Source organism: Heteronotia binoei, chromosome 21, assembly GCF_032191835.1.
Source record: "Heteronotia binoei isolate CCM8104 ecotype False Entrance Well chromosome 21, APGP_CSIRO_Hbin_v1, whole genome shotgun sequence".
Taxonomy (NCBI): domain Eukaryota; kingdom Metazoa; phylum Chordata; class Lepidosauria; order Squamata; family Gekkonidae; genus Heteronotia; species Heteronotia binoei.
This window is the reverse complement of record NC_083243.1, coordinates 173905050-174403452: the sequence shown is the minus strand read 5'-3', so window position 1 is coordinate 174403452 and position 498403 is coordinate 173905050. Positions and strand designations below refer to the sequence as shown.

Here is a 498403-nt window from a genome sequence, read left to right as displayed (position 1 = left end):
CCTATCGCTGTCTTTTTATCCCCCACTCCAATGTGTTTTGATTGTGGGGATGCTGATTACTTTGTGGCGTGGAGCAGGCAAAGCAACCAAGAGTCAAAATAAATGCAATGGATAATCCCAATGGCTCTGTGTGATCTCTGGGAGGCTAACAGGACAAAGCGACTTCTTAAGTCCACAATAAAAAAAGGAACCAATTCCATTTGTTTTTTTTCCCTGACACCATATCAGAACCAAAAATGAGCACCACCAACTGGCCCATCGTTGGACTAAGTACAGACATACCTCCCCCCCCCCCACACACCATTACTAGGATTGCTATGGAAACCTGAAGTCTGAATTTGTACAGTCCCGGAAAGGCTCAACATTGAATTCTGCTATATCTGTATCCTGGGTTTCTGTGCACTATGTATGCCATCAGATTGCAGTTCTCAGAAGTCCAGAAAGTTTCCCCTGCTACGTAATCTCACACTGTAGGACAGATGCTTCCTGGAAACCATTCAAGAATTTTCTAACATATTTTTGAGCTCCTTAGAAACATCTGAGCTATTGTATAGTCTTCATAGTCTGAGCTATCTAGTACACCAGAACGGGCAGCATTCATAGTTCCAGTGAGCGGGTTCTGTTTTATGATTCAAATTATTTATTTATCCAAGAAAATCTATAATAAATGTATGTACATTTTAATCTCACCCTTCTTCCAAGAAGTTAATGGTTGCATATGTGGCTGTCCCCTGGCTCAATTTTATTCTCAAAACAGCCCTAAGATTTAGGTCAGCTAGGGTTGCCAATCCCCAGGTGGGGGCAGGGGAGCCCCCGGTTTGGAGGCCCTCCCCCCACTTCAGGGTCGTCAGAAAGCAGGGGGAGGGGAGGGAAATGTCTGCTGGGAACTCTGTTATTCCCTATGGAGATTTATTCCCATAGAAAATAATGGAGATTTGATCCGTGGGTATCTGGGGCTCTGGGGGGGGGGCTGTTTTTTGGGGTAGAGGCACCAAATTTTCGGTACAGCATCTATTGCCTCTCCCCAAAATATCCCCCACGTTACAAAATGATTGGACCAGGGGGTCCAATTCTATGAGCCCCAAAAGAAGGTGCCCCTATCCTTCATTATTTCCTATGGAAGGAAGGCATTGAAAAGGTGTGCCGTCCCTTTATATGTGATGGCCAGAACTCCCTATGGAGTTCAATTATGCTTGTCACAGCCTTGATCTTGGCTCCTCCCCTAATGTCTCCTGGCTCCACCCCCAAAGTCCCCAGATATTTCTTAAATTGGACTTGGCAACCCTAAGGTCAGCCCATATGGGGTTGCCAGCCACCCCATGGTGTCTGGAGGTCTGCTCCTATAACACATCTCCAAACAACAGAGACCAGTTCCCCGGGAAAATGGCTGCTTTGAAATATGGAGTCTATGGCATTGTACCCTACCGAGGTGCCTCCTTTCCCCGAACCCCACCCTCCCCAGGCTCCATCCTCAAAATTTCCAAGTATTTCCCAACCAAGATCTGGCAACCCTAGATCCAAATAAACTTTATGACCTGAGGGGTCAAACTATAAACAGAACTCTTAGGTTTGATTTGTCTTAAAGAAAAGGGGGCCCAATTTTGTTCAGGACTTTTGTGCAATGGGGAGGGCTTTTCTCCCACATGCTATTTTCATCTGAAAAGGCCCAGTGAGTTTTAGGTGAAGGCAATAGTGAAGAGGAAAGATTTAACCTCTTCTCCCCATACTTGAGACCTGAACTGAACTGAATGATTGTTGCAGGGACTCAGCATGCCTGGACATTGGGAGGAGTTACATCACTCTAAGTATGTATAGGCATTATCTCCTTGAATCTCTTTGTCTTACCCTGGGAGCTGTCCTCTGACCTTTCACTCTCTCCTTCCCTCCCCTCCATATGGCCTTTTACAGAGACACACGTCTCTGCAGGTCTCTCCTGTAACCTCATACTCCCACATATGATGCTGGACAAGAGGGCCATTTGTGACAAAGTATTCTTTAGATTTGGTTCTTTTGACTGTAACCTGAATGTGAACTGGAGCTACTTGAATAAATGTAAGTTTATTCTTTTTTGCAATATACTTATTGGGTGATTTATGTACCGACTGCATTCAGTGTCAAGCTTCTAAGACCGGACAAATTCTGCTATATTAACCAAATATACCAATAGGGTTATAGGCTCAGAGTGAATTTTAAAATTTTTAAAGGAATGTTTCTTATTTTTTTGTGACTCTTGCTTACAAAGCGTCACCGCTGCTGGCAAGAACAAAAGATAGAATTCAAGTTCTGAGTGCAGAAAGAAACTCCCCACTACCTCTGTCTCTCTTCCTTTTGTATTGCTAAACTATGGCCCAATGATATGGAATCCTAGACAAAATTAGGTGAGATCATTTCAACGCATGGCTTTTTGGCACTGGGCACCTGATCAAAGAGGAAAAAGCTGATTTTTCTTTAACTTCTCCATGACCTTTGAGATCTGAAAATGAGAGGATGAGATGAGAGAATGCAGATGGTTAAAACACAAAATCAGATTATTAGTACACTGGCTAATCTGATTATTCGTACGCTGGCTAATCTGATTATTCGTACGCTGGCTAATTTCCAATTGTTATACAAAGAAGGGCAAGAAACTGAACAAGAGATGATTGAAGCCTTATGAAAGGTCTATGGAAAGCAAGACTAGGCTAGCAAGATTTCTTTCTTTAGAGAACTTTTCTCAACTAGGCTGCAAGAAAGTGGAAACACAGAGACCCATATAGAAACATTACTAAATCTAATTGATCAGCTTCTAGCTGCTGGTGAAGTGCTAGGATTTACAAATTGGACTTTTTATAAGTTCCCTGCCTGAATCCTTTTCTGTGTTCTTTTAATGGGAAAGATTCTAATTTGGAAGACATTCTGGAGCTGGTAAGAACTGAGTACCATAAACAATGACTCAAGTTACATGGTCTGAGAGGCCAGGTCAAGGGGCAGGAACTAAGCCAATTGACGACAGAAAGCCCAACCCTAAGGACAAAAGAACTGCCCTCACTGCTTCAGTTGCAACAAGCCAGCTCTTTCCAGAGGGAGTGCTTGCTCAATAGAAATGCAAATGCAAGCACCAGCAAGCAACCTCGCACTCAAACACAGAGACAGAAGGATTTCTCTGAAAGAAAGCTATTTAATTATGGTGTATCTCATTTATCATAAATCAATGAAAATCACAAGCCTTGGCTAATTGATAGGGGTGCTTCCATACATATGACATCAGATATCAATTTGTTTGATGAACTTGTACACAAATGCTTCAGGAAAAGTGTGCCTAGCCAATGGCAGATCAAGTGGACATACAAGGAAAGGAAAAGTTACGCTAAATTGCCAAGTAGGTATGATAGAACTGAAATTTGAACTAGGAATTATGTTTTGTACATTCCTGATTTAAAGGCAAATTTGCTAAGTGTGTCTACACTCTCACAAAGGGATTTGCCATACACTTTGACAATAATATATGTACTGTCTCATGCCGAGGTGAGCTATATTCCACAGGTGCTCTCAGGAATGGAGGCTTTGAGCTACATTGTCAGGAACCAAAGGCCTGTACAGCCAAGACAACCCCTGACCAGAAGTCCTTGGAGCTTTGGTGCAGGAGATTAGCTGTGTCCCAGAAGCCATCTTGAAACTACAAACAAAGGTCTTGGTAACAGGTATCAATATAAGCAGGTGTGTCAATGATAGTCAATTGTGTGTTAAGATTTATAAAGGGAAAGGTAACTTGGCCTTCTGTTCCAAAACAGAGATGCTCTAAGCAACCACTTGAGATAATTCAGATTGACTTATGTGGACTTATCAAACCAGCATTAACTGGTTTGGAAATAACACTTATCTGTTATCTTTTATTGATGATCTTTCAAGATATACAGTGTGTTATTTGCTGAAAGAAAAACTGCAAACTGAGCAGAAGCTGAGACACTTACATTGCCATGGTTTTCTGACAAGTTCAACAGGAAATCCCAAACCATTCAGTCTTACCGTGGTGGTGAGTACATGTCTAGATCAGTGCAGGCATTCCTAAGGGAACATGAAATGCGGCACTGACTTACTGTATCCAACACACTAAAACAGAATGGAGTTGCTGAGTGCAAGAATTGCTCTATAACAGATATGGTCAGATGCATGCTAAGTGATTCAGGCCTTCTCTACAGGCATTACAGAGAAGCTACAATGATCGGAGAGCCAGTTTGGTGTAGTGGTTAAGTGTGCGGACTCTTATCTGGGAGAACCGGGTTTGATTCCCCACTCCTCCACTTGCACCTGCTGGCATGGCCTTGGGTCAGCCATAGCTCTGGCAGAGGTTGTCCTTGAAAGGGCAGCTGCTGTGAGAGCCCTTTCCAGCCCCACCCACCTCACAGGGTGTCTGTTGTGGGGGAGGAAGGTAAAGGAGATTGTGAGCCGCTCTGAGACTCTTCAGAGTGGAGGGCGGGATATAAATCCAATATCTTCTTCTTCATCATGGTTAATGTGCAAAACAGGTTGCCAGCCGAAGTCACAAAGAAAACTCCTTATGAGTTATGGAATAACAGAAAGCCAAACAAAACATAGGGTATTTGCATCCAAGGCCTATGCCCATATACCAAAATAAAAGAGATCCAGACTAGAACCCAGAGCTGAATAAGAGCCCCGTGTAAATGGGGACGGATGCTTTAAAAATTAAATAAATATTTGTAGGTTACTCTCCAGAAAGGAAAGGATACAGAATGCTAGACCCAAACCTTAACCAAATTACTATAAGCAGAGTGGTGCAGTTTGATGAGTGACCAAGGAACAACCAGACTGTTGTGACAGATGACCATCTAGAGGGAGATGGTGGCAACAACCAGCTGCTGGTGTATCACCCAGAGCCAATGGATGCAGTCACTGCACAGACACAACCAGATGGTCAACCAGAAGGGGAAGTGAAGGCGGAAGGTTCTGAACTAGCAGGTGAGTTAGAAGATCTGGAGACCATTCCAGAGGCAAATGAGACCCTACCTGGAATGACTATCCTGTCGTTTCCCAGTGGGAGTTTGGCACCGGAAATTCTGGAGAGAGACAGTAGAAGCCACACTGCCAGTCGGTGCTGTTTCATGCCAAAACTGGTTCCCTGATATGGCCACTGCTCCCAACTGAGGAACAGTGGTGGGGCAATTCCTCAAATGCAGCACCATTTTCTCCTGCACTTCTGTGGGTCATCCATTAAAGCCAATGGTAGCTCTCCACAATTTTTTTTGCCTACAACTCCCATCAGCCCCAGCCATTGGCCACGCTGGCTGGGGCTGATGGGAGTTATAGTCAAAAAACATCTGGAGAGCTACTGTTGGCCACCCCCGCATTAAAGATGTGTTGCCGGTAGCCAGAACAAGCCTAGAGGTCATGTTGGCTCCGGAATGCCCCTCTTCCACAGCCCCGGACTGGGTGCTGGAGTTTTGGCCATCATCGAGGAAGTCATCCCATGGTCTGGTGGACATCATTAGAGATCTTCTCACTGCGGCTATTTCCAAAGGCCACTAAGCCACTGCAACATAAATCCTCATCAGAAAGGAAGGGGGGGTGAAGTGAGAAGGTGAAAAGAGATGGCCAGAAAAAGGGGGAAAGTTATGAAGAGGGACAGAACTGCAAAGAGAATGGAATAAAAGGTAAAGGAGCTTAGAAGAGGAAGAATACTTAGAGTGAAAAAATAGCAAGGGAGGGGGCGGGAGGGGGCAGCGACAAACAGGCAATTGCCTTGGACGGGGGCGGGGTGGAGAGACCCCAATTCAGCACCCCCAACCTCCCAGCGCCCTAGACATTTGCCTAGAGGGCGAGCCAGCCCTGAGTGCAGTTCGCACAGCACTGGATGCATACATGCCCGTAAAGGCCTCAATGCTAATAACCGGGCTGCTGCATTCTGCACCCACTGGTGTTTCCAGAGCAGAATCAAGGGTAGCCCCACGTAGATTGAGTTACAATAGTCCAATCTGGAAGTGACCGTTGCATGAATCACTGTGGCTAGATCACAGGGGGTAAGGTAGGGGGCCAACCGTCAGGCCCGCCTCAGATGGAAAAAGGCGGTCCTTGCCATGGCGGTAACCTAGGCCTCCATAGATAAAGAGGTATCCAGGAATACCCCCAAACTCTTCACCTCTGTCAACGGTACTAATTGAGTACCATCGAAGGGCAGGAGCCTGATCCCATTTCCTTCCACCCTGACCCCCCTCAAACCAGACACAGAATTTCTGTCTTAGATGGATTTAACTTCAGTCGGCTCTGGTGCAACCAACCAGCCACGGCCCTGATCAGATCTGGCACTCCTAACAAGTTAGTTCAAAACCTCTGGTTTTATGTTTTTTAACTTGTTTATATTGTATTAAATTGGACTGCTGTAAACTGTCCTGAGCCCCATGTAAATGGGGATGGGCGGTTTAATAATTAAAATAAATAAACTGTCTCTTTCTACCAGGACCATAGCCAGGAATTTTTTTTGGGGGGGGGATGGGGGCTGTTATGCCTAGACCCCTTCTCCCTCAAAGGACTAGTCTGGTACCTTGGAAAAGGTGGTGACAGGCAACCTTCTTTCTTAACATCTCACAGGATCATTCGTCTAGTCTTTCACCTGGTCTGCGAATAGGATCAAAATAGGTCCTACAATCACGTGGAGGCTTGTCTGGGAAAACTGGTCAGAGGCTTGTCTGGGAAAACTGATCCTGAAGGTGCAAAGGTCTGGTTTTTGGCAGTTCCTTTCCCTTTTTAAATCCATCAATGCCAAAGAGTAATTACCAGAAAAGGCAGTACAACTAACCCATTCCCCCAACTTCCTGACATTCCCTTACTTGGTTTATCCTATGTGAGTCTATAGTCAAGACCATTTTAGTACCGTAACACCGCTTTGTAATAGTTTTCTTGTCCTGTCTATTAGAGGTCACCAAACACAATAGACCAGGGGTGGCTAAACTTACTTAACATAAGAGCGACATAGAATAAATGTCTGATGTTTGAGCGCCACAAGACATGAACATTAGATGTTTGAGAGCCGCAAGGAAGGGAGGGAGGGAAGCAAATAGATGGAGAGGAGGAGAGATTGAAAGAAAGCAACTTTAATTTTAAATGCATTCTCCAAGCCACTGGCTGGCTTGGCTAAGAGAAGTGATTTAGAGAGAGAAACGTCTTCTTCAACCAAGTCAGCCAATGGGGCAGTAGGGGCTTACACCATATGTGCGAAAGAGCCACACAAAATGTGCGAAAGAGCCACACAAAATGTGTGAAAGAGACACTTGTGGCTCCTGAGCCACGTTTTGGCCACCCCTGCAATAGACATTTGTACATGGACGTTACATTGCATTCACAACCCATGAGAAAGTTATGAAGTTTTGCTGCCTCAAATACATTGCTTCATTCACACCATCACAGCATTATTCTAAGAACAATCATGTCATAGCTCAAAGGATACAACCATATGCACTTTGGTTCTTCTCAGGCTCTCTTCTTGTGATTGAGTGACTGTGTGTGTGTGTGCGTGCGCGCACACATGCACCTTATCTGGACATCCATTAAATTTACACTCTCAACACAAAAATGGGTATAACTTCTCTGAGTGGAATGCTAGTTCGTTCTGCTCACCTTTCTCTTCAAATCTCCGTTCTTGAATAGGTAAATATAGTCCCATGTAAAATAAGTTCCCTTTTTGTCTCTCTAAAGCTACCACCTTCATTTTCTGAACTTGTATGAATGTTTATATAGAGTGTTTTTTTTTAATTAATAAGTTTGATTTTATTTCAATTTTCTTTAATAAAAAGCTATTTCATTAATTAAGGCCTAGTTCATTTAAGAGTTCTTCGGAGGAAAAAAATCCCCATTATCAAAGGTGGAGATCTTGCTTGTTGCCCCCTCTTGCATAGCCTTGGGGTCACCTAGCTAATTCCCCCAACAAACTCAGGAGACCCTCACAACCACTTAGAGTAACAGGGCACCAGGACATGCTAATTAAATTAAATCAATGGAGCAAGGGAGGGAGGACCTGCTCCACCATCTGAAAATGTCCCTGTTAGACGCAGAACAGGAACAGAGGAGAGTAGGGTTGCCAATCCCCAGGTGGGGGCAGGGGATCCCCTGGTATGGAGGCCCTCCCCCGCTTCAAGGTCGTCAGAAAGCAGGGGGAGGGGAGAGAATGTCTGCTGGGAACTCTGTTATTCACTATAGAGATTTATTCCCATAGAAAAGCATGGAGAATTGATCTGCAGGTATCTGGGGCTCTGGGGGTCCAATTCTATGAGCCCCAAAAGAAGGTGCTCCTATCCTTCATTATTTCCTATGGAAGGAAGGAATTGAAAAAGTGTGCCGTCCCTTGAAATGTGATGGCCAGAACTCCCTTTGGAGTTCAATTATGCTTGTCACAGCCTTGATCTTGGCTCCACCCCTAATGTCTCCTGGCTCCACCCCTAATGTCTCCTGGCTCCACTCCCAAAGTCCCCAGATATTTCTTGAGTTGGACTTGGCAACCCTAGAGGAAAGGCAGGTGGCAAAGTGTCCCTGGGAGGTGAGCAGCAACCCCAAGGTCAAGCCAAACAACCTTTCCACCAGCTGTCTCATCTCTGGCGGAAAATCCCAAGTCCCAGGAGCCTCTCTTTGCCATTGGTCCCCTGCAGCCCATAGCACTGCCATTGCTAGAAGCTGCCCTGCAAGGGAGCTGTTGCCACTGTGCAACAGCCTTGCGTACCTCCAGCCAGGTGCTGCGCTTGGAGGCGAGGCACACACTGCTACCACCACACAGAGTCCGGAAGGAAGGTATCGAGAATGGTTAGTTGTACATGCTTCAGGGTAGGGTTGCCAAGTCCAACTCAAGAAATATCTGGGGACTTTGGGGGTGGAGCCAGGAGACTTTGGGGGTGGAGCCCAGATCAAGGCTGTGACAAGCATAATTGAACTCCAAAGGGAGCTCTGGCCATCACATTTAAAGGGACAGCACACCTTTTCAATGCCCTCCTTCCATAGGAAGTAAAAGGATAGGGGCACCTTCTTTTGGGGCTCATAGAACTGGACTCCCTGGTCCTGGTCCAATCGTTTTGAAACTTGAGGGATATTTTGGGGAGAGGCACTAGATACTGTACTGAAAATTTGGTGCCTCTACCTCAAAAAACAGCCCCCCCCCCCAGAGCCCCAGATACCCGTGGATCAGTTCTCCATTATTTTCTATGGGAATACATCTCCCTAGGGAATAATAGAGTTCCCAGCAGACATTTCCCTCCCCTCCCCCTGCTTTCTGACGACCCTGAAGTGGGGGGAGGGCCTCCAAACCGGGGGATCCCCTGCCCCCACCTGGGGATTGGCAACCCTACTTCAGGGCGATGTGGGCTAGTGGGGCTGCCTTGCCAAAATTCAAAGTTAAAGGGGGAATCTGGGGAGATTGGATTGGGGTGCAGCAAATTTAATAGGGGGTGCCACTCTGTGTTCTCCTCCCCCGGCTGGCTACGGCCCTGCTTTCTACACGCATTACTTCTTTAAGTCCCAATACGAACGGAAGATATGTTAGTCACTCTGTCTTTCCCCCCTTCTTCATGGCTTGCTTGCCAGGATTTAATTTCCCCTTGCTAATTGATCGTGTCTTGATATGTTATAATATCGTTATTTTTTTTTCTGACAAGTTGGTCGTAATAAGCATCTATTGTTGATATTATAGATGAGATTGGTGGGGTAATTCTTGTGTTTTAAGTGACCACCAATTTTTCAGTAAACTGTCTCTGCTTACATGGCCTTTGCATGTCATTGCTTTTTAAAATGTTTTCCCTGGGTTTTTTTTTTAATCCTAAAATGGCTGTGTAAACCTTCAGTCAAATCCACTGCTTCTCAACCTACCTTTGACAACATGCCTCTCTGGTAAGGACTGGCCTCTGCTTGCATTGCTGCCAGGGTTTCTGGCATCCTAGGCGAGCCACCCTGCTATCCCCTGTTCAGCCTCCCTAGGGTTGCCAATCCCCAGGTGGGGGCAGGGGATCCCCCGGTTTGGAGGCCCTCCCCCGCTTCAAGGACGTCAGAAAGCGGGGGGGGGGAGGGAAATGTCTGCTGGGAGCTCTGTTATTCCCTATGGAGATTTATTCCCATAGAAAATCATGGAGAATTGATCCGAAGGTATCTGGGGCTCTGGGGGGCTGTTTTGGGGGGTAGAGGCACCAAATTTTCAGTATAGCATCTAGTGCCTCTCCCCAAAATACCCACCCAGTTTCAAAAAGAATGGACCAGGGGGTCCAATTCTATGAGCCCCAAAAGAAGGTGCCCCTATCCTTCATTATTTCCTATGGAAGGAAGGCATTGAAAAGGTGTGCCGTCCCTTTAAATGTGATGGCCAGAACTCCCTTTGGAGTTCAATTATGCTTGTCACAGCCTTGCTCTTGGCTCCACCCCTAATGTCTCCTGGCTCCACCCCCAAAGTCTTCTGGCTCCACCCCCAAAGTCCCCAAAGTGCTGCTGTCTGGGTAGGTGGCAAGGGTGAGTGTGGGTGGCAGGGAAGGGGCACTGGGGGCAGCAGGGCACCCGCCTGCTGCCCCTGAGGCCAGGTGGCACCCTAGGCAGCTGCCTACCTGGCCTACTGGGTTGAGTCAGCCCTGGCCTCAGCAGTACCACAAGAAGCCCAAAGGTCTCCTGGTGAAATCTCCTTTGGGGTCATGAATTCTATAGTTCCCTCCCTTTTGTTCCTGTTTGGAATGACCTGCGTCTAGAGTACAGGTAAAAACAGCAAGGACACCATGCCTTTTTCCTCTCTTGCATGTGTAACCCCCATGAACTAATTTTTTTAGCCCAGTAAGGGCGGAGTCAGTAAAAGGAGGGTAGCAACACAGGGCGCATCTGTTTGCTGGGGAGCTGTATAAAATGCTAAGCTTTTATTACCTTTGCATAAGGCAACTGAAATTTATATATGTGAAATGTTAATTGGAAAAGGGGTATATTTAGTATGACTGGTATCATCATCGTCATCATCAAGCCTTGAATTCAGCAGGAGCTCACAGAAGTGCAGCTCCTGAGCCTTTCTGAGGGTTCCCCCTCTTCCTCCACACCTACCAACCTTGTCCATTGAATAGTAGGTGCAGCTGCATAACAATCCCTGGATGAGCTCCACCACCTATTTTTCTACAAAATGACCCCATATCATCATCATCACCACCACGATCATCACCATCATCATCATCATCATCATCATCATCATCATCATCATCATCATCATCATCATCTTATTGTAGGGTAGGGTTGCCAAGCCCCAGGTGGGGGCAGGGGATCCCCGGTTTGGAGGCCCTCTCCCTGCTTCAGGGTCGTCAGAAAGCGGGGGGAGGGGAGGGAAATTTCTGCTGGGAACTCTGTTATTCCCTAGGGAGATTTATCCCCATAGAAAATCATGGAGAATTGATCTGCGGGTATCTGGGGCTCTGAGGGGGGCTGTTTTTTGAGGTAGAGGCACCAAATTTTCTGTACAGCATCTATTGCCTCTCCCCAAAATATCCCCCAAATTTCAAAACGATTGGACCAGGGGGGTCCAATTCTATGGACCCCAAAAGAAAGCACCCCTATCCTTCATTATTTCCTATGGAAGGAAGGCATTGAAAAGGTGTGCCGTCCCTTTAAATGTGATGGCCAGAACTCCCTTCGGAGTTCAATGATGCTTGTCACAGCCTTGATCTTGGCTCCACCCCCAATGTCTCCTGGCCCCACCCCCAAAGTCCCCAGATATTTCTTAAATTGGACTTGGCAACCCTATTGTAGGGGTATATATTTCAAGCTGAAGCTTGAAGCCTTGTTTCTGTGATGTCCCCACCAAGAAACTATATGAAGCTATCACCAGGTACTTAACCAAATTCAAAGATAGGAGCCACTGCAAGTTCCTGTTCTCGGTTACCCTGTTTGTTTAGATATACAAATCACGTTGTGTAGTTCTGTATATTGGAGGGTTTTGACTTAAAGAAATTCACTAACTTGCATTGTCTTGCCAGTTCTGTTCCCAATTTAGCCCCATAGAACTCACACAGGTAGAAGTTCTACATGCATGCTGCAGAACAGCAGGGCAGTGAAACAAGTTCAGTTGACAAGCTTCTTTTTAGTGCTGGCAAGTCCAGAGGCTCTCACTCACTCTCCCACAACACGACTCCCATGCCATATGCTTGTAGCTCACTTGGGTCCCACATTTCTGCCTGGGAGGTTAAAGATGGGTCTCTGATCTGGAATAGCTGAAGGCCAGCGTCCTACAGAATCCTCGTTTCTGGAATCAATAAGAGGTTTAATTTAGATTCCCTCTCCCCATCCAGGCTTTCTTTTTAATAGGGTGAAATACCTTTCTGTTTCTACTGCACCATGCCCCTGGGCATTCTGTTAAAGGAGTTCCCAGTGTTTTTATTTCTCTGAAAATCAGATGTCAAAATCAAATCCCTATTCATATTGGGGAAATAGCACCCGGGGGGGGGGGGGGAAGGTCACCTATTCTACCATGATTTCATTCCATATGGGGGTGGGAAATCATTTGCCTGGTTTTTAGAGACATGAAAAGACTGGGAGCTCTATTCACAGAACAAGAGCAATTGAAGGATATGATTTTCCACATGAGATAGGTTATTATTTGGTTATACACATTCTTGGGAATATTATATGTATTGGACGAGAGAGAATTTTTCTTCTTCTCTCATAATGCTAGGTCACTCAATGAAATTGATTTCCTGTAGATTCAGGGCAGAAAAAGAATGTACTTCTGCATGCAATGCATAATTACGGAATTCAAAGCCACAAAGTCTGGTGATTACGGCTAGTGCCTAAGACGACTTTAAAAAAAGACTAAACAAATTCATGAAGAATAGGTCTGTCAACATGGGATGGAGAAAGTAGAGAAAGAAGTACTTTTCTCCCTTTCTCACAATACAAGAACTCGTGGGCATTCGATGAAATTGCTGAGCAGTCAGGTTAAAATGGATAAAAGGAAGTACTTCTTCACCCAAAGGGTGATTAACATGTGGAATTCACTGCCACAGGAGGTGGTGGCGACCACAAGTATAGCCACCTTCAAGAGGGGTTTAGATAAAAATATGGAGCAGAGGTGGCTATTAGCCACAGTGTGTGTGTATATATAAAATTTTTTGCCACTGTGTGACACAGAGTGTTGGACTGGATGGGCCGTTGGCCTGTTCCAACATGGCTTCTCTTATGTTCTTAACAGATTTTAGCCATGACAACTAATGGAAGTAGCATGATGAGAGGCAGTACAATTCTGAATGGCACATACTGGATGAGAGGAAGGATGCCCTACTGATGAACTTGCCAGCAGCATCCAGTCAGTGACTCTGAGGAACTAAGTAGACCACTGGCGTGATCCAGTGTAGCTCTTCTTATGAAATTATTCACTGTGAAGTAGAGATGTTCTCCATGAGCTGTTCTGTGAATGGCATGCTTGTCCTGACAGTACAATATCCATCCAGTTGAGCAAAACTCAGTGCTGGATTAAACCCTATGGAGGCCCCTAGGCAGTCAAAATCTTGGGGGGGGGGGGGTCCATTGCAGATTATCTCAGAGCCAGAGTGCCCACCCCACTGCCTGTAGCCCCCACTGCAGCCTGCAGGCACCTTCTCAAAAGCTCCTTTGACAAAACTGTGAGGAAGAGGCAGAGAGGGGCAAACTTGGCGACAACACCAGCAGCAACCACACCAGGCAAGTCGGGCAAAGAGCAGCTCAGTTGCTGGCTGTGCGTGCAGGCTGGGAGGTCTGCAAGCAGGTGAAAAACTGGGGGGGGGAGGGCCCAGGGTCCCTAAAGGTGTGGGGGCCCATAGGCCAGTACCTACTTGGCCTAATTGTTAATCTGGCCCTGGCAAAGCTCCACCACTCACCAGCTGTCTGGCTAGCCTTCAGACTTACAGTCTCCCTGCACAGCTTCTGCCACATGGACAATTCATCTCCTTCCTGATCCTTTTTGATCTTCTTTAGGCAGGGAGTGTTGATACCCAGACGGTGGGAGGGGGGGGGGCGTCAGCCTGCCACTCCCCCTCTTGTCTTTCAGCCAGAGGGCAGGAATGATGCAGCTGCTCCATCTCAGTTCCCATGGGCCAGTCAATGTGATTACACAGCACTGGGCTGCAATCAGCGCGGCCCCAATTCTCACAGGTACCTGGCAACCGGCTATATAAGGGAGTGCCCAGGATTCCCGCTTGGGCAGGTGGTACACACACACCCCTTGCCAAAGAAGGAGACATCAAGGCAGGAATGCAGCCGGAGGCATGAGCAGGCCTCATAGCTCCCCTCCAGTGATATAAATTTGGGTGGGATGAGGGGCCTGTGGCCTTTTCCATCATAGCAGAGCTGCGTTGGTGTTATTGACGGTAAGAGATTCTGCCTTGTGGACAGAGACAGGGCCCTTAGAGCACCTGCTACAACCTAGCCAACACACACATAAACTCTGACACCCCCCACCCCTTCCTACAAGCTTTCCCCAGTGACTCAGGAAGCTGCATCCCGAGTCCTCACCCTGATTTGGCTACAAATATACAGTTGTTAATGATTTCCAATGGGACATGTGCTAACTCTTGTCTTGGGGTTCTAATACCAAACGGATAGTAATATATCCTAGTTCTAATGAGCTTCCAGTGGGCCTGGCTGATTTGCCCTCACAGATTATGGAGGGTTGAGAGATGGGTGGAAGGCAAACAAGAATTGCGGGGTGGGGGGTGGGGAGCAGAAAAGAGGGCTAGAGTCTGCAGCATAGGGGCATCAGTGTTTTCTCTTTGTGATGTTGAGTCTGCTATTCCCCACAGATGGCCCCGAAGAAGGCAGCAGCCCCTCCTCCACCAGGCTGCTCCCTGGACATTAATGACCCTCAGGTGCAGAATGCTGCTATTCGCATTCAGGCTTCCTACCGTGGACACAGGTAAGAGGGGCAGGGCAGGTGGGTAGGATGCACCTTGGTTGATAGATTTGTTTTGTGCTATTTTGATAGCCTTGTTGTTATGGCTTGTTTTGGTACTGATAATTTTGATGTTACAGCTTTGATGATTTGATGTATTACTTCTGCTTTGTGAGACGCCTAAAGGAGGTTCCTGGAGAGGAATGGTCTAAACAAACCAACAATAATCATATTGAGCAGCAAGGAAAGAGAAACTGACTGGAAAAGCACAGGCTAGAGGAGTTATTTCCAGGGGATATGGTGAGGGGAGAAGCCTGGGGGCTCTCGCATTTAGATGTACAGCATAAGGGAATAGCCTCAGACTATTCTGAAAGAGGGCAAGGGTCCGGGGCATATGCTGAGAGCAACAGGGGATCCACAGCGCACTAAGCAAAAACAAGGCCAGTTCCTAGCTTTTCTCAACCTAGAGTTAATATTTTTAGTATGGCAGTCCTAGCAGCATCCTAAATGCCTTCACCTTCCCATATAGCCCAGCCCTTCCACCCAATTCAGTCTTTGAACCATTCATTAGTTGTATGGCAACTGAGAGCCTCACTCCATTCCTGGCTTTTCCCATTTGTCATATAAATCATCTATAAGTAAACAAATTAAGTTATTCATTTCCGTGTAAAGACGCCAGTATTAGAAGAATCTAAGCTAAACATTTTACCCATTGATATTTTTATTGAATATCAGTTATGGGGAGAGTGGAGAAAGCAGAATTCATATAGTCTGATCTTTCCAGTCAGATTCGATCAATTGATATTCAAAACATTTACTTGTTTTAATAAACAATTATGTACAAATTAATACTCTTTTTGTTTGTTGACATGTTGATGGAATTCTCATTCCAAGTGTATTAAAAGTTGCTTGCAAAGTTGTGTCCTAGGTGGTTGTTTTACCAAATAACAGTCATCCCCTTGTTTTCATAGTTTGGCCCAGGGTACCTTACAAAAAAGATCAATCTGGTACAGACTCGTTAAAAAGAAGGGAACCTATAGGACCCCAAAAGGAGTCTTTACCTGCCTTCTTTCTTTCTTTCCACTCCCAGGTCCCGCAAAGAGCTGAAAGAAAAGGGTCCCCCACGGGTGCTGGAGAACCTGAAAGATGTGATGCTGATTGAAGGGAGTGCAGCCAAGCTTGAATGTCGCATCAGTGCCTTCCCTGACCCATTCATCCGCTGGTCCAAAGATAATGTAGAGCTCAAGGATGGGCCAAAGTACCGCTACATCTTTGAGGACCCTGATATCGTAGCACTGGTTGTGCGTGACGCTGGTCTTTCTGACCTGGGCAAGTACACCATCTCTGTGAAGAACCCTTTCGGGGAGTGCTTCGACTCAGCACGTCTCCTTGTGGAAGGTAATGTGGCCCATTTCTCCGTCTTTACATAGCCCCACTCCCTTTTCCAAACTTAACCAATAAACATCCCTTGGGCAACCAAACCATTCTTGGGAAGCTCTTCGTTTCAGGAGTGTTTGGATTTGGCACCCCTCACTGGGGAAAGTGATACTGCCCATTCTGCTCCTTCAAGATGCAGCCATGCACAGTTCTATTCATAGCCTCATGTCTTGTGGTTGAGAGGTGGGGGGGACCTAGCTCCCTGCAGATCAGTTAAAGAAATAACCTTTGTCTTTTCAAATATAAATATATCCCTTGTCCCCTTGTTCATTAGGCTATGATCCCAGATATGCAGAGAACGACTCCCTTGGTACTACATTGATCACTCAGGTTATCAGGGTAGGGAACTGACCCCTGAGACTGGCACCCAGGAGGGGTTTAATTTTATATCACATATCAGGCTATTCCAAAAGTTCCAGGATGAAAAGGGATATTTTCTCCAGAAATGGGGCATGTCACTCCCTGTCGTGTTGATTCATAGCATTCAGCCCACACAACACCAGTACTGGCTTGGCACTGATCCCCAAATTCACACATCAGCTCTGGGAACTGCACATCATAGTTGCATTTTGTCCTGGTTCTGGATCTTTGGACTGGGCCTGCAACTCAAGGAGTTCCCACAAGGATGTATGAACAATGGGAAAACAGAGGTTCAAGGAACATATCCTCAAGATTTTAACTTCTTCTAAGACATCCCAACTCTGTATTCCCAGAGAATAATTTCCTCCTCATGATGCTGTCCCAAGCATCTGTCTCATGTTGGATGGACAGACAAAAGGCAGCATAGGTATACAATAAGACATGGCGATACATTTCTGGAAGCGTCTTTAGTGCTGTATGCTTAGGCAGCACTGAAGTTCTGGCTGAAGTCTAGGATCCAGTGGAATCCAGAATTCTCTCTTGCCTTCTTTGGAGTGTTCCACTTACAGCAGATGCAGTTCTCACCTTGTTGTCGCCCTTGTCTAAAAGAGGGCCTCCTTTGTGCAAGGAACGGCATAGCAATTTGTAAAAATAAAGCAAAACAGGACTTCAGTACTGAGGGGGAAACGAGTGCCTTAATGAAAGCAAGTTCACTCCTTGTACCCCACACGTGTGCTTCTCCTCCCCTTCCTAATGTCTCTCTGAAAACAGTAGATGCGTGGTCACAAGATTCCTCTGAAGCAGCAGCACCAGTGTTCTAACCTCACCCCCTCTCCTTCACAGTACCTGCCAAGATTGAGAAAGGCCCGGACAGCACAAAGGCTAAGAAGGGCAGCACAGTCAACCTGACAGCCCATATCAGCGGGGAACCAGCGCCCGATGTTGGCTGGGCCAAAAACGGGGAGGATATCGAAGAGGATGATCGGTGAGCAAGGTTCACTAATGGGGTTTTGAACCTGGAAAGCACCAATACATTTTGGGCAGATGGAAGCAAGGAAACGGGAATAGTGCCAGTTTTCCTTTTCCCCTTTCTTGCTTACAAATCCACACCAAGTAATAACCAGGCAGTCTAGACGGCTATTGCCCTAGTTTGGAACACTAGTTTGGAGAGCCAGTTTGGTGTAGTGGTTAAGTGTGCGGACTCTTATCTGGGAGAACCAGGTTTGATTCCCCACTTCTCCGCTTGCACCTGCTGGAATGGCCTTGGGTCAGCCATAGCTCTGGCAGAGGTTGTCCTTGAAAGGGCAGCTGCTGTGAGAGCCCTCTCCAGCCCCACCCACCTCACAGGGTGTCTGTTGTGGGGGAGGAAGGGAAAGGAGATTGTGAGCCACTCTGAGCCTCTGTCCTTGAAAGGGCAGCTGCTGGGAGAGCCCTCTCCAGCCCCACCCACCTCACAGGGTGTCTCTTGTGGGGGAGGAAGGTAAAGGAGATTGTGAGCCGCTCTGAGACTCTTCGGAGTGGAGGGCGGGATATAAATCCAATATCTTCATCTACCTCACAGGGTGTCTGTTGTGTGGGAGGAAGGTAAAGGAGATTGTGAGCCGCTCTGAGACTCTTCGGAGTGGAGGGCGGGATATAAATCCAATATCTTCATTTACCTCACAGGGTGTCTGTTGTGGGGAAGAAAGGGAAAGGAGATTGTGAGCCGCTCTGAGACTCTTCGGAGTGGAGGGTGGGATATAAATACAATATCTTCTTCTTCTATTTCTAATGTAGGATTGCAAGAATTTGTGGGTTTTTTCTCTCATCCTCATTGTCATTACAAAGATTTTTTAATGTCTTTTTAAAATCTTTTTAAACATACATGGGTTTCCAGCCTTGGTCAGAAGATGTGAGATTTCTTCATTTAACTTAGATCTGAAGCCTATCCCCGGTCCTCTCAGTGCCCAGTTGTACTAACCATAAGTTACTTTACATGGAGCAGGCAAACATGGTAGAGCTATGGGCAACTGAGTGTCAGAATTCACTCTGAAGCTCTATATGGGGGGTAGGATGAGAAGAAGAGGGTTAGTTTGAAGTAGCAACACCAAGGTGTTCCCCAGTGTTGGGTGCACTGGGGCTCCTTTTTAATGAGCTTCACTCCTCTCATCTCTGCAGTGTGTACTATAATATCGGCAGTGACTCAACAACTCTCACCATCAAGAAGGTGACACCGGAAGATGCTGGAAAGTATGAGGTCTTCGTAGAGAACAGCCTGGGCATGGACCAGTCCTTTGCACGTCTTGATGTGATCTGAGCCCCTGCCCTCCCATCTGTATGGTCCCCCCCCTCCCCCACAAAAAAATCTGTCTGCACTCACCAGATATCCTACTGCCTAACCCTGGACTCTGACTGACCCTGGAAAATGGCACTGTTCAGCCTCAGAGCTGGAGAAAGCAAATGGGACCCTCAATGGTGCTACAGAAGTATGATTCCCTGCTGTTTCTCTCACTGCCCCATCAGTTCTCTCACCCATGCAATTCTGCCTCAGTGGGTGCACTCTCCCTGGCAAGAATTCCCCATCCTGCCTGCCCCAGGGCTGAGTCAATTCCTTGGGCAAATGGGGTCATGGCTGGCGAACAGAATTGCCGCAAGTGTATCATAGGTAGCAGCATGCCCTAAACTCCAGTACCCTTTACACTGCACCTCAGAGACCGTGAAACATCCCAGGAACTTCCAGACTCGTCTTGCCTATTCTATTGCTATATGATCTAAATAAAACCAGTTGATAATATAAAGGCAATTTGTGTGATAAATGTAGTTACTGGCCCAGAAATCGGAATCTTGGGAATCTGAGTATGTGGCAGGGGGGAGTTTAATGGCAAACAGTGCTTCTATACCCTAATTTTTTATTTCTTGCACACATACATATATAGAAGAATTGCAGATTTATATCCCACCCTTCTCCATGAATCTCAGAGACTCAGAGAGGCTTATAATCTCCTATGTCTTCTCCCCCCACAAGACACCCTGTGAGGTGGGTGGGGCTGAGATGGCTCTCACAGCAGCTGCCCTTTCAAGGACAACCTCTGCCAGAGGTATGGCTAACCCAAGGCCATTCCAGCAGGTGCAAGTGGAGGAGTGGGGAATCAAACCCGTTTCTCCCAGATAAGAGTCTGCACACTTAACCACTACACTAAACTGGCTCTCATATATAGTTTCATGATTTCTCATTCCTCCACATTCTGCATCCTTTTATTCATTGCAAAATTCAAACTTTGGACTTACTTTCTCTAGGCATCCTAAGATGTTTCTGCAAGTGGTACAGAAGACTTAATAAGTAACACTGCTGGCTTGTCAGACACTGAAAGTTACATTTCCAACCACACACTTGGTTGCAGCCCTCAGCAAAAATATTGCCAGTTTTAAGGCACAGCTGAAAAGGTGATGGGTAGGACCATCCTTCTTGTCAATACGTGAAAATTATATTCAGCTGGACATCAGCTATCCATGGAGCCATGCAAATAAGTAATGGGCCCAAAAGTATCACCAGGAATCAAAAGTAATCTCTGATGCTGTCCTCACCATTTCATCATGATAACTTCATACAAGGGCTGGGGCTCATGTGGGGATCTACTTTGCACACAGAAGGACTCCAGTTTAAACCTAAAATTTAATCTGGACTCAAACTTGCTGCCAGTCTGAGTAGACAATACTGACCTAGATAGACCAATAGTGAGTCAGTATAAGACAGCTTCCTTCGTCAGTCCAGTGGGAAGATCAAACACTCTTTTTCCTATACCAAGCTTTTCTCAAGGTGTCTTCCTCCGGGGTAGCTTGCCTTCTGCCGAGTACAACTGAACAGTTGATCTGTCTAGCAATGGTCCATCTATATTACTCTTGCATTCTGTTTCCAACAAAAGGAGTTCCTGAAGATGAGTGCCTCTTAGTTCTCTGCCACTTTTAAGTTCTTAGTTCTTAGCCTCTTAGTTCTCTGCAGGGCAATTCTGGAGACAATGGTTTGCCCTTATTCCCTCGGCAATGCTGCCTCCTACAGGTGCTAATGCATATCACAGAACCCCCATCCCCCACACCAAGGGCGTTGTTGTGCCAAAGATAAAAATAGTCCTTACTGACCATATCAGGGATTGTTCGGGCACTACAGCCGGTACCCACCCTGTTCACGAGACAGGGGCATGGAAGACGTGGAGCAGGAGTGGCATACAACCATGCCGCTCTATCACAGGCAAACACCACCACGCATGCTTCCTGTATACCACTATGATTATTCACACAGCCAGTCTGCAACACTCACGGCTCACTTTGAACCCGTGCTTAGCCTCAGAACCGAGGCCGAGTTCCAGAACTCAGCTCCAAAGCACGTGAGGAAATAACGAAAAAAACTAGTATGTATAAAATGCATACCCCCTCCCCCCCCCCCCCAAAAAAAAAAAAAAGAATTTCCTCTTGGTTATCTCCATCAGTTGAGTTTTTGAGAGAAGTCTTTCAGCAGAGATGAACCAGGCTTGAGCCTTAGCAGCTACCATTTGAGAAATCAGTTTTGGAAATGTCTATATCGATTGTCATCTCTCTTCCACCTGTTGCTCGTGAAAGCCTTGCACAAATTGCTCAAGAAGTCACAATCTGTGTCCTAGATTCCATTTCCCCAAAGCAAAATGAGCGCAGAATAATTACTCAAGCATCTCTGCATGCTCAGAAGTCCTCTCTCTCTCTCTTTGGGTTTTTTTTTTTGGGGGGGGGGGGTGTCGTACGTTTTTTTATCCCGCCTTTTCTCCAAGGCCCTCAGGGCGGTGTACTTCGTTGTCGCTAACCAAGCACTGCTGTTTTGGGATTTTATTTCCCACTCCCTAAAGGTTTGCTGCTGGCTCGTCTGCGCGAGAAATTCTAACTGCTGCAACCACGCTTGAGGTCCCCGCCGCCTACCGAGTCCTATGCAACCCATCCACCTGCTCGCAAGCGCTACCCTGCGCCACCCAGCCCGGCTTCTGCGGGGTGGGCGGGGCGGGGGGGACACGCAAAACTAACCAATCGGCAAGCAAACAGCCAACATTCCCCACGAATAAGCCGCCGCTCCTCGAGCCCCGCCCTGTAGTGACGAGCCCTTGTCGTGTGACGTGGCATTCTCGCGTGCTCGGAAGTGGGACTCGGCATTCGTCGGTGGGGAGGGCTGTGCGGGCGGGGGGTTGTGTCCTTGCAGCGCCTGCACGAGGAGGAGTGACGTTTCCGCCAAATATCGCTGTTGCTCCTTTGCAAGCAGCAGAGGATGCTGAAAGCCGTCATCCTCATTGGGGGCCCCCAGAAAGGTGAGAGCCATCCCTCCCCACACACCCACTGGTTTCGTTTGCAGACAGACCTCCGCAGTCATCTCGTGGAGCCCCATTTAAATCCTCCAGCTCTGTTGAGGTCAGCGCCTTTTTTTTAAAACGGCTGTTTCCCTTTACTTGGTCAGCAGACTTGTGCAGGCGACTGTGTAGGGTTGGGGAGAGGGTGCGACGTGCCTCTTTTTATAGTGGAGAACGTGAGAAGTGACAAATTCTCCCCCGGATGTCTGTTCCCAGAAATGCATATGGTAGACTGACTGTAGCTTATGGGGAGGGAAAGGGACTCTGGGAATGTTCAGTCAATCTTCTTCCAGTCTGCACCATTACAGAGTACCGTGATCACCATTGACATTTATATTTATGTTAAATTATATCATAGCGATACAAGCACCAAAAATGCAATGGAAGGTTTTAATGTTTAAGTGTTTAAAATAATTTTAAATTGTCGTTTTTATTGGTTGAATTGTAAAAATGTATGTTGTTAGCCGCCCTGAGTCCGCTTGCGGAGAGGGCGGGATAGAAATTTAAACTAATAAATCAATAAAAGATTGTTTCACCTTGTGCAGAGGATGAACGGATAAAAGGAAATACTTCTTCACCCAAAGGGTGATTAACATGTGGAATTCACTGCCACAGGAGGTGGTGGCAGCCACAAGCATAGCCAGCTTCAAGAGGGGTTTAGATAAAAATATGGAGCAGAGGTCCATCAGTGGCTATTAGCCACAGTGTGTGTGTATATACAAAAAATTTTTGCCACTGTGTGATACAGAGTGTTGGACTGGATGGGCCATTGGCCTGATCTAACATGGCTTCTCTTATGTTCTTATGAACTCTGGAGCCAGTGAATCCTGGTTTCACTTAAACGGTGCTGCCTTTGTCTCCTCCCTTGGGTCAAGCCTTTTGCTCCTTGGGATCCTTGGCATAATGCGCCTTGCTCTTTCTCCTTGTGACAGTGCAGCCCACATAATCGAACTAATGATCTGTGGCTTATTTGTTATAGCTGTACCCAGGGTTTTTTGGGGAGCCAATCGACATTGTTCAGAGCAGTATCGTATGTATGAATATTCAGTATTCTGCGGGAAGGGGATTCTCCTTGGGAGCTGCATTCCAGTGCAATAGGGGTGTGTTTGGATGCTCCCTTCCCCACACACGCATCGATGAGAGTTGAAAGTCTGGATGGGGAAAACCATCCCCTGGAGCAGGATCCAGGCATGGCAGAAGGGTTGAATTTGCCAGTGGGGTGCTCCTACCTTGGGGAGGTAACGTTGAATGGTGTGGATGTCAGCCCTCTGACTGTGTGACTTTTGCCCCTGCAGGGACCCGCTTTCGACCCTTGTCCTTTGAAGTCCCCAAGCCCCTGTTTCCTGTAGCTGGGGTGCCGATGATACAGCATCACATTGAGGCATGCAGTAAGGTAATGAGGGTTATTAAAGCGAGGCTGGGGGCGAGTAGAGAAGAGGCATTTGGATCATTGCGTTATTTTCAACTCTTAATGCCATAAAGCAGACAAAGGAAATGAGGTACTCTTTTGGGGGCAGGGGCTGACTTCTGGTGTTATTTCAAATTGCTTCCTGTTCTCTATAGATTCCCAACATGAAGGAGATTCTCCTGATTGGGTTCTATCAGCCCAATGAAGCTCTTAGCCGCTTCCTGGTGTCGGCCCAGCAAGAGTTCAAAATGCCCATCCGGTGAGTGACCGCCTGGGGGCTGGCTTGGCAAGGTGATCAGAGTGTTGGACTAGAGCAGGGGTCCTCAAACTTTTTAAATAGGGGGCCAGTTCACTGTCCCTCAGACTGTTGGAGGGCCGGACTGCCGTTACTGTACAAGGCCGCGGGCCGTCAGTTCTCCGTCTTCTGCATCTCTCTCCCTTCCCCACACCACACACCCCGGCCTGGGAACTCACCTCACCTCGGTATCACCTCACACTCTGTCTCCGCCGCCTCAGCCCAGTGCCGGAAGTGTGCGTTGCTAACGCGAGTTTAGGTCGAACGTCACTTCCGGTCTGATTTTGCCATAACCCGGCGGGCCGCATAAACATCCTCAGTGGGCCGCATCTGGCCCGCGGGCCGTAGTTTGAGGACCCCTGGACTAGAACCTGGGATAACTGGGTTTGAATCCCTGCTCTGCCATGGAAGCTTGTTGAGTGACCCTGGGCCTGTTGTGACCTCCCAGCCTAAGCTACATTAGGAGCATGGGGAGGAGGGAAGAACAGTGTGGAAAACCGCTTTGGGTTCCAGTCAGGGAGAAATATAGGGTATAGCTAAGGGGAGGGAAAGGATTAAATCTCTGGCTTCAAAACAAGCCACCCAGATCCTGAATTTGTGCAGCCTGATTCTGTTGCAGCTGCCACTAATTTGTCAACCTGCTAACCTTGGCCCAGGCTGTTCTTCCTGTGAACAAGGCCATCATGTCGCCCTTTGTAGGTATCTACAAGAGTATGCAGCGCTTGGCACAGGAGGTGGCATCTACCACTTCCGGGACCAGATCCTGTCGGGTAACCCTGGGGCCTTTTTTGTGCTAAACGCCGATGTCTGTTCCGAATTCCCTCTAGAAGAGATGCTAACCTTCCACCAGGAACGTGGCAACCCTGATGCTTTCCTCATGTTAGGCACCACGGTAATGGGCAGCCTTGGCTAGAAGGGAAGTTCTGTTTGTGGTCAGCTGCAATACTCCCTCTAAGCTCTGGAGTCTTGTGAGCAAAAATTCTCTTGTGTGAGCTACTGGCATTAAAGTTATGAGTGAGTGATTTGGTTACTGCATAAGTTAGTTTGCTCTGGGGCCATCTTTTCTGAGAGAAGACAAAAATGTGCGAGATGGAGGCAAAAGAACACAGCTCAGAGGGAACACCGGTCAGCTGTGGGATTTCAAGTCTATAATATGAAGCCTGTGGAGACCTGGAAACAAGAGCAGTTAGCCCCAGGGGAGAGACCTCTCTCCCCCTCGCAAGTCAAAGATACTGTCAAAGCAACCGCACGGTGCAAAACCCGTCACCAGCATGCCTGCCTGTCCCTCACTCCAAGTCTGTATGGCTGGAAGCTTGCCAGCAGAGCTTCCCGCCATGCGAACCTTTCCCTAACAACTGAGTTGTGCAAGGCAGAGCAGAAGTATTTCTTGGGGGGGGGGCGCGATTGGGTGCCAGGGAGGGTGCTCACCAGGCCGAGGCACGAGGGGATTGGTGAGGCAATCACGCTGCTCCCTAAGGGGTTTGCGAGCTTCCACAACGGTGGAGGCGACCTTTGTTTTTGGTTTCAACGGGTGCCTATGGGACACGCCGCTGTTTTTGCCGGTGTGACGTTGTGCCTCTCGGGGGGGGGGCGTGTCATGGGCCAAACTGCTCAGGAAGCGGCCTAAGCCTGGCCACGCCCCCAACTCCGCCCCCTCCTCCAACTGAACACCGCATTCTGTCTGAGCTCGGGCACAGCCCTCAGCCGCTGCTGCCCTCGGGTGGAGTGGTGCTCGGGCCCCCCCCGTCCACGTAACTCCCCCCCCGCTGTGGCGGCGCCGGTTGTACGTTGGCGCACACCCTTCCTGCGCCCACGTAGCGGCTCGTCTGCTCCCAAAAGACTTTCCGCCCCCCCCCCTCTCTGGATTGTGCTGCAAGTCTCCCAAATCCTAATTCAATACTCTCACTGTTGTGCTGGTTCCCACATACATGGGTAAGGGGGGCTGAAAAACACTTCAGGTGGTGCATGTGAATTCTGTCATGCTACCCAAACTCTCCGTCCATTGAAGATGGCATATCTGTTGCCCTAGGTGGACAGTACTGTCTAAGTTACAGAGGGCAATCCCTTGCAAACTTCTGGTCAGTAGTGCATTATTAACCGCCTAACTCTGCCTTCTCCTGCAACTTCCAGCCTGCCTTACTTCTTCTGTGACAATGATATTATTTCTCTGTAGGCCAACAGAAAGCAGTCTCTGAACTATGGCTGTATCGTGGCTAATTCTGACTCCCACGAGGTATGTGTGGGACAGGGGGAGGACTGGGCAGAGGGCATGTTCCAGCAGAGAACTGCACCCCTGGATGCCCTTCTCCGTGCCCTTCCTTCTCCTTTCTCAATCTTGGCTTAGGAAAAAGCAGTCTCCAAACAGTGTGTGGCCGGCTCCCAAGATGTCATTTTTCTTCTCCAGGTCTTGCACTATGTGGAGAAGCCCAGCACTTTTGTTAGCGAGCTCATAAACTGTGGCATCTACTTGTTCACACCTGCAATTTTCCGGCACATTGGTGTGGTCTTCCAGCGGAACCAGCAGGAGCTGCTTCTGTGAGTGTCTTGCCCAGCCCGTGCCATTGTGCCCTCCCTGCTCCCAGGCAGAAGCAGGTCACTCATCAGCCATCTCTTTCTCTGTTTTTCCTGTCTCTTTCCATCCCTACATCTCCTCCTTCTCTTGCCATCATTTGCCCAACTTCAGGGGCTCATTCCTTGGGTAAGTTCACTCTCTCCCTTCATCTTGCATGCTTTCCACTCAGGTGCCAGTGGGGCTCTGCTATAGTGGCCTGGAGCAAGTAGGCTTATAATGGGCTTTTTGGTTGCCCTGTAATGGGGGAAGCTTTGCAGTTTTTACCTTCAGTCTCCAGTTTGAAAATTTCTATTGAAATTTTTTATTTAGCTAACTCCCCCCCCCCCACCCCTGCTAGCTATGCATCCCCCCACTTTCCCTCTCTGGTGAACAGTTCTGCCGCCCTCATTCTTACTTTCTCCTGTCCCTGCAGAGAGGAGAATGCCAATGGTTGGCAGCGAGCTGAGGCCATCAGATTGGAGCAGGATATATTCACAGCACTTGCTGGGCAGGGATGCCTCTTTGCTTTCAGAACAGAAGGATTCTGGAGCCAAATCAAGTCTGCTGGGTAAGGGTAAGGGAGAAGCTATCTGATAAAAGTTTGGATGTTTTTGTGGCCTTTGGATGGGGCAGGAAGTATTCCTAAGTGAGTCTGTGCTCTGTAAAGAACCCGACTCTGTTCAGCATATCCTCTTAAATTGCCTGCTGTTTACTCAGCTACGTTCATATTGGATTAGTTCTCTTTTTCAACTCTCTAAGACTGCAACTAATAGAGGCATTGAATTCTTGCTAGCCGAAAAAACCCCCAAAGTTACTGAGCAGGTGGCAGAGTTCCTGACAAATGTACTCAGGGGCCAAGAAAAAGTGGGAAGAGGAAAGGGCGGGGAAGAGTGAGTGAGAGAAATAAGGTGTATCTGTGATTCCTCTTTGAATAGTTAAGCTTTTTACTATAACTGTTTTAATTTCTGTAATATTTGAGATTACTTTTCCAGACTTTTATCACTTCGTCCCATTATTATTACTACATATAACGTTACAAATCATTGTACTTTGATTGTTTCTCCTTGTTGGCATATACGCTGATTTGTACAGCTGCCTTTTAAAAAAAAAAAATTATTGTTATGCCAGTAAAGGTTTTTGGAATTGGAGTGAGCCTGTGAATATTCTGTGTAGGGGGTGGGCATGAACCAAACCATGAAGCAAAATTCATCACACATGTTGCCCTGTTTGTGGTCTGTGAACTGAAGTTTTTGATAGGACTGCTGTCATGAACTTCTGTGAACTTTTGAAGCAGTTTGTGGACAGAGCAGAAAGCAGGGGTTTAAAGTGACTCTTGAGTTCCTTTAACATTCCTGCTTTCGGTTCCCCAACAAAACCACAAAAACAGCTGAGTGGCTGGGAGCACCTGGGAGCAGCCAATCAGCAGTTTTTCAGCTTTCTTGTACAGTCTCTTTAAAGAGACGGCACAAGAAAACAAAACAGTTGAGCAGCAGGGACTATAAAGGGACTGTGGGAGAGCCACTTTGGTGTGGTGGTTAAGTGTGCGGACTCTTATCTGGGAGAACCAGGTTTGATTCCCCACTCCTTGGGTCAGCCATAGCTCTGACAGAGGTTGTCCTTGAAAGGGCAGCTGCAGTGAGAGCCCTCTCCAGCCCCACCCACCTCACAGGGTGTTTGTTGTGGGGGAGGAAGGGAAAGGAGATTGTAGGCTGCTCTGAGCCTCTGTCCTTGAAAGGGCAGCTGCTGTGAGAGCCCTCTCCAGCCCCACCCACCTCACAGGGTGTCTGTTGTGGGGGAGGAAGGGAAAGGAGATTGTGAGCTGCGCTGAGCCTCTGTCCTTGAAAGGGCAGCTGCTGTGAGAGCCCTCTCCAGCCCCACCCACCTCACAGGGTGTCTGTTGCGGGGGAGGAAGGTAAAGGAGATTGTAAGCCGCTCTGAGACTCTTCGGAGTGGAGGGCGGGATATAAATCCAATATCTTCTTCTTCTTCTTCCTTTCAGCAGGGTTTGTGGGGCCTTAAACTGGTTTGGTTTGTGAATTAACCCCCCCTTTTCAGTTCATGGTTCAACCAAGAACCACTTTTTTGTTGTTGTTGTTCATGCCCATGCCTAATTCTGTTTGTCTGAGATTTATTTATTGGAGCTTTTATAGAATTTCTGTCATGGTGGCACCTCACCTTTGGAATGCCCTCCCTGTTAAGGCTCACCTGACATCTGCCTTGCTCTCTTTTAGGCTCCAGACCAAAATATTTATCTTTACCCAAGCTTTTAACTAAGGAGGGTTTTTTTCAACCTGTTTCATGTTTGGCTCCTAGCCTGTGGATTATTTTATCATCATAGAAATATAGAGCTGGAAGGGATCTTAAGGGTCAATTAATCCAACCCAGGCATAATGCAGGAGATTCACAACTCCTCCCCACCCATTCCCCCTGTGACCCTGCTGTATACCTAGAAGAAGGCAAAAAACCTCCAGGATGCTTGGAAGAAAATTCCTTTTTAGCCTCAGAGTTGCAGTTGGCATTACCCTGGGCATATAAGAAATCAAAACCACGAGAGCTGAGCTCCGGCTTATCCCTCCCTGCCCTCCCTTTCATGGTCTGCCTAAATTCACAGAATCCGCACTGCTGTCAGATGGGCATCTAGCCTCTACTTAAAAACCTCCAATGGAGAGCTCATTACCTTCCATGGAAGCCAGTTCAACTGAGGAACTGTTCTGTCAGAAAGTTCTTCCTGATGTTTAGCCAAAAACTCTTTTGATTTAATTTAAATTTGTTGGTTCTGACATCCTGGGGCAACAGGAGACAACTCTACTCCATCCTTTATTTATTTTATTTTATTTATTCCGGGATTTATATCCCGCCCTTCCCACGAGTGGCTCAGGGTGGCTTACAACAAACAATAAAACAATAAAATCGGAACAAAGTAATTACATTTAAAATCAAGCATTTAAAAACCTAAAAACCTTAACATTATTTAGCATTAAAACTATACAGTAATCACAGAAATCTAGAAAGCTACATTTATCCAGTCAGGCGTAGGCTAACCGGAAGAGGGTCGTCTTACAGGCCCTGCGGAACTGAGTAAGATCCTGCAGGGCCCTCACCTCTTCCGGTAGCTGGTTCCACCACATAGGGGCCATTGTAGAAAAGGCCCTGTCTCTAGTTGTCTTGAGACGCACTTCCTTGGGCCCGGGGATGGTGAGAAGATTTTGAGTCCCAGACCTCAGTACTCTCTGGGGAACGTGTGGGGAGAGACGGTCCCTCAGGTAGGCAGGTCCCAGGCCATATGATAAACACTTCAGATACTTGAAGATGGCTATCATTATCACCTCTCAGTTGTCTCCTCTCTAGGCTAAACGTATCTAGCTCCGTCAACCTTTCCTCATAGGACTTGATCTCCAGACCCCTCACCATCTTCATTACCGTCCTCTGGGCATGTTCCAGCTTGTCAAAAGGGATAATCCATCTTAAAGTGTGGTGCCCCAAGACTAGACACAGTACTCCAAGTGTGATCTAAACACGCCTCATTTTAGGCTGTTGTGTTATAAGTGGTTTTTATATGCCGTCAGTTATTATTGGGATGTTTTCAGTTGACAGCGTTGATTTTGTTTGTATTCCTATGGATATGGTTCGCATTTATGGTTTTAATTGTGAGCCACATCAAGCAGGTCTGGGAAAGTGGCACACACATCTTCTAAATCAGGGGTCCTCAACCTTTTTAAATAGGGGGCCAGTTCACTGTCCCTCAGACTGTTGGAGGGCCGGACTGCCGTTACTGTACAAGGCCGCGGGCCATCAGTTCTCCGTCTTCTGCATCTCTCTCCCTTCCCCACACCACACACCCTGGCCTGGGAACTCACCTCACCTCGGTATCACCTCACACTCTGTCTCCGCCGCCTCAGCCCAGTGCCGGAAGTGTGCGTTGCTAACGCAAGTTTAGGTCGAATGTCACTTCCGGTCTGATTTTGCCATAACCCGGCGGGCCGCATAAACGTCCTCAGCGGGCCGCATCTGGCCCGCGGGCCGTAGGTTGAGGACCCCTGTTCTAAATAAATAAAACACGCAATGCTGTGTCCGTAGGGTTCCAAGGATTTTTGCCATTCAAGCACTAACCAAACGCAGGCTTGCCGCTTTATTTGCCTTCTCATTATAGCCCAGGGATTTCCATGCAAGGATAGAATCAAGTACCTCACACAGAGTTTTGCATCCTATGAAACCTGGCTTCGTTTTCTTTGACTCTAGCCATTATGGTTGGGATAGCAATCTATAAAATACATTATGAAAGATTTCAGGTTTTCACGGCTGGTAACATCATTAGGGTTTGTAGAATCTTTCGGGCTCAAGTGCCGTGTTCTACTGGAGAAAGTTTTCTTTCCAGACGTTTCGTTCTCAGCTGCGGAGAACATCCTCAGTGGCGTTGCAGCCGGAGCAGGCGCTCTGACCTTCTTGCCCACTCAATGCGCAGCAGCCAAGAAGGTCAGAGCGCCTGCTCCGGCTGCAACGCCACTGAGGATGTTCTCCGCAGCTGAGAACGAAACGTCTGGAAGGAAAACTTTCTCCGGTAGAACACGGCACTTGAGCCCGAAAGATTCTACAAACCCTAATATAAAATACATTGTTGAACAATGGTGAAGCTGCAGAAACCAAAGAAAGGGCTGAGCTTTAGCTCCATTGTCAGTCAGGAGATGGATGGGGCGGTACAGGCTGATTGCGGACAGCTGCGTTTTGACCAAGTAATTCGTCATATTTCTGCCTTATACATACCATACTTCATGGTGGTGTCAGGTATAATGGCTCCTTCATTCACTTTGCCAGGTCTGCCATCTACGCCAACCGCCTATACCTGAGCTGCTACAGCCAGTGCCATCCCGAGAGACTTGCCCAGAACCATCCAGATGAGCCCACTATCCGAGGTATTGGCTTCCCTCCCATACACCCACACACAACACATGTTAGTTGGACAAAATATGCAGTTTGTGCACCAAAATAAAAAGGAACAATCCATCTCTCTCGCAGCGTATCATCAGGACTACTAATGCCAGAGCCTAGATTTGTAGTTCAGTTTTCTGGGATCTTGGATCATGCCTGTCAGTTTCAGCACTAGTGGCCTGCTGTTCCAAATTTTGTAATGGCCATTCTTTTAAGTTTATGTGCCTCAAGCACTATTCCTATTTGCATTGGTTTTGTTTGTATTTGTTTTTGTTTGTTTTTTGCTTCTCAGGGTTTAACAGATTTCATTGCGTTGATCAAAGTTTTTATCCTGCATTTTCATTTAAACTAAATATCCAAGGAAACTTCCAAATTGTAAAACTGCTCTAGCCATTAAAAAGTTCAAAATCCAACAAGGATTGTAAAAAAGTGGTTTAGGTGATCAGAAACCAAATCCAGATTCCAGTTGTGGACAATGTTATCTGATTTTTTAAAGATGTTAGTGAGGATGTCAGGCACAAATTGCTGCAAAGGATGTTCCCACAGATAAGAAGCCATAACAAAGAAGATCCTGTTTCTAGTAGAGAGATCCATCAACTCCAAAGGAGGAGGATCCCTTGCCCATCTATGAAGAATGGTCTTCATAGATGGGCAAGAGAAGTTGGTCCTTCAGATTAGGAAACCTGTTTTCTGGATATTTGAAGCACCTGAATATAAAAGGAATGTTTCTGTCTTTCCTCCTCCCCTCTCTTCAGCAATCCTTTCTTCTCTGAATTAGGAAGGATAATTATACTCAGTGACAGAACCTGCAAACATCATGTTTGGGGAAAACTGCCTTTGGTTCAGCATATTGTCCCTACAGGGAGGCTGTGTTGTAAAGGAATCTGTAGCACCTTGGTCCAGAATCAGAAATAGGGGGAGGGATAAGATTATCCTGAAATTATACACGCACAGAGAGCTTCAGGATGGGACCAGAGGTGCTTCGCCTTGTAGCTGGATGCTTATGTGGTTGTGGAAAAGCACAGTGCTTTTCACAGAGATTTTGGACAGGGCCTGACATTAACCCTCATCTTCCTGCAGTGGGGAGAAGAACCAATTACGTTGCTCTTTCTTTTCCACACAGGAAACGTCTATATCCACCCAACAGCTTCTGTGGATGCAACTGCTGTGGTAAGTGTAGTGGGTATAATGAGCCCAGCACATGGGCTGAGGCCTCAGGGTTGTAGTTTGTTAACTTGGGTGTCATCAGGGGCATAGAGACTATGCCCTGTGCTCAGTAGAACAGGTGGATAAAATGGCCTGCATTCTGTTCAGTGACGCTCTTTCTGCTCCGTTGTGTATCAGAGGGCCTAGAGTCAAATAAGTTAAATAAATTAGGAGAACAAACTTCCTGCCAGAAGTATTATGAGTGGATATTCTGGGCTCTAATGGATAGATTATTGCCCACCTGATCACACCCTTGAGGCTGATCTTGAGATGGAGAAGGAAATAAGTGAGGTGACTGAAGCAGATAATGTGATACCGGAAGACTTCAGCCATTCTCACACTGACTGGCGAAACCTGTGTTTGAATCATTCTGTATGATTGAGATTTGTAGACATAAATGACTGTGACCTGGAACTGTTGGTCACAGAACCAACCAGAGAGGAAGTGATCCTGGACTTGGTTCTGAGTGGGGCTCAAGACCTGGTGCGGGATGTAGATCTTGTCGCACCAGTTGCCAACAGTGACCACAATGCTATTAAGTACTGCATTTGTATATCAGAAAGTGATCCCTGAAGTCCAAAACATTTATATTTGATTTCAAACAGGGGGGCATTTGAATTTTTTAAAAGCCTCCCCCCCCCCCAAAAAAATCCTGGCTACACCCAAGAGGCAGCCTCTCCAGGGTGGTCTTCCTGCTTTTGCAGCTGACTTTGAAGCCAGCTGTTAGAAGAAGAACCACCACCTCTCGCTGTTCCATCCTACTCAGCTAAGCAGGAGGGGAGAGAGACGTAGGGCTTATAGACCAGGTCTTCCTACTTCTGCAGTCGGCCAGCTGTGAGTGCACAAAGACCCGCTGTGGCCACCTCTCACCCTCCATTCCTGCTCCATCAGGTTGGGGACCCTGAGTTGGGGATGGAGCCCCAAAGGTCGCCTCTTCTGTAGCTACAGGCCTGATTTCCAAAGAGGGAGCTTGACAAAAATGAGGCGACTAGGAAGAAAACAGCTTAAAGGAAAACACAATAATCAAATTCCTAGATGACTCTTGGAAGCTGTTTAAATACATACTAATTGAAGCCCAGATAGAATGCATTCCTTGAGTTAGGAAGTCTAAAAGTATGCTGCATGGTTAATGACCCAAGTCAAACTAGTCATGAAGGCTTCTTTTTAAAAGTGAAACATCTGCTGCAGTGATTTGAACATAAGGGACCAATGAGTCTGGCAAAAGAAGTGTAAGTTAATAATTGGGAATGTGAAAAGAGAATTTGAGAACCAGATTGCTAAAAGCATCATGATAAACCATAAGCATTTATTTAAATATATCCAGAGCAGGAAAACAGCCAGAAAAGCAGTTGGACTTTGAATAACCAAGGAATAAAAGGATTGCTAAAGAAAGATGGAGAGATGGCAAAAAAAGCTAAATGTATTCTTTGCATCTGTGTTCATTCTGAGAATGGTGGGGGCACAAACCCATGCCACATCCACTATTTACAGGAAGGGAGTTTGAAGAATGAAGGCAAACTGGAGTGATGAGATGACATTCTAGATCTGCTGGGGAAATAAAAAACCAGTAGGTCTCCAAGTCATGGCATACACCCAAGAGTTCTTAGGGAACTTTTCCTGGTGTCCACCTAGTGTTTTTAGGTAGCATGGAAGGCCAGATGGGGCTTTTTGCCCAGGAGGGCTTCTGATTAGCCACTGGAGATTTGATTGGTTGTTCAGATTTTTCCCAAAGTTGCTTTGGCAACAGTTGCGACAGCACAAGGATCTTCAGTGTATGACTGAAGATAAGCTGTGTGTATTTAAGAAAATAAGTTTTAAACAGTATGTTAATTTAAAAGACATCTTGTTAAAGAGAGCTTTTGGCTGAAATGTTTAAGAGTTACTATTAGAATCATGCATGACCTCACTCCCTGAGATTTTGTGGTTGGCTCCATGTCTTGTGGCAGACATTTTGTAGTTGGCGCCACCTTTTGTGACAGCCATTTTGTGGTTGCAACCATCATTCAGTGTCAGAATTCCAATGGTGCTCTCAGGTTCAAAAAGGATGGAATGCCTAATCTAGGATGTGTTCTCATGTGGAATACTGTGAGCAGGTCAGATCACCACGTCACAAAAAGGACACTGCAGAGTTGGAAAAAGAACAGAAAGGCAGTAGAAGTGTGAACAAAAAAAAAAAATTAGGATTTTTCAGATTCAGATATACTGGACACACAAAAAAATTGGGATTCCTGAAGAAACCTGAATTCCTATACCAATATGGTATTCAGATTCAGGGTGGGTTTTTTTTTAATCCCAAATTATTTCGGCTCCATTATAGCCTATGGGACCATTGTAATCAATGGAGAAATCTATCTGGGGGTATCCAGGGGTCTGGGGACCAGTTCTCCAATTCTCTGTGCTCCCAAAAGAGGTACCCCCATCCTCCATTGGCTCCTGTGGTGGGAAAAATTGGGAGGGAAAGACTGATGTCAAATGAGAGAGCCTCTTCAGTTGAAACTGAAGGGGCAGAACCAGTGCATATACAGAGTGTCCAGCAGAACCAGTGCCACTGTGGCAGTGCCGACTCAACAAATCCAAGCGGAGCCTTGCGAGGGGAGAGTTGGTTGCAAGTCCAACACAGCCAGCACATGTACGGAGTGGCCAGCACAACCAGTGCATGTACAGAGTACTCAAAGAAGATGCCCCCATTCTCCATGGTTTGTAATGGAGGTGGGGAAGCATTTAAGGGAAGGCACCAGGTTTTGCTGGGCACTAGTACATTGCTCTGGTACTGCTCAGCACTCTGTGCATATACTGGCTATGCTGAGCTTGGAACTCTTCCTTGCTTAGATTTGTTGCGCTGGCATTGCCAAAGTGGCACTGGTTCTGCTGGGCTTTGCATTCTGCATGCATTGGCTGTGCTAGGCCTGCAAACCCACCCTTGCTTGGAGTTGGTGAGCTGACATTGCCATGGTGGCGTTGGTTCTCCAAAAATGCCTCCCCCCATCTTCAGTTTCTACTACAGCGTCTCTCTGGTTTTGACATATGTCACACCATTTTGCTGGTTTTTTCCCTCCAGTGGAAATAATGGAGAATGGGGGCACCTTCTTTGGGGCCCATAGAATTAGACCTTTTGAAAATTAGATATTTTTGAAATTTGGGGTCTTTTGAGTAAAGGCACCAGAAACTATGTTGAAAATTTGGTGCCTCTACCTCAAGAAAAGTCCTCCTAACCCCTGCATACCCCAGATAGATTCCCCATTATAGCCTATGGGGGTCATTGACTATGATGGTCCCCAAAGGCTATAATGGAACCAAAGGCATTTAAAAGTGTTGCAGTCCCTTTAAATGTGTTCTTGAAGCTGCAGCTTCACCTGGAACAGTCTTCAAATGAAGCGCACTCTTTTTCTCAGTGCCTTTTAACTACAGCTATCCTGTTTTTTCCAGAGAATCCCAGAGGTTTTCAGCATTATCCAGGATTGGCTATACTTGATGGCCAAAAATACACCCCTCTCTATATCTGGCTGAAAGATCAGCGGATATATACCAATAATGTGTTTTTTTTGGGGGGGGGGGGGGCTTGGCTAGAGCCGATTGCACACCCCTAGAGGGCAGCCAAGATGATGAAAGTGCTTAGCACTTTTCCTTGAGGAAAGAAAGGGTGAAGAGTCTGGGACTCTTCAGTTTAGAAAATATGACTAAGGGGAAAAATGATAAAGGGTTGTAAAAGATTTTTAAATTATGCACGGGGCAGAGAGAGTGGAAAGAGACAACTTTTTCTTTCTCTCCTGAAATACTGGAACTTGAATCCATCCAGTGAAGCTCATGGGCAATAGATTCAGGATGGACAAAAGGCCAAGTAACTGTTTGGCCACTATGTGAAATGCTGTACTGTATGGACCGCTGATCTAATCCAGCAGGGCTTTTTAATGTAATTTCTCTACAGCTAGGTCCCAATGTCTCCATTGGAAAAGGGGTAACAATTGGGGCTGGAGTGCGTGTGCGTGAATCCATCATTCTGCATGGGGCTTCCCTCCAGGTAGGTGCTTTTCCGAGGGGAGTGTTTAATCTGTGGGTCAAGATCCATTTTTATTATTATGCATTTGTTGTTGAAGAGCCAGAAACCTTCCTTCACACCACTGCTTCTCTAAGAATTCAAACAGCAGCGATTTGCCCTGGGACGTCTCTAAAGGAATGGGATGTTATTGCCACAGGTGCTGAGTCGGTGCTCGCGCCGCAACTCTGAAAGTATATGTAGTTGCATGTAGATTTTAGAAGGTGCTTTCTCTTTCCCAAATGCAGTTTCTGCAGAGAAAATGACATTGCAGAGAAGGAATTTTAAACCTTTTCCTGCCACGTCTGTTTACCATTGGGAAAGGTCACTCTCACCCACTTAAACTTCTCTCTATCCCTAGAAAGGGTAAAAACAGCTGAGGGAGTTGTCGACGGGCAGATTGCATAGGTGGAAAGGCTTGGAAAGCTCTCTTATTGGAGAAATAGCAGCCCTAGTGGCCGCAGTTGGGTGAGGGGCTGAGTGAAACCATAGTTACTTTGAGCTTCTGCTTGAAGATGAAAACCAGACAGGGGAGTTTGTTTCTTAAAAGCTCTAATTGTTTGTTTCATGCCCAGCAGGTGGCACTAGAATACTGTGAAGGGGTTTTTTTTAATGTTCTAATTCAAGGTCTCTAATTAGAAACTTTCAGGCTCAGGGTTAAATGTGCAGTTGTGTAAAACAGGCTACAGGTTTTGGCATATGTGTGTCAGAAAGTCAGTGTGTAAATGCACCTCTGTTTCTAAGAATGGTAGGGCATTTGCTGTTCTACCACTTAGGAAAAAATACCAGCACTTAACATTTGGTGAGGGGGATTGATGGATGTATTTTTTCCTTAATGTATCACCACTTCTGAACATCTTCCTTCCCATTAAATAATCATTTGTGTAGCACAATTCTAAGCATATTTCATAGAATCGGAAGAGACCTCCAGGGTCATCTAATCCAACCCCCTGCACAATGCAGGAAACTCACAAAGAAAGTGAGTATTTGCTCTAAAGAAAATCCTCCTGAACTGAATGGGACTTGCTCCCCATAAGTACTTGAGGTGCTCACCATATGTGGAAATCTTCACCAAACTCACTACACAATCCTTAGCAGGGTTGCATCCATCTCAGCCCATTGGCTTTGATAAGCTTAGAACAATGCAGAGTGAGGCCAACTTTGATTAGGGGAAGCATGCCCCACCTTCCTCAGTGCACTATGGCAGAAACATTGATTATATGCTGGGTGCTTCACTGATCTATTTCTCCCCACTTTTCTTAGGATCACACCTGTGTGCTTAACAGCATTGTGGGCTGGGATAGCACCATTGGACGATGGGCTCGTGTGGAGGGCACCCCAAGTGACCCCAACCCTAATGATCCCTATGCAAAGATAGACAGTGAGACACTTTTTCGAGATGGCCGCCTTACCCCTTCCATCACCATTCTGGGTAAGGTTCTTCTGTCCCCAGTAAGCTCTCTTCCATCCACTCTAGATTGCCTTCGTTATTTTTTGAATCCTGGTTTCCAGATAAAATTGTCCTGTGCAATTAAAATTCAGTAACAGTGCTGGTGGCAGGCATTGTGCATAAATGGAAAATAAGACCCTGGATCAGTTTTACAGCCTGAAAAAAATGGGAAAGATTTGGATCCAGCTGAGGCCAGATTGCTCTTCTTGTGTTGCTTTTCTTGCAAGAGAGGAGGCAGTACAATTACCTAGCAACCCTAGGCCCTGTGGCTGGTGACAGAAGCTAGAATGTCCCTCTTTTTTTTCCTCTGCTGTTACAAGTGTAATTGGCCGTTGGGAGCAGTGTTCCCTCTAAGCTGAGTTAGTGTGAGCAAGCTCACAGTTTTTTAGCCCCTGGCTCACACATTTTTGTCTTAGCTGAGGAAAAATGGTCCCAAAGCAAACTAGTTTATGCAATAGCTCACAATTTCAATGCCAACAGCTCACAAAGCAGAATTTTTTTGCTCACAAAATTCCACAGCTTAGAGGGAGCATTGATTGAGAGGAAGGTGGAGGCCAGTCTCCTTTCTTGGCAGCTGCTTGTTCTTTGGTTGATAGCTGGGGCTAGGCTGTCTTCATTTGCTGAGGTGTTGCCTGGGAGAAAGTGGAGGTAATAGCTATGTGGTCCTTGGTGCTGCAGCAAGTAACAGAGTGCTTTGCCACTGCAGCCAAAGTATGCAATGTCACGGCTGGGGCCGGGTCAGGCAAAGTCCAGAGGCAGTCCGAGGTCTGTAGCCAGCAAGCAGGAGTGTCCGAGGTGCCAAATCCAAATCGCTGTGCAAGTATCGCAGGTCCGAGGTCCAGAAGCCGAGGTCAGGGAGTCCAGAAGTCAAAAGCCAAAGTCAGGGATTCAGGAACCAAAGTCAAGCCGGAGTGGATGCTAGAACGTCAGGGAGATGACTAGTTGCTTCCACAAAGCCTCCTCCCAAAGCCCACAGCTATATAGCCCTCTGCTGGCTGTTGCCCGTTTGGGCTAATTGCTGGCTCTGGGAGGCAGCCAGGATCCTGTTACAACTCAAGCATCCTTGCTCTTAGGAGGGCCAGAATCCTCTCAAAACTCAGGACTCAGGGAGCGTCTTGCTTGTGAGCGTGCCGCCCTCCTCCGATCCCTGAGGTCCTGACGGAGGCGGTCACGCACACGAGCCACCCAAGAGGGCGAGGCAGGGGGGCTGGGATCTTCTTCAGCAGGAGGCAGGGGTACTGGTGCAGGTGGCAGGGGTACAGTTTCCTTGGCAGACTCGTCTTCCTCTGCAGGGTCCCCAGCACCCATGACATGCAACTCTTTAACTAACTGCTCTTGTGAGGTGGAATTTCTCTCTTTTTTGCTGATGCCTCTCGTGTTTCTTCCTCACCAGGTTGCAATGTGACGATACCCGCTGAAGTGGTCATCCTGAATTCTATTGTCCTTCCCCACAAGGAACTCAGTCGGAGCTTCAAGAACCAAATCATTCTCTGAAGGGCCCAAATGTAGCTCCTGACATCCCCCCCCCCCCCAGAAATAAAGGCAGAGCACCTCCTAATGAGGTAGCTAGCACCTGATGTCAATCATCAGCCACATCCTGTCTTTCTGCCTGGACTTGCTGCTCTAGCATCTGTAGAGATCTCCCTCCGGACCTGCTCATGGAGCAGGAGAAGGGAATTTCTCTCTTGAGCTTCTCTTCAGTTAAAATTGCTGCAAAATGTCCCCTGAAAGAAGGAAGCCATAACGCTGCCTCAGAAATGATGGAAGAATTGGTAGGAAAGGGGTACGGAAGCACTACGTTTGTAGCCATCTCATGGTACCTAGACCACTAAGAAACCACAGAACGTATCTTTGTGCATCCCTGCATCTTAGGGATGCTCAATAAACACACCCAATTCTCACCAGCCCCATAGCACCCTCCTGGTACCCCAGAGTAGGATGCCATAGACTGGAGCCATTTTGGTGTAGTGGTTAAGTGTGCGGACTCTTATCTGGGAGAACCGGGTTTGATTCCCCACTTCTCCACTTGCACCTGCTAGCATGGCCTTGGGTCAGCCATAGCTCTAGCAGAGGTTGTCCTTAAAAGGGCAGCTGCTGGGAGAGCCCTCTCCAGCCCCACCCACCTCACAGGGTGTCTGTTGTGGGGGAGGAAGGGAAAGGAGATTGTGAGCTGCTCTGAGACTCTTCGGAGTGGAGGGCAGGATATAAATCCAATATCTTCTTCTTGTAGGGTCATAGCATGTGGCATAGCCCTTGTGGTAGAAAAACTGGCAATGGCACAGCATGGGACCCTTTACCCCCCTTTGGGGAGCACTGCTTCAGTAAGGCACTAAACTGGGCTCAAAGGAAGCTGCCAAGCAGATGTGCCCTATTTAGGTTGTTGGCCAGCAGTTGCCTCCATAGGATGTCAAGGAACAGGGCTCTGGTCTGTAGAAGGGTGGGTCTGAGAGAACCAAGAGGCCAGATCTGCCTTCACGCAGCTTTTTTTCTGCTGCAGGGTGAAGTTTTGATCTCAAGGCTCCAGTGGATTATGTAGATATAGTTGGGGGATCAACTGCGGATGGATACAGCATGCGTTTCTGAAGGAAAAGATGTGTGTATATGTTAGCCTGCCATTCGTTTAGTATAACATCCTATGAGGATTGGAGTCTGTGTTCAGCAGGTACTTTGGGGATCAAACAGAACCAGATCTGCAGCATGCAAAAAATATCCTGTTTGCTGTTAGGATTTGAAGGTTTATGCATGTTTCAACTTTGGGCTGAGGAAGTCCTCCACCTTTTGTATAAAAGGTTGCAGAGACGGGGTTTACAGACAGATTAGGGCTCTTTTTCTTCTTGACATGACTTTTACAAGTCCTATTAAAGTGGTAAATCCAGTTTTCTTTGCCATCACAATAGTGTCATCTGTCATGTGCCAGCTTTGCATTGCATCTCCAAAGTGATAATTGCAGAGCTAATCCAAAGGGAAGCCAAAGGCCCAGCCTGTATCACAGCAACGTAGAAAGTGCTGCAGTGGATGCTAAGGTTCAAAATATGTCAGTATCTCAAGACACAAAAATTATTTTACTAAAACATCTGTATTCTGACTTGCCACCCAGGTAGGGCTCTCAAGGCAGTCAAAAAGCCATGAAAAATTAACTTTAAAACCAGTAATTAAAACAAACAAGGAAATTCAGCAAGGGAACATCATTTGACACACAAAAAGTCTTCTCTCCTGGCGGAAAATAATGATAATGAATCTCCCTAAAGAGAGAATCCCATAGTTTGGGGACCATGACTGAGAAGGCCCTTGCTCAGGTCGCCACCTGTCAAGTCTCATAGCAGTTCCCTTTGCTAGGATCCAAGAGGAGGTTTTGAGCTATGCTCCTTCCCCATTGGGTGGCCTCCTGCATTCTGAGCCATTAGAACATACTAGTGAACCAACAGCAGCAGTGAAGGAAACGGCTGACCTGCAGTTGAGGCTCTTACAGGTACAGGCAATTCCTGCAGGTAACAGAATTCCACTTGATCGGGTTCTGTCACATAAGCGTGATTGCCTTGACCTTGATATTTAACCCATAAAGGACCTATTCTGTGGCTAGAGTTCCTCAGTGGACACAAAGTATAGTCCTTCCCCTGCTGTATACCTCTTGCATTTTATAAGAATGGGGCCTGAGTAGTGCACAGTAGTGAAGACCTTTGCATGTCAGCCTTCTCTGTTGCTTTGTGTTTGCCTAGGACTCACTTTGCATTGCCTTCCTGGCATAATTGATTTTTTGTTCTTTGTAGCAGTACCTGGGGGAATGGCCATTTAACTTACTGGGACAGTTCCCAGTGGACTGCTACCCTGGAGGGCCACTGGTGGCCTGGAGCAAGTTGAGCTAAGGCCCAGTAGCTCTGCTGGTGCCACAGAGACCACTTGCAGGGCAACACTGGATGTCATTTCACCAGTTGCTTCCTCCTGCACTGTTGCTGGTTGGTAGAGGAGGAAATATTGGGCAAACCGACATACATTATTGGTACTGCAGGCTGAATCTGAGCTGAGTGGCCTTTGCAGTGGTGGCTGGAAGGGCTGCAGGGCAGCTTGATTTGGCCTCCTCCTGGGCTAGGCTCATTTTGACCCCTGATCTTACCCATATTAAATTTATATTTTAGTAGCTGACAAACTCTGAAGTTCCAGGCCTGCATGGGGAGGGACGGTGGCTCAGTGGTAGAGCATCTGCTTGGTAAGCAGAAGGTCCCAGGTTCAATCCCTGGCATCTCCAAAAAGGGTCCAGGCACGTAAACGTGAAAATCCTCAGCTTGAGACCCTGGAGAGCCGCTGCCAGTCTGAGAAAACAATACTGACTTTGATGGACCAAGGGTCTGATTCAGTATAAGGCAGCTTCATATGTTCAATAGATCATCAGTACTATCTCATTACTGGGTTGTGAGTTTAGAGTATATGAGGATTGTAAAGCACTTTATACATCGACCAAATTCAGTATTGACATCAGTTATTTCATAGATGGATGCAGAGGACCTGGTTTTGTTCTCTTTCAGCCTACATGACAGTCTTCTGAATGGATCCCCTAGAACTCAAAGGGTACTATTATGAATCAAGTTTCTCTCTTTGTCTGCATAACCCCACTCTTGATTCTGTTTTCTGATATTTGTTTCTACATTTATAGCCTGCCTTTCACACTGAGACTCAAGGAGGATTGCACCGTTTAAACCAGTGCAATCAAAGAGCATGAGGCATCCAATAAGCAATGCAGCAGGACTAAGATTACAAAAATTAGAAACAATATAAAAATGCATGGCGAGATACATCGAACAAAGCAGAACAGGGAATTACAGAAAACAATGCAGTAGCAGCAGGACAGCATGTATAATAAACATAATACTTAAAACTGTGGCATAAATACCATCCTGATTCACTCTGTTCTTCCCTAGCCTTGTTCCTTTCATTGCAATTCCCTTCCTGACCTCTTCAGGCAGGCCATTCCCCAGGGTGCGTGTCACAACAGAGGATGTATGTGTACAGATGAGCAAAGTTGTGGTGGAGCATAGCAGGAGAGGTGGTCGTGCAGATATCAGGGTTGAAGGCTTTGTAGGTGATAACTGGAATAGAATGTGGTGATTGATAGGTAATCAATTAAATATCTGGAGAATGGCTGTAATATGTATGTATTGCCTAGCTCCCAATAGTAACTGAACTGCAGCATTCTTTCCCAGCTGGAGTTTCCAAGTTGATTTCAAGGGCAGACCCACATAGAAGCTTTACAATAGTCCTGAGGTCACTGTGGCATGGATCCAGGTAGCCAGATTGGCCAAGTTAAAGTAGGGAGCGATTGTCCGAGTTAAATGATGGCGAAAAGCATTTTTTTTTGTAGCTGCATTAACTTCTGCAGTAATGCTGGATCCAGTGTAACTCCCTACGCGCTGAAGTAACTTGGCAAGAGTCAAATTGACCCTCATCAAATGTGGAAATGTGAAAATCCTTCAAGATTGGGCCTTCCCAGCCAGTGTTACTTCTGTCTTGAGGATGTCAGAGATCTGCTTTCATATATATATTGATGATTCCAGGAATAAAACCTAGCATGTTAGAGAAGAGCTAGATTAGGGAAATCCTGCCTTGCAACTTGAAAGAATGTCAGTAAGTAAGTGGAATAAAGGTTTGTGTAATTAGACTTTCATAAAACAGGTTGTAAAGTCCTCCATCAAAAGGCTTCTGTAAAAGGTTAAGTAGTCCTGGCATAAGCAGAGGCATCTTTTTGTGGATTAACAAGTGGCTGAATGATAGGAAATAGAAGGTAGGCATAAATGGTCAATTTGCACAGTGGAAAGAAAGAAACCACAGGGAGCCTCAAGGATCTATAATGGGACCTCTGCTTTTTAACATACTCATTAATGACTCGGGAAACAGATTGAACTAGGGAGCAGCAAAATTTGCAGATAATAAATTATTCAAGGTAGTTAAATCTAAAGCAGATTGTGAGGAGTTCCATGGGGATCTTATAACAGTGGGAGAGTGGGTAATGAAATTCAGTCTTGGTAAGTGCAAAAAAGTAGACAGAGAGGGGGAGGGCTAGCTTTACATACAGTCTTTGAGGTTTGGGATTGGCTACCTTCAATCAGGAAACAAACAGCTTGGACCTATTCATGTCTATCCAGCAGGCTATGACCTTCGCTAGTTCCAACAGGTATCAAAGAGCAACAATTGTTGGGGCCCTACAACCAACAGAAGACCTCTAAGGAAACAGGGCAAAGGCTTCAACCAAAAGCACGGTATGCTGTTCGCTGTCCTCTGAGCTATCTTATTGTTGGCTTGAGCTGAATTAAATAGATACCAAAAGTATTCATAACCCTCTAAGAACACTGTTTGACATGTAGCTTATTTTGCTGACATGAGTTATCTAGATAGATCCAAGCGGGCAGCCGTGTTGGTCTGAAGCAGTTGAACAAAGCAGGAGTCAAGTCGCACCTTTAAGACCTCTAGGCAAGGACCTCTGAAGTGCTCCCTCTATTAGTGCATCCCACCCCCTCCAGCTCTTCCTATTTCAAGGAGCCTACAATCAGTCATTTTGGCAGGGTCCCCCTAAATTCTGGTGCTGGGCATTAATCCAATGGGACCTACTTCCCAGTAAGTGTACTTTGGGTCCTTATGTATAGCTCCCTGAAATTTTCAGTGCTGTCCTGCTTTTAATAGATTTTTACTCCAGCCTTCTTCCAAGAAGCTCAGTGTGGCAGCTGCTATTAGCTGATTGTAAAGATTTATTAGAAATGGAAAGAACAGATGGCTGCCTGTGTAAATCAATATGGTATCCAAACTTTGCATGAAGGTGTAGAAGGTTCAAACCAGCTCCAGGCTTAGCACCAGTGCATCAACATGGTCAGGTACTGGCCAGACCCATGTTCAGACAGAGCCCCCAAAGTGGCTACTACAATGAGGAGGAAGAACCACAGTGTTGACTTCTTCCTAGCAACTGTTGTTCCTCCTTCCTCGGGAGCATTTCCTCCTGTATGTAAAGGTCTCAGTAATAACTTGGGCACAAAGGACAAGGGCTGGTGCTCGTATACACATGCCAGGAATTTCCACTGAGTCCATGTACCATAACAAAATAGCTTTCTGTATTCAGTCCCATACTCTCATGGGAAAGCGCTCTACCCTCCTCGTTTACTGCCAGCCCATCTGCCCACATTCTCCTTGAGGCAGCAAGGAGCAGCAGCAGACACCGCCAGCTGCTCACCCACCCTCTCTGGGCGTTTGTTTTCTGTAAAAGTGAAGCCCAGAAGGAGAAGGTGGAAACAAGAGCATGGTAGCAACAATTGCTGCTCTGCCCATCTATCATCTGCCTCTAGGTGCAAGGAGGTGGAGCAAGTCTCTGCCAGGGTTGGAGGGGATGCAGTGCGCTGAAGGTGTCTTGCCTAAGAGATCTCAAAATCCAGCAGTTAGAATAAGGTAATTCACCTTGAAAATAGTATCCTGGCACTGTCAAATGGGCGAAAGGCCAAGTAAAAACCATGCACTGAACCAGAATTCCCTGGCTATAGCACAGAGCTGTCCCTACCTTCAGTCCCTACTGATGCTTGTTCCCTCCCTCCCTCAGTGCCACTGGACTCCTAACCCAAAGTGTATTGTCCCTAGTAGGCCATCATGCATGCTGATGAGCTACATTTGGCTTGGAGGGTCACAAGTTGTATAGGCCCGGATTAGGTTTTCTGTCACACTTTACAGAAATGCTCTCCGTAATGGCTTTATATCTACAAATTTTATATATACTTGCATATACCTTTGAGCACTGGATGGTCTAGCCTAGCATGACTTGAGTAAAGTAGATGTGGACCTAAGTGTTGCCTGGATAGAGCCATACAAACGCCTCTGAATTTTCAAAAGGAAAAGTGGGATGCAAATACAATAAGGAACAGTATAGGGCTAGATAGTTTGTTGATTTCCTTGATGCAGCTTCAGGTTTCATGCTGTGTTAGGCTTTTTTCTTTTTTGTGGAACAAAATCATGCTGAATTTGGTGTCTGTGCATTTGACCTCATTGGACTTGTTAATGTTTCAAAACATAGTTGCCAAAGTTGCATAAAGAATGCCTCATGATTTGTTGTCATAGCCTGAGGTAAAAATAAATTAAAAAGTGAGGAAAATAATCCCGATGGTACATTTTCATGTGAGATTCATAGCAACTTTTAAGCGTAGCCTCCCATGAGAAGAGAATGTGGTAGTGATGAGAAAGTCACAAAGCTTGGATTGGGGAGAGTTGTGTTGGGGAGTGCTGGGAATGGTGAGGCGAGACCACTCTCTTCGAGCAGGGGCTCTTAGAAAGAGGAGGTTGGGCATACTGCCTAGAAGAAAGCAAGGCTCTTGACTGGAGCTCTACACATTTCAGAAATGAAATGCCAAGAAGACATTTGTGTTTCCTTCCTCTTGAAGTTAAGATGCTGCTTCCCCCCCCCCTCGCACACAGGGGATGGGTGGGGAAATCACGTTAGGTGCGCAAGAATCCATTCGTCCACCTCTGACTCATTGCCTGACTGCTGGTACCATCCGCAGGCTGGGAAGCGAATGGCATAAGATGATTTGCTGGTGCATGACCAAATCATCTTGCAATGGCCTGAAGAGATGCGGGAGGTGGGGAGCTGTGTGGTAGGCAGAAATCCAATAGGTGAAACTTTCCTCATCGCTGCTGCTCTGTTGCCAGGAAATGCTGCATTATTGAATTTCTGCCTCTTGCGCTGCTGTTAGGCATTGGAACCCTGCCAGAAAGCAATGGCGATTTTACCTCTTCCAATCCTGAGTGTGCAGAAGGAAAATAGGTTTAATTTTTTTTAAGTGAAATATCTGTTCATGTGAACTTGGCTTGCACATACATGTGTATATCCTCCCTGTACTGAAGTGCGAGGGGTGGATTAATTCTGGCCTAGCAGTCCCATTCTAGTGTTAGTTTGGCTCACAGAAGACAGACAGGAATTAACGTTTTTAGCATACGACACAACAAAGAAGCATGGCAGTTCAAGTGATCTTGTGCGGCGTGCTCCGGATAAGTTGTACTTTCCCTCAACAGGTGCAGAGGGGTCCTTTTAATCTCTTCCATTGCCTTCCAGCATTCAGTGAATCTGATGAGCGTTCACTTGCCGAGCATACCAAACGTGCAAATGAACCACAGAGTTTGCCCAACGTGTTTACTCCCATTCTGTCCCTGTTGTTCTATACTGATCCCTTGCTGATTTAGGTCTTACCATTTCCTTAAATGGTCCTAGTCAGGCATGAGTCAATGCAGAAAGTTGTAGTCTGTTGGGGAAAGACAGGAGAGGCAGAGAACCCCCAGAGGGGGTAGCCCCTCTCCCAGTCCACATTAAAGTGTTTCCTGGATATGCCATTGCTGGGTGCCGTTGTAGGGATAGGAGAGCAGGTCTAGGGTGTATAGAACAGCACTACCCTATTCTCAACAACAAAGCTGTCACCTGACCTTCCTTATTGTACTCCCTCAACTCATGCCCAGGCCTTGTTTTGAGCCCAATCTTGTTTCTGGTTGTCAGGCTTTCTGTTATGGCTTCTGCCATACAAGCACCCCCATTGCAAAGTAACCCCTAAACACTGGCTTTCCACCACCAGCCTGCATGTGGTTTGTCTATATGATCAGTCTACCCCTAGCTACTCGGTTCCTCTTGGTTCCTTCCCTGCCAGAACCCTCAGGTTCAGAATAAGGTTTGGGCTGAATTTAGGTTGGCAGTGTTGCTGCACGGCAGCAGAAGACAGTGTCATCGGGCTAAGATTTTAGCTACCAAAGATGCTAAAATTGAATTTCCTGTTGAGCATTGAATTTTACTTACTCACACAGCACAAACAACATGTTTAGGACTGTCTCTCATTTGCACACACACAAATGCACATCCTTTGACTTCTGATCCTCTTTCTGGTAGGGTTGCCAGCCTCCAGGTGGGGCCTGGAGATCTCCCACTTTTACAACTGATCTCCAGCTGACAGCAGCTACCCTGGAGAAAATGGCTGCTTTGGAGGGTGGACTGTACGGCACTGTACCATGCTGAGGCCCTTCTCCCTAAATTTCACCATCTCCCAGCTCCACTCTCAAAGCCCCCAGGTATTTTCCAACACAGATCTGGCAACCCGACTTTCTAGCAATCGGCTGGTTGACTCCAGGAACACCCCTAGAACACAGACAGCAGTCCACATTGTTCCTATGAAAAAGAAAGGTCCCCTGTGCAAGCACCAGTCGTTTCCGACTCTGGGGTGACGTTGCTTTCACGACGTTTTCACAGCAGACTTTTGACGGGGTGGTTTGCCGTTGCCTTCCCCAGTCATCTACACTTTCCCCCCAGCAAGATGGGTACTCATTTTACCGACCTCGAAGGATGGAAGGCTGAGTCAACCTCGAGCCAGCTACCTGAAAACCCAGCTTCTGCCGGGGATTGAACTCAGGTCGTGAGCAGAGCTTAGGACTGCAGTACTGCAGCTTTAACACTCTGCGCCACGGGGCTCTTATTACTATGACGTTTCCTCAAAACCCCAGCATAGATTAGTTACTTTTTAACACACTATAATCAGCCTGTCATACTCAAAATCAAGGAGATCAAAGAGTACTCCAGAACTGGATTCCTTGCCCTTTGAACATATGCTTCTAGGTAATAAGGGGGTTCAAATCCTTGCAAATGATTCTGAAAATAAAGCCAAGGGTGGTATTACTCTGGTAAAGTTTACCACAGGGAGCATCATCATCTAAGGTGCCAGAGTTCAGGGCAATGCAGATGGAGCTGATAAGCAAGCACTTTCTCTACTGTGATTGACTGTAGTAGGGAAGTTCCCTTTCCAAAGCCTCACAGCCCAGCACGGTCTAGACATGTTCAGTAGAGGGTATGCAGTAAAGTTGAGTGGGGAGGAGACTATGTCAGCCCCTGCATCTCCCAGCAGAGGGCACTGCAGTGTCTGAGGGGTTACTCTTGTGGAATGTAAAGAGACAAATGCCCTTGCCTTGTGTCTGGAGGAGATTATGTCCTTGGGGCTGAGTGCCGTGTTGGCTGCGGCACAGAGACAGTGCGTGCTGTCCCATGTGAGGTTGGTATCTCTGGGACAGGCATTCCTCTGCATGCTAAGTGGCCAGGTTGCAAAAGAGAATGGCAGGACAGTGCAGGTACAGCCATGGGGGAGGAACAGTTTAGCTGACACACTGCCATCTGATCCATGCTTCACCTCATATATCAGAGTTTCTATATTCACTGCTGGTTCTACGATCCTCCCTCCCTCCCAGGCCTGTAGTGTTTGAGATGTGATTAATCAGTGTGTATGGTGGGGGAGCTGTCAGACACTTGGCAGGCCACAATACGTGGCCGGTGGGCTGTGTTTGGCTCGGTGTGTCGCAAGAGCAAAAACCATGCTCTCTTGCTACCACTGTGCATCCTTTCTTTGCTCCTGGTCAAGGGTTTCAGGCCCAGATTGATCAGCACGGCCCTGTCCCACTGCTAACTAATATCACTGTATGTTTTGTAATATGCTGTTAGCCGCCCTGAGCCCGCTAAGGTGGGGAGGGCGGGATAGAAATAAAATTTATTATTATATTATTATATTATTATTATTATTATTATTATATTATTATAACCCTTTCAGAGCGCCTGGATCTTCACGCGGTAACAATCAGGGGCGTTGCCCTCTGTCACCTAGAAGCGGTTTCTCCTTCCCTAACGCATTGTGCTTGGTCTCAGCTCCTACATGCTGAGAACAGGATTGGATTCCTTCTTCCGAATGGAGTCCACTTTTTTGCCATTCTCTCTCTCTCTCTCTGGAAAGATCTAGGCATGCACCTGGGAGACCTCCTTTCATGGAGGCCTTGGCCTCAGCCTTCCAGTTTGTAAAATGGGAATATGGTCACCTTACTTTGTAAGGATGGCAAGGGCAGGGGAATGATTAATAGATCACAAGGAACACAGCGTGAAGACAGAAACCATGCCCAAAGCTATCAATTACGTGTGTCTCCACATGCAAGAAGCCTGAGGCAACATGTTGGACACTTGTGCTCTAGTTGTGGTTCTCTGGTTTCAGTCTACGCAGGGCTACGTTGCCTCATCTGAGGCTGAGGGGAGTTCTCGGCATGGTGCTGCTTTGGTTCCTTTGGCTCTCTCCTCTTCTCTCACCTTTCATGTGATGGGAGATGGTATGCAGCTAGAGAGAAGAACTGCAACACCACCCAGGAGGAGGAAGAGAAAAGCTCTATCAGGGGGGCTTAGGAACGTTGGAGATCGCCCCTCAAACTGGGATTTCAGAAAATGGATCTTAGAAAAATCTCATCCTTTAAGTACCCAAGCAAAGCCAATTGCCAGCTCGTTTCTACTCCAGGAGTACTCCAAAAATATCCTTCTGATCCTAAGAGAGGAATTAATTCTTACTCTGCCTTTCTTGACTAAACACAGATATTTCCCTAGCTGATTTTCCTTGTGGCTACCTTGTGAACTGTTTCCCACATTACACATTTCCTACCTGATGTAAATCACATATGTGAAATGTGTATAAAGTGGTGTGACAAGATATGAGGTTGCAAGCAGCTTTCTAGCATATGAGCAGTAGTGGATGCTAGATAGGGATAATCTTAAACTGGGAGACAAAACATTCAGTCAATCACTGCCTCTGGTTATGAGGAAGAATTGGGAATAACCAGGGCTTTTTTTTTTAGCAGGAACATACAGGAACACAGTTCCAGCTGGCTTGGTGTCAGGGGGAGTGGTCTAATATGCAAATGAGTTCCTGCTGGGCTTTTTCTACAAAAAAACCCCCCTGGGAATAACTGCTACATTCACAGCCTGGACTGCAAATATAATAAGCACAAGGACTTGCAGTGAAATGAAGCTGTGTGCAATTGTCACAACTTCTGGATTCTTGCTTTTTTCTTACACATAATTGCTTTCTGTGAAGGGAATACATAATATGCAAGGTGGGCCTCAGTCCAAGGCACGAAGAAATGTGTCCCTCAGAGTGAAATAGCACCAGGAAACATGCAGGAAGATCTGCCTACCTAGCACAGTTGTGCCACTCAGGGTATCCCAGACAGCAGAAATGGACTCCAACAACAGGCTCTGTGTCTCCAGTTACACCCAGTTTGTACAGCTCACGTCTGACAAGCCACAGTCACAAGAGAAGCCTCATGTGGTACACAGCCCTGCTCCCCTGTAGGCACAGGGAAACCAGGCTGTGGTATAATGCTTCTCCCATTCTCTGCAGGCCGACTTGGCAGTTTCAGGGCAGGACTTCCTCCTTTCCTCTGTTCCCCCAAATGGGGGAATGGCTGCTGCAGCCTGTCAAGCAAGATGGTTCCTGTCAGGGGATAGCGAGAGAAAAGCTGGGGAAAGAGGTGTGTTAGACAAAGTTATTTAGCCATTGGTAAATGGCTAGCCTAGTTGGAACTAGGGTTGCCAAGTCCAATTCAAGAAATATCTGGGGACTTTGGGGGTGGAGCCAGGAGACATCAGGGCGGAGCCAGGAACAAGGGTGTGACAAGCATAATTGAACTCCAAGGAAGTTCTGGCCATTACATTTAAAGCAACCGCACACCTTTTTAAATGTCTTCCTTCCATAGGAAATAATGAAGGATAGGGGCACCTTCTTTTGGGGCTCATAGAATGGGACCCCCTGGTCCAATCGTTTTGAAACTTGGGAGATACTTTGGGGAGAGTCACTAGATACTATACTGAAAATTTGGTGCCTCTACCTCAAAAAACAGCTCCCCCAGAGCCCCCGAAACCTTCAGATCAATTTCCCATTATACCCTATGAGAATCAATCTCCACATAGAGAATAATGCTCAGCAGACGTGTGTCCCCCCCATTTCTGGCAACTCTGAAGGGGATTGGCCTTTCTACTCACGAGTTGCTGCCAACTTCTTCAAAGTAACACAGACACACCATCCCAAGAGGAAGCCTTTCAATCAGCGACTGAAGCCTCCGGAGGTAGAAACGCACATGGTCCTCTGGGGGCGGAGCTCCCCCCCCCCACCGGCCAGATTCCTCGAGGAGACGCCACCCGGCAGCCGGAGAGGATGCAAGGACTATGAGTCCCAGCACGCACCTTGCGAAGGGAGGCCGGACTGGAGCAAATAGCAGGCTGGCGGTGGGCGGGTCTTTGTGACCCGGAGGAAGGGAGAAGCCTGAAGCCAGGCAGGGAAAGAGACATGGCGCTGTTCCACCACCCCCACCCCCACTTTCAGATTTTTAAATAGCGGGGGATTAGGCTGCTAATCCAGGGGTCCCCCGGCAGGGCGGGGGGGTTGGGAAGCCTAGTTGGAACTTAAAGCGTCAATGACTGGAGCTCTTATCAGACTCTAGTGTTGCCAGCCTCCAGCTGGCAGAGATCAACGGGACAAGGTAAAAACAGGCCGGAACAGGCATCAAACAACGCAGACTGTCACAAAAAACACTGGGATGCATCACAGTCACTCGAGAACAATATTCTAGAACAGAAAAAGTGGAACTCACACATCCTTATTACCCTGTTCCAGGCCAAAATGCCTCCGTAACACCCAGAACAGGCCGGAATGGACACCAAACAACCTGGGCTGCCACAAAAAACACTGGCATGCATCACAGACACTCGAGAACAATATTCTAGAATGGAAAAAGCGGAACTCACACGTCCTTATTACCCCGTTCTGGGCCGAAATGCCTCCGGAACACCCCGGAACTGGCTGGAACGGGAAACAAACAACCTGGGCTGCCACAGAAAACACTGGCATGCATCACAGACACTTGAGAACAATATTCTAGAACAGAAAAAGCGGAACTCACATGTCCTTATTACCCTGTTCCGGGCCAAAATGCCTCCAGAACACCCCAGAACGAGCATCAAACAACCTGGGCTGCCACAAAAAACACTGGCATGCATCACAGACACTCGAGAACTATATTCTAGAATGGAAAAAGCAGAACTCACATGTCCTTATTACCCCATTCCGGCCCAAAATACCTCTAGAACAGGGTGGAACAGGCATTAGAGAAATAATAGTACTGTGAAAACCAGTGAGATGGGTTAACTGCACTGTAGAATACTATTTTGGAAATCCAGACACAAAAATATTGTCTTCCAGGCCAAAATGCTCCTGGAGCAGCCCAGATCAGGCAGAAGGGTCATTCAGCAAATAACAGTATTTAAAAAAAACCCAGTGGGATGCATGATAGGCACTTTAGAGGAATATTTTGGAAATCCAAATGCAGAAATGTCAGGCACTTATTAATCTGTTTTGGGCCATAATGCCTCCAGAACACAATGGGATGGGCATTCAAGAAATAATAGCATCACTGAAAAAGGTGGGATGCATTACAGGCACACCAGGACAAAGTTTTGCAAAGCAAAACACAGAAAAAGTACACTTTTATCAACTCTTGCTGTCTTCAGGCAACAGTGCATCATTTAACTTTCCATCTATTCAAAGCCAGTCTTTGCTGGTTTTGTTCACATTAATTAATCCACAGTGCACTAGAGACATCCCCCCATTGCTTTACTATTTTGATCCACTGCGTGGATTAAGATGAATTAAGATGGTCCTGCAGAAATAGTATAGTACAGTGGTTGAGAATACCACAAAAGGTTCACTTTTTGTCATGTTCCGTTAAAGAAGAATCTCTGCAAGCCAGCCTAGAAAACTTGTTCTGTTAGAAAACCTGGGACAACCACCACTAGTCTGCATAGATGCGACTGGCTATGTGGAGGAGTGCATAAACTGTATGACATCTCTGTTCTATTGTTAGTTGGCTAAATACTGCACCAGGTCTTGTGGAATGCAAACAAACGGACTGATGTTTGAGTGGGGGACCTGCAAAAACCCTTGGGGAGCCCTTCCACTGCCAGCCCCTGGCCCTGTGCTGTGTAGCCTGCAGCTACTTGACCCACATTAGTTTAAAGCCATGATTTAAGCCCCAAACCACACCAGACAGGACAGTTCAGGAGCCTTGGAGTTAAAAGGATGCCTGGTGCAATTTTAGCCCTGACCCTGTTGCCTGCAACTCCCACCTAGTCCTCTATTGTTCTCCCCTTCTGTAATCTGACCAGCTGTCCTCTCTTAGGCCATCTCTACCTTTTCAGGGGAATCCCCAGGTGCTAGGCGACACAACTTTTCAGACAATTTTGTGTGATGCCTGAGCAAGCATTGAAGGAGGCTGAAGTTGGTTCCTTGTTCGCAGATCCTTATTCGTTCCCTATTCATGCCTTATTCGTGAATTCAACCGAAAACACTGAAGAGAGTTTGAAAGCTCTGAACCACAAAATAAGGCCTAGACCCCCATATATCATACACTCCCTTGTTCAGGGGACTCTGCCCTTCAAGAAGACAAGTGCTGCCTCATGGTCCAATGAGCGGTTCTTGTGCCAGCTGCTCCAAAACAAGGTGCCCCCAGGACACTCAAAGAGGCAGACACTGGGGACTGGCTGTACCCCAACACAATATTTGGACCACCCCAAGTGACACATCCCCATGCTCAGGACACTGTCCCCTGCAAGAAGACATGCAGTGGTTGCTGGTCCAAACACTGGTTCCTGTGCCACAAGCTTCCATTTGGAGGGCCACCTAGTGGCCTCTATTCCAAAGGAGGTTTGACTAAGAAACTATTTTAACTGTTTGCCCTCTGCACCCAAAAAGGCAATATGGACCATCCAATGCCATACACCCCCACGTTCAGGGATCTCTGCCCTTTGAGGGGACATGTTCTGCTTCATGGTCCAAAGAGCAGGTCTTGTGCCAGCTGCTCCAAAACAAGATGCCCCCAGGACACTCAAAGAGGCAGACACTGGGGCCAGGTTGTACCCCAAAACAATAACCACCCCAAGTGACACATTCCCTCGCTCGGGACACTATCCCCTGCAAGAAGACATGCAGTCGTACCGGTCCAAACACGCCCAGTCCTGCGCCACAAACTTCCACCTAGAAGCCTCTATTCCAAAGGAGATTTGAATAAGAAACTACTGCAGACCACTGTAAATGCCTGTCTTCAAAGTGCTAATGTACCACACCCAAGTCCCAAACATCATTCGAGTTTGCTCTTTCAATTTGTTAATTTTACTATTTTGCAGTCAAAATAAGGCAAACTAGAATGATGTTTGGGACTTGGATGCGGTACATTAGCATCAAAGGTGAGGTAAGAATCCATTGAGCCCTGATGGGTCCATCATAGTGAACTTGAGAATGAATTCAAATTTAGAAATTTCAGTTTGTTACCACGAACTGAAGCTTGGAAGACTGTTAATCCCTATTCTGTTTTAAATGGTTTAAATGTCTTACAATTTTAAATATTTTATAATTTTAAATGTATTAATTAATTTTAACTGTTTTATGCTTAATGTTACTATGTGAAATCTTGTGCTGTGAGCCGCCCTGAGCCACTTGTTGGGAAGGGCGGGATATAAATCAAAAAATAAAAAATAAATAAATATTCAGAACCAAAATCACTTTGACCCTAAGGGGGTCTGCAAGCTGGCACATCACTGGGAGAGGTTCCTGTAAAATTGATGTTATTGATTGTGATCAAAAGCAATCTGGTTGTGATATATACCAGCTAGTCTATCTATGTCTGACTACATGGCTATGTCTCAACGTTCTTTTCCCCAAAAAGCATTTCGCCAGGAAGAAGAGCAATAAAACTTGTATACAAGATCAAAGCATTTCACACCTAACATCCTCTCTGACCAATGTTGTGTTTACATCTTTCGGAGGGCAAAGTAAGAACCATCCCACAATTGAGTTTAGGTCACAATACATCACTTCCTCTATCAGGTAAACAAACAGTTAACTATATAATGGCTGGAATGTACATAGCTTGTATTCCAACAGTTCCTTTATCCAACGTACTTTGAAAAACAGACCTTTACGGTGGTTCCCCAAAACAAAGCATGTAGCGCCATACTTTTTAGAAGCTGGCATGAGCTCTTTGGACCATGAGGCAGAACATGTCCTCTCGAAGGGCAGAGTGCCCTGAACATTTGGGGTGTATGGCATGTGGTGGTCCATATTGCTTTTTGGTGTTTTTTGTAGCAACCCAGATTGCTTGATGCTCGTTCCGGCCTGTTCTGGAGTGTTTCGGAAGCATTTTGGCTCGGAACAGGGTAATATGGATGTGTGAGTTCCGCTTTTTCAATTCTAGAATATTGTTCTGGAGTGTCTGTGATGCATGCCAGTGTTTTTTGTAGCAGCCCAGGTTGCTTGATGCTCGTTCTGGCCTGTTCCGGAGTGTTCCGGAGGCCTTTTGGCCCAGAATGGGGTAATAAGAACGTGTGAGTTCCGCTTTTTCTATTCTATAGTATAGTTCTCAAGTGTCTGTGATTCATCCAAGTATTTTTTGTAATGCATCCAAGTGTTTTTTGTATCAGCCCAGGTTGTTTGATGCCCATTTTGGCCTGTTCCGAGGTGTTCCGGTGGCCTTTGGCCCTGAACAGGGTAAAAAGGACATGTGAGTTTTGCTTTTTCCATTCTAGAATATAGTTCTTGAATATCTGTGATGGATCCAAGTGTTTTTTGTGGCAGCTCAGGTTGTTTGATCCCCATTCTGGCCAGTTCCGGGGTGTTCCGGAGGCATTTTGGCCTGGAACGGGGTCATAAGGACGTGTGAGTTCTGTTTTTTCCATTCTAGAATATTGTTCTCAGGTGTCTGTGATGCAGGCAGTGTTTTTTGTAGCAGCCCAGGTTCTTTGACGCCCGTTCTGGCCAGTTCCAGGGTGTTCTGGAGACATTTTGGCCCAAAACAGGGTAATAAGAATGTGTGAGTTCCGCTTTTTCTCTTCTAGAATATAGTTCTTGAGTGTCTATGATGCATGCCAGTGTTCTTTGTGGCAGCCCAGGAAGTTTGATGCCCATTCTGGCCAGTTCCGGGGTGTTCCGGAGGCATTTTGGCCCGGAACGGAGTAATAAAGACATGTGAGTTCCGTTTTTTTCCATTCTAGAATATAGTTCTCGAGTGTCTGTGATTCATGCCAGTGTTCTTTGTGGCAGCTTAGGTTGTTTGATGCCCGTTCAGGCCAGTTCCGAGGTTTCTGGAGGCATTTTGACCCGGAACGGGGTAATAACGACATGTGCATTCTGCTTTTTCTGTTCTAGAATATTGTTCTCAAGTGTCTGTGATGTATGCCAGTGTTTTTTGTGGCACCCCAGGTTCCTTGGTGCCCATTCCACTTTTGCTGTTCTAGAGTATACTTCTTGAGTGTCTGTGATGCATGCCATGCCAGTGTTTTTTGTAGCAGCCCAGGTTGTTTGATGCCCATTCCGGCCTGTTCCGGGGAGTTCTGGAGGCATTTTGGCCCAGAACAGGGTACTAACGATGTGTGAGTGCCGCTTTTTCTGTTCTAGAATATTGTTCTCGAGTTTCTGTGATGCATCCCAGTGTTTTTTATGACAGTCTATATTGTTTTATGACCGTTCCGGGCTGTTCCGCCTTTTACTCTGTCCCGAGATCAGTTCCCCAGAGAAAATGGCTGCTTTGAAGGGTGGACTCTACGGCGAGGCTCCTTCCCTTCCTAAACCCCGCCCTCTCCTAGATCCACCCCCAAAGTCGCCAGATATTTTCCAACACAGGCCTGGCAACTCTGTCAGGCTCAGGTATCTTAAGGTGCACTCCTTTGGGGGGGCTCCTTGTGATTGCAAGTGCATGTGGGAGGGGGAATGTGTGCACGCAAACGGGGTTATTGCAGATCAGCAATAGGGCCAATGTGTGCCTTAAACTGTGGCTACGTGTATTCGGGCGCGTGTGTTTATATAGCGTTGAGTGCAGCGAATGCTTCGTCTCCCAGCTGCTTTCTTTTTTTATCAATACGCCGCACCGGCAAGCTCGCTCTAAAGCAGCCTAGGCTGGGGAATGTTAATAAGGCACCAGCCACTGCGTTTATCTCCCCGGGAATAATTGGGGCGCCCGCGCTCGTTCACAAATAGAGTTCCCAAGCCCAATTCAGCGCTGCCGCCACCGCAGGCCGATAAAAGTGCAATTCCCGGCTAGCGGCTCGCGTGGAATGCAAATTAGTTTAACCCTTGGGAACCTGGCAGGGAGCTGCCGGGAATCCCAGCCCGGAGCTGCTAGCTCTGAGTCTCTGTGGAAGCCTAGTCAGACTCCAGCCTACGTTTATTGATTTCACTGTAGGCCTCAAACCTGGGAGCTGGAGGACTCCTCCTTGTCCCCCTTTCACAACTTTCTCCTGAGATGCCTGAGTGGGGCTGTTGGGCTTCTCTCTCCTTGGCTCCCAACGGAACAAGGTAGCATTGCTGATTGCTCGGAAAGTCTCCAAACCGGTTTGTGAGAGATTATCACCATGGCGCCCCTCTCCCCCCAGATCGATGGTCCTGCATTGACCCCCGATGCTGGCAGAAGCCCGTTACCATGGCAGCAGGCAGGGGGCATCAGTCTCTGCCTGGACAAAGTGCAGCTCACGAGTTGATTTAACGCGCTGCAGCCGCCAGTTTGGATGCCAGCTCAAAGAGCCCAATTAATGAACGACCGGAAGTGACAGACTCCAGAGGCCTGAGGAAGGAGAGCAGAGAATGGGGGGGGGGGGGGAAGCTTGGGGTTGACAAGAGCAGCTTCCATTAAGTAGGGGCTGCAACCCCTAGATTGAGAGAGTGGTGGACTAATCAGACATGGGTGCTCCAAGTTGCTGAGCGCCACCATGGCCACCCAGAAAAAGGTTCCACCTATCCCCACCCCCAACCTGGTCCAAACCAAATATAAGAAACATATAGGGTTGCCAAGTCCAATTCAAGAAATATCTGGGGACTTTGGGGGTGGAGCCAGGAAACTTTGGGGGTGGAGCCAGGAGACATTAGGGGTGGAGCCAAGATCCAGGCTGTGACAAGCATAATTGAACTCCAAAGGGAGTTCTGGCCACCTTTTCAATTCCTTCCTTCCATAGGAAATAATGAAGGATAAGCGCACCTTCTTTTGGGTCTCATAGAATTGGACCCCCTGGTCCAATCTTTTTGAAACTTGGGGAGTATTTTGGGGAGAGACACTAGATGCTATACTGAAAATTTGGTGCCTCTACCTCAAAAAACAGCCCCCCCCTTATGGGAATAAATCTCCATAGGGAATAACAGAGTTCCCAGCAGACATTTCCCTCCCCTCCCCCCGCTTTCTGACGACCCTGAAGCGGGGGGAGGGCCTCCAAACCGGGATCCCCTGCCCCCACCTGGGGATTGGCAACCCTAAAAACATATCACTTTGGCTGGCTTTTAATATGCTTAGTCAGACTCGACTATGCAACTGAACAACAATAACAACACAAAAGGATCTTTATGTCCATCTGTCTGCCCTATTGTGACAGGCATAACTCATCAGAAAAGAAGACTAGGAACCTCAGTATGGTCCACCAGCTTCAGAATGATGGTGGGAGTTCCAAGGCCAAAAATGAAAGGAACAGGAATATTCTGGCCCAGGTTATCACTAGAAACACACACCCTCCCCTGCACTACATGCAATGGAAGCTAAGCTTATGCAATGGTTAAACTGTTAGCCTAGGATTTGGGAAACCCAGGTTGGAATTGCCTCTCTGCCACAGAAACTTGTTGGATGACTTGGCCCATCACACACTCTCAGCCTAAGCTACTTCACAGGGCTGTTGTGAGGATAAAACAGAGAAGGGGTGATTAAAATGTAGAGTGAGTGATTAAAATGTGGAATTCACTGCCAGAGAATGTAGAGATGGCCACAGGAATAAACAGCTTCACAAGGGGATTAGATAGAGGATGTCTATCAATAGCTACTAACTATTGTAACTGAAGGGAGCCTCAACATTCAGAGGCACTAAGCCTCTGAATCCCAGACCTAGGAGATAATATCATGGGAAGGCCTCAGCCTCTGTGCCCTGTTGTTGGCTCTCCAGAAGAACTGATTGGCCACTGCGTGAGACAGGATGCTGGACTAGATGGACCACTGGTGTGTTCCAGCAGGGCTCCTCTTATGTTCTTGTTTTGGGTCCTCCTTGAGGAAAAAGGTAGGATATAAATAAACTAAATAAAGTTCTAATTTCAGTTTCTCATTTCTTACCACCAAGGCAGATTAATATTTATTATACGTGTAAAGGGTGGGTGGGGACAGGCCCAACCCGAGCCCTTCTGGCACCCTAGGCAACACAGATCTGCCTCCGCCCCTGAGTCCCTGTGCCTGCTGCCTACTCACGAGCAGCCCCACGCCTGCTGTCTACTCACGAGTAGACAGGAAGCGCAGGACTATTCGTGAGTAGGCAGCAGGCAAGGGGCTACTCACGAGTAGGTGGCAGGCATCCCCTGTGGTCCGATCCCACCCCCCAACTTACCGCAAGCAAGCGAGGCAATGGGACAGGGAGGGAGGCGAGAAAATGGTGATTGGGACAGGGAGGGAGGCAGGAAAATGGCGATTGGGACAGGGAGGGAGGTGGGGAGAAAGGCAATCGGGACAGGGAGGGAGGCAGGAAAACAGCGATCGGGACAGGGAGGGAGGCGGGAAAACAGCGATCGGGACAGGGAGGGAGGCAGGAAAACAGCAATTGGGACGGGGAGGGAGGTGGGGAGAACGGTGATCGGGACTGGGAGGGAAGTAGGGAGAAAGGTGATTGGGACCGGCAGGGAGGCGGGGAGAATGGATATCGGGACAAGGAGGGAGGCAGGGAGAACGGCGATTGGGATGGGGAGGGAGGTGGGGGGAACGGCGATCGGGACTGGGAAGGAGGTGGGGAGAAAGGTGATCGGGACAGAGAGGGAGGCGGGGAAAACAGTGATCGGGATGGGGAGGGAGGTGGGGAGAATGGCGATCGGGACTGGGAGGAAGGTGGGGAGAAAGGCGATTGAGACAGGGAGGGAGGCGGGGAGAATGGCGATTGGGGCAGGGGGAGGCGGGACAGGGAGGGAGGCAGGGAGAATGGTGATTAGGAATGGGAGGAAAAGCTTGTAGAACTAGCGATTGGGACGGAGGGAGGCAGGGAGAATGCGATCGGGACAGGGAGCCAGGCGGGAAAATGGCGATAGGGACAGGGAGGGAGGCGGGGAGAACAGCGATTGGGATGGGGGGAGGCAGGGAGAACTGCAATTGGGACAGGGAGGGAGGCGGGGAGAAAGGTGGTCGAGACAGGGAGGGAGATGGGGAGAAAGGCGATTGAGACAGGGAGGGAGATGGGGAGAACAGCAATCAGGACAGGGAGGAAAAGCAGGAAGAAGTGGAGATTGGGACAGGGTAGGGTAACCATAATGTCTGAAGGCCAGCCAGGGACACGTTGGGGGGGGGGAGGTAGGGGTGCGCGTGCGCGAAGTGCGCGCGCGCCGCGGGAAACAGGAAGTGACGTCACTTCCGGTGACATCACTTCCGGTGACGTCATGCCACCACAGGAAACAGGAAGTGACTTCCTGTGACATCATTTCCCCGCGTCAGCTGCCGGAAATGGGAAGTGACATCACTTCCTGTGACATCATTTCCCCCAAATGCCACTGCCGGAAACAGGAAGTGACTTCACAGCACTTCCTGTGACATCCCCAAAAATCCCCCAAATATCACCGCCGGAAACAATTTTGTTCTGAAATCCTGTATATACTTCATCAGTATATGGGATAAGGCACTTTCTCAACTGTGCTGCATAATGCAGCCTATTTATTTTGTCCTGTTTGCTCTGTTGGCTCTATCTGCGCCACCTTCATCACTTTCGGGGTGTGGATCCCCCAGTGGGGTGCTCTCCCGACTCCCTCCGCCGGCTGTTTCTGATAGCCCTGCGCCCCCTCTTTCATTTGATATGTGTCCCGTGCGGGTGCCACCCTCCCGCCGGGAGATGCCGCAAAATGAGCCCCCTTGAGGCTTATGGCGGCAGGGCTCGGGGGAAGCGAGCTAGACTGCTGTTCTTTTGAGGGGTTATAGAGTGTTTCGAGCCCGTCCCTGTGGCATCGGTCCCATCGTTGTGGGGCCCAGGGGGCCGGCGCAGCGGCACGCCGAAGCAGCCTGTCACTAATAACACAGGTCGAGATGCAGGACAGGAACCCGGAAGTGACCGACAGGCTGCTTCACCCCTGGCATCACAAGCAGGTGTACTAAATTATATCAGCTCAGCATCTGCCTTAAAATTATAATGGTCATAATAAAACCTTACTCCCATTATACTTTTTAAATAACTTTCTCCTATGTGGCCACAGCGGCATGATGAAGATTTCCATCTGTCTGCTTTATACGTTTTGGTTCTTTCCCCCTTTTTTGTGGGGGGAAAATATTAGAAATTTTGTCAGATCTTAGAGTTCAGCAAAATTCTCACAGGGGGCTTGAACAATGCAGCCCAAAGGCAAGGGTTTTTTTTTGTGGGGGGGGGAGGGGGTAAGAAAGAATATAATAAAATTTAGAGATTCCAGAGCTCTATTCCTGTGAGCTCGTGTCCAAAGTGAGGCCTCCCCTCAGCCTTCTAATAAACTTTGCAGAGATAGCAGTCCAAAATACTGCCCTTTATTGTGCTTTGTATTCCCTGTGCCCCAGATGCTGCAGTTAAAACTGCATTACATTTTTTTAAAAAAAATGCATTCCCTGAGTACGGAATGACTGTTTTCAAGGGCCCTCCAGCTGATTTAGGCCTTGGAATTTTGTTTCGCACCCTGAGTCCCGTGCCCTTGTGCTATGGGTGCTGCCAAGAACCAGAGAGGTCCACTTGAAACCTGAAATCCTCAAGCAAGAATTGACTCGTATGACTTCGTATACACCCCGTTTAAACTGGGCTAAAGCATGAAAGCTGTTTGAGAATTTTGCACTTGCATACAGGTTTAAATCATCCTGTTATTCCTGCAAAGAAAGTTCAGGTTGGTTAGCATGCCTGGGGTGGATAACCTGTGCTGAGCTATTTGCCAGGTCCCTCTGGCCACCTGTGGGAGATGGGGGGAGTGGTGTGTGCCTAGGGTTGCCAATCCCCAGGTGGGGGCAGGGGATCCCCCAGTTTGGAGGCCCTCCCCCCGCTTCAGGGTCGTCAGAAAGCGGGGGGAGGGGAGGGAAATGTCTGCTGGGAACTCTGTTATTCCCTATGGAGATTTATTCCCATAGAAAATCATGGAGAATTGATCCACAGGTATCTGGGGCACTGGGGGGGCTGTTTTTTGGGGCAGAGGCACCAAATTTTCAGCATAAAATCTAGTGCCTCTCCCCAAAATACCCCCCAAGTTTCAAAAAGATTGAACCAGGGGGTCCAATTCTATGAGCCCCAAAAGAAGGTGCCCCTATCCTTCATTATTTCCTATGGAAGGAAGGCATTGAAAAGGTGTGCCGTCCCTTTAAATGTGATGGCCAGAACTCCCTTTGGAGTTCAATTATGCTTGTCACAGCCTTGATCTTGGCTCCACCCCTAATGTCTCCTGGCTCCACCCCCAAAGTCCCCAGATATTTTTTGAATTGGACTTGGCAACCCTAAGTGTGCCAGATCCAGGTTGGTAAACTCATGGAGATTTGGGAATGGAGCCTGGGGAGGACAGAGACTTCAGTCCATAGAGTCCACCCTTCAGTGCATCAATTTTCTACAAAGGAATTGATCTCTGTAGTCTGGAGATGAGTTGCAGTTTGCAATTCCAGGGGATCCCCAGGTCCCATCTGGAGTTGCAGTGGGAGCAAGAAGCGGCTATGCCTGGCCACTGCAGCAATTAAGTCAAGCACCGTTGTGTATCTCCAGCATGCTGTACATTACACATGTAACAGGAGTCCCCTTCAAACAAGATGCTGGGTGCGTGCAAAGTCATGTTCTTCTTGGCAGCCAGAGCCACATGCGAGAGAGAGGCTGCCTCATGTGGAAGGAGAGGAATTTTTTTTTTTACTTAAAAGAGAGGTACTTGGGCCGGAGGCAGAGTGGAGAAAAGCCTGCCTGCGGGGGCCAGTGCCAGTCTCGATGGCTCCTTGGATGGCAGGCTGCCCAAACCGTTAATCAGTGGCTTAATGCAGCCTCTGCAAAGTCCTCAGCACCCAGCTGTGTGCCAGCCCACCTCTTGCAGCACCAATCTGCCTGCCTGCCCCGTGCTCACTTCTCAGCTGGCGTTGTTAACTGAAGAGCTCTCACTTAGTGCACGCACGTCTGATGCCTACTTCTGTGCTGAGAGGAGACAAAGGCTGTTGCCAGGGCTGGGTCACACAGCTGGAGGAAGAACACGGTGGCAAAGGGCTAGCTGGAGGAGGGCAGTCTGTCCAAGGAATCGAATTGGGGGGGAATGAATCCACACAGGAAAGGAGGGGCTTTCCCCCATGCCATCCTTTGCTAAGGCTATTGTTGCTGCATGGTTGAGGGCTTTTGCAGGAATGGACTGAATCACTCATAAGAAAGAGCTGAGGCGAACAATTTCACAGATAAAGGGCCTATTTCTCCCCCTCAGTATTTGCCTCCTTGACCAAATTCCTTTCCCCCTCAGTACTTTCACATCACACACTTGGCAAGTTGAAATCCAGGGTACTAGTCTCATGCAGAACCAAGAGACTTTTTTTTTTGGGGGGGGGGGGGGAGTACTGTGTAGTAGTGTACTTTGCATATTAGTTAATTCATCCCTTCCTGCAGCTTCTCATAGATATCAATCCACTAACAAGAAATAAGGAACAATATGGCTGTTTCAGTTAATTTTTTTTTTTTAAATTATGCCGTTTTTTCCTTCTACTTTTGCAAGGCACAAAGGCAGTTTACAAACCATACAGTTCCATTTAAATCAAATCAATCAGCCGCAATTTAAATCATATTTTGAATGTTTTAATTGGGATTTGTACAATTGTGTAAGCTGTTGTGTATGGGAGATTACAATATATAGTCACCTAACTTAGCTTCCAAGATCTGACAAAACTGGGTTTGCCTGGGCTACCTAGGTTGGGGCCCGATGTGTGTATTTTATGAGATTCCATGTCTGCCTGGTTACACCATGTCTTCTGTATATATATGCAAAACAGCTCCTTGTAGCAGGCCATCTATTTGCTGGAAGCCAGTATCCCACTTCCTTGCTTCCTTCACTTCCTTCACTTTCTTAAGCCTGAGGTCCAATCCGTACTTAAGTAGTAATGTGGGAAGTGCATGCCTGTCATTCCTGTAGCATAAATGGTCTTTTATATTTTATATGTTTTATATGTATTTGGAACGTTTACTGGTTTTTAAGGTTTTAACTGTTTTAACTGTTTAATGGTTTATATATTTAAATATTGTTTAATTTTTATGTTGATCAATTGCTGGAAGCCGCCCTGAGCCACTTGTGGGAATAAATAAATAATAAGTTAAATAGCCCTGCCCATAAAAGCCTGCCGAGACTTTTAAAAATGATACTGCTTAAGATTCATAGTATTTGTCATTGGCAGGCTTCCTCGGGGAAGGAGTTCTTTAGAAGGGTGCCAGAGCTTTATTATTATTTACGAAATTTGTATCCCACCTTTCTGCCCTTACAAGGGCCACCAAGGCACTTAACAATTTAGAACACATATGATAAAATACATTAACAGACCAATAAAATAACACCCCCTCACAAGCATATCTCATTAAAACAACAGCGTTGAAAGTACAGTTAAATCTGTATAAAACAATTTAAATGCATACCAGACATAAAAAACATTGGTTAGGGAGGGATCGTTGAGGGAATGCCAAACAAAACAAAAAGAAGTCTTCACCTGCTGGCCGAAGATGGCAACAGAAGGGGACAGATGAATCTCCCTAGGGAGAGAGTTCCAGAGCTTTGGTGCCATGACTGAGAAGGCCCTCTCCCAGGCTGCCACCTGCCTAATCCCAGATAGTGGGGGCACCCAAAGCAGGGCCTCCAAAGATTACTGTGGTGGTCAGGCAGGGTCATAACAAAGCAGTCGGTCCTATGGATTTTGAAGGTCAAGACCAGCACTGCAAAGCTTACCCAGAAATAAACTGGAAGCCAGCGCATGTGGGGCAAGACTGGAGTGAAGTGGTCCCTACGATCCACTTTAGTCAACATCCTAACGGCAGCATTCTGTACCAACTGAAATTTCTGATTACTTTTCAAGGGGCAGTTCTATGTCGAGTGCATTGCAGTAATCTAATCTGGATGTAACTGGGCTGAGCACTACAGTGGCTAGATCTTTTCTGCCCAAGAAAAGCTGCAGCTAGCTAACCAGTCAAAGCTGGCAAAAGACACTGTTGACCACTACTGCCACCTATTTACCCAGCATGAGGCCTGGTCCAAGAGATCCCCTAGGTTATGGATGTGTTTCTTCAAGGAGAGTGCAGCTCCGTTCAAAATGGAATTGCTCACTTGGAATTGCCCAGTCACCATCCATTCAGTCACCTTGCTCAAGAATGGAACATTTGAGAGTAGTTGATAATTATTGACATAACTTAGAAGAACCTAGTCTATGTCCTCACAAATATCCCTTTCCTTCTCAGCTAGGTGGGATATGAAGCAGGGCATCACATTGATGTATCACTGGATTCCAAAAGGGAGGAGCTATTTCTTAAGGTATAATATATCAAAGCCATATGGGACTTTATATGCTTATGTCTCATCTTTCTGCGGCTCCTGGAGGTTGCCTATAATGTGTATCATACATCAATTAAATAATTTGAAGGGAGTAGCACTACCGTGACAAAGAAGGGGTTGGGATTAGTATAAGCAGGGGTGTGGGTATTGCAAGGCTGAACTAATAATGGGATTGTCAACAGTGGGAAATATCAGCATGGACAGAGATGATAGAAGCCATAGACAACTACCTGATGGGACAGAAAGATGGGTTAAGGCATCAGTGCATCTTTTTAAATGCTCCTTTTCTGATCTTCCATCACCAAACAGTTGTTTTCTCAGGTCACTACAGGCTCATTCTAGCCTTCCCAACCCTCCCGCTCTGGCGGGAGACTCCAGGTTTTCCAGTCTCTTCCCCCGCTCCCCCCCAAAACGGCAGCGGGGGGAGGGGAGGGGAGGGAAACGGCGCCTTCTGCAGATTCAGAAACGAATCTGACTCTGCAGAAGGAAGTTCTGAGGAAGAGGTGTGCGTGCGTGTGTGAAGCGGCACGCGCAGGTTTCTGTCGCATGCGCAATGGCTGAGGCTCCGTTCAAGAGCGCACGCCATGCCGTTGAGGCGCAGGCTGAGGGAAGGCGGCTCGGCCGGCTCGCGGCTGCCTGGCCTCAGTCTGTGGCGGCGCCGGCGCCCGCAGGACGTTCCAGAGCCCCCGGGGCTATGACCTGCCTCCCTGGCTTCCTCAGCGGTGGCTCTCCCTGCGCCGCCCTCCGCTCCCTAAGTTTCCCCTCCTCCACTGGGCTCCCCGCGCCTTCCTCGGCGCAGTCGTCGCCCTCGCCACGGCACCTCAGCGCGGAATCAGTCGTCACAGGCTGGACTTGTGAGTCAGTGAACTGAAGGAAGAGGCAGAGTTCCAGAGCCTTCATTCTGCCCAGAGAGGATTTTTTTGGCGGGTACACTGAGCTGATAACAGCTGCAGTTCTGGGGGAAGCAAGCTCTTACTTCTTCCAAGTGACTACTTATGTGCCCAGGAAATGAGTCCTTAAAAAAAAAACCCTTCATTGCTTGCACCTCAGCAACTGGTGTACAAGGGGTTGCTCCTGTATCAGAACATAGAAGATTTTTTTGACATTGCAGCAAATGCTGGTGCCATTTATCTTGTAGGATTTGCCTACTACCTTTTTCAAGAGGGCTTAGCTTCAGTGCAGTGCCTTCCAGAAATAGGGTTGCCAGCTCCAGGTTGCAAAATACTTGGAGATTTTGGGGGTGGAACTTCCCAAAGTGGCCATTTGCTCCAGGTGAACTGATCTGTGTTGCCTGGAGATCAATTGTAAACTCAGAAGATCCCCAGTTGGAGGTGAGAGAGAGAAAAAAACCCTAGGTTTCCGTGACCAACCAGTCTCAAAAATCTCACAAAGTACATTGTGGGGGTGATTTTCTGATTGTCCTTCCCTACCCAGATTTTTTTGTTGATACTTAATTTGATTGTGTGACAATTTTTATAGGTTTTAGAGTTAAAATTTACCTCATATCCCAGAATTTTTTTTAAAAAATGCTTTTGTATAGAGTGATATGTATATGAATTTGCTCTGGCGCCTTCCTCTCCCTCCCTTAGTTTGTAAACCTGGAGCTATTTCCCCTTTGTTGGTAGATTTCATGGATCTGGGAACAAGGGGGTAGTAGACGTTTTTCCTTCTGTGGTCTGGGATAGATTCCAAAACATTCTGTAGGGGGAATTTTTTGGATCAAACTTGAGATGTAATTTTTTTTTTTTTTTTTTTACAAATGTTGACCTTACCTACCTTGATTCTTTGCTGATATTGCCCTCGACTGTACAAGCTTCTGTTTTTATGATTTTTAAAATTAATTTTACTATTAAAAATTTACTCCACATCCCAGAATAATTTGACCTTTCCCTCTCCCCACCCTTCGTTGTGGAGTGATATGTATGTGGTATGTTCTAAATAAATGTTATACATTAAAAAACTTACAAATAATGTAAATACATGAAGATATATTCAGTCTTCAAAATATAATCACTTGTGAATGGAATTCCATAGAAAAGGTATCCTAACTCATATACAAAGGTATCCCTCAATATAAAAAAAATGGAGTCCAAAATGGTATTCAAACAATCCAGAAGGGAGTCCATGGTTCATATCAACTTGAATAAACAGTTTTCAATCTTCAATGGGTGCCTCTGTATTAGGGTTGCCAATCTCCAGGTGGGGGCAGGGGATCCCCCGGTTTGGAGACCCTCCCCCCCGCTTCAGGGTTGTCAGAAAGAGGGGGGAGGGGAGGGAAATATCTGCTGGGAACTCTATTATTCCCTATGGAGATTTATTCCCATAGAAAATCATGGAGAATTGATCTGCGGGTATCTGGGGCTCTGGGGGGGCTGTTTTTTGGGGTAAAGGCACCAAATTTTCAGTATAGCATCTAATGCCTCTCTCCAAAATACCCTCCAAGTTTCAAAAAGATTGGACCAGGGGGTCCAATTCTATGAGCTCGAAAGGAAGGTGCCCCTATCCTTCATGATTTCCTATGGAAGGAAGGAATTGAAAAGGTGTGCCGTCCCTTTAAATGTGATGGCCAGAACTCCCTTTGGAGTTCAATGATGCTTGTCACAGCCTTGATCTTGGCTCCACCCCTAATGTCTCCTGGCTCCACCCCCAAAGTCTCCTGGCTCCACCCCCAAAGTCCCCAGATATTTCTTGAATTGGACTTGGCAACCCTAGCTCATTCCTTTGGAGCAGCACCTAAAGTTCATCTTAGACTATGATAAAACCTTGCAAAAGGCAGCCATTTCCAGTGGAAAAGTGCTGGGATTTGCAAATGAGCAGTTCTCTCAGAGCCCTGTCAGCCCCACATACCTCATAGGGTGTCTGTTGTGGAGACAGGAAGGATAATGTAAGCTGTTCTGAGATTGCAAGTGAAGGGTTGGGTATAAATCATCATTTGCTGCTGCTGTGAAGCAGATATGTGTATAAGTTTGGTAGCAACAAAAGCAGAAAGATATTTTGGAGAAGAATAAACCTTTTTTTGGTGGATATCACTTTTCCAAACCCTCACAGATTACAAACAAAGGATTCTCTCTCTGGAGCTGTGGAAATGTAGACAGCGGGAAGTACGTTGGCTGAAAGAGAAATCTTCAAAAAGCACACCCCATCATGAGGCCATGTCTTCCAATGGAAACAATGCAGCTCCAAATCACTAGTCAGCATCACAGTCAGTAAATGAACCAAATTCCTCTCTCACACAAGTTTCAAAGTTAAATGGCCAAAAATATCTAATATGAAAGTTAAGAGTGGAATGTGCTTTGGGAATTCAGGAAGTTATGCGTGCCATTGAAAACAACCTCCCCAAGGTGTGAGAGAACAAGACAAATTTTAAAAGGATTATATGAAAACACATTTTATAACTCTAAATTTTATGTCTAATGAAGAATCTCCTCTGTTAGCCAGCTGTAAAACCGCCAAAGAGATTCTGGCCAAATGGAACATAAATATGCAAAATGCACAGACAAGCATGCAGTTTTTAAGAAGAAATTTTATAATGTTGGGCTACATGAAGGGGGTGATGAGTCTGTTCATTTGGATGGCATTATACTTCTAGTTGCATAGTTACAAGTTGCAGGAATCGACATAATGCCATTGGAAATAAATGCCATGATTCTGAATAGTTTCCTCAGTGGCTATGCTAATCAAACTACTGTTCTGGAATCCAGAGAAAATGTGGAGGTGTCTTATACACTTAGTTCTGTAAGAGATGAAGCAATTAAAAGGACTCTTACTGAAACAACAAGGGGAATGATTGCTTTAAAATTAAAGCATGAAAAAGAAAGTGTTATGTGTTTCAATTGCCAAAAGAAAGGTCATGTTGCAAAGTGTTGTAGATCAAAGAAAAATGTTGAGAGACAAAGAGAGAGGGGAGAGGCTGCTTCCACGTTCAATACAACTTCAAGCAGGCAAAGTCAAAGAGAGAGAAAGCCTTACAGGCATTATACATATATTGTCTCTAGAAAGGATTCAAACATAAAGAGCTTCTGACTGTTAGATTTTTGGATTGTATTCTCATGCCTGTCAGCATTTAAAAAAATATGGAATTGGTTGAAGGCAGAAGGCAAATTTTAATTCCAGCTGATGGGAGCTGATTGCTTTCTAATGGAATTGGAACTGTAAAACTGAGAATTTCCAGTACTGAAGGAGAGATGGTTAAAATTCTTTTAAAAGACTGTGTTTATGAACCTCTGGCTGATCAGAATTTTCTGTCTGTTGAGAGAATTGTGAAACAAAGAAATTATTTCCTCACTGGGGATGATGTGTGCAGTGTTTTGCTGCAAAGGAACTTCAAGAACAGAATGGAGAGGGAAATTGCTGAATTACAAATTATTATGAAACTTGGAACACCTCCCCAGGACTGAACAGGGATATAGGTTTTTTATCTCATTACGTATACTAAACCCACTTTCACCAAGTATACCTATATACCCACAGTATTCCAATGTATTTCTCTTTTAGAATAGTGTATCAGAATAATGTTTTTTGTATTGACATACTCAAATAGAGATACTGGCTGTTTATCTCATTACAAATACTAACCCATCTTCCACTATATTTTAATGTATTTTTAATGGCATGCTAGAATTATGTTTATATGTGTGTTACATGTTTAAATCAAACCTCTGAGAAACCTATGTCCTCATTTTAACCCAGAGCTAACATTACAACAGACTCTCATTTATTGCACGTCACACCCAGGATACTTAATGGGTTTAGTACATGGACATCAATCCGCTATTCCAACTTAATTACCTTTTGTTGTTTTTTCAGCCTAATTAACATAAACTAACAAACACCAGACCCCAATTTGTGACTCTTTTAATCTGCTAAAAATATATCCATGACTCTGCATACTAACTCACTGCTCACTTTCTCTACATTTAGGACTGCTTGCCATTCTATACTATTGTCTGATGAAGTGTGCTTCTAGCACACGAAAGCTTACATTCTGAATACAACTTTGTTCGTCTTAAAGGTGCCACTTGACTCAAAATGTTGGATAATACAAGTTGCTGACATTTCAGTCATTATGAGGTTAACAGATACTGTTAGCTGTTAGTAAGCAGGATATGACATTTTGTTTCCTATAATCAATTAGAAGTAGTCTGTAGAATGCCTGGGAAACTGCTTTGGTCTCCTATGCAAGATTTATTGCCGCTGTTCCGGTAGTTGTTTGCTGACCGAAAAGAATCGCCATTACAGTTCAGCTATGTAACAATTAGGGTGTAGTTAGAAGTCAGAATGTATGCTTTCTTTTATCCCAAATACCCTTCTCTAACATATTTCAGTAAACTGTATTTTTATTTACAAACTTAAGCATGTATCCTGCTCCTTTGTCTGCACATCACCTTTGATTTTTAAACTAAAATCCCAACACGAAATCACCAAGTCACCTTGATTCAAACTTTGTAAAGAGACTGGCTAGATATCTTAAAGGAACACCTGACCTGAAACTAAAGATCTCAGCTTGTGACAGCCCAAGACTGGTTGGATACATGGATGCTGACTGGGGCGAAGACAAAACTGACTACAAGTCAACCTCAGGCTACCTGTTCTTCTGCCTAACCACCTGGACTAGTCAAAAGCAACCACTAGTTGCCAGATCTGCAACTGAGACTGAATACATATCTGCTTCAAGTGCCTGCAGTGAACTTGAATGGATCACCTATCCACTAAAAAACTTTGGTGTTGATGAGCCTAAACCAAGAACCTTGTTTGACATTTAGGCATGCATAGCACTATCAAGGCCAGAAGCAAGCATATTGCTATCAAGTAACATTCTGTGAAAGAGATGCAGCAACAAGGACTGATTGAACTCAGGTATCGTCCTCCAGAAGAGACGGTTGCTGACATACTAACCAAGCCTCTTGCAAAGTGGAAATTCAAGAACCTGCACAAGAAGGTGAACCTTCACAGCTCCAGTATATGACACTGAAAATGGGTGTTGGTAATTGCAAATGTCATCCCTTCAGTCATGAAAGAGTTAACCTGTTTGTTTATGTATACTAATTTTTAACTACAGTATTTGCTGGCGTATAAGACTACTTTTTTGCCCTGAAAAACATGCCTCCAAGTGGGGGGGGGGGGTCGTCTTATACGCCGGGTGCACTTCAGTTGGGATAGACATAGCTGCCCACAGTGGCCTTCCGATGCTCGCCCAGTGCCCATAGTGGCCTCCCGATGCCCGCCCACCTCATTCTACATACCGTCCAGTATCGCGCAGTATCTAGCGCGGCTGCGGCGGGTCATCAGCGTGGCTGCGGCGAGCATCAGCAGCGAGACAGGGCTGCCAGCCTTTTCGGCGTGACCGGCCCGTTCTGCTCGGCGGGAAGCAGCGGTGCTCTGGCCCGCCCCTTGTCTACGCAGAGCTCGCACATGCGCACTTGTGCCGGTCACCGGGAGATGCAGGGGCGGGCCGGATGTTCTTTTACCTTTTATTTGGTGTGTGGAAGGTGTGCGGAAGAGGGGGTAGTCTTATACGGCGAGTATATAACAAACTCTATATTTTGATTGGAAATGTTGTGGGGTCGCCTTATATGCCCAGTTGTCTTATACGCTGGCAAATACGGTAGTTAGTTTAAGACTAATTAGTTCTTATGCATGGATTTCCCACCAGAGAAAAGGAAATGTTATTCTTAATGAGATAAGCTTGGGAACTGCTATTGCCTGAGCAATATTTTTAGGATACTACATGCTGGGTTCAGCTGGCCAGTTCATGGTTGACTCAGCCTTCCATCCTTCTGAGGTCAGTAAAATGAGTACCCAGCTTGCTGGGGGTAACGTGTAGATGACTGGGGAAAACAATGGCAAACCACCCCATAAGAAGTTTGCCATGAAAACATTGTGAAAGCAACATTACCCCAGAGTCAGAAACGACTGGTGCTTGCACAGGGGATTTCCTTTACCTTTTACATGCAGTTTGGCATGTACATAGGAAGTGGTCCTTTTGGGGAGACTTTCTCTTTCTTTGTTCTCACACACATGGTTTTGAACAAACAAAACAAACAAGATATAGAACTAGAGAGGTAGTCAGGATGTTATTATTTTCATTCCATGTAACCCTTCCTATTTTCTAGCAAACTTTTTGGAAAAGCTAAATGCATGTGTGCTGCATTGCTTTACTCTGCTAAGTAGCCAACGAAAAGCTTTCCAATGGATAATGGCAATTGCCCATCCTGATATGGCCTTGGCCCCTTAGTGAACACAGCAGACCGTGCAGGCATTTTGTGTAGCTGGGGACAGGGTGCCCTTAGCAGCTGATTGAGGGTTGAATGTCATTTTGGCTTTGTCACTGATCACCAAGTGGGGTGGGGATAAACTTCCAGAAACAAGACGGGGAGAGGGGGAATTAATCATTCACCAGTAGACCAGTAATCTGTGTCAAGAGTCACTCCATCTTGTTCCTCTTGTCATGTGTATTCAATTGTACAATGCTAGGCTGTGCTACAATGCTAGGCTGCGCTTGCTATGCCTTTGATAAAACTGTAACTTGTTGCTTATCTGGAGGGAGGATGGCATGTCTGGGAACTGGCTAGTTGCTAGATAACCAAGGGCAAGAGCTGGAGGAGATGCGAACCATGAACTGATAGCGAGCACCTGCGGTGATGAGAGCTTTGCAAAAACCCCACGCAAAACCCCCGCTTTTGCTTGGGGCACTTTGGCTTGAATTATAACGGTCAGGGCAAAGGTTTATAAGGTGGGGGAAGTGACAGAGAAGTCAGTTCTGACAACGCGTGTGTATGCCCATGAAGCTGGAATAAAGATCTTGAACTTCAACTATCTTTTCTTGACTCCGGGTCTGATATTTTGTAGGCAGCTGGGTTCACAATGACTCAGGCTGGTCCCCTGGATGGAATCCAGACAAGGTGAAGGTGATGCCAGTTGGTAAGGCTGCCATTTTGGAGCGTGTTGTGTTGCCCATACTGGATAAGGTAAGGTTACCTCTATTCAAGTCACTTAAGAATTTGGGGGTGTTGTTGAATCCTGCCTTCTGGTCAGAAAAGCAAATAGGTATGGTGAGGGAAAGTGCTTTTTTTCTTTCCAAAATCATTTGGTAGAAAAGTTAGTTCTTTTTTAACTGCTTTAGCTATACCATTCCATGCTGCAATGTCCTTGAGACTGGGCTTCTACAATGTGCTCTATGGGAGACTGCCCTTGACGTTAACTTGAGAACTTCAATAGGCGCTTGAGGGGGAGGCAGGGCTCTTTAGCTTGGAGAAACGTCTTTAGCTTGGAGAAACGTCGACTGAGGGGTGACATGATAGAGGTTTACAAGATAATGCATGGGATGGAGAAAGTAGAGAAAGAAGTACTTTTCTCCCTTTCTCACAATACGAGAACTCGTGGGCATTCCATGAAATTGCTGAGCAGTCAGGTTAAAATGGATAAAAGGAAGTACTTCTTCACCCAAAGGGTGATTAACATGTGGAATTCACTGCCACGGGAGGTGGTGGCGGCCACAAGCACAGCCACCTTCAAGAGGGGGTTAGATAAAAATATGGAGCAGAGGTCCATCAGTGGCTATTAGCCACAGTGTGTATGTGTGTGTGTATGTATATATATGTGACACAGAATGTTGGACTGGATGGGCCATTGGCCTGATCTAACATGGCTTCTCTTATGTTCTTATGATGTGGAGTGTATGATTTTGAGAGCGCCATGTGGGCTTCTTATTTGCTTCTGTTCATGGTGTTGGCTGTTGTTTTTGAAGCTCTTCATGACTTGGAATTCTCGTGTTTAGAGCATTGCCCTTCTTAGCTTGAATCACTACATCAAGTCTGCTTTTTTTCTAATCAGTGTTTATTTTGTCATGCCTTCCTATAAGTTTGTTCAAATGGCTATTGTCTGATCTTGAATATTTTGCGTAGTGGATCCCATGTTGTGGAATGGCCTTTCTGAATATGTCAGAAATTTGGCCACTCTTAGTTTTCTGGAAACTCTGTAAGGCAGAATTGTTTAGAAGTGCTTTTGCAGGTGAGTGATGAAATCTCAAAGAGTTTTCTCAACAGTTGGTAGTGATTTACGATGATGGTTGCTGTGGTTCTGGCTGCTTTGTTGGAGTGGTTTTATATTTTTAATGGTTTTTGATATCATTGTACACTATTTTGAGTCCTTTGTTGGAAAGAAAGCAGGCTAAAGATATCCTAAATAATAAATACATTTGTTATGCTGTTTCTTCAAAACAAGAGCCCCATGGTGCAGAGTGTTAAAGCTGCAGTACTGCAGTCCTAAGCTCTGCTCATGACCTGAATTCGATCCCCGGTGGAAGCTAGGTTTTCAGATAGCCAGCTCCAGGTTGACTCAGCCTTCCATCCTTCCGAGGTCAGTAAAATGAGTACCCAGCTTGCGGGGGGGGGAGTGTAGATGAGTGGGGAAGGCAATGGCAAACCACCCTGTAAAAAGTCTGCCGTGAAAATGTTGTGAAAGCAACATCACCCCAGAGTCGGAAATGACTGGTGCTTGCACAGGGGACCTTTCCTTTTCCTTTCCTTTCTTCATAATGCGAAGGGCCTTGGGTCCCAGACTGAGTCCTCCTGACTACAGAGTACCCTTGGCTGACTCTGTGGGAGGTTGCCCTTCTCACACAGAAGCAGGGGAAGGCAAGTACTCCTCACAATAATGCAACACCTATCCCTGGGGCTGAGTCCTTTGGGGCTTCCCTCCCTTCCCCCAGTGACTCTGTCTCTGCATCAGGAACCATGCTGGGAAATGTCAGCACTTGACCTTTGCAGCTTCTGGATTAGCCTTTCTAAACAGCGGGAATGCGTTTTAGCAGGGAACAATTACCGCTGCTATCGACTGATCCCAGCGGAGTTAATGGAGTGGCAGCCAGAGGCGGGAAGGGGGGGGTGGAGAGAGCGAAAGAGAGGAGGGAGCTCCTTGTTTGGTGTCACACGTCACGCACTTCCTTGTCTCGCATGACTAGGGCGTCCCTCACATGCACTAGCAGTGGTGCGGAAGCTGCTTTCCCTGGTTTGAGTGCCACAGCCAAGTGGACGAAAGCGATCATGTGAATCTTCATCATCCAGTCACCTCCATTCTCTGCTCCTAACCCTGTCCAGGGGTGGCAGAGAATCGTTCTGGGAACCTGCCTGGAAGCTTTCAGCACACACACATGGATAATGTGGGAAGTTTCCAGGCATGATACAGCCTGTAACACCCTTCCTATATACTTGTATAGGTGCTGTTTTCCCAGGCTGTGGCGGAGTGGGTGCTGTTATCCCATGCTATGGAGGAGTGTGTATGAATGAAACAACCCCATGAAGGGGACAGTGACATGGATCTAGCCACCCTGTTGTCATTTGGTTGAGAGCAGCCTTCTTTACAGGCACCTGTGGGAACTGCTGCTATTGAGAGAATATGTGAGACACCCAAGGTCACTACTGCATCTGCCTGTTCCATGCTGGCCCAGAAGTATGTACAGCCTTCCATACATGATGTTTATGTGGCACACGCACACACCCCGGAAGCCTATACATGTTTATAGACTGATATAGGAGCCACCACTCTGTCAAAAGAACATCCAGAAAAAAAGATGTCAGTTTTATCTCTCAACTGTCCAGCCTTCCTGGGTGATGGATATCAGAGGGGAGGGCAGCCAAAGATATGCAAACTTTGCAACAGGCAGAATCCCAGCCCATCAAGACAAAGCATGTAACTCTTACTTGACTGACAGTGTACTCCTAAGGAGACTAAATTCTTCTGTGGACTTAGAGTGGTGTAAGTCTACTTAGGACTGCTCTGGTGGACAAGGAGAGAAGAACAGGCAATATGAGCTGACCATGACATTTCCTCATATTGAGTCAGCATGAATGGCACAATTGGTCTCCCCCTGCCAGTGTGAGGATGAGAGCATTGAATGTTGGTTGCTGGACCTTGGAGAGCTGTTTCTCTTATGTGGGTGAATATAGGAAAGGAGTCATAAAGTCTTTTGGCAGGTCATAAAGTCTTCTAGCAGATCACAGGAAGAAATCATACAAGACACTTAGAAAGCACACAGGACAGGGAATGGACTATGAAAACCCGCCACAGCTTTGAGATTACTACATGAATATATTAAGCTGTTCCTTTGTTCCCCAGGATCCTAGGAAGGACAAAGAGAAAATGGGCAATGTTTTCTACTTTTGCCTTTCGCTGAAGAGAAGACTTTGACCTGCAAGGTAAGAGTCTTGTGTTTGGGAACACAGCTTCCAATTCTGTCTCAATATGAGAGCTCTTTCCTCACCATCCTGGGCAACATATATAATAGCCAAAGGCACTTAAGTGTCATAAATGCATAGGTTATAACGGGTGGCCAAACTTGCTTAACGTAAGAGCCACATAGAATAAATGTCAGATGTTTGAGAGCCGAAAGACATGAATGTCAGATGTTTGGGAGCTGCAAGGGAGGGAGGGAGGGGAGGTGGAAAGAAAGTAGCTTTAAATGCATTCTCCCAGCCACCTGCTGGCTTGGCTTGGAGAAGTGATCTAAAGAGACAAATATGGTGGGGGCTTTGAGAGCCACACAATATATGTAAAACAGCCACATGTGGCTCTCAAGCCACAGTTTGGTCACCCCTGGATTATAAGGGTGGGTATTCTGTATTTAGTACATTTTTATCTTGCCATTCCTCTAAGGATCTCAGTACAGTGTACATAAGTCTTCACCCAATTTATTTTCACAACAAACCTGTGAGGTACGTTATACTGAGAGTGAGCGACTGGCTCAAGGTCACCCAGCAAAACGTCAGAGCAGAGTGGGGATGTGAGCCTGCATCTCCTAAATGCTAGTCTGACACCCTGATGTCATAAATCTCATCTTTCCCATCCAGCGTGACTTCTTGTTTGGCCTGCAGAGTGAATCAGCACAGGTGGAACAACTGAGATGACCCTCCAGGTTTGTTGCCATCAAGGGGGCATGCCGTTCCAATTCCATGGGGTCTGCAAACTGGCCATATATAATACGGAATGGGGGGTGGGGGTGGGGTCTCTTCTTAAGTGCTGTCGTCAAACAGCTCAATTCATGTCCAGCAGCACTTTAGAGACCAGTAAAGTTCTGGGAGCTGTAATATAGCGGGTTCAACGCAAGGACGAAGTGAGGTGGTAGTGATCATAGCTCTTTTATTAAGTTCAGCATGGCAAAGGCTGAACTCTGAAGAACTGGGCCAGCGGGACCGACTACGGTATATACACTTCAAGGTTCCCGTGCTAGGACGCCATTGGATCATTCAAACCAGCAGGGAGCTCGTGATTGGAGCAGGGCAGCAGGGATTTGGATCCTGCTGCCCATTGTTCCTGAGTTCCCAAGCTCAGTTCTCAAGGCTCCGATGAGCCAGGCAGGAACACTACTATAACATACACATTAGTTCACATACACAACATCCCTCCCCCGCAGTTCGCAAGCCTTAGCAGGCATAGTCCTTTAGGTAGGCAGGCTTGTGGTGCTCCTGTGTAGACTGCCGGAGTGGGCGGAGGAGCAGTCGCCGCTTCTGGCGTGGCTAGTGGAGGGGGCGGCGATGCTGGAATTATGGCCTGTGGTTCTGAGTCCTTGGTGGCCACCGGTTCAGCCCAGGTGCGGGAGCCAGGGCCTCAGGTTCAGCCAGCTCAGTCGGTGGAGGAATCGGAATGGCTGGTTGGTTGTTGGAACTGTAGTCCTCAACGTCCCCCAGAGACTCGCGTGACAATAGCTGGTCGATGTGCCACCTCAAGGTAGATCCACCCTCCGTGGTCACCTCGTACATGACTGACTCTACAACCCATTCAACCGTGGCCTGGATCCAGGTTGGGCCACTCCCAAAGTTCTTAGCAAAGACCAAGTCCCCTGTATGAAACCCAGAGGGTGCCCAGAGTGTCTCCAACATCTCATGTAGGTCCAGGGCTCTGTCTGGGTTCAACTGGTCCAAAAGGGTGGACAACCGCCGACCAATTAAGAGTTCTGCTGGGCTACGGCCAGTGGTGGTGCAGGGAATCGCATGCTGGGCCAGGAGAAACTTGGTGAGGCAGGTCTCCCAGTCCCCTTGGATGATGTGGCAGAGTGATTCCTTAGTCATCCGCACTGTCCTTTCAGCTTGGCCGTTCGTGGCCTGGTGGAAGGGGGCCGACATGATGTGTCTAATCAGGTTCTGGGCATAAAAGTCTTGGAACTCCCTTGACATGAAGGCCATCCCATTGTCTGAAACGAGGGTGTCCAGCAGGCCATGGGTACTGAAAACCCGTTGGAAGGCTCCGATGGTGGCTCGGGAGGATGTTGACGACACAGGGGCCACTTCCAGGCACTTGGAGTGCGAGTCCACGATTAGGAAGAATGTCTGTCCCTGGAAAGGCCCCACAAAATCCAGATGGAGGCGGGACTGTGAGACCCATCGCCTTCCCTGGCCGGTACTGGAGAGCGTATTGGTACCCAACCAGGAAGATGGACCACCACAGGACCTGAGGTGAGAGCATCTGGGGCGTCTGGTGGTCAGGGATGAATAGGCCAAACAAAGGTTATGGTCTGTCAGTATGGTGAAGGGCTGGCCATAGAGGTAATCATGAAACTTTTTTACCCCTGCCACTATGGCCAGACCCTCTTTGTGGACTCTCAATGTTGTGCGGGGGCGCAAGGGGGTGTTGGTCGGGTCTCCTGGCAGGGTTGGCAGTGGGCAACCCAGGACTCGATTGCATCATTGATCCCGGGCCACCACACATAGCTGCAAGCAAGCGCCTTCATCCACGTGATCCCTGGGTGGGTCTCGTGCAGCATGTGAGGACTTGCTGACGCAGAGCCAGGGGCACCACCACCCTTCTCTGCCACAGAAGACACCCCTTGTGGACAGAAAATTCATCCTGGTGGAATGTGAAAACTATAAAATCCGGGCCTACCCAACCTATGCGCCATCCCCTCCACACCCAGTCCAAAACATGGGCAAGGATCCGGTCTTTGGATGAGAGGCAAGCAATGTCTTTCTCATGGACTGGCCAGTCTGGAAGGGATCAAAAAGGAGTATCTGGTGTGCTGGAGCAGAAGCCAGGTCTCCTGATGGCAGCGGCAGGTGGCTCAGGGCATCTGTGTGACCCATCACCTTCCCTGGCCAGTACTGGAGAGCATATTGGTACCTGGCCAGGAAGATGGACCTGAGGTGAGAGTATTTGGGGCGTCTGGTGGTCGGGGGCGAATAGGCTGAGCAAGGGTTTATGGTCCGTCAGTATGGTGAAGGGCTGGCCATAGAGGTAATCATGAAACTTTTTTATTCCCGCCACTATGGCCAGACCCTCTTTGTCAATTTGCGCATAATTGCACTCCGGTTTTTGCAAAGAGTAATAAATCACTGGAACTTTGTGGCTGTCCAGCAGCACGTGAGCTAGAATGGTGCCCATCCCATAGGGAGAGGCATCGCAGGCCAAAATGACGGGTAGCTGCTCATCGAAGTGCGCCAGCAAGCTGTTTGAGGTTAGGAGGTGCTTTACCGCCGGGAAGGTGGTGGCTTGCCAGCAGCCCCAAACCCAGGGAACCCTCTTGTCCAAAAGCTGGTGGAGAGGCTCGGCCACTGCTGCCTTATGGGGAAGGAAGGCATGGTAAAAGTTCAGAAGGCCAAGGAATGCCTGTAGCTCTGCCTTGTTAGTGGGGGCCGGGGTATCGCAGATGGCCCTGATCTTCTGCACCAGGTGGATCCCGCTAGCGTCCACTGTGTAGCCCATAAAGTCTATACACAGGACCTCCAGGAGGCACTTTTCCTGCTTTACCTTCAGCCCAGCTGAATCAAAGAGTTGGAGCACGGCACGGAGGTGGAAGGCGAACTCTTCCTCTGTGGCGGCAGCAGTTAGCACATCGTCAAAGAATGGCTGCACCCCGGGGATGCCTTTTAAAAGAGCCCATTCAGTTCTGAAAAATCTCCAAGGCTACGCTGACCCCAACCTGTAGGCGCTTGACCCTGAAAGCACTCCTATGCGTGACTATGGTCTGTGCTTCCACGGTGGCATCATACATGGGAAGCTGTTGGTAGGCTTGTGCCAAGTCCACTTTTCTGAAAATTTTGGCCCCCACCAGGGAGGCTAAGACATGGCATACTACAGGGACCTGATAGGCGTGGTCCTGTAGCGCTTTATTTACGGTGCATCTGAAATCCGTGCAGATGCAGACACTGCCATTTGGTTTCACTGGGGTCATGATTGGGTTCTCCCACCGTTCATTGGCCACCGGCTCTAAGACCCCTTTTGCCACAAAGCGGTCTAATTCCTCCTCAGTTTTTGGTTTAAATGCAAAAGGGACATGTCTGGCCTTGAGCCTTATGGGCTGCACGGCTGGGTTTAGCTGTAGGGACATAGGGGCCCCAGTATACGTTCCCAGAGACCCATCAAAAATGGATGGGAACTCCGCACAGGCCCGCTGGAAGTCTGTGCCTGAGGGAGCCTGATGGATGCCCATGATGTGGCTCCCCAGTGGATCAAACCACAACCGGTCCAGCAAGCTCACAACACAACCAGCAGTGGCAGGGTTCCCTCATAAAACCCATATTTGACCCGGACAAATGCGACCCTGTGTACAGCCACCTCCTGTTTTTGAAAGTCCTGAACAACTATCGGTGAGGAGTGCAAACGGGATCTCACCTTGAGACATAACTGATCAGGTGAGGGCATTGATAGCTGGCATACCTGGCTGGTGGACGTGGTGAGGGAGTGCAGCTCTTTTATAATGGTGGCCTTGTGGTGTTGGCCATTTTGTCGTTGGGCCGTGGAGCAGGACAACATGGAATGGCAGACCCGTGCCAGATGGCCCGCCTTCCCACACTGGTGGCAGATGGCGTCCCTGAACTTGCACAATCTCTGTGGGGCTCACCACAGCTGGCGCAGACCTTGGATGTTGCTGGATTTGAGGCACGTGGAGGCTGGCGTCATGAGGGCCGCTTGTGCAGCTTGAGAGCATCGTCGCCATTTGAATCGTCCGACGCTGCAGGGGGTGGAAGCTGGTGGGCGCTGGCTTCGGGACAGAAGCCCTTGTCCTTACTTGCCTCCTTGGCTGCTGTGGCTATCTTGAGGGCCTTTTCCAGGGTCGGGTTGTCCTCTGCTGTGATCTTCCAGCGAGTTTTCCTGTCGCGGAGGCTGTGCATCAATTTCTCGAGCAGGGCCTCTTCCAGATGGGCGGTGTATTCCACCTTCAACCCAATTTTGTGCAAGAAGGCAAGGTATTCTGCAGTGGACTTGTTCAGCTGCTGATGCCTATCGAGGAACTGCAGCCGTCGGGTCAGGCGGCTCAGCTGGGGAGCAAAGTGGCCGGTCAGCACCATGATGATCTGCTTGAAGGAGGATGACTCAAGCGTGGCGGGCGCAACTAGGCTCTCGGCTAGCCTCAAGGTGGTGATGCCGCAGGTACTCAGGATGGCTTTCTTTGTCTCTTGGTCCTCGTCCCGATTTCTGATTTTCTGGGCCACAAGGTAGTATTTGAGTCATTTGACCTAGGATTCCCATATCTTGGGATGGCCTGTGTCAAATTCAGGCAGCGTTCCTGGAGTGGTGGCCATGTCCAGCGGAGGCAATGTGATGCGTGGAGCTGTATGCGGGGCGCAGCGATGCGCAGGCGGTGCCAGTTGCCGGGGCTCTTTGCTCATCAGGATCCCACCTTCATCGCCACTATAATATACTGGGTTCAATGCAAGGAAGAAGTGAGGTGGTAGTGATCATAGCTCTTTTATTAAGTACAGCATGGCAAGGGCTGAATTCAAAAGACTGAAGAAGTGCGCCAATAGAGCCAACTATATACACTTCAAGGTTCCTGTGCTAGGACGCCATTGGATCATTCAAACCAGCAGAGGGCTTGTGATTGGAGCAGGGCAGCAGGGATTTGGATCCTACTGCCCATTGTTCCTGAGTTCTCAAGGCTCCGACGAGCCAGGCAGGAACACTACTATAACATACACATTAGTTCACATGCACAACAGGGGTATAAACTTTCAAGAGTCAAAGCTCCCTGATGTATCTGATGAAGAGCTGCTGGGTGGGTGTAATAGCCACCTGGAACAAAGGATTCCAGCGAAACAGAAACACACAACATGTAGCCTTTTCTTTGTATAAACATAGGTACTTCTGCTCTTACTTACCCTGAGGGCCAATCCACACGGAACAGGGACCACAAGTAGTGGGCAGTTGGGATTGCTAACAGATGTGGCCCTGGAGTTCGATCCTGGGAACTTAATCTTGAGGCCTGCGGGTGCTCAGTTCAGATCAGGACTACAGCATGAGGCAAGAGGGTGCTTAAGCCTTTCCCCTCCCCATACCGTTTTGCAGACATTAAATGGGCTGGGGAGCTGCTGTTTGCCCCATTGGGGAAACAGTGTAAACATAGGTCAAATAGCAGTTCCCTAGGGCAGTTTCAGGTTGGGAAAGCAATGCAGGGGGAAACATGATGCCCCTTCTCCCCGAATACCATGGTCCCAATCCAAATCCAGGATCCAAGTGCCCAAGTTCCCAGCATCGAATTCTGAGCCGTGCATCTGATCTGGAGTCTTTGTGGCAGTCCCACTGACCTTATAATGTGTGAATCAGCCCTCAGGGTGGATGAGGTCCCCTTTACTTTACCGGCCTTTGACGGTGCGCCACTGGTACCAGTGCGCAAAGTCAAGAGCCTGGGAGTGCTACTGGAATCCTCCTTATCAATGGAGGCCCAGGTGGCCGCCACTGCTAGTTCCGCCTTCTTTCACCTTAAGAGGGCGAGGCAGTTGGCTCCCTTCTTGGAGCGCACCGACCTAGCAACTGTGATCCACGCAACGGTCACTTCGAGGTTAGACTACTGCAATGCCCTCTACATGGGGCTGCCCTTGTACCGAACACGGAAACTTCAGGTAGTCCAGAACGCGGCGGCCAGGCTGTTGGAGGGACTACCACGGTGGGAACCTGCACGGCCTGGGCTGCGGAGTCTGCATTGGCTGCCGGTTGTATACCGTGTTCGCTATAAGGTGCTGGTTATCACCTTTAAAGCCCTATATGGTCGAGGACCTGCCTACCTAAAGGACCGCCTCTCCCCATATGTGCCCCAGAGAGCACTGAGATCTAGTTTTCAGAACTTACTAACAATCCCTGGGCCAAGAGAAGTTAGGTTGAAGGCTACTAGGGAGCAGGCCTTCTCGGTGATAGCCCCTCGTTGGTGGAACGACCTTCCAGAGATGGTGCGAGCCCTGCGGGACTTGAACCAATTCCGCAGGGCTTGCAAAACATTTCTTTTCCAGCTGGCTTTCGAGATAGAACCTGATTAATCCAACGAGCGGACATCTAGCCATCCTGTGTACATTATGATTATAGTAATTTAGCACCTATTCTATATATTTTATCTATTTAAATAATTTATTTGTAATTGATATATTTAAAATTGTTTATGTTGTTTTTATGAATCATGGGACTCCCATGTCTGTTAGCCGCCCTGAGCCCGCCTGGCGGGGAGGGCGGGATATAAAAATAAAATATTATTATTATTATTATTATTATTATTATTATTATTATTATTATTATTATTATTATTATTATTATTATTATTATTATTATTATTATTATTATTATTATTATTATTATTATTATTTTCATAATAAAGCTCCTATTAAGCTTACACATCTTTAACTTACAGCAGTTGCCATGAACTTGCATCTCTCTCTGAATTTAAAATTTTAAAAAGGTTGTCCAATTCCATTGTCATTCTTCCCCCCTTTCTCTTTGCTATTTCTACAATACCAAAGTCCTGCTTGCAGGGCTAAAAAGATCATTTCTCTTGACCCTGTACAAACTTGTAACATCCCTTACCACCCACCTACTGTATGTACAATTTCATGAATCATGAAATAAATGCTTTCTTCCTGAAATGTTGTGAATGTTGTAAAAATAATGGTTCTTGTAGCCTGGGCTGAACTCAAGTGTACTCATTCCCCCATGCCTGGGGGAGGGGTCACAAGGAAAGGATGAGAGGAGGAAGGTGAGAGAATGTATACCTATCTCTTCCTTTATAGGTATATGGAGCAGTTTAAAATAAGAGAGTTATCCATAGGGTTGCCAAGTCCAATTCAAGAAATATCTGGGGACTTTGGGGGTGGAGCCAGGAGACTTTGGGGGTGGAGCCAAGAGACGTTAGGGGTGGAGCCAAGATTAAGGCTGTGACAAGCATAATTGAACTCCAAAGAGAGTTCTGGCCATCACTTTTAAAGGGATGGCACACCTTTTCAATGCCTTCCTTCCATAGGGAATAATGGATAGGGGCACCTTCTTTTGGGGCTCATAGAATTGGACCCCCTGGTCCAATCTTTTTGAATCTTGGGGGGTATTTTGGGGAGAGGGACCAGATGCTGTGCTGAAAATTTGGTGCCTCTACCCCAAAAAACAGCCCCCCCCCCAGAGCCCCTGATACCCGCAGATCAATTCTCCATGATTTTCTATGGGAATAAATCTCCATAGGGAATAATAGAGTTCCCAGCAGACATTTCCCTCCCCTCCCCCCACTTTCTGATGACCCTGAAGCGGGGGGAGGGCCTCCCAACAGGGGGATCCCCTGCCCCCACCTGGAGATTGGCAACCCTAGTTGTCCCTGTTGGGAATGGCAACCACGAGGAGCAAGACAATCTGTTCCATGTGAGTGGCTACAAGAATACCAAAGCTGAGGTTTTGTGCTTTCCTATCAATTGAGACTTTACAGGAAGCATTTCCTGAGTCACAGAAGATCTTAAAGGAGCTTAGAAGACTGTGAGGTCTAAACCTGGAGGCTTTGCCTTTGGTTTTAAAAGCTAGGCAGCACGTGGGAGTGGTTTCTGTTGTCCTTCATATTCTAAGCCATTTTTAAATTTTATTTAAAATAACAGCTAATGCAGCTACAATCTGGCTTCTCTGTGGTGCTGTTGGGACAAGACTTTGGAGGATCCAAACTCACAGGCTCAGCAAGACTCCCCCATCTCTTCTTTGGCAGAATCAAGCTATTGTTTTGTGTTCAAACTATTCAGCACCATCCATTCCATGAGACCATGAGGTCCAGAGCCTCAAATGACCTAACCCTATCCATTGTGTCAACAAGTGGGAGAGAAGTATGTATGGTGGGGGGAATGGACCACTGAGCTGTCAGGGAGGAGGGACAGACTTTGTAGTGTATTTACACTGTACTGAGGTGTATGATTTTTGAACAATGCAAACTTTTAACATACGGGATTTCTTCTAGTGATACAAAGCAAGTATAGGGCGTTTTCGCACTGACCTTACGCCGGAGCGACGTCCCTCTTCACCGCGCAGCGTCTGCGCGGATTTCGCACTAATTGCTCCGCAGAACCCGGAAGAGCCGCAAAGTCCCGCGGCTTTTGCGTCGCAAATGTAAACCGCCCAAAACCAGTTTACATTTGCGACGCAAAAGCCGCGGGACTTTGCGGCTCTTCCGGGTTCTGCGGAGCAATTAGTGCGAAATCCGCGCAGACGCTGCGCGGTGAAGAGGGACGTCGCTCCGGCGTAAGGTCAGTGCGAAAACGCCCTTAGTTTAACAGCTTAAAATCTAACGAAAGAGAGGGAGGAAGTGAAAACAGAGTAAGGAAGAAAAAGGGTGGAGAGGAAGAAATGAAAAACACTTGGGCTTAAAACATTCCTGTGTGTTTCAAGCTGAAAGATTAAACTGGTTATTTATCTCTACGAGAGTTGTGCAAAGATGTATGAGTATTATGCATTTTTGAAGCTGGAGATACAGTTTGGGGGTTGGGATCAGAAAATCAAAGGCATTAAAAACACACCAACCTGGCTGAAAGGTTTCCAAGTGATGTAACTTGGGGAAGGGGAGGGATTTGCCTGGGGTCCAATTCCATAGTCCATTTAACCTTATTTGTAATCCAGGGGAACTAGCCCCATTTTCTTTCCAGGAAACTAAGTGCCAGATGAGCCCAAGAAGTGTTGTAATAATGAAAGCACTCAATAAAAACTAGGTGAGTTTGCATAGGTAACAGATGGACTAATTAGGGACTGCAAGTCCTTTACCGTTAAGCCAACCAGTGACTGAGGTAAATAGGCCTGGCCATGCAAAGTGTGCGGGGAGGGGGTATGGGGCCGAAAGCAAATTGTGCTTCCCAAAGCAAAGCAGCAACAAGCTGCCTGAGAGCCTCATACCTCCTGAGCAATATGCAGCCAGCTGTAAGCACAAGAGAGAGCCAAGAAAGCCCCGACAGGGAGAACATTTGTCTACAATAAACATGAACATGAGTAAAGCCCCAAGGAGCCTCCCTCCAGGGGCCTCCAGTCCCAGGAACTCCTGCATTTCATCACTGTTCTCACACTGTCACAGACACCTAAAACCATGAATCTTACAAGAAACCACGTGAATCTCCTATTTCCATTTCAAGAGCTTGTCCCTGTCCTCTTGAATAACTGCAAAGGCATAAAAATCAAAGACAAAGCGGAAGGATGCAAATTTGGTTTCTGAAATACTCCTTCTTTGAAAACCAAACTCTTCCTCCCCAAAACCTGCCAAATCCCCAATTTTATGTGGTATTCCCAGCACACATTATCTCTGGCATAACCCACACTCTTTCTTGTGCAGCTCCAAGAACCTAAAAGGCTGAAGAAAAATTAAGCTGAAGTTGGAAAGATGAGTCAATTTATTCTAACCAAAAGAATGAATATATATACAAATCTGACTTGGTAAAGGATTGCATGGATATAAATTATTTATCAGTAAACCTGTCTGAATGTACCTTTAAAACTACAATCCCGTGCATGTGTTCGGCTGGAGAACAGGTAGCTGTTTGCTCTTTTTCAAAGAATTAAAGGTGCTTTGAAGGAAGGATCCTTGCTCATGGTTTGTACTTTCATTGCCTCAGGGAAACAAGTTTGATAGGTTTTAATATCATTTCAAAAACCTGCAAATTTGTCAAGAGGAAAAAGTAGGTTAAAAATTACATGTATACATAATGGGAAACAATGTCTGCTTTTAAACCACTTTCAGGTTGTGCAAATTAGTTTATGGGGAAGTTGGCCTTAGTGAATGCAGTGGGCATTACTCCCAAGTAAACATGGCAAGGCTTGGGCTATTAATATGAAAGGAAGTTCACTTTTTATTTATTTTGTTCAACTTCATAACACAAACATGAATAGACAACTGCCACTTCACGAATGTAAGGCCTCACTACATTTTACACTGTTGTGGATCCATCCAGGCCTCCCAGTGTGGTGTAGCGGTTAAGAGAGTTGGACTGATATCTGGGAGACCCGGATTCAAGTCCCCACTCATGAATGGAAGCTCACTAGGTGACCTTGGGCCAATTACCTATCATATAGGTAATTGCAATCTAACCTATCATACAGGGTTATTGTGAGGATAAAATGGGAGAGGAGGACAATATAAGCCTTTTTGGGTCCCCACTGGGGTCCCCTGTGCAAGCACCAGTTGTTTCCGACTCTGGGGTGACATCGCATCACAACATTTTCATGGCAGACTTTTTATAGGGTGGTTTGCCATTGTCTCCCCTAGTCATCTACACTTTCTCCCCAGCAAGCTGGGTACTCCTTTTACTGACCTCAGAAGAATGGAAGTCTGAGTCAACCTGGAACCAGCTACCTGAACCCAGCTTCCACCGGGATCGAACTCAGAGCTTCGGACTGCAGTACTGCGGCTTTACCACTCTGTTCCACAGGGCTTGTTCATTAATGATTTGGAGTTGGGAGTAAGCAGTGAAGTGGCTAAGTTTGCAAATGACACTAAATTGTTCAGGGTGGTGAGAACCAGAGAGGATTGTGAGGGATCTGTTGAGGCTGGGTGAGTGGGCATCAACGTGGCAGATGAGGTTCAATATGGCCAAGTGCAAAGTAATGCACATTGGGACCAAAAATCCCAGCTACAAACACGTTGAACTGGCAGAGACTGACCAAGAGAGAGATCTTGGAGTCATGGTAGATAACTCATTGAAGATGTCAAGACACTGTGTGATTGCAATAAAAAAGGCCAACGCCATGCTGGGAATTATTAGGAAGGGAATTGAAAACAAATCAACCAGTATCATAATGCCCCTGTATAAATCGATGATGCAGTCTCATTTGGAATACTGTGTACAATTTTGGTCACCACACCTCAAAAAGGATATTATAGCATTGGAAAAAGTGCAGAAAAGGGCAACTAGAATAGGGTTGCCTGGGAAGAAATTAAAGTACATTATACTTATACTCCAAGATGGCTATCTCCGGTAGAAGCTCTGACCCATCCAAACTTGTACAACTGGGACATCTTACAAGACTATGCCTTCTTGTTAAACAGCCAGAATGAGCTGATTGAGGAGGAACTTTCTAAGTTAAGTTGTTGGCTCCAGTGCCAACTTAAGTCAAGATTTCGCAAAGATAAAGAAAAGGGCTTTACGAACACTCCACTTGATCTAGATCTCATACTAGAATCTAAACAGAAGATAATTTCTAAAGTATATGACTGGCTACTTCAAATTAAGATGCAGGACGAGGTTGTGAAAGAAGCATGGATACGTTGGTTGAAGGACTTTGGTTACAATATAGATTTGGAGGAATGGGAACAACTATGGAAGCGTAACATAAAACTGATGAAACCAGCTGAACTGAAAGAGAATTTATATAAAATGGTCTATAGATGGTACCTTACGCCTGATAGGTTGGCAAAAATCTATCCTACATACTCTAACAAATGTTGGAAATGTCTAGAAGCCAAAGGCTCCCTGTTTCATATATGGTGGAAATGTAAACATGCTAAAAAATATTGGTCACAGGTTAATATTTGGATCCAAAAAATTTTAAAAATGCAAATTAACCATGTGCCGGAATTGTATTTGTTAAATATCTGTAGACAAAGCTTGCTTCTTTCTAAATTGAAACTGTTATTGTATATAGTTACCACAGCTAGAATTTTGTATGCTAAATATTGGAAAAATGGGAAAACTCCCAATAGAGAGGAATTTATCAACAAATTGTTGGCAGCCGCAGAATCTGACCTAATGTCCACAAGATTAAGAAATGGCAATGTGCAAAAATGTCAAGAGGAATGGGTTAAAAGCAGAGGTGTCGGATCGGAGTAACCATGGGGTTTTTCCCCCTTTGCCTTTTTTGATGCTTAACTCTCTCCATCTCCCAGTATGTATGGTTGGGTAGATGTTAGTTGTTAGATGTTACGTGTTAGTTTGCAGTTAATTGTTTGTATCTATCTTGTTTGTGGTTTGTGAGAGATGATTGTTTATGTATTCTCTGTCTATTTTTATTTTATTTCTTTGTCTTTTCTTTTATTTGTATTATTTCTTCTTAATAAAACTTTAAAATTTAAAAAAAAAATAGAATAGGGTTGCCAAGTCAAATTCAAGAAATATCTGGGGACTTTGGGGGTGGAGCCAGGAGACATTGGGGCAGAGCCAGGAGCAAGGGTGTGAAAAGTATAATTGAACTCCAAGGGAGTTCTGGCCATCATATTTAAAGGGACAGCACACCTTTTTAAATGCCTTCCTTCCTTAGGAAATAATGAAGGATAGGGGCACCTTCTTTTGGGGTTCATAGAATTGGACCCCCTAGTTCAATCGTTTTGAAACTTGGGGGGGTATTTTGGGAAGAAGCATTAGAAGTTATACTGAAAATTTGGAGCCTCTACCTCAAAAAACAGCCCCCCCAGAGCCCCCGATACCTCCAGATCAATTCCCCATTATACCTTATGAGAATCGATCTCCACATAGGGAATAATGAAGTGCCTAGCAGACATTTCCTTCCCTCTCCCTCCCCCCCCACCCCCATTTCTGGCAACTCTGAAGCGAGGGATTGGCATCTCTACACGCGATTTGCCGCCAACTTCTTCAAAGTAACACAGACACACCATCCCAAGAGGAAGCCTTTCCAATCGGAGACTGAAGCCTCCGAAGGGGGAAAGTCACATGGTGGCTTTGGGGGTGGGGTACCCCGTCGGGTCAGCCAGCTGACTGGGGGTGGGAAGGAGCCTGGGAAAGTGGAAGAACCCCCGCTGGGACCTGGGGATGGCAAGCCTAAACTAGAATGATTAAAGGTTTGGAACACTTTCCCTATGAAGAAAGGTTAAAACGTTTGGGGCTCTTCAGCTTGGAGAAATGTCGACTGTGGGATGACATGATAGAGGTTTACAAGATTATGCATGGGATGGAGAAAGTAGAGAAAGAAATACTTTTCTCCCTTTCTCACAATACAAGAACTCGTGGGCATTCAATGAAATTGCTGAGCAGTCGGGTTAGAACGGATAAAAGGAAGTACTTCTTCACCCAAAGGATGATTAACATGTGGAATTAACTGCCACAGGAGGTGGTGGTGGCTATAAGCATAGCCAACTTCAAGAGGGGATTGGATAAAAATATGGAGCAGAGGTCCATCAGCGGCTATTAGCCACAGCATTTTATTGGAACTGTCTGGGGCAGTGATGCTCTGTATTCTTGATGCTTGCAGGGGTGGGGGCAAAGTAGAAGGGCTTCTAGCCCCACTTGTGAACCTCCTGATGGCACCTGGGGTTTTTTTTGGCCACTGTGTGACACAGCGTGTTGGACTGGATGGGCCATTGGCCTGATCCAACATGGCTTCTCTTATGCTCTTAGGGCTACCTTACTGCGAGGAAGGTAGGGTACAAATGAATTAAATAAATCTTCCCAGGAGCCTTCCTCCAATGTAAGTGACTCTTCTGCTGGTAGAAGGCTCCTAAGGCTTCAGTTTTTGTTTTTGCAGTGGAGTGGCAGGGCAGGCATGGGATCCACTGGTCTACCCTGCTTCCACTCAAGTCCTGTCAAGGAGGTGTGCACTAGGAGTTTTCTGCTTAAAAACTTAGCTTCTCAGGCACAGGGGGGCCTGATTCAGACAGGGAGAGAGGCTTAAGACTCTGCACCATTTTCTGAACCTGAAATGGCTCCAAGCAGCTGCTATTTCCTCTTTTAGGGAGGCTTCCTTGTAGCAATTACTGGGGAGTTCCTAGTGGAGCAGAGAGCAGCTCTTCAGGCTTGTTTCAGATTATCAGGAAAATGACACGGATGAAAGGTCTACACCTTCTTTGGCTGTGTATTATGAAAATTTGAACTCAGGAATTTATTGGTTGAAGGAATCTTTGCTCATCTTTACATCTGACAAAGTGGACCGTATTTCACAAAAGCTTATGCTAGAATACAAATTTTAAGGGACCAGAACGATCCTCGTTATTTCTCTTTGTTTGCTGTGCTGCAGGCCAGATGCAGATCTTTGAGGCTGAAGTTTTGCTATTTTCCTGCCCCATGCTAAACTGATTAGAGCCTCATGCCTTAGCATGAAGCATAGAAAACTCTATTTTGCATTTCAGCAGAGCAATACTGTTGTCTAGCTCTCTGTACTTAAACTGATTGCCAACTTGGGAGAGATGGATTAATTTTGGCAGGGGGAAGAAAGGTGAGGTTATAGATTAAAGGTTCAAGGGATGAGTGGGCGGGGATACAGTCTTGGAAATGTTCTGATTTAGAATGAAGAATACAGAAGTCACATGAAGAAGGGCTTCTAATGCAGTTTGTGTTCTCGAACTCCAGAAAGAACCAGTATGATGTAGTGGCTAGAGTACTGGACTAGAATCTGAAAGACCCAGGTTCAAATTCCCACTCTGCCAAATAAGTTTGCTGGCTTATTTTGGGCTGGTCACTTTCAAGCTAACCTACTTTACAGGATTGTTGTTAGGTTAAAAGGAGGGGAGAACAATATTCTAATCCACTCTGGGTCCCCACTGAGGAGAAGAGAGGAGCATAGACAAAATTACAGCTCCCTTCTAACTTGCCAAGTCTTCTGCATACAAACCTGAACACCTTAACAAGATTTCCCCCTTGGCTCCTATTTAGTCCCTCTCTTTCACCCACCCCACCTTTGCTCAGATATTGTTCTCCTGTATACTTATAGAATGTTCTTGTCAGGTGCCTGGGGTGCTCTCCTAAAGCGGAAGGGTAGTGTATGCATCAACAGAAATGTGTATCAGGCTAGAAACTACTCTTCTGTCTCGTTTCACTTCATCTCAGTCACCTAATGACTTGGTCAGCTCTTTGCTTGTGTCATTCTGTGTCAGTCTCAGCGATGATGCCAAGGCATGTTGCAGAATAGAGGTGAACTATCTAGCTATTGCTGCTCACAAGTTCTAAATGCCTCTGTGGTCTGATGTCCAGGGGTCGTTTCATAGAAAAAGAGGTGCTGGAGCTCATTAGCACCATCATTTGCATATCTCATTTACATAGGCCAGGCGCCCCTGACATCACCAGAAGATGTACTAAATTATATCAGCTCAGCTTCTTCCTTAAAATGCTTCTTGAATTATAATTGTCATAATAAAGCCTTACTCCCATCCAGTGTTCCCTCTAAGCTGAGTTAGTGTGAAGTAGCTCATTTTTGTTTCAGCACAGGAAAAATGGCCCCAGAGCAAACTAATTTATGCAGTAGCTGACAACTTTAATGCCAGTAGCTCACAAAGTAGAATTTTTGCTCACAAGGCTCCACAGCTTAGAAGGAAAATCCCATCATATTTTTAAAATTACTTTCTCCTATGTGGACTGCAGTGGCATGGTGAAGATTTTCATCTGTCTGCTTTATATGTTATTTTCCCATTTTTTGTGGGGAAAAATATTAGAAAGTTTGCCAAATTATGTGGGGCTGTTTGATAGCGTATTGGGGGGAACAAAGGAATCAGTTGGGATCCTGTGTGGTGGAAAGGACATAAAACCTAAGCTTCTCTGATCTGTGTGCAGTACTGTATATAGCCTCGTACTGGTGCTGGGTCTATATAGGTCGTATGCTGAAGAACTCCTTTGCCTATTGAGTCACACCCACCTGATGTAGCCAATCCTCTTAGCACTTACAGTTGGCCCTGTACTAAGAGCACTGTAAGCTCCAGGAGGATTGGCTACATCAGGGGTGTGCGGCCTAACATGCAAAGGAGTTCCTGCTACACAAAAAAAGCCCTGATTTATTTATTTTAAACATCTGTTAACTACCTTTCTGTAGCCTACGCCTGGAGGATTCTCCTTTGGAATGCTCCTCCATACATATTTTTAAAAATAACCCCTTCATTCCACAAATAGAAAGCTAACACATCAAGGCTAGCCTAGCCCTTTGCATGCGCTGGCTTTTTCTTTGCAGGGGATTTTTAATGTAGAAGAGCAAGTGTTTTTAAAAATGTGATTTGCCTTGCATATAAAAGTAATGCAGTCTTCTAGAACATGCCCCCCTACCACATTCCACCACCTTATTGTGCAGCATCTGTTGACAAGATGGGGAATGAGAAGGCAGCTTCTGATCATCAGAAGATTAAATCTAGCCACCTTCCCCATCCTTCATGGTTTCAGAGCCTTGCCTCCCGTATTTTTGCTGTCCTCAGACCTGCTGCCCTCACCCGGACACCTAATTCTGATTGTACTTTCTTACTACTGCTCCCTTTGTGGAGTTTTGTTGTTTGTTTGTTTTATATGCTGTCCCCTGTCCCCTCTTAAGGACTTGCCAGCACCACTTTCAATCAACACTGTCTTGGGTGCTGATTAGGTTCAGACCAGCTGCAACTAGATTTAATCTTAGTTTATTTCATGTGAAATGGTGTGGGGGTTTTTTTGGCGTGCCGCACACCAAGCCCCAACCACAAATTCCTTCTTGTTATAGAAATTAATCTTTTGGAGTTGTTGCATTGTGTCTTAGGGCAGATGGCAGGCTGAGTAGCCTTCCTAGTGACTGCAGCCCTCCCGTTTCTCTTGTTCTAAGGTATCCTGACAGAGCCTTCCACAGAGATCACTTCAGCACCTGATAGCTCAGCGGGCTACAGACAGTTCCATATGCTCCTGGCGTGGAGTTCCTCATAGGATGTACATTGCGCACAGGCAGGAGGTTCCTGTTCATGGACAGACTCAAAACCTGATGCCAGAGGAAATGGAGTCTCCAAAGCAGGAGGCCGGGGGAGGGCCTTCCAGAAGGGATTCTGTTTGTGGGTAGAAAAGTGCAAAAGGAATGGGACCTGAAGGAACAAGCAAGCAATGGCAGCAGGCAGCTGTCTCAGCTTGGTGGTCCCCTGGGACTGGGCCTTGTGTGTGCCAGGGCATCTCTCACCCCAGCAGGTGCTGGATTCTCTTTGACAGAGACATGCTGCCTGGCTTGTTTGCTTTGGCAGCTCCAAGACAGGCAGCCTCATGGGGGAAAGAGCCCAGTTGTTCATTTCTGGCTGAAATGTCTGTTTGCGAAGGGCACCCGTCCTTGATTTGGAGTCTGCAAATCATGGCAAATCTTGTACTCCCTACAACTGCTTGTCCCAGTGGCTAATCTCCTGCTCTGTTAAATGGGGAGTGAAGTTTGTGAATGTGCATTTGAGAGGGGAGCTAGTTTTTTTGTTTTTACACAAAACACGTCTGGCTTTTTGGCTTTCCCCTCCCAACCACTGTTGGCATTCTTCCTGTATCCCCAGAGTTGCTGAGAGTCAGTGGCTGTAGATGCTGGTTAATCTGGGGCTCTTAATGGATACATAAAAGCAGGATCAATGTTCCCCTTCCAACCTAATCAGTGGAGGCATCCTTCAAAGCCTGACTTTGTTGGCAATTCAGGCTTCTGCTTGCCATAAGATATCCTATGAGCTTCCAAACTCTGCATTGTCAGGACACCCTTCTGGGCTCTTTTGATCTGGACAGAAAGACCTCGGCCCCTTTATTCTTGGTGATGCCAGCTCTAGATCACATCAGGCTGCCCCTGGGCTTAAGAGGAAAGAGAATTTGCTTGGAACTGTTTTCAGTATTGAACAGGGGAATTTTGACTTCCCAGATACGAATTCACACAGCAACTGTGCAGATCAATTTAATTAATATTATATTTATCTCCTTCCCCTGCAAAAACTTTTAAATGCATGGAAGTATGCATGAGGGAGGGACGGTGGCTCAGTGGTAGAGCATCTGCTTGGGAAGCAGAAGGTCCCAGGTTCAATCCCCGGCATCTCCAAAAAAGGGTCCAGGCAAATAGGTGTGAAAAACCTCAGCTTGAGACCCTGGAGAGCCGCTGCCAGTCTGAGAAGACAATACTGACTTCGATGGACCAAGTGTCTGATTCAGTATAAGGCAGTTTCATATGTTCATATGATCTAACATATGTTCATATCTCTTGAATCCAGAAGGGGCCCTAGCATGAGTGCTATGCATTCACTTCAGGGTCAGATAGGGAAACAGTGCTGAAAGGATTTTTAAGCAATGGAGGGGTGATCCACAGAAGCGGGTATAAAATAGGCCTCCCTGCAATCCCACCTTTCGATGTAAAAAATCCACACTACTTATAGGAAACATAACTTTTTGAACCCTATCTGTGTAGCAAATTTTCCAACTGCCCCATGATTATGTGACTGAGAGGGATTTGTTTATGAACCAGAAACTAGTGATATTCATTCAGTGCTTCAGGAGTCATATGTAGCTTTTTGACATAACGCTTATGGCTCTTGTGAGCAGCACTGTTTCCTCAATGTGGCACCTGTTGGCGAGGGCTTTGCCTGGTATGGCTTGTAAATGTCAGGTGATTTTTACTTGGAAACAGCCACTACCAGTGGGAAGAGGTAGAGGCCTAACGGATAGAAGTAAATGTGGCTCTGTTGGTTTATGGTAACTGTGAATGTGGCTCTCCCCAAAGTGAGGATAAATACAGCTTATCTATACTTTGGGTGCAAAGAAATCTATGTAATTTGAACAGCAAACTTCTGAAGTATCATTACAGTGTTTTGCTTGGATATACAATCTAATCTCCCAGAACAAGTTCAGGAGGAAATGGTTGTTTGTACAAAAAAGAAGTACGCTAGATATGGTGCTGTCTGACTGGGAACGGGTGATGTCACTAACCCTCAAGCAGGTTTTCTGATTTTTTTTTCCAAAGAGGAGAGGAAATGTATATGTAACTGAAGCATATAAATGGTTACTTAGAAGTGAAAAACAACCTGAGGCAAGCAGGAAAGGCAAGACATGAGTGTGTGTGCAAGTGTGCCCCCCCCCCACATTTTGCCTCACCAGCACCAAAGACCACTGTGCATTGCTGATAGGGGCAATGCCCAGGAAAGCACTCAGATGACCTCTGTCCCTAGAATGGCTGGGAATAACCTTAGTTTCTTTGGGGGAAGTATTTTTGTATTTTGTGTGTGTATGTGTACACAAGCATGCATACTTAGAAGTCATGGTGACCTCTGGTGACTGACTCCTACTGGGGCCTGGAGGATACCCTCTTCTTTCAGCTCCTGATTCTCTATCTCTAAGCTGTTATTCTCTTGCATAATTTCTTGGATGTAAGTTTCATGGGCCCTCTCCAGTTCTTGTACCCTATTTTGGGCTTGGGCCACTTCAATTTCACATGTTTTACACATGTCCTCCTTCTCAGCTTCATGACTTTTAAGCATTTGTTCTACCTCTTGTTCTTTTTGCTCCAGCTGTTCTTGCAGTTGTTTAATAACAGTGGAGCTATCCTTTAAGGCTGTGAATAACTCCCAAGATGCAAAAAGGTCTCGCTTATTAGGGCTAAGTTTTGCCTTTGTGCAATGGTCTTGGAATGTATCTCGGAAGAGTTGGGGTCAGGGCTTTTAAAAGATCCCTTTAACCAGGGGTTATTTCCCTTTTACACAAGCCATTTTTTAGCTTTAAAAGTTCCTTTTCCTCTTTTGCAAAGAATGCCATGGTTTTTACGTGGGTTGATTACTTTTAAGCAATGCCCTACACTAAGGTCGTTATGGTTGGCAGACCGGACCCCGGGACTTTTTGAAACAATGTTCTGCACTAAGGTCACTGCGGTCAGCAGATCAGACCCCGGGACTTTTAAACCAATGCCCTACGCTAAGGTCGCTGCTGTTAGCAGACCGGACCCCGGGACTTTTTAAACCAATGCCCTACACTATGGTCACTGTAGTTAGCAGATTGGACCCCAGGACTTTTAAACCAAGTTGATGCCCAGAAAAAGCTATCCATTAAACTCGCCCAGCTCCGGGACTTTTTCTTTTGCTAACAATGTGTGGATGCATGTGTAGTGTACGGGTACATGTGAATGTGAATAAGGTATGCAGTGCTCAAAGAAAAAGAGAAGGGGGAGGAGTCTCTATCCGTTCTTAAACAGTCCTGACCAATCTTCACGTTCTCACCCCAGATAGATGCGTTCAATAGGCCTCGGGAAGCAGCCAGACTTCGCGTGATTCTCCCCTTGCTTTCCAGTCAGGCTCAGCCCCTATACAGGTGGTATCTGGCCCTCTGGGTGCGGCTGGAGAAACAGCGCTGAATGATAGAGTGAGAGCAGCCCCCCCCCCAGTATAGAAATGCTCTCTAGAGCCGTTCACACAAGTTATAATCACTCACACATTCACACAACAGCCTAACCAGCAAAAATTTTGGATAGTGTTTTGGATAGTGTTCTCCCACATCTGGCTGTCTGAAGACACACGTGTCAACTTGCGTGTGTTCAGACAGCCAGGATTTTGCCCGCATTCTCCACCATCTGTAAGCCAAAATGCCCTCAAAAGAGGTTGGGGAATTGACAGGTGGGCAACTTTGGCTCAAAAGGACCTAGAATCTATATATACAGGATTCAACTTCCAGAAATTATTGTTAAGTTTCCAAGGACACTAATTAAGTAAAACAATTACGATTTTATTACAGAAAAATATAGAACACACATACAAGATAATAGATACACATAACATACATACAGACCTAATAAAAATAGAGATAAATATATAGAGGTAACATGAGGATGGACAAACAGGGTGATAATTACTGATCATAGTCTTCGAGAAGGCTCCAATGGCAACAAACAAGGGAGATGGGGGAAGGGACCCTCAACTGATCAGGAATCAGGGATGTATCTAAACAGCAGGAATGGGGTACTGCTAGATGCACACCTGTGGGGAGTTGGGTCAGAGGTTATAAGGACTACCTTGAGCCCTTAGGAGGTGCAGAGGCGGATGACAGGTGGTCAGCTGGTATGTGACCTCAGAAAAGGGAGGCTCCGCAATGACCATAAGGGCTGAACTTATGCAGTGGCCAATGGCCAGTTTATTAGGGACACCTGATTGGATACCCATATCCAGCCAATGAGCGGACCTGGCCCTAGTTACCTGATTGGGCTTCCAGGTAACAATGGGCAAGAAGGGGGAGGCTCCAGGGTGACCATTAGGGTAAAGAATGGGTGAGGGTATTGGGGTGGAAGTGATTAACAAGCTATCAAACTTATCTATATGTGACAATAGAGAGTCAAATTGATACCTAAGGTGACACCTGATTTATACAATAACTATGGCCCTGAGTGAAGCTGTTCTTCCTCTTCTTTACTCCTCTACTGTCACCATCTTTTGTCTTGGGGTTCTGTTGGACAAAAGATTAGGCAGTCTGGCAGGATCCACGCCTAAGATAAGCTTGATTGCCTTATGCATAAGTGACAGCTGTTGAGTATGTGAGCCTCTTGCTTCACTGTTATGGAGTCTGGCACTGCAGGAAGATAGTTGCTGATGATGTTAGCCTACCAACATGGCTTTCCTGGTTAAGGCTGGAAGCCACTTGCCTGGACAGTTCCTGGCAGTGCAACTTCTTTCACTGCAACGGCCGAGATGGTGCATGCATGGAGCTGCTGGAAACCCATCTGTCCTCCTGGCTAGCACTCTTTTATGCAAAATGGGGAGAAGGTGAGAGAAGTCATTTCAGGAAACTGCATATATTCTTGCCGGGTTTTTGCTGCACTCAAAAGCGCTGAGTGGTATTAATTTGGCAGTCCGAATCCCATATGCGTAACTGTGTAGCATCTCTGAGTAATTCCATAAACTGTGCGTGTAACTGAGGGCTACACAGCCATCATCAGCTACCATTGTAAAACTGGTCAAGCTGATCCAAATCCATTTTTTCCCAAGAAGCCAAAAGCCTTTCTCCCTTCCATCCACCTTGCAAGAGAACCTGTTTACTGATGCCTCTACCTCAAAAGTTGGTTGGGGCGGGGGGGGAGAGAGGATCGAAAGTTGAGTATGGAGGTATTGCTTTTTTGTTGGAAGCAATCTTTAAAATAATTCCAGAAGAGTAGCTATGTTAGTCTGTTGCAGCAAAAATAAACAGGAGTCTTGAGACTAACACATTTTATTCTAGCAAAAGCTTTCATGGACTAAAGCCAAAGATCTTCTGTAAGTAAGCTCTGAACCCTACCTGAACTTCTATCTGGCATCAAGTGATATAGGAATGCCGGTAGCTTTCTATTTTTATCTCTTTTGCCACCTTTTTGTGTTTTGTTCCTGCTTTTTATCTTTCAAAATGTCATGTAACTTTCAGATTTTTTTTTTGTAATATCTTCTTTTTTAAATATAGAACTGTGCCTGCGGGCTCCCTGTGTTGATTGCTCATGAACTGACTGCCATCATCATGCTATCAAAATTTGTTTCCTGGCCATATTGGGGTTCCTAGTCCTCATTTAGAGGTGCTACACTGCAGCTTAAGCATCCTTCCAAGCCCATTGGCTTTGATATGTTTAGAAAGGTGTAGCTTGGCTCAGAATTGCACAACTAGTCCCCTAAAAATAACTGAGTGGTGGCAGCGAATGCCTAAAGGTGTGCTTATTTTTTCTTGTAAGGTTTTAGGAAGTGAACCAGGAAAGCATCTTCTCAAGACCCAAACCACCTTGCAACTTCAGTTCAATCATATTCTGCATTCCTGCCTAAGTGCTTCTTGTCTTACTGCCCAGATGAGCTGCACTAGGGTAAAGTGACCTGACACTGACTGGACTGCAATGTATATAGTAGATGGCTCTCATTGGTACTGTCATGACTATCTAAGTATCATGTCTAAATCCCTCTCCAAACTGTTCAGGGAGTAAGTGTTCCAGCTACGCTTCTTCACCCATAATTGACATACATTAAGGAAGGTGAGATATATCTCCTACCTACTCTTTAAATACAAGTGGGGGAGTTTAACAGGTGACCTGGTTGTTCCAACAGTATAGTCCTACAAGGCACTGTGTACTGTACCCCACCCCCATAGCAGGCATGTAACCCAGTATAAGTTAGTGGCTTTGAGCTGAAATGAGGAGACTCCCTGGTATGAAGCTCTGCTACAAACTCACTGGGTGCCCTTAGGCAAGTACTTTTGATTCAGCCCCCAACTCACAATAGGGGGCTATTGGCCTGCCTTACTAATAGTGCTAAGCATGTTCAATGGAAACTTTTCAGCATCCCTAGTTAGGTGGTATTCTTTTCTGAAGTAATGTGGTTGGGAGATCTAGTCATGCTGTCCTTTCTAACAATGAGGCAACTGCACCAGCTTCTGAAGCAAACTTGCATGCTTGTCTGGTGTCATACTTTGCTGCATTTTTAGAGGCTCAAATGGAGAAAGAGTGTGTGTGTGTGTGTGTGAGAGAGAGAGAGAGAGAGAGATATTAAATAAATAAATGCGGGTCCCTGAGATTCATATAGCTAGTCCTACTGTTCAGATAATACACTGTTTGATCCTATGGAAATATTTCTAATTTCCATATGTAGCAAAGGCTTTTGGGAGGAAAAAGCAATCATGAAGTTGCCTTTAATACTTCAAAATCATTTTAGTCGTCTTGTTTTGCCTTTAATACTTCAAAATCATTTTAGTCGTCTTGTTTTGGCAAAAGCATAGATTAGTACAACATGCTTCTTTTTCTGCAACTTTTGTTCTCTCTCTAATTACATACAATGCACTTAATGATGTTGCTGCATTGTCCCCTCTGAGTTCAGTTCATGCTTGTTGCCTCCGTGCTATTGAAGCAGAGGAATAACGAGGTCCGCACACATTGCTGGTATGAAACGGAATTTTACTTTGATATCAAAGCAGAACTTAGCCAGCCATCGGCCCAATATGACTAAGTTAAAGTTATTTTCATTCAGACCGTTTTTATTCATACCCAAAGCAAGCAGGCAGGCCCCCAAGCTTATCTAACTCAACATGCCCCACCCTCCTGTAACTTCTAGAATTTTTCCATACGTCCTGTCTCCATGCGTTATCAGCTCTTGCAAGAAGCTTCTCAAAGAGGCAGAGGCCCTTTTGTTATCTAATACACATCCAGAGGCCTCAATGAGGTCACTGTCTCTAATCTAAGTTACAACCTTGAATTCGCACCGACTAAGACTATCTGGCCTCTAACGGACAGTTGCTTCAAACATCTTAATTTTAAAGGCAGAAGTATGCTTTTATTCATTATTATAGGGGTATTCATTAATTATTCAGGGGTCCCCCTTCACTATCTAGCCTGCCTCTACTGAGGATGGTGAATAAAAAATACTCATTCCTATAAAGCACATAACAGAACAAGAGGTGTGAATAATTTGTCTTTCTGGCTCAGGTCTATCCTTTCTTCTGCAAACAAATCCTGTGAAAAATCCAAACAACAAAAGGAAGTCTTTGATATTTCTGTATCTGTGGTACACACTAAGAGAGGTGACAATCCTAGCTATACTCACTAGGAAATCAGTCCCATTGAACTCAGTGGGGCTTCTGGATAAGTATGTTTAGAATGGACTGGAAATGCTGTTCACATCAATGCATTGCGGGGGCTGCCTCTTTTACAAAGCCCTCAGGTACTGGCCTGTGCGCTCAGGCAGCCTCCAAGCGCCTGTCCACCATGTTTTATATGTACAGCAGGTCTTGAATTACGCACAAGTCTCACTGGCAACTACATCTCTCCTTCCTGTTCTTACCCACATCTGCATCTTGTCTGTCCTTTCAAACAAGATGCTCAAGCTGTAAGCTGGAGAAGAGGGATCTCTCTATGAACCTTCTGAGCCAGTCTGGTGCGTCGTGCCTCTGCTGCTAGATAGTCACACAACTCAAGGAAGACATTAGCAGCTTGACAGTGCAAGTTGCTAACAGAACACTCATTTCCTTATCCTGTAATGTCAGAATTGTGTCATTTGAGGATAAATCCAATCTTCTTCTTCATATCTTGTGAAGCTCCTGAGCTGACTACACACTATCTGTCGAGATCTTTTTCAGTCCTAAATTTTACATAATGTTTCTGAGCCACTCAGTCCTATGCATTGTTGAAATCACTGGCATTAATGGGGTTTTGGCAGCCTTAACTAGGTGTAAGTCACTGAAGTGTTAAAAATGCACTGGAAATATTTTTTTTAATATTCACACCTCAGTAGTGTGTACAATCATATATTAGACAAAGAACATATAAAATTGCTATGCAATGTTACAATATTGCACACTGTCACTTAATTATTACCAGAAAACAATGATGGATCCTTTGACTTCATACACATAAGGGTTCAAAAATTCAGAGTCCATGCACTAAATTCCAAAGGGCTTGTGTTGCCTCCGTTTGAACCCTTATTCTTCCTAGTCGCTGTAAAAGAATCCAAAAATCCAAAGAGAGAAAGTGGGGCCATTCTTGTAGGACTTCTCATGGTTTCAATCCTTCTTCAGCCTGTTCTCTCACTGCAACTGCTTCATGGAGCCTCAGAGAAAACTGTTTACATTCAGATCAATGCAAGTTCTTCCCATCTCTGCAAGTTGCGGGTGCAGAGTTGGAAAGAACTTGCATTGATCTGAATGTAAAAAGTTTTCTCCATGGCTCCATGAAGCAGTTGCAGTGAGAGATCAGGCTGAAGGATTGAAACCATGAGAAGTCCTAGGAGAATGGTCCCACTTTCTCTCTTTGGATTTTTGGATTCCTTTACAGTGACTAGGAACAATAAGGATTCAAACGGAGGAAACACAAGCCCTTTGGAATTTAGTGCATGGACTCTGAATTTTTGAACCCTTATGTGTATGAAGTCAAAGGATTCATCATTGTTTTCCAGGAATAATTGAGAGTGTGCAGTGTTGTAACACTGCATAGCAATTTCATATGTCTGTTGTCTAATATATGGTTGTACACACTACTGAGGTGTGAATACGGAAAATATTTCCAGTGCATTGTATTACTTTAGTGACTTGTACATCAGAACCTGTTTTATATCACAACGTATTAACCAGGTACAAGGCTGCAGCTTTTATAAATGAGTTTATAAATATAGTTGGCCATCACGACTTTCAGGGCCTTTCCAAACTATCAGTGTTTCGCATGAAAAATACACCATGTCACCCATTTGTCGCAGACAGTCCAGGCGTCTTCCCTCAAGGCTGTTTCTATTGCTGGAATATCACATTTTCCAAAGGCTAGAGCCTTAATGTTTTGTCACTGGGAAAACATGGCTCTTTCTCCAGATAGCACAGCTTTTGTTGCTGCTGTGTGGTTTTTGACTGCTACAGGTACCTATCCAATATTGCCTGTGAGGGAATGGTGACACACATTATGCCATTTTAGCAACTTTCTTTCAAAATTTATTTTGATGTTTAGAAATTCTTCAGAGGCTGATCACTCCCCGCATGGCATACTTGGAACATTTATGTACAGCCTGGTTTAAAAGGCCACACCCTGTCCTCTATATCACCTCCACCCCTCGATGTCACAAACCATTTTCTTTTATGTTATTGGGCTCTTTGAAGGCTAGGTATTCCTCTCTCCAGCACATTTACCCTTATTATCTTAAAAGGGATGAAGATTGGTAAACTATTTCCCCTCACCTGACCACTTACATGAAGATGAGCTATCACTCTATTGTCCTTTCGTGGGAAACAGCAAGAGTATTATGGGAAAACTAATGTAGTGGGGACATATTTTGTTGTTAATATTGCTGTATCTAAGAGTAAATGGGCTGGCCTTCTTGTGGATGATGAAAACCACAAACCAAGGCCACCTGACGTAAGTCTGTCTGCCTATCTGGGGACTCCCAAGGAATGCAGAATAAAACACAACATGGGTTGCAAATGCACATCACTGAATATTGTTCTATTGTTGCGTTATGGTAGGGTTCTCCAATATGGCTCCCAAGGTACTTGCCACTACTTCCCCCAGCACCCTTTTAGCTTTTCAGAAAGGCCTGTTATCAGCTGCCCTCATTCAAAGGAAGACCTTTTCCAGAGCTGAATATCAAGCTTCAGAGGAGCGGGATGAAAAATTACCCCGCTGAAGAACCTGAGATCACATAGAATGCTTGATGGGGAGGTGATGGAATTCAGGATATTTCAAATTGTCCTCTCTTCCCATGAGTCTTTGCAGTTCCCAATATCAGGACCTCCTCCTGGTTCAGTCTTGGACTCAGGAGCTGACTCCTTGCCTGGAGACAACCAGGATCAGCCAGAGAGTACCTCTGACACCACTGGACTTACAGCCTCCGGAGTCCAAAGTCTTGGTTAAAGACCTTGCTCCTGAAGCCTCAGTTTCAGATGAGGCTGCCAAATTGTCAGACCATGGGGCACCTAACTCCCCTTTCTTGTAATGCCAGACCATTAGTTTCCAAAGTTCTCCCCCCCCCCCCAATCTGGTAGATGCAGTGGACACAGCAGGCCTGCAAGGCAGCAGAACTACAAGAAGCACCAGGCTGCTGGTTTGTGGTCTCCTCAAGCATATATAATTCTAAGCAGGAATGGGATTCAATGAAGCACTAGTTCGATGAAGCCTAGAGACAAGTGGGGCTTCTTTCTTGTCAAGGTATTTAAGGCTTGGGCTAAGCAGAAAGCCTTGCTCGGGCAATGTGCTTCTGCTCTGTCTGTGAACCTGAAACCAGCCAAATCTAGACTCTGACTTTAGTGCTGCTCTGAAAGCTACACTTCAGCCTCCACCTCCCTGGTCCTGAGAAGTCTGGAGTCCACAGCAAGATCCTGCGTTAAAAGACAGAAAGTGCAACTTGCTTTGTTGTTGACCTCAGAAGAAGGTTCATCTAGTCCAACGCATTTTTTTCCAATGCTGCTAGCAAAATGCCTTTGGAAAGCCCACATGTAGAGGATGAAAGCAGCTGCCCTCAGGAAGGTTCGTCCCCAGTGTTTGGCGATGAACCATTTCTGGTCTAAGAGATTCTACTTACCTATCCTGACTAATGTTGTTGACTATGTTTTGATGAATTTGTACAATCGAAGCTAGTGACCACATTGTATAATACTGTGTTCCTTTAAGTTATTTAGAGTTGCTCCAGTCTAAGGCCCAAACGAAATGTGAAGGTGTTCCTGAATCTGACCCCAGAGACGTTGCCATTTTAAAGCCTTATGTGGGCGATTTAAAAGCGCTGCAAGGGCCTGATCCTAATCTTGCCCCACCCCCTCTCCCTGGTGTGTGTTTTTTTGTTGGAAGTGGAGGACTTTGTGCTGTCTCCTGTCTCAGACCTGAGAGATGGCACCAAAGAGTTTAGCTAGATAGAGAAGTCAGGACACAGAGTGTCCTTTCCTTCCTGCTACTCCTAGGAGCAATTTCCTGTGTTTCCGCTCTCTCACACGCGCACAAAGAATGTGCATGATCTCTCCACCTTGCACTTTGGAGGCTGGACATGCATCCAGTATTCAACACCATCTAGTTAGCTAGGTAATCTATATCTATCTCTTATCTGCACCCTCCAGCATATATTTCCTTGAACAAAAGTTACATTAGTTTTAGAACTGACTGCTGACTCTGCATAACTTTGTAAGTCTCTTGCCACACCTATCTCCAGCTTTGCTGTGCTTATACCTTGAGTACTCTGTTATTTTTTGCGGTTCCCTGACAGTACTAGTCCAGAGAATCCAACAGGTTCTGGGCCCAGGGGTAAATGCCTCTGTTTTTAAAAGTGCTGCATTGGCCTGATCCCAATCAGGAGCACAGCACAGTGCGATAAGCTGCTCTCGTCCCACTCCCTCTGCAAAACTTTGGCACTTGAAAAGACATGGTGGGGGGAATAAATGCCTCTTGCCACTGTGCTGTAGCATTTTTAATTTCCTGTTTAATTTAAAACAGTGGTGGCCTCCTCAGGTCATGTCTAGTTTGGCCTTCAGTCCATGGATTTCAGTGGGCTTAGATAGGTAACTGCATAGCATTGCACTGTAAGTTCTAATTGTATGAGAGAGGGAGAAAAATCTCTCTGTCTCTACACTGTATATCATTCATAATTTTACCAGCCTGTATCTCCCCCCCTCATTTTCTTTTCTTAAAAATACACTATTGTGAGAAAAGACCCCTAATTTCAGAACATCGTAGTCACCCATTTGGTTGCCAGGGTGCCTGGAGATTCCAACTCACACACATCTGCCAGGAGAACGTGGGTTTTGTCTACCAGACTGTAAGGGACTTATGTGAGTACTAACAGCCACAACGTTGCAGCAGCACTCCGTGTCTCTGGAAGAGTGCCAGCCAGGGGAACAGATGGGTTTCCAGTCGCTCCGTGCGATCACCATCTCGGCCGTTGCAGCGGAAGAAGTTGCGCCGCCAGGAACTGTCCAGGCAAGCGGTTTCCAGCCTTGACCATAGAATCCATATTGGGAGGCTAACATCACCAGCAACTATCTTTCGGCAGTGCCAGACTCCATTACAGCGAAGCGGGAGGCTCACGTACTCACCAGATGTCACCCATGCATAAGGCAATCAAGCTTATCTTAGGTGTGGACTCTGTCAGACCACCTACGCCTTTGTCCAACAGAACTCAAGACAAAGGATGGTGCCAGTAGAAGACTGAAGAAGAGGAAGAACATCTTCACCCAGAGCCAAGTTTCTTTGTATAAACCGGCTGTTACCTTAGGTAGCAATTTGGCCATCTATTGTCACCTTTTTAGGTAAAGTTGATAGCCTTAATCACCTCCACCCCAGTAATTTCACTCATTCTTTCCCTTAATGGTCATCCTGGAGCCTCTCCTTTTGGCCCATTATTACCTGGAAGCCCAATCAGGTAACCAGGGTCAAGTCTGCTCATTGGCCAGGTATGGGCATCCAATCAGGTACCCCCAATAAACTGGCTATTGGCTACCACATAAGTCCAGCCCTTATGGTCATTGCGGAGCCTTCGCCTTTTCTGAGGTCATGTACCAGCTGACCACCTGTCACCTGCCACCTGCCCCTGTACGTCCCATCCCCTAAGGGCTCAAAGTAGTCCTTATAACCTGTGGCCCACAGGTGTGCATCTAGCAGTACCCCAATCCTGCTGTTTAGATACATCCCCGATTCCTGATCAGTTGAGGGTCCCTTCCCCCTAGTCCTCGTTTGTCTCCATTGGAGCCTTCCTTGAAGACTACAATCAGTAATTATCACCCTGTTTGTCCATCCTTATGTTACCTCTATGCATTTCGTTCTATTTTTATTAGGGTTGTATGTATCCATTACCTTGTATGTGTGTTCTATATTTTTCTGTAATAAAATTTTAATTGTTTTACTTAATTAGTTTCCTTGGTAAATTTAAGCAATAATTTCTGGAGGTGGAATCCTGTATACACAGATTCTAGATCCTTTTTGTGCCAAAGGTGCCCACCTGTTAATTCCCCAACCTCTTTTGAGGGCATTTTGGCTTACACTATAGCCTTTCAACATAGGAAAGATGCTCTAGTTCATGGTTTTTACAGTTAAAGGCCAAACTATGTCAACATTCAAAGCAAGTTATCAACAAAGAGCTGGTATAAGAAAGTCCACTTGCACAGTTGAAAATGTAAAACTTAACATTATTGATAATTGACTTGTTGAGTAATAATCCATAAAGTTTATGAAGCACAAACACTGGTTGTTGTGAGTTCTTCATTAGAAAGTGGCACAAACAAGAGCTCACAAAATGATAAATACACTGGGATTGTTTATCACATAGCCATATGTTTGCACATGCTTTGCCCCTGAATTACTGGCAACTGTTCACTTGTCTCATAAACTCTTTATACCCATAAAAGGTTTGTCTGGTATGCACTTCACATATCGGGTATTCTAGCACCCCACCTACCCATAGTGTTGCCAAGTCCAATTCAAGAAATATCTGGGGACTTTGGGGGCAGAGCCAGGAGACTTTGGGGGTGGAGCCAGGAGACATTGGGGGTGGAGCCAGGAACAAGGGTGTGACAAGCGTAATTGAACTACAAGGGAGTTCTGGCCGTCACAGTCAAAAGGGACGGCACAACTTTTCAATTCCTTCCTTCCATAGGAAATAATGAAGGATAGGGGCACCTTCTTTTGGGAGAATTGGACCCCCTGGTCCAATCTTTTTGAAACTTGGGGGGTATTTTGGGGAGAGGCACTAGATGTTATACTAAAAATTTGGTGCCTCTACCTCAAAACATAGCCCCCCCCCCGAGCCCCAGATACCCGCAGATCAATTCTCCATGATTTTCTATGGGAATAAATCTCCAAAGGGAATAATAGAGTTCCCAGCAGACATTTCCCTCCCCTCCCCCTGCTTTCTGATGACCCTGAAACGGTGGGAGGGCCTCCAAACTGGGGGATCCCCTGCCCCCACCTGGGGATAGGCAACCCTACCTACCCATCCAATATACCTTAACTTGAAATATTTTGTTTTCTTCTTGAGAAAAAAACACACTTGGTTCTGTACTAAGTCACATTTGGATGCTGGGGCTGCAGACCTCTGCTTCACCAACTTGATCATTGTGGTTGCTCTTGTGTGTGTATGTGTTTTTTCCCAGTGTTATAGCATCCTCCTTGAGATGTGGTTGACCAGAATGACACACATGATTCACAGTCTCTATCAGCTTATTTAAAGGCATTGTGAGACTAGCTGTGTTTACTTCTAACCCCTTTCCAAATAATTCCTTAATAGTGTTTGCCCTTTTCATTTTAAAGCGGCTAAAAGCATGAGGAGCTGTAAAATAAAAGACAGGCATTGCCTACAGGCTTACAATCTAATTCAAGGTGGGACATGTTAGGGAGGAAGGAGGAGGAAGGGGAAAGAGAAGGAAAAGCCAGGCAGGGTGAAGCAATTTGTCTTAAGGTGGCCCTGGGATGAGATAATAGGGAATGAAAGCCAGATGTCAGTTCAGAGGATATTCCAGGACTAGGGTTGCCAATCCCCAGGTGGGGGCAGGGGATCCCCCGGTTTGGAGGCCCTCCCCCCGCTTCAGGGTCGTCAGAAAGTGGGGGGAGGGGAGGGGAATTTCTGCTGGGAACTCTTATTCCCTATGGAGATTTATTCCCATAGGAAATAATGGAGAATTGATCCACGAGTATCTGGGGCTCGGGGGGGGGGGCTGTTTTTTGAGGTAGAGGCACCAAATTTTCAGTATAGCATCTAGTGCCTCTCCCCAAAATACCCCCCACGTTTCAAAAAGATTGGACCAGGGGGTCCAATTCTATGAGCCCCAAAAGAAGGTGCCCCTATCCTTCATTATTTCCTATGGAAGGAAGGCATTGAAAAGGTGTGCGGTCTCTTTAAATGTGATGGCCAGAACTCCCTTTGGAGTTCAATTATGCTTGTCACATCCTTGATCTTGGCTCCACCCCTAACTGTCAGTGAAGGTTCATTGAAGTTTCCAAATGAGCAGACTTGTTGTTTGAAACAAAATTGCATTTATTGTATACTCCAAAGTTACCCCAACATGATAGGCATTAGAACTGATGGAGAGCAGTTCGAATCATTGGTATTTAACATCTAACATCAAAGCAATAGCATCTACATCCTAATTCCCCAAACAAAGGCTGCTTTTGCATGTGAGAGTTTCACACGGCTTCCCCCTTATCTTTTCCGTTGGTGGTTACAGTTCCCGGCGGCAATGTCCTTGCTGCCGCTAGGAAGGAGGTGAGAATCTGGCAGGCACTTTCTACTTCAAAGCAGGCCCAGCAACCTTTGATATTCTTGGGAAGCTACTCTCTACGATGCCCCCCCCCTTTACTGTTCTATGGCTATAGGTTAGTGAGCATATATGCGCATTGATTCATATGGTTAGTAATCAGCAGTTAGCATAAACATCAATGAACAGAGTCTGACACTAACGTCTCCTGGCTCCACCCCCAAAGGCTCCTGGCTCCACTCCCAAAGTCCCCAGATATTTCTTAATTGGACTTGGCAACCCTATCCAGGACGGCGGTTCTCAGCCAGTGTTCCGTATGCATACCACCAGTGGGATAAAGGAGTAGTCTAGACGGGCATGGTTTTTCATAACAGTTGTAGAGAATTCATTCTCCCTCAAGTGTGACAAGCTGTTGCCTGCTGATCCTGCCTGTCTGTGACCTTTTGGCATGCTAGTGATAATAACAGAATGCCTGTTGCTATAAATGTGGGTGTTTTGTTTCTATCATGGTGGGACATAAATATAAAGGGTTAAGAACAACTGTGCTAGGGATAGGGAGCCACTGGTGGGACATTAAGATTATAACTGGGCTAAACTAGGAGACTGGAGTGGAGGTCAAAGCAAGAAAGTAATGTGAGGTTCCTACTTAACATCAGGATGACCCCTTAGAAGCAGGGAGTTTTGCAGAATAACTAGAAAAATATTTTCTTTTGTTGGTTTCAGATGTGCTGCCTGCATGCTAATTTCCCCAGGTAGCCTTTTGATGCCAGCATTACGTGAAAGGGTAAGCAACTGTTCCCTCTTCACTATATAATTGTGCATACTTCAATCATACCCCTTCTTTCCAGGCTGTTTTCTAAGTTGCCATGCAAAACATTTTTTATTCTTGCCTTGTATGGATGATTCATATCTCAGGCTTCTCTGTGCTTTATTGCAGGGTTTTGAGATGGAATGACCCAAGCTGCATGCTGTACGGGATGCCCAGTGGTTTTTATAAAGGCCTTAACATATTCTGAATGAGTTCCCATTTATTTCCTAATATCTCTCAAGTTTTGTGTCCACTTCCAATGGCTGAAGCATATTGTCCTGATGCTTTACTGGAGCCAACCACAACAATAATTTTGCCTACCCTTTGGGCCCAGAAAAATCTGCACGATGTGCCATTTTTAGTGATAGCTGTATGTATATGCGTAGGTTAAAAGAGGAACATGTAGGGAGGAATGTGAACAAAAAAGAGCCAGGAAAGGAAGAGGAGATTGGAAGCTCTGTCAAAGGCTTACGACTCTAAGAACATAAGAGCAAAATAATTTCCTTGCCAGTTCAGACTCTGGATTTATTGAATCCAGCATTCTTCTGAAAGCAGCCAGCCTAATGCCTCAAGGAAACCTAGAAGCAAGGCATGCGTGTGATAACCTTTCTCTTTTTGTAGCATCTGATATACTGAGGTATGCTGCTTCTGTACACAGAGGTTCTTCACAATTTGTTTATTAATTAAAATATTTATATTCCACCTTTCCTCTTGGTCCAGGCCTGCTAATTATTGCTATTATCCTTAATAGATCTAACATCAATTGATTTGTCTTATTCCATCCTTTTAATGGAATTCCATCCACATCACAGCAATTCTTTCCTCAAAATTAATTGTGTTGTGTGTAGCAGTTCTTTATTTTCAGTCTTGAACGTAACTGGGTAGTTATGGGTAGGTTATTTGGGTAATATTGTGAGAGATCAGGAATAAATTCCTTCTATCTAATAATTATATAAACTCTCAATCATGTTTCTCTCCCCCCCTCCCATATACACACATTAAAGTTTGTCAGGATCCATATATGGAAGCCAATCTATCTTCCTTGCATGCTTTTGAAAAGCAGGTACATTATACATTTAATTATTCTACATCAATTGTACTTTAGCAAAAGGATTGCACAAAACAGCTTTTAGCTATTTTAAGAACAAAATGGCAAGTTTGGATTCTGGAATTCATACTTTTTTTAGTTGAGACTTAGAGCTACAGATCAATTTGTGTCTTTTTAAAAAATTGCTTTTCTGCTATTGTGCAAATGACCAAACTCAAGTTAGCAACTCAATAGTATAAGCAGTTTCTGCTCTCAGAACGTTTACATGGCCATCACCCATTTACCTACACACTTTCCCTATGAGGGAGGGAGGGAGGGAGGGAGAGATCAGTGTGGAATAGTCAATTAGTGATGGACGTGGACTGTGGAAATATAGAGTCAAAATCCCTGCTGAGTCACATTCATAAAACTCAGCTGATTGACTTTTGGCCAGCACTGTCTCTCAGGCGATCCTGTCTCACAGGGTTGCTGTAGGGTTGCCAAGTCCAATTCAAGAAATATCTGGGGACTTTGGGGGTGGAGCCAGGAGACTTTGAGGGTGGAGCCAGGAGACATTGGGGCGGAGCCAGGAACAAGAGTGTGACAAGCATTATTGAACTCCAAGAGAGTTCTGGCCATCACATTTAAAGGGACAGCACACCTTTTTAAATGTCTTCCTTCCATAGGAAATAATGAAGAATAAGGGCACCTTCTTTTGGGGCTCATAGAATTGGACCCCCTGGTCCAATCGTTTTGAAATTTGGGGGATACTTTGGGGAGGGGCACTAGATACTATATTGAAAATTTGGTGCCTCTACCTCAAAAAACAGCTCCCCCAGAGCCCCCGAAACCTCCAAATCAATTCCCCATTATACCCTATGAGAATTGATCTTCACATAGGGAATAATGAAGACGTTTCCCTCTTCAACCCCCTTCCCCCACCACCCCCACCCTGGTTTCTGGCAAATCTGATGCAGGGGACTGGCCTCTACTCACGAGTTGCTGCCAGCTTCTCACAGCAACACAGGCACACCAGCTGGGCACTTTATGGCATGGAATAGGAAGCCGGCAGAACTCACTCATCTCCGGAGGTGCAAAGACACATGGTCCTTTGGAGGCGGGGCTGGGCTCCCCTCCCTTCACCGGCCAGCTGACTGGGGGCAGGAAGCAGCCTGAGAAAATGGAAGAGCTCTGGCTGCTGCGATCGGGGCTGGGTGGGAAGGGCTGCCATTCTCCCCCCCTCCCGCTTTTCCTTTTTTGCCGCGCGGGGGGAGGAGGCTCCAAATCGGGGGTCTCCAGGCCAAGCGGGGGATTTGGGAAGCCTAGGTTGCTGTGAGGATACTTCTGTACATTGCTGTGAGCCTTTGGGAGAAATGATAGGATAAAAAAGTGAAATGAATAAATATGCTAGTGCTTGTTTACCTTTCACTTTGCATATCCCTTTGTTCCTTTTCTTTGTGCTTAACTATATGGCATATTATATTTGGTTCTGTGGGGTCCAGATTCTAGGCTTCCCAGTCCCCAGGTCCCAGCGGGGGATCCCCCGTTTTTACAGGCTTCTCCCCGCCCCCAGCCAGCTGGCCGGCGGGGGAAGCCCCTCCCCACACAATCACCATGTAGTTTTAGAGCTCCTGCAGGTCTGTTTTTAAAATATGTGCCTTTAAGGCTGAGCAGGAAGCAGGAAACAGGAAGGGCTTCGGAGAACAGCCCCTCCCTTGTTTTGCTTTCGTTTTCAGAGCAAGTAAAGTTCTGCAGGAATAAGACCCAGTAAGTATTTGTGTGTGAGAGAGAGGGAGGGGGCAGGGGATTCCCTGGTTTGGAGGCCCTCCCCCCCGCTTTAGAAAGCATGGGGCAGGGAGGGAAATGTCTACTGGGCACTCTATTATTCCCTATGGAGAACTATTCCCATAGGAAATAATGGGGAATTGATCTGCGGGTATCTGGGGCTCTGGGGGGGCTATGTTTTGAGGTAGAGGCACCAAATTTTTAGTATAGCATCTAGTGCCTCTCCTCAAAATAACCCCCAAGTTTCAAAACGATTGGACCAGGAGGTCCAATTCTATGAGCCCCAAAAGATGGTGCCCCTATCCTTCATTATTTCCTATGGAAGGAAGGCATTTTAAAAGGTGTGCTGTCCCTTTAAATGTGATGGCCAGAACTCCCTTGTAGTTCAATTACGCTTGTCACACCCTTGTTCCTGGCTCCACCCCCAAAGTCTCTTGGCTCCGCCCCCAAAGTCCCCAGATATTTCTTGAATTGGACTTGGCAACCCTACCAGATTCATATCTAACTTTGGATGAAATTTGGATGCAAATATAGGCAAGAGTGTAGTGGGTAGGAATACAGACTGTAATCTGGGAGAACTGTTTGATTCCCCACTCCTCCATATGGGGCCAGCTGGGTGACCTTGGGTCAGCCACAGTTCTCTCAGAGCTGTTCTCTTAAGAGCAGTTCTTGGAGAACTCTCTCAGCCCCACCTACCTCACAGGGTGTCTGTTGTGGGGAGAGGAAGGGAAAGGAGATTGTAAACCACTCAGAGTGAAGAGCATGGTATAAATCCATCCATCTCCTCCTCCTCTACTACTACTACTTCTCAGAGTGATTTTATACATTTGAGTTATAAGATGTGTTTATCTCTGTAAGACATTGTAATCTTTGTTGTTATTTAAGGAAAGGCAACATACAAATATAGCAAGTGTGTAAACCTATAAGCAGCCCGTCTCAGGTTATCCAGATGACAGTATTTCACATCCTCCTAGGTCTTTGGCCTATGGCAAGAAAGCGAAATACATGAGGCCACCAAGGTCATTATCACATGGTGTGGGTGAGGACCTGCTAAGGAAGGCAACACCGACGTGGTGGAAATCCCTAATATCTGCCTGTTGGCAGCACTGCTTATTTCCTCTGGACAGGGCTGCAGTGTCCCTTGTGCTAAATCTCCCAGTGATGCACAGGTCAAAGACTGACAGAGTTAAGTTTGGGAGTTATTCACATGGATATGTAAACTCTTGGAAAGTGTCAGCTCTTGGAACAGTCAGTCCCTGGAACAGGGAAGGTGACAAGGTAATCCCCATAATTACTCTGCTTGCGAAGGGATGAGGAAAATGGCAGCCATGCAGGAGCAGTTCCCCGGTCTGAGGGCACTGTGGGGGACTCCAGCAAGGCCTGTGCCAAAAGGAAGAAGAGGAGGTACAAAGATTGGTTGGGATGTGTTGATGGCACTGCAATGGGTGCTCAGCTGTCTGAAGATAGATCCACGTGGGCAGCCATGTTGGTATGAAGCAGCAGAACAAAGTAGGAATCAAGCATCACCTTTAAGACCAACGAAGTTTTATTCAGAATGTAAGCTTCCGTATGCATGCATACTTCTTCAGACGAGGGAATGGAATACAGTGAGAAGAAATACATATAGCTGGCGGGTTAAGAATGTAAAATGATACTAAGTTAGGGTCAAATGGCAAAATAGGAAGACCATTTAGTCTGGATAGCAATCAAGGAAATAAGAGTTGCCTGTTAATTGCTCTTGCTACAAGTCTACGTAAAACAAAAGGAAATATATTTCCTAGTGATGCTTTTGTCCACCTAATTAGCCTTTTAACATGTAACTTATAAACGTCATTCTATACATTACAAACATCATTCTAGTTTGCCATTAGAAAAAAAGAATACATTAAAATATAGTGAAAGTGGGTTAAGTATATGCAGGCCTCAGATTCAGCAGGAGCTCACAGGAGCACAGCTCTTGAACCTTTTTGAGGGTTAACCCTCTTCCTCCCCACCTACCTTGTCCATTGAATAGTAGGTGCAGCTGCATAACAATCCCTGGATTAGCCAGCCACCCTCCAGGGGCTTTGTCACACCCCCAGCAGCCCTCATTAACCCCTGAAGAAGCCCACACCACCTTTTCTCCACTTCTTATGTGCTTTTGGGTGGCGGATGGCTTGCTGGCCTTTTGACTGGGGAGGGCACCCAGGAGAGACCAAGGCGAGCGAGGCCTGCTTGGGCTGGCTGGATCTCTAGCCAGCCCAAGCAGGCCTCGCTCACCTGGGGCTCTCTTTTCTTGCATTGGGTTGCTTTTGGCTGTGGGTGGGGTGGGGTGGCATATGCTAATGAGTTATGCTAATGAGCTACACCACCTATTTTTCTACAAAACGACCCTGAGTGTATGTAATGAGATAAACAGCCAATATCCCTTTGAGTTTGTCAATACAAAAAATATCCTGATACACTATTCTAAAAGAGAAATACATTGGAATACTGTGAATATATAGCTATACTCCGTGAGAATGGGTTTAGCATACGTAACGAAATAAAAAACCAACAGAGCTGAGTCCTGTTCAGTCCCGAGGAGGTGTTTGTTCGAGGTTTCACAATAATTTGTAATTTAGCAGTTTCTCTCTCCGTTGTGTTCTTCAAGTTGCTGTGCAGTAAAACAGCTACTTTGAGGTCTTTGAGCTGTCTGAAGAGTCATCCTTTTCCCCCAAGTGGCTGGGAGGGGGCTGTAGTGCATGCCACAATCTGTTCATTGCAAAGGGAACATGACACCGTTCAGTTGGGTGCAATGCCAGGGTGAACACCCATCCTGTAGCATCTTCTGGTGGAGCCTGCTGCCTCATCTGCCAATGCCAGTAGCTACTCTGTCGACACAGCACCTGGCTCTGCTCCAAGTGCAATGATACCGGATTATGAGCTGGCTGCTACAAACGAGCCAGTAATTATCATAATCTGGTAATTGAGAAAAATCTAATTATGCAAAGCTAATGGATTTAAAGCCTTGCTAAAGGTGGGGGAGATGGGGGGGGAGGTGGACCTTGTTGAAGCTCAGCATGCATTGCTTTCCAGAGCCGGTGTCTGCTGGTGAAGTCTCATTTCCATTCATCCAGTTCAGCCTCTGCCAAGAGCTAAGGTGCCTTGATCAGATTCCACAAACAGTCCTAGGAATCGAACATAGGATGGCGGGATGTGCTCTACTTTGAGAGGTCTGTATAAGAAGCAGCCATCTAAACAGTCGTATGCCACCCTTCACAATGGAAAGGGAAAGAAAGTAGCCGCTCACAACCTCATTTCTGGGATGTGGGCATGAGCATAAGTGCCAGAAGCTAATGGATTAAGGACAGGGATATCAGAAGATATTCAGCTTTGACCAATGAAGTGAGCAGAAGAGACAATGTGTAGACCTTTGGTACCCATGGTCAGACAGTGACCTTTGGCATTCTGAATTGCAGCCTTTGCCCAATTCTTCCTCTGTCTTATCTAGGATGAAGTCACACAAACAGTATGGCCTGCAACATGCAGTGATAATTCCATGTACAAAACAGCCATCACATATCAAACATCACAGCTTTCTCATCACCATAAATATTTGGACATAGTTCACAGGCTTAGCTGTAAGTTATTCCATTTTAGGCTAAATTTTTACTGGTTGGCAGATGTATACCTGGGCTATACCTTTTCAGACATCAGGTAGGGATTGTATGATTAACTACTTTTCCATACAGAGAACAAAAACAAACATCACCACATAGGCAACTAGCTGACAAAAAGGAAAAGTTCTAACCTAGTATTCTTTGTAACGTTTGTTTGTTTTTTAATGCACACAGGATTGTTTTATATGGAAAATAATTTGGGCACAGTGAGTGTTTCAACTGGTATACCCCAGGCATAGTGAGAACTAAGCCTTCTATGAACCAAACCTCCTATATGAGATTGGATTCCCTCATCAGTTTACCTTGATCCTGGCAGAGAAGAATAAGAAGAGTAGGTTTTTATATTCTGGTTTTCTCTACACCAAGGAGTCTGAGAGCTGCTTACAGTCTCCTCACCTTCCTCTTTCCACAGCAGGCACCTTGTGAGGTGGGTGGGGCTGAGAGAGTTCTGAGAGAACTGTGACTGTCCCAAGGGCACCCAGCAGGCTTCATGTGGAGGACTGAAGATTCAAACCCAGTTCCTCAGATTAGAGTCAGCTGCTCTTAACCACTACACCATGCTGGTTCAAAGAATGGTCCTCTCAGCGCTTCTCTCTTTCTGACTCTGATAGCTGAATCCTTGAATTGAGTTGGTTCCTTTGTTCACTGCGACAGCCTCTCACAAACTAAATGCCCTCCACAGCTGTACATCCAATAGCCTCCTAAAAGCAAAATCTGATGCCTTTCAAGGTATAGTTTTTGAAGGACATTTGGGCTAGAAAATAATGGTGGTAAATAATGGTGTTAGTGATGGCAGTGAATGTGTCTTTATAGCCCTTCTTTCTCCCAGTGGGCAGCCAAAGTAGCTTACATCATTCTCTCTTCCCATGATCCCCACAACAACCACTTGAGAGAATGTGCAACTGGCCCAAGGTCACCCAGCAAGCTTCCATGGGACAGTGGAGATTTGAACGAGGGTCTCGTTGATCCTAGTCCAACACTCTTCAATTTATGTGTACCCATAATTCCTGAGTAACTAAGCATGTATCTGTCAGTTTGACTACCTTATTTATTAGTTGAAAAAAAGTTATACTGAATGTTGTCCCCATCTTCAAGAAGGGGAAAAAAGACGATCTGGGTAACTACCGACCCGTCAGCTCGACGTCTATACCTGGAAAAGTTTTAGAACAAATCATCAAACAGTCGGTCCTGGAACATTTAGAAAGAATGGATGTGATTACTATGAGCCAGCATGGTTTTCTCAAGAACAAGTCATGTCAGATTAACTTGATCTCTTTTTTTGAAAAAGTGACTACCTTGCTGGATCAGGGGAATGCTGTAGACATTGTTTATCTTGATTTCAGGAAGGCTTTTGATAAAGTTCCACATACTATCCTTGTTGACGTTGGTAAAATGTGGTTTGGATCCTGTTACCGTTAGGTGGATCTGTAACTGGTTGACAGCTCGCACCCAAAGAGTGCTTGTAAATGGTTCCTCATCCTCTTGGAAAGGAGTGACAAGTGGAGTGCTTCAAGGATCTGTCCTGGGAACTGTTTTGTTCAACATCTTTATCAATGATTTGGATGAAGGAATAGAGGGAATGCTTATTAAATTTGCAGATGATACTAAATTGGGAGGGGTTGCAAACACAGAAGAAGACAGAAATAGGATACAGGATGACATTGACAGACTGGAAAACTGGGCTAAAATCAATAAAATGAATTTTAACAGGGATAAATGTAAAGTTCTACATTTAGGTAGGAAAAATCCAATGCATAGTTATAGGATGGGGGAGACTTGTCTTAGCAGTAGTAGGTGCGAAAAGGATCTAGGGGTCTTAGTGGATCATACGTTGAACATGAATTAACAGTGTGATGTGGTGGCTAAAAAGGCAAATGCAATTTTGGGCTGTATCAACAGAAGTATAGTGTCCAGATCACGTGATGTGATGGTATCGCTTTACTCTACTCTGGTAAGACCTCACCTGGAGTATTGTGTTCAGTTTTGGGCACCACATTTTAAGAAGGATATAGACAAGCTGGAACGGGTCCAGAGGAGGGCGACAAAGATGGTGAGGGGTCTGGAGACCAAGTCCTATGAGGAAAGGTTGAAGGAGCTGGGGATGTTTAGCCTGGAGAGAAGGTGGCTGAGAGGTGATATGATCACCATCTTCAAGTATGTGAAGGGCTGTCATATAGAGGATGGTGTGGAATTGTTTTCCGTGGCCCTGGAAGGTAGGACCAGAACCAATGGGTTGAAATTAAATCAAAAGAGTTTCTGGCTCAACATTAGGAAGAACTTCCTGATGGTTAGAGCGACTCCTCAGTGGAACAGGCTTCCTCAGGAGGTGGTGGGTTCTCCTTCCTTGGAGGTTTTTAAACAGAGGCTAGATGGTCATCTGACAGAAATGAAGATCCTGTGAATTTAGGGGGAGGTGTTTGTGAGTTTCCTGCATTGTGCAGGGGGTTGGACTAGATGACCCTAGAGGCCCCTTCCAACTCTATGATTCTAAACTGAAACAGCATGCAAAATGCTATAACATCATCGTGATACCTTAGCCCCAAGGGCTTTGCCAGTCTTCCCACTGCATAGCTACCCGTGCTGCCAGAGAGAGAGACAGAGAGAGAGTCCAAGCAATTTGGTCTTTCCCCCAATTTACCTCAGCATGCATGTTCTGTATAATGTTTAAACACTTTATCAAAAGCTTTTAGCTGTTCCTTCCCAACTCTCCTAGGAGACATTCCTTTACCCCCTGCTAGCACCTAGTTCAAATCAATTACCCTTCACCCATCTAGTGAGAGCTTGTTTGTTCATTCAATTACGGTATGTCTGGTCCACTGTAAACCAAATCAAATATTCATATATTCTAGTTTCCTTTATAACATTTACATTCTGAGTCAGATTCCTTTTATACTATGATGTTGGTTTCCCTTTAATCTGATGGTGTGAGACAAGTATTGGCTATGTTTGTATTCCACCATTTTGCTGTGTTTACTAACTTTACGTACATCTCGGAACAACTGAATATCCTTAGCAGTTTATTTCTTATGGAGGCACTTAAACCTCCACGGGATTACCCTCAAACCACTACCACCACCACCCCTCACTCCATTTTACAGAGAGTCTTGCCCACACTGTTCTCAGCTACCTCGTCTTTGACCGTCAATTTAAATTAAAAAAAGATGGGAGCACATTCGGCCGGGGCTCCAGGTTCTGCGCTGGCTGCCAATAATATACCGAGTCCGGTACAAGGTGCTGGTCATTACCTTTAAAGCCCTATATGGCCTAGGACCTGCCTACCTGAGGGAACGTCTCTCCCCACATGTTCCCCAGAGAGTACTGAGATCGGGAAGCCAAAATCTTCTCGTTGTCCCCGGGCCAAAGGAAGCCCGCCTGAAATCTACCAGGGACAGGGCTTTCTCTGTAATGGCCCCTTCCTGGTGGAACCAGCTGCCGGAGGAGGTGAGGGCCCTGCAGGACCTTGCTCAGTTCCGCAGGGCCTGTAAGACAACCCTCTTCCGGCTGGCTTATAACTAACCGGCATAGGGAAATGAGTGTAGTTCTATTAGATTTCTGCTATGTTTTAATGTTTTTAACTGTGTAAAATGTTTAAACTTAATATTTTTATGTTAGATTTTATGTGCTGTGAGCCGCCCTGAGCCACCTTGGTGGGAAGGGTGGGATATAAATCGTAAATAAACTAAACTAAACTAAAAACTACAAGGGTAGCCAAGAGGGATTGAAGGAATCTCTAAAACTAAGGGACTGAGTCTCTTCCACCCCTCTCAAACTGGAAAGCGCATACCTGCAGCTGTCCACATTTACTCACATCTATAGTTATGCTTTCCACAAGCCACATATTGGCCTTGACAGAGCTATTTCATTGGCCCCATGCTTGATAGCACTCTGGTTTTGGGGTCCTGTATGGGCAGTCCTATAAGTAGCCTAAGTTTTGGACAGATCAGTGCTTGTGCTTTGAGACTCAGCTTCAGCACAACAGTGTAGGTGAAATTTGTGAATCTCCCCACAGTAATACTGCAGTCTGTGGTGCCGAGTAGTTGTAGTCCCTGGCACAAATCCGTATGCCCAGCTGCCTTCCTTTTGCCCTGTGAATTTGAGGCCAGGCCTCTCTCCTTCCAGTTCTGATATATATTTTCAATCACATCAATCCAGACTGAACGGCACATTGCCCAGTCCTCCATTCCTCCTTGCCTGGGACTTCCTGCAAGGTGGGCTCCTCAAAGGCATAGTATATGTTTTGCTTGCCTCCCCCCCCCCCCCCCGCCCAATCCCTCATGCTAAGTGCTGAAGAATCAATGATGCCTCTGGCTAATTAGCAGCCCCAGTCGCAGAGGACGGAGATAGACTCAGTCTGTGGTTTGTAGGAGAGGCATTTGCTTCCCCCACCTGGCAGCAGCTTTTCCGGGATCCGGCAGTACTAATTGCCCTGGCTGAAAATGTTTACTATCTTGAGACTCCCAGGGGGGACCCAGATGAGGCAAGAGGCTAGGTTTCTCTCCCCGCCCCATAGCTGTTAGTGCTGTGCTGTAAGCATTCCCAAGCAATAGATGGAGAGGGCCACTGAAGCGCTGAGCAGCCCTCCCAACTCTGCAGTCTGCTGGTGGCATATTGTGTGTCTGGAGGTGGCTTGTACCTATTCCCTGTTTTCAAGAGGTCACCACAGTTATGGCAGAGATGACATGGCCAGAGGAGATGACTTCCTGGCAGCACTTCTCCACACTGCCTGTGGCAGTCCAGCATGTGGAGGATTCTTCCTGTTCTGCCCATCCTTCCCCTGTTGCTCCATCAGCCCTCAGCCTTGAGGAATTTGCCGAAAGCTCCACACTCCATGGCATCAACCATATTTTCCAACACGGGCATTATACAATCCGTCACTTGCTGTGGACCGTGGCCTTCCTTGGCTCACTTGGCTTCCTAATCCATGTCTACACTGAACGGGTAGACTTCTACTTTCAGTACCCTCATGCCACAGCTTTGGAAGAAGAGCCCCTCTACAACATGACTTTCCCAGCTGTAACCATCTGCAACTTAAACCGACTCCGCTTCTCCCAGCTCTCTGGCCATGATCTCTATTGGGCTGGAGAGTTCCTGGGCTTCCTGGATAGCAGTGACAACATTGCAGCGCCAAACTATATAGATATGGAAATGCAGGAGATGCTGAGGAGCAAGCTGAAAGAGAGCAGGGAGGAAAGGAATCTTCCTTTTGACTTCAAGGAGCTCCATGAACGTGCTGGGCACCAAATGAACCAGATGCTGGTGGAGTGCAAGTTTGCCAACAAGTCATGCAATGCCAGTGACTTCAGAACAGTGAGTCTGCATCCCAGTTATGCTTCACACAGAGCTATCTTCTGTAAATGATGGAAATTGTTGGGTTTTCTATTGCAATTTCACTTCCTGTTGTCATGAGTTAATTAAATGAATGTATATGCATGCTGATGCTTAGCCAGTGAGAGGTATAGCCAATGAGAATGTTTGCACGTACTTCCCACTCAGGCTAGGTGTCGAAATGTATAGTGACCTATGAAGCAAAGCCCTAATTGGCTAATCCATATATTTGGGAGGTGGTCTGGGGGAAACCATTTGGCCAGTTTTATTGCCCTTTGTCTAAGCCCTCAGATCTCCATGCAGTTAAGAGTTTTGACTCAAGAGAGTCGAGATGTAGCTTAGAAGCTAGAAAGGATATTGAGTCCTTATTTGTTTTCTAGTGATCCCAGTAACCCTTTCCTCATAGTAAAAGTAAACTACTTTATTCTTAAGCTAAAACGTCTGCCTGGCTTGTTTATTGTGGTTCTCTCCACACAACTCTGCTAAACTATCTCTAAACCCTAACAGAAATGCCCCCTGGGACTCACGGGAGGGGTGGATTGGGTTCACATTTTAGGCATATGTGGGCCAACCGTGGGATTGTTTGTGAAAGGCAGTGCCAAGGACCAAGATGCAGCATTTAGGCCAAGGTCCTGTAAAATGGTAACACTTTTCAGTCTCTGCTGGGGGCAGATTTTGGTCTCACGGAATGAGGACACTTTTCTTGGTGATTCTGTTCTTTTGTCTACTGTAATATGTCCCTGCTTGTGTATAGCTGCTCTGCAGCCTGAGACCACCTGCTGGGATCAGGTGTTTCCCCCCATAATCATAGGCTGGTGAAATACCATACCTAACTCCTGACATTCGAAGGAAATGTCTTTCTAGCATTCCTTCAGCATTGAGGATAATCACACAGGATGCACTGCCACGGCCTGTCTATATCAGCCAGATGGTCATTATGATCTAACACAGACGTGGCTTTACAGTTCCAAATAACTGCTTTGTGTCACTATCACTGATCCTGCTCTTGCATTTGGAGAGACCCTGCATTAGTTATTGCACAGCAATGTTTGGTGGTACGTTTTGCACCCATTTGGGAAGGGACCATAGCTCAGTGACACATGCTTTGAATTCAGAAGGTTCTGAGATGGAGGGACAATGGCTCAGTGGTAGAACATCTGCTTGGTAAGTAGAAGGTCCCAGGTTCAATCCTTGGCATCTCCAACTCAAAAGGGTCCAGGCAAATTGGCGTGAAAAACCTTAGCTCGAGTCTCTGGAGAGCCGCTGCCAGTCTGAGTAGACAATACTGACTTTGATGGACTGAGGGTCTGATTCAGTATAAGGCAGCTTCATATGTACATATGAGTGTAGTCAAAATATCTCGAATAGCAAGTGCTGTGAAAGACCTTTCTCTGCCTGAGACCATGGAGAACCTCTGCCTTTCACAATAGATAGTACTACTGAGCTAGAATCAGCTACCATTGGCCACCCCTGAGCTAGATGGATTTGGTACAAGGCAGCTTTGTATGTACACTTTGGCTAGAAAAGGTATCTGTACTTTTGTGAGTAGGCATTGGACTTTCCCCATTTGGGCTAAAAGCAAGCCAGAGAGACCTGTTTCAGTTAGGGAAATGACATGTTAGGTAGAGAGAAAGTCAAAACTCTCTCTCCCCAATTCCATAGCTTGATCCATAGTTGCTTGTTAAGGCTATATTACATTTCTAGGGATCTGATTATAGATCCCCCAGAGTCACATGTAATTTAGTATTGGGAAGACTTCGTTGCTTTGAGAGCTAACCACAAAAGGCAAGGACCCTGATTAACAAGGCTGCCAAGCAAACTCAGAATGTGGAGGACCCTCCTACAATGGATCTTCGTAGCATCCGGGGTTGCCAACTCCAGTTTGGGAAATACCTGGAGATTTTTGGGGGGAAGGCAGGGACCTCAGCAGGGTATAATGTCATAGAGTTGTCTCTCTAGTTTGAGCCAGTTTGGTGTAGTGGTTAGGAGTGTGGATTCTAATCTGGGAGAACTGGGTTTGATTCCCCACTCCTACTGGTGTGTCACGGCTGGGGCCGGGTCAGGCAAAGTCCAGGGGCAGTCCGAGGTCTGTAGCCAGTAAGCAGGAGGGTCCGAGGCGCCAAATCCGAATCACTGTACAAGTATCGCAGGTCCGAGGTCCAGAAGCTGAGGTCAGGGAGTCCAGAAGTCACAAGCCAAAGTCAGGGAGTCCAGAAACCAAAGTCAAGCCAGAGTGGATGCTAGAACGTCAGGGAGATGACTAATTGCTACCACAAAGCCTCCTCCCAAAGCCTACAGCTATATAGCCCTCTGCTGGCTGTTGCCCATTTGAGCTAATTGCTGGCTCAGAGAGGCAGCCAGGATCCTGTTACAACTCAAGCATCCTTGCTCTTAGAAGGGCCAGAATCCTCTCAAAACTCAGGGCTCAGGGAGCGTCTTGCTTGTGAGCGTGCCGCCCTCCTCCGATCCCTGAGGTCCTGACGGAGGCGGTCACGCACACGCGCCACCTGAGAGGGCGAGGCAGGGGGGCTGGGATCTTCTCCAGCAGGAGGCAGGGGCACTGGTGCAGGTGGCAGGGGCACAGTTTCTTCTGCAGGCTCAACTTCCTCTGCAGGGTCCCCAGCACCCATGACATGGTGTGACCTTGAGTCAGTTACAAATTCTCTCAGAACAGTTCTCGAAAGAGCTATCTCAGATCCACCTCCTTCACAGGCAATGCCCCCTTCTAAGTTGTGGAGTCTTGCGAGCGAAAAATTCTGAATCGTGAGCTACTGGCATTAAAGTTGTGAGCTGCTGTATAAATTAATTTGCTCTGGGGCCATTTTTCCGGTGCTAAGACAAAAATGAGTGAGACAGAGGCTAAAAAACTGTGACCTAACTCATACTAACTCGGCTTAGAGGGAACACTGTTCACAGGGTGTCTGTTGCGGGAAGGGAAAGGCGATTGTAAGCCGCTCTGAGATTCTGAGTGAAGGGCAGGATATAAATCCAATTTCCTCCTCCTCTTCTATTTGTTTATTTATATTTGTATCCTGCTGTCCCTGCAGATGAGCTCAGAGCAGATCACAACAAGATAGATAAAATACATATATCAATATATAACAAGATTTAAAACTACTAAATGATGACAATATAAAACAGCAAGCAATATATAATCAATATATAATCAGCTGGAGTTAATGGATCTAGAGATCTTAATCTGGGTCAAGTAATGATGGAAAAACTTCATCAAGGGAAGCCAGCCTCATTGGACACCGTCAGCCCTGTCCGAAGGCCTGGTGAAACAGCTGCATCTTACAAGCCCTTTGGAACAATAATAGATCCCGCAGGACCCTGATCTCAAGCAGAAGCTTGTTCCGTAAGGCTGGAGCCAGGGCCAAAACCCCCTGGTGCTGTTTGAGGCTAGACAGATGTCCCTCAGGCTGGGAACAACCAGTAGATGCTGATCAATCAAGCACAAGGCTCTCTGGGGAACGTATGGGGAGAGGCAGTTCCACAGGTATGTTGGTCCCTGGCCATGTAAGGCTTTAAAGGTCAGAACCAAGCCCTTGAAGTAGATTGGTACTCAATCAGTAGCCAGTGCAGTTGGCGTAGCAGAGGCAACGCAGTCAACAAGCATCCCACTGCATTTCGCACCAGCTGGAGTTTCTGGATCAGCCACAAGGGCAAGCCCACATAGAACAAATTGCAGTAATCAAGCCTGGAAGTGACCATTGCATGGGTGAGAGGGAGGGAGGGGGGAGGTGCCGCGGAGGAGGGCAGGGTGGACAGAGTGGTGGGGAGATCTGGGGCTGCCAAAGCAGCAGCGGCAGAGAGAGTGGGGGTCGTCAGAGCGGAGGGCCCCTCCACCTAAAATTTTATTCCCTGGGCCCCCCCACCTAAAATTTTCTAGCTAGGCCCTGAACTAGTGCTGTCTCCATCTCATGGCCAGGATGGAAACAAGACTGGAATGGATCAATGGTGGATGCATGTTGGAACCATTTACCATCTGCTATCAAAATGTTAGGAAATACATGTTAAATTCAGAGGTTTGCAGCCACTGTGGCCGGACCTGCCTGTCCCGCATTGGTCTTGTCAGCCACCAGCGAGCCTGCAGCAGACGTGGACTATTGCACCCTTCTTAAATCTTCGTTCGCGAAGCCAAGCCGAGAGAGAGAGAGAGGAGTGGCAGTAATTGGAGTTGAGGCTTAAGCTTAGCAAAAGAAATAAAGTTTACTAGAAAACATCAGGATAGGGTACTTGGGATAAAACAAAAACAATCTAGCTTACCAGCTAGTCTATCTATGTCAGATCTACATGGCTACCTTCTTTGTCTCAACGTTCTTCTCTCCAAAAAGCATTTCACCAGGAAGAAGAGCAATAAAACTTGCATACAAGATAAAAGCATTTCACACCTAACATCCTCTCTGACCAATGTCGTGTTTACATCTTTCGGGGGCAAAGTAAGAACCATCCCACAATTGAGTTTAGGTCACAATACATCACTTCCTCTATCAGGTAAACAAACAGTTAACTATATAATGGCTGGAATGTACATAGCTTGTATTCCAACAATGCATCATCCAGGAAAACCTGGACCTGTTCAGCCCCCACTCTCTCAACTACCTTTCCCAGAAATTGAAGATTAGAAACTGGGTGGTAGTTGGCTAGAACCACAGGGTCTAATGTTGATTTCTTCAAGAACAGATGAACTGCTGCCTCCTTCAACCCCACTGGGAATGTCCCAGAAGAGAGAGATAAGTTGATAATTTCTCCTAGGGGAGTGGATGCCATTCTCTCAGGCTTTCACCAGCCAGGAAGGGCATGGGTCAAGGAGGCAAGTGGTTGGCCTCACAGCTGCCAAGACCCAGTTAACATCCTCCTGAGAGATTCAGCTGAAATGGTCCAAAACTGGATCTAAAGACAGAAAAGTGGCTTCCAGTTTCCTTCCCATATCAACCATGGCTGGAAGGTCCTGGCGGAGCAATAAGATTTTATCCATGAAATGTCGCAAATGCCTCACAGCCAAATATCCAGTTCCCTATCATTTTGTTTGTTCCATGGCAAAGAAGTTAATGATAGAATGGTTCTAAATAATTGTCCTGGTGTAACTTTGCAGATGAACATATGAAGCTGCCTTATACTGAATCAGACCCTTGGTCCATCAAAGTCAGTAATGTCTTCTCAGACTGCCTGGACCCTTTTTTGGAGATGCCAGGGATTGAACCTGGGACCTTCTGCTTACCAAGCAGATGCTCTTCCACTGAGCCACCGTCCCTCCCCAGATGCATTGGAGGCCACATAGAATTGTCTCTTCGCAGACTTCACTGCCATCTCATAGGTCTTCAAATATGTTTTATAAGATGTTCTTGTTACTCCATCACAAGTACATTGCCATACTCACTCGAGCTGTCTCAGTTCTCATTTCAATCTCTGCAGCTCTGGGGCATATCATGGCCAGGTTGCCTTGGCATGAGGGTGGAGAAGGTGCCCGTGGTGATGTCATTGATGGCTTTGGGGAGCTGGGAGTACCAGTCCTCCACCAGCACATCTGAGCCACCAGTGGGCTTTGGATCCCACAGAGTATCCTGAAGCCACATAGGGTCGATTTGGCTCCTTGGGTGAGCAAAAATATTCTCACTGCTTAAACAGGGAGGATTTGACATGCCCAGCCTGGCCTTTCTGGTGAAGTGGCCTGGCCATGGGACTGTGTCTGCAGCCACCAGATCCACATTTATCCCCATCCCCAAAATCAAATCTAGTATGTGGCCTACTTGATGCGTGGGAATCAAAATAAACTAGGAAAGTCCCAGAGCCTCCACGGATTACATTATGTCCTTGACCTGGGTAGACACTACGCCATCAATACGGACATTGAAGTCTCTCAAGACTAATAGTCCTAGGGTGCTCCAATGCTCAGCCTGATAAGCGTCTGACAGGTCAGGCAGGGTATCTGCTGGTGCATTAGGTGGATGGTAGAACAGCCAGATAGCCAAACTCTCCTCAGCATCCCACACCAGGCCAACACATTCAATGCCAGTGATTTTTTGTTGTGGAGAGCACCCTGAAGAGTCTTGGATGAGCAATGCCATGCCCTCCCCACCCGATCATTCAAAACTGGTGAAGAACCAAGAACCGAGGTGGGGCAAGTTGGTTAAGGGCAACAGTCTCACCCTCCTGCATCCAGGTCTCGGATGACAAGAGATTCAAGATGGCGACCAGCAAGGTGCTCCTGAGTGAGAGCTTCTAGGCTTAGTAGGGTTTTAGTAAGTTAAAACACTGTTGTTGCTGAACCAACTGCAAGACAAAGTCAATCCATCTAGTCTGTGGCATAAAGGGAGGCAAATTCCAAGGAAGCAGCCCTGTGATGGCTGTCTTAGATCTGCCTGTCTTTTCTGCCACTTTAGCCCCTGGGAGTTGTACTAATGTTTGATCCTTCAGTGTCAACATTTGAGTAAGAAAGTTTTGTTTCTTTAGATAAATGGTAGATTTTTTTCCCCTGCCACCCTTGACTTCTCCTTTGTCTGGACAAGGCTTTCTTCCCACCACCAAATAAAGTGGAATGAAGTCCTCGTGGGAGGGAAGGGTGAAAGAACTAGATCTGGCCTGGCAAGCATCTAGTGCATGCTGCAAAACAGTTGTTTCATTATCTCTGGTAGCAGAGCTACAAATGCTATTAACGGTGCTAAGCTCTGCCAGCCCTGCAAGTCCCTAGACTCCTGCCAATCAGTGCTCCAGGTCAACTAGACACCACAACATGGATTAAGTGGCAGGGGTTTAAATGCCTAGCTTTGTCCATTCTATGCACACCCTTTCATTTTGGCATTGGGGCTTGGTGCATGTAGGCATGCTTTTAAACAAAACTTGCTGTTATTGTTTCTTCCATGGAGTAAACCCAACTTCTTCTCAACTCACAATGCATTCATCAGATGAATCTATCAATTATTTGAATGCTGCTATCAATTGTTGTCTTTCTGGTCCTGTTTTAAAAAAAAAAGATGCAGCATGAATGTTTACTTTAAGTGAATAGTTCTGTTCATTATTTTTAAAGAGCTGCAGTACGGTGGTTTTATGACGTTACAAACACCAGACAATCAGTGCTGTGCAATGCTGGTTTCTCTGATGCAAAGTGGCACATATAGACCGTTTTCGCACACAGCTGACCTCGCAGTCACAATCCTGTTCCCTCCGCAGCGTCCGGTCGGATTTCCCACCATCTGCGCCGAAGTTACAGGAAGTGCCGCAGCTTTTGCGTAGCAGACGTAAACCGCTAAAACCCAGTTTATGTTTGCTACGCAAAAGCCGCAGCACTTCCTGTAACTCTGACGCAGATGGGAAATCCAACAGACGCTGAGGAGGGAACAGGATAGTGACTGCGAGGTAAGCTGTGTGCGAAAACGGTAACTGTTTCTCCTGCACTGCATTCTGGGTATGGAATTGTACAGCATGGTGAATGCACTTCTACAATAATTCAAGCAATCAGACTGTGTACTTAGGATTTGTCCATAGATTTACATGTGTGTATTTAGTTGTGACACTCTGAGGTAACTGAAAGCTTGCCTGTCAACAGCAGTGAGAGGTAATTCACAAGAGGAAAGAGAGACAGTCTATTGGCAGGGAAAGGATGTGACTCTGTAGATCACTTCTAAGTATGAAATCCGAAGATACTCTGGGACATTTCTACAGAAACAAACAGTGGCCATAAACACTTAGAACTGGCAAAGAGCTAAAGATTAGCTAGGAGGAGCCTTTTCCCACGAGGACAGGATAGCTCACATCTAAAGCAACCCCGTGAGATGCCTGTTTGCTAGGCTCTAGGAAAGAAATGCTACAATATAAAGAAGAAAGTTTGTTCCAAGCTGAACTGCTCTGATGTGAGCAGGGTGGCCAACAGACGGCCCTGAGAGTCTAGCTCCTGAGAGCCTCAGGTTCTGAGCTGCAGTTCTGGGCACAACCATATTTCCTTCATGTTGGGGGAACCATTTCATCTCCTGAAGCAGCAGCTTCTTCCTTAGGTTGGGTAGCTGGCTTTGACAGTCACCTCTCCCACCTAGGCTGTCTTAGAGCATGATCTTTACCCTTAGAATACAAATTTGTCTGGAGTTCTGCCTGAACTTTCGCATAGCAGCTCCGTAAATAAACTGAAAGCTAAATTGTTATGTATGTGCCTTAAAGTATGTACTTCCTGCTGGCTCATTGGAGCCAGGAAAGCAGAACTTGGGGACTGTATAACAATGGGTAGTGGGATCCAAATACCTGCCGCCCTGCACCAATCACAGACCCCTGCCTGTTTGAATGAACCAATGGCAGGGTAGCGCAGGAGATTAGAGTTGCATATAGGTTTGGCCCACAGGTCCTTAGTCAGTCTTTGTTAGAAGCAGCCTTCACCATGCTTCCCTTAATAAAGAGCTGTCCTCACTATGATCTCGTCTCTGCAATGCTTTGAACCCACTATATATTATCGTGACGATGAGGATGGGATCCTGGTAGGCGATGCAGCAACTGGCAACGCACCGTGCCTCGCAGCAAGCTCCAGTTCTGCGCATCGCACCGCCATTGCTAACAAGGGTCGCCACGCCAGGACAGGAGATGAATCAGAGCCAAGCTTCCAGCTCCGCCAGCGCCAGGGAAGCAGCTTCTCCGAGGGCCAACCCTGACCAGGCCACGGCACTTGTCTCCCACGGGAAGCTGCTGGAGTTCAACCCCATTCAACCCAAAAGGTGGGACCGATGGATGAAGCGACTCAACTTCTACCTCCTCTGCCACGACGTCGAAAACGAGCGGAAGCAGAAACAGCTTTTGCTGCTCAGCCTCTGCGGAGAAGACTCACTGGCGCTGGCAGAGAACTTGATGTCGTCAGTGCGGCTGACCGATGACGGCGCCACATACAAGGTCATCATGGAGAGGCTCACCGAGCATTTCTCACCCAGGCCGACACTCACGGCCCTGCGACTAGAATACCACAAGAGGGTACAGAAAGTCGACGAGACTGCTTCGACTTTCTTAGCTGAGCTGCGCCCAAGATAGAGGAGGAGTTGGACCGCCTCGTGGCTCAAGGGGTACTGGAGCCGGCGGCGAACGCCAAATGGGAAACCCCCATAGTGACTCCAGTAAAGCCCAATGGCAGCGTGCACATTTGTGCAGATTACAAATGTACGATACACGAGGCACTGCAAGGTCACACTTATCTGGTGCCGATGGTGGGTCACGTGTTGGCCTTGCTGGCAGGAGCTAAGATTTTTGGGAAGCTAGATTTGGCTCAGGCTTATCAGCAGCTTCCAGTAGACGCCGCCACCGCAGATGCACAGAGTATCGTCACACACAGGGGGGGCGGCTTTCAGGGTCAAACGGCTGCAGTTCAGCATCAGCGTGGCCCCTGGGATCTTCCAGAACTTAATGGCCTGTCTCCTTAAAGGCATTCCTGGGGTCCAGCTATTCTTCGATGATGTGCTGATCGCCGCAGCCACAGAGGAGGAATTCGCATCCCGCCTCTGAGCAGTATTACATCGGTTCAACGGGGCAGGGTTGAAGGTAAAGAAAGAGAAATGTGAATTGGGGGTTACCAGCATTGACTTCCTGGGGTACAGGGTGGATGAGCAAGGGATTCACCTGGCAAGGGACAAAATCAGGGCAATTTGTGATGCCCCCAGGAACAAGGCGGAATTACAATCATTTTTGGGACTTTTAAATTTCTACCACGCCTTCCTTCCCCACAAGGCAGTGCTAGCGGAACCTCTGCACCACCTACTGGACAAAAGGGCTTCGTGGGTTTGGGGTCGCCGGCAAGCCTTGGCGCCTCAGGCGGTAAAGGCCATCTTGACTTCCAACAGCTTGCTGGCACACTTTGACGAGTGGCTGCCAGTCGTCTTGGCCTGAGATGCATCACTATACGGGGTGGGTGCAGTCTTAGCTCACATGCTGCCGGACAGCCGCGAGGTCCCGGTGGCATACTATTCCTGAACCTTGCAAAAGCCGGAGCGCAACTACGTGCAGATTGACAAGGAGGATCTGGCTATAGTGGCAGGGGTAAAGAAATTTCATTACTATTTGTGTGGCCGGCCCTTCACAATGCACACAGACCACAAGCCCTTGCTAGGACTGTTTGCCCCCGACTGCCAGATGCCGCAAATGCTTTCACCGTGGGTCTTGCGCTGGTCCATCTTCCTTGTGGGGTACCAGTACAGCCTGTGCTACCAACCGGGGAAGGCGATGGGCCACGCAGATGCGTTGAGCCGACTGCTGCTGCCTTCCATGGACCCATGGCTGAGCCCATCTCGGAGGAGCAGCCACGGCGAGCGGAGAAGAGGCGGCAGCGGCGCAGCGGCATCGCCTGCTCCGAGACGGGACGGCTCGCCATGCTCCCCGGCGCCGTTTCCCCCCCCCTCCCCCCTAGCTGCACCCCCAAAGTCCCCAGATATTTCTGGGGTTGGACTTGGCAACCCTAGCTCAGTTTGACTTAGGCCTTTGTCTAGACTCTAGAAAGGCTCCTAAGCCTCTAAGAATCGAATACAAGAAAAATTGTGTTTATTGTGACTTGCCCCATTCATGTTGCTATAGTGAAAAGAGAAACTTCACGGAGGGACTAATTTCCCCTTCTCTTCAGCTGGGGGTCTGAAGCCATCCATTTTATCTTTCTCCTCTCTGCTGGGTGTGGCAATGCCAAAGACTGCTTCTTGCCCACTTCCCCCCTTTATGCATGTTGAAGAGCTTGTTCCCAGATCGCCCCATATGGCCAGGCTCACTGCTGAGCAAGGGAGACAGCAGCTCTTTCTAGCTGAGGCTCAGAGCCCCGTTGTGGCTGGTGGCTGCTGAATGCTCAGTGACTTGGAGCTGTGCACAGGAAGGGCCTTAATTCAGTGTGACGGCTCCACTCATTGCGATAATGAGAACAAAGTGAGGCTGCCGTGTGGTGCAGCGCACAGGTGTCAGGCGGCTGGTGCTCATTGCTCAGAGGAGCAAAAGCTGAGGATGGGGAGGGGGGGGGGAGGATTTTCTGTCTGATGCTTAGTGACCAGCTTCGCAGTCAGATGCCGCAACTAGGGAAATGCACCAGTTGCAATCTTTGCAATGGCTCCCGCAACTGGATAGTTGGTAAGCCCAGCCTCACAGGTCTTGGCTCAGCCAGCAGGGCACTGGGACTCTGAGCACTGACAAATGGAAGTATTGCCCGCTGAGCTGATGTAGGTTGGGTACTGCAAACCAAATGATGCCACCTTCGTATTAATCCAGATGGATCCATCCAGCAGGTAGCAAACCTGTTGATATCATGTCTCGACAAATGTACGTGGGTACAGCATGTCTCATAGCATTAGTCTAGGGACATCTGGACAGAGCGGGAAAGAATGTCGTCAGCTTGCTGGCATTATTGCCAAATCAGAGAGAAAAGGGCACAACACTGTAAGGGTGCCAAGCCATCCTTATGGGATGCATGTCAGTGGGATGTTGCTGTAAACTCCTCATGTCCGTAGAAAGAAATAATCATGTATTTTGTAACCAGGAGAAAAGATAGGAAGCAGGTGTGTTTTCATATTAAAAACCTTTCTCCTCTCTTCCCACCTCTTCACCACATGATCCTGCACCGGTTAGAAAAGTAACCCTCCCCTCCTCCCCACTGGTTCCTCACAGCAGCTGCCAGGCAGGAGGAGGGCTCCATGTTAGAACTGTGTAATAACCCTGAGGGAAAAGTTCCACATCCTGCCCCTCCTCCTCCACCTCCCCTGGCTCAATGGGGCGAGGATTATGGGCCATAAAGCTGTTGATCAATGGATGTTGATGGGAATGTTGCTGGTTAATAAAGTCATACACGGTGGCGAGGGGAGGGGGGGGAGGAAGAGAAGCAGTGTTGCCTCTCACACTTGGCCCAGTTTCACTAACAAGAAGAAGCAGGTGTGTCCATGCCAGTGGGCATTGCAGGGTCAGTGCCATGGGGGCACAGAAGGAACCTTATGATGGACAGCTGGATGGGCAACTGCAACTGAAAAGAAGAGAGGACCACCGAGAGGATTTTAAAAACAAGTAGATCAGAATCTTTGGGAATGGTTTGGCCTCATAGGCCAAAATGATGATTGTACCTACAGGGCTCAGAAAACCTCCCATAGTGGACGCAGTTGCAAGATAGGATCTCTTGCCTGAGACCTTTTTGAAGCAGCTTCCTGGGGAGTCTCCGCATGGGACATCAGTTTGGTGTAGTGGTTAAGTGTGCGGACTCTTATCTGGGAGAACCGGGTTTGATTCCCCACTCCTCCACTTGCACCTGCTGGAATGGCCTTGGGTCAGCCATCGCTCTCGCAGGAGTTGTCCTTGAAAGGGCAGCTGCTGTGAGAGCCCTCTCCAGCCCCACCCACCTCACAGGGGGTCTGTTGTGGGTGAGGAAGGGAAAGGAGATTGTAGGCCACTCTGAGCCTCTGTCCTTGAATGGGCAGCTGCTGTGAGAGCCCTCTCCAGCCCCACCCACCTCACAGGGTGTCTGTTGTGGGGGAGGGAGATAAAGGAGATTGTGAGCCGCTCTGAGAATCTTCGGAGTGGAGGGCGGGATATAAATCCAATATCTTCATCTACCTCACAGGGTGTCTGTTGTGGGGGGGAAGGTAAAGGAGATTGTGAGCCGCTCTGAGACTCTTCGGAGTGGAGGGCGGGATATAAATCCAATATCTTCATCTACCTCACAGGGTGTCTGTTGTGGGGGAGGAAGGGAAAGGAGATTGTGAGCCGCTCTGAGACTCTTCGGAGTGGAGGGCGGGATATAAATCCAATATCTTCTTCTTCTTCTTCTTCTTCTTCCTAGTTTCAGCTCTAGCAAACAAACAGATGGCCTGGGGAGGGGGTGGGAATCTAGTGTAGTATGGAGATTGCCCACATCTACCATGTGAAAAAAAGTGGCTGTCCCGTGCTGTGTGGGGTGGTTGAGGGATGAAGAACCGCTGTGAACTGATCAGCTTTGAAGGGTACTGGCTGTACAAAAACAATCATCCTAAGTGAAAGCTTGTTTTGGCCCACACTTATCCCTCTTTTTTTGTAATTAAAGTATTTGTTCAGTCACCCCAAGTCTCCATCTGGCACTGTTGTAATATCCCTTCTGATACCAGAGGTCTAGGCTGGTCCTGCTATTCCTCAGCACCTGCAGAAGTCCTTAAAATTCTGTTTTTATTCCCTGGGGAAAGAGGGAGATGTACTTGCCCTGAATCTTGTGGAGTTATGTAAGATTAGGAGAATTAGAAAAAGCCCATTTTTTTTCTATAGAGGAAAAATTCCCCTGGGTTAAGTTCAGCTCCCTGTTCATTAATCAGTCAACACAAAACTCAATAATCATTTTTTTAAGTATTAAGAAAAATGAAAAAGAGTTCCTGTATAGATCTATAATGTGGCCTTATTTGGAATACTATGGTCATTGTATCTCAAAAAAGAAATTGCAGAACTGGAGAAACTACAGAAAAGGGCAACCAAGATTATTAAGGGGAATATCTTTCCTATGAGGAAAGGCTGAGAGTCTGGGATTTTTCAGTTTAGAAAATAGAAGACTGACAGGACCCGTGATAGAGGTTTATAAAATTATGCATGGGACAGAGAAAGTTGAGAGACCTTTTTCAGCCTTTCCCAAAATATAAAAACTTGAGGGCATCCAGTGGAAGTACAGGGCAGTAGATTCAGGTTGGGACAAGCTGAAAGATGTCTTTACCAATCTTTTGCTCCCAGAAGATCTAGTGATTGCCACAGGCACAGATAACTTTGAAAGGGGATTGGATAGATCCGTGGAGGATAGGTCTATCAGTGGCTACTGCCCATAGTGACTAAAGAGAACCTCCACATTCAGAGGCAGCAAACCTCTGAGTTCCAGAGCCAGGAGGCAACATCAGGAGGAGGTCTTAGCCTCAGTACTGTGTTGTTGGGCCTCTGAAGGAACTGATTGGCCACTGTGTGAGACAGGATGCTGGCCTAATCCAGTAGCATAGCATCTCCTAACACCTCCCCCCACCACCACCACCAAGTTTCAAAAAGATTGGACCAGGGAATTTAATTCTATGAGCCCCAAAAGAAAGTGCCCCTATCCTCCATCATTTCCAACGAAGGGAAGGCATTCAAAAGGAGCGCTGTCCCTTTAAGTGTGAGTTCCCTTTGGAGTTCCATTGTGCTTGTCACAACCTTGCTCCTGGCTCCACCCCCAAAGTCCCCAGATATTTCTTGAGTCAAACGTGGCAACCCTAATCGGAGGGGCTACTTGAAGAGGGTGTTGTTTTAGCAGCCTGATTATAATCAGTACCTTGGAGCTGTTGGCAAAATTTGACATCTCTGGGCCCACTCTACCTAACAACCTCGGTGTACAGTAGAAACCCCTGAGCCATTGATGACCATGAGATTGCTCCACTCCTGCCTTTCTACAAACGAGCAGAAAGAAATTGGGTGGTATTCACAAATCCTCTGCAATCCCAACACAATCTTGTTAAGAACCACTTAAGAGGCATCTTAGGGAGCCGCGATTCAGGCAATTGTAGGTTCATCTCCCTGACAGCTCCAACGCTCCACGCTGCTCTAATGATGCCAGCCTGGCCCAGACAGCAGCAGTGCTCCCCCCCCCACCCCCCAAAATGCCAGCCAGCCTGATCTCAAGCCCCATGTAATTGATTTTGCAATCCCTGAGGTACTTGAGAGAGAAAGGTGGGAGATAGGCATGACTCAGTGAGTATTCTCAGCAGGAGGCTGCACAGAAAAACATTTTAATATGGGGAGGGGGGTAACAGTTTCTTCAGGCTGTGGAGAATGTGGGAGGAAGCTGACAGAGTGGAGAACTTTTATAGTAGCCTTTTTTCAGTTATGGCTCCATGCAGGCTGCCAATGTGCACCACTATCGAGGCCCAGTTCAGCTAGAGCAGGGGTGTCGACATGCAGTCCAAGGGCCAAATCAAGCCCCCGGAGGGCTCCTATCAGGCCCCAGAGCAACTGGCTCTTGTCTGCTTCCTTCTCCCTCTCTCTTGCTTCCTTCTGCATCACAGCTTTCTCTGCCAGGCTTCCTCAATCGCACAGGAGCTACAGAGCAAAACCTCAACTTTCTCCATTGGCTGAGGCTCCTCACCCTCCTGGTCCCCTGGGGAGGGAGGGAAAGAGCCAGAGCTTCCTTTGCCCAGTTCCCTGGATCCCGTGGGAGAAACACAAAGAAAGCACCTTTAAGACCAACAAGTGCTGATGTTTTCGGCATGTTTTATTTTAAGTTTTTTTTAAAAAAAAATCTTAAGTCGTGTTTGCCTGTGTCCTTTAAAACGTTTATATCTCTGCTACCTAATCTTAAATAGGTGCACGCATGGCCCGGCCTGACACAGCCCATCCTGGCCCAACAAGGTCTCATTTACGTCAGATCCAGCCCTCATAACAAATAAGTTTGACATCCCTGACTTAGAGCAAGAGTTACAATGCTACATCTGCCCAGTGGTACATAAAGCAGATGCCACGGACACAAACTTCAGCCATCAGTGCTGTGCAGGCAGCTATAAATTCCTGAACAAGTCCTTCATGGCTTCCAGCCAGGCCCTTTCCCCTGCTCAGAGCCCACTCAGTGGTGGCAGCCAGAAAATGGGCACTGCAAATGTGGGCCACTACTGGTCTACTGTGCCTCCCCTGTCTTGCCTTCCTTGCATGAGGAAACTTCAGCTCTTCGCTGTGCGAGCAGTTTTCATCAGCTTGTGAGATGCTGCAGTCATTTTGAATGGGTTTTTTTGAGCAGGAATGCACAGGAATGCAGTTCCAGCTGGCTTGGTATCAGGGGATGTGGCCTAATATGCAAATAAGAACATAAGAGAAGCCATGTTGAATCAGGCCAATGGCCCATCCAGTCCAACACTCTGTGTCACATAAGAACATAAGAGAAGCCATGTTGGATCAGGCCAATGGCCCATCCAGTCCAACACTCTGTGTCACATAAGAACATAAGAGAAGCCATGTTGGATTAGGCCAACGGCCCATCCAGTCCAACACTCTGTGTCACATAAGAACATAAGAGAAGCCATGTTGGATCAGGCCAACGGCCCATCCAGTCCAACACTCTGTGTCACATAAGAACATAAGAGAAGCCATGTTGGATCAGGCCAATGGCCCATCCAGTCCAACACTCTGTGTCACATAAGAACATAAGAGAAGCCATGTTGGATTAGGCCAACAGCCCATCCAGTCCAACACTCTGTGTCACATAAGAACATAAGAGAAGCCATGTTGGATCAGGCCAATGGCCCATCCAGTCCAACACTCTGTGTCACATAAGAACATAAGAGAAGCCATGTTGGATCAGGCCAATGGCCCATCCAGTCCAACACTCTGTGTCACATAAGAACATAAGAGAAGCCATGTTGGATTAGGCCAACGGCCCATCCAGTCCAACACTCTGTGTCACATAAGAACATAAGAGAAGCCATGTTGGATCAGGCCAACGGCCCATCCAGTCCAACACTCTGTGTCACATAAGAACATAAGAGAAGCCATGTTGGATCAGGCCAATGGCCCATCCAGTCCAACACTCTGTGTCACATAAGAACATAAGAGAAGCCATGTTGGATTAGGCCAACGGCCCATCCAGTCCAACACTCTGTGTCACATAAGAACATAAGAGAAGCCATGTTGGATCAGGCCAATGGCCCATCCAGTCCAAAACTCTGTGTCATACAGTGGCCAAAAAAATTATATATATATATATACACACACACACACACACACACACACACACACACATACACACTGTGGCTAATAGCCACTGATGGACCTCTGCTCATTATTTTTATCTAACCCCCTCTTGAAGCTGGCTATGCTTGTAGCCGCCACCACCTCCTGTGGCAGTGAATTCCACCTGTTAATCACCCTTTGGGTGAAGAAGTACTTCCTTTTATCCATTTTAACCTGACTGCTCAGCAATTTCATCGAATGCCCACGAGTTCTTGTATAGTGAGAAAGGGAGAAAAGTACTTCTTTCTCTACTTTCTCCATCCCATGCATTATCTTGTAAACCTCTATCATGTCACCCCGCAGTCGACGTTTCTCCAAGCTAAAGAGCCCCAAGCGTTGTAATCTTTCTTCATAGGGAAAGTGTTCCAACCCTTTAATCATTCTAGTTGTCCTTTTCTGGACTTTTTCCAATGCTATAATATCCTTTTTGAGGTGCAGTGACCGAATGAGTCCCTGCTGGGCTTTTTCTACCCAAAATGTCCTGGCATAGAATGTTCACAAGGAAGGGGCAGACAGGGGTTGGGTCCTGCGTGTGGAACAAAGGGCTTTTGGTCCCCTACAGAGTGGGCTGAAACTCAGCCTGGAATCTGGGCTGTGTGAAGAAATCTTAAATCTGGGCCAGTTGGAGCTGTGAATGCATGGGTGTCATTAGACAGGGAGGCGTGGAAGGATACTTCCCAAGAGCAATACACAGTCCTGCTCCATTCATAGAGAGATCTAGACTTTCCACAGATACACTCCCAACATGCCACTATATCTTCTCTAGTGCCTGTCCAGGAACTGACAGGTAAATACCAGGTTATTTTTAGCAGTTCCCCTGCTGTGTGCTGCAGCTGTTCCTTTCATTCAGATGAACAGATTTCCCTCAATTTCACATCCCAGTGAGGCGCAAGACTAATCTCCCTGAAATTAACCTTTCCTGCTTCCCAGAGTATCTGTCTTCTGGGCTGGGCCATTTGGGATCAGGGACTAATCTCCTGGTAATGAGCCAGAACCAGAGTCGACTGTCACCATATTCACTGGGGCATGCCTGACAGCTTCACCTGTGCCAGGGGAGCTATTACCATGACCATTCCCCACCCTCAAGGAGAGATACCAGCTGCCTGGGAGGACACAAGGCCTTCCCAAATCGTGAGTGGGTGGGGACTTTGAGATGAAAGGCACTGAGTTTCTGGGGTAGGGGAGCTAGAATGAGCTTCAGTTTTTCTCCTACAACACTGGAGTGATATGGACTGAAACAACACTGAACAAAATAGGAAACCGTTGAGCTAACTCTGTCAGTGTCAATGTGTCTTTATTGTAGAAGCAAAAGGCTTTATTTCCTATTCAGCCCTTGTCAACCAAGGTTAGCCATTGAAGTACCAGCAATCTGGGCTCTCTAGTCCAGGGGTCCCCAACCCCCAGGCCATGGACCAGTACTAGTCTGTGGCCTGTTAGCAACTGGGCCACAGGCAGAAGCACCACAATGCCCCTTTTGCCCACCCAGGACTGGAACCCCCTTGGCAGGGGAAGCAGCCTCGGAGTGAGGCAGAGATGCCCCGCCACCCTTTCTGCCTGCCCAGGACCTGGGAGAATGAAAGATGCATGCAGCACAGTCTCGCTGCAAAGCTGCCTCCCCGGGACCCGGGCAGGCAGAAGGGGCACTGCTGCTGTGACTTTCACCTACCCCTCATTTACAGACTCCCTCACCAATCAGCTGATTAGCAGGGGTCTTTAAATGGGAGGGGGTGGCAGATTGGCCACTTCTGCTGCCTGGCCACCCAGCAGGGAGGTAGCAGAAGCAGCCCCAGTTGGCCCCCCATTTAAAGACCCTCATGGGGGCAGGGATGGGGTGGGGGTGGGGGTGGCAAAAACCCCAGCACCGCCCCACCCCCCAACGGTCCGTGGAAAAATTGTCTTCCACGAAACTGGTCTCTGGTGCGAAAAGTTTGGGAGCCTCTGCTCTAGTCATTTGAGAAAGAATCCAGCCACCATTCCAAAAACTGCCATCCTGATCATCCATATGCCATACCCACCAACCTATTCCTCCAGAAGCTGTAGTGTAGTATAGAGGAGGGCAGGGAGCTGGTCCTGTTGGCAGCAGAGGACAGGACACATAATAATGGGTTTAAATTACAAACGGAAAAGTCTGGACATTAGGATTTTTTTTTTTTACAGTAAGAGTAGTTCAGCAGTGGAATTAGTTGCCTAGGGAGGTATGGTGAGCTCCCCCTCACTGGCAGTCTTCAAAAAGCAGCTGGATGAACACTTGCCAGGGATGCTCGAGGCTGATCCAGCATTGAGCAGGGGGTTGGAATAGATGGCCTGTATGACCTCTTCCAGCTCTATCATTCTGTGATTCTTAGACATGTATGTACACCATTTGACAATATATGTAACCAATGGATACGTGCTTACAGCACTGTTTTGTGGACTATTATCTCAGCCCTTCTTCCACTGGAGGAACAGGTCAAGATACATCATACGTGAGCCCATTTTAAGGAGCAACAATTTCTGAATAACCTTTTCCTGTTCCCTGAATTGTGCCACAGCCTACCCAGCACATTGTCCCAAGAGAACCAGTTTGCCTCCCCATTCAGAGTTGTTTTTTCCATATCTTTTGCTAACGGCACTGGATGGCAGTGTGGTGATTTGGATGTGTCTATTAAGCCTGCTTCCATTCTCTCTCACACCTCAATGAAATACATTCTCCTCCCCCCCTCCCTTTAATTGGAGGCATAAGGTTAACAATGGGAGCCGGTGCTAATTTTGTAGATGAAGATAATAGATGTAGGACTATGACTGGCATTCCCACTGCCAGCCCTGTCATAGGACCAGTAATTTGTTGGGCCTAAATACAGACCAGCACAATGGCACTCTAAACTCGTGATGATTTGATTTTCGCAGACAAGACCTTTGAAAATTGAACTCACCTGGCTCATGATCACTATTTTCTCTTGAGTCAAGCACATCAGGAGATCTCACTGATAAATTTACTTGCATAGAGTAAGTATTTTGAGGTTTTGTTTCTGTGTAATTGGTGACACGCAGGTTAATGACTGGCCAAGTAGCCATTCATAGAATCATAAAGTTGGAAGAGACCTCCAGTGTCATCCAGTACAACAACCCTGCACAATGCGGGAAATTCACAAATACCTCCCCCCGCTACACACACTCCCAGTGACCCCTGCTCCATACCTAGAAGATGACAAAAACCTCGAGGATTCCTGGCCAACTGGCCTGGAGAAAAATTGCTGACTGGTCCCAATCAGCATTTCCATGGGTATGTAAGAAGGGTCCACAAGAACTAAGCACTGATGAAATCACATGTGATTCCACATGTTAATCACCCAAAGGGTGATTAACATGTGGAATTCACTGCCACAGGAGGTGGTGGCGGCTACAAGCATAGTCAGCTTCAAGAGGGGATTGGATAAAAATATGGAGCAAAGGTCCATCATTGGCTCTTAGCCATAGTGTGTGTGTATATATATATATAATTTTTTTTTTGCCACTGTGTGACACAGAGTGTTGGACTGGATGGGCCATTGGCCTGATCCAACATGGCTTCTCTTATGTTCTTATGAAACCCTTGCTGCCCTCCTTCTCATGATCTGCCTAATTTACAGAATTAACACCGCTGTCAGCCATCACTTTGTGTGATCTGGACACTGTACTTCTCTTGATAAAGCCCAAAATTGTATTTGCCCTTTTAGCCACAGCATCACACTGCTGACTCACATTCAGTATGTGGCCCACTGAGACCCCAGATCCTTTTTGCACATACTACTGTCAAGGCAAGTCTCCCCCATCCTATAATGATGCATTTGATTTTTCCTATCTAAATACAGAACTTTACATTTATCCCTGTTGAAATACATTTTATTTGTTTCAGCCCAGTTTTCCAGCCTGTCAAGATCATCCTATATCCTGTCTCTGTCTTCTACTGTATTTCTGAACCCTCCCAATTCAGTATCATTTGCAATTCCCTTCCTGAGCTTTTTTTTGAGCAGGAATGCACAGGAACGCAGTTCCAGCTGCCTTTGCACCAGAGGGTGTGGCCTAAAATGCAAATATGTTCCTGCTGGGCTTTTTCTACAAAAAAGCCCTGTTATTCCTTCATCCAAATCATTTATAAAGATGTTGAACAAAATAGGCCCCAGGACAGAATCTTGAGGCACTCTACTTGTCACTCCTCTCCAAGAGGATGAGGAACCATTCACAAGCACTCTTTGGGTGTGATCTGTCAACCAGTTACAGATCCACCTAATAATAGGATCCAAACCACATTTTACCAACTTGTCAACAAGAATATTATGTGAAATAAAGATAAATGATGTCTACAGCATTCCCCTGATCCAGCAAGGTAGTCACTTGTTCAAAAAAGGAGATCAGGTTAGTCTGACATGACTTGTTCTTGAGAAACCCATGCTGGCTCTTAGTAATCACAGCCATCTTCTCTAAATTTTCCAGGACTGACTATTTGTTCTAAAACTTTTCCAGGTATAGACTAATGGGCCAGACTCTCTTTTTTCCCCTTGAAGATGGGGACAACATTTCCCCACCTCTTCTGGCACCTCACCTGTTCCCCAAGAATTCTAAAAAATAATGGACAGAGGTTCAGAAACTACATCTGAAAGTTCTTTTAGTACCTGTGGATGCAGTTCATCTCACCCCAAGGACTTTGTTTTATTTAAAGAAACTAGGTGTTTATGCAGGGCTTTTTTGGTAGAAAAAGGCCAGCAGGAACTCATTTGCATATTAGGCCAAACCCCTTGATGTCACCATTGTTTAACATAGGGTTTGTTTGTAGAAAAAGCCCAGCAGGAATTCATTGGCATATTAGGCCACACCCCTTGACACCAAGCCTGCCGGAACTGTGTTCCTGCTCAAAAAAAGCCCTGTGTTTATGTATTACCCCTATGCTGATCCTAGGCTGCAACTCCCTTCCCTCATAATATGTTCTGTTTTTGCCATGTGAGCACCATTTCCCTCACAAGAGAAGCCTGAGGAAAAGCAGGAATTGAGCAGTTCTGCCCTGTCCTCATCACCTGTCGCATTTCACTTTCTTGTCCTTGCAATGGGCCTGCCATGTCCTTGCTCTTTTTCTTACTTTGTACTAGGGTTGCCAAGTCCAATTCAAGAAATATCTGGGGACTTTGGGGGTGGAGCCAGGAGACTTTGGGGGTGGAGCCAGGAGACATTGGGGTGGAGCCAAGATCAAGGCTGTGACAAGCATAATTGAACTCCAAAGGGAGTTCTGGCCATCACATTTAAAGGGACCTTTTCAATTCCTTCCTTCCATAGGAAATAATGAAGGATAGGGGCACCATCTTTTGGGGCTCATAGAATTGGACCCCCTTCTCCAATCTTTTTGAAACTTGGGGGGGTTTTGGAGAGAGGCACTAGATGCTATACTGAAAATTTGGTGCCTCTACCTCAAAACACAGCGCCCCCCAGAGCCCCAGATACCCGCAGATCAATTCTCCATGATTTTCTATGGGAATAAATCTCCATAGGGAATAATAGAGTTCCCAGACATTTCCCTCCCCTCCCCCCGCTTTCTGATGATCCTGAAGCGGGGGGAGGGTCTCCAAACTGGGGGATCCCCTGCCGCCACCTGGGGATTGGCAACCCTACTTTGTACATAAGAAAACAACCTCTCTTTGTTGTTTTTAGCATCTCTTGCTAGTCTAAGCTCATACTGAGCTTTAGCTTTTCTAACTCTTTCTCTACAAACACTAGTTATTTGTTTATATCCATCCTTGGTTATAAGACTCTCCTTCCATTTCCTAAATGAGTATTTTTTATTTCTCAAGTCTTTAGAGAGCTGTTTATGGAGCCACCTTGGCTTCTTTAAGCTCCTCCCATTTTTCCTTCTAATAGGAATCATTTGTGATTGTGCTTTCAATATTTCACTTTTAAGAAACTCCCACCTCTCTTGAACTCCCTCCTCCTTAAGTATATCTGACCCTGGGATTTTATCCAGCATCAGTCTCAGTTTGTCAACATTTGTTTTCCTGAAGTCCAACCTACAGGTCTGACTACAGCTTTTTCCTTCCCCAAGACTGTAAATTCCAAAATCACATGGTCGCCTCAACCCAGGGTGCCCACTACTTCCACCTCAACCACTAGTTCTTCCATATTCATAAGAATCAAGTCCAAGATAGTAAATTCCCCTTGTTTCCTTCTCCACTTTCTGGAAAATGAAGTTGTCAGCAAGACAAGTAAGGAATTCATTTGACCTTTTGCTTTTAGCAGAGTTGGACTTCCAAAAGGTGTATGGCTAAATGAAATCTCCCATGACCACTGTGTCCTTTCTCTTTGAGAACTTTGTAATCTGTTGTAGGAGTAAGTCCTCAGCCTGGCTTGGTGGTCTATAGCAGACCTCCCACCATAATATCACTGTTATTTCTTACTCCTTTTATTTTTACCCAGAGGCTCTCAACTGAACTGCCATGGTCAGATTCACAAATTTCCTTCACATGTTACAACTCCGTCCTTCCTTATTTGTCTGTCCCTTTTAAATAAATTGTACTCCTCAATCCTAATGTTCCAATTCTGAGTGTCATTCCACCAAGTTTCAGTAATGCCTTTTAGGTCATAGTCCCCTTCCTATATTAGGACTTCCAGTTCCTCCTGCTTGTTTCTCATACTCTGTGCATTAGTGTAGAAACATCAGAATCCATGTTTTATGCACCCTGAAGTTTTTGTTTCCTTATGCACCTGCCAGTTAATGTTACCTAGTGTATGTGCCACTCCCCAAAAAACTTTAGAATTCTTATCTCTAGTTATTGGTAGGCTTCCCAAACCTCCCGCCCTGGCGGGGGACCCCAGGATTTCCACCGTCTTCCCCCGCTCCCCCAAAAAATGGAAGCGGGGGGAGAGGAGGGAAACGGCGCCGGGGAGCATGGCAAGTCGCCCGGAGGCCGCTGTGCCGCACCGCTGCAGCCCCCTCCCTGCCCACCGCAGTTGCTTCTCCGAGATGGGCCCAAGCTGAGCCCATCTCGGAGGAGCAGCCAAGAGACGGCAGCAGCACAGGGGAGGGCGAGGCAAGCCAGGAGCATGGCGAGCCGCGAATCCGGGCCCTTCTAGGACCCGGACTTGCGGCTCGCCACGCCCCCGGCCCACCTCCACCCCCCCCCCTCCGCTTCCACCCCAGAGGCGGAGCGGGCGAGGCGGCAGCGGCGCGGCGGCCTCTTCTCCGCTCGCCGTGGCTGCTCCTCCGAGATGGGCTCAGCCTGAGCCCATCTTGGAGGAGCAGCACGGCGAGCGGAGAAGAGGCCGCCGCTGCCGCCTCTGCTCCGCTCGCCGTGCTGCTCCTCCAAGATGGGCTCAGGCTGAGCCCATCTCGGAGGAGCAGCCACGGCGAGCGGAGAAGAGGCCGCCGCGCCGCTGCCGCCTCGCCCGCTCCGCCTCTGGGGTGGAAGCGGAGGGGGGGGTGGAGGTGGGCCGGGGGCGTGGCGAGCCGCAAGTCCGGGTCCTAGAAGGGCCCGGATTCGCGGCTCGCCATGCTCCTGGCCTGCCTCGCCCTCCCCTGTGCTGCTGCCGTCTCTTGGCTGCTCCTCCGAGATGGGCTCAGCTTGGGCCCATCTCGGAGAAGCAACTGCGGTGGGCAGGGAGGGGGCTGCAGCGGTGCGGCACAGCGGCCTCCGGGCGACTTGCCATGCTCCCCGGCGCCGTTTCCCTCCTCTCCCCCCGCTTCCATTTTTTGGGGGAGCGGGGGAAGACGGTGGAAATCCTGGGGTCCCCCGCCAGGGCGGGAGGTTTGGGAAGCCTACCAATAACTGAAGAGGCCGCCGCTGCCGCCTCTGCTCCGCTCGCCGTGGCTGCTTTTCCGAGATGGGCTCAGCCTGAGCCCATCTCGGAGGAGCAGCACGGTGAGCAGAGAAGAGGCTGCGGTGCGGTTCGCCACGCTCCCCGGCGCCGTTTCCACCCCTCCCCCTAGCTCCACCCCAGAGTCTCCTGGCTCCACCCCCAAAGTCTCCTGGCTCCACCCCCAAAGTCCCCAGATATTTCTGGGGTTCAATTTGGCAACCCTAGTTATTGGTATCATACTAGGTTTTGAATTATTGTCTTACTCCCCCATACAACTTAAAGCCCTCATTATATTAGCAAAGCCCTCCTTATTATATTAGGAAAGCTCTTACGAAACACCTTTAGTCCTGCCTCTGTGAGGTCCAAACCACCTCCTAATAGAAGAGCTTCATCTTGAAAGTGTAAGCCATGGTCCAATCATTTATTTGCAGTATTCTTTTCCTTCCTAAGCCATGACCTTCAACAGGAAGACCTGACGAAAACACAACCTCCACTCCCAGGTCCTTCACCTTTTTACCCAGAGCCACATGTTTGACACCCATGGGTTAGATGAACAGTGAATGGGGATAGGATAGGGACAGACATGGGAAAGCAATGCAAGAAAATCCATGTAGAAAACATTTGCAGTGCAGTTTTATGGCACTTTTGATGGAGTGATAAAAAGCTAACTTTTTTGAGCATTGCAATTTGTGAGTAAACTCCAACTTAAACGGAGGAGTGTTCATTCATGCGATATACTGCTGCAAAAAGTCTGAAAAGGTCTATATACAGTGACCATGTGAACACATTTATTTATTTATTAGATTTCTGACTTGCCCTCGCCTGCTATAGCAGGCCTCAGGGCAAATAACAACATGAAGTTCCCTTATATTGAGTCAGATAATTTAGCTCAGTATTTTCTACTTTAGCTTACCAGGGTCTCCGGCAAAGAAGGGTCTGCCTAAGAACTGCTGTGTGAGAGATTTAGCCTGTGACCATCATCATCCAGAACACCTACACTGTTTCAGAACTATATATATACATCCTCCCTGATCTTGCCCCTCATGATGGCGTCAGATTGAGGAGACAGCTCTTTCAGAGCCCAAAGCTTGAATGAGTTTTGTGTGCCCAAAAGGGATCCAAAATGATTCACAAGAACAAAAAAGACACCGCAAATTCTATATGTAGCAGTGGAGCCCGACCCTCAGACACAGCTGTGCTTCCCTTCCTACTGTGCCAGCCATAGTTCTTGCTGGCTTTCTGGAAGATGCTGAGGCAGGGATGAATTTTTGCGCTGATATGATCACAGGATCTGAAATCTCAGCCTTCTATATCTAAGGCTTATAGAGGGGCAGCAATGATTTATTAATAGCACCTGCTACTCAACTCTTCAGGATTGTTTAATTCAGTGTGTCTTTGCTTGTTTGTGGGGGACAGAGTCAGAGAGATAGGGGGGGGGAGATTGGCCCATGTTTCTAGGTTCAAAAGAAGCACCCTGCTTTTGTAAAAAAAAAAAAAAAATAGTTCACGTGATGCCTAAGAACCTAATCTGTGAACTAGGAAATACATGGCTCAGATGTTGTGTCTGTCTGCCATAAATTCATTAGCTTACTTTAGGCAATCTACTACCTTTTCCCTCCCCCCATTGTGTAACACGTCAATAATAATGCAGCTGAACTTCCATATAGGGTTGTGGTAGGGATGACTGGGATAACAGCTTGGGTCCAACCAGATTTTTCACTTTGTCTTGCCCGGCTGCCTTCCACACTAAATCCCTTGTGCATCGTGACTGCAGCGTGTGCAGGTCCAATGATTCTTAGAATAGCCCTTTCTGGGGGTCACCCCTCCTTCCTTTTTTCAGCAGCATAAAGGGTAGCTGTATCCAATCTAATGCATGGGAAGAGCTTTGGATGCTCAGTGGGTGCTAATCAGTCATGATGATGATGATAACGACACTATCGTTGAAGATATTTGAAAAAGAGATTGGATTTATATCCCACCCTATACTCTGAATCTCAGAGTGGTCACAATCTCCTTTTACCTCCCCGCCCCCCCCCCCCGCACTCAACAGACACCCTGTGAGATAGGTGGGGCTGAGAGAGCTCTTACAGCAGCTGCCCTTTCAAGGACAACTCCTACAAGAACCTATGACTGACCCAAGGCCATTCCAGCAGGTGCAAGTGGAGGAATGGGGAATCAAACCCGCTTCTCCCAGATAAGAGTCCACGCACTTCACCACTACACCAAACTGGCTTCTTCAGGCTCTACTGTCTAAGAATGGCTTTTCCTAACATGTGGTACAAACCCAACAGAGAAAGGAGCTCACAGTGATATACATTACTATATACATTATAGTCAGTGTTCCTCTGACTTATCCCCAGGCAGAGCTGACCTTGTCCTTCATGCCACCCAAGAGTATAAATAGTTACAAAATATTATGGCACTTATCCACTGCTTCTCAGTATCAATATTCTCTTTTCTTAGCTATCTCAGATCCAGCTGTCCTTCCTTCCTGCCTGCCTGCCCGTCGCAGGACCCTGCCAAGCAGAGAAGAGCATGATTTTCTTCCTCAGTTTCAGCCTCAGCAAACATGTAGAGCTCAAATGTGATGCCCCTCCTCTATGCTCAGATATGTATCCCCCTAGAAGAGAACTGCTTGTTCTCCTCTACTGGCATCTGAGACTTCTCTCTCATGGGAATCTGTGGACTTCTTTCTACTAGCCAGTCTTTGGGTATGAGGGCAGGTGGTACATAAAGCACACTGGTGGTTGGTTTGGATTCTGTCCTGGTTCTGGCAGTGTCTCAGTCGCTTGGACAATCTGTGTGCCCTGAATCCCCGGCTGAAGGAAACAAGCTTGCTATTCAGCTTCCACAAACATCGTGAGATAAGGCAGCCGTGAGAGATCCGACGCCACTAGCTCCAGGCCAGCCCGCCAATTCCAACAGTCTTCCGGCCAGACTGTTGCTGAGCCCTGAGCGGCGTTGGCACCTACTTCAGGCATCTTAGCCATCAGCTAGAAGCCACTAGCCCATCTGCTGTGTCCAGTGCCAACAAGTGGGTGGATAGTCCCAAGTGCCTGAAGAGACTGTGAGACATGCCAGAGTCTGGCGCTCTCTGCTAATCATATTTATTTAGGAATTAGCTCCCGTTTCCTGGTGGCTGCGGCGGGTGTGCTTGCAGGGGAGGCTGTCATTCACGGCTTGCACACAGATGAGGGGGCTGGCGTGACAGGCAGGGTAGGCACTGAGCAATCCCATTTATAATTGCAGGGATTGCTGTGAGGGGAGCGTGGCCTGTCATTAGAGCGGCACAGCCAGGCCATCAATAACCCACTCCCTGGGCTCATAGCGCAGCCAACTTATAATTTACGCTAACACGTTTCATGCCAACGACTGCTTGAGTGCCAGCACTGCTGCCCAAAACTGGTGTTATCTCAAACAGCTGGCTCTAGCCCCATTGGCATTCTCCTTTCACCGCCGGCGATGCCTTGCTGGCTTTTTAGGGTGGGCTGATTCAAAGAATGCTTCTCCCTCACAAAATGCAGGTTATCTTTCCTTTTTTTTCTGCTCTGAGTGGTTTTCATCCCCTGTTTCGGTTGACTCATGGGAACTTACTGTGGTCCTTATTGGAAAGCTCTGTAATGGACAAGCGGCCCAGGGCACAGTTTGCTCACCACAACCATCTTCCCCTGCAGTGTGCACAGGTAGGGTGTGATGGTGGGTGTTTCCTAGCATACACTTCAAGGGAGCAGCAATTCTAAATCTACTTACTAAGGAGTAAGTTCCACTGAACACAGTGGATGAACTTCTGAGTATAGATGCTTAGGGGTGCACTGAGGGAGATCAGTGGGCTTGGTCATGCCAGTGCCTTGTGCAGACTGTGCACACCATAGATCAGGGGTCCTCAAACTTTTTAAATAGGGGGCCACTTCACTGTCCCTCAGACTGTTGGAGGGCCGGACTGCCGTTACTGTACAAGGCCGCGGGCCGTCAGTTCTCCGTCTTCTGCATCTCTCTCCCTTCCCCACACCACACACCCCGGCCTGGGAACTCACCTCACCTCGGTATCACCTCACACTCTGTCTCCGCTGCCTCAGCCCAGTGCCGGAAGTGTGCGTTGCTAACGCGAGTTTAGGTCGAACGTCACTTCCGGTCTGATTTTGCCATAACCCGGCGGGCCACATAAACGTCCTCAGCGGGCCGCATCTGGCCCGCGGGCCGTAGTTTGAGGACCCCTGCCATAGATCATGCTCCAGAATCTTCTGCAGTGTACAAGGATGGCAAATGCTCAAGGATTCCTGAGTAAAGAACAAGAAAGTTTCCTGGAAGTTAGTAGTTTGAAAACTACTGTCATCTATCAGGAGCCTTTTCTAATAACCTAGAATTTTTAGCTTTTCCATCAGCTGGATCCCTATGCAGTTCCATAGCTGTCCCTTTTGGGTAATGGCCAGCTAGCCTGGAACTGGGTATTCTGCTCTGCAGCCTCCATCTTGGAGAGCTTGAGACAAGTTCTAAGGGCATAATTCTCTCACCATTGCTGAGGCTGCTGGAAAAGGAGCAGGAAAGAACAAAGAACATGATCAATGGGCTTGAGAATCTTCTCTACAAGGACAGGCTAACAAATTTTGAACATTTCATTTTAGAAATAAGATGGGTGGGGAGAGATGAGAGAGGATTACAAAATTATGCATGGAGCAGAAGTAAATGGAAAGAACTTTTTCTCCCTCTCCCAGAACACTAGATTGCATGGTCATCCTGTGAAATTGTTGGGTAGTAGATTCTGGACAGATAAATGGAAGTACTTCTTATGACAGAATCAGTGTATGGAACTCATTAACACAGAATATAAGGATAAGTATTCGAACAGGCCGAGATGAATCTCATGTCTTAGGGACAACTGAGCACCCCTCCCAGGAAAATGAGAGTTCGGTGGATGGTTCCAAAATACCTAACCTTAATAAATCCACGGAGCCCTTTCTCATTACATAAGACTTTGCCCTCAGTTTGATACCTGCAGGATGACCTCCAGTTTCTCCCCTCATCACACGCCCCCTTCCTGTTCATGTTTCAAGGTGACCTTGGCTGTGACTTTCCCATCTCTCCGGTGACCATGTTTTTTTCTGTTCTATTAATAGTTATACCCCCTTAAATTATTGATCCATATTTACAGCCAGAGCAAGCGCCAGGCTAATGGTGCTTTGTCTGGGAATAAATCTATTTCAACACAGGGAATACTTGAGGCTGAAGTGGTGGAGGTGGACAAGAGTAACTCAGGAGCAAGGAACAACAACATCACTGAGAGCGGGAAAGGCCTGGGCTGGAGGCAGGGAGGCTGAATAAGAGGCGTGCCAGTATGCTGGGGGAGCAACCTGGAGATGCTCTAGGCATTTGGGAATCAGCAAGCATTGCCTACAAGATCCCTCCCTGCAAGATTCAGGAAATATGCAAACAAGCCTAATATGTGTGCACACATTTCCATAGAAGCTATACTGACATTTTCTTTCCCAGCAGTGAAGGTTAATGTTTCCACCAGGGCCTTTTTTGTAGAAAAGGCCCAGCAGGAACTCATTTGCATATTATGTCACACCTCCTGTTGCCAAGCCAGCCAGAACTGCGTTCCTGTGCATTCCTGCTCAAAAAAACCCCTGGTTTCTACTCCCTTGATCCTCATGTGTCACCCTTGATCTCTCCACCCTTTCCCTCCAAGCAGTCCTTATACTAAGTTATCTCTAAATCCATGGCTGGTTATCTCTAAATCCATGGCTGGATTGCAGAATCAACAGATTTATAGCACATAAAGGTTGGGTACCATGGTTGGGATCTGGAGCCTAGGTCAGTAGGTTCTTTCCTTATCATTTCCAAGACCCAGTGCTTCCCACTATGGCCTGTTCTGTTTTTTCTTGCTTCCTTGCACCTTCTGACAACTCTCATCACCATCTTCTACTCCCAGAGCAGAAGTGACAACAGGCCTTGTTTCCTGGACTAACATTTCCTCCACCTAAGTAGTGGGCTGCCCCTGAATCTATGGCTAATGATAGGTGGGTGAATTTGAGAGAGATAATTGCATAATAGGTAGAAATCCATCACTTAGAGGGGGAGTAAGGAGTTACAACATAGAATCATAGTAGGCTTCCCAATCCCCAGGAAGCCCCGCCCCCACAGCCACCATGCAGCTCTAGATCTTGGGCAGGTTTAGAAACTTGCAAACAGGTCCGTTTCAAAATGTGTGTATGTGCCTTTAAAGTTGTGCAGGAAGTACTTCATGGGAAGGGTCAGCAACACGGCCCCTCGGTTTGTTTTGCTTTCGTTTCAGAGCAACTAAGTGTGTGTGTGAGAGAGAGTGTGAGAGAGAGAGAGCAGTGTAGCCCCTGTTCTTTTCAGATGACCTTGTGGAGGAACCAGACCCAGTAAATGTGTGTGTGTGTGTGAGAGAGAGAGAGAGAGAGGGTTGCCAATCCTCAGGTTTGGAGGCCCCCCCCCCCACTTTAGGGTCATCAGAAAGCAGTGGGGGGGGGGAGGGAAATGTCTACTGGGTAATTATTCCCTATGGAGAACAATTCCCATAGGGAATAATGGGAAATTGATCTGCGGGTGTCAGGGGCTCTGGGGGGGCTGTTTTTTTGAGGTAGAGGCACCAAATTTTCAGTATAGCATCTAGTGCCTCTCCCCAAAATATCCCCCAAGTTTCAAAAACATTGGACTAGGGGGTCCAATTCTATGAGCCCCAAAAGAAGGTGCCCCTATCCTTCATTATTTCCTATGGAAGGAAGGCATTTAAAAAGGTGTGCTGTCCCTTTAAATGTGATGGCCAGAACTCCCTTGGGGTTCAATTATGCTTGTCACACCCTTGCTCCTGGCTCCACCCCTAATGTCTCCTGGCTCCACCCCCGAAGTCCCCAGATATTTCTTGAATTGGACTTGGCAACCCTAAATCATAGGCAGAATAAAGGGAATGGAACAGAAATAAGAAAGGGGTGGCAAGTATTGCAGAGCAATTCCGAAGTAATCCTCCGTCCACCCCCGATATGCCACCAAATGATTCTCTGCACCTCCAAATTCTCCACTTTCCTGGTGGGATTCATATCCCTTCCCCTGGAACAGCCCCAGCTTCATCAGCTGGCCCCAGGGAAGCTGCTATCTCGGTAGCTCAGACACAGGCTGGGCTCTGCATGCAGCTGCCTCCGGGAACATCTGTGTTGGGTTCACGTTGGTGAATTATTTAAAGCTTTCTCTGGTGCAGCGTAAAGATAATAAAGCCGGAAATGAAAGAATCGATAGCATGAACTGATGCAGGGCTGAGGCCTGCCTCTCTAGTGACTCCGGGTGCAGGTGGAGGCAGATTTGGGGGGGATGGCTGGACTGGCACAGCCTCCCGTTTGGAGGAAGCGAGAATCACGCTGTGCTCCAGATCCTCCTCCCTTGCAAACAAAGCCCTTATGAGCAGAGCCACTTCTTCCGTTCTGAACTGTCACTGCTATGACTGACGACGGGTGCAGCATTTTTAAGAGCAGTGGGGCAGTCTGAAAGCACCCTTATTGAAATAAATAGAAACATTTTTTTTTTTTATCTGTGCAAGCTCTTGAAAAAAGGATTTTACAGGTTGGCAGTATAGTTCCATCAGGAAAAGCTGGCTGGGAGAGGTGCTTGTTGCCCTGCACCGGTGACAACACCAGCATGCTTCCCTCCCTAGTCATGAGAACATAAGAAGAACCCTGCTGCATCAGAACAGTGGCCAATCTCATCCAGCATTCTGATTCACATAAGGGGCAATCAGTTGCCCTGGAGTTGTTGGCACAAATAAGCTCTTAGAGGCCATTTTGTAGAAAAATAGGTTGTGGACTGGAGCTCATCCAGGGATCGTTATGCAGCAGCACCAACTATTCAGTGGACAAGGAGGTGGAACTCTAAGAAGGAGGAGGTGGAACTCTCAGAAAGGTTCAGGAGCTGTGCTCCTGTGAGCTCCCACTGAATCCAAGGCCTGGTTACAGCCATGATGGCTAATAGCCATCAATGAGCCTTTCCTCCACCATTCTTTCTAATCCTCCTTTAAAGCCATCTATGCTTGTGGCCATCACTACATCAACTGGCAGTTGCCTTTTGTCCATCCTCAATCTATGATCTACCAAACTCATTGGGTGCCTCCAAGTTCTAGTATTGGGAACAGGGAGAAAAAGGTCCCTCCCTCTCTCTCTACTTTGACTGCCCTACGTATAGTTCTACAAACCTCTTATCGTGCCTTCCCCAGTCATCTTTTTTTTTCTACTCTGAGAAGTTCCAGTGTCTTTAGCCTTCTCTCATGGGAAAGGTGCTTGAACTCCTTAATCATCAGGGTTGCCCTCTTCTGTACTTTATTTTTAGCCCCTGTAGCATTTTTATAATTCTTTTAAAAATATCTGCACGACTTATTAAAAAAACACCATGCATTGTTCAACTATACCCTAACTTCTCTTAGCCAGCAGGTATTTACCCTCTTCCTATTCTTCCAAGAAAACTTGTCTTCCATTCTGACCATTGACTCCACCCCTGCAAGTCATGGTGTAGCAAGAAAAGAGGCCCTTCTTGATGAGGACCAACGGGCCATTCATCCCAGTGCCCTGACCCAGCACTTACTGCATCCAAATGATAGCTCCAGCAATTCACAGCACTACTCAGAGCAGTCAGTGGCTGTTTCTTTAGCAAGTTTGGTGTAGAGGTTAAGTGTGCGGACTCTTATCTGGGAGAACTGGGTTTGATTCCCCACTCCTCCACTTGCACCTGCTGGAATGGCCTTGGGTCAGCCATAGCTCTGGCAGAGGTTGTCCTTGAAAGGGCAGCTGCTGTGAGAGCCCTCTCCAGCCCCACCCACCTCACAGGGTGTTTGTTGTGGGGGAGGAAGGGAAAGGAGATTGTGAGCTGCTCTGAGACTCTTCGGAGTGGAGGGCGGGATATAAATCCAATATCATCATCATCATCATCTTCTTCTTCTTCTTCTTCTTCATGTGCCACCTAGCATCCTTTCTACAGATCTGAGGCCTCTTCACACACAATGCCAAAAGCATCCTCAAGTTTCCCCGAGCTCCACATCTGTATGCATGTGAACACCATTAATACAGCAGATGAAGTAGATGAGAGCAATTTTTGATAGAATAAACAATCTTAGCAATTTCACATTCCTGATACAGCTATGGGAAATGGTGAGGGAGGGGGGGCCATTCTTAACATAATGCATGGAGACAGCTGCAGATAGATAAGCAAGCACTAGTTCCAAAGGGAGACTAGGAAGAAGATGACTCTGCAGCCCTTACTCCTTGCAGCTCTACAGATTTATTTTTTTGGCTTAGTTACCACATTTGTAGGCAGGGAGTGCCAAGTGAACCATCATGGGGGCAGGGTCATAGACAGGGATCAGGGAACAGAGTCTTTTCTTGCTAGCCACTAGAAGAAGAGGTTGAAAAGCTGGGATCCTCCCTCCCTTGCAATTCTGTATGCATCAAGGGAAAGAAAAGCCTGGTGGGAGGTGTAGTACGCTTTCTATTTATACCAAAACAAAACTATGATGAAGAAGAAGAGATTGGATTTATATAAGGGTTGTCAAGTCCAGCTCAGAAAATATCTGGGGACTCTGGGGGTGGAGCCAGGAACAAGATTGTGACAAACACAATTGAACTCCAAAGGGAGTTTTGGCCATCACATTTAAAGGGAACAAGCTCCTTTCCTTCACTGGGAATAACAGAAGATGGGCACCTTCTTTTGGCGCTCATAGAATTGGACCCCCTGGTCCAATGTTTTTGAAACTTGGGTGTTTTTAAGGAGAGACACCAGATGCTATGCTGAAATTCTGCACATCTACATCAAAACACAGCCCCCACCCCTGAGCCCCAGGTACCCACAGATTGATTCTCCATTACATTCTATGGGGACCAGCCTCCATAGGATATAATGATGTGCCCAGCAGACATTTCCTCTACACCCCTGCTTTCTAACAACCCTGAAGCCTCCAAACCAGGGGATCCCATGCCCCCAACTGGAGACTGGCAACCCTGTCCCTGCCCATCAAACAGACTCTCAGAGCAGCTTACAATTTCCTTCCCTTCCTCTCCCCACAACAGATACTCTGTGAGGTAGTCAGGGCTGTGAGAGCGCTGAGAAAACTGCTTTTGAGAAAACAGCTCTAAGAGATCTGTGACTTTCCCAAGGTCACCCAGAAGGTACATGCGGAGGAGTGGTTCAAACCTGGTTCTCCCAGATAAGAGTCCACCGCTCTTAACCACTATATCAAACTGGCTCCAAACTTCTGTTCTCATGAGATCAGAGAGCATTGGTTTCTGGATTTCTAACAAAATATCTCTCTCTCTCGGCTTGACTTCGCGAACAAAGATTTAAGAAAGGTGCAGTAGTCCACGTCTGCTTCAGGCTCGCTGGTGGCTGATAAGACCAATGCGGGACAGGCAGGTCCGGCCACAGTGGCTGCAGGGAAAAGTCTGATTTGGGGTTGGTGCTGTAGCAGTGCGATTCTTCCTCAATCTCCTTTTGTCCTCAAGACCAGCTATTCGTGCGTTCTCAAAGGAAGAGACAGCCTGGTGGATGGTGTGCCTCCATGCTTTGCGATCTGAGGCTAGGTCAGACCATTGGTGATGGTTGATGCAACAGGTACCAAGGGATTTCTTCAAGGAATCCTTGTACCTCTTCTTTGGTGCCCCTCTATTTCGATGGCCGGTGGAAAGTTCGCCATACACATGTAGTTAATGTGCATGCATATGTCAAATAGGAAGGAAGCCTGCATGCGAATACTATAGTGGACCCAGACTATCATGCCAGCAGCACAGCTGAGAAAGTCTCATATTATAAGACCTACAAACCATCTTTACAACTATCAACAACACACTTCATGACAAACAATTCCAAATAGAGGCGACCTTCACATGTCAGTCACAGCATGTGGTACACCACATTTGATGCTCCAGATGTCCCAATTGTAACTACGTGGGTGAATCCAAATAATCACTCTCAAATTACTCAAATGAGTTTGTAAAAGAATAGGATTATGTCTCTGAACAGCTTGTCTCCCATGTGTAAGCTAACATCCTAAAGTGGGCAGCAGAATCATTCAGTTCCACTTTGGAAAAGGTAGGACAGCCCTGGGTTTTAAACCTGGATACTCACCACCACCTCTTCCATTATACAGTTGGGATCTCAAATTCGTTAGTATCTGGTAGGATTTTACAGGAGGAAGCAGTCCTAACACCTCCGTAGCCTTTTTTTGTTTTGTACAATAGGTTTATTTGCATATGCACAGATTATATTTGTACTGCTGAGGTAACGATGTCTGGCAAATCACATGCCTGGTAAATTACCAGTCTGTTGCTGGTTGGAACTGCAAATTTGCTCCAGAACTCAAACTTGAATGGAGTTCAGTAGTGTCTCTGTTCCCACTCCATCCTTTTACTTTGACAGAAAACCTGAACATCCCCTGTAGAAAACACACCCTGGGAATATTGCTGAATACAAAGAGGACCAGGTCAGGTCAACCTATTTAACAATCCCAGCCCCGCTTTCCCCCTGTCACCATGAAAAGTCAAAAGTAGATTGCAGAGGACACACAGGTAGTGTCATGGTAGAAATCAGGTGAGGTATTTCACTTGTACCAATAGCCATACCTCAGTTCTCTGCAAAAAAACCAACAAACCCTTGGAGTGTCTTCTCCTAGTCCCATTGAATTCTATAGAATTTGTTCCTAAACTGAGGTGGGGGAGGAGGACTGCAGGATATAGAGTCAACCGATGTAAAGGCAAATGAAGCACTGGATTGATGGAGAAATGACAGTACTTGGAGTCACCCTCCTTCCCTGTTTCAGACTCCTGGACATTTCCCACCTGTCTGCCCTTCCTTGTATTTTTGCAAAATTTGGGCTTGCTTGATTTATGGCTGCCTCTTCATCCATCCCCCTCCCCACTCAGTTCCTTATTAACTATAGGATGGTGGAGAGGAAGGGGAAGAAAAAGCTTGATGGGAAGTAAAAGCACATATGTTATATATGAGATTGCACCATGGGATGCAACGGGGAGGCGAAAGCGCAATCCAATCACTGAAGTGCATTTTATACTAAAAATCTCAAATGTGGGGTAAAAGCTGCAACAAACTTCTGGCTGATTGTCCTGCTCAGTATTTCCTTCCCATTATGCTTTCTGGAGCTGGTTTCATCTCCCCAGTTCAGCCAGTGGAGGACATCACGATAATATATTTGCATGACCAACCATTTTCCATTCACAAATACAGGCATGATTTCCTGGTGGCAGTTCCATAACCACATCTCTTTTTTTCCAGCTGTTGGATTAATCACCAGGACATCCCACAGGGAGTCCTTCTATTAAGTGTGAAAGGAAAGGAAAGGTCCCCTGTGCAAGCACCAGTCGTTTCCGACTCTGGGGTGATGTCGCTTTCACGTTTTCACGGCAGACTTTTTACAGGGTGGTTTGCCATTGCCTTCCCCAGTCTTTTAGACTTTTTACAGAGTGGTTTGCCATTGCCTTCCCCAATCTTTTACACGTTCCCCCCAGCAAGCTGGGTACTCATTTTACCGACCTCAGAAGGATGGAAGGCTGAGTCAACCTTGGGTCGGCTACCTGAATCCAGCTTCCGCCGGAATCGAACTCAGGTCGTGAGCAGAGAGTTCAGGCCACAGTACTGCAGTACTGCTGCTTTACCACTCTGCGCCACGGGCCCTTAATTCGTGCTTATGCTGCATTTGGACACGGAAGGGGCCTGCTTAATTTGTACACTGCTATGGATACTACTGGAGCACTCTTCCTTCCATCTCCTAGCTGCAATCTGTCTTCAGGTTGTGCTTAGGCTTTATGCCTCTGTGATGGCTCAGTCTCACCTTCTGATGGGTGGGGAATGGAAACCACAAGCAGAGTATGGGCGGGGAGAGGGGAAGCTCCACCTCTTGCTTTTGGTCATGGTTCCATCTGGCAGGAGATGTAAAATCCTCATAAATATTATAATTTAATTACTGCTACAGAGGCAGCCTGGGATCCAACATCTGGGGGGAGGAAAGGATGCAGGACTTTAGTTCCCCTCGAAAAAGAAGATGGGAGGAAGGGAAATGCCTTTCCAATCCGAAGACTTCAGCAGTCTTGTGCGGAAAGCTTCTTCATTACAATTTTTTCATTTCCAGGGCCCTCTCAAAACTGCCAGCAATTACCTGGGAATTCATTCCCGTTCATCCTAGGCTGTACAATTTCAGTCCTCCGTTGCCCACCTGCCAGCCCAGCCTGGTAAAATCTTAACTATCAAAAAGATTCTGATGATGTCTGCATCTGGGCTTCTCTAAGATCCCTGCTTTTGTTGTCCCTCGAAAGAGAGCACATTCCAGTCTGCCTCGGATCAACACAGCTATTGAATGTCCAGAATTGAAACACGATTGCAATAAAATTAAAACTCTTAAGTTCATCAATGGACCATTGGGAATTCAAAGTGGAAATAAATGAGCTAGTAGGAAATAAAGATTGGTTACACAGACAATGGCACTGGGGGAAAAATGCAGCCTTCAGCTAACGCTTCTCTTTTCTGGCTAACAAGACTGGCCGTTTCTGCTTTCTCCAGCAGCACCAGTTATAGACCTTCTGCTGAGTCCTCTCATGGCTGTGAGTAAACTTGGCTGTATTCCAGGGTAACTCCATGAGCCAAACTACATGTTACTCACAGGTGCTTGCTTCTTTGCCACAACTTTTGGATTTTGACTAAGAAATGGAATTTGAGGCTGTCGTTACCAACAGAAAATTGTGTAGACAGGAAGAAGAGGCGACCCCTGCTATGCCTGCTCAACATTCCGAACTGTTTTTCACCCTGCAGCGGGAAAAATGAGAGGACACCATATATTTAAAAAGAAAAGGACAGCAGCCGGGTTGCGTGATTCTGAACATGATAACAGCAGGTAGTAGAAAGCAGCCTCCCTCCATCCCATGCCTCTCCCTCTCTCAATTGTAGCCTCCAAGTCTGATTTTTCAATTTAAAAACAAAACAAATACCGTTTTCGCACACCGCTTACCTTGCAGTGGGACAGGGGACAGCTTACCTCGCAGTCACAATCCTGTTCCCTCCGTAGCATCCGGTCGGATTTCCCACCATCTGCGCCGGAGTTACAGGAAGTGCTGCAGCTCCTGCGTAGCAAACGTAAATTGAGTTTTAGCGGTTTACGTTTGCTACGCAAAAATCAAGGACAAAAATGTTAGAGATGGGGGAGAGAGAAACTTACTGCTGTGTGTGATCTACAGTTTCACCCTGTGTTTCCCTATCCATTCCCTTTTCCAAACTATTAACTGCCCAAGTATTCATCCTAATCCATTTGTGTTGGTATTAATCTAAAACCAAACAGTACATAATGCTGTATTACAAAACAGTGTGCAAGCTTTTGAACTCCACAGAACTCTTCATCAGTATAAAAACAAAGCAAACAAGAAAGAATAGTGATGATTCAAGGACAGTGTGGTATACTGGTTTGACTATCAGATTAGCATCTGGAAGACTTAGCTTTGAATCCCTACTCTGCTTTGAAGCTCACTGGTTGACTTTAGACCAGTCACACACTTGCAGACTAACCTACCTCACAAGGTTGTTGTGAGGATAAAATGGATGACAGAAGAACAGCGTAAGCCACTTTGAGTCCCTGTTGAGTAAATAAATAAATAAAGGCATGGTGGAACAATTCCTCTGTTCATATTTTCTCAAAAGTCTTGAAAATGCAAAGTCTGTTGTGGACAATTGGATTTCTTAGATTACCTTCAAAAAGATTTCAGGCAGCACTGGGACTACTAGGGCAGAAAGGAGAAAAATAATGGCCACACTTTCTTTGGAATTATAAAGTTCAATAATTAATCAGATGTTTCCTCAACACTTAATTAGATTACACAGATCCTTTGGAAGCTGGGCAGCTCAAGAGCAATCTCATAGTTCTTGTATTAATAAAAGCTTGAGTTTAGTTTCAGGAGGACAATCAGCCTCTCATAAGCAAAACCCATAAGTAGGTTTTCCCCTATAAGTAGAATCCCATATTTTTGATGTCTAAATTTGGTATCTCTCAAAATAGATGAAGATTTGTAGGTAGCTACACTGGTCCACAGGGGAGGGGAAATCTAGAAGTAAAAGTCACAGAATACCTTTTATTAAGGCCAGCCAAAATATCACAAAACAAAAAGCTTTCGAGTTTCCAATTATTTCATTCGACTGGATGTTATCAAGAGGGAGGGGTTGAAAAGGGAGGGAGCAAGGCACAAGGGAAGAGGTTAATATTACCCAATTTAGCATGTAGTGACACTTTACCTACTGTAAAGTCATCTCAAGTAATAAAAAGAAAACATTCCATTACATAATTGGGGGTAGAAAAGTAGATGTGGGGAAAGAGTTATGAATAGGGCAAATCCTAGCTGGACCATGGCTGTTCTTCAGACAGAGAGAGCAAAACCAGAGAGATGGGATGCCAAGGGGCAGGAAGGAGGGTATTAAAAAGTGGATGGGAACAGCCCAGAGCCTAGAGCAGCTTAGAGTGTTCCTAGAAGAATGAACAGACAAATGACTAATCCCGAGGCCATATGAGACCTTTGATTTCTCTGGTTCCAGTTTTGTACACAGAGTTGTGTTATATTTTGTGATGAGGTTTCCTGACCATCAGGTGTACACAGAGCTGTATCATATTTTGTGATGAGGTTTCCTGACACTCAGGTGATCAATGTGGGGTAAAAGGTAGAGTGTTGAACTAACTAGGGCTGAGGAGACCAGGGTTCAAGCCCCCTGTCAGGATCCCGGGGTTCAGGCTTGCTGGAGGGAGGCGACGAAGGCTCCAGGACACGTCTTTGGTCAGGGACCATGGCTGCAGGGAGGTTGGCATCACCTTGAAGCCTCTGCCAGTCATTTGCTCCAGTCTTCCCCTTTCCCTCTGTCTATACCTCAGTTCCTGAGGACTGCAAGCATTCCACTGCCCCCACCCCACCCCTGGTGCACCTGCATATCCTCCACCCTCTCCCTCCACCAATTCTTAAATTTTATTGGAAACTTCTAGTAGTAACCTGGAAACGGGATTATTAACATAAGGTTCTATACAGTGGCTGTTGTTCTTCCTCAGGGAGAGAAGCATTGTCCTGCGTCATGGCCAGGGTACCAAGTGGGTCTCCCCCTGAGGAGGAGGGTCTGGTGGGAGATACGTCTGCAAGCCAGGACCTGACAGGAGGCCCCCTCCACCTGGGAGGGGTGGGGTAGAAAGTAGAGTCGGGCAGGGACACAGACTTCGAACACCCCCACTGTGGTTGCCAGGTCCGAATCAGGAAACATGGGGACTTTGGGGGTGGAACCAGGAGCAAGGTTGTGACAAACATAATTGAACTCCAAAGGGAGCTCCGGCCTTCACATTTAAAGGGACTGCACTCCTTTTAAATGCCTTCCCTTTATTGGAAATAATCAGCACCGGCCCGACAGTGCACGGTGCCCTAGGCAGACTAGTGGTCTGCTGCCCCCCTCCACAGCGGCCCCCTGCGCCTCCCCCATGGCGACACCCCTTGCGCCTCCTTCTTCTGCACCTCCCTCCATGGCTCCTTTCCCTGCGCCTCCTTCCCTCCCTCCCCCGTGCAGCCGCATCACCCTGCGCCTCCTTCCCCCTCCCTTTCCCACCCCAGGTCTATTTTAATGCCGGGAAGGGTGATTGTGTGCCGTTCCCAGGCTGTCTAAAGGCTGCCCCCCTGCCAATCAGCTGATTCGTGGGTAAAACTGCGCTGCATCCTCAATGCCTGGACGGGCTAGCAGCCACACTAATGAACCACGTCCCAAAAGGGCGCCGCTGCTGCTCCCTCTCCCCACTTCCTGGATGGGAAGGAAGTAGGGAGAGGGAGCAGCAGCAGCACCCTTTTGGGACGCGGTTCATTAGTGCGGCTGTTGGCCTGTCCGGGCGTTGAGTGAGGATGTAGCACCGTTTTACCAGCCAATCAGCTGATCGTTGGTGGGGGCAGCCTTCAGACAACCTTGGAGCAGCGCACGATCACCCTTCCGGGCATTAAAATAGACCTGGTGTGGGGAAACGAGGGAGGAGGAGGCGTGGGGGGGGGGGCAAACTAGGCATTTGCCTAGGGAGGAGGGGGGAGGCCGAATTCGGCAGCCCCACCCTGCCAGCCCCCTAGGCAACTGCCTAGTTTGCCTAGTGGGCGAGCCGGCCCTGGAAATAATGGAGGACGGGGGCACCTTTTTGGGGGGCGCATAGAATTGGACCCCCTGGTTGAATCTTTTCTAAACTTGGGTGGTTCTTCTTTTGAGGAGAGGCACCATGTTCTATGCTGAAAATTTGGCGCACCTACATCAAAACACAGCCCCCCTCCCCGAGCCCCTGATACCCACAGATCAATTCTCCATTATACTTTATGGGACTGATCTCCATGGGGTATAATGGAGTGCCCAGTGGACATTTACTCCTCCCCCCCGCCCCCGCTTTCTAATAACCCTGAAGGGCCTCCAAGCTGGGGGATCCCCTGCCTCTATCTGGGGATTGGCAACCCTCGCCCCCATTCAGTCATGAAATCATTGAGAAGTCCTGGGCCAGTAAGTCTCCCAGCTATCTCACCTGGAAGTTTTGTTGTGAAGATACAATGGAGGAGAACCATATACATTGTACTGAGCTCCTTTGAGAAAGGGATAAAAATGTGATAGTGAGGACCAGTACCAACGGGTTGAAATTAAATCAAAAGAGTTTTCGGCTCAACATTAGGAATAACTTCCTGACTGTTAGAGCAGTTCCTCAGTGGAACAGGCTTCCTCGGGAGGTGGTGGGCTCTCCTTCTTTGGAGGTTTTTAAACATAGGCTGGATGGCTACCCTACAGCAATGCAGATCCTGTGAATTTAGGGGGGTGCAGTATTTATGAATTTCCTGCATCGTGCAGGGGGTTGGACTAGATGACTGTGGAGATCCCTTCTGATTCTATTATTCTATCTGCACCAGTGTGGAATAGGGTTTTGAGTATCAAACTAGGATCTGAATTCTGATTGTCCCATAAAGCTAAGTGGACTATCCTGGGCCAGTCACTTACTCTGTAAGCCAAACCTACCTCACTGGGTTGTTGTGAGGACAAAACTGTGGAGGGGAGAATGAGGTATGCCACTCTGAGTTGCTTGGAGGGAGGACAGGAGAAAAATGTACTAAATAAATATTTCTGTTTGCTTTGTTGCACACCAAGCTGAGGCTATCTGATTACTTTAGAGTTTCATGGGCTTTGGGGACCAACAAATCTCAAACATTTCTGCTCAATTGGACATGGTTCAGGGCTCGGAATGGGCCACAGGAGAAACAGAGGGCTTGCAGCACTTCGAAAGGATCCGGGATGAGTGTTTCCAGTGCCTGAATGGATGACTGTTGAGTTTTGAGCAGCTTTCCTGGAGCTTTGGAACTTCATTTGTGATGGCCCTGGGATGAAAAGGGTTTCAAAAGACCCCATTGCAAATCCTTATGTCTAGGAAACCTCACCAGTGTAATTATGTATGAGAGAGCTCACAAGTAAATTATGACTTGATGTACTCCTTAAGACAGAAAAGGGCTTATGCTAATATTGCTCCTAATATTTGTACTTCTCTATGAATGAGCGTGCATGTCAGGACATAACCTTCATTTGAAACCTGGGAAAGCCACATTGTGTACTTGCTAGAGTCAGTGAGCTATCAGCTTCTTAATATGTTTTTCTTCCCTGAATATCAGGAGAAATCAACATTCCTTTGTTTTCTATTAGAGGAAAAACACCTTTTCAGACACAGCAAATGTTTTGATTAATGAGTCCTCAAATTCCTTTCCTTCCATCCTGTTTCTTCTGGGGAATCAATTAAAATGGTAATCTCCTTTGTCATAATGGGAAATGTGGTCAGCCCAACCATGTGACTCATAGGGCACTGCTATTGGTCCTAGACCAGTAAGGTCATCCTTCTCCTTCCTTGAGCTGCATGACTTCTTCTACCAATAAAACAACTCTCTGGGCAGAATGTAATAACTGTTCTTTTCTCTTTTTTCCTCCCGGTTCCTGTCATGCTATTGGACTGTGCTGGTTTTCTCTGTAACGGAGGGGCTTGTTTTCAATGGCCAAGTCTGTCTTGCATAACAGCTTCCGAAATTCCAAGGAACTGACAATGATGTTTTTGCAGCAAAACAAGGCTTTGCTTTCATTTTTCAAATTCTCTGCCCTTTATATTTGCCCACTAACTGAACACTGGTTTTTGATTAGAAAAAAAACATTCATTCTGCTTGGGTAGTCTATTCTGTATTTCCATCTATGTCATTTCCTTTCAGTCTGTTTTCATCCTGTTCTTCCTTCTAGAAGCTCAAGTACATGATACTTCATTCCTCCCCATTTTATCATCACAATAACCCTGTGAGGTAGGTTAGACTAACAGAAAGTGGTCTAGAGCAAGACTCATGGCTGACTGCAGAGAACCTCATGAAGGGGGGGCATTTTGCTTTCAGCAATGCTATGAGTCTGCAAAATACTTTGCTTCATGGTAAGGACAGCCACAGATATTTGAAACAGAAAATGAAAAGCTGCAGCAAACTACTGCTGGAGCTTCCAAAAATAATTTTTACACCAGTATCCTCTGGATAATCTGTACAGCAGTAGGTCACATCCAGAAATAGTTTCAGCTGTAAGCGACTAGTAAGATGCCTATATGAATGCCCTCTATAGAAAATCATATTAAAAGTAGGGCTTCCAAATTTTAAACTGATCCCACTAGCTGTCCCTTTAATATCAGCTTCATCGGCAGCAATTGTCAGGTGGTGTTATTCAGTGTTATTTGGCTACATGTCATGAACAGCTTCAACTGCCCATTCTAGCATATTAAGCTTCTATTAAAGAGACAGGACTTTTTTCCCTGGCCAGTTGGTAACCTTAATGAAGGGTAATTTAAGAAATGTTATAGAGGAAGTGGGAAATAAACAGATGCACAGTCTAAAGATGCAGTTGTTACCGGGTCAGTCTTTAAAATGCTGCATGACTGTGTTGTTTTTGGAGCAAAAGACTAACACACAGCTTTTTTCTAGAAGCAGTTGCCTAATTAATACTTGTTGTTTTTAAAGATGCATTGGTTAACTTCCAGTTACCAGCCCATGCAAGATGGAGCCCCCCCTCCCCCCTTTATCATAAGATGCCTCCCAGAAGAGAGAACCTCCTGATTGCAAAGCTTGTTCTATTCCCTCTTTCCGGATTTTCACCATAAGGTCTCTGCCTTTTCTTCAACATTTCTGATGCCAAAGCTAGCTCACCCTGGCCTTCATCTTTTCTATCCCATACACAGGTGAAGTTGGAACAAGTCTGGCTATATTGTATGATACTACCCTGTCTCTGGACCAGTTTTAAATATGAGAGACCTGCTGGGGATCAGAGTTAGTTTGGGGAGACTGATGGACATGCAGAGCTGTCTTATGCTGAGACAAATCATTGGTCCTGTAATGTACCGAGTGACGAGACGTGTTGAAGGCAACATGCTTTATTCGGTGGTACATTACAAGAGAGAGAACACGCGGGCCGGGTCCCGCTTATATACATTTCCCGGAACTGCCCCCCAGTCTGACCAGTCCAATCCTGGCCAGTTAAACTTCCCGCCAAAGATCTTGATGGGCGGGGCGTCTAGCGAGCCACATCTGGGGACCCGTGGGTTTCCCCTGGTCGCCTCTGTAGCGATCGCCACGCGGTACATTAGCTTACGTTTCAATACATAACAGGTCCACTATTCTAGCCCATGCAACTTGCTTTATTGACACCAGCTTTCCAAAATCTAACTACAAATTACACCCCCCCCCCCAGATAAATTCAATCAGGCATGTGTTTTGAGTTAGTGTTGGAAACTCCATCCCCATATGAAGAAGAAGAAGAAGATATTGGATTTATATCCCGCCCTCCACTCCGAAGAGTCTCAGAGCGGCTCACAATCTCCTTTACCTTCCTCCCCCACAACAGACACCCTGTGAGGTAGATGAAGATATTGGATTTATATCCCGCCCTCCACTCCGAAGAGTCTCAGAGTGGCTCACAATCTCCTTTACCTTCCTCCCCCACAACAGACACCCTGTGAGGTAGATGAAGATATTGGATTTATATCCCGCCCTCCACTCCGAAGAGTCTCAGAGCGGCTCACAATCTCCTTTACCTTCCTCCCCCACAACAGACACCCTGTGAGGTAGATGAAGATATTGGATTTATATCCCGCCCTCCACTCCGAAGAGTCTCAGAGCGGCTCACAATCTCCTTTACCTTCCTCCCCCACAACAGACACCCTGTAAGGTAGATGAAGATATTGGATTTATATCCCGCCCTCCACTCCGAAGAGTCTCAGAGCGGCTCACAATCTCCTTTACCTTCCTCCCCCACAACAGACACCCTGTGAGGTAGATGAAGATATTGGATTTATATCCCGCCCTCCACTCCGAAGAGTCTCAGAGCGGCTCACAATCTCCTTTACCTTCCTCCCCCACAACAGACACCCTGTAAGGTAGATGAAGATATTGGATTTATATCCCGCCCTCCACTCCGAAGAGTCTCAGAGCGGCTCACAATCTCCTTTACCTTCCTCCCCCACAACAGACACCCTGTGAGGTAGATGAAGATATTGAATTTATATCCCGCCCTCCACTCCGAAGAGTCTCAGAGCGGCTCACAATCTCCTTTCCCTTCCTCCCCCACAACAGACGCCCTGTGAGGTGGGTGGGGCTGGAGAGGGCTCTCACAGCAGCTGCCCTTTCAAGGACAACCTCTGCCAGAGCTATGGCTGACCCAAGGCCATTCCAGCAGGTGCAAGTGGAGGAGTGGGGAATCAAACCCGGTTCTCCCAGATAAGAGTCCGCACACTTAACCACTACACCAAACTGGCTCTCCTGTGCGAGGGCTCAGTTCAAATTAGGACCATGGTGCACAAGAAGGGAGTTTAGCCTCTCCCCCGCCCTCCTCTGAAACAGCTCCAGATGGTATGGGTTCCATGTGAGCAAACAGTGGTTCTCTGGGGCTATTTCACATAAGGAAACAGCATGAGGGAAGGCTGAAGCTTCCTATTCATTGTGACCTAAACCAAACAGGCCCTATATTAGGGATGCCAGCCTCCAGGTGCAACCTGGGGATCTCCTAGAATCGCAGCTCACCTCACAGAGATCAGTTCTCCAGGGGGGAAATGGATGCTTTGGAGAGTGGACTGTGTGGCATCATATTGAAGTCTTTGTCCTCCCCATGCTTTATCCCCAAACCTTCAGGAGTTTGCCTGCCTGGGTCTAACAACCTTACTTCACATCCCTTGCCGGTGGTCAGGGAGACCGGGCAACTCCAGCTTGTATGTGCCTGCGATCGAGTTCCTAGCAAAAACAACCCAGACAGATGAATGTCTGATCACCTGAACCCAGAGAGGACCTGGGGAAAACATAATGTGTAGTGAGGCCCTAACAGGCAAAGGTCTTTCTCAGCCCCAATGCAAGAAATCAATTTCATTTGTAGACCAAGTTTTAACTTGTAGGTTAAATCCCTTCCTTTTAGTAGAGGTTTTAATATGCAGATATGAGCAGCTGAAGCTGTTCATGGCATGAAGGTAATTGACATCACCTGATAATTGCTGAAGATCCACATGATTTTAGGGGACTACCTAGAGCGGGGGTGTCAAGCGTGCATATTAGGGCTCCTATCAGGCCCGTGAGCAAGTCTGCTTCCTCCTCCCTCTCTCTTGCTTCCTTCCGTTATCAGAGACTGCTAAATAAAATACTGCAAGAGTGCTAATGTTTGATTTAAAGCATGTTTGATTTAAGGGGTTTTAAAATATATATATATTTAATTGTGTTTGTGCCCTGTATAAAATTTATGCCACCGCTACCCGGCATTACATTTTATGACACACATGCCCGATCCTGGCAAGGTCTTATTTATGTCAGATTCGGTCCTCATAATGAATGAGTTTGACACCCCTGAGGGACCAGTTTAAAAGCTGGCAACCCTGCTTACAGATACAAGGCGCTCAGCTTGGAACCATCTTCATGCAGCTCATGTGTTCTACCACTGAGCTAAGGTTTCTCCAAAGTAAGGGTGCCAACCAACCTTCAGGTAGGATCCAGAGATCTCCTGGGATTACAACTGAATGTAATTATATATCACTATAGAGATCAGTTCCCCTGGAGAAAACGGCAGCTTTGCTGTCAGAAGCAGGGCTTTTTATGTAGAAAAGGCTCAGCAGGAACTTATTTGCATATTGGGCCACACCTCCTGATGCCAAGTCTGCTGGAACTGCATTGCTGTGTGGTCCAGCTAAAAAAAAAAAACCCGGTGGAAACTACTGGCATTGTATCCTACTGAGGTCCCTTCCTTCCGCAAACCTCCAAGGTTCCACCCTGAATTTCCTAACCAGGAGTTGGCAACCCTGCTCCTGAGATTCCCTATTAGAAGCAGGATTTCATCTAATAGATGAAAGACATCTATTAGACCCCAAGTTCGATGTGTAATTCACTGTGAGGCCCTTCTGATACTTAAGGTTAGTTGTGTAGGTCAAACTTGCTCAGAGAGGCCTGGATTAGAGAGAGAAGAAGCTGATGTGGAAACAGGTTTGTCAAAAATGGAACAGGGCTAAAGGGTGGGAGAGAAGGCAAGAGTTTCAACACTGGGATATCTGCCAATTGTTCAGCTCGCCCCCCTGTCCCACATTATTTATTTATTTGACATATTTATAAACCACAGCTCAATCAGTTTCTCAGGCACTGAACAAATGAAATCATTTAAAACAATCCAATCCAAACTAAAATAGCAGCATAAACGTTTAAAACTGAAGCAGAGACTGAAAAGATGCATAAAACAGTAGAAGCAAAAGCCTGCCTCTGAAAACAGTGTCGCCTCGAAAATGAAACATAACCAGTGCAAGGCCTGTGGGGGGAATATAAACATTTTAACTTCCTGCCACAAGATTATCAAATCTGGCACCTGGTGAATAATTGTAGAAAGACTTTTCAACAACTAAGGTGCTGCAATAGAGAAACCTTGAACTTGGTGGCAACTTTGAAGGTGCCAATAAACTGTTATGCAGTGATCCTTTAGGTACCTGGCCCCATACTACTGAGACACTTTCAATTTGGTCCAGCAATGAACTGGCAATTAGTGGAGTTCTTCCAGAATTGGTAATATGTGCTCCCTATCAATGAATCTGAATGCTGCAGTGCAGAAGCATGTAGATTGTAGGAATAAGCATTTTGGATGCTCTTCTAGGTAGCATAAAGCCTGCTTAGTTGTAAATCAACATGTTTTAACGGTTATTTCAACCAATTAGTATGCACATTATGTTTAGGAAATATCTGAAGTACAAATGGGTAACTTGATTTAAATCAATGATTTAAACCCATTTAAAATCACCCATTTAAATCATTTCAATTTAGACCCATCCATTCTGACTGCAGAGCAGTTGCGACAGGATAGAGGGATAGGGTAGAGCTATGGGACTAAATAATAAAGGCTGGGAAATGTGAAGCAGAAGGCAGATGCTGGGATCTCATTGTCAGGCACATGCCTACTCCACAAAGTACCTGCTACATGCCACAAAGATGAATGAGATAGTTCCCGTGTCTCTGCTAAGTCAAGATGACAGGTGGTATGAACATGCTGCGCCCTCTTGGGGATGCCACCGTGATTGATAGGAGCCAGCAGACCACAATGAATGCACATGTGTGAGTGGATGCAGAGTGGTCGTAGCAAGAGAATGGAACAACTTCCTCTCCTAAACAGACCCAAGTCATGCCCAGTCTTACCCCTACATGCCCCAATAGATGCACTCACAGAACTTCACATGAAAACTGGGTAGCATAGGCTATTAATCTGAAGGTCCCCTGGGACTAGAACCCATGAGGCCCACGCTGTGGGAGGCCAATGTCATAATTTGGCCTGCTGCCCAGCTTGTGGAGAACAGGCGTTTGCACTCTAAGGTGAGGCCTCTTCTTTGCTTTCATGGTCCTGGCGGGAAGTCCCAAGATTAGCCAACATATGCAAGATGATAAATTGGTCAGAGAATCACAAACTTACGTTGATGCCCAGTGGGGCACTGATATCAATAACTGTGACCGATTCCCCACTAGCCTTACCTTACCCCATTCTCACTCACCTCTGCTCTGCGGGGCTTCCATTGGATTTCGCACAAGCTGCCTCGGGGCTGCAACTCGCTCTGCCCCTTTTGCACAGCAAGCAAGATCCTCTAAAAACCAGTTTCTGTTTGCCATGCGAAAGAGGTGAAGTGAATTGCAGCCCCGGGCCAGCTTGTGCAAAATCTACAGAAGCCCCTTAGAGAAGAAGAGATTGAGAGCGAGGTGTAGGCTTCCCAGTCTCCAGGTCCCAGTGGGAGATCCCCTGTTTTTACAGGCTTCTCCCCGCCCCCAGCCAGCTGGATGGCGGGGGAAGCCCCTCCCCCACAATCACCATGCAGTTTTAGAGCTCCTGCAGGTCTGTTTTTAAAATATGTGCCTTTAAGGCTGAGCAGGAAGCAGGAAACAGGAAGGGCTTCGGAGAACAGCCCCTCCCTTTGTTTTGCTTTCGTTTTCAGAGCAAGTAAAGTTCTGCAGGAACAAGACCCAGTAAGTATTTGTGTGTGAGAGAGAGGGAGGGGGCAGGGGATTCCCTGGTTTGGAGGCCCTCCCCCCGCTTTAGAAAGCATGAGGGGGAGGGAAATGGCTACTGGGCACTCTATTATTCCCCATGGAGAACTATTCCCATAGGGAATAATGGGGAATTGATCCGCGGGTATTGGGAGCTCTGGGGGGGGACTATGTTTTGAGGTAGAGGCACCAAATTTTTAGTATAGCACCTAGTGCCTCTCCCCAAAATACCCCCAAGTTTCAAAACGATTGGACCAAGAGGTCCAATTCTATGAGCCCCAAAAGATGGTGCCCCTATCCTTCATTATTTCCTATGGAAGAAAGGCATTTAAAAAGGTGTGCTGTCCCTTTAAATGTGATGGCCAGAACTCCCTTGGAGTTCAATTATGCCTGTCACACCCTTATTCCTGGCTCCACCCCCAATGTCTCCTAGCTCCACCTCCAAAGTCTCCTGGCTCCACCCCCAAAGTCCCCAGATATTTCTTGAATTGGATTTGGAAACCCTAGCGCGGTGAGGCTAGTGGGGAACCAGTCTGTGTCTTAACCAGGGTTGTTTTGTTTTTGTTTTTTGAGCAGGGACACAGTTCTGGCTGGCTTTGTGTCGGGGTGTGGCCTAATATGCAAATGAGTTCCTGCTGGGTTTTTTCTACAAAAAAAAAGCCCTTGTCTCAACTGATGTTATGCATGCACAAACACAAACATGTCCCATTCTGAGCTGGTAGGACTGGACCACTCAAGGATTCTGTGGGAAATCCCCCATGCCCTCAGACATCACCAAGGCTGCAGAGCTTTAAGTGTTGCAGCAGTACTATGGGGAGGCATTAAAAAGCAGCTCTACATCAATAGAAGAAGAGTAGCACCAATTTTGCACTGGACCTTTAATCCTGGTTTAGCCCTGTCCCCAAGATGACATTCTACACTAAAATCATAGAATTGGTTTCTCTGATTCTGATTCTAGTGTAGAATGTCTAGCGTGAAATTGATCTAGGTTTTTAATACCCTGCTTTTCTTTACCATAAGGAGTCTCAGTGCAGCATATAATCACCTTCTAGCCCTCTCCCCACAACAGGCACCTTGTGAGGTAGGTGGGGCTGAGAGAGCTCTGAGAGAACTGTGACAGGCCCAAGGGCACCCAGCAGGCTTCATGTGGAGGAGTGGAGAATCAAACCTGTTTCTTCATGCACTGCTGCTCTTAACCACTACATGCCACTAGCTACCTACCAATACTTACAGGATGGCACAGAAATTTGACTGGTGGGCAAAAAACAGGAGAAATTATTGACGTCTCTGCTAGCGACTGCTGCTCTTTGAGAAGGCTGGCCTCATACAGCATGACTTGTTTAGAAGAAGCCTAGAGCAGCACAGTCTTTTAATAACTGTGCAAACTAATATCTAGAGAACTCAGAGATTCTGGCCTCCTGTACATCTGAGCCTATCTCACATCTGAGCTCACACGCAAGCTCTAAAGACTGTGGGAAAAATGGCTTGAGTAATCCAGATGTACATGAGCCCCTTTTCAGAGGAGCCTCACTGCACAAGGCTGAGGAGACGGCTGTGTTAAGAGCGTCTGCGTCTCCCACCACTTCTCTTCTGCCCTTGAAGCCCTTTCAGCTGCCTTCCCCCAGGCCTCCGAGCCCCCTTCGCCTCTTCTTACTCTCTCCCCACCCCCAACTCTGCCTGTGTTTCTTTAGAATAACATTCCTGCTAAAGACTTTAATCAGATTAGTAGCAGTGTCTGCAGTGCTGTTAAATCAATGTTCCCCAACACGGCTCGGCGGCTGGAAATCAATTACTGTTTAAGCCGTGCCTTGGTCCCTGGCCTGCGATCAATACGCCAGATGTATTACTCTCTCCGAGTCTTTCCGACTAAAAACCTTTCATTTGTGTAACAGGAGCTTAAGAGGGAAGACCGCCCCTGTGCTCCTTCCACCACCAGTCCCCACTATTTAACACCTAGACAACCAGAGTTCTGTGGCTTTGGGGACACAACGTGGCTTCAGGAGACCTAGGATGAGTCACTGAGGAATAACAGGAAGCAACAGCCCTACGGTCTTGTCTATGCTTCTTAAAATGCAGTTTAGTGTATGTACATATACAGAGTTCAGTTGCTGAACCCTCACAATACTAGTCTTGGAATTCTTTGTCCTCCAAGTGCAGAGCTTTGATCATACTTTGCTTCCTCTCCTGTCTTTGGCCCTTGCTAAGCAGCATCACCAAATCGTCTGGCTCTAGCCCTCTCCCTCCTTCCAGTGCCCTGCCCTGGAACATCTTTGCTTTGCTGTTCTCCTCGCTCCAGCCCCAGGCTGTGATCTCTCCCAGCTCTCTGTCCTCAGATCCCCTGAGCTTGTGCTCTCTGATCCAAGTATGTAGAATAAGCTGAATTAGTCATGATACGGATCTTTAATTAGCCGTGAATATTAATGGCTTGCTCTGTAATTAATCAGGCTCCCTGGGTCAGGGTAGGGAGGCTCCCATGCATACAGAGGGCCAGGATGAGCTCCTACAACAGAGGCCAGGGTTGGTGTTAACAGACCCCTCCCCCCTAAAATATTAGTGGCCATTCCTTGATAAGGTCCCTTGTTGTGACATAGAATGTGTATTTAAAAAGTGAAGAGATGTGGGTTCAAGGCCTTTTTCATGCCAGATATGGGTACAAGGCCTTTTTCAGGCAATCAAGATAATGTGTTTTTCTCTTGGGAACCAGAAAAAGCTGAGAGACATAGCTAGGGCTGACTAGTTGCAACTGGAGGAGCATGGAGACCTAGGTGTGATTCCCTACTCTGCCGTGGAAGTTTGCTGGGTGATCTTCAGCCAGTCATTCTCCCTGGGCCAAACTAGACATTATGGCATCCACAGGTCTCACCTGTGAATGCTGCCACCATTTTGGAGGTGAATGTAGGCCAACTAAAAAAATACCACAAGGGAGGGTCTGATCCTGATCGGGCTTGCAGCATGCTGGGACCAGGTGATCTGCCTTTTCAAGTTCTGCTACAGGTGAAAAGATTGCCTGGTCCCACTACATTGCAGAGCTTGTGGCATTTTTAAATGGCCCAAGTTCAAATGGCATTGTTGTCTGTATGGATGTCATAATGTCTAGTTTGGCCTTTTAAGAACATAAGAGAAGGCATGTTGGATCAGGCCAATGGCCCATCCAGTCCAACACTCTGTGTCACATAAGAACAGAAGAGAAGCCATGTTGGATCAGGCCAATGGCCCATCCAGTCCAACACTCTGTGTCACACAGTGGCCCAAAAAAATTATATATATATACACACACACACTGTGGCTAATAGCCACTGATGGACCTCTGCTCCATATTGTTATCTAACCCCCTCTTAAAGCTGGCTATGCTTGTAGCTGCCACCACCTCCTGTGGCAGTGAATTCCACATGTTAATCACCCTTTGGGTGAAGAAGTATTTCCTTTTATCCATTTTAACCCAACTGCTCAGCAATTTCATCGAATGCCCACGAGTTCTTGTATTGTGAGAAAGGGAGAAAAGGACTTCTTTCTGTACTTTCTCCAAACCATGCATTATCTTGCAAACCTCTATCATGTCACTTGCAGTCGACGTTTCTCCAAGCTGAAGAGCCCCAAGCGTTTTAACCTTTCTTCATAGGGAAAGTGTTTCAACCCTTGAATCATTCTAGTTGCCCTTTTCTGGACTTTTTCCAATGCTTCCTTTTCTCTTACCCTAATCTGTCTCACAGAGTTGTTGTTTTGAGAATAAAATAGAGGAGGAGAAAACAAATGTGTGAACTGCCTTGGGTCCCCATTAGGGAGAAAAGAGGCATAATATATAAATTTGAAAATAGAGATGTCTCCTTTACCATCAGCTTTCTGCAAAACTGAGTCATAAAACTCTGCAGCTGCAGCTTTGTCCACCATCTCTTCCCCCCACCCCACGTTCTTTTGTCCATTCCATCACCACCTGCAGCTCTGCTCCATGCCAGCTGTGGGCAAGAAAAGGGAGAGAGACAAACAGACAATAGCAGGGGTGAGGGGACAGAGCAGAAGTTGTAACTGCTGAGTTTACTGTTTCAGCAACAGATTTAAAAGCAAAGGGAACAAACTTACTTACAGGAAACAGCACTGGAAGAGCTTTGCCTTTCCTTCCCACATATAAACTCAGGCTTTTCAGTACCATCTGTCTGGTCACTCCTTTGCATCCCAAGGAAAAGGAGTATATTTTAGGTGCCATTGTTTAGGAGCAAGGTGACATTTATATCGGTGAAGTGGAGTGAATTGGTTGAGAGTGGCATGAGATGAATTTTTTCTCTGCTATTGGGTCTGCATCATTACTAAACAGCCCAGGAATGGTGATAATAGCTTGTTTTCCCTCTTCACCCACCCTCATTTCCCAGGCTTTATGCTCTGTTATACTCCATATTGAGTAGCAGGAAATTTCAAAGATCCAAGATCATTAACTCAAGGTGATTAGGCTCTCTGTTACCCCTTGCTTGTTCTATGCATTGTATATCTTTGAGGTGCTAGAAGCTGATGGAAATTAATATTAACAATGCCTATGTTCCTGTAGCTATGTATACTTTAAAAGCAGACATGCAGAATCTAATTCTACAATGACCTGTATAAACTGAAGGCAATACACCCCCTTTATTATTATATAGGCACCTGAGGAATACCTAACACAGCTGCAATGAGTTCAAATGGAAAGTAACTTGCATTGATGGCCAGGAATTGATCCAACTTAAACAAGCAGACTAGGTTTATGGAGCAGCAGGATGATTCCTTTTGGTGCATCCTGTGAGTTCTGCATGAGATGCTACAATACAAATAATGAGATCCTATTTTAGTTTTGCTCATTTTGCTATAGTGCAACAATAACCGACCCTAATTGAACTATTTTTCCTTAACCTTTGAAGCTGTCTTGTTGAATGCTGTTTTGTAAAGTAGGGAATACCTCTGCCAGGGGAAGGAATGTGCAACCAACTTGGTGTATCCAGTCAGTCACAGACTAATAAATGGTCAAGGCTCAGGAGACTGGACTGAAAGCCCAATGGGATTTGATGAAAAAGAGCCACTGCTACCAGCCAGCCCAGTTATTCTAGGCTGGAGATGAATGTGCCAGGCATAGAAGGGACTGGAGGAGCTAAAGGGGAAAGCAGTATGGGATAGTGATGATGCTGTAGACTTGGGTGCATATAGCTGTAATGGATCGGGCCTTCTCCATTGCAGCCCCACTGCTGTGGAATCAACTCCCGGAGGAGGTACGGGCCCTGCGATGTTTAGACCAATTCTGCAGGGCGTGTAAGACCTACCTCTTCAAAATAGCCTTCACCTAATACCGAGTCAAGAAAGTCTCGCTGGACATGTTTTAGCCGCTGAATTTTATTAAAGACCATAATGTTAATTTTAATGTAAGTCGTTAATGATTTAATGATGATTTTATAATTGTAACTGCAATTACTATGTATGGTTTTATTGTATTTTTATATTCGTATGCTGTGAGCCGCCTTGAGCCTGCCCTGGCGGGGAGGGCGGGATACAAATAAAAAGTATCATCATCATTATTATTATTATTATTAATGATTTCCAGGTCTTAGATAGGGCTCAGGTAATATAGGGAATGCAGGAGAGCAGTATTTCTTCAAATTAACCCAACGTTTTCAGGTATATTATTTTAGTAAAACACTCATTCTTTCTTCAAAGTCTTCCGTCTGCTCTTCCCAAAGACCTCTGTCCCCAATATGCCTGGAACAAGGAGTGTGCCTGTGTCTGTATGTGTTTGTCCTGTTACTTTCTAGTCTAAATAAAGCTCCTGATTGCAATCCATCCACCTACCCTGCTGACCTTGCTGTACATGCTATCACAGTCCCAGATCACAAAGATATTCACACGCATTGATTTCCCCCATGTCTCCTGCATGCTGTTGACAATTGTTAATCCTCACTGTCAGTCCTGGGCTCGTGGTGTGATTAGTAGTCCGGTGGTACCTCTCATGTGTCACAATGACTTTACACCATGAATCAGCATTTACGGCCTGACAGAGTGACACTGTGAACAAGTGTCTGGCTAGAGATAGCCTCCGTAGTCCCCGTTTCTATCTCAGGGGCCTTTTCCGCTGGCATAATCGAGGGTTACCGGATTCAGTCCTGAATTGTCTTTCGAGTTGCACAGAAAAGAGAATGTCACCACTCAGCAATTATGATTTTCCCCATTATGGTGCTACAGTAATGGGGTGGGGGGAACCGCTCACGGTGGATTTTTCCCCCCCCCCAAAGGAAAAACAGAACTGCAGACAAAGAAATGTGAACTACCAATTAAAGAAAGTGTACCTGTGGAGCTTTTTCCTTCCCCTTTCCTTCTACAGAGTAGCTGGCTACTTGATGGTGTGTGTGTGTGGGGGGGGGCTTTATCCTGTACAACTCATGATAAACTGCAATCCTCTGCAAACACATGAAGAAATAAGCCCTTTGAACTCACTGAGACTTCTTCCTAGGGGCAGAAGAACATCCATAGGATTGGAGGACTGCAAGCTTTATTGTATTTACATTTACTCTGAAGTAAGTCCCACTAGATTCAGTTGGGCTATGTGAGTATAAGACTGCAATCTAAGACTTGCTTGGATAACAGTGCCATTTTCTCTGCCAAGTTAGAACTTTCCATTAGGGTTGCCAAGGGCTCCCCCCCCCCCCCCCGCCTCCACCCTTGACAAGACTCCTGTGCCTTTCACATATATAGAAATTAAGCATTGGAAGCTTTTCTCAGTATCTGTGCAAGGTAATACAGTTCTGATATTCATTTTCAGCAGACACCTGAGAAGCATTGTTCTGTGAAGTAACTTTTCGTGTAGTCAAATAAGGCTTGCAAGGATGTGTATTTTCCTGTAAAGTGTTAGGGAATTCTGTTTGGAATTCTATTTCCTTATCTCAAACAGTGCGATGGATCGCTGGATCAAATAATCATTGAGAGGCATTTAACATGAAAAAGCAAAAACATATTTATTTCTACAGGGAAAGGGTACTGGGAGATAAAACAACAAACTCTAAGGACTACATGCTAACACTAGAAGACCACATGCTGAATGGAAGACCACTTCCTCCTCCTTCTTGACTTCTCTGCCTGAACAAAGGAAGTCACCTGACTTACTGACCAAACAAACAAAACAGGTTTTCCCTTCTAGACCTTGATTGACAGCAGTCAGTATCTTCTTCCTAGGTCATGCAGACAATAGGGAATCAGGCACAGTGTTAAACCTATAATGACTGGGACTTTAGAACATTGCAAAAGACATACAGATATACATATTTCCAACATAAAGAGCCAGTAGTATGCTACTGTTAAAACAATACAGTCAAAATATACTTCTGTGTAAAAAGCCTGAGCCCATAAGATGCAGAGCTGCCAACAGATTAGGGTCACAAGCTTAAGTGTTCTAAAGATGGAGGACGTTGTGAAGATTCATGAGTCTATATGTTGGTCTATAGAAAAGGCTTGCTTTGTGGGGCACTGAATAGTCATCTGATAATCTCGCTGATTATCAGTACAGTACCATCCTAAGTGAAGTTATACCTTTCGAAGTTCATGGCCTTAGAAAAGTGTAACTCTGCTTAGGATGGCACCGATGGTCTTCCAGAGTTAGATGTGCAACAATCCGGCTCATGGCTCATTTTGACTCATTTCTCCCTCAATGATTTGTAAACTCCTACATGATCAGCCAGGGTTGATTCAATCAACAATATCACCTCGTCTATTTAGTGTCTCTCATGCTCTGGGACCACTGCTTATTGTCTCCATCTACACCAAGCCCCTTTAATTGTTAGATTAGCAAATTGAGCATTGCCTTGGATTTGATTGCTTGCTTTAACTGCTTAGGGGGTCCTTTAGTCCAGGTGTTGAAGATATGTAGGATGGTATTGTATTTTGATTTGCTGCTCTGATCTTCTGGTGTTTTGTGGTTTTTCTTAAGGTAGCATCATAAGTTGCATTTCTTATCTGGCGGTTGAGCAAGTGCAAGAATAACCCCGATTATGTTTAGCAGCTAAAATTACTATGATTTTAATAAAAACAGAGCCACCTGTATACATGTGTCAGGATTCTTCATGGATTTAATCTTACTGGAGAAGACTGGTTAACAAAATGTTGTCCTCTGATGCACAGCAGGGTGATTAGTGTACTAATTATACACCTCAGGTTTGTGCCTGTTTGATTTCTGTTCTTGACTCTTCATCTCCTCCCTGCCTCCTCCATTGTCCACAATTAAATTGTAAGCATTTTGCAGTAGGGACTTGTCTTTCTTATTGGTAAACTCTGTCAACTTCCATATACATAATGATGTAAAAATAATGCTTGGAAACAATGCTCCCTCTAAGCTGTAGAGTCTTGTGAGCAAAAATACTATTTTGTGAGCTACTAGCATTTAAGTTGTGAACTACAGCACACATTAGTTTGCTCTGGGGCCATTTTTCTTGAGCTGAGACAAAAATGTGTGAGCTGGAGGCTAAAAAATTGTGAGCTAGCTCACACTAACTCAGCTTAGAAGGAACACTGCTTGGAAGTGAGTCCCAAGTGGGTACACATGTGATCGATGCTTTAATGGGTTCCAGACTTATCATGGATCTATCCTGAGTTTTGTATCGCAGCCTGGTATGGAAGCAGGAACAGTACACAAATCTCTTCTTTCTGCCATAATATCCTCTTTCATGTCCATTGAGCCTAGGGCTTGGAATCTAAGTGGCATAATGGATTCCAATAAAGAACTCTGACAGAGTATGAGTGCAATAAAGAATATCTGACAGAGTATGAGAAGGTGTCGATCTAGGAAGTGCTAAGATCCCTTAGGAGAGATCTGGACAACCCCTCTGTTCAAGTATTCACGAGAAATGGACAACAGCAGCCCCAGAGCAAGTGCTAGCCGACCACTTCAGGCACTGTCAATCATCGGTTTTGTCTCCCCAAACAAAGAGTCTGTGCAACTGAAAGCCGAGCAAGAAAAATGCCTAATTTAACAAAATTAGATTCTCTAGCAAAAGCAGCCACAAACCATTATGCTATAATCTGAAGTCCTACTTCAAACTAACTACGTGTGTGTGTGTTCCTGAGATGCAGGAGGAAGAATGTTTTTTCTCCCAGACCGAATATTTTAGCAGTTTATGCATTCCATGGGAATCTCTTCTATCTTACTGCTTGATCCAATACATACCTATTCATTATTTTGTTTTGCATTTTTATCCCATGCTTCCTCCAAAGACGTCAAAGATGATATACATGCTTCTCCCATCCATTTTATCTTCACGACAGCCCTGTGAAGTAGGCTAAGAGACAGTAACTGATCCAAGATTATGCAGTAAACTTCCTGCCTGGTTAGTAATTTAAATCTGAGTCTCACCAGTCCTAGACTGGCACTTTGATTGCTACACTATTATAGCTCTTGCAGGATGTAAGTTCAAGGACTACTTAATGGGGCTTACTCCCAGGAAGGTGTTCTTCAGATTGCATTGTAGATTAGGAATAATAATTACTGCAACGTGTATGCATTTTTAGAGCAAGGAATGAGCAGATGGTAGAGCAGATGGTAGAGCAGAGGTCCGCAACCTTTTTGAGCCTGTGGGCACCTTTGGAATTCTGTCATAGCATGATGGGCACTGCCACAAAATGGATGCCATAGGGGGCCCAGCCAGCCAGGAAACAGTTGCCATTGCTTACCTTCACCACACAATGAAGATCCCCGCACTGTGATGGCTGCTGCAACGTCTTTCAAAATCTGCAGTCAATCTGATTGCCATTGTCCAATCAGAAGCCTTTCTGGGCAAACACCCCTTCTGACTCCACCCATTTTTGAACTATGGTTGTGGAAGACAAAAAGATACAATGGTACTTAAAGGGAGACACAATGAATCTAAAGTAATTCTGCTGAAATCCCTAAGTCTGTGGACATGTTATAGGTGTGTCATGCTTTGCTCCAACCAAAACCTTGCATCCCCATCCCACTGCCGATAGTTTCCTCAAATTCCAACTGAATGTCTAGCTCTTCTGGATCTCCTTCTTCCTCTAGCCATCACCCCATGGACTACTATTGTTCCAGGCTTCTATTACCAGCCAACTTACCACACTGATCTGCAATACAACTGCCATCTGGGCCATTAAGTCCTTTGCACATGCATGACTCCTTCTTCTTTCTGACCCACTCAGTATCTTCTGACCTGTCAAAATCAATTGTGGTACAACAGAAGCAAGCCCTAATTCCTTCTGCTTTGCAGGTCTTGCACCAACAGTAGAAAGAGACATGGAGGTAGGCCGAATTATTTTGAAAGACAGAATCCTAGAGCAAAATCAGAGAAGCAGCGGTAAACAAGGCCTTTTTTGAGCAAGAACACACAGGAACACAGTTCCGGCTGGCTTGGTGCCAGGGGTGTGGCCTAATACTTCTACTTAAAAGCCTTGTGTGAAACAATGGGGATGTCAGGGGATGTGGCCGAATATGCAAATAAGTTCCAGCTGGGCCTTTTCTACAAAAAAAGCCCTGTGGGAAAGTAAGGGAAACTAAACACATGGCATTGGAAACTGCGATGCAGCCAATGCGGAGAGAGGCTGTTGAGCTGGGAATGGCCTTGTTCTTGCCTGATATAGACATACACGTGACAATTTGTGCAGCATATCTTCATTTTCATACCTCCAGTTTAGTTTTGCCTTGGGCATCTTGGAGCCTCTGGGCAGACCTGCAGAGGAAAATCTCTGCCAGTATGAAGCTCTAATGAATTGTGGGTTCTAGTTAGGTGAGAGGCGTACTGTACAGAGTGACCTGAACATTTACTGAGGGGGGGGGGGGGCGGGCGGGCAGGGAATACCTTGTTAGATAGGGTTGCCAAGTCCAATTAAAGAAAAATCTGGGGACTTTGGGGGTGGAGCCAGGAGACTTTGGGGGTGGAGCCAGGAGACATTCGGGGTGGAGCCAAGAACAAGGATGTGACAAGCATAATTGAACTCCGAGGGAGTTCTGGCCATCACATTTAAAGGGACAGCACACCTTTTAAAATTCCTTTCTTCCATAGGAAATAATGAAGTATAGGGGCACCATCTTTTGGGGCTCATAGAATTGGACCCTCTGGTCCAATCGTTTTGAAACTTGGGGAGTATTTTGGGGAGAGGCACTAGATGTTATACTAAAAATTTGGTGCCTCTACCTCAAAAATAGCCCCCCCAGAGCCCCCAATACCAACGGATGAATTCCCTATTATTCCCTATGGGAATCGTTCTCCATAGGGAATAATAGAATGCCCAGTAGACATTTCCCTCCCCCCCCCACGCTTTCTAAAAGGGGGGAGGGCCTCCAAACCAGGGAATCCCCTGCCCCCTCCCTCACACACACACACACACACACTTACCAGATCTTCTTCCGGAGAACTCTTGCTGTGAAAGTGAAAGCAAAAGAAAGGGCGGGGCTGTTCTCCCAAACCCTTCCTGCTCCCTGCCCAGCCTTAAAGCGGCAGACATTTTACAAACGGCTCAGGAGCTCTATAATGAAGCCTACATGTATGTTCTCCCCCCCCTCCACCCCCACCCCCCGCTTCTCACTTCTTGAAGACCGGGAGATGAGGCTGCAAACCCAGGGGACTCCCGCCAGAACGGGAGGGTTGGGAAGCCTATTGTTAGATGACACCTTTAAAAAAAAAATTTCCATCAGCCACTGATAAAATCTGACCTATGTTTATAGCATTCAGCTTACAGAATGCACAGTAGGCGGATAAACTTGGTTGAAGTATGATTTCCTCAGCAAGCAAAAGGCACATGCTTTAGTTTACTTAACAAGAATTAGTAAACCTTTGACACTTGTTAAGTATATTGTGGTTAAGGCTGCTTTCACCCACACTGGATAATGCACTTTAACAATTCTCTGCAACTGAATGAAACTGTGTGAAATTGAAGAATTCGGTTGCAAATGGTTGCTAAAGTGCAATGAAAGTACATTATCCAATGTGGGTGAAAGCAGCCTGAATTACAACTACAATTAGAGTGGTAATAGAATGTGGGCTATGGATGAAGTGGGGATTCTAATCTGCGTACAATGATTGTAAGAGTGAAACAGAAGGGTTCTTCCAAAATTGCCAACATGAAGTTTGTCACATCCTCAATGCCCAAAGAGGATTGCACTGTGAGTTACTTTTCTGATTAGTTTAGCTATGCATTTAGAAGAAGAAACAATACTAAATTAGGTTCACACGTTTTTATGCAGGCATCTCAGATCCACCAGATTATTGCTAGCAGATTCCCATACATTTAAAAAAACTAGGTGAGTGACTACTCTTTGTCATTTACTAGGCATAAAATTCTCTCTCGGCTTGACTTCGCGAACGAAGATTTAAGAAAGGTGCAGTAGTCCACATCTGCTGCAGGCTCGCTGGTGGCTGACAAGACCAATGCAGGACAGGCAGGTCCGGCCACAATGGCTGCAGGGAAAAGTCTGATTTGGGGTTGATGCTGTAGCAGTGTGATTCTTCCTCAATCTCCTTTTGTCCTCAAGACGAGCTATGCGTGCGTTCTCAAAGGAAGAAACAGCCTGGTGGATGGTGTGCCTCTATGCTTTGCGATCTGAGGCCAGGTCAGACCACTGGTGATGGTTGATGCAACAGGTACCAAGGTATTTCTTCAAGGAATCCTTGTATCTCTTCTTTGGTGCCCCTCTATTTCGATGGCTGGTGGAAAGTTTGCCATACAGGGCAATCTTGGGAAGGCGGTGGTTTTCCATCTTGGAAATATGCCCTGCCCAGCGCAGCTGCATCTTCAACAGCAATGCCTTGATGCTTATAACCTCCGCCCACTTGAGGACTTCAGTGTTGGTCACAAAGTCACTCCAGTGGATATTGAGGATGGTGCGAAGGCAGCGCTGATGAAAGCGCTCAAGGAGTCGCAGGTGATGATGGTATAAAACCCACGATTCGGAGCCGTAGATAAGGGTTGTCATCACAACCGCTTTATAAACATTGATCTTTGTGCCTTTTTTCAGATGCTTGTTGCTCCACACTCTTTTGTGCAGTCGGCCAAATGCACGGTTTGCCTTTGCCAGCCTGTTGTCGATCTCCTTGTCGATCTTGGTGTCTGAGGAGATGATGCACCCCAGGTAGCTGAACTGCTGGACTGTCTTCAAAACTGATTCACCCACAGTGATGCAGGGAGGGTGATAATCTTCCTGGGGTGCAGGCTGGTGGAGAACTTCTGTCTTCTTCAGACTAACTTCTAGGCCGAATAGCTTGGCAGCCTCTGCAAAGCAGGACGTCATATGCTGCAGAGCTGATACCGAGTGGGAGACAAGTGCAGCATCATCAGCAAACAGTAGTTCTCGGATAAGTTTTTCCATTGTCTTGGAGTGGGCCTTTAGTCGCCTCAGGTTGAACAGGCTGCCATTGGTACAATAGCGGATGTAAACACCATCGTCATCATCTAGATCTACTGCGGCTCTTTGAAGCATCATGCTAAAGAAGATCGTAAAGAGAGTTGGCGCGAGAACACAGCCTTGCTTTATACCTGTGCCTATTGGAAAGGGCTCCGAGAGATCGTTGCAGTGTCTGACTTGGCCTCGCTGATCTTCATGTAACTGGATAATCATACTGAGGAACCTTGGGGGACATCCTAAACGTCCAAAATTTGCCACAGGCCTTTCCTGCTAACGGTGTCGAAAGCTTTGGTAAGGTCGACAAAAGTCACATATAGACCCTTGTTCTGCTCCCTGCATTTCTCTTGGAGCTGCCTTAGAACAAATACCATATCGGTGGTGCTCCCGGCATAAAATTAGACTAGTATAAAACCACCAGCATAAGCCCTGGTGCTAGGGTTGCCAATGGCCTAGAAAGATGCGACACAAAACACTTTGTTGTTATACAAAGTTTTGTAAAACAGCTGTACAAAAAGCAGAGCTTTTTGCAGGAATTGACTGACATCATTCAGAACCTGGTAGATATGCCAGTGGTGATGCTAGAAAAAAATTACTGGGTTGTTAGCAAAGGGGAGGGGGCGAAAGCTCCATTTTACACATTCAAACTGTTCAAGGAAAAAACAACTTCCTTCTTTGTGTCCTAAAGCCCCTCACAGTAACATTCTCTTTCCTTGGCTGCACCTGTCTCACAGGATTACCTCCTTATCTCCTCAACACCACAGAAAAGACAGCAGGATTCTTTCAAAAGAAACTTTGTCCTGGTGCCGAACAGGAAACCTTGGAGGGGCAAACAAAAGACTGGTCATGTCATACATTAGGCTTGTGGCACTCTGGTAGTAACCCTGCATTAAGATATGAAAAAAAAACACCATGGTTCAAATCACATCCAGTTTCAGCACATTTAGGGTTAGCCTGCTATAACTGAGCCATCTTTCTAGGTGTGTAGCTATATAGCAGGGGTGTTAAACACGCAGCCTGGGGGCCGAATGAGGCCCCCGGAGGACTCCTTTCAGAACCTCAGGCAAGTGGCTGTCGTCTACTTCCTTCTCCCTCTTTCTTGCTTCATTTGGCATCACAGTTTGCTTTGCGAGGCTCTCTCAGTCCCACAGCAGAGCTACTGCCAGGCTTCTCTTTCTTCTATTGGCTGAGATTTCTCCCGCTCCTGGTCCCTTGGGGAAGGAAGGAAAGAGCCAGAGCTACTGGATCCCATGGGAGAGACACAAAGAAAGCACCTTTAAGACCAATGAGTGCTAATGCTTTAATCATGTTGTATTTTAGGAGTTTTTTTTTTTTAATTAATTGTGTTTGTCTGTGTCCTTTGTAAATTTTATATTTCTGCTACCTGGCATTACATTTTATGACACACATGGCCCAGCCCAACAGGGTCTCATTTATGCCAGATTCAGCCCTCATAACAAATGAGTTCGACACCCCTGGGTATATGGAGTTGATGGGAAATATACGTCGAATTTAGAGGCTTGGAGTGGCAATAATTGGAGTCAAGATTTAAGCTTATCAAAAGAAATAAAGTTTACTAGAAAACATCAGGATAGGGTACTTGGGATAAAAAAGAAAAACAATTTAGCATACCAGCTAGTCTAACTATGTCTGTCCTCTACATGGCTACATTATACAACCCATTTGTCTAACAGTTCTTCTTCCCAAAGAGCATTTCGACAGGAAGAAGAGCAATTCAGCTTGCGTACAAGATCAAAGCATTTCACACCTAACATCCTTTCTGACCAATGTTGTGTTTACATCTTTCGCAGGTAAAGAAGACTTCGCTCACAATTGGGTTTAGGTTACAATACATCACTTCCTTTATCAGGTAAACAAACAGTTAACGCTATAATGTCTAAAATGTGCATAGCTTGTATTCCAAGAAACCCCTTCTCAAGTTATGTAACATTTCAGTCATTAGCAATTTCAATCAAGTTCATACTTTCACGTAGTCGTTCAAACTTCATTCTGTCAAGCGGCTTCGTCATGATGTCAGCGATCATTTCTTAAGTAGGGAAGTATTGTAATTCAATCAGTCCTTCTTTAATCATCTCTTGCACAAGTAAACACTTGATGACAATATGTTTGTTGTCTAGTTTTATGTTCTCAGCTTTGCATATGCTTATGCATGCTTGGTTGTCTTCATACATGAGTACCGGTTTAGGTTCCTCTATTCCAAATTCCTTAAGAAGAAAAATACTGTATTTTTCGCTCCATAAGACGCACCTGAGCATAAGACGCACCTAGTTTTTAGAGCCGTTTGTGTGAATTTAGAGGCATTTGTGTGAATTTTTTGCAGTATTCACTCCTTAAGACGCACACACTTTTCCCTCCACTTTTTTGGGGGGGAAAAGTGAGTCTTATGGTGCAAAAAATCCATTCCAGTTCATTGCATGCCCTTTGGGCAGACACACATTCAGCTTCAGCAGTAGATTGAGCTACAATCTTTTGTTTCTTAGTGTTCCAGTCAATCACACTATCTCCATAGAAGAATACATTTGCACTTGTTGATTTTCTATCTCCTTCATTTCTCCCAAAGTTGGCGTCCATGTAGACTACTAGTCTTGGGATGTCACATGCTAAAATTAGTAATTTGTAATCAGCAGTTTTAGATAGGTATCTTGCCAGTCTCTTTATGGCATTCCAATCATGGTAATATGGTGAACTTGTCTTTCTACTCAAGATTCCAACAGCAGTAGAAATATCTGGTCTCGAGATTCTGCTTAAGTACAGTAGTTTTCCAATTGCTTCTCTATACTCACAATAGTTTTCAAGCAATTTTCCTTCTTTCAAAGTTAAGTATGCTGGATCAAGTGGTGTACTAATGTTTCCATGTTTCTTTATTCCCATGGATTCAACAAAGTCCATAGTTTTGTGGTTTTGGTTCAGCAGAAAACTTCCGTCTTCAGCTCTTTCAATTTGTATTCCAAGGTAATGTTTTATGTCTCCCAGTTGTTTGACTTCCACGTCTTTATTTAGCTCATCAGCAATTTCTTTGATGTCCTCCTTGTTGTAACAACATAAAATCAGATCATCAACATAAGTCAATATGTACTGGTATTGTCCATTTTTGAGTCTTGTAAACAAACAGGGTTCTGATTTCCCTTGTTGAAATCCTTGCTTCTTTAGTAGTTCTGTCAGCTTATCTGACCAAGCTCTTATGGCTTGTTTTAATCCATAAATTCCTTTTTGAAGTTTACACACAAGTTTTTTCTTTTCCAACTTCTTCAAATCCTTCAGGTTGTTCCATGTAGATTTCCTCTGTTAAGTCTCCATTGAGGAAAGCTGTTTTAATGTCCATGTGCTCAACTTGCATGCCTTTGGGGGCTGCAATTGTTAGAAGTATTCTGAACGCAACATGACTTATGACAGGTGCAAAAGTCTCTGTATAGTCAATTCCTTGTTCTTGCTTGTATCCTTTTGCTACTAAACGTGCTTTGTATCGATCCACGCTTCCATCAGGATTGTATTTTACTTTGAGTATCCATTTACAACCAATAGCTGTTCTTTCAGGAGGTAAGTTTGCAAGTGTCCAAGCTTGCTTGTCATGTAAAGACTTCATTTCATCATTCATTGCATCCATCCATTTCTTTCTTTCTGGATCGGGTAGTTGATTTATTTCTTTCCAAGTTGAGGGTTCTTTGACGGGTTGTACCGTTGCACAAATTCCAAGTCTTGGCGGTGGTACGCCTTTGTTGCTCTTTTCTGACTTTCTCACAGTAACTGCGGTTGTCTCTGCTTCTCTTGGACTTCCTGCTTCCCCTTCTGATTCATTGCTTTCTTGTGAAGGTGGAACTGCCTGCTCACAGGTGGTCTCTGCAGGTTGCCAAACAGCAAATTCACTGAAGGTAAGATCCTCTATAGGATTCTGTACTGTGGATTCAGCTTGCATAGGAGCTTGCAAAACACTGTTGCCATCTATATATACCACACTGCATTCTTTGACAGTACGTGCGTTAGGGTCTAGGATTCTGTATCCTCTTCCACCGTTAGCATAGCCCACAAGTATAACAAGTTCTGCTCTGGGGTCTAATTTTCCCCTTTTCTCCTTAGGTACAAACGCGTATGCTTTGCAACCAAAAGGTCTTAAATGTTTCAAACCGAGTCGTTTGCCATACCAAATCTCACACGGCGATTTGTTAGTCACTTTGGATGGAATTCTGTTATGCAAATAAACTGCAGTATTTACGGCTTCACCCCACATATAATCTGGCAGTCCAGATTGCATTAGCATTGATCTGGCCATTTCCATAATTGTTCGGTTCAGTCTCTCAGCTGCACCATTCAGCTGTGCTGAATAGGGTGTAGTAGTTTTATGCTGAATGCCTTGTTGTTCCATAAACCTTTGGAACTCACTGCTACTATATTCCGTTTCATTGTCTGTGAATAATACTTCTGGAACTTTGCCAAATTTATTTCTCACAACAGCAACATAGGATTGAATTTTGTCAAATATTTGATCTTTGCTTTTAATTAAGTAGATATAGACATATCTTGACTTAGCTTCTATAAATGTTAAAAAGTACCTGCTTGTACCAGCCAATTCTTTGATTGGCCCTGCAATATCTGAGAATGCCATCTCCAGAAATTGTTCATTGTGTACAGTATTTTTCCCCGTGTATCTTGGGGCCGTACCTTTTGCCTTTAAACATATATCACAACCAGATTGCATTTGATCACAATCAATAACGTCAACATTACATTCTTTCAACAATTTTTGCACACTTTGCACGCTACGGTGCCCCATAGTTATGTGCCATTTAAGAAGACATGATTTATGCTTACATACAGATTGCATTGTATTATACACTGGCCCAACAACATTTGTTACAACAGAAATATTTTCAGCATCATTTTGCACATCATCATCATCATCACCGTCTTCCCAAAGAGCATTTCGCCAGGAAGAAGAGCAATTCAGCTTGCATACAAGATCAAAGCATTTCACACCTAACATCCTTTCTGACCAATGTTGTGTTTACATCTTTCATGGGTAAAGAAGACTCTGCTCACAATTGGGTTTAGGATACAATACATCACTTCCTCTATCAGGTAAACAAACAGTTAACTCTATAATGTCTGAAATGTGCATAGCTTGTATTCCAACAAAGCCCTTCTCAAACTTATATTTCTGCTACCTGGCATTACATTTTATAGGACTCTACCCCCCCCATCCATTTTGCCTACTCAAATATAAGGCTGCACCAATTTTCCACCATGCCCCTCCCCAAAAGGTGAGTATCACCTCAAAAAAGCCCTGAGTTTTCCTATCCATATTACTATTTTGGGGACTTCAGGTGAAATTCATCCTGTTTACTCAGAGGGATAATCACATGGAAATTACTAGCAACAGTTTCTAGTACCTTTTTATTGCTGGTTCATTAGATGTATTTTGGTCTGTATGTTTATATTGTTACTTTGCATTGTATTGCTGGATACCTCAATTGCCTGTGCTTCAAGGAAATAGCATTAATCCCAAAATAAAAATAAAATTTTAATATACCTCAAGTGCAAATTACAGATACCACAACTGGCACAGATGTGTTATGCCAACAGACTCAAGAATATCAAGGCGTTCTAAGCTGCAGACACCAGCTATAAAGTTACGCTCACTGCCTGCTTGTATCCCTCAAATGATACCTGCCTGATCAGACCTTTAATAGCATGGTGGGATGGACTTGAAAACAGTTTGTGCAGCTAAGCTTGTGAGTTAAATAGCAAGCTCACTGAGATTGACTGGACTGCCTCCTAGCAACAAAAGTGACTTAAATAGGGGGCAGGGTCGAGATGAGGAGCTTTTCGCTTCAGCCTGGAGTTGCACAGACAGGAGAAAGACCTGTTTGAGCATTAAGAGCTGCGAAGGACAGAGCTGGTGACAAAAAGGCTCTGTTCTGAGGAGATTTTTCTTTTCTTTTTAGAGGCCAAGTAAGTCTCTGGTGACAGCTCTGGTTTAGGAGTGCTGACAGACCAGTAGTCAGACACCTGTGTAAAATCAGAACATCATACACACACTGATAGCTGAAGGGTTGAAGTTTGGTTATCAGAGGGGAGATCCAGGACAGACAAAGGCTTCAGACAAAAAGGGGCTTGACTCTGAAGTTGTGGGTTAGTGATAGAACCCAGCGTCTAGGGGTCTGGGAGCAGGGTCTGAGGTGAACCTTCAGGGATAACCAGAACCTCAGTGCTTTCGAGTGTGTGGGCAGTATAGTGCCAACCAAATTTATACTGGACACAGCTGATTTTTGATTTTATTTGAGTCATCCCAACTTAGGATAACCTAAGCTTCGGTTTGTTCATTTGAAGACTCGGCTAGCCTTGATAAGCACCCAGTGGGAGCTCTGTGGTTTTCTTTGTATAGTGTTAAGTTCTGCCAACTGATTTACTTTATCCCTTCATTTTATTTCTGTAAATACATTCCCATCCCCTGCCTTTGAAGAACCAATAAACTTTTCTTTTGGTTTTAAAAATTAAAAACTTGTGTGTGTGCCACTTTCTGCTCAGGGTATTTCTGTCAGACAGCCAGGCTGGTCTGTGAGGTGAAAAGTTTTTAAGTGACCGCCTGGGCTGGGAAGAAGCCTCGGCTGAATAAGGGCTTCTTCACACATGGCCTGGAGAATCTACTTTCCGTCCTTCAGTCTTTAAAGATTCTGTAACATCTAGCCAGATGAAGAATTCTGGTGAGTTCAAAAGCTTGCATAATATTTTGCATCCATTTGGTTGGTCATGATGAAAGCCATTACATAGATCTTATTCTTAATTTTAATCCATACCAGTGCCTCTTGTGAGGGTCACACAACTGGTGCCTTCCCTGGAGATAGGCTGGAGAAGCTGGTGCCCCACAACCTGAACAGAGGAGCAGATGATTTAGGCCAAGTCACCACCACCCATCCAACATGAGAAACCAGTCTGTTTCTGCAGAGCTGTGCCTGTGCTGGCTCCTGAGGCTCCAGTAAGGAGAGTTTGCTTAAACTGCACGACTTTAACAGCTCCCATTACCCTAACTGATGAGCCCCATAAAGTTTATGACTCTGAGTGTGCGGGAACCATGCTAACGGTCCTCGCCATCTGGAAAAGATGGCTCCTTAGGGGCCATATGCCCCCACCCGCTGGAGTCTCCCCCCATCTCCTGGCTGCAGCAGGAAGGAGAATGCTGAGCCAGCATCTTGCAAAAAAAGCATCAAGGATTCAATCCCCCATGCAGGGAGGTGGCGTCAGCATCTTCTCCCCAGGGGGCCTAAAGAAAAGCAAAGGGAGGAACTTGGCATAGCACATGATTTGAAGGGTGGATGAGATTTCTCCAGTTCTCAAAATAAATTGTGTGGGTATGTGGACTGTAATAGGTAGGACCATCCCCAGCTGCTTCTCTATTTAGAACCTCACTAGGAAGGCCTTGGAATGAGGGATGCCACCTGGCAATTTTCAAACTCGCCTAATTTCCAGCCCTCACTTTTGCACATAAGACTCAGCTGCACAGTTTTTGCAGAGCAGCCTTTAGGCAATGGGTCTAAATTTAAGCAAATAAGTGGACAACACATTACTTCCCCCTGAGGACAATTTACTGGAAGGGCTGCCAGCCAGCTGAAGGGAGAGGGGGGAAAGAGGTCTCCTTCAGCGCCTCTAATAGAAGCTGTAGAAATCAGCAGGCAATGCATTTCAAGGCCTAGAGACAGAACATTATCACTTGTCAATATCTAGGAGTTGGGTGGCTGTTAAAAGCACAGGAGCAGGGACTGGTAAAAAGTTGACATTTACTGGGAATGTGTGTCTTGTGTACCCATGCTGTACCAGAGAATGCAGCCTATTTGTTGATATGTTCTCTTCCTGTGGCACAGAGTGTTAAAGCTGCAGTCCTGCAGTCCTAAGCTCTGCTCACGACCTGAGTTCGATCCCCGGCGGAAGCTGGGTTTTCAGGTAGCCGGCTCGAGATTGACTCAGCCTTCCATCCTTCCGAGGTCGGTAAAATGAGTACCCAGCTTGCTGGGGGAAAAGCGTAGATGACTGGGGAAGGCAACGGCAAACCACCCCATAAAAAGTCTGCCGTGAAAACGTTGTGAAAGCAACGTCACCCCAGAGTCGGCAACAACTGGTGCTTGCACAAGGAACCTTTCCTTTCCTTTCTCCTACATCCCTAAATTAATATACAACCTCTCTGATGTGAACAGCTCTAACTTCATCTAAGCTGCTAGAGTTGGGGAATGTTTGTGTCAGAGAGAGCAAATCAGCCAGGGTTACCATCTCTATGTTGGGAAGCACCTAAAGATTTGGGAGATGGAGCTTGAGGAGGGTGGGATTTGGGAAGAGGAAGGACTTTAGTGGGGTATAATGCCTTAGTGTTCACTTTCCAAAGCAGCCAGTGTCTCCAGGGAAATGGATCTCCGTTGTGTGGAGATCAGTTATAATCCCAGAAAAATCTCCAGCCACTGCCTGGAGGGTGGCAACCCTAGCATGCCTGGACATTGAGGCAGAGCACTAGATCATTCTACGTGTGTGTAGATGTTATCTCTTTGAATGGGATGCCTCTCTCTTCCTTAACGTGGGAGCTGCTCTATGACCCCCTCCTCCCCTTGCCATGGCCTTCCATGGAGACACAAGCCTCTGCAGGTCTCTCTTGTAGATGCAGTGCTCACCCTCCCACACACATATGATGTCAGACAAGCTGGCCATTTGTGACAGGGAAAGTACTTTTTAGATTAGGCTTCTTTCTCTTCTTTTGACTCCAACCTCAATGTGAACTGGATCTACTTTGGAGAGCCAGTTTGGTGTAGTGGTTAAGTGTGCAGACTCTTATCTGGGAGAACCGAGTTTGATTCCCCACTCCTCCACTTGCACCTGCTAGCATGGCCTTGGGTCAGCCATAGCTCTGGCAGAGGTTGTCCTTGAAAGGGCAGCTGCTGTGAGAGCCCTCTCCAGCCCCACCCACCTCACAGGGTGTCTGTTGTGGAGGAGGAAGGGAAAGGAGATTGTAGGCCGCTCTGAGCCTCTGTCCTTGAAAGGGCAGCTGCTGTGAGAGCCCTCTCCAGCCCCACCCACCTCACAGGGTGTCTGTTGTGGGGGAGGAAGGGAAAGGAGATTGTAGGCCGCTCTGAGCCTCTGTCCTTGAAAGGGCAGCTGCTGTGAGAGCCCTCTCAGCCCCACCCTCCTCACAGGGTGTCTGTTGTGGGGGAGGAAGGGAAAGGAGATTGTAGGCCGCTCTGAGCCTCTGTCCTTGAAAGGGCAGCTGCTGTGAGAGCCCTCTCCAGCCCCACCCACCTCACAGGGTGACTGTTGTGGAGGAGGAAGGGAAAGGAGATTGTGAGCCGCTCTGAGACTCTTCGGAGTGGAGGGCAGGATATAAATCCAGTATCTTCTTCTACTACTTGAATAAATGTAAGTTTATCTTTTTACAATATGCTTCTTGGGAGATTTATTAATTTACTGCACTGTTTCACACTTCTATGACTGGGCAAATTCAGCTACATTAGCGAAATATCCAATAGTCTGAAGATGGGAATCTAGCTTGCTTTTTTTAAAAAGCAAAACATGAAAAGTAAAGCAACTCTCTAGCTCACCAGTGGAAGGCATCACTTTGACTTTGTACTTAAAGATAAACACACATCAACTTCCCATGCTTTTATTTTTGTATTTATGTTGTTTTACATGCTGCTTTTCTGAGTTCAGTCCCTGGCAGAAGCTGGGTTTTCAGGTCGCCGGCTCCAGATTGACTCAGCCTTCCATCGTTCCGAGATCAGTAAAATGAGTACCCAGCTTGCTGCGGGGGGGGGGGGGGGGAGTGTAGATGACTGGGGAAGGCAATGGCAAACCACCCCGTAAAAAGTCTGCCGTGAAAACGTTGTGAAAGCAACATCACCCCAGAGTCGGAAACGACTGGTGCTTGCACAGGGGACCTTTCCTTTCCTTTTTTTTTTCTGGGAAGAACACAAGTTTAAGGCAGCTTGCAAATTAAAACAAAATGCACATCATTTTTTCAAAACCAGAAAAAAAAAAATCCAAACTGCGCAGGTCAAGACAGATAAAACCCAACAATAACATAGAATCCTATCGAACCGGGGTGTGATCAAGCTCTTCCAGCATGAGCAGGAATGCTGGCTGAAGATGTTCCTTCAAGTACTTTGTACCCAGCTGTTCAAGGCTTTAAAGGTCAGACACGGCACCTTCTGATGAGATATCTCCATCTGCTACTATCCGAGGACAGAAATGAATATTTTCATGCGGCAAGGGTCAAAAGCTTAATGTGGTTCAAATGTCCCTTGACTGAGAAGATCAATGTGCCAGACCTTTAGGGGGATATCAAAGGAGAAGCACACCAAAGAACTCATTGAATCCTCTGCTTGGGAGCATTGTCCTGGGCTCATGGTCAGTCCCACCATTTCAGCCTTGCAGTGCTAACTCGAAGCTTACTGCTAAGACATGGCACATGCCAAGGGCGAGATTCAGAGGCTGGCCTGAAGCCTAGGATGGGTATGAGCAGTGCTCATGCAGCCATCCAGAATTCAAGTAGCTCTCCATGCCTGAACACCCCTCAATAGCCTTTGCTCACGCTGTCTATTGTGCCCAGGGAGGAGGTAGTGTGGGAGCCTGGCATAGCTATTAATCCCAACAATAGGCCTTTAATTGGACTCTCCACTGTTTGTACAGAAAATGCTGGTGCATGCCTGTTAAGGAATGTCTGAAGCAGCAATGCGTTCCATGCAAGGAAAGGGAACTGGCTCCCAAGAGTGCTGCGCACATCTGCATACGGGTTCACATCCTGTTCATAAAAGCAAGTCTGGTGCACACAAGTACATATGCACACGTACAGCAGGTATGCAGGGAGGTGCACACCCTACACGGAGTATACATTTATATCTTTTTCCTGTTCAAAGACTCCTACTACATTGATGCAGATGTACATGCACAATGCATAAGTGTATATACCCTTCTTGGAGCACTGTATAACACAATCACATGTTGCAAGATGTATTTGACTGTGCTGCTAATGTACCACCACATTCACAACCACAACTCATCCAGTCTTGCAGGCAATGAATCTATATGTGTTAGAAGAGTGAAATACAGTGAGCTGCTTCAGACTTCAGAAGGTCACCATAGATATAGTCAGATAGACAGATCAGGACACACAGAACATCCTTTCCATCCTGTTATCTGATCCTATCCCTTTGAAGTAGAAGAGATTCCTTCCTTCTGGCTTCACACCTCTCTCTCTCACACACACACACACACAAAGAAGGAGCATGCTGTCTCCATCTTTTGAGCAATGAATGCAGGGCACACTCCCATCCTAAATCAGATAGATTAGATTCTATCTCTGTCTCTCATTTATGCTGTCTAGAATGGAGTTCCATATAATAAAGTTTTTGAATCTGACTACCAGCTCTGTGTAACTTTGTAGGTCTGCTAACGCACTCAGCAACAAAGCTTTTTTTGCATGGAAATGCCTTATGCCCTCTGCTACATTGACAGTGATTCCTGGCTGTATTGAAACCAGAGTATCCAACAATATGCAGCTATAATTGCAGAGGGGTACAGACAACAGAGGGCAAGATATGTCTCTCCTGGGGGTAAATATATTGGTACCATGTCAGCTTTAAAATCCATTGTAGGTGGGCACTGGTGGTGCTGGAGGCTGGGATGAGAACTGGCGGAGGTGGGGAAACAATGGTTCAATAAGTGGAAGCTGATTTCAGCCCATTGCTTGTGGAATCCTGCAGGGTTATGACTTTAAATTCCCAAGCCTATTGCTTAAAAGTATTTATACTTGTTTCCTTTCTGAACGGGGAATGAGACAATATGAATATTGCAAGGGACTCTGTTTGCACACAAGCCGTGGGCTGTTCTTGTTTATGTTCTCAAGGATTGTTTGGTTTCACCCACACACTTGCAACTGGGATATTGTACCAGGCACTCGGCGTGTGAAGTGCTTAGCAAATGTAGGTTCCTTGTAATTTAAGTTTACTGTCTGGGGTGTAGGTAATTGCTTCAGTGCAGAGGCGAGAGCAGTTTTTGTGCTGGATTTCTGACAAGGTCTTGTTCAGTTTCAAAGAGTTGTGTCCTGTTTGTGGGGCACTGACTTTGAATAACCAGTTCAAATCAGTTAGGAGGTCATATTCCATTGGGGGGGGGGATGGGATATGAAGACAAGATTTATTTCAGGATCTGTCATGACAGCACAGAATGTAGCCTGATGCTGTTGTTTTTTTTCTGATGAGTAACAACAAAGTGTGTGTGATTGGAGGGAATAGTACCTATTTTAAGCCAATTTTGCGGTGGTGTTTGGATTGCTTGTTTTGTATGATCTCTGATGGAGTGTGCTTTTTTTTTAGTCATGTGGAGCATGGCGGGGGATTATGGATCTCCTCCTCCAAAAACATTTGGTGATACCAGAGGCTCGGCTGCTACAGAGGATAAGTTTCAGGTCTGTTGATCTGTGTGTGTGTGTGTGTTTTCTGAGCATTCCCCCTCCCCCCTCGTTCATCCCTCACAAACCTGCCACAAGCTTTATGATGCATACAGATACTCTGAAGACAAGGCCGATTCCAGTTCATCAGCCAGCACAGCATCCCTTTTGTTGATGGTTTCTCCAGGGATGAAATTGGAGCCTGGGAGCACCAAGAGTCTGGAAGAACTCTGCCCGCATCTCCCTTAGGGTTTGTCACCTTTCCCTTCTGATCAGAATGCTTGTCAAGCTGGCAGTATGATAGAGATGTCAGGCCCGACCTGGTGCTCCCCGCTATGGGAGAAGTCACCACCAAATGCTAACGCAAGCTGACGTTTGCTCCTAGCGGGACACAGAAGGACCTCCTGGAACCCATCTCTGAGATTGATTTAATGGAAACCAGGCCTCATCCACAGGGAGCGGCTGAACTGGACCTGGCAGGTCTGTCAGGCAAAGAAACTCTGCATGTACACTGGGGCATACCATTTTCCTGTCAGTCCATTTGAAGGAGGCACATCCACGTGCATATGCAGTCCACTTGAAGGAGGCACATATATGCATACCAAATTGCTTGCCAATAGTATCACATTCCAGGCCCTGCTGTGAATCTCATGATTCTCCCTTCTGAGACACTTTTTGGATCTAATATATATGTGTGTGATGTTCCCTCTAGCCCCAAGAGCATCAAATGGGACGTTGTCGCCAGAAATTGAGTAATGAGGGTCCTCACCAAACCACACTCACATTTAGAATATCAATTCCTAATTCAAGCAAAATTATTTCCAGTTTGGGGAGCTATTACCAGCTTTCTGACCTAATGGTTATGTTGGTGCCTTGTTCTTTGGTTTAATTTCCCAAGTTCTATGAAGGGGGAAGGGCGGGCAGCAAGAGAAAAGAGTGATTCTGCATCAGTAGACACATGATGTGGCCAAAGACTCTGACCAACTGGAAGAGTTTCTGAGAAATAGGAACATCCTGTTGGCATTTTTGTGGTCAGCATTTCTGCCAATCAAAGATTTCAGGTTTTCACGGCTGGCAACATCATTAGGGTTTGTGGAATCTTTCAGGCTCAAGTGCCGTGTTCTACTGGAGACAGTTTTTCTTCCAGACGTTTCGTTCTCAGCTGCGGAGAACATCCTCAGTGGCGTTGCAGCCGGAGCAGGCGCTCTGACCTTCTTTCACTCACACTTAATGCACAGCAGCCAAGAAGGTCAGAGCGCCTGCTCCGGCTGCAACGCCACTGAGGATGTTCTCCGCAGCTGAGAACGAAACGTCTGGAAGAAAAACCGTCTCCAGTAGAACACGGCACTTGAGCCCAAAAGATTCTACAAACCCTAATTTCTGCCAATCATTGCACTGTCTCTGGCTTGGGGAGGACTTTCTGAGGCTATATAACCACATTTCCTGGCTGCCTGAGCTACTCAGTTATCTGTGGGATGTACATGTGCTTGATTAGGAAGATAGGGGAAATGCTTCACTTGAATTTGTTGGTAGACAGGCAGGGAAGATGGGGATACATGCACAGAGGTCAATGTTCCCTCTAAGCTGCAGAGTCTTGTGAGCAAAAATTCTACTTTGTGAGCTACTGGCATTAAAGTTGTGAGCTACTGCATACATTAGTGTGCTCTGGGGTCATCCTGCCTGAGCTATCACAAAAATGTGTGAGCTGGAGGCTAAAAATCTGTAGCTAGCTCATGCTAACTCAGGTTAGAGGGAACACTGGTTATGATTATCCAGCTGGGACATGTAGACAATGTTAGTGAGTCTGCATGCCCTGAAGGGGACTGAGAGAAGCTCTTTTCTTGTCCTAGCCAACAGGCAGGTAAAGCTACGCAGACTGGAGCAGAATAGAGGCAGATGCTATGTCCCCCCACCCCGTGATAGGTAGCCTACCTACTTCACAGTCAGACTTGGGGAGGCATTTATTTTCTAAATTAATTTTAAGATATTAATACAAAAGTAGAAACAGTGGTTTCAATTAGAAACACATGTCTGGGTGTAAATTTATTTAAAATGGAGCAACCACCCTATTTCCAAATCCCTCCCCCCAAAAAATACTATTAGCCAAGGTAGAGGGAAAAGACAAGCAATCTCTTGCTCCTGGGTACAGAAAATAGAGGATGGGGAAACAAGAATGCATGGGCCAGAGGAGTTAAATCCTGCTCCGGCTCCAATACTAGAAGAAATCAACTTGGCTGGGAGAAAAATGCTGAAAGAAATAGAGCAAAGCAAGGTGACGTAGACTGGTGGAGAAGAAGGCTGGGTTTCATTCTATTTGCCTTCATGCTCCACTGGGAAAAAATTACACACATGCACACACACCAGTTCACGATCCTGCGTACCTGTATGCTTCATGCTTCCCCATGCCAACTCTGTGAGTTGAATTTTAATTGCCTTTGGAAAAGCGCTACTTTCTCCTATTTACCAAAGAAAAGATTGTCAGACTGATATGCTAATACTTTTACTAATACTAATGCTAGTACTTTACTAGTACTAATGCTAATACTTTTACTTCTGATATTAAAGAATCCACTCTTGAGTTTTTTTAAATGAGATATGGAAAGGAAAGGTCCCCTGTGCAAGCACCAGTCGTTTCCGACTCTGGGGTGATGTTGCTTTCACAATGTTTTCACGGCAGACTTTTTACGGGGTGGTTTGCCATTGCCTTCCCCAGTCATCTACACTTTCCCCCCAGCAAGCTGGGTACTCATTTGACCGACCTCAGAAGTTCCTCATCAAAGGCTCCTTAGAAAGCTTGAGAGTCATGGAGTAAAAGGACAGGTCCTCTTGTGGATCAAAAACTGGCTGAGTGATAGGAAGCAGAGAGTGAGTATAAATGGGCAGTCTTCGCAGTGGAGGACGGTAAGCAGTGGGGTGCCGCAGGGCTCGGTACTGGGTCCCATGCTCTTTAACTTATTCATAAATGACTTAAAGTTGGGAGTGAGCAGTGAAGTGGCCAAGTCTGCGGATGACACTAAATTGTTCAGGGTGGTAAGAACCAGAGAGGATTGTGAGGAACTCCAAAGGGATCTGTTGAGGCTGGGTGAGTGGGCGTCAATGTGGCAGATGCGGTTCAATGTGGCCAAGTGCAAAGTAATGCACATTGGGGCCAAGAATCCCAGCTACCAATACAAGTTGATGGGGTGTGAACTGGCAGAGACTGACCAAGAGAGAGATCTTGGGGTCATGGTAGATAACTCACTGAAAATGTCAAGACAGTGTGCGTTTGCAATAAAAAAGGCCAACGCCATGCTGGGAATTATTAGGAAGGGAATTGAAAACAAATCAGCCAGTATCATAATGCCCCTATATAAATCGATGGTGCGGTCTCATTTGGAGTACTGTGTGCAGTTCTGGTCGCCGCACCTCAAAAAGGATATTATAGCATTGGAGAAAGTCCAGAAAAGGGCAACTAGAATGATTAAAGGGCTGGAGCACTTTCCCAATGAAGAAAGGTTGAAACGCTTGGGGCTCTTTAGCTTGGAGAAACGTCGACTGCGGGGTGACATGATAGAGGTTTACAAGATAATGCATGGGATGGAGAAAGTAGAGAAAGAAGTACTTTTCTCCCTTTCTCACAATACAAGAACTCGTGGGCATTCGATGAAATTGCTGAGCAGACAGGTTAAAACGGATAAAAGGAAGTACTTCTTCACCCAAAGGGTGATTAACATGTGGAATTCACTGCCACAGGAGGTGGTGGCGGCCACAAGTATAGCCACCTTCAAGAGGAGTTTAGATAAAAATATGGAGCACAGGTCCATCAGTGGCTATTAGCCACAGTGTGTGTGTATATATAAAATTTTTTGCCACTGTGTGACACAGAGTGTTGGACTGGATGGGCCGTTGGCCTGATCCAGCATGGCTTCGCTTATGTTCTTATGATGGAAGGCTGAGTCAACTTGGAGCCGATTACCTGAAAACCCAGCTTCTGCTGGGATCGAACTCTGGTCATGAGCAGAGCTTAGGACTGCAGTACTGCAGCTTTAACACTCTGCACCATGGGTCTCTTAAATGAGATACAATCCCACTACAAATCCATCTTTTGAAAAATTATTATTATATCCCAAGGAAGAAGCACTCCACTGCCACTGGGCTAGAATGGTTGCGTTCCCCTGCTGGTATGAGCCAGTTTTTGAGACCCAATATGGGGAGGTGGATACAATATCGGACTGGTGGGAGAAATGGACCCAAGTTTTTTCTTGCCCTTTGTGTTAAGCCCTTAGATTTCCATGCAGTTGAAGTTAGGACTCGAGAGAGTCAAGATGTAGCCTAGAAGCTAGACAGGATATTAAATCCTTCTTTGTTTTCTAGAAATCCCAGTCATACCTTTTGCTCATTAGTAAAGTAAACTGCTTTTATTCTTAAGCTAAACCGTGTGCCTGGCTGTTATTCGTGGTTCTCTCCACGTTACTCTGCTAATCGTATATCTAAACCCCAACACTTGCACAGTCCCAGCCTGGTCTACCATAGAGTCTTCCTGATAAGGATAAAATGGGAGTAAGTGCCATGCAAGCCACTTTGAGCTCTTCAGAGGAAGCGTGGGATTCCACTGTGACAAATAACCCCCAACCCATATACCTGGCAAGGGGTTCCTTCTGTACTCTGAAAAACTATGTCCCCAGCTCAGCTTCAGGGTCTTTTAGTTGAGCATAGCGCCATTCAGCAGTTATGGGAAGGAGAAAGTATGTCAGTGACTGGATACCTCTTCTACCACATTTACTTCGGTGGGCTGGTGTTGCTGTAGAGCCCATGACCTCAAGATTCTAGTAAATATATTCTGACCCCCTTTACCCAAGTCCCACCAGACACTATCCAGAAGGTATGCCATGCCCTTGGAAGCTGCAGACCCCGTCACTTTTCCAAACTGTTACCTGCTCAGTCCCCTTTGAGATTCAGGGCATGTTCTTGTCTTAAAACTAATCAAGTTTGCTATTGTCTTCTGGGCCACATGGTCCCTGAGTTTTCCTACCCCACCACCTTTTCTGGCTAGCATTGTCAACTTTGGTTTGGGAAATACATGGGAGATTTAAGAAGCAGAGCCTGGAAAGGTTGCGGTTTGGTGTGGGGTATAATGGCATACAGTTCACCCTCCAAAGCAGTGATTTTCTCCAGGGGAGCCAATCTTGATTGGCTGGAGATCAACTGTAATAGTGGGAACACCAGGCGTTTAGCAGCCTTATTTCTGGTTCATGCTTCCAATTTTGGGAACAACCCAACAAGAGTCTTGAAATGGTGTGGCTGGGAAATTGTGAAATGGGAGGGGGAGCACTGTGTCCCTACAGAACGCCTGACTTATGAGACAAGATGTCTAGATTTACAGCTTCCCCCTACATCTACAATTAAACGTACTTCTGCTGCTGCGTTGGGGTTAGAAGAAAGCCTGTAGGGAGTTCTGTCAATCCCCCTATTCCTCTCTGCTCCTCTGAGCTCTTGTCACCGAGTGTAGGGAAAGCTGCCTTCATCAGAGGCATCTACTGACATCAGATGGCTCCAGGGTGAGCAAAGGAAATGGGCCTGCCTGCACTCTGCCCTGCAGGCTCCATTCTTGCGCAGCCTGCTGCCAAATATAAGAGATGGACAGAATCCTCTAGTTGTTTCCTGGAACAAATGCATGCTTCTTTCTACCTTGGACTTTCTCGCCACTCCCTGAGTTACTGGCAGTATCACCCTAAGCAGAGTTACGTCCTTGTAAGCCCACTGACTCCAATGGACTTAGAAGAGTGTCACTCTAATTTGGTACCTGCTATCAGCTGCTAGGACATTGTATGCGCAGCTTTGGAAGCAAGAAAAAAATACCGGATAAATGGGATTGGACTATGAAAGTTCTATCGTGGAGTGAAATGGATAAATTAACTAGAATATTAAGAGACTATGATTTGGAGATATTTAAAAAAGAGTGGAGGAAGTTTAAAGAATACATAGAAAAAGAGTCGAATGTAAGAAGACATTGGACAATTTTTTAGTAATAATGGGGGGGGAAAAATGAAGAAGCAAGAAGGGGGGGGAATATATATATAACAAATTTTGATTAGTCAGATGTATCTTTAGTATTGAATTAGAATCTATAACCTCGGGAAAGTCTATATTGGAGGGAGGGGGGATTGAAAAGTCATATGGGTTAGTATTGAAGCAACGAAGGGAAATTAAGTTCTGTAACCATATGCTATCAATAAATTGGTAAAAACAAGAACAGTGTCACTCTGCTTAGGATGAGTCTTGCACACACACATTCCCCTCCAGACTGTGAATGCCACATGTTGGGAAGAGATAATGTTTGCATGACCTCAGCTGGACCCAGCAGATTGAGTTTTGGGAAGTCTGCTCAGTCACACACATGTGGATGAAAACTTTGGTGGTGGTTTGACCTAAACATTTCAAGAGCAGATCCATGGGACAGGGACGCTCTGTTTTGCAGACTGCTGTTTGTCTTAGGAGCTGGCCACTCACAGTGTGATCAGTGTTGAGGGGAAGCCCAGCCGGGCTTTCGCTAATTTCTCATTACTTTGATTTCATGGCAGAGTCAGGTCATTAAAGCCTTTGGGAGAGAACTGCTCCTCGTGCAGATTCACAAAACAGCTGTTTGCATCTATGGATGACAGCATTGCTTGCGCAAATAACAACCCGAGACCAAAAAAAAAGTCTCGAGCTCAGTTGCTGGGCCTCCTATGCTACTTCACCCCCACTGGCAAGGGGGAAATAGATACGACTCCTGTGCATCACACAAAGGTTGAGTAGCCATCTTGGAAGCACTTTTGAGCCAGTTTGGTGTAGTGGTGAAGTGTGTGGACTCTTATCTGGGAGAACCGGGTATGATTCCCCACTCCTCCACTTGCACCTGCTGGATTGGCCTTGGGTTCACCATTAGCTCTGGCAGAGGTTGTCCTTGAAAGGGCAGCTGCTGTGAGAGCCCTCTCAGCCCCCTCACAGGATGTCTGTTGTGGGGGGAGAAGATACAGGAGATTGTAAGCCGCTCTGAGTCTCTGATTCAGAGAGAGGGGTGGGGTATAAATCTGCAATTCTTCTTCTTCTACTTTTACAGCGCTCCTATGCAGCTATTCCTGTCTAAATGTACCGCTAACTCTGTAGGGGGTTGTGCTGTCAGGCTCTCACCCTTGCAGGCACAGACTCTGTATATTTAGCAAATTTGATTTTTTAAAAACTTGCTTTAAAGAACGTTGTGGGGGGTGGGATCTGCATCTTGCAAATAAGGGTGAGAAGCCGTAACAGAAAGGTGGTGAATGCCAAGGAAAAGTGGAGGGCGCAGGTGTTTGGGTGCATTCTGAATCTCACTGCCTTTCCCGGGATTGATTGCCCCAGATTGAACACCATCGTCTTGTGCTGTTCTCCGAGTTCACTAATGGATTAGAAACTCCACTCTGTGCTGTCGGGCGGATTCTCGAAAATCATTTAAATGTAGTCACAAGAAGCAATACATAACAGTGTTATTAATTTATACATTATTAATTTGTATATTAATGGGTTCCTGTTGCCGCTGCCGACATTGAGGTTGGATATCAGAAAATTGTCCCTGCTGAAAAATGTCATTGGGAGCAAAGTAGCCGGAACATGCTACAGCAGCTCTTTATTGGAGCGTTATAAGGCGAGGATCTGAAATTTAAGATTTGTTCCTGTTTGCTTGATACATCCATGATTTTTTGACTGTATCATTGTTAATGAGGATTAGTTAATCTTTAACACATTTTTAATCCTTCCTTTATCAAGATCTCTATCTTCATAAAGGTGGGATTTCTCTGTGCTTTCAAAGTAGGGCCACACTCACCATCCTGTTAGCTTTTTTTTTTTAAATACAGCACAACACAAATCCTGAAGATACATAGCTGCACTAGGCTGAACCAGCTCTTGTCTGAATACTCACTGCTGCAGAATCCTGAGAGACCTGGGTCCCGGAGCGACAGGAGGGCTACATAAGTCTCTCTTGGTTATGAAGATGGCAGTTCTTTGGAAGTTCCACCGCGTGTGCCATTCTCTTTCCCTAGGGCAGCTGAAAGGTTAACAAGTTCTCTGCTTATAATTACACACACACTGCAGAGCCTGTGGAGTGTGAGACCCACGGAATTAGTTGTGACGGGAAATTCTCGCTCTGTGAGCACCGACACCTGGTGATAAATGTGGCAGTTGCATGTAGATGGGAGGAGGCGAGAAGGGCTTCCCCATGTGTGAGGGGCGATACCAAGGCCTGCCTCTGACTTTGCACTGTAAAATGACATTTGCCAGGATACCTCCAGAGGGTTGCTGCACACCTTTTTATTAGTTTGTTTTCCCATCATAGTCTCTTTTAAAACTCTGGATTTCTAAAAGGTTTTTTTTGGGAGGGAGGTTATGCTATAATGAATGCAAGGGATGTGTAATGCTATGATATAGCCCAGTCTCGTCACATCCTGGAATAGAGTTGCCAATCCCCAGGTGGGGGCAGGGGATCCCCCGGTTTGGAGGCCCTCCCCCCGCTTCAGAGTCATCAGAAAGCGGGGGGGAGGGGAGGGAAATGTCTGCTGGGAACTTGATTATTCCCTATGGAGATTTATTCCCATAGAAAACCATGGAGAATTGATCTGCGGGTATCTGGGGCTCTGGGGGGGCTGTTTTTTGGGGTAGATGCACCAAATTTGCAGCATAGCATCCAGTGCCTCTCCCCTAAATACCCCCCAAGTTTCAAAAAGATTGGACCAGGGGGTCCAATTCTTTGAGCCCCAAAAGAAGGTGCCCCTAGCCTTCATTATTTCCTATGGAAGGAAAGAATGGGAAAGGTGTGCTGTCCCTTCAGATGTGATGGCCAGAACTCCCTTTGGAGTGCAATTATGCTTGTCACAGCCTTGATCTTGGCTCCACCCCCAAAGTCCCCAGATATTTATTGAATTGGACTTGGCAACCCTATCCTGGAAGCTGAACATGGTTGGTACTTGGTTGGGAGACCACCACGGAAGACTGAAGAGGAAGGCAGGGGCAAACCACCTCTTCTTCTCCTTTGCCTTGGAAGGCCCTTGCTGGGGTTCACCATAAGTCCATTGCAACTTGACGGCTCATACATAAATTCAGTGCAGCTTGATGGCACTCAGCAGAAACATGCTAAATTGGCACCTAAATCTGTTAAGAAACGTTTAACATTTTGCCCTATTGTTTTGCAGACAGTCATCTTGGGTATGAAATAACAGCCATGCAGTACAGTGTCCATTTTCTGGCTTAGAATCCTTGCTGATGTCATCCACAGCTTCCCCCACTCAAAATCACCCTCTCTTCCATCTTTCTTTAATATAGGGTGCATTCTTTATTTTTCCATGGCAAGGATTGTTCCTGTAACTCCAGTACAGTATAATTCAGAAATACAACAAATTACATATTTCTTAATGTAAAGGGAATTATAGATGTGTAGTCATAAGGAAATTGCCTTTAAAACAAACTTGTAGAGACGGAGAAACTTTAATGCATGGAATTTGCTTCTGAGTAACAGGATCTTGTCCAAAGGACCGTTTTTGCATGGAATTTGCTTCTGAGTAACAGGATCTGGTCCAAAGGACTGTTTTTCATGTTGTTGAATCTATCATTGTGCACTGTAGAATCTGTTCCCATTTCAGTTCTACTTGCAGCTTAACGGGGACTTTCCCTCAGAACAGAATAGGGTTGCTATCCCCAGCTCTGGAAATTCCAGGAAATGGTGGGGGAGTGCTTTTTTTTTGTTTTGTTTTTAAATTTATGATTTATATCCCGCCCTTCCCACAAAGATGGCTCAGGGCGGCCTGGGGGAGAGTGTGTGTTCGACACCACAGAGTCCATCCTTGGAAAGCTTTCGCTTTCTCCAGGGGAAATGATCTCTGTATCTTAGATATCACAGTCGTTAATTCCAGGAAAATTGCAGGCCCTATCTTGAAATATCCCCCCGTGGCTCTGCCTGTAAAGGTGTTTTAAAAAAAGAAGAGGCAACTTTAGGCGACCCAGCTAGGGCTGCCAAGCAATTCAAGAAATATCTGGGGACTTTGGGGGTGGAGCCAGGAGACATTAGGGGTGGAGCCAAGATCAAGGCTGTGACAAGCATAATTGAACTCCAAAGGGAGTTCTGGCCATCACATTTAAAGGGACACAGCACACCTTTTCAATTCCTTCCTTCCATAGGAAATAATGGATAAGGGCACCTTCTTTTGGGGCTCATAGAATTGGACCCCCTGGTCCAATCTTTTTGAAACTTGGGGGGTATTTTGGGGAGAGGCACTAGATGCTATACTGAAGATTTGGTGCCTCTACCCCAAAAAACAGCCCCCCCCCCAGAGCCCTGGATACCCGCAGATCAATTCTCCATGATTTTCTATGGGGATTGGAAACCCTAGAACCAGCCAAAGAAGCATCTAGCTCAGCGTGGGGTCCCACCGAAAGACTAGCCTCCCTCCTTTCCCAACTGGCGTTCTCCGTGGGGCAGAACCGGCCGGCTCTGCCCAGGCCTGCAAGTCCCGCCTTCCCGGGCTCCTAGAGTGGAGCCCTCCCACAAACGGACCTGTCCAGCCCAGCCCAACGCGTCCTTGCTCGAAAATGACCCCCCCCACCACACACACACAGGAGAGCACCATGGCGCAGAGTGTTTTTTTTTTTTAGAAATTTTAAGATTTTATTGATAAGAGTAAAGAAATCAAAAGAAACAGAAAAACATATATAGAACAAAAATAACAACATTCTCAATCACCCACAAAACAAATCAACACAAACAAGTATAACATCTAACAAACAAAACACCTACCCAGCCATACACGCTGGGAGATGGAAAGGATTAAACATCTACATATTGAACAGAAAGAATGTCCCATATTTACTCAATTCCAGCATCTCTACTTTTAACCCATTTATAAACAGGATCCCATTCCTCTTGACATTTTTGGACATTGCCATTTCTTAATCTTGTAGATAGTAAATCAGATTCTGCGGCAGCCAACAGTTTGTTAATAAACTCATCTCTATGTTCAAAAAAAAAAAAACCCTTCCATCCTTCTGAGGTCAGTAAAATGAGAACCCAGCTTGCTGGGGTGGGGGAAATGTAGATGACTGGGGAAGGCAATGGCAAACCACCCCTGCCGTGCAAACGTTGTGAAAGCAACGTCATCCCAGAGTGGGAAACGACTGGCGCTTGCACAGGGGACTTTTCCTTCCGACACACACACACTGTGTTCAATCGATAGCGCCCGATACCGCGCACACTGATGGAGCGTCCCCTGCGTCGGGGCATAAGGAAGGCTCTGGCAGCCTTTCCTTTCCAAGACGGCGGCCACCGCTTCTGACAGCGCGGCCCCCAGCCGCCGTTTGTTCGTGGGGGTTTCCTCTCGGCCAGCCTCTCCCCCTCCTCTTCCCCGGGGAGCCGAGCGGGCCGCGTGCCATGTGCAATCAAAACCCCCCCAGCCCGGAACACTCATCAATCTTTCTTGGACGTGAGCCACACGCGGCACTAAATAGATTTGATGGGACCAAAAAAATATATATTCAAATTAATTTGGGATTGAGCGGTGGCCTCCTGAGCTGCTTCCCCCTTCCGTTACGGCTCCCGCTCCGTGCATCACCCGGCCGTCCCAATCGGGAGCCTCGCAGCGGGGATAAATCACCCCCGCCGCCTTCGCTTTAGCACGCCGCTGATTGCCGGTGCTAGCTCACCGGGGAAATCAGGTGAGTGCCCGGCGCGCTCCCGCGGTCTCGCCGGCGTTTAGGAGAGATTTATTTATTTGATTTTCCTGGCGTGGCGTTGCTTCCCGCTCAAAAGGCCTCTTGGGAATGGCAGGCCTCGCAATATTAATGGCGGCTAGGACGCCGCCTCATTAAAGTGTCAGGTGGCAGTAACTCCTGCGGTGCTTATCGCTCCCCGGGGAGGCCGAGCTGGCTGCGGGGGCGCTGCAGGGATCCACCCTTTAGGCTCCTGCGGCGGGTGGCCTGATAGGGCAGCGGCGCTGCGTCGAAATCGATTCGCCGCCACGCGCCTTAGCTGCGGGGTCACGCCGGTCTCTCCGGCCCTGCGAGTGCCAGTGATTTAATTTCTGCAAAGAGGTGCAGTCACTGGCACCTTTAACCTTAATGGAGGTGCAGGGGGAAATCCTTGTTGCTTCTCCGTGCTGAAGAAAATGCACTCTGTGCATGTTCAGAGATGTTGGTGTTTTTGTAGAGAGGCTCTGTTTCCAGAGGGAGGGTCTGGTGGTAAGCTGTTCTCAGTGTTGTAGCTAGAGGTAGGACTAGTCGCAGGCTGGTGATTAGCCCTTGAACGGTTTCTCTTGATCTGTCGCTACAGCTGTTTTACTGGTATAAGTAGTCTTTAGAAGACTAACAGCAAGTTTGATAACTCAAAACAGATTTCCTGTTGGGGGTAAAAATACGCACGTGAGCGCACATGGATTGAAATAGTAATCTTTGCTTTTAGCCAAAGCTGCTGGTGTAAAAGAAAATAAAAGGTGGGCACGTTTTGTGGAAGGTATTCATGGTCTCTTAAACTAATTCTTTCACTATTTGTGTGCAATCTGAATGTTGTTAAAGGGGGAAAGAGTCATTTTAAAATAAAATGTACACTGTGGTGTGTATATTCATTACATTTGAATTAAGTGGTACATTTAAAAGCCAAAATACAAAAGGCATCTCGTGTGACAATAGCTTAATACATACATGTGTCTCACAGACTTGAAGACTAAGAAGTGCTGTGGATTTGAGAACCTGATTAATTAAGAATAAGTATTCATCATCAGATGTAAGGAGAGTGTTGTTTTGTTCTGAAAGGCTACATTTTTAACAAGGCAGATTTAGTTTCCCTTTCCACAAGTGTGAACTGCAGTCTTGCCAACCAGAAATTATGACTGTTGTGTTTGGATTAAGTGATTGTGTGTCCTACTTTTTTGCCTGGTTTTTATTTCAGTTTTTCCATGCTGGGTGGGGCTTTTTTTGGGAGGGGGGCTATTTTGGTGTGTGTGTTTAAAGCATTCCTAGATGGTTTTGTTTAAAACTAAAAAGGTGTTCAAAATTCTGGGACGCCATCAGATTTGAGTGTTGCGGGCATAAGATCCTTCCATCGCTATTGTAGCAAGGTCATTTGCCCATTTATTATTACTACCTGATATGGGGTTAACTTAGAACTCCCCCACCCCTCCAAAAAAAGCTGCCTTCAATAAATCTGAGCTGAGTGACTGGTTCCCCTCTCCTCTGGCTGCTCCTTTCCCAGGAGATTCACCAACTACAATCCACAGACAATACACCTTGCAGCTTGTGTGTTACACGCTGTAATCATTTTTCCCAAGGTTTTCTCCACCTCCTGGTGAAAGTTTGAAATGTGTATGATGTGTGATATATATGTGATTCTCGGGACTTTAGCACAAGCCTGGGAGCCACTAAAAAGTATTGGACAATAGGTAGACATCAAGAGAAATAGTTTAGGGATCCACTGAGCATGAGGTTGCTTCCTTGGGCAGTGTGGCTAATAGTAATACTATCTAACAAATTTTATGACACCCCCCCCCACACACACACACCCTTTCTATTACCTGACAGCAGTAAGGACCTTGTGGAGATATATAACTTTATTTTGTTTGTTTTGAAGCAGCTGCAGGTGAATTTAATCAATGCCCCTTTTGTTTTGTGAATTCGGGTTATGGCTACATGGGTCGATGTAGCAGAACCAGGCAATTCTGCTAGAGAGTGCATGTGTCTGAGCTAATGGTCCAAGGTTGAGCATGAAACAGCTATTCTGAAGATGTGGGTGCCCCTTTGCTGGTTGACTGGAAGTTTCAATCCTGGGTCCTGTGCATGTAAAAGCACAGCTGTGGCCCCATTTTCTGCTCTGAGCCAGAGGGCTCTTTCCTACCAGGCACCTCTTACATTGCGCCGCTTCGCATTCCCTCCACCCCTGCTGCACATTCACTCCCTTGAAAAGGGCCCATTTGCATTTTGATGCGTTCCTGACCTGCCTTTCATTTCCTGGGCAGGCGGCTCTGATTAATCATGTTCACCGGGGCGCACAAAGTCACATGGTGTGTCAAACCCACTTGTAGCTGGGATCTGTGATTTGGGCACATCTTGGCAAGACTGGCAAGTCTGTATTCTTAAGAGTGACTGAGTCCGCCTGGAGGCTTTGGAAACTTAGGTTTGTGCTGGGTTGGTATTGCATATGCTGGAAGAGAAGTTCTTCCCAACAGACAGAGATAGGGACAGGCAAATCCAGGGCCTCATGGATGACTGCCGTGCTGGGGAATGGAAGAGAGACACTGGGAGAAGGTGGGGCTTAATCTGCTCAAGAATCTGCCATTTCCATCCTAATGAGAATATCTCTCTGGATCCTAACATTTAGAGCATGTTAGGAAATAAGCCCTCTCTATATTCCTGGGTGGCTTACTGGATGCCAAAAGAATCATAGAATCATACAGTTGAAAGAGACCTCCAGGGTCATCTAGTACAACCCCCCTGAACAATGCCGGAAATTCACAAATACATCCCCCCCACACACACATTCATCCCCAGTGACCCCCTGCTCCATGCCCAAAAGATGGCAAAAACCTCCAGGATCCCTTGTCAAAATGGCCTGCACAAAAATTGCTGACTGACCCCAAAGTGGCAACCAGCATTTCTCTGACTGTGCAAGAAAGGGCCATGATAACTAAGCACTGATGGAACCCTTCCTGCCCTCTTTCTCATGATCTACTTACAGTATTTTTTGCACCATAAGACTCACTTTTCCCCCCCAAAAAAGTGGAGGGAAAAGTGTGTGCGTCTTAAGGAGCGAATACTGCAAAAAATTCACACAAATGCCTCTAAATTCACACAAACGGCTCTAAAAACTAGGTGCGTCTTATGTTCAGGTGCGTCTTATGGAGCGAAAAATACGGTAATTCACAAAATCAGCATTGTCAGATGGCCATCTAGCCTCTGTTGAAAAACCTCAGAAGAAGAAGACTTCTTTCTGAATCAGAGACAATCTCCAATATCTTCTCCCCCCACAACAGACACCCTGTGAGGTGGGTGGGGCTGAGAGGGCTCTCACAGCAGCTGCCCTTCTGAGGACAACTCCTGCGAGAGCTATGGCTGACCCAAGGCCATTTCAGCAGCTGCAAGTGGAGGAGTGGGGAATAAAACCCGGTTCTCTGAGATAAGAGTCTGCGCACTTAACCACTACACCAAACTGGCTCAAGAAGCCTGTTCCACTGAGGAACCACTCTCACTGTCAGGAAGTTCTTCCTAATGTTTAGCCAAAAACTCTTTTGATTTAATTTAAATTTGTTGGTTCTGGTCCAATCTTCTGGGACAACAGAAAACAATTCTGCACCATCCTCCGTATGACAGCCCATCAAGTACTTGGTGATCATATTTCCTCTCGGTCATCTCCTCTCCAAGCTAAACATCCTTTCCTCTTTCACCCTTTCCTCATAGGACTTGGTCTCCAGACCCCTCACCATCTTTGTTGCCCTCCTCTGGACTCGTTCCAGCTAGTCTACTTCCTTCTTAAATTGTGGCGCCCCAAACTGAAGACAATACTCAAGGTAAAGTCTAACCAGAACAGAGTAAAGCGATACCATCACTTTGTGTGATCTGGACACTATACTTCTCTTGATATAGTTCAAAATTGCATTTGCCTTTTTAGCCACAGTATCACACTGCTGACTCACGTTCAGTGTTTGGTCCACTAAGACCCCAGATCCTTTTTGCACATACTACGGCCAAGGCAAGTCTCCCCCATCCTATAATGATGCATTTGATTTTTCCTACCTAAATGCAGAGCTTTACATTTATCCCTGTTGAAATGTATTTTATTTGTTTTAGCCCAGTTTTTCAGCCTGTCATGATCATCCTGTATCCTGACTCTGTCTTCTACTGTATTTGCGATCCCTCCCAATTTAGTATTCTGTGCAAATTTAATAAGCATCCAATCTATTCCTTCATCCAAATCATTTATAAAGATGTTGAACAAAACAGATCCCAGGACAGATCCTTGAGGCACTCCACTGGTCACTCCTCTCCAAGAGGATGAGGAACCATTCATAAGCACTCTTTGGGTGTGATCTGTCATTCAGTTACAGATCCACCTAACAGTAACAGAATTCAAACCACATTCTACCAACTTGTCAACAAGAATAGTATGTGAAACCTTATCAAAAGCCTTACTGAAATCAAGATAAACTATATCTACAGCATTCCCCTGATTCAGCAAGGTAGTCACTTTCTCAAAAAGGAGATCAGGTTAGTCTGACGTGACTTCTTCTTGAGAAACCCATACGGGCTCTTAGTAATCACAGCCATCTTTTCTAAATGTTCCAGGACTGACTGCTTGATTATTTGTTCTAAAACTTTTCCAGGTATAGATGCCAAGCTGACAGGTCGGTAGTTACCCACAGCCTCCTTTTTCCCTTTCTTGAAGATTCAATCTTCTGGCACCTTACCTGTTCTCCAAAAATTCTCAAAAATAATGGACAGAGGCTCAGACATTATGTTCACAAGTTCTTTTTGTAACCTTAGAGCCCCGAGGACTTCATTTCATTTTGAAGAAACTAGGAGCGTTTTCGCACTGACCTTAATCGGGAGCGACGTCCCTCTTCACCGCGCAGCGACTGCGCGGATTTCGCACTAATTGCTCAGCAGAACTCGGAAGAGCCGCAAAGTCCCGCGGCTTTTGCATCGCAAATGTAAACTGGCCAAAAACCAGTTTACATTTGCGACGCAAAAGCCGCGGGACTTTGCGGCTCTTCCGAGTTCTGCAGAGCAATTAGTGCGAAATCCGCACAGATGCTGCGCGGTGAAGAGGGACGTTGCTCCCGATTAAGGTCAGTGCGAAAACGCCCTAGGTGTTTATGTACAACCCCTATGCTGATCCTAGGCTGCAACTCCCTTCCCTCATCATATGTTCTGTTTTTGCCATGTGAGCACCATTTCCCTCACAAGAGAAGCCTGAGGAAAAGTAGGAATTGAGCAGTTCTGCCCTGTCCTCATCACCTGTCGCATTTCACTTTCTTGTCCTTGCAATGGGCCTGCCATGTCCTTGCTCTTTTTCTTACTTTGTACATAAGAAAAGAACCCTTTGTTCTTTTTAACATCTCTCACTAGCCTAAGCTCATACTGAGCTTTAGCTTTCCTAACTCTTTCTCTTCAAGCACTGGTTATTTCTTTATATTTATCCTTGGTTATAAAACCCTCTTTCCATTTCCTAAATGAGTCTTTTATTTCTCAAGTCTTTAGAGAGCTTTTTATGAAGCCACCTTGGCTTCTTTAAGTTCCTTCCATTTTTCCTTCTCATAGGAATCATTTCTGATTGTGCTTTCAATATTTTGCTTTTAAGAATTCCTACCCCCCCCCCCTTGAACTCACTTCTTTTTAAGTATTTCTGGCCATGGGAAATCAGCATCAGTCTAAGTTTGTCATGGGAAATCAGCATCAGTCTAAGTTTGTCAAAATTTGCTTTCCTGAAGTCCAGCCTATATGTCTGACTACATGAAGGGTGTTTTCCCACAGAGCTTACCTCGGAGCGACGTCCCTCTTCACCGCACAGCATCTGCGCGGATTTCCCACCAACTGCTCCGCATAACCAGGAAGAGCTGCGGCTTTTGCGTCGATAATGTAAACTGGTTTTTAGCGGTTTACATCTGTGACGCAAAAGGTCCAGCACTTCCTGGTTATGCGGAGCAGTTGGTGGGAAATCCGCGCAGACGCTGCGCGGTGAAGAGGGACGTCGCTCCGAGGTAAGCTCTGTGGGAAAACGGCCGTAGTTTTTTCCTTCCCCAAGACTGTAAATTCCAAAATCACATGGCCACTACAACCCAGGGTGACCACTACTTCCACCCCATCAACCAGTTCTTCCCTGTTGGTGAGATTAAAGTCCAAGGTAGCAGATCCCCTTGTTCCCTTCTCTACTTTCTGAAAAATGAGGTTATCAGCAAAACAAGTTAGGAATTTATTTCAAGTCAGGAGTATTGTTTGGTGCTGAGGAATAAGGCAAAGGCATGGCCGGGGAAACATTGGGCACCAATTTGTTGACAAAAAATGTTCCTGAGGATGCTGCTGCTGTACTACAAGACAGCCAAATCACTACCCATCCTCCTGTGTACCCTTCCCCTCCCGTTAAACGGTGAGGCTGTGGTTCATTGGTAAAACATCTGCTTTGCATGCAGAAGGTTCTCGGTTCACACCCTGGCATCTCCCAGTTAAAAGGGTCATGTTGGAGATGCTGCAATGCTGGAGAGCTGCTGCCTGTCTTAAGTATGCAGTACTGACCTTGGTAGGCCAATGGTCAGACTTGGTATGAGGCATCTTCATGTGTTCATTTTATTATTATTATTATTATTATTTGCTTTCCTATTAGTTCTGACTAGCTGCAGGTTTCCTCCAAACAACCTGGCAAACACTTCATCCTCCAGCTTGCCCTTACTTCAGAATATATTGAAGCGTATACAATTCTGGACTCACTAGGAAGGCATAGTTGTTTGGCTTTCTAGACAAGTGTGAACAGTGCAGATAAAGTCCCTGCTCCGAAGACCGTGCAGTTGATTCTTGGCAATGGAAGGAGATGACAGAAGGGGGCGGGGAAGGGGAAGAGTTACAGAAAGACAGAATGAATAGGAGCTGCAAGGCTTTCATTTAGGTCAGGCATGATGATTAAGGGTTGAGCTGTCATGAATCAATGAAAAGTTCCAAAGATGCTAAAAAAGATTTTTGGGATTTAGTAACTTTACAGGTAACTAGCTTTAGTAGCTGCAGTTTGCCTTTAATGGGGAATATCTAAATATCTTTCTTGGTGAGTCACATGACATTTGTAACTGTCTTGTTTTATATGCTGATAGCATTTTTGTTAGGGGAGGGACGGTGGCTCAGTGGTAGAGCATCTGCTTGGGAAGCAGAAGGTCCCAGGTTCAATCCCTGGCATCTCCAAAAAAGGGTCCAGGCAAGTAGGTGTGAAAAACCTCAGCTTGAGACCCTGGAGAGCCGCTGCCAGTCTGAGAAGACAAGACTGACTTTGATGGACCAAAGGTCTGATTCAGTATAAGGCAGCTTCATATGTTCTTCATATATGTTGTTTAATGTAATCTTTAGATATTTATATCCTGCTTTTATCCCCACTGGGGGACCCAAAGCAGTTTACAACATCATTCTCCTCTACTCCAGTTTTGTCCTCAGAACTATAACCCTGTGAGGTAGGTCAGGCTGAAAGGAAATTACTCGCCTCAGGTTACCCAGGAAGCTCTCATAGCAGAGTTAGGATTTGAACCTGAGTCTACCCGGCCCTGTTCCAAAACTTTAACCCCTATACCATACTGGCTGTTTGTTAGTAGTTTCTGAGTCAAGAGTCTTTGATTAAATCAAGGTTATATATAATATTTTCTTTGTTTGCTAGTCTTGCATGAGCTGTTTCCTGTGTTCAGTTTTACTGCACTTGGATGTAATGGTAAAAGAGCACGTGGTAAATTAACTGTTCAGGTGGGGTCCCTCTGTAGAGGTTGGGATACTGTGGGTTCCTGTTTTCAAGAATTGGGAAGAAAAGGATGTGATGAAATATCAGTGCTTTGGGCGCATCAGCTGCCAACTCCCTTGCAGTGGGAGGAAAGCTAATGAAATGTGGAGCATAATGTATAGCACTTGGAGCTTCTGGGATCAGGAATCCAATATCTATGTTGGCACAGTTTGGACTCACTTTCTGTCTCAGAACTTTTTGTCATTGCGATCAGAGGAGGCTTCACAGTCCTGCTATGTGCACCTTTGAGTGTTTGGGCTTTGTGGAATTGTACAAAGAGCCTCCAAGTAGGCCAGTTTCTGTGAGGCTATTTCTAGTTCACTTTTCTGAATTCAGCTTTCGTGTTTGCTACTGGAGTCCCTTAATATTTGCATAGATCTGCATGAAAAAACAGATGCAGATTTATGCAAATTAGCATTGAAGAAGATTTCAGAAGAAACTTGCAGCTGTGAGTTGGGTGAAGAAGGGAACAACAGAACATTGGGAGGGGGTGTCTTTGGCTCATAGCCCACCAATGAATGTGGATCATCCATAGTGCCAGGCATGGTGCGGGACCAATTATCGTTAGTGCTGACATTATTACCGTAGGAATTGCATTGAGGACTTTTCTGCTGTGCTGAGGAGTTAACGCTCATAGTTGCCACATTGTTCCCTGTGCTGTGTGCTCCAATAACCCATCTGTGCGCTTTACTGCACACTTAGCTGGAAAATTATCCAGCTGCTGCATATCCTCTCCTTGTACACCCCCTGGGAGAGGGGTTGTCATCACTGTGCAGCTGGGGGAGGTGCAGCAAACAGCAGTGAGAGAGATGACAACAGCCTTAGAGGGGGGTGAAAAGGAAGCAGTGGCAAAAGTGCCCCAGAAACAGACCAACCTAAGACTGGCAGGCGCTGAATAGGATTAATCGAACTGAATGGAAATGCCCAGCCTCTTTTGTCAAATATTTTTCATGATCAGTGGTTCTGTATGTCCACTTCTTTCAAGATGATGCTCTCTGAATTCTAGGTTTCAACGCAAGCATCTGTTCAAGAGAATTATACAATCTATACAATCATAACTCAAAAAAAGATATATTGGTTTCAAAGCATGCATTTAATTAAATACATTTTTTTTTTGTTTGGTGCTAGGTCAAAGTTTCCTTTTTGCAGGGGCTCATATATGCTTTCTGTTTGGGAAACAGGTAATAGTGGATTCCCAACCAGAGATGTGTTTCTGAGAAGGCTCTTCTCGAGGCCAATCTCTGAGCCTTGGGAAGCTGTGGCTTTCATTTACAGCTGTGAGCATATCATAGGCCTTTTACATTATCCCTTCTATTGCTTCCGTTGTTCTCACTCATGCCATTCTATGCTGTTTATGCAGCCTCTTGAATCAGCCCATTCAGATATCTTGTCAGTCTTTTCCTTGATTCAGGGTTGCCCTACCGTCTCCTCTTCCTATCCGTTTCGTAATGGAACTGGTCCATGGGCACTTGACGCTTACTGCAAAAGTAGCCAAGTCAAACCTCTCTGTCTTGGCAAGCAGTGATGTGTTGGGTTGCCTCCCCTCTGCATAATGTATACAGGAAAAGGAGAGAGGTGAGTGCCCCCATGTATTTGTTTTCCTCCCATCTTGAGAACAAGCACGATGAAGGCAGGGCATGGAACAAGAGCCTCATGAAGCTGTGGGAGTATTCCAGGGAAGGCAGAAAGTTCAAGCCCTACTGAATATTCATTCTTCCCAAGATTCTGGCTCAATAAACTGTGTGTGTGTGGGGGGGCTCTTGAGGTTTTTTCAAGGCACGCATTTTCCAGAAAACATGAATCCTATATCAGTTACCTACTGTATTTGCTGGTGGGGGGGGGGGGGGAAGGAGGTGTTTATCCCAAATATTTACAGTGTGATGCTAATGGCAAAGCAGAATGCACAGGGCTTTTTTTTTTTTTTTTAGCAGGAACGCACAGGAACACAGTTCTGGCTGGCTTGGCATCAGGGGGTGTGGCCTGATATGCAAATGAGTTCCTGCCCTGCCAAAAAAAGCCCTGCAAATACATAAGAGAAAAATGTCGGCCATAAATAGGGGTGAGCATGGCAGAGAGAGGGTGCAATAATTCAGAGGCTGAGCATGCATTCCAGTTCTTGGTTTGGAAGGAAATGCTAGCTAAAACAGCATATGATCTGGTCAGGTCAGCGTGGAAGAAACCTAGAAGGGGCTCAGTTGATAGTACTTGGCAAAGTCACTTGAAAGAACTAGTAGTTTGACTCTCGTGGGCAGAGGCAAAGCAAGATCCTGTGGCTGACAGTACTTTAGTTAATTCAGCCTCAGAATGACCCAGGGAAAATAATTACACTTTGGAGAGTACAACATGGGGAGATGCAAGTCTGGCTTCCAGCCTGAAGTATGGGTTGTCTTTCTACATAGGATGTTGGAACATGGTGAGTATCTATATACAGTATTTAGAATGTTCACCAGTTTGGTGTAGTGGTTAAGTGTGCGGACTCTTATCTGGGAGAACCGGGTTTGATTCCGCACTCCTCCACCTGCACCTGCTGGAATGGCCTTAGGTAAGCCATAGGTCTAGCAGAGGTTGTCCTTGAAAGGGCAGCTGCTGTGAGAGTTCTCTCCAGCCCCAGCCACCTCACAGGGTGTCTGTTGTGGGGGAGGAAGGGAAAGGAGATTGTGAGCCGCTCTGAGACTCTTCGGAGTGGAGGGCGGGATATAAATCCAATATCTTCTTCTTCCTTTCCATTGGAGGCTCCTCAAAGCTCTTCACAACAAATCCAAGTTTAAAGCAATTGTTACAATATTTTTTATTTTAAGGTATATGTACAATTATCCAAAAAATATGGGAGGAAACAGCAGACATCCATCCCTCTCTTAACCCACTTAATTGAAGTCTTTACATCAAGGATGCCCTGGACTCACTTTCTCTCGGGGAGCAACAGCCAAAAAACTCTCCCATCCATCCCAGCTCACCAATCATTGGCTAAGGGCCTTTGCAATGGTATTTTGCACCAGGGAAAGTTTCTGAACTGTCTTCAAGGGCAGCTCTAGATACAATTAAGTAATCTACTCTGTCTAGTACCATAGCATATGTGACAGTGACCAGGTTGGTGTTCTTGAGGGACAGATGAAGATGATGTGGAATGTAGAAGCATCCTCCAGCTGAATTGGGAGTATATCCCATCCAGAATTGTTGCAACAGCTGTTTTCAAATCAGCTTTATTTCCTACCCTCCACAAGATTTCTGCTTTGTCTGGATTCAATTTCAATTCATTTAACTTCACCCAGTCCTTCCCTGTCTTCACACAGGGGTTCAGTCAGCAGCTCTTCTGCTACCTCCCTGGATTTAGAATGGAAAAAAGAGAGAGCATACTATGCCTTAGGTATGGTAGGTGAGGTATGCGCAGATATTCTCTCTGTAGATGTAGATGTTTAATACTAATGGCCAACTAAAAGTCTTCCACGCATCCTTCTAGAAACTGCTCTAAAGGAAGGAGGCAGAGTGTGGTCAATTGCTTAAGTAGGACCTGCAGTCCAAATGGCAATTCTTGATTTTGTTTTCAGCCTGGAGATCAATACAGTAATCACAGTTCCCTCCCCCAACTTTGTTGTTACTGTTGTTCTTAAAATTTCAAACCATGGATGGGTCCATGTAATCTCATATTTCCCTTTTTGTTTCATTTTTCTTACCTCACTTGACCTAATTTTTTTTTTGGGGGGGGGAGAATTTGGGGGGATCCACTGACTTAAAAATCCCTGCATAAACATTTCCAGTGTTTCTAGCTACACGAACAAAGAGATTATGAAAACGTATCTGCACCTGATCTTCTAGGCACTGCAGTACTCTCTGACCGTCACGCCCCTATTTACAGTCACTTCTTGGCTGCTGTCACAATGTCAGCTCTGCACCAAGGTCAATTAACACCATGGAATATGATACTGGACATAAATCATGCTGTTTCCACATCCTCTTCTTCTGCTTGATGCAAGTGTGCTGATTTGATCCCTGTTCCCCATAGATATGTCACTAGGGGACATTGTCACACTGTAGGGACACTCGCAGTTTGAAGCTTGGGCCATCAGCCATTATTAGATGGAATAACTGAAAAATGTGTAATTCCTCTAAACCTCAGGGAGAAAACGATGGACATTCCACAATAATTCTAGAGATTCGTTTCTACAAGTGCCTGGCATTGACCCCTTACTACATATCTTCCCAACATTTTCAAGTGATGTCTTACTGATGGTTTCTGATCTCTGCACAGAAAGGGAGTAGTGCTTAATTTCTTCAGATGGAGAGGCAGACAGATGGGTAGTGGAGCTCAGGTTGTACTTTTTACCTTGGAAATCCTCATTCCTAACCTCAAACATTTGGCAATTGGCTATAGTTACTAGACAGTGAAAGTATGCAAGGCATTCTGTTTCCCTGTTGTTCATGGCTAATTTCTGTTCAGACATCTAGAATTCAGAAAGTAAAGGCTATGAGATGGTACCAGAAAGTTTCAGAAACCCTCCCTGATGTGAGCTCTTCCTAGTATTTGTTATCTTAATTCAGACTGACAGTGCAGCCTTATGGTGGATTACACCAGTCTAAACCCATTGCTTTCAGTGGATTTAGGTTGAAGTAACTTGGCATAAGATTGTACTGTCAGTTATCTCCAGTTAGAGTAACTGCCAGGCCTGTGACTTACGTTCTGAACAAACCTCCTAATTCCTGTCCAAGGCTGGCTAAGTACACCATCTGGATTCCTTGTGAGTCTCCCTTCTCCACTTTCAGACTGTGGATGCTTTGATTCTCCACTAACCCGCTGTGTTCCTTGAGAACATGCAAACGGCGCATACACACAGATTTTTATTCTACATTAACATAGCTCCTAAAATGTTCCAAGTGCAGTAAAAAGCACAGCTAATTTTCCCAGAGCTATTTTTTAAAGCTTCTCATTACTCTTAATTGTCCAAACTTCTTTTCTTTTCTCTCTGATTAAAAGCAGATTTTAAAAGAGCAATTCAGCACCGCAGCAATTTTTGAGTCAAATGAAGCCACCCCCCTCCTCAGTTATTAATAACCCGCACACAGCTTTTCCCTCAGGTGTTGCTGGTAAAAGCTCTCCAAGAGTAAGAGATGACAGCAGCTATCTACCCATCCATCCATCCACAGTGGTGCCATAACATTGTCAAAAATTTGAAGAAAAAAATATGCAAAGGACACTTTCACACAAAGAAGAACTGTTTCTGTGGTAGTAAGGAATCAAAGGGTAGATTAGAAATCACAAATTTCTGGTGTATCATTTGAATGGAGTGTGCAGGCTCAGGTTTGTCCAGAATGGATAAATGCAGTAGAAGGGACTTAGGGTGAATTGGATCTTAATCCTCAGAAGCAGTCTCCTATCTCTTTCTCACAATTGAGGGAAGTAAGCAGTGGGGTCTCACAAGGGTTGGTATTGGGGCCAGGAATAATTAATTTATTCATAAATGATCTGGAACTTGGGGTGAGTAGTATAGTGGCCAAGTTTGCAGGTGTCATAAAATTATTCAGGATGGTTAAAATCAAGGCTGACTGTGAAGAGGTCCAAGAAAATCTCCACAAATTGGATGAGAAGACAACATTGTGGCAAATGAAATGTTGTATTGGTAACTGTAAGGTGATGCACACTGGGACAAAAAATCCTAGCTTCAAGTATAGGTTAATGGGGGTGTGAATTTGCCAAGACTGAGAGAGAAAAAGATCTTGACGTCATAGTGGATAACTCAATGAAAGTGTCAACCCAGTGTGCTGCAGCAATGAAGGCAAAATCTATGTTAAGGATTATTAAGAAAGAGATTGAACATTAAACAGCCAGTATTATAATGTACTTGTATAGATCTATGGTGTGACCTCATTTGGAATACTGTATACAGTTCTGGTCACTGCATTTCTTAAAGGACATCATAGAGCTGGAAAAAGTTCAGAAGAGGGCAACCTCAAGACACTTGGGGGGTGGATCACCTTCTCTATGAGGAAAGGCTGAAGAGTCTGGGATAGAGATGGGCGCAAATCGACAGATGGAACTGCAATTTGTGCTTAAAATGGCTGATTCATGGTTTGTTATTAATCGGTTCAGCAAATGGTGCTGGGCACAAAGTAAAAACAAAACAGCTTGGGTTTTTGGCGGTTTGTCTGTGTCGTTATTGGTTCATTCTCATAGAGGTTGTTCCCAAGTGATAGAGCATCCCCCTAGCAACGTGCCCAGTGCAATAATGTCAATTCCAGATGATGCCATCATGCCAGGCATGTTGCGGTGTGCTGGTGCTTTCTAGCCCTCTCTGGGGCTGCTCCACACCTTCCTGAACCAAACAAACCAATGAACCATGATTCATTTAGAAAATCAAAGAAACACAAAGTGAAACGAAACACCGAATTGGGCAAACCAACGAACCATGAAACGAACCACCATTTCTGCATTCTGTGCCCATCTGGGATTTTTTTTGTTTGTTTGGAAAAGGGTCAATTAAGGGAATACATGATAAAAGGTTTATAAAATTATGCATAGGTGGAAATAATTCATAAAGAGAAATTTTCTCCCTGTCTCAAAATACTAGAACTCAAGGGCATCCAAAGAAGCTGACGGGCAGTAGATTCAGGATGGACAAAAGAAAATCCTTCTTTACCCAGTGATTAAAATGTGGAATTCAGTGCCAGAGGATGTAATGATCTGATCCAGCAGGGATCTTATGTTCTTATGAATTCCAGCAAGGCCTGTACAGTTTGTACACACATTTCATCTGGGTTTGCAGAGGGTTCTTGTCTCCCCCACACCCCTAAAGTATATCCTTTTTGAGTATATAATATGGATCGCAGTAACATGGTGATTTCTGAGAACTGGGCAAAATGTTTGGACTTTCTAGGGCCAAGCCAGAAGTACTTTACTAAAAATATGTGTTTAAAAAAACCTGTTATGCATATGTTCTACTTTTACATTCCATAAACAAATATATATGACACGTCAGATATCTAAGTGGCAAGGACAGAATTGTGTGGCTGGCTGACGGAATCCCAAAGTTGACCTGAAGCCATAGAATAAAGTTTGAGTTCACTGGCACCTTGAAAACCAACAGTCTTATTGAAGGTATGAGCTTCCATGTGCACGCATGTGTCTTCAGATACAATGGCATGGAAATTACTAGTCTATACATATAGGCACAGGGTGAACAGCAAATTATTATCTTATATAATTCCCTAATGGTGGTGGCTAAATGGAGCTCTCCCATTGGCTTAGAGGGGCATTCCATGCGCTTCATAAACCATTGGCCCATCACGGTTCAGTCAGCATCTCTGGCCTCTCATTGGCTGACTTCCCTGCCCCTGCCTACCACAGGCCCGGGAGTGTTGAACAAACTGCCAAAGCAGTCTTAGAGACAGACACATCTCCAATGCTTTTCTGTGTCCCCTCTGTCAACTGGCCTCAGAAAGGGCTGCCGCTCTACTGTGGCCTGGCAAAAGATGTTGCAGCCACTGCTGGCAACAGACCTCTGCCACCCTATCAACAGCCCACACAGATGGCCTCCCAGCACACGCAGCCTCTGAAGGCCATCAAAATAGCCAGGGAGCTACTGCCGCCACCATAATGTGACCAAGCGGCAAGGCTTGGCCCTGCCAGGAGCATTTCCTCAGAGGTCGTGGTGGCTGGCTCTTTACTGGCACTCCCTCCCTCCTTTCTCCTTTCAGCCTCACTCCAGGGCAGATGAGGATTGGCCCACTGGGGAAGCTGCTAGCCAGAGACTATTGCTAGGCAGTAAAGGGAGAGCCCTCAGCTGAATATAATGCCACAGAGTCCACCCTACAAAGCAGTTATTTTCTCCAGAATGAGGAGAGAGATCTGTTGCCCAGAGTTCAGCTGTGATCCCGAGAGATCTTCAGGCTCCACCTGGAGGTTGGCTACCCTAGGACTGAGAGCATTCTTTGGGTTACTCAATGCCACCTGGCTGGCATGACTTAACTAGGCCTGGCTGCTTGCTTCTGTTCAGCAGCAGCTCTCCTATGACAACTAGTGTGACTTGGCAGTTGCCAACCCCAGGTTGAGAAGTTCCTGGAGATTTGAGGGGTGGAGCCTGGAAACCGGTTTGAGGAGGGGTGGCACCTCAGACAGGTACAATGCCATAGTCTCCACCCTCCAAATCAGCCAGTTCCTCCAGGGAAACCACTGTTGCCAATTTCCAGGTGAGGAATAGATATCATTCAGAATTACAACTGTTCTCCTGATGGCAGAGATAATCTCTCCTTGAGCTGTGGGGGGGAGTGAATGCCTTCACTTGGGTGGGTGGGAAGACAGCAAGGGGGAGCACTCACCCAGAGCCTCTTTCTAGATCCTGTTGTATTTTTCTTCACAATGGGCCTTATTCCTAGTACAAAGTAATTAAGATGTTTTAACATATGCAAAGTCTAAACAGGAATAACTAAGTTTATATGGTAACCATTTGTTTGGATGGGGGTAAACACAATGAAGCAAATATGTCAAAATAGAAGACTGTTGTGTAAATGTATCCTCCTTAATTGTAGAATGCTAAGAATCATTAAGTGAATCCCTGTTATTACTCTCCATTCATTTCAATCACATAGGTAACTAACAGCATCCTTTTCTTTGAGGGGGGATGATTGGTAATGTATGCTATGTCTCCTTTGTCACCAGAGCAGAGAAATACATTCCAGTATTCATTGCATGATATTACAGACACTATTCCAATTGAAAAATACACTGAAATGAAGAGGAGGTAAAGCCCTTCTTGATGAGAATACATATATAAGGACTGGATGAGTTTAGCAAATGTACAGAGATAGGAAACCAGTATCCCTGTTAAGTCCTGGGGGAGGGCATGTTCCGAGTGTTTTAATAACTTGTAATTCAAGTTGTAATTGAATAAAACTTCATTGGTCTTAAAGGTGCCACTGAACTCAACTTTTGCTTTACAGTGATGCTCTTACCAGCATTGGCCTAAATCAAATATATGCATTAAGGATCAGGGGTTAGCAAAATTTCCTGTTTTTAAAGTCTGCAAGGATTCACTACTGATGACAACACAGTTTTTAAAGCAGAGGTGTCAAACTCAGTGTCAAAAGCAGGGCTATTTTGTAGAAAAAAGCCCAGCAGGGACTCATATGCATATTAGGCCACACCCCTCTCGCCAAGCCAGCTGGAACTGCATTCCTGTGTGTTCCTGCTAAAAAAAAAGCCCTGGTCAAAAGAATCCTCCCTCCCTCCCTCCTAAGAAGTGTACCTGCACATGAAAGCTTATACCTGAAATAAAACTTTGCTGGTCTTAAAGAAGCCACGAATGTTGCTTTCTCCTGTTCTTTCCCACCTCTTCTGCTCCCTCCCAAAGCAGGAGAGCTCAGCCAATGGAGGGAGGTAAGTCTTGGCTTGGTATCTTTCACATGCAAACTCGAAGCAGGAAGCAGCGACTGAGGGAGCTATGCATGTAAGGGAGAGATACCAAGTCTCAAGGAAGCAAGAAGCAGGAGGCAAAGCTGGGTAAAAGTTAACTGCAGCCTTGGGGAAGGAAGCAGGGGACAGCAAATTGCTCGTGGGTCGGATTTGGCCCTTCAGGAGCAAATTGCTTGCATGTTTGACACCCCTGGTTTAAAGGTTTCAACCAGTCCTTTCTTTGGATGGTGAGGTAGTTTCTGAATTTATCTTGGGAAGGAAAGTGTAACAATGATAAAATACTGTAACAGTGGTTACTGTAGCTTTGAAATAACACACTTTCTCCCAGCAGGGGTTTGTCACGACTCAGATTATGAGGAATACTTTGAACTATTTAGTCAGATTATGAGGAATGCTTTGAACTATTCAGTCAGAAGGAACAAGCTCATTAATTAGGTAATCAGAGTTCTTTCTTTGACCATCAAGAAACACTTATCAAACTGCCCTTTGTAGTTCAAGGGCTTGATGCTCCAGTGCTAGGAATTGGGCAATTTTCCAGAGACCCAACTAGGGTGCAACATGGATATCTCTGTGGGATGGAAGGCTAGCTTTCAGAGACAGAAAAATCCAGGTGACGATTATCACTCATAGATAGAGAAAATATTGCTAGAGCATGTCCCTGCACTACTAATGATATTTGTTCATACATCTGAATTGTATATGGAATTTCTTTATATAGTAATTAGGCAGAAGAGGAAATGAGGCTGTGAGTTAAGCCTGGACTCGGAATCTAGGTCCAAGAGTTCAGCATTATTGGCATGCATAGCCCAATGGGAGGTGGGCCATCATGGTTTCTAGTTCCCATATTTAAGGGAAAGAGGACTTTTTAAGCAGACCCCATTCATTGGCTTTAGGTAGCAAAGGGTGGGTCTTTTAATTTGGGCAGAGTTCAAAGAGATGACTGCACAAAATTCCTTCAACCCTAAAAGTCTTTGGTTGTTTGAAATGCTTGCGCCTTCTAGCACGGCTGAGGGAAAAAAAAAGACCCAGCCTGCTTTTTAATTCATATGTACATCCGAGAACGGGCATTAGGGGAGAAATGGAAGGATGGTGTTCTGCATCCCCTCTTGGCAAAGTGGGGCCCAAAGTGGGGAGGGACAGTGGCTCAGTGGTAGAGCATCTGCTTGGGAAGCAGAAGGTCCCAGGTTCAATCCCTGGCATCTCCAAAAAAGGGCCCAGGCAAATAGGTGTGAAAAACCTCAGCTTGAGACCCTGGAGAGCAGGAGAGGGACGGTGGCTCAGTGGTAGAGCATCTGCTTGGGAAGCAGAAGGTCCCAGGTTCAATCCCCGGCATCTCCAAAAAAGGGTCCAGGCAAATAGGTGTGAAAAACCTCAGCTTGAGACCCTGGAGAGCCGCTGCCAGTCTGAGAAGACAATACTGACTTTGATGGACCGAGGGTCTGATTCAGTGTAAGGCAGCTTCAGATGTTCATATGTTAACTGCAGTCCACAATTCCTTCAGGCCTAGTTTGGGGCCCACAGCATGGTTGGGCCAATTTTGCTAAAGGGCTTACTACATGCTCCCTAGCCAGCGCTGGCTGTTATCTGCCTTGCCCAGCTGCCAGCAACACCACAGGCCTACTTGTGGGGATTCACTGACGCCCTGACCTTGGGATAATCTTCAAAAGGATTAAGAGCTTAAATGTATCGGTGTAATTGGCAGGCACTGTCATTTTGCCTCAGCAAAGTGGCTGGCCAGCCTGTGAGCTCCCCGAGGGCAATTCTTTTCCAGCTGGAGCGGGCGGGGGCAGCTCCCAGAAATGCATCCTTCCCTTGTGGTTCCTGGCAGCTTGTGCTATACACACAGAGACACCCCCCCCCCCCTCATTGAAAGATTGTTTGACAGCAGCTACCAAGTGCATATCCTAGGATTTGAGAGTTTGAGGCTGGCAGCTTCTAAATACAGCCATGGCTGCTTCTCCATATCCCTTTACCTCTGCAGATCAACAACCATTGCCAACTGTTCGTTTCAATATATGGGCTGTGTGTGTGTTTAAAGGGCTGGATCACCATAGTCTGCCATGTGGGCCAGCGGCAGAGCACAGCATCCCAGGGTAGACCCCTGCCATCTCTAATTAATGCTCTTTGTTAGTACACCCCAGGAAAGATCTTGCTCAGCCTTAGATCCTGGAGAGCTGCTACTAGTCCAAATAGACAGTGTTAACCTACAGGGGCCAGTGTTTTGATTCCATACAAGGCAATTAGATATATTCAGTCTGCTTCCAGCTAATTCTCCCCACACCCTCTCTTCACCTAATCCTTCTTTTCCTCTTCTGCTTGGGCAGATATGAGTGATGTGCGTGTTGCTGGGGGATGTATGCATGTGTGCTTAATCTAGAACAATAGAACCTGCTTGTCTACTAAGCTGATAATAGTGGGGTGATAGAAAGTTGAGTTTCAGGACAGCAAACCAGCACATTTTGACCTCAGAGCTTAAGCAAAATTCTGCTGAAATAATCGGGTAAATTCGAACAGGTTTGAATTGGGTAAATGCTTGATTTTCAGATCAGTGTTGAACTCTGTTTTTGTGATGAAATCTGACTTCTTGAAAAAGGAGCATCAGGTTCTTTTCTTAATAACGGTGCTTGGTACTTGGATTCCACAAGATACGATATTCCAGTTTGTTCTGTGGAAGCAGGAGGTGTTTAATGGTACCCTAGGTGCCCCATGGTGTAGAGTGGTAAAGCTGCAGTACTGCAGTCGGAGCCCTCTGCTCACGACCTGAGTTCGATCCCAGCAGAAGCTGGTTCAGGTTGATTCAGCCTTCCATCAGGTTGATTCAGCCTTCCATCTGTCCGAGGTCGGTAAAATGAGTACCCAGCTTGCTGGGGGGAAATGTAAATGACTGGGGAAGGCAATGGCAAACCACCCTGTAAAAAAAGTCTGCCGTGAAAACGTGAAAGCAACGTCACACCAGAGTCGAAAACGACTGGTGCTTGCACAGGGGACTACCTTTTTTTTAGGTGCATACTGAAGTCGAAAACTCTATTTTTGGATTAAATAGCCCTAAAGTCATCAAACTAATTTCAGTAGGAAGCCCAAGCATAAATAACGGGTAGCCCAGTACAGTTTCTCCCTATTGACTGCCTCCAAAGTCTGGCTGAATTAATTCCAAGTTAACTTGTTTGAGTTTGCAGACTTAATCCTTTATCCTTGGAATTGCTGTAGTTTGGCTCTTTGATCCCTGAATTCATTTCTGTCTCAGCCAGAGAAGGAATGGTGTCAGCAAGGTTGTCCTTCTCTGTTAAGCCAAGTTGACCCCTGCTAGTCCCTTTGGCTGGTCTTGCAGAAGAAGAGGAGATCATATTGACAAGTCTGCTGGCCCCTGTATTCTTTTACTAGGATGCCACACAGCTTTTACTGAATGCATGGTTTAGCCAGTGGCCCAATAAACACTTTCCTGCCATGGGGAATCTTAGATGGCTTTGGCCTGCTGTGGGGTACTTCCATCTATCTGAATGTATGAAAACCTGTTATTTTCTCTCCTTGTTCCCATCCATATATACACATACACACACCTTGTCTAGCTAATGGCCCCTGACATTCCAGTGAGATTTAGTGCTGAACTTGGATGCTGAATATTCATGAGGCGTCGGTGCCTGACAGACAGCCTCGTGCTGCACTGCATTGGTCTGCTCTTACGATTCATAATTTGTTTTTCCTTTAATGTAAACCTTACCTGCACTCACCACTCCGACCTCTTGGGAAGCCAAATTCACAGCCAAGGTGCCTGCATCTATTATCTTAGGAATGGAATCCCGGAGCCCTGTCCTGACAGTCTTAACCCACACTTCCCTCACAGAACTGGGAAATAAAACCCAGAAATTCTGATTGTTCAGCTTCCCCCAGAAAGGGATCAAGATCTGGTATTTTGATTACTATTGGAGGGTCGCTGTTTCACATGCAGGTTGCGCACACTTCTCTGCTGGAATTCTAGTCCCTAGTGTGGAAACTGCTGAGAAAATTCTTGTCAGCCAAACATATGGTGTCCCAGAGGGGCCACTGGTCTGATCCAACACGGCTCTTCTTATGTTCTTAAGAGAGAGAGGATCTGGTTTTTTGTTTTGCCTACATTTGCAATCCTGAGAACATAGCCAGCTTGTGTGCGTAGGAATCCCTGGCAGTCCCTGAAGGATCTTTGCCACCTGCAAATCCCAGATTCAGAGCTGATCTGCTCCTGTTTTGTCCAGATCTCAAATAATACCAAATAACTACTCCTTTAGCCATGGGAAGAATCTTGGGCTAGTCCTAGGCTGATAGGACTCAACATAATACTTTTTTGGAGGCCCTCTGGTATGATGACCATACAGAATCTCATTCAACACACAGTTTTAGCCATTGTTTAAAGAAAATTCTCTTTAAATACATTTCGGAGGTATTTTGGGAAGCAGCTTTGTGGACTACTGTCAGTGTGGTGCCGTGGTTAGTGTGTCTGACTAGAACTTGGGGAGGTCTAGGTTCAAATTCCCACTCTGCCAAGCTAACTTGGTTGGTGGCCTGTGTCCATTCACACTCTCTCATCCTAATTTACCTCACAATGTTGTTGTGAGGATTAAATGGGGGAAAGGAGAACCCTGTGTGCTGCCCTGAGCTCCCTAGGTGAAGGGTGAGATAAAAATAATACAGGGTGCTATAATGTCTCAAGAAGAATCATGGGAGGGAAGAAGATCAAGAATTAAGGAAAAGTGGCAGATCTACCTGAAATGGGCGAAGGAAGAAAGGAGAGTGGTCATTCAGTGGAAGCTTCAAGTTCTTTGTCCCTGGCTGGAAGAAGAAGAGGATGTATAGACTAAGTGGGGTGGGTTGGGGGGGGATGTAAAATGGATATCAGAAAGTCTGTAGAGAAATGGATAATGAATAATAATAATAAAATATACATATAAATAAAAATAATACTAGGCAGATTGAGACAAAGCTGAAAAGGAAGGCTTTGGGTTAAAGAGAAATGGACACTAAAGGAAAAAGGACTAGAAGCCGTTGCCAGTTGGAGTCACTTCTTAAACATGGGAGCGGATTCCTGCATAAAATATATTTGTAACATCTCAGACATGAAAAGCCTTTTAAAATGCGCCTGAAGAGGGTTGCCAACTGCCTGAAGAGCAAAGTCATATTCCTTTAATAGAAGCTTAATATGTAGATGCGAATGGACAGCTGAACTTTTTTTGTGGCATAGAGGGAAATATCATTGGTAGAAAAATCTCCTTAAGGTTCTACTAAAGCAGGGGTCCTTAAACTACGGCCCGTGGGCCAGATGCGGCCCGCTGAGGACGTTTATGCGGCCCGCCGGGTTATGGCAAAATCAGACCAGAAGTGACGTTCGACATAAACTCGCGTTAGCAACGCACACTTCCGGCACTGGGCTGAGGCAGCGGAGACAGAGTGTGAGGTGATACCGAGGTGAGGTGAGTTCCCAGGCCGGGGTGTGTGGTGCGGGGAAGGGAGAGAGATGCAGAAGACGGAGAACTGACGGCCCGCGGCCTTGTACAGTAACGGCAGTCCGGCCCTCCAACAGTCTGAGGGACAGTGAACTGGCCCCCTCTTTAAAAAGTTTGAGGACCCCTGTACTAAAGGGACAGGACATTGTTTTTAAAAGTCAGTTGCCAATCAAACGGTGAGCAGGCCAAAGTGTTTTAAAAAGGAAAGGCCTGTTTCTGTACAGAAGTTCCCTCTGTATCCAGTGAGCTACTCATGGGTTCTGTGCTTAAGTATCTATAGTATAAAGACAGGGATCTAAAGTGTTTGAGGCTTGCCGCACATACTTACAAAATCCCTATCTCCCCCTCCTTGCCTCCACTGTGAGGGCTTAAAGTTTGCATTTCTAGGATGTGAGTACTTTGGCAGAGGTCCCAAGTAGCTGCCTTTGCTAATCTTGCCTCCGTATTCTGTGTAGTTAATGTTTGATCATTAAGCCTGCTTTGGTTAATGGCTGAGTAAGCTTTTTTCCACAGTCTGCTGAGTCATGATTCAAGAGAACCCTAAAAGTGGCCAAATAAGAAATTGCAACCAATATCCCATCAACGCTAGTTGCACTGGTCACTGCACCATTTTTCTGGTTGGGCAAGATGTCAAATTCTGGATGTGCTTGCCACTTTCTGCCAGCTGTAAAGCTTTTCCTCATCTCTGACTGGACAGACCATTAGCTGAGTCATTGCCCATGGGGTTGGCCATGTTTTGTTTCTAGTGGGCTGCACAACTGATTTTTGTCTGGTGAGGAGAAATATTTAAAAAGGCTTGCATTTTTTTTATTCCTTGTAGATAATCTATTCCCTCCCTATTCCAAGACCAGTTTTTGTGACACCCTTTAGAGAGTCTCCTCTGTATCATTGAGGGTAGGGGGAATTGCCCAGACTGAAATGGATCACTGCAGTCTGCGCATGGCTCCATCCCTGCCATTTTCCCAACCAAAAGCCTTGTACCTTTAATATGAACATATGAAGCTGCCTTATACCGAATCAAACCCTCTGTCCATCAACGTCAGTATTGTCTACTCAGACTGGCAGCGGCTCTCCAGGGTCTCAAGCTGAGGATTTTCACGCCTACTTGCCTGGGCCCTTTTTAGTTGGAGATGCCAGGGACTGAACCTGAGACCTGCTTACCAAGCAGATGCTCTACCACTGAGCCACCATCCCTCCCCTGCTCTCCAGGGTCTCAAGCTGAGGATTTTCATGCCTACTTGCCTGGGCCCTTTTTAGTTGGAGATGCCAGGGATTGAACCTGGGACCTTCTGCTTCCCAAGCAGATGCTCTACCGCTGAGCCACCGTCCCTTCCCTTTTAGCAGTGTTCCAAACGAGAGATTTCTGTTAGTTTGCTACCACTAAACCATACTGAGATGAATGAGACCTATGAAGTTTCTGACTCCTAAAATTTTCCATGGCTTAACCATGAAGAGCTCTGTAGGGCCAACTGCACTGTCCAGACTGGGCTATGACGCAGATCCAGTTCTCCATTTCAGGGCCTGTAAGTACAATGTGTCTGAGCTCTGTGGGGTGTCGCGGTCTCTGTTTGAGTCAGGAGGCAGCCTTTGTGGTGTGGAAATGCTTATGATGGGGCTTTTAGGAATGCATATATGTATGTATTCCTGTGCATGTATGAAAGATGAGATGCAGCCCCTGTGTGTGTGCCATGGAGAGCTTTGGGGGGGGGGGGGCCTTTGCTGACATTTCCCATTGCGCTCGCAGTGGTGTTGCGGCTCTGGTGGTTCTGCACAAATTGCATAAATATTCATTGGGAAATGTAAAGAAATTTGACTGTCCCAAATGATTACATGCGCCTGCCCTGAAGGGCGCGATTACTCCTAGCCTCGTTACTCGGAGGGGCTGGGGCCTACCGCTGCGACAGCTAATGATCGATGAGGTAAAAGAAGCAATCCAAGCCTGGGGAGCAAGAGGATAGCCCAGCATGGATCCAGCCAAGACAGGCATCCTGATGAGGTTGGGGGCGGAGTTATTGGCGCAGGTCACCCCTTGCCCAGGGAAGTGTGACTGGTGGGTGTAAAAGAGCAACCGCACAACATTTATGCATGCGAATAAGGGGTTGGATCGGGGATTCGGGAGCATTTGACAGAGAAAAGGTTGACATTCCTGCTTTTCAAGTGTAGTGTGCAAAGCTAGGGTTGCCAACTCCAGCTTGGGAAATTCCTGGAGATATGAGGGCAGAGTTTGGGGAGGGAACTCAGTGTGATTCCATAGACTTTGCCCTCTGAAGGTGCCATTTCCTCCAGGGGAACTGATCTCTGTAGTCTGGAGATCAGTTGTAGTTCCAGGAGAACTCCAGGCCCGCCTGGAGGATGGCAATCCCATCTGAAGCAGAGCTTCATCCTCTACATTCATTGGAGTCAGTGGGCTTAGAAGGGAGTAACTCAGCTTCTGGCGGCACTGTTAGGGCTGTTTCTGTAATACCTTTTGTATCTGAGCAGTTTGCTATGTGATAACTGTTTTTATTTATCCCTCAACATTGTGTGTTTGCATGAGGGAATTTGATATATTTAGATACATTGCTTAACCCTTTCCCAGCTCTGGTTTCCAGTTCACTCCTGTGGGGGTGGTGAATCTGGTTGGAGCACAGTATCACAAGGGTGGAAAAGGTTAAAGAACGCCGGCTCCTGCTTTTCTGCTCTAACTGCCCCCCCCCCAAGCTGCTGTTTCCCTTTTGTTTACCTGTCATTGGTGCTCCTCTGTATGCATTTGCATGTATCATGTAATTATTTTTCTTGCATGTATACTTTTCTTTCTTATTGATCACTCTTTTGAACATGTTATATAAAAGTGTTAGAAATAAATATGTGTCAGAATGCTAAATATAGAAGACTATGTGTCAAAATTTGCATAGTTTCCTTTAGAGGGTACCTGTGGATGGTATCAGGCATCATATTTGTTTCCTTAATCCTTTTACATCCTGCCTTTCTTTCCAGGGGGGACCCAAAGCAGCTTATGGCATTCTCCTCTCCTCCGTTATATCCTCGTAACAACCCTGTGAGGTAGGTCAGGCTAAAAGAGTGTCACTGGACCAAGGTCACTCCGTGAACTTCCCTGGCATGACTGGGGGTTTGAACCTGTCTCTCCCAGATCCTAGTCTTAACAGTCGTAACTAATGTATCGCACTGTGATTTCTATAAGCATCCACCCTGTGTGTGTTTTGTTACATGCATTGATGTCGGTTCTCTCACACACATCTTTGAAAAGTACCCTTCAGTCCTCCTAGGAGAGCCAGTTTGGTGTAGTGGTTAAGTGTGCAGACCCTTTATCTGGGAGAACCGGGTTTGATTCCCCACTCCTCCACTTGCACCTGCTGGAATGGCCTTGGGTCAGCCATAGCTCTGGCAGAAGTTGTCCTTGAAAGCGCAGCTGCTGTGAGAGCCCTCTCCAGCCCCACCCACCTCACAGGGTGTCTGTTGTGGGGGAGGAAGGGAAAGGAGATTGTAGGCCACTCTGAGCTTCTGTCCTTGAAAGGGCAGCTGCTGTGAGAGCCCTCTCCAGCCCCACCCACCTCACAGGGTGTCTGTTGTGGGGGAGGAAGGGAAAGGAGATTGTAGGCCGCTCTGAGCCTCTGTCCTTGAAAGGGCAGCTGCTGTGAGAGCCCTCTTCAGCCCCACCCACCTCACAGGGTATCTGTTGTGGGGGAGGAAGGGAAAGGAGATTGTAGGCCGCTCTGAGCCTCTGTCCTTGAAAGGGCAGCTGCTGTGAGAGCCCTCTTCAGCCCCACCCACCTCACAGGGTGTCTGTTGTGGGGGAGGAAGGTAAAGGAGATTGTAGGCCACTCTGAGCTTCTGTCCTTGAAAGGGCAGCTGCTGTGAGAGCCCTCTCCAGCCCCACCCACCTCACAGGGTGTCTGTTGTGGGGGAGGAAGGGAAAGGAGATTGTAGGCCGCTCTGAGCCTCTGTCCTCGAAAGGGCAGCTGCTGTGAGAGCCCTCTCCAGCCCCACCCACCTCACAGGGTGTCTGTTGTGGGGGAGGAAGGGAAAGGAGATTGTAGGCCGCTCTGAGCCTCTGTCCTCGAAAGGGCAGCTGCTGTGAGAGCCCTCTCCAGCCCCACCCACCTCACAGGGTGTCTGTTGTGGGGAAGGAAGGGAAAGGAGATTGTGAGCCGCTCTGAGACTCTTCGGAGTGGAGGGCGGAATATAAATCCAATATCATCTTCTTCTTCTTCTCCTTGTGCTATTTGTGCTGCATGGAAATGCTCCTTGGAAGAAGGGCACGATAAAATGTTAGAAATAAAGTATTAAAACAGTGCTGCTATGTGGGGAACTCAGAGTCCTACTTAGGTCTAGTCTACATAGGATTGCCAGGTTCCTGGGGAATTTGGGAGGGGGCAGGGTAGGGTGGCCAGATCCAGTTTAGGAAACTCCTAGAGATTTGGGGATGGTGCCTGAGGAGGACAGGGACCTCAGTGCCATAAACGTCAACCTCCAAAACATCCATTTTCTTCTAGGGAACTGATTCTGTAGTCTAGAGATGAGCTGTAATTCCAGGGCATCCCCAGGTCGCACTTGGAAGCTGGCATCCTCCGTGGGGCTTGCTTACAGGAAAGTGTTTATAGGATTGCACTGTAAATCCAGTTGGAGATTCATCTCTGACTAGGTAATGGGCTTGCACTTCCAGGGGAGAACTGATTCAGTTATACTTCAGCTGTCTCCCTCCACCCTGGGTAGAGTATAGTACTGTGGAATATAGTGCTTCAGTGTGGCTCAGCAGCCCCCATGTCCACAAATTTGATGTCAAAACTACACAACAATGAGAGTCTCAGTGGATGTAGTAAACCACCCTCCAACCTATTGGTTACCTGTGTTGTGCGACATTGCTCCCCCACATCTCCGAAGACAAGATGCTCTTCTTTGTTAATATAAAAAGATCATTAAAAACCAGAGAGTGGTCCATCCACAAAGACATGGCTGATAATGAACCTATCCAGACTAAGATCCTGCCACCCGGTAGCAAGAGCTGCACAAATCCTGCAATCACAAAATTTCGATCTAGGGAATGATAGAGAGATAAATTTATTGTCATTGTTCTCAAGAAAATGAGAGCAACGAAATGAGGTGCTCTCCACAAACATACCAACACATCAACACCCACAAAAGGACATATACATAGACCATTTAAATACATCTAAAAACACATAACCATTCATAACCCTGCATTTAGCTTAACCACGAGCACTTGGATAGAAGCTGCCCTTGAATCTATTTGTCTTTGCCTTCAACACTCTATATCGCCTACCTGACGGTAAAATCTCAAATAGCAAGTGGCCCGGATGTGAAGGGTCCCTTAAGATCATTTGTATCTTCCTTCTACATGAGTGGTTCTGACATGCATATGATCAGTTCCACCTGATATCCATAACCTGATAAACACCATCGAGAGGCCCTTTGGATTTGACTTGCCAGGTAAAGTATGGAAGATGGCTATGGGATACAAACAGGCTTGGCAGTGTGCAGACCCTGTTGTTTAAATGGGACAAAATACCAGGATATGAATGATTGTGATTGCAGTGCAGCCCACCAAGCTCTTTTCCGTCTGTCACAGAAATGTGAGTGTCGTGCTTTCTGGGGGGGGGAGGGGGGGGGGATGTATGAAGCTCTTTGAACTCTTCTCAGCTGTGATTGAGTAGATTGAAATTTTAGATATTAGTAGGGGATTGCCTGATCAGTCTGCATACCCATTATATCAGCTTGGTTATGTATTTGATATTTATTACATACTTCCTGTGTGTAACTCTGCCAAACAGTAAGTCAGCAAGCAAGTAAATAAATACGGTTCCTGCTTTCGTTGCCAAGCAAAACTGTGGACCTGCCATCCCTGGGTACAGTTACACCTTTTCTGAGTGCATTGATTTCCACGGACTTAGAAAGATGTGACCCTGTTTAGGATATTGCTTTTAAGTGCTTTCTATTGTCCTACTTGAAGAAAGGGCTTTGGCCCGGGGCAGGAGGGAGATGCAACCGTTTCTACCCCTCCCGTCCGCCTGTTTCTACCGTCCGCTGAGCAGCACAGTCAGGAGAGTGGTGGCTGGTCTCTTGCCCAGCCCTAGATAGCTTGTTGCAGCCATTTAACATCAGCTGTGGACAAGGATGAGTCTCTTGGTTTAGGGAGAGAGAGAGGGCACAAACAGATTAATCTCGGCAAAGTTGATCAAGGTGCTGAGGGGAGTGGGGGGGGGACAGGGAATTTCATTTATTCTTTTCTTTCTGTCTCTCTTTGGCACATGAGGTTCCCCACTGTGTCCTCAACGACCTCATGCATAATAGCAAGCCCAATCTTATTAACGCCGCCCCACCATGCACTCCCTGCTTACCGCGGCTGTTCGCCAATGCAATTTCCTATGATATATGGGGGAAATAATTGAAAGTATATTTGAAAATGTATTGAGATTACTACATGCACAAGCCAGAATTTATTGGGGATATATCATTTTGCAAACAGGCAGTGCTGACTGCCTCTGGGGATGCCAGCAAAGGGGAATTACCAGCTGTGTGATCCAAGGGATTCACCCAGTTGTGGGCACTATGGTATGAGAAGAAGAAGAAGAAGAAGATATTGGATTTATATCCTGCCCTCCACTCCAAAGAGTCTCAGAGCGGCTCACAATCTCCTTTACCTTCCTCCCCCACAACAGACACCATGTGAGGTGGGTGGGACTGAGAGGGCTCTCACAGCAGCTGCTCTTTCAAGGACAACCTCTGCCAGAGCTATGGCTAACCCAAGGCCATTCCAGCAGGTGCAAATGGAGGAGTGGGGAATCAAACCCGGTTCTCCCAGATAAGAGTCTGTGCACTCAACCACTACACCAAACTGGCTCTCTGGCACAGTTTCTCTGCAAGGAATTCATCCTTCTTACCTAGGAGCACTGTTCTGACTGTGGGAGTGCCCTGCACTTAAATTAAAGTTAGTGGGTAAGTGTGTGTTTGTGGCCTGTAGCCTTGCAGGATGCTGGACTCTGTGTTCCAATGTGTGGGTTATATTTGTAAAAGAATTGTGCCGGAGATTGGCACAGCAAGAGCAAAGGTCATGAACTGTGAGCAAGTGATGAACTGTGTGAATAGGTGAAGCAGAAGTCAGTTGAAAGGGGTCTGCTTGGCAGTGTCTAACCTGCACAAAGCCTTTCGGGCAAACTTCTCTTTCGCATAAGAAGGAATTTCTTGGCATAGTGAGGAAGACCCATGCAGATTGCCCAGTATGTTGTGTATTGGAAATACCATTGAAATGTTGCAGATAACTTAAGTCTGCCTTAACAGCATGAACAGTCAGAGTCCAAGACAACATTACTATTAATTAGCTCATAGAATGAATTCCATGGACAAATTCCTGGAGGACCAGGCTCTCATGGCTGCTAATCATGATGAATATCTCTTCCCTCCTATACCAGAGGTAGTAAGCCCTCTCTGGTTCATTAATTCCCATCCTACCAAACCATTCTGTATATGCCATCACCAGCCCTAGTAACAGATTATTGCAGTTTACAAGTTATTTTCCTTATTGTGCATATGTCCACATCTTTCCTATTATAAAACCTATTTTAAAGATCACTCTGGATGTGTCAGACACTGGAACACTGTTATGATAGGATGCTGTGTACAAATTGCAATGTATTGCTTGACTTAACTGACTCCATTTTCTAACCTTTGTTACTAACCTCAAATAGAAATTTTGCATATCAAAGTAGAAGTGAAGCTATTACTAACCCTACTGTGAATTCCTGTCCTTGATACTAACAAAGGCAACAACCCTTTGAAGATAAAATGCCTCAGGGAAGCCAGCAGAGCTGTTCCTGTGAGAAGAGGAACCACAATGAGATAAGATAAAGCAAACGTGTGAAATGTATCACTCTAGTGTGGGAATGTAGTTTTGTTTAGAAAACCTTTGATGTGCGTTTAGTTAAAACATCTAGGCTCTAGGAACAGAGTATCAGTTCCAATGTATCTATGCTCAGAAACCTTGGATTATCAAATAAAGTCTTAACATTGTAACCAATGGAAGTCTGCTTAATTTGAAGTTCCACTGTCTGACAGGATGAGGGATAAAAGGAAGTACTTCTTCACCCAAAGGGTGATTAACATGTGGAATTCACTGCCCCAGGAGGTGGTGGCGGCCACAAGTATAGCCACCTTCAAGAGGGGTTTAGATAAAAAATATGGAGCACAGGTCCATCAGTGGCTATTAGCCACAGTGTGTGTATATATAAAAAAATTTTTTGCCACTGTGTGACACAGAGTGTTGGACTGGATGGGCCGTTGGCCTGATCCAACATGGCTTCTCTTATGTTCTTATGTTCTTAAATTGCTTAATTCCGAATGGTTCTTCATTTGAAGCTCTAATCTGCTGCATGATAATGGGGACAGGGGCCTGTGGAGAGCACTGTCATGTCTCATGGGGTTAGAATAGAATAATAGAATTGGAAGGGACATCCAGGGTCATCTAGTCCAACCCCCTGCACAATACAGGAACTTCATAAATATCTCCCCCCCCCCACACACACACACATCCCCAGTGACCCCTGCTCCATACCCAAGGATGGCAGAAACCTGCAGGATCCTCTACTTGCCAAACTGGCGTGGAGAAAAATTGCTGACTGACCCCAAAGTGGCAATTAGCATTTCCCTGGGCATGCAAGAAAAAATAGGGGACATAGAATGGTGGACTAGATAAAATCTAGAAAGCTGGTCGACTGAAAGGTCAGGTAAAATGGAAGCTGCCAAGAAGAGTTGATGTGATTGTGTGCAGTCTCTTTCTCCAGAACAAATTGTATGATGTGTTTATGAGCTTGGTGACTTGTGTGCATGGCTTAGCTGATGAAGAAGGGCAAGAAACCGTGACAAATGGAATAAATGCAAAGCTGGGCGAGAACGAACTGTGTATGCACCAATTCCAAAATTAGAAATGGAAATTCTTTATGATCCACTGGAAGATAAGTGGAGTGGAACACTGATCACAGCCAATCCACAGAAGACTAATGGAATAGGGTGAAATCAAATCACCCTTCATTTCCAGGTCAAGCAGATAGATGTTGCCCAAATGCAAGAATCTTGAGCAGAGGGTACTGAAATGACAAGACTCCACTGCCTCTACTTAAGCCATGGGTGGTTGTATTCGAATACTAATCTAATGGAGCTGACTCACTGGCAGACACAATTACATAGATGATTTGTATCTACCCATTAGCAGGGTTGGGCAACTTTTCACAGGTCCTGCTCCAGCACCTGTCTAACTTCCAGCAATTCAGCAGATGAAACTTTGTTTTGTATCCGGTGCTATACTACTGCTTGATATATGCTTTTGCTTCCTTACCTGAATTGCATGACTTCAATGTGATTACCTCACTACCAATGTTCCCTCTAAGCTGTGGAGTCTTGTGAGCAGAAATTCTACTTTGTGAGCTACTAGCATTAAAGTTATGAGCTACTGCGTAAATTAGTTTGCTCTGGGGCCATATTTTGTGAGCTAAGACAAAAATGTGTGAGCCGGAGGCTAAAAAACTGAGCTAGCTCACACTAACTCAGCTTAGAGGGAACAGTGCTCACTACTGCCTTCTGTTCAGAAGCTCATAACCTTACTTATAACTGTTTTCCTATTTTGGTTTTAGTGAGTCCAAAAATGCAGACAAACCCTACCTTTCCTCACCCCTTATTCTGCAGACATAACATCCCAGGCTTATGAACACCTAAATCAGGGCTGTCATCTCTCTGGTTGAGCCTCCACTTCCCAATTTTTGTGGTTGAGAGCTGTTTCCTAGAATGTACCCAGACTCCCAAACTGTGGAACTATTGTGTTCTTTTCTTGTCCTTGCAGCAAAACTTGGCATATGGAGGTTTAATCAACCACTTGTGGAACTAAGAATCCAAAAATAGCTTCAGGACAGACAGCCCTGGGAACAGAGTAGAGGGTGAGGTTGAAGAATTAGCCCACATGATAAAGAGAAGGGAACTACTAGAATCTGAAATAATATATATTGTAAAGAGAAGGAATTACTTCCAGGTGAGCTTCCCTATCCTTCGGCAAGATTTCTTAGAGGCCAATTTAAGAACAAGGCTGAGTGAACAGAGAGTAGTCTTGTTCCTCCTTGTTTCTTCCAGAAGATTCAACGTTGATTGTCCTCTATCTCTGCCATTCCTAGAACGCCATTCAAATTTAATTTGGCTGCAAGTGAATTTAGGTTTACAGGTGTTTTAGGCTTCTTGGTAGAGTTGTATTTTTGGCCTCTATCCCCCTAGTTCTGTCTCAGATGTTAATGTGGGGTTGGATGTAAGATGGGATAGAAGGAGATGTCTTAAGAGTTTCCATGGCTTTTCCAGGAATCCTTTGCATTGTGCATAATTTGGGACCCTCTTCTGTATTTTTTTTTTTTTTGGCAAGCGGAGCAGGCAGGGTTTTAGCAGTCAGGCCCCTCCTGTGTGTCATGATCCTAGGCCTAGTGAGGCCTACAGGCTCCAGGAAAGCCTGTATTAAAGTAGCTACAGGGTCTACATTTCTCAGTATCCCTTCTGTCCTTCTGATTGGGTGGCAGCAGCTTTGGAGGGAAAACTTACCCAGAGGGATGGAACCTGGATGGAAGGAAATAAAAGGCCAGCTATAAAGGGAAGGTTGTTCTCACTGGAGAGGCCATAGTCAGGAGAGTTCTCTCTGAAAAGGCTGCGGCAGGAAAGTTTCCTCACCCAAGTAGTGGTGAGTCTGTTGGCATTTGAAGAAAGGAACGTTTAGTTTAATCACATCAGGGCTGTTATTTTCTTTGCATCTTTATTGTTTCAACCTTCCACTGTTGCACTTAAAATTAAAACTTGTTTATTTGTGAGCACTTACAATAAAATTATTGTTGTTATACTGCCTGGGTCTTCATGTCTTTTCAGTCATGGATAGGTTTTGTTAAGAAGGAAGACAGGGATCAGATGGGTGCTCTGGGCCCTTCCAGACAGACCCATACCAGAGTGGTGGCTGCCAGGAGATGGCCCTCTTGGGTCCCCAGTTGCATAACAGGCAGTTTATAGCTTAGCGGAACAAAAATACCCTTCTCAATATACCATCTAAAAAAAATCATAAGTACAGGACATTGTCTGGCCCAAAATGACGCAAAATTGATGCCAATTAGAAACAAATCTGGGAAAGTATTTTTGGAAGATGAATAAGAGTGGCTGATTATCTACTGTCCCCTCCACACCCAGAGAGATGCATAATTTAGGGAAATGGGTCTTCCAAAACTTAACTCACCCGTGGACTAATTTCATCAAGTCCAACCTTACTTCCTCTGCACCCACATACCCTAATAAAGCAACACTTAATTCTCAGTTCTATTTACCAAACCCATCATTTTCCTATCTGGTATTAAAGAGTCATCAGGTTCCTTTCATACCTTTTACATAATTTAGGAAAACCCATCAAGTTATGGTTTGGGGGGCATCATCACATCAGCTTGCTCCAGAGGGCCCATTTTGCCCTGTATCAAGAGCACCTAGCCACTGGTGCAGTGAGTCTTCTCTCTCTTTTCAATGAACCGCTGGTCATTTTACTGCTACCTCTGTGGACCTCTTCCCTCCAAGACTGATAATTATAGCCCTTCCCTTAAATTGTTTCCCCCTTTCCTCCTGCCTTTTCTTAGCTAGCTCTGTGAAAGTGTTTGTGTAGTTTAACTTTTATTCTTTCTTTTTTTTATAAAAACCTTTCTGGTTGAACATCTGCCTGGTTTATTCCAAGAGTTCACTTAAGGGGAAAATCCGCATAAACATAGATGGAGAGTCCCAGTTACCCACTCTCGCTCTGTCTCTTTTAAGCTAATTCCCCTTACTAATTAGGAGACCACCTCTTTGGGTAACAGTGGCTTTCAACCACACAAAAGCCTTTGCGAAACACTCTTCAGTACCCTTATGTGGTTTGGTCCTGCCGTTTCCATATAGCTCAATGGAGCTTGACACATTCAGGATTGCTGTATTGTTACAGGCTATGGCAGAACTGCTCTGGCCTGCAGACCCTGTTCCACCCTGCCCTCCATAGTTTCCCAACACCTGGGAAACTGGAGAGGCTTTTATCTCTCTTCAGTAACCTGTCACCACCACCTGACCTTTGAGGAATTATCCACTGGGAGGGTCAGAACTCCTAGCCCGGAAAATCTACAACAACTAACTCCTAGCTTTCCTTCCAAGTTCTGAGACCTTGCCTCTGTGGCTCCCCCTGTCCAGCACCAGGTCACCACAGGGACCATTTACTGCCTTGTGCACCCCTAGAGGAATAGTCACTTGCCAACTGAATGCCTTCCCCTGGCTTTCATTTTAAAGTAGTGTGTCCAAGACGTTTATGTGATTCAGAGAATCTCTACCAGCATCAAAAATTATACATTATTTATTTTTTTAAAATGTTCACAAGCATACTTTTAGCACAGCACCAGAAGGGATTCAAAGAAATGGGTAAAATGCAGTTCCTCTCTCTGTGTGTGTGCCCTGTCAGATGTTAAAATCTAGGATAGGCGCCTTAGCTTAGGAAGTTACAGATGTCTACAAAGCATGATTACCTTGAAGTTTCTTTCCATTCCTCAGGACAGCACGTGGTTAAATGGCTACCTCCTCCAGACCTCAGTTAAGAGTTCTCTCTGCTTTGATGGACTCAGCACCAAAGAAGGCTTTCTCCTTGCTCCTCTGAATAATAATAATAATAATAATAATAATAATAATAATAATAATAATAATAGATTTTATTTGTATCCTGCCCTCCCTACCTAGGCGGCTCAGGGGGGCTAACAACATTTTATGCATTTACATTGATAATAAAACTCTAAATTTAACAATTAAATAAAACATATAAAAACCAGTGAATAGAGTTAAAATACATAATTTAAGTTAAATTAAATATATCTGGCAGCCATAAAGATATTCTGGCGCTGGTCCTGCCCGTTTAAATAGTTCCATAGTAATATAGATGGCAGTTCCTTTATTCACAGCAATTCAGCAGCCGGTATCAGTGTACGCTTGTTTAAAAAGGACGGTCTTGCAGGCCCTGCGGAACTGGTCCAGGTTCCGCAGGGCCCGCACTTCCTCCGGAAGCTGGTTCCACAGTGCAGGGGCCGCAGCTGAGAAGGCCCGTGCTCTGGTGTTTTGGAGCTTGACTTCTCTCTGCCCAGGGATAGTCATTTCATTTTTTCCAACTGACCTCCAACTGACCTCAGTGCCCTCTGGGGTTCATATGGGGAGAGACGGTCCCTTAGGTAGGCTGGTCCTCGGCCATATAAGGCCTCTCTTTTCCCCACACACTGACCAGATCAATGAAGCTTTTCCTTTTCCTGTTTTTTTTAAAAAGCTATAATTACTTTATTTTAAAAATTATATATACAAAATAATGTTTCCAAAAATTTCCTTCCTGAATGTTCTCTAGTATTTAATCCCTCTAGTATTTAATCTCTGTTTCCTGCTTGGAGGTGGGGGAGTTTGACCATCCAATTGTCTGGACTAGAGAGCCAGTTTGGTGTAGTGGACAGCCCCATGGCACAGAGTGGTAAAACTGCAGTACTGCTGCAGTCCTAAGCTCTGCTCACGACCTGAGTTCGATCCAAGTGAAAGCTGGTTCAGGTAGCTGGCTCAAGGTTGACTCAGCCTTCCATCCTTCCGAGGTTGGTAAAATGAGTACCCAGCTTGCTGGGGGGAAAGCGTAGATGACTGGGGAAGGCAACGGCAAACCTCCCCGTAAAAAAGTCTGCCGTGAAAACGTTGTGAAAGCAATGTCACCCCAGAGTTGGAAACGACTGGTGCTTGCACAGGGGACCTTTCCTTTCCTTGGTGTAGTGGTTAAGTGCATGGACTCTTATCTTGGAGAACCAGGTTTGATTCTGCAAGTGGAGGAATTACCTTGGGTCGGTCATCTCTCTCTGAGAGCTGTTCTAGCTCAAGAGCAGTTCTCGGAGAACTCTCTCAGACCCACGTACCTCACATGGTGTCTGTTGTGGGGAGGGGAAGGGAAAGGAGATTGTACATCACTCCAAGTGAAGGGCAGGGTATAAATCCAATCTCTTCTTATTCTAGACCTATTAGCATTTGTATGAAGGTGGACTGAAGTAGGTCTGGAAAGCAATCCTCTTCTCTTCCTGCCTGCTCTCTGCTCAGAGGGAAAAAAAACTTTTAAAACTCAGAGTGAAGGTTTTGCTCATTTCAGAATCCAAAGAAAAAATGCATTTCTTCACACAGGCCACCATTTTTGTTGATAGCAAGCTGTTGAGGTCATGCAGTAGGAAGAAACAGACATGAAAATTCCATGTAGGGCTGTTAGCATGGTTTTACGAATGCTTTGTTAGGTGGCAGATCACTGGTAGTTTTGATGTCAGGCTGCAGGGTCGGATGAGATTTTTATTTTATTTTATTTTTGGATTTTTATTCCACCCTCCCCAGACAGGCTCAGGGTGGATTCCAACAAGCAGAGACACTCATTACAATAAATTACAATAGATTAAAACATTAAAACAATAAAATTCAAGCAGCAATTAAAAAAAGACCTATTAAGGCTGCATAAATGGAGTCAGTAGTACTTCGGTAAGTTGGGAACTGGAGCACGGAAGCCAATCTGAGGTGGACACTTGTCACCTCACCCAGTGGCCTGGCGGAACAGCTCTGTTTCACAGGCCCTGTGGAATGATAAAGGGTCCTGCAGAGCCCTGATCTCCAGTTTAAGCTGATTCTACCAGGGCTGAGAAAGCTCTGGCCCTGGTGGAGGCTAGGTGGATGTCCTTTGGGCTGGGGGTAACCAGCAGGTGTTGATCTTGTGAGCACTAGACTCTTCAGGACACATATGGGGAGAGGCAGTTCTTCAGATTTGTTGGTCTCAGGCCACATAAGGCTTTAAAGGCTAATACCAACACCTTGAAGCAGATCTGGTACTCGCTTGGTAGCCCGTGTAAATGGCAGCATACCGGCCAAATGCATGCCCGCACAGGCAGTGCCATCAGCAGGCATGCTGCCACATTCTGTACCCCCTGGAGTTTCCAGATCAGTCTCAAGGGTAAGCCCACATAAAGAATTACAGTAATCAAGCCTGGAAGTGACCATTGCACAGGTAACTCTAGCCAAGTCCTGGAGGAAGAGGTAAGAGGCCAATTGCCTGATCTACCGAAGTTAGAACAAGGCAGACCTGGCAACTGTGGTGATCTGGGCCTCCATGGAAAGTGAGGTATCCTGGACCACCCCCAGGCTCCACACATTCTGGGTTGGCGCAAGTTGTGCACTGTCCAGGGTGGGCAGTTGGATCATGGCCTCAGCTCCCCCCCACCCCCGGGTACCGGACCTCCGTCTTCACTGGATTGAGTTTCAGCCAACTCTGCTGCACCCAACCAGCCACAACCTCCAACGCTCTGGTTAGATTCTTTGGGGCAGAGTCTGGGCAGCCATCCATTAACAAATAGATTTGGATATGATCCATGTATTGGTGAAATCCCAACCCAACCCCCTGGACCAGCTGGGCAAAGGTGTACATATAGATGTTAAACAACATCCATTTTGATGGACAAAGGGGCAGGGCCCAGGAAATGGTGGGTCACAGCTGTCTTAAGTTCCAGTCAGGGTGGTAGGTACACTAAAATAATAATAATAATAATACCACCCTATTCAAAATACTTGTTCCAAGACAAAAGTATGGAATGAGCTGGTAGAACACTGGACAATAAAGAGCATTGGTTCACATGTACAGGGCAGCGTTGAGGGAACTTTTGATGACAGAACGGCAAGATTGAAGGTTAATAGTGTCCTGAAATGACAAATGGATAAGAGGCGCTGGAATTCCCTAGTTATATTCTTGAGCTTTGCTAATAGGGCATGATGGGGCACATCCATGCTCTGGCACAGCAGGGTTGATATTTGTAGTAAACACACTCCACAATTACTGAGCAACAAATAGTTACGTTCTGTGTTTTAGTAGCTCTCCCCCTCCCCTACCCCCCAAGCATGTTAGTTCTGTTAATTCAGTGATCTTTGCAAACAACCCTATAAAGTACGTCACTTTTGTTATTCCCAGTTACAGATGTGTGAGATGAGATGGGATTTGACCTGAGTCCATAGTCTGTGCTTCTGTATTTCTCTCAGATCAATGACATGTATACTGTTTGAACAATCTGTAGAAATCACCTTGAACAAGAGCTTGTAGATTTGTCACTTCATCTTCAGCAACATGTTGTTCAACCCTTTCTCTTCCATCTTCTCTTGGAACCCTCCTTTTGAGGAAAATTCAGTCAGCCGTGTTAGCCTTCAGACATTCTAGTGTGCACATATGATAGAGAGCAGTGATTTCTTTGTTGCGTACTGGGCTTCGGGCTTAGAACAGTGTCTGTCTGTTTGATCCCAAGGTACTCCTTTCACTACCAGCCACCCTATCTGCTCACAGTATCTCTTAAGAGCTGTCAAAATTACTTGGTCCTGATGTCTTGGGAACCTGACCTTCTCCAGGGTTTACAAATACTGGCAGTAAGTCCATAGGTGTCTTAAATTTGCCACACTTTATCTTGTATGCATTCTAGCCAGATATACCAACATTGGGGGTGATGGGTTGGGATGACGGGCATCAGTTGAAGTATATGTTAAGGGAATAACAGAGACTGGGGTCCTAGGAGCAGCTATAGATAGAGAGGAATATTGGCAAAGTTTGGGACTGGACACCAGAACCGGCTTTTCTGCAGCAGATCCAGCCTTTCATCATGCCTTGCTATTGATCACTATGACCATTACAACCTTGCACTCGAAGGTTTGGGTAAGCCCCTTGTAGAGAGCTGGAAAAGCCCTCCCCCCCTTTATTTTTCACCCATTACTATGCTGGGCACGTATCCCCCACAAAGGGAGGAGGGAGGCAGCAGGTGAGTTAGCCATTGTAGGTACTATTGGGAGCATGAATCTTTCATTTCCTGTCAATATCTCCGGCCAATATTGGATGGGGAGTAGTGCCGATGGCATTGTGATTACTGGGGTGGGGGGAAATTGACTTCCTGGTTCCTGCTGGGATATTCATGGCTCTTGCATATGGAGAGAGGCATGTACCCAGGTACAACGCTCCCAAGCCCCATATATAGGGCTTTAAGTCAGGACTGAGAAGCAATTGTGATATAAGCTTGTGGGAGTCTAGCCGCAACTGTACTTTCTGGACTTCTGTTAAGGTATTATTCCTAAGATGATGTTGCATCCCTTCCTTATCCATGCAGCTTTTACCTGGCATATATAGACCGACACACCTATACACTGTTCTTTCCCAGTACCTGTTTCTAAGCCACTGCAGTGGAGGGAAGAATGGAATGGGATATCCTACTATATTGGAGCACAGTGCCTTTCTAGATCCACTGCTGCTCCCTCCATTGGGCTTGTGCCATTTGGCAAAATGCTGCAAGAAAGCCAGAGTTTTCAGCAGATCCACCCATACCTGCTACCCTAGAAATGATTACTAAACATGAATTAATCCCCACCTACCATGTCCTCCTCCTTGGTTGCCCAGTTGACCTGGGTGTAATTGCTTCAGTTGCTGTTAGGAACAGATAAGTGGAGGTACAAGGTAGGCACATTACTTGCCTCTTTTTCCTCTGTGCATTACCACACAGGGGCCTGTTCAGAGTGCACAGAAATGTGATTTGGGGTCTTGTATCAATGACCCTGTTAACAGGAGCATGTACCCTTCCAGCCAATCACAGTGGGCATTAATGGTCTTTCAGAGCAGAGCCCCCTTCCCCCTGCCAAACTTCACTTCTCCTTCTTAAAGTGCAGTTTCCATATTTTAAATCTCACTCACTCACTGACTGTTCCAGTCCAAACAAAAGATCTTTACCCCAGAAGCTTCCCTTTTTGGCTCATACTCCGATGACTTCGATATAAATAGTTTTTGTGTTGTTTTAGAAGGAAATTAGAAAACTAATGATGTAAAGATACAAAACAGGACGAGAGTGGTCTTCTTTGATTGGATCATATTTTGCAAGTTTTTTTTCATTATATGCCGAAATCTTGTTTCTGTCTGTGGGAGAATTCTCTTTAACTTGCATCTGTGCAACTTGCATTCCATCATTAATGGCTCATTAGAAGAGGGCAGACAGTTGTTCACCAGATCCACTAAAGACAAGGCACGAAGGAATGGATTTAAAATTAGAGGAAGGCAGATTCATGGGCAGCATCAGGAGAAAACTTCCTATCCTTTTAGGTTCAGTTCCATAGTGAAACAGGTTATGTCTAGGGAGTTTCTGAGCCTGTTTGTTTATGTATGCCAATTCTTAGCTAGATAGCTTAGAACCAATTAGGTGTAATTCTCTGGAGATCTTAAAAGTGAAAGCAGAATGGCAGGAAATGTCCTATTTTAGAGCAGGGATTCTGTTACGATACTGATTTTAATAACAGGCCGGCTATGACTGGAAACAGATGAAAGTGTTATGATTGGGACCTTTAATGCCTGTGAGGTATGCAAACTTTGTCTCTGTGAAACAGGTGTAGAGTTTTGAAGTGTTTCAAAAACCTGCCAGTCCTGTTTGACCAGAGAGGGAACAGGCCACCTTCAGTTCTTAAAGACTGTTGTCTGACTCTGTTGGGATATCGCAAATGTCACACTTCAGTCATGAAAGTGTTAGCCTGTTTGTTTATATATGCCAATTCTTAGCTAGATAGCTTAGAACCAATTAGGTGTTAGGCAAGTCAGAGAAAAGGAGGTGCTATTCCTAATGCGATAAGTTTGGGAGCTATTATTGGCTGATATATATTATTAGTGTATTAGTACCAACTGCCTGGGATCTGATGGCTTCAGAGAAAGGAAGACACAATATGATCCTGCCTGGAGTAGATGTAGTAGCACCACTATGATTTTGTTTGTTTTAATGTTTAATTTATTTTATTTTAAATGTATTAAATGAATAATTTATAGAATGTGTGATTTTTAATGTGTATTGTTTTAACTGTTTTTACTGTTTTATGCTGTGAGCCCCGCCTTAACGTGCTTCGGCAGGGACGGCAGGATACAAATAAAATACATAAATAATTTAATTTGCGATTTATACCCCACCCTATTGCACAAAGAAGAAGATGAAGAAGATGATATTGGATTTATATCCTGCCCTCCACGCCGAAGAGTCTCAGAGCGGCTCACAATCTCCTTTCCCTTCCTCTCCCAGGACAGACACCCTGTGAGGTGGGTGGGGCTGGAGAGGGCTCTCACAGCAGCTGCCCTTTCAAGGACAGAGGCTCAGAGCGGCCTACAATCTCCTTTCCCTTCCTCCCCCACAACAGACACCCTGTGAGGTGGGTGGGGCTGGAGAGGGCTCTCACAGCAGCTGCCCTTTCAAGGACAGAGACTCAGAGCGGCCTACAATCTCCTTTCCCTTCCTCCCCCACGACACCCTGTGAGGTAGATGAAGATACTGGATTTATATCCCTCCCTCCACTCCGAAGAGTCTCAGAGCGGCTCACAATCTCCTTTACCTTCCTCCCCACAACAGACACCCTGTGAGGTGGGTGGGGCTGGAGAGGGCTCTCACAGCAGCTGCCCTTTCAAGGAGAACCTCTGACAGAGCTATGGCTGACCCAAGGCCATGCTAGCAGGTGCAAGTGGAGGAGTGGGGAATCAAACCCGGTTCTCCCAGATAAGAGTCTGCACATTTAACCACTACACCAAAGCAGTTTCTTTAGTGGCAGGAATCAGATCAGAAATCAGGCCATGGCTGCGCTTCCCTCCCTCCACCCTCAGTTCTTCTGGCTGTTTTTACTGTTTACAAATGTTGCCTTTGTTTGTTTTATGTTGTTAGCTGCCTTGAGTCTTTGTAGAATGAGTGGGATATAAATCTTAACATAATAAGTAAATATAAATAAATACATTTTTAACTCCATGTAAACCCTTCCTTATTGTCTAGTAAACTTTTCTTAAAGCTAATTACACTCATGTGCCGCACTGCTTATTACTCTGCTAAGTATAGCCCAAACGCTGTTCTGGCTTGAATGGCTCTATCTCTAACGAGGGATAATGTTAGAAGGTTGTTTAGGGAAAGTTCTGTCTCTCCTTCCCTCAAAGAAACTCAGAAGCAATCATCCAGGGGAGGTGGCTTTGTCTTTTTCTGAGATTTCTGGCAGTTTCCTGTTCCCCGGTGCTCCTCCTTCCCCTGTGCACACCCTTGTGCTTTTGCCATTCGCAGCACGTCCCAGTTCCCCCTTTAATTGTCTCCACACAGCTGTTATCTTTAGTGGCAGGAATCAGATCAGAAATTAGGCCGTGCTTGCGCTTCCCTCCCTCCACCCTCAGTTCTTCTGGCTGTTTGAAAGCAGCTATAAATACCGGCTCTCACCTCTGGCGCTGGGAACCAGGCGAGAGCGCTCCGGGCCTGGCATTGATCTCGGCACTGGGCACACGCACACACAGTTCCTTTATTTGTTCTGGTGACAAAAGGGATGATCACAGAGCCCAGGCTTGAAGGGCAAGAGGGAAGGGTTGCTCCAACACCCGTTGTTGGCATTGGAGATGCTTTGGGGGCTTGTGAGAAGAGAAGGATGGGATTTCCAATATGTGGCTCTGCTTAGCAGGCTCTCTTCCTGTCTTTCTCAATGCACTGTCTCCATATGTGGGGGTGGCAGGGAAGCCCAAATGCATGGACCTGCTAAAAAGAAGGCAGGGATTGTGGAGGGCAGCGAATGTTCTATATGGGCTTCCTCTTGTTAGTGGTGAGATACAACAAGAGGACTCGGGCAGGGGGAACAGGAGCATGTAGTCTCGGTACAGAGAAAAGACTTGGACTGCACACACATGGTGTTTCTCAGAGGTACCTTATATGTTGCATTGGAGACTTCACACAGTTATTGTAATGCAGTAACCCTCAACCTGTGGCACTGTGTTGCCCACAAATGTGTTTTCTGGGGTCCACTTACTCTTGCTCAAGTGTCACTTCCCCAAAGCAAGAGCCAATCCTAACTTTTCACCTTATTGGAGCTTCAGAAGAGCCCAGAACTCATCACCTTTGTGTCTCCATGGAGCATCCATTTGGAAACAGCTGTTTCCATCATAGGGGATGTCGTGGAACCTCCAAATATTTTGTGATTGGCACCAACTCCCATGGCAGCCATTTGTGGTGGTAACATTTTAATATTCTCAACATTCCAGAAGCACTCATAGACTCAACAAAGTTGGGATCCTCTACTGCTGAGATGGACTTCCCATGTGGAGAGGCACCATTCCACAGAATGTTTCTCTTCCACTGGTCCAAGGGAAAAACTGGGAGTACCATAAAGGTGGTCTGAGGGATGAAGCTGGTGTACATGGTAAAACTAGGCATTGAGGCAGTCACCTGGAGTTACAATGAGAACAAATTGTTTGTACTTTCTTAGTGAGGAGTGTTAAGTGGCCATACTTTGGCACAGGGCTTTTTTTGAGCAGAAACACACAGGAATGCAGTTCCAGCTGGCTTGGCATCAGGGGGTGTGGCCTGATATGCAAATAAGTTCCTGCTGGTCTTTTTCTACAAAAAAGTCCTGCTTTGGCATGATATATACATACAACATGGAGACTGTGCGTGTGTGCATGTAGTTCAAGTCACATTCTCAGTCTGTTTCTCATCTTTAAAAGGAATATTAATGGTTTAATCCTTAAAGAGTTTTTGTGTTGATGAATAAAAGTCTGCAATAAAGCTTTCTGAGTGGCACACCAGTGCCATCCTAAGCAGAATTATACTTTTCTAACATTGTTTTTAGTAGACTTTTAAAAGGGTGTAACTCTAGAATGGTACTATACAGGGCTTTTTTTTTTTTTAGCAGGAACGCAGTTCTGGCTGGCTTGGCATTAGGGGGTGTGGCCTACTATGCAAATGAATTCCTTCTGGGCTTTTTCTACAAAAAAGCCCTGTGTGAAACTATGGTGATGTCAGGGGGTGTGGCCTAATATGCAATAAGTTCCTGCTGGGCTTTTTCTCAAAAAAAAAAAAAAGCGGTGGTACTGTAGAAGTTGAAATCATTAACACAGGAGCAGTATCCATCATGTTCCTGGTTAATGGTTTTTCTTTCAGTTCACATGAGCTGCTTCTTACCAAATGCCTTATTCTACTTTTGGCACAACTGTGCCGTGTATTGGGGAGGCGGCTGATGGGAAAAATGGCTTTGGAGTGGCTATTCTGTTCCTTTGCTTTGGAGAATGGAGGCTGAATCATGAGTCACTGTCTGCTTAAAGGTAGTTTCTTTGGAAATGGTTGGTCATGCCTAGAGGTGTAAGATCAGATCAGCCCTCTGGATCAGGTTAGCAATCCATCTAGTCTAGCATCATTTTTCATATCAGTTGCTCTGGATGGCCACAAAATAGGGCAACTCCCTGATGTTGCTTCTCAGCACTGGTATCCAGCTCTACCCAGTAGAAGATGGAGCAAAGGAGGCTCTTTAGGCCAGGGATGTCAAGCATGTGGCCCAAGGGCTGTATCAGGCCCCCAGAGAGCTCCTATCAGGCCTGCAAGAAACTTACTGTCATCTGCTTCCTTCTCTCTCTCTTGCTCCTTTCTGCATCACAACTTGCTTTGCCAGGCTTGCTTAATTGCCGAGGAGCTACAGAGCAAAGCCTCTGTTTTCTGCATTGGCTGACCAGTACATGAAGCAACTTATGTATAAAAGCTCGCAGTGCCCAGCCATTTCATATTTTCCCCTGGGTCTTAGGCTCAAAGCATTGGCCATGAGATTTCTGTAAAGGATGTCAATAAATCGAAAGTCGGTTTGCAACTTATAGATACACACCCGAACAACATCTGAACAGCCTACTAATCTTTTAAACAGCTAATTCTTTAAACATGTTTTAAGTTTTTTTAAAAAAAATCTTTAATTGTGTTTGTGTCCTTTATAAAGTTTAAATATCCACTACCCACCATTACATTTTATGACACACTTGACCCAGCCCGACAAGGTCTCATTTATGTCAATTCTGGCACTCATAACAAATGTGTTTGACACCTCTGCTTTAGGCTATAGGTTAGGGTGACTCCTCAGCACCCCCAGTCTTGACTCCTTGCTTTTGCTTCACATATGCCTGGTTAGTTCCAGCTGTACTAATGAGGAACCTCCACATTGTGCAAACCTCTAGGAGAGCAGCACTGCACTGCCCTGCCTCCTGCAGATCCCCCCTATTAAAAGGCCCTGGGATTGGGCACAGCTCTGTTGGAGGGGAGTTCCTAGCATACCAGGAGGCAAGTGACTATTAATAGGTGCTGCTGGATTGTGGGGCGGGGAGGTATTTGGGAAGTGGCTTTGTGATTAGCACAAAGAGGCGGCAGCGGCTTTGCACTCTCTCTTCATTAGGATGGGGCCGGATGTGCTTACAGCTGCCAATGTCACAGGCGCTAACAAAGTGGCTGGAAATAGCCCAGAGTTGCCTTTGAAATCCCAGCAGGAAAGAGCGGGGAGGGAAATGGAGCAAGAGGGGGGTCTGCAAAGGCACGTGGCCAGGAGAGCAACATGCACACCTTCCACAAGGTGCCTTATGTGGATAAAGGCAAAGTCTGCTTCCCAGGCGAAACTGGCTGCTGCTTGGCTCTTGAGTTGCCTTCCTGGTGTAGGGGCAACTCCAAGGAGTTCATAGCACTTTCGACAGCCCACTGGCCTGCTGTGGAGTTCTCCTTCGACCCCTTGGTTAGTCTGTTTCCTGACTTAGTTCAGACTCAGCTGGGCAAGATAGAATCAGCCCTTTTTTTTCTGTCAGAGGCAGCATCTACCTCTGTCTGCCATTGCATGGAACCCATCTTGAAAAAGGGACGGTGGCTCAGTGGTAGAGCATCTGCTTGGGAAGCAGAAGGTCCCAGGTTCAATCCCTGGCATCTCCAAAAAGGGTCCAGGCAAGTAGGCGTGAAAATCCTCAGCTTGAGACCCTAGAGAGCCGCTGCCAGTCTGAGAAGACAATACTGACTTTGATGGACCAAGGGTCTGATTCAGTAGAAGGCAGCTTCATATGTAGGAGGGATGGTGGCTCAGTGGTAGAGCATCTGCTTGGGAAGCAGAAGGTCCCAGGTTCAATCCCCGGCATCTCCAACTAAAAAGGGTCCAGGCAAATGGGTGTGAAAAACCTCAGCTTGAGACCCTGGAGAGCCGCTGCCAGTCTGAGAAGACAATACTGACTTTGATGGACCAAAGGTTTGATTCAGTATAAGGCAGATTCATATGTTCATATATGTTCAGGGGACACTTTGGAAAATATTGGTTTAGGCTCCTAACAGTAGGAAACTTTGAGAACATTATATTATACCTGAGACCCCACTCAGTAGCTCATTAGATATCCATTAATCCTTCTCTAGTCAAGGCCCCTCAAGCTCTCTATGCTATTATTTATAGAAATGAATAATGGAGAAAGCCCACTGAAAAATCAACAAAAATGTCAGCAATAAGAGAGACCTCCAAACCTTGCAGTGGGAAACCATCTGTGCCATTCTCAGCTGTTGTAAGTATGCAAGTGTGATGAGGGGACGTGCATCCCTATATGCCTAGTGAGCATGTGTCAGGGAGGCACAGCCATTCACAGGTACATGGTGTAAGTTGCCAGGTGTGCAGCCACTGATTCTCTCCACTGAGACATAGGTGCATGCCACCTCACCTCCAGTGTTGACCTCCAGTGTTCACTCAACTGGGGCCTCATGGGTAACAGACCTAATTTAGACCCAAGTCATCTTCCAGTGCATCCTGCAGTAATGTTCTCCCCACCCGCATACTTTTTTCTCTTCGGCCACCTCTGCTCAGTGGTTCATCTCAGTAATTCCTCAAAAATTCCCCATTCCTCTTATGTTCCTCTCTGACAGCCAAAGAGAAACAGATCCTCATATTAACAGTGCTACTTGAGTGTGCGCTGCCCGTTCCCTCTAGCTAAGCTACCCGCCGCCCATCCCATCTCTCAAGTCTGGTCTTTCCTTGCGGCTCTTTTGTATGTTAAATCCTTGCAAACCATTTCTCATCTTCAGGCTTTCCGGCACAGTTGCTTCCTCCCTGCAGTGGAAGGCAGTAATGGCTAGTGATGTGTTGTCTTGCCAGGTTCAAAAGTGGACTTGACAAGTTTGTGAAGGAGTGGAATATCAACAGCCAGGAGCTAAGGGGATCCAAAGAATACATCCTCGTGCTTAGGTTGTTCTAAAGCTTTAAATTGCTGGAGGCTGGAAGTGATCAAGAGGGGGTACAAATGCTCTGCTAGTGCCCTGAGCTTTTCCTGTGGAGCTTGATACGTCCCTGTCTGGCTACTGTCAGAGAGAGGATAAAGACAAAGAGTGCCAGGGTGTCTTGGAGTATATTTGGCCAGCCAGATTTTCTGTGACCTGTACCTGGATTCCCTTATGTCTTCTGTGTTGTGCTCTGTGGCTTCATCTGTCCCAATTAGCTCCATTTTTGTGTGTGCACGTGAAAGTTATTACCTCATTAAACAAGCCTTAACCTTCTCTGGGTGCTCCTTTGCTTTTACTTGAACTATGTTGTGTTCCTTAACATGACTATTGCCCAATCCCTTCTGTTCTGTTGTGGAATCTTCACACACACACACACACACCCCACACACACACTCTTTGGACTAAATTTGTGTGTATTCACTAGAGCAGCAGTATTCAGCATTCAACTTGGGGAGAGCCACATTTGCAATTACCATCAACAAAATGAGCCATATTTACTTCCATCTCTGGCATGAAGCCTGCACCTCTGGGAGGCTCAACAAGCTTCCTTGTTCTTCTGGTGATGGCTGTTTCAAGGCAGGAGCTGCCTGTCGACCACCAGCCCCAGAGGTAAGGGGCTTTGCCCAGATGTGCCTCATTGAGGAAGAGTGCTCATGAGAGCCACACCTGGCTCCCAAGCCACTGAGTGAGCTCCACTGCCCCTAGAGAGACCTCACTCACTTATTCTGTTCATTTTAGTTGGGCAGATTCAGGGTGGCTTCTAATCTTGTACAATGCCTGAAACTCCCCTTCTCCCTCTTTCTTTCTTCCTTTCTTCCTTCCTTCCTTCCTTTCTTTCTTTTTTCTTTTTTTCTTTCTTTCTTTCTTTCTTTCTTTCTTTCTTTCTTTCTTTCTTTCTTTCTTTTTTCTTTCTTTTTTCTTCCTTCCTTCCTTCCTTTCTTTCTTTCTTTCTTTCTTTCTTTCTTTCTTTCTTTCTTTCTTTCTTTCTTTCTTTCTTTCTTTCTTTCTTTCTTCCTTCCTTCCTTCCTTCCTTCCTTCCTTCCTTCCTTCCTTTCTTTCTTTCTTTCTTTCTTTCTTTCTTTCTTTCTTTCTTTCTTTCTTTCTTTCTTCCTTCCTTCCTTCCTTCCTTCCTTCCTTCCTTCCTTCCTTTCTTTCTTTCTTTCTTTCTTTCTTTCTTTCTTTCTTTCTTTCTTTCTTTCTTTCTTCCTTCCTTCCTTCCTTCCTTCCTTCCTTCCTTCCTTCCTTCCTTCCTTCCTTCCTTCCTTTCTTTCTTTCTTTCTTTCTTTCTTTCTTTCTTTCTTTCTTTCTTTCTTTCTTTCTTTCTTTCTTTCTTCCTTCCTTCCTTCCTTCCTTCCTTCCTTCCTTCCTTCCTTCCTTCCTTCCTTCCTTCCTTCCTTCCTCACACAATCAGAAAAATAACAGCAGAATAGGGTTGTTTTTTTAAGAAAATCATCCACATAGCCTTGCAGACATGTTTTTTTTCCCCTAACCTATGCACATCATTGGAAGGACATGAAAATGCTTTATACTGAGTCAGACGGATAGTTTATCTGACTAGCTCCAGGGTCTTGGAGGGAGGACTTGCGCATTGCCTCTGTGATCCTTTTAACTGGAGACAGGGAGGGTGGAATTGCCCCTTGAACCTCCTGCATGCAAAGTAGATGCTCTACCACTGAGCCATGTATTTCAGGCAGCTGAGGCAGAGGAAAGGGCAGTGCATTTACCAGGTACTGCAATGAGGTAGGGCTCGTTCATGCTGTAAAACATTGCTGTATGGGGCTTCTGGAGTCCAAGTAGTGTGCACCAGCATAAGTGGCTATAACTATTGGACTGGACATTCCACCATTGGTAACTGCTCCACAGTGGCAGCTCTTGTACTGTCCTGGCCCTTTCCGCCCCCACAGCACATTAATGAGTGTGTGCCATTGCAGCATCCCCATAGCATAGGCTTCTGCTGCCTCCCACTCCAGGCATAAGAAATGTATGTGTGCTGCAAACATGCCAAAGACAGCACAGGACCACAAGCACAGGACTTGATAGGGTTGCCAATCCCCAGTTGGGGTCAGGAGATCCCCTGGTTTGGAGGCCCTCCTTCCACTTCAGGGTTATCAGAAAGCAGGGGGGAGGGGATGTCCACTGAGCACTCCATTATACCCTAGGGCAGGGGTGTCAAACATGCGGCCCGAAGGCCAAATCAGGCCCCCAGAGGGCTCATTTCAGGCCCCTGAGCAACTGGCTGTCATTTGCTTCCTTCTCCCTCTCTGTTGCTTCCTTCTGTGTAACAGATTGCTTCACAAGGCTTGCTCAATCTCACAGGAGCTACAGAGCAAAGCCTCTATTTTCTCCATTGGCTGAGGGTCCTCCCTTGAGGAGGGAAGGCACAGCTTGTTTTTTCAGGCTCTCTCAGTTGCACAGCAGAGCTACTGAGCCAAGTCTCTCTTCCTTCAATTGGCTGAGGCTCCTTTCCCCCCTCCCAGTCCCTTGGGGAAGGAAGGAAAGAGCCAAGCTTCCTTTGCTCTGTTCCCTGGATCCCATGGGAGACATACAAAGAAAGCACCTTTAAGACCACTGAGTGCTGACATTTTAAGCATGCTTTGTGTTTGTCTGTGTCCTTTATAAAGTTTAGATCTCTGCTACCTGATCTTAAATAGGTATACACATGGCGTGGCCCAACATGACATGGCCTGGCCCAACAAGGTCTCATTTTTGTCAGATCTGGCCCTCATAACAAATGAGTTTGAAACCCCTGCCCTAGGGTATAATGGAGAATCAATCTGTGAGTATCTGGGGCTTGCGGGGGGGGGCTGTTTTTTGAGGAAAAGGCACTAATTCTATGAGCCCCAAAAGAAGGTGCCCCCATCCTCCATTATTTCCAGTGGAAGGAAGGCATTGAAAAGGAATGTGATAGCCAGAACTTCCTTTGGCGTTCAATCATGTTTGTCACACCCTTGCTCCTGGCTCCACCCCCCAAAGTCCCCAGATATTTCCTGGCAACCCTAACTTGGTAAAATGCCACTCAGTTCCGATTTAGACACTTCTCCTAGTTCGTGAGCTTTCACAGGCAACAGCCTACTTTGTCGGATGAATGAATGGAAGGATCCTAAGCAGAATGAACTACTGGGTGGAGCTGGCAGGATGATTTGTTAAAAATGGAATATTCCCCCCTCCCTGTCTCTTCTGAAATCTTTGTGTTCTGTTTGTTGAGAATGAGATGCTAGCTTGATCCCTGACGACCAAGAGAGAGGTTGTCTTGGAGCCAAGATCCACAGAAGATAGAAGAAGAAGATATTAGATTTATATCCCGCCCTCCACTCCAAAGAGTCTCAGAGCGGCTCACAATCTCCTTTACCTTCCTCCCCCACAACAGACACCCTGTGAGGTGGGTGGGGCTGGAGAGGGCTCTCACAGCAGCTGCCCTTTCAAGGACAACCTCTGCCAGAGCTATGGCTGACCCAAGGCCATGCTAGCAGGTGCAAGTGAAGGAGTGGGGAATCAAACCCGGTTCTCCCAGATAAGAGTCCGCACACTTAACCACTACACCAAACTGGCTCTGGGATATAGTTATTCATACAGTATATAAACAGTGGGCCTAGTGGTTGTTTCCTTACTGGCACAAAAGTAGCGTTCTGCCATGCAGACACTGAGAGCCTTCTACCATAATCTGTGGGCCAGTCTGCTTTTGGCACAGCATCTCATGAGTCTTAGATATTAGATGCTGCTCCGTCACACAAGGCATCTAAGCAAAAACTCTCATGGCAGCCTCTCTCTTGAAGGCATATGGTGCACTGGGACCAAGCCCTGTAGCTTCTGCGCTAGACTTGGGTACACAGGCTCCCCTTGCACTCTTCTCCCACATATACAAGCACCTGGCATATGCCTTCCTCTGCTAAGCTGTCCCCTTTGCCGCAGCCCCTGGAGGGTTGTCTGCAGCTTGGCACAGAACTGCTCCATGCCCTATGAAAGCTGATTCTGCTCAGCATCAGGCGCCCGCAGGGTGGGTAATGCAGCGAGGCAGTTGGATGGGGAAATGGCTCTGTCAGCCGAGTGCTTGTGCGTTGTGGGGAGGATCATTGCTGATGAGAGCACAAGGGTGTGAGAGGCCTTACTAAGGAACGGACAGCTTTCCTTGCTGCCCTTGGGTCCTAAGCCCAGCCTTTACATCCAATATTAGAAAGATGACATCTGCTTTACTCTCTGTGTATTGTGTTGCATACACTTCCCTTTTATAAAAGCAAGAGTGCTCAGTTTCTCCAGCGTCTTCTGTCCAGCTATGTACTCTGTACTAAGAGAAAGGAAGAGTCAAATGACTATAGAGTCTATAGTCTTTTGACTCTTCCTTTCTCTTAAGGCAACTTAAATTCCCTCTTCTCCAGGATCAGTGATACAAGAAATAAAGGGCAAGATGTGGCATTATTAAGGGATAAGTCATTGTTTGTTTTTTGTCATGAGCTTTCCCGTACACACAACCACCACCAAGTACAACTGCAGGAAGATAAGACAGGATAGGGCAACATGTCTCAAGGCAAGGGCAGGAGAAGTTGTTTGGTTTTGTTTTTAAATCAACTTGGGTGCAGGAAGAGGAGGGCTCTGTACAAGGAATGCTTCAGGAAGAAATTGAAACCAGGTGATTTCTCCCCTGAAGAACAATCAGGACAACTGTACAAGGAATAGCAAGCATCACACTGACTCATTGCCACTTTTTAAATTTTGACCAACAGAGCATTTGGGGGGCGGGGGGGGGGGGTGTAATAGGGAAGATCGAGCCTTGTTTGATTACTTTAGTGAGCCTCTACAGCAGGGGTGTCAAATGCATGGTCCGAGGGCTGGATCAGGCTTAGGGTTGCCAAGTCCAATTAAAGAAAAATCTGGGGACTTTGGGGGTGGAGCCAGGAGACTTTGGGGGTGCAGCCAGGAGACATTGGGGGTGGAGCCAAAAACAAGGATGTGACAAGCATAATTGAACTCCAAGGGAGTTCTTGCCATCACATTTAAAGAGACAGCACACCTTTTAAAATGCCTTTCTTCCATAGGAAATAATTAAGGACAGGGGCACCATATTTTGGGGCTCATAGAATTGGACCCTCTGGTCCAATATTTTTGAAACTTGGGGGGTATTTTGGGGAGAGGCACTAGATGCTATACTAAAAATTTGGTGCCTCTACCTCAAAAAATAGCCACCCCAGAGCCCCCAATACCCACGGAACAATTTTCTATTATTCCCTATGGGAATCATTCTCCATAGGGAATAATAGAGTGCCTAGTAGACATTCCCCCCCCCCCCCCACACACACACGTTTTCTAAAGGGGGGGAGGGCCTCCAAACTAGGGAATCCCCTGCCCCCTCCCTCTTTCACACACACACTTACCAGATCTTCCTCCGGACAACTCTACTTCCTGTGAAAACGAAAGCAAAAGAAAGGGAGGGGCCGTTCTCAGAAGCCCTTTCTGCTTCCAGCTTCCTGCCCAGCCTTAAAGGGGCAGACATTTTGCAAACGGCTCAGGAGCTCTACAACATGAAGCCTAAAGGTATGTTCTCCCCCCCCTCCACCCCCCACCCCCGCTTCCAGAGTTTTGAAGAGCAGGAGATGAGGCTGCGAAACCAGAAGTCTCTCGCCAGAGCGGGAGGTTTGGGAAGCCTAATCAGGCTCCTGGAGGGCTCCAATTAGGCTGGCGAGCAACTCACTAATCTGCTTCTTTCTCTCTCTCTCTTGCTTCCTTCTGCATCACAGCTTGCTTTGCCAGGCTTGCTCAGTTGCACAAGAGCTACAGAGAAAAGTCTCTATTTTCTCCAGTGGCTGACCAGCACATGAAGCAACTTATGTACAAAAGCTCACAATGCTCAGCCATTTCACGTTTTCCTCTGGGTCTTAGGCTCAAAGCATTGACCATGAGATTTCTGTAATGAATGTCACCACATCAAAAGCCTCCAGATTTTGATGCAGTAATTCAGAACAAGAGTTATCAGAGATAAATAAACAAAATATTGCAAGAATGCTAACCTTTTAAGCATATTTTAAGTTGTTTTTTTTTTAATAATAATCTTTAATTGTGTTTTTCTGTGCCCTTGATAACGTTTATATCTCTGCTACCTGACATTACATTTTATGATACACATGGCCTGGCTCGACAAGGTCTTTTATATCAAAGCAGCCCCTGATGATGATGGCTCCATCATCATAATTTGTTGATGATGGCTGCATCAGCAGTATTGTCAAAGGAATCAGGAAAGAATATTTCTCCTGTGGTTTCGTGGAATTCAGATGCCTCTTGGTTGCCTCCTTCTCACCTTGATCTCTGACATCTGTGTGACAGACCTCAGGCAGTTCTTTGTAGATACAACAAAACAGCACTTTTGGTTGCCTTCTCCATAATGTGACCCCTTCTCCCAGCATAGGTTGTAAGTAGGGTTGCCAAGTCCAATTAAAGAAAAATCTGGGGACTTTGGGGGTGGAGCCAGGAGACATTGGGGGTGGAGCCAGGAACAAGGATGTGACAAGCATAATTGAACTCCAAGGGAGTTCTGGCCATCACATTTAAAGGGACAGCACGCCTTTTTAAATGCCTTTCTTCCATAGGAAATAATTAAGGATAGGGGCACCATCTTTTGGGGCTCATAGAATTGGACCCTCTGGTCCAATATTTTTGAAACTTGGGGGGTATTTTGGGGAGAGGCACTAGCTGCTATACTAAAAATCTGGTGCCTCTACCTCAAAAAATAGCCCCCCCAGAGCTTCCAATACCCATGGATCAATTCCCTATTATTCTCTATGGGAATCGTTCTCCATAGGGAATAATAGAGTGCCTAGTAGACATTTCCCTCCACCCCCACGCTTTCTAAAGGGGAGGGGAGGGCCTCCATACCAGGGAATCCCCCCTCCCTGCCCCCTCCCTCTCTCTCTCTCACACACACATAAATACTTACCGTACTTGGTCTTCTTCCAGCAGAATTTGCTCGCTGTGAAAATGAAACCAAGGCTCCACAGGAAAAGAAAGGGAGGGGCCGTTCCTGTTTCCTGTGCAGCCTTAAAGGGACACATTTTAAAAACGGATCCCAAGCTGTAAAACAACATGATGCCTACAGGTATGTTCTCTCTCCCCCCGCCCCCAGATTTTTTCAAGAGCGGGGGAGGAGGCTGAAAATTCAGGGGTCCCCCGCCAGGGCGGGAGGGTTGGGAAGCCTAGTTGTAAGTGGCCAATTCCAGCTTCTATGCCTTATCACAGGAGACTGACTCAATTGCAGCCTTGATGTAAGATTGCTCTGTAGTACATCTTGCTTGCCTCCTCCCCAAAGAAGAGGAAGACGGAACTTGCATTTCTCTTTCTCTCTCCGTTTATTTTATGCTCATGTTGGGGCCAGACTCATGTTCTTATTTCTGGGGGTGTTATCCTGCTGGTGGTGGATGGCTGGAGTAGGCTTCTCAGGGCTGCAAGATGTCTTGTCATCTGCAAAGTGTGAGCAGGCGTCCTGTGCACCAATGCTGGAAGAGTCTGTGAGTATAATCATTAACGTTCCAGGTCAAGGAAGATCTTTCTCATACTTCTCAGTATTTTGAGTTGTTGGTGCAGGTTTGCTCCTTGTTTGCTGCGTGCAGTTGCTGCTCATTCTGCTTTCTGACTTCCAAATCTCATTGAATTTTGGTGAGGCCCTGCCTTAATTTTGTCTATCTCACTAAAGCAAATATCTCCTGACTATGGGATTTCTCTGAACAGAGCTCTGGGGTCGCTTGTTCTTGGTTTTGGTTTGTAGCTGTGGCAACTTGCATATCACCGTGGCAGAGAATAGTAGAGAATGTTTGGACTCTTTTCCCCTCCTAAGCTTTTGCATCAGTTGCTAGCAGCTCCCTGCCAGAGGCTGGAGATGTGGAAGAATGCCCTTGTCTGACAGGAAGAGGAACTTGAATTTCAAAAGAGTGATTGCAAGAACGCAGCGGCTAAGCTATTATTAGGGCTCCCGAAGTGGGAGCACATACAGCCGGGGCTGCGTGGGCTGCACTGGCTGCCGGTTGCATACCGGGTTCGGTACAAAGTGCTGGTTATTACCTTTAAAGCCCTATATGGTCGAGGGCCTGCCTACCTGAGGGACCGTCTCTCCCCATACGAACCCCAGAGAGCACTGAGGTCAGTGGGAAAGAACCAGCTGAATATCCCTGGGCCGAGGGAGGCTAAATTGAAGAACACAAGGGAACCGGCCTTCTCTATCGCAGCTCCACACCTGTGGAATCAACTTCCGGACGAAGTGCGGGCCCTGCGGGGTCTTGAGCAATTCCACAGGGCCTGCAAGACTACTCTTTTTAAGATGGCCTTCGCTGAATGCTGAGCTAATGATAGATTCGCTGCTGTTGTATTCCGCCATCAATATATTAAAAACCTGTAATTTAGCACCATAACTGTTAATTTTAATTGGAATGTCGATTTAAATGATGGTTTTATAATGTAGAATTTATTGAATTATATGATTTTAAATGTATTGTATTGAACTAATATGTTGTGAGCCGCCCTGAGCCTGCTTCGGCGGGGAGGGCGGGATATAAATAAAAAGTATTATTATTATATCTTGTTCTTCAAATGGGAGCCAATGCAATTGGAGGCTTTTGGATGGAGGACTCCAGGAGTTTTCCTGCTGTTTGTCAGAAGCTCTTGTGGCTTTTGTCATTCATATACACTGATTCACCCTGCTACGGCTGCAGGTTGCATTGGTTCCCTGCTTTCTTCCTCCATGTCTATCAAGAAAAGAGGACTAATTTCACATTCATAATGCTTAAGCTGCCAGATAAAGATTTTGCATGTGCACATGTTCATATGTTCTAAAAAGAAATACATTTCTGCACCCAGGTTATCCAAATTCTGTATCAAGAAAAGCAGAATTCTTTGATGTGTATAAATCAGACAAATGAAACTGTGTATGATCTGGATTACCTTATATAATTCATGCCACTTTGGCTTGCCATTAGAAGGGGGCAATGAGCTTTGCAGGGCTCTGGAACTGTGCTCCCAATAACTGGAAATCTTATTTTGGCTCCTGGGGGCATCCAGCAGGACACATCCATACAATCTGAATATAATTTTCACATTCATAATTACTAGAAAGTTTCACTAAAATGTCAGTGGAGATTCTCAAAGAAATTGTTCTGTACTCCAGGCCACATTCCATACTTTTTTGAAGACTTTGCAGAATCTGATTGCTGCCATGTTCATATGAGAAGGCATGCCTCAGTCTTGGGTTGGGTGACTTACCTACTCATTGCATGAGTATATCAGAGATAAGAAGCACAGAGAGCTGCAGCTGGGAGAATTCTTGGTGTGACAATTGCTTATATTTTGGCTCTTTTGCGCTTGACCCTTTTCTGGCGCATTTCTGCCTGGTAGGCGCCCCATGATTGTGGCAGATGCATGCAAGTGGCTCTTAGCAAGGGGGCTGCAAAATGCTTTCCTGGCTGATGTAGGTGGATGGCCCACGTTCGCCAAGCCTTTAAAATAACACAGCATCCGAGATGGGGAGAGGACGGCTTAGGCCCGCGGCAGGCACGATGCGACTCGATTAAATGTTCCTTTTTGTGCACATTCAAGAGCATCAGGGAAATGTCATATTTACATAAAAATGATGCAGCCTCATTGGAAGAACACAGGCAATTACAGGCCCATTCCATCTCTGATGTTCGCAGACGGGGGTGGGGAGTGCCAGACCACATCAGGCACTGACCAGTTATGCCCAACAGATCTTGGCCTGGGCTGACCTCTGCTGTGTTATTCCACCCACCCCATTGCTAGGCATCCAGATACATCTGGAACTGAGGGATCGTGACCCATGTGAAATTGCAGTGTAACTCAAGACTCTCAAGCAAAGCAAAACTGCAAGGTGGCTCAGGTAAACATGTCAAGGGTGAACATCAGTTGCAGACTTGCACCTAGTAATTTCTCATTTTCATGTTTTGCTGCTATTAGCAAACCATCCCAATTTTGGTTTGAAAAAGTAGGCTAGAAATGTTAAAATAATATTAGCGACATGGGTTGGGAAACTTTTATTGGCTGTAGCTCCACTGGAATGGTAGGAAGTGCCAGGAGTCTCCAGAATAAGATTACCTCTAGAGCCCCTTCCAGTTACCCACACATTGTATAAAAATAGGATCGCTATGAAACTTTGGGGGGGTGGAACCTGGGGTTCGGGGAGGACAGGGTTTGGGAGGGAGGGACTTCAGCAGGGTATAAAGCCATAAAGTCCACCTTCCAAGGCAGCCATTTTCTATAACAGAACTGATCTCTGTCATCTGGAGATCAGTTATAATCCCAGGAGCTCTCCAGGCACTGCTTGGAGGTTGGCAAGCCTGTATGAAAAAGTGACCACAGCCCAAGTGACCACAGCACCTGGGGTTTTGTCCCCTAGTCCCTCCTGCTGGTGGCCTTGGAGCTTCTTGGTCCAGATTGACTGTGATGCTTTTCTGGTATTAATGCTTTACATCAGGGGTCCTCAAACTATGGCCCGCGGGCCAGATGCGGCCCGCTGAGGACATTTATGCGGCCCGCCGGGTTATGGCAAAATCAGACCGGAAGTGATGTTTGACCTAAACTCGCGTTAGCAATGCACACTTCCGGCACTGGGCTGAGGCGGCAGAGACAGAGTGTGAGGCGATACCGAGGTGAGGTGAGTTCCCAGGCTGGGGTGTGTGGTGCGGGGAAGGGAGAGAGATGCAGAAGATGGAGAACTGACGGCCCGCGGCCTTGTACAGTAACGGCAGCCACCACAACAGTTCGGCCCTCCAACAGTCTGAGGGACAGTGAACTGGCCCCCTATTTAACATGCTTTACATGTTAACCATAATCAAAATTACTATGCAATTGGTGTAGCCTCATCATACAAAATGTATTATTTATTTACTTTCTTCATACCCCGCCTTTCTCCCCAACAGGGACCCAAAGCACCGTATATCATTCTCCTCTCCTCCATTTATCCTCACAACTCCGTGAGGTAAGTTAGCCTGAGAATGTGTGACTGACCCAAGGTCAGCCCACAAGTTTCCATGGCGGAGTGGGGATTCAAACCTGGGTTCCCCATTGTAAACACTACAATACACTGATAGGCCTTTGTGTGGTTGGCAAGGGGTCTTCAAGCTCCTGGTTTGCACCAGTCAGAACACAAATACATCTAACTGAGTCTCTCGAGGCTTTCCACCACCTTCTTGAAACAGATGCCCCTCTGCTGGCACAACTACTCCACAGACCACTGTGCCCATCTGTTTCATCTCACTAGCACTCCCCCACTTGGGGAATGTACACACAGCTGTTTCCTAGGTGGCTTTGTGACACAGTCCATTCTCCCTGTATTTAATCACAGTGCTGTACAAAATCATAGTACCTACGAGAAACCTCTAAACTTCAGGAAATAAGAGTCTTCAAGTATGCACATTTTGTGATAAAATAGAACCCCTCAAAATGATGAAGCTGAAATTCTTCCATGCCCTGCTTTTCTAGTAAATCTCATGTACCACTCTGGGACTTGGAGGCTGGAGAATATCAGCTTGGTGTCTAATGACCCTTGTGCATTTTTGTGTGGTATTATGTATACGGACCTGAATGAAGACTTTTGTGTGTGTTCCTGCCTGGCTCATTGGAGCCATAAGGACTGAGCTTGGGGACTCGGGAACAATGGACAGCAGGATCCAAATACCTGTTGCCATGATCCAATCATGAGCCCCTGACCGGTTTGAATGACCCAGTGGTGTGCTAGCATGGGAACCTTAACGTGTATATAGTTGACCCAGCTCTTCAGTCTTAGAGTGCAGCCCTATACTATGCTGTACCTAATAAAGAGCTATGATCACTACCACCTCACCTCTTCATTGCATTGAACCCACTATATTATATGTGTGGGGTGTGTGTGTGTGTGATGGTTTTGTCCTAACTCCTCTCTCTCATCCAAAGCAGCAATGGATGTGTGAATTTCTTTGTTCAGAGATCCCCTGAAGCCAAACAGGCAGTCAGGGCAAATGAGGCCACAGTTTTTGCTGGAAGGAGATCAGCTGAGCGATCAGACCATCCAACTGCTGTCTCTGTTTGGGGAACAACAGCTGTCTAGTTTTGGGCCATAAGCAGAGGAATAGCAGATCAGGACTTCTCAAAACTAAAACTGTGTATGAGTAGTGGGATTGGGGAGAGGATGTTGCTCTTAGATGTGGCATGAGCCAAAGAATGAGAGTCAAAGGGCCTTTAAACCTAACAAGTTATGAAGGTAGAAAGCCAGCAGAGGAGCGGGGGCTGTCCAGTGTTTTGCAGAGAGTGCCACATATACGACTGGGTGGAAATAGTGGGTGTGTGCTCATCACATGGAGCTGGTGGCTCTCAGGGAGCAGTTTGTTTTCTTGAGGAGGGTTGCTGACCTGGAGAAGCTGAGACAAAGAGAGAGATTTGGTGAAGAGACTCTTAGGAACTTACCAGACCCGTCGCACTCCTGTGCTGACAGCTCTCCTGCTGTTATGGAGAGTGAAAGTCTTGAGGTTGGAGAGTGAGGAAGAGGGATATGACCTCTTAAAAGGGACCTCTTCCTTGGGAAACAGAGGGTATCATGGGGGGGGGGGGAGGCTGGGGGGGGGGACTTCTAGTAGTGGGTGATTTGATCATTAGAAATATAGAGAGTGGGGCCTGTGATGGGTGTTGTAGCTGCCTGATGTAAAGATTGCAGTCATCACATGCTGTCTAGATAGGGTGATAGATGGTGCTGGGGAGGAGTCAACAGTCATGGTGCGTGTTGGTATCAGTGACATTGGAAACTGTAGTTTTTTTCATCCTGGAGGGAAAATATAAGTTACTAGGCAGAAAGTGAAAGACCAGATGATGAAGAAGATGATGAAGATGATATTGGATTTTATATCCCGCCCTCCACTCCGAAGAGTCTTAGAGCAGCTCACAATCTCCTTTACCTTCCTCCCCTACAACAGACACCCTGTGAGGTGGGTGGGGCTGGAGAGGGCTCTCACAGCAGCTGCCCTTTCAAGGACAACCTCTGCCAGAGCTATGGCTGACCCAAGGCCATGCTAGCAGGTGCAAGTGGAGGAGTGGGGAATCAAACCCGGTTCTCCCAGATAAGAGTCCACACACTTAACCGCTACACCAAACTGGCTCTCCAGGACTTCAAAGGTAGCATTCTTAGAAGTACTGCTGGTTCGACACGTAGGGCCACCTAGACAGGCACAGATCAGGGGTCTCAGTGCATGGATTAGAAAATAATGCCAGGAGGAAGGGTTTAGATTTGTTAGGCGCTGGGGAACTTTCTGGGACAAGCCAAACCTGCACAAAAGGAACAGTCTTCACTTGAACCAAAAGGGAACCAGGCTGCTGGCAATTAATACCAAAAAGGTGTCAAGAAAGCCGGAGCTTCTGGTTCGGGACAAGTCAGTCCAAAGGGATGATTGCACAAAACACTCAGGGTAATATCAATAGGAGCATAATAGAGCTTGAAAGTGAGGGCACATTGGCAACTGAAGGCCATGTGTAGTGAGGCCGAGGAAGGTGGGGTTTCTGGAGAGGGAAACACATTATAAGTGTCTGTATGCCGGTGCTAGAAGATGAGGGAGCTGGAGTGCTGGAGCTGATAGGATAGAAGGGGGAGAATTAGGGGTGATGAGGTAATCTTCTAGAGGCTTCTAGCAAGAATGTGTCCTGATGGGGTGTCATCATCACCTGAGGCTTCTTGACTAAAAAACTATAATTGCTAAGAGCCTCAAGGAAAGATACAAGCCTGGATTCTGTTGAACTAAAGGTCTGGACTATGATATGCTTGAATTGCAATTGCTAGCAACATAGAGAATGCCCGAGCTATGGCCTTTGACTCTTGGATTTAAGTTTTGTGCCATCTAAAGCAAGTCTTGAAAAGTGTTAGATAGTTAAACTAGTTTTCCTACTGCATGATTTTACAGTAATGTATTGCCTGTAGAATACATTTTTGTTTTAACAGAAATTAAATAAAACTTCATAAACTTTTTTTAAAAAGAAAAGTAGTATGTTTACTTGTGTACAATCACCCTGGGGACCCACAGGATTCAGTCTTGGACTCAGCACCAGCCCGAGGATGCATGGAGCCCTAGGCAGACTCACAGTCTGCTGCCCCCCCTCGACAGTGCCATGCCCCCCCTGCACCTCCCCCCTCCCCGCCGCGCCTTCTCCTCCCTCTCTTCCCCACCCTAGGTGTATTTCAATGCTTGGAATGGCTGTCGAGTGCAGCTCTGGGGCTATCTAAAGGCATCCCCCCCCCCCCGCCGATCAGCTGATCCCCATCCAGGAAGTGGGAGGAGGGAGCAGCGGCAGCGCCCTTTCAGGACGTGATTCCTTCGTGCTGCTGCTGGCCTGCCCTGGCTCTGACAGACAGTGAACGCCACGTGGTTTTACCTGCCAATCAGCTGATCGGTGGGGGGGCACCTTTAGATAGCCTGGGAGCAGTGCTCGACCACCGTTCCGGGCATTGAAATAGACCTGGGGTGGGGAAGGAAGAGAGGAGGAGGCTGAGGAGCAGGCAAACTAGGCGTTTGCCTAGGGGGAAGGGGGAAAGGTCAAATTCAGCACCCCCACCCTGCTGGCACCCCAGGCAACCGCCTAGTTTGCCTAGTGGATGAGCCAGCCCTGTTTGGACTTCTTGACACTCTTCTAGCAGGAATGTGTCCTGATGGGGTGTCATCATCACCTGAGGCTTCTTGACTAAAAAACTATAATTGCTAATAGCCTCAAGGAAAGATACAAGCCTGGATTCTGTTGAACTAAATGTCTGGACTATGATATGCTTGAATTGCAATTGCTAGTAACATAGAGAATGCCTGAGCTATGGCCTTTGACTCTTGGATTTAAGGTTTGTGCCATCTAAAGCAAGTCTTGAAAAAAGTGTTAGATAGTTAAACTAGTTTTGTTTAAAACAGGCTTTTGCTGTTTGACTGAAAAAGGGCTGCCACCGGACATCTTACAGAATGCTGGCAATCACAGTCGAGAATTCAATACCGCCTATACTGTACTGAAATAGCGCCATAGAATGGTTTTAAAGCTGATATATGTAAATTATGGTTTTATATGTTTTATTGGATTGATTGTATTTTATGATGTTGTAAGCCGCCCTGAGTCCGCTTGCAGAGAAGGTGGGATATAAATTGAAAGTAATAAATAAATAAATAAATCCCAGAGCCAGAAGACAACATTAATCTTTTACCTTAAGTGGTTGTAAGGATCTCCTGAGTTTGTTGGGGAAATTAGCTGGGAGACCTAGCCAAGTGAGAAGGAGTAACAAGCAAGATCGCCACCTATTTTTATGAGGATTTTTCCATCAGTAGAATTCTCCAATGTATCGGGCCTTAATTAATGAGATGGTTTTTATTAATGAAAAGTTAAAGAAATAAAAATCAAAAACTCAGTAGGGAGCTGTAACTTACTAAAGGAGGGCTGGCAGCCCCCAGGAGGAAGCAGGGTATCCCTGCCTCCAAAAGCTGTGACTTGGCGTGACATCCCCAACATGATGGTGTCACAGGAGACTGGCAATCCTTACAAGATTGTTGTGAGGATAAAACAGAGAAGAGGAAAGCATTGCAAGCTGTTTGGGTTCCCATTGGGTTAGAAACACAAGAGTATAACTAAAGTAAAGAAATAATAAATACTACAACCCTGGTTGTTTCTCTAGAAATAAATGCTTTCCTGAAGTGTTCTGCAGACTGATAAAAGTACTGATTCTAATTCTGCTGCATGCATGTATTGATCTTCTCATCTGCAGATGCTTTGGTTGATTATCAGAATGTCCAGGAGAAATCAAAAACTGGGAATTCAAGCTAGGTGGATTCCCATGAGGAACTCCTCATCAGAAACCAGTAGTATGAAACTTCTGTTCTGATTATACTGCTTAGTCTCGCAGGTGTGGGATTTCATGCTGAACAGTTCTCTCCAGGCCTTATACTCCCTCTGCTTGGAAAGTGAGGAGTTAAGCAGTGGGTCTGACTACACAGATGCAGCACGGCTAAGGAAAGGGAGACAAAAAGCACCCTGTAGGGTCCCTAGACTGTAATGTGCTTTCATATGATGTTTAGGTTGAACCTCTGTGTGTGTGTGTGTATTTGGCGGCAGAGGGGGAATAAACGAAGTCTTTGCTGGGAGTCTTTTGATGGTGCTCAGCTGCCCTGCCCAAGTGTGAATGCATATATTCTTTCTGCTGTACGTTCTCCAAATAAAAGTCTTATCATCCATCCCGGCTTGTGCAGAAAATTCGGTGTAGCCCCAACAAGGATCTTTGTCCACGCCTATTGCTGTTCATTTCTGGAATGGTGTGTCCTGGGATGGTAATGTGGCAGGGAAGAAGAGCCCCTAGCTATGCAAACAAACGCGAGGACAGATTCCAGTTAACCTAATCCAGACTTAGATTTCTAGAGGGCTGAGTGAAAGTCAATAGTTTATCCTATGCAGAGTCATGTAAGATAGCATTATGTAAAAGAGTTCCTAGCTCTGTGGAGCTGAGAAGTATCTCTCAGGGTATAAAAATGATGTGTTCTGAAAAGGGGCCTTTCTCCACCTTAAACCCTTGAGCAATGCTGGGTCTGGGCCACTGAAATGCAAAAGAGCAGGTTGTAGAGGAAGTCCCTCATTTTGCTCCTCTCCTGCCGCCCAGGATTTATTTCCTGCCCTACAGCTCCTTCCCCGCAGCGTTTATGGTTACATTTCTATCCGTGCATCACCCGCGATTGATGTCCCCCTGTATGCAGGCAGCGGCCGTAACTCACACCCGTGGCTCAGGCTCCCGGCTCGTTACTCACAGGTTGGTGTCAGCCCCATGAGTTACAGCCTTGCTGTGCTGGGAAGCGTGCACGGAGCAGGCCGGTGGGCTGGCCCAGGCAGAGATATTAAACCAGAGCTGGACAGAGGAGAGGGAATCCTTCCCACATCCCCCTTCTAATCTTTTAGCCTATTGTCTGGATAGCAGGCATAACTGCAAGAATATCTGTATGTTCCTCAGGCTCTCAGTTCCTTGTTTGTGGTCCACCACTGCTTGCCAATCCTTCATTTTAAAAGGTAATCCCTTTACTACTAATGAGGGCCAGTGTCTAAAACATAATGGTTAATCATTCCTCATTTCAGAAGTCTGGAATGCTGTAGCAGTCTGTGAAATAAAATACACAAATTCCATGGCATTTCTTTATTTTGGGAATTTCACACTGGAACTCTTAGGGGAGGTGCTGTAGCAAAAGTTTTCTGTGAAGGCAAGGCCAGTGCGGATCAGAACCTTTGCACTGGTGAAACCTTTGCACTTGGAAGGCTCAGGCTCCTCTTTCCTATGAGCTTACTTCCCAAAGCTTGCATAAATGGACACCTGAGTTCCAACCAAGTCAGCAAAATCTGTAAACAGGCCTACATGTTGAAAGCAGAGCTAATTTTGCACAACAGATTATGTCCTGTTTAGGAATACGTTCATACTGGTGTTGTTACCTTAGAAAGGAAACAGAAGTGCTTTATTGTTAAGGAACTCCATACGGAACTGAAAAGACAGAGTAAGAGTTTCCATGTATCTGTCAGTGTCTAAACTAAGATGGAAAGAGATTGAAGAGAGCATGTCTAACCCTCATGGCAGGTATTGGGGGGGGGGGCGGGGGGGAGAGAAAAGTGAGGTAGCCAGAAGGAGGGAATTCCTCTAAAACTGCAATCAGACGTGCATTTTAATCAGTTGTCATGACTGTTCCCTAGCAGACTTAAACTGCATGACCAGATAGCAACATCTGCCTTCCGTTTCCCAGTCATCGGGCTTCCACTCTAATCTCTCTTCAAGCCGGATTAATTTGTTACCTGATCCATTCTGGTATTTCCCAGTTGTCCATTTTCACCCTGCAGTTTTCACTGTCTGAACCCTCCTGCCGTGACGTCAGGACACTCTGGATGTCTGAACTCATTCAAGGCACAAAAGCTGTTTGGAAGCCTGAGGTTTCCACTTGAACGTCCACCATTTTTTTTTTTTTACTAGTTAGCAATGTGCGCTTAACTGCACATTCACACATAGCGCTTTCTCTCTTTCTCTCTCACACACACAGGAGCTTGTTTTCTTGTAGTTTTTTCTATGCTTTGCAGCAAACAGAGTGGGGAAGGGGCACGCAAAAAGAGATTAGGTTCTTTTCAGGGAGGGAGGGAGCAGGGGGGGGCAGTCTGGGGATGATGCCTGGGACACCAGCTTTGCTCCAAGCTTTTTAAATAAAAATGTCAGCAGCACACAGGAGAGCCAGTTTGGTGTGGTGGTTAAGTGTGCGGACTCTTATCTGGGAGAACCGGGTTTGATTCCCCACTCCTCCACTTGCACCTGCTGGCATGGCCTTGGGTCAGCCATAGCTCTGGCAGAGGTTGTCCTTGAAAGGGCAGCTGCTGGGAGAGCCCTCTCCAGCCCCACCCACCTCACAGGGTGTCTGTTGTGGGGGAGGAAGGGAAAGGAGATTGTAGGCTGCTCGGAGCCTCTGTCCTTGAAAGGGCAGCTGCTGTGAGAGCCCTCTCCAGCCCCACCCACCTCACAGGGTGTCTGTTGTGGGGGAGGAAGGGAAAGGAGATTGTAGGCTGCTCGGAGCCTCTGTCCTTGAAAGGGCAGCTGCTGTGAAAGCCCTCTCCAGCCCCACCCACCTCACAGGGTGTCTGTTATGGGGGAGGAAGGGAAAGGAGATTGTAGGCTGCTCGGAGCTTCTGTCCTTGAAAGGGCAGCTGCTGTGAGAGCCCTCTCCAGCCCCACCCACCTCACAGGGTGTCTGTTCTGGGGGAGGAAGGGAAAGGAGATTGTGAGCCGCTCTGAGACTCTTCGGAGTGGAGGGCGGGATATAAATCCAATATCTTCTTCTTCTTCTTCTTCTTCAGGATGAGGCTTTTCTATTCTCTTCTCCCAGCTCTGAAATGTTTAAAATGTTGACGTTTTCAAACACAGAGATTAAAAAAAACACTTTCCTCACGCCAAATTACATATCCCAGTAGCCTCCTGCAATCGCATTGGTCATCGGCTGCTGCCATTCTGCCAGGAGTTTGAAGCATTGCTTCTCATAAGCACTTATGCACATGCTCAGAAAACAAATGCATGCTCAGAAAACAGATAATAATTTAAAACACCCACCGCCCCACTCCATGGCTGCTGTGTCTGATTAATCAAGGATGGGGTAAAAGCTCATTGAAGCGATTTTAGGGAATCAGTCTGATCAGAACTCTCCATTACAGAAAACCCTGGATCAATTAGAAGTGGGGCCACACTGGATCAAACTGCATGTCTGTCCACAGCCTATGATTAGCATTCCGGGTAAACAAAGGGACAACAGCGGAGTAGACCAAAAGAAGGAAGTGCTCTACTAGCCTACAGTCCCCTCTGAAGTCCTAATTTCTGTGTTAACATTATGCAACACTGAACAGCCCATTCCTTCCAGCACAGGTTGGCAGAACGAGGACTGCTGGAACTGAAAAGCAAAGCCTGAGTTGGAGTAGGCGTATTTTGACTACTGATAGATCTTCATGCCTACCAACACATGTATACCCCCAATAAACAGATGTAGACTCCCCCTGCTTCTCTTTGAGAAATCCTTCCCCTATTGTCATCATCATTGCCTAACCATGCATTTAAAAATTGCCATGGATAAAGAACAGAAATCCAGTGGCCCCTTAAAGACTAACGACATTTATTCCAACATAAGCTGCTGTGAATCACAGCTCACTTCAGATGCTTATTGGAAGGAAATGATTGGTGGCGGGTGTGTGTGTGTGTGTGGATTTGAACTGGTGTGTGTGTGTATCTATACCTATATCTGTCTCTATATAGGAAAGCTACATTGGGTATCTTACTATTAAGGTACTCAGAGTGGAAGGATACTCAGAGTGGAAACATTTTTAAGGTTAAGGAGCAGAGTATTTGCTGTTCTAGTTGGTTTGTACTTTCTGTTACTAAGTAGAAGCTGCAAATCTTATCTTGCATGCTTTAGTGTAGACGAACAGAGTTCTTACAAGGATCTCTGCTTTAATGTTGTAGCGGAGCTCTTGAAAGGCACATCTTGCCTACGCTAATGGTAGCCAACAATATTAATGAGGATTAGATGGACTGGAAATAAAAATAAGGTGTTAAAACTTCTGAAAGTGCGCAGGGAACTAGGAAAGCATTTGTCATGGTAACCTGCCCTATTCTCAAAAATAGTTGGCAGGTCTGCAACCTGGCCAGAGGACTGCAGGCTACTAGCAGGAAGAGTTGGGAGCTTCATGGTACTAGGAGAGAATAAAAGTCCTATGGCCAGGTTGCATGACAAGCAAGAGGAATGGAATGCTGGAGGGAGAGACTGGGGTGTTCTTAATGGTTCTGGGGCCCTGAGCAAAAGTCTAAGATGGGACCCCAAAAACACTGCCACCACCCCTGGGCCCCTTGTCCCCCACCAGGACCAAGCTGGGGTAGCCCATACCCTGTGTGAGTTGGGTAGGAACCATCGCCAGAAGCTGGGTGCCCAAGTCTTGGAAGGAGCGGACACAAGCAACTGCAGTGCTGCTGAGCCAGCTGCCTGACCCCCAGACTGGGCCGGCACAAGTGGCAGTGGTGCGACTTTGAGCCTCCTCTTTTTCTTCTTTCTCTCACCTCCATCGGGATGGCAGGGTCAAGGGCAGTCTCAGGGAAGGCATAGGGCCCAGAGCAGCTGCCCCTGTTGCCTATTACCTAAGGCCATCCCCGAGGAGGGGGCAACTCACTCAGCGCTTCACTTTTGGCATTAACACCTGCTTTACAAAGAGCTCTTAGCCTGTTGTCCAGGGTTGTCAGCTAGGTTTGTTTATGTCTTACCAGGTTACCACCATACGCAGGCAAAGTTACCAAAGCAAATACCTACCTCTCTGGGATTCCCAGGACCTCACCAGTGCTGTGCTGCTACTAGCAAACCCTGCAAGGCGCAAATGCTAGCAGGCTGTTAATTACAGGTGCCGCTTGGCTGGCGCAGCAGTGTCCCGTTGCTTTCCTGGCAGAGCTGCGTGGCGGGTGGCAGACTCCATGATAAATTGATATCCCGTTTAGCATCAATTTCCCCTTCTCTGGTGGCAGACAGCTGCTCTAATGGGAAGGGACAAGCACTAATGAAATAACAGGGGCTGATAGAACAGGTGCCCCTCTTGTGAGGGAGATCCAGGAGTGTCAAATGCTCTAAGTAACTAGCAGGTGGGGTACAAGAATTTTGATGCTGCATGCCCCATCTCCTTTTTTTTGGGAGAACACATTTTCTGAGATTTTGGAAGGATAGTAAGAGTTGTTTGAGTTGTTTGAGTCTGTAGGATGCAAGGTTTTAAAAGGCATTGGTAGCGTGCCCCTACAGCGCTGATTGCAGAGGCTTGCCCAAGCATGTGATAGAGCTGGTCTTCCCATCTCCTTATGAGAATCAAAGGTTTGCAGGTGAAAATTTGTTCAACCTAAATCTTCCCTTCTGACCACCTAAGATCCTTCCCCTCCTCAGATCCTTCCCTTCTGGCTGTCTCAGATCGTCAAGAATTCCAATGCAAATAGAGGAGCTGCCCTCTGCCTCTCTACACGCCATTGCAGTTATTGGTGTGAACTAGCAATACCCTTTGGTTGATCATAGTTGTTCAGTTTTGAGAGCCAGCCAGCCTTCAACTGACTCCTTAGGATAGAGTTGGGGGCTTTAGGCTGCCACCTAAAATAATTTTTACCTAATCAATGGCTATTTTTGAAAAAAAAAACCCAAAAACCTGAATATATTAAATTTAACATGTCCCAAAATTGCTTGCAGATGCGGTGTAGCATAAAACAAAATTGTTGGGGAGGGAACAATTTTGAAGCTCCAGCTTCAGAGCTAGGCCTTTACCTCACCTGACTATTAGGATGAAATGGCCAGCAGCTGGTTCCTCAGCAAGAGGTAACGTGAATTCGGTCGCTCGCTGGCTAGGCCAATGTGCTTTACCATCCCCTAATAGGTTCTTGTGGTTCCCCTGCTCCAAAAAAACAAAGGTATGCCAGAGCTACATATACTGGTTCTGAATAGGGGATTCTACTGGGACCTTCTGTAGAAGAGCTGGGAGACTCTTCTGCAATCGCCTGTCTGTACAACAATGCAATGTAGAGAGCTATCCTACTTTAGAAAGGGCAAAAACGCTAAGGCATTATTTCTTTGGCAATGGTTAATAGGATGAACTCTGAGTCAAGAAGTCCCCAAGTTTAAACGGCACCTTTATGAATTGGTTATTAATGGGTCATATGCAGGCCTTTGTCTTTCAGCTTCCCATGCGCGAATTTTACAGCACAGATACTCTTGAGCTGCAGAGTTTAGGAAAGCCTCTGCCTAAGAACTGGAGAGCAACCAATCGTAGCAGACAGTGCTGAAGCTACATGGATGAATGTTGCATGCCATGTCATGTGGGAATAATAATAGTGGCCTAACTCATAGGGGGACAGCTTGTAAGGATCACAGAGATACTGCTTTTGGGTGCTTGGGAAAGCTCAATATAAATTAGTTGCAGTACAGTATTATTTCCTCATAAGTTACAGGATTCTTGTGATGACAAGGCTGTCCCTGGAGAGCCAGTTTGGTGTAGTGGTTAAGTGTGCGGACTCTTATCTGGAAGAACCGGGTTTGAGTCCCCACTCCTCCACTTGCACCTGCTAGCATGGCCTTGGATCAGCCATAGCTCTGGCAGAGGTTGTCCTTGAAAGGGCAGCTGCTGTGAGAGCCCTCTCCAGCCCCACCCACCTCACAGGGTGTTTGTTGTGGGGGAGGAAGGGAAAGGAGATTGTGAGCCGCTCTGAGACTCTTTGGAGTGGAGGGCGGGATAGAAATCCAATATCTTCATTTACCTCACAGGGCGTCTGTTGTGAGGGAGGGAGATAAAGGAGATTGTGAGCCGCTCTGAGCCTCTGTCCTTGAAAGGGCAGCTGCTGTGAGAGCCCTCTCCAGCCCCACCCACCTCACAGGGTGTCTGTTCTGGGGGAGGAAGGGAAAGGAGATTGTGAGCCGCTCTGAGACTCTTCGGAGTGGAGGGCGGGATATAAATCCAATATCTTCTTCATCTTCTTCTTCTTCATGGGTTCTTAAAAGTCCAGTGTATGTTGCATTGTACATACCAGCCAGTTTTCTCCTGCCCCTGTAATGTCTTTGTGAATCATAAGTAGTTTAACCTTTAAAAGAGTAAATTTGGTGGATGTGGCCTAGATGGGTTCCTCACACAGCTGTTGTGCTCCCCTATCTTTATTAAAGGTAGAAGAATTGCAAGACTGTATAAATAATGAACTGAACATAGATTAGTTAGCCCTTAACATACTGTTATGGTTTTGGCTTCTTCATCGCTATGAATGGGTCTATTACTGGACAATTAATGGGTGGTAGATAACATTAACAAAAGCACATCAATGTTCCTTAATGGCTAGAAATCGCTTTCCTTTGGAAGTTGACACTCTTCAGTTAGTTTGAGGGGGCAGAGAAACGGTGTTGCACTTTTGAATTTGGAAAGAGATGGGCAGGAGCAGAGAGAACTTGAGAGGAGATAGAAGGCAAAGCATCCTGAGAGCAGTTTCTCTTGGAGAATCTTGATGCAGAAAAAGTGTTCTTGTGACCATTTTAGGAGCCTGTTTGCTCCCAGTAGGCTCTGCCTGAATACTTGTAAACAAATAACATTACAACCGCTATAAGTCTCTAGTGTTCTCCCTTCCAAAAGAAATTAAGCCCTCTAGCACCACCCCTGGAACGTCTTACCACTCAGTGAGTGAGGGGGGGAGCGCCAGCAAATATAAATCTGTCTAGTGGCAGTAAGGCCAAACTAAAACATGGTGAAAGAGTGAATTTTTGAACAAGGTAATATCTGCAGTTTCTTTTGTGACTTGAGAATACAGGATGGGTGGTGATGAATTATTATTCCAGATGCAAGCAGAATAAGGATCCCCCCTCCCCATACATGGCTCTGAAAGTGCTTTTGAGTGTTCAAATGGGTTAGAAAGCACAAAAAACTTGCTTCAAATTAAACATATAAGCTAAACAAAGTAGATTTTAATCTGCTTTACCAGTAAGACAACATGCCAAAATTTTAATGTTATGTATGGAATATGCCCTAAAACTCTGCAGAGGTTTTGTATCTGCACCCAAGGTGTTCTCATCTGCTCCAGAAAGCATGCTGATACTTTGGCTAACTGCAGAAACAGGTTAGCCAGACAGGTGTCTGGATTGCTTTGTATGCTCTCAGGTCCCATAGTTTCACAGAATGGAGGGAGCAGAAGAGGATGGAGAGATGATAGTCCCATAGGCTTTGTTAACCCCAGGGGTCTGCGATTACTGCAACAAGCACCAAGCCTCTATGGATGCTGCCTAAGATTGAGGTTTTAATCACTGACATGCCAGGGAACGCAAAGAGATGTTTCCCGTGGTGACTCTAACTCTGCCCTGTGTGTCTCACGATGTCTGGGTGCCTCACTTGGGTTCCACATGCTGCTGAATTATGGCTGTTCCGGGAACCATATCTTTGAATTTCCCAGCTTGGGCACATTCAGAATCCTGGCTGTAAATGCTATATTAATGGGGCTTTATTGTTCTGTTTTTGTTTTGTTTCAGGGGTAGGAAAGCCTGAGTGACATGAATTGTGTGTGCTAGGGTTGCCAACCTCCAGGTGGTGCCTGGAGATCTCCCAGATTTACAACCACACTACAGAGATCAGTTCCCCTGGAGAAAATTGCTACTTTGGAGGGTGGACTCTATGGCATTATACCCCACTGAGTTTCCTCCCCTCCCCTCCCCTCACCCCACCCTTCCCAAGCTCTACCCCCCAAATCTTCAGGAATTTCACAACTCCGACTTGGCAGCTGTACTGGGCATGGTGTTAAAAATGCAGAATTGGCAGAAGGCCACTGTTGGCATAGGTTGTCCATACGCCTCCTTTTTTTGCCCAAGCAAGCCAAGGAACTTAGTTGGGATCATTTTAGGCTACTCAAAGCTTCTGTGGTATAAACTCCTCATTTGAACCTGATTGCAAAGTCCAAAGCCCTGGGCTCCAGGTAGGTAGGAACTTCTGAGCAATTCTTCCAGTGCATGCAGTGCCTTGTGTGCACATGCTCCACTGGCTGTGCTCCATCCTTGCTCTCTTGTCCCTTCAAGGGAGAGAAAGAAATGGAAACACCAGTTCCTGGATGGGCCTGGCTACAGGGCCAACAGATGACAAGAAGGGAAGTCTGTTTTGCACTAAAGCATAACTACTGCACCTGCTGTTGTTACAGCCAGGTGATAATACAGCACCTGGGGGGGGGGTTGGGGGGGAGGAAGAACAGGCAGGCAAGCAGTGCAAGAGGACTGGGGAAACTATATTGATGATGCAAATAAGTTCTACTGAACCCATGAAGTGGCTCTTCTGCTGAGTTGAACAGCAAACATCATGCAGCAAAAGTTGCATGATGGACTCTGCAAAAAGAGGAACCCACAGGAAGCCTCTGACACCTGCTAGGGGTCTGCTGATTCAGATGATTAAATGAGGCTTAACGGTGTGTTGGATGAATGTTTCTTTCCACATATTTGCCCTTATTCTCATATATAATGATCCTGGGGAGTGTCTTGAATTTGGTGTGGGAAAAAGAGGGATACTGATTGTTGCTTGTCCTATCCTGTCCTGTTCAAACACATACATCTGTACGTGTTTTGTGCCCCTGATTTTTTTTTTTTCATTTGAGAGCCAGGAAGGGAGAAAAGAGGCCAGAGTAATTTGAACAATTTGATTTGGTGATGCTTTTTACACTCATGATGGAGCCTGTTCTTAACTAACTTCTTACCAGAAAGCCAATGTTGTCTGATATCTTCTCCACCAAATGTCCTAACAGTTCTTAAGTAGCTGGATTTCCCAAAGAAGAGAAGACAAGAAAGCCCAAAGGTCATCTAGATCAGAACACCCTTTTTTTCTCACCCTCCCTGGAGAGCCAGTTTGGTGTAGTGGTTAAGTGTACGGACTCTTATCTGGGAGAACCGGGTTTGATTCCCCACTCCTCCACTTGCACCTGCTGGCATGGCCTTGGGTCAGCCATAGCTTTGACAGAGGTTGTCCTTGAAATGGCAGCTGCTGTGAGAGCCCTCTCCAGCCCCACCCACCTCACAGGGTGTCTGTTGTGGGGGAGGAAGGGAAAGGAGATTGTGAGCCGCTCTGAGACTCTTCGGAGTGGAGGGCGGGATATAAATCCAATATCTTCTTCTTCTTCTTTTTAAAAAAGCCTTCAGCCTGATTAAGAGTTCTAGAGAACCTGAAACCTTGTTCATAGTTTTGTGCCCTTGTGGCTGACCTTTATAAAAGGTGTCATTTGGATTTTGTCTTTTGAATTTTTATTTGGACCAACTCAGCCACTGGAACATCTGCTGAGCTTGGAGAAGGCAAGGTATGGAAGGGGATGGTGCTCCTCTCACTCCTGAAGCCCACCCATCATGTTTAATCGACAGACACGCAAAGAATGACCTTATAATGGATCTTCTGATGGCTGGATCCAATGGAACTTTTCCGCAGACAGAAGAATTTCCATCCATGGAGCATGACTTCCTGGCCTCCCCCCTCTCACTGCAGCTCAACAGACCTCCTGTGATTCCACTTCCAGCGGCAGCATTTCAAGAGGCGTTTTGGGCTACCGTGGGAGTGGAGGGAGGTCTGCTCTGGGGATAGAAGGATTTCCATTTGTGGAAATGCTCTACTGGACTCCATCCAGTGTGGATTTTCAGCCTGTGTGGTGGTAAGAGTTTGGGTGAGAGGAAAGGGATAGAATCCAAAGGTAACTCAGATTTTGTTGGCGGTCCTGAACTTTGTAGTACTGCCCTCATTCTGCATGCGCACAAACACCCTACTGTTCTGCTAAGAGGTGGAGAGAGCACTGCACACACACTGTCACACTTCTGCTTCCTTTCCTGATGGAGTGCCCCCCTCTCCTGCCAGCCCTCCCCTCTCTCGCTGGTGACTCAGCAGGTACATAAAAGATTCATGTTTCCCCATCGGTCGATTCCCTTTCTCCTCGGGGTCTCCCTGGTCAGGCTCAACATCCTTTGGTTTATGAGATCTGACAGGAGAGCAGCCAGAGGTAGATGGCTGCAGGAAGACAACCTTTCAAGGCACAGGGTTAGAGGCTGAGGAGGGGGGCTATTGTTGTTGTTGTTTTTACTCAGGCTTCCGATCTCCCCAGACCAGTTCATGTTTGCTCCTCCCTCCCCCAGGCAAAAACAGCTGGAGATCCAGGGCCAGCGGTCCAGTCCTGCAGGTGCAAACCAGGCCATAGCTCTGGCCAGCCACTTCTCACTGCAGCCCCTATCATGTATGCATCCCGGCTTGCCCCATGCTGCTGCAGTATCATTACGGGAGTTTATGGCACTATTAGCTTTAAAATTTTATAAAGCACTGCGCAGGTGACAAGAGTTGACATCATAGAAGGAGGTTTCTCATTGATGAAGGGATGTGTATCCCGCAAATAGGAGCAGAAGTGCTCTGCTTTGAGGGACTTACATGCGTGTGATGCCTTGGCGGAAGGATAGATATACAATGTATTAAATATAAAGACTGCTTCACACCTTATAGGTTTGTTTCTTTTTTCCCCCCTGTAAACACAGGCCTCAGATTCAGCAGGAGCTCACAGCTCCTGAACCTTTCTGAGAGTTCCTCCTCCTCCTTCTGAGAGTTCCGCCTCCTTGTCCATTGTATGTGCACCTGCAGAGCCAGTTTGGTGTAGTGGTTAAGTGTGCGGTCTCTTATCTGAGAGAACCGGATTTGATTCCTCACTCCTCCACTTGCACCTGCTAGCATGGCCTTGGGTCAGCCATAGCTCTGGCAGAGGTTGTCCTTGAAAGGGCAGCTGCTGTGAGAGTCCTCTCAGCCCTCACAGGGTGTCTGTTGTGGGGGAGGAAGGTAAAGGAGATTGTGAGCCGCTCTGAGACTCTTCGGAGTGGAGGGCGGGATATAAATCCAATATCTTCAATAACAATCCCTGGATGAGCTCCACCACCTATTTTTCTACAAAATGACCGTTGTACATAAAATGTTTTGAGCAGCTGTAAATATATTACAAATCCATGTAAGAAATGCATGTTTGCAAACGTACGTATTGGGGTGCACACTGATGATCATGTTCTGGGCAATAGGCACAGTATAAACACAAAAGTAATTTCACATTTCTCTGTAGCAGTGTGGCCTTTCATAAAACCATGTGTTCAAGTTTATCTCCTGTGTGGGCATTCTTCACCATACAAAGGCTGCCTCCACTCTGCAGTCCCCTCCTGCACATTATCCTTTTGAAGCATTTGCACTTGGGTGCAGCTGACTATATTTAAGATTTTTGTTTGTTTGCAAAAAAGGGGTGGGTGGGCTATAATCATATACTTCAACATACATGCTTTCCTGGAAGTCAGTGATTTTCCATGGCTACCTCTTGGTTTTTCCAAGTGACCAGTCCTGAGTGTGATACAGAAGCTTGATGAGATCTTATTGATACGTGGGCTGAAAAGTGAGCTCTGAGCTAAATGGATCAAAGGCACAGAAGCATCAGTGTTTTCCAGAAGGCTGCCCACCAGATGGCCTAGTGAAGTCACAGATGCACAGCGTTCTAAAGCCAGACCAAGAGCATGATCAAGAAAGATGATAAGCACATCAAGAAGTATAATGGGAACTCCCTTATTGACCCCAAAATATGACTTCATGGTGATCAATTTGATAGTAGTTCTGCAGCACAAAAGATCAAACTTGCTTTGACATATAAAATTCCCAGCAATTTTTGTACAAGAAAAATGTAGTTGGGCGTGCAGAAATCCAGCTGATTTTTGGAACTATAATTGATCTTCCTATCAGTGCCAGATACACAGAGGACTTTCAGGCTTACTCAATAAGTAGACATCATCCTTTTCTCCTTTTTAAATGCTGTGTACAAAAATACTTCTTCACATTCATATGCATTTCCTCTGGGCTCCCTTTCTGAGGTCTTAATATATTTCGCATCTCTGCCCTAGATATTTCCACCTACCCACTGCTAAAAAAACCTTTGTAGTCATCAGCAACACCACAGACCACGGGTAAATTCTCCTGTCCCAAAAGCAAAACAGCATAAGGTCAGTTGCACTCTATACCTCCTGTGTTTTCCAACTACTCTCTTATTTCCCAATTCTTGCCTTGTCTTGAAAACACAACCAGTGAGCCACTTGGTGTTGGGCATGCTGTCCTCCTTTCATATCTGGCAGCATCTTAGATATAAGCAGTTGGATGTTCAGGAGAGGAGGGAACTTGATTCATAACAAAACCCCCCCCCCCCCCACACACACACATACATATATGCATTCTTCCTTCCCTGCCACAAAGCTGATCAGAGGCATTTTAGCAGGGGGGGGCCCCTCAAACTGCGGCTCAGGGGTCTGGTCTTTCACACATCTTGCATGGCTCTCAAAGCCCCCACTGCCCCGTTGGCCAGCTTGGAGAAGACATTTCTCTTTAAATCACTTCTCCAAGCCAAGCCAGCCAGCAGTTTGGAGGAATGCATTTATATATTTATTTCTGTTGATTTATACCCCGCCCCTCCCCAAAAATGGCTCAGGGCAGCTAAAGTTTAAGGCGCTTTCTTTCTACCTCTCCCTCAATCCCCCATCTATTTGCCTGCCTGCCTTCCTGCTCTCAAACATCTGACATTCATGTCTTGCAGCTCTCAAACATCTGATGTTTATTCGATGTGGCTCCTACATCAAGCAAGTTTGGCAGCCCCTGCATTTTAGTTTTTATGGAAGTGCTCTGCATGTGGCACCCTGTCTCCCCTGTTTGAACAAGTTGGTTTGATGAATGGCAGGGGTTTCCAAGCGCAGAAAAACATACTGTGTCCCTTCCCAATCCCCCACCAGCCACAGGTGGTTGTGTTTGTCCCACACCCTTGGAAAATGCCAGAAAAATACAGCCCATTTGAGCATGGTCTTGTATAAACTGTGATCCTTGGCTAATCTCAGAAATGTTTGTTTAAATATCAGTTTTAATCAAAAGTTGGTTTGCTGTGGCTATTTTCTTGGGTTGAGGTCCTATACCTGGAGCACACCTTGACGGTATCCAACGAAGCTGATGGGCAGTAGATGTAACATGGACAAAAGGAAATGCTTCTTTACACAGAGAGTGGTTAAAATGTGGAGTTTACTGCCAAGGGATGTAGTGATAGCCACAAACATAGATAAGACAGATCCATGGAGAAGAGGACTGTCAGGGCTACCAGCCAATTATGACTAGAGGGAGTCTCTGCATTCATAGTATTCTGTGAACCTCTGAATATTGTTACCAAGAGGCAACATCAGGGGAAGGCCTTGGTCTCTGCATCCTGTTGGTGCTCCACCAGGGTGCAAGATGAGTGCTCGGCTCAGCCTTGGCACTAAGGGTTCTGGCACTCAAGGCAGACCCCTGCGCTGTGCCCCCCCTCCCCCCCCCCCAAAAAAGCTCCCTTTATGTAGCTTATTCCACACACGCGAAGCATGTGCCGTCATTGTGCAGGCTGGTGAGTGGAGGATGAGAAAGATACAGGTGGTGCACAAGAGTGCTGCCGTACCATGCTTTCCCTTGCACTACGCTCTTCGGAGGTTTCTTTGGAAGCCTCCAAAGAGTGCACTGTTTTAGCGCTGTGTGGCTGCTTTCTTGTGTTTGAAACAATTTTATTATAATGTAATATATTGTGGTAGCATATTATCATTTGTTATTAAAAGTTAATACACATATATAACATTTTCTCCACCACGCCCCGCTTTTGGTGACCCCCGGCAGTGCCAAGCCCCTTAACAAACAACTCCCTATTACTATTTTATTTAATTTGTTATAAGGAGATAAACTCTATCTATTAGAGAATCTTTCTTCATAGAAAAGCAAAGAAAAATACCAAAAGCTATAATTGTAGTCCATCTTCACGATAGTCCTTCTTATTCATTCGCAAAGAAACGAAAAAGTATAATCCGATAATCAGTTTTTTAAACTGTAATCCATATATAGTTTCTTTAAAAAATTAACCATTGTCAAAGATCACCAAATGTCCTTTAACGTTCCATCATTTTTCAATATACTTTTGAAACTTTCCCCATTCGTTTTTAAACTTATCTAGATCTTGTTCTTTTAAGATCCTTGTAAGTTTGTCCATTTCAGTCCAATGCATAAACGCTTGGCCGCTTTCAAACCAAAAGCAGCCAGGCACCACTAAAATAGCGCACTCTTCAGAGGCTTCCAAGGAAGCCTCCAAAGAGCGTAGTGCACTGTACAGCACTTCTCTGATCCTGCCTCCAAGGCAGGTTTGGAGGAGCACTCTGCATGGGCAAGGGGGAGTAAGGGGGTGCCTAGTGGCGCCCCCCAGCAGAGTAGCACCCTAGGCAGCCGCGTTCCCCCCATACTCCTATGCACCGGCCCTGGCTGGGCTAGATGGACCACTAGTTTGATTCAGCAGAGTCGTTCTTATGAGCATTTTAGCGGCCACTGCAAAGCGCAGAAGAGCCAACTTTGAATTATTTTGAAACCTGAAGAGCTAATTTTGTAGATTTTTTTTTCTTTTCTTTTGGTAGATTACAAGTATAGTGAAAAGCAGAAGAGAATTCCTGGTTGCAGCAGTGCAGCATCTTGAGCTGCAAGGAGAAGTTGCAAAGACTGACAATGGACAAAACATCCCAATCTATGACGGACAACTAGAGGAAGACCAAAAAAAAACCCACAGTGCAATAGAGGAAGGGTAGGAGGCACGTGTGAGAAATGTATGAAAGGGCTCATCTGCCTACTATTTCATGCATTTCTATCCCTTCCTTCATCCAAAGAGCACAGAGCGGCATCTCCTCTTCTCTGTTTCATCTTCATAATAACCTTGTGATGTAGGTTTGATGGAGAGTGACTGGCCTGGAGTCAACCAGAGAATTTCAAGGCAGGGCAGAGATCTGAACCTGGGTCTCCCATTTCCTACATAGACACTACACCACACTGTTCAGTGCTTTCAGTGGTCGCTTGCAGCAGATGTCTACAGTGTTAGAAAGGTGAAGGGATGTGCACACTGTCATGACTCAGAATTCAGGAGATCACCATAGATTTAGTCAGATAGACAGGTCAGGACACACAGAACATCCTTTCCACCCTGTTATCTGATCCTGACCCTTTGAAGTAGAATGTTATTCTCAGGGCCAAGATTCCTTCCTTCCAGTTTGGCACCTCTCTCACATAAAGAAAGAGCGTTCTGTCTCCATCTTTGAATAATGACCCATCCTAGATAGCTAGATTAGATTCTATCTCTATCTCTCATCTATACTGTCTAGAATGGAGTTCCATATAATAAAGAACTCTTCATTTTGAATCTGACTACTGGCTCTGTGTAACTTTGTATGTCTGCTGGCAAACTCAGCAACAAACCTTTGCTGTGCGGAAGTGCCTTGTGCACTTTGCTACATTGATAGTGATTCCTGGCTGTACTAAAACCAGAAAATCCCACTTCCTCTTGCCATTGTGTTGTAAACACAAAACAAAAGGGGAAGTACTGTTCAAATAATCCCTCCTGTATCCTGCAGCCCTCCCCCAAAACAGTCAGCTGCACATGTCCCAACCCATGGCATCTACCCTCTTCCCTGCACAATTGTCCCATGGCATTTCCAGCCCAGGAAAAGGTCAGAAAAAAGCAACCCTTAATTATGATTAAGCAAATATGATTAAACATTGCTGCATATGAATGAACCTTTCTGCTTGTGTCACTGTGTCTGACAGCCTCCTCCTTTGCATGCCTGGTGGTAAGAATTGATAGCTGGGTTGTCGTTACGTTCATTTTTTATTGATTTATTTGCATTTTTATTCCTAATACGTTTTAATATGCAAAAGAGATGGTTGTACAATGTTAATAAAAATGCTTGTGGAGGGAAAAGAAGTTTAAGGTTCAGACCAGCTGAATACATTTTCACACCTCCAAGCATTTCCTCAAACTTCATTATCAGATGTGCAGACTCTTATTTGGATCAAGATGGTGGCAGGAAGGTAGGAGTTGTTATGCCTTTCCTTTCCATGTGTCATTCCTCCATCGTGCAATGGCTTCAGAGAGCTGCTTTTTGCCTTGATGGCTCAACTTAACATGTACTCATTGCAGTACATACAGTTTTCCTCAATCAGGCACATAGTGACTCTTTGGTGCTGTTTCAGGTTGGGAGAATGATTTGAAGTGGAGGCTTTAAAAAACTCTTTGTGCCATGCTGAGTAAACTTACTGCAGAGAACTTTTGTAGAAACATGGGTTTTTAAAACGTGTAATAAACATTCCTAATGAAAGATAAACCAACTAATTTTGCATCTCTCTGAATGATCTGGTGATTCTGCCCCCTTGCCCATGGCAGATCAAATTGGCCCTCAGTGAAGTCAAGCTAGTGGCTGCAGCAGCTCATGCGTTTTTCCAACTCTAGACAATTTATTTTATTTTTTATTTATTGTATGACTTCTATCCCGCCCTTCCCAACAAGTGGCTCAGGGCGGGAGGCAGGTAGAAACAAACAGTATTTATTTAACACCTTAAAACTATGCAGCTTGGCTTGTTCACGAATGTTCTAGGCTGCTTAGTAAAAACTATCTGAGGCAGCATTGACAGCACAGCAGCAGAAGTAAAAAGGCAGGCGATCATCAAGAGGTATTATTTAAAAGCCTTTCCTGAACTGAATAATTTGCTGGATTTTCTGGAAAATCAGGACAGATGCATTTCATGGAGAAAACATTATAAAAGTCTGGAACTACTCCTGGGAATGTTCTACTTCATGTGGAACTTATTTTGGCTTCCCCAAAGGATGGAATTTAGAGGATACGGGAAGGTTGGTGGAAATCATTATTAAAGAAAGAATTAGGAGGCACATTGATGAACAAAAGTTATTGAGGAAGACTCAGCATGGGTTTTGTAAGGGAAGATCTTGTCTCAGAGTTCTTTGAGGAGGTGAACAAACATGTGGACAGATGTTGTTTACCTTGACTTCCAAAAGGCTTATGATAAAGTTCCTCATCAAAGGCTCCTAAGTAAGCTCAAAAGTCATGGGGTAAAAGGACAAGTCCTCTTGTGGATCAAAAACTGGCTAGTTAACAAGAAACAGAGAGTGAGTATAAATGGGCAATTTTCAGAGAGGCGGGTAGTAAGCAGTGAGATACAGCAGGGCTCAGTACTGGGTCCGATGCTTTTTAACTTGTTCATTAATGATTTGGAGTTGGGAGTAAGCAGTAAAGTGGCTAAGTTGGTGGATGACACTAAATTGTTCAGGGTGGTGAGAACCAGAGAGGATTGTGAGGCACTCCAAAGGGACCTGTCAGGGTTGGGAGAGTGGGTGTCAATGTGGCCAAGTGCAAAGTAATGCACATTGGGGCCAAAAATCCTAGGAATAAATATAAGTTGAGGGACTGACCAAGAGAGAGATCTTGGGGTCATGGTGGATAACTCACTGAAAATGTTGAGACTGTGGGCAACTGCAATAAAAACGCTATGCTGAGAATTATTAGGGAGGGAACTGAAAACAAATCGGCCAGTATCATAATGCCCCTGTTTAAATCAATGGTGTGGCCTCATTTGGAGTACTGTGTACAGTTCTGGTCACCATGCCTCAAAAAAGATATTATAGCACTGGAAAAGTGCAGAAAAGGGCAGCTAGAATGATTAATGGGTTGGAACACTTTCCCTATGAAGAAAGGTTAAAACGCTTGGGGCTCTTTAGCTTGGAGAAACGTTGACTGAGGGGTGACAGAGGTTTACAAAATTATGCATGGGATAGAGAAGGTAGAGCAAAAAGTACTTTTCTCCCTTTCTTAAAATACAAGAACACTGCAATGGACACTTAATGAAATTACTGTGCAGTCAGGTTAGAACGAATAAAAGGAAATACTTCTTCACCCAAAGGGTGATTAACACATGGAATACACTGCCACAAGAGATGGTGGCAGCTTCAAGCATAGACAGATTCGAGTGGGGATTGGATAAACGTATAGAGCAGAGTCCATCAGTAGCTATTAGCCACAGTGTATTGATGGAACTCTCTGGGGAAGTGTTGCTCTGTATTCTTGGTGCTTGGGGGGGCAACAGTGGGAGGACTTCTAGTGTCCTGGTCCCACTGATGGACCTCCTGATGGCACTGTGTGACACAGAGTGTTGGACTGGATGGGCCATTGGCCTGATCCAACATGGCTTCTCTTATGTTCTTATGGCTAGCCTTAGATCTGTGGGAGAAACCCAGGACTCAAACCATTTAGGATTACTAAGGCTAATGCTAGCGCTTTGTTTGGACCGGCAACATATAGCAAACCAATGCAGTTATTTTTATATTGGTATAATGTGATTCTGCCTGCTAATGCCAGATGAAAGACTAGTAAAGCCCTTTCCCAGCAGAATTTTCCAAATGGTATAAAAGGGCAGGCCTGTGAAGAGTGTATTACAGTAGTCTAATACAGAGATTGCTAAATCATGGATTACTGGTGTGTTCTTGGTCTTCTGACCAAGGATGCAGCTGTGGAAGTCCAGCTGAAGCCAAAAGGAAATTCTGCACTACTGCCATCACCACCTGAAAACCTGATCAATAGGGAGCTGTAGGGTCTGAAAACCACTTTGTGCTTTCCCAAAGGATCTTTAGAACTATTTTCTGGCTTATCACTGATATATTGGTGCCCATAGTTCTTCAGAAAACATGCACAATGTTTTCCCCTTCCTTCTGGGAAATCCTCATCATACCTGGGATTATGTAGGGAAGCAACTTCCGGCAGGGAGGCACTTAATATTTTGACAGTATCTCTGGTCTTGCTGTTTCCACCATCCAGCATAGAGTGTGTACTGGCTGGAACAATGTGCCTGGACGTTCCTTTTTGCCAGCATTTGGGAGCCCATGCTGGTTGGAGGGAGGAGTTGAGCATGGGGAGAGGCCTGGCCCTATCTTTAGAGAAGTGGCAAGGACCCAAAACTTCAATAGACAAAAGCCAGTCAACATTTACCATACTTTTAAAAATGCTGACCAGAAGTGGAACTGGCCTGCATAGTCCAATGTTCATATTTTCAAGTTAGGCTTACTTACACATCTGTGTTGAAATTCTTTGTGATTTCCCATAGGTGACATGTTATAGTAAGAATTTTGAGGGGTTGTGCCAATTCTGGCAGAGTTCCAAGCTCCTCCTCGTTATAATTGACAGGGACATCACATTTTAACCACTTTGACTGTGCCCAGAATTATTCCTCATAACAAGTGGAGCCTTTCTGAGGCAGTTCTGTGACTATTAGTACCACACTCAGCTGGTATTGTAAACTGCTCTTTCCCATCTGTAAGAGAGGAAAGTTTCCACATTCTTGCATTTATTCTTGAAGGAAATGGAGTATGGCTCCTGCCACAACATGCTGGAGACGCCATTTTGAGCAGGCTGGAGACACCATTTTGAGCAGGCTGGGGACACCATTTTGAGCCGGCTGGAGACACCATTTTGAGCAGGCTGGGGACACCATTTTGAGCAGGCTGGAGATGCCATTTTGAGCAGGCTGGGGACACCATTTTGAGCAGCAGTGTGCCCCCTGCACATCCGCTGGGAAATCAAAAAAGCAGACTAAGAAAGATGAATGTATGTTCTGGGGTTCTCCTTGGAAGGGTCCATGACCACATGTTGCTGTATACCTTATCCTCCCCTCCCTCCCATTTTATCCTGTACAGTTTGCTTGTGAAAATGCAGTGCGTCAGTTGATAAATGTCTGTTATTTTCTTACAGTCTTTTGGTTTATTTTTATTGATGGATAACACAGATGTTCTAGTATTTGTGGTTGGTTGTTGCTCTGTAAGTACTTGGCAGTGATATTATGGGAAGCTTCCCCATTAGCAGTAACACGCACGTGGCCTGCCCATGCAGCAGATATATTGTATGAAATGACTTTGTATGAACAGCACACCAGATTTTTCTAAATTAAATTTTCAAAAATGTACAGAGGTCTAGCAATATCTACCCACAGAGGTATCAAACTCATTTGTTACAAGGGCTGGATCTGTCATAAATGTCACTTTGTCGGCCAGGCCATGAGTGCTGTAAAATATAACACAAGGTACTGGAGATATAAACTTTATAAAGGTGATTTCAGATTCTGAATTGCAATAGCAGGCGATTCACAATATCAAGTTTGATTGGATTAGGTGTGATATGCAGAAGGGTAGTAGGTGTGGCAATACCAGCATTGGTAATGAGACAGGAAACCTAGGTTTCAGTTCGGTCCAGGAGACATTAGAAACCACAACATTCAAAAACTAGTAGAGGAGCATTTAACCTTCCAGTACATTCAGTTTCTGATCTGAGCAGCACTTCTCTTAGGATGGAATTTCAAAGGGAAATTAGAAAGAGGCTTCTGAATGGCAACTGATAATGAAGCTCAACGCATCAAGGCTTCCTTTCTCATTACCAACACCTGCTATTGTCATTTGGTATCTGAAATCACTCCGCTTTCTGAGATATAAGGACCAGTGGACTCACATTCTTGCTATATTTGAAGAAGTGAGCAGTGACTCACAAATGCTCTGCCATAAATTTTGCCAGGTGCAAAATCTTGCTCCTTTTCTCTATTAAAGATTGCAAGCTGTGCTGTTAGGTTCCCCTCCCCTGCATCTGTTAAACTGGAAAGGAGGGTCTCTCCAAGTGAAATAATGTGTTGATTTCAGACCAGGCAAAATCAGCGCTAGTGCATCAAAAGCAAAGAGGGAGTGAAGAAAGGCAGCCAGAGAGGAAGATGTGTTGAACTGGAACAGATGGAACCATAAATGTATTTTTAAATACTTAGCTGTTTACTTCCAGTTATTAAACAGTGCAATCCAATTCAAGTGTTCTAATTCCTTCCCCACCCCCTCCCCATTTGTCAACATCTTTATTTTGTTATGATGCAGATACAATAATAATATAACACAGATGAAAGTGTCTAGGTACAGACAATACCATGCAGTACATAGTAAGCAAAATGTAAATAGGATGCAGAAATGTGTAAAGTATGGAAATCAAACCTCTCTTTAACAAGGTTTTAGAGGCCAAGATTCTTTCAAAAGTGGCCACAAGAGGTGGTGGCGGCCACAAGTATAGCCACCTTCAAGAGGGGTTTAGATAAAAATATGGAGCACAGGTCCATCAGTGGCTATTAGCCACAGCGTATGTGTGTATATAAATTTTTTTGCCACTGTGTGACACAGAGGGTTGGACTTGATGGGCCGTTGGCCTGATCCAACATGGCTTCTCTCTTATGTTCTTATGAGGTCTGTTGTAGGCAGTTTGAGCTTTGAGGGAATGGAGTAAATGTGATACTTGCCGGTATTCAAACCATGGAAGGCTAACACCATCAGAGCTTTCAAGGGGGTAGCCTTTTCTAAGATAGTACCATGTCAAGAAATATCTATAACTCAGGTTAAGCTCGAGGACCACCACATTTAAAAGGAGTCAGGATACTGCCTGGCTTGAGCCATGACTGACCGAGGAAGCTAGCTATGGGGTTCTGTGGAGGCACTGCAAATTTTTGAGAGCTATCCTAAGTTTTTAAAACTGCATTTTTAAAAAGGTGATCTGAAGGGTTAATTTGATGTTGGTTGGGGATTTTCCATAACGCTTCCTGAAAAGAACCCGAACTTAGATATGTTTGATATGTTTCCAATCAGCTTTGTAAGCAATGTGATACCATTTGGCAAAGTTATAGGTGAGTTGCAATGCAAGCCTCATTTTGGGCAGGAGCAGAGCTCTGGAATCTCTAAATTTTATTGCACTCTATCTTTCTTACCCCCTCCCCCAATACTTCCTTCTGGGCTCCATTGTTCAAACCCCTTGTGAGAATTTTGCTGAACTCTTAAGATTTGACCAACTTTCTAACATTTCCCCCACCAAAAATGGGGAAAGAACCCAGACATATAAAGCGGACTGAGACAAATGGAAATCTTCATGCCACTGTGACCACCTAGAATACAGTCATTTAGAAAGTATTATGGGAGTAAGGTTTTATTATGACAAGTATAATTCAAGAAGCATTTTAAGGTAGATGCTGAGCTGCTATAATTTAGTACATCTTCCAGTGATGTCAGGGGTGAATGGCATATGCAAATGAGTTGTGCTAATAAGCTCTGGCATCTCTATTTCTACGAAATGACTCCTGGTTGCAGTATAATATAATTGTAGGTCGGGTGTTGTGAGACCCCGTCCTTGCTACAGTCTGTGAGCTGAATGAAAGCTTACCCTGGGTTTCTTGGATTGCCAAATAAAGTGATTTAAATCACACTGCCAATCTTTTAGAAGGGAGAGTGGAATACATACAGGCAAAGAAAGCCCTAAAGTGGAATAAGAATTTTTGTAACACAAAAGGTTTAATTATGTTAATTCATTCAAACCAGGGCAATAATCTGCTTTCCCATTGTTTTAAAAGATTTGTAATTTTGTTCACTTCCAAATGGTTATATTTGAGCAAATTTCCAGGATCTGTAGATATTTTAACCCCCAGGTATTGCCAATATGGGTGAGTCCACTGAAAAGAAAAAAATTGTCATGAAAAAAGAGGAGTCTGAGGTAAGCACAATAGGGTATGGTGTGATCTTAGTTTGGTTTATTTGAAGTCCTGTTACAGAGCTGAATTTGGTAAGAGTGTGAAAATGGGTCAGGAGTGTAGTGGATGGATCAGTCACGTAAACAGGTCATCAGTGAAAAGACTCATTTTGATATGTTTCTCTTTTATTCATATGCCTGAAATTAATGGTTATTACGAATTGATGAGGCTAAGGACTTAAAAGCAATTGCAAAGACTAGGGGTGATACAGGGCATCCCTGGCAGATGTCTCTGAATAGGAAGAACTCATTGGAGCATGACCAGTTTATGTGTAGGCTGGCTGTAGGGAGAGAATATATGGAGTCAGTCACTCATTTAAATTTGTTACCAAACTTCATTCAATCTAATAAGCCTTTTGGATAACCAAATTCAACTGTATCGAAAGCCTTTTCAATATCAAGTGACAGAATAAGGGAGGATGGTATCCAGTGTTGTTTGCTATAGTGGATGATGTCAACCATTTTTATTCTATTTTGTCTGTTTTGTCACAATGTGGGATAAAACCTGTTGATCAGGATGAATGTAGTTGGCTATAATGGCGTCGAGGCATGCAGATAGTCGTGCAGTAAAGATCTTGTAAACACAATTTAAGAGGGAGATTGGGCAGTAAGATTTAGGACTGGATTTATCTCTACCTGGTTTGGATAAAACTATAATCTTGGCTGATTTCCATGATTGGGGGATACTGCCAGAGGTCAAAATTCAGTTGAAAACATCAGATAAAGGCTGCACTAGTAAATGATACCATTTGTAGTATTCTTTGAGAGAAAGTGTTCTAATTCATAATCAGGGTCTTTTTGAAACAAAATAAAATCCCAGATAGGCACTGAGAAATCTAATCTGAAAAAAACCCTTTTCAGAATAAGCCAACATAATTTTATTTTAATTCTCCTTTCCCCTTATCCCAGTGTGCTCCTTTCTTTTAACACACATGTGTGTGTGTTTGTGTGTGTGTGAGAGAGAGCAAATCTCAGCAGAGCAGGGTGATTTCAATGTTAATTGTGCACGGTGAAAGAATCCATTTACCAAGGAGGAGGAGAAGGTGGTGGTGGTTATACCTGAAATAAAACTGTTTGATTTTTCTCCTGCATGAGCACTTGCTTCTGTTTTTTCTCCTCTCCCTTCCACCCAGAGGAGGCGAGCTCAGCCAATGGAGAGAAGGGGGGGCTTGGCTTGGTTCTCTCCCGCATGGAACAGGAACCAGGAAGAAGGAGCTGGCCAAAAGAGAGCTGTGATGAAGTGGCAGCAGTCGCTCCGCAGAAGGAAGCAAGAGAGGGCCTGTTGCCCGCAAGCCATATGTTTGACACCCCTGATCCAAACCATCACTTATATTCAGTCATTTATATTTTTTAAAGTATAGGGGTGAGTGACTATACACATAGCTAATAAATAATCTTGTAATTACACAGAAGATTTTCTGCGTGATTCACTGATCTTATGCAGTACCATATAAGAGGCAACTACATGGAAAATGTCTATTTTCTGTCCTCTGTTCATCACACTGATGAGCTTCCCACCTGCATAAAGCTTCATTTTGGAAACTTCTAGAGCTAACTTTTAGGTGATGAAGGGCTCCCCGAAGAAACTACTTTCCATGCTTTATACATTGAATGAACTAGAGAGCTGGTACTAGGTTCCGCAAGAGGAGTGTAACTTTCTCTTTGCCCGTCCTCCTCCCAATTCCTTTGTGGTGGAAGCTTCCCATAGCAAGGGAGACAAGCATCCCATGTTGCACCTAAAGATAAGGAGGGCAGAAAGTTGGACTAATGGGCTGTGTTGTTCCTGAAGGCAGCCAGCTACCTTGCCTGTGTGGGAAGATACCAGAACTTTATCTCTGGCTCTTCACCCTTTCCCTGCGGCCCCCAAAGAGCTGGTGGTGGTCCTTAAGAATAAAGCTCTGCATCTTGTTTAGCAGCAGATCTTGTAGCTGACTGTGGCTTCAGACTGTGGCCACTGTGGATGCCCCAAGGCACCATGCTGGACTGTGCTCCATTTCACTGACCCTAAGACTAAAGCAAGGGCAGAGGATTTCCCCTCTGAGGAGGGAGAAGGCTTGTTCAGCAGGGCCCAAAAGTCAATCAACTACTCATGCCGTGGGCCTCACATGCATTTTTCTAAACCAGGACATTCATCATTCAAGGTCTGACCATCAACCAACTCTACAACACACCCACTGAAGCCAGGCTGTTCCTTTGTTTTGTTTTATTCATTTATTTACTTCATTCACCTTTCTCCTCTGTGGAAGCATAAGGTGGTTTACATTGATTGTCTTTCCCCCCCACTCCATTTTATCCTCACAACAACCCTGTCAGGTATTTTAGGCTGAGAGTTTATGATTGCCCCAACATTCCACACCAGGCTTCCATGGCACAGTGGGGGATTTGCACCTGGGTCACCCAGATCCTAGACTGACACTCTAACCACTACACCACACTGGCACTGTACCTTATTGGTTCACTCTCTGGTTATGCATTTTTTCAAGGGCTTCGCCTTCCAGCTACACTACCTATAGCATCACTGGATGTAAAGCTCATTCTCACCAAGGGAAGCCTTTTTAATCTCTGTGGCTACCTTTGACATCTCAACCTTTGAAGTTGCCTCTCTGACTTCATTGTGTTCAGCAGGGAAGTACTGAGTTCTCACTCAGACCTTCTTGGTCTGCACCTTCACAGGGACAAAGCAGTTTTGTACCCAGACACCTCTTTCCTTTGCAAAGTTGCTTGCCCAAATCAGAACTTCCCCATTTTTGGTCAAAAGAGCCCTGCATTTTCTTTTGGAGCTTGCCCTTCTACCTTGATAGAACTGTCCCATTCAGGACACCATCTGAGCTTCTTTCTGTGCTAATCAGACCCAAAGAAGGGGCAGAGGTTCAGTTTGGTGTAATGATTAAGTGTGCGGACTCTTATCTGGGACAACCAGGTTTGATTCCCCACTCCTCCATCTGCATCTGCTGATGTGACCTTGAGTCAGTCACAAGTTCTCACAGAGCTGTTCCTCTCAAGAGCAGTTTCTGTTAGAGCTCTCTTAGCTCACGGAGTGTCTGTTGTGGGGAAGGGAAAGGAGATTGTAAGCCACTCTGAGACTCCCTTGGGTAGTGAAGGGCAAGATATAAATCCAATCTCCTCCTCTTCCTCCTCCTCCCTGCTACAATTCAATCACTGGATCACAGCTACCATCAAGTTCTTCTGTGACCTGATGCATTCGATGCTTCCAGGTACAGTCCAAGCCCATTTCACAAGAGCTTTTGCTACACCCTCAGTCTTCAGCAGAGGGATCCTTTTTCTTGAGCTCTACAGAGTAACTACCTGAAAACCAGTCTTCCACTATGTCCTAAATGGCTAGAAAGGGAGGTTTCGTCTGAAGGGCAGTTTTTAACGTCTTCTTCTACCTGTACCAGTTTTTTTTCCCCTTCCCCATTAGCATGATGCACAAATACTACTAAGAAGGTAAAAGGGATGCTTACCTATCAGTGCTCTATCTCCAAGTGGTCATCTATGTTTTCACACAACCAGCCATCCTTCCTCTAAGGGTATTCTTCAGCGGGTTGTTCTGTTACTTGTTTGAGAAGAACTGAGCAAGATGGTGGGACTTCTTCCCGGTGGGCATGCAAAGTCAAAGGAGAGGGGTTTTATGGCTAAAAAGTAACTCTAGAAATTCCCAAACTGAAGCTTTGTCCGTGCAAAGCCAAAGCCCATCAGGATAAATATATAGATGACCGATTGAGGAACATCAGCGATGGGTAAACATGTTTCCCTACCACCACCAGACTAAACTGCATGACCTTCTGGGGAAGAAAAACATTCAAATGGTCATTCAGCCACACATCTGCACTTGGTCATGCAGTTATTAAAACATTTTTCTCCTGTCAAGGTATCCTACCAAGGTTTTACGAGCCTCATGTTTAGTGGGTGGCAGCGTTTGCAATCACAACGGGAAGCCTTTCAATAGTGTCCAGGTGATGCTGTGATCACCCTGAGCATATACACTTCATTATATCATACAAAAGCAAAATGATGGATATTTCAGGAATCATGTGATTTGCCAGCTCACTTAGAACTATGAACTAAAGCAATGAATATGATCATCTGTGAATTGCATAGCAACAGAAAATGTACTATATCGTAGGAACCCTGTGTCAACAAATCCACCAGTTTGTCTGTACAAAGTAGATGAAATGCATATATTTGTTGAATTATATAATTGCTACATATATGTATTAAGGCATATTAACCATGCTGTCACATCACTTGAGCATATTTGTATATACTGGCGGACACAAACAAGTGACTGCAAGCCGAGCTTATCTACCATTTCAGTATTTTAAAAACCCCAAAACATTAGAAGTACTATCAGAGATTTCAGGTTTTCACGGCTGGTAACATCATTAGGTTTTGTAGAATCTTTCGGGCTCAAGTGACGTGTTCTACAGGAGAAAGTTTTCTGGCTGCAACGCCACTGAGGTTGTTCTCCGCAGCTGAGAACGAAACATCTGGAAGGAAAACTTTCTCCAGTAGAACACGGCACTTGAGCCCGAAAGATTCTACAAACCCTAATTAGAAGTACTACAAGACAGTACTAGAATGCAATTATACTTGGTCACTTTCATGTCTTCCATATTCACAATGCGCCTGAAAGGCAGATTTCTCTATCAGTAGGCTAGGCAAACTAATTGGCAGCAGAGTGGTAGGTATCACTTTGTGAACGTATTCCCACATTATCATTTACAGTTCTTGCACTGTGGTGCTTTGACTAACTAATGCTGGTTACTGAATGTAAGCAAGGTAGAAGATGGTCTGCTTGGATGCTTGGAAGCACCTCTTCCACAGATGGTTGCCCTGGAAGCAAAGGATGCTCTCATTGTTCTTATTTCTAACTGGGAAGGCTCTGTAATCTGTGGTCCAGTGAAAAGTGACACAGCAGAGCCTGTCCCTGTGACGGGTCACAGCATTGGGTCCAAAGGAAAAGCATTTGTGTGTGCCACTTGTGGCACTGATGGGAAAACGGCGTGCCCTTCCGGAGCAACTGTAAAAAGAAACATCCATAAATGGTCATAAATACATGAACAATTATGTGGAACTAGGAGTAAGGCCTGTTGAGGGGGGGGGGGGAATACAACAGGCTCTAGAAGGAGGCTCTGGGCAAGTGCCTGCCACCCTTGCTGTCTTCCCACCCACCCACCCACCCAAGTGAAGGCAAGGGAAGCTTATCTCTGCTATCTAGAGAGCAGTTGTAAATCTGAGTGATCTCCAGTGGTTCCCTAGGAGGAAATGGCATTGTACCTGCCTGAGGTTCCACCCCTCCTCAAACCCCACCCCTTAAATATCCACAAATTCCCTAACTTGGAGATGGCAACCTATCTCCTTCCTTTTATCTGCCCCTCTGACTTCAGCTTTCCATCTCCTTCCCCTTCCCTGCAGCTTCTACATAGGCTGTCTTTCTCCACAGTAGGGGTTGAGGAACCAAATCAGCTTACATAATTCTCTTCTGCCCCCCCCCCTTGATCCGAACAACAACCCTATGAGGCAGGTTAGGCTAGAAGTCTGTGACTGGTCTGAAATCAGTCAGTCAGCTTCCACAACAAGGACCTGGGTTCAGCAGATCCCATGCTGAAGCCCTAACTCCTATGCCCTCCTCAAAGTCTACCACAGAATCTCCAGGAATTTCCCATCAACATGGAAAAATACCACTGAAGGCCTCTGGGCGAGTGTCTGCCACCCTTGCTGTCTTCCCACCCACCAAAATGAAGGCATTCACTCCCCCCACACACACCTCAAGGGGAGCTGATCTCGCATCTGGAGAGCAAGTTGTAGTTCTGAGTGATCTCCAGCCCTCACCTGCGCCCCCTTGCCCAGATTGCACGGAGGTACGGGCTTGGCTGTCATCAGTACGCTGATGATACCCAGCTCTATCTATTGATGGACGGTCGGACTGGTGATGTCCCTATAAATCTGGACCAGGCGTTACAAGCCGTGGCTGACTGGCTCAGCTGAGTGGGCTGAAGTTGAATCCGGCGAAGACTGAGGTCCTTTGCGTGGGCCGCGGCTGACCAGGAGGGGAGATCACTCTACCGGCTTTTGATGGTGCGCCACTGATACCAGTGTGCAGGGTCAAGAGCCTGGGTGTGCTACTGGAATCCTCTTTATCAATGGAGGCCCAGATAGCTGCCACTGCTAGATCCGCCTTCTTCCACCTCAAGAGGGCGAAGCAGTTGGCTCCCTTCTTGGAACGCAACGACCTAGCAACTGTGATCCATGCAATGGTCACCTCGAGATTAGACTACTGCAATGCCCTCTACATGGGGCTGCCCTTATGCCGAACACGGAAACTTCAGGTAGTGCAGAACGCGGCGGCCAGGCTGCTGGTGGGACTACCTCGGTGGGAACACGTACAGCCTGGGCTGCGGGACTGCACTGGCTGCCGGTTGTGTACCGTGTTCGCTATAAGGTGCTGGTTATTACCTTTAAAGCCCTATATGGCCGAGGACCTGCCTACCTTAGGGACCGCCTCTCCCCATATGTTCCCCAGAGAGCACTGAGATCTAGCTCTCAAAACCTTTTAAAAATCCCTGGGCCAAGAGAGGCTAGATTGAAGACAACCAGGGAGCAAGCCTTTTCAGCAATAGCCCCTTGATGGTGGAATCAACTTCCAGAGATGGTGCGAGCCCTGCGGGATCTGAATCAGTTCCGCAGGGCTTGCAAAACCTTTCTCTTTCAGCTTGCTTTTAAGACAGAACCTGGCTAAATTGACTTGTAGCCATCCAGCCATCTTATGCATGATTGTGATCTATAGCACCTTATAGCACCTGTTTTATCTATTTTAATTAACTTATGTAACTGAATTGTATTTTAAATTGTTTACATTGTATTTTATCCAAATCATGGTATTCCATGTCTGTGAGCCGCCCTGAGCCCGCCTTTGGCGGGGCAGGGCGGGATATAAAAATAAATTTACTTTACTTTACTTACTTTACTAGATTGGCAACAGTGGTTCCCATGAGGAAATTGTTGGTTTTGGAATCTATGGCATTGTACCTCTCTGAGGTCCCACACCTCCTCAAACACTGCCCTCTCCAGGCCCATCCCCTTAAATCTCCAGGAATTTCCTAACCTGGACTTGGCAAGCCTAACTCCTTCCCTTTATCTGCCCCGCTGACTTCAGCTGTCTATTACTTGTGCCCTTCCTGCAGCTCTATATAGGAAAATTAGTCCTTCATGGGGGGGGGGGACCAAAGCAGTTTACATCATTCTCTCCCCCCCCATGTGATCTGAACAACAACCCTGTGAGGCAGGAAGTCTGTGACTGGTCCGAAATCAGTCAGTCAGCTTCCACAGCAAGGACCTGGGCCCAGCAGACCCCACTCTGAAGCCCTAACTCCTATGCCCTCCTCAAAGTCCACCACAGAATCTCCAGGAATTTCTTACGAACCTGGAACTGGCAGCTGTAGTCAGCACTTGGTCCAGTGAGTTCTGCCTCAGAGGCCTGTAGTGAGACCTTTCAGTCCAACAGACTATCTCTGACAAACTGTTTAATAGGGAGGAGTGGCCCCATGGTGCAGAGTGGTAAAGCAGCAGTACTGCAGTACTGTGGTCTGAACTCTCTGCTCACGTCACGACCACGACCTGGGTTCGATTCCGGTGGAAGCTGGATTCCGGTAGCCAGCCCAAGGTTGACTCAGTCTTCCATCCTTCCGAGGTCGGTAAAATGAGTACCCAGCTTGCTGGGAGGAAAGTGTCAAAGACTGGGGAAGGCAATGGCAAACCACCCCATAGAAAAGTCTGTCGTGAAAACTTTGTGAAAGCAACATCACCCCAGAGTCAGAAACGACTGGTGCTTGCACAGGGAACCTTTCCTTTCCATCAGCCATTACATCAGCTTATAGCACTCCCCTCTCCTCTCCCCCCCCCCCCCTTTTATCTGAACAACAACTCCGTGAGACAGTTTAGGCTGGTTTGAAATCACCCAGTCAGCTTCTACAGCCCTCACCTGGAGATTGGCAACAGTGGTTCTCCAGGAGGAAAGTCCTCTCCCTCAGAGCCCATTCTGTCATATGAGCCCACTGTAGCCTAATTGGAATAGAAAGAATGAAGAGTATTGGCAGCTGGAAAGGGCCCCTCCCTGCTGTGAATGAACATTCCTTTTGCCTCCGTTGAAGAGAAGGAACTCTACTGTTTTCTCATGAACACAGGCCCATAGCTGGGGGAGGGGGGGCTGGGGGGTCAGGCCCACAAATCTTTCCCGTTTTACACCCTCACACCTCCTTGTCTGCTCTCAGACAGACTGTCCTGGACTTCCTATAACAGGCCCTGAGGAGATGCAGTCCTGCTCAGTAAGCTCCCTGTCAGGAAAGAACTGTCTCCGTCGAAGGTCAGTGGCCTTCTGTTGGGGTTCTTGCCTGATGGGGCTGGCCGTGGGTGGGGGAGAGCAGACTCAGCCAATGGCACAGCAGAGACAGTGTGAACCAATCCTGCTCAAGCCACATCCATCCAATAAAAATCCTGAGAATTGCCACAACACTTGGACTTTTTATTATTTACCTGAGAAGCATGTAAACCATAGAAGGAGTAGAATGAGATGACCCATTTTTGCAATCCAGAAGTGCAGTGCAGTTGCTAATCACAAGGAATAATGAAAGAATGTATAAGTAAATGTACAAATTATGGATGAATATACAGATAAAATATACATTGCATGAGGATTTAGAAGAAAGAACCACCCACCTGAACAATGAATGCAAGAAAAGCAAGACATTCTCTTGGTGAAAATAAGGGTTATCTCATAATCATTTCCTTGGTAAAACACATCTCAGTGAATGGAAAACATACCTCCTTGGGGTGGGACAAGTACACTTTCCCAGTGTTCAACCCCCTGATATATAGGGAGGAAGCAAATGGAATGCAACTTCACCATGGGGAGCAAGATTGTGCTGTACAGACAGGAAAGCCAGGCTTGACTAGGGTAGGAAAAACCACACTGACTTTTTAAAAAAATGTTCACCTACACATTCCCTTATGATAGGCAAATGCAGCATGGAGTTTGGATTGGTCCTGGCTCCTTCCTGTGTATCACTGCCTAATACGTAAAGTGATCCTGACAGCACAGCTCAAGACAAAGTTACAACTTTCTAAATCATTGGAGTGAATGGACTTAGAGGGGTGTAACTTTGTTTAGGATTGCACTTTAAGACATACAGTTGCTCTGTTAGCCAAATTATACATTCTCTGGCCAACCTTCGTTCTCCAAGATTGCAGGCAGGAGCCTTGCTCTCCCCTACATTTCCTAATCTTGTTAAATGAAAATGCCAGGATGAAACCAGAGACCTACTACGTACAAAGCAAATGTTCTTGCAATTAATTATACTCTGCCTGATAGTGTGTCTTCCCCTGCAGGTGAAATAGCAGACTGGGGTGACAAGGATTTACTTTGGGGGAAATTATGTGGAAAGAAAAACTCAGAATGCTGTAGCACTTATCCCCCCCCCCCCAATCCTGTTGCTTTTAGTCTTTTAAAAATCTGCAGGGGGTCCTATTTGCAATTCTCTTGGATCACATCTAATTTGGTGCCAAGTATTGCCAAAATTCTCATCTTTCCTGCTTGCCATGCACATAGCGGCAACTGGCTTGATATTACAAGGAGGCCTCTTTAGAAACTACAAGAACAGAGTTCCAGTCTGTAAGAAAAGCTGGAAACAGGTACTTCAGGAAATATCTGAAGCTCCATCTCAGAACAGCTGTAAGAAAAGACCAAATAAAGATATAGCTGGGTTGTTGGGGATTCGGTTAAGTCCTGTGTTGGACTAGGGGACTTGATTAACATTAAAATGGTGGAGAAAATAATGTTGCCATAGCATTGTACCACCATGAACGTTAATAATGATACAGTAGTACATCTGTAAACTGCCACTGCTCTTCTGATTTTCCTTTGAGAATGAGGAGAGGGCTTAGGCTACGGTTGTTCAATGATGAGGGAAATGCACTTAGCATATGCTCAGAGGCATTTGCTTCCAGTATTCCTAGATTAAAGCCTTGCATCAAAACCACATTCTTGTGCTGCATCCTAGCACAAATGAAATTCTGGGCAGGATGCCATTTTCTTTTGTAATTTATACTGAATTATGTCAGTGGGGTAAAGGGGGAGGCGCAGCTAAGGAGCCAAAGTTAAAGAAGGGCAGAGCTACAAAATCATGCCGATAGTGCATGCAAGGTTTTTGTCTTCTTGAATGCAAACATTTATGTCCTGCCTTTTGGTACCATGTATTCCATAATGCAGTGCACATGGTCAAATACCATTATGATAAAACAAACATAGCTATCAAAGTTTTCAGGTTTTCACGGCTGGTAACATCATTAGGGTTTGTAGAATCTTTCGGGCTCAAGTGCTGTGTTCTACTGGAGAAAGTTTTTCTTATCACTAAGTTTTTCCTTATCACTACCTTTCCAGGAATCCCCACCAAACAATGGGCACATCCACAAACCTATTGCCCTTTCACCACACCCCCTCCAGCCTAGAAATAGCTCTCCAGCAGCCCTGGCCTCACTCAATGCACAGCAGCCAAGAAGGTCAGAGCGCCTGCTCCGGCTGCAACGCCACTGAGGATGTTCTCCGCAGCCGAGAACGAAACGTCTGGAAGAAAAACTTTCTCCAGTAAAACACGGCACTTGAGCCCGAAAGATTCTACAAACCCTAATCATAGCTATATTAGGAAATGTATAAAAGAGCATGCAAGAACACCAGGTTACATGTTGCTTGCTTGTGTGAGTGGCCTTCTGCAAAGGGAGTCATGGGTGGGTTTTCCTGCCCTAAAGAGCACCCCCTCGCACATGTGCACACAGGGCTTTAAAAAATGTTTTTGTTTTCTAAAAATTTTTTAAAGCAGGAACGCACAGGAACACAGTTCCAGCTGGCTTGGCATCGGGGTGTGTGTGTCCTAATATGCAAATTAGTTCCTGTTGGGATTTTTCTATAAAAAGGTCCTGTGTAAAACAATGGTGATGTCAGGGTGTGTGGCCTAATATGCAAATTAGTTCCTGCTGGGCTTTTTCCTATAAAAAAAAGTCCTGTGCACACACATAGAGTCACAGAACAGGAACAGCAGCGCCATCATACCCAACCAATTGTAACAACGCGAGAGTGTATGCATCAAGATAAAATACCAGAAAAATGGGATTGGATTTTAAAAGTTATGTCATGGAGTGAAATGGACAAACTTACAAGAATCTTAAAAGACTATGATTTGGAGAAGTTCAGGAAGGAATGGGAGAAATTTCAAAATTATGTTGAAAAGCAATGGAAAGTAAGGGGACATTTAGTGATTTTTGATAAAAGCTGAATGGGGTGGAATACTGGACTAAAGTTTATAAAGGGAAATTTTTTCTTTTGAAAAATGAAGATGAACTTATAGAGTTAATTTTTCCTTATTTTTTGTTTTTATTTCTTCCGTATTGTTATAAGGTTCTAAAATGGAGATTCTTGATATGTTACCTTGGGTTTTTTAAAATTTTAAGTAAACACTGGCGGGGGTCAAGAAAAGGGGAGGAGAGAAGAAGGGGGGGAAAGCGATGTATTGTTTTTAATTTTTCTTAAAGATTACAATAACAATATATTGCAAATTAATAAAATCGTTTTAAACCGAGAGTGCATGCACCACAGCAATCCCACCACATAGCCCCGTTAATGTACACAGATGGCGTATCATTGATGTATCCCTGCCCTGACCCAAAGCAGCACTCAAACTACGTTTGCACAGAGCACCAAAAGACAGAGAACCACATCACCCTCCCCACAACAATATACTACTTACAGAACACTCGGGTGCACCCCACGCAGCACGGTGCTAGCAACACAATTAGCTAGATGCAGTTGTTATCCAAGCAGGGCTTTTTTTAAACAGGAACACAGGAATGCAATTCCGACTGGCTTGGTGTCAGGGGGTGTGACCTAATAGGTAAATGAATACCTGCTGGACTTTTTCTACCAAAAAAAGCCCTATGCGAAACAATAGTGGCATCAGGGGGTGTGTGCCCTATTATGCAAATGAGTTCCAGCTGGGCTTTTTCTACCAAAAAAGTCATGTATCCAAGCAGCAGTATTGGAGGCCCACTTGCAAACATAGGCATTTGCTAATAATGTTTATATAGTAACAGAGCTGTGCCATGTACAGTACAAGAAGGAAAGCAGCACCTCAGGCTCTGGGCTGATTTGGTAGTCCCTGCCATTCGTTTGACTGTATCTCTCCTCTTAGCAAGAGGGGTTGCCCGCACTCTTTTCATAACCATGTTGCTGTAGTCCCATTGCATAGGTAATGCAGGCCATACGGGGTATGAGTGTTATCTAGTGCTCTTTTCTTAATGGCCTCCCTGCCCCTTCTCCAGTCCCAGGCTCCCCCCTGTTAGACTTTTGTGCACAAGGAGTTGAGCAGCTTGCAGAAGAGCCAGCCATGATGGCTGCACCAGCCCCTTTGGCAGCGCTTGTGTAATTGGACTGGACATCTTGTCATCCCAGATCTTCCCAAAGCCGTGCTGCCTGCCGCCCTCATCGAGAGCCTGACCTGCCTGCGATAACAAGCACCCTAGGAGGGGCACCGGCCCTCTCCTTTCTCCGCCGCAGGTTCAGAAGACTTGGGCTGGCAGAAAGATTTGTGCAGAGACCAGCTGGGCTCTTCAGCCATACTCTCTTCAATTAGATCAAAATTAACGATAGCCCGGATTCAGTCCCCTATAGGCATGGGGCCGGGCAGGCAGCTGGTAGAGGTCTGAATCAGGGCAGAGGAATTTAGAAAGTGGAGATAGTGGCAGATCCAGTCAGCACAGAGCCAGGGCTTAGCCAGCTCCCAAGCTCACTGTAACTCCTTAAGGTCTATACTCGTGAGCTTGAAGGGGCAGCAGACAGCTCCTGCCTGGTTATGCACAAGCAAAAGAGGAGCAGGACTTCTAGCTGGCCAGGCTTCAAACCTTGCAACCAGCCCAATAACTCGAGCGGGGCCTGCAGGGCACTGCTGCCAACTTCCAGCTCTGGGCTCCGTGACTTCCAGGGGTACCTCTGGGATGCAGCCTTTTTCTTTTTGCCATGGTTGAGCTGGTGAAATGTCATCAGTTGCAGCTGGAGCCGGGAATGCTGCAACAAAAGCAGCAGGCGGAGAGGAGGGAGGCTGAGGAGCCAGAGGTGGAGGAAGCCACGTGGAATGGGCCGGGAGGGGGGGGGGGGCGGACGGATGGAGCTGCTGGCTGCAAAGTACTGAGGTGGGGAAGAGGAAAGTGGAAGGAACTTCCCTGCTTGCACACGAGGTGCTGTCCCATCTTGATGACTCCAAAGTTTTAGAGCTGACTGCCTTGATTTGGCCACTTTCAGAGTCTCCAGCTTTTGTCCCTACCCCAGAAAGCTTCTGAGAAGCAGCAAGCCCTGCAGTGGATGGGAAAGGGTGTCCCCTGACTTTTAAAATCCTGGCTACGGCCCTCTTTGTACCTGATGTTCTGCTGCTTGCCTGCCTTTTCACCCATTCCTGGCTTGCCTACCCAGTTATTCCTATACACAAACTCACTCTTCTTGGTGAAGGTTGGTATGGTGGGGCACATTCATACCATACAGTTGCAGTTACCATCTTCTTGCATTGTAGGGTCTTCTACCATCAGGAGCTCTGTACCTAAAATGTGATGTTGCATGCCAAGAAAATGTAAGTGTATATATGACAAGCGCATGTACCATACAGGTGGACTCATCATCAGCCTTGAGATTAGCTTCATCTTGCTGTACTTTGGGAACGTTGTGGCAAAGTGTTGCTGCTACAAAATGGGGGTTTGGTTTGGAATAGCCATCATTCAGTTTCTGCACAAAACCCTGGTAATATGGTTAACCCATTATATTCCAGCATTTTCTTCTTGTTTCCCCTTTTTGTTAAAGGCCTGGTTGGTGGAAATATTTTTTTCACCTAAAACACAATTGCTATATAAGATGCCGATTTGTGGACTGACGTGCTACGTAAATTTTCTTGGGTTTACTGTCACTTTACGTTTTCCCATCTGTCAGTTGCTCCAAATCAGTTTCCAGACTAATTAATTAATTGTTCCATTCTTGAATGGATCCTTAACCTTGTTTTGAGGATGGAGATGGCAGCTTTATTAACTGCTTTTCTCTATGCAGCCATAGCAATTGTTCACATTTTTGGTATTTTTCTAATCACCAGAGCTGAGCAATTATGAAATGACAATCATGAAAAATGAAATAAAATAAATGAATAATTATTTTGGTTGCAAAGGGGAAAGCAGTAATTAATGTCTCTCCCTCCCACAGAAAAAGAACAAAGGATCAGGAGAAAGTTGTGGTCATGGTGGTACATGGCCTGGTAACATCTAAATTAGATTACTGCAATGCATATTGTGTGGGACTGCCCTCGAAGCATGTCCCGAAGCTACAGTTGGTGCTAAATGCTGTGACTAGGATTATGGTGGTCATGAAACAATATAACTCAGGGGTGGCCAAACTGTGGCTCTGGAGCCACATGTGTCTCTTTCACACGTATTGTGTGGCTCTCAAAGCCCCCACCACCTGGTCGGCTGGCTTGGAGAAGGTATTTCTCTCTTTAAATCACTTCTTGAAGCCAAGCCAGCCAGCCGCTTGGAGAATGTATTTAAGTTAAAGTTGCTCTCTTTCCACCTCTCCCTCTCCTCCCATCTATTTTCCTTCCTCCCTCCCTCTCTTGCAGATCTCAAACATCTGGCTCTCATGTCATGCAGCTCTCAAACATCCGAAGCTTATTCTATGTGGCTCTTACATTAAGCTAGTTTGGTCGCCCCTAATATAGCTCTAATCTTGCCCAGTCTACATTAATTCCCAATTCAAGGTGCTTCTTATGGACCTTAAAAGCCTTTGAGACAGCATACCTTAAGGACTGTCTACTATCTGCTCTGAACATCTTCAGAGGCCTTGCTTTGAGTGCTCCCGCCATCTGAAGTTATATTCTGTTACAAGCCACTCTGAGCCCTGGTTGCAGGGAAGAGCAGCCTGGTAAATATAATTTAATAAATAAATATATACAGTTAGCAACCAAGGAAAGGGCCTTCTCATTCATGGCACCAAAATTATAGAATTCCCTCCCCAGGGAGATTTGTCTGTCTCCTATCACTGTCTCCCTCTAGCAAGTGAAGTCTTTTGTGTTTTGTCTGGCATTCACTCACTTATTCTCATTGACCAATCCTCCTGCTTATGTGTTTTGTTTTTGTTTGTAGAACAGAGTAAGAGTCCAGTAGCACCTTAAAGACTTAAAATTTGTAGCAGGCTATGAGCTTTCATGAGTCACTCACTGCTCTCTTGTTTTTATATTGTTATGCCTGTTTTAATCTCATTTTAATGTTTTTATTGTTCACTGTCTTGGGGGCCCTAAGTTGGTTGGCAAGGTGGCTTACAAATGCTTTAAAATTTAAAGTAAATAAATAGCTATAAAACAAATAGTTAAGAATCTGTTCAGAAATACCACGGCCTCTCTGGTTGTGACATAAAAGAGGAAGATAACGAAAGGGAGGCCTGCAGCAAGAAGAGGGATATTTGCTGAACAGGATTTACACACCCAGGTAAACTTGTTCATGAGGACTGGCATTGTCTATTTTTCTTTTCAATGAAGGATGTTAAGTCTGGGATGTCAAACATATGGCCCACGGGCCAGATCAGGCCCACAGAGGGCTCCAATCAGGCCCTCCAGCAACTGGCTGCCATCTGCTTCATCTTCCCTTGCCTGCTTTTTTTCGGTCGCCATTTTGTGTTTCTTCCCAGACAGGCCAGAGCAGCAAAGCAGCCTTTCCCTCTCCCCCTTCCCTTTTCCCAAAGGGAGGAGGAGGGAGTAGCAGCTTCAGCCAATGAGGGAACTTGGCTCTATAGCTCTGCTAGGTGATTAAGTTTGCCAGGCTCAATTAATCACCCTGCAGAGCTACTGAGACAAGCCTCTCTTCCTTCTAATAAATGGCTGAGGTTCCTCCCCCTCCTCCTGCCCGGGGGAAGGAAAGAAAGAGCCAGAGCTTCCTTTATCAGTCCCCACCATCAGGAAAGCTACAAAGAGTGCTTTTAAGACTAGCGACGTTTTAGTGAAGGTATGAGCTTTTTGCCTTGCTACAGAGAGAGAGAGAGAGAGAGAGTTTTGTTGGGCTTATGGATGTAACTGGGTTTCCCTCCTCTTTTTCACTGTACTCGTGCCCTCCAGTCTTTCTCAATAGGAAAGCATGTGAACTATTTTAGAAGAGAAATATCAGCATTAGGCTGAGAGTGTGTTCCACCCCAGGTTTACCCAGCAAATTGTCCTTATTTTTTCTTTCACATTTTCCTTTGATTGGGAGTTTCCAGACTTCCCAGATAGTAGGCTGACAATGACCACTGTACATGGCTGTCTCTCTGTTCTTGTAGTTGTTTTTTGGGGGGAAGTTGTATTTTTTTTTTTAGTTGTAGTCATTTTTCTGGGGAAAATGATAATTGTGTAGACAAGCACATAATCCTCAGTCTGTGCCATGGTGCCTTCACATGTTCTGGACTAGTGCATGAAGCAACTTCTGTACAAAAGCTCACAATGCCCAGCTGCTTCATGTTCCTCTGGGTCTTAGGCTCAAAGCCTTGACCATGAGATATCTGTAATGAATGTCAATGAATCAAAAGTAGGTTTGCAACTTACAGATGTGCACACCTGAACAGCACATATTAATGACTGGTACAGCACAGACATTGTCTGCAGTTTTTGACGCAATAATTCATAGCAAGAGGTGACATTTATCAGAGACTGTAAAACAAAATATTATAAGTGTTATCAAAGAATTCAGGTTTTCACGGCTGGCCAACATCATTAGGGTTTGTAGAATCTTTCGGGCTCAAGTGCCATGTTCTACTGGAGAAAGTTTTTCTTCCAGACGTTTCGTTCTCAGCTACAGAGAACATCCTCAGTGGCGTTGCAGCCGGAGCAGGCGCTCTGACCTTCTTGGCTGCTGTGCATTGAGTGAGGCCAGGGCTGCTGGAGAGCTGCTATTTCTAGGCTGGAGGGGGGGTGTTGAGAGCAGCCCTGGACTCACTCAATGCACAGCAGCCAAGAAGGTCAGAGCGCCTGCTCCGGCTGCAACACCACTGAGGATGTTCTCCGTAGCTGAGAACGAAACGTCTGGAAGAAAAACTTTCTCCAGTAGAACATGGCACTTGAGCCCGAAAGATTCTACAAACCCTAATAATATTACAAGTGTGCTAATATTTTAAGCATGTTTTATTTTAAGTTTAAAAAAATCTTTGTGTCTGCGCCGTTTATAAAGTTTGTATGTCTGCTACCTGGCATTACATTTTATGATACACACGGCCTGGCCAGATCTCATTTATGTCAAATCCAGCCCTCATAACAAATGAGTTCGACACCCCTGTCTTAAGTGCTACGCAGAACCACCATTGCTATTCTACTTGTGAAACCCCTCAGGAATACAAAGATGGCACAGTGGAGGAACAACCTCCATCTAGTCAGCTCCCCATGGCACAACCACCCCCTATCAGCCTCCCCCCCCCCATTTGTGCACAGTTCTGAAGGTGTATTGTTTTCTTTGGGGCATCTCAGTGATCTCTGGCTTCTCATTGGGTAACCTTTAAAAAGATACAAGGACTGTGCTCTTGAAAAAGAACAAATGGAGTGGCAGGCATCTTGAGAGAAATGTTCCTTCTCCCTTACCTCACAAGGAAGTTACAGCTATGGTGGTGGTGGTGGGAGACTTTATGCTGGAGGAGGCTCTGGGGCAACCGGTTTAAATGTATCAGGGAAAGTGAAATTCAAGGAAGTTCTGTGCCAGGATGAGATGCCAGTGTGTTATAAGTGATGTAATTATTTGTGGGTATAACTGCACAGCGGAAAATCTATGGTCTATTACCTTGTCTATAATTCTGTTCATGTTAAAGGTGGTTTTACAATAATGTTGGCTGCTTTAAGATATGTGGGGCTCCGAACGGAACAGCTTGGTGCGTTTCACTGCAGTTCATTTGTTGGAATGCATGTGGCTAAGCCAAGATTGTGTGTGGGATTGGCTGCTGTTTTGAAGGTGTGGGTTATTGCTGCAGAAGGCAAGCTAGGCAGGGTCTCTAGTAGAGTAAAAAGGGGTGGAAGTTTGTGTGGCCTCTGAAATCCCAATGAAGTTTGGGATCTTTTCAGTACTGGATTAAACCCTGTGGAGGCCCCTAGGCAGTCAAAATCTTGAGGGAGGGACGGTGGCTCAGTGGTAGAGCATCTGCTTGGGAAGCAGAAGGTCCCAGGTTCAATCCCCGGCATCTCCAAAAAGGGTCCAGGCAAAGAGGTGTGAAAAACCTCAGCTTGAGACCCTGGAGAGCCGCTGCCAGTCTGAGAAGACAATACTGACTTTGATGGACCAAAGGTCTGATTCAGTATAAGGCAGCCTCATATGTTCATATGTTGAGGGCCTCCTTGCAAATTATATCAGAGTCAAAGCGCCCAGCCCTTCACCTGTGGCCCCCACTGCAGCCTGCAGGCACCTTCTCAAAAGCCCCTTTGACAAAGCAGCAGGGGAGAGGCAGAGAGAGGCAAACTTGGCGATGACGCTAGCAGCAATCTCACCAGGAAAATTGGGCAAAGAGTGGTTCAGTTGCTGGCTGTGTGTGCAGGCTCTGAGGGCTGCAGGCAGGAACGAGGTAGAAAAGCCAACCCCGGGGCCTCTAAAGACATGGGAGCCCATACACCAGTGCCTACTTGGCCTAATTGTTAATCTGGCGCTGGATCTTTTGCTCTGCCAGAGGAGTGGAAGGTGGCTGCAGTATCCTAAAGAAGAGCCTGACTATGGTTCTTGGGTCATGTGTGGGTCACCCCGGGACTTCAAGATAACATAAATAATTTTTGTTTGTTTGTTTAAATTCCTAGCATGTGTGAGTGAATGGGTCCATAACCCTTTTCTGGGAGAAAGTGATGGTTGCAGAAACTCAAGATGAGGAAGTCTTGGGGGATTGCAGTCTGGAGGGGCGGGGCAGGGCACAGCTGGCACTTCAAGGTTCAAGGGGCAATATTTCAAGAATGGGGGCAAGGCTCTGCAAGCTTAATTTGCAAAAGAACATAAGAGAAGCCATGTTGGATCAGGCCAATGGCCCATCCAGTCCGTGCCACACAGTGACCATAATAAATAAATAACTGCACACACACACACACATATATATATACTGGCCACTGTGTGACACAGAGTGTTGGACTGGATGGACCATTGGCCTGATCCAACATGGCGTCTCTTATGTTCTTATATATATATACACACTGTGGCTATTAGCCACTGATGGACCTCTGCTCCATATTTTTATCCAATCCCCTCTTGAAGCTGGCTATGCTTGTAGCTGCCACCACCTCCTGTGGCAGTGAATTCCACATGTTAATCACCCTTTGGGTGAAGAAGTACTTCATTTTATCCATTTTAACCTGTCTGCTCAGCAATTTCATTGAATGCCCACGAGTTCTTGTACTGTGAGAAAGGGAGAAAAGTTACTTCTTTCTCTACTTTCTCCATCCCATGCATAATCTTGTAAACCTCTATCATGTCACCCCGCAGTCGACATTTCTCCAAGCTAAAGAGCCCCAAGTGTTTTAACCTTTCTTCATAGGGAAAGTGTTCCAAACCTTTAATCATTCTAGTTGCCCTTTTCTGCACTTTTCCCAATGCTATAATATCCTTTTTGAGGTGCGGTGACCAGAACTGTACACAGTATTCCAAATGAGACCGCACCATTGATTTATACAGGGGCATTATGATACTGGCTGATTTGTTTTCAATTCCCTTTCTAATAATTCCCAGCATGGCGTTGGCCTTTTTTATTGCAGTCGCACACTGTCTTGACATTTTCAGTGAGCATATATTCAGAGATTAGTTGCAGCTTTTCCTGTACCAAATAACTACTAAAAAGGTAAAGGTAGTCCCCTGTGTAAGCACCAGTCATTTCCGACTCTGGGGTGGCACTGCATCACAATGTTTTCACGGCAGAAACCTTGAGCTGGCTACCTGAACCCAGCTTCCGCTGGGATCGAACTCTGGTTGTGGGCAGAGCTTGGACTACAATATTACAGCTTGCCACTCTGTGCCACAGGGCTCTCAAAATAACTACTAAGTGATGTGATAGGTGTTCTGAAACAAGGTGGGGTGGGCAGCTTGGGGGTTGGAAATAAAAAGGGGAATCAGACAGAGGTTATTTCCCAGTGACAGAGTAACATTGTATTGGTGCACACATGCCAATGAATGGCACTGATCTGCATGTGTTGCATTGGACTCTCTCTCTCTCTTACACACACACACTTCACTGATCTTCTAAAAAGTAATAGTAGCACTTGCCATCATCATCATCATCACTGTGGTTCATTTCAAGGGTTGAAAATGTGTGTTATTAGCATTGCTTAGTGGGCTGCTGAGATGCCTTGTTTTGCACCCTGGAGGCTCCCCAGCTTTTCAGCACTTTTCAGACTCTCTGCAAGATCTCCGGTTTGGCCTGGCCTTTGACCCCAGGTTCCTGTCTGCGGGCATAGAACTCTTTGAACTATAGCTTCGTGCGGTGAATTCTGAATTTATCGTCTGCTTTTGTTATTCAGCTTGGGAACTGGGTGGGCTAGCGCTTCCCGTAAATTAAATCTGAATGCTTGGGTTACCTCATATGCAGCCGCCTTGCATTAGGAGCAAGGGTGGTGGTGTTGCACAACAGCCGTGGAGGAACGAACATGTTTGGAAGGGGGGAGCAGCAGCAGAGTCTGTCCGAAATCTGTTCTGTCGAGATGCCCGGCTGGGTTCAGAAAGTGGGCCCGGCAGAGCCCTGGGATCGCCAAGGAGAGTGGGCGCCCCCTCAGCCATAGTCCCAGCCAGGGCACGGTACCTCCTGTAAAGCGCAGCTGCTGGCCACCCCAAAAAGAGCGAGCGAGAGCAAGAGCGGCCCGGCCGGGTGCCTGGCGCAGGCAGCCGAACGCCTGCGGGTTGTGGCTGGGAGAGACGGTGGCGCGCTCCTCGGCGGGGGTTGTTGCCGAAGGCGGCGCGGGCTGCGGCAAGGGCCCATCCGGAGTCGGCGCGCCGCCTTGGCATTGGCAAGCGAGGGGCAGCTGAGCTGGAGAGCCCGGCGTGAGCGCCCCAGGGCGGGAAGGGAAGCGGAGCCCGAGAAGCAAAGGCGGCTCGGAGGGAGGTGGCACTTGCCGAGCCGCCTCTTCTTCTTCTGCTCGGCGTTCTTCCGCCCCCTCTGGGCCCCGCAGAGCTTTTCGTAGGGGCTCCCCTAGCCGCGCAGCAGCGGGTCTCCCCGCCCGGGCTGTCTCTCGGGCGCCTCCAAGTCTGGGGAAACGGGTCGAGTTGGGGCCGTCCGGGAAGCGGGAAGGGAGGCTCGGGCCTGGCCAAGCCGTCGGGCGGGAACTTGACTATAGCTCTGCTGACGCTTTCCTGCCTTTGGGGGTGGGCGTGGAGGACGCCTGCCTGCCCTGCTCTTCGGCATCCCCCCCCCCCCGAGGGCGGCGTGGCGAGGGAGCCCCCTTCCGCTTTCCTCGCCGGCCCTCCTGGCAACAGGCGCTCCCGGCCGGCTCCGCCATCGCGTGGTTCGCAGGGCGCGCAGGTGAGAAGAGAGGAGGTCCCCGCCGCCCCCCCCCCACCCCCCAGCAGCAGCAGCCCAGGCGCCGCTGCTCTCTCTCCCTCCCTCCCCAGCCCCGCACCACGCTCGCCTCCAGCAATGCCCCCCCCCCGCCCGCCGAGCGCCTGGCCCTCGCCATTGACCCGCCGAGCCGCGTCTATCATCCCGTGCAGCTAGCGGGGGGCTGGCTGTGAAGGTGGCGTCGCCCGGCCGGGCCGTGCCCCGGGAGGAAGCGTCGCGTCGCCTGGGGGAGGTGCGCACAGCCTCTGCTGCTTCCAGGCACCCGGGACGCCGCGCGCGCTAGAGAGAGAAGAGGCGGCCCGCCGCTTTGCAGGCAGGCAGGCAGCCCGAGGAGTCCGCTGCAGCTCCCGGCCGGCCCCTCCAGGCAGCCCAAGGCCTGGGAAAGTTCTTGGGCGCGGCGGGCCGGGCAGCAGGGTTTGGGCGGGAGCTTGGCCGAACTTCACTCTTGCAGGCTGAGCCCTCGGGGGGGGGCGGGGGGTGTTTGGAGGCGCCCTTCCTTCCCGCCCCGCCCCGCCCCTTCCCCGCGGCCGCCGCTGGGGCTTTCCCGGGCCCTCGCTCTGCTCGCCGAAGCCATTCCAGGGCCTCGGAAGCAAGCCAGGGCCTGGGCGGTGCAGGGGAGGGGAGGGGAGGGCGGCTGGTGCCGCAGGCAGGCTCTGTCCTGCTCGTGCCCTGCTCCCCGGCAGCTGCGCTCCCTCCCTGCCTGCCTGCCTCCCTGCCGCCGATCAATCTGCCTTTCACTTTTTGCCTCTTGTTTGTTCCGCGGGGAGCGGGATCGATAGGAGGAGGGGGGCGTCTCCCGCGCGTTTCCGCTCCCCCTCCCCGGCCGCTCCTTCTCCAATTAGGCAGCCCCGGAGCGGGGCGGGGGACGCGAGGCGCTGCCCGCCGGAGCCGAGCACCTGCCCAGGCGTGGCCGTGTCCTTCTCCCGCTCAACTCCCGCCCCGGCAAAGAGGCGTTTGAGATCGACGGAGCTGGAAGGTAGGCGCTCGGAGGGAGCCGTCGGGGCGCCGGGAGAGGGACTTCCTTGAGGGAAGTGGGGTGGGCAGAGCGCCCTTGCGGAAGAGCCTCGCCAGCCCGGAGCAGCAGCAGCAGCGGTGGCGTCTCTCTTCCTTGGCATGGACTCGGCCGGCTCGTGAGCGATTCAAACAAGTGGCTCCAGCATCACTTTGGAGTGGTAGTTCCAGAGGAGGCTCCGGCTGCTGCCCAGCTTCTCTTGGGTTGCCGCGTGTCTCCCCCAGCCACCCTTTCTCCCCCCCTCTCTCTCTCTTTTTTTTTTATTTGAGGATGAAATAATGTTGACATGCCTTGAATTATTAAGTATCCCCTGGATTTTATTAGCGCGCGATGCCTAAATGCTGCCTGTATGTGGTGGGGTCTTAACCGGGAGTGCGGAGGAGCGGCGCACACAGCGGCACAGGGAGCGGCGGGCAGCTCTGACAGCTGGGCTCGTGCAGATAAGCAGCCAGCGGAAGCGCCAAGAGGAGATCACTAGTGAGACAAGAGCCGAGCAGCGGCCAGCCGGGAGCTCCTGGGGGATTGGGGCCAGGTTCCCCCGGCCCTCCTCCTCCTCCTCCGCCACTGGGCTTGCGGATTTAGGGGCGTCCTGCAGCAGCCAGGGGAGAGCGGCCGGTGCCGGGCACCCCAGGCTCTCGCTGCCTCCCCTCACTGGGGGGGTAGTGTGCTGCCTGGTGCCTCGGCACAGATGCCGATTGAGATTGTCTGCAAAATCAAATTTGCGGAGGAGGATGAGAAGCAGGCGGCGAAAGAGGAAGGGGACAAGGAGAGCTTGCTAGAGGAGCCCAGCCGGCCACGCCACCGGGACCTGGCCGCCTTTGCGGGCACCAGCACTTTGCACGGTCTTGGTCACATTTGCCGCTCCGGGCAGCTGGGCATCCGGCAGGCCCTCTGGGCACTTGCTTTTGTGGCCTCTCTGGCCTTTTTCCTGTACCAGGCCGCCCGGTCAGCACTCTTCTACTTGGAGCACCCGCACGTCACCAGCTTGGACGAGGAGGCCGCTCACAAGATGATCTTCCCAGCCGTCACCATCTGCAACATCAACCGCTTTCGCCATTCCGCGCTTACTGATGCCGATATCTTCCACCTGGCCAACATGACCGGACTGCCTCCCAAAGACCGCGATGGACACAAGGCCTCAGACCTTCTCTACCCTGACCCAGACATGGCTGACATTGTCAACCGCACTGGGCACCAGCTGGATGACATGCTCAAGAACTGCAGCTTCAGTGGGGAGAACTGCTCTGCAGAGAACTTCACTGTGGTGAGTACCTGCCCTGCCTTGCCCTCAGCTCTTCTTCCTCTTCCGTGAAGCAGTGATAGGACTGAACACACTGATGTTACCCAAGTTCGTGCCAGGACTGAGTTTGCAACTCAAGTTTCTTTCTGGCAGAGAACAGGGCTTGAGCTGCTTCTGGAGACGTGGGTGATAGGATACCATGCAAACTGCAGGCAGCATGCGAAACCTGGGGGAAAGTGTGCACAGAAGCTGTCTGGGCACTAAAGATACTGTCTTTTCTGAGACTGGACAATCATTCTTATCCAAGTAGGTTAGATCACCATGTAATGTGAAAGGAAAGAGGAGCAGATACCCTGTCAGTTATGAGCAGGGAAACCGTGAGCTCCCAGGATGCCTAGAGCAGATGAGGGGTGCCTGGTCGGGTGCAGGTTGCAACCAGAGGTTCTGGCATTTCATTCTCAATGAGCTGGAGAAGAAGAAGTACTTCTCTCAGATCCAAGAAGACCATACTTACAACTCAGTGCCTATAATGGCACTGCCCAAGTCCCAGCCAGGGCTATACAGCAGCCACTCTGCCATTCTCTTGGCACTTTCTGGCATGGATCTGTCTGCTGTGGATCAGCTTGTACTATCAGGGTTGCTTCCCGCCGGGTGGAATGAGCCAGTCCCGCACTTGCTCTAATATTGAGTCTGAAAATCACAAATCCCGCTGTGGTTTGGGGAAATAAATGTGCTGAGCGGGCGGAATACCTGATGGGACCCTTTTCAGACCATAATGACTCTGGAAATGAGCTGCTTCTCTCCCGTGGACACCGGAGGCTTGCTTTGCCTCCCTGATTGCTTTGTGTGGAGGGGCAGGGAGGGATGGGGGGGGGGTGTTGCAGGACAAGAAGAAACCTAGAAGCTGAGGCTGGGGGGAGAAGTTGCGCACAAACACATACGTGCAGTGGGTCAAAGGTTGGCTTCCTGGCCAGATTGACTACAGATGCCCTCTCCTGTCCCTAGGGTTCTTCTTTGCCACTGGATGTCTGATATAGCACAGCCAGGGGGACATGAGGCTGGGAATCCAGGAACACACCTTTCCCTGTGGTCCCTTGGGAATCCTGCCCTACAGCTAGCACAGATTGTTTAAAGTCCTTTGCTACTTGAAATCCTTGTGAATTGTGTCAGAATATTAGGCTGGAGTGCAGAGGGAAAGACAGCATTAAACATAGTGTGTGTGTGCGTGTGTGTGTTTGCGCACACGCCCAAGTGTGCACATGCATACACACAAATTCTGTCCAGGTTGCAGAATCCAGAAACATCATGTAAATTAAACCCTGGTTTCTGACCACTAGAATTCCTGTTCAGGTAACCAGAATTACCACAAGCTTCTAACAATCAAACTACAAGATCCTTTATTGTAATTATTGAAATGCAATCAAAGGAGACTACCAGAAGAGAGGGGTGTTTCACTTTCTCAGCCGGATTTATGTTTGTCCTGGAGGGGGAAAAACCAAGTCTACATTCCCCCTACCACAGGGCAAATAGGAGCCTGGGCAGGGAGTGTTCTTATGGGGGAAAAAACAGTATAGAGAGAAAGGGTTTAAGTCTCTCATAATTAAAAAAGTAAATAAAAAATTGGCTGCCATTGCCTTTCAGTTACAAAATAATAATTGGGAAATCCACTCACAGATCTCTCCTGCGATGTGTTGTTTGGCCCTGGGATTTTACTAAGCACTGCCCATCTATTTGAGCCTGTTTCTGCCTCCTGAAGGACTAGAAACTTGCTTTTTAAAAAAACAAACAAAAATAAAAGCTCTGCTTCTCCGGATGCTCAGTTCTGACCCAATATCGAATTCTATGCTTGTGATATCGTGGAATATAGATAGCTATGCCCATGGTATAATCTGTGTGGTGATTGTATGCCGGGAAAGAATGTTGATGGATGGAAATGTTTCTTCCAACAGCAGCCTAGTGCCAGATATAGCTTTGATATGTGGCTTCAGGGACTATGGCCCAGGGGGGCTGAGCATGTGGGGTAGGAAAATCGGACCTTTGAGTCACTTTTTGTCCATTTCAGCACCAGTCTGCACACTTGCCTGTGATAAGGGGCTGCAGTTTGGATGCATATGCGAAAATGAAGGGAAATGAGCATGGGGGAAAGCCAGAGACTTGGGGATGGTGCCGTTCGAGAGGGCCGCTGTGGAAGCTCGCAAGGGTCAAGTTCTCCCGCTGCAGCTGCTGCTGCTGCTTTGGCTGTTCTCTTGCCACCGAGCTGCCTGCTGCTCGCGTCGTTGCATCGCGTGATGAATCCCCTTTAAAGATCCTGTAAGTAAGAGCGGTGCTTGGTAAATGATCTCCCTCTATTTAGTGTCACAAATCCACATTCTTTATGGGACGGCAAATTAAGGGGCCGCCGGGAAAATTCCCCAGCGTAAGCATCTCGTGCGCAGTAAAGCCCAGCCAGCGTAGTAAATCTTGGTGGGCCATTGCCGAGCTGCAGGGAGCCTCCCTCCCAACACTGGCCTGTCTCTGCTGCGTACCCTCTGCTCTGTCCATGTGTGCTTGAGCAGGAAGGGGGTTTTGTTGCAAGACAGGCCACAGACAGGAAACCTCATCGTCCACCGTTTCCCCTGGGATGGACCCTGAAGTCATCTTTGTGCCTTGGACTCTCAAGCTGTGCTAAGCAAAACCCCCCCTTCCACTGCTTGAATTGTGCAGGGAAAATCAATGGCCTCTTTGTACTCTGCTGGACAGGAGATTCCCTGGCAGTCTTGCTCTACCCCTCAGCAGCTGGGGAAGTCGGGGCCTGGCGTGTTGTGCTTCAGCCCTTTTCCTTTCCCAGAGCCCCTTCAGCAGGGGCATGGAAGGGTCATAGGCTTCTATCCAGGAAGCAATAGAAGGGGTGGAGAGCTAACCTCTTCGGTGCTAAGCCGGAGCAGCTTTCCAGCCTCTTGGGGCTACTTGGAATGATTTGTGGCTCAGCTTGCCCTTCTTTGGTCCCTGCCTTGCCCTCCTTTGGTCCCTGTCATCCACATTAGGTGAATCCTAAGTCATCACCCACTCCCCTTTTCCCATTTTTACTTAAAGACCTGGTCAGTAAACCCTCCCTTTATTAGAAAGTAAAGTTCCTGTTTTAAAAGCTAATACATTTGCTTCGCTCCATTTTTTTTAAATCTCTGCTACATTTAAGATATTGGATTTATATCCTGCCCTCCATTCCGAAGAGTCTCAGAGCGGCTCACAATCTCCTTTCCCTTCCTCCCCCACAACAGATACCCTGTGAGGTGGGTGGGGCTGGAGAGGGCTCTCACAGCAGCTGCCCTTTCAAGGACAGAGGCTCAGAACGGCCTACAATCTCCTTTATCTTCTCCCCCCACAACAGACACCCTGTGAGGTGGGTGGGGCTGGAGAGGGCTCTCACAGCAGCTGCCCTTTCAAGGACAGAGGCTCAGAGCGGCCTACAATCTCCTTTACCTTCCTCCCCCATAACAGACACCCTGTGAGGTGGATGGAGCTGGAGAGGGCTCTCACAGCAGCTGCCCTTTCAAGGACAACCTCTGCCAGAGCTATGGCTGACCCAAGGCCATTCCAGCAGGTGCAAGTGGAGGAGTGGGGAATCCAACCCGGTTCTCCCAGATAAGAGTCCGCGCACTTAACCACTACACCAGACTGGCTCTCCTTTACATGTACCTAACAGCCATTAGCCACAATTGACCAGTCCTGGGGCTGCCCGTGAAAGTCCCCTCTGCAGGACAGGCTGTCTGCCGGCCCATGAATGTCAGGCCTTTTCTCCCGTGGTGGCACACAAGGGCACGAAGGACTTCTCACGGATACAAGGTTTGGTTGGCGGGGGGCTATCCAGGCAGGAGGGTGGGCTCCAAGAGGTGGGGGAGGGGCTTCTTGTCAAGGGGCAATGAGAATTCATGTCGATTGGTGGGAGGGAGATGTGCTTGGGGAATGCGCTCAGACACAGCACCATGCACACTCAAGAGAATAATTACCCAGCTGGCACCTGCTCTGCAGGGGTTCCGTTTTCAGCATTTGGAGGGGAGGCTGATGCATTTCTAAAAAAACCTGAATTGATGGGAAGAGCCTTCCCTCTATTCCACCTCGCCCCTCTATTTTGAGAGGTAGTTTGGGGAAGTTCACCAAGACCCTGGGGTATTGGAGGAGGACTGCAAGAAGGCAGACCGCCATGAGAGAGTGCAGTTGCGTCATGCTGTCACTGTGCGGGGAAGGAAACAGCCCTGGGGGCAGGGCTTTTGGCCTGTTGAAGTGCTGTGGGTCAGGCTAGCAGTGTGTCAGAAGAGCTGGAGAGACGGATGAATGAATGAATAGGACAGCGGTGACCAATAGAGCTGTTGGCTGCACTCAGGCTTTTGCGGTCCAGAATTTCAAAAGGGATTTGGTGAGAATGGCTGTTGCCAGCTTAGCCACTGTGTTTGGGCTTCTCCTAAGCAGCGTTTTGGCTGGAACTTGAGGACAGGAGCAATCAGAGTGAGGGTGGGGTCGGGGCTACAGAGTAGTGGTGTCCCAGGCTCTGAACGGCAGAGATCCCTGCCTGGTGCATTGTGGACTTGAAACACAAAGGAGCATGCATTTCTTTCCAACCCCCCTCCCCCCCCAATTGCTGTTGCTCAGCCCGGCTTTGCCGTCTCGTTCCCCAGCTGTATAATCAGCGGCACCCCGTCTCGGTGCTGGGGCTGGCGATGACCTTTCCTCCACAATCGTACTTAATAAATGTCACATTTTCCAGCCTATTTTTACTCTGGGTAAATGAGTTCCCTGCACTGCCTCCCCCTCCATCTGCAGCCTCCCCGCCTGCCCATTGGTGCAGCTCCTCGGCCACCACTGTTCCATTCCCCCAACCCACACAATATGTGGGTGGGGTGGGGTGACGATAGGCAGCCCTGCCAAGGTGGGTGGCTAGTGGGGGGGGGAGGGGGGGCATGCTTCTTTCTCAGGCCAGGAGAACTGCAGGCAGATCTTGAATGGACAAAGGCAAGTTTCTGTTTTTAAGCTGCTTTATGTGGCTGATGGTAAGCATTTCAAGTGATGCTTTGGAAGAACTTGTTGCCATCATCTGGCCAAAAGGAAGGGTGGGGTGGAATATGCCTTTGCCTAAAAGGCCCAGCTCCCTTTTTTGGCACCTCTGTCCCCTTTCCCACCAATATTCCCAGTCTGGTGACATGTGCCAACTTTAGCACCTCTCTCTACCTGCTGACTTTGGCACAGATTTCCCCTATAGTAATGTGCAGTCCTCTGGTCATTTAAGCCACTGCCTTTGCTATGCTGTGCTTTGTCCAGCTGGCTACACTGTCTCTTCTTGCTTGCTCTGGAAGCAGCTTCCCAGCTAACCCATCTTGGCACAGAGTGGAGCTGGTGCCTGGCGCCAAGAGCTTCTCTGTGATCCCATCCTATGTGACTATTCTTCATCCCTGCCCTTCTACTGACAAAATCTAGAATGGTTGCTGTGTGAGTTGTAGTGAGAAACAAAGACCTCTATGTCACTTAAAAAGTAACCGGTTTGTTGCAGGGTAGAGCTTGCTTCTTCAAGACAGTGATGTGAATGACTGTGCATCTGATAAAGAAGATTCTAGGCAGTCCACAAAAGCTTACTGAGCCTCAATACATTTGCCGGTCTTTAGCATGACACAGAAGTCTTTGTGGGTTTTGCTCATACTGAGATTCGTACATTATTCAGAAGTCTGGTAGCTGTTAGAAGCCACAGTTTGTAAGTGGCTTGTATTGTATTGCGTATAAGATGAAAAAAGACAGGAACGTGCCTTTGCCCCCCTCCCCTTAAACAGAATTCTCTTGTACATCCCTACACTCTACTGGTATGTTAGCCTTCTTCTCAGTACCCATCTGACTAGTGCAACACACGTTCATAATTTAATTAGTCAACATTTTTTGGTTCTTAAATACAAGCTTTGTCTCTTGAAAAGAATTCGATCAATACTGGGTGATATGAAAATTCCATCTGTGGAGAATAGTTCATGATGGGCTCATTCTCATGTGTAGTAAGTACATCATCCCTTGGTACAGGGATGATGTAGAAGATACACTTTCTTTGCGCTCCTGCCCCCCCCCCTCTAGTTTTAGCTCTTTCTAGTCCAGTCTTCTCTGCCAACTCTGGGATTTCCAAGGCCAGACCAATCTATTAACCCCACTTTGCAGTCCATAAATGTTGGGAGAGGTCATCGCCCCTGTTTCTGGTATCTGGAAACTGTGCCCTAATCGCACCCCCCCCCCAGCCCATTACTCTAGTATGGGGGGGCAGGTGAAGAGACCAGAGCAAAGTAGTAGCCACAGAAGGATTCTCAGCCTTGGCTTTGCTGTGAGCAGGGGCCCAGTACTGTGTTCTGTCCATCAGAGCTTCCTGCAGGCTGGAAAATGCTAATTAGCAACCAGGGACTAGAGAGAATCTGTGTCCAAAGCATCTGAATAAATAACCAGTCCCAGGAGATGATGCAGTCTCTAGGCTTCTGCACCCCATTCCTTGACTCTGCTGATCGGCTATGGTTCTGTGCAGTGACGGATTAAACCCTGTGGAGGCCCCTAGGCAGTCAGAATCTCAGGGCCCCCCCCTTGCAAATTATCTCAGAGTTCGAGCACCTGCCCTGCCACCCGCGGTCCCCACTGCAGCCCTCAGGCACCTTCTCAAAAGCCCCGTTGACAAAGCTGTGGGAGAGAAGCAGAGAGAGGCAAATTTGGTGATGACTCCAGCAGTAACTGCACCAGGAAAGTTGGGCAGAGAGCGGCTCAGTTGCTGGCTGGGAGGGCTACAAGCAGGGGAAAAACTGGGCGGGGGGGGAACCAGCCCAGGGCTCCTAAAAGCGTGGGGGCCCATAGGTCAGTGCCCACTTGGTCTAATTGTTAATCCAGTAAAGTAAGTAATTTTTTTATTTATACCCCGCCCTCCCCGCCGAGGCAGGCTCAGGGCGGCTAATCCAGCTCTGGTCCTGTGCAAAGATATACTTCCTTAGCAAGAATGATGAATTCCCGTACTTTTATTGGCAAGTCCTGCACAGTATAGTTTTTTTTCTTCGTTTCTTGCTTTTATGGCTCTTCGAGGTGCAGAAAACATACCTCTTGCAAATGCAGAATCCCACCAGAAGATTTTGGTACACGTTCGGCAGGCTCGATACTGATTGTCACTGCCATCCCTAGTTACACAACAGATCCTTTCTGTGCAGAGTCACTTGGTGAGTGTGTTTTGAGATCCTGGTGCATACCCTGCCCATGAGAATGTGGGCGTTTTATGGCCTCCCATGCTGGTTGTTGTGTGGGAATAATAATAATAATAATAATTTTTATTTGTATCCCGCCCTCCCCGCCGAAGCAGGCTCAGGGCGGCTCACAGACATGGAAGTACCATGATTACATTTAATACATTATACGGTAAAATACATTAAATAAATAATAAATAATTAGTTAAAACCATTACAGTTAAGGTGCTACAGCTAAGGAACAGGCAGATCTGTCTTGATGGGACTCAGCACCAAGATTGCTCATGGTTCGCTTGTCTCCATCTCCCCTTCAGATCAGTTTCTTTCAGCAGAATAAGACCTTCATGGGTTGCCTTCGGTTGGATGAGTAGGGGTGGGCAATGAAGCCACATCAAATCTCCCACTCCTTGGTTTTTACTGTAGGCTTCGTTATTGCATTCGCTTCAATATATATTATAAGGCCAAGGGCAGTCTAGCTATGGCTGGGTTTCCTGCCACAACTAGCTCAGAGCTCTTTTTCCAGACTATGAGAATTGTGGCGGGAGCTGGTTGCCGTAGGCCACAAGTCGGGGTCCCACGCCATCCTCAAGGGCCAGCTTGAAAGTGTGCTATATCCCTGGCTTGTCCTTCCTGCCACATTTTAGGATCAACAAAGGTATGCCCTGTACAGAGTTGGCAGCTATCCAGAGTCTAACCTCCAAGCTGTAATGGCCTGCCTGGACTTCCCCATATCAGCTGAGCAAAGTCTTGGCGGAATGGCTGGCATGGGCCCCACGTCTCCTGACAGATATTAATTGTTCCCCAGGAGCAGTTAATTAACTGGGGCAGGAACGCAAGCAGCCTTGGGAGAGCGAAAGCCTCATTAACTCCTTGGGGGGGGGGGGAGTCAGGGAGGGAGGGGGAAGCAGTTGGCTGAAAATGCTGGGGCATTCTTCTTCCAGGATGTATGTACGCTAGGTCAGAATGTGCCCTGTTGGGCAGGAATCCAGATCTTTATCCACACCAGAGAAAAGATGGATATAAGATACCATTGGCTACCCTGTCTCTTCTCTCCTCCTTCAGATTTCCCAAGCGGAGGGAAATCAGCCAGACTTGGAGGACAAAGCCCGGGCCTGGAATAGCACAGAAGGAATCTTAGTGGTGACATTAGCCAGAAGAGAGTTAGCCGCTAGCAAACACTGAGGGAAACTCTAAGTCAAGCAGGAGGAGCTGTGGCAGGTCAGGAGATGTCGCTGGCCCTCTGAGGTCATGAACTTCAGCACTCAGATGGAGGATCAGTGTCAAGTGGCAGCAGTGGCACAGCCCAGGAACAAGGCCAGCGATGGCTGTGGGGGCCGCAGTCTCAGCACCGTCTCTGTGATTGAGATCAGATTTCTGCCACGCATAAAAAAAAGCTATCTTCATAATTATATTTAATGAATTGACTTTAAAAGCTCTTATGCTCTTATCTGGGTTAATTTAATATTACGCACTTAATAAGCCTGTCTATAATACTGTCAGGGAGCACGTGAGCCCTGGGCCCGAGGAGCCTCCTTCAGCCGCGCTTCCCGCTCTCTGCAGGAAGACACGCAGATGTTTATATCTGGTGCGTACAGATCCACTGGGGCCAAGAGGGCTCTTCGGAGCATTCTGCTTCTGATTCTGTCCTCTTCACTGTGGCTCCAAAGCTCAAGCAGAGCTTTCATTTTTATGGAGATACAGCTGCCCATAAGAAGGTGGATGAATCAGTCCACAGGAACCTGGCCGGAAAGTCCAGCAAGGCTTTGAGAAGATCCCATATTAGATTCTCAGTAATCTGCCACGTGAACCCTCTTTGGCACAAAATCTGCTTTGGAACTTGAACCTTGCAAATAGAACTGCTCAGAATCTCTTGGAGGGTCCCCCCCCCCCATGCTAACTGTGGTTTTCTCTACTGCCCTTCCTTTTCTTTGCCCTGTGTCTAGGAGACAGGCAGACCACAAATGCAATACTTTCCCAATCTGGCAGCACTCTTTTTTAGTCTGCTGTTTGAGAGCAGACATGGTGTAATGGTTAGATCAAGGGTGGCCAAACTGTGACTTGGGAGCTATATGTTGCTCTTTCACACTTATTGTGTGACTCTTTAAGCTCCCACTGCCCTGTTGGCTGGCTTGGAAAAGGCATTTCTCTCTTTAAATCTATTCTCCAAGGCAGGTCAGATGTCAGCTTGGACAATGCATTTAAAGATTTCAGGTTTTCACGGCTGGTAACATCATTAGGGTTTGTAGAATCTTTCGGGCTCAAGTGCCGTGTTCTACTGGAGAAAGTTTTTCTTCCAGACATTTCGTTCTCAGCTACGGAGAACATCCTCAGTGGCGTTGCAGCCGGAGCAGGCGCTCTGACCTTCTTGGCTGCTGTGCATTGAGTGAGGCCAGGGCTGCTCTCAACACACACCCTCCAGCCTAGAAATAGCAGCTCTCCAGCTGCCCTGGCCTCACTCAATGCACAGCAGCCAAGAAGGTCAGAGTGCCTGCTCCGGCTGCAACGCCACTGAGGATCTTCTCCGTAGCCGAGAACGAAACGTCTGGAAGGAAAACTTTCTCCAGTAGAACACGGCACTTGAGCCCGAAAGATTCTACAAACCCTAATAATGCATTTAAAGTTGCTTTCTTTCCACCTCTCCCTCTCTCCCATCTATTTTCCTGCCTTCCTTCCAGCTCTCAAACATCTGACATTCATGTCTTGTAGCTGTCAAACATCTTACATTTATTCTATGTGGCTCTTATGTTAAGCAAGTTTGGCCACCCCTGGGTTATAATATCAGACCAGGATCTGGGAGACCCAGGTTTGGATCCCCACTCTGCCATGGACGTTTGCCTGGGGGACCTTGGGCCAGTCACATACTCCCAGACCAGCCTTCTTCACAGGGAAGTTGTAAGGATAAAAATATAGGGGAGGAGAACAATGCAGCTGTTTTGTGTTCCCATTGGGGAGAAGGGTGGAGTATAGATAAAATAAATTAATAATATTCCAGCCAGGTGGCTATACTAGCAGGTCCCAGAAATATCTCAAGGGGCCATCCTTTTGGGCATTCCTGCACCCTTTCAGCCTATATAGATACTTGGAGGAGCGCAGCTGCCAAAAAGTGACCGTAACACCATATTAATTTTCTGAGCTCCCTCACTAGATCACTTCCTTGCATGAACTTTCTGAACAGCCTGTTTGTTGGCTGATAGTGGTTTTCCAAACAGGCGAAGTCTCTTTCAGGCAGCCAGAGAAGTGCCCGGCCACTCTGTTTTTCTTGGCAACTGAATGCCTTTTGCTCCAGGGTACAGAGGCACTGCCCTGGCATCCTTTTCTGTGGCACTTAGCACATGGTAAATGCCAGAAAAATCTCAAACGGACGGCTGTTGCTGTGTTGATCTCAGAGAATAAGGTTTTTTTTAAAAAAAAAAAAAGTCAATGAAGGCAATACCTACTCTTTTTTAAACATTTGGGTACAGTGATGAGTCCTATTCCACATATAATGTGAGATGGTAGCCTATTAAACTTTAAAAATTAAAGAAAGAAAAGAAAGTGTGTTGGGTCAGTTGCAGCCTCCAAGAGGCAGAAGCCAGGCTAAGTCAAATGTTGTATAGCTCTGGAAACACTCCCAACTCCTATGGATGCTTCCCTCACTCTCTTTTTTGTATTTGTATGTGTGTCTGCGCCGAGAAGTCACGGTGACTGACTCCTACTGGAGGATATTCAGAGAGATGGCTGAATAAAGCCTGCCCCTGTTCTCCCAACTCCTGATATTTCAGGGAGGTCTCCCCCATCCAAGTACTTGCCAGAGTCGGCCCCGCTTAACTTCTGAGATTTTTCAGAATTGGGCTTGTCTGGGCTATCCAGGTCAGGGCCCTCCTCCTCCATTATGTCCTGCAAGTCATAGTGGCAGGTGCCCGGAGCATACCCGAGGGGCCTCCCTGTGTCATCTGGGGATGAATAACTCCAAGAAAACTGAGTAGATTCAAAGATGGATTTTGTGAATGGTTATCAACCTGACCTAGCTTGGAAGGGGTTAGAAGGCCCTCGACGTATAGATTCTCCAGCACTGAATACTCCCCCTTTAAAATATTAATCAGCCCACATTTCTCCCTGAAAGAACTGAGACCTTCATACACATGGGCTAACTTAGGGGTGATTCACACATGCTTGTATTTGTGACTTGCAGGTGTATGTGTGATCTGGCTTCATTGAAGAATGTTGTGCTTGAGATGCTAGAGAACATACAAATGCCCTGTCTGTGATAACAGCTGCTCATACATAACAAGGTGTCACTTTATTTGCAGATACCAAGTGATAAATGTTTGTGCATGAACTTGCCCTTACGGAGGGGTGGGTGGAAACGCCAGCATTCGTGTGTTTGTATTTTTTTTTTTTAGAATGGCAGAGTAGGAGGGAGTTGTATTTTTAAGTTGGTTCATTTGGTATCCCACTGATAGCGTGATGTGGGAGGATCCACTTATTGTAGTGGACTAAAATGAAGTTGTTTGTTGGTGCTTTGGCATGTTTCTTCAGATTCCTTTTATAAGTTGCAGTAGTACCAAGGGAGATCCATTTCTCTGACTTCACGTAAGTGTCGGTGTTCAAAATACGCTCCTCCCCCCTTAGCATGGTCCTTTAGATACCATTTTTAGAAAGCCATTTCAGGGCAAATTGGTGAGTCTGGAAGATGGTGTTTATTCACCTTTCTCCCCAATAATTTGAGCAGTGGTTCAGAATGCTGCTGTAATAGTTAAAGGCTTAGGATTAAGCAGTCACCACCCAGCCACAGCATATAACTATGTGAGAAGAATTCGGTTGATTGGCTCCACCCTTTGTAGTGCTTGGTCTTTATCCAAGACAGCGGTGCCATGGGATAACAGTACATCAAGTGGCTCCCACCCACACTGCTGCTATAATGTATGAAGAACTCCCAAGCTAGGGTTTTATTTGTGCCAGGGTATTTTGCCTAGATTTGTGGGGGTAAGCATGCAACCTTTGGATGATGTTGACTTGGAGATATGTCAGGTGAGGAATCTATAGACAACCATTGTCCTGATGCCCGCTGCTCGTAGTGCTTGGCAGGAGGATGATTTATGTATGATATTTTGTGACCTCATTAATGTGGTCTCTCAATGCAAAACTCAGTAACTCATCATGATTCAAGAGCAGAGATAATAACGATTGGTGCCATTTTATATAATGCATCCCAAATAGGAAAGCCATTAATTGCACCGGGAGGCAGTGGGTGCGCACTGCTGCTGGAGATGAGGACGCAGACTGAAGGCCAATTAATAAGACCAGTTTTCTGGTAGGAAACTCATTCTCTTTTTCTCCCTCAGCTTCCACCAGGGGAAGTGATATTGCGAAAGCACCTTCATGTGGCAAAAGTGCCAGTTATCCTGACTCATGAGTGATTATTGCACCTCGGAAACAGTGGTATGGATTATGAACTGAACACTGGAGCAAAGTCTTCGGTCATCCCTCCTTTCACTAATGCACGTAACTCTCAATAGCAAACTCCATGATGACAAGCAAATGTGCCAATCTGTGGCAGATTCTCACCCACAATGAGTTGCAACTGTGAATGGAAGGGCTGCAATCTCTCTCCAGAGTCAAAAGCAAAGCAAGTATCCAGCATGGTTTTGCGGGCTGTTGATGTTGAGAGACTTTCTCTGTGAGGGTGTCTATATTGCACTGAATTAGTACCAGACCTTCCCCGCTGTAACTGAACCAACTGTACACTTGGGGTTTGGTGCAATACTCGGGTGTATCTTGATGCCAGGTGTCCTCAGCTGTAAATGTGTGGAAGGCAAACACATTTCCACACTGGGGGTTCCCAGGCTTTCTGGCATAAAGTGTATGGCAGCGTCTCTGCTATTAGGCACTGCACACGGTGTAGCGTAGAGAACAGAAGGTTTACAGAGCTGCGTTAAATGACGCAAATGGTTTGAGGGCTGTAAAGAGGGACGGTTTTATGTCAGACGACTCTATAAAGCACGGCTGTTCTGCCATTGATGAGATATTGGGCTTTATTTATAGAAGGCCATGATTGCGCTAGAGGCCGGCATACTCTGAACACCAGCCAGGGCCTGGGGATAGGAGAACGACTCATTTCCATGCAGCTGCTGTCTCTGCTTTCACATATTAAAGGGGAAAAATTAACAAGTCTGCAGCCAGTCAGGTGGAAAAAACAATAATTGTTTAAAACTGTTTCCCCCTTTCTGAACTGCACAATGCTTGAGACTCCCCAACACACGTGCAGCACTGTGATAACAAAAGGCCAAAAGGTCAGCGCAGACTTAACACAGAGGCAAGAGTCTCCACCTCCTCTTCCCTCTTCCACAGTGAGCTTGTGCAGGGCTCTCTCTGTCTCTGCCACTTTGGCAGCCCACAATTAAATCATGTGCAAAACAAAGCATCCTAGGAAAACACAGCGGTACTGGCTGCCCATCGGTTACAGGCTCCGTTTACAATATTGGCTGTCACATGCAAAGCACTTCATGGCCTTGGAGCCTCATCTCTGCAGGACCGTCTGTCCTCCTATGTGCCACCATGACAGCTTCACTCACCTGAGCAGGGCCTTGTGCAAGTGCCAACCTGCAACTGGGTGAAATTGACAACTGCCCATCAATGTGCATTATCTGTCATATCTCTCCTCTTATAGAATGGCTTTTCTGAGGTCAGGAAGGCTCCCTCTCTCCTGGCTTTCCACTATTGAACTATTCAAGGGGGCTTTTCTACACAGGTAATAGGGTAGCACTGTACAAAATGATCCACAAAGCTACTTGGACGAATTAGTCCAAGTATAATCCAAGTAGGATAGACTGTGTTCTATACTATTGTATATCATTTTCTGTAATTTGGATCCTACTGTGTAATTTTGCATCAGTCAATGTGCCATGTCAACACTTGTGCTTTCCTTCAGTTCTGTTTTTAGACTTCTGGTTGGTTCCTCGATCCAATTCCATTTCATTGTTTACATAACGTCTCTCCCATCCTGTTGATTGCATTGACTCACTCTGTGTTATCTGGCTTGAGTTCCAGTGAGAAAGGCGGACTATAAATAATGTAAATAAAATAACATTAAAAAAATATTTCTCAGGGGCCCACGTAGGGCAGGTAGCACCAAGACTGCTGGGATATACCAAAGAAAGGAAGCAAGTCTGGGTATCTCTTTGCTTGCCCTGGCACTGAATGAAGAAACAGTACAGAGAATTCCAAGAATCACAGTGCAATCCTAAGCATAGTTGCATCCTTCTAAGTCCCTTATAGGCTTAGGAAGGGTGAAATTCTGCTTTGAATTGCATTGCCAGAGTAATGACTTCTGTCCCTGTGACTGATCATGACATTGACAGTCAGCTGAGAGAAACATTTTATTGCTCCCTCCATTCAGCAAATATAAATAGGGAGGACATGTAAGAAAGTCATTGTCAGAGGCTGGCTGTTCCCCAGCTGCAAAACTCCCCTTGATGCCTAAATCTGAATGTGATGTTTGCCTGTGATGTTTTATTCGGGCATGGTTTTTTTTTTATTGATTGGGATTATTATGCATGATTTTAAAAACATTTCTGCTGATGATAACTGCCCTGGATCCAAGGAACAGGACAGTTTATGTAAATGTCACTAACTTACACAGCCTTATCAGTATTTTTCACGATTCCGTATTCGCTGCTACAATGGGAGACGCTTCCTTAAGACAGCATGAAAGAGCCTGTGCAAATGCAGAGTAATTGTACAAAGGCAAAAGCGGAGTCGTTACCATCAGGTGGGGTGAAGAGGGGCTAGATCACTTTGTGATCTAGTTCCAGTTCGTGCATTCACTGGCTGGGGACAGCGTATGCTGTACCCCATGCCAGTGTGGTGTACTGATTAGGATGTCAGACTAGATCACAGAGACCCAGGTTCAAATCCCCAGTCTGCCATGGAAGCTTCCTGGGTGATCCTAGCCTACTTCATAGGGCTGTTGTGAAGATAACTCTGGAGGTCCCTTCCAACTCTATGATTCCATGATTCTTCCCAGCTCACAGCTGTTAGTGACACTTGGACTCCTTCCACTGGCCAAGGGTGCCCCCATTAGCACACTAAATTCCACCAATTTAGAGAATCCATTTTGTTTCCTTTCTTTGTCAGGGTACTGACATCAGTGAAGAGGCTCTCAGAATCCTGATACTCATTTGGACACTTCAGTCCAGCCTATCTGGCCCTCTTTGACAGTGTTGCCTTTATTGGCCTTTTTTTTTTTTTTGCCTTTTGTAGGATTGTGGTTGCATGCCTTTGGTAGGCAAATCAGTCATCTCTGCTTTGCAGTTTCTGCTTGGTCAGGAGAGAAAGCCTGTTTAGAACTGCAGGGAAGGATGGAGAGCCACACAGCGAAAGCAGTTGGAAGCTCTGAATTAAATGCTAAATAAGGAGTCTTTAAGGGAATGAATTGAGAGATTGGAAGTATGGGGAGAGCAGAGAGCTCCTCATCATCACTGTGCGAGGGGGCAGACAAGCTGCTCCAGTTCTAAGCAGGTGCTGCTGCCTAGGCCAAAAGAGTTGGAGCTTTTGACCACATTGTTTTAACATGCCCAGTCTCCTTTCAGTTGGGTCCCTTCCTTCTGCTTGCATCTGCTGGGAAGGAAGGAAGATGGTCCTCTGAGCATACATTCCCCCACCTGAGACCCAAGTGACCAGGACTGCAACTGAGAGAGAGATAAACACCCTTCTGTAATGTTGCCCCAAGATCCTATTTGCAGGAAACTACACCAAATGTGGGAGGCCTATGATCTTGTTAGCCGTCAGATCCCTCCTCTTTGAGGGGCAGTTTAGTGCTAAGAGAGAGATAAACACCCTTCTGTAATGTTGCCCCAAGATCCTATTTGCAGGACACTGCCAGGCCTGAGAGTGAAACTAAAATGGATCTGGTACAAATAAAATGGATGCTGTACAGGTAAGAGCCTTGGAAAATATTTCGGTAGGTGAATCATAGAGGCTGACCAGCTAACAATCCTCCTCACCTGAAAGAGATGCATAATTTAAACAATGGGTCTCCCAAGAATACATTATCTCACCTTGGATTAACCTCATCCATACCCAGTCATGCTTTCCATTGCCCATTTACCCTAATTACACAATACTTAATGCTATTCATAGGATCCAGTAGTTTCTCCCATCCTGTACTTGAGGGTCATCAAGAAATGTTAACATCTATGGCTCATCTCATCAAGGTTTCCGAAGAGCACTACCATCCTCCCAAAAGCTGTCATGCCATTGGTTTTGGGACAAACACATCAGACAGCCCCAGGGAGAATTTCCCTGTGGCAATCTGTGCCATAGCAGTGTGTGTGTTCTCAGCATCAAAACTCACACCCCCACTGGCATGTGGGTGCTCTTCTCAGTGAAACGCTGGCCATTTTGCTGCCTCTGTGGACCTTGGTCTTATAGATTGGCAAATATCACCACAATGTCTATCTCCCCACTCCTCCCTAATTTCTTCTTAGCATATGTGTTTCTGTGATCTATTTATATGTTTTAACCTTTTATTATGTTTCAATAAAGCAACTTCCAGTTAAACATCTTAACTGGTTTGTTTTGAGAGTTCTCCAAGGGAAAACCCTGGTATACATTGGTGGAGGTCCCAGTTACCCCCTCTTGCTTGTCTCCATTAAACTAATTTCCCCCATTCATTGGGAGGCTACCAATTTGGGTAACAGCCTCTTCCACCTTTCTTACAACTTAAATACAGCTGCAGGGGAAGAGGGCCAGGTGTAGAGCAGCACCACTCTATCTAACTCTTGCTCCCATGTATTTCCTTGACTGAAATCAAGTGCCTTCCGAAGCTGCTGTTGGCCCTATAGGAAAAATGGCCCCTTCAGCTTAACAGCTCTAATGATTGGAGCACCGACAGGGTCTAATGGGAGGACCTCACTGCAAAACAGTCCTTATCTGAAAGGCAGTTATTTGTTTTAGTGCATTTTTAATCCTACACTTCCTCCAAAATGCTCAGAGCAGCATACTTTATTCTCCCCTCCTCTGTTTTATCTTAACAACAACCCTGCGATGTAACCTAGGCTAAGAGAGAATGACTGGCCCATGGTCATCCAGTGGTTTTCATGGCAGCAAGGCTGTTTGAACCTGGGGCTCCCAATATAACACTAACCACTACACTACACTGTCAGAAACAGTCTTTTCAAGACCCTAATCTGTTTGACTTGGTGTTTATCTGCAGCTACGGCCAGTCTGTTTCCAAATACTTAAGGGAACAATGCAGGAAGAGAGACATATTGAAGGATTCTGTCCCCGCCAGGTATTCCTGTCTTATCCATCAAATGACTGCATTTTCTCTGCTTGACTCACTCAAAAGAACAATCTTTGCTGTTAGTCATTAATATTATCTTCCATGTATGCATTGGATCTATTTTTGAACCCATCGATATTACTAATTGTTATTACAGTATGTTGCAATGAGTTTCACATGTTAATTTTTTTTTTTTTTAAGTGAAACATCGGGAATTAGTTTTGTTTTCTAAAGACATTAAATGTATATGGAAGTTTCTATCTTTGTTTTTTTTTTATTAAAGTACTACATTTTCACTGCATTTTGAATAGTCCTTTGCAAAGCAGTTAACAACCAGGCCGAAACAGGGACAGGGGATCTCTCTATTGGGAGTAACATGTGAGTTGTTAGGATTCATTTAGTTGGGAGTAACATGTGAGTTGTTAGGATTCATTTAGTTCTTTCTCAGGCAGAATGAGAAAATAAATGGGAAGTATGGTTGCTGGCATCTTAGAAGCAATGAGATGCAATTTGGGACAGGGGCTTGAAACTATTCGGTAAAGTATATGGTCCCAAATCCAGTGCTCCTCAACAGCTCCACCGTCTTCATTGCCTCCAAAGATCCCACCAGCCTCCCGGAATTCACGAATATCTGCAGAGGCTTTCCACAGAGAATGTGGCAGCCCCAAGGGATAATGGGATACAAATCCTGTGGATGTGGTATCACTGGTATTTTCATCTTTGTACACAAAAACAGACTTACAGAAGTGGGGGTCCCACAGTGATTTGCAGGGGGGGGGGTGAAATCTCTTTTCCTGCCTCTTCCTTTCCTTTCCACACACCCCACCAACCAACCCGCCTTTATATTCCCTCCTTCCCGCCTTCAGCTTTCCCTCCTTACCTCTCTGCCTTGCAGCCTCTACATGGGAAAATATGGTCCAGGTGAATAGCGCCAGCTGCTGGACTGGGTCCAGTAGTGCAGTACTGGCTGCCAGGCCAAGCCCAATTGCACAATGGGTTACTTGCAAGCTCTTGCAGGGGACACCTCATTTTCACTGCTATCCTCCACTCCTCACTATTTCATCCTTCCCTCCTACAGGCAACCCCCGTATCTTCTCCTTTCCCTGCCTCTTTCCCTTCTTTGCACCCACCCACCAGCCTATCTTTTAACTGTTCCCCATCTTCAGCTATATTTATTATTTGTTGACTGCAATCGTAACCTGGGTTTCTCCACGGTGGGGAGCCAAGGCGGACTACTTTTTTTCTCCTCTCCTCTGTTTTATCCTCACATCCACCCTGTGCGGTGAGTTAAGCTGAGAGGATGTGACTGTCCCAAGGTCACTCAGCAAGCTTCCCCCACAGAGGCGATGTCAACCTGTGGGAGTGGGCTACTGTTCAACGGTTTCAAGCAGCCAGTCCTGGCTAAGTCATGCAGGTCACATGGTAGCAAATCACCCAATGGTTGCCAGACCAGGCCCCAATGACTCCTCCCTTAGTCAAAACAGCCCTGGTTGTTTTTTTTGATGCTGCCCTCTGCCTGCTTGCTGCTGATTTACCTCTATTGTTGCCAACTGTTTGAAACGTTAAGGGCTTAGCTGCTCTTTCCTCTTTGTGCCGGAATGATCAAAGGCTTCCCAAAGTTCAAAGTTGTGCCAGTTCAAGGTGTTGCCTCCCCTACTTTGTCTCTTCTGTTAATTATCTTGTAGGTCTTTTATCCTCAGTCTTTATAAGTTATCCTTTTATAAATCTGTGTCCTAATACTATTTTTACATCTTCCCTGATACGGAGTGCTGCATTCCCTGACTTAAGTTACCCTTTTCAGTGCTGTTATTTTTTTTCCAGTTCTACTTCTGTTTCACCAGGGGGGAGGGGAGTGTTCCCACAGCTGTGCTTCTTACTCTATATGTGGACTTGCCATTGGTTTATATATATAAGGGTGCTGAAGTTATTTTCTGTAATTTTTTTTTTTTATCCCTTTCATAATTACTCCTAACATCTCGGCTGCTTTTGACAGCTGCAGCCCATTGATCTGATGTTTGCAGGGAACTGGCCACAAGGACTCCCTTAAATCTCTTTCCTGAGTAGAAGCAGCCTTATGTAGAGCCCATCATAACTCTTCACCCAAAAGAAAGATGGTTTTTTTCCCAGAGTGCCTCACTTTGCACTTACTGATATTAAATTTAATCTGCCGTTTCATTGTCCCCTTTCAGAATTTTATAGGATCCTTTGGGAAATCCTTCCAATACTGTGCTATAGATTTAAATTGTCTGAAGTAAATGTGTATCACCTGCAGATTTCTCTGTCTCCCCTCTACTGTCCATCATCTTTTCTGTGCCATTTTTGAGCGTATTACACTAAGGACACCCTCAGAGCCTGGCCTATTGTTTACCTTTCTCCAGGATGAAAATGGACCATAGATCCTTTGTCCTTTGTGTCTTATCTTGTAATCAGTTGCTCATCTGTGAAAGGGAGTCCTGATCTTATCTCACTGCTACTTAATTTTCTTTAAAGCCTCCTGGTTGAGGACTTGTCAGGAGGACCTCTGAGAAAATTACATCTCCTGTAGCTGCCTTCCCATCCATTCCTCTCATCCTGTGTTTGTTGTTGTTTGTTGTTCAGTCGCACAGTCGAGTGCGAATCTTTGCGACCCCATGGACAAAGTCACACCAGGCCTTCCTGTCTTCCACCATCCTCTGAAGTCTGCTCAGATTCATGTTTGTTACCTCAGTAACGCTGTCCAGCCATCTCATCTCATCCTGGGTAGGACCATCCTTATCCTCTGCTACCCTTTAGAGTTTGCAGGTTCTGCATATAACAGGACTAGTGACTCTTGGAGCTACAAAGGAGCAGAATTTCTTTATACCTTGGGACTAGTTCTTTTAACTAGACTTGAGCATGGGTGTCTCAGGGCTTGGTGACTTGCCAAGGGCTACTGTTGTGCCATGTGAAATGATTGTTCACCCAGCACTCATGCACAACACCTGGATTCTTTTTGTTTCCTCACAGGTGATGCAAGGCATAGTGGACTCTGCACACATTGTGTCCCTTCCTTAGTATGCGTTGGCAATACTAGTTTGAAACCATGGTTTTAGGGGCAGGAGCTCTGGAACTAATTGAGGAATTCTATCTGTGAAGCCTGTATCCTATAGACCAAAATGAATTACATAAATCAGATATATTTTTTCCAAATGCATTTAGTTTTTTTCTCTTTAGTTGTTTTTTTGGAAACTTTTCTTGAAGTTTAGTTCAGCTTTTATTAGGAGATGGCTGGCAGAACGAGTGGGGGGACAGAGGTGGGTCTTGTAGGAAATAGTGTGACAGTGCAGTTGTGCAAGACAGAGAGACAGAAACCTCATCCCCCTGGAAATTAGAATGTTCTGTTTCCTTAGCAAAAGCTACCAATTCATTTTTTAAAAAGTCTTAATTAATCCCATGTAAGACACCATATTTGACATTCTGTAATCAACCACCATGAGGTTTCTACTTAACGTGAAGCACAAACACATTTTTAGCAGCTGTATCATCCTTGCATGCAGGGTTACAGAAAGTACAACACACGGTTCTAAACTAGAGTCGAAATATCCTTCTCTCATTGGTCAGAGTGGTTCAGCTAATCCTACTTGTCTCAAGAAATCAAACTAGAAGTTATACGGAAACCATGATTTATAATCCCTACTGTCTTCTTGGACCAGGTCCAAGTCTTGGAGGAAAACTGATTGGATCGGCATTTCTTCCCCATCCCATGGGAGTTTGATCGGTTAGAGATGCAGAGGAGAGGAGCATATGGAAGTACAGGTATTGCTACATGCTCAGTAGCACTTATGACCTGGTGCTCTGAGAGAGGCCCATCTCAGCTGCTGCCAGAGCCCTAGGGATCCAGATCAAAGGGAGAATTACAGCACACTGATGCAAATAGGGGCCTGATTGATGCAGCTCTGTAGGCCGCAGATGTTGTCAGAGTAGCCCCAGCAAGGGAAGGGTCTGTGCTGTGGCAGCAGTTTTGCTGTGGTGGTATCCCGCTGTGGCCACGACTTCCTGCTCTCCTCCCCCAGCTTGTCTCTCTGTCCACAGCTTGGGAGCTACTAATAGCCAGCTCTGTTGTATAAGGAGCACAACGGCGATAAATAATCCCTGAACAGAACAATTAAGGCTGCATGAGGAAGCCTCTCGCCACCACCACCCCCAGTCCCCGCTCTTGCGCACAGCGTCTGGGACTCCTAAGGCAGCGAGAATTCCTCTTCATTAATCAAAGATCAGCTACAATTACACTCACTAATTATTTGCAAAGACTCTTTTGTATTTTCTGTCTCTCCAGCAAAATGCTGATTGGACTCTGCAGAGGTCCCACTGCCCTTGCAGAATATGGGAGGGTGAGGATGGGGGTGGTGGAGGATTGCTCTGGAAGAGTCCGGTCTTTGGCCTTAGCTACCCACCCAGAAAGATGGCTAAGCAGACAGCCCTTCCTGCAGTGTGGGAGCACATCATGCACATGCCCATACCAGAAGGGCCCTGCAGAGATTGAGGGGCAGGGTGAGGTTAGGGCGCAGCTCAGGAGGGAGTTGGAGAAGGATGTTTTGTCTGAATTGAAAGGGCAGCTGCTGTGAGAGCCCTCTCAGCCCCACCCACCTCACAGGGTGTCTGTTGTGGGGGGAGAAGATAAAGGCGATTGTAGGCCGCTCTGAGCCTCTGTCCTTGAAAGGGCAGCTGCTGTGATAGCCCTCTCAGCGCCACCCACCTCACAGGGTGTCTGTTGTGGGGGAAGAAGATAAAGGAGATTGTAAGCTGCTCTGAGTCTCTGATTCAGAGAATAGGGCGGGGTATAAATCTGCAATTCTTCTTTGGCAGGAAAAGGAGGCTATGCTGGCACAGTAAGACCCTGTGCTTCAGGGTGGGATGCCTTCAGCTTTACGTGACAAGGGCTCGCTTGGTAAAATAAATGTGAAATTGCACATGAAGCTGCATTTCTGTTTTCTAAGGGAAAAAAGGACGTAGCCTCTCAGCCTGGACCAAAGGCCCTGGCTTGTTCACCTCCCCCCCCCCTTATAATCTGATGGTTTCATATGCTAGCTGTGGCCCCTTCAGAGATGAGCAACTTGCTCCACTCTGTCCCTGACAGCAGCAAGGCCGTACACTTGCTCTGCTGCATGGGAGACCCTCCATCACCCCGACACTGCTGGCGCTGATCATATCTCTCAGTGCAACGATCCTTCCCCGGGAGAGTTCATTTCGGCATCGCTGGCTCTTCCCCCACCTCCCCCTGCCCCCTCCCACTACTGGCCAGGCTCCTGCTCCAACATCCTGTTCTCTTATTGCTTGACATGGCCTTAATTAACTCTGGCCTGATAACAGGCCCAGCTGCTTCTTCCCAAGCAGTGTCCTGGCTGTATACACACAAACATGCTCCTTGGGTCACTTCTGTGATTGTGCTCAGAGAGGGGAGGGGAGTGGAATGGCTCAGGGCCATCTCAGGATGGTGCATATGGTCTCCTGAAGTTCATGCTTGCACAGTTACAGCAAATACACATTTGCCCCTGAAAGAGAAAGACTCCCAAGCTTCCATGTTTCACAAATACAATAATGTGTTAAAAAAAAGAACGTATGTGAGGAAACACTTCACATAACTGCCATTGGTAGTGCAAGTACGCATTTGTGTTGGTCATAGTAAAGCCTTCTGGAATGAAACGTGACACTTTTTGTGGCATCCTCCTTGTCAGAAAGAAGGTGCAGCTTGGAGAACTCTGAGCCTGAAATGACGCATGTAAGTGGAACATACAGCCTTGCAATGGACAGTGAAGAATTAAACTTGCAACTTGCATTCTGAGTCAGAAGTCTTAGAGCAACGATGTACATAGTGCAGCAAGCATCATTGCTGTTTATTTGTTGGTGCTTCTCATAGCAATATGGATAGGATGCATAAGCATACATGTGTCTGGAAACTCTGGCCAAAGAAGTCCTGTGTTCACACATGTATGGCATCTATACTGCTGCTACATGAAACCCCCACTGTAGCAACAGTGTACAAACAATCATGTTTGCCACAAAAAAAGCAGGGTTTTTCTCGAAAAAGAGGTGCCAGAACTCTCAAGAGGGAAATGAGGGGAAAACCCACAGGTGTCCCACGTGAACTTGTAAACATTTTTGAGAATTTTCCCTCTCCTCACCATTTTAGCAAGTATCACACCCCAAGAACCTACTTTCCAAGAACCAGATAAAGACCCACATTCCTTCCACTGATGGTGCTTGGGATTAATCTCATAGCAAAATAAAACTGAGCTGTGTGACTCATGAAAGCTCATATTGAAATAAACACAGTAAGTCTTTAAGGTGTCCCTAGAATTTTGTTTTATTTTGCTAACACAGCTATCCCTTTGCAGCCATCTCCTAAAACAACTAATTTTCTGGTTAGGACAGTAATATATATTTTTGCAGTGCTTTTTTTCTGGGGGAATATGGCAGAATGGAGTTCCAGCACCTCTTTGTGGAAACAACCCACACACGTACACACTGCAGTTCCACAATTCTTATGGCTTTTAGTCCATACAAGCTCCCTTACCAGAAGAAATCGGGTGCAGAAGGGACTGCTTGGGGAAGGGAAATGCCTTGCTTCTGCTTGCATTAGTCAAAGTACAACCCAGTGTCTTAAGCGATTTCAGTGAGGCTGACTTTGAAATATTCGTAAACTTCTCCAGGTAAAATGGAGTGTACCATTGGCTTGGCAACATTTTATTAAAGGTGGTGGGGCGGGGGGGGGGGGGGGAGAAACATTTTATTTCAGGGATTTTGCATGTTAGGGGGTAGGGGTGCCAACTCTGGCCTGAGAGATTCCAGGGTAGACCCTGGAAGGGGTGGGATTTGGTGAGAGGAGGGACCTCAGTGGGTTTAATGCTGTGGAGCCTGCCCTCCAAGGCATCCATTTTCTATGGGGTAACTGATCCCTGTAATCTGAGTTGTAATTCTGGGAGATCTACAGGCCACACCTGGAGATTGGCAGCCTTATTAGTATTGCCAGAGTGAGCCACGGCCTCTGCAGGAGAACAGTTATGGGAATGGGGGAGGTTCATCCTCAGGGAGTGTGGATAGCAAATGCCTTCTGCACCCTAGAGAGTAGCGACCAGGGAGAAGGAAATCGCCTTCATACTCCGTCCTCATTTCCCCATTCATAAAGAAGGCAATGAAAAGAGATGAAGCTGCAGTCCCTTGTAATCCATTTTGGGCTTTCTTTTTGGGGGAGCAGTGGCCAAACAAGGCAAGCCCAGTGAATTTTGTTTCCAGCAAGTACTGTGTGGGCACCCTTCACTGCAATGAATCTGACCAGCAAATCCTGATCCACTGGGTCCCACAGACAAAATCCTGCCCCATAGTACTTTCTGTTGAGGGCCATTTATTTCTGGAGGTGGGAGTTTGAGCTGCTTCTAATTCTTGTCTCTGCACTGCTGGCAGCAGATGTTCCCAATCTTACTGTATGCTTAAGCCAATATGTAGGGCAAGGGGAATTTGGATGGATGCCGGTGCTGGCCATGTGTCTTTTGCTGTAGGGAGGGGAGTAGTTCAGTGACCCTGTCCTTCGCCTGCGCTCCCCAGCCTTCATTTTCCTTGCCCTCCACACAGTCAATTGTTATGTCACTGGTGGCAATCAAATACATTCTTGGCACTCCATCTGCAACGCTTGGCAAATATTAGCCAAGGGAGATTATTTCAGAGCAAAGTTTGCTGATGGGAATCTCTGTATTGCTGATCTTCTCAGACTGTGTCGGATGCCTCTGCTTTCTTTCCTTGCTCCCTCTGCTATATATGAGCGGACAGAATACAATTTATGGCTTTTCCATTTGTTGTGGGACACAATGCATTAATCCCCCACCCCATCTATTACTGCTGCCCCCCCCCCCCCCCCGCCGTTCAAATAGGAACAACTTCATGTAGTCACAGGAATATCAGTCAGGCATACGATCAGTAGGGGATATCCCTTGCTGCCTTTTCTTGCTGTCTACTAGGGTAGCTCGGTTGGTATAGGGGAGTGGGGGCTAGTTAGCAATGGCAGGTTTTTCAAAATGTGAAGGAGGGCGCACTTTGTGACCTGAGAGTGGGGGAAGTCTTTGTGAGGGGGGGTCCCTTTGCGTCAGCACAGCTGAGAGAGGTCTCTTGAGATGAGTGGACACGTCTGCGGAGATGGAGAGGGCCAGTGCGGGCTGGGCCTCCCTTTTCGGGCTTTGTTCTGCTAGTGAACAATTAGATTTGTAGCACTAATAAAACTATGAGGAGTGCAGATCTGATTGTTTCCTGGATGACAGGCAACTGGGAGCCCCGCAGGAGCCTTGTCTTAAAGAAGAGCAGGAAATAAGTAGAAGAAATGAATATGTATGACTTGACACCTGTAACAGAAGTAGAAAAAAATAGTTGGGGAGGGAGGCGAAGGAGCCGCAAAGTAGGCTCTGTATGAGCCTACCAGCAGAGCGTTGTGTGCATTTGCTGTTAAGGCACTGATGTGTTGCAAAGCATGGAGCTAAGTGCGTGGAAGTTCAGGTGGCTGTTGCCCTTTGCCTTTATGTCATTGCCCACACCTATCCTTTGAAAAATGGGAGCAAGCTAATTTCAGAACAAGTATGCAAATAATTGCGTATATATGTTTCAAATATGCTCAGGTTAAGTCTTTGGCAAATGCTCAGCAGAAGGAAGTTCTGCTGGTGTGAAAAAGCCATCAAGAACCTGGCAGGACCCTAATGACAAACGTAGGTCTTGGTCCAGCCAGAGGTTATCTGCACACTGGTCATGTGGAGGGTCCTACTGGAGAAGCTCAGTTTTGTTACGCATGTGAATGAGCGCAATTAACTACAGGAAAAAAGCGGCCAGCCTTTATAACATGACTGATCTTGGAGAGCCAGTTTGGTATAGTGGTTAAGTGTGCAGACTCTTACCTGGGAGAACCGGGTTTGATTCCCCACTCCTCCACTTGCACCTGCTGGCATGGCCTTGGGTCAGCCATAGCTCTGCCAGAGGTTGTCCTTGAAAGGGCAGCTGCTGTGAGAGCCCTCTCCAGCCCCACCCACCTCACAGGGTGTCTGTTGTGGGGGAGGAAGGTAAAGGAGATTGTAGGCCGCTCTGAGACTCTGTCCTTGAAAGGGCAGCTGCTGTGAGAGCCCTCTCCAGCCTCACCCACCTCACAGGGTGACTGTTGTGGAGGAGGAAGGTAAAGGAGATTGTGAGCCGCTCTGAGACTCTTCGGAGTGGAGGGCGGGATATAAATCCAATATCTTCTTTTTCTTCTTGGACTAGGAACACTTTCTATAATTTGGAATGGGGTGGGGGGGTGGGCTAGAGGATCCTGGAGGGGCCTAAGCTGGCCTAGTGTGTTCTATTTGCAACTATCCCCACAGGCTCCATACAGGCTCTCTTGCCATAGTACCACCCCCACCTCATGCCTTCATGGTTGATGCACAAAAACCTTTTTAGCATGCCGAGAAGTGGGAGTTACAGGCTGAGTGCGGCATATTGAATCTTCCACAAAAATAACATTTTGACTTCATCGCCGCATGCCCCGCTCGCTCACAACACCGCTGCAAAACATTTGAGAGGCAGAACGGATGGTGGGGGTCACAAGCCACAAGCAGTATGCGGCACCAGCTATTTCCCACAGATTTTAGCACTCTCTTTGTCACCCTGCAATTCTCATCACTGTGCTGAAAGCGGCATCTGAATGTACCCGCCCTGGGGCTGGGGCTATTTGCAATGCCACTGCCCCAGAGCTTGCCCAAGCCAGGCTGGAGGCACTTTGGTGGGATGCACTGTGGCCTTAGCATGCCAGGTCCTATCATGTCTGTTCCATTGATTTAAGCACTGCCGAGGGGGGGGGGGTGTATAATCAGCCTTTAGCTGCCTGCTTAGGCATCAAGAACAAACCCATCAGCCAAGAGAGAACCACAAAGGGCCAGGGCCAGGTTTGGAGCAGCCCCAACTCTTTAAAGATGCAAATTGGCAATCAAAGATCAAAGCCGTTGGCATAATCTCCCTTAAAAGGGTTCCATTATTAACAAGCTGGGCTTGTAGTTCACCCTACTTCACTTGCAGCTCCTGATGAGGCTGCCAGGCTGTGCCCTCCCCCTCCCGCTGCCACCCTTCCCTTCCCTTCCACTGGGAGAATGAGCGGCAGAGGAATGGGAAGGTCTCGCCCTGTTTGTTTTTCTCTCATCTCTAATGTGTTGGTGTCAAATTCTCCTTGGCAGAAACGGCAAACCTCTGAATCGAATCGCAGAGACGCAGAAGGAAAGGAGGGAGAGGAAATGATTCTGGTGAAGCCGTAGGCACAGTGCTGGCTGTCCTCCTCCCCCCCCCCCACCAGCACCCAGTCACCCTCTCCTAAACCTCTTCCTCCTCCCCACCTTTGCATATTTTCCCCCTCCAGTTCTCCTGAGCTGCCACCCTCCTTCCCTGGTTGTTTTAGTTCTGGGAAGAAGGGGATTGTGTCTTCCTATGCCTGGACGCTAAAATGAGGCACACAAAGCCACAAAGTATGTTCAAGATCATGCATCCAGGTTTCTTTATCCCTTAGTATAATTTAACCGTCCTGTGTTAAGCAGCCACCGTGGGTTTCCCTCACCCTTTTCAGGTAAACTAGGCATTCGAAACTGTGGTGATATACGTGGAACCAAGAGGTGGTAGTTACATTTATGTTGATCATTCAGGAATACAGCCGCTGATTTTGTTTGTGTGCCACAAATGAACCATGGTTGGAAACAAAACAATGGAGCGGAAGGATACAATGAAAGGCACCACTGACTATAAACAAAACATAAAAAAGGAATGACTAACTTGAGAGCCGCATTTCTTTATTTTAAAAATTTATATGCCACCTTTCCAGAGACATGGCTGCTTTACACTTTACAGCCTACACAGGTTTTTGTCTGGATTCCGCACTTTGTCTTTCTGACGTGAGTTGCAGGCTTCCCTCAGTCCCACTCACCCAGTCCCTGATTGGGGTTGGAACCATGATGGAGGGGTATCAGCCTAAACCTGTGCCATTTTCCCACCCTGAAACAATCCAGGGGGTTCTATTTCCCCCATTCCTAGTATCTCCCTACTTTTTCAGGTCACAAAAATGGCAAGGAAGGGGGCTTGAAAACTCTTCTCCACCACAATCCTGATGCAAATCCAGGTCAGCATGCACAAGAATTGAGGGAAACATGCAACTTGCGTCTGACTGACTGAAAGAGAATAGAGAATACCACAACAACCAATGTAGACCATCTCTCTCTCTCTCGGCTTGACTTCGCGAACGAAGATTTAAGAAAGGTGCAGTAGTCCACGTCTGCTGCAGGCTCGCTGGTGGCTGACAAGACCAATGCGGGACAGGCAGGTCCGGCCACAGTGGCTGCAGGGAAAAGTCTGATTTGGGGTTGGTGCTGTAGCAGTGCGATTCTTCCTCAATCTCCTTTTGTCCTCAAGACCAGCTATGCGTGCGTTCTCAAAGGAAGAGACAGCCTGGTGGATGGTGTGCCTCCATGCTTTGCGATCTGAGGCTAGCTCAGACCACTGGTGATGGTTAATGCAACAGGTGCCAAGGGATTTCTTCAAGGAGTCCTTGTACCTCTTCTTTGGTGCCCCTCTATTTCGATGGCCGGTGGAAAGTTCGCCATACAGGGCAATCTTGGGAAGGTGGTGGTTTTCCATCCTGGAGATATGCCCTTCCCAGCGCAGCTGCGTCTTCAACAACAATGCCTCGATGCTTGTAACCTCCGCCCGCTTCGCCCCTTGCCCATCGCTGCAGGACTTGGTATGTTGTGGGTTGTGGATGTGGATACCCTTCAGGCCTGCGCAGAGGAATTTTTAGGTGAAGCGCAGTGTGCACAGTACTGGCTCCACCCTTTCACCATGGGGTCATCTGCCATGGCCCAGTAAGCCGGGACGCCGGCAGCGAGTCCTCCAGGTGGTAGATGTTACATTAACGAGCTCTGTCTGCCAGGGCTTGATGTTAGAGTTTTCCTTCTCTTGGCTGGTGAGCCCAACCTGCCCATCCGGTTATACCGCCGGACATTCGGTCGCACCATGACGTGGCAAACTCTGTGAAAATGGGGGGGACCAGCGAGAAGGTGTTGCCACGGATGCAGTAATGTATGAGAGGCCATTGCAGTGACCATCTGCCAGGCATAGCCAGACAGTGACCACGCAGGTTCACTACACCGGGAAAGGAGAGGCGATGTATTGCGCATGCACTTTCCCTGGGGGGGCAGGACACCCAGAGGGAGCCCACCCCCCAATGTAGACCATAATATGCAGGGAAAAGACCAGCAGGAACTCATCTTCATATTAGGCCACACTCCCTGACATCTCCATTATTTCACATAGGATTTTTTTGTTTTAAAAAACCCCTGCAGGAACTCATTGGCATATTAGGTCATACCCTCTGATGCCAAGCCAGCTGGAACTGCATTCCTGCTCAAAAAATCCCTGCCAATATGTGAATCAGCACTTTGTGTGGCTTAGGGGAGGGTGTGGAACTATCATCACAGTGGCTTCCTACTGCAGGATGGTTAAATGATACTAAGGTGGGCTACATCTGGAAGCAAAGAGCCCCTACTGAACATCTTCAAAAATCTGTAGTAGAGTGCTGTGGCCACAGTAGGGGAAGTGGCGGGCGGAGAAAGGGGTTGGATGGCGGGGAGGAGGGGAAGGGGCGGGTGGAGGAAGAGGACGGTGGGCAAGCTACTGAGCGGGGGAAGGGGTGGGCAGTCACAGGAAGAGGACAGACAGCAGGGAGGAAGAGGACGACGGGCAAGCTACTGAGGGAGGGAAGGGGTGGTCAGACGGCGGAAGAGAACAGATGGCAGGGAGGAGGCAGGGCGGGCAAGCTACGAAGGAGTGGAAGGGGCGGGTGGGCAGAGGAAGAGGACAGTGGGCAAGCTACTGAGGGGTGGAAGGGGCAGTCGGAGGAAGAGGACGGTGGGGCAAGCAAGCTACGGAGGAGGGGAAGAGGTGGGTGGGCGGAGGAAGAGGCAAAGTAGGGATTTGTCTGGGCATGGTGAGAGGGGGGGGGAGGCCTAATTTGGCGCACCCCGCCCTGCCGGCGCCCTAGGCAAATGCCTAATTTGCCTAGTGGGCGAGCTGGCCCTGCCTCCAGGTTCTCATAGCCATAGTGTGTGCATGCATGTCTGGAAGTCATGGCTGACCTCTGGTGACCCTAATGGGGCCGGGAGGCAAGGACATTCAGAGATGTGACTTGCTGCCTGCTTCTGAATCTCTGCTTTAGCATTCCTTGGAAGTCTTCCATCCAACCGCTTGCCAGGGTCGGCCCTACCTAGCTTCCGAGATGTGATGAGATCAGGCTTGCCTCGGCTATCCAGGTCAGGGCAAAAACTAACTCACATGTTTTGAAAGCTATGCATGCAAGAGTCTTGCCATGTGTACATGTTTGTTTCCTGCACACATGAGCATGATGTATATATACATCCTCAAACTGAAATGTGGGAAACGGTGCTAGATATTTGCTACCTTACATGCAGGTTTTTGCCTGTAGTTCCGCAAGCATTTTCATGGCTTTTCTACACAACTGGGCTACTCTGATTTCTAAGAACAGAGGACCTTGAATATACTACTGGGTCCCTGCAGGAAACCTACAGCAGTGATGTTGCCTGCTGAGTTGACTACGAGGACTACCTCTGTGGTTAGGCAGGCGTGGAAATTCTGGCACCGTCATCCAGGAGCTTGTGTGACAATAAATCTTATCTGCAGAAGCACATCCTCTCCTGGAGAGATAGGCCCTGCTCCATGCACCCAGGAACACAAGTCTTGCATCTGCACAATGTCACCGTGAAGGATTTTGCAGATAACACCCCGGCTGGGGAGGAGATGGATTCTTTACCGGCGCCCAGAAGTGAGATAGGAGCGGAGGCTTTTTGTCTGGGTCTACCTTCTCCCTTAAACCTGAATGTTTGCAGTGATACAGCCAGGCTATTAGCAGGGGGGATGGGAAAGCTGAAAAATAGTTTAGAAAAACCCACAAAGACACACAAAAGGCAAGCTAAGCCCCACCTCCGCAGCAAGTCCCCAGAGAGCCCTAGCTCCAAATGCATAAGGGATGCTGTTGTAGGCTACTGACTTGGGATCTCACAGTGGTTGAATCCCTAACAGGGTAAAACAATGGAACGAATCTTTTTTGTGATGACAAAGTGCTAGTAGGCAAACAGACTGGACTCTCAATGCATGAGGCAGACCTCATTACAGGAATCGTGATGTCTCACAAGACAATACCCATCTTAGGATCAAATCAGGCTGTTGTTTCGAAAACTGTATGGAACAGGCTTGAATACCACCTATGAGTGCCTATGTCATATGTGAATCTTTTTTGAGTTTTAGGATAGGTCTGTGCGCAGCCCATAATCATACACTGATTGATATTGGGGACAGAATCCAATGTTCTGATGATTTCAAGGTGGTTTTTTTTTTTTTTAAGTTTCTGGTCTTTCAAGATTCAAGACTGTCTTGAGAGAATATGGGCAAGTCTGATAGTATTTAAGAAATCTGGCAGAAGAGGAGGGTGGAGCAGGATTTCCAGGGGATGGGGAGCAAAGCTCAGTGTGTTACTTGGCTACTGAAAAACCAGAAAGGAGTTTTGTGGTACCTTTTGTAAAGATTCTTTCCCCTTTCCATCATTACTAGAAGCAACATTAATTGCACAAAAGAAAAACAGACAAACTGGCTTAATTTGCATTAATCACAGAATCCAGTACATCTTGGGGCAGAATATGGGTTACTTAGATTTTTGTTTGTTTGTTCATCACTCTGCTGTTGTGATATATCGCTACTGAGGAAAATAAGAGCTGTGCGCATAAAAGGATTGTGTGTCACAGATGGGTGGGTTGGGGTGTCCCCTAGCCACACCATCATTTTTAAGGAGGTAAAATGTGGGTTGAAGAGGTGCTCTCTGTGTTCCCCCACTCCCTCCCCTGCCTGAGGAACTGTTAGATCATTCCAGCACATGCATGGATCCAGCCCTCTCACCATATACAGCCACATTTCTTCACAGTGCTGCTGTGCTTGTTTTCTGAAACCGTTGCAGCCTGAATATGTGTGTTGGCGCACATGCCCTGATTTTGTAATTGTCCGTTGCCCCGGATGGAAAGGAGCATCAGAATTCAAGACCTGAGAATTTCAGGGCTGCCTCTGCCTCCTCCCCCTTGGAGAAAAACAAGTTTCTAGTCCTTCAAGTTGTGCAAAGAAAGGACTTGAAAGCACGTCTCCATCTCCCAAGAAGACAAAAATCCGCACACGCCGCATCCCCCTCCTGGCAGCTGCTGTGTGCCTTGCAAAGCGTGCGCCCCCGGGGCTTTGCGCGCTTCCCAATCCGCATTGTACCTGTCCCTTCCAGAAGAGGGGCAGGGGAGGGGGCAGGGCGCCTCTGGGCGGCCGCAGGAAGCGCGGGGGAGCGGGCGGCGTGCGCCTGTGCCAGCGATAAGCGTGCCGAGGGCGCTGCTGGGGCCTGGCAGGCGCCCCCTGCCCGAGGCAGGTTTTAGCCGAGCGGAGTTCTATACACTTTGCCGGCGCGCGCGGCCAGCACGGTCCTGGGAGCGGTAATGAGATGGAGGCAGCAGAAGGACGGCGCGATAAGGCAGCCAGCTCTGCCCCAGCAGATTAAATGCTGGGATTAAGCAGGCGGTGCCAGCGCGGCTGGCGTTTTATCTCCGCGCCGCTCTCCCCTCTCATTCTCCCGCTTGATAGCGAACATTTTCAGAGCTGTCAAGAAGAAGAAATTGCTTGTTAACCCATTGAGGGCCAATGTTCGCCCCGGAGCGGGAGCGGCGGGCGCTTGAACAACGAGAGCCCCCGAGGCTGGGGGAGGCCTTCCGGCTTCCTTTGGCGGGGCAAGACACCTCCCCACCCCCGCAACAAGTCCTTTCCCCTCCCTTCCTTCCTTACCCTGTCGTTTCCTTCAGGGGTTCCAGCAGCAGCGCCGCCGCCAGTATGTATGGGCCAAAGGCACATCCCCCAGCTCTATGTTGCCGGCCAGGGCTTCGTTTTAGTTCTGTGAGGGTAGGGTTGCCAAGTCCAATTCAATAAATAGTTGGGGACTTTGGGGGTGGAGCCAGGAGACATTGGGGTGGAGCCAGGAGCAAGGGTGTGACAAGCATAATTGAACTCCAAAGGCAGTTCTGGCCATCACATTTCAAGGGACTGCACATCTTTTAAATGCCTTCCTTCCATAGGAAATAATGAAGGATAGGGGCGCCTTCTTTGGGGGCTCATAGAATTGGATCCCCTGGTCCAATCTTTTTGAAACTTAGGGAGTTCTTTGGGGAGAGCCACTGGATACTATACTGAAAATTTGGTGCCTCTACCTCAAAAAACAGGGCCCCCATTGCCCCAGATACCCGTGGATAAATTCTCCATGATTTTCTATGGGAATAAGTCTCCATAAGGAATCATGAGTTCCCAGCAGACATTTCCCTCCCCTCCCCCCCCCGCTTTCTGATTACCCTGAAGTGGGGGAGGGCCTCCTAACTGGGGGGGGGGGATCCCCTGCCCCCACCTGGGGATTGGCAACCCTATATTATGCCATTAAAGGTTTGGTATGGGCAACCCTATGTGAGGGAAAGGGAGTGATGTCCCTTCCTTGAGTCCCCTGGTGAATCCCCCAAAACCTCTGCAGTCCCTTTTCCTCCTCTTCTGACTGCATGTAAGCAGCCTTCCTCTGAACCAGTCTTACAACATTTGCTTCCCTCCTGATCCCCAACTGTTTCCCCTCTGATCCCTGAGAGGCGGGATCAGTCGCTTATCCATAGGGATGCCCAGCTCTCTTTTTTCTAAGGACTGATGGCTAATACAGCTCTTGCTACAACGTTTTCGTAAGAACATAAGAGCCCTGCTGGATCAGACCAATTGTCCATTTAGTCCAGCATCCAGTCGCACATAGTGGCCAACCAGTTCCTCTGGAGGGTACAGAGGCCAAGGGCTTCCTCTGCTGTTGCCTCTTGGCTCTGGGATTCAGGGGCTTAGAGCCTCTGAATGTTGAAGTACCCCTCGGTCACTGTGGCTCAGTCATTGGGAGACATCCTCCATTAATCTGTCTAATCCTCTTTTAAAACTGTTTATGCCTGTGGCCATCACTACATCCTCTAGCAGCGAATTCCACATTTTAAGCACTCTCTGTGTAAAGTAGTATTTCCCTTTCGTTTGTCCTGAACTTACTGTCCCTCAGTTTCATTGTATGCCCTCCTTTCTGTGAGCCTGCCCACATCTTGTGTTGCCTTCCCACTGCCCCTGTCCTCTCAAATCTCCACATTTGGAACATTTTATTTCCCTTGAAAACATACCACCCCCCACCAGACAGCCCGAGTTTTTCCTTCAGCTCCTCTTTCCCTTCGGATAATGGAGCAGTTCTGGCCTAGTGTCAGGCTGAAAACGGACCGTTTATCCTTTTGTTTATCTCTTCTCGCTTTTCTGCCTCAGTGCCCATTTCTGATCCATGAGAAGACTTTTTCTCTCTTCTCTAGATGGCTCCATTCTCTTCAGACTCAGCTGGGGAGAGACGTTTGTCAAAGGCTTTGTTGAAAGTCTCAGTAAATTCCTGTCCCCCTCTGCAAGGAAATCATTCTCCTCAGCTAAGGAGGGCATTGCTCTTCTCTGACCGAGAACAGAAGTCTCCTGAAAATGCGCCAGTCTCAGATGCTATGCCTGATCTTCATAAGGGAAGTATGTGGCTGACTCAAGTTTCTGCACGTTCTCTCCGGTATACTACTAGTCCATCTGAATTTTGCCCTAAAGTCTCTATGGGGTGGGATTGAAATAGAATACTATTACTGAGTAAGGAAGCTTCTATGAGGTGAGCCAGCTGACTGCTACTACCACGTTAAATCCGGGCCATTCCTTGCTACCAAGGACATGTTTCCTGCTATAGGAAAGAGATCCAAGAAGAACAGTATTCCCCTAGATCACTGTACTATCCCCATTCTGATTTCTGGGTAACTTCCAACAATTTCGTCAAAAGATCAGCCAATGGTGAGTTTTTAAAATTCTGGTCTGGAGTTAATCAAATAGCAAGAGTATATTTGTGCAGCAGGAACCAGACACTCATGATCTAATGTGAAGGGTGAGGAAAACAGCATCTCCACATTTAGCACAGACCCTTTGCCAAGGGTAATGCAACCTTTAGGAGCCCCAAACTCAGGCAAAGCCTTCTACTTCCCAAACAAGCTCAGGCAGGCTTCCACTTGCCTTTCTTTGGATCTCCAGCTCTAGCTATTCCAAGGTACGTTCAAGCTCCTCTCAGGCCTTCATATATTTAAAATATTTAACCTATCTTTTGGGGGGGGGGACCTCCAGGGGATTTTAGATTCAGTAAAAATTGTATAGTTTCAAAATAAAATTTAATAATTAGTAAAACAGTAAGTGCAGCATATAAACTAAAAACTGCATCAAAAGGTTTCAGGGCAAGAACAAAGAAATCACTAAAAGTATAAGAAAAAAATACATTTTTACTTGTTTTTACTGGTAGTAAGTTAGGGAACTCCAGTTCCCTAACTGGAGAGCCAGTTTGGTGTAGTGGTTAAGTGTGCGGACTCTTATCTGGGAGAGCCGGGTTTGATTCCCCACTCCTCCACTTGCACCTGCTAGCATGGCCTTGGGTCAGCCATAGCTCTGGCAGAGGTTGTCCTTGAAAGGGCAGCTGCTGTGAGAGCCCTCTCCAGCCCCATCCACCTCACAGGGTGTCTGTTGTGGGGGAGGAAGGGAAAGGAGATTGTGAGCCGCTCTGAGACTCTTCGGAGTGGAGGGCGGGATATAAATCCAATTTCTTCTTCTTCAGTGAAGCCTCTCCCAATCCAGAGAATTAAACTGCTTTTGGCCGCATTTTGCTTTTTTTGAAAATAAAAAAATAAAAAAGAGAAGTAGGGGATGGGAAGACAAATATTTGTTCTGTTTGAACTTGCCTATGTATCTTCCTTCTCTCTTCCCCTGAGGTTTCATTTAGAATGGCTTCACACTTTATTGGGCAGCAGCTGAGCAGGCCACATTTCTTGCAGTAAACATATAAAATGGGGCAAGCAAACACGGGGCCCTAAACACAGTAGATACATGCCAAGCAATTGGGGCTCCCCAGCTTGTGTCTACTGTATGCCTAGCGATATGCCACTGCCAAGCACTCTTTACATGTTTACTGCACAAGAATTCCAGTGTAGCTGCAACAAAACAATGGTCACATCAAGTGGGAAGCAGATTTCTGCCCCTATCCACATTTAACTCCTTAATAGTGTGATGTGATGAGTTAGTAGCATCCCCATAGTATTCAATGACTAGAAGCAATGTGGTTTCTCATAGAGAACAGAGAGCAAAGGAAACAAAAGATCTCTTCTTTTGCCACTTCTGAGCCACAGGGATCAGAAGTGGAGAACTGGGTTACGTGTGAATTCCTCAAGCAAAAAGTGACAAGCGGAACTGGCCCCAGGAGAAGAAAGAGAGAGCAAAGACGGCATCATGCTGTGCAGACAATGCTGAACGGTGGATAAAAGGGATGCTGACCCCAAGTGTAGAATCTTGAAAATGTCCTTTCCCCATTCCTCAGCAGATATCTAAGGGACAAAAAGTTAATTCTCCCCAAATCCAGTTTACAAGGGTGAATTAAGCTGTAGTTATTTAGTTAAGGGAGAAAGCACTCTGCTCACGTTTAGAGGCATTATTTTTTTGCTACTGTTAGCAGGCATGCTTCACAGTGATGATATTCATAGTCCAGGGCAGATTTGGGCTCAAATTAAACTATGCTTCCTAGAGGCTGTGCTACTCAAACACGCGTGCACAGACTTTTGCCAATAAAGTATCTTTTAATTTAAATTAAATTAATTGCCTGAGACTCAGCAGGGTGGGTAGGGATGTTTAATTAATGTTTCATCAACGAGGTGCAAATTTCTTGGGAGTAAGAGACAATTGCCCCAGGCCGTCATCAAAAACTCAGCAGTGATCCTCATGCATGGGAGCAAAAACTGGTAAGTGCTAACATTACCTAAAAGAAATGTCAAACTAAAACTGTGTGAAAGAATGTCACAGGTGCCAGAGTCACATCCAAGGGGGGCGGGGTACCACACCAAAGCCAGCCAGAGGGTATCCTATCCAACCTCCATGCACTCAGCAGAGGTTGAACCACAAATCTGCAGCGAATGATTCTCTGCAAGCCAGGAATTGCACACAGCAATGGAAGAGGGAGCCCTACTGAATCAATTACAGTTATACCCATCTTTCATCCATCCTCAAATTTAAGGTGATACATAGATTCCATAATTTGGAACAGGCTGCCTTATAATTGTTAGCCCTTAAAATCAGAAGAGAGCTGCTCAGCATCCAGGGGAGGAACACGTTGGTTCCAGAAGCCCAGGGATATGCAAGAGATATGCCCAGGGATATGTAAGGTTAGCTCGTTGCTGAGCATCAAATATTACTAGGGCAAGAGGAGCATTACCAATGGCTAATGACCCTGTCATTTGGAAGAGGGCAATACAAATTTCTTAACTGCCTTGTAGGAGAACAGACACTCATTAAAATGGTTCATAAAACTTTCTCCTCTAACCAGTGGTTCCTCCCACTATATACTTGCTGGTTCCAATGCCATATATGGCATAGATGTTTGCCCCCAGTATTAATTCCTGTCAGCTAGTGAACTAATCCTCAAGGTCCCATGAGCCTGCAAGGCCTGTGAGATATGGCCCCTTGGTCTGATCCAGCAGGATTCTTTTTTGCCCTTATGTATAGATAAATCTTCTCCCCCTGCCCTACCTTCAGTGGGAAAGTTCTGAACTAGGAACCTGCTCCACACCTGCCATCACACCGCCAGAAGACTCCCCACTGAGAACCACAGCCAGAATTTCCTGTAGTTACGGAAGCTCTTAATGCATGAAGTGTGGAAGGAAATAGAGCGACAGAGTACAGAAAGGCTGAGAATAGAGGAGAGGGTGGAAAGGGGATAAGTCTGTGGACGTATTTAGCTTAGAGAATGAGGTGTGAGCAAGGAAGTCACTTGTTCAGATCTTATCTCTGCCACAAGTTCAGTGGATGGCCTTAAGCCAGTCACCCTCTGAGCCTTTGTTTCCAAAATCTGCAGTACAGAGAAAGTGATACTAGCTTATCTTACAGAATTCTTGCACAGATCAATAATGTATGTAATATTTTAAGTGGAGAATGCTATAGAAATATTAGGTATTATGAAGAATCCTACCTAGACCAGTTGCATAGACACTCAGAACGACACTGTATCTTGGAGGGCAGTGATGCTGACTCTGAGAAGAGTTGCCAAAGTGTATCAGAGCAAAATTAATGTTAAATGAATTGTGAGGCAACAGATGTCCATCAAAGCTTCTCCTAGCCCTTCTGCCAGCTCCAGCACTTCATAGGAAACAGCTGGAGGTGGTGAAACTCTGCACTCTGGGCAAACTGGTATGATAGCTCACACAGGAAACCATACAGGTCAGTAGACAGAATGAGAGGGATGGAATGGCTCCCTGGTCTCACTTCTGCTGGTAAAGGACAAAGAGGGCAGGAGACCTGGAGATTCAATACCAGAACTGAAGCTGGGCAGATGCTAGCAGAGAGTCTGAAGGAGGCTATTTAGTCTGCGAGCTGATTGAAAGCAGCAGGGGACCAGGGGATGAAAGTGTTTTGTTTCACCAGTGTAAGATGCATGCAGGATGCAGGGGCAACACAAATGTTAAGGTATCCGAGACAGGGCTTAGGACAAGGGATAGGAAGGGGGAAGGCAAAGGAGAGGAAAGGAGAAAGTATCAAACAAAATCCTATCCCACTGGGTTAGAAAATTGCTGCAAAATCAAGCTTGAAATGAATTGAAATTGCTGAATCCAAATGGATCTAATACGCCAAGCAAAAGCAACGGAATGCTGGTATCCGAGCTGTATTTCCTTGGCAGAGCAAACAGGTGGAGAATGTCGGTATGCTTGCTGGAGGAGGGCTGGGGGAAGTTTCAGGAGAGATTCATGGGTAGGGCACATGAGCTTGGACCGAATGATATTAGCCACTGTGGGGCTAGATGTGGCAGTTGACGACATAGGGAGGTGTGTCTGGCAGCAAAGAGCCCCCTCTCTGCTGGACATTGCCTCTGGTGAGGGCTCTGATGTCCAGGCCGTGCCCCTATTCTGACTTTGCCACTTACAGAAGTTGCCGCTCCCGCTAGTGTCCCTGGGCCGTCTCCCTTGGCAACAGGCACTTGTGTGACTCTGGCTCAGCACTCTCACTTAGCAGGCACTGCTTCCAATTTCCACGGCTGCTTTCACGGATGCTGCGTGCACTTCCTTTGTAGCCCTCAATCTCTGTGCAGCATCCACAGCCAGGAAAGCACACGTTCCCGGTGCCAAGAGGACCCATCTTTATTTTTAAAAAAATGGTTTAACATGGTGATAGCCAGGTTCTGCCTGACCCAGTGCGCTTTCATTCTGGTAGGCTTTATGAGAACTGGAGATAGTGAGGCCTGCCCAGTTGCCGCAGCCTGGGAAACATTATCAGCCAGTTTGGCTATTGGGTTTGGGGTGCGGCAGTATGCGGTTGAGAATGACTTGAAGGGAAAGATGGGCAGGCAGGGAAAACTGGGCAGTGTGGCAATCGAAATAGCCTCTCAAAAGTTTATGGAGAGCCAGTTTGGTGTAGTGGTTAAGTGTGCGGACTCTTATCTGGGAGAACCGGGTTTGATTCCCCACTCCTCCACTTGCACCTGCTGGAATGGCCTTGGGTCAGCCATAGCCCCGGCAGAGGTTGTCCTTGAAAGGGCAGCTGTTGTGAGAGACCTCTCCAGCCCCACCCACCTCGCAGGGTGTCTGTTGTGGGGGAGGAAGGGAAAGGAGATTGTAGGCCACTCTGAGCCTCTGTCCTTGAAAGGGCAGCTGCTGTGAGAGCCCTCTCCAGCCCCACCCACCTCACAGGGTGTCTGTTGTGGGGGAGGAAGGTAAAGGAGATTGTGAGCCACTCTGAGACTCTTCGGAGTGGAGGGCGGGATATAAATCCAATATCTTCTTCACCCACCTCGCAGGGTGTGTGTTGTGGGGAAGGAAGGGAAAGGAGATTGTGAGCCGCTCTGAGACTCTTCGGAGTGGAGGGTGGGATATAAATCCAATTTCTTCTTCTTCTTTCCCCAGTATGACATAATCCACCTGGGAATGGAGAAGCAAAACCCCACAAGAAGCAAGAATTAATGAGAGCTACGCTACTCTGGTGTAGTGGTTAGAATAAGGTTCAGATTTCTGCTTTGCTATGGAAGCTTGCTGGGTGCCTTTGGGCCAGTCACACAGCCTCAGCCTAGCCTACCTCACAGGGTTGTTATTGTGAGGATAAAATAGAGGAGGGGAGAAGGATGTTCTCAGGTTGCCACCGGGGGGGGGGGGAGTGGGCTGTAAATGTCTATACAAATAAAAAAAAATATGAATCCACTCTGGTTTTGACAGCTGTCAATGAAACTGGTGCCCCACACTTGCTGCAGGCCAGGTTCTGTGCCTGATCCATGGGTGATCCAACTATGAGGAGCCTCAGACATTTGAGCCTCAGGTGTCAGAAATCTCACAAATATTGTTCACCTTTAGGTAAGGTGATGAGCATAGGTAGCACTGCATCCATCACACTGCTTACACATACACCCTGTAAAATTCTTGAATGCTTAGAGTCAATTGGGGAAAGACAAGAAGAAGAAGAAGATATTGGATTTATATCCCGCCCTCCATTCCGAAGAGTCTCAGAGCGGCTCACAATCTCCTTTACCTTCCTCCCCCCACCTCCCACAACAGACACCCTGTGAGGTAGATGAAGATATTGGATTTATATCCCGCCCTCCACTCTGAAGAGTCTCAGAGCGGCTCACAATCTCCTCTACCTTCCTCCCCCACAACAGACACCCTGTGAGGTAGATGAAGATATTGGATTTATATCCTGCCCTCCATTCCAAAGAGTCTCAGAGCGGCTCACAATCTCCTTTACCGTCCTCCCCCACAACAGACACCCTGTGAGGTGGGTGGGGCTGGAGAGGGCTCTCACAGCAGCTGCCCTTTCAAGGACAACCTCTGCCAGAGCTATGGCTGACCCAAGGCCATGCTAGCAGGTGCAAGTGGAGGAGTGGGGAATCAAACCCGGTTCTCCCAGATAAGAGTCCGCACACTTAACCACTACACCAAACTGGCTCTCTGTACAAGCAAACGGTACAGATTGCTGATCATTACTCACTGATTAGTTGCAGAGGGCACAGATCTTCTCAGCAACCCTAGTGCCAAGCTGACACAATGTAGTATATCCCGTGGGGTGGCATCAAGGGGGATTATTTTGATGCAGCTGAGGGAGTTCTGTTGGGGTTTACAAGTTCTCTGTCCTCTGGTGTTTCTGATTCCCATGCTGCTTCCAACACATACACACTCACACAATCTTATCATTAATTCTCCTCCAAGAAGCCAAACTGGTATCCTTTAATAACCTGGGAAGAGCTATTGCCTTGGGGAAGAGCCACAGCTCCAGTGTACAACGTGTTTCATTTATGGCTGGTACTTTGTCCCGTCCTAGACCCAGTTGTTAAAATAGAATTACAGAAAGCAGAGACGGCAAAGAGTTTTGCCCTAAGACTCTGAGAGCCACTGTTGCTCAGCAGAGACAATACTGGAATAGATGAACCATTGGTCCCAGAGCCAGTCTGGCCATCAGATGGATGGCTGCCTAGGAGGGACATCAAATTATGATCAGGGTGGCCTGTCCAGGACTGGATCGATTGTAGCAAGTGGCAGATACAATATCACTGACTCCAGTGTTGCTACCCAGATGCACTGCACCATCAGCAAAGGCACTGGAGACCAGGGTGTGCTTACCCAGCCTGCCCTCCCCACGCATGGCCCCACACACTGCAAGCAGAGGGAAGGAAGAAGATCTGGCAACCACCAGCTTCACCATACTCAGCTAGTGGCAGCAGCTCCATGCATGCCTGGGGCATTGCAGGGGGTCACCCAGGTTGTGGCAGCCCTGCAAATGATCAGGTCATGACGGTGTGCCTGGGTCATTCTTGGTGGTTCTGCACATGCCTGGGTGACAAGGGGCTGCCTAAGCCACCAAAAACTCTCAGCTGGCCCTGAGTGATCCAACTCATGGGAGGCAATGGCAGTTACGTATATTGCTTATTGCTGTTCCTGGCTTTTATTTATTACTGAGAACGTTGCATCTCACAGCTTCCATTCACAAATGCTGTGATTCCACAGTTCCAGCTTCCCACTATTCCGGATGAGGAGGGAAATGCAGTGAGTCCCTTGGAGCCTCAGTGCTCTCTCTCCTCCATCTGTGTTATTTTCTGTTCATGCAGTCAAATAGAACGAAATGCCAAGGATTAGCAGAGGTGAATTCCCACCAGGATCTGTGTAACCAAAGGAATGGCAGGCTTAAACTGGCATCACCACATTCAACAGGTGTTGACTCTGGGGGATCTAAGTTAAGGCTAGAAGGGACTGATACATAACAAAGGCACTTCTTGCAGGTGGTGTTGGTAGCTGTCCTACAGGAAGAATGAGCCTATGCTATTGCGCAATGTTGACCACACATTATCTTAAAGTTGTGCAATTGAGCATTCCATCTTTTCATACACACACCCCATCTGAAGTGACACACCTCCTCAGTAAGAACTTGGCCTATATATCTGGTCATGCTTATGTCCACTGTTCAGGTCCTATATACTGCAACGGTGTTTGCTACTGTTGCTTCTCTTCATTTTAATAAAACATAGCTTAAGTATCTCTATAGACATTTTAAAAACCCCTTGGTTTATAACATAGTTTTGCTTTAAAAATAAGGAACTTTCATCCACCAACATAGGAAGGCTTTTATTTAATATTATGCATCGCAAAATGGGTCCCCATATTTCATTCATTGCTTGCAATTTACAAAGGTAATCTTAGCGGTGAAATTAATGTAACCAGTTCATTTAAAAAAGTGTGTGCAAATTTTAAATGGCCCATTAATTAGTATTAGGCTGAGCCTGGTGGGAGCCCTGGAGACACAGGGGAGGAAAGGCATCCTGCTGTATTCATACCTTCATAATCGGGGAGGGGGGCGGGGAGCACAAGGGATCTTCTGTGTCACATTTCATGTGGGGAGCCTGAGACGACAGTGACGTACCAGCATTCTGTCTAAAATGGAGAGCAGGGAGTTGGACAGCTGAAGACCAGGCAGTCCACCAAGGCTGGACGCTCACAAAAAAGGGTGCCAAAACTCAAAATTATTTGAGCCTTGGAATGCTGGGAAGTATTTCCCTTCTCCCTGCCCCCCCGCCTGCCCATCCTACTAGGACAGAATTCTGCAGGGAACTAAAACTAAACTGAGTCCACTTTCCCATTTTTACCCAAACATCTGAATAGCATTTAATGTTGTAGTTTCCACTGCCAAACCGGATTCTCTTGGTTCCAGAGCTAAGGACAATAAGCCCCTCTCCCCTATAATAATATGTCACAAAGCTCGGCTTCAGTCTCCCATTAGAACCTCATTCTTTCCTATCCTGCCTAGACTCCAGAACAGGGAGGTTAGCAGCTTTAGAGAGAAGCTGGTGCTGGGGGAAAGTTTGATGAAGGCTGGTGGCATAAAAGCAAAGCTATTTCTGTCAAGGTCAGAATGTAGAGGAGGTGGTGGTGGCGGCGGCGACAGCTTCGAAGAGCAAGGAAATGAGGAATCTCGTCAGGAAATTACCCTGCTAATGGGGTCTCCCTGGCGCACCACAGGCGGGAATCCCAGGCTCTCTCGAGCTGAAATGGAGACGGAGGAAAGAAACAAGTGTAGGGGTCACAGAAAGACCACGGATCAGGCCATGAACCAGATAGGAAACACGGAAATGTGAGGAAAAGGAAAAGGAAGAAAAACCAGAGGTTTAACTCAGGGAGAGGGAGGAGATAGAATAGCCTATTTAGGTAAGCCATCCTACATCTTCCTGATGTGGAGATCAGACGTATCCATTTTCAAAAGCCCAGAGGACTCTGAGAGTGGCCAGGCCTATGCATGGTCTTGCCAGGGCACTAAATTTTGCTGTGGGTACAGAACATGATGCCTCAGAGGGTAGAAGCCTACCCACCCATGAAAGCCTACCAGTCAGTGGCAGACCTCTCTTCACAAGGTATATAGTCTCTGTGGGGTAGCTGTGGACTTTTTCCAGAATCCTTCCAAGGATGGGATGATTTTGGACTACGGGTTTTAGCTGAAACCAAATGAGTGACTCTAGTTCAGTAGAAAGCAAGATGGGGTATTTCTGAAAGAGGCCAGTTTGGTGTAGTGGTTAAGTGTGAGGACTCTTATCTGGGAGAACCGGGTTGGATTCCCCACTCCTCCACTTGCACCTGCTGGAATGGCCTTGGGTCAGCCATAGCTCTGGCAGAGGTTGTCCTTGAAAGCGCAGCTGCTGTGAGAGTCCTCTCAGCCCCACCCACCTCACAGGGTGTCTGTTGTGGGGGAGGAAGATAAAGGAGATTGTGAGCCGCTCTGAGCCTCTGTCCTTGAAAGGGCAGCTGCTGTGAGAGCCCTCTCCAGCCCCACCCACCTCACAGGGTGTCTGTTGTGGGGGAGGAAGGGAAAGGAGATTGTGAGCCACTCTGAGCCTCTGTCCTTGAAAGGGCAGCTGCTGTGAGAGCCCTCTCCAGCCCCACCCACCTCACAGGGTGTCTGTTGTGGGGGAGGAAGGGAAAGGAGATTGTAGGCTGCTCTGAGCCCTCTCCAGCCCCACCCATCTCACAGGGTGTCTGTTGTGGGGGAGGAAGGGAAAGGAGATTGTAGGCCGCTCTGAGCCTCTGTCCTTGAAAGGACAGCTGCTGTGAGAGCCCTCTCCAGCCCCACCCACCTCACAGGGTGTCTGCTGTGGGGGAGGAAGATAAAGGAGATTGTGAGCCGCTCTGAGCCTCTGTCCTTGAAAGGGCAGCTGCTGTGAGAGCCCTCTCCAGCCCCACCCACCTCAGAGGGTGTCTGTTGTAGGGGAGGAAGGGAAAGGAGATTGTGAGCCACTCTGAGCCTCTGTCCTTGAAAGGGCAGCTGCTGTGAGAGCCCTCTCCAGCCCCACCCATCTCACAGGGTGTCTGTTGTGTGGGAGGAAGGGAAAGGAGATTGTGAGCCGCTCTGAGCCTCTTCGGAGTGGAGGGCAGGATTTAAATCCAATATCTTCTTCTTCATCTTCTTACAAAACTAGTATAGGAAATTTTGGCCATTTGGCAGGAGTACCTGGGGCAGTTTAGGGAAAGAGCTCAGAGGGGTGTGGTGCTGTACAGTCTGACCTCTGCCATATCTTCCAGTGGATGATGTCTGCACTTCTGGAAAACTCCAGGCCCCACCTTGAGGTTGATATGCCGTGGTGTGGCCTAGAATTCTCCCAGAACTACAACTAATTTCCAGGACAGAACTCAGTTCCCCAGGAACCTTCAGACTCTATGGTATCACATCCCCACTGAGCTCCCTCCCTCCCTTCCCCCCCCGCCCGCCGCACCACCCCTGAATCTCCAGGAATTTCTCAGGACCTCTGAGCTCCTTGTATTGGAATGTGCATATGCATACCACTGTAGTTTCTGTAAAAGAGACCATAGTGGTTTGGAGGAGGCAGTTAGGATAGCCGACACACAGGGAGGGAGGTCTGGGCTTCTTGTAATTTCATCACATGACTTAAGGTGGGCACTGAATAACTAGTAGGTTGGCAGCTCTAAGTTGGGGAAATTCTGGAGGGCGGAGCCTGGGAATGGTGGAGTTAGTAGAGGGGAAGGCCCTCAGCTACTTATAATAGCATAGAGTTCACCCTCCAATGTGGTCATTTTTACCAGGGGAATGATCCCTGTCATCTGGAGATCAGGTAACTCTGGGAGATCTCAAGGCCCCAGCTGGAGGTTGACAACCATAATATCTATCTCAAAAGCCAGGTCCTATGTTCTCCCTAGCTTTCCAGTTCTAGCTCAGACTTCCCCTCATTCTCAGTCCCCTGTGACCATTCTTTCCACATATATCTGGCTTCCCTTGTTCCAGTTTTCTGTCACATTCAGTTTCTTGTCCTCTCTTACACTCAGCTGCCCTCATTTCTGTTAAGATAGATTCAGGTGGGTAGCCGTGTTAGTCTGAAGCAGCAGAACAAAGTTCAGATACATTGAAATGAAAGTTACTGGTCCATACTGAAGAAGTGTGTATGCACATAAAAGCTTATTCTGTGAATAAAACAGTTAGAAGATGTTGGATTTATAACCCGCCCTCCACTCCGAAGAGTCTCAGAGCGGCTCACAATCTCCTTTACCTTCCTCCCCCACAACAGACACCCTGTGAGGTAGATGAAGATTTTGGATTTATATCCCGCCCTCCACTCCGAAGAGTCTCAGAGCGGCTCACAATCTCCTTTACCTTCCTCCCCCACAACAGACACCCTGTGAGGTGGGTGAGGCTGAGAGGGCTCTCACAGCAGCTGCCCTTTCAAGGACAGAGGCTCCGAGCGGCCTACAATCTCCTTTCCCTTCCTCCCCCACAACAGACACCCTGTGAGGTGGGTGGGGCTGGAGAGGGCTCTCACAGCAGCTGCCCTTTCAAGGACAGAGGCTCCGAGCGGCCTACAATCTCCTTTCCCTTCCTCCCCCACAACAGACACCCTGTGAGGTGGGTGGGGCTGGAGAGGGCTCTCACAGCAGCTGCCCTTTCAAGGACAACCTCTGCCAGAGCTATGGCTGACCCAAGGCCATGCTAGCAGGTGCAAGTGGAGGAGTGGGGAATCAAACCCAGTTCTCCCAGATAAGAGTCCGCACACTTAACCACTACACCAAACTGGCTCTTAAAGGTGCCCCTGGACTCCGACTTTGTCCTCTCATTTCTATTGTGGTCCTTGCATTTGTCTTGGCTCCTCTGTGGCCCTCTTAGGTCCAGGTGTCCACAGGTAAGCCTCTCACTCCCCTCAGAGAAGGTTCGCATGTGACGTGTAGGTTCCCTTGGCTCCACTTCCCGCAACCATGCCCAGTTCTCACCCTGTAGTCTTTCTTTTGTCTCCACTTTTCCCCCTGAGCGCCCTTCCCCACATCTGCCACCTTCCCTGAATCTATGGGCTGCCCTTGTCTGACATAAATCTCCCTTGGCCATTCCATGACCATAAATCTTGCAGCTGCAGTTCCCCCGAGCACCACACTTCTTGACACCTGCCCTGCCCTGGACCATCCACACCCCCTGATTTAATGCCAGGCAGATTTCATTACTGCTGCCTGCTCTCCTCCCCGGGGTCGTTAATGAAGATGTTAAAGAACAGAAGTCCTGCCCCCGACCCCTGTGCCCCCACTCATGTCCTCCTCTCAAGTGCATCCACTACACCCATCCATCTCTGTCAGCATCCAAGCTGCTCACAACTGAGTGGCAGCACAAGATGTAGTGGTGTACTCCCGCCCTCTCTTCCACCAGACCCAGGCCTAGCAGAAGGTTTGCTTCCAGCCCCAAGCTGTTTATAGCCCCCCCCGCACCCCCGCCCCACTTAGGCCAGGCACCATGCTCACTTCCCCTGGGCGGGGGGGGGGGGAGTGTTAGTGCCACCGTTACTGCAGGTGCTCCCAGCCATTCAGCAAGAGCATATACTTCTACACCATATCTCCCTCAGAAGAAAATAACCTTCCTCTCCTTCAAGAATAGTTTGCAGTTGCAGCCTAGGATGGACATCAGTGTGTTTGCTTTTGCACCCAAATGCACCCACAGAGTTTCTGGCTTAGCAAGCTGCCTCGCAGCAATGAAGAAGAAGATATTGGATTTATATCCTGCCCTCCACTCCGAAGAGTCTCAGAGCGGCTCACAATCTCCTTTCCCTTCCTCCCCCCCCCCACAACAGACACCCTGTGAGGTAGATGAAGATATTGGATTTATATCCTGCCCCTCCACTCCGAAGAGTCTCAGAGCGGCTCAAAATCTCCTTTCCCTTCCCCCCCCCCACAACAGACACCCTGTGAGGTAGATGAAGATATTGGATTTATATCCTGCCCTCCACTCCGAAGAGTCTCAGAGCGGCTCACAATCTCCTTTACCTTCCTCCCCCACAACAAACACCCTGTGAGGTAGATGAAGATATTGGATTTATATCCTGCCCTCCTCTCCGAAGAGTCTCAGAGCGGCTCACAATCTCCTTTCCCTCCCCCCCCCCCCACAACAGACACCCTGTGAGGTAGATGAAGATATTGGATTTATATCCTGCCCTCCACTCCGAAGAGTCTCAGAGCGGCTCACAATCTCCTTTCCCTTCCTCCCCCCCCCCCCACAACAGACACCCTGTGAGGTAGATGAAGATATTGGATTTATATCCTGCCCTCCACTCCGAAGAGTCTCAGAGCGGCTCACAATCTCCTTTCCCTTCCCCCCCCCCACAACAGACACCCTGTGAGGTAGATGAAGATATTGATTTATATCCTGCCCTCCACTCCGAAGAGTCTCAGAGCGGCTCACAATCTCCTTTCCCTTCCTCCCCCCCCCCACAACAGACACCCTGTGAGGTAAATGAAGATATTGGATTTATATCCTGCCCTCCACTCTGAAGAGTCTCAGAGCGGCTCACAATCTCCTTTCCCTTCCTCCCCCCCCCCCACAACAGACACCCTGTGAGGTAGATGAAGATATTGGATTTATATCCTGCCCTCCACTCCGAAGAGTCTCAGAGCGGCTCACAATCTCCTTTCCCTTCCCCCCCCCCCCCACAACAGACACCCTGTGAGGTAGATGAAGATATTGGATTTATATCCTGCCCTCCACTCCGAAGAGTCTCAGAGCGGTTCACAATCTCCTTTACCTCCTCCCCCCACAACAGACACCCTGTGAGGTAGATGAAGATATTGGATTTATATCCCGCCCTCCACTCCGAAGAGTCTCAGAGCGGCTCACAATCTCCTTTCCATTCCTCCCCCCCCCCCCCCACAACTGAAGATATTGGATTTATATCCTGCCCTCCACTCCGAAGAGTCTCAGAGCGGCTCACAATCTCCTTTCCCTTCCCCCCCCCCACAACAGACACCCTGTGAGGTAGATGAAGATATTGGATTTATATCCCGCCCTCCACTCCGAAGAGTCTCAGAGCGGCTCACAATCTCCTTCACCTTCCCCCCCCCCCACAGGTACCCTGTGAGGTGGGTGGGGCTGGAGAGGGCTCTCACAGCAGCTGCCCTTTCAAGGACAACCTCTGCCAGAGCTATGGCTGACCCAAGGCCATTCCAGCAGGTGCAAGTGGAGGAGTGGGGAATCAAACCCGGTTCTCCCAGATAAGAGTCCGATCACTTAACCACTACACCAAACTGGCTCTCCTAGATAGCTTGATGCATGCTTGATATATGACCCCTACTTTTGCTTTCTAACTGGAACTGCAAAAACAGAAGATAGGTGTCAAACTTGGAGTGAAATTAACTTAAAATTCTTGCCAATATTGTCTCTTTTGGTGGGGGCTTGAAATGCAAAATGAGAGGTACCCTTTTGTAGGGTTGCCAATCCCACTTGGGTGGAGGGGATCGTCTGGTTCGGAGGCTCTTTGTTGGTTGCTATTTTCCATTTGGCCACTAGATGTCACTGCTTCAGAACCACCTTTTCAGTGTTATCTGAAAACGGGGGGGGGGGGGAGGAAAATGTCTGCTTGACACTCCATTATACCCTACGGAGACTGATGCCCATAGGGTATAATGAAGAATCGATCGATCAGAGGCTCTGGGGGAGGGCTGTTTTTTTTATGTAGAGGCACCAAATTTTCAGTGTAACTTCTGGTGCCTCTTCTCATCCCCCCCCCCCCCCCCCCAAGTTTCATAAAGATTGGACCAGGAGCTCCAATTCTATGAGCATCCAAAGAAAGCACTCCTTTCCTTCATTATTTCCAAATGGAGGGTTTAAAAGGCATGCAGTTTCTTTAAATGTGATGGCCAGAATTCACTCTGGAGTTTAATTGTGCTTGTCACACCCTTGCTCCTGACTTCACCCTCAAAGTCCTCAGATATTTCTTGAGTCAGACCTGGCAATCCTACATTTTAGCCACTTTCTTACCAGTACTGAGTAATAACCAATACAGGCCTATGTTCACCTCTGGTCAAAAGCCTGCCAGGCTATAGTTAGGATTGTCAGTGGCTATTAGCCACAGTGTGTGTGTGTGTGTGTGTGTGTGTGTGTGTGTGTGTGTATTTGGCCGCTGTGTGACACAGAATGTTGGAGTGGATGCTGGATGGGCCTTTGGCCTGATCTAACATGGCTTCTCTTATGTTCTTATGTCAACTTCCCCAAGAATTACAGCAGATCTCCCTTACCAAGCTCCACCCCGCAAAGCCCCAAGTTGGCAACCTTAGCCAAAGTATACGACTAGAGGGTAATTCTTAGCCTGGTGGATCACAAATGCTGCAGCCCTAATCTAAACGATGTCGATGATCTCATTGCCGCTGGTGTTTTGCTAGTTCCAGAGCTTGCGTGATCTTGCCCCCATGCTTCTCTTTCGCTCGAGAACTTCAGGAAATACTCTGCTTTGTTGGGAGATTAGATGGATATGAGAGTTACGAGTTAGGGCCCTTTTCAGTTCAGGCACTCATAAGGAAATCTCTTCCCAGCAGGGCTAGCATGTGGGAGTAGGCCAAATAGGTGGCAGCCTAGGCGCCATTTGGCCTACAGATGCGCCACTAGGCACCTCCTCTCCCCATGTGCCTCCCTGATGGCATGTGTGCTCCTTGGAGCCTGCCTTCTCCAAAGGAAGGCAGGCTGCATGGAGCACACATGCCACCTGGCCACTTTTGCATTCTCCGGGTCTGTGCTACCAAGGCAGGCTCAGAGAAGCGCACTACGCAGGCGCTACCTGGCTGCTTTCACATTCCCTGGGTCTGCCCAGGCTCCAGGACCCAGGCAGGCTGAGTGGGGTTGGTGGGGTGCTGCCTGGCTTCAAACGCTTCCGCTCCAACCCCTCTCAGCTAGACTCCAAGTGCAGCCACTGCAGCACTGCCTTCCCCTCTGGAAGTTGAGGGTGGGGCTGTGGCTGGGGTGGCAGAACCCCCAACACCGGCCCTGCTTCCCAGACTGGCCTGCTTGAACCCTAGATGGCAGGGGGGCTTAGGTGGTTCGCTGAGCTGTAAAACGATTTGAATATTCTCCTCTGTGGTAGTTAGGGTTGCCAAGTCCAATTCAAGAAATATCTGGGGACTTTGGGGGTGGAGCCAGGAGACTTTGGGGATGGAGCCAGGAGACATTGAGGTGGAGCCAAGATCAAGGCTGTGATCCAAAGGGAGTTCTAGCCAACACATTTAAAGGGACCACACACCTTTTCAATTCCTTCCTTCCATAGGAAATAATGAAGGATAGGGGCACCTTCTTTTGCGGCTCATAGAATTGGACCCCCTGGTCCAATCTTTTTGAAACTTGGAGGGTATTTTGGGGAGAGGCACTAGATGCTATGCTGAAAATGTGGTGCCCCTACCCCAAAAAACAGCCCCTCCAGAGCCCCAGATACCCTTGGATCAATTTCCCATAATTTTCTATGGGAATAAATCTCCATAGGGAATAATAGAGTTCCCAGAAGACATTTCCCTTCCCTTCCCCCCGCTTTCTGATGACCCTGAAGCGGGGGGAGGATCTCCAAACCGGGGGATCCCCTGCCCCCACCTGGGGATTGGCAACCCTAGTGGTAGTTAGCTTGTCATTTGGATAGCATATTCATTTATTGATGTTTTAGTCAGGGGCGTAGCTAGGGCTTTGGGGGCCTGGGGCCCAAGATTTATGTGGGCCCCCCTATGTGGGGGGGGGGAGAGCACGAGCGCTTCACACGGTCCAAGCATGACAACCCGTCCGTTCCTTACATGTGCGATCTACAAAGCCTTACATAACAGTTTTAAAAAACGAACTCGCAAAGAACAAGAAAAAAAAAAAACGCTTTGCAAAGAAAACCGCTCCGAAGCGCCGCTCTGCAAAGGGGACGCCCGAAAAGGCAGCCCGCCTTCTTCGCAAGCAAGCCCTCCGCCGTACCAGGGCAGCGTGCGCGGGATCCCAGCCTCCCTTGGCTGCCGCCTTCCCGGCTTCATTCCCCCAGAGGCGCACCCGAGAGAGCCCATCCGTCCCGGGGACCTACCGGATCACCAAGCGCTGCAGCGGGAGGAAGTCACCGGTGGCGCCTGCCGGGGTCCCCCTCGGGCTGCAGGGAGCCAGCCATGCGCCTTCCCCGGCTCCAGATGGCCGCCGCTCCCCCTACAACTTGCCAAGGGCTTGCATTCGCTTCTAGCCCATTGTTCGGGGCCCCCCCTTGGCAATGCGGGGGCCCCCCAGACCTGGGGCGACCCGCCCCCTCCCTACACCACTGGTTTTAGTTATTGTATTTTTTTTCCTGCGGTGGCATAAAATAAACCTTTGGGGGGGGAAATGCCTTTTATGAGTTTACAGGATTCCATGGTTGCTTTAACTATTACATTAACCTCCTTGATTACTGTGATGGAAAGGCAGGAAATAAACGTTATACATAAAATATATATTTTAAACAAACCGATTTGGGTGTCCCGATACAGTGACGATGAGCGTGCGGGAAAATAAATGGTTTCCCACGGTCCCGTGCCTTCCAGCGTAGCACAGAGTTGCTGGATAGCAGCTAAGGTTGCCATCAGGACTACAGAAAAAAATGTCCCTTCATTGCATGGAGACAAATAACATCAACTGATAAATAACCCTATTAAGCCACTGTTATTAAAAGGACTGGCCATTTCTTTCTCCAGGCAGTTGACAAGCCTAGCTGTAACCCTGCTAGTTCCCCAGTAGTTTTAAGTTTGCCACTGCCTCTGGGGAGGAAGCAGTGTAAGTTCACCCTGCCAGTTTCCGCTCTCCGTCACCTGTTGTGTAGTAGACACCCCTAAAGTTCGTTGAGGACTGTGGGAGGCATTAATGGGAGAAGCACAGCTTGCCTTGTCCTCCATGCCTTTTAAGAAATGTCAGATCAACCCTCATGCGTACTTCCTTAGGATAAAGCACTACTCAGTAAATATGCTCAGGGGTGGGACGGTGGCTCAGTGGTAGAGCAACTGCTTGGTAAGCAGAAGGTCCCAGGTTCAATCCCTGGCATTGTTGCTCCTCTGAGATTAATTAACTCATGACAACAGGAAGTGAAATTGCATCAGAAACCCAACATGCATCTCCAAAAAAGGGTCCAGGCAAATAGGTGTGAAAAACCTCAGCTTGAGACCCTGGAGAGCCGCTGCCAGTCTGAGTAGACAATACTGACTTTGATGGACCGAGGGTCTGATTCAGTATAAAGCAGCTTCAGATGTTCATAAGTCTGCAACCTGATAACCTTAGTTCCTCAGGCCAAGGGAAAGACCAAAAAATAAAAATGAGTTTGAACTTGGGGAGGGATGGTGGCTCAGTGGCTGAGCATCTGCTTAGGAAGCAGAAGGTCCCAGGTTCAATCCCCGGCATCTCCAACTAAAAAAAAAAAAGGGTCCAGGCAAATAGGTTTGAAAAACCTCAGCTTGAGACCCTGGAGAGCCACTGCCAGTCTGAGTAGACAATACTGACTTGGATGGACCGAGGTTCTGATTCAGTAGAAGGCAGCTTCATATGTTCATATGTTCAACTAGAGTGGCCAGTGTGATAGGGATAGTCACAGGGTACTATTATTCCCCAAGGATGCCAGCAGTGGCTTTCTGAAGGATCTCCTGCCTCCCTGTTTTGGAACTGTCTCCATAAACCTACTGTCAATCTAGTGTAAAGTAGTTCCATGCAATTAATCTGGTTCTCTCCAATTTTGGAGCGTTTAAAAAAAAAAAAAAAAAAGGTCTTCCTATCCCTGAATATTTGAAGAAGGAATTTCATACCAACGTAGAAAACAAAATATGCCTCCGTATATATTTTTTTTCATTGCCACAAGAACGTCTCCAAAAGGGAATCTGTAGGAAGAGAATTCCTGAGAAGCGATTGAACCTCAAACTATATTGACATCAAGGCAAAAGCTGCACAGCCAAAGGACAGAGAAGATACATCTTGGGTGAATGTGATAATTATTGATTTACAAGGCATTCAAAACAGATATAAGCGTTGTACAAGTACAATAAGGTAACAGAAGGGTTGAACTGCGTGGTGGAGGGAGGGGAGGAGAGAGAGAATACAATGGGGTAATAAGCCTTGCTGATGGTCCCATATACACATCTGCAATTCAGGCCCTCAGCACTCCACTACTTCTGTCAGGTAACATCCGTGCAGCCAAACAGGCCTTGTTTGGGTAGGCGTGGCTTCCACAGACACCGCACACAGGCAGGGTTAAATCAAGCTATTAGGCAGAGGCTCCCAGCGAAATGACATTTCCTCTCGCCCAGCAGAGCCAGGAACCACTGTCCTCAGCTCGGAGAAAAACTAATATAAAGCTGCCCTTGTGTGAAGGGCCCGATGGTATCGGGGATGGCGCAATAAATCTCAGCGTGGAACGCATTCACTGGGACCGGCAGAGCCACAGCCACATGTTCGGCTACTCCTCACTCTCAGAAACCCACACACAACTATCTCCTTTGCAGATCTCACACATCCATCACCCCACAGGAGCATACACAGCTACCCCTTGGCCCCCCACCCTCACCCTGCACAGACACGCACAGCCGTTCCTCACCCACTGCTGGCCTTTCCCTGACACACAGATATCCCTAATCTCCAAAATACACATGGACTTAATTACTTGTGTTTTTTTTATGGGCAGAGGCTTGGCAACATTGAGGACTGCATGGCAGGCAGAAGATCAGCCAGGGCAGCTTTTCCCATGGCAAAACGGCTCGGTGGTAGAGCATCTTTTTAGTATGTAGAAGTTCCAAGGTTCAATCCCCAGAATCTCCAGTTAAGAGGATCGGATAGTAGGTGATGTGAAAGACCTTCGTCTAAGATCCTGCAGAGCTGCTTCCACTGACCTTGATGGACCAAGGGTCTTACTCAGTATCAGGCAGCTTAAAGTGAAGAGAGGAGAAAAGATTCACTTGTTCATTACCTGGCTATTATGAGCAGCCTGCCCGTAAAAGAGATAGTGACTGTGCTCAGACCTCATGCATGATGAGTGTTGGAACCATTCACCATCTGCTACCATTTGTCAGGAAATATATGTTAAATTCAGAGGTTTGGAGTGGCAGTAATTGGAGACGAGGCTTAAGCTTAGCAAAAGAAATAAAGTTTACTAGAAAACATCAGGATAGGGTACTTGGGATAAAACAGAAAAACAATCTAGCTTACCAGCTAGTCTATCTATGTCTTACTACATGGCTACTTTCTTTGTCTCAACTGTTCTTCTCCCCAAAAAGCATCTCATCAGGAAGAAGAGCAATAAAACTTGCATACAAGATCAAAGCATTTCACACCTAACATCCTCTCTGACCAATGTTGTGTTCACATCTTTCGCGGGCAAAGTAAGAACCATCCCACAATTGAGTTTAGGTCACAATACATCACTTCCTCTATCAGGTAAACAAACAGTTAACTATATAATGGCTGGAATGTACATAGCTTGTATTCCAACAATGAGACATTCAGCTGCCCCACAGAATACAGAAAACCACTTCCATTCTTGCCTAGGAATTCCTCTCTCCAGAGTCGAACATTTTACACATGCAGATAGCCTATCCCAGACACACACACACACAGTCTGTGCTCCTGACGTGCTCGGGTATACTGCTCAGTATATATTAGGCACATGCCTCATGCCACCTTCTGACCTTCCCAGAGAGACACTCCATCTGCACTTCTGAAATGTATACAGGCCCCCTCAGATCTCAAAAATAAGGATCACCTGGAACAGAAAGATACTAAACTATTACACAGCCCCTAAACCACTTGTGTCCGGCAATCAATACACAAACACACTCCGTTTCTCTCCGAGGAAGCTGGCAGAGAAGGATGGACAGGCATGGCTCTTGTGAGTCCAGAGACATCATCTTGCCAGTTCTTCTCTCCCCCCCACCCCGCCTCTCTCAGCTCACAGAGGCCTTTTTCACACTTACCAGTGGAAACCGGAAGGGAGTCGGTACTGTGCCGCTTGCAATAATCCGAGACAGGGATGGGAGTTTTCAGACACATGTTTTTTTTTTTTCCGGTAGGGTTCCGTGATTGAAGCGAGCCATTTCACACTGTTCCACTCTTATCTCGCTTCCACCAGCGCCAGCCGTTTTTGCCTGCCGGCTCGCGATCTCCAGCTTATTTTTTTTTTTTTGGAACGTCGGGCTAAGATCGCTATAGCGCTATAGCGACGTATCACAACAGCAGCACCATAGAGATGGCTAGCCTCTATTGAGATAAGTTACCAGGTTTCAGCAGTGGCGATATCTGGCATCTTAATGGAGCCCAGGCATCCCTATGGTGATGCTGTTGTGATACATCGCTATAGCGCTATAGCGATCTTAGCCCGACGTTCCCCCCCAAAAAAAGCCGGAGATCGCGCGTGCCGGCAGGCGAAAAAGGGCGCGAAAATTGCTCCCGGGTTAGATACTGGACATTTCACACAGCACCCCATAGGGATTTCAACCCGGAAGGAGGGGTTGAAAAGTGGAAGAAGCTGCTCTTTGTTTGTAATGACTCAGGCACGCCTCACTACCGGGACAGCCGCGGGAGTGTGTGAAAAGGTGAGAGTATTCCGGTAGCAGCCAGTTACTGAATCGGGTCTGTCTGAAATGCCAGCAGAAACCCGTTACTGTTCAGTAACTGACCAGCTTCCATACCGGAATACATAGACTGTGTGAAAAAGCCCATAAATAATTGTGACAACTGGGAAGTGATCAGTTGGAGACTACTTGAGTGTGTTTAGGACTGCCTCTGAGATTACCAGAATTACAGTTTTGGCTAGCTACTCTAAATGAGAGCCATTTCAAATGTGACCTTTGAAGAAAGTACACCGTGGATCCATGTGGCATAACCACCAGAACTATTGCTACTCTGACAGAGAGCTACTACTACTCATGCCTATGCATAAACATGAAATGGATGGGGAAAACTGTACAGAGTGTACAGACTAAAGGTTCACCCCCACAATTTCCTACTATACGTGAATGCACTCAATCTGCAAAGCAAACACTGGAAGTGGGGGTAGAGGCAAGTGAGGGCATCTGTTAGAATCTCAGGGGTGGCCAACGGTAGCTCTCCAGAGGTTTTTTGCCTACAGCTCCCATCAGCCCCAGCCAGCATGGCCAATGGCTGGGGCTGATGGGAGTTGAAGGCAAAAATCATCCGGAGAGCGACCGTTGGCCACCCCTGTGTTAGATTATGAGATTCTAGATGCAAGTGGGACAGTTTCATCTCCTTGCAGGTGCTGCCACCTGCTGATTGCCTCAGGCATTGGCACCATGAGGAAAGGCAATTTTGGGGAGCTCCAGAAGACCTAGGGCTGAACATAAATCTAATTAAGGTAAAATCCCAGATGCATCTAGAGGCCCTATTGGAAAATCCAGGTTGCTTACATTTCAGTCATTATGGAGTTAAATGTTGTTGTTAGTTTGTAGGAAGTTACATTGTCTAATCTAGTCAAGGTGGTAGGTTTAGTGGGAGCAGAGTGTCCTCATTAAGTGACCTATAACCTTCTCCATTGGTCAGTAAGCATCTTGTTTGTTGAACTGCTTTTGATCTTCTATGCAAGGGTTATTGCTGGTGTTCCGGCCTTTTGTCTCACTGGCAAGAAGAAAGAGAAGACTTGTCATTTACTGTTTGTAATAACGTAGCTGTTAGGACACAGCTTAGCATCTAGGAATGTATTTTTCTTTTTCGTTTTCATCCAAAGTACCCTTCCCTATTTTCAGCAAAGTATATGCTTCTATATGAACTTAAGCACGGTGTGGCTCTTGTTTGCGTACTCTGGATTTAAATGAAAAATCCCGGCAGGCCCCCTCCGCCACTGCTGCTGCAAGGAGGCAGCATTCCTTAAACTGTCCTTGCATGCCATTCCACTTTGCAGCTTCCTCATGTGAAAGATGGTACCTCTGAATCCAAATGTTAATTGCAAAGGGTTCTCCTTCAGATTCAGCCCTAGTTTCAGGAAGACCTGATTTATAACTTGAGTTTTGTCAAGTTACTTCAAGACAGCTGGAATGAATAGAGATGTTACTTCCCGTCTTTTGTAGTCCAGTAGATCCACGGTCAGCTTACTATTAAAGCAGGAAGGACCAGAGTTAAAATGGAATTGCGTCCAAGCCATCCTTCAGCAGCATTAGTGGGATGAGGACGGTGTGATCAGAATAGGGTTGCCATTCCCCAGGTGGGGGCAGGGGATCCCCCGGTTTGAAGACCCTCTCCCCGCTTCAGGGTCGTCAGAAAGCGGGGGGAGGGAAGGGAAATGTCTGCTGGGAACTCTGTTATTCCCTATGGAGATTTATTCCCATAGAAAATCATGGAGAATTGATCCGTGGGTATCTGGGGCTCTGGGGGGGGGCTTTGGGGGGGGGTAGAGGCACCAAATTTTCAGTATAGCATCTAGTGCCTCTCCCCAAAATACCCCCCAAGTTTCAAAACGATTGGACCAGGGGGTCCAATTTTATGAGCCCCAAAAGAAGGTGTCTCTATCCTTCATTATTTCCTATGGAAGAAAGGCATTGAAAAGGTGTGCTGTCCCTTTCAATGTGATGGCCAGAACTCCCTTTGGAGTTCAATTATGCTTGATCTTGGCTCCACCCCTAATGTCTCCTGGCTCCACCCCCAAAGTCTCCTGGCTCCACCCCCAAAGTCCCCAGATATTTCTTGAATTGGACATGGCAACCCTAGATCAGAAGTATGTTAAGAAGATGTAGGGTATATTAGACAATGCAGGCAAATGAGCAAATGTACACTGTGTAAGTAAATTATAAACAGGTCCTGGATTAAAGCAGCATAAAAACAAACATATTCAGGCTGGCTGCCTCATGAACGTTAGTCGGCACTAATAGTGCTTGCCAAGGCAATAAGCTTCCATTACGTTGGAACAAGAGGTAACGTTTTTGAAGTCCAAGAATCCTGCTCAAAAGCAGCTGCTTCCCACATCCTGTTCCAAGTTGCATTGTGGATACAAATTGACAAGAGTCTTTCCAGGCAGAGAACTATTGCAGACACAGCCCTGGGCTATGTAGAGAGAGACATCTTTTTGGAACAGAAACGCCGTCTCTGTTCCTAAAGACCTCAAAACCTAGCATGAGAAACAATGAAACCAGGCACAGTTGATCATTCTCAAGGTGTGCAGGGCAAATTAGCTATTTCCAGTGGCAGGATCTAAAACATAAGCTACTTTCCTACCAAACTGCCACATCCAGCAAGGTTAGACTTCGAACAGGCCCCTAAATCCCATGGACAGTGAATTGGGGATTCTCTTTCTGTGGGCAATCAAGAAAACTCTCCGAAGCTGATGGTTCAGCCATTAAGGTGGGTGGGTATAGAAAGTCATTCTTGGCAATGATAAAAGTGAGTGCACCAAGTGAGGGAGATATTGTTAAATGAATTCAAACCCACGTTTAGCATTGTAGAGCCTCTCTCCTTAAGTGGATGCCTAATGTGACTATTGCACAATAAAAGTTTTTGAAATGTAAATAACGAGGCCTATTTTGGGGGTTTTATTAAACATGTTGAAGAGGTACAACCCTCCCTGTTATTGGTTTTCATAGAAATCTTGCTGTGTTCGTCTTCCTGGTTTACTTCCTCTCACTCTTGCTCTTAAAAAAAATACCCTGCATCATATACTCTGTGCTGCCTAGACGCCTTGCTAATTTCTGTTCTGATATTTTCATAAAATTGTAGAATATTCTGACTGTCAGAAGTTAAACCTATCTGCTTCCTAACTCTGGAACCCATCCATTTCACGATGTTGTCTCAACACCCCAGTCCCTTTCCAGCACAAGCTGCATCCACTTTACTGGTATCTCTTTGAGGGAGCTGATACAAATGTGCAAATAATTAAGGGAGGGGGGGATGACATACCAAAGCCCGCAATCCCCAAAACAGAGAACATTTACAAGAACAGCTTTAGATATAGATAAAATGCAACCAAATGCGACACAGTGCACCAGAACCAGAGTGCCAGTTGGCATGGAGTGGACAGCCCTCATGAATTTGCTAGCACTACCATAAAGACAGAAACTCTCTCTTCTTAATCATTATTTCATATAATAGCACCACTGAGCCCCCAGCAGCGTCTGATGCAAACTAAACTAAACCAAACATTAGATGCCTTCATCTTGGGATCAGTACCCAAAAACAAACCCAGGCCTGTCACCAATGTGACAGGGAGTTGCAGCCAATCAGAGTTCCTTGGCAAGTGTGCCTCTGTAGTATGCATGCTTGTGACACTGTACACACATGTGGGTATAAGGTCAACATGTCCTTGGAGGAAACGAGATGAAGGGCTTTGCCTCTCTCCACTTACACACATTCACCTCACATGGGCACAGCGCATACAAAATGTGTGCATACAGGCACTGCCCATTGACTGGGAAAGCAAGTTTTCCAACATTGCCATTTGTGAAATTCAACCAGTTTGTATACAGTTGGCATGCACACTGGGGTGACCCACATAGGTCTGGCGGGGCCAGTGCACTTACTCCACTCTACCTCTATAGGCATTGCCCAGGGCCCACGTTGTCATGGAAAATGCACCTTAGACATATGCTAGAAGCATCCCAGAGGGTTAGATATAGGGTTGCCAACCTCCAGGTGGTGACTGGGGATCCCCTGGGATTACATCTGATCTCCAGCTGACAGAGATCAGTTTGCCTGGAGAAAATGGCCTCTTTGGAAGGTGGGTTCTATGGAAGGAGGAGGAGGAGGAGGAGTTGGATTTTATACCCCACTTTTCTCTAGCCTAAGGAGTCTCAAAACAGCTTACAACTGCCTTCCCTTCCCCTCCCTACAACAGGCACCTTGTGAGGTTGGCGGGGCAGAGAGAGCTCTGAGAGAACTGTGATGAGCAAAGACCACCCAGCTGGCTGCATGTGGAGGCGTGGGGAATCAAACCCGGTTCTCCAGATTAGAGTCCACTGCTTTTAGCCCCACTACACCACGCTGGCTCTTCACTGAAGTCTCTAACCTCCCCATACCCCACCTCCTTGGGCTGCACCCCCAAAATCTCCAGGTATTTCCCAACCCCGAGCTGGCAGCCCTAGCTGTGTTCATCTGGTGCAAGAAAGCCAAGGAAAAGTCCTATGGCAACTTCCAAACGAAGAAATTTATTCTAAGTAAACTTTCATGGGCATCCAATATCGTCTGCATCTCACAAAGTTGTATGAGCCCCAAAAAGCAGAAGCTACAGCATATGTGTTACTCTTTAAGGTGCTACAGAATTTCTCTTCTATTTTATTTTAACGCATATTCTGCATACTTCTGAAAAACATGTTATTTTTCAAAAGTGTCCTGTTATTCCAAATGTTGGTATCCTCATCTGGAACTATTTATGGCTGCCAACAAGCCTGGAGAAGAATATTCTGTCCCTTTAAGTGAGGCTTACTGTCCTGGAAATGGTAACTGAAGTATTCTATGGCATGGAAGTAAATATCACTTGGTAAAGAATATCCCATTAAGTCTCTATTAAAGGGGACAGGCAACCCTAATTTAATGTTGAAAGCAAAACTGGCAAGCATAGTTTCTAACAAAGCTCCTTTGTCTTTAAGGACCTCTTGATAAGAAGTTCAGCTGTTGAAGAACCTAAATCTCTGCTTACAGCACAGTTATCTCAGGCACACAGGAGCTCCGTCAGGACAAGAAGTTGGCAGCCTATTAGGCCCAGGACAATTTCTGCCGATCCCATATACTTCTTGCGAGTGGGTGAACAAATCCCAAGGTCTCCTTCATAGCTGGCACCCCTCGGCCCTTAGGATTTGAGGGGAAGGGAATGCAGCCTTCCACAGCCTTGAAGGGGAAACAGAGGTCAGAGGCAGAAGGGGCTGGTACCTCCGCAGTGCTTAATTACTGAGGGAGATCAGCTCCAATTGTTGGCTGTAATCAATATTTATTAATTACCACAATTAATTGTGATGCAGAATTAGGGTGGTAATGAGCAGAGTGTGTAATCAGGAAGGGCTCGTTAGGCAACCTGCAAACTAGACAGGGGGCAAGCTGGCAGACAGCCACTTGAGAGCCTCTGGGAGTGACAGGAACAACTGAAACAGATAGGAAGGCTTTGGAGGAGGGAGGGGAGACTTGGGCAGCAGGTGCAGAAGAACATCTGACAAAGGAATGTTGTGGGCTCTGATTCTCTGGTACTCGAGGATCTATGTTAGGCCCAAACATCCCTTCTTCACTTCACTTCATCACCCCCTTCACCAAAGATCATCAGGCATCACCCTGCTTGGATGGAGTGAGATGGCCTCTCACCAAAGGGAGTTTTGAGTTAAAGATAGCCTGTTTTTATCTGCTTGGTGGGTCTAGTCTCCTTCCTTCTTATGTGAAAAAGAGAGTTCACCTCAGGGTCTCTAGCATTGTCAGAGGGGATTCTGGAGTAGGTTGTCGTTTGGAGCTGGGCCCAGTCTAGATGGAGACCACTAGGTAAGCCCCAGATCCTCAGAACCATTAATCTTACTTTGGTGAAGACGGAACTAGTAGAGAAGTGGATACCATGATTGTAGGAGAGACCGGTGTGCCCTGGCTTGACACAAGTCATCAGTACAAGGCTTCCAGTGTTTCTTGGGGCCTGGTAAGAAGCTGAGGCACTGTGAAAAGAGCTGACTCGGTGCCCTGGTTCATAAGACAGCAATGACTCAAGAAGCAGAGGTGACGGCAAAGCATAGTGAATTACAATAGGGGAGAAATCTTGGGCTCCCCCCTACACACAGACATGTACACATTTTCTCTTCGCAAGAGTCTAGAGAACGAATCGGGTTGCCAGATCTTACCTGGCTTCCAGCAGGGGGCTCCCAGGTCTGTCCCAGGATGTTCTTAGGTCTGTCCTGGGATGTTTGTTGATGCCTGCACATGGGAGTAGGCCAGATAAAAAGCTGCGTAGGGCACCACCTGGCCTACTGGATGTCCTGCCCCGCTGCTCTCAGCTTCCCAGGTTTGCACAGACCCAGGAAACTGAGAGAGGCAGGGTGGTGTGTCAGCGTGCGCTATCCTCCAAGTCCGCCTTCCCTTGCATGGTTTGTGAGCCAAGCTCTCTGCAATCTCATCTCAATGACCCTTCCATGACTTTCCACATGGTTTTCAGAGGTTTCTGAATCTCGTGGTGAAGTGTGTCAGCAGCATCCACAGCACAAGAATCAGCACTTCCCGCTTCCCCCACAGGGCCCTGAAGCCAATCTCCAACTTGCCTCTTTCACTGAGGACATTGTTGCTGTGGATAAGCATTCCATCTCTGGGGTCAACGTTTGGAGACTGAGTTGACCATTTCCCCCTTTGTTTTAGGATCCCAGTCCTGTCACTCACACTCCCCATTGCCAAGATTGTAGCAATCTATCAGGGGATTCACTCACCCACTCTATTGGGGAGGTAGATTCTGGGTGTCACCACGCTTTCCTGGGGCTATGTTTAGAACTTGGTGTCTCTCCTTTTGGTTCAAGGGCCGGTCTTCTACTCACTCACCCACTCCACTGGGGAGATGGATTCTGGCTGTGGTCACTCTCCCCCCGGACTACATTTCCATGTCAGCTGGCATCTTTCATCACACCTGAGGGCTGCTTTGCCACCCCACATATGCCTCTTTAGGGTTTCTGTCCCCTCAGGACTCAGCACTTCCTGCCTCCCCCCCCCTTCCATCTCTCATAGATTCAGTCCCCCAAATAATCAGCACTTGCAGCCTTTCCCACACATACACCTCTTCAGGGTTTCTGTCCCCAGTAGTCCCTCTAAGCTGTGGAGTCATGTGAGCAAAAATTCTACTTTGTGAACTGACATTGTGAGCTACTCTTGCTATAGCTTGCTCTGGGGCCATTTTTCCTGAGCTAAGACACAAATGTGTGAGCTGGAGACTGTGAGCTAGCTCACACTAACTCAGCTTAGAGGAAACACTGTCTTCCCCCCTAAGACTTGTGCTTCCAGCCTCCCCTCATCCACACAAGTCACTCAGGGTTTGGGTCCCCATTACAATCTACCCCTGCACATGCGTCTCTTCAGAATTTGGGTTCCTATCAGGGCTTCCAGCCTCCCCCCCTCTCTGTCCATGTTTGTCTCCCAGGGTTGCCAATCTCCAACAATCATGTCAATTTTGAGAAGGTGGATGAGCGCCTCATGGAACTGTAGATTTAGGACTGACCACCAAACCCTGAAGCCATGTAACCTTTGGGGAGGCAGGTGGTGACCACCTCCTGGGCCCAAGGAGAAGGATTGCCTATCTATAGCAACGATGTCCACAATGATGAGGTGGGCGGGTTGCCTCCTGGACCTGAGGGGAAGGATTGGCCATCCCACCAAAACCTGTCACCCATGGGGAGGTGGGGAGGTGACCACCTCCCAGGCCTGAGGGGGAGTGTGGTGGGCCACCCCCCGAAAACCCTGTCAGCAGAGGGAGGCAGGTACATGACCACCTCTTGGGCCAAAGGAGAAGGACGCCCATCTAGAGCAACAGTGTCTACAATAATGAGGTGGGCATGTGACCACCTCCTGGGCCTGAGAAGGGTTGACCACCCTTCAATGTTCACAATGTTCACAATGAATCAATGTTCACAATGAGGAGGGGGCAGGTAACCACCTCCCGGGCATGAGGGGGAGTGTGGTGGGCTACTGCCCAAAATCCTGTCACCAGCAGAGGCTGGTGAATGACTACCTCCTGGACCCAAAGAGAAGGGTTAGCCACACCCAGAATCCATGTCGACAACAAGGAGGCAGGTAGATAACCACCTCCTAGTCACAAGGGGGAGCATGATGGACCACCTCCCCAAACCCTGTCACCTAAGAAGGTGGGCAGGTGACCATCTCCCAGGCCCAAGGGGAAAAGTTAGCCACCCCCAGAATCCATGACCACAACAAGGAGGTGGGCAGGTGACCACCTCCCAGATCTGAGGAGAAGGGTTGGCCACCCCCTCCCCCAAATCCATGTCTACAATGAGGAGGCTAGCAGGTGACTGCCTCCCAGGCACAAGGGGGAGTGTAGCAGGCCACCCCCCCAACCCTGTCACCAGGGGAAGGTGGGCAGGTGACTGCTTCTCAGGTCCTAGGAGAAAGGGGCCATTCTACCACATAATAAACCTCACAAAATGATCCCATTTGGTAAACAGGAAGGTCTGTGAACATATATGAACATATGAAGCTGCCTTATACTGAATCAGACCCTTGGTCCATCAAAGTCAGTATTGTCTTCTCAGACTGGCAGCGGCTCTCCAGGGTCTCAAGCGGAGGTTTTTCACACTTTTTTGCCTGGACCCTTTTTTGGAGATGCCGGGGATTGAACCTGGGACCTTCTGCTTCCCAAGCAGATGCTCTACCACTGAGCCACCGTCCCTCCCCCTTGGTTTGTGTGGCCCCACAAACTGAAACAAACCTCCATTTTCCCAGTTTGTTGCCCATTCCTACTCAATCTGCACCCCTTAGCTAATGCAGGTCCTACCAGTTTTTCAACCACAACAGCTTCTGGCATCGTTGCTCCAATGGCACCACAATAACCCATGTTCATTTTTCAAAGGTCAGAATTTCCCTTCTGGACACTTTGGGGAAGATCCTGTGAGTACCAGATGCCTAGCCAAATGAGCCAGCAATATGCAATAAAATCTTCCATGTCTGGCTGCCACTACAGTGTAATGAATGGGTGGAGGAAACAGATCCACATCCACCAAACCGCTTCTGAGAGCCAGTTTGGTGTAGTGGTTAAGAGCAGTAGACTCTAACCTGGAGAACCAGGTTTAATTCCCCACTCCTCCATATGAAGCTTGCTTGGTGACCTTGGGCCCATCACAGTTCTCTGACAGCTCCCTCAGCTCCACCTACCTCACAGGGTGTCTGTTGCAGGGAAAGGAATGGAAGGAGATTGTAAGCTGCTCTGAGACTCTCAAGTCAGGGATGGCCAAAGTTGCTTAACATAAGAGCCACAAAGAATAAATATCAGATGTTTGAGAGCTACAAGACAGGAAGGAGGGTGGGCAGGCAAATAGATGGGGGGAGGGTGAGAGAAGTGGGAGGAAAGCAACTTTAAATGCATTTTCCAAGCCACTGGTTGACTCTCATTGGAGAAGTGATTTAAAGAGACAAATGCCTTCTCCAAGCTGGCCGATGCGGTGGTGGGGGCTTTGAGAGCCACACAACATTTGTGAAAGAGCCACATGTGGCTCCTGAGCCACAGTTTGGCCACCCCTGGTCTAAGTGAAGGCCTGGGTGTAAATCCAACTCCTCCTCCTCCTTCCAGGTCGTTGAGCAAGCTGTTAACTAGTGGCAGTGGCAGGCAGATGGAAGAGTGACTGACAAGAGGGAATCAATAGCCTACTCCAAAACTCATCTTCTCTAAGCCATGCTGACTGCAAGTAGACCTCCATCCCCCAGCATTCTTCATCCCCCCCCCGCCCCAGGCACAAGAGCTGACCAGACAACTAAGGGATCACAGAGTGCTTCTAGTTGACAGGAGTGCTCTGGGGTTTCTGTGTCCAGCTAGCTAAACCAAAAACAAGTATGCAAGTTGGCTTTAGAACTCCTCAGGGATAAATAGGTCAGAGTGCCATGGAAGAGAAAGAAAGGAAGGATGAGAAAACTGCCCAAACTAGGTTCAGGATTAAAACTGAACTGGATTGATATGGTCAGGTGGCAGAGAGTATACACTCGTGTAGCTGTGACCCCAGGCTTGCAGTTTGCTCATCAGGATGGCCATGGCAGTGAAATATTGCAACACTGGCTAATATTTTATGCCAGTTTACCTCAGCTGGCTGAAGAAAGAGGTATAGGAGTTTGTTCTCTGAATTAAATAGTTAGCGAAATGCTCATGGCCTCTCCTTTAAGATCAAGATTAGATGGGATGAAAACATACTCAATGACATACTCAATGAGCCCGCCTTTGGCGGGGGAGGGCGGGGTATAAGAATAAAATTATTATTATTATTATTATTATTATTATTATTATTATTATTATTATTATTATTATTATTATTATTATTATTATTATTATTCCTTAAGCCTTCTTAGGATGGTATAGTCTACAAGAATAACCAGGGCCAGTGCCGCCCCAGGCAAGAACCCTCGCCCGCACAGCCATGCACACATCGCCACCTCATCACCTCTCTCGCCTGGCCGGAACTGGGCAGGTGAAAGAGGTGGTAGGGAGTCTCTGCGCCACTCAGAAGGCAGCCTCCAAGCGGTACACACGTCACCATCCCGCCACCTCTTTTGCCTGTCCGGGTCCCAGGCAGGTGAAAGGGACAGTGGGGAGTCTCTGTGCTGCCTCTCAGCAGTGTGTACGTTGCCACCACACCACTTCTTTTGCCTGCCCAAGTCCTGGGCAGGTGAAAGGGGCAGCAGGGCACTTCTGTACTGCTCGGAGGCTGTCTTCCGAATGGAAGGCAGCCTCTGAGCAACGTGCATGTTGCCACCCCAACATCCCTTTCATCTGCCTGGGTCCCGGGCAGGCAAAAGAGATGGCAGGGAGTCTCTGCGCCACTTGGAGGCAGCCCCAGGCAGGCAAAAGGGGCTGCATGGTGCCTCTGTGCCACTCGGAGGCTGTCCTCTCAAGGGAAGGCAGCCTCCAAGCAGCACAGAGGACCCAGAAGGGGCTGGGCAGGGGGGTGTTTTCTTGGCTCTGAGGCATTCAGAGCAGCTCCAAATGCCTCAGAGCTGAGAAAATAGGCCACGCTGCATGCCCCACTCAGCTCCCTCCAGATCCAGAAGAGGCAGGGCAAGTGACATGTTTGCTCAGCTCTGAGGCATTTGGAGCTGCTCCAAAATGCCTCATGGCTGAGCCAGCCGACACAAGTGGGGATTAGGAGGGGTGCGCACCCCTTGACCCTATGGTCAGGTGGTGCCCTAGGCAGCCACCTATCTGGACTACTCCAATGTGCTGGCCACGAGAATGACAATGCTAAGGATTCACCGCTTCACCTTAGAATATCGAATCAGCAACCCTGGAATGGAACAGCCTGTCCTAGTTCATCCAGAGAGCAACTGCAGCACGCAACACTTCATTCTGTTTAGCCGCCGTGGCTACTTGTATCCCAAACAATTGAGATGGCATTCCCATAATTCAGTGTTCTCCCCCAGTCCTTGATAGCAGGGCACCTATGAGACCAGCAATCCCAGAGTGTCACTGTCCACCCTAGCTTCTTGAGATGAGTGGCCTCAAAGTGCAGCGCTCCATCCTGACATGCAATAGTCCATCCTGGCGTGAGTGATATACCACACTCGGTGCAGTGCTCTGTTTGGATTATCATAGGAGCACAGGCAGCACTCCCTGTTGAGTATCTGTGTGCTTCGCCACACAGTCCTTGAGCTACTCATCTGAATAGACAGAAATCATTTCCGGCCCTTGACATTCCTTAAGGGAGGTGCTGAGAACACAGCAGTCTGCTCAGACTGATCTTGGGGAGAAGACCTGAAAGTGAGGCTGTCGCCGCATTACTAGCAAACAAAGCTTCAGTGCTGCCATGATATCTGTAATAAATTGATGATGGTTCCCTTTGACCACTGCAGACGCGCCACCTGTCAAAATCAAATCTCCTATGACCCTCCTATGAGAGCCAGTTTGGTGCAGTGGTTAAGTGTGCGGACTCTTATCTGGGAGAACCGGGTTTGATTCCCCACTCCTCCACTTGCACCTGCTGGCATGGCCTTGGGTCAGCCATAGCTCTGGCAGAGGTTGTCCTTGAAAGGGCAGCTGCTGGGAGAGCCTTCTCTAGCCCCACCCACCTCACAGGGTGTCTGTTGTGGGGGAGGAAGGGAAAGGAGATTGTGAGCCGCTCTGAGACTCTTCCGAGTGGAGGGCGGGATATAAATCCAATATCATCATCATCGTCTCTGCATGTTGAAGGTGCCATGGATTAAAGGGTGCTGTTGGCTGTGATTCCGGTGCATAACAAGGGGGGGGGGGAGAGGAATTCTCCAGGCCTTGACCCACAGGATGGGGCGAGAGGGGTATTGAGGGGATTAGTTAAGGTTAGATTCTATTTGACAGGGTTATAGGAGATTTGATTTTGACAGGCGGGCACAGTAGCCATTGGAGCCGGCAAGCCAGGGATTTAGTACTCAGACCTAGTAATTTAGACACACGCCTCATGGCAGTTCACTCCGTTAATGCATAGGGCACAGGCTCTTGGTGAGCTTTCTAAAGAGGTCCCGAGTGCCAGGTATTTGCTGAGTGTAGAACCCAAACATGAGCTTATGTCCCTAATTAAATGTGCAAACGATCCATGCGGCCTCCCCCTCTACCCACGAGAATAAAGAACTGCCTGCTTGCACCTTCAGTCTTCTCCCATCTGAGATGGGTGAGGATGATTGAGCAATTCAGGGCAAGGGGATGGTGTTGACGTTGGGACCTGCCCCTCCCCTCTCTAATCACACAGCAGTCGGGAGCTTTTGACACAATCGGCACACCGTGCAGGGCACTGTGGGTTCCCTGCAGCTAGCGAAACATTTCAGACAAGGATCTTGGCTTCCCTTGGGAAAAACCTGCAGGCAGAACTCACTTCGAGGATCTACATTTCCCAGAAGTATCAGTTGAACCCGGCAGTTCCCAGCTGCTGAAGATGACGCTGTCCTGCTGCCCTGATGGGTCTCCTCCTGTGCCCAGAATGGATGGCTCCCTGGCCCAAGTAACCACCCGCTTCCTGCGTCTGACCAAACTTCATGGGCTGCACTACATGGGCTCACAGCAGCAGTCGTGGACACGGCGCCTCTTCTGGAGTGGGGCCATCTTGGCATCAGTGGGGTTGCTGTGCACATGGTCGACCAACCGGGTACAATATCTGCGCTCCAAGCCAGTCCACACCAGGGCAAACATGCTGTGGGCCCCATGGCTGCACTTCCCTGCGGTCACTTTCTGCAACTACAACCCAGCACGCTTCCTGCAACTCACAAGACCTGACCTGTATTCAGTAGGACACTGGCTGGGACTGACCTACGAGAACCACTCACTGCTGCCCACTGTCCTCGAGGAGATGCCAGAAGACCAACGCCCGTGGCTTCGCTACCTAGCCAACTACTCGCGGTTCCTGCCACCACGCCTCTCGCCACACACAATGGAAAGCTTCTTCCACCGTATGGGCCATCAGATAGAGGACATGCTTCTGGAGTGCCACTTCCAGGGCAAGCCTTGTGGGCCCCAAGATTTCACCCCTGTGAGTGGCTTCCATTCTCTACTCTGTCCTGGGGAGGAGAGGTAAAGGGGCTGCAAGTATGCACAGTCAGGATCGTGTTAACCAAGCATCATTTGGTTAACCCTTAAATACTTTAATCTCCCTTTGTATACGCAGTGGGAAAAAAATGAGCTGTAAAAAAGGAAGGTTTGTTTGCTTTTTCAATGCATGCCTATTAGGGAGTGCTGTGGTTTTCATTTGCATTAGCAAACTGAATTGAGTGGTATGATCCAATGAATATTTATTCCAGAATAAAAGGATGCGATCTTATTACGTGTCCTAAGAATCCAGGCACAGGGCAGCAGACGGCCACCTTGGAAGGCAGTGGTGGTCCCTCAATATCCTAGATCTTAACTGTTGAGACTCCTGGGTCCAGTCCAGTATTCCTTCCTCTGAATTTATGGTCCAGACCATTGCTACCTATTCTCGATCACTACACAACTGATTCCCAGATTGGTGCTGCAGAACACAGCACCGATGATGCTGCTGCTAGGAAGGTGTTCGCTGCCCTGATAAGAGTCCAACGCAACTTCATAGTGGCCCAAAGTGACTGTGGCACATGAGGGAACTTTATGGCTATTTATGGCCTCCATTCTCCCCAGAAATATTCCTGCCAGATACCCACCCATCAGTGGGTCAGTGGGATGATGATGATGATGATGATTAAGCTTGCCTTTATTATGTGGGTCAGTGGGATTAGGTTAAACTTGCCTTTATTATGTGGGTCAATGGTTTTAGGTTAAATTTGCCTTTATTATGTGGGTCAGTGGGATTAGGTTAAGCTTGCCTTTATTATGTGGATCAGTGGGATTAGGTTAAGCTTGCCTTTATTATGTGGGTCAGTGGGATTAGGTTAAGCTTGCCTTTATTATGTGGGTCAGTGGGATTAGGTTAAGCTTGCCTTTATTATGTGGGTCAGTGGGATTAGGTTAAACTTGCCTTTATTATGTGGGTCAGTGGGATTAGGTTAAACTTGCCTTTATTATGTGGGTCAGTGGGATTAGGTTAAACTTGCCTTTATTATGTGGGTCAGTGGGATTAGGTTAAGCTTGCCTTTATTATGTGGGTCAGTGGGATTAGGTTAAGCTTGCCTTTATTATGTGGGTCAGTGGGATTAGGTTAAGCTTGCCTTTATTATGTGGGTCAGTGGGATTAGGTTAAATTTGCCTTTATTATGTGGGTCAGTGGGATTAGGTTAAACTTGCCTTTATTATGTGGGTCAGTGGGATTAGGTTAAACTTGCCTTTATTATGTGGGTCAGTGGGATTAGGTTAAACTTGCCTTTATTATGTGGGTCAGTGGGATTAGGTTAAACTTGCCTTTATTATGTGGGTCAGTGGGATTAGGTTAAACTTGCCTTTATTATGTAGATCAATGGGATTAGGTTAAATTTGCCTTTATTATGTGGGTCAGTGGGATTAGGTTAAACTTGCCTTAATATTATGTGGGTCAGTGGGATTGGGTTAAACTTGCCTTTATTATGTGGGTCAATGGGATTAGGTTAAACTTGCCTTTATTATGTGGGTCAGTGGGATTAGGTTACTCTTGCCTTTATTATGTGGGTCAGTGGGATTAGGTTAAACTTGCCTTTATTATGTGGGTCAGTGGGATTAGGTTAAACTTGCCTTTTTATTATTATTATTATTATTATTATTATTATTATTGTTGTTGTTGTTGTTGTTGTTGTTGTTGTTGTTATTATTATGCCTTTATTATTTGAACATATAAACTTGTTTAATACTATTGGTCCAGCTAGCTCAGAATTGTGTGCTCCGACTGGTGGTAAAACAGCCTGTAAGACAGCCCTTTTCCGGCTGGCCTATAACTAACTGGCGTTAGAAACTCTATAGAAGATTGCAGTGTAGTAGTCTGATTGATCGCCTGTTTTTATGTTCTACCATTTTTACTGTTTTAACGGTGTAATTTGTTGTATTTTAAATCCAAAACCTATGTTAGTTTTTATGTGTTGTAAGCCGCCCTGAGCCACTTTGGTGGGAAGGGCGGAATATAAATTGAAATAAACTGAAACTGAAACTGGTGGCCCTGTGGGATCTTGAGCACAAGAAGATGTTTCCTACCACCTGCTTCCTGAGACCCTTCAACTGGAGATGGCACAGATTGAACATGAAGCCTTCTACATGTACACCATGCTTCTGCACTTTATTGCGAAGCTTTCCCAAAAAAATAATTTGCAGGGATGGGCATGAACTGGCTCACAAAGTAAAGTCCGTGACAAGTTTTGGCTGGTTTGTGGTTTGCAAAGCAATGTTCATGGAACAGTGACCAGTACAAACGCTGGTGCTATTTCTGGCGGTTTGTGGTGGTTTGCAAATGGATACCTTTCCAGACAGACTGTCTCTGTTGATTTAAACTGTTTAAAAAACTCCAAAGCAACAGGGGTGGGAGGGTGGAATTCCCCAGCCTTGGAAACACCTCCAAAGTCTAACAGGCACTGCTGGCTGCCAATAACGGAGTTCACATTCTGTTCTATGGGATCAGAATTTGTGTGTGTGTGTGCGCGCGCCTATACATAGATATATACTAGGGTTGCCAATCCCCAGGTGGGGGCAGGGGATCTCCCGGTTTGGAGGCCCTCCCCCCGCTTCAGGGTCGTCAGAAAGCGGCAGGGAGGAGAGGGAAATGTCTGCTGGGAACTCTGTTATTCCCTATGGAGATTTATTCCCATAGAAAACCATGGAGAATTGATCTGCGGGTATCTGGGGCTCCGGGGAGGGGCTGTTTTTTGGGGTAGATGCACCAAATTTGCAGCATAGCATCCAGTGCCTCTCCCCAAAATACCCCCCCCCCCAAGTTTCAAAAAGATTGGACCAGGGGGTCCAATTCTACGAGCCCCAAAAGAAGGTGCCCCTATCCTTTATTATTTCCTATGGAAAGAAAGAATTGGAAAGGTGCGCCGTCCCTTTAAATGTGATGGCCAGAACTCCCTTTGGAGTTCAATTATGCTTGTCACAGCCTTGATCTTGGCTCCACCCCCAAAGTCCCCAGATATTTATTGAATTGGACTTGGCAACCCTAATATATACACACTATCAGCTCAGCTCCACACCCTCTCTTCTCTTGGCTGTTAGCAGCTACACAAAGAGGCAGACCAGCAGAGCACATTTAGTCTTGCCAGCCCCCAGATCGTGGCAGGAGATCCCCCAGTTTTGCAGGCTTCTCCCTGCTGCCAGCCAGCTGGCAAGTGGGGGAAGGGGAGAGAAGTAGGGTTGCCAATCCCCAGGTGGGGGCAGGGGATCTCCCGGTTTGGAAGCCCTCCCCCCGTTTCAGGGTCGTCAGAAAGCAGGGGGAGGGGAGGGAAATGTCTGCTGGGAACTCTGTTATTCCCTATGGAGATTTATTCCCATAGAAAATAATGGAGAATTTATCCGCAGGTATCTGGGGCTCTGGGGGGGGGGGCTGTTTTTTGAGGTAGATGCACCAAATTTTCAGTACAGTATCTAGTGCCTCTCCTCAAAGTACCCCCCCAAGTTTCAAAACGATTGGACCAGGGGGTCCGATTCTATGAGCCCCAAAAGAAGGTGCCCCTATCCTTCATTGTTTCCTATGGAAGAAAGGCATTGAAAAGGTGTGCCGTCCCTTTAAATGTGATGGCCAAAACTCCCTTTGGAGTTCAGTTATGCTTGTCACAGCCTTGATCTTGGCTCCACCCCAATGTCTCCTGGCTCCATCCCCAAAGTTTCCTGGCTCCACCCCCAAAGTCCCCAGATATTTCTTAAATTGGACTTGGCAACCCTAGAGAGAAGACCTGCCCCAACAGCCACAATGTTCCTTTCCATCTGGGTAGGTTTAGATACTTGCAGACTGCTTGTGTTTTAGAAGATGTGTGTGTACCATTAAATCCCAGTGAGACTAAAGCTGCGGGGGGGGGGGAGGGGGGAGGCCAGCAGGCAGAGCTGTGTGGCTTGTCCCAGTGAGTGTGAGAGAGACGAAGAGAGAGAGAACCTAGTCCCTCTCTTTGTTTTGCATTCCTTTCAGAAGTTGTTTGCATAGTAAAAGGGATAGTAAAGAGTTAACTAGAACCTGATTGTGCTCAGACTGCTCTGCTCAGTACATTTGTTTTCCTATGTTAGTCTGAAGAAGTTGGTTGAAATACAGCGGATTACTACATCCAGCAACTCCCACAAGTAAATTGTCCCAGTGAGATCACAAAAGTGTTCATTTTGGCTGCTTTGTGAGTGAGTGTGTGTGTTCACTTTTAATTAGTGGAAGTACAGCAGCTGGAGAACCCTTTAAAGGCAAAAAAAAGAGGAGGAGGAAATGAAGACTGTATTCAGGGAAATGCACTGTTGTTGTTATTATTGTTGTTGTTATTTGTTTGGAATGGGAAAGTCTCCCGGGGGGATTCTACCATGCCATGAACCTCACTAACCAAACCGGTTCATTTTGCCCCCAAAAGTTCAGAATGGTCTGTGGTTCCCAAACTGGGTACACCATGAACCATGAACTGGATCACATTTTCCCAGTTCATACCCATACCTAATAATTTCCCTGCCAACCATGTTATACAAGCTGACAAAAGAAGCCATAAAAGCATTCTCCAAGCTCATACATTTCAAATTATTGTTAAAGAGTGTTTATCATCATGGATGGCAAACCTTAATTGGCTGGACTTCAGTGTATAGCAAAACACAGAGATTTCATGGGGCAAACCATAAAGGAGGGATGGATGGAATTACAGGCTTTGAACTGGAAAAACTAAAAACACCTGAGATTCCCTTCACCTGGGAAAGACTCACACAATTGCAGTAGATGTTGTTTCTCTAGCAATCCCAACCCAAAACTTGTCTCTTAGTGTACTGGTAAGAAAGTAGCATTGGAGAATGAACATTACATATAGGCTAAGCTTCCATTTTACTGTTATTATCTTGGTAATCAATATTGCTTCTCTCTAGTAACTCAACAGCATTCCTAGTGTACCTATAATTTACCTTCATAAACAGCTTGCTTCTTTTGACATAAACCGTAAATTCTAATTAAGGTACCATTCTGAGGTGATCAAGGTGTGTATCTGGACTTCAGAGAGACAACAAATCTGAAAATAATTCTGATTTATCCCATGAAGGTTCAGGAGACAGTATGAGCTTACTCTTTGACCTGGTGAAACTGGAATCAGCCTTATGGTGGCAGAAGCAACTTGTAGTAGAATGACTGGGGTCAATATACTGACACAGTACAAAAAGAGAGAATACTTAGACACGCTGCTTGGGGAGAAATGTTATACTTTATGGGAATATTAGAAAGATATCACCACTATTTGGGTAAAACAAGACTTGGGAATTGTTCTCTAGTTATCTCCCATCTTAAATATTACCTGGGCTTCAGTGATTCTACAGAGGAGTATACTCTCACACATACTGTACACCTCACCCACCACCAACCTCACACAAGATCTTCAAGGATTGTATGCAGATTATCGACTTCATTTTATGGAAAACAAGGTATGTCTTCTGCTTCTCTGAAGAATATGAGCTTGTGTGTGTTTCTCTCTTCTTCTGACCATACAGTCACTCCACTTCTGAAGCACATCAGATTTCTCTCCTGGTGGGATCACAATAACCAGGTAGCTGAATAAAACAGATTGTCGGAGATGGATTTTATTTAAACCCTGCCTTTCTCCCCAGTGGGAACCCAAAGCAGCTTGCACCGTTCTCCTCTTCTCCGTTTTCTTCTACAGCAATAACCTTGTGAGGTAATAGAAAAGAGCAAGAGTCCAATAGCGCTTTAAAGACTAACACAATTTGTGGCAGGGTATGAGCTTTTGTGATTCATTGCTCACTTCTTCAGATATAGCTAAAATGTGAGTCCATTTGTCTTTGAGGTAGGTTAGGTTGGGTGTGTGTGACTGTGCCAAAGTGACCCAGCAAGCTTCTTTGGTAGACCAGGGATTCCTTGGTAGACTGGGAATCAAACCTGGATCTCTTGAATGCTAGGCCAATATTCTAACCAGTATACCATGCTGGCTCTCTATGGATAAGGTAAAAATGATGATGAAATTGAAGACAGGCAGAAAGCCTGCTCTTGTTTTTAAAGCTATAAACCTGGCAGAGATGAGTGGGTCATTTTCTGCTCCTGGCTTTTATGCTATCTGTTAAGCTTGATTAAGCCTGACAGTCCCCTCTAATCAATCTCACATTTTTCCACAGGTCTACACACGCTATGGGAAGTGCTACACATTCAACGGTGACAGAAGCAAACCACGGGTGACCCGCCAGAGTGGAATGGGCAATGGGCTGGAGATCATGTTGGACATCCAGCAAGAGGAATACCTACCCATCTGGAGAGAGACTAGTAAGAGCAATGGTAGCACTGAGTGGAGGTAGAAAGGAGGACGCTCCAAAGGCTTTGGGGCAGTATGCATTCCCCCCTACCCCAGTTTTGCTTCTCTTTCCCTGCCCTAGTCCTCATACCTCTGGTACCAGATCCTCCCTGATGGACATCATAGGCATCACTAACAGCACCGAAGCCCATTGGTGGTCAGCTGGGTGGCTACTTGGGGCAGTGGTGGGATGCAGATAAGGAAAGGGTCACTCAAGGATGGGCAAGAGTTCTATTCTCTGTTCAGAGTTAGAGTTGAATGGGAGAGAAAATGGCCTAGGAAAAGGATCTGTAAACCATACAGATCCAATTATTACCGTATTTCAAATACTGAAGATGAATTCACGGTCACATGCATGTTACCAATTTACTAGTGCCATATAACAGAAGATATGTATTTTATAAATGTGTGTAATATTTGGTAGCAAACTGGTTTCTCAATAAGGCAATAAGGAACAGTCAGTGATTGGGGATGTAAAAGAAGGCAAGGATATCATACTCAGAGCTATATGGATAAACTTATTTCACTCTGGCAGAACAGAAACATTGTGGCTCCCATTTCTTCCTCTGGTAGATGAGACATCATTCGAAGCTGGAATTCGGGTACAGATCCACAGCCAGGATGAGCCCCCCTACATCCACCAGTTGGGCTTTGGAGTCTCCCCAGGTTTCCAGACCTTTGTGTCCTGCCAAGAGCAACGGGTAAGGGATATAGGGCAAGGAGGCAAAAGCCCCACCTGCAGGAAGAGCACCCCCGGAGATTGTGCAAGGTTTGAGAATGGTTAAGGGCGTAGGGAGATGTGCCTCAGACCATAACAAGGTAGCAGATACAGGCAATGAGCCACACCGAATGAGGCAAGGATAAAGAACTGCTCCCTTCAGTGAATGGCTCTTTCCCTAGAGACCTCCTAGGAGCTGTTGGAGATAAGATCTTTAAGGCTGTTTTAATAAAGTTAGGCCAGCATCCTACAAGGGAATCACACTGGATCTAGCCTTGAGTTTAACAGAAATGCATAGAATTCTTCCCTGGGCAGTTTTAACCATTCAAACCACCTAGTGAGAGGAAGGATGGCTCTTAAAGTGGTGTTGTTTTAGTTGGACTAAGCAAAGACAGCTCTCCTTCCCTTGTTCCATTCCACAGAAGCCAGGAGTACGCTGCTGCAGTTGACTTCAGCTAGAGGATAATACTGTGGGTTAGAATGGGGATTTTAATCAAACCAGTTTCTTACAGAGATTAAGGATCTGACGGCTGAAAGAACAGCAATATGACACTTTATGGTGCTATTCAATCAATCCTACTGCATTTCGAGTAACTCTAATGCAATTTGAATGAAGATACTGAAGTTTGCAAACATGCTAGGGTTGTATTCGTTTTTTCTTTTTTTTTTTAACATAGTAGGTACCCAACTAATTTTAACAGGTTTAATTAGCATTTTCTTTCCCAAGGGACCACGGGAACTGTAGTTAAAGAAATACTAGGATCTCTTAACACTGAACTCTCAAAAAACTCACAAAACTACAATTGCCAGCATCCATTAGGGGTATGAGAGATAAAATGACATAAAAGTGACAGAATTCTGAAGCACAGTGTGGCCCTGCTGGGGGCAGTGGGATGTCATAAGCATCTTCCATGGTAAGCAGATACTTATCTGGGCTCAATGATGTTGGATAATTATGCCTTTCAACCTGGAACCAAATCTGCTTCCACACAAACACAGTACCCTTCACCCACCCACTCTTCCCCTTTAAAACTGAGTTCTGCCATGAATTGATTCCACCAGGCGTGACCTGGTCTGGCTGTCTTATCTTGTCCAAGACCAAAGCTTCTCTGTTGGAGAGCCAGTTTGGTGTAGTGGTTAAGTGTGTGGACTCTTATCTGGGAGAACCGGGTTTGATTCCCCACTTCTCCACTTGCACCTGCTGGAATGGTTTTGGGTCAGCCATAGCTCTGGCAGAGGTTGTCCTTGAAAGGGCAGCTTCTGTGAGAGCCCTCTCCAGTCCCACCCACCTCACAGGGTGTCTGTTGTGGGGGAGGAAGGAAAAGGAGATTGTGAGCTGCTCTGAGCCTCTGTCCTTGAAAGAGCAGCTTCTGTGAGAGCCCTCTCCAGTCCCACCCACCTCACAGGGTGTCTGTTGTGGGGGAGGAAGGGAAAGGAGATTGTGAGCTGCTCTGAGCCTCTGTCCTTGAAAGGGCAGCTTCTGTGAGAGCCCTCTCCAGCCCCACCCACTTCACAGGGTGTCTGTTGTGGGGGGGGGAAGGTAAAGGAGATTGTGAGCCGCTCTGAGACTCTTCGGAGTGGAGGGCGGGATATAAATCCAATATCATCATCTTCTTCTTCTTCTAGGTTCCCCTTTCCTCCTTTCTCTGTGCCTTTCTCAACTAGTTCACACCATCTCTGCCCTTTTCTGCCTACATATCCCTTTCCATCCCTGGGGCTCTGCCAAGCCCAGCACTATAACTCCCTTCTCTGAGCCCTGTTCTTCTCTTAACCCCTTCCTTGCCTTGCCCCAACCCAGTTGGGTTTGCATAGGGCCCACCAGAGTCTCTTCTGCCAGCCTAACCCCCAGCCAAGGCCTCTGGCTGGCAAAATTCCTGCCCTTGCTGTTGTGCTCAGCAACTGATTTGTGGGGAGGGAAGCTCTCCTCCAAGGGTCACACACCCCACCCTGCTTGGACCATCTGGGCTGTACTGACATCCCATGTGGAGTGCCTCCCCCCCAACCCCATCATGGATCAGCTGCTGTCTTGAGCCTCTGGTACCATCTCTGTGTCACTTGCAGTTCCTTCTGTGCAGGCCAGCCACCTGCAGATTTCTAGCTAGGCAAGAAACAGAGCAGGAGGGGCCCCTCCCAATCAGAGTCATTCAAGCCGTTTTTCCTGCCTAACAGTCACCCGCTCCTGGGAGGGGCCTCTCTCCCTCCTTCAGTTCTCTCTCTGCTGCTGCCTTGAGAAGAACATTCCTGGTTAGCTCCTGTCTTTTTGTCAAAATAAAAAAATAGAAAGATGTCTTTATTCAAAAAAATTTCCTCTTGCTCTATAAAGATTACTCATAAGGATAAGCACTCTGACAGACTTTTGTGCCTTGTGGAAAACCACAACATAGCGGCATCGGCATGTAAGATCTGCCAGCAATTTACCCTGAAGGCCCATGCGGACTTCACCTCTCGCCTCAAGGTCGCCTTATGGGAGAAAGTTTCACCTGCCTCTGTTGATCCAGCAGCTAAGACATCTGCCCCAGTAGAATAATCTGTCTTTTCAGTCCCCATTGATTATTTCAGTCCAGTCAGTTCCAAGGTCAGATCAGAACTGTAGATGTTCCGAAACTCCAGAACAGGCTCCAGCCAGGTCCTCATTGGAACCACTGCCAAAAAAAACACAGATCGAAATCTTAACACAAGAGCCAACAGTCGGTATCAACGGATCCAACTTGCTCAGAATCATAAGGGGCAGCTTCGAAGGAACTGAAAGAACGAGTTTCAACGACTATTCTTGAGGTCAGCAGATCTCTGTCTTGCACACCCTTTCTCCCAGCGGCTACTCTCCAGTATGGTCTCCATAGGTTTGTGACTTGGCCACTCAAGGTGACACCCCTTCAGAACACATTGCTGTGTCTCTGTGGGCAACACCTCTGTGGGTACCTTCAGGTCCAGGACACCAATACTCATGCTGCCACCCTGCTCAGTATTATATAGAATGGCCAGGCTCTCCAAAACCACAGATAGAACTGAGAAATCATAATATAAGGTTTTGGAGGGGGGTATTTTTAGTTTTGTGTGTGTGTGTGTGTGTGTGTGTGCGCGCGCACACGTGCAACTGGAAGTCATGGCAACCGCTGGTGACTGACCCCTATTGGAGTGTGGAGGATATTCAGAGAGATGGCTGAATAAAACCTGCTCCTGCCTCCAGCTCTGGTATTCCAAGGAGGTCTTCCATCCAAGTACTTGCCAGAGACGACCCTGCTTAGCTTCTGAGATCTGACAAGATTGGACTTGCCTGGACTATGCAGGGCAAGTCATAATGTAAGATTGATGGAGAGACCTGCATACCGGATTCTCTGTTTGGGTCTGGCCGTTTATGGTTCCGAGGAGGAGGAAGACTGTGGGTACAGGTTCAGTTCTGGCATAGCTTCAGAACTGTCTCCTGCCAATACCATGTCCCAGGATGCAGCCACTACAGAATACTATGTCCTGGTGTCTCCAAGTGAAGACTCATGTCTTTACTCAAAACAGATAGTTCATATGGCACAGCCTTTCGACATCCAGGTCACTTCAATGGACACTAGACCCGAAGTCAAAATGCTGGTGTGACTCTACCCTGACACACCAGGGATTGTAGCTTTCCCACTCCTGGAAGGAATCCTAGAAAAGGCAAGATCTGTTTAAGAAGGACTGTCTTCCATTCCTGTCACATCTCATAAAGTCAAGAGTATGTACAGGTTTCAGCAAGAAGGCTTTCCATTCCTTTTTACCCATCCTCCTCCATCCTCGTTAATATCAGAGGAGATGCAGACTGAGCAACGAGTGGGTTCACATTCAACCCCAGCTGACAAAGAGGGCACAAAGATTGATGCCTTGAGCCACAAGACTTAGTCTTCATCATCCTTAAACATCAGGATAGCACATTACCAAGCTATTACGGCAGCTGAGCTGACCAACTCTTTTTTTATGGGAGAAGATCACCCTTTATCTAGAACTACTTCCTGACAACAAGAAGTCTTTTGACAAAGGTATCCAAACAGAAGCCCTTAGGTGCATCTGACAAAGAGAGCTGTGTTTCTCAAAAGCTTATGCTGCAATAAAATTTGTCAGTCTTAAAGAGGCTACTGGACTCTTTACTACTTTCCTTCAAGGTGTCCCTTCTAGTGGCTATTACATCTGCTAGGAGGATAAAAGGGATTAGAGCTGACCACCCAGAGAGCTAACCACCCTTTTATAAAGTTTTGCAATCAAAAAGTGAAATTAAGGCCCACTGTTCACTTTTTACCACAAGTAGCTTCTAGATTCCACTTGAGCCAGGACATTTCATTTCCCACCTTTTCCCGGCTTTGATTGTCAACAGCAGAAAGATGACTGTACAGTTTAGATGTAAAACATGCCCTTTTACCTTATTTAAAGAGAGCAAGTGAATGCAGAAAGGTTCCACAATTATTTGTCTGCTTTCCTGGTCCCTCTAAAGGGAAAGTTGTGTCTACTCAGATGGCATCTAGGTGGATTGTTTCTACTATCAACAGAGCCTACACGCTGGCATGGTATAGCGTTTTTTACAGATATGGGCACACTCCGTGAGGGCTCAAGCAAATTCCAGTACCTTTCAAAAAGGCATCCTATTGGCTGACTTTTGCAGGGCAGCAACATTGTCATCTGCAGACGCTTTTAATAAGCACTGCTCCATGGACATGAATACAAAATGGGAGACATCAGTGGGGACAGTTGTTCTACATTAGATCTTCCAGTAAATCTCTCTCACCTTAGCACCTGGTAAATCAGCTTGCTAGTCTCCCATGTGGAACTGCACAGAACAATGACTATGAAAACAGTATCGCACTTACCTGTAACTGTTGTTCATCTAGTTATCTCTGTGCAGGCACACATCCCTCCCTCCTACTCCACTGTGAGCTCCATGACTCTATATTAGTTGGCTCATAGTGACAGCAAAGAGAAAAATGAAGGAGGGAGAGCCCCCCTTCCCCAGAGCATATATCATTAGGTGGGGAAATGGCCTGAATATCTCCAGTTGGGAGGGGACCCTCCTGCTCTCTTACTAGGCTAGATAAAAATCTTCTGGCAGCTGGCCTGCATGCATGCACAGTCCCATGTACGCCTGCATAGAGGCAATTAGATGAACAACAGTTACAAGTAAATGCAACACTGTTTTACATCCTAAATGGGAAAATCTCACAACTCTTTTACTTCCCTCTCTTCCTTCAAAGGACTTGGTCATAACGCATGGCTCTTTCCTCCTAAATTTACAGCAACCCTGTGAGATAGATTAGGTAGAGGGAAGGTGATTGGCCACAGCGTAGAGTTACAAGGGTATTTGAACTCGGCTCTCTCGGATGCTTGCCTAACATTCTGACTACTCCACCAACACTGCCTAGAGTTTTCATTAAGAGCCTTGGAGGAAGAACTGGTGCCTTAAAGACCACTCCGCAGGTGCTGTGGTCAGAGGAACACTTGAGATGCCAAAATTTACTTCCTGTAATCAGAGTGCTATTTCAAAAGGGGACACACAAAATTCCAAAGCAGATGCAACCTTTTAAAGAGAAATATTCCCTAATCAGGCATTTAATTAATTACAGTGAATTATATCTGCCTTCTCTCCCTCCACAGCCATGTTAAAATTACTCGACCAATGCCACATAGTTTTTTTTTTTTTAATTTAGCTTGGCTTCAATGCTAAGCACTGGCCAGTTTTCAGTGTTTCATACATACCAATGAATTGGCATATGCAGAATAATTTGACTTCTCTGCAGCCTTGTGGCAACTCCAATTATTCATCAGAAGGTTCATTCCTCAGCATTACAATGAAAGACATTTTCACAGCAAAGCGTGTTAAGTCAACATTTTGTTAGGCGTGTGCGTTCGGCATAAACCAAGTTGGAAAAAACCCCTGAAAAATACCTTACTGGTATTTTTCAGGTATTATTTAAGCCAAATACAGATCAAAGAGTCTGATTGGATACCGGTATACAGCCCAAATAAAGCTGATTTATTTTATTTTATTTTATTTGGGTATATTCAGCTGAGAGCTCAGTACCACCTTTGCTGAGTCTGGCTTCTCTTGCAGCACAGTTTAAACCGAGCTGAAAGAGGAGTCAAGCCAGGATCAATGGGGCAGTGAGAGCTGAGAAGCAATCCAAGCCAGATCTTCATGTTGCAGGGAGAGATCTCCCCTCCCCATGCGGATCCCCAGGAAAGATTCTCCTGCAGCTCAGTTTAAGCCATGCTGCAGGAGAAGCCCTCCAAGCCAAGTCTCCCCATTGCAAGCAGATCCCAGCGCCAGCTTCTTCTGCAGCATGGTTTAAACCACACCACAGGAGAAGCTAAGCCAGCCCCAGGGTTGGGCTGACTTTTTTATATTGATATTTTTCTTCTCCAGTCTCTTAGACCTGAAAAAATCCAGGATTTCCAAAAAAAATCCCAGATCCAAATGCCATACTAATATTGAGATCTGGTTTTTCACTCCAATAGATAAAGGTTTGTGGGGTGGGGGGGTTGCAAACCCCTACATGTTGTTATTTGAAGAGGGGGTTGTTTTGTTTTTTTGCATCTTGGCAGCATCTCTTGTAAGGAAATTGTTCGGTCACATCAGATATTAGCTTTTCATTATATACGGATCTCAGACACTCACAGGCACACAGACCTTTTTACTGATACTGTTTAGAATGTATACAGTGAATTTCAGCACACTGCATGCATTATCTCGCTAATCCTTACAATACCCCGGTAATATAGGCACTAGGGATGGGCATGGAATGTGAAAATGGAGGTTCATGGTTTGTTGGACTACCTGGTTCTTTTTGTGTTTTTTCAATTTCCTAAAAAATTCATGGTTCATCCAGTTCGGGAAGGTATACAATGGCTCTCAAGTGGGCTAGAGATGCCAAATTTATAGCAAACTCTTCAGTGGACTCTCCTCCTCCTGATCTCCACGTTTGGTGCAAATTACATTGGGGGGCCAAACTATAGCCCCTAAAACAGATGTCCTCAGTAAACTGCTCTCCTAGGAGCATGTCAATCTAAGGGAAAAAGGGAAGCCACCCTGCAGCTTCTGGTTGGTTTCAACCCCCAGGAAGCTTCTGTTCAGTTTCAAGCAAAACTGACTAGATGCTGCAGCTCCACTCTCCCCCACCCCCTGAGCTTCTGGTCAGTTTCCAGTGAAACTGACTAGAAGTGGCAGCTCCATTCTCCCCAGCTCCCTGTGCTTCTGTTCAGTTCAAGTGAATCGGACTAGAAGCTATAGGAGCTGAGGAAAGCAAAACTGAGGCATCTAGTCAGTTTCACTGGAAACTGACAAGCAGTACAGGGGGCCAGGAATCATGTCAGTGCCAGGCTGTTTGGGAAAATGAAGCAAACACAAACCAAGTGACATGCCAAGAAAAAAGGCTGGTTCATTTCGTGTGTGGTGGGATCAGACAAGCTAATTTGAAATGAACCACGAATTGGCCATTTTTAGCGCAAATCATGATTCATGCCTATCCCTTATAGGCACACTGGAAAAGGAAGGAGACATGAAGTAGCTTGCCTATTGAAGCTAAGTTTGTAGGTAACAGTAAGGTTTGAAATAGGGTCATGCTTGGTTTATGCTCTAACACTGCAATCCAGCACATACTTACTGGTGAGTAAATTTCACTGAACTCAATGGGACTTACTTTCAAATAAACATCTGGTTCTATCATATTTTTATTCAACCTTTCCTCCAAGAACCTCAGAACAGCCTAGATGGTTCTCCCCCTCTCATTACAACAACTCTGTGGGGTAGATTAGGCTGGAGAACAGTCCTAATCCATCACTGTAACCACTGTACCACATTGACAGTCGTGCTAACCTTGAGCTCTTAGTTGCTATATGCAAAGCACTTCCTGTTTCAAGAACAAAAACTGTGTTAGAATAATTCTGTTTCTCTTGGAGAGAGTAGAAAATGTATATTCTTGACCCTAAAATGTCAGCCATAAAATCGGATTTAGCTATATTTCCAGCCTCTGTGCTGATGGGGGCAAGGACCGAATAACCCTAGGTATATTTATGGCTCAGCTTGTAGGGCTGGAGTGCTGGAGAGCTTAACTGGAAAATGGGTTTCAGTGAAGCCAAAGCTGCGCTGGGAGAGCCCTCTCTAGTTCTCTGTCAGCCAGGGCACTGATTTCTCTTGGCACTTATCTTCTCCCCTCCACCCCTCCATATCCTGCAGCTAACATACCTGCCCCAGCCTTGGGGGAGCTGTCGGGCCAGTGTGAAGGGGGAACAGATTCTGCCTGGCTATGAGACCTACAGCATTGCCGCTTGCAGGCTGCAGTGTGAGAAAGAAGCTGTGGTGCGGAACTGCCAGTGCCGTATGGTGCATATGCCAGGTAAGGTTCCTAAGTCTTCTGTTCCTAAGCCCTGTGGAGTCCAGGACCCTCTGCTGCTTGACACACAAAATGTGCATGCTCATTCTGCACCATATTCTTGGAGTTTCCACCTTTGTTCTGTCTCAGTTCTTTTAACAGCAGTCTGATATGCAGACACTTTTCCTATCCCTTATAGGGATAGAGCCCTATAGAGCCAGTTTGGTGTAGTGGTTAAGTGTGTGGACTCTTATCTGGGAGAACCGGGTTTGATTCCCCACTCCTCCACTTGCACCTGCTGGCATGGCCTTGGGTCAGCCATAGCCCTGGCAGAGGTTGTCCTTGAAAGGGCAGCTGCTGTGAGAGCCCTCTCCAGCCCCACCCACCTCACAGGGTGTCTGTTCTGGGGGAGGAAGGGAAAGGAGATTGTGAGCCGCTCTGAGACTCTTCGGAGTGGAGGGCGGGATATAAATCCAATATCTTCTTCTTCTTCTGTGCTGGGAAAAGCCTCGCCTGCTAAATTTCTGGGTGTCCTGCTGCTATTCATGGCACAGGAGCAGGGCCAGAAAAAAGGGTGATCATGCTATTTCTTCTGTACTGCAACCTTTTCCTCTTCTGTGTCCATTGACTTAGCGGGTAGCAAGTGAAAAAGAATACCTGACCCATCTGGGGCAAACACCTTTCTGTGATCATTATGATACAACTTGCCCATGATTCATGACTTTGCCCTACTGGCAACCACCATCAGGCCTTTGAACATTCTTGAGGGGGAAAAATAAGACCACACCCCTTCCATCTATCACAGTTTTATGCTGTGCTTCCTCCAATGAGCTCAAAGCAATGTATATGGGTCTTCCTTCCTCCATCATATCCTCACAACAATGCTTTGAGGTAGGTCGGGTGTGTGATTGGTCCAAAGTCACCCAGCAAGTTTCATGAAGAGTAGGAGGTGAAACACAGATCTCTCCAGTCCTAACCAATACACAACACTGTCATATCAGAGCTCAAAGCTTATAGGGCTGGCTGTAGCCCCTCTTAACACATCTCACCTAAACCAAGAGCTGGTGTGCCCCTTTCACTCTCCCCAAGCCCACAGATGAATCAGCCACCTGCCAGCTACCTGATCTACAACACCACCATCTCTACTCCACATATCTCATCCTTCCAAGTCCAGAGGAGAAAGTGTTTTTGTTACACATACCTCATTCCTGGTGCTGGTTCCACCGTGCTCCTTCTCTACCCATTCCTAAATGAATCTTATTACCTGCTTGCTGCTTAGGTTTACCTAGTCTGCTTGGACCAAAGGCTCATTCCTTTACAGTTCCCTTGCTGCTTCTGACCTGAAAGAAGCATCTGCCCCAAGGTAGCATGGGAAAGGAAAGACTCTTCTACATATAATCCCAGGCCGCTTCCTAAAGTTACCTAAGGATATTACCAGCCTTCACCCTCCCCACAACCCAATGATGACATAGGTACTGGAATTCTGGGTAAAGGGGACACAACTAGATCCTCCTAGGCATCTCATTAACCAGATCCTTCTCTTCCAGGTAACGAATCCATCTGCTCACCCAATGTCTACATTGAATGTGCTGACCACACACTTGGTAGGTACTTCCCCAGATACTGACCAGCCCAACAGGGGGAAGTTTGGGGCAACTGATAAACCTCAAGTGGAGGAGATGGAATTTGGGGGATCCACTGTAGTGTTGGTTCTTTAGGCTCCAAGGGTGGGATAGGTGCACCAGCTTTGAGAGTCAAATTGGCTAGCACAAAGGAGGCCAGTAGCTATCACCTTGTGGAATGGAGGCATGTTATGTTTTGGGGATGGGCCTAGAGAACTCCATAAATTTCTCTTTCCCATGTTCCCATGAAGTGGGATGCACTTCATCCCAATGGTGGCTTCTTAGGCAACACAATCCATGAGCAGGGATACAACTGCTGCTTCCTTTGCCATATCATGGATGGGTGGGTGGTAGAGATGATGGCTCAGTGGTAGAGCATCTGCTTGGGAAGCAGAAGGTCCCAGGTTCAATCCCCGGCATCTCCAACTAAAAAGGGTCCAGGCAAGTAGGCGTGAAAAACCTCAGCTGGAGACCCTGGAGAGCAGGGGAGGGACAGTGGCTCAGTGGTAGAGCATCTGCTTGGGAAGCAGAAGGTCCCAGGTTCAATCCCTGGCATCTCCATCTAAAAAGGGTCCAGGCAAGTAGGCGTGAAAAACCTCAGCTAGAGACCCTGGAGAGCAGGGGAGGGACGGTGACTCAGTGGTAGAGCATCTGCTTGGGAAGCAGAAGGTCCCAGGTTCAATCCCTGGCATCTCCAAAAAAGGGTCCAGGCAAAGAGGTGTAGAAGAGCTCAGCTTGAGACCCTGGAGAGCCGCTGCCAGTCTGAGTAGACAATGCTGACTTTGATGGACCAAGCGTCTGATTCAGTATAAGGCAGCTTCATATGTTCATATGTGGTGGTATGCTCAGCAGTTCTCCCCATTATGACTAATACAGACCAATCCACTCACAGATACAGCAGTTGAGGATTCCCAGGAACGTTGTGTCTGCCCTACACCTTGCAACTTGACACGCTACGGCAAGGAGATCTCCATGGTGCGCATCCCCAACAAGGGCTCAGCCCGGTACCTTGCTCGCAAGTACAACCGCAATGAGACCTATATTAGGTGAGTGTCTCATTGTTGATAAGATCTACAATCTAGTCTGAAGCTGAGAGCAATAGGGGGATGCTCCTGCCATCAGAGGGTGAGGAACTCCAGGACACAATAAATAGGGCCAGGAGGGAATTCTGTTGGCAACAAAGTGGGAAAGTCCAGCCTGTGTGACTCCTTCTCTACCTATCTCTCCAACACTCTTTAGGGAGAACTTCCTAGTGCTGGACATCTTCTTTGAGGCACTGAACTATGAGGCAATTGAACAGAAAAAGGCCTACAACCTGGCAGGGCTTCTGGGTAAGTGAACGTGCTCAGCTATCCTGCCACCATCCTTGTGTTAGGGCAACTGCTGCAGATACAAAAAGAAAGCATCGATAAGCAGCCTGAAGGGACTGTCTTGGCCAAGCAGCATATTGCTACAACAGATGAGTCTTGCCAAGTGAAGGCGTTACAGGTTTTGGTAGCACTTCTTGGACTGTTCTGGTAATGACAGCACTTAAACGAGCAGCTACAGTCTTACATTCTGGCTTTCAACCCTGCTGGTACATGCAGCTCAGCAGACAGCAGCCCAGAGGCTTCCCCTTTCTGCAGGTCATCCCAGTGGTGCAGAGAGCAAAACTACAAGTGGTGGTGGCCATGTGTCCATCCCGTAGTTGTAGTTGTAGTTCTTTAAACATTTCTGTGAGGCCACAATCCAGAACGAGTGTGCAGGATGGCAACCTCAGGAGCTCTTGTTCCCCACCACCAAATGCCTTTTCAGGTGCAGAAACAGCCCAAAAAGTATGCTTTGAAGGTCAGGGAGACAATGGTGGTATCATCTAGATTAGATGACTGCAATGTGCTCTGCATGGGGCTTACCTTGAAGACTGTCCGTAAGCTACAGATAGGACAGAATTCTCCAGCTAGAGTGTTGTCTGGACCATATCACTTCAGTCTTGTTCCATTTACACTGGCTTCCAATTTGTTTCCAGGTTCAATTCAAGGTACTTGGTATCGCTCTTTAAAGTCTTGTATGGCTTGTGATCAACATACATTTAGGGCCTCCTTCTCCCATATGAATTTATCCTTTCACGCCTGTCCATCTTTGGAGGCCCTGCTTCGGTTGCCCCAGCCATCTACGGCTAGACAGGTGGCAACCCGGGAAAGAGCTTTTTTTGGTCCTGCCACCAAAACTTTGGCACTCCCTCCCCAGCAAGATGGGTCTGTCTTCCTGTATCGGTGTCCTCCGACAGTGGGTGAAGGCTTTTTTGTTTTTTTTCTGACATACCCCCCAAAAAGATCCTTGGCCTACCTCCTTGGTTCTGGTGATGTTTGTGTATGCATTTTCATTGAAGTATTTTTATAATTTTAAATGTTTCTAATTGTTCAAATGTTTTAGTGCTTTTATCTTCACCACCTTGGGGGCCCTGATTGGGTGGAATTAAAACGTTTTAAATGGCATTAAAATGTTTTAAACGAACAATAACTTCTGGAGCTGTTGTGCTACATGCCTGTTCTAGATCAAGGCCTCGCAGCTGTCTTCTAAAGAACTACAGATTCTTCTAAATGGTGCCAGTCATGGAATGGACTCATGGCCACTGTCATTTGTGGTTTGGCCTAAGGCACCTGGATCTTTTCCTGCTCCAGCCCTGGTTCAAGATCCCTGGCATCCTGCACACTGTTGAACTGAGACTCCCAGCAAGAGACACCTCTGCCATCCTATCCCATCTCCACTGTGCCTGCTCCTGGAGCTGTATCAAAGGCCCCCTTCTTCCATCCTGAATCAGGGAAAGAACACTGTCTCACAGAGCTCCCATAAGAAATAGGATAATAGCCCCAAAGAAAAAGACGTGACGCTAATTCTTCTGCCACTCTGGTTCTGTCTCCACCTTTCCCTTATAACCCATTCTCTGATAAGCAACGAAGCAGCAGTTGCCTTGCACGGGACTCTGTCGCTCTCCCTACCACCAACCTCTTTCCAGCAGTTGACCTGCTTTCGGTGTTTTCTCTTCCATCCTAACTGTCTTGTTTCCTGCTAGGGGACATTGGAGGCCAGATGGGCCTGTTCATTGGAGCCAGCGTCCTCACTGTCTTGGAAATCCTTGACTACATTTATGAGGTGAGGGCAATAGTAAGGCAGGCAGGAAAGTGCTTGTGTGGAACTGGCTCAGACTTGCGGTGGAACATGGTTATGGGCTGGCAAAGCCCTCCTCACACCTACGTACAGTTTTGGGGCCTGGCTGTGAGGCCACAGGGACATCAGGGTAAGAAAAGCCCCCCCACACACACACACACACAGAGATGCACACCATTAGCATCAGGACCAACCAAATATGGAGCAGAGGTCCATCAGTGGCTATTAGCCGCAGTGTGTGTGTATGTATAATTTTTTTTGCCGCTGTGTGACACAGAGTGTTGGACTGGATGGGCCATTGGCCTGATCCAACATGGCTTCTCTTATGTTCTTAACCAAGTGACTGCAGCAAAATTGGCAGCAGGGTCAGCCCTAGGGCACATAGTGCCCCAGGAAGTTTTGCTGCCCCGCCCCCTGCTGTGCCCTGTGGCAGGGCATCCCACCACCGTCCCCCACCATGGCATCTCCTCCCTCCCTCGTCCCTTTGTCACAGTTTTAATGCCTGAGAACAGGTGGTGAAGCGCCATGCTCCTGGGCTCTTTAAAGTCTGGCCCTTCCCCCCACAATCAGCTGATTGGTGGTAAAATCGCGCCGGGGGCTCCTATGCTACCCCTTGGGCATGCTCAAGATCAGCACCGGGGCAGCAGCAACGATCCAGTCACTGAAAGAGTGGTCATGCCGCTTTCTTCTCCCCACTTTCTTCCTGGATTGCGTGGGAAGAAAGTGGGGAGGAGGCAGTGGTGTGGCCGCTCTTTCAGTGGCTGGATCGCTGCTGCTGCCCCAGCGCTGATTGTGAGTGCACCTGAGGGGCAGCATTGGAGCCCCCAGCCCCCAGTGTGGTTTTACAAGCTGATTGGCAGGGTGGGGTCAGCCTTTAACGAGCCAGGGAGTGCAGTGCTTTACTGCCCATTCCCCGGCATTAAAATTTTGATGGAGGGAGGAGGAGGCAAATAGGGATTTGCCTAGGGGCAGGGCAGGAGGGGAGGCCGAATTTGGTGCTGGCAGGCACCCTAGGCAAATGCCTAGTTTGCCTAGTGGACAGGCCGGCCCTGATTGGTAGGGTAGGAAAAACCCTCCCCGCACCCATATGGCCCAGCAGAAGGCCCAGTTGGAGGCCTGCAGAAGCAAAAGGTGGAAGCAGCTAGGGAAGGCAGGCAGGGTGAATCCAGGCAGACTCACTTGCAAGAGCAGCTTGCAAAGAAAGCAGGGAGGAGGCCCCACCACCAGCTTACCCAGGGACAGCTGACCAGGGTGACAAAGCTGGAACAGGCCAGAGACAGGAGCCACAGAAGGGACCTGGAGATAGGCAGAGGCAGGGTGTAGTGACTTTCTAGGAGCATCACTAGTCAGCAAGAGGTTATGTTGAAGCCTCAAGTCAGGGAATGCTGATAAGGAAGGAAAGCACAGAGGGAAGCCCACTGGCTCAGGAACTGGGAATGAGCTAAGCCCCACCCCTAACTGGAGGTAGGGTTGCCAAGTCCAATTCAAGAAATATCTGGGGACTTTGGGGGTGGAGCCAGGAGACTTTGGGGGTGGAGCCAGGAGACGCTGGGGGCAGAGCCAGGAGCCAGGGTGTGACAAGCATAATTGAACTCCAAGGGAGTTCTGGCCATCACATTTAAAGGGACAGCACACATTTTAGAATGCCTTCCTTCCATAGAAAATAATGAAGGATAGGGGCACCTTCTTTTGGGGCTCATAGAATTGGACTCCCTGGTCCAATCTTTTTGAAACTTGGGAGGTATTTTGGGGAGAGGCACTAGATGCTATACTGAAAATTTGGTGCCATTATCTCATAAAACAGGGGCCCCCAGAGCCCCCGATACCTGCAGATCAATTCCCCATCATTCCGTATGCTATTTGGCGCCTCTACCTCAAAAAAACAGCCCCCCCCCCGAGCCCCTGACACCCGCGGATCAATTCCCCATCATTCCCTATGGGAATCATTCCTGGAGGTGCATAATGGCTATGGGGGTGGAGCTTCCCCCGCCGGCCAGCTGGCTGGGGGAGGGGGGAAGCCTGTAAAACCAGGGGATCCCCCGCTGGGACCTGGGGATTGGGAAGCCTAACTGGAGGGCATTGGAAAAGTCCAGAGTGGCCCTACCTTGTCCAGACAGGCCTTCATTAAGCACAACTCCAAGGCAGTATGGGAGGACAGGCCCAGCTGAACCTAAGCAATCAGAGGGTGGGCCAAGGGCTGGGGAGAGGGGGCTAAAGGTGTTGTGAATTTCCCTCCCCCACCATCCTTTGCTGAGATGCGTATGGCGTGTGCGAAAGAGAGAAGTCCAGAGGGCATACCCACCCTAATCTGCAACCCCCAGGAGGTGAAGTCTGACAAAGAATATCAAGCTATGCCTGAGAGCAGCAGCAGAGAGGTAGATCACATACCCATGCACTACTTTCCCAACCATTTATGCCCTCCTGAATGATTCCGGCAGCCTTGATGACCTCTCAGCAGAGGCAATGCCTCCCCCCCCCCAACGTTTGTGGAACCCCCAGCCTGCTGCTAGGGGCTAAGCCAATAACATCTGGTCCAGCTCCATCCTTTGCCTCTCGTTCTTTGATTCTAGCAAGGACCTTTCACACAGGCTTTGCCCATGCAGAATACAGGGCTTCAGCTACTCCAAGGCTTTATAACTCTAGAAAAGCTATTACCCTTGAGGATCTGGATGTTGTCTAGCACAGTGACATAAAGCAAAGAGAAAGAGAGTGAAGGGTGAGTTCCTACTAGTAGTTGGAATCACAGAATCATAGAGTTGGAAGGGACCTCCAGGGTCATCTAGTCCAACCCCCTACACAATGCAGGAAACTCACAAACAGCTCCCCCTAAATTCACAGGATCCGCATTGCTGTCAGATGGCCATCTAGCCTCTGTTCTAAAACCTCCAAGGAAGGAGAGCCCACCACCTCCCAAGGAAGCCTGTTCCACTGAGGAACTGCTCTAACGGTCAGGAAGTTCTTCCTAATGTTGAACCGGAAACTCTTTTGATTTAATTTCAACCCATTGGTTCTGGTCCTACCTTCTGGGGCCACAGAAAACAATTCCACACCATCCTCTATATGACAGCCCTTCAAGTACTTGAAGATGGTGATCATATCACCTCTCAGAATCAGATATGTTTGTGTGCTAAATGCTTACATATATCTCCTGTAGGCTGCAAAGTACCCATATCCAGCTACCATTCTTCTTGTTGCTTTCGTTGCCTCCCAGGTGATCCGTGACAAAGTAGCCCATGGCCTAAGACGCCCGAAGCCACCTCTGAAGAAGCCTTCAGGGAGCATTGCCACCTTGGGACTGGAGGAGATCAAGGAGCAGGTAAACATGATGCCACAAGTGTAGATTGGAAGGACCAATGGAAATGAGGGAGTGCCTTCCCAACTCTGAAACCTGTCCACTGGGTAGAAGGGAAAGAGAGCAGAAACAGGATGGTGCTTTGGCAGATCCTCACAGCAGCCAATGATATCAGAAAATGGTATGGAAAGACATGAGAGCGTCATTTGGACACTATAAGCTTTGTGTCTGACTGTCCAGTTTGTAGGAGGTGAGTATTGTTAGGGCCTTTCACACCTGACTCTTAGCATCTAGTAATCAAGCACACTGTGTGATGTGTAATATAATGCTGAAGATAATTGCTGTTAATAACGGCACAATGCCTCAGTGTTATGTGCAGTACAATAATTAAGTTAGAAGGGAACAAGCCCTGCCTGCAGAGGGTACCAAAAAAGAGCCCAATTCAGCTTGCACACCTGATTACTGTCTGTTTCTCATGAGCAACTGATCTGGCTTAAAACCGATGCTGTGTAAAACCAAGCGTTAATATATACAGTTTATGCAGTACAAACAGTCCCTATATATACCTGTACAATACAGTACAATACAGTAAAGTATTACAGTTGACAGTCTGCCAGCTAATTAAGATACGATTTGATATCTTCTTCAGAATTATTTCTGTTACAGTCACAACAGTCTTGTTGGATCCTGGCCTTATACAGTTGTTGTAGGCTGTAGTTTATATCAGCCAATCACAGAAGGAACAAAGAGGGCATTTCAAACATAACTCTGTGATCCAGTTTCTCGTACACAGTTCTGCTAAAAGGAAGCTCTAGTACGCATTACCTTCTGTAGTTTCCTACAGAAACCTCCGTTCTTTTATGTTTTCTTAAACTCAACACTGGCATCTAGTCTTGCACGTGCCCAGTATCTTTTTTTAAAGTCACAACATGCACAATGTTAACATGCTAGAGAGCTGTAGCCTGGACAAGCAGCAAGCTGGCCTGTATAGTAGAGTTGCACACTTAGGGGCCCTTTTTAAATGAGATGCTGGACAGGTGCCATCTTAAATAGGTAAGTCCTTCTGTTCCTGCACATTTAAATTAGGCCTTAATGTTCTGAAGCCCCCTTGCTGGTTTCCTTAGCCAGGATCCAATTGGCATGGGAAACTGATGACAGTGACCAGAATATAGGATATTGATTACTTCCTAAGAATCTGAGTTACATGATGAAATGGAGCAGTCTGCTTTCCAAACAGTTAGAGAAGATAAATCAAACCTGACTTCAAGAAACAGGAGTCAGCACCAGTGACTACAGAGAAAGCTGTGCATCCGGAGAGAGAGCTTCCAACTGAAAATGCGTTTAGCAAAGCTTTTCTTACATAGATAGATGATCAGCTGGAAGCCCTAGGCAAAATTTTGCCCCTCCAGGTGTTCTCCAACTTCTGCATTGCTAACAACAATCACTGGAGAAATGCAGATGGGCAATATTCGTGGCAATAGCAGCTGGTGGGAGGCCCTGGAAGGAAACGGGTTGAGGCCTAGACTCATCACTTACTCCCTTCTCAACAAGATCCTTTCAGGAAAACTCTTTGCTGACCGAAGGTTTACAGAGAAGTCCTTTAGCTTTTTAGAACTATCCCTCTTTTCCTTCCTCCAAACTGAATAGAATGCATTCTCAGTTTGGATGATGCGATCAAGGAGATATATCAAAGGACCAAAATGGACATTCATCAGAAACTGTTGTGCATAGAAATTCACCCACCTCTGTGGACTGTAAATGAAGCAAACTGGTACAAAAGGAGATGATACGAGTTAAAACTGGATATGGCTGAGTGAGTAAACATAACCAGCAACAGTAGCTGTCCCCCCAGACAAAGGGGATGGTGTATTCTACTGCCCTAGCTCACAGAGAGCTAACCAGCATTCAGAAAGCAGCCTTAACACCAATGATATTAAAAGAGAGGTCAGATAATATGAAAGGCTCCAGTATTTGAACAGCTTGAAATAACACTGCAGGTTGTTTGCTCACCTATGAAAATGAGCTAGCTAAAGAATGTATATCTCATAAGTTGCTGATAAATCTCGGACCTAAAGCAACGAAGAAGCTGATAGGGCTGTTTAACAGTTGAAAAGCATACTGGGAAAATACTTGAGATTTGAATAGAAGCTAAAGTTGTTGCCTTATTAGAGCCAAATAAATATACAGAATTTTTTTTAAAACCCTAGACCGAGACTAGTGAGTGTATTCCACCCACAGAAATAGGTTTTGGCACACCAGTTACCTTCAGCAGTGCCAAGGAGCTGCTGCTAAGAGGAAGAAGAAAACTGGATCCAGTGCTAAGAAATCTGAAAGCAGAACTGAATGGATTCCTCATTCAAAAGATCACTGTGCAGCTGAAAAGACCACTGGTGTCTGCAGATCTGCCCTAGATCCGAACGACGAGTCTAGAAAGCTTCCCTAAGGAATCTCTAGTTTAAAAACCTGAAGGTGTGCAGAACAGATTATGTAAATACTTAATCTTCATTTGCTTCCTGTATTTTATTGTGGAAAATGTATTTGAGAGAAAGGTTTCATCCTCTTCTTCCCCCCCCCCCCACCTTTACAAAGATTTTTGGACTACCCTGACCTAGATAGCCAGGCAAGTCTGATCTTGTCACACACACACACACAAACACACAATAAAGATACCAAAAAAAGGTTTTTTGGCTGAGACTGTGATAGAAGCTTTGGGAAAGGGATAAAGGACAGAGGGGCAAAGAGAAAGCATGTCTGTGGGGTATGGGGACATCTTTTGAGAGCCATAGGGAGGTAGCTGGGAGCTGCTCTGAGCTAGCACATTTCCAGATTTGCTTTCAGGACAATGAAGACTGAGATCCTGCTTTTATTTTATATGAAAATTGTGATTCTTAGGCTGAGTGGGTAGAGTCATTGGCATAACCAATTTTGAAATAAAGGGAAAAAATACTAATTGTAGCATGGCTCTCACATACAGACAAACACAAGAAGTTGCCTTATACTGAGACTGATTCCCCACTAGTTGCTGTGCAGGTGCATTTTGACCCACAGCTCCCTTCCATTTCCCTTTCAGCTTCCTGATCTCTAAAAACCAAGACCAGGAAGCTACGAGGGAAATTGGAGGGAGCCACAGGTCAAAATGTGCCTGCTGATATATCTCAAACCTAAAAGTGGGGAATCAATCACTTGAGCTGGGGAAAGCAGAAGCCCTGGGGTGGAGCAACCGCTACTGAGGAATCTGGCTTAGTCAGGCCATTGTTCTACCAGGGTCAGTCAGTGTTGTCTGCTTTCCAGGATTATCCCTGACTGTTCTTTCTGTGCTCAAGGTATATTCGTATTGCCTCTTAGACAATATACAGAAGAGCGATTCCAGAGAGTTGTGCAAACTGCAATAGTTTCTGTAGATAGTATGGAGGGTAGTGCTACTGTGAACCACAGAAGACACCTGAAAAGAGCAAAAACTTCTGAGATTCCCCCGATTGTTTGGCTAATGGCCTTATTACTAGATATTGGCAGTTTTTCATTGAGATGAATAGGAAGAGAAATAGGTGGCAGAGATAGAGAATCAGAGTCTGTCTGCTATTTAGGCACCAGTGGGTTTTTTTTTTTAAATAGTTTCTTTCTGCCTCTGCAGATCTGTCTGTCCTGATAACCTTTGCACACCTAGCCAAGAACAAAAAAGGCTCAAAATCTTTGAGTAGGAGAGGATGTTCTTACAAAGCTTAGTGGGTATAATAAGGACTGTTTTAATACCACTAGTACAAGGTCTCCAGTTTGTGCCATTTCCCTTGTGAAATGATTATAGCTGCTGGAAATTATATCGCTCATATATTAAAAGGTCAACGCTTGCTTGTCTACTTGGAAGTCACACTAAGCCGTTCTTTCTCAATCAAACTGCCCATTCCAAAACCAGGGAGGAAAAAAAAAATCAGCAACATAATTTTGTACCTCACATGCTGGCAGAAATTAAATGGTACCCAGATGCACAAACACTCTCAGCTCCCCGTACTGGCTCTGCTGAATGCTGTCTCCCTGCCCAGTACTGTCCAGCCCATGGCAAGAAGATCAATGTGGAACTAAATTGCATCTTCTGAATCATTACTGGAACCCTGAGACTCACGCAGATGCAATGTTCTTTGTACTAACTTGGAAGCACTGCCCCACCATCAATCCACTGAAAGGTAGTGTGTCATCAAGGACGGTGGAAACAGATGGAGGATCCAGGTCACCCTTTTGTTCAGACATGAATGGATGGCTCGGAGGCTGGGATTCAGGTACAGATTCAAGGACACAGAACCTGTGGAAAAGAGAAAATTGACACAGAGACTGAGAAGTCGGAGTGAGTAGACTCGCCTTTCCCCAGGTGCAGATACTAAATTCGGAGGGAGCTCTTGCTACTGAAGTGGAGAATTGATGACTAATTAGTGTCTACTGAAGTAAGCTTACAGTGAATCTGGGCTGGCCTGTGCAATCTGTATAAGAGACCTGGGCAGGAGTGATTGGGATTTGGCCTCCTGGGTTGTGGGCTGGTGCCCTTTGTATGAGCTACCTAAGGATGGGGCCATATTGCTCTTTCAAGCTCCATAGCCAGCCCTTGGTTCCTCCTGACCCATCCTGGTGACATATTCTTCCAAGTCTGGGTTTTCCAGTTCATGTTCCCTGCTTTGTAGTTTCTACTGCCAGCTCTTTCAACTAAATCTGGCTTCATTTCTTCTCTACTCTGGTTATCCATGTTCCACTTGTCTGAATTGGACATCTTAGTCACTTTCAAGCCCTACCTTGCAATACTTTGTTCTTCTGAATTGATTCTGGTGCAAATTTCATTGCACTATTCAACTCACATTCATATTGATCTTCTCTCATTGCTCCATTCAACTCCAGTCACTCTCCTGCCAGGATTCACATATCAGTTCCTTCCCATGTACTTAGCTGTCTAAGGCACAGTATTGACCAAATGCTAGTAACTTAGGGCTAATTCAATTATTAATTGTGGTAGTAAAGACCTCACTGAAAGACTGAACTCTCCTAATTTTCAGGGTGGGGGGGTGGAAGTTAATGTGTTTGGAAGTACTCCCGTGTGAAAAACTTGACAAGTGTAAAGAAAAGATTCCATGCTGTACCTGATGTTATATGAAGAGGAAGTTTTTCATAAGGGGTATGATTTTCACATGAATCTTATGCATCATAAACAAGCAGTAAATACACAACTTAGAGCTTTAAATGCCCAAACCTTCTGGACACAAGTTAACCTCATTTCCAAACACTGGTCTCTGCAGCTTGCAGCATTTGCTGCAGAAGCACATAGTAGAACCCATCTTTCCCACAGAAAGAAGCCATCACAATGGAGTTGGGCTGTTCTTATAGAATGTATAAACTGGCAGAAGAAAGTTCTAATGTGAAATTAAGCATGCATGTTGTTGAGGACCGGTTCTTGCTATACATTTTGTATTCAGGTTGGGCATCCATACTTGAGTACAAATATCTTATGAAAAGCAGCCCATGTGTAGGCCGCAATGTGTTTTTAACACCAGAATACTGAGTGACTTCATAGGTGTGTGTTGTTTGTCCTCATGTGCACATGTATTATAATGTCCTTATTGTGTAAATCATTTGGGGGTTGTATATTATCTGGTCACTTCTGTATGGTGAAGGGAGAGAATGCTATACAAGCAGTGAAGGCTAGGCCTAGAGGAAGTCAGATCAGGCATTTGCCAGGCCCCTGCTCTGACAAGGATCTGCTATCCCAACCATTTTGCCATTGACACTTTGAGCGAGAGAAATCTCATTTGGCACATCTCACCTCTTCCATATTAAGTGGGCTCACTTAGAGTGTCTTGCCCAAGGTACCCCCAAATGCTGAAACTGAATATAATGTGGCTGTATGAGGATGAGTGTGTTTGTGATTCAGAGGGAACTCTATTGTTTGCCTCTAATCCCATATAACCACAAAGGGTTTTATATATAAACATACACCATCTGCTTTCAGCCTGGTCCGAGCATGAGCATTTCTGCTGAGTCATTCAATATCCAAGGAATCCTGATGTTATAGAAAGATAAAATGCAAGCAGCAAAAGCAGTGAATTAAAAGGTCCATCAAATATGCTGGGTTTTGGCTGCTGCTAGAGCCATCAGACAAGGAATAACTAATTAGCAGGCTGAGTTTACTTTAATTTCCTGCCACTGCCAACATTTAAGTCAATAAAAGCTAGAAATCCTTGCAGTTCAACCTGGCTGCAGCTAGAGCTGTAAATAAGGCCAACCGCCAGAGAACTTCCTAGACAGGCCTTGGTTCAGTGCAGGCTTGGTTCCCATTAGGTTGGCTGACTAGATTTTGAAAGACGGAGATTCCTTGTGTGGTAGCAAGCTCTGTCAGTAAAACACTCCTCCACCAGAAGGGCTAGGCTCATGCTAAGGCAGAGGCTGTGGTGAGGGAGCAATATCTGGTATTCTGTGTGAGCAGCTGTAGATTTACAGACTTAAATGTCAAGCCAAATTCCTGAAAAAAAAAGTTCTTTGTTCTTATTCTGATTTTGGACAAAAAGCTGCAATCCTGATTCATTAAAATCAATGTGAGTTTCAACACTGGTTCTCCTCTGGGTAGGATTGTAGCCAGCATCCAATACTATTCCTGGCATAGGGCATATCTGCACTGCAGGCAAGCTATTAGGTGCAATATGGGCTCGCTCCTTACGCTGAGCGGAGAGACAACACAAATGTAGTTGTAGGCTCTTGAACACAATTGGTTTCTGCATGGGTTATTCTAGAGCAACTGGCCTGTACCTGAAGAATATCTGGCTAGGAATTCTTATGTGCATAATTATTTGGCCTGTACTTAAAACAAACGCCCACTCCCCGGCAACCCTGTTGTACACATTGTTCAGTTGGGCATTCATTTGGCTTTTTTTGCACTTGGTTTCTCATTTGCACAGCTTGCATGGATGAAAAGCATGGCATGGAATGTGTTTTGTACAAGAAGGCCAAACTCTTGGCATTATCTTAAAATGTCAGATAGCAGGGCTGGGAAAGCCCTTTTCCTTAGATCCTGGGGAGCTGCCACTAGTTAAGAGCAGACAGGACTATCCTGGTTAGCTAGTAGGCAATTCCACATATCCTAAACCAGCCAGTGTGCATGGCTATTGTAGCCCATCTTTGTTTTACTTTGGTTTTGGTTTTTTGTCCCCCCCCCCCCCAATTCTTATAATGCAAACCATTACAGCAGAATTTGGTTGTTTATTCGGTATTTAATAGGAGAGGAAATCCGTGGGAAAAACTATTTTTAAAAAAATCCAGGAGTGCAAGTAAGAAGGTTAAGAAAGGATAATAGCCCTGACACTGGATTTGCAGAATGTCTACCAAAATTATTTTGTAGCAGATGCAACAGCAACAGGCCAATCTACATCTTCATGTTACAGCACAAGATGTCAGTTTAGATTATACTAGGCAGATGCAGGGGAGATATGTGTTACTCTGTGGACCCTTCTAGTTAGATGCATCAAACAGATGCTACAAATCAACATTGATCTGTGATAAACAGAGAGAGGTCTGGTATGGCTACTAAACTGTGTGGCCACAGCACCATCTTCTGGCCAGAAGAACAGACTCTGAACAAGACAATACTTATGGATGGGCACAAACTGGACCACAAAGTAACATTTGTCACAAATTTTGTCCTGTTTGTGGTTTGCGAACCAAAATTTATGGCAGGTCTACCATCATGAACTTCCATGAACTTTTAAAGCAGTTTGTGGTGGTTTAGATGTTGTGGTTTATCTAGCTTGTAGATAAAGCAGAAAGCAGGGGTTTAAAGGGACTCCAAGTCCTTTTAAATTCCTGCTTTTTGTCCCCCCACCCCCCGCCCCAAAAAAGCTGCAAAAACAGCTGAGTGGTGGGGAGTAGCCTGTTTCCTGCCACTCAGCTGTTTCAGGCTGCCTTTTGTAGTCCCTTTAAAGTTTAAAGGGAGTGCACAAGACAGCCCAAAACACTTGAGCGAGGGACTTCGGTGGGGGACATGAACTGGTTCAGTTCACAAATGAACCTCCTGGTTCAGTTTGGTTTGTGGTTCACTCATGAAACATGAACCAGCTCGAACCACATTTTTCCACTTCATGCCCATCCCCAATAAAAACTTATCCTTTGCAGGAAAGCTAGCATTTTCAAGGACTCCTAAGAGTATTCCAACATGAAGGCATGTGCAGGAGCCTAGTTGCTAAGACTCTGGAAAGTTTATACTAATTTAATTCCTTACCTGCCCAAACCTTTTCGGAAGACCAGAGAACCTGCTGCCGGTGTATTCAACTCGGGTGGTATGTTGTGGAGGCTAAGTAGACACACACACACATATATACACTCTCTCACTCACATTCGCGCGCACACACACAACCATTCAGAGAATTATCACAGGGGTCTGAAGAACAGGGTTGTTTGTGCAATAGATGGCTTACAGCCGTTGTCCTTTTATTATTTACTCATACAAGGTGGTAATACCTTGCCTTTCCAAAAAAAGTGTCCAAGGCAATTAACATAAATCAAAATAAGTCAATAAATTGTTTTTAAAATTATAAAATATACCAGGGGTGGCCAACGGTAGCTCTGCAGATGTTTTTTTTTTTTTTTTGCCTGCAACTCCCATCAGCCCCAACCATTGGCCATGCTGGCTGGGGCTGATGGGAGTTGTAGGCAAAAATATCTGGAGAGCTACTGTTGGCCACCCCTGAAATATACAGTAGCAATATAAAACAATGACATAATTTGCAGCACTAAAACAAATACAGCAATATGACTATAAATAACATCCAAATACACTCTGGAATACTTTTATACAGCAGCAGATAAAAGTTCCAAATAAAACTTTAAAAAATATTAAAAGCAGATAAAATCTTTTATGTATCAGTGGATAAACTTCTCAGCCCAATTCACTTAGTGCAAATGTGGAGAATTGTTCATTTTAGATGTTTATACCCTGCTTTCTTCCCCCAGTGGGGCCTTAAAGTAACTTACAACATCATTCGCCTCTGCTCAATTTTATCTTCTTAACAGCCACCTTGTGAAATAGATTAGGCTGAGACAAAGATATCCAGTGCGCTTCCACAGCAGAATGGGGATTCATATGGGAGTCTCCATGACTTAACTCTTAAATCACTGCACCCCCCCCCCCCCCCAGTGTATCCCCTAGCTCTCAACAGTGAATAACAGATATATAAGTATCACAAAAGAGCAAGATTTTGATTTCCCTAGAATGCTTTCCCTGGATGTGCAGTAAAAAAAAGACTGGGGGAGAAAAGACCCCATGTTTGGACACTATGATATGGTTTATGATTTATTTTTTTACTTATAACCCACCCTTCCCCTCATGCTTCTCTACAACAGCTGAGCAGCTATTCTTCACTGCTGTGTTATTTGCTTCCTCTACTGCTAGCACTTCTGTGTGCAGAAGGGCTCCTTGAAAAGCATTGTTCTTGCCTGCCTGGAATTGCTAGTGGCAAAGGCAGCAATCATAGTAGAAGGAAGCCGCTGAAGCAACTGGGAGAACAATGTCATAAGGCCCATGCCAATGTCTGCAGTCTACAGAGTCTCCAAATAGGGTTGCCAGGTCTGACTCAAGAAATATCTGGGGACTTTGGGGGTGGAGCCAGAAGACATTGGGGGTGGAGCCAGGGCCAAGGATGTGACAAGCACAATTGAATTCCGAAGGGAGTTCTGGCCATCACATTTAAAGGGACGGCACACCTTTTCAATTGCTTCCTTCCAAAGGAAATAATGAAGGATAGGGGCACATTCTTTTGGGGCTCATAGAATTGGACCCCCTGGTCCAATATTTTTGAAACTTGGTGGGTATTTTGGGGAGAGGCGCTAGATGCTATACTGAAAATTTGGTGCCTCTACTTAAAAAAAAGCAGCCCCCCCCAGAGCCCCAGATACCCACAGATCAATTCTCCGTTATTCCCTATGGCAGGGGTGGCCAACGGTAGCTCTCCAGATGTTTTTTGCCTATAACTCCCATCAGCCCCGGCCATTGGCCATGCTGGCTAGGCCTGATGGGAGTTGTAGGCAAAAAACATCTGGAGAGCTACTGATGGCCACCCCTTGCCCTATGGGAATCGGTCTCCATAGGGAATAATGGAGTTCCAGCAGACATTCCCCCCCCCTTTCTGATGACCCTGAAGTGGAGGGAGGGCCTCCAAACTGGGGGATCCCCTGCCCCCACCTGGGGATTGGCAAGCCTATCTTCAAATGGAAGACAGACTATGTTGCAGAGGTAAATGAACTGGAGAGTGTTGGGTGAAGTCACAGGGCTTTTTTTGTAGCAGGAACTCCTTTGCATATTAGGCCACACACCCCTGATGTAGCCAATCCTACTGGAGCTTACAGTAGGCTCTGTACTAAGAGCCCTGTAAGCTCTTGGAGGATTGGCTACATCAGTGTGAGGAGCATTCTTCTTTGAAAACGCAAAAGCCAGAAGTAGATTCTTAACATTTTTCACTTGGGCCATTACAGCTATGAGAACTTTTCTCTTTGAGCTCTTATCCTTAGAACAACGTTGTGAAATAAATTAGCTTAACTGGCCCAAGGTGGGCTTCAGGGTGCGGTGGGGCTTTAAACTGTGCGTAAAAGTAGCTGGTCTTACACTGTAGAAAATTATACCAATATATGCATATATTTTTACTTAAGAAAAGGGCTAGTAGCATTATATATATGTGTGTGTGTGTGTGTATAAAAAAGGGTATATGTATAAAAGAAAATGAGCATGTGTAGTATCAGCAGTGTTATTTCCATATTTAAGAGTCTTTGAAGAGTTATCATTTATACACAGGCTCTGAGATCTCTCTCTCTCTCTCGGCTTGGCTTCGCGAACGAAGATTTAAGAAGGGTGCAATAGTCCACGTCTGCTGCAGGCTCGCTGGTGGCTGACAAGACCAATGCAGGACAGGCAGGTCCGGCCACAGTGGCTTCAGGGAAAAGTCTGATTTAGGGTTGGTGCTGTAGCAGTGCGATTCTTCCTCAATCTCCTTTTGTCCTCAAGACCAGCTATGCGTGCATTCTCAAAAGAAGAGACAGCCTGGTGGACGGTGCGCCTCCATGCTTTGCGATCTGAGGCTAGGTCAGACCACTGGTGATGGTTGATGCGACAGGTGCCAAGGGATTTCTTCAAGGAGTCCTTGTACCTCTTCTTTGGTGCCCCTCTATTTCGATGGCCGGTGGAGAGTTCGCCATACAGAGCAATCTTGGGAAGGCGGTGGTTTTCCATCCTAGAAATATGCCCTGCCCAGCGCAGCTGTGTCTTCAACAGCAGTGCCTCGATGCTGGTAACCTCCGCCCGCTTGAGAACTTCAGTGTTGGTCACAAAGTCACTCCAGTGGATGTTGAGGATGGTGCGAAGGCAGCGCTGATGAAAGCGCTCAAGGAGTCGCAGGTGATGACGGTATAAAACCCACGATTCGGAGCCGTAGATGAGGGTCGTCATCACAACCGCTTTGTAAGCATTGATCTTTGTGCCTTTTTTCAGATGCTTGTTGCTCCACACTCTTTTGTGCAGTCGGCCAAAGGCACGGTTTGCCTTTGCCAGCCTGTTGTCAATCTCCTTGTCGATCTTAGCATCTGAGGAGATGATGCACCCCAGGTAGCTGAACTGCTGGACTGTCAGGCCTGCGCAGAGGAATTTTTTAGGTGAAGCCCAGTGTGCGCGGTACTGGCTCCACCCTTTCACCTGGGGGTCATCTGCCATGGCCCAGTAAGCCGGGACGCCGGCAGCGAGTCCTCCAGGTGGTAGGTGTTACATTAACGAGCTCTATCTGCCCGGGTTTGATGTTAGAGTTTTCCTTCTCTTAGGCTGGCAAGGTTGGCGGGCCCAGCCTGCCCATCCGGTTATACCGCCGGACAATTCGGTCGCACCATGACGTAGCAAACTCTGTGAAAAACGGGGGGGACCAGCGAGAAGGTGTTGCTACGGATGCAGTAATGCAGGAGAGGCCAATGCAGTGACCATCTGCCAGGCATAGCCAGACAGTGACCACGCGGCATTCACTACACCGGGAGAGGAGAGGCTATGTATTGCGCATACACTTTCCCTGGGGGGGGGGGGTAGGATACCCAGAGGGAGCCCACCACCCCCCGCCCCCCCAAGGCTCTGAGATAGCCATATGATAACAATACATTGTGATGTTAAGGATCTCAAAGTCTCCTGGCTGGGAACCCGACCTGTTATGGATGTTTGCTTGGATATTTCCTTCTGCTAATGCTGATAGCTAATCTTGATAATCTTGGACTTTCTGGCTGAAGGAATGCAGTTTGCTGATGAGGCCAAATTCAGTAGGACAGGGTCTGTATGCAGGAAGAACAGGTTTAGCTAACTTTTGTCTGAGTCTTGGGGGGGAAAGTGCAAGCAGACTTCCTAGAGGGAATCTCATTTACACTTGAGGAATCTGCTGTGTGTTTCTGCTGGCCATGATGGATTTTCGAGACTTCTAAACAATCAGTTCCAAGGGAACCACAACCATATCTTTAAAAAGATGTTTTTCAGTTGAGACGATTTGGAAGCCCAAATTGGTACCATGGGTGCCTTTTATTAACAATGAAATTACACCTTAATCGATAGGAATTGTTTCCACTAATCTTATTTGCATGTTAATCATCTGTATATCTGTTGTGAATAGGAACAGACAGTCTCATCTTCCGTATAATTTGCTTTTTGAATGATATTCACTCCAGAGCAAGATTTCTGAGATCACAGGGTCTTCTGGCATTCGATGATATGAAACAAGCCATGGGGCGGTTTTGTACTACAGAGCTATCATTGCACTGCCTTGCTTTATTCATCTCCTGCACTAGATTACATAAAGCGCCACATGTACCTAACCTCTTTATAGCCTTACCATTTATTATTATTCAGAGTTTTATTCCCATTGGACATGGATGGGTATGAGTTCCCTCCACAGTCCTACTGAGTGACATGCGGTCCCCCCCCCCCCAATTTTCAGGTCTTTAAGGAAGATGCTGATTTAACAGAGGGAGGGGGCAGCAGATTGAAGGTGGGGCAGACTCAGGAGAATGAGCCAGGATTGAACACCAGAGGCCATTGGTCTGTCTAATCCAGCATCCTCTTTCCCAAAGAGGTAACCAGATGCCTTAGAAGGCACAACAGCAGAAGCACAGAAGCCAAAACCTAACCCTGTACTGCTCCCCTCCTAGCAGCTAGCATTTGGAGGCCTACTTTGTGATCCCATTTAGACATTGTGACTAATAGATATCGATGGACCTTTCCTCTATGAATATCATGCTTTGTGGTCCCATTTAGCCCTTATGACTAACAGATATTGATGGACCTCCATGAATCTCATAGTGGCTATCACTTCATCCCACAGCAGTGAGTTCCACCAGTTAATTACATGTTGTATGAGAGAGTGCTTTCATTTACTTGTCCTAAATCTACTTCCCATTAATTTCATTGGGTCCCCCTAGTTATTGTATTTTGGGAGAGGAAGAAAACATCCTCTCTCTCCATTTCCTCCGCATCGTACATTAGTAATCTTTTTTCTAAACTAAAAAGTTGCAAGCTGGAATATGCATTGCTGGCTTTTAGGGACAATAGAGACCTAGTCAAAAAGGCATGTAAGGGCTGCCCCCCGTATGCCATGGTCCTGATCTGAACTGACTGATCGTACCTGGGAAGTACAGAACTTCAAAACACATCTCTTCGTGCAACCAGTGGATTTCTCTACAGAAAAGCTTAACAAGTAGTAAGGCCTGAAGTGAAAGCAAGGCAAGTATTTTTCTTCCATCCCAGCTCACTTTCAGTATCCCAGTGCCAGGCTGGGAGCAAAATGCTTAAAGAAAAAGGTACAGCAAGGTAAGGCAGGGGAAAGGGCAGAGTTAATATAATGTAATCCTTGACCACATCTAGTTGGACATTGAAATAACAAAAATGGGGTGCAGTTTAGGGCTGGTAAAATATGCTGCCTTCAGCCATAATCTGAGGGTTGGTAAGACATTGCAAGTAACTAAAATCTTGGACCACAGGTTTGGTCCCTCTGCAGATGCTTAGCTGGACCATTTTGGCCCAATAACGCCTGAGCAGGAGAGGCCATGCAAGGGTTGGAAATCCCAGTAATAGAGGGGCAGGGGTGGTATGGTGGTGGGACTAGGTTTCAGGGAAATGGAAGAGGCCAGAGATATGGGAATGCTCAGACCTCTTCTCACCTTTGTCCCATCCCTAGACATGTCGGTTGTGGAGCTAGGAATGTTTACCCATCTCCAACACTGGTGTTGTTTAATGCCAGGTCTATCAATAATAAGACCTCTGTCCTGTGAGATTATCTGTTGGAATCTTTTATCATCTGCTACCAAAATGTTAGGAAATACATGCTAAATTCAGAGGTTTGGAGTGGCAGTAATTGGAGTCGAGGCTTAAGCTTAGCAAAAGAAATAAAGTTTACTAGAAAACATCAGGATAGGGTACTTGGGATAAAACAGAATAAACATCTAGCTTACCAGCTAGTCTATCTACGTCTTATCTACATGGCTACGTTCTTTGTCTACACTGTTCTTCTCCCCAAAAAGCATTTCGCCAGGAAGAAGAGCAATAAACCTTGCATACAAGATCAAAGCATTTCACACCTAACATCCTCTCTGACCAATGTTGTGTTCACAACTTTCGCGGGCAAAGTAAGAACCGTCCCACAATTGAGTTTAGGTCACAATACATCACTTCCTCTATCAGGTAAACAAACAGTTAACTATATAATGGCTGGAATGTGCATAGCTTGTATTCCAACATTATCTCATGGAGCAAAAGGTAGAACTGGCTTGTGTGACCAAGACCTGGGTGTGGGAAGGTGAAGCTGTTGCCCTGACCATCTGGTTGGTGTACCAACCACCTAAAGCACCACCAGATACACTGCCTGCCCTACTGGACATGGTATCCACCTGAGCACTGGACTTCCCCAAGTTATTGGTCTTGAGGGATTTCAATGTCCATGTTGATGATGATGCATCTTTGCAGGCCCAGAACCTAGTATCTTCCATGGAGGTCTTATTATTGATAGACCTGGCCTCTTCCATTTCCCTGAAATGTTTTAGTACTGACATTTAAAACCCTGCATGGCCTGGGACTGACACATCCAAGATTTTAGTTACTTGCAATGTCTTACCAATCCACAGAGTGAGGCAGCGGACACCCACAGTACATCAAGTCTGACCTCCCTTGCCACAGTATCCCACCTTCTGTCAGGCCTACTGAGAAATCATCAGTTCCAGCTCTATTTGTATTACGGCCTGATTATTTGTCTTCCACCTGAAACAAAGTAATTTTAACTGGTTTTTAAATTGTTTTAACTGTCAAATTTATTATTAATTTTTTATCATTCATTGTTATTTATTTAAATTTGCTGTAATCCTCCCTGAGCCCACTTGCGGGATAAGGCGGCATCAAAATTAACATAAACATAAACAAACAAATAAATAAAATCACTAGCACTAGTCCCACCTGAGAAGAGAAGCATGTCGAACAGTCCAGCTAGAAGTCGCAAGAGAGCCATGTCACTTCCGTGCCTCTTTCCTCCTTCTTCCTTGTAACCTACTTGAATAACATCACATTGTTCGTTGTCCTACCACCAGTTAATAGCCATTGATGGCAGGCAGGACTGCAAGAATAAAGGTAGTACATGATGCATTGTAATGTTATTAGACATTGGAAGGAAGGGACATGGATTGGCTGCAGCTCTGTTTCTCCTGTAATCCAGATAAATTCTAAGCTCTGCATGCAGTTTTCCTAAGGTAGCTGTTCTAGAATGGGACTCTCTTGTCTCTTTAGGATATTTGAGTACAGTGCTTACACCCAGCACTATTCTGGAACCACTTCCCCCACTGCCATCAGAGGAAACAACTGACTGGGGTGGGGACTGAAGCCTTTTTGCCTTGGGCTATGAACATGGTGAGGCTGGCTGTGACAGTAAGGTATGGGTTAAACAGAAAACCAAGGACACACAGAGCCTGCGTCAGGTGACCTGAGGGTGGGGGCCAGAGTGCTCAGAACTCTCAGTGAGATTGACAGCTAACGGCTGAGGCAGTAGTTAGTGTCTGACAGAATCTGTGGAGAGACAGTTAGTGCCTGACAGAGGGCTTTTTCACACAGTCTATGTATTCCGGTATGGAAGCTGGTCAGTTACTGAACAGTAACGGGTTTCTGCTGGCATTTCAGACAGACCCGATTCAGTAACTGGCTGCTACCGGAATACTCTCACCTTTTCACACACTCCCGCGGCTGTCCCGGTAGTGAGGCGTGCCTGAGTCGTTACAAACAAAGAGCAGCTTCTTCCACTTTTCAACCCCTCCTTCCGGGTTGAAATCGCTATGGGGTGCTGTGTGAAATGTCCAGTATCTAACCCGGGAGCAGTTTTCGCGCCCTTTTTCGCCCGCCGGCGCGCGCGATTTCCGGCTTTTTTGGGGGGGGGAACGTCGGGCTAAGATCGCTATAGCGCTATAGCGATGTATCACAACAGCATCACCATAGGGATGCCTGGGCTCCATTAAGATGCCAGATATCGCCACCGCTGAAACCTGGTAACTTATCTCAATAGAGCCTAGCCATCTCTATGGTGCTGCTGTTGTGATATGTCGCTATAGCGATCTTAGCCCGACGTTCCAAAAAAAAAAAAAAAAAGCTGGAGATCGCGAGCCGGCAGGCAAAAACGGCTGGCGCTGGTGGAAGCGAGATAAGAGCGGATAAGTGTGAAATGGCTCGCTTCAATCACGGAACCCTACTGTTACACCTCAAACAACTTTTTATTGGGGAATGTTAATATTTCTTAGCTCAAAATGGTAGGCCTACGAGAGGTGAGGTGTATGGGATCTATGTCTTTGTCTACGGAGATAGACCACTGAAAATCCTTTGGTTAATAATGGATTTTATTATAGCATAGGGTTTCAAATAGTTACCTCTCAATCAAACAATTTCAAGCATACAAGAGGAATACAAGAGGTTAGCTGAATAAGCAGGATGGGGGAGGGTGATACAATACCTAGATCTTTGCAGGGTAGACTCAGTCAGAGGAAAATGCAAGGCTTCTGGAGGGAGATTTCTCTTGAGAGGAGGGGGGTGAGGGTAGGAAGGGGGTGGGGGAAGGAGAGGGTGAAGGGATTCCCTTTTTCCTTCCTTTTTCTTCTTCTGCAACCAGCATCCACGAACCCTAAACCTGACAGGTTGGGTTGTCTGTTTTCTAGGGTAAATTACGTCACATCACTCAATTCCACTACCCAATGAGGGGGCAGAGTGTCACACCAATGGAAAGTCGGGGTGTCATATGTGTAATAGCCAATCAGAGACCATTCGTATCATAGATCCATACCCCAACATAGGCATTTTAATTACACTGGCCAAATGACTTTATGGCCTTGTTTTTCCCAAAACTGGTTCCTTTGAAGCTCCCCAAAAGTGATAGATTTCTCTCTTAGTGTCAAACATGGATGGGCATCCATCAAGTGGTCAGGGGACTGGCTGACTTTGATGGCCTTAGCAATTAATTAAAGAAAAATAGAAACTTTGTTAAAAGTCAGAATTGTGAGATCAGTTTACAGGTTATAACACACATTCACACCAAAAGGAGTGCTTGGCCTCTAACCTTCCTGCTGTCTTGTCCTGAGGATTAACAGACAGACACAAGCCATTTATTTGTGTTGGAGGTTTCCTGGGTCATTCTTATTTCCTTATGCTTTGATAACAGGACTTTTAAAGGTTGCCAAAAGTGAAGGAATTTTTATGGCACTGCCCACACCACCTCTCTGAGCCCGAAACTTTTTCATTCCCAGGAGCAGAAAGATGGACGCTTCTCAACCTTTCAGCTGGCATCATGTTGTTCTGGCCTGTGAACCAGAATCACATTACAGACCTGCTTTGGGGTCAAGAAGGAACTGGATTTGTCTCCCTTATGTGCAAGAAAGACCATTCCAATTCAAATGGGCATTGCTGTATCCAATTAATATTCTAGGGTTACATTGCAATATCACATTCCAGGGGTGCATGGCTTGGGAATAAGTACAGGGGTGTCTTCCTGGGTATCAGTCCCCCCCTTGAAAATGGAGGCGAACTCTTAGTGAGACTTCTTTTTCACATCAAGGTACAACCATTCATACAGATATAGAAAGAGAAAGAAATGTCAGGCCATAAAATATGATTGAGAGGAAAAGAGAGAGAAAAGGAAAAAATGTGGGAGCTTTAAAATCTTGCAGCCAATTAAAAGGTAAAAATAATAATAATAAAAAAACTGCAGGCCAGTTCAAAAATTAACTGGAACCTTTAGTGGGTTAAGCTGAATTCATGGGGTGTGCATATATGTTTCTGATAATGAACACTGAGCCTCTGAGGTTGCATGTACGAAGAACATGGGAGTTATAAATGGTCAAAACCATCTTTGGATAGGTGCTTAGGGGAAAGACAGTTTCTTGCCTTTTAAAACTGAGAGTATACATTTTTAACAAGACCAATCCTCCTTCTATACTATACTATGCATATATAAGGTCACTTATAATAGCTAATCATAGGTTCTAATATAAATGAAGTACAAAACAGTAACTAAACTTATATTGCTAATTAACAGGATATCAAAAATTGCATAGTTACACACACAAAAAAAATGTTCAAAATATATGCTCAATGTTTCTAAACTACCAAACAGGCAGTTATTAACTCATGGCTAAAATATTCTTATCAAACTTGAAGACAAACATAGAATATCATTTTCTTGAGGGGGAGGGGGAAAGAACATAGGATTCTATTAGTCTACAGCAAAATGGGGTTCAGCAACAAAGATACATAGGTACATTTACATTGATAGTTTCCTCTTGTAAGCTTAGTCTATGCATATACAGAATTAACAGGCACATCTTGAAATCTGTTATTCTTTCCCCTTGTATTCTTGCAGCAGGGATGTACCTGGAACCATCATTTCCGAAGGGACAGGTTTTTTTGCTGCACACCTTTGTTTGGGCAAACTGAAGTCTTCAGGGTCATTTTTACTGCTGGCGTGTGTGTAAATGAGCTGGAAGATATAGCACATGAGGTTAAAATGCCCTCTGTTTCTTCAGGGCCATTTGTAAAACAAAAGGTTGCATTCCTTTAGCTACATGCCACAAGTAGGCAATTCATTGTCCCAGTGGGACTCCACCCATTTCCTGCTCCTCTTCTTCTTCAGACGACAGAGGAAGAAAGATGGCTCTGAGCACATGTGTCTCTGCAATGCTGGTATACTTTTTGGTAAAATTTCCTGTTTTTCCTTTTAAATTAAGTCAGTCCTGCCCCATACAAAAATGTGGGTTGCAGGGCACTTTTTCCTTTTCTCATTTTTGGAAAAAGAGATGGCTTCGTCTTTCTCTGTGATTTTTTGTGATCTAGAAAGAAAAAGCAGTCTGTTTTTCCTTTATTTCCTTATTGAACAAAGGATTTGTTTTCCCTGCATGGAGCGGAAAAAAAAGGAGAACACAAGGAGATAAGAATTTCAAAACACCCGGTTCTTTTGTAAGTATAAACGTCATGCAATGGAGGGGGGAAGAGGGAAGCTGGTATCAGCCATTGCCTGGCTGTGAAATCTGTAGAAGCATATGAGAGGCTTAAAAATTCTGCTTGCAGTTCCCAATTTCCAGCAAGGGGGAATAAAAATTGCTTTTGGCTGTTTGCAGAGAAAAAAAAAATGCTTAATTTAAAAGGGAAGGCATTTAAAAAAACTCTGTTCAAACTTGGGTTAAAAAGAATTTCCTTTCAAAAATACTAGATTCTGTTCAAAACTAATTTCCTTTCAAAAATACTAGATTCTGTTCAAAACTCATTGGATCTATTCAGAAATCCATTCAAAAATCTCCATTCAAAAATCTATTCAAAAAATCTCTGACTTTCCTTCCACAGTACTAGATTCTTATTCAAAAATCACTGACTTCCATTCAAAAATCACTGACTTCCCCCCCTAGTTTTTTCTGGACTGAAGGGAGAGAGGAAGAAAAAACTCTTTGTAGTTCTTTGCCTTTCCTTTGTCTAAGGTATATCTCTGTGCTGACCACGTGGTCACTGGTCTTTGTTTTAATTTTAAAAAGTTTCTCTGTGGGGGAAGTTTTGTAAAAAAAAAGTCTGGCTGGAGTTTTCAAAATAATGCTGTTTGTCTGTTTGCCTTGGCATTTAAGGCTTTTTGGACTGTTTCTCTGTTCTCATTGCACAAACGTGCTGTTTGTACCTGGTCTGCCTTGCAGGGTTGGCGTGCAAGTACAGAGCAGAGTTGTTAGCGATGAGGGGAGAGAAATGGGTAGGTGTGGCAGTTGCTTGTAGTTCCTGCTAAGCATGCAAGGGAGAGACTGTAGAGAAAAGGGGGGGGAGAACATGTGGGATTTCTGAAAAGGGGGGAAACATGGCTGCTCTTGTAAGGTTGCCAGTCTCCAGTTGGAACCTGGAGATTACTTCCTCCAATATTATATCTTATGCCTGGAACTAAGTGCCATGTCTCTTTGGGGAAAAGGGCTTTAAGAAAAATAAGGCACCATGTGTTATGGTTTTCCAATGCAGTCTTCAAATATTTGGAACCTCCAGGCTGGAGCTGGCATCCTAAAGTTTCACTTAGAGCCAATCCTTTGCTAAAAGGAAATGCTCAGAGTTTTTTTTTGGTTTTTCTCTTTTGAGTTTTTGTTTTTGGTTCCTTCTTTTGAGTTTTGAATACTTTCATTGGCTGCTACATTAAACACAAAATCCAGACTTCATTTGCATGTCTCCAGGTCTCAGCTGGAGATCTCCAGGTTTGCCCTGGAGGTTGGCATTTTTAAAAAAAAAAAAAAAAAATTCCTAAAAAAAATTCTGTTTGTTCTTAGATATATATGCACATATGCCTAAATATATGCATATATAGATATTTTTGTGAAAATTGTAATGCATTCATAGTTCTTCTGAGTGACTATATTTGATTGAGTTTGCCAAGGCTTCTAGTCTATTGAATTGACGCCTTAACCAACATACCAGATAAATTAAAAAGACTACCATGCCAGCTTGTATGGCAAGGATTATCACTATGGGATGACAATATTTAAAAATTTAAAAAGAAAAACAACCTCGTCCTGAAGTGCAATCCTTGGAGGAGAGTGTATTCTGTAAGGGAAAAGGGTTATGCCTAGTTGCATAGTACTTCTAGCTGAAGATCAAGAAAGAAAAATATATACAAATAGCAGAGGCTTGCCCCCCCCCTTGCTGCTGGGGTGCAGGGTCAAGTTTCCTATATTTACATAGTAGCTCAATGCTTGTAGCCTCAGAGAGCCACAATAGTCTCAGCCAGATCAATCAGAGCAGGTGTAGGAGCATAATTCAGCGAGATCTGTCTGATCTTTATAGAGGAGGCTTTTCCAGGTTTATCTGGGGGTTGCTTTTCAGAATTCTGCTGGGGAGAAGTTGGAGCAGAGTTGGCCACAGCGTCAGGGGGCTTCCCTTTCCAGTCTTTCAACTGAGAGCAGTGGAAGAACTTGAGCCAGGTACCTCCTGACTTGGGGATGGCAACTTGGTACACAGCAGGGCTGATCCTCTTTGTGATTGGGACTGGTCCCTTCCATTTGGCAGTGAGGGCATGCTCTTTTTCAGAAAACTTTCTGTACATTACAAGTTGACCCTCTTCCCATTGTCTGGGGTTTCTTACCCATCCCAGTCTTTTATCCATTGCTTGACGGGCTATGCCTAACTGCAGGGCAACCTTTTTGTGAATGGCAGAGATTTCAGTGACCAGGGACCTTACCCATGCATCACTTATTACAACTGGTTCCAAGTCTGATGGGAGGCTTGTATCTAACCAAAAAGCCTCTGGGAAAAGCATTTTTCTGCCAGTCATCACTTGATGTGGTGAGAAACCATGAACAGCTTTAGTACCTCTAAGAGCCATGAGGATGATGGGGAGTTTTTCATCCCAGTCCCTGCCAGAGGATTTAACCATTTTGCACAGAGCCTCCTTGAGCGTTCTGTTTGTACGTTCTATATTTCCAGAACTTTGGGGATGACCAGCCACATGAAATCTTTGCTGTATGCCTAATGCTTTGCATAATTCCTTTGTGATGTCACCAATGAAGGCTCCGCCTCTATCACTATCAATTTGACGACTTATGCCCCACCTAGACCAAACATTGTTAAAAAGAAGGCGGGCTGCAGTTGCTGCTGTGTTATTTCTGCAGGGAAATGCTTCTACCCACTTGCTGAAGGGATCAATTATTGTCAGACAATGGCGGTTGCCACGGGATGTGAGAGGGAGGGGGCCTATGAAGTCAATCTGAATCCGTGCCCAAGGACCCTCTATTCTCTGGTGTTGTATGGGTGCTTTGGCTCCTGTGTTGTCTGCATTAACCATTGCACAGGCTAGGCAGTTGTCTACCCATTGCTCGATGTCCTGTCTCATGTTTGGCCACCACCCTGTGTCTTTAACTCTTTCTAGGGTGAGCTCTCTTCCTCTGTGTCCTTGTTCATGGGCAAGTTGAATTAAATCACTTCTGACTTCTACAGGGACTATCCAGTGCCTGTTGCGGTTCTGATCCACAGCCCAGTAGACTCCTTCTAGTTTCTCGATGGTATATCTGCCTGTGGGGTCTTTTCCTACAGTGGCTAGGCTTTGGATTTGCTCATCTCCCTCCTGGAGAGTAGATAAGTCTAAGAGGGGAGCAGGGAGTGCTGCTCTTTGTCTGGTTGTAACTGGGTGTAGAGGTTGGGGACTAGGCTCTGGGTTTGCTGGGTTCTGGTCCTCCAGGGCAGCTTCTTTAGCTAGTGCATCCACTCGGTTGTTCCAGATGCTTGTGTCTGAATTATTTTTCTGATGGCCTTTGACATGTGTGACCCAGGTTGCAGCTTGCCTGCTCTGAATTAGTGCAGCAACTTGGATCCATTTGTCTCTGTGTGAGATGGGCTTCCCCTCTGAGGATTTGAACTCATTTGCTAACCATACTGGCAGCCATACAGTTGCAGCTTTTGCTGTCCAATCTGAATCTGTATATATAGCCAGGGGGCAATCTGAGGGTTCAAATTCCAGGATGGCACGGAGGGCTGCTACCTCTGCTGCCTGGCTAGAATGTGGACGTGCTATGCCCTTTAGAACATAAGAATCATGTACTCTGATTGCGGCATAGCCTGTCTTGGGGGAACCATTTACATGGAAGGAGGAGCCATCGCAGAACCAGCACACAAAGCCTTGCTGCTGTGCTTCTGCTAGAGACTCTCCCCATATAACTGGCCACTGAGAGTGATTCATCTGAGGGAGGGGGCATTCATGCTGTTCCCCTGAAACTATGAGGCCATAAGGGGCAGGAGATTCAGTTTGCTCTTTCTTGTAGTCCACTCCTCTGCCTACCAGTTTTAGTGTCCATTTAGCAATCCTTGCATTGGAGACCTGACCATCTTGCACTTTCCCTGAAAGGATGTATTTGAGAGGTGTGTGCGTGGTTTGAACTATGACTTTTGCACCTCCTATAATGAATTCCCAGTGTGTAAGGCTCCAAACTAGGGCTAGGCAATTCTTCTCACAGGGGCTGAATCTGGCTTCTACAGGGGTGAGGTTCCTAGAGGCATAGGCAATGACTCTTAGAGAGCCTGTTTGCTGTTGTAAGAGAGTGGCCCCTATGCTTTCGTCTGAAGTGGCTAGCTGTATGTAGAAAGGCTTGGTCATGTCTGGGTGTGCAAGCGCTGGGGCTTGAATCAAACTACGTTTTAGCTCTGCAAAAGCTTTCTGTTGCTCAGGTCCCCAGTTCCAGCGAACTCCTTTCTTTAAGAGTGCATATAAGGGACGTGCCTTGTCTGCAAATGATTCAATGAAATCCCTAGAGAAGTTGAATGTTCCCAGAAGTGCTCTCAGAGTAGGGGGGTCAGTGGGGGCTGGGAGTTTAGAAACAACTTCTACCCTCTGAGAGTCTGGGGTGCGTCCATCAGTTCCTAAGGAGAGGCCAAGGTATTTCACTTCAGTTTTGACCAATTGGGCTTTCTCTCGGTTTGCCTTGAAGCCTGTCTCTCTAATGAGGTTTAAGACCTCCCTTGTGATTTCACGTGTTCTCTCTTCCGTGTCAAAATACACGAGAATATCGTCAACGTACGAAACAACATGGGGGCGAGATGCAGGGCTCAATTTGTCCCACATTTGAACCACGTGTGCATGGCAAATGCTGGGGCTAGAGTGGAAACCCTGGGGGGTTCTTTTGAAAGCATACTGCTGACCTCGGAATGTGAAGGCAAATTTATACCAGCAGGATTCATGTAGTTTAATTGAGTGAAAGGCGTTGGCCAGGTCCAAAACACTGTAGTATTTGGCCCCTGCAGCAATGGCTGTCAAGATTTCATTGTATTTAGCCACCACTGGAGCCACAGGAGGTGTGACTGCATTAAGAGCTCGAAAATCCACAGTTAGTCTCCAGGTTACTCCGTCTGCCTTGAGGACGGGCCATAGGGGCGCGTTGCAGATGGACTGCATGGGTGTGATTACATCCCATTGCAAAAGACCTTCAATAGTTTTCCCTATCCCTATTTCTGCTTCTTTAGGATACCTATACTGCTTCTGAGGGGGTGGGTCTTTCCCTTCAATGAGAACACAGGCACCTTTAACGGTCCCACATTCTACTTTGTCTGTGACCCAGACTTCAGGAAACTCTTCCACCCAAGGGTCGCCTACAATTGGGGCTAGGGGTAAGGGAGCCTTTAGAGCAGCACATCTATGGATAGCAGATATTATTTCAGGTCCATTCTGAACTTGCCATAAGAAACCATTGGCCAAATCGACTGTAATGCTCTGTCCTCTGAGAAAGGGCATTCCTAAAATTCCTGCATCCTCCCTGAGATTCTCACAAGCTGCAATTAGGGTCTTGAGCATTCCTACTGTCAGGGGTATGTCTTCCCAGATCTTGGTCCTGTGGGACCCTCCTGCAAAGCCTTCCAAAATTGTGGCCTTGTTAGTTTGTGTTCCACAAGCAGCCAATTCTGGGTGCAGCACATTCAGTGAAGCTCCAGTGTCAACTAAAAGTGTGGCAGGTAACTCTTTCCCTGAGGTCCCAACACCTGCCTTAACGGTTGGCCTTCCCCATTCATCAGGGGCTAATCTAGCTATGACTTCCTGGGGTAACGGCAAGGACCTCGGGCAGCCCTATTGCTGGTGGCTAGGCCCTGGACGTTGGTCGTGGCAAACACGATGTTCTTGAGGGGCATGGAAAGGGTTTGAATTCTGTGCTTGGGGTGGGGTTGTGGGCCTCGAGTGTGCAGGTTGGCTCTGGGCAAGCTGACTGTGTAAAGGCTGGCTTTGTGTAGCGGCAGGCATGAGTGTAGCTTGATTTTGCATAGCAGCAGGGGGCATAGAATTCAGAAGGCCTGCAAGGAGCACTTGCAAGGGTTGCTTGTCATAGTAAGACATATCAGCTCCTGTGTCTCTGAGCTGGTTCCAAACAGCCTTTCTCAGTGTTTCTTGTGGGAGATACTGGGGTGCCTGACTGTGTGGCGGTCCCTGAGCAAGTCCTTGTGTCATTTGTGCTGGAGCTGAAGGGGGATTCTGTCTAGGAGGGGGAGCTGGGTGAAAATTCTGGGGTGGGGCAGCTCTAGCAGGGTCATGTCCGTATCTATTGTTGCCTGCCCTGTCCCTATTCCAGCTGCGTGGAGGGGGCTGAGGTGCATTAGGTCGGCTGTTTGTCTCATTCCTGTATTGTGAATGAGGCCCATTGTTAGCATATGTGACTACCTGAATTGGCTCTGAGTTTTTGGGCTCCTGATTTTTACGATTGGAACGGTTTTGCAGTTTCAGGCCTCCTGTCTCTCTCAGATAGTCAGTAGCCTGCCTAATTCTGGCTGCTAATGTGTCCCAAGGAACTGCAATGGGATCCAGTAGGCCAATGATGGTTTTTGTCTGGGTATTTAGTCCTGCAACAAGCGTTGTTTTAAAGTCTGCATCATCAAATTCATAGGTTCCATGTAGGCTTTGAACTCTCCTTGCTAGCATGGCTAAAAGCTTTTTCCTATCTACATATGCTTCTGGGTTTTCCCCTGGGCCTTGAGTTTCTGTGATGTACAGATGTTCAAGTGGGCGTCCGGGCCAGAGCAATTTTGCGACCTCTCTCATCCAGTCAAGCTGGTTTCTAAGAGCTGAGAGATGGCGTGTGGCTATACCAGATTCAATGGTGGGGCCATCTATTCCATTTGTACAGAGCCTTGCTAGCTGAGAAAGGTCTTCTCCTATAGCATTTGGGTAGGTGTTCTGGATGGCAGTGAACCAGGCAGTCCCAGTCTCCCTAGTAAGGGGACCAATTTGGTCAGCAATAGCCTTTGCCTCCTGCGGCTTCCAGGGTACCTTTTCACTGACCTCCTGAACATTCAGTCTCCCTCCTGCACTTCGGGTGGAAACTGTTCTGGTAGTTACGGGTTGGACAGGAGCTGGTTCAGGGGCTTGCTCAGAAATAGGGTCTGTGTCAGCCTGAGTGCTGACTGGTTTACTGGTGACTGGGGGTGGGGCAGCTCCAGGCCTAGTTGGTCTAAGTGGTGGCCAGTCTGGGTTGTAAGGAGGGGGTGGGTGCTTAGCATCTTGACTGTCAGGCTCTAGCTCAGAGAAATCCATGTCTACAATAGTGCCTGGATGTACAGAGGCAATCAAGGCCTTCTGTAGTCCTAATTTGCGTGTGAGGGAGTGTATTTCTTTCCTGCAGGCGTCATGTGAAGACTCAAGTTTTTGTGCAGACTGGTGCTGTACTAAAAATTTGGCTGCATGCTGAGTTTCTGTGAGTTGTTTTTCTAAGTCTGCAGCCCTTTGTTCTGCTGCACTAGCACGGGTCAAAGCATCCTTAAGTTTCTGTTGGGCATCTAAAGAAGAGGAGGCATAAGCCTGCTTGTCAACAAATAGGTCATATTTCTCAGCACGCAAGTTCTCTATCTCTGTCTCCTTTAATTCTAATTTTTCACGTAACTCTGTGTCAAGGGAGACCCATCTGTTGTGTGCCTCATATTGTAGTGTGTCTATCTGTTCTATGTAGGATCTTTCAGTAGCCTCTAGTTTCTCCTCAGATTCCTGTTTTAGAGTGTTCAATTTTTCTGTCCATTCCTGTTCTAGCTGATGTAATTTCTCTCTGGAGTCTCTCTGCATTGTCTCTGTTCTCTCAGCTAATTCCTTTTCTAGTTTTGCCAATTTTTCTGCAGCTTCCTCATAACTAGCCTGCATCTCATTTGCATATTCAGCACAGTCTCCCAGTGCTGACCATAGACCCCAAGCAGCATACTTGTCTTTAGAGGATGAACGGGGCTTAAACCCTTCACAGAAATCTTGAAAGGCATTTTTCAGAGTGGTGCGTGGGTCTGGCCCTTTAAACACACCTCCCTTCCATGGGTTCTCTCCTTGTTTGATAAGCCACTTCTGAAGTTTGCCTAACTTCTCTTTGGGTTTAAACATTGTTTGGGATGGGGAAGAGGGTTCCTTTTTGTCTGAGGGGTCCTTTTTGTTGAACATGATGTCTCTGTTGGCTTAATCAGAGCTGCTCATTAAGGGTAAAACTGCTGGCTCTCTCTTGAGCTGCTCCTTAAAGGGACAGCATTCTGCCTGAGAAAGGGGATTTTGCACACAGGTGAGACTTTTCCCTGGCCTATGAGAACCCAACCAGATAGCCCTGGGCAAAATAACAAACAGGGAGGCCCATGCTGGGCACTGATTCCCAAGGACCTCAGCGAGTGTCAACCCCTTGCGTTCGACTAAAGCTCATGGCCGTTTGCACGGAATCTCATGGCCCAATCGGTGCGGCTGACTGACACTCCACCGTAGAGAGAAAAAAAGAGAAAGCTGATCCCCACCGATAGTTTTCAAGCACACAGAATCTCACACACACACTTAACCAGGATTTTTCAGGGTCTTTTCTCTAAGTCTGTACACTTAGGTTCTGAGGCTTGGCTCACAGCTCCCAAAAGTAGAGGACATGCCAATCACATTCTCCACTACTTCTGAGGCTTAGCTCACAGTTCCCCAAAAGTACAGGACATGCCCGCTGCATTCTCCACCACTTCTGAGGCTTAGCTCACAGTTCCCAAAAGTACAGGACATGCCCGCATTCTCCACCACTTCTGTTACACCTCAAACAACTTTTTATTGGGGAATGTTAATATTTCTTAGCTCAAAATGGTAGGCCTACGAGAGGTGAGGTGTATGGGATCTATGTCTTTGTCTACGGAGATAGACCACTGAAAATCCTTTGGTTAATAATGGATTTTATTATAGCATAGGGTTTCAAATAGTTACCTCTCAATCAAACAATTTCAAGCATACAAGAGGAATACAAGAGGTTAGCTGAATAAGCAGGATGGGGGAGGGTGATACAATACCTAGATCTTTGCAGGGTAGACTCAGTCAGAGGAAAATGCAAGGCTTCTGGAGGGAGATTTCTCTTGAGAGGAGGGGGGTGAGGGTAGGAAGGGGGTGGGGGAAGGAGAGGGTGAAGGGATTCCCTTTTTCCTTCCTTTTTCTTCTTCTGCAACCAGCATCCACGAACCCTAAACCTGACAGGTTGGGTTGTCTGTTTTCTAGGGTAAATTACGTCACATCACTCAATTCCACTACCCAATGAGGGGGCAGAGTGTCACACCAATGGAAAGTCGGGGTGTCATATGTGTAATAGCCAATCAGAGACCATTCGTATCATAGATCCATACCCCAACATAGGCATTTTAATTACACTGGCCAAATGACTTTATGGCCTTGTTTTTCCCAAAACTGGTTCCTTTGAAGCTCCCCAAAAGTGATAGATTTCTCTCTTAGTGTCAAACATGGATGGGCATCCATCAAGTGGTCAGGGGACTGGCTGACTTTGATGGCCTTAGCAATTAATTAAAGAAAAATAGAAACTTTGTTAAAAGTCAGAATTGTGAGATCAGTTTACAGGTTATAACACACATTCACACCAAAAGGAGTGCTTGGCCTCTAACCTTCCTGCTGTCTTGTCCTGAGGATTAACAGACAGACACAAGCCATTTATTTGTGTTGGAGGTTTCCTGGGTCATTCTTATTTCCTTATGCTTTGATAACAGGACTTTTAAAGGTTGCCAAAAGTGAAGGAATTTTTATGGCACTGCCCACACCACCTCTCTGAGCCCGAAACTTTTTCATTCCCAGGAGCAGAAAGATGGACGCTTCTCAACCTTTCAGCTGGCATCATGTTGTTCTGGCCTGTGAACCAGAATCACATTACAGACCTGCTTTGGGGTCAAGAAGGAACTGGATTTGTCTCCCTTATGTGCAAGAAAGACCATTCCAATTCAAATGGGCATTGCTGTATCCAATTAATATTCTAGGGTTACATTGCAATATCACATTCCAGGGGTGCATGGCTTGGGAATAAGTACAGGGGTGTCTTCCTGGGTATCACTACCGGAAAAAAAAACATGTGTCTGAAAACTCCCATCCCTGTCTCGGATTACTGCAAGCGGCACAATACCGACTCCCTTCCGGTTTCCACTGGTAAGTGTGAAAAGGGCCAGTGTCAGAGAGAGTCGGTCTTTGCGGGAGCTGAGGCAGTAGCTGTGGAGAGTCTTCATAAGAAGAAAAGCTGACTGCTAGCTCTAGAAAAACAGCAAGGGGCTGTGTTTGACTAAGAAGGAGAGTCACTATGAAGACCTGAACGGTCACAGACACTTATACATCTCTTAAGAGCTAGAGAGGTGGTTGAGGGAATATATGTGGGTCTAGGAGTCTGAAGGGCTGGGAGTAGAGGCTCCAATCGACTTGGAAGACTTGGCACAGTATACCCAAGAGGCCAGCCTATACTAGTGGTGGAGAGTGTATTATATAGGAACTGTGAACCTGAGAGACCTAAGAAGAAAAAGATAATTTAAAGCCTGAAACAACCGAGCAACTTGTTAACTGCATGAGATACATGATAGCCTATGTAAATATCTCCCATATCCCCAGTTCATGACTTTGTGTTTAATTAAAGATCTGTGGTTTATTTTAAAGTTCTCTGGTGCCTATAATTTGGGAAACTGTCAAAGCTGCTGTGGTCCCCTACGAATAGAATTATACATCCATCTGAAAACAAATACCCCGAAGAGACTTGTACAGAGAAATCCATATATTACTCACCCCTTGAGTTATATATTCCTGAGGTAAAAGTTTGAACAGGAAGAACTGAGGAGAAACTGAGGGGCTGGGGTAGCCATAAACAGCACATAGAAGCGATCCAGTGGGTCCGTGAGGCGGGTGTTGTTATACTGGCCCTGAGGCTCTGAGCTGCAGGTGGAAAGGGGTGATTGTGGGCAGTGTTCCCTCTAAGCTGAGATAGCATGAGCTAGCTCACAGATTTTTTGCCTCCAACTCACACATTTTTGTCTTAGCTCAGGAAGGATGACCCCAGAGCATGCTAATTTATGCAGTAGCTCACAACTTTAATGCCAGTAGCTCACAAAGTAGGATTTTTTGCTCACAAGACTGTGCAGCTTAGAGGGAACATTGTGGGTACTGCATGCTGACTGTGTCTTCTTTTGCAGAGCCCCTGTGAGACGCTGGGCCGCCACTCCGAGGGCACTTACCCCACTGGCCTCCTGCCCAACCATCACCATCGCCACCACTACTCACCCCAGGGGGTCTTTGAGGACTTCGCTTGCTAGGCCAGCTTGTGCACTGCTCCCCCAAATCACAGCAGTGCTTCTGGAGCAGCTTCAGGAGCAGTGGATCCCACCTTGTGCTAACAGGCCTGCCAAGGCCAAGCCAAGCCACCTTTTCCCACCCAAGGCTTCCAAAAGGCATACGAGGCTTTAATCCTCTTCCTCCCATCCCTTCCCCCCCCCCCACTGTGCCCTGTCTATTACCCAGACCAGCTGACCCTGCTCCCTAGGGCTCAGCGCCCCCTACTGAAGCACACAGAGAGCATCAGCTGCCAAGTCCAGGAAGTGGAATGGGCTCCCAAACGACTCCACTAACAGGGGAGTTGCCTTTTCTCAGCTTCAAAGTCAGAGGAAGGGCAAGGGGAACACGGAGCACAGCAGGCAGCAATATGCAGCGGCAGGACGGAAAGACAGAAATCTGTCCTAGAGCCTATGCCAATATGGTAGCACCAACCAACCAACTGCTCGCAACCCTGCATGGCAGAGTCTGCCACTGCCACAAATTGATCCCTCTCACTTTGTACTGTCCATTCCAGCATTACAATTCCTTCTTATACCCCCATCCTCTTAAAAAAAAACACACTACAGTATTATACACTCATGCACAGAGGAGTCAGGGCAGAACACAAGCTCTGTGAACCATCACCTGTGGTTGGGTAGTGCCGTGCACTCTACTATCCACTTGTTGCTGCCTACACATGCATCTGCTGTCCCCATAATGCCAGAACCCTAGACATTGCCCTTAGAAAGGGATTCCAGGTCGTGCCCTCTTACTACATGGGTATTAGCCCTTCCCCATCAGTCCAATGCTGGCCACCCGTCACCCTACCTTCACAACTGTATATTTGTATATAACTGTTTTGGGGCTGTGGTTTTTAGCCAGATATCAGGTTTGTCGATGCTGCAGCTTCCCCCTGCTGGTGTCGCCAAGAACTGCTGGTAGGGCTGGGCACTGACATAGGCATCAAATCTCAGGTTTCCTCCCAGCCCAAGCGCAGAGACAAACCCAGCAGGGGGCTGCTGGCCAGCAACAAAGCCTGAGTTTCTTTGGGTCGCTTTCCCCCCACCCCCAGATCTACAGCCTTCTCTCCCCCCACCCCCACACTTCTATCCAGCCTCCACCTCCAGCAGCATTCATTGGGATTCAGGGTCCAAGCCACATCCACCCCGCCTCTAGGAGAAAGGAGCAGGACACTTCAAAGTCTCTAATGGTACCACAGAATCTCAACAGCTCTCTAGCAGCAGGACCCCAGTTTACAGCACTCGATAGTGGAATTGTCCTGTAAATTTAACACCTCAGTGAATGGACATCATACCATGCACATGAACATGGATGAATTCCCAAGGGAAGGGGGGGGATTGTTCCTTCTAAATGTGCAGGTTGTTAATTGTCTAGCTTTATGATAGGCCTCTTGAGTAACTGTACAATAGGAAAAGCTGTCCAAATCACAATTTGTGTTATGTCTGTGGTGTATCAGGGTATTCCAGAGGGCCGCTAGTGTGTGCCATCAAAACTGTAAGAATCTTCTGTACTGAAGAAATCCTGCCCCACATCTATGGAATTATGCTTGTTCTCCTGGGGGTGCATTTCAGGAAGAAATGTGGCACTGAGAAATATGCTGCAAATACCACCCCACCTCGCCCCATCCATCAGTTACAACACCAAACTCATGTATATACTGATCCAAAAGCCACAAGCATAGAAGCATTTGGCTGCTATAGGGGGATGAAGAAGCTGATACAGTCAGCCAGCCAGCCTGCCTACCCACTGGAGATGTGTGTGGCTCCAGGGGGTTCAGCCCTACAGGCTGCATGGGGCTTTGCCAGGGATTTCCCCCGGCATGACCTATCATCCTCACAATTGTACTAAGTGCAAGTCGCTGTTTTACAAATGTACAAGTTTCTCCCAATAAACAGGCACAAATTAGAACTCCAGCCATATCTGTTGTGTTGTCCGTGATTCTGTCCAGTTAATGTCTAGAACTTTCCTGCACAGTATTCCAGGATCTTCACATCTTCACCACTAACATGGACACTTCTGTGACCAGCAAGCACCACCAGATCTCTCCTATCGGATAGTGCCTCCATCCATCCAATCCTCAACACTGTCTGCTTCAGCGTCAAGTTACATTCGAAGAGAATGGCTTACAAGATCAGATTTTTAAAAATCTCAACGTTTCAGTCTATCCGATCACTTGTGGGCCAAAAAAAGAAAGGGGGGGATGGAAAAGAAACCGCTGCCTTGGCCACACATTTTCAAGAAGCTCTAGAACCTGTTTTCAGCTCTATAGTAAACATAGTAATGATAGCAATGTAGAGAGGCATTTTCTGTCACTACTGAGCAACCAACCATGCATTTGTAAGCAAAGTGCATTAAAGTGAATGGGCTTAGATGCAATTTTGCTCACAATTGCACTGCAAAAGCAGTACCCATACATTTGGGGTTAAAGAGGAAGGCTTTTAGACCAAAGACTGTAACCTTCAGTCTTGGTAACTGGCAGCTTTCTCTTTAGAGTCTTAAGTCTTGTAATACAGTTCCATCTTTTGAGGGCATATCTAAATATGAATATATGATGGTTTTCTAACACATTTCCCCAAAATAACTCTGGGAATTTCAGTTTGATGAAATGCTGAAAATTCTGTTACTTCCCAGTCATCCCCCACAAAACTGCAATTCCTAGAATTGCCTGGGAAGAGGGAACTACTGCTATAATCTATTTACATTTAAAATATAGACATGCCCAGGTGCTCTCCTATGTCAGCCTGACTGAAATTGCCCAATTACACTGCACTATATAGTCTCATAGCAGAGCATGGTGCATCCCAGATACCTTTTCTTCTATCCAAATCCAGTATCTGAATAGAACAAAGTAGGAGTTCAGTAGCACCTTTAAGACCAACAAAGTTTTATTCTGATTGTAAGCTTTCATATACATGCATACTTCTTCAGACTAGGGGATGGGGTACAGTGCGCTGAAATACATATAGCTTGTGGGTTAAGAGTGTAAACTGATACAAAGTTAGGATCAAATGGCAAAATGGCGTAATAAATTGGAAGACCATTTGGTCTGAATAGCCTTTGCGTGGGAAACCAATAAAAGGTAATAAAAGTTGCCTGCTAATGGCTCTTGCTACAAATCTGGGTAAAACAAAAGGACATATATTTCCTAGTGATGTTCTTGTCTACTTTTTAACATATATTATAAACATCATTCCATACATTATAAACATCATTCTAGTTTGCCATTAGAAAAAAAGGCTACATTAAAATATAGTGAAGGGTCAAGTATGTGTAATTAGATAAACAGCCAATATTCCTTATTTTAGTATGTCAATACAAAAAATATTATTCTGATACACTATTCTAAAAGAAAAATACACTGGAATACTGTGGATATATAGCTATACTCAGTGAGAGTGGGTTTAGCATATGTAATGAGATTTTTTTAAGGAGAGCCAGTTTGGTGTAGTGGTTAAGTGTGCGGGCTCTTATCTGGGAGAACCGGGTTTGATTCCCCACTCCTCCACTTGCACCTGCTGGAATGGCCTTGGGTCAGCCATAGCTCTCGTAGGAATTGTCCTTGAAAAGGCAGCTGCTGTGAGAGCCCTCTCAGCCCCACCCACCTCACAGGGTGTCTGTTGTGGGGGAGGAAGGTAAAGGAGATTGTGAGCCGCTCTGAGACTCTTCGGAGTGGAGGGCGGAATATAAATCCAATATCTTCATCTACCTCACAGGGTGCCTGTTGTGGGCGGGGGGAGGAAGGTAAAGGAGATTGTGAGCCTCTCTGAGACTCTTCAGAATGGAGGGTGGGATATAAATCCAATATCTTCTTCTTCTTTAAAAACCACCAATATCCCTGTTCAATCCTGGGGCGGTGTCTGTTCCAAGTTTCATGAATTACAAATTATTATTTTTCTTTTAGAATAGTGTATCAGAATAATATTTTTATTGTATTTTAAAAGTGGGGGGGGGCATGTTAAAAAGTCAGGATACTCTTAGCATCTCCCCTCCCCTGGCCACCACTGCTGTGACCCAGGGCATCTGATTCAGGGTGCCTGACCTTCCTTCCTTCCTTCCCTCCCACCTACCACCCATGCCACTGCCACGGCTTGGGGCGCCGCAGGGGTGGAAGATCATGAGGTAGTAAAGCTGAGGCTGCAGGTGGGAGCTCTCATTCATTATGTATTTATCCTGCACATTCCCCTAGGTCTGCAAGGCATCATACACTGCCCAATTAATCAGTTTTCATTTTATTACCACAATAATCCTGTTGGGCAGGTTAGGCTGAGATGAAGCCACTGGGTTAGTCACTGGGTTATTTCTTCATCTTTTCTTTTCTTGAACAACTGTGCAGCAGCTATTTATGGAAATGCCTTTTTTTTTTAAAAAAAATGGCCCCACTTTTGTGCTTTTAAAAGGATGCAGCAGGGGTAACTTGGACATTTCTTACAATGCCCTTTTGCCTCTAGCTGCAGTTCACCTGAAGACATTTAAACAGGTGAAAATTTTCTTGGCATAGAGTTTAATGGTGGGGAAAATTACCTCATATTCTCTCCCCCAAGAAGGGGCTGAACACTATAACAGCCCTGGAGCAAGCAGAGAGAGAGATATTTGCTATAGCAGTACTGTCCCTTCTAGCTTTTGCTTAATGACTGGGGATTTGGGCTGCATTTCTGGATACCATGTTTTTTTTCATCCATTTATGTCTATGTCACTTCGATAGGCCATGCAGGCCTTTCGCAAAAGCCTATGTACCCTCCTTACTCAGAGTCAGAACAGTGGCCCATCTAACCCAGTACTCTCAGCTCTGACCAACCGGACCTCCTCAGGATCTTAGGCAAAGATTTTCCTCAGAATCCGGCACTTGCAATCTTCTGGAGATGACAGTGGTTGAACCAGACCTCACTGCACAGTATGTGCGCTCTAACATTGAACCGCAGCCACGTGTCGCCTCTCATGTGAAAGGCTTTGCTTTCTAATTATTAGCATGACAGACTTTGTTTCTACAAATTGTGCACGACATATAAAAATACATGGGAAAACTGTTTTGCTCCCTGCAGTTACCAGGGGTCCAAAGGAGGCTGCAGGAGTCCCAGGGGTTCAGATTCTTTCTAAGCAAGAGAAAGAGCATCACACAGAAACCGAAAATTGAAATGAAAAATTCAGAGTACCAAGCTGAGCTTCCACAGCGAGAGTTTTTCGTCACAATCCACAACATGTGAAAAATGTACTGGCGTGGCATGCAGCAGTGCAAAATCTACTTTTCAAAGTTGAAAAATCACCATAGCATCTAACCAGTCTCAACATTTCCTACTCACATCATAAGAAAATCTGGAACATACCTCTGGAGTGCAGCAAATAATTTGTTCAGAGGAGTATGTCCCATTAAGCCAATGGTCCTAAAACAGCTCTCCCTCTCACATGCCATTAACATCTCTAACCAAACAAACTTTTAAAATCTTATCAAAATGTGGTATAGTTGCAAACAAGACTTTATTTCAAGTCTCCCAATAGCAGCAAGAACAGCTATTGCCTCGACATGGAAATCTTAAGCTCCCTCTCTTGCTGGTTTGCCAAAATATGGGATACTTATTATGGAGAAAATTACTGACCACATTCAACAATCTGAAATTTGCCCCAGAAATACACTATTAATTGAAAAATGATTCCCATTTGTTGAATATTTTGCAACTCATGAACTCCAGCCATATAACTCAGAATATCTCAAATTACTCTAAACTTTCTTCACTTGGTATATCTTCTTTCCATCTTTATTGGTGCTGGTCATGGTCTAAACTTTTCATAAAGGAAAAGGTAGTCCTCTGTGCAAGCACTGAGTTGTTACCGACCCACGGGGTGATGTCACATCATGACGTTTTCTTGGCAGACTTTTTACAGGGTGGTTTGCCATTGCCTTCCCCAGTCATCTACACTTTCCCCCCAGCAAGCTGGGTATTCATTTTACCGACCTTGGAAGGATGGAAGGCGGAGTCAACCTTGAGCTGGCTACTTGAACCCAGCTTCCCCCAGGATTGAAATCAGGTTGTGAGCAGAGCTTGGACTGCAGTACTGCAGCTTACCATTCTGTGCCACGGGGCTCCTGAACTTTTCATAAACTTTAGATCAGGGGTCCTCAAACTTTTTAAATAGGGGGCCAGTTCACTGTCCCTCAGACTGTTGGAGGGCCGGACTGCCGTTGCTGTACAAGGCCGCGGGCCGTCAGTTCTCCGTCTTCTGCATCTCTCTCCTTTCCCCACACCACACACCCCGGCCTGGGAACTCACCTCACCTCGGTATCACCTCACACTCTGTCTCCGCCGCCTCAACCCAGTGCCGGAAGTGTGCGTTGCTAACGCGAGTTTAGGTCGAACGTCACTTCCGGTCTGATTTTGCCATAACCCGGTGGGCCGCATAAACGTCCTCAGTGGGCCGCATCTGGCCCGCGGGCCGTAGTTTGAGGACCCCTGCTTTAGATTATCATGGAGTGTATCCCTCACAGTACTAATTACTTCTATTGCTATTTATACTGGTTTTTGATTTACATAAATGCACAACTCTCTCATAATATATTATTTGTTTTTTTAAATTACTTGATCAATTTTCTTCTTCATACAAAATAATGTTACTATGTTTTTCTTAATCTATCTCTTGTTTACAACCGCTTATTACTTGGTTATATTCAATAGTCTTTACAGCACTATTAATTTATTATTGTTTCTTTGTATTGCTGTTTATTTTTATATTGAAAAAGTTCAATAAAAAGTTAATTACTAAAACTGCCAAAAAAATGTGGCATAGTCCAAATAGCATGAAAGTACACACCGTTTCTGCACTTTCTGATAGAAAGGGAGAAGGGATTGTAAAATGTCTGAATTGCCTGCACAATCCTGCCCCAATCTGTGTGTTTTGCTTTGGAATAGAAACTGGAAATTTAGCAAGGACTAGAGGTTTTGTGCTATTTTCACCCTGGTAGGAATTGAGAGTATTTTTTTTTTTTTTAGTGTGCTAAGGCAAAAGAAAGGCCTAGTTTAAAGAGAAGAAAAAGTGCAGTCAGGGAAAGATGGCTAAATATCTCATTCAGGAAGAAACAAAGCAGGGACATTTGGAGATTCTGCAAGGGGCCCTGAGGAACTAATGAAACAAGAGGAAGAGAAAGAGGCATTTTGGATACAATGGGAAGCAAGTGATAAAAGACGTACTCCATAAGCTCATTGCATAACCTAAGGAGGTAATATTTAAGGAGGATCTTAAGGAGGCCGATTCCTATGCATATTTACCTAGGCAGTGATAATGGAAGTCTTCACAGTACTTTGAAAGAGATCTCTAGCCAGGTACATCAATCCATGAAGCAGCTCAATTCTTGGAAACTGTTGCATTGCCTAGGAAGAGACACCGGTATGTATGATAAAACCGTGTTCAGAAGACATCCCTCTTGAGAAAGTCTTTCTGGGTGCCAACGGTATTTAGTACAAGTTTGAGACTACTCCCCACAGAGGGGAGTACAATATAAGTAGTTACTCTTGCTCTGGGCAAAGAGCAAGGTACCCAAGTTTGCAAACAGTCTGCACCTGGCCATTTTCCACACTTGCTGCATTGACAAAAGGCTACTTGTAGTTATCCATCTGTGAAGTGGGAGTTTTTGTGCCTTTAATTATAAGCTAAGATACCTAAGCTCCCAACCAGTAGAGAAAGAAGTCAGTTGCAAAGGGAACAGTGAAACACCTTTTTTAGTCCGTTGTTCCATATCTCTAACCAACACAGTTAACTACTTGGTCTGGAATATTCTACCAACCAACATCTCTATGGCAAAGGCCAAGTTTATAATTTCCCATCCAAACCTGCCTCCTCCCACATGATTATATCTCGTCTTACAACCCATTCCTTCTCAGCATCTCCATCTTTTTCTCTTGGTACCAGCCATTAATCCTTTTCCGTACTCAGCTAGACCACTGTAATTCTCATCTCGCTAGACTTTTGTACCATATTCTGTTCTTGTAGAAAATCTTACTGCTCTTCTCATCATTGCTGCTATCATGCCACATTCTCTACTTAAGTATTTTCACTGCTACTTTTGATCCCTTCTTTTCTATCTTTGTACAGTCTTTCACTCACCCTGTTCTACACAAACTATACAAACAAGTCACCATGCTTCCTTTACCTACTAGAAGAATAGTGCAGGAAGAAGTGCTTAGGTGTGTAGGAAACAGCGCATGGGAAAACTTTTTCTAGATTCGTTTCTGCTTAGATTAATAAACTCTTTCCTCTACTCCATTTATCTTCAAGGAGCCCCCCTCGCATAGCTCAATAGTTATTATTAAATGTGCACTTCTGACAAAGTGGAGGAAAGTAACTTGGAGCATAATTTGGAATGGAGAAGCAGTAGGAGAGAAAGGGATAAACATCCCCATTTCTCCCTCCCCTGTTTATCTATTTCAAATCCTCCTAAAATCAAAGCATTTCCTTAGGAAAATCAGAGAATCCATGTCTTCATAAAACATACAGTTCTGACTTGAGTGTGTACCCTAGAATATGTAGGTGTATCAGTAGGTGTATCAGATTTTCATTTGTTTTTGCATCTTGTTTTCCATCCAGCTGGGATGGGATGACATTTTCAGGAACTGTACCACTCAATCAAGAAATATTTCCTGTCAAAATTCAGATTTACAGGAAATTAAATTTGAAGAGGCCTGCATTTGGCTTTCCCAAAAAACTAGGCACAGAGGTTTACATCTGGCACTTCAAGGATGCACACCGAGTTGCGAGGAAGATATCTGGCTTTTCTTAAGAAAGGAGGGTGACATGGCAGAGCCACCACGACTGCCTTGATCTTAGGCACACCTTCTCATCTCTTGCTCACTGTTCAGTAAGTAAGAGCAATACTGGAATAATAGTGCTTGATTAAATCGCTTTAAGCAGGCATACGTACTGCAATAAGCGGCTGACAGACTTGTTAATCTGTGTGTACCAGAACTTGGTATGGCTTGAAGAATAACCAGGGCCGCAGCCATTAAACTCCCATGGTACAGCTCACAGTGTGGGTAAGAGGAAAGAAGGAACAATTAAATTCAATACACAAAATCTGCAAAAAAAATATTAAAACAGACTATGATCCCTTTCTCACAGAGGCTTATTTTACTGAAACCAGAATATGATCATCTTTATGTGGGCTGACTGAGCATATGTGGAAGTGTTAATGTCTGTTTTAAAACAGTATCTTATCGCACAGTTCCCTGCCTTCGGCCTTTGAAAAGGAGGCGGCTACAAATTCCCAGATAAACAATAAGGAGTGGTCACTGTAGCCCCGTAGAGCACGAGCCATGCTTGTACAAGGCCAATGGGCACAAAGGAGGGAAGACTGCTTAGAATGCTGTTGTTCAAACAGGATGAGGGGAAGGTCAGAGGTCTGCCATGGAAGGGAGAAATCAAAGAAACAACCCCATCCAATTAATGGAAATTTTCCATGGGATTTAAGTCCTTTGCTCTCTAGCTTTGTTTTCAAGATCCTCAGCACACTTGCCTCTCATTTCTTTACTAGCCAGCTATACGAATACTTTGTAAAGATCACCACTGCCACGGAACTGATCTTCAACGTATCATATAGCAGTTGCACTGTCAAAAGTTCTGTGATGGATTCCTCCTCCATTGGGAGTTTAAAAGTGTATGAACATTTTATACCATGAAAGTGGAACAGCTCGTATTTGCAGGCAGCGGTCAGTTTGTAATCCATTAAAGATAAGAGATTTGTTCTAAGATTTTCCTAGCATGTGGCTGTACAGCTAAGAGGTTTATTCTACAGTTACTTGTTTTTCGCTCTTTAAAAAGGATACCACACTAGCTTCCCCCAAGTTCTAATATACGTAAAACTCCCACTGTCTTTCCCCAAATCATGTCTGCACATCAAGAAATCACAGCCAAACGCCTCGTGCGTCACTTCAGTTTATTAAAGTGTAAAACAAAATTTTGTTACCAATCTCATGTTAAATATAAACCCACTGGAGAGCCATGCTCCACGTCCAGCCCTCCCCCACAATTCTGGGTTTTGCCCTCCATGGTCACAGCACCAGGCTGACCAACATCATACATTCTGCTGAAGACTTCTAGGAGACTACACATGGCAGCAAGGTAGGCTATCCACATACCTTCAGCCCTGCAGGCAGCATACATGGGAGGCAGCCCCAGAAATATGATTTTTCCCACAATACCAGATCCAGCCTGGCAATATAGGCAGCTTGACTCTCGTCCGTTCTGTGCCACCCTCTTAACCCCGCCCCAAAATACTAATCTGAGGCCAAAGCAGCCTGGGTCATGGTTTCCAAGGGAAGCGTCTCAGAGCAACAAAAAACAACAGGAAACCCTCTGTCCTCCCCGCCTCAAAATGAGTTACTTCATACTCAGATCTGGAGTGTTCATTAAGTCAGCACCAAAGCTGCAGCCACAGGAATGAGCAATGTTCCTTACAGGAAAGAAATTCTCTCACTCCCTTTCCTCTCCCAGGATCCAACTCCCCAGAGCCTCCTTTACTTCTGCCCACCCCACTAACCCTTCCTGCTGCTTATCCAGAAGGCCCCTTTAAGAGCCCAGGAACACCAAAGGCAGGACCTGCAGCAACGAGCAGTTCAAGGAAGCAAGTCTCAGGGCAGGTCCTGCCTGCCCCTTCGTTGGGGCTTGCGGTTGGCCAATCCTGCTGCAGCGGGAAAGAAAGGACCTGGGCTCCATGCTACGGGAACAGAGCAAGGCAGAAAACGGAGCTAGAACCGATGCATCAATTCCCGTTTACATCTACTGTCCACAATGCAGCCCGTGAGGCCAGTCACAACTACACCTTGGTTCCAAGCTTGAAGAGTCATTTTCAGCTCCCCTCTGCTACTACAGGAAGCAAGCGCAGGGGGAGGTTGAAGCAGGCTGGCCCTGGCTTCCGTTTCCAGGGCTCACGTGCTATTGCCTTGCTCCTGCTCAAAGAGCACCATGGCCAGCTGGGCACGGGAGCCCAGGCCCTCCAAGCTGCTCTGCACACAACGGTGATATTGCTCCTCACTCAGCCGGGGGTTGCAGCTGTGTGGCCTGTACTTCTGGAGAAGGGCAGGTTCTACAGCACGGAAGACGTGCAGGTTAGAATACTTGACAAATAGATCATACATGTCCATGGTCTCCAAGATATCCTCGTTATCCTGCGCGTCAGACGCCATGCGCGTGCGGGCTGCCATGTAGTCTGCATTGTAGAAGCAAGCTTCATTGAAAGCATCACGGTCAAAGTGGCCAGCGTCACGTACCAGATCCAAGCTAGAAAGAGGAGAGGGTTGGTTGTGGAAAGCAATGGTGGGATTGTAGCCCTGAAAGTGGATGGGGAAGAAGACCTGCCAGCTATTAATGGTGTTCATGCGGCAACGGTTGAGGAACTCTGTTGTGACCTCTGTGCTCACCCCTGCCACAAAGAAGAGCGTGTCCACAGGGTGCTTCTTGGAGATTATATCCATAACCTTGATCTGAGAAGGTGCGTCTGTCTTGACACTGATCCAGGGGATCTTCACTTGGGTATACCGTCGCTCATATTCTGCGATACGGGCTTTCACTGCCCCAAAGACATCATTCTGAGACACTTGTTGAGCTTCAAAGGGATCATAGATGAAAAGAAAAGTGAGCACAGCATTCTCAGCATTCTCAAAGGCTGCTGTAGCATAGACCTCTAGAAAGCGTGCAGCATAGTCCCGCTCTGGGGCAGTTAGTGGAAGGATGACATTAACTCGGCTTGCCTCAGTCACGTAGGGCATAGGGATGATCTCAACCTCACTAAGTGGGCGCAGCAGATGCACCCTCTTGGCCAGTGAACGGCTGTACCCCTTTTGAGTCACCATCTCCAGCTGCAGATCCAGAGTGTACTCCATGCCTCGTGTAGGATCAAAGCGGCGGTACCCATTCAGCAACTGCTGCTTGCGCACGTGTAGGACTGGCTGGTATCGGTGGTTCAGTTCTTCTACAGCTGCCGCAACCACATCTGCCACGTCAACTGCATCTGCTCCTCGGAGCTCACACTTCGGAGCTCCATCCACACAGGCAAAGGCTGCCTCTTCAGTAAAGTAATCCCAACGCAGCACCTCAAAGCGAGTCTTTGGTTGGAAAGGGGGTGCGATGCCAATGGGCCACGTGGCACTCAACTCACCATCTGCAGACAGACTGCTGGTATTCTGAATCTCCAGCTGTAGGGACAGAAAGCATAACAGGGTCAATGTAGGTTCAGCAAAACCTTTTAGCAGAGTTCAAAAGGATGCAAATGGAACCAGTTTGGTACAGTGCTTAAGTGCACGGACTCTTATCTGGGAGAACCAGGTTTGATTCTCCACTTGCAACTGCTGGAATGGCCTTGGGTCAGCCATAGCTATTGCAGAACTGCCCTTGAAAGGAGAGCTCTCTCAGCCCCACCTACCTCACACGGTGTCTGTTGGGGGGGGGGTTTAGATTGTAAGCCTCTCTGAGACTCAGAGTATGGGGGGGGAGTTTAAATCCACTATTCAGGGGTGGCCAATGGTAGCTCTCCATATGTTTTTTGCCTACAACTCCCATCAGCCCCAGCCAGCATGGCCAATGGCTGGGGCTGATGGGAGTTGTAGGAAACAAACATCTGGAGAGCTACCGTTGGCCACCCCTGCACTATCTTCTTCTAGGAACAGAGACACTGAGACCTCACATTATCTCCATGATAAAGAGCAATTCCTACTAAGAGGCTTAGTTCAAACATTGTTCCCCCCACAAAAAAAAGTTTATTTAAACTATGGTTAGTGTGGCTGTAAAAATGCAGACTGCTTCATTATGTTGAGTTAGAGCCTATCAAATCAGGATCTGTACTTATTAACTACTGTGGGAGAAAAATTTCCCAGCACCTGGAGGGGCTTTTCTCTCTCTTTCTCTGTTCAGCCACCGCCGCCACCACCTGGCCTTTGTAGGAATTGCCCACTGGGAGGTCCAGAACTTCTGTTCCCAGTTCCAAGGCCCCCTGCCTCTGTGTCTTCTGCTAACTAGCATCTGGTTATCATAGGGATGGCTTACTGCCTTATGTGCCACCGAGGGAGCAACCCCTGTCCCTCCCCTATCTCCTGATGCTCCTTTCAAAATAGAACGTCCAAGAAGATGGAGATCTATGTGCTACAGAGAACCACAATCAGCGCCAAAAGTAATAAAGCATTTATTAGCAAGAAAACGTCCACAAGCATATCCTCAGCACACCAGAGTGAAAAAGGGATTCAAAAGAAAAAGGGTAAAATGTAATCCCTATGTTCCTCCCAATAGACTCCTTAACTTAGAAAGTTACGGATGTTCTAATCTAAAGGGTTTCTATTATCTTGATGCCTCTTTCTCACTCCCAGGAGTTTTATCAGTTTTCTTCCTACTCCCACTGACCAGGTCAGGCAGGTCAAAGAAACATCTCCTGAAGTTAGCAGGAATTTTTTCCTGAAGTTTTTCTGTACTTAATACCTCCAAATCTCTGTTCCCTGCTAGATGGGGGGGGGGGTGTGTGTGGAGACTGAACATCCCATTGTCTCTCACTAAAGAAGGGGTGGCCAAACTCACTTAATGTAGGAGCCACATAGAATAAACATCAGATGTTTGAGAGCTGCAAGACATGAGTGTCAGATGTTTGAGGGAAGGAAGGAAAACAGATGGGAGAGAGAAGAGGGAGAGGTGGAAGGAAAGCAACTTTAACTTTAAATGCATTCTCCAAGCCGTTGGCAGGACAGTGGGGGCTTTGAGAAGTGATTTAGAGAGAGAAGTGCCTTCTCCAAGCCGGCTGATGGTGCAATGGGTGCTTTGAAAGCCACACAATGTGTGTGAGAGAGCCACATGTGGCTCCTGAGCCACCGTTTGGCCACCCCTGCACTAGAGCATTAGCAATTCTCAAAGGGTGGCTGAAGTGAGGTAAGAAAACCACTGAAATCACTTTCTCTCTCCTGCTTGTTCTCTGCCAAGACAGAGAAATTTTTTTTTAAACTCAAGGAGAAAGTTTTGCTCAATTCAAACCTACAAAGAAAAAAAATGTATGTCTTCACAACTACAATTCGCTGTCACTATGGTTTCGTATGTCTGAATGACGTTCTCTGGTGACAACTTCCAAAGCAGCAATGAAGCTAGTATTTGTTGAGCAAGCCAGGATTTCAGTGATTATCAGCGCCCTGAATCTTCATAAACACTACCAACGGTTAAACTAAACCAGGGGTTCACATTATGTCTCATCAGAGCCTTCAAGGACATGTATGCACATGCACACACATCCAAGCTTCCCCATTCAGAGATTTAGGCCCTTTAGAGAGCCAGTTTGGTGTAGTGGTTAAGTGTGCGGACGGACATGTTATCTGGGTTTGATTCCCCATTCCTCCACTTACAGCTGCTGGAATGGCTTGGGTTAGCCATAGCTATCGCTATGTTGTTCTTGAAAGGGCAGCTGCTGTGAAAGCCCTCTCAGCCCCACCCACCTCACATGGTGTCTGTTGTGAGGGGAGAAGATAGAGGAGATTGCAAGCCGCTCTGAGTCTTTGATTCAGAGAGAACGGTGGGGTATAAATCTGTGGTCTTCTTCTTTATGAGCTCTCCCCTATTGTGTGAATACACTACCCCTGATAATTGTTACATGGCACTTCCAATTTGCAAAAAGGCCTGACCTCAGCACAACAGGACTGAATGACAGATTACTGTTGTTGCTATTTATTTATTTAATTTCTCTCCCACTTTAGCTATAGCAGGTCTCTTAAGGTGGCTACTGTTTCAAAAACGCAAAATTAACTTCTTCCCTCTCTGTCATTCCCAATACATTGTCTCAGATGGAGAGTTCAGGCTGGCAGTCACTTGTTCAATGCAAATCAATGCCCTTTTCTCCTTAACCTCCAAAGAGAAGCAGGGAAGTTCCAGTGCCGACCTGTCTTAAACGTTGCTCTGTTGGTGAGGTTGTTTTTCACAAATTTGAAAGAGAAAGGCTTAAAGACAAGAACCCCACCTCCTGCCGGCCACATGCTCACTCCACAGCAAAAGCAACTTCTTCAGTGCAGATATCCCAGTTCAAGGTTGCTCTCTGTCATCTTCTAGACCACATCAGCTAGTACTCAACACAGCCTAGACATGTGAGACACCAGGGGTTCTTTGTGTTTCCCCTCCCCCAGCCTAATTTTTCCAACAGAAAAATTAGAAAAACTGGAAAGTGAAAGAAACCTGTGAAATGTTTCTTTTGGAATGCATGAAATAGTTTTTAATACAAGGATTTACTCACCCAAAACGTGTGGTATAAGAAGTTTTACTGTAAGACAACTGGCCACAATAGAGAATTATAATTCTTGCATATAGTGTAACCAAGTATAACATTTTCAAGGATATTCTTATTGTTTAAATGTGACCAATTTTGTCCACAATGAATGCACTATTGTGCATGATCATACCCTACTGAATACTTCAATGTTATGACGTTTAACTCACAATCCAAATATGCTGTTAGCCTTAATATGACCATATGAGACTACTTCTGTCCAAACAACATGCTGGCATTTACTACATAATTATGAAGCAACTTATGCCTGTGTCTCTGTAGTACTGGGCACATTGACACTTTTGCTTGTAAACAACCCCAAGGCATTTACACTTTTCAATTTCCTCCTAGAGAATTCTTCCCCATGGCCTCACATTTTCTGGAAATTTTACATCTTTAATCCTGCCCCTCAAGTTTCCCAGCATGCATGTAACACACACACTCATGTACCTCTCTTTGGGATAGCTACATGAATGCAAGCTTAGATATTCGTGGGTGCCTAAGCTGGCATCCCACCAAGACCCCCTAAATAGACGAAGGGCTCATTACATCCATGATCAGCACTAAGCTTTACTGCACTAGTCTCTCTACCATCGTAACTACTCCAAAGTAAATGTGCTTGAGAATATGGAAAGCTCAGTCCAACAGAAAGCACCACACTGCACTGCAGAAACCCACCACTCCAGTGTATGTATTAATGCAAGCTGCAAACTGCCTATACAGGCATGGCTGGAACTTCTACCCAACTGAACTAGAGTCTTATCAGCAGAATGATGAACAGGAAAGTCAGAGGGCAACACTGTATGACATTACACTATCTTACCATCTGGTGGCAGCATGGCCCTGTAGCCATGGCGAATGGGTGGGAGTAGACGAGGCAGGCAGCCAACTCTGATGCCACCTCGTCTACAGGGCGCCTTCACGTGCCCTCTCCCACTGCTCCACCACTCTTGCAGACCCAGGAAGCTGAGAGAGACGGGGCCGCACGCCAGTGTGTGTTCCCCTCCAAGCCCGGCTTCCTGTCTGGGCTCTGAGGAGAGCAGCCTCACTCCCGGTTACCTCACCTGCAAGGAGAGACAGCCTCGGAGCAAGGCACAGCGGCCCTGTGGCTCCTTTCATCCACCCGGCACTCAGTGGATGAAGGAGGTGGCGTGGCCTTGCTCCCAGCTACCTCCCCTGCAAGGAGAGACAGTCTCGGAGCTAGGCACAGCAGCCCCACCGCCACCGCTTTCACTGCTAGGCACCCAGGCGGACAAAGAAGGAAGCACAGTCTCACTCCTAGCTGCCTCCCCCGCAAGGGGAGACAGCCTCAGAGCGAGGCGCAGCATCCTTGCAGCCCCTTTCATCCACCCAGAACCTGAAAGGGGTGGTGCACCCTCGCTCCGACCCCCATGGAGGGGGGCCCAGGCATGGGGGCAGCAACAAACCCAGCACCACCCCTGCCCGTAGCAGTAGCTATATTATTAAGCTTTTCTTGATGAGTCTTCAAATTAGTCAGAGCTAAAGCACTTTTAACTGTCCGTGAATTTTATTTGCTTCAAATATTTTCATCTTAGTTAGTTGGAACTAGTTATAGAAAAAACTAGGCTTAAGTTTGAGATTGGCCTTCTTATCTTGCTTCATCAGATGTATTTCATATCCACCAGCAGATTAGCTCATATGTTGCTTATCTAGTTAAGAACCAATCACACGACCATAACATCACACGACTATGCTATCTGATCAGCATTAACGTTGCTTATCTTATTAGTTATGAACCAATCACTTTTTGAAATAATAATAATCATATCGCATCGTGTGTAGAATAGTCAGGAGCTCCAAAGATTGTCAGGCAGCCAGAAGTTCTAGCTCTTTCGGCATTATGCGCCACTAGGTGGCGAGCCTGACTTGCCTTTAAGGCAAGAGACATTTCAGAGGTGGTTTGCCATTGCCTACCTCTGTGACACAACCCTTGTATTTCTTCGAGGTCAAGACTGCCGCTGCTTAACTTATGAGATCGGACAAGAGCAGGCTATCTAGGTCAGGGCTTCTTTTAGAAAAATAATATCACATGGTTATGATAGAATGGCTCAGAGCAGGGGTGTTGAGCTGATTTGGGACCTGGCAACAGTGATCCATGCAACGGTCACCTCGAGACTAGATTACTGTAATGCCCTCTACATGGGGCTGCCTCTGTGCCGAACCCGGAAGCTGCAGCTAGTGCAGAACGCGGCTGCTAGACTGCTGCTGGGGCTCCCAAAGTGGGAGCACATACAGCCGGGGCTGCGTGAACTGCACTGGCTTCCAGTTATATACCGGATTCGTTACAAAGTGCTGGTCATTACCTTTAAAGCCCTATATGGCCGAGGACCTGCCTACCTTAGGGACCGTTTCTCCCCGCACAAACCCCAGAGAGCACTGAGGTCAGCAGGGAAGAACCTGCTGACTATCCCCGGGCCAAAAGTAAGTAAGTAAGTAAGTAAAATTTTATTTATATCCCGCCCTCCCCCGCCAAGCAGGCTCAGGGCGGCTAAAAGAGGCAAAACTCCAGAGTTCCCGCACTCGGGCTTTCTCTGTCATGGCTCCACAGCTGTGGAATCAGCTTCCAGAAGAGATGCGGGCCCTGCGGGACTTTGAACAGTTCCGCAGGGTCTGCAAGACCATCCTGTTCCGAATGGCCTTCACTGAGTAGAACTGCTAAGTAAAACTTGCCATCTGGGTAATAGCACAAAAATATTAATTTTATTGTTTCTAGAATTTTAAATAATTTTAATTGTAGTTAAAATGTTATATTATACAATGTATGTATTGAATTCTTGTTGTTAGCCGCCCTGAGCCTGCTTCGGCGGGGAGGGTGGGATACAAATAAAATGTGATGATGATTTGTTATGAGGGCCAGATTTGACATAAATGAAACCTTGTTGGGCCAGGCTATGTGTGTCATAAAATGTAATGCCAGGTAGAAGAGATAAAAATTCAAGTAGAACATGATTAAAGCATTAGCATTCATTGGTCTTAAAGATGCTTTCTTTGTATCTCTCCAATGGGATCCAGCAAACTGGGCAAAGGAAGCTCTGGCACTTCCCTTCCTTCCCCAGGGGACCAGGAGGGGGAGGAGCCTCACCCAATAAAAGGAAGAGAGGCAGGCTCAGTAGCTTTGCTGTGTGATTGAGAGAGCCTGGCAAAGCAAGCTATCCCTCCCACCCTTCCTCCCCAAAAGAGGAGCCTCAGCAAATGAAGAAAAGAGATGCTGTAGTTTCTGTGTGATTAAGCAAGCCTGGCAAAGCAAGCTGTAAAGCATTAAAATAAATATTTTGAATCTGATGCATAGTTTTGAGAACCTTAGCGTAAAGGCTTAAGTTGTTTATATGTGCATCTCTTGATAAAGATATTTATCGAAACAGGAAGTATAACGATTGAAATTCCGTTGAGAACCAACTTTATGCATATTTGGAGAATTTATATTCACAGTACTCTTGAATGTTGAATATTCTTTACATATTCCTTGGAAGCCTAGAATTGTATTGATAACTTGGTTGTTTGGTTTGTGTAATTTTGACAGTTGTATTTATTGGCAACAGTGTATGTTACAACATTTTGACTTTTTTGCTATATGTATTTCTAGTGTTTTGTATATTTTTCATGTTTTTGTGTAATTAAGTGCATTGTTTTCATTGAACAAGGGAGATATCTGGTGTGTTTTGGTTGTGATGAAGGAAGCAAGAGAGAGGGAGAAGGAAGCAGATGACGGCCAGTTGCTCAGGACCTCCAGGGGCCTGACTTGGTCCCCGGGCGAATGTTTGACAGCGCTAGTTTAGAGAGAAGAACTGATGTTTTTTCTATAAATATGTATTCCTGTGACAAACAAATCTGATTTCTCTGGATGAAGGTCTCAAAAGGAGAACGGGTGATTAATTTCTGTGGGTAAGTCGGGTTTATTTGATTATCCCTAAAAGCAGTGAGACAGCTGAAACATGTGCTTTTAAAAACTATTACTTGCTAAAAGCAATTATAGGTACTTTGATCATTTTAGCATTTATTTTCACAATAACTGTAGGGTTCACTTTCTCATGCTTGTATTTCATTGTGTCCAGTCCACTAAAGAAAACTTCATATCTAAAAAAAAAAAAAGTTAAAAGTTTCTGTAGATGTGTGCTAATCAGCCTTTAATATGATAAATCCAGGAGAACCCCATTGCTGAACATTTTGTGGAGGCAGAGCCCTTGGAAATGTCAGTTCAGGTTCTCTGACTGGATACAGGAGGGAATCTCACACTATAGCCCTACAGTATGATGCTAACTCAGGATCTTGTACCCATGTAGTGATTTACACTATGAAGCAGACATTCTCACACTACGGGTCACATGTTCATCTGAAAATGTACACAGATTTCTTAACATGAACCAACCTGCACATATGGAAATCGTTACTCCGGCCATCTAGAAGTTTACAATTTTAAAGAGTAGCTCTACCAAATCATGGCAGGAAACTGAGGCCTTGAAAATACTTCTGGAGGCTAGAAAGTTATACCAAGCCACAGCTATTTCTTTTCTAAGGGTGTGGTCACAAAGAGCAACCACAGGGTCAGTTTTGGGGTATGCAATTCAGCATTCCAACATCCTCAGGAGTTTTATTCTTTTTTCCCTAAGTTCAGCTTTTTGTCCTATACATCAATGAAAACAAAGCAGACAACATTTGTTGTACACACATACATACCTTTCCAATATCCAATCCTCTTTAGAAAACCACTTCCATGAGCAATGAATAAATTAAGCATGCCTCTCTATTAATTGTGCGCATTTTATTTTCAGCGCAGAAAGTTGGGTATGATACCTAAGTCTTACACTGAGCTAAAGTGGTGAGAACTGCAAGACAAGGAAGAAGAAGAAGATATTGGATCTATATCCCGCCCTCCACTCCGAAGAGTCTCAGAGCGGCTCACAATCTTCTTTACCTTTCTCCCCCACAACAGACACCCTGTGAGGTGGGTGGGGCTGGAGAGGGCTCTCCCAGCAGCTGCCCTTTCAAGGACAACCTCTGCCAGAGCTATGGCTGACCCAAGGCCATGCTAGCAGGTGCAAAACCTGGTTCTCCCAGATAACAGTCCGCACACTTAACCACTACACCAAACTGGCAAGGAAGGGTATTCAGCCACTTGACACCTTTGCCCAAAAGACTGACCCTACAATAAGCAACGGACCAGATGTATGTGCGATCAGTGAAATGAACAGGATTTGTGATGGTAATATAAAAAATTATGCATCATTGCACACATCATTTGCCTATAAGCCTGGTCCCTCAGAGCTAGTAGAGATTGTGCCACCTCTATGCTGCAAAGGCCATCACCACCCCTTTTAGGACTGAAGGCTCCAGTCATGAAAATTAAATAGGCCTCCTCTCCTTTCATCAAATCCCATCGAGAACTTCCTGGCTACAGGTTCTTAGGCTCAGTAATCATTAATGCCCAAGTAACCTATTCATATGTCAAATTCTGACAGCGAATACCCTCTAGAACAGGGGTGTCGACCTCATTTGTTATGAGGGCCGGATGTGACATAAATAAGACCTTGTCAGGTCATAAGATGTAATGCCAGATAGTGGACATATAAACTGTATAAAAAGGGTGCAGACAATTTTTTTTTAACTTAAAACAGCACTCTTGCAATATTTTTGTTTTACAGTCTGATAAATGTCATCTCTTGCTATGAATTATTGCATCAAAAACTGCAGACAATGTCTGTGCTGTACCAATCTTGGATATGTTGTTCAAGTGTGCACATCTAAGTTGCAAACCTACTTTTGATTTATTGACATTCATTACAGAGATCTCATAGTCAATGCTTTGAGCCTCAGACCTAGAGGAAAACATGAAGCATCTGAGCATTGTGAGCTTTTGTACATAAGTTGCTTCATGTGCTGGTCAAGATTATGTGAAGGCACCCTGGCACAGACTAAGGACTATGTGCTTGTCTGCAAAACTATAGTCTTCTCCAAAAAAATAACTACAACTCCTATGTGGCAGTACAAGAACAGAGACAGCCATGTACAATGATTAGTATCAGCCTACTATCTGGGAAGTCTAAATTCAAGATGCCCAATCAAAGGAAAATGTGAAAGAAAAAATCAATGGAAATTTCCTGGGTAAACCTGGGCTAGACACACATACACTCAGCCTAATGCTAGCTTGTTATTTCTCTTCTAAATAGTTCACATACTTTCCTATTGAGAAAGACTGGAGGGCATGAATACAATGAAAAAGATGAGGGGGACCCAGCTGCACCCATAACAAGCCCAACTAATCTCCCCCCCCCCCCCCTCTGTAACAAGGCAAAAAGCTCATACTTCCAATAAAACCTTACTAGTCTTAACAGTGCTCTTTGTATTTCTCCCGATGGTGAGAACTGGGCAAAGGAAGCTCTGTCTTTTTCCTTCCTTCTCCCAGGACACAAGGAGAGGGAGAAGCCTCAGCCAGGAAGAAAGAGAGGCTGGGCTCAGTAGCTCTGCAGGGTGATTAATTGAGTCCGGCAAACTTAATCACCCAGCAGAGCTATAGAGCTAGGCTCTTTCATTGGCTGAGGTTCCTCCTCTTTCCTCCTCCCTTTGGGAAAAGGGAGGGGGAGAGGGAAGGAGCAAAGAAAGGCTGCTTTGCTGGCAGGCTGATCGCTGGGGAGAAACACAAAATGGCGACCGAACACAGCAGGCAAGGGAGAATGAAGCAGACAACAGCCAGTTGTTGGAGGGCCTGATTGAAGCCCTCTGCGGGCCGGATCCAGCCCACGGGCTGCATGTTTGACACCCCTGCTCTAGAACAAATTTATATGCCATGTTTCACGTTGTAGACAGTGATATAAAAAGAAATTAAACACCACATAGGTAGCTACTGAGGCAAGAACAAAGCAAGTGCCTTGTGGCACACTTAAGACTGTGTACATCTAGAGGTTGGTTCATGTTAAGACCCCACACTTAAGGGTTTCTGATTGCTTTTGTGTGATTTTTGCAGCAGCATCAAATAAGTTCCCATCAACCTAGGTTTGTTGTACAAATAGAGAACTATGCCATATTAGTCAGGAATTATTGTTCCTTGGGAAATCACAGCCCCCCCACACACATACAGCATTTATTGCCCCATAAGGAAAAAAAGACAAGGTACAAAAAGTGCCCTTTTATCTTTCTGCTTGACTGCCAAACTTCAGCCAACCCCAAGAAACCTTTCAGCACTCTACCATAGAATGAGGATCTGCCTTAGATTCCTGAGTGAAGAAAACTAAGTGCCAGCTTCATGAGATGGACCTAGAATCCCCCCTTGCAATCAAGACCAAATTCACATGTCCCATTTAAAGTTCATTTCAGACCCCCTTCAGTAGTTGCTCTGCATATCCAAGCTATAGAAAGGCAGTTCTAAATGTGCAAGTGTTGTGAGTGTGACATAAGGAGCAAAAACATAATTAGATATGCACCTGTATTATCATCTTATATTCTAATAGTGAAGTTGGCCAAATCTTTGCATCCTTAAATCCAGTGTCTGGAGCTGTGAATGGGCAAGACAGATCTTTCTACAATAATGGCAGAGACTCCACCTAGGGGTGACACATCCGCTAAATAGTCTGACTGTAGCAGCACCCTGAGATCTGGAGACACATACCTCAACTCTGGGTGTCCTAATTCCTTTCTGTTACTTTTACCTGGTATCATGATCCTGGGACAAGCGAGGCCTGCAGGCCCCAGGGAAGCCTGCTTAGGAGTTACTGAGAAAAGCCTACATCTCCCAGGATCCCCTCTGTCCCTCTGATTGGGTAGTGAGGGTTTTGGAGAGAAACAGGCCCAGAGAGGGGTGGGGCCTGGGAAGAGAATATAAAGGCCAAGCCCAGGAAGTGGGTGTTCTTTCCCCGGGAAGGCTTAGCCATACCATCCCATACCTTTAATGGCATAACAGTTGCAAATAAAAAAACACAGACTATAAAAATTTAAACATTGGAGATAAAAACAAAATGAAACCGAGCTTACAGATGCATTCATACATGGTTCAGATTTAAATTTAAGGATGTCAGTCAAAAATTTTGCCACAGCCTCGCTAACCTCCCCCTCAGTATCGTTCAATAAATAACAGGGTGGCAGAATAGACAAATCTGGGGAGAAAGAAAGCTTGCAAAATAAATCTTTACGGAGATTATGATCAAAGGAACAATCAGGCGATATATGCTGAATTGAGTCGGGAATATTCGCTCCACAGGAACAGCATCTGTCACCTAAAGGGACTTGATGATATCTCTCTTGTAAAACTTTGGAGGGAAACGCATTTAGTCTAGCCAACATAAATGCCCTGCGATGACTTGGAATGGTTAAGTCTGATAGATAATTGGGCATTTTGCGGCAGAAAGCATAAAGACCTAAGGAAGCTGGGGAGCAAATATAAGGGTCTGTTGGCCGTAGTTTCATTTCCTCCAACTCCCACAGTCTCAATTTAATACATCTGAAGATATATGACTCATCAGAAGTAAAAAAAATCATCAACTTCTATCCCCAACTGGTTAAGTTTGGGCATAAGCACTGCTGTCCAGGATGAAATATATGGGTCTCTTTTCATACACCCTCTGCTGTTGCTCTGGCTGTTGAGTCAGAGGTGGGGGGGTGAGCTTGAGCCTTTAATTTGCAAGGCTCATCCTTGCCAGAGGTGTGAGACTTTGGTGCAAGCCAAAGGACTCTTGGCCTGTGACTTTTAGCCTGGGGGTTCTGTAGAAAGATGGGTAGTTACTAACAAGTAGTTTCAAGTGGCAGTTGGTAGTGGGATTTGAAGATAAAGAAAATTTTGAAATGGATTGCAGTAGTATTGACATGTAAAGACTGTGGGATGTTTGTATTTCTACCTGACAGTAGCACAAATTACACTTGCAGCAAGTGTAAATTAGTGGCCCTGCTGGAGGAGAAGATACAGGGACTGGAGGCACGACTGTCTACACTGCAGTGTATAAAGGAAGGTGAGGATTTCTTGACAAAACGCATGAGGCGCCCATAAAAGGACAAGAGGAGGGAGAGGAAACGGTATCTCAGCAATTAGAAGAGAACCCAACACAGGAGGAGGGTTCCTGAAAAAATGTAATCCGAATGAGAAAGAAAATCAGGAGATGTTCTGAGCCTCTGCTGCTCAGCAATAGGTTCCAGGATCTCCCCACAGTAACTGATTCTGAACCATTGGGACAAGGACTACTTCCCCAGCCTCCACGAAGCTTGAAAAAAGTTTCTCAGGATCCTGTGGATAAGAAGCCTGGAGCTTCTGCTCCCCAATATAGGAAGAGGAAGGTGGTGGTGATTGGAGACTCCTTGCTCAGAGGGAGCCCAAAGTATGCCGACCAGACTTGTCATCCCGAGAGGTCTGCTGTCTGCTGGGTGCACGCATCCAGGATGTGACAGAAAGGATTGGAAGACTTATCAAGCCCACAGATTACTATTCTTTCTTGCTGATCCACGTGAGAACAAATGATACTGCTCATCATAGCCCTGAACATATTAGAAAAGACTATGTGGCTCTAGGTCAGAAGGTGAAGGAGCTGGGCACACAGGTTGTGTTCTCATCAGTGCTTCCTGTTGAAGGCTGTGGCTTAGGATGAGAAAGAAGAATACTTCAAATAAACAACTGGCTATGTCAATGGTGTCGTCAGGAAAGATTCAGATTTCTGGACCATGGATTATGCTTTCGAGATGGTGGTCTTCTACTGGGAGATGGTTTGCACCTTATAGCGGTAGGAAAAAGGGTGTTTGGTAACAGCCTTGCAAACATAATAAGGAGGGCTTTAAATTGTATGGGCGAGCTAGACAATAATTCAAAGCCTCATATGATGCCAGAAACTGGGGAGAAGAACATTAAAGATTTGCAGAGAGTGGCGCATACGCTAGATAATGTTAACATGCAGGTTTGTACGGAAACTAAACCCTTGGGATGTGTAAAACGTGGATTCCGATGTCTCTACACTAATGCACAGAGCATGGGAAACAAACAGGAGGAACTGGAAGTCCTAATAAAGGAAGGAGACCGACATAATAGGCCTTACTGAAACTTGGTAGGATGACAATCACAACTGGAATATTAGGATTCAGGGGTACAACTTATTTAAAAGGGACAGGCACATGACAAAGGGTGGAGACGCAGCAGTATATGTGAAGGAGGTATATACTTGTGAGGAAACATGTGAATCTGAGCATAGCAGCTCAGTTGAGAGTCTCTGGGTAAAAACAAAAGGAGTAAGATATAACAGTGATATTATTGTAGGGGTCTGCTATAGACCACCAAGCCAGGCAGAGGACTTGGATGAGATACTCCTACAACAGATTGCAAAGTTCTCCAAGAGAAGGGATGCAGTGATCATGGGAGATTTCAATTACCCAGACATCTGCTGGAAGCCCAACTCTACTAAAAATGAAAAATGACAACTTCCTTTTCCAGAAGGTGAAGATAGAAACAAGGGGATCTTCTATCTTGGATTTGATTCTCACCAACAAGAAAGAACTGATTGAAGAAGTGGAAATAGTCAGCATCCTGGGCAGTAGTGACCATGTGATTTTGGAATTTACAGTCTTAAGGAAGGGAAAAGCTATACGTAGTCAGACTTATAGGTTGGACTTCAGAAAGGCAAACTTCAATAAACTTAGAACTATGCTAGGTAAAATCCCATGGTCAGAAATACTTAGGAAGAAGGGGGTTCAAGAGAGGTGGGAGTTTCTTAAAAGCAAAATACTGAAAGCGCAATCACAGACGATTCCTATGAGAAGAAGTTGAGTTGGCTCCATAAACAGCTCTCTCAAGACTTGAGAAATAAAAAAGACTGCTTTAGGAATTGGAAGGAAGGCCTTATAACCAAGGATGAACATAAACAAATCACCAGTGCCTGTAGAGAAAAAGTTAGGAAAGCTAAAGCTCAGTATGAGCTTAGGCTGGCCAAAGATGCTAAAAGCAACAAAAAGGGTTCTTTTCTTATGTTCAGAGTAAGAAAAAGAGTAAGGACATGATAGGCCCATTGTGAGGGGAAGAAAGTGAAATTGTAACAGGTAATGAAGAGAGGGCGGAACTGCTGAATTCCTACTTTTCCTCAGTCTTCTCTTCTGAGGGAAACGGTGCTCAACATGGCAAAAACAAAACATATAATGAGGGTATGAAGTTCCAACCTAGGATCAGCATAGGGTTAGTACATAAACACCTAGTTTCTTTAAATGAAACTAAGTCCTCAGGGCCAGATGAATTGCATCCAGGGGATCTAAAAGAGCTTGCGGATGTAATTTCTGAGCCTCTGGCTATTATTTTTGAAAATTCTTGAAGAACAGGAGAGGTGTCGGAAGAGTGGAGGCGGGCAAATATTGTCCCCATCTTCAAGGGAAAAAAGAGGATCCGGGTAACTACCAATCCGTCAGCTTGACGTCTATACCTGGACAAGTTTTAGAACAAATCATCAAACAATCGGTCCTGGAACATTTAGAAAGAATGGATGTGATTACTAAGAGCCAGCATGGGTTTCTCAAGAACAAGTCATGTCAGACTAACCTGATCTCTTTTTTTTTTAAAAAGTGACTACCTTGCTGGATCAGGGGGATGCTGTAGACATCGTTTATCTTGATTTCAGTAAGGCTTTTGATAGTCCACATACTATCCTTGTTGACAAGTTGGTAAAATGTGGTTTGGATCCTGTTAACATTAGGTGGATCTGTAATTGGTTGATAGATCACACCCAAAGAATGCTTGTGAATGGTTCCTCATCCTCTTGGAGAGGAGTGACAAGTGGAGTGCCTCAAAGATCTGTCTTGGGACCTGTTTTGTTCAACATCTTTATCAATGATTTGGATGAAGGAATAGAGGGAATGCTTATTAAATACTAAATTGGGTGGGGTTGCGAACACAGAAGAAAACAGAAACAGGATACAGGATGACCTTGACAGGCTGGAAAACTAGGCTAAAATCAATAAAATGAATTTTAACAGGGATAAATGTAAAGTTCTGCATTTAGGGAGGAAAAACCCAATGCATGGTTATAGGATGGGTGAGACTTGTCTTAGCAGTAGTATGTGCGAAAAGGATCTAGGGGTCTTATTGGATAATATGCTGAACATGAGTCAACAGTGTGATGCAGTGGCTAAAAAGGCAAATGCAATTTTGGGCTGTATCAACAGAAGTATAGTGTCCAGATCACATGATGTGATGGTATCGCTTTGCTCTGGTAAGACCTCACCTGGAGTACTGTGTTCAGTTTTGGGCACCACATTTTAAGAAGGATATAGACAAGCTGGAACAGGTCCAGAGGAGGGTGACGAAGATGGTGAGGGGTCTGGAGACCGTCTTATGAAGAAAAGCTGAAAGAGCTGGGCACGTTTAGCCTGGAGAGGAGGCAGCTGGGAGGTGATATGATCACCATCTTCAAGTACCTGACGAGCTGTCATATAGAGGATGGTGTGGAATTGTTTCTGGACCCCAGAAGGTAGGACCAGAACCAATGGGTTGAAATTCAATCAAAAGAGTTTCCAGCTCAACATTAGGAAGAACTTCCTGACAATTAGAGTGGTTCCTCAGTGGAACAGGCTTCCTCATGAGGTGGTGGGCTCTCCTTCCCTGGAGGTTTTAGAACAGAGGCTAGATGGCCATCTGACAGCAATGCGGATCCTGTGAATTTAGGGGGAGGTGTCTGTGAGTTTCCTGCATTGTGCAGGGGGTTGGACTAGATGACCCTGGAGGTCCCTTCCAACTCTATGATTCTACTTTTAACCTGAAGACTTTGCTAGTTTCCCCAGGCTCCAGCTTTGGAGACATCAGCTGCAAAGCATCCCAAAATGTGCAATCTGCATTCAAAGCTTTTGTGCACAGACTGGAAGATATTTTTATTCAGTTCCCCCTGGGAAGCCCCACAGAGCAGTATGCCACTCAGCAGGAGAGGGGGGTAATGCAACAAAAAGGCAAAATCATTCTCCCTCACTAGCTCTGCCAATGCAAAGGGAGGCAGGGAAATTCCTGCTGATTCACCCCTTTTCAAGCAGCACTTAAGTGTTCCATGGCATACTGATCCTCAACAGAATCTTGTGGGGTACAGGGGGGAGTGCTGTAGGGGGGAAAATGCATAAAAATCACTTCCATAAACACATTTTTCACAGAAGCACCAAATACATCCAACGTTCCTCTCTTCTTCCTATTTCTTAAAGCGTTACTTTAATATGGATTTTCATTTTTAATTAGTTTAAAATGGATTTTCATTTCTATTACATATGTCATTCTATGTCATTTTTATGTAAAGCACGCCCCCAGTGCCAACTGGCAGGGGCACTATATAACTCATTTAAAAACTTATTATAACCCAAAGCACTAGACTCAAATATTAGTTTACAACAGCACAACGAAAAGAAAATTAAATGTGTAATGCTAATCTATGTCATTTAACACAGCTATTGAACAGCTGTATGCAGTAAGGTTCAGCATATTGCTATATTTCAAACACATTCCCAGATAGCTTTATAGTCTACAACTTTACCATAAACCAGAAGTTTAATATTACAGTACAGTGAAAAACAACAAAAGTAGTGCACAATTCTCAGTCCGTCACATGCAGAGTTGCAGGCTGTGAGCCAGGGTCCATTTTGCTAGACATTATTGCATCCAGCCATGCAAATAAGAATCAGATTATTGTCTGGACTCTGCTGGCATTTCAATAAAAGCACACCTTTTGCTGTTGAATGCCCTTTTTATTTATTGCACAAGCATGCAAATATATTGCCTTGTTCCCATCTACAGGGTTTTTGTTAAGCATTTCAAGGTAACCACTAAAAACAACGACGATAAGGATCAAATGGAAGTGCTCTGTAACGGGAAAACAGTTCACCAAAATTTCAGAAACCTTTTTTTGAGTCCAACTGGATCGCAGACCTTCGGGCATCTTAAACAACAGAGCTGTGATTTTGCAATCAGTTTAGGCAGTGGCTGTGCAAGGAGGGGGGGTTCAGCCCTTCCAGGGTTTTGCTTATCCAAAGAACAGAGATGATACTTATTTTAAAAAACCAGCAAAAGCAGGAGGGAAGGGGGTGCTGGGTTTGATGAGCAAAGCTGCGGCAAACTAAAAGTTAAGTACCTTCTCCATTCTCTATACGGCTCCACACTGAATCAGGGTCTTGTAAAGCTGTGATATTTTTTTTTTAAGATTGGGGGTGGGGGAATCAGATCACATATCTTAGCACCTTGTCTGCCTGTAGTTTCAGTTTTGCTAGCATGCCCTTTTACTTAATTTCCCCAGCAAAACTGGTATTTAGTAACGTCCTGCCCTAAATGAGTTCTCTCCGAACTAACTTGGAAGAAATGGTGATCAATGAGGGGTGAGGATACATAACTTTTCTTCAACCATTACTCCCTCCACTCCTGCAGAAAACATGAGGCTAGAATTGTAGCTGGGAAAGTGGCAGCCGCAAGAGAGAAGAGGTGAGCAATAAAAACCTTAAGCAGCACTCTCACCCCTTCTTGCCAATTTTCTTTCAAATACAGTACGGCACCCTCTCCAGCCAATCTGTAGTAGCAAAGTAGCAACCAGGGCTCCCAGTTCAGTATTTGTTGCTAAGTGTGCCGATCAATCTCCAGACACTGCCAACATAAGGACTACTGCAATCAAATCTAAGTCCTCCCTTCCTTTTTCTACTTAAAGAGCAGGGAGTGCTGAGGGAGGGAAACTGTGTGGATACTCTGTTATCTATTACATTTTTATCCTGCTCTTCCCCCAAGTAGCTCAGGGATGCACCTGTTGACTCTTGGCCTCCACTTTTTAACTGAGCTATTCTGAGAAACAGGGTGAAGTCAGGTGTAGACAATCCCTGCCTTGCATGCTGAAGAAAAAAATGCCAGACTAATTTGCTTGTTGCTCAAGGTGGTTCCCCGCTCAAGCAACAAGGCACTGCCAAGGTGCTGGCAGCATGGGACAGGCAACTGGTTGTCATCTCCCAGACCTGTACAGCTGCCATTCAAGTCTGAGGAGAGCCCCCAAGGTGCTAGTAGCAGTGGTGCAGCTCAGCTTGCTCCCAGTGTGTCTGGCCAAGTACAACTCTGCTTTTTTCCCCACAGGCCAATTTTGTTTGCGATAACGCCAACAACTTTACGCTAAACGGGGTGAAGGGGCACTTAGGTTAAAAAGGTCACCTAACTGTGGGAATTGAAACATGATGGAGGACATTAATTCATAGGGTCACCACAAGCCGGAAACGACTTGACAGCATTTAACATACAACTTTGGGAGGAGACAGAGATACATAAGCATTGGCTGGCTGGTGTAAATCTCATGGATGAGTTGGGATTTAAACTTGATTCTCCCTCGTCCTGATCTAACCACTATGCCACACTGGCTCTGTAGGCTTGTTATTTAGCAGGACTGACTCAGCTCTGGACACGAAAATGAGTCAGTTATCCTAGAAGTGATGGGCTTTAGTAGTCTGCCTTGACTGACTGACTTCCATTCAACTGGTCCGGGAAGATCAGAGCTGCCGGATCTGTTGTTTTTAACTGCAGTTGTCAAGCATGTGGGGGCCCCAATCATGTCCAGGACCATAAGGGGAGGGATTATTTAACTGCATTTTTAATAATATACTGTGAGTTTTCATTACAGAACTCACAGTGTTCTGATCTGTTTGGTCCTGAATGTAGCTCCAGGATGAAGCCTGGGATGTATTAGGAGCATTAGAATAATCCCCTCAGCTCATGTCCAGAGCCCTGTAGCTAAGAATTTTTTTCAGATGGGAACACCAGGGCACCACTCATTGAATTAAATGCTAGAAATTCGTAACTCTGTTTAGGATTTCACTTTAAGCAGCACAGATTATTCTCTCACACACACTCACTCACACACACACACACTCCCCCCCCCATTTCTCTCTCTCACATACACCCCTATTTTTGTCCCCCAACTACATTTGAGGGCCTGTTTGCCACAATATAATTGCAGTCCTCTGTTAAAAAGGTGTTGAAACTATCAACCCCAAGTCAAGCTGCATAATTAAAGCATTTGGTTTGAAATTAGCGCCTGCAAACATCCTCCCCCTGTCATATCCGGCTTCCCAGACCCACTCGTGGGCTGGAAAGCCACAATGCTGTTTGTCAAAACATCAAGAGAGAGAGAGAGGAGGGAAGCAGGGTGAGGGAGGGAGAAACAGGAAGAGCCAGTGACTGCCCACTGGGCCCAGGGTAAGGAGCTTAAGGGAAGAAGCGAGGAAAGGTCAAGGAGGGAGGCCCTCTCTTTCTCTCTGGCTCATGCAAGCAAGCTTCTCTCTGCTCCTGTCCTGCAGGCACACAAGCTGTGTTTCAGGGAGGAGGAGGGGAGGGGGAAGGCAGCATAAGAACATAAGAGAAGCCATGTTGGATCAAGCCAATGGCCCATCCAGTCCAACATTCTGTGTCACACAGTGGCCAAAAATTTTATATATATATATATATATATACACATACACACACTGTGGCTAATAGCCACTGATGGACCTCTGCTCCATATTTTTATCTAACCCCCTCTTGAAGCTGTCTATGCTTCTAGCTGCCACCACCTCCTGTGGCAGTGAATTCCACATGTTAATCACCCTTTGGGTGAAGAAATACTTCCTTTTATCCATTTTCACCTGACTGTTCAGCAATTTCATCGAATGCCCACGAGTTCTTGTACTGTGAGAAAGGGAGAAAAGAACTTCTTTCTCTACTTTCTTCATCCCATGCATTATCTTGTAAACCTCTATCATGTCACCCCGCAGTCGACATTTCTCCAAGCTAAAGAGCCCCAAGCGTTTTAACCTTTCTTCACAGGGAAAATGTTCCAACCCTTTAATCATTCTAGTTGCCCTTTTCTGAACTTTTTCCAATGCTATAATATCCTTTTTTGAGGTGCGGTGACCAGAATTGCACACAGCATTCCAAATGAGACTGCAGCATCGATTTATACAGGGGTATTATGATACTGGCTGATTGTTTTCAATTCCCTTCCTAATAATTCCCAGTATGGCGTTGGCCTTTTTTACTGCAATCGCACACTGTCTTGACATTTTCAGGGAGTTATCTACCATGATCAGCATGCTGATCGCCACTCAATAGGGGGCACTGCAGATTTAACAGACCCTATGTGCTCCCCTACTGGCTATGGCCCTGATGTCCAGACCTTATTCGTTCCCCATGTCACCTCTTACATTCCTTACCTGAAGCTGCTGTATTTCCTGATAAGTGTGTTCCAGCTCCACATGTGCAAAATGTCTGTGTAGCCGGTATATCTGTACAGGGTCCAACACTGGATGTACCGTGAATGCAGCATCAAACCGTGGGTCACTCTCCTTCTCGGGATCAGTGTTCTTTCCAAGCTCAAAATAGTGGTAATGAAGGCCCTGGGAGGAGTACAAAGACAAGAGAATCAAGCCAATTAACGTCATTCAGGCACGTACATGCTCTAATGTGCAGTCTGGTATCCTCCTCTAGTTGTCACCAAAAAAAAGCCCACTAAAATTTCTGAATGCAGGCTCAGTTTTCATCTGGAGAGCAAGAGTAATCAAGAATTCATCTTGCAACATATTGTTTTGTGTAGTCTTATGAGATCTCTGCAATTCCCTCCACTCGGGGACAGGGCAGACGCAGTCTCTCCTCTCTTTGCAGAAGAGAGTGAAAATTGTACCTTTAGCAGTTCAATCGAAGTAAGTTTGTTTGACTTGCTTATTCTGATGCTCACCCTGCTGTTGCTGCTTGGTTGGGATCCTTGTTTGCAGGCTGTAGGTTACCTACAAGTTGGTTCTGACTCAAAAAAGGTCCATAAATATATTACATACATAAAAAGCCTAGATGAAACCAGGGTTCCTAACATACAGTCTTCCCAAATTGCTTTGCCCCTTCTCCAAACATACACTGTTAAAACATTTTCTCTCTGTGCACCAGGTACTAAACAGAACTCATTTGCCTTGCCTGAGAAGTAGTTATAGGCTTAGTTAGTTGGGGGAATGAGGAGGAGGGAAAAACAGGGGTATATCATTCAGGTTCCACTTGCTACCATACAGGCCATACTGGTTTGACTCCTACAACATCATTCCCCTCACACTTCTCTCCAGGTTCTTCCACTGCGATGCTCACTTTCTCTGCTGCTAGCACTTCCCTGTGTGCAAGATCAAAAGTTTCCAAGGAACCCTTACACAAGCGGAAGTGCTAGCAACAGAGGATGCAAGCACTGCAGCCTTCACATTGGCCAAGAGGTGTGCAAGGGGAATGACATCATAAGATTCAAGCTGCTATTCACTAAATTTGGTCCAGAAGAGTTAAAAATGGCCAGGAGAGCAGCAAAAAGTCTATCATGTTTCAAGGATACCAAACTTAAATGATTAACATCACTGAAACACTTTGGAAAGGTAAAAACTATCATCCCCATCACTCAGAAGGCTGTGTTAAATTCCCTATGTCCAGTTGGGCTCTGGAAAAATCAAAGTTATCAGCACATTTGTTAAGATCCCAGACAGAAGAGTGATTTCCATGCAGTCAATGAAGCTGCTTGTGACATTTCCCCCTACATGGAATAAATTTAATCCCTGCAAAATAAACATGCAGTTTCCTTATGAAGCTGCACACAAGCACACGCTTCCCCCTATTTATACAGAGGTTATCTCCTTGAAGGAAAAAGTCACAAGTGAAGAAATCTTCAGCAAGAGAGGGGAGAGGTAGGGGAGCATATACAGAGGTTATCTCCATGAAGGAAAAAGTCACAAGTGAAGAAATCTTCAGCAAGAGAGGGGAGAGGTAGGGGAGCATATACAGAGGTTATCTCCATGAAGGAAAAAGCCACATGTGAAGAAATCTTCAGCAAGAGAGGGGAGAGGTATGGGAGCATATACAGAGGTTATCTCCATGAAGGAAAAAGTCACATGTGAAGAAATCTTCAGCAAGAGAGGGGAGAGGTACGGGAGCAAAGCCTCACCTCATGCTCTGCCACACAGTCAACACCTGTGTAGTCAATGATGCAGCGCCCCAACCACTCATCAGGCCGGGCACTCAGGATGTCATTTCGGCAGCTTTCCAAATGAGGCTGCAAGCGCAGCAGCAGGGCCCGGGAGAGCAGGTATCCAAAGCCCCCGTAGCAGTATCGTCCTTGAGTGTCCCCACCAATGAACTCCTCAGGCCGACCCATGTACAGCAGAGTGTCGATGCTGAGGTGAGAAGCCAAGCGGTTGACACGGTGTGCCTCTGTGTAGGTGTCATCCTGCACCAGGAAAACCCAGTCGAAGTCAGCCATGTAATGGTCCAGCACATACTTGACTGTTTGGTACATGTTCCAGATGGGCCTCTCATCACCATGCGTCACTACCATCATGCCATGTGGCACCTTGCGCCCGCGGGTGCCTGTGAAATAGACCAGACGCTCCAATCGGTGGCCCAGCGTGCGATTCACTGCCACAGCCAGAGAGTGCAATGTGTTCTTCGAGGTCAACACGCCTACGAAAAGGCGCTGTCGCATGCCAAGCTCCGTGCTGATATATCGAGTCCTTTGGGAATGGAAAGAGCAGCCACAAAAAAGAGAGAGAAGGTGAAACAGCTAAGCAGTGGGAAAACAGTCCCTTCTTCATCATCTATATGCCCTACCTATTGAGAAAGGGTATCAGCCCTACATTTCCGTGCATACTAGTCCCCAACCCTCCGCTAAATATCTGAGGACAGAGAAACTTTGGGTCTATTTGCACATACCTGTGGGTGGCACGGGGGTGACTTTCCTGTAGTACGTATTAATCACCATCTATCTAATCAGATGGAAATGACAACTGGGTAGGATAGATCCAGACAGTTCTTATATCCACAACTATAGGAAAGCAGCTGTGTGCATGAGTAAGATAAAGAATTTAGCCACAACTAAGGCATGAACATGCACGTGGCTCACCTTTTCTTCACCTTGATTCTCTCTTCCCTGTGGAGTCTCTCCTCGGTGTCATATTTCAGACTGTAGGCTCTTGTGAGCAAGGATCTCACTTTTTTTCTCTCATGCTACCCTGAAGGCATACTACTGCCATTTACTGTACTACATAAATGACAGCGGCCCTATGTATGTTCTTCGAATATGCTAGAGGTGTTCCGACATGCTGAGCATTTTAAAAATGTTCAGCCCATATTTGTTTCAGTGATCAGCACATTATAACTCTACAGGAAATATATTGCCACATTTGCAATTATGAATTACAATGATGCACCAAGGCATGATGAAAATGCTGTCCTCTCTCAGAAGAAACATGTATATCAATGGAGCCAAGTTGGAGCGGGGGGGGGGGAGAATAAAACCCCTCGTGTTCAAGCACCTAGAGGTTTCAAAGATTAAATGGTTTCAAGAGAGCTGGTAAATAAAAGTGGGTACCGGTTCTCTCTTTTAGGAAAAATACATTTGGGAATTCTGTCGATATAGAACATGGGGCAGGGAGAAACACCACCAAAAGGGATCACAGGTGTGCCAGCTCTTAGTCCCCGATATCTGATCATGGTTAGCAACAGCCTGAAACCCATTTCTTAATTAGTAATTAAGTTTGTTTGTTTTAAACCAGAGGACTGCCCAATGATGTAAGGATTCCAGAATTTCATATGCAGTCCGAGCCAGGCAGACCCACATAGCAGCCAAAAGGGGCATCATACTAAAATGCTAAAGGAAAATGGGGAAAACAAAAATACTAGTCCAGCTTGAGATAAAATGTCTGGGGCCAGTGGAACAAATGAGTAAAGACACGAACACTCTGCAGTTATTCTAGACCTCCCCATCCCAAATTCTGAAAGCCCCCTTACATGACATTATAAAGGCACAGTCACAAATCCCAGATTTCTCTCTCTCTTCTTCCCACGTCACTATTTCCAAACAGAAGATCTGAACATATTTCCAAGTTCCAGGAGGCAGAACAGTTCTCAGGAAGGCCTGATACCACCTATGTTATCCATTCCACCATAACGGCCCAGTGCAATCTCTAAGATAGACAGAATGACTTGTTCAAGATTCATTTTGTATTCTGAAAGACTGCCAAGAACTTTTGATGTCACAATTACACTAAAACTCAGCATTAAAAAAATTGAGAGATACCAGAAGGCAGCCACAACAGACAGATTGACCTGCCCTGGACTGAATCCTTCCAGGCCAGCTATGAAGCTTCTAACACTGAATGGCCCCTAAAGAGCTAATAATCATCTCACTGAGTCCCAAGAGAGAGCAGCAATCATGTGCAGCTCATGAGAGAGCCAGTTTGGTGTAGTGGTTAAGTGTGTGGACTCTTATCTGGGAGAACCGGGTTTGATTCCTCACTCCTCCACTTGCACCTGCTGGCATGGCCTTGGGTCAGCCATAGCCCTGGCAGAGGTTGTCCTTGAAAGGGCAGCTGCTGGGAGAGCCCTCTCAGCCCCATCCACCTCACAGGGTGTCTGTTGTGGGGGAGGAAGGTAAAGGAGATTGTGAGCCGCTCTGAGACTCTTCGGAGTGGAGGGCGGGATATAAATCCAATATCATCTTCTTCTTCTTCTATGAGAGGAAGGGGGAGTTAATATCAGAACTCCAGAGTCTAAGGAGGAATTAGGCCTCAATGTCTAAATAGCTACCAAGGAGAGATGCAAACACAATTTATAACCACCACCACCACCCAAATTAGGTCTTAGGTCAGTCAGAGGAATAGGATGAGATGCACCAGTCAAACTAGGGGAAGGAGATTTATGTGGCTCATAGTGATGTTACAGTGGGGATTGGGAGGCAGCTGGCCTGTCACTTCCAATTACTTTCAGGTTTTAATTATTCAAATACAGCAGGAAATCATTTCTCCTGCCCACCCCCATCCCTAACCTCACTCTAAACACTAGGCTCATTCAGCCCCTCTACTTCCTGCCCATCCTACCCACCTACTCCCTCTGTGAAACAACGCTGCTCATTCAGTTCCTCATCCCTGGGCCCCAAATTCCTAACGCTGGTTTTCAGCCAGCCGGCAGATGTTGACAACTCAGCACAGCTTTAAAAAAGAGATGCGGAGAAGCCTGGAGACAGGACCATAAGACAGATGGAAAATTAAACTGGCCTTTCCTCCACACACAAGCACCAGGAAGAGCTCAGGGAACAGATACAAGACTGGTGCTCTCAGAATAACAATGTTCCTACAAACCTGAGAAATGTGATACCAGAAAAGGTGGGGGGGGGGGGGGAGACACTGAGAATAAGCTACGAAACTAATTTGTTAAAGATAAGAGCTTGACAATGCAAAGCCTTTTAAGAGGCAGGACAATTCCTCAAAAACCAACACAGCTAGCGATAAACGTAACACTCATAACTTTCAGATTGCCAGAGGGTAGCAACCATAGGACTCATATGTGGATTGAGGAGACAGACACCCCCCATACACAGTCAGACTAATTAGAGCTTTCTTAATGAAAGGCAGCAAGGAACTGGGTAGCTGGTAAAAGGGGCATGTGCAAATAAGAGTAAGTCTACTAAACTGGGCGTCTCTCACACACGCTCATTCCTATCTCTGAGGAGGACACAGCTCATCCTGACACTGTTTCCTCCCCTGTCAAAGCTTTGTGTCAACCTGGGCCTCTGGAACAAACACTATATCAAAAGAGGGGGGGGGGGGAGTTTCCTGACTAGTTTTGCACAGTAAGCATGGGAGTGGGGGGGGGGGCGGGGGAGAGGGACACTTCCCTTCCCTAGAGTACTTTCCACATTCTGATTGGTAAATTACACTGTTAAACTAAGGACACGAAAATCTACAGCAAAGATGTTCCTGAACATGTTTAATCACAGACTAAGCAGAATGACCTCAAAATGTAAGAGCAGATAAGATAAGCGGCAGACTCTTTAGTGACGTGAACAAGCTGGGCCTAGAGATATGATTCAGTAAACCCAAACGTAACCTTTAGAGCAGACAAAGAGAGACATATACCCTTTTATTAAACACACTTGCTTAGAAAGTCCGCTGCCTGGACTTCAGCAATCCATAAAGCATTACTGAAGGACAGAGGGCTGCCCTCTCCCTTCTTCACACCTTCTGTCACCGCCATCACATCCTTCTTGGGCTGGGAAGTGGTGTGTGTGCGCACAAAGGCCCAGCAACGACTATACTACTTAAGACTCTTAAGATCACTACAACTGTCAGGGAGTCTGCTGGTTGCCTTTTATCGTAGTTCCATTGAGAGCATTTTATCTTATTGCCTCTGCGCGTGGTTTGGGAGCTGCACGGAAGCAGAGAGAAGGGTGCTCCAAAGAGTGACGAGAAGAGCACAAAAGATTTGTGGATGTTCTCTCCCCTCATTGGTGGATCTGTATAATATGGTATGTAAAAGGAAGATACAAATGATCCTAAGGGACCCTTCACATCTGGGCCATTTGCTATTTGAGATCTTACCGTCAGGTAGACGATATAGAGTGTTGAAGGCTAGGACAAACAGATTTAAAGACAGTTTCTATCCAAGTGCTGTGGTTAGGCTAAATGCAGGGTTATGAAGGATTGTCTGTTTTAGATATATTTAAATGGTTTAAATGGTTTTATGAATGTTTATCTGTTTTAGATGTATTTAAATGGTTTGAATGGTTTAAATGGTTTTAGATGTATTTAAATGGTATGAATATGAATATGTGTGTTTGATGTGTTGGTATGTTTTGTGGAAGAGCACCTCATTTCATTGCTCTCTTTTTGTTGAGAACAATGACAATAAATTTATCTATCTATCTATCTGAGGAATCAGCGGTGATAAGATCTGTGGGATCATTACACCCCCCCCCTTAGACCTTGGAGCCCAGTGGAGAACTCCCGCTACACTGCATCATACTTCACAGACAGCTCTTTGCACTACCTTTCATAGCCAAGGTAAGCCAAAATGATATGAGCAGGTTCCAGCTCACTTTCCCCATTCCCTACATTGATGGAAGCAGATGGTTCAGTAGGGACAGCTACTGATTTGCGCGCGTAGTCTGACACAGCAAATGCCATGTTACCTGCCACTGAAAACATCAGCTGGGGACAACTATTCACTCAAGTGAGTGGCAAATTAGAAAGTTTAAGTGAGTTTAAGACTGAAGTCAGGGTGTGACCGAGTTCCAGTTACCTCCACTGCTGGTTGCATATTTTAGTGCTAAACTGGAAACATAGGAAACCATTCTCATAGAAGAAGTACAAAGCTATATAATAATCTCCCATTTCACCAGCACCAAACACACTTGATCATTAATTTTCTGCCTGCAGTTTGAACAAAGAAACACCAGCAGAAACCTCTCATGGTTTGTAGGTGTTGGTGAGCTAAATCAGTATGCCAAATATCTGAAAAATCATTTCTCAACTTGCCTTAAAAGCCAACTCACATAGCCATGTTTGCACAGTGACTATTATCGTTAGTTTAGATTGAACAGATTTATATTAATGCAAATATTCTTTACCACCAGGATTCTCATGCATTATGAATTTGCATGTGTCTTTACCATGTATGGTGTCCCTCACAGCTGCAGATACACATGCAAAAAGAGCCATGGAACTACTATACAGTAGTGCCAGTGCCCTGCACAAACTGCTGAAAAGGACATTCAGTTGTCATATTATGTGCTTGTATGCATAGTGGGATGGGCTACCTATGCAACAAGCCCTAGTCTCTCAAGTATATCCACCCTCTGTACCACTTTAAAGGAAATATTTGTGAGAGCATGATAAATCAGGATGTAAGAGCATGGTAGAGCACAAGAATGACTACAACACCATGCAATTCACACTATTCCACTAGAAATGGAATACACTATTCTGGACGGGACTTCTGCTGAAGAAGCAGGTTTGCAGTCTGGATGCAAGTTTAACTATGGAGGTACTGGCCTGGCCAATTTTGACTGGTCTGCCAGCAGCAGTCCTTCCTGGAGAAGCACAATTGGGTCACACGTACTCATCACTTACATCCAACCTAGATTATTTTAGTACAGTCTGCATACGACTGCCTTTAAAGATTGTTCTGGAATGTTGTGGCAAGGTTGTTCATTACAGCAATGTACATGAAATACATCATACCAATTATGAATGGCTGTTTACCAGTTTACTATAGCTGCCAATTTGCTTCTGGGATCAATTTAGAATACAGCTGCATATGTAAAACCCTACACAGCCTAAGAGTAACATATTTAAAATATCTGCCAGTCAGTTATGATCTGGCATTCAGGCACGTGTGCCCCAGATTTTTGAGATGTGACCACCAGAGCTGGGATCTTTTCTGTCACAAAGCCCCACTTTTTCATTTTATTTGCCTAGCACCTGAGCATCTAAATTATTTTGTTCCCAGGCTGGTAGAAATTTCCCCCTTTCCCACTATTTGCCTAATTGTAATGCTCCTCCCAATTTTTTTCTTGCTTAGAACATTTTTAATTGACTATTCAATTTTTTAGCTAGATCTGTACATTGAAAATACTAGCTTTTCTGATGCTGATAGTGTGCAGCTGCTTTATAGATGATTTTTTTAAAAAAATGCATACTACTTCAAGTATGTTATTATTACAGGTTGATTTTTGTAACCATTTTTTATCTAAGAAGCATTGTGGACTTTTAAAGCAGGAACACAAGATTTAAGACTTTGGGCTGGCAAAAAGGCGACAGACTGAAAAGCAAAAGTATTTCTAGAAGGTACGGTATTTTTGCTAATGGACTACCACAATGCATACATACCAGGTATTGCTGCAGTGGAGGGAATTGTTTTAATACAAGAGAAGATACACATTTTAGTTTTGGAAAAGGGAAGCCTGCAAAACTGCAAAACATACAAATATTTCCTAATTTTAGAGCACTGCTAAGGGTGGCAGGAAAAGCAGCGAAAGGTCATGCTACTGTTCAAGATTTCTTCTTTTTTAACATTACATGAGGACTCCTGTATGCTTTAATGCCCAGCCCCTAAATAAATGTTACCTACCTTAAATATAAAACACTTGACAAAGCACTGACCAGCTGAATGGAAGTGCTTTGGAAGGGGAAGAAACTTTAACCAGCTTGGGGGGGAAACCCCACACTTGCAACAGAAGCACTCCTCTGACAACACTTAATTCCCACTGCCCTCCTATAATCACATAATCATTGCTCAGAAGTCCTCTGGAGAAGCTCTCAGGAGCCAAAGAAGCAGCTGTGTGAGTCAGCCCTTAGTAGATAAGTCATCTATCCAGACCACTCTAGAGGAACTAATACAGACATCCTTAGTGAATAGTACTAGCAGTCATCACCATACTTCCAAACTCAGCCTTCCTCTGTGAAAAGGAAAGTATTTGTACTGAGCAACTACAGCAAAAGCTCATAAAAAGAGAAATGAGTGGGGCAGTGGGAATGGGATTCAGAGATTCCATAATGCTCACTACCTCTCTGCCAGGGAACAGCTATGCAGAAAATTTATTCCATAACTAGATATGTTCCTTCTCTACAAGACATATAATCAACCACCCTTAAATGGGATTCAGAATTCTCTTAGGGCACAACCTCCAGGATTGTGTAGGGATTTAAGAATCAGAAAAGGAGATCTAGATTAATATCCTCACTGCTATGGAATCTTGCAAGATGACCTTGGGCCAGTTGAGCACTTGCAGCCTAACCTACCTCACAGGGTTGTTATGATAAAGCTGAGGCAAGGAGAACAATGTAAGCTGCTTTGGGTCCCCACTATGGAGAAAGACAGAACATAAATGAAGTAAATAAATAAATAAAACTATCACTGGAACATCTACAGCCAAAGAATTGTGGACTGTGTACTTCTGTGCTAAGCTTAACTTACACTGATGGAATTGTTGATCACACATAGGGAGAGGTTTGACTTCAGATCTGGGAGGCACATGACTCCACGTTCCTCCTATACCAGGGATTCACTGGGCAGTCTTGGCTAAGTCACCACCACTCCCCTTTAGCTCATCTACCTCACAGGGTTATTGTGAGAGTGAACACAATCCTATGGTACATAGCACTAATGTTATTCAGTCGGCTGAAGTGAATGGCAATGTGCAAATGCTTCTGCAGGCAGCCTTTGTATGAACTCATAAATAGGCACCATGATGTTGTAAAGTCACACACTGAAACCCAGCAGGATACCAAAACAATTACAGGTGGCCTCCTCAGTTCTGGGTACATTAAGAGCAGCGTATCAAAGTTGCTCAAGTCCAAAAACTAAGGTGACATCAATTACACTGGAGCACCACGCTAGAAAGGGATTGAAGGACATCTTGCAGGCCTCAACTATTTCCCATACCTTGTGCCCCCACCTGCATCTACCCACCCACTTCAGGCTTTTTTCCCCATAGTTACCTGATAGTTTTCTTAGCAGCCTTGCCTGGGTTTGGAGGCTTGTAGGGCAGGACACGGGGCTCCCAATTCTGCTCAGGCTCCGTGCCCAATCCCCCAGGCACAGAATTGGGCTTGCGGGCAGCATTACCCTGACCTTGCTGCTGTTGCTCCAAGTCCCCATCTCGTAGGCTTCCCTGGCTGGGCCCACATGGCTCCTCCACCCAGGTCACACTGAGGAGGCTGAGTGTGAAACCTAGAGACACCCCAACCACCACAGGCCCCACAGGGCGGAGGAGTGACAGAACCAAGGAGAAGCGCATGGCACCGCACGGGAGGGGGGGGAAGGACGGGGCGCAAAGGGGAAGAAAGCAAGGCAGAGGGCAAGATATGGGGCGGAGGGGAGGGAACAACACAGCTGTGGGGAAGGAAACTAAGGAGCCGGGAGGACCCCACGTGAGGGGGGCAGAAGCCACCAGAGGCGGGGAGAACAGCTAGCAGGAGGCTATGAAGACGGCCCCACAGGTGAGGGGGGAACCTGGAACCGGCTTCAGGTGCGGGTGGGAAAGGGGCGGCTGCTGCCTGGCAACGGAGGGGGCGTGCTCGGCCCAGTTCTAGAACTGTTGGGGAGCGTGCTGATCCAGCCGATGCGTCCAGCCCCGGAAGGGGGCTCCGTCCTGCTCTCGCGGGAGTGAGGGGAGGGAGAGGGAAAGGCGTCACTCCCGCTTCTCCTGAGGAACAGCCTCCGGCGCCGTCCTACGTGTCACCCCGCGCGGCTCCGCCCCCTCAGCCGGACGTCACCCGCCTCGCTACGCCCCCTTCCCGGCGCGGCCAATCGTTTTTCAAAGATGCGCTTTCGTCACTACTGGGCTGGGATTTTTTTTTTTGACGACAAGTGCTGTGCAAGGAGGAGTCCTCTTGGGTCACTGGCTGCTAAACGGGGCTAGGGGGTGCGGGGCCCAGAATCGTCTGGAGGGACGGTGGCTCAGTGGTAGAGCATCTGCTTGGGAAGCAGAAGGTCCCAGGTTCAATCCCCGGCATCTCCCAAAAAGGGTCCAGGCAAATAGGTGTGAAAAACCTCAGCTTGAGAACCTGGAGAGTAGGGGAGGGACGGTGGCTCAGTGGTAGAGCATCTGCTTGGGAAGCAGAAGGTCCCAGGTTCAATCCCCGGCATCTCCAAAAAAGGGTCCAGGCAAAGAGGTGTGAAAAACCTCAGTTTGAGACCCTGGAGAGCAGGGGAGGGACAATGGCTCAGTGGTAGAGCATCTGCTTGGGAAGCAGAAGGTCCCAGGTTCAATCCCCGGCATCTCCAACTAAAAAGGGTCCAGGCAAATAGGTGTGAAAAACCTCAGCTTGAGACCCTGGAGAGCCGCTGCCAGTCTGAGAAGACAATACTGACTTTGATGGACCAAAGGTCTGATTCAGTATAAGGCAGCTTCATATGTTCATATGGCTGCCGCCTGGTGCTATAAAGGCGATCACATTGAAATCACTATACCTTGTAGGGCTTGGAGTTTAAACTTGGATATAAGGAAGTTAGCTGGAAGTTATTCTCAGCCTAACCTACCTCAAAGGGTTCTTGTGAGAAAATGGAGGAGGGAAGAATGATGTTCTAAACTGTTCTGAGGCCCCACTGGGGATGCACTTGCGTCTGCAATCTAAAGTGGTATGGCATAGCCTCCCTAACAGGTAACCCTGGCATTAATTGAAATAGTGTTAAGAAAAATATTTGACAAACCATGTAATCATAGAATCATGGAGTTGGAAGGGATCTCCAGGGTCATCTACTCCAACCCCCTGCAGGAAACTCACAAATACCTCCCCCTAAATTCACAGGATCCACATTGCTATCAGATGGCCATCTAGCCTCTGTTTAAAAACCTCCAAGGAAGCAGAACCTGTTTTGTTTTGTGTGAATACCACTAGCTATCTGAGAGCTAGACAGACAGAACTGAAACCATTTACAAAAGGAGACTTGCTGGTTCATTTTCATTTCAGCATACAAGAGAAGTTGTCTATGCCTGGAACATTCTCGATAATCCCTCTTAAACCATGTACCAAACATATTTATTATTTCAATTTATATTCCCCTTCCCTGAAACGGGTTTAGGGCAGATTACAGTAAGGTTTAAAACATCAAATACAATTAGTTGAAAACAGCATAATTTAAATATATATCTGCATGGTTTCCAGCTGGTGCCACTGGGCTTGTAGGGATCATCAGATCTGGGCCTTATATGATGGTAACTTCAGCTTCAGTGGGGGAGGCTGAATGTTTTATTGGATGCCCACCACCTCAGCCAAAGTCCTGGTGGAACAACTCTATTTTGCAGGCCCTGCAGAATGGCAATAAGTCCCGCAGGGCCCTGATCTCAACAGGGAGCATGTTCCAACAGAGAAAGCCCTGGTCCTGATTAAGGCTAAATGGATGTCCTGTGGGTTGGGGACAACCATACTAAAGGTTTCACTGAACTCTAAATAATTCTGAGGTCGACATGTTTTCACTGATATTGTTCTCAGTCCTGCAAAACCAATAAATGCTGAGATATTCTGCTTTGTATTCTGTATGGGGTTTTTTGCTACTACAGGAGGCTAGATTGCATTCAATATTTCTTTTGCAATGAACATTTTATAGAACAGCCCTAATCAGAGTTATACCCTTCTAAAGCCAGTTAAGTCAATAGGCTTAGAAGGGTAACTCTGTTTAGGACTGTACTGTAACTCTGTTTAGGACTGTACTGTACCTTTATCTTATCTCATTCTGGACTCTCAAGATCGCTTTCCTTCTCTCTCTCTCTCTCACTCACACACACACACATCCCATACCTTTGAAAAGTATGTCGGTCGGATCTGAAACAACATATACACCTTGCTTGGCACAGAAAAACTAAGGAAAGTGGGACGCATCAGCTACTTGTTCCTATCCACATGAGTGTAGGCTGGTCATCCCAGTTTTGTTTCATGAATTGTGTTGGGGAAACCCTGCCATTTTTAAAACTACAATTATTTCCAAAAGTGTATTTCTATGAGTAGGGTTGCCAGCTCCTGGTTGGGAAATTCCTGGATATTTGGGGGGGTGGAATCTAGGGAGAGCAGGGTTTGGGGAGGGGAGGAATTTCAGTGGAGTATAATGCCATTGAGTCCACCCTCCAAAGTGATCATTTTCTCCAGGAAATTGATCTGTCACCTGGGGATCAATTGTAGTCCCAAGAGATCTCCAGCTACTACCTGTAAATTGGCAATCCTATCTATGAGCAAAATCGAACAAACTGTTTACTCTTGCATATTGTTATGATCATAAGCCTAGTGAGGCCTACCGGCTCCAGGGAAGCCTGTGTTAGAGTAGCTACATGGCCTCTATTTCCCAAGATCCTTTCTGTCCCTCTGATTGGGTGGGCAGAAGTTTTGGAGGGAAAACTTGTCCAGTGAAGGCTAGAGGGGCCTAGGAGGATAGAATAAATGGCCTAGCTACAGACAGGGAAGTGTGCTATCTGGGGAGGCTGTAATCAAGAGTTCTCTCTGAAAAGGCTGGCCTGGAGAGAGGTTGCAGCTGGAGGAGATTAAAGGAAGGGAACATTTAGCATTAAAGGAAGGGAACATTTAGTCACAGCAGGGCTGTTATTTTCTTTGCATCACCTTTACTGTTTCTAACTTTCACTGTTGGGTGAATAATTAAAACTCACTTGTTTATTCTTGAGCACTTAGAATAAAATCATCGTTATACTGCCTGGATCCTTATATCTCTTCAGTCATGGTTAACAGGTATTTGCTGAGAAGGAAAGCACAGGGGTTGGGTGGGTGCTCTGGCCCCTTTCAGACAGACCCTTACCAGAGTGGTGGCAGCCAGTAGAAGGCCCTTCCTTGTCCTCTGCTGTGTGACACATGGTTACTTCCCAAATATAGACTAAACCTGTGCTGAGGTGCTGTCCGCTCTGGGTTGTCCTTTTGAAGCATCATATATAAACTTTAGGATGTAAAAGCCTTTAAGTCTTCCATGTTTTGTTTGTGTATTAACTCTTGACAGCTGACTGACCTTCAGATGACATTGAAACTTGCATCTGAGGATAACACAAGATGTTATGCTCATCTCTGTAGAGAAAATGTAGTAATTTGCAAAGAATTCAGACAACCCATAGTAATAGCAGTGACTGAAGTTTCACTGAACACATTTAGTCATATTCTCCCAGGCCTGTTCAAGCTGTGACCCAAAAGGCCAAACACAGCCTACCAGCAATGTATGCTGGGCTGCTAGACATGAAAAAAAAAATGGTATTATTGCCTGTGTCAGACCGCAAATACAATTTGTTGTGATGTGAAATACAGTACAAGGTAGACAGGCTGCTTTTATCTTGATGGGTCACATGTTGTACACACGTGGTGTAGGTTGTAAAGGAGATTAATAAAACTGTAATTTGCACTCCATCTTTTATTTGATTCCTAGGGGATTAAGTACATGCTAACCATCACCACAAAAGCGAGATGTAAAATCTTTTTAAAAGTTGAGCATGTAATGCTAGGTACCTTCCACTTTTCATTCACACTGTTTATTTGTTCATTCTTCATTAGAGTTGTTCTCTTGCTATTTGTAGAGTAACTACCACTTTTGGATCGCACTGCTACAGCACCAACCCTAAATCAGACTTTCCCCTGCAGCCACTGTGGCCGGACCTGCCTGTCCCGCATTGGTCTTGTCAGCCACCAGCGAGCCTGCAGCAGACGTGGACTATTGCACCCTTCTTAAATCTTCGTTCGCGAAGCCAAGCCGAGAGAGAGACCACTTTTGGAGAGGTATATACATACAGAGGTATTTCTGCTTGACTTATCCCATCGCTAAGACAAAGAAAGCCTTCACTAGTGCATGCATGGGGTAGAGTTAATCTCCTGGTGCAGCAGAGTAGGTCTAAACTATCTGAGCTGATAAAGGCTAAGAGTGGGAGGGAGAGCATTTGGCAGCACGAGCAGCAGTGCCTCATCATTCCCACACATCCCCTTCCTCCTCCTCATGACACAGTGAGCAAGCAGATGGTAAGTGGGATTCAGACTTGAGCAAATTAGATGATGTGCCTGAACTGGTGGAATGACTGACCCCTGGGGAGCCAGGGATTCAAGGCTTCCCTGCCACATGACCAATCCTTTTATAATCTGAACATCACTAGATTACATACATGCCTGGCCGCACAAAGGCTATAAATTGAACAACTAGATTCTTCCCAGTTCATGGTCAGACCACAAGCTATCATTATAGTTTGTGCTACCCCTCCAGCAAGAACTCAGGCTCCAGCAAGAACTCAGGCTATCATTATAGTTTGTGCTACCCCTCCAGCAAGAACTCAGGCTCCCCCCCTCCTCCATTTTATCCTCACAACAACCCTATGAGGCAGGTTTATGTTGAAAGAGGCTGATTGCTCCAAGGTAAGTGAATTTGAATCTGGGTCTTCCCAATCCTATTCTGTCATGCTCACTAGTATATCACACTGGTATTATACCACTACATCATGGTTCTGCCTCTAAATACTGAAACCCCATGTTCTCCTTCCCAAAGATCTTTCAAAATGGAAATAATGTTTTAGGTATGTGTAGTGGTTGCTGATCCCACCCCCCGCCCCACCTCCCACACACTTACATGAAAACAGAATTATTTGATTGCAAAAGGCATAAATTTCCACGTGTACAATTTATCTTAAAAACTCACTGGGGAAACTGCTACATAAGGCAGTAAATGCGAGGCGAGATTTTTTATTTCAGCCTAACCAAGGCAAGTGACTTAATTCGATACTGGTCATAAGGTTACCATCTCTAGTAATCCTACTGAGTACTCACATGCATAGCCCGATTTATACATTCCATTTCCCATGTCTGAGAACTGTAAAGTAAAGGAATAAGGTCAGCCCAAGAGTGATTTTGAATTCCAGCTGAGCAACTTCACATTGTTTTGCTTGATATGGGTTGATCCAATATAGGCTGTTGTGTTCAATCATTCAGGAATTTGTGTATGAGGCCTGGGATTTAATAGAATCCTCTTTAAAGTCGGGCACAAATGCCATCTCCCACAGTTATGACAAAATGTCTTATGGATGAATTTCCTATCAAACATACACATCCACCATCTGCACACAACTGGCAACCTGCTGGAATAATTGGTAGCCTTTAATAGATATGCATCCTATTTAAAGGTAAGCATGCATACATATTCAATAGGAAGGAGGTGCTCTAGAACTGCACTGCTTATTGGTTCTCATATTCGTATGGGTCACATATGCTCCATTTCTTGTAAAAAGGTGCCTCGTATTCAAGACACCATATTCTGTGTACTACAGGGTACTTTCTATTATTGTTTTAAAACATTTATATCCTGCCTTTCCTCCTAAGAACCCAGGGCAATGTGTGACATATTTCTAAAAACATCTTACATAAAAGCTGACAGAAGACAAAATACACCAAAACCTCATTAAAATGGCCACTGAAACAAAACAGTTTTGTCCTACTAAAGACCAACAGCAATGTGATCCTTATTAGCTCCACGGGGAGCTTTTTCCACAGAAGTGGAGTCAGTACAGAAAAAGTTCATGAGCATCTGGTTGCCAACTGTGTCACTCTCAGGGAAGGCAACACGAACAAATTTTGATCCTAGAAGCACAGAATGCATGTGGGCTCACAGAGACTAATGCCTTTGAGATATTTGGGAAGGACCAGCACATTAAATTTGAAGCTGGAAGCACACAGGAAGCTACTGAAGCCACTTTGAAAGAGGCATAATATGATGAAAGCAATTTATCCCAGTTGGCAGTTGAATAGCTGCATTGTTAACTAGCTGCACCTTCTGGTTTGTCTTCAAGAGCAGTCTCACATCAGAGTGTGTTACAGTAGTCCAACCTAGAGGTTACAGAGGCATGGATCAGCATCACAATCTCTAGCCTTTTAACACGGTCTACTAATGACCATAAAGTAAAACTAATGCAGTCCTTCCCTGAGAGTGCCTTGATGTGGCGAGAGGGCTTGCGTGGTTCAGTGAGGCTGTAGGCTATGCCATGCAGGGCCACCCACAGCTGAGAACCCAGACAAAATGCGATCCACTGGAGAAGGAAATGGCAACTCACTCCAGTATTCTTGCCAAGAAAACCTCATGGACAGTAACAAAAGGCTAAAAGATATGATGCTGGAAGATGAGCCCCTCAGGTTGGAAGGTGCCCAATATGCTACTGGGGAAGAGCGGAGGGCAAGTCCAAGTAACCACAGAAAGAGTGAAGTGGCTGGGCCAAAGTCAAAAGGACGCTTAGCTGTGGATGTGTCTGATGGTGAGAGAACAGTCCAATGCTGCAAAGAACAATACTGCATTGGAACGTGGAATGTAAGATCTATGAATCAAGGCAAGCTGGATGTAGTCAAACAAGAGATGGCAAGACTGAACATCGACATCTTGGGAATCAGCGAACTAAAATGGACGGGAATGGGTGAATTTAACTCAAAGGATCACTACATCTATTATTGTGGGCAAAAGTCCCGTAGAAGAAATGGTGTGGGCTTTATAGTAAAAAGAGAGTGAGGCAGTAATGGGATACAATCTCAAAAAGGCAGTAATGGGATACAATCTCAAAAATGACAGAATGATCTCTGTCCATATCCAAGGCAATATCACAGTATTCAATATCAGATATTCAATATCACAGTAATCCAAGTCCAACCACTGATGCAGAAGAGGCTGAAGTGGGCCAATTCTATTAAGATCTACAACATCTTCTAGAATTCACACCCAAAAAGATGTCCTCACACCAAAAAGATGTCATCATAGGGGATTGGAATGCCAAAGTGGGAAGTCAAAAGGTAACCGGAACAACTGACAAATTTGGCCTTGGAGAACAAAATGAAGCCGGGCAAAGGCTAAGAGAGTTTTGTCAAGAGAACAAGCTGGTCATAGCGAACACTCTCTTCCAACAACCTAAAAGGCGACTCTACACATGGACATCACCTGATGGGCAACACAGAAATCAGATTGATTATATACTCTGTAGTCAAAGATGGAGAAGCTCCTTACAGTCAGCAGAAACAAGACTTGGAGCTGACTGTGGCTCAAATCATGAGCTATTCATTGCAAAATTCAGGCTTAAACTGAAGAAAACTGGGGAAGCCATTAGGCCATTCAGGTTTGACCTTGATTACATCCCTTATGAATATACAGTGGAGGTGAAGAATAGGTTTAAGGGACTAGAGTTGATAGAGTGCCTGAAGAACTATGGACGGAGGTTCGTGACATTGTACATAAGGCAGCAATCAGCACCATCCCAAAGAAAAAGAAATGCAAGAAAGCAAAGTGGCTATCTGATAAGGCTTTACAAATAGCCGAGGAAAGAAGGAAAGCGAAAGGCAAAGGTGAAAAAGAAAAATTCAACCAACTGAATGCAGATTTTCAGGAGAGCTACAGAGGCCTTCCTGAAGGAAAAATGCAAAGCAATAGAGGAAAATAACAGAATGGGAAGGACGAGATCTCTTCAAGAAAATTGGAGAAATTAAGGGAACGTTTTGTGCAAAGATGGCCATGATAAAAGACAAAAACGGTAGGGACCTAACAGAAGCAGAAGAGATCAGGAAGAGGTGGCAAGAATACACAGAAGAATTATACAAGAAGGATCTCAATGTCCTTGACAACCATGACAATGAAATCGCTGACCTTGAGCCAGACATCCTGGAGTGGGAAGTCAAATGGGCCTTAGAAAGCATTACTAACAACAAAGCGAGCGGAGATGACGGTATCTCAGTTGAGCTATTCAAAGTCCTAAAAGATGATGCCGTTAAAGTGATGCACACATTATGTCAACAAATGTGGAAAACGCAACAGTGGCCACAGGATTAGAAAAGATCAGTTTATGTTCCAATCCCAAAGAAGGGTAATGCCAAGGAATGTTCAAACTGTCACACCATTGCACTCATTTCACATGCCAGCAAGGTCATGTTAAAGATCCTACAAGCTAGGCTTCAGCAGTATGTAGATCAGGAACTACCAGAAGTTCAAGCTGGGTTTCAGAGAGGTAGAGGAACTAGAGATCAAATTGCCAACATTCACTGGATTACGGAGAAAGAACGGGAGTATCAGAAAAATATCTATTTCTGTTTCATTGACTATGCTAAAGCCTTTGATTGTGTAGATCCCAACAAACTGTGGCAAATCCTTAAAGAGATAGGAGTACCAGACCACCTCACATGTCTCCTGAGAAACTTGTATAAGGGTCAAGAAGCAACTGTCAGAACGGGATATGGAACAACTGATTGGTTTAGAATAGGAAAGGGAGTTCAACAAGGATGTATATTGTCACCCTGCTTATTTAATTTATATGCAGAGTA

At 46.3% G+C, this 498403-nt stretch overlaps 4 protein-coding genes across 7 annotated transcripts; 3 read left to right on the top strand and 1 right to left on the bottom strand.

Moving 5' to 3' along the window:
• Positions 1-14185: 14185 nt before the first annotated feature.
• Positions 14186-19423, top strand: SPEGNB (SPEG neighbor). The gene is made up of 5 exons (XM_060262027.1): positions 14186-14327; positions 14760-14872; positions 15939-16246; positions 17489-17630; positions 18803-19423. The coding sequence occupies exons 2-5, from the start codon at positions 14760-14762 to the stop codon at positions 18939-18941; spliced, it is 702 nt and encodes a 233-aa protein (XP_060118010.1). The 5' UTR covers positions 14186-14327; the 3' UTR covers positions 18942-19423.
• A 2361-nt stretch (positions 19424-21784) lies between these two features.
• GMPPA (GDP-mannose pyrophosphorylase A) lies at positions 21785-39439 on the top strand. The gene is made up of 12 exons (XM_060261616.1): positions 21785-21948; positions 23283-23380; positions 23551-23654; positions 24390-24582; positions 25864-25923; positions 26095-26225; positions 26675-26809; positions 31054-31151; positions 32291-32337; positions 36299-36391; positions 37670-37838; positions 39250-39439. The coding sequence occupies exons 1-12, from the start codon at positions 21909-21911 to the stop codon at positions 39348-39350; spliced, it is 1269 nt and encodes a 422-aa protein (XP_060117599.1). The 5' UTR covers positions 21785-21908; the 3' UTR covers positions 39351-39439.
• An 83189-nt stretch (positions 39440-122628) lies between these two features.
• On the top strand, positions 122629-446733 carry ASIC4 (acid sensing ion channel subunit family member 4). 4 transcript variants are annotated; one of them, XM_060261615.1, is made up of 10 exons: positions 122629-123292; positions 398715-398859; positions 399461-399588; positions 407794-407953; positions 409477-409533; positions 410444-410597; positions 410791-410882; positions 412604-412683; positions 415910-416014; positions 429097-429190. In XM_060261615.1, exons 1-10 carry the CDS (start codon positions 122651-122653, stop codon positions 429148-429150), a joined length of 1617 nt encoding a protein of 538 aa, XP_060117598.1. In that variant the 5' UTR covers positions 122629-122650; the 3' UTR covers positions 429151-429190. The 4 variants fall into 4 exon arrangements, with proteins under 4 accessions (XP_060117598.1, XP_060117595.1, XP_060117597.1 ...); XM_060261612.1 differs by lacking the exon at positions 429097-429190 and adding an exon at positions 446457-446733 and having other exon boundaries at positions 122632-123292; XM_060261614.1 differs by lacking the exons at positions 122629-123292; positions 429097-429190 and adding exons at positions 321007-322009; positions 446457-446731.
• Positions 446734-456496: 9763 nt separating this feature from the next.
• On the bottom strand, positions 456497-489837 carry CHPF (chondroitin polymerizing factor). The gene is made up of 4 exons (XM_060261476.1): positions 489092-489837; positions 480763-481327; positions 479012-479194; positions 456497-458768 (listed from the first exon to the last, which is right to left on the bottom strand). The coding sequence occupies exons 1-4, from the start codon at positions 489388-489390 to the stop codon at positions 457503-457505; spliced, it is 2313 nt and encodes a 770-aa protein (XP_060117459.1). The 5' UTR covers positions 489391-489837; the 3' UTR covers positions 456497-457502.
• Positions 489838-498403: the final 8566 nt, after the last annotated feature.

Excerpts from the sequence above, each read along its gene's own strand:
- SPEGNB (XM_060262027.1), top strand. The coding sequence starts at position 14,760 with ATGGCCCCGAAGAAGGCAGCAGCCCCTCCTCCACCAGGCTGCTCCCTG. Across the intron at positions 14,873-15,938 it reads GCTTCCTACCGTGGACACAG|GTCCCGCAAAGAGCTGAAAG; the intron begins GTAAGAGGGGCA and ends TTCCACTCCCAG. Across the intron at positions 16,247-17,488 it reads AGCACGTCTCCTTGTGGAAG|TACCTGCCAAGATTGAGAAA; the intron begins GTAATGTGGCCC and ends TCTCCTTCACAG.
- GMPPA (XM_060261616.1), top strand. The coding sequence starts at position 21,909 with ATGCTGAAAGCCGTCATCCTCATTGGGGGCCCCCAGAAAG. Across the intron at positions 31,152-32,290 it reads AGATGAGCCCACTATCCGAG|GAAACGTCTATATCCACCCA; the intron begins GTATTGGCTTCC and ends TTTTCCACACAG. Across the intron at positions 37,839-39,249 it reads CCCTTCCATCACCATTCTGG|GTTGCAATGTGACGATACCC; the intron begins GTAAGGTTCTTC and ends CTTCCTCACCAG.
- ASIC4 (XM_060261612.1), top strand. The coding sequence starts at position 122,651 with ATGGCAGAGATGACATGGCCAGAGGAGATGACTTCCTGGCAGCACTTC. Across the intron at positions 123,293-398,714 it reads ATGCCAGTGACTTCAGAACA|GTCTACACACGCTATGGGAA; the intron begins GTGAGTCTGCAT and ends ATTTTTCCACAG. Across the intron at positions 399,589-407,793 it reads TGTCCTGCCAAGAGCAACGG|CTAACATACCTGCCCCAGCC; the intron begins GTAAGGGATATA and ends CATATCCTGCAG.
- CHPF (XM_060261476.1), bottom strand. The coding sequence starts at position 489,390 with ATGCGCTTCTCCTTGGTTCTGTCACTCCTCCGCCCTGTGGGGCCTGTG. Across the intron at positions 481,328-489,091 it reads GCTGCTAAGAAAACTATCAG|GACTCGATATATCAGCACGG; the intron begins GTAACTATGGGG and ends CCATTCCCAAAG. Across the intron at positions 458,769-479,011 it reads AGGAAATACAGCAGCTTCAG|CTGGAGATTCAGAATACCAG; the intron begins GTAAGGAATGTA and ends CTGTCCCTACAG.